This window comes from Gopherus evgoodei, chromosome 5 (assembly GCF_007399415.2).
Source record: "Gopherus evgoodei ecotype Sinaloan lineage chromosome 5, rGopEvg1_v1.p, whole genome shotgun sequence".
In the NCBI taxonomy this organism is placed as follows: domain Eukaryota; kingdom Metazoa; phylum Chordata; order Testudines; family Testudinidae; genus Gopherus; species Gopherus evgoodei.
The window spans coordinates 83,859,136-84,435,851 of NC_044326.1; the positions used below are offsets into that span (position 1 = coordinate 83,859,136).

Genomic DNA, 576,716 nt, shown 5'->3' on the forward strand with positions numbered 1-576,716 from the left:
GCTCTTGCTCACTGGAAAGGCCTTTAGAAGACGACTGTTGCTCTCTTCTGTGTAATGTACCTGTACATAACATTTTCAAACAACTTTTCTTTAATGGTTTTTGATTGGTTTGTATCTTGTAGATTAGTTCCTAATAAAGTCCAGGACCATTAAAAAAAAAAAAAGTATCACAAGGGGGAATTCCCAACTAGACATATGATGTTGCTACATACATTTTACCATATTACTGACCAGTGAGTTATGAGTGTTCAGATGAAACCTCAACAGGTTTCTTTTGTACTAAGCGTGTAAGGGTGTGAATCACAGAGGACATTAGCTGAAAAGAGAAAAAGTTAAGTAGAGGAGAAACTGAAGGGAGGGGGAAAGAAGAGGTGTAGGAGGGGGCTGGTGGAATGAAGGTGAAGAGAAGAGATTGTGAGGAAACTGGAGCAAATATCCAGTCAGCAGAGAGGAAAAACATCCAAAGTAAAAGCTGCAAAAAACAGCCAGATACTTGTAACAGTGTCCAAAGTCCTAGCTGCAGCTGTTCCTCTCTACTCCTGCCAGCTCAGTTTCATTTGGCTTCTAAGTCTCTCTTCGCCACGCTCCTAAGGCTGTGAGGAGGGCAGCATGAGGAGCTATCTGCCCTGGCAAGCAGACTAAACTTGCAGACTAAAACTGGGTTCAGAGATTAAGCTAGATTCTTCACCAGTCACCTGTAATGAAGGTTATAAAGGTCAATTATGTCCTGCAATCACCTCTGTAATCCCTTAGTCACTGAGGACATACTTTGAAGACACGTGTACAAACTCTATTAACACTGATGTAAATCACTGGAACAGTAGACACTTCCACATTATGCATAAATAGAAAACGAACCCAGATTTCTCTTAACTGTGTTGTGTGCATGGCCTAACAAGAGTGAGACCCTCATTTTTGATGCTAAAGCAAGCAAACAGCTCTCTGAATATACACAAGGAACAGTTCTGTAGATGTAGAGTAATGTAGCGATATTTTTACATGATCACTTTTCATAACAGAACTGCACTTGGAAACTGTAACCTGAAAAAATTTCCAGATAGCTGAAACCTACAAATACTGCACTGTTTGAGCAACCTGTGAGGTAGACAGCTGATCTCTGAAAAAATAAATCAAGACTGCCAATAATCTTTGGTATAACAAAAGGTGACATGCCCTGTGTAGAGTAAGCCTTCTAGCATTCAACATTTACTTACTTTCACACCAGATACAGAAAATCCCAGTTAAATAAACCAGCACTAGTTATCTTCATAGCACATTTCAACTTTCCAATTTGTGCTGAATGTTTTATTTACATAAAGTCTAATCATGAGTAGTCAGGTGGTCTATGTGATGTATAAAGTAAGATAACAAGCAAGATACAGAAAACACGGGGAAATGAATTATCTAAATTACTTTACGTAAGGCTGACTCATTACTGTCGTAGCCCTAAGCCTATGCTCAAATATGGTGTCTGTATGGCCAATTGTCGGTCAAAGGTCACATTGGTACTGTGTGCAACACCGTAGTGCGTTGTGCAACATTATAGTGCCGTGTGCATTTTCCCGCTCTTTTTCCCTGGTCACCTAAGGGTCAGGCTAGTGCAGTGTGCAACATTATAGTGCTGTGTGCATTTTCCCGCTCTTTCTGCCTGGTCACCTAGGGGTCAGGCAAGTGCCTTGTGCAAAAATACCAGCGTGCCGTGTGCATAAGGGTAGTCTGACATGTGCAGATCTTGTTTACGTGGAGGGCTCCAGCTCGGAACCTGGAAGGCGAAGGAGCTAGGGACCAATCAGACGCTGACACGAGTAAGAGAGCTTTCGAATAAAACCATGTCTCACGCCAAGATCTGGAGGAATATTTGCATGTTAGCTGGAAGACTTGGATCCTCCTTCCAGCTAGAAGGGTCTCCTGCGGATTTAGCTGGCTCATAGACTCAAGGACTGGAAGGGACCTCGAGAGGTCATGGAGTCCAGTCCCCTGCCCTCATAGCAGGACCAAATACTGTCTAGACCATCCCTAATAGACATTTATCTAACCTACTCTTAAATATCTCCAGAGATGGAGATTCCACAACTTCCCTAGGCAATCTATTCCAGTGTTTAACTACCCTGACAGTTAGGAACTTTTTCCTAATGTCCAACCTAAATCTCCCTTGCTGCAGTTTAAGCCCATTGCCTCTTGTTCTATCATTGGAGGCTAAGGTGAACAAGTTTTCTTCCTCCTCCTGATGACAGACACCCTTTTAGATACCTGAAAACTGCTATCATGTCCCCTCTCAATCTTCTCTTTTCCAAACTAAACAAACCCAATTCCTTCAGCCTTCCTTCATAGGTCATGTTCTCAAGACCTTTAATCATTCTTGTTGCTCTTCTCTGGACCCTCTCCAATTTCTCCACATCTTTCTTGAAATGCGGTGCCCAGAACAGGACACAATACTCCAGTTGAGGCCTAACCAGCACAGAGTAAAGCGGAAGAATGACTTCTCCTGTCTTGTTTACAACACACCTGTTAATGCACCCCAGAATCATGTTTGCTTTTTTTGCAACAGTATCACACTGTTGACTCATATTTAGCTTGTGGTCCACTATGACCCCTAGATCTCTTTCTGCCATACTCCTTCCTAGACAGTCTCTTCCCATTCTGTATGTGTGAAACTGATTGTTCCTTCCTAAGTGGAGCACTTTGCATTTATCTTTATTGAACTTCAGCCTGTTTACCTCAGACCATTTCTCCAATTTGTCCAGATCATTTTGAATTTTGACCCTGTCCTCCAAAGCAGTTGCAATCCCTCCCAGTTTGGTATCGTCCGCAAACTTAATAAGCATACTTTCTATGCCAACATCTAAATCATTGATGAAGATATTGAACAGAGCCGGTCCCAAAACAGACCCTTGCGGAACCCCACTTGTTATACCTTTCCAGCAGGATTAGGAGCCCTTAATAACTACTCTCCGAGTACGGTTATCCAGCCAGTTATGCACCCACCTTATAGTAGCCCCATCTAAATTGTACTTTCCTAGTTTATCTATAAGAATATCATGCGAGACTGTATCAAATGCCTTACTAAAGTCTAGGTATATCACATCCACCGCTTCTCCCTTATCCACAAGGCTCATTATCCTATCAAAGAATGCTATCAGATTAGTTTGACAAGATTTGTTCTTTACAAATCTATGCTGGCTATTCCCTATCACCTTACCACCTGCCAAGTGTTTGCAGATGATTTCTTTAATTACTTGCTCCATTATCATTCCTGGCACAGAAGTTAAACTAACTGGTCTGTAGTTTCCTGGGTTGGTTTTATTTCCCTTTTTATAGATGGGCACTATATTTGCCCTTTTCCAGTCTTCTGGAATCTCCCTCGTCTCCCATGATTTCCCAAAGATAATAGCTAGAGGCTCAGATACCTCCTCTATTAACTTCTTGAATATTCTAGGATGCATTTCATCAGGCCCTGGTGACTTGCAGGCATCTAACTTTTCTAAGTGATTTTTACTTGCTCTTTTTTTATTTTATCTTCTAAACGTACCCTCTTCCCATAAGCATTCACTATATTAGACATTCCTTCAGACTTCTCAGTGAAGACCGAAACAAAGTCGGGACGAGTGGGATTAATTCCCATCAATTCATTATGCTCTTGGTGTCTGTACATGCTGGTCAGCTGCGCCTCGAGTGCGGTATTTGTATTCCAATTTCTGTAATATTCTGTTTTCTTAGCCTCTTATTTTTCCCTCCCTTATTTGGTACAGAACTGTATATATTGTTGTTATTTGGTGCAAGTTATGTATATAGTATATGAAAGTTAAACTGTTGTATTAACTGCTATTGTGGTTAATTGTTGTATTTTACAATATTTGATTAATGTGCACACAGTTTATTTAGTTTTTGTGTATCTGTTCTGAATTTTAGTAAGCAGTTAATTATAGATTGTTTGATTTCTTGTTGTTGGATGTAAATAGATTGTTTCAAGTTGTGTAAATATTCTCGTTCTAATAGTATTGTTAGTTAGTAAAAGCGCTCCTCCCCAGCTCAAGTAGCAACTTATCCCCCATCAATAAAAGGCCACCTGGTTTTGAACTTTCAATCTGACACATTTTGATTTTCCTCACTCGATCAAAAACTTACTCGAACCTGTACTGGTCTCGGACAATTACCTTCTTTTAAGAAAGGTAAATAGAATTATGCAAGATCATCTACAGAATGAGCACCATTCATGACAAAAACAAGATTACTACACAGAACTGTCTTTGCAAGCAAACCAAGGATTATTTTTGCTCTTATTGATCCAAAACCATATGAACTACTTCAGTAAGTAATGCAAATAAATATTTGCAAACATGAAGGACTTACCAGTAGGTGATCACTATAAAAGTGTCCCCACAGAACTCTGCCAATACTCCACTTTTTGCCTGCAATATTTCTGCCACATGTGAACGTCTTTAATGGGGCTAAGTTTCCACTAGGGACTAATAAACCCATTTTGAACATGACTAGAACACAAGGCAACAAATCTGAGACATTAACTCTGCCATGCTGTGTGACCTTGGCCAATTTCTGTCTGAATTTTACTGTATGTAAAAAGGGTGTTTTGGGTGACACTTCTCTCATTTATAGCCATATTCCAACCATATAGGTTTAATTTAAATAGAAAATAATCAGAGATCTTCCATTCAAACAAGGGGTTTGCTCTTAATCTAGTCATTTTTTGGGGGGGCAGGGGTGATTGACACATATTGCAGTGCGGAAGACTGGATGTCAAACCACTTCTTCTTCTCTTTAAGGATGCTGACCACCAATTTACCAAAGACTTCAGTAATGCATGAATTACCAAATTGAAATACAATACTACCTCTCTGGCTAAATGGTGCTTGTTACATAGCATATTTTTATTTGAGATTAGTATCTTAATCTGCTGTGCCAAGAACATGCAACATTGTATCTAACATAAAATTTGTAAGTACTAATGCAAAGTGACTGATTGTTCGATCTTTCTCCGTAATGAAAAAAAATTGAGCATCACTGAAAAATGTTTTCTTCAAGTGACTTTTTAAATTTCAGCTATTTAAATTTGCATCTCAGAGTCCATTTTTCAAGCACCATTTGTCCAAGCTAAACAGGGCTCCTTATAGTCTACCTTTCCAACAAACATTGGTTTGCCAAGACACGCAGAGCACAATAAGATCCTCATTTACACTGCAAATACAGTAGTATCAAAAGAAGCAGTAACAACACAGTTGTCCACTGACATGATTAAAGCATATTTCAATTTGACAGTATAGATGGAACCTAAACACTTAAGATTCCATCTGAATTCCTAAAATGAGGCATCTTTAACACTGTCCCGGACAATCATGTCCTAAACAGACACTGGAGTATTTCCAAGTACTCTGAAAAAAGCTTCAAAAGTGTTAGCTTTTGAGAATAACTATGGCTTTTTTCTTATTTTGAAAGACTGTCAGAAGAAATAAAAATCCATGGGACAGCCAAAATTTAAAACAAGTTCACATTCCTACTTCATCTAAGCCACAACTATCAGCCACCTGCTCTGGTTCATTCTACCATAGACAGCCAACCTAATTTAATTGGAGAACACTCCCTAACTACCTAGCAGAGTGATATAAAAAAGAGCATACTGCCACTGGGTTAAATGAACTGGCAATACTGTGACTGATGCACAATTACTCCTGAACAACTAGAGCACAAACAATTTGCAATTCCCCAAGTATCATTCACTTCTTTCTACCTAATGAATGTCAAATAGAGGCCAATTAAAAATAATGTACTGCTGTCCAACTTCATCCTCTCCCAGTCACTGCCCATCTCTCCTTCACATATAAGGGTTGAAACTATCAGCCCTCAATAAAATGGCTTTTGAACAATAAGCCGTTGAGCCACAAACCACAAAATAATCTCTTTCTCTAGCCCACACCAGTCATGAGTGCAAAACCACTACTTGGAAAGATCATTGGTTCTGAAAGCTCTTCTACTGATTAAGTGTTTGGGCCACAAAATATGAATAAAATCTTGGATGATATTCCTATTTGAAATTGTGGGTGATCCTGCCGACAGACACAGACTGTTTAATGCTATATGGTATTTCCCCCCACCCCTATTTTGTCATTTGGAAAGCTCCTCAACAGTGCTAGAAAACAAAACAAATTTGTTCTGTATCTTCCCTGAGGTTCTTCCTCCCAATGAAGTTTGACAGTGTGTTGTATATTACGCTGAGACTAGTTTCCAATTTTACATTCAAGAAGCATCTCACTTTCTGTATGGTTACAACCAGAATCTCAATCACAAGAGTGTTCCCTATGTCTTCCAACACGTGAGAAAGATGCAAGATTTCTGAGCAAATGGAAGGTGACAGATGTTGGCAATTCCAACCCCTTATAGGAGCAAGAAAAGTGGGGAGGAAAATAAAGGACTGAAGTGCAATGGCCTAACACCACCAAAATGCAATATCAGGACTCTTCACCGATATGTGACCCCACCTGATGACAAAATATCTCTCTAGCTCTTCAAGAAAGAGTATGAGTATTGTACACTCAGAAACTGAAACTTTTATTTTAAACTGAAAACTACCAACAAGAACTGATCATAATTTCCTCAATAAGCCATACCAAAAAAAAAAAAAAAAAAAAAAAAAAAACCACACACAAGGAGAGAACAAGTCTCATTTAAACAGACTTTTGAAAGAGTTAACATGCCCTTCACATTGTCTGCTGCAAATTAGGCCTGTAACACTTCCTCCTGCTGCTTTCCACACTTCATTTCTTACTACCATGTAATCAACGTGGTAAGTGGCTTGTTTCCCCTTGTGGCTAAACAGCGTGTGGAAACAAAGAATCAAAACAAATGACTTCTTAAAAAAATCTTGTTTTTTCTTTTCACTTACGTTTAGTTCATTTTAACGAAACAACCAGTTAAACATCCATTTAGTCAATCATTAAAAACAAGCCTCTAGATGCCAATTATTCTTTAAGATTGCAAGACGGTAAAAGTTAGCTAAAAACAAGAACTAAAAGTGAATACCAACAACAGCTAACAACCGGGGTCTCTCTGCAGACCTTCTGCAGCCTACCCATGCGCTCGCGGGCTGACGGTCCCTGGGGGATAATCCCGGGAGAGGCGCCGATGGCAGCCCGGGGAAGGGAAAGTGTGTCAGGATCAAGCTTTCGTTGCTGGTGACAGGCGTGCAGCGCCGCCGCTGGGAGCCCGGCCCCGCCGAGCTGGACCCACCTTCAGAGAAGCGCCGCCGCTGGGAGCCCGGCCCCGCCGAGCACAAGCACCGTCCCCGCTGGCACCTAGGGCGAGGGACGCGGGACCGGGAAGGGGGCTGGCAGGTCCCGTTTCCGACAAGGAAGCAGCTTCCCGGCCTCCGCGCCGAGACGTGACACGTACATGGCAATGAGAGGGCGGGCGCTGCGGCCCGGCTCCCCGCCCATGAGCTGCGTCCTACGCGGACAAGAGCCGCCGCTCGCACCGAAGCGCGGAGCTGGGCACCGCCGCCATCCCCCCGGGGAGATTCCAGCATCAGGGCCCAGCACAGAGCGCCGCGCTGCCCCCCCCCCCTCACCTGCCAGCGGCGCCGCTCCCGCCCCGCTCACGTCCTGCTCCGCGGGGGCCGGACAAGGGACAGCTGCTGGCAGGCCCGGAGGAGAAAGGGGCGGCTCCTGCGGGCAGAAAAGGCTCCGGTGCCAACGCCTGCACCTTTATTTCTTCCTTCTCCAGCACCAGTTGCAACCGGAAGCGCTTGGCCGGAAATCTCTATGGCCATGACGTGGAAGAGTCTCTCTAGCCAACAATATCCATTTCTGTGGTGTCGCTGCCTCCATGCAGCAACCATAGCAACGACATCCGGGTCCGCCGCCACTTCTCTAATGCCCTCCCCCCGCTTCCGCAGCGTCTTGTGCGCTCTGCCAGGGACTGGAGCCGAGTCCCGGTGCGGGAGGTCACGTAGCGGCTATGACCGCACACCGTGACCCGCTCCCCCGCTGGAGGCAGCCGGGCAGGAAGCGCGGCGCAGCCTCCCCCGCCCCAAGAGAAGAGCCGGTGGGCTGGGGCGGGGCGGGGGCGCTGGTGTGTCCCGGGAGTCTCTCTCTGACGCTCGGGCTGGCGGGTTCCTCTCGGAACGTGTCCCCGCCCGGTTGCAAAGCGCTGGGGTCAGCGAGGCGAGGCGGGGCGCGGCAGGGCAGCGAGCGAGCTGCTCAGTCTCGCGGGGTCCGGCTGCTGCTTCGCGGGAGGTGCTGCGAGGCGCAGAGGTGTTAAGACTCCCGCCCTCTGGTTACCTGGTGGGGTAGGGGACCCCGTGCCGGGGGAACAGCTGCTCTCCCAGCCCTGCCGCCTCCCCCTCCCGTGTGGGGGATCGGCGAGAGAGACACGGAGTGAAGATCCATGTGCGTCAGCGGACGAGAGCGGTTAGGTGGGAGAGTGTTTGTCCCGTTCACAGCGTGGGCTCAGCTGGTGCAGCGCTCTCTGAGCCACTAGGTTATTGTCGGCACCTTGAAAGAGTCAACTTGGCAACATGATAACATCCCTTTGACGCCCAAATAAAATTCAGGGGGCCTGGGGTTAGGTAAATGAAAGAAATGCTGCTAATGTGCTTCCTTTCTCTCTCCTTGTTTTAGTGGCCTGGGGTGAAGGAAAAGTTGGCCTCGAGGGAACTTGCTGTCAGCAGCAAAGTCTTTCCTAGGCCATGGTCCTGCATAAAAGGAACACCAGACAGCTCTGCATCCCTTAAAAATATTGTTTATCCATACAGGCAAGGGCACTGGAGGCCACTTTCTTATTGACTATGTTCTCTTTGAATTAGTTCCTAGGTGTGGTGAAGGATTATAATGCACCAGAAGTAAATCAGTGGGACTGAAAGGTTTCTATATTTATGTCAATGAAGTCATCCTTTCCCCACCCTTACTTTTTCAATCTTTGGGGGTGGGAGGTGGAACGGCAGTTTTCTAAAATGAACCTGAAAGGAACTTGTAATCATTATGTTAATTTGTTTTAGTTTTTAGACTCCTCTTTCTAGATAAAGACATTCAAAGAAGTAAGAGAGGCTAAATTGCTATTAATGTACTGATAGTATCCAGGAAGATACCAGTGACTGTACCACATCAGCTTTCAAAATGTGATGACTGTGACATCAGTATATATACTTGAAAACTAATCTAATTAAAGAAGCTGGTATCAGAAAGGGCTAGAAAGAGTGTGTGTTTGTGTGTGCTTCTTTGTAAAAGAGTGCAGGATACCATGGCAGAGACTTCAGTGGATCCCTCATCTTTACCTGTAATAAGGAAAAAGAAAAGTTTATCCATTGAGGAAAAAATTGACATAATAAGTGCTGTGGAAAGTGGCAAGAAAAAAGCAGACATTGCAGCAAAATATGGCATAAAGAAAAATTCATTGTCTTCAATTATGAAGAATAAAGATAAAGTTCTAGAAGCCTTTGAGTCCTTACGATTTGATCCTAAAAGAAAAAGACTAAGAACAGCTTTTTATACAGATCTGGAAGAGGCATTAATGAAGTGGTACAGAATTGCTCAGTGCTTGAATGTACCAGTAAATGGCCCAATGTTGCGTTTCAAAGCTAACGATTTTGCTCAGAAACTTGGACATAGTGATTTTAAGTGCAGTAACGGCTGGCTTGATCGTTTTAAATCAAGATATGGTTTAGTATTCAGATCTCAGTCTATAGAATCTGTGGCTACTACAGCAGATACTTTAACTGTTTGGTACCAAAATGTTCTTCCTTATTATTTAAATGATTATCAGCCAAAAAATGTGTTTAATGTAAAGGAGACTGGATTGTTTTATCGGATGTTACCTAATAATACTTTTGCATTTAAAGGGGAAACTTGTTCTGTTGGCAAACTAAGCAGAGAGAGAATAACTGTAATGCTTGGTACAAATATGGATGGCTCTGAGAAACTTCCTTTGCTTGTTATTGGCAAAAATAAAAATCCGCACTGCTTTAAAGATGTAAAGTCCCTGCCTGTGGATTATGAGGCAAACAATATGGCATGGATGACCTCAGAAGTGTTTGAACAATGGATGCATAAACTTGATGAGAGATTTCAAGCACAGCAGCGGCGAGTAGTATTTTTTGTTGACTCTTTCCCAGCTCATCCAGAGGTAAAGAATCTAAAGTCTATTGAACTGGTGTTCTTTCCTCCATGCTCATCATCTAAATTTATAGCTATGAAACAGGGAGTTATAAGAAGTCTGAAAGTCAAATACAGGCATCGTCTTATCAAGAGATTTGTAGACTGTGTAGAAGGTAGTAAAGAGTTTACATTGACTCTACTTGATGCAGTTGATATGTTGCACCTATGCTGGAGAAATGTAACTCCAGAAACTGTTGTTAAAAGTTATGAAGAAGCAGGATTCAAATCACAAACAGGGGAAAATGGTGACACAGACAGAGAAATTGAAAGTGGTTTAGATTTGATTGCACACGCATTGGCAGCTGGGGTAGAGTTTCCAGAAGGCTTATCTTTGGAGGAATATGCAGCTTTGGATGATGACTTGGTAACATGTGAAATGCCCACAAATAATGAAACGATGTGGACCAAAGAAAGCACTTCGGTGAAAACTGATTTGTTTGTTTATGATGAAGAGGAAGATGAAGGTGATGGATCTCCAGGAATTGAACAGCCTTTGCCATCAAAAAATGAGGCTCTGACTGCTTTAGATACTCTTCGAAGGTTTCTCAGAAGTCAAGACATGAATGATTCACTTCATAATTCCCTAGCAGATCTAGATAATTTTATTGAGCATGTAGCATCTAAATGAGGGTTTATCCAAGTATGAAAGCATTTAAATGGAAAAACTAGTTACTTAGCTAGCTAAAAAAACAAAAACCTGCAGCATGGTTCTGTGGTTTGCTTTGCAAACATATCTAGGTATGACGAATATAATTTAAAAAAATAGCTCTGAACTGAGGTCTTCCAAGGATAAGGGTAGGGAGAGAGGTAACCAACCTTTGTGTATTCTTGGGCCTTTTAACTTGATAACTGTGGAAGGTATAAGAAAAGTAAAAATGATTTTCCAGTTGATAAATGTAGGCGGATATTGAACTCAGTTTGTTCCCTTTTTTACTGATTTCTTCCCCTCCCTCCCCCTCCCCCCATGAATAGACCCACTGAAGTTAGTGGAAGTCTGTGAAGTATTTCAATAAAGATTTATAAGATTAGGCCTTAGGACTTTTATTCTGCTTTAAAATATGCCCCCCCCCCCCCAAAAAAAAAAGTTTGAGCTCTTAGAGAACTAAAGTTTTTTTTTTAATGTAGAACTTTCTTCTTAAAGAAACCTAGTGATGATATGTAGATATCAGAATTTCTTTTTTAAATAAGAAACAGTGGAAAATTGGTGCTTGTTTTATTTTTAAGATATGTTTGACCTGAATCTATATGAGTAGCACAACCTGCACCAAAGTTTAAACAAAAGCAAAGTTGACTCTATTTGATGTGTTGTACATCAGAGTTCAAAATGGAGACCCACTTAACTCCATTTCAGCCTTTTGATATCTGAAATCTGAGTGTTGACTCTTCTATATGACTACTATATTTTTCTGTGGTAAATAGAACAATTTAGGATTAGATTATGCAGTATCTGCATTTTAAATCTCAGAAATCTTGTAGTTACTGTACTTAGTAACAGTATTGATATAAACCAAGTGAAGTACTTAAACTTGTATTTGTGAAATACATAATATAGAGACTTTATCTAGACTAGGATTTTATGCACCAGTGAAAGCTCATAATGTACATGTGGTTTGAATTGGTGCAGTTTACAATGTGGTAAATTGCACTGCACTCCTAAACTGAGCCTAGAGTAGAGGCATGTCAGAGTGCAGCTACATGAGAGGCTAAAATCCCACTGTAGGTGAGGTCTAGAATTTGTAAGACTTAAAACAAAAACAAAATCTTCATTTTTAATCATTGTAGATATTTATCAAAATATTAGTTTTTTAAAAGTCAAAACTTTAATTTTTTCTGATTTTTGAGAAAATACAATATTTTACAGGACCACTTTAGAAAACCTAAGTGTTATAGACTCTATTGTTGGATCTGGTGTCTAAACCTTACTCCATTTTTTTTTAATTGTTGGTTATGTTCAGTTTGAAAATTAATAGTTTGAGTAAGACTATATTTATTTTACATTTACAGGATACTGTATCCAATTGTAAATTCATCCTTGCTACCAGAAAACATTGTATCAAAGTGTTATCTTACAAATCATAATGTTCCTTTTCATGTGACAAATTTCCTATGGCTAAATTGCATGAATCTTTCATGAGAATTGTTGTCTACAACAATATTAATTATCTACTTTTTGGGTTCTTGTTACAAAATGACTGAGTTCTATAAAAAAAAAATGGTTGGGCTCCTTTTCTGAATGACAAATAAAGTCAACATCTGACCCAGACATTTATAGATTATGTAGAGAATGCATCCCACTCCATCATCCTCTTAGAATGCTGTTGGAAGAATGTAGATTTTTGTGGTTTGTAAATTGGAACGATAGTGTCTCAGTCACTAAACGCTTTAGATCCAACATTTAGAAAACATTACTTATGCAAGCTAAGGCTATTTTAAAGCTACAGAAAATGAAATGTTAAATACCATAAAACTTGTGACTAATTTCCTTTAATATTATTATGATTTGAAGCTTGTCAAATACGTTGTTGATATGTTTACCTTACTGTGGCTCCAATTAAAGCAAAATCCCAGTGGCCTTGATCCTGCAAGCCAGTCTACCTAGCAGACCCTACAGCTGTGACCCATTGATGTCATTGAGTCTGCAGGTGGGTGCAGGGACCACATGCTTTAATTGCCCAGGCTAACTAAGGAACCTGACCTTGCTTCCTTCTAAGTCAATGACTAAATTTAAATTAACTAAATGGATCAGGCTTGCACCCTAAATAGTGAAGATAAGTTATGTTTATTGCCAGATGTAATAAGTGAGCGATGTAAAGGGGACATGAACACAACAGAATTTTTTTTTAACCCAAGGTCTTGTGGAATAGTTGGAATCTTTTTGGAAACAGATTTAGAAGGTCAGGAGAAACTGAAATAAGCAGGTCTGTGAACAACTAAACAAGCAAAGATAGTGGACAACAATAGGTACTATAATAATGTTTTACTGAAATAATTTTATGCAAAATAGTACCCTAGTAGATCTTATAATTGAGATTTTTTGCCATTTTGGCCAGGGGCAATGTGTGACCATGGGAACTACCAGAAATTCAGGGGCTTGAAAAGTCTGAGTTTATTCATGCTAACAAAACAAGGCAGGAGCAAGAAATAACTTATTACTTTGGCCTTAGACACTGAAAGTGAATTGTAAAACTTTCATTTAAAAACACCTTTCAAGATGCCATATTTTTTGATATAATACAATTGAGAACTCGGTATTTTCAAACTTCTTTTTTTCATGTTGAGGCCAGCTAGAGAACTTACATTGAAATATTTTTGCAGTTAATCACATTAAACTTGAGTAAAATTTTCAAACTGACTTACAAGTTTCAGTCTTGTTTTCAAAACTGACTTAGGAAGCCACTTTTGAAAATGGGACTTAGGGTTTTAAGTCAATTAGGTACTTTAAGTCCCGTTTTCAAAAGGTGACTTCCTAAGTCAGTTTTGAAAACAAGACTGAAACTTGTAAGTCAGTTTTGGTGCTTTTGAAAATTTTACCCTTGCTCTCAGAACACTAGCCAGCACCAAAGTGAGAATGCAGTGTCTAGCAACAGACTAGTAGCAGAACTTGCCAGTCAGACTGAACGAATTTATTGTCCTTTCATTTCTGTTCACTTTTTAAAAATTCTTTCATATAGCAAAATCTACACTAGTCACCAGTGTATGTAGACTTAAAAATTACAAATAATTTGAGATTGTGTTGAAGCTTAAAATGGGTTCAGCTGTTGTTTCAAGTGGCTGTAATATGATCAACTTTCAGAGGGAAAATATTCTTCAAGTCTTGGTAATGGTGAAAAAGGAATTTGAATATGTAAATATATTTTTAACTTTAGTCCACATACACCCCCATTTATGGATTTTTTTAATTGCTTAATGTAAATCTGCCAAGCACATAAAGATTATTCATTTTGGAAAGGGGAGAGGATGAAAGGAATTGTCTTCAAACTGAAAAATGTTTGAAATTATGAACACTTATATAAAAGGCGGTTTACTTGACTGGTCATTCTAAGTATTTGTTAGGCTATTATTTTATATATTTGTACATTTATTCCTCCATAATCACCCTGTTGCTTTAGCCTTCAGTGAGTTGATAATTTTGTACTGTGAGATTTTATTTTATTTTTTTTTAATTGGGTCTGCCAGAGTCAGTACCATATCTTCACTGGCAGATCAGGTACAAAGGAAAAAGGAGCCATCTTAAGAACATAATTTCAGTAACTTGCAAACAGGGCCAGAAAAATAAAAAAATGTAAAGGTATGTTTGATGTACTTGAAAGCCTTGTCCAGCATAAAAGTCACTGTTTGAAGTTAAATTTACTTTGTAAGACAACATCTGCATTAGAAAATTTTAGAAAAATTACCCACTGGGGGGATTTTATTGTTGTGCATGCTTAGAATTTCTCAGAACCTTGCAGAATTATGCCACAACAAGTCCCTTTGAAGTTACTGGGCCTTGAGGATACTCATCACCTGACAGGAGGCTGTCAATATCTGGACTCTTAATGCTTATGGGAAATTACTTGGAAAAATTTCCTGTGCATCCAGTGATCAACAAAAGAGAGGGCAGTAGCTGTTTGAGAAATGTAACGAACTAGGTAAGCTGGAAGTAATAGATCAGTAGTACTGGTTTTTATTACATATTAGCATTTATATAAGTCTTGAACCACATTTTTAAAGGTGCAAAATTTTGTTCAATAGGGTTTTTAGTTGAAAAATACTGTAAATTGTTAGTCCTTATGTGTACAGTAAAAACATCAGTTATATGCAAGTATAGACTTGAGAGATGTTGATACAGTTTGTTTGTTTCTGAGGCACTGAGAAAGGAGATGGTTCAAGTAACCTGTATTTTACACCAAAACCTCACTAAATTTGTAGCTGTGATTACTAATGGTCTCAACTGTAAATTAGCTTAAATTGTAACAACCGCTAAAGTATATAATTGAATACACATTTATGAGAGTCCTTGTGGTTTTGTTACACTAAAATGTGACATAGCCCACTCCAGTAATATTACACTGACTGGGGAAGCACAAACCCAATGGTACTAAAGACACTCGAAAATGGCATGGAAGACCATGGTGATTTATCATACAAAGTGAGATAAGGAAAATTGGCAAAAGAAGAACTTGTGTATACATTTTGTCAGAGCCTCACCATTCTCTCTCACACAGAACCCTTACAATTAAAACTTGTCCTACGTAACAGCCAACACTCCTGCCTGAGAACTCCATGGAGATTGATCCAGAGCCTACAAATGCCTCTTCCCAGTTTGCTGGGATACTCAGTATTGAATCAAGTGAGGCACTCTTTCTCTCCCCCCCACCCCTCGCCACACACACTCAGCGTCCTATCCTACCTGTGAAGAGAAAAAGACACCTTTGGTGCAACCACTAATCTGTCATATTAATTAAACCTAAACCATGTTTAAAAAACCAGCTGAACCAGTAGAAGTACAGTGAAAATTCTATAAAATTCCCCAGTATATAGTATAGGCTTTAAGGAATGAGTGAAGTAAGACATTCCCTGTGCTGTGATTGAATATGCTATATCTGTAGTACTCCCTACTCAGGCTTCAAAACCCCCCAAAATAAGAAATTGCACCTAAGGCCCTTGCATATTGTCAGCACTGGGGAACTTGTGTACATCATCAGTGTTTGCTCATTTGTGTTAAATCGGTTGATATTTTGCTAATTGATTTACCTAATGTAGATAAAGACTTGGGCACCAGGCTTCTCCTTCCCCACAAATGGCCCCTTTGACTGTGCTGTTCTAATTCACAGCCAGAAAATACCTATTTTGTTCCTAATTATATAAAAAATTAGCCTGGAAGTGTTGTGGCATTGTTGATTTGTGTTTTTCTACGGCTGTCAATGGCGGTTAACTCACGTGATTAACTCAAAAAAATTAATCGTGATTAATTGTACTGTTAATAGAATAGCAATTGAAATTTTATTAAATATTTTTGGATGTCTTCTGTATTTTTAAATATTTGTTACAACATGGAATACAAAGTGTACAGTGCTCACTTTATTTTATTACAAGTATTTGCACTGTAAAAAAAAAAACAAAAAAATTTAATTCACCTAATACAAGTACTATAGTGCAATCTCTTTATCATGAAAGTTGAACTTACAAATGTAGAATTATGTACCAAAATAAATACATTCAAAAAGAAAACAATATAAAACTTTAGAGCCTGTAAGTCCACTCAATCCTACTTCAGCCAAACAAGTTTGGTTAAAATTTGCAAGAGATAAGGCTGCCTGCTTCTTGTTAACAGTGTCACCTGAAAGTGAGAACGGGTATTTGCATAGCACTTTTGTGTAGCCCTTTTTGGAAGGTATTTACATGCTGGATATGCTAAACATTTGTATGCTCCTTCATGCTTTGGCCACCATTCCAGAGGACAGGCTTTCATACTGATGATGCTCTTTAAAAAAAAAAAAGAAGTATTAAATTTGTGACTGAACTCCTTGGGGGGAAATTGTATGTCTCCTGTTCTGTTTACCTGCATTCTGCCATATATTTCAGGTCACAGCAGTCTCGGAGAATGACCCAGCACATGTTTGTTTTAAGAACACTTTCACAGCAGATTTGACAAAACGCCAAGATGGTACCCAATGTGAGATTTCTAAAAATAGCTACAACACTCAACCCAAGGTTTCAGAAGCTGAAGTGCCATCCAAAATCTGGGAGGGATAAGGTGTAGAGCACGCTTTCAGAAGACTTAAAAAGAGCAACACTCAGATACGGAAACTACAAAATCTGAACCCCCACAAAAAATCAACCGTCTGCTGGTGGCATCTGTCATAAACAGATAGTTAAGGGTTAATGTCTCTTCCCTCTAAGGGTTAACAAATGGAACCAAACCACATGACCAGGGGACCAATCAGGAGACAAGATACTTTAAAATCTCGGTGGAGGGAAGCCTTTGTTTGTGTTTTTTGGGTTTTTGCTTTGTTCTCTCTGGGCTCTGAGAGTGACCACACGTACCTACAGGCTGTCTAATCTTCTATTCCAATTTTGTAAGTATAAAGGTAGAAAGGCGGTATAGTCTTTTTTTTTTTATTATTTGTTTTCCTTTATGTGCAAATGTGTATTGGCTGGAAGTATTTTAAATTGTATTTCTATTGGAGGAGGCTGTTTCTCCAATTTCTTAAGCTGACAGACCCTGTAACTTTTTACCATCTAAATTGCAGAGATAGACCTTTTTACTTTTTTCTTTCTTTTTATTAAAGTTTTGCTTTAAGATCTGTCTGATTTTTTTCCCTTTGTTGAGGCTCAAGGGAATTGAGTCTGTACTTAACAAGGAAGGAGAAGGGAAGGGAAGGGTGGAATCTCTTTGTTTTAGATTCACGGAGCGTGAATCTGTCTCTCTCTCCAGGAGACCTAATTTCTCTGTGTTGTGATTCAAGGGGTTTGAATCACAGTAATCTTCCAGGGTAACCCAGGGAGGGGAAGGCTGACAAAGGCAACGGTGAGGAAAGGGGTTTACTTTCCTTGTGTTAAGATCCAGGGGGTCTGGGTCTTGGGGGTCCCCAGGGAAGGTTTTGGGGGGACCAGAGTGTATCAGGCACTCAAATTCCTGATTGATGGCAGCTTATCAGATCTAAGCAGGTAATTAAGCTTAGGGGAATTCATGCTAGTACCCATATTTTGGACGCTAAGGTTCAGAATTGTGAATTATACTATGACAGCATCTGAATCAGATGCTGAAAATGAACATGTCTGTCCACACTGCTTTGGATCGTTTTCAAGCAGAACCCATCATCAGCATGGACGGATGTCCTCTGGAATGGTGATTGAAGCATGAAGGGACATGTAATCTTTAGCGCGTAAATATCTTGCACCGCTGGCTACAATAGTGCCATGTGAATGCCTGTTCTCACTTTCAGGTGACATTGTAAATAGCATTATCGCCTGCAAATTGTAACCAAACTTGTTTGTCTGAGCAATTGGTTGAAATAGGACTGAGTGGACATGCAGGCTCTAAAATTTTACATTTGTTTTATTTTTGAATGCAGTTTTTTGTACATGAACATACAAATGTAGAATTAACTTTCGTGATAAAGAGATTGCACTATAATACTTGTAATGGGTGAATAGAAGAAAATTTTTGTTACAATGCAAATATTTGTAATCAAAAATAAAGTGAGCACTGTACACTTTGTAATGAAATCAATATATATGAAAATGTAGAAAACATCCAAAATATTTAAATAAATGGTATTCTATTATTTAACAGTGCAACTAACTGTGCTTAATTTTTTTAATCAATTGAGAGCCCCAGTTTTCTCTTAAACACATTAGAAATAGCTTTTGACTACCCTCATTTCATTGGAGGACTTTGTCAAGCTCTTAGTAAGAGCTGAATAGTGATGTCACAGGAGGACATAGTTTATTTAAGTAAAATATAGGTCAGGTTTATCTGGGCACATGGTATCTGTGCAATTGTTTATACACTGTCAGTACAGTGAGAAACGATGCACAGCTTCTGGTTATCTTTGAAATGGATTTACTTAGGTCTTTATAGAATCATAGAAATGTAGGACTGGGAGGGACCTCAAGAGGTGATCTAGTCCATCCTCCCCGAAGCTGGATCAAGTATACTAGATGGTCACTAATAGGTGTTTGTCTAACCTGTTCTTTAACACTTCCAATGATGATGATTCCACAACCTCCCTTGATAACTTGTTCTAGTGCTTTAAAAAAAAAAGGGGGGGGGGATTCAGTCATATTGATCCCAAGGGAAGGGAACACAAATTTTAGATAGCTATCACATTAGGTTTGTACTCTTGCCTTGCCATATAGGCATTAAAATTACCTACCCAGTTACCAAATGTGATACCTGTGGATGAAATGGTTGAAAGAACAGGATACTGTCTCTACTGTGTTCTTATAAGAGACCCATTTTAAAGGGTCATTGTCAAGTCAATTTAGTTCCAAGATCTGTTTTGTGTGTAACAAAACAAAGATTTTTACAGTGCTTCATAATAAAAACAGAAATGTTTCCATTAAAGGAATAATAAAATTGAAACAGATTAGAAACTGACTAAAAAGTAAAATTGATTTGGGTATAGCCATGGTTGCTTGTGAATGAAATGAACCAGGGTGGATAAAAATCAAAGATTTAAAAAAAAATTTTAATGGATTTTTTTATTTAAATTGGATTTTATTTGATAAAATGCTTTTTGAGGGAAACTAAATATTTTAATTAAGATAAATTATAGCTCAAGATATCTCATGGAATAGGGATTATAAATTCTAATTCTACAGTATGATAATATATTCATGTAATGTTTAAGAAAAGTTTTGTTAATGAGTTCCAATAGTTCATGGATTAGAGACCCAATTTTATGGGGTTCCCAGGGCTTCTGTATAGATTATTTAGGCTAATTCTCTATCTACCCAATGAGACTCAATGCTCAGTCTAGAAAATACCATCAGAGATACTTAGTTTTGCAGTTCTGAACGTGTGGATTAGTCTCCAGAGATAACATTTTGTTGTTAACAACAAAATGTTTTTTTAAATAAATAGAGGTGAGCAAATAACAGACCTCAGTGCTATTATCCCACTGCTAATTTGTGTACACCAGAGTCAATCCTTTACCGTTCTGTAAAAGTGCAAAGTTTCAAAAAATTCAGTGACTAAAAGATTGTTGGGGGTGGAATAGATTTGGACAACGAGAAGAAGTCTGGAGATAAATGTGGGAAGGGAGGAACATGAAGTAGAAACAAAGTGAAACTGTTTGAGCGTCATATTCCAGAAGTCTTGAGGTATTTTTGAGTGTAGCCTTCATTTATTTGAGATCTACCATACCATTCTCTCACTAGAAGGGAAAACATCATGGCAGCAGGCCATAAAAGTGACCCAGTTTGGGAATATTTTAATGAAGTTCCTCTACCTGTGGGTAAGACAGGCATGCGTGCAAAATGCAAACAGTGCAACAAAGAAATGCAAGGCCTGGTTGCCCGAATGAAACAGCATCATGAGAAGTGTTCCTTCTCACGAGGAAACTGCATTGAAGATGATGGAAGAAACATGTCTGCATGTGCAGGATTTTCAAGTTGATAACCTTTTTCATTTCATACTTTTCTTAAGGGGTGCCTGTCTTCCTTCTGGACTATTCTTGAATTCTCATGCATGCGCAAAAAATATAGTTGTTACTCTATGGTACTATCATTTTAGATGCAGTTGTGATAAAAATAAATAGCTGAAATAGACAGATCTTCCTTTTACAATTTCACCTTTAAAGTAGTACTTAGTGTCAGGGAATGCAATGAGTGATTCTAAATGAGCAGTATGGTGGTAATAACTGCACTGTCTTATTTTGTTTAAGAATCCATTCTCAACATACAGGATTCTGAAGATTATCCCCCTTCAATATCACCATAATTCTGAAACTATAGAAAATTATCTGCCAATGATAGTGTTTCAGTCATATCATGTATGTCATATAGCCACAGTATATCACCTGCAGCAAAAAGAAGAAAAATTCTCCATCATCCAGAAACAGCCATAGATAAATTTGTGATAAGAACCACCAGATTACAAAAAGAGGTAATTGATGAATAAATTGCCCGGTTTGTTTATGCAACAAACTCTCCTTTCTGTATGATTGAGAACCCACATGATTCATCATTAAGACCAGGATACAGTCCACCAAACAGAGCAGATATCAGCAATTTGCCTGCGACAAAGTGTATGAAAGAGAAATTGAGCAGTGTGCAAAAGATCTAGAGGGTAAATTGTTAACCTGAGTCTTGATGGGTGGAGCAATGTCCACAATGATCCTGTTGTATGTGTTTGTGTGACAACAGAAGACGGAAATGTCTTCCTTACAGAAACAACTGATATATCAGGAAATGCACACATAGCAGAATACTTACAAGAAATAGCAGTAAAAGCTATAACAAACTGTGAAAAACAATTCAAATGTCTAGTATGCAGCTTTGTCACAGACGATGCTGCAAATGTATCCAAGATTAGAAGAAATTATTTAGAAGAAAGTGAAGAGAGGTCCCAAGCTAATAACATACAATTGCAGTGCTCATTTGATGCATCTCCTAGCCAAAGAAATCAAGCTAACTCTCCCACAAGATGTGCGATGGAACTCAGTAGTAGACTGTTTGGAGCATTATATCAAGAACTGGCCTAATCTGATGACAGTTTATGAACAAAATCGTGAAAAAATAGATGACACTGTCACAGTCAAACTTCTCAACATTGGGCTTAAGAGAAATGTTGAACACGCGCTGAGTACCCTGAAGCCTATTTCTGTAGCCTGGAACAAAATGCAGGGAAATAGCTGTTTTATTGCTGACGCTGTTGAAATTTGGAAGGACTGAGTAAGATCTTAAAAAGAGAAAGATGCAATGACAGAGTTTAAAATACAAGCTTAAAAAAACCTGAATGGGACAAGCACTATCTTCAGCTCATTTTCTTGATAATATTTTCAATACTCGGTACCAGGGTCAAACCTTAACTGCTGAAGAAGAGGAGTTGGCTATGATATGGACATCCAGCAATTATCCCTCTGTAATGCCAACTATAATAAACTTCAAAGCTAAGGGTGAACCATTCAAGAAATATGTTTGCTGATGAAGTTTTAAAGAAAGTCACACAGTGAACTGGTGGAAGTCACTTAAGGATTTGGATTTAGAGACTGTTGAAGTGATAATCTCACTTTTAACAGCAGTAGCTTCTTCTGCTGGTTAGAAAGAATATTTTCTTCCTTTGGACTAATTCGTTCCAAATTGAGAAATTGTTTGGGACCTGAAAAAGCAGGAAAGTTGTTTTTCTTTTCCAGATAATGAACAGACAGGAAAATGAGGTGAAGAGGACTGAGTTAGCTACAGAAGGCCAATATTTTAAGTTTCTCATGTGGACTTGGCTAATATAGTTGATTTAGTTGTTTGGGGTTGGTTGTTTTTTTTTTTTAATATTTCATTTAACTATTTTAGTTAGACATTTTTTAACAAAAACAAACCTGATTTTAAGAAAATTAAATGTTTAACGAAATTCAAAATCGTGTGCTTGTTTTGTTAAAATATTATGTTGCTTTTGAAGAAAAAATCTAGAATACATAACATTGTTATTTTAGTTAATAAAACAATTTAAATGCCTGTCTGGTGGTGTTCTCCTTCCTAATACAGCATGGCAACAAAATCTTCCAAATATTAACGATTAACCTGTTGACTTGGACTACTTCACCTCCTAATGACTTCATACATATCTGCTTCAATATCTTTGGTAAATGAAATAAACTAAACTATCATTCAATTTCTGATATAGTGGTAAAATTATCTGAAAGTTTTTTCAAAGTAAATCACTTAAAAATGTATAGTGTGTATCTACTAAAAATGAAACCTACATCTATCTATGAGTTGTGAAGAACGTGTATTAAGGTTTATAACAACTAACAAGAATGCACTTTTATGTAGAAATCCATGATTAAGGAAGACATCCTGACTAGTGATTAAATGACATGTACCCTCAAAGAACAAAGTAAAGAACAATATATGTGGTGCCTATGGAAACTAAATTAGATTTTTCAAACCTCCACTCTAGTGAGCTTGATGCTGTCAGTTGCACATATAAGGAAATGCAGGTTTTTGTTTTAAATACGTTATCTCTGTTTTTCACCTTTAGTGTCATCGATCTTATAAAGGTCTCATTTTCTCTCAAATAGTAAAATCTTTTAAAATCACATTCTCTCAGGAATCCTAGCTGTCCTGCAAAAAAAACAATATCCTGTCCAAACTGTTATGTGAGCAGTATGGTTTCCAGCCACACCTTAAGTAGCTGAAGATAAAATTAGATTCCCAAAATAATAGTGCTAAATGTTTCTTGATTCTTTTTAGGATCATGGTATTTCTCACTTGATCCTCCCATCTAGAATCCTGAATTCAAACAGCTCAACTTTTTTTCCTTTGCCTACAGCCAATTCCATATTAGGTACTGCACTGTACTACATCGGCAAACAGGGTTACAACTATAAATAAATTAGATCTTAAGGGTCAGATTTTTAAAGGTATAGACACCTAAAAATCTTGTTCTGTGGGCCTAATTCTTCTACTGTTACTTAAACTGAGCAGTATTTTACCCCGAGTAATCCTTTGAAATCATGCGGAATGCCTGTGAAGGTAAGGCCCCAATCCTGCAAAGACTTAATTGTATTTCAATAAATTTAAGCATTCAAGTAGTCTCACAGGGTTTAACTGAGGCAGAAGAAGTCTTTTGGAACAAGAGTGTGTGATCATGTAATTAAAAGACTGTATCATAATGCACATAGAAGCTGAAATAAAATGGCACAGCTAACTTTGCATCTTGGCATTTCCAAACTTTCAAATGCTTGATTTCATAACTTAAATCCCTCACTTAGGAAAGCATTCCTTTTCAGTAAAGCATCTAAATGGGTGCTTTAAGCACATACTTCAGTCACTAAGACATACCTTAATAGTATTATGTAGCACTTCCACAATGATTTTTCAGAGAGACAACAAGCATTTAACCTGAGATCCTTAGTACAACTCTGCTAAGGGGTGAACATTATTTTGACATATACAGATAAGGAATCTGAACCCAGCTACTCTAAGATGGACTCATTCTATTTCAATCTTTGTCATTAGCCTTCAAGGTAGTAGTATAATTAAAAATGATCAGAAATGGCCTGAATTTGATTTCCAAATTACGTTATAAACATCTTAGGTTGCTTGTAAATTAATGAATGTGCTTTATGTAGTTGAAAAATTCAATGTAAAAGTGTCTCTCTGCCACATAAAAGCTGGAAAGACTCTGAAGCTTCTGGCTTCTATCTATAGGCTTTCCTGAAAACACCACCTGAAGTTGTTACTTGGAGTTGTTTGCACCCACATAAATCTTAGCCTAGTGGTTCTTCTCATGTACAGATGGACCTAAGCTCATGTAGATTTCAGTACTAGTAGTCTGGAAGGTCACAGATGAGTGGGATCATTTTGTGTACTAAAAACACACTGGTTCAGAACAAGGTATGTTTGTAACTATTGTCTGTCACATAATAAATAAGGATATGTTTCCAAAGCGAACAAATAATGACAAGGCTCTACACTCAAATGAAAACTCTTCATTGTTTTAGAAATCTGTCTTTAGCCAATGTGGCCTTTTACACATTGGAGAGCACTTTAAAAAAGGTAATTCAATAGTGCGAGATTTTAGCCCAGCTAAATGAGCCTCCAGAAGAGAATATATTTCAGAACAACATTGGTGCTATAATACAACATGGAAACAGTTTATCTCTGTCTGTTTAAGATTTTGTAGAGTATCAAATATGACACTGTCAGACATGGTGCCTGCTCTCGCCCAGGTTATAGGCATTAGCTAAGAACTAACAAACCCATAGCTGGAGACCAGACCAGTTCACCTGTATGCTAGTTTTGCTCATAATAGGTATTAGTCTTATAGAATATTTAGTGTTTGGACTCTATGGGATGCTGTACGTTGCGCATGCATTACTATCACTTATAGCATGGAATAGTGACATGACAAGGAAATATGTAAGTTTTGCTTTATAACTTTGAAATGTTTGCTCTGAACTTGTGAACCCTAGGCACAGGGCTCATCCCCCCATCCATCCAGAAGACTATGAAATCAGATGGGCCACCAAGGAACATCACAATTAAAACATTGGTTAACCATGCAAGCAGCAGTGCAGAAGTAAGAATGGCATGGTATGGTATTGCCCACCCTTCCTTCTGCACTGCGCTGGGCAGCAGCTGCCATTTTCTGGCCACCCAGTTCTGAAGACAGCACAGAAGTAAAGGTAGCAATATCATGGACCCCCCTACAATAACCTTGCAATCCCCCCCACCAGGACCCCCAGTATTTGAGTAACAGTAACACTGGTCTCCACTGTGAAATCTGTATAGTATAGGAGTAAAGTACACAAAAGACCAGATTTCACAGCAGATACCAGATTTCACAGTCCATGATGCGTTTTTTATGGCCATGAATTTGGTAGGGCTCTAGTTATACTAAATCAATGGTGTGCAAGAGTACAGAATCCTCTTAAGGAGCCAGTCAATGCAATGCAATTTTATTGAAAGTGAAGAGGGATCCACTTCTCCACGTTAGCCAAAGGCTTTTCGTGTATAATTGCAAACATGTCTGCCACAGTTCTGAAGCTTGTCTCAGATTCAGCTGTTAGTACTCAAAATAATATCGCAATGAATTGGTTTGTGGAATTGTGGAATTTTTTATTCTGCTAACCTCTTTCTAAGAGAATGAGTCAGACAACTTACATTCTAGTAGTCACTGTTTGGGCTCTGAATCCTTCATTCTCCAGAGCATTAGAAAAAGTTCAGGGCCAAACCCTTGAGAATGACTGGGCTAATGTGTATATATCATTGCCCTCTACTGGATGGAACTAACATGGATTAATTGTGTGTCATAAGCATCAATACTGTCAACAACAAAAGTAGCCTCTCGTTTCATTCAAATTAGATGAACCCCAGTGCAATTTAGCAGGAAGATCTGAGTTATAAACCACTTGTTATGGTAAAGTACTAAGTGGCTATGATGTGCAGCATAATGATAATTATGATTTCCTAGGAGGCCATAGATTCATTACAATATGGTTCTAATGACATTCCAAATCCAAACAGAAAATTCATCCTCAAGGATGCAGCATACACCAAGCTAAAATTCAAGGACAAGTAACACTAAGATATGCAGAGATGGTACTTGTAACCTAGAGTGTTACTGTTACATTGCTAGAGGCTTCTACTCTGTGAATATTGCCTGGGGATTGAGAATCAGGATGGGAAATTGGTTAGAAAAAACGAGCCTTAAATCGTATTACACACCCTGATCTGAACCCAGACCATTTAGACTAAAGTAAATAAGGATCCACCTTCTTCCTATTTCTAATATTGATTCCATTCCTTTCTTCCTCTCTGGGTATGTGTACCTATTGGGTTTCTGGGAACTGGGTGGGCAGAAACCCACCCATTGCTAACAGATCCCACCCTCATCTGGGTATGTGTATCTATTGGGTGTCTGCCCATCTGGGTATGTGTAGCAGGGTGGTTACCTGCTCCTGCCCTGAGGGGTTTAAAAGCAGCCCTGGAAAGGGCTGCAGCCCTAAAAGCTGCGCTGATTGGGGAAGCAGCCACAGCTGGGCCTCAGCCCAATCAGGCCACAGTTGGCCTGTATGAAAAGGCTGGGAGCCAGGCACTCAGCAGTTTCCCTCTGCTTGTAGAGGGGGATGGGCCTGGTTGCAGGGTGCTAGAAACAGGGTACCTGAGTGGAGCAGGGCTGGGGAAAGGCAGAGATGCTGGGGAGCTCCAGCTTGGAAAGCCCCAGGCTGTAGCCTAGCACAAGGCCAACAGGTATTGGGGGTTGCAAAGGGCAGCCCAGGGGTAGGTTAAGGCAGTAGGCCCAAACTCAACCTTGCCAGTGATGAGTAGGCTGATACTACAGTCTGCTTCAGGGTGTGGAGGTTAGATGATGACTGGCAGTAGCCTTATACTGAGGTGAGGTGGGGATAGTGGGTGGGGGTTTCCTAGGGAGGGGAAACCCTGAGAGAAAGGGGTCACTGCCAGGGGGCAGCATCCCAGATAAAGGGGCACCTGGTCTAGAGAGGGCCATGGAGGGTCAAGCGGTAGTGGATCAGCAGCCTGCAGAGGGTGCTCTGGGCAGGAAATTGAGCTAAGTTTCAGAAGAAACCAGTAGGAGGTACCACAGGGGTGAGTGTGCATGCTTACAGTATGTCTATGCTGCAATTCAACTGCATGGCTGGCCCATGCCAGCTGACTCTGGCTCACTGGAACTGGGCTCAGAGGCTGTTTAACTGTGGTGTAGACATTTGGGTTCAGGCTGTAGCTCAGCTCTAGAACCCTGTGAGGTGGGAGGGTCCTAGAGCTTGGGTTGCAGCCCAAGCCTGAACACCTACCTCACAATTAAAGAGCCCCTAGCCAGAGCCTCTTAGCCAAGGTCAGCTGTCTGGGCCAGCTGCAGGTTAATAATAGCTCTGTAGACATACCTGCTATGGCCTCTGGTAAGTTTCTAGCCTCATATCACTGCCTGATACACTTCAATATTCCCCAGCTCCTTCCTCCTCCCTAGGGCCCTCCCATAAACGTTTCTTCTAATTGCAACCCATACTACTTTTGAAGATGTCCAAGGTTTTTATCCCATTTCAAAATAAAGTTATGATCCTACTTTCTCTGTATGTAACAAGGTTCACTGAATATTTGTAGGGTGCTACCAAATTCATGCCCATGAAAAAATGCTTACTAAAGAGTAAAAGCACACACAAGATGAGATTTCACAAGGGGAAGCCAGATTTCATGGTCATGATGCATTTTTTGTGGCTGTGAATTTGGTAGGGTCTTTCAGATTTCATGGGAGAGGCCAGCATTACTCAAATTAGGGGTCCTGACCCAAAAGAGAGTTGCAGGGGGGGTCACAATATTGCCACCCTTACTTGTGCGCTGCTACTATCAGAGTTGGGCTTGGAGAGTGGCAGCTGTTGGCCAGGCACTCAGCTCTGCAGGCAGCGCCCCACCAGCAAAAGCACAGAAGTAAGGGTGGCAATACCATACCGTGCCATTCTTTCTTCTGTGCTGCTGCTGGTGGCAGCTCTATCCTCGGAGCTGGGCTTCCAGCCAGCAGCTGCCACTCTCCAGCTGCCCAGCTCTGAAGGCAGTGCTGCCACCAGCAGCCATGCAGAAGTAAGAGTAGCAGTACCACCCTACAGTAACCTTGCAACCCCCCCTTTTTGGGTCAGGACCCCTACAATTACAACACTGTGAAATTTCTTATTTAAATAGCTGAAATCATGAAATCTAGGATTTTTAAAATCCTACGATCATGAAATTGACTAAAATGGACCATGAATTTGGTAGGGACCTATATATTTGTACTGCTGGCAGACCTTTAAAGTATACCAGAAACAGCCTTGACAACTGTTTCCAACCCATTTGTTGCCAGTAGAGTTATGTCACATTTTCCTGTCTGTTATAAGTTTCTTTTTAACAACCATGCTGGGTAGACTGTAGTTTATAAAAATAGTTGGAACACTTTGTAATAATGATAAATGTGGGCACTAGCCATATTGTGAGAATTGTATTAGTTTATACTAGTGTGTGAAAATGGTTTCAAACAAAAGCACAGTGTGGTCACGGTCTCTCTCCAATAACATGTCTTCCAGCTGCTTGATTCAGAGTCCTGTTATGGGTGGGGACTTCAACATATACTGTTGCTTGGTGTTAACCGATTGCGTGCCACTTAAGTCTCTGTGACCTTTGCCATTCACTTTAAGTGTCCAGTTGCCTTGTGAAGGGTGAGGTAGGTATTTGCCTTAGAACTTGTGATTGTAAAGTGTAGTGAGTGTGCCACATAATAGTTTTCTCCGTCTGTGTTATCAGAAAGTCCTCAACAACCTTTATCCTGCTTGTTAGACAAAATCTACTCCATAAGGAATGGCACATCAAACTGGGGAAGGGAGGTTGAAGAAAAGAGTAAATAAAATAGAAGGTAAAGTGCTGTTAATTTAAAAAGAGGGAGGAGGATATAAACTGCCTCACCCAGTCTTTTTAATTTTAACTTTCTAAGCTTCGCTCTCTTTAAATTTAAATTGCATCTTGAGTTCTGTTGCAACTCATATTTTTTACTTAGTTGTGTACAGTTTTGGGAGATCAGCATGTTTGTGTGTTTATCCTCAATGGGTTAATATTAACTGCAAAAGTAACACAAGTTGCATTGTAGTGTATTTTAATGTTTCTCATAATGAAACTAGACAGCCTAACTTGACCATTTTAAAAGGGCTTTATGTATCATCTGTCTGACTGATTCTTCTCTCTGGCTGACAAAAGGATGTTTATTATTTCTCCATTAGTAAACTATACAATTTGTGGTTCTTTATTTTTAGGTTCAGCTGGGTTTGTGCTTCAGAAGTCTTTTTTTTTTTAAATGATTTTTCATTTTGTTGAGCAGGCACAACAGTGAAAACATCAAGACTTTTTCAGCTGAAATTTTGTGTTTTCATTCTGTTACTGTTAGAAGCTAGGAATAGGCGACAGGGGATGGATCACTTGATGATAGGTCACCTGGCATTGGCCACTGTCAGAAGACAGGATTCTGAGCTAGTTGGACCTTTGGTCTGATCCAGTAAGGCTGTTCTTATATTCTAGCATCCAAGATATTTCAGCCATGGTTTTGCAATCATTTTTGTCTGATGTACAACAAAAAGCAAAGGTTCAGGAATTTATAGGGCCAGTTGTGCAGATTCTTCTTAATGGTGCCAGGCTTTGTTGTCTACTTTGGTTATTTAATATCAATATTTTTACTTCACTCAAAGGCCCCAATCAGGATCAGGGCACCATTGTGCTTCATGCTATGCTATTTTTTTATTGATGACTTTAGCTTGAGAGACAATATAAATCTAGTTCCTTGAGAATCTTTCAGTTTCACACTATCAGAATAGATTCAATTTATCCTGAAAAGAGCTAGTCATGTACATCTTACTCTGGCAAAACTTTCATTGAAGTCAAAGCGGTAAAGCTTCTCTACAAGAAATCAGATTATAGTCTTGATTCTGCAACACTTACATTAGTATTCCATGAACTTCAAAGGGACTGATTGCCTAAATAAATAATATTGATTATAGGGGTATGTCCTAAATGCAAAGTTAACATCAGTTATTTACATTCAAGCTATTCTTCTCAAGTTAGCTGGAGTGAGAGCAGCCACGCTGAGAAATAACGTTCAAGCTACTGTGTCTATACCGGCACTGCAGTTATTCATATGTGGCACTAAGATTTCTGGGGGCACATCCCATGGTTCTTTGCACTGCAGTATGCTTAGCAATACTATGAATTCTTTCCCAGTGAATTGTGAGATAACTTGTCTGTCCTTTGGGCACATGCAGGGAACTATAGGAAGGCACTGGAGGATTAGCAGCATTCAAATGGATCTAGCCTGAGTCCACACTACAGAGTGGTCATGTTAGCCACAGGTCAATTGTGTTAACTCAAGCTTTAACCTATACCTCCTTATGGGCTAGCCAACTTTAATTAGAAGTGCCACTACACTTGAGTGTAGCACCTAACAACATGAGTACCATCCACACACAAAACCCCTTAACTCAAGTTATGACTTCAGTTAACTTTGAAGTGAAGACAGGCTCTAAGAGTTGCAGAATCAGACCCCATATTAATAAGGTTTTGTTCAATCTAAGGTACAATGGTTGTGATGGATACAAAGTTTGGCATTAAAAATGGTAAAGACAGATGATGGTTCTGCTGTATAACCCTGGTATTCAGTATATCCTTTCTCAACTTTTCAGTTTAAGAAGTAATTCTTATGTTCTAGCTTGTTCTCTACATTCTATTGTGATTGTATATAAGTTGCATTTCCTATAACTTGATTTGTCTATTGCACCTTGACTTGAAGAATAGAATTTCCCTCATTGTCTTCCTCCACCCCCAAGCTTCAGAAGCAGTTCTGTTCAAATGCAGCCTACCATGGAGGGGTCTGTATGCTCTCTCTTTTGGAGACCTTGGTCAAGATTAAAAAAACTGGAGCCCCTGTTCAGCAAAGTGCTGACATGTTAGTTTATATTTCTGGAAATGTCACTCTGACAATATCCTGTAGACTTGGTGATAAAATAAAATGTCTGAATAAAAAGTTATATTAGTAAGTCTAACTAGGTGATCATAGTAGTGGTCCCCTATGGCCTTAAAATCTATGAAACCAGGTGGCAGACAGTGCCAGATCAGACAGATTTAGCTGAACCACATACACACAAGATTAACAAGGAACTTTTATTTTTCTCATTGTAAACCTGTAATAAGATCTTTTTCTCTTCCGAAGAGGTACCACTGGTGCCATTGACTATACCAAGGTTTTGGAGGCTATATATAGTCTGCTGCTGTTGTAATTATGATTTGTGACTGTTCCTACCTCAGCTCTCAAACTCTTTGTATAGGTTAGTTGTTAGAGTGCTAGTACCTGTTTTATTTTCTTCATTATAGTGCAAGCTGACAAGAACAAAGCTGAAGAGGAAGATTGCAGAATTTGGATTAAGTGTATTTTGATACAGTAGATGGAACATACTGGAAGTGTTTTGGAAGGGGTTAAATCATAGCTCTCATGAGGATGAACTGATTATCCACTATGACCCCCAAGTCTTTTTCGGAATCAGTGCTTCCCAAGATAGCCTCCATCTGATAAGAATGGCCTGAATTCTGTGTTCCTATATGTGTATGCATACATTTAGTCATACTAAAAATTGTGGTGTTTGCTTGCCCCAAGATTCTCACGCAATCCAGATCATTCTGTATCAGTGACCTGTCCTCTTCATTATTTGCCACTCCCTCTAATCTTTGTGTCATCTGCAAACTGTATCTGTTATGATTTTATAGTCTCTTCCAGGTCATTGATACAAATGTTAAATATTGTAGGGACAAGAACTAATCTCTGTGGAACCCCACTAAAAACACACCCATTCTGTGATGATTTACTCCCCTACCCCACCCTTGTACAAATACATTGAAACCTATCAGTCAGCCAGTTTTTAATCCATTTCACGTGTGCCATGTTGATTTTTATATTATTCTAGTTTCTGAAATCAAACTGTTGTGTAGTACCAGGTCAAATTTCCTGAACTTTAATTTGCCATACAAATCCATTAACTGGATACATAACAATCGGTGGTGGTTTTGCTTTAAATGGGAAGTGGGTCACTAGCTGAATATTTGTCTAAAATGGTTTAAAATAGATAACTGGAATTCTAGTGAGAGGCTATAGTATATATAAAAGGAGGATTGGGAATGGGAAAAAGAGAGATTGCACTGTATATCAAAAATATATTCATAAATAATGAACTAAGGACAACTATAAGGATTAGAAATAGCAAATGTGCATAGGTTAGTTAGAGATGAATAACTGGTTTGGGGCTACAGTGGGGCAAAGGGGGCATACAGAGGAAGAGATAACAAGTGGAAATGCTCCACTACCCATACAAGTCTAGGGATGTAGAAAACAATGAGCTGGGAAGGGGGTAAAGAAATGAGAATTGGGGGTGGGGGGAGAATAGCTAAATGTCATCAAGGAAATAATATAATTGAAGAAAGAGGACAATGATATCAGAAGTTATGACAAACAATTGCTGAAAACTAAAAAGTTTAGACTGGACAAAAATAAAAGCATTCTTAGAGTAATTAGTCATTAGAATAGACTGCAAGTGCTCAAAGCCCTTTCCCTGGAGCTATGTAAAGCAGATAAGACAACCCTAACAAGTGGTCCTCCCTGCATTTGGAAAAACTGGGTGTGTAATTCATTTCCAGTGGAGGCTGTGGTTTAGACAGGACTCAGGGTTTAACACCATGTCATCTAACCCTGCGCTCAGGGCCGGCTCTAACTCTTTTGCCGCCCCAAGCAAAAAACAAGAGCGCTGACCTGCCGCAAACCCCCTGCCCAAGCACCGTGCCACTGAAACCTCGCTTCCCGAGTGCCATGCTGCCCGAAACCCTGCCCTCTCAGAGCGCCGTGCTCCGCCAAGGTGAGACCTCGGTGAGGTCTGTCAGGGGTGCCTGGACATAAATGGGAGTGACTCCAGGTCATTCTCTTTTTAAGTTTTGTTTCATGGAGAGTCAGTCCTGCCTGCAGTCATACTGCACTGTCTTTTGGCGAGCACCCAGGAGATGACGGTGGCTAGCAGTCGTACTGCACCGTCAGCTGACAGCTTAAGATGTATAAGAGAGATGGAGTGGATCAAAACAAGAAAGAGACCAGATTTGTATTGTATTCATTTGCTCCCCCCCTCTCTCCCCATGAATAGTAGGGGAAGGGATAGCTCAGTGGTTTGAGCATTGACCTGCTAAACCCAGGGTTTTGAGTTCAATCCTTGAGAGGGCCAGTCTGAATGACAAGTGTGTGTTTCTCCTTGATGCAAAACCACCCTTTGTTGATTTTAATTCCCTGTAAGCCAAGTTCCGCCTCTCTCCTGTCAGAGCAATGGCAGACAATCATTTGCGCCCTCTTTTCTCAGCGCAGACGCCATAGCATGGCAAGTATGGAGCCTGCTCAGATCACTGCGGCAATTATTGAGCACTGTAAACCCCCCATGCGTATTATCCTGCCAGTCTATGCAAAAGCAAAACCAGGCACAAGAGGCGACGGGCAAGTGTGGTAACGAGACATGATGAGGACATGGACACAGGACTTCTCTCAAAGTACGGGCACTGGCCAATGTGGACATCATAGTGTTAATGGGGAAGGTTCATGCCGTGGAACGCAGATTCTGTGGCCCAGGAAACAAGCACGGAATGGTGGGACGCTAATGTGAATGTCTGGACGATTCCCCCAGTGGCTACAAAACTTTCGCTATGCGTAATGGCACTTTCATGGAACTTGTGACTTGCTTTCCCCTGCCCTGATGTGCAAGAATATGAAGATGAGAGCAGCCCTCACAGCTCACAAGCGAGTGGTGATAGCCCTGTGGAAGCTTGCAACGCCAGACAGCTACTGGTCAGTCAGGCATCAAGTTGGAGTGGGCAAATCTACTGTGGGGGCTGCTGTGATCCAAGTAGCCAACACAATCAAAGAGCTGCTGATATCAAGGGTAATGACTCTGGGAAATGTGCAGGTCATAGTGGATCGCTTTGCTGCAACGGGATTCCCTAACTGTGGTGGGGCGATAGGCGGAACCCATATCCCTATCTTGGCACCAGAGCACCAAGGCAGTGAGTACATAAACTGAAAGGGGTACTTTTCAATGGTGCTGCAAGCACTGGTGGATCACAAGGCACATTTGACCAACATCAACGTGGGATGGTTGGGAAAGGTACATGACGCTCGCATCTTCAGGAACTCTGGTCTGTTTCAAAAGCTGCAGCAAGGGACTTCCTTCCTGGATGAGAAAATAACCGCTGGGGATGTTGAAGTGCCTATAGTTATCCTCGGGGACCCAGCCTACCCCTTAATGCCATGGCTCATGAAGCCATACACAGGCACCCTGGACAGTAGTCAGGAGTTGTTCAACTATAGGCTGAGCAAGTGCAGAATGGTGGTAGAATGTGCCTTTGGATGTTTAACAGCATGCTGGCATAGTTTACTGGCTCGGACAGACCTCAGTGAAACCAATATTCCCATTGTTATTACTGCTTGCTGTGCACTCCACAATATCTGTGAGAGTAAGGGGGAGATGTTTATGGTGGGGTGGGAGGTTGAGGCAAATCACCTGGCAGCTGATTACGCGTAGCCAGACACCAGGGCTGTTAGCAGAGTATAGGAGGGCATGGTGAGCATCAGAGAAGCTTTAAAAAACAGTTTCATGACTGGCCAGGCTATGGTGTGAAAGTTCTGTTTGTTTCTCCTTGATGAACCCCGCCCCCTGCCCCCCCGCCCCCCGGTTCACTCTACTTCCCTGTAAACTAACCACCTCCCCTCCCCCCTTCGATCACTGCTTGCAGAGGCAATAAAGTCACTGTTGCTTCACATTCATGCATTCTTTATTAATTCATCACACAAATAGGGGGATAACTGCCAAGGTAGCCCAGGAGGGGTAGGGGAGGAGGGAAGGACAAGGCCACACTGCACTTTAAAACTTATTGAATGCCAGATTTCTGTTGCTTAGGCAGTCCTCTGGGGTGGAGTGGTTAGGTGCCCGGAGGCCTCCCCCACCCCGTTCTTGGGCATCTGGGTGAGGAGGCTATGGAACTTGGGGAGGAGGGTGGTTGGTTACACAGGGGCTGTAGCAATGGTCTGTGCTCATGCTGCCTTTCCTGAACCTCAACCATATGCTGGAGCATATCAGTTTGTTCCTCTAGTAGCCTCAACATTGTCTCTTGCCTTCTGTCACCAAGCTGATGCCACCTATCATCTTCAGCCCACCACTTATCTTCAGCCCATGTTCATATTGTGCTTTCCTGGACTCTGACGTTGTCTGCCTCCACGCATTCTGCTGGGCTCTTTCAGTGCAGGAGGACTGCTTGAGCTCAGAGAATATTTCATCGAGTGCATTTTTTTTTGCCTTCTAATCTTTGCTAGCCTCTGGGAAGGAGAAGTTAATGTGAGCGTTGAAACATTTGCAGCTGGTGGAGGAAAAAAATGGGAGAGTGGTAGTAAAGACACATTTTAGAAAACAACAGGTAGACTCTTTCACAGTAAACCTTGCTGTTAACATTACATAGCACATGTGCTGTCGGTACAAGGTCGCATTTTGCCTCGTGTTGAGAGTATGCCGGTTTGGTGTGAGAGATCACTCACACAGGGCCAGGCAACAGAATTCGGCTTGCAGGCAGCCAGGGTAAGACAGTCTTTTGGCTTCTTTAACCTTCATAACATGTGGGAATGGTTTCAAACAGCAGTGCCCTCATTTTCCATACCAAGCAGCCGTTGGGTGGCCATTTCAAATGGGTTGGTAATTTAAAAGGAGGGGCTGTGGTTTTCGGGTTAACGTGCAGCACAAACCCAACTAACTCCCCCCCACACACACCCAATTTTCTGGGATGATCGCTTCACCCCCTCCCCCCACGACATGGCTAACAATGGGGAATATTTCTGTTCAACCACAGGCAAACAGCCCAGCAGGAACAGGCACCTCTGAATGTCCCCTTAATAAAATCACCCTATTTCAATCAGGTGACCAGGAATTATATCACTCTCCTGTGGATAACACAGAGATAAAGAATGGATGTTGTTTGAATGCCAGCAAACACCGGGACCATATATTGTGTTATGCAATGATTCCAGACTATGTGCTACTGGCCTGGCATGGTAAAGTGTCCTACCATGGAGAACGGAATAAGGCTGCCATCCCCAGAAACCTTTTGCAAAGGCTTTGGGAGTACATCCAGGAGAGCTTTATGGACATGTCCCTGGAGGATTTCCACTCCATCCCCAGACACGTTAACAGACTTTTCCAGTAGCTGTACTGGCCGTGAATGCCAGGGCACATTAATCATTAAACACGCTTGCTTTTAAACCACGTATAATATTTACAAAGGTGCACTCACCAGAGGTCCCTTCTCCACCTGGTGGGTCCAGGAGGCAGCCTTGGGTGGGTTTGGGGGTTACTGACTCCAGGTCCAGGGTGAGAAACAGTTCCTGGCTGTCAGGGAAAACGGTTTCTCCGCTTGCTTTCCGTGAGGTAACTTCAACCTTCCTCATCCCCAAAACCCGCACCCCTGTTGTGTGCTACTCCATTGACGGAGTCAAAGCACAGGGGTGGGGTAGTGGTGGCTGCACCACCTAGAATGGCATGCAGCTCATCATAGAAGCAACATGTCTGGGGCTCTGACCCGGAGTGGCCGTTTGCCTCTCTGGTTTTTTGGTATGGCCTCAGCTCCTTAAGTTTCACATGGCACTGCTGCAGGTTCCTGTTATAGCCTCTGTCCTTCATGCCCTTGGAGATTTTTTCAAATGTTTGGGCATTTCGTCTTTTGGAATGGAGTTCTGATAGCACAGATTCGTCTCCTCATACAACGATCAGATCCCATACCTCCCGTTCTGTCCATGCTGGAGCTCTTTTGCGATTCTGGGACTCCATCATGGTCACCTTTGCTGATGAGATCTGCACTCACCTGCAGATTGCCACACTGGCCAAACAGGAAATGAGATTCAAAAGTCTGCGGGCCTTTTCCTGTCTACCTGGTCAGTGCATCTGAGTTGAGAGCTGTCCAGAGCAGTCACAATGGAGCACTCTGGGATAGCTCCTGGAGGCCAATACCATCGAATTGCGACCACACTACCCCACACTACCCAAATTCGACCCGACAAGGTCGATTTCAGCACTAATCCCCTTGTCAGGGGAAGAGTACAGAAATCAATTTTAAGAGCCATTTAAGTCAAAAAAATGACTTCATCATGTGGACGGGTGCAGGGTTAAATCGATGTAATGCTGCTAAATTCGACCTAAACTCGCAGTGTAGACAAGGGTTCAGAGTGGCCAATTACATAGGTGATTCAGTTGAATCAGAGCTTGGAGAGCAATTTTTTTTCTCCTCTTTTGCAATCCTTGCTTGTCTGACAGGCCCAAACTGAATTACATCATTTCCTAAAAGCAATCAAATACAGCACATCTTCTTAAGAAATTTAACTCACATACACATGAGCAGGAAACAGGAAACGTACTTGTTCCTGCAAAACAGGGAGAAACTAATATTGAGAATCATGCCTAATCACAAAAAATGTATCATACAGAAACAAAACTTCATGCTGTTTTTTGTCCTGTTTCTCGCGGCAGGATCTGCCAGATATGGTAAGTAATAAAGTGTCTTGCACATTCTGAAGTAGAACTATGCAGACATGTTTTATGCCTACAGCAACAGAACTCTGTTAGAGGGTAACACCCTTAAAACCTGATCTCTCTGTAGGAGGTTTATGAAAACTTGCACTGTTTGTTTTAGCTTTATTTAACTTTGCTACTTTTGTGCGTGTGTGTGTGTGTTGTTTAATAGAGATCAGCTTCACCTGCAACATTTGGATCCAAACATCCTTAAATCTCAGGTGTTTTTAGATACAGGGGTTTGGTTAACATCCATCATTATTTTCTGTTATGATTTCCACCATTTGGTGTATTTTGTCTGTAAAAGTCATGTCCTTAATAACGGCATTTAATGGAGAAAAAAATTTACTCTGATTACAGTACATTCAAAGTTTTCAGTTGAATATTTCAAACAGCCATAATGAACAACTTTTGTTAAGCAAAATAATAATCTAGAGATGGTTCATACTGTTTAAAAATATTATGTATTGCAGGCTTGAATAGTTAAATTATGAACCAAAAATAATTAAACTATTACATGTACAATTTTTTCATTTGTATTTTGCACAAGAAACAGAGGCAGTAGCTGAACAATGTTGGTAGCTGTTTTAAAGAAAACTTACAGATTGTTTTACTTATTTGCCTTTGGGTGTGAAACAAACCACCGTTGAAATCCTTTAATATACAGTGGTATTATTAGCTGCTCTCAAATTGCTGTATCACGTAACAGTTCTGCACAAAATGGGGAGAAAGGATAGTCACTCTGTTATTGCTACCGCACTTTTATTATGGTTTTAATGACCATGGTGAAAATGGATTTAAAAAAAAAAGGATTATAGCCATGCTGTAAGTCTGGGCAATAGTCCCTGTCTATACTACAAACCGTACCATGGTTAAGGGTAATGTCTATATACACAAGTGCTATGACTGAATTATAACATGGCTTGGTCTTGTCTGTGTAGATGGAATAAAATTGTGTTACAATCATGCTAAGGATGGTTATAACTCAAGTTATCAGAAAAAAGTCCCTGACCGTAATTATCGGGGAAACTATGCAGAAGAAATCTTTCTAAACTTGGTCTAGTAATAATGAAGGACCAGAGCTCTCAGGCGGTCTCTCTAAGGTCTCACCTATGTGTTTGGGGACTATTTAGAACACAATATGCCTTAAAGATGGTGAAAGCACAATTAGGTCTTGCAGTGTGGATAGGATTATGTTATAAACAACATTTCCAAAGTATATTAGAGTCTTGCAAAGTCAAAATCCCACAAGTTGAATTACAGCTAAACGAAGACAAAGCTGTAACAATCTCTGAGGAAAAGTGTATTGTAACCAACCCTCTCATCACAGCCAGCTTTATAATGTAGATAAAAGTTGTAAAAGCTGTGCTGGTATTCCCTGGAATGTTCCATGTCCCTTTGTACTATGTTGAATGAACATTTCGGAAGTTACAGAAAAGACTTCCTCACTTACTGAGCTTTGCCACAAGAATCTGTTCAGCCATAGAGATATAGTATTCCAATAGTGCTTCATGCAGAGGATTGTCAAGAGCTAAGAGGCGATAGAATTTGTGCTGTGTATCTATGCCCATGCTATTATCACTTTAGCCATAATTCAAGAGGACTCTCAGTTCAAGAGCCAAATGTGCTGTATAGTTTGCTGAAAAGACCTCTTAGGTCTTAGGTAGGGACCCACTGAGGGATTCTTGTTCTTGATCCCTTTTCCTTAAATAATGAATTTTAGAAATGGATCTGAACAATATCAATGTTTAAAAAAGTTTTTTGTTTACAATCATGAGGAAGCTTAGTAAAATTGCTGAAAATGGAAGTAAAATCAGATTTCCCTTTAGTCACTATGAAGTTGTCTTCCTCTCATGTATTTTGAGACCAAAAATGTGCATGTAAATTTCTCTAGCAAAGTGATAAAGCAAGAGATGAGGGTTTGCTAGGATCCTTCTGTCTGGCCTGGTGCAGCAACTGCTACATTGCTGGCATCATCTCTTTTTTAAAGATGCATCAAAGTGTGACTCTCTGAAAAGTGACCATGTAAAAATAGTACCTCTTTATGCAACAGATTAGCTCTGTGTGTGTATTTCAGCAGATATTCCCATTTGATTCACAACAAGTTGTTACTGCTGTTTACCTCCTGCACTAGAGAGGCATCTCAGAGAAAGAGAATCCTTCTTAAACATCAGTTAAATTATACATCAAATTCCAGTCAGTGACCCGTGTGCCGTTGTTCATGAAGGTATCTTATGATTGCTGGTGAATAAAGGCTTCAGCTTCATTTGGTCTTAAACACAGAGGTCCTCTTGAGTGATACCTTAAGGTGAGAAGATTCACATCCACAATTTGTGAATGCAATTGAATTGCACAAGATGTCATAGCAGGCACAAACCGAGACAGTAAAGTTAAACAGGTGTAACTAAATGCATAATTTGGTTCTGAAGAAACCTTTATTACTGTTGATGATGAATGATCCCAGCTTGACTCCTGGATGTTGGTCTGAATTTGCAGGACTGGCAGTAGAAATGTGAGTTAAACTGTCTATACCAGGGACGAAGTTGTTCCATCATCTAGAAATAAGCTAAGTATATTTCCCTCCTGATTCACATCTATCTGGACAAGACTTTTTGTGAGCACCATTTTCTACAGGATCTTTTCATTGATTTCCCTTCACAAACATGTGGCTGTTTACCCCTTCATGGACAGCATATCTATTAATCAAGCGGTCTTCAGTTGTTTTTTAAGGATTCCTACCTATCATATTTGAGGCATGTTTCAACATGTTACCTGGGCAAGCCTTTGCCCATTTCAAGGAGCAACACTCCCTAGATCAACCAGTTAAATGTAATCAGATAAAAGTGAGTTGAAATGATGTAGAGAAAAGTTATTAGATAGAAAGGAACACCTGGGCAAACTGCCCCCCACACACACACAGTATTTTGTTAGTTAAAAGTCCAATGGAAAACAAAAATCCTGCCTGTGCTCCATAAATAATGGCACCTGGAGAAATTTTTAAAGGATGTTATGAGTATAGGGGTGACAGACCCAGGCCAGTGGGGTACAGGAGTCTGGTAGAGGGCAAATATACTGGTCACTGGATGAGTAGTTTTCTGTTCCCTGAGTGACCAGAGCAGGGGCTGCACTAGAGTAATCAGGAACTGCTAGAACCAATTAAGACCGACAGGCTGATTAGATCACCTGCAGCCAATCAATGGCAGGCTAATCACCACCCTGGGTTTAACAAGGCGCTCACTCCAGTCCAGGGAGGGAGGAGTTAGAGGAGAGGAAGTGTGTGTGGAGAGCTGGGAGCAAGAGGCACAAGGAGCTGAGAGTGAGAGGCTGTGCTGCTGGAGGACTAAGGAGTACAATCGTTATCAGACACTAGGAGGAAGGTCCTGTGGTGAGGATATAAGAAGGTGTTTGGAGGAGGGCCATGGGGAAGTAGCCAGGGAGTTGTAGCTGTCAGCAGCTGTTACAAAGGCGCTATAGGCAAGCTGCAACCCTCAGGGTCCTGGGCTGGAACCCGCAGTAGAGAGCGGGCCCACGTTCCCCTCAAACCTCCCCAAACCTCCTGATCAGACACAGAGAGGATTGATCCAGACTGTGGGAAGATCACTGAAGTGAGCAAATCTACCAATAAGCGCAGAACCCACCAAGGTAGAGGAGGAACTTTGTCACAGGGGATATTAACAAACACAGTTACGGGGCACTCCAGTTTACACAAATGTTTTTTTCCAGATATATAGTATTTTAACTCTGGTTTTTTTAGCCCTAAATTGATGTTTTCTTTCACATGGACTATTGTATTTTATAGCGAAGTTTGGAGAAACCAAAATTCCCTTTAAAAGAAAAACTGATTATCCATCAATTGAAATCTTTTTTTTTTTCCTTTTATTTTGTACTAGGTACAAAGCTGTAATTTTAAAACATTCCCCTCCAGGGACTTGTTTTATCAAAAAAATCTAGGTCTGCTCTGGCAATTTTTATAATAGGATGTATTTATATTCTTTAGAAAGAGGAAGCTGATTACATGGTTTTTGCTTTCAAATTAAAAAGAAGTCTTGTTTATCTGCCTACTTCATCAAGAAGGGCCAACCACTCAGAGCAGGAAATGCAGCAAGCATTCTGTTCAGATGTGGCAACAAAATATCATTCTTGCTTTTGTTGTGTAGAGAAATGTGATCTAGTCTGTACGGCCAGTGATGAGAGAGAGTCAAGCAAGATTCACCAGTTTCTCACCAGCAGCTTTAAAGAGGAGAAGATGCTAAGCAAGACTGCATGCCATAGTGTACATATCTGCAAACGATACTGCTTCTCCTTTTCAAAATTTAAATGAACAACTTCATTCGCTAGCACAACCAGTTGTGATAAAAGCCCTATTGTGAAATTTAAAGCAACTTTTGAGCAGCTGCTAAATCTTAATCAATTATAAAGGGCCCAATCCTGATACTATTACTCATGCTCTGTAATATTGTATTCTATGAGGAGTCACATTACTATTTGTGGATTAAGGTGCTCTTCGCTGTGAGTCAGGATGTCAGAATCTGGCCCAAAGAAAAGGACTAATAGCATTAATTTGAGTCCCAAAAAATGAAGGCATATTCTGTGATAGCTCCCATGCTTAGTGCCACCAGCGCATTTCAACTCTGATCTGTAACTCCTCCTCCCACTCGGTGGAGCTATGTTAAACTATGCAGTGACTGTATGATGACGACTGTGATGACCTCACTGGTCAACATCTATCCCTTGAGAACCTCAGCAGGGCTGGCGAGAACGGGTTCAGGCCCCAGTGAAAATATTTTTTCAGGCCCCTCAGCAAGAACAGATTGGCTAAACAGGGCCGGGGAAGCCGGGCTCCGGGCCCCCCTTCTGGACTGCTGGGCCCCGGTAATTTGTACCGGCTTCCCCCCACTCTCGTCAGCTCTGGACCTCACTCATGCCTTAAATTTTGGCGGCAGTTTAAAACATAATTCTAAATGCAGCAGTTAAACACAAGGAGGTAACAACATATAGCTGGAAGCAGCACTGTATAACTGGCTACTGGACTGCTGAAGGATGTATTTAATTCTCCCAAATTGAATCACTTAGGAAAAAGAAAGTGGGGATAGATGCTGTTTTTGAACAAATATATGTTAACAAGGTCACTCTCTGTTATCTGAAATTATCTTTGGCTGGAGACTGGAAAGGGGAATTTTTATTTAATAGAGAAACAAGTGATCTGAAATCTGCTTTAGAGCTTGAACATGGCAAATAAAGAACAGAAGAGACATTGGAACAGTCTCTCTGGAACATCAAATGCAAAATATATTCCAGCTGAAAGTTTAGGATTGTGGTTAATGAGATGTTACTATTTGTTCTTGCTTTCAAGTGTACATCATGCTTCAGACATTTGAAAAGCTTTTATAAATTCTTCGCTCCTGAAATAACAGAAACCTAAACTATCCCCCGCCCCTTTCCCCATTTGCACTATTTTTAGCAGTGGGCTTGTTGCTCTCAGTATGTTAAGGAGAGAAAGCTGACCGATTTCAAGAGAAGAATGATCAGAGGAGGGATAATTAAGCAAATGCGGATAAATGGTTCTGTGACACTGAGTTGGTTTATCTGTTATGTCAGTATTATGGTTAGCCATGCAGGCGTCTGCAACACACATGTCTATACTGGTGCTTTGGCCCATCATGACTAGATGATGATAACTGTCAAATAGAATTGCTGCAAACACTGGTGGTGACTAGAAACAATTTCTGGGAAGAAGAATCAGGAAGAACCAAGTTGCAAGGAATAGAAGTGCAGTACAGTAACTCCTGTGCCAGTGGCTCCTCTTGATAGGATTTAAGCAGAACCAAATATATAATGGATTATCAATGCATGTAAAAATAAGATGCATGTAAGAGGTCACTTGTAGGGTATTACCAACCAAAGAGGTAGAGATTCTGTTTTGCTGTTGAATGAAGACTGGAAATAGTAAATAAAGTTAAGTTTTACTAATTAATGTTTTGTAAAGTGCTTTGAAGGAGATCAGTTAAAAGTTGTTGCTATGTTTTGAAGTAGTCTGATGACTTATTTTTAATATTAAACATTTTGTGATGATGATTTTTAGTAAAGGATAAAATGACAGGCACTCAGATGATGAGTATGGCATAAATACCTAGATAGATAAATCATCGCTACAATAACTTAAATGCAATAAACTCAAATTATTTTAATAATTTAAAATCTTGTTCCCTAGGATACAGCCTCGAGAGACACTTATCTCCTTCCAAAGATCTAGCAGTAAGGAAAAGCAATTGTGGTCCAGTGGCTTAAGCATGAGATAGGGATCTCGAGTTCTAATTCTGCTTTTTTCACTGACTCACTGTGTCCCCCCTGGGCAAGCCACTTCACTTATCTCCCTTTATTTCCTCATTTGTAGAATTGATATAATTGCTCCTCTCACAGGGTTGTGATGAGGATTTATGTGCCTACAAAGCAATTAACGTGTAAAATACTATTGGTCCCAGTCCAGTGAAGGTCCTGAGTGCTTCCTGCATGGGGCTGAGAATCTTTAGCTCTCATTTAAATGGAAACTAAGGAGGATCAGCACCTTGCAGGAAGATGTTTAGCACATCACAGAATCGGATCCAATATGTAGTTAAAACAGCCAGACAGTCTTACCCTCATAGATTCAGTACAATGAAAGCCACAGAACACAGGGCACTGTCTAAAATAGCAGACAACACTGAGCAGTCACAACTTCAGCTCATTTTAGGCTGAGAGTTATTTAAGACTTGATACATGGAAATGTACAAAGGACTCATTCCTGCACCCTTCACTCAGGCAAAAGCTTCCATTGACATTGACATCAACAAGAGGTTTTGCCTCACAATAGGGCCCACAACTTGTTCAAGTTGTTTGAGTGATAAACACCACAACAGTTAATAAAATCTGAGGAAGCCTTGAATAATCCTGCTTACCCCACGCAGGCAGAAAGTTTTCCCACATCACAGTGACCAATGTTATCAACTGTAGCCCTATTTGCTTGAACAAACAAACAAAAAACTCCACCCCTATTAGATTTGAAATGAGGGTAGCCAACTCTTTAGCTGCTATTTGTGCTATATTACCTGGCTGTAGGAGGAGCTCTACTCACTGCCTAATTGTAGGTGGAGATGGAGGAACTGCAGTTGTGTCTACTAAATTCTCCATATGCTTGGCTCCTCCAGTGCAGAGTCCCTGGGGAGGATGAGTGAAAGTCAGCAGTTTCTATGAGCTTTGCCTTCTCCTGAGCCAGACCTATTCCCACCCCATTCTGACTGCCAGTGTGGTGTGGTTGCGTGGTGTATGAGAAAATGTATATTGTGCAAGAGCAAGTGGGTGGGTGTGGTTGTCTGGGAATGGGGTTACACGTGTTGCTGTTTATAAGAAGAGCAAGCTAGCAGAATTTTGTCCGGATCATACATTTTCTTGACAAACTGGCAAGGGTGATGTGGTTATGTATGAAGTGCCCATCACTGTGGTCAGTCAGTCTGCAGACATTCAAGTGTGGTTTAAAAAAAACAAAACAGGATGGGTACAGGAGAAATGGAGAGGAAATTTTAAAACCATATGCTTTGACACTGTCTATTTTGGTTATCCAATTAAAAAGTGAAAATGTTAAGACGTTTACATATATTTGGCAGGCACTGCAAATGAAGAAGCTTCAGGAGATGGTTCACCCGCATTGAATGTCGCAGTAACACCTAGACCAGAGACATCTGCAGTGTATTTTACAACTGCAGGTGACCATGATCTGAAACCTGCCATCAAACCAACAGAGATTGAGATAAATGTTGAAACAGGAAATAATGCAAGTACTGAGTTAAATAGTATGAATAATGACAAAACCCCAGAAACGGCAGGTGTACAGCCTGCCTTAATGTTTGGCATTCCTGTGGTGATACTAGTCCTACTAATTCTGCTGATCATTTTCTTTGTGATACGTCATAAAAGGAAAAAGTCTAAGCAAGGTAAATTTTAGGACTTCTCAAATTTTAGAAGGATCTTTACAGAAAATATTGAACATGAACAGGAAAGGATTTCAGGAAATGGAATGCAATGTTTATGATGTATTTCTCTGTCTAGTGATACTTGAATTTTCATATGCAGAAATGCAAGGTGTTATGAAACTCTAGAGATTTGTTTTCCTCATTAAATCTTTGCACAGTATGTACAGTGTATCCCATGTAAATTGGTCTAGTTCTGCTTCTTAGCACCCTCTGCTTATTTCTCACATCCATGACAGCTATGGGCTATAATAAGATCCTCTGCCATCTTAGCCCTCTGGTAAAATTTAAGGGAAAAGAGATAACTATTTGACTATGCATGTTTTTTTCTTGTTCTGTTCTTATGCTTACTAATTCACTGTTGAGGGTACTTCTCTAATGAACAATTTACTTCTTTCATTACTGATAGGGAGAAACTATCTGAAAATAAACGCAAAATCTTGATAAGAGTGAATTTATCTTAGCACTTCAAGGGAAGCTTTCACAGAGACCTTGTAGTGCGATTGCTGTTATGAAACCACTTGTTCAGATCAGCCTAAACTGCTTAAGAATAATGTGATCAGGATAACTGTATTCTGCACTAAGATGCAATTTCAGGAAGGTACATAGACCCTACCTCAATAACTCCGCTGTGTGAAACAATAGGAACTGAACAGAGGAAGGGCCTTAAAGATATAGAGTGATGTAGGAACTTTTGAAGGAGGTGTACTGATATATTTTGGAATATTTTGTGCGGTTAAAAGTATGTCAGCCTCCAAATATTAAACTATAAATCAAAACTTAGGGCCAACCTTTCAGTGTGCCTCTGAAAATGTCCCTTCATTAGTATTGAGTACATCACTGACATACACCAAATGGGTAATGAAGCTTCTGCCTTGTTGTTCATATGTGTGGGAGCCGTTCATGTAAATATATGGGTCCATTTTCAAAGGCCCACTGGAAATCTGATCTTAAAGATTGCTAGCGCACAATTCTGGGTTCCTGCTCATAGGCGCTGACTTCATGGGTGCTCCAGGGCTAGAGCACCCGTGGAAAAAAATTGGTGAGTGTTCGGCACCCACCGGCAGCTCCCTGTGGCCCTGCCTCGCCCCCCTGCTCCAGCTCATCGCCATCTCCGCACTGCTGTGTCCTGCTTCTCCCCCCTCCCTCCCAGCACTTGTGCCACAAAACAGCTGATTCACAGGGCAGGGAGGAGGGGGAACACGGCATGCTGGGGGAAGAGGCGGGGCCAGGATTTGGGGAAGGGATCCAATAGGGGGCAGGGAGAGGGTGGAGTTACGGCAGGGACTTTGGGGATGGGATTGGAATGGGGGCAGGTTCAGGGGCAGGGATGCGGTGGAGTCACAGCGGGGAAAGGGGCTGGGGCACGGGCACCCACCGGCGCCGGAGAAAGTAAGAACATAAGAACGGCCGTACCAGGTCAGACCAAAGGTCCATCTAGCCCAGTATCTGTCTACTGACAGTGGCCAATGCCAGGTGCCCCAGAGGGAGTGAACCTAACCGGCAATGATCAAGTGATCTCTCTCCTGCCATCCATCTCCATCCTCTGACGAACAGAGGCTAGGGACACCATTCCTTACCCATCCTGGCTAACAGCCATTTATGGACTTCACCACCATGAATTTATCCAGTTTTCTTTTAAACACTGTTATAGTCCTAGCCTTCACAACCTCCTCAGGGCAAGGAGTTCCATAGGTTGACTGTGCACTGCCTGAAGAAGAACTTCCTTTCATTTGTTTAAAACCTGCTGCCTATTAATTTCATTTGGTGACCCCTAGTTCTTGTATTATGGGAATAAGTAAATAACTTTTCCTTACCCACTTTCTCAACATCACTCATGATTTTATATACTTCTATCATATCCTCCCTTAATCTCCTCTTTTCCAAGCTGAAGAGTCCTAGCCTCTTTAATCTTTCCTCATATGGGACCCTCTCCAAACCCTTAATCATTTTAGTTGCCCTTTTCTGAACCTTTTCTTGTGCTAGAATATCTTTTTGGGGTGAGGAGACCACATCTGTACACAGTATTCAAGATGTGGGCGTACCATGGATTTATATAAGGGCAATAATATATTCTCAGTCTTATTTTCTATCCCCTTTTTAATGATTCCTAACATCCTGTTTGCTTTTTTGACTGCCTCTGCACACTGCGTGGACATCTTCAGAGAACTATCCACAATGACTCCAAGATCTTTTTCCTGACTCGTAGCTAAATTAGCCCCCATCATATTGTATGTATAGTTGGGGTTATTTTTTCCAATGTGCGTTACTTTACATTTATCCACATTAAATTTCCTTTGCCATTTTGTTGCCCAATCACTTAGTTTTGTGAGATCTTTATGAAGTTCTTCACAATCTGAGTAGTTTAGTATCATCTGTAAACTTTGCCACCTCACTGTTTACCCCTTTCTGCAGATCATTTATGAATAAATTGAATAGGATTGGTCCTAGGACTGACCCTTGGGGAACACCACTAGTTACCCCTCTCCATTCTGAGAATTTACCATTAATTCCTACCCTTTGTTCCCTGTCTTTTAACCAGTTCTCAATCCATGAAAGGACCTTCCCTTTTATCCCAGGACAGCTTAATTTACATAAGAGCCTTTGGTGAGGGACCTTGTCAAAGGCCTTCTGGAAATCTAAGTACACTATGTCCACTGGCTCCTCCTTGTCCACGTTTGTTGACCCTTTCAAAGAACTCTAATAGATTAGTAAGACACGATTTCCCTTTACAGAAACCATGTTGACTATTCTCAACAGTTTGTTTTTCTCTGTGTCTGACAATTTTATTCTTAACTATTGTTTCAGCTAATTTGCCCGGTACCGACATTAAGACTTACTGGTCTGTAATTGCTGGGATCACCTCTAGAGCCCTTTTTAAATATTGGCGTTACATTAGCTAACTTCCAGTCATTGGGTACCGAAGCTGATTTAAAGGACAGGTTACAAACCTTAGTTAATAGTTCCGCAACTTCACATTTGAGTTCTTTCAGAACTCTTGGGTGAATGCCATCGGGTCACAGTGACTTGTTAATGTTGAGTTTATCAATTAATTCCAAAACCTTCTCTAGTGACACTTTAATCTGTGACAGTTCCCTCAGATTTGTCACCTACAAAAGCCAGCTCAGGTTTGGGAATCGCCCTAACATCTTCAGCCGTGAAGACTGAAGCAAAGAATCCATTTAGTTTCTCCGCAATGACTTTATCGTCTGTAAGCGCTCCTTTTGTATTTTGATCATCAAGGGGCCCCACTGGTTGTTTAGCAGGCTTCCTGCTTCTGATATACTTAGAAAACATTTTATTACCTTTGGAGTTTTTGGCTAGCCGTTCCTCAAACTCCTCTTTGGCTTTTCTTATTACACTCTTGCACTTAATTTGGCAGTGTTTGTGCTCCTTTCTATTTGCCTCACTAGGATTTGACTTCCACTTTTTAAAGGAAGTCTTTTTATCTCTCACTGCTTCTTTTACATGGTTACGCCACAGTGGCTCCTTTTCAGTTCTTTTACTGTGTTTCTTAATTTGGGGTATACATTGAAGTTGGGCCTCTATTATGGTGTCTTTAAAAAGCATCCATGCAGCTTGCAGGGATTTCACTTTAGTCACTGTACCTTTTAACTTTTGTTTAACTAATCCCCTCATTTTTATATAGTTCCCCCTTTTGAAATTAAATGCCACAGTATTGGGCTGTTGAGATGTTCTTCCCACCACAGGGATGTTAAATGTTATGGTCACTATTTCCAAGCGGTCCTGCTATAGTTACCTCTTGGACCAGCTCCTGTGCTCCACTCAGGATTAAATCTAGAGTTGCCTCTCCCCTTGTGGGTTCCCGTACCAGCTGCTCCATTAAGCAGTCATTTAAAGTATCGAGAAATTTTATTTCTGCATTTCGTCCTGAAGTGAAATGTTCCCAGTCAATATGGAGATAATTGAAATCCCCCACTATTATTGGGTTCTTAATTTTGATAGCCTCTCTAATTTCCCTTAGCATTTCATCCTCACTATTACTGTTCTGGTCAGGTGGTCGATAATAGATCCCTAATGTTATATTTTTATTAGAGCATGACATTTCTATCCATAAGATTCTATGGAACATGTGGATTCGCTTAAGATTTTTACTTCATTTGAATCTACATTTTCTTTCACATATAGTGCCATTCCTCCCCCTGCACGACCTGTTCTGTCCTTCCGATATATTTTGTACCCCGGAATGATTGTGTCCCATTGATTACTCTCAGTCCACCAGGTTTCTGTGATGCCTATTATTTCAATATCCTCCTTTATCACAAGGCACTCTAGTTCACCATCTTATTATTTAGACTTCTAGCATTTGTGTACAAGCACTTTAAAAACTTGTCCCTGTTTATTTGTCTGCCCTTTTCTGACATGCCAGATTATTTATGTGACTGTTTATCATCTGATCTTGCACTTACATTATCCTCTTCTGTTCTCTGCTCTTGACTATAACCTGGAGATTCTCTATCATCAGACTCTTCCCTAAGAGAAGTCTGTGTCCGATCCACATGCTCCTCTGCAGCAGTCGGCTTTCCCCCATCTCCCAGTTTAAAAACTGCTCTACAACCTTTTTAATGTTTAGTGCCAGCAGTGTGGTTCCACTTTGATTTAGGTGGAGCCCATCTCTCCTGTATAGGCTCCCTCCATCCCAAAAGTTTCCCCAGTTCCTAATGAACGTAAACCCCTCCTCTCTACACCATCGTCTCATCCATGCATTGAGACTCTGAAGCTCTCCTGCCTACCTGGCCCTGCGCGTGGAACTGGGAGTATTTCTGAGAATGCCATCATAGAAGTCCTGGATTTCAGTCTCTTCCCTAGCAGCCTAAATTTGGCTTCCAGGACATCTCTGCTACCCTTCCCTATGTCACTGGTACCTACATGTACCACAACCACCGGCTCCTCCCCAGCACTACACATAAGTCTGTCTAGATGCCTCGAGAGATCCGCAACCTTCGCACCAAGCAGGCAAGTCACCATACAGTTCTCCCGGTCATCATAAACCCAGCTATGTTTCTAATGATCAAATCTCCCATTGCTAACACCTGCCTTTTCCTAGGAACTGGAGTTCCCTCCCCCAGGGAGGTAACCTCAGTGTGAGAGGCAACCCCAGCACCATCTGGAAGGAGGGTCCCAACTATGGGAAGGTTTCCCTCTGCTCCCACTGACTGCTCTGCTTCCCTGGGCCTTTCTTCCTCCTCAACAGTGTAGGGGCTGTCTGACCAGAAGTGGGACAATTCTACAGTATCCCGGAAAGCCTCATCAACATACCTCTCTGTTGATGTCTATGTTCCTACTCACTTTTTCCTTTTGCTTGGAAGCAATACATTGGGTGTCTTAGTGTTGTAGACATTCTGCTTAGCCTATCCACTGCTCCTGACATGGCAAACAGAGAGATAAGGTAGATGCGCTGGGGTAGATTGGAGGCTTTGGTCTCTTCTGGCTGGGCTGAATTTAAAATGAGCTGATTTGAACCATAAAATAATTGTACAATGTGGATACTACATCCAGCCCTTTATTCTTTTTATTACATGCTGGGATGCCTAAAGCATTTTGAAGCCTGTGCAGAAGAGGTTAGTTCTCTGTATAGGGGCCTGCTATATGCCATACCACCTGACTGCTTGCTTGCTTGCTCACTCTCTCTGGTATTTACATCTATCTGTATATGCACATTTCCCTTCTGTTCTTCCCACGGTTTCTAGTACTCCTTAATATCTCACCCTACCCTCAGTCCTCTTTCATTTTCCATCTCTCATGTGGCATCTCATCCAGTTTCCCTGACAATTGTTCCCTTTGGTCTCTGTAATTTAGCACTCTGAAATTTCAGCTACCATTCAAGCTTCTTTACCTTTTCCTCCAGTGTGGAAAGCAGCTCCTATAATCTTCATAAATACATAAATACATCTTCATAAAGGCACTACACATGGTCTGTCTCAAAGCTTGCAATAAACCAATTTCTATACCAGTTGTTACTTTTTCAGGATGTCACTTTCCTTCCTGGAACTTATTAGGTTCAAGGAACTCTGCGTTTGCAGTCCCCTGTTCACATTCTGAATGTTAGCTCCCACTGCACTGAGCTGTAGTTTAGGTTTGTCTCAACTACTGATTCCTGCTCAAGCCAAACAGGGCGAGGTGACTCGTGGGAGGGGCCTGGGTCAAGTGTCCCTCCAGAAGCCGGCTTGGGTAGGGAGAGAAGGAGGTGGGGCCAGAGATTGTTCCAGCCACGCTGCCTGGGATGGTGCCCAGTGCAGCGCAGTGGCTGACTGGGAGAGTCCCTGGGTGCCCCGACCCAGGCTCAGCTTCTGGAGACAGTGGCCCAGCAAGCCGCAGCCCTCCCACCCCTCTGGCATGCTCAGAGTCGGCTCCTGTCCCCAGAAGTCGAGTCTGGTTAGAGACTAGAGTGGACTGCCGCTGCCTCCTCCCAGCCAGGCGCTCATAGCCAGCTATTGCTGTGCACAGAGCATGCGGGGGAGGAGGGAGGGGATCCGACTTGGTCAGCGGCTGGCTTGGAAGCCAAGCCCAGGCGGGGAGCAGCCTGCTGCCGTCACAGCCAGGCTCTCCCAGGCAGCTGCTGTGCTGCACTGGGCAGCATCTGGGAGTGGCTCGGGGGCCTGGCTGCCAGGGCGAGCATATGATTATGCCGGGGGGGAGAGCGGGCAGAGCAGGAGGATAGCGTGTGTCTCTCCCCCACCCCCCTGTGTAACGTGCAGTGGGGAGGGGCCGGGAGAACATGGGGCCCTGGACTGGGGACAGGGAGGAGTCACGTGGGGAGATCACCTGTCCTTCCCTGTAGCTGGTGCCCCCTAGTCATCTCATGTAAATTAATAACCAGCAAGAGTTGCTGTTGCTCAGCTTCTTTTAGTACATTAGAAAAAATTACTGATTAAAAGCAGTCAGCACCTACGTAAACTACAGACTAAGTGGTTAATGGATGGAAGAAAACGTATAAAGCATTTTAGTTTTAAGCTAAAGGATAGCCAGTTATATATTGAAAACTGTTCCGTGTTTACAATAAACCTGCTGCAGAATTTTCCCAGCTATTTGGGATATCATATTAAGAGAAAATGAATAGTTAAAGACAAGTTAACTATACATTTTTAACTTATTTTATTTCAGATGAACTGGGAAGTGAAAATGTCAAAAGGTAACATTTATAGATACTGCTGATTATTCTAGCTTGTTTCTTAAAGTAGACCATGTTAATTTTTAGGGACTTGTTGTGTTTTTAAACTTATTGTATATCCTGCACGTCTTGAAAAGTTTATATTTTGCACTTTCCACACTCTTACCTTTTCTCATTAATTAACCCTAGAGGAGGCTAAAGGACCCCAAGACCCACCAAATAATAACCACTCTTGTATTTTGTGGTTGATGTATTGTAGGGTGTATTACCTCCTGCTAACATTTGCAGGCTCCTCTGGTGATTATAGTACATCTGGCTGCCACTGTGGGACTTCTGATCCTTCAGCACATAGACTGCAGGTAGCAGAGGGAGGTCGCACCTAGCAGGGAATAGAGGCTTCTGTTGGGATTATTTCAGCCACACAGGTGGAGTATGACATACGTGCCATGAGGCCTTTGATCCAGTCTGCTATCTGCAGTCCCACCACTTGTTTTGGGCACGAGCCACCATTGGTTCTCTTACTCTAAATGTGGATGCTGCAGGATATAACTATACTTTCGGTAACAGGGACAGGCTTCCTGGCTCTGTCCATAAATTCACTCTGCCCAGAATAAGCTTTATGTCATGTTCAATTATTTTTCAAATTTGCTTGCTCATTATTACATGGCATGTAAAGATTCTCTGGAGCTCGTGTGAACTGAATAACTCTTGTCCAATAAAAACAAGCAGGCTGCAGAATAGTTCTCAACCATTTGATAGTTGTTACCTTATTATTTATTTTACTGAGATCCTTCCTCATGGTAAGTGGTGAAAATTATTTAAATGTATTGGGGGAGGGAAGATTCCCTTTAATTCAGGGGTTCTCAAACTTCATTGCCCTGTGACCCTCTTCTGACAACAAAAATTACTACACAACCCCAAGAGTGGGGACCAAAGCCTAAATCCGCCTGAGCCCCGCCACCCTGGGTTGGGGGGCCCAATGCCCAAGCCCTACCACCTTGGGGGTGTGGGGAGGGGCAAAGCAGAAGGTCCAGGGCTTCAGTCCCAGGTTGGCAGGGTGTAAGCCCTGATGACTCCATTAAAACAGGGTCACGACCCTGAACCGCTGCTTTAATTCATGCTAAAAATACAAAATAAAGTTAGCAATAGTCTTTCAACCATGAGGCTGTCTCTAAAAATGATCAGTAAAGGCAAGAGTAAAATTACTAACATGTAGTTAGTATAGTTATGACCTTTTCTTTTTAGGTCATTGCTGAAACCAACTTCCTGGCTGAAATAGCATTTCTAACTTGGGGCTCTATCTTGCTTCCATTGAAGCAATGGGAGGTTCACCATGGATTTCAATGGGGTAGGATCAGACCCTTTATTTTCTAATTTTCTATCTACAGTGTGTAGTTCAGAAACCCATTTATTCCATTTGCGGGCCATGATTATTTGTTTCTTACCTGTTGAGCTGACACATCTTCAGAAAGTAAACTCACTAGAGCAGCATTGGTGTCCGACAATTAAGGGCCAGAATTATACAAGATTGATATGATGCTGCTATGTTACATGTCTATTTGAGTGAAACACAGTGTCTAACCACCCATCTTTTGTTTCCTGGATCAAGTCCTATTTTTGAAGAAGACACACCCTCTGTTATGGAAATAGAAATGGAAGAGCTCGATAAATGGATGAATAGCATGAACAAAAATGGTACTGGTAACCCTCCAATCATTTCTCTCTCTCTGTCTGAGGTAGCCTCCATGAATAGAAAAAATACCACAGAGCTATTTTATATTTGTGCTGCTACTTTTCCTAAAACATTTTTAGTCCTGATCTTAAGCCTACAATACTAGAATAGTTGCACAAGCAAATATCAGGGGTATTTTAAGCTGGCTGGGTGCTTATTTTTATCAAATGATGGGATCCTATAGATATCATACCATAAAGGTTTCAGTTTTCAGTAGAAGCTTTTATTAAAAACGTGGACTGTATTTATATTTTTAAATAAAAATTGCTTTTTAGGGGTAAAAATTGTCTCTTTAAAAGATCTGGCTCTTCAGTATTCAGTGTGTCTGCACTAGAGTGCTGCATATTGTGCCATTCTAAGAGAAATCACTGTTTACTCATAGCCCATAGCACTATTTACTTATTACACTGCTGCCAGGATCATCTTCCTGGCTCATCACTATGACTACATCCACTCCCCTTTGCATCCTTCCACTGGCTCCTTATCCTCTACTGCATCAAACACAAGCTCCTTCTTTCTGCCTTTTAGGCCCTTCACCATTTAGCTTCACCTTATCTGTCAGAAATACTGCTTATCAAGCTGTGAGCCTCCACCATTAATTTCTCAGTGATCCACCTCTCCCTGAAGCACCTCTGTGCTTTCTCCCAGGCTGTTCCTGGTTCATGAGAAGAGTTCGCAGTCAAAATTTTCAAACGTGTCTCCTAAGCTCCTTCAAGTCAGTTCTCAAAACTCACCTCTTCCTTAATGCATAGAGTTAACTGCAACCTGATTTCAGCTACACAGGTGGCACCTTGTGATTACTGCTCCATATTGGCTAAGAATTGCACATAGTCTAATATTTTTGTTGCCCATCCCTTGCCCCATGCCCCAGAATGCTTGTTTGCTTCATCCACTTTTTATATCTTGTCTTTCAGATAGTAGCCTCTTTTGGTAGACACCTGTCATTTCCTGTAGGTTTGTACAGTGTTTAGCAGGATGGTCCTTTGACTTTGTTAGTCTGTAGACACTACCACAATACAAACATTAAATAATAACAATACTATGCCAATGGCTTTAAATACAATAGATGGGGAAATATTTATTGTAAAAAGATGTTAACAATTTTGTTAAAAGTCAGCAAACATTTCACGTATTTCTTCAGGAGCAGCCCCACATACAAAATACCTCAAACTGCTGGCTGTACTAATCTTGTGAAATAACAGCTGTGACTGTAAACAGTTGTACTGTGCATAGCTAACACATAGCCCTTGTAGTCTGAGTTTATGGCAAAGATGCATGCAAACGAGGTAAGGCATTCCTATGTGTATACATACATCTGCACACAAACAACTGAAATAAATATCATAAAGGTTACCAGGTCTTCCACTACAGCCACAAGGGCAGGACACTTTTAAATAGCTGATAATTATATTAAACGAAACATATGAATGTGCAAATATTACAGATAAAAAGAACTATACCTGAACCTTGGAGTTTTGTGGTTCGCAGTCACTACTCTGAAAGTGAACACAATTTTGAAATGTCTGAAAGAATTACCAAACAGCGTGGTTATCTTTTCTCTTCTTAGCTGACGGTGAATGTTTACCTACTGTAAAAGAAGAAGAAAAGGAATCAAATGTCTTCACAAGGTATTTTTAATTCTACCATTGTATTACTCAAAGAAACACTATCAACATTAGTAATTTGAAAATGTGATCTACTTTTTTTAGTTTGTCTACTTCTAACATTGATTGATTTATTTAGTTATTATGGACTTTGATTTCTCTTCAGACAAATGCCTCAATGATCTTTCATCTTTAAAAAAAAAAAGTGTCTACTTGTAGCTTTGCACCCACCGAAAACCCTACAGTAAAAAGCCTATGTGTGAGAGGGATGGAGCAAACAGAATTTCATTAGTTGATCAGATTTTAATTGCCATTTCCTAAGGTATTAGTATGAGCATGTTGAAAAATCCATTGTTTGTGAGCTGTCAAAAAGAAAGGTCAGTCAGTGTAAGACAAAAATATTGAGTCTTATCTTTTACCACTAGGTGGCTCTACTTGACTGAGAATTACTATCACACTTTTTGGCTTGTGTAAACAATTATTATATTTTGCATTTAGTTACCAAGATCCGTTATTATGAGATGATAATACATAACTCGTTTGTCTGCAGCAAGTATACTATACTGGGCTCTGAGTTCGTCCAATCTCACAAACCAAGCAGGGTCAAGCCTGCAAGATCAATAGCTTGACAGACCTTAAAATAAAGCCAGAAGTGCAGTAAAAATGGTTTTGTTGCTTCAGCAGGTGAGACTCTCCCCTCAAAGTCAATACTGAGTTAATCTCCTACATGGTATTAAGGGGAGGAGGGAAACACTGTGCTGCTTTCATTCAGATTAGATTTAAAAATCAAAATCCTGATGGCTTGGTAGACAGTAAAATTCTCTTGGCATTTTTCACAAAGGTAAGGGCATGAACCCTGGTATCCTGAATAAACTGGCCATTCAGTTCTGCCTATCTAAAATTGCTCTTATTCTTCAATTTGCTCCTATTGGCTTCAATTGCTCCTATTCTCCTCTTCTTGTCATACTCCTGCATTCCCACCATAGAGGTGGCTGCATTTCAGTGGTAAGTGAAGTAATTAATCTCTCTAAGATATATAATGATGAACAATGACACAGGCAGAAACAGTTCAGCATAGATGCCATATCAGGGCTGGTCTACACTACGGGGGAAAATCGATCTCAGATACGCAACTTCAGCTACGCGAATAACGTAGCTGAAGTCGAAGTATCTAAGATTGAATTACTCACCATCCTCACGGCGTGGGATCGATGTCCACGGCTCCCCATGTCGACTCCGCAACTCTGTTGGGGTTGGTGGAGTTCTGGAATCGATATAAGCACATTTGGGGATCGATATATCGCGTCTAGATGAGACGCGATATATCGATCCCTGAGCAATCGATTGCTACCCGCCAATATGGCGGGTAGTGAAGACATAGCCTCAGTAGTTCCAAATGCCATGGGGTGGTTCCAGTAGAAAAGAGCTGCCAAGAAACCAGCTGTGGAAAGGCTACTGGAGCCCATGAGGTGACACAAGGCTCCTCAGGGGTGTTCTCAGCCTCCACAGATTCCTGGGGATCCAGCAGCTTTGGGGTGGAGCTTATAAACTCTCTGGTGGGGAAGCAAATTCCATGCTTGCAAACAAGATGCTGGAGGGGGGGAGGGCATGGAAGAAGGGAGAGATTCTCCTGGAGATTTCTTTTCCCAGAGCTCTATTCCAGGGAGATTATCATGGCAGATGATGAGCTAAGATAAGGTTACTTCATCATAATGTGGGTGCAAGCAACTAGTCTCAAAGGCATTTTTAAAAGCTTGTGTGCTATAAGTTGTATTGGTCACATGCCTGGTGAGCAAATGGTGTGTTATATGGGGGGAGGAAGAAGTGGTTTGGTTAATGTTTACATAGTGACTTGAAATGCACACCAATGCAGTGTTTCTGTGTGATCCTGCCTCCCCAGCTGAGGAAGTTACAATCAAACCTCCCACCAGGATTGTGTTTGAAACCCATTCTTGTTTAGGCTCATGTAAGACCCCATCCCTAATGGGCTTCCACAAACTTTAGTTAAAATAATATATAGAATCTTGTAGGGTTAAGCTTTGTTTCGGCTGCACTCAACTTCCACATTCAATTCATATAGCTGATCTTGCATGAAAAGATGAAAATTGACAGCAGAGACAGGAAATGATCTGGACTCTAAAAAATATTTTCAAGAGAAGAAAATAGAAAAGCTTAGATGGCGGGAGATGGGTCACAAGAAGGAAAGGATCAGATCCATGAGCAAGTCACACTCAGGGATCAGACAGGGGCGGGGAAAAGAGTTGCAGCCTACTCTCCATTCACCAAATGAGAAGCCATTTCTAGTAGATAATGTAGATCTTCCTAATATGTTGATCTCTTTCTTTCATGCCTTGATGAGTGAAATAGTTGTATTGACAATACATCATCATTAGCTTCAGAGCTGACTCAGGCAGTTCACATTTCTCTCAAAGCTGTTGTTCCAGGATGTCTGCAGATACCGCTGCATCTGTTGGCATTTGAAGAAGTTTCCTTTACGACTATAAAGACAAGAGAAATTACTCTTTTAAAAAGTGAGAGCTTAGATTCTGGGTTCAAGATGCAACCACCAGCAATCAGACTGTGAAAAAGCATGTAGTCAAGTATCAGAGGGTAGCCGTGTTAGTCTGGATCTGTAAAAGCAGCAAAGAATCCTGTGGCACCTTATAGACTAACAGACGTTTTGGAGCATGAGCTTTCGTGGGTGAATACCCACTTCCTCAGATGCATGTAATGGAAATATCCAGGGGCAGGTATATATATGTGTGCTAGCAAGCAAGCTAGAGGAGAAACTGGCTTGCCAATTACAGAACCAGTTTCTCCTCTCTTGGTTTTCACACCTCAACTGCTAGAACAGGGCCTCATCCTCCCTGATTGAACTGACCTCGTTATCTCTAGCTTGCTTGCTAGCACACATATATATACCTGCCCCTGGATATTTCCATTACATGCATCTGAGGAAGTGGGTTTTCACCCACGAAAGCTCATGCTCCAAAACGTCTGTTAGTCTATAAGGTGCCACAGGATTCTTTGCTGCTTTTAAAAAGCATGTAATAGCCCTCCTGTTTCTCTGTTCCTTCCTGTGTATGAGCCCATCATGATGACAGATAAAGAAGGAGGGATCAGAACTGAGAAGCCATGGATTGTAATGATAACTACACACCCTTTCTCTAAAAGTTAGATTTATCATAGGTCCTTGCTTTCCCGGACTTGAATTAACAAGTAGAATAAGACCAAGAATTTCTTAAACATCTGCTAATACCAATACTGGAAGTGTTGCTGCAAAAAACATTTTTAAGGTATAACATTCCCTAGTATTAATTTTGTTCTCCAAAATTACATAGCTATTGAATTACAACTCTTGGCATTTTCTTAAGTGTTCATTTTCAAAAGCATCAGCTTGACCTACCAATTTGATTTGATATTTTATTACCATTTATATCCTAGTTAGGATGGTCTTTTGGCTAAAAAAACAAGAATCTGAGGCTATGTCTACCCTGCCCCACAGTTCAGCCTGGGGAGTGTATGAATACAGTGCTGCACTGTAACTCCCCCATGTGATGCTGCAAGCACAAACGAAAATATTCCTAATTCACATTACTGTAGTCCTGTCTGACAAGGACTATACTAGGAATGTTTTAGTTCATTGCCACAAATCTACACGGGGAAGTTACAGCACAGCACTTTGATGCGGACTCTTATGCACACCCCTGTAGTCCAAACTGTGGGGCAGTGTAGACAAACCCCATGTCAGGAGAGCTGGGTTCTTTCCTGGCTAGGCCCCAGATTTCCTCTGTAATTTTGGCCAAAATGTCTTTGGGCCACTCATTGCCTCAGTTTCCCCATCTATAAATTGGGGATATTGCTACTTCACAGTGTTGTTATGACTTAGGCCCTAAGTCAGGAAAACATCCCTGTTCAGGAAAGCACACATAAGCATGTACTTACATCCCACTGAAGTCAACAGGAAGTTAGGCACTTTCATTAAAGTATTCCTTAATTATGGTCTGAGGTTTTTTTAATATTTGTAAAACACCCTGATGCCCAGTTGAAGGGTATTGTTGAAATGCAAAGTGTTATGACTGATTCTTTTAAATTTAGTTCCAAATTCAGGAAGACAGGCTCATTTAGGCAGAATTTTTTTTTAAATTATGTAACTTTTTTTTTTAATTTAATGCTAAATAATTCTACAATGCAAAGAATCTTAGCCAACTTTTCAAAAATGGTCATCCTTTTTGTCAGGGTTTTTTGTTGTTTTTTTTAATTTTTTTTTTTGCGGAAAATTCCATTTTCAACGAAGTCCAAATGTTTTGAAAAATGCGGTGATTTCAACTATATTTTGTTTTGAAAAAAATTAAATGAAGCATTTTTGATCATGCTGAAAAAGCCATTTCAACATTTTTGGAACAGACCATTTCAATTTTTCATTTTAAAAGAATTTTTTCAAACAAAATTCATTGTTTTTATATTAAAAACACTTTAAAATATAAAATGTCAAAATCAGAACTAAATTCTTAGATTCTCCCAAAACTACATTTTTTCAGAGTTTTCATTTGTGGGAAATTTCTGAATGTTTTGGTTGTGTTCAGGGCCGGCCCCAGGCACCAGTGAAAGAAGCAGGTGCTTGGGGCGGCCTATGGGAAGAGGTGGCACATCCAGGTCTTTGGCGGCAAGTCCCTCAGTCCCTCTCAGAGCGAAGGACCCAGCGCCGAATTGCTGCCGAGAAATGAAGCAGCATGGTTGAACTGTCACCAAAGTGCCGCAAATCATGGGATTTTTTTTTTCCCCTTCGCCGCTTGGGGCGGCAAAAAAGCCTGAGTTGGCCCTAGTTGTGTTCCATTTTGGAGTAGAAATCAAAATCTTGCAAAAAAAAGAAAAGAAAAGAAAAGAAAAGAAAAGAAAAGAAAAGGAAAAAACCTGATTCCCCACCCAGCTCTATTATTGAACCTCACCAAACAGACATGTTTTGCTGACAATGCCTCCTGAGTCACATAAACAGAGGAAAGAAAAATACATAGAACTATTTTAACAACTCATTTGAGGAAGTGTGTTATTAAAGTCAAATAAATGAAGTAAAACAGCTATTATTAAATTTTAAAAAATCCTGTTAATCCAGCATTAAGTTATAGATTTCAGCACACAAGGCAGGAAATTACAGTACACTTGGGAGCTGCTAGCCTATGCTGAATTCTGCACCACTATGCCTTCAATACTGCTGTTACCCATGTTAGCTAGAATCCAAGTTAGCACAGATATGCCTAGCCATGCTGCAATCACAACTTCACTTGCAGTGTAGACATATCCTAAGTAACAGAAAGATCTTTTTGTGTTACAATAAACAAAATAGGTTATTGGAAAAAATACCTGAGAGTAAATTGTTTACGTGTAAACAACATGAACAGAAGGGGGGTGGGGGAAAGGAAACGATTTGGCTTATATAAGAATGGTCTTAAAAAATGAATTCCATATGGCTCCCATAGCACAGAAGCTGGGGTGGGTGTGTCCGGAGGAAATATGATTTGTCAGGGTTTGCCTGGAAACAGAAGAGATAAATCAAATCAGCTCCGTTCACACTGCCTGGTATCACAAACACTTTCATTTTTATGGAATCTATAACCTGTGTTTATTTTCAGTCCACAAGATCATCATTACAATACACCGTCCCACTACTAGCACTGAGTAAACTTCACTGGAAAATGTTAGTGAGCTAAACTTCATTGGAAAATTATAGTGACACAAGTTGTTTCTCTCTTTAATACATATACAGTGACTGCGAATCATGAAGTCCAAACAGCACTGAACTGGTTAAAGGGAAGCTGTGCACAAGGCTCGTAGTCCTGTCCCACAGATACTACATGAACTGGATGTAAACTTAATTCGTCTCAAACAGCGAGAGAAGCAAATGCTTTTGTTGTTTCTGTTGCATGCATTCTTCGTAATGGAGGCATCACCAATAAAAACAAGGAAATGCATTACAGTAAGATTAAGGATCTGATTTAAACTTGCATTGCAATGGAATTTCAGCATTAATATAGCAAGAATAGTCTTATTTCTGAAGGTCCTCAGAACAGTCCATGTTCCACCTTATCCTCTATCAGTGTGTGGCTGTGATATGTATGACTGCTCATGTACCAGAATTCCTCCATAAAGCATCACTGTAGCCTTAACTCCCAATTTCCTTGTCCTAGTGGGTTTAAATCAGACTGCTAAATTATAATCTTGTGGGGGGCGGGTTTTTTTGTACATAATTTACTTTTTTTGTAATGGTGGAATAATTTGTGTTGGATTTCCATTGATGAAGTAAAAGGCTCTGACTGCCAGAAGAGATTTGATGTCCACTAAAAAATTAAACTGCTGAAAGCTACAGCATGGAGGATGCTCCTTAAAGCCAACTGCTGCCTCAAAGGAGGACCTAAGGTTTGTCAAATGTTTTGAGATTTTCAGGAGAAAGGCGCTATAGACGTGGAAAGTTTTATTTAAAGATTTCCTCTCACTGTCAAACTGTAGTCCTCCAGATATTCTGAGCTGTTCTCTCAGCTCTTCTCTCAATTCAGGGCTATTTTCTAATAATAATTAACTCTAGGGATTTTCAGTTTAAGGTACTTTCTGTGAAAAGCAGGATGAATATCAAACAACTGGATACCAACCTATTCTGAACATATGCATCAGAAACTGCCTGCCTAAGATTTTCAGAAGTAACAGGTTGATTCAGATGCCTCAATTTTTGTGTACCCAACTTGAGACACCTTCAAGGGGGGATTGCTAAAGGGTGGATGCTCAATACTTTCTAAAATCAAGCCTCTTACAGATGCCAGAAGTTGGGCACCCAAATATTGTGGAACCCAAAAAATCACTAGCCTCTTTTTTGAAAATCACGACCATGGGTTTTTTTAATGTGTAACAAATGTGTGGAACTGAATGTTAGTTAATGTAGACTTTTGTCCTATATTTAAAACATTAACCTCAAGTCCTAGCTAAATTTACTTTCTATAATATATTATTTTGTACCTGGGCAATATATTTTTGAGAAGTTGGGCACAACTACTTTAAAAATATTTTTCCATGCACAGGTTTTTTGTTTTTTTTTTTTAAAGTGAGGCTATCATCTAACTCTCACCAACCATCCCAACATTTTAGGGGGTAAGCAACTTGAACAGTATGAGTAACTTGCACTGAAGAATTTTTGCTCTTTACATTCTCAGGTGGCCTTCTTGAATTTCTTCTTGGCTTAAATGAGCAATTTCTTCAAAAGAGTATTTGGTCTGTACATTGTTCCCAAATAGTTAATTGCAAGTATTCAGCCACTGAGCTGTGGTGACTTCATTTTTCCTGACTGGATGAGTTTATCTTTGAGAATCAGATTTGAGTTCAAAATAAGTTCTTCACTAAAATTCTCCAACATTTCCCAAATGCTCTTGACAGTAAATTTGTTCAGTAGAATATTTGTCAAAAACAACAAACACAACAAATTAAGCAGAAGCAATTTCGTTCTCAGGAACATTTTTTGTAGTATTTGCTCAACTCTGTTAGCAACTTAGTAAACTAGAACCTGGATGTTACTCTGGCATTTTTCACTCCTTGCAAAGAGTATTTCTGAAGACAGCATAAAAGTAGGATGATTTCTAGAAGAGAATGTGGTATAAGATGTATTTTGACAATTGTAAGAACTGTAGAGTTCTGTGTCAGTCAGTTCCAGTCTAACATTTTTAGAGCAAGGGCAAGCATTGACTAGACGGCTCAACCTTCATTTCCCATCAATCCCTTTCTTCTCCTCCCCGCATTTCCTGTCTTCCCCATTCCATGACACTCCTGTCACTCACCCCTTTTTCCTTCTTCCTGTTTGAGCTCATGCCATCCCTTCTTTCCGTATGTGACTGTCATCAATATCTGTCTCACTCTTTTCTTATCATCTCAATTCCTCATCTCAAACCTAGGCAACTTCAACCTCCCTACTGAGAATTTATCCAGCTTCCTTTCTTTACTCTTTGACCTCCTGTTTTGGACTGACTTCTCTACTCACCAAAAACCTGATCCATTGCTCACTGACCTCAGAAAGTTTGAATCAGGCCCCACTTTGATTACTTTCTTTGCTTTCCCTAAGTACCATTCTCACGTCTTAGTCTCAGAATTCCTTCTCTCAAACTCACCACTTACTTAATATTGCTCACTCCATTAACCTTTTGTATTGTTCACCTGCACTCAGTTTCTTCCTTTCTTAATTTCTCTCACCTTTTACAACTCTATGGCCATCACATTCCTCTCCCTCAGATTAGTTTCCATTGCTTATTGCTCTCACAGCACTGTCCATCCAGATATGCAGAAATTTGCTTTTCCTGCATCTTTTTCCACCGCCTCAGATGGTCTCACTGCTGAGTACTTCTCAAGAGAATCCAGGGACCATAACTGACTTCCTCCACTTTCTTTCAGCGCTGCCTTTTTCTTTGCTAAGCCAGTTTGTTGCTCCTCCTTGATTGACTTCTTTTCCTTTTTTATGAATAGTCTCTAAGTTTTGCAAAACTTAATCAGTGGGGTCATCAGTTATTAGATTACATAAACATCAAAATCCCACTGGCATCAGAACACAATTTAGGCCTCTTTGTACATAATACTGATTGTTAACCTGATTTGACCTAATTCACTACCATTTTGTACCATTACTACCCCTCAGCATAGACTGATTAAAAATATTGTATTTTAAAAACAATTATCAGTGCAATGTTATTCTAAAATGTCTCCTAGTTTCATTCCTCCTACTTGTTGGAATTGTTGCCTCCTTTTTAATTTTCGTCTTCCACTCATTACTAGGCACTGATCAATACAATTCAATATAAATTAGATAATATAATCTTCTTATTTGTCCAGTAAAATGGGGAAAATTAAGTTAGTTATTGACTCAGAGAAAAGTAGTGATTGAAAATTAAATCTATAAATTGAAGAGTGTAATTAAGAACTACCTTTTTCCTACAAGTGATTAGAAATGCCTATGTATTAGCAGAGAATCATTAACTGACAAATTAAAAATAATTCTTCTGTGAGGTTACTTCAGTATAAGCTACTAACAGCTAATACCAATAACAGTGAATTGGTACCATGATATTTTGATCATAAAATGAGGGATCTCGTTGATTTACCTGAATGCATCTAAGAGGATGCGTTTTTTGCTACTGTGCATTTGCACTTCAGCAATCCATAAATATCTATAGACAGATACAAGGACAATGCAAATTGAATAAAATAGGCAAAAATACTTTATAATGCAGAATCTGAGAGAATCTATGAAAAATCCATTTTCCATTCACTTTCAGTATATGGAAATGTTCTGTTTGTGCCAGCAAATTTCAAGTGAACGTTTAATATAAATATTTCAAAGTGGGAATATGATTTTGTTAAGCTGTTTATAAAAGTTTAATATTTAAAACAAAACACTTTTGAATTAAAGAGTTTTAAAAGTATTCTCACTGGGGAAGGATTTTTATCTTTTCCCTACCATTTTTATTTGCCCAGGCTAATGACATTCTTTGGATGTTTATAGTATTTATTTATGTAGCTTGCTCAGACAAAAAAGAAGGGAGCAGAGTCACTCATGGCACATATAGCATAATCTCATAAAGGATTCAAAATTTAGAAGAGCAGGTATAATGATGGGTTAAGACACTAACCTTTCATCCTTGTTGATGTGCTTCAACATCACTTCGACTTTACCAAAAATTGTTACATTGTAATGTGAACCCTACTTTATGCTGCCTCCCCTTTCATTGTCGATCCAGTTACAGTCCTATTTGGATATTCCAGATAATGCACACTCAACATGAAATTCTCATCCCCTTGAAGTCAGTTGCAAAATACCCACCGACTTCAGTGAGATCAGGATTTCACCCACAATATTCCTCCTTGGCTGACTTTTTACCTTTCTATTGTATCTGAACAGAGAGCTCATCTCTTTAATGATCAAACACTTCTGAAGCTATTCTTATTACTCACCAAAATGGGAGTCTTTAACCTGATAAACTGCAGAGGTCAACCAAGCTGCTGAGGTCTTTTAAGGGGAAGCAAAGTTTCCAATTAGAGATTCAGAGAGATTAACAAAACAGAACAGTACTTTTGTCCATTACTGTTACAGGAACAGGTTCACTAGAGGGGAAGAACGTGGTCTTGGGATTTTCCAAAAGGTTTGACTCCCTCTCCATTTAGTTTTTTTAAGTTTAATATTCAAGACCTCAAGATGAGAGCTCTGAAGACATGGATGAACAATAATTCTTCTTCTTACCTGCCTAAAAATCTGTGTAGAAGAAGAATTTCCTTTGCTCCTTACTGTTCCTTGAATCGAGTGGAGACCCCTAAAATCCATTTTTAAGTTGTTTTCCTTTAGTTCATTTGCATTCTCTTTTCTCTCAAGTCTGAGGAGTATGGATAGAAGTGTATGAATATCTAGCTACCCACTTTGAGAGTGCACATTCATGCTGGCCTGGACATTTCCTATGTCATCTTGTGGAGGATTTGAGTCATGTTTCCAGTGTGTGTATCAGTGAAAGAGGAGGGTGAGATGGAAATGGTGGATGGGAAGCACTCTCTTCTCAGGTCTCATTAGGGATGGAGAGATATGCAAGCAGCGTTCTCCTTATAGCATCTGTGTGAGGCTGTCTTATGTCAGCCTGCCTCAGTAATCATGTAAACAGAAATCTATCACACACCTACTGGTGCAGTAGTGCAGCTATAGTTAAGGTTGTGTCATAATGTATGTTTAAAGGTCAGACTAAGTCCTCTAAAATCAAAATGCTTCATCAGATTTCTTTGAGATTTGGTGTGTCTCATGAAGGAGCAGGGCCGGGGTAGTGACCTGTATTCTGAGTCATTTGAATGTGGGGTTCTGGAGATATAAGACTAACCAAATATTAGCCATTTAAAAAAATTCTTCTAGGTGGGAGATTTTATGGAAAGCTAGAAAGCCAATTATTGACAAGCTGTGCATCAAAATGGTCTTAATCTGTGGAGTTTTCAGATATCCAAGGTAGTGCATGGCACCCAGTAAATCTTTGGGGAACCCAAACTGAAAATGGTATTTAAGAAAATGTAAGTGTTTTTTATACTCTGCGTGCTCCAATACAGAAAAATGGCTAGAAAATTTCAATTCCTGCCATTTTATATGTTTGAAATATGACTCCTGTATGTGCTCTAAAATCTGTATAGTTAATCAGATTGCTTTGAAAACTGGTGTGCCTCATGGGGATGTGGAGTGATATTAGCAATTCAAATTTGGGACCAACAGGTTCCCAAATTACAAAACCCAAAAACCCTGATTTTCTTCTGTTGCCCTGTACTGTTAAACTGAGAAATACTAATGACTGGATGAATCAGACCTTTTGTGGCTGAAAACTCATCCTTCAATTAACCTATCTAAGGATAAGTTAATCACAAGCCCACATGTGAGACAAAAGGAGTTTTTAACGGAGTGGCTGGAGGTTGCTGCAATTTGTCAGTATTGGATGGCAATTTTATTTTGGGGGCACTGTAATCAAAGTATTTGAGAAGAAAAACACATGACTGCTTCCTGGAAGGGGAGGGAATGGGATATTAGAAGGCAGAGGGGTGGGGGAATATGGAGAGAAGGGTTTGGGGCTGAAGGAAGTTATGAGAAGGGGAATATGTGGGGATGGATGGTAGGGAAAGTGAGAGAAGTTGGGGGCTCAGGTGAGAGAGGCATTTTACCCCTGATCTTTGCCAGTACACCCCAACCCGACATACTGTCCACAGCTCTGCCAGTCCACCTTTCTGCAGCCCCAGTCCTGCCAGTGCACCCGATCCACCCTGCAGCCCCATCACTGTAGCCCTACTGCTATCCCATAGATTTGCTAATGCACCCCACCCTTCTTGAACCCCACAGCTCTGCCAGGGCACCCCAACAGTGCATGAAAATTAAGTGTTGGCAGAACATTAATTGGGACATTAGAGGTTTCCTGGCTGATCCAAAAATGTGTACTGTAGGGTACAGAAACATTACAAGGGCTGATATCTCAGGGTGTGTCTACACTACCCACCAGATCAGTGGGCAGCGATCGATCCAGCAGGGATCGATTTATCGCGTCTAGTCTAGATGTGATAAATTGACCCCTGAGCCCTCTCCCGTTGACTCCTGTACTCCAGCACTGCGAAAGGCGCAGGCAGAGTCGACAGGGGAGCAGCAGCAGTCGACTCACTGCAGTGAAGACACCACGGTAAGTCAATCTAAGTAGGTCGACTTCAGCTACATTATTCACATAGCTGAAGTTGCGTAACTTAGATCGATACCCCCCTCTTCCCCCCAGTGTAGACCAAGGGTCGGTGTTTCTCAAAGATGAGATACATCTAATGGACAGGGTCTACAGGATCTTTCCCTCACACATAAAACTGTCAATATTTTGGAAAAGAAACCTGTCTTTGATTTCTCTCACCAGCCCTGCTGCAAATTTCACCCACCAACCATTCTGAACCCTGACCTGGAACACCATTCCACAGTTGTCCTTTGCTCCAGGCAACGCATCTCAAGCTGCATCCCGTAGGCTGCTTGTGCCCCAATCAGCACACAGCCCATGTGACACCCTCAGGGCCATACAGGTAGTATTGGATGCGGCCCACATAACACACTGCAGCCCACAATGGTAAATAGGTTGAGAACACTGGAGGCACTGAATATGTATTGGGTTATAGGAGGGAGTAAGTAACGGCAATAGAAAATTTTGTATACCAGGGAGTATGAGTTCTCTGATTAATGCGTGAAGGCCTGAATACATTATTGGGGATGGGACATGCTGAGGGGCGGGAATGCAGTGAATGGGCTAGGGCCATTACTGGAGAAATGTGCTGAAACAGGGCTGGTGGGGCACAGCTGATGTGTGAGTGGGGTGAAGGGAGAGTGCAGTTGGTTCGATTTGCTAATTACAGGTACAACTACCTAAATGACTACTAACTCCTATCAAGAACATCTCTTTTCCTGCTAAAAAATCTAGGAAAAAACTACAACGGCAACCGGCCCGCCCCCACCCCCATCCCAAATAATGCCAATTTAAGGTTGCTTGGTTGTATGGTATCCCCTTACAGAATACTGAGTTGAGCAAAATGCAAATTTCTGAAAACCAGAAAATGCAAAGTTAACTTTGCCCATGTAACCTTAACTCTGCCCTCTTTCATTAATGCCCCAGTAAGCTCTGTTAACACACATATCCTTACTCTGTCAACCGCACAGTTGCTGACGTGTACAAGCTCTTCACCTCCTTTTACAACCCATTCAGTCTCACCCACAGGATTCCAGTTAACACTATTAAAGGACCAAAAAAAAAAAAAAAGTGCCCACACCACCTTCCCTCCATCTTCTTGGAGCAATCCGTCTGTATGCACATAGTGCCAAGGGCTGGCGAAGTATGCACTAAAAAAGTCAGAAGTTTCCAGATCTGGGCTTATAGTCCCACACTTGAGCCAACTCCCCAGAAAGAATATCACACCTACAATTTAAGTACCACTTTATGGCCTTTCTCAATTCCCTAACCCTAAGGCAGTGTTTTTCAAACTTTTTAGGCTGTGTACCCCTTTCCAAATAATGTAGCCTACCTCATACTCCTATCTGATACAGGGTCATAATATACCTATGATTAGATCACCAAGTCTTACTAAATAAACTGCGTTGTCCGCCAGTACAGGATTTTTCTCTTGTACCCCCTGATGAGAGCTTGTGCACCCAAGTTTGAAAACCACTGCCCTAAGATTGTCTACATCTGAACTGGGAGATGTAACTCCTGGCTCACACAGATGTACCTGCGCTAGCTCTGTTCAAGCTAGCACACTAAAAATATCAGTGTAGCCAGAGTATTATGGGTGATGGCGGTTTGGACTAGTTCCCAGAGTACCTACCCATGGGGTGGCCAGGTAGGTTTGTATTAGGGCAGCTCATCCAAGCCACCCCTTTGCTACCCTACCTGTGCTGCTATTTTGAGCATGGTAGTTCAAGAGGAGCATGGATACATCTACACGAGCTGGGAAGCACAGCTGAAATGTAGATGTGGCATTACTCACAGGATACTATCTCATTTCTCTCCTACCCCGTTAATGATAGCAGAACAATATTGGTTCTATCAGCAACATCAGGGAAGAGGTGCGTTGGTAGCACAGTTTGTTGTTGCTCTAAGGTCACTGGTCAGAGCATTGTTAGTTCCAAAAAACATTAATGGTGGTCTGCCTGAACAGTTTGTCTCTGGATTACGCAATGACCAGATCTGGAAAAAGTTATTGAATCAGCACTTACATTCAATAAAACTGTTGAGGTAGCTATTCCCATGGAAACTGCAGAGAAGGCTCTGGAATTTAGTCTGAACTGAGGAATACACCACCTGAATCAGCAAAACCAGAGGGTCATGGGAATGTAAGGAATTTCCATTTGGCCATTGTGCACACACTATGCATGCTGAGGAGGCCTGTTGGGCATGCCAGGTCATTTGCTGGAAGTGCCAGGAGAAAGGACACATTGTTGTAACCTGTTGCACAGTTCAACAACCAGCAACACACAGTAACCATTCATCCTAGAAGACCTCTATGGAGACTGAACCTAAGACAAGATGGAAATTGGGAATTCAAAATGTAAAAAAAGACAGGAGCACTGATCAAGATCAAGCATAGCACGTATTATCGAAAGCAGGAGTAAAAGATGGCATCTGGGTCACACTCTTGATTGAGGGAGCTTGGTACTGGAGCTGCCATCTCACTGATTACTGCATCTAGCTCTCATCAGACTTTGTCACAAGTTCCTCTGGAAGAAACTTCCATGATTTTGAAGAAACACCAGAGAAAAGTTAATCCCAAAAGGGATACTACAGGGGAAAGTTCAACTAGATGGATGGTTGTTTTATCTTTTCATGTCACTGAAGGAAATTATCCATCATTATTTGGCAGCACTTGACTTGAAATGCTCATGGTACAGTGGATCAAGATCAAGGGTGATCTTGAAAACACCTTGAAACCTTCAAGAAATACTGGACAGACACCAGCGTTTTTGAAAAAATAACTTGGGCAGATAAGAAGCGTGTCAGTGAAGCTCACTGTTAAGTCTGACAGTCAACCAAAATATTGTAGGCCCGGAGTTATGCCTCATGCTCTGAAGCCCCTAGTGGAAGCTGATTTGGACTGTTTAGTGAACCTGAATTATCTATGAATCCGGAGTGTATCTTATGGAGAATTCGAGTGATCATTCCAAGAAAATCACTCAATTCTCAGAGTCTGGTAGCTCTTCATGAACGTCATTTTAGTACTGTACAAATGAAGGCTATAGCCCCGAGTCATGTCTGTTGGCCAGGAATGAATAAAGACATAGAGAGGAAGATGAAGTGGTGTACTAAGTGTCAACAAATTCAGCATGATCCTGGCCCAGCTCTTCTATACTCTTGATCATGACCACAGATCCCTTGCACACTGTGATGCTCTGAGGTTTCACCCAGATCAGTAAAGGGTTGTGCCACTGCCTGTTCTGTAACCTTGGGTGCTTCTGTGCTGTGATGCTTTGACTCAGAACCCTGACACCAGCAGCCTGCTCACTGCACAATGGCCTCAGGCTGGCCTCTATTAGCCTGTTTATTCCTTGCAGGGTGACACCAACAGCCCATCTAGTCCCAAGTCTCTCCAAAACTATACTGCCTGCAGTGTCCAGTCCCTCTCACTGGACCCTCACAGAAGTTGTCAAGTTCACTGCCTCCAAAGAGACAGAATACTCACTGGCCTCTTAGTTTGGCTGAAAACCCACACTTGAGTTTAATACATAGCACTGAGATGGTTTTGTAATAAAACAAGAATAAGCTTTTTAACAAAGAATGTAGCTTTACATAGTTGCAAGTAAGCAAGAAAGATAGGAACAGTAACAAATAAAACACACTTTCTAGTGCCTAAAACATAAGTCTAGCAAGTTAAAATCTTTGCCTTTTCCTTACTTATATCAAGTTATCAGCACTCCCTAGTCCTCCAGGCCAGGAGACCCAACTTTTGTAGGCTTGAAGGGTGCTGTACTCTATCATTCCCTCAGTGATAGATACCAAAATGGCTTCTTGCTTGTGCTTTATCTTTCCAAAGTTTACTGACCCTGTTTCAAGAGCGGAAAGGCTTCCTGGGGGTGCAGTCTCCATCCCCTGTTGAAACAGTTAAGTGGTCATCTTCTCCAACTTGCTTGTCTAATGGCTTTGTTTCCCTTTCATGCACATGTCCTTTTAATTGTCTTTGGTCTTACCTTGCTTCATTTACATTAGAGAGACAGTCAAGCCAGAGAAACAATATTCCTTTATCTAGGACAGGCGGGCTTAGGCACTGTCTGCCAAACAAACACATTTCCATCACACATCTATAATTCCTTATACACAGCCCGTACATACATGATACAATAATATTGATGACCAGAGTGATACCATTTTGCATATGACACCTACACAATACCTTTTAAATACAGATTATGACAACAGTAAATTGGGCCAATCAGTGTGTCAGGACTGATGAGAGTTATGTTATGGTGTGTACTCCTTCAGTTGGCACTGATGGTCTCCCTGGATCACATATATGTATCCCTGTGGACTTTGCTGAACCATTAGAAGGTTATATGTTTTTGGTCATCATTGACACCATTTAAAATGGCCAGAAGTTTGCAGAATGACTTCTACTACAGCTGCCAAGACCATTGGACATCTTCATACCTTGTTTAGCTAGTCTGGTCTACCATTAGAGTTGGTGAGTGACAATAAACTTCAATTCTGTTCAGAAGAGTTTCAGAGGTTCCTAGTCAGAAATAAAATTCAGCATGTTCGTTCTGCTCCATAGCATCCTGCTACAAATGGACTAGCGGAACATTTCATACAGACATGTAAGCATGCCTTAAGAACAAACTATTCTATTTTGAGTCAACAGCAGAAATTGGACAACTTCTTGCTTGTCTACAGGAACACACCATGTGCTCAGGAGTCACATGCAAGTCTTTGTTTGAAGCAATCTTTGCATATCTGTTTGGACCTGCTATGTCCTGTTGTTGCCCCATGTGTCACCAAATCCCAAGCTATGCAAAGTGAAACTTGTCACTGTTCTTTCCGAGCAGAAGACTTAGCATGGACTCACAGCTACAGATGTGGAATGAAATGGGTACCTGGAGGTGTAAAATGCACAGGACCAGTTTTATTTGTGGTGAAACTCTCTGATGGTAGTTTATTGAAATGACATATGGAAAGGCTGCCTCCTCAACAAGTACCAGAGTCTAGGGCTATTCTGGTAGGATTTTCTGTTTCTCCAATCAAGCTGCCTCCTGTTACAACTCCTAATTTTATAGAATCATAGAATTGGAAGGGACCTCAAGAGGTCATCTAGTCCAGTCCCCTGCACTCAAGGCAGGACTAAGTATTATCTGTACCATCCCTGACAGGTGTTTGTCCAACCTGCTCTTAAAAATCCCCAATGATGGAGATTCCACAACCTTCCTAGGCAATTTATTCCAGGGCTTAACCACTCTGACGGTTAGGAAGTTTTTCCTAATGTCCAACCTAAACTGCCCTTGCTGCAATTTAAGACCATTGCTTCTTGTCCTATCCTCAGAGGGTGAGAAGAGCAGTTTTTCTCCCTCCTCCTTGTAACAAGCTTTTATGTACTTGAAAACTGTTATCATGTCCCCTCTCAGTCTTCTCTTCTCCAGATAAACAAACTCAAGTTTTTCAATCTTCCCTCATAGGTCATGTTTTCTAGATCTTTAATAATTTTTGTTCCTTTTCTCTGGATTTTCTCCAATTTGTCCACATCTTTTCTGAAATACGGCGCCCAGAACTGGACACAATACTCCAGTTGCGGCCTAATCAGTGCGGAGTAGAGCGGAAGAATTACTTCTTATGTCTTGCTTACAATACTCTTGCTAATACATCCCAGATGATGCTTGCTTTTTTTGCAACAGTGTTACACTGTTGACTCATTGTTAGCGTGTTGTCCACTATGACCCCCAGATTCCTTTCTGCCATACTCCTTCCTAGGCAGTCATTTTCCATTTTGTATGTGTGCAACTGATTGTTCCTACCTAAGTGGAGTAATTTGCATTTGTCCTTACTGAATTTCATCCTATTTATTTCAGTTACTTTTGATAACTTGTTGGTAGGAACTCTGGTACTAACTGTTTCTGTTGTACAGGAAATGTCGCACCACCACATTATCCAAAAAGAATGTCAAATCCAGATGTGTACATGAATTTATAATTTGTTTAGCTAATGAGTTTCTATTCCAGAGCAGAATAATCTCTTGCAATTTGAGAGTCTGTGCTAGTCCACCCACAACTGTTAGGTTGGCTTTATGTTAGCCCTGTCAATGATAATGTATTTGGAAAGTATTTTAAAGCTGGGTGGAGAAATGTGATGTTCTGCCCCTTTAAATGTTTGGGTGCTCTGTACCGACCTTGAGCAGAGACTCACTTTTGTTTGTTTCTGTTTGTTGCCAGAATAATAAAATCACCACAACAGATAGAAACATGGCTACCAGCTTCCCTTATGTCTCTCTCCTTCACTATTGGTTCTAAATATAACCTGGGTAACCTTAAGTCCACAGAAGTCTGAATTTTGCTCAACCCAACATGCTGCAAGGGGACAACATACCACCCAGAAACGTTAACTCTATTAACATAAAAACCTATATTATATTAATATTACATATGTAATCCTCTCCTTAGAAAGTCATCTTCCGCTGACAATGAAGGCTAAGAGTTAATCTGAAATGTAATGCTTAGGAGATTAAAGGATCTGAGGCCACATCAACATGGCCTTATCCTGTGTGGCAAACTGCATTCAACCTCTGCATCAAAGCCTCCTAGTTTCTTGAATACACTAGGGTGGATGAATTAGAATTTTTATGGCAGATTTAGGTAAATTCAGAAATTGAGGATTTTAGTACATAAGAACATGAATAATACACAACACTATACTCCCCTGTGACATTTATTTTGATATTATATCACTTATTCTACACTGCTCCCAATTTTTCAATGCTGTGCATATTTTTTGTACCGACAATACATAACTGTATTTTGGAAACTGTCAGGAGGGAAGGGGGAGATTTTGGCAGGTGGGCATGGGGCAGTTGGGGCTTTGGGCACCCAGATGGCAGCTTGAGGCCTCAGCCCCCAATAGCATTTTGGCAATAGAAATGAAATACCTCTTTCCCTCCACCTTTTGATAGGATTGGAAGTAACATGACATTTCGGAAGAGGGTTGGGGGAGGTGACTTAAATTTCTAGTTCTTTATCCTAGCCACCTGTGGGTTAGTGTAGTGATTTCACAGCCTACAGAATAAAAGTCAGGTGAGCTTCAGTCAATGTGGTCCCTTCTTCCCAGAACCACTTTTATGAGAACTTATAAGGAGTCCAAACAAAACAAAACCAGCAATAGCAAAACAAAGACTGCAACTACAACCAACAGTCTCAACATTCAGACCTGGAGGCCAGGCCCCAGTTCACATCCAGCTGTCCCCCTCCCGGCAGCCCTCTGTATTGCCTCGACTCCCTACTCCAATACGTCAAAGTTAATTGGCTGCTACATTTGGGTGTGGATTAGGGGGTGCTCTTGTACCCTGTTACACCAGCCCTTGGGAACAACCAATTACCCCTAGCATACAATAAATATGGATAAGTACAGCTGGTTGGAAATTCTTTGACAAACTGGTTTTTCAATTAAAAAAAAAGGCCATTTCTGTCAATTGAAATGTTTTTTAAAAGCTAGATTTTAACAAAATTTAATTTGGAAAAACACAAAACAGTGTTTTGATAATGTTTAAACATCTTGTTTTGACATTTTCAGATTGAAAATTTTGATTTTTCATATCAAAATGAAATTCATTTTTATATAATTTGAAAAAAATGTCAAAATCAGAGGAAAATATTTTTAATTTAATCAAGAAAAAAATTTCAATTGACCCCAAATCAACTTTTTTTCTAAAACTCATTTTGTATGAAATTCTATTTCAGAATAGAAAACATTTGAAAATAATTATATTTCCTGTGAAACAGAAAATCTGGTTCCTGCCCAGCTTTATAGTTAAGCATATTAGCTGGTTATTTCTGTTAAAGATATCAGCACAGAAATAGGCAGAGGTGGCATTTAAACTGTCATCATTCACTTTCAGAGTTAATATGCAATTAAGAAGAGTAGAACATTGCACATATCTCAGGACTGTCATTTCAAGCTATCTGCAGACTCATGCATGTGATTTATATTGCACATAAGGGTGTGTGAGTATATATAGAGAGACAGACAGACAGCTTAGGATCTGCCTTACAATCCTGTGATAGATGGAAGCTTCCATGAATGTGGAATACACTGGGCCTCACTTATAAAAATAAGTCATTTTTGTTCCATGCCATCTGATGTGAGGAGCAAAGAGAATATTTTTGCTGCTGTCATCAGGATCCAAAAAGCATGGCATTAAAACTAGCTCCAGTTCCTCATCACAAGAGCCATTTAGTTTATTCTCTATGCAGTAAGAATTCTATTGGGAATCATTTTGATTTTGTACATTAGTTTTCACTGTGTTATTTTGCTATATAAATTTTTTAAAATAAAATGCATTACATCTCCTTGATTGTAAATATGTATCTGGATAGTTTATGGAACTATTGTGAGGCTTTTCTGGTCCCCCTGAGCACTGTTGAGTGATGTTTGTGTAACAAATGTATGCTAGGCAGCACATGTGCTGCTGAAAATAATTTATGTGCCTCAGATTATTTGAGGGACTAGGTGGGTGAGAGAATATCTTTTACTGGACCAACTTCTGTTTACACACAGCTCTTCGGATAATGTTAATAAACTTTATGACACTGAATTTTTTAATGTTTATCTCTTTTCACTCTCTTTCTGTAAGGAAGATGCATACACGCTATTCAGGTTAAAACAGTTAGGTATCTTCTTCACTTTTGTTTTGTTTAAGCTTCTATTTCAGAATACAGCATGCTCTGTGTAATACTGCAGAAAAAATGGGACGGTCCTAAGGAGAAACCTATCAAAAAAAACGAGCCATACATAAAAATGAATATTACCAAAAAGACCTCTTACCTGGCTTTCCCAAACATATATTTATTTAACAGCTAAATTCAGTCATAACACAGAATTAAGCCATTGTATCATCTTTTAGTGAGTGCTCAGTTGATTTAAACAGGCATATTATGAAATGAGCATTCTAGATGGCCATTATGATGATAGTACTTTTCCCGACACTATTTTTTTTAATGATGCATACTTACCAATCAGTGAAATATATTCAGAGCTGTTTAGAAATGTTATGAGGAATGCCACTTTCAAAAGTGTTATCCGTTTTTAGTTGGCGAAGCAATTCAGTTTTAAGTAGCTTTAAGCCTTTTATTGAAATACCTTGTTCTATATAAGTCTCCCATTCATAAAAACCCAAAACAAAAACAACAACAAAAAATTAGACATCACACAGATGTTTTCCCTTCATAAACTGAGTTTTCCATTGTGTATTTCTGCAAATGTTTTTAACAGTATTATACAACCCTACTATATAGTTACATTTGTTCTCTCACTATTGCTGATAATAACTACCAGCTCTGTGATTTGTTTTTTGGGGGGAGGTGGTTGGTTTTTTTTTTACAATTTATATTACTTCACACTCTTTTCTGTCCATAGAAAACGAACCTTACGACAAAATGTAACCAGATCTGGATGGCTACAAGCTGGTCTATTCCTAATGGATCAGAGGACAATGTGTTCAGAATGCTGGTTAGAAGGATAATTAGGGTCAGTGACACTCTCACCATCTGGAATTGTTACAGTTGCCAAAATCTGAGATGACTCATCATGCTCTGGGGACCCTACCTCTAATGGCAGCACTAATCATAAGGGAACAGTAGACAGGGATGAAACTGTTGTTAAGTGTCATAGCTTGAGGAAAATGTTCAAGAAAAAGAGGGAGGGGCCCTTTCTGACTTAATATTTTTTTCACACAGAAAAACAAGATGCTCTGACTCTCACCAAACCAGAGGTTTGTGTGATTTTTATGAGTCCCAGCCACCACTGAGAGTGCATCTCCTTATGTGTTTTCAGTCCAAACTAGACTTTGTTGTATAGATTCTTACATACAATCTCTGCAGATTTTTGTTTTACTATGCACTGAAGAAAAAACAAACAAACACAAAGAAAACCTCATGTAAAACACTCACTGAAATAAATGGGAGCGTTGGCAGAGTAAGGACTGCAGGATTTGGCCCTGAATGATCAAAGCAATGATTAGTATATGGAATTGTTTCACAAAATTAACATAATATGATTAAAATAAATCTTTAAAGGATTTTTTTGGGAAAGTCTAAACTATTTAAGAATGGGAAAACCAAATCTACAGAATTGCTATGAGAAAAAATATAGTTAACATTTGTAAGGAAGTGTGGTTTTTATGCACTTCACCAATACATACAGAAAAATTGGGAGACACATTTTTGAGTGGATTAATTTGAGAAGCATAGGTGCTTTATAACAGAATCAAGCTTCTGAGTATAAACAAACATAGCAGGGATTGTCCTAAGAGCTAAATATATTCTCCTCACACTGCATATAAGGAAAAGAAAATTGAGAGAGACATTAAACTGCAAATCCTTTTGCAGAAGTAACAAGCAGTGTTTGAGTGACAATACTATAAGGAAATGTGCAGCAGGCACTGCTGTCTCTGTGGAACTATGACTGTCACAGTATACAAATAATTAACACAATAAAGGGAGTAGCTAAGGGAAAATAATTGGCTGGGAATAAAATTAAGAGAATATGGCCATAAAGCTGAGGTTTTATACTGTTGCATTAAAGATAAATATATTTAAATATTGTTCATAAGAAATGTTTATTTTAGAAGACACTCAAACACAAATGAAAGACTTACGAACTATAGTAAATCAGATGTACATTAAACACAGTGTTACACTTCATATAGCCATGGCTATTTCTTCCCAATTTCTATAATAACATTAACAGTTTTACAGGGAGATTCCAAAACATACTACAGCAGTAGCTAGAAAAAATTGGCAGTTTGTGAAAGATACCAATCTAAAAATGATTGATTCCTGTGTTTTCTGATGTAAAGCCAAATTGCCAAATGCAAAGGCAAATATTAGGATGAACCAAAATACTCTATCTGAATATACCCTGAATGTTGGGAAAGTTCAGATATTTATCCAAAACTTGCAGCTCAGGCCCATTTGTAGAAGAAATTAAGTCTCTTTCTGAACAGTTCTGCTTTACAAAGATTAATTTTGTACTTCATGAATAACGAGATCAGTCCCTCAAGACTTAAGTTAATATTTAATAGAAATGTGTCCAGAACAGTACAGGAGCTCTGTTTTGCTCCCTCAGATTTTGGGCAAGGTTGGGCACAGATTCAAGTGTCTTGGCTTGAGACTCTACCTAGCTCTTTAATTTAATAAATGAATAGCTAGAGTCAATACACCATATAATAGCCCACAACCTTGAATAGGCCACTGTAATCTGAAGCATCTACTATCATTTCTGTTTACTCACATATTAGAAAGAGGAAAGTGATGCTTTTGGATCAAATCAAAGTTCCATTTAACTCTGTGGGTATCTCTCCACTGAAATCTGTGGGATTTCCATGAAGCCCTTGATTGTCCTTAAATGATGCAGGTATACAGGAGCCACTTTTCTCAGCCTGAAAAGATCCCAATTTGGGGCACAATGTGTGACAAAGACTTAGATGAAGGGCACAAAAATTATTTGTGTAGGAAACATAAAATGAGGTGGGACTGAGTCCTCTTGTGTAAATAACTTTTCCTATAACCTCAGTTTCATTCTTTATTTCTCATGTAATTAATAAATGGTAAGAGTTAGAGACATCACATTTGTGTGAAGTGTAGGGATGAAAAAGAATGACATTCCTTGAAATTAGGAACATCTGAAAGATATGACAGATTCTGTTCCTATTCTGAAGCCAAGTCACCTACCTTGTATCAAGACTAATAGCGCCATGCTTTGCTCAGCTGACCTTCACAGGGGAATGTAGTTTCCTCTACTCCTCTCATCCAGGCCACAAACAGAGTCATTCCGTGCCTACTCCTATAGTTTCAGAGCTGCAGAAGGGTGCCTGCACTCTTCCTCAACAGGTTTTAATCAGTGGCTCCCTGCAGTGGTGGATTCACACCTCTAATCATTCTGTCCCTAAACCTCCCTCCCTATTACTGCAGAGAGAAACACTCAGCAGGGCAAGCAAAGTCTTCCTGTGCAGCCTCTCCACAGCCTGATGCATCCACCAGCATAGTGAAACCAAGTCTGTTCCACAATTTTAGAGCCATCTGCCTCCAGGGGGCCAGGACTTTGCCCACAAAGATCAGATATTGGTTGGAGATGTACGGTCTTCTTTAAAAAAAAAAAGTATTTTCCCCACTTTCCATTAATAAACTGGACCACAGTAATTTGTGACTTGACTACTATAACCACTGTCTCTCTGGCTTTTCAACTTTGCTCCCCTCCAATCTATTCAAAATACTGTTGCCAACCTCATCTTCCTCACCCACCTCTTTCATCATAGATTCATAGACTCTAGGACTGGAAGGGACCTCGATAGGTCATCGAGTCCAGTCCCCTGCCCTCATAGCAGGACCAAATACTGTCTAGACCAGCCCTGATAGACATTTATCTAACCTACTCTTAAATATCTCCAGAGATGGAGATTCCGTAACCTCCCTAGGCAATTTATTCCAGTGTTTAACTACCCTGACAGTTAGGAACTTCTTCCTAATGTCCAACCTAAATCTCCCTTGCTGCAGTTTAAGCCCATTGCTTCTTGTTCTATCATTAGAGGCTAAGGTGAACAAGTTTTCTCCCTCCTCCTGATGACACCCTTTTAGATACCTGAAAACTGCTATCATGTCCCCTCTCAATCTTCTCTTTTCCAAACTAAATAAACCCAATTCTTTCAGCCTTCCTTCATAGGTCATGTTCTCAAGACCTTTAATCATTCTTGTTGCTCTTCTTTGGACCCTCTCCAATTTCTCCACATCTTTCTTGAAATGCGGTGCCCAGAACTGGACACAATACTCCAGCTGAGGCCTAACCAGCGCAGAGTAAAGCGGAAGAATGACTTCTCGTGTCTTGTTTACAACATACCTGTTAATGCATCCCAGAATCACGTTTGCTTTTTTTACAACAGTAACACATGTTGACTCATATTTAGCTTGTGGTCCACTATGACCCCTAGATCTTTTTCTGCCATACTCCTTCCTAGACAGTCTCTTCCCTTTCTGTATGTGTGAAATTGATTGTTCCGTCCTAAGTGGAGCACTTTGCATTTGTCTTTATTGAACTTCACCCGGTTTACCTCAGACCATTTCTCCAATTTGTCCAGATCATTTTGAATTTTGACCCTGTCCTCCAAAGCAGTTGCAATCCCTCCCAGTTTGGTATCATCTGCAAACTTAATAAGCGTACTTTCTATGCCAACATCTAAGTCGTTGATGAAGATATTGAACAGAGCCGGTCCCAAAACAGACCCCTGCGGAACCCCACTTGTTATACCTTTCCAGCAGGCTTGGGAGCCCTTAATAACTACTCTCTGAGTACGGTTATCCAGCCAGTTATGCACCCACCTTATAGTAGCCCCATCTAAATTGTATTTGCCTAGTTTATCAATAAGGATGTCATGCGAGACTGTATCAAATGCCTTACTAAAGTCTAGGTATACTATATCCACCGCTTCACCCTTATCCACAAGACTCGTTATCCTATCAAAGAAAGCTATCAGATTGGTTTGACACAATTTGTTCTTTACAAATCCATGCTGGCTATTCCCTATCACCTTCCAAGTGTTTGCAGATGATTTCCTTAATTACTTGCTCCATTATCATCCCTGGCACAGAAGTTAAACTAACTGGTCTGTAGTTTCCTGGGTTGGTTTTATTTCCCTTTTTATAGATGGGCACTATATTTGCCCTTTTCCAGTCTTCTGGAATCTTTCCCATCTCCCATGACTTTCCAAGGATAATAGCTAGAGGCTCAGACACCTTCTCTATTAACTCCTTGAGTATTCTAGGATACATTTCATCAGGCCCTGGTGACTTGCAGGCATCTGTTAAGATAAGTTCCTGTCTGCATCCTAAAAACTTGCCCATACCGGTATTGCCCTGGCCTCTTCTTTTCTCATTCAGTGTTAAACGCATTCTAAACTATATGCATTTCCTTACCTTTTGGGAGCAAAGCCAGACTTTTAGGCACCTGCTCCCCTACTTGGTGTAAACTTTGCTTGTACCAATCAGAAACGAACACACACAGTTTTTGGGCCCCGTTCCCTATGACACTTCTATGTTGTCATAGTGGGTACTTTAGGCTGGTCTGCCATGTGCAGGCAGGAGAGGAGAAAGAAAAATGAATCCTGTGTACTTTGTGCACACCTGTAACCAAGCCTGATCACCTCGAAGCCTCTCTCAGCTCACGTGTTTTAAGCAGAGTTTCTACGTTTGCCGGTCATTATGAGTTGGTTTGTATTCGTAAGTATTGGTTAATACTAAATGCTGCATCTGTGTTTATAAATATTGTTTACTATGTCTTTGTTTATAAATATTGTTTGATAGTAAATACTTTAGCCATTGTATGTTTTAAGTTCCATTAACCCTATTAGCTAATCATATGCTGCTCCCCTACCCCTTGTAACTATCCCCAATAAAACTTTAAATTAATTAATTTTGGTTGTGTGCGTGCCTGCAGTTTGCATCGTGACCCATACTCTCCTTGCATCCCTTACCTATACAGTCTATTGCCACGCGCAGCCTGGTAAATAACAGATCTGCATTTTTCTTTTGCCCCTAAAAGTACGTGGCAATCTAACTTTTCTAAGTGATTTTTAACTTGCTCTTTTTTTATTTTATCTTCTAAACCTACCCCCTTCCCATAAGCATTCACTATGTTAGACATTCCTTCAGACTTCTCAGTGAAGACCGAAGCAAAGAAGTCATTAAGCATCTCTGCCATTTCCAAGTTTCCTGTTACTGTTTCTCCCTCCTCACTGAGCAGTGGGCCTACCCTGTCCTTGGTCTTCCTCTTGCTTCTAATGTATTGAGAAAAAGTCTTCTTGTTTCCCTTTATTCCCATACCTAGTTTGAGCTCATTTTGTGCCTTTGCCTTTCTAATCTTGCCCCTGCATTCCTGTGTTGTTTGGCTATATTCATCCTTTGTAATCTGACCTAGTTTCCATTTTTTATATGACTCCTTTTTATTTTGTAGGTGTTGCAAGGTCTCGTGGTTAAGCCAAGGTGGTCTTTTGCCACATTTTCTATCTTTCCTACCCATCGGAATAGCTTGCTTTTGGGCCCTTAATAGTGTCCCTTTGAAAAACTGCCAAATCTCCTCAGTTGTTTTCCCCCTCAGTCTTGATTCCCATGGGACCTTACCTATCAGCTCTCTGAGCTTACCAAAATCCACCTTCCTGAAATCCATTGTCTCTATTCCGCTGTACTCCCTTCTACCCTTCCTTAGAATTGCAAACTCTATGATTTCATGATCACTTTCACCCAAGCTTCCTTCTACTTTCAAATTCTCAACAAGTTCCTCCCTATTTGTTAAAATCAAGTCTAGAACAGCTTCCCCCCAGTAGCTTTTTCAATCTTCTGAAATAAAAAGTTGTCTGCAATGCAGTCCAGGAACTTATTGGATAGTCTGTGCCCGGTGGTGTTATTTTCCCAATATATATCTGGATAGTTGAAGTCCCCCATCACCGCCAAATCTTGGGCTTTGGATGATTTTGTTAGTTGTTTAAAAAAAGCCTCATCCACCTCTTCCACTTGGTTAGGTGGCCTGTAGTAGACTCCTAGCACGACATCACCCTTGTTTTTTACCCCTTTTATCCTAACCCAGAGACTCTCAACACTTCCGTCTCCTATGTCCATCTCCACCTCAGTCCAAGTGTGTACATTTTTAATATATAAGGCAACACCTCCTCTCTTTTTCCCCTGTCTATCCTTCCTGAGCAAACTATACCCATCCACACCAACATTCCAATCATGTGTATTATCCCACCAAGTTTCAGTCATTCCAACAATGTCATAGTTGTATTTATTTATTAGCACTTCCAGTTCTTCCTGCTTATTACCCATACTTCTCACATTTGTATATAGGCATCTAAGATACTGGTTTGATCTTGCCTCCCAGGTTTGCCCTGACCCTCCTTCTCTCTGCCATTATAGCCCACGCTCCCTCTTGTTTCCGACTGATCTCCCAGATCTTCATGTTCCTCACTTATCTGTGGGCTTTGCTCACCTGTCCCCGTCGAACCTAGTTTAAAGCCCTCCTCACTAGGTTAGCCAGTCTGTGTGCAGATAGGGTCTTTCCCCTCCTCAAAAGGTGAAAGCCATCTCTGCCTAGCATTCCTTCCTCGAATAGCATCCCGTGGTCGAGGAAGCCAAAGCCCTCCTGGCGACACCATCTTTGCAGACAGGCATTCACCTCCATGATGCATCTGTCTGCCTGGGCCCCTACCTTTGACAGGAAGAATCAAAGAGAATACCACCTGCGCTCCAAACTCCTTCATATTACCCACTTTCTCCAAGTCTCTACCTGGATGCACGCCGCATATATTTCATACACCTTATCCTCACTTTCAAGGTTTCTGCCCATTTCTGCTCATGCCTGCATCTCTGGTTACCCATCCTACAATACTTCTGTTTCACCTCATGCTCTACCAATTTACTTCCTGGTTTGTTCCCTCTCTCATGTCACATATGCCCCATGCCTTCGGCAATGGTGCTCCTGCCCTGCACACACAGTCATCAGGTTTCCTCCCTGATCCTGTACAGTATCCACTATCCCTTTCCTCTTCTATATCTCTATTCAAAACCCCGCTTTCCTCACTCATCCCTCCAGCAACAAGCCTCTAATCTGCTAAAAACTCATAATTCTAATTTTAACCCCCCCACACACACATGGTCTGTAAACTGCATTTCTATAAAGAATCCAGTCACCATATAAATATGGGCCTCAATCCTTGGCCCCTGTTCTGACTGCTTTGTACCACCCTTAAGGGGCAGCAGAAGGATCCTCCTGGCACAGGAGTACTTGGATGGTGCAAAGCCAATGTAGTTGGCTCTATACCACCCATTTCTCTCCCACCTCTGCCCCACCACACACATACATTTTGTGTACGCAGCATATTGCAGGTGGGGGAATGAGGCATATGGTGCTCTGCCAGATCCATGGCTGGCACTGCAGGTGACTGAAGCTGAGGTAAGTTAGAAACAGCCTCAGGACTCCTCTACATATGCAGAAGAATCTGCCTCACTGCCTGAATTTGGTCCCAAACTAATTTGTAGAGAGTGTTACTGTTCTGCAACAAGGGTTTATAACTGTAATGCTGAGTTATACATTCCAGGTTTGAAGGTGGCTGTCTGTTTACTGTTTATTTTTTCTTACACACAAATCACTTAAAAACATCTCCTTTATTTTTTGCTTTAGTGAAACATTCCTTCTGACTCTTGCCTAACATTCAGCAGTTCTAGGTTTTTTCCCTAACCTGTTACATGCAGCTATTTCTCTGTTACCATGACACCCACTAATGTGCATGAGACTGGAGTCTAAGAACAGTAAAGTCACATGAGAAGATGGACAAGTTGACAAGAAGATGATGCTAAAGAAAAGATACCAGATACTCAGCTGGTGCAAATCAATGTAGCTGCGTTGAAGTCAGACTTTAAGTCATCTCTTTAATGCATTTGTAAATATTTTTAAAGGTACTCATTTATTAAAGACCTTTACCCACATTGTTTAGTGTTGCAGCAAATATTTTACTACAACTGTCTATTAATTTGCATGGAATTAACAAAGGCACCAAAATTTGAGAGTGATCACTGATTTGGGTTGTCCAACCTGAGACACCTTGACACGTCTGACATATTATGTATTTCAGGAGTGTGGGGCAGCTGCATCTCCAAGTGAAATCCATAGGAGTACCTGATACCTTTAATAATCAAATACAAAAATGTCTGAAATTGGGCACCCAAAAACAAGTGGTCACTTTTCAAAAGCTTTGATTTAACATTCCCTGATATTGACTGGCTCTCTGACAATTTAAGAGCAACAAAAAGTGTTTGAAAAGTAGTTTTAAAAAGCAAGTGTTTAAAAAGTATTTTAAAATAGCAACATTGAATATTATATCATTTCTCACACTACTTCAAATTCTAAGCCTACCCTTTGCTCCAAAGCACTGAAAAGATAGCAGGCAGAACATTTGTTGCCCGACATTCTTGTTTTCCTCTTGTTATCTGTGTCCCACGGTTGTTTTCTCTGTTGTATGCCAGACTTCCAATTAAAAACAAAAACAAACAACCCAACAATTTTAATTTTAACCACATCTGAATGCCCCTGTTTCCATGTTGTTTTCATACTTGGATGAGTCTTAGTGTTTTGAGAATGAGAGGTTTGATAAATGCAGTACTGACAGATGCTGTTCATGTTTCTTTTCCCACCCCATCTGATGGAAAGCCTCCTTTCTTTCAAAAGATATCTTGAAAGCTAACAACCCTTGACTCTGCAGTGCTGGACTTTCCTTGAACAGAGATTATTAATTATGTCTATTACAGACTAGATTTAAATAATGAAATTCATGTCATCCTGTCACACGTGAGCCAATCTGGGTCTTCATCAGTAAAAAACTAATGCACTATATCCCCCGATATTCAATTTACCAGACATTTTTAAATTAAACATATTGCAGTTACTTTTAAAAAAGATGATAGACAATGATATAATTTATTTTAGGGCAATGCGAGCGTCATGAGAATTTTTTTATTAGTGAATTATGAAAACATGTCATCCTAAGCAATTTGTCTACCAAGCCCAGTACGGCGACAATATCAGTGACAAATACTTGGATGCTTCAAAGACAAAATGCTCCTGCAATCAGGGCCGGATTATGACCTTTAGAGGCCCTAAGCACTGAAAAGATTATGGTGCCCCACCCATGTAATTCAAAATAAAACAATACTATACTGTAAAATAAAATTTTATTTTTTGAAATGACACAAGATTTACATGGATGCTGAAATTAAAATAGCTTCTTTCTAGATTTTCTGATTGCAAAATTCTGGGTAAGTTCATCGAAGCTGACTTGATGAAGCATGTCCACTTCCATACACAACAGAGGAAGTGAATCAAGTCTGTCCTGACGCATTGTTGTTCTCTGAGGGTTTTTTATTCTTTTCAGCTGAGAAAAAGAGCGTTCTGCGGAGCAGTTAGTAATCATCAATGTTAGAAAAATACATAGTGCGATCTCTACATTTGGAAATACATATTGTATTCCGCAACAAAGAGTCCTGTGGCACGTTATAGACTAACAGATGCATTGGCTTATGCACCAATACATCTGTTAGTCTATAAAGTGCCACAGGACTTTTTGTTGCTTTTTTACAGATCCAGACTAACAGGGCTCTGATACATTGTATTCCATCTTTCAATATTGTGTCATGAAGATCAATGTGACTGAATTTCATTTTTCCTGTTTCATTAAATTTTGTGTGCATATAACAGTGGAACTGCCCTACTTCTCCACAGAGATTGATGTTCAAGTCAAGAGGGTATGAGTCAACTAGCTTTTGGGAACCTTGTGAACATTGTTCGTCAGATAAGTTCATATCGTTTAGAAAAGAAAATTGATACTTCTTTGTACACTTCACCTCTCCTCTTCATATGAGTTTCCACTGTATCAACTATAGCGTAGTAAGTAGATACACAAAATTTGTCTCTAGGATTCAATGCTGTTTCTGTTGCACTGCTATCATTTGCTAGTTTTTTCCTGATTCACTTGCAGGACTGAGTTTCTTTGTAGTTAGTATCAGGCAAGATATCTTTTGATATGTCTTCAAATCTTTTGAAATCATTCCCGAAAGTGTATAAGTGGTCTGCTAATGATTGACAGAGGTCTGCATATGTTTTCAGATTCAATTCTTTTTCTTGGAGAGCTTGACTTGTGTGGTAAAAGTGTTGTAAAATTTAATTCCACATGGTCAACATGAATACAAACTCTAGTTCCTGCATCTTGTTTGCAATGTTTTCTGCCTCTCTTATAGTTTCTCCCTTTTCTGATTGGTCTTCAGCTATACTTTCTAATGCATCCACAATCTTTGAGTAGGACTCCAGAATTGCACTTGCTGCCACTGCATGTGCCTCCCAGCGAGTATTAGAAAGAGATTTCAACACACGATCATTGCCCAAATATGTTTTAAGAAATGCCCATCGGTGTGTTGAGGCAGAGAAAACTGTATAAAGCAGGGGTTGGCAACCTTTCAGACGTGGTGTGCCTAGTCTTAATTTATTCACTCTAATTTAAGGTTTCGCGTGCACGTAATAAATTTTAACATTTTTAGAAGGTCTCTTTCTATAAGTCTGTAATATATAACTAAACTATTGTTGTATGTAAAATAAAAAAGGTTTTTAAAACGTTTGAGAAGCTTCATTTAAAATTAAATTAAAATGCAGAGCACCCCCCCCCCGAAGGTGGCCAGGACCCAGGCAGCTGAGTGCCACTGAAAATCAGCTCGCATGCCACCTTCAGCACGCGTGCCATAGGTTGCCTACCCCTGGTATAAAGTAACTGGACTGTTGAGAAAAAAAACTTACTGCCATTGGACAACAATCAACAGCACAGCATCCAACAAGATTGAGAGAGTGTGCAGCACATAGTATGAATATGGCATATTTGTTCTGTTCTAAAAGCTTCTTCTGCATTCCTTGATAATGCCCTGACATGTTGGCAGTGTTGTCATAAGACTGACCTCTGCCCTTTGAGAAATTTATTTTGCAAACTTGGCACAGATAATGCAGTACCTGATTTGCCATTTCTTCACCAGTGTGGCTTTTCAAATTGAGGAATGTTATAAATCATTCAACTGGTTTTCCATCTGTGGGAGACATATATCTTACTACAATACTCAATTGATCAATATGTGAAAGATCAGGTGTAGAGTTGACAGATTAACTGAAGTATCCAGCAGTACTTATTTCATCCACAATAGCTGAACAAACCTTGTCACTCTTTAGACCAATGAGTTCATCACATATTGTCTTGGATAAGTATGACGGGTTACATTTGCCAGCATTCCCATATTTTGTGATATGGCCTGCTAAAAATGGGTCAAACTGAGCCACAAGCTCCAACAATCCCAAGAAATTTCCATTCTGCAATGATCCAAATGTGTCATTTGATCCCTGGAAAGGCAGACCACATTCAGCTAATGTTTGAATAACAGCTATAACATGCTGCAAGATATGTTGCCAATATTCACGCTCCCCTTTAATTTGTTCTTCCAATTTCTGTGTCAATCCAAAGCCCTGTCTTTGATTTAAATATGTCAACATTGAATCTCTGTGAGTAGTGCTATATTCATGTTGTTCAATTAAAACAGTATTCCGCCAGTCACTAAATCCATCTGCAGCAAACTGGGATGTTGAAGGTTTATATGCAAAAAGTTTGCAAACAAAACAGTACACAGACCCTGTTGATGGTGAATACAGTAGCCATTCTCGAGTGTATTTCTCACCATTTGCTTTCATGCCAAAAGATATTTTTTGTGGATAATATCTTGTTTCTTTGCCATTGGTAAAAGTCTGATGTGATTTCTCAAATGGCCCTGTGTGGTGTTGACAGTCATTTGGTCCACGATCTATCCAGTAAGCTACATCATCGGTACTGAAATCAACCCACATACCAGGATCTTTTTTCCTATTATTTACAGCGTGAGCAGATTCAGTCTTGGACACATTCACACCTTCTAGAACAATGTCTGATTTACCACCAGGAGCAGGATGATCAGTTACAGTCTCTGATTTCCTTGCATTATTTCAATCTATGTTAGTAGGATGCCCCCCTGATTTAGGTGGGGATAACTAATAAAAAGAGAACAGAAAAACTGGGGAAGAGTGTGTAGCGGAGTGTAAGGAAGTCTAACAAAGTTCTGATTTTTCCCATGATGACTACTTGGATTCTTTTTTTGAAATATCAAATATCAAATTTTAAAAAAAAATCTCATTTTTTTTGGTGCCCCCTGCTTTGCTAGTGCCCTAAGCACATGCTTAGTCTGCCTATAGGGTAATCGAGCCCTGCCTGCAATGTTTCTAGATTTCATAGTGCCTTGCAGTATGCAGTGACAAAAATTCCTTCCTGATTCCAGCTGATACTATAATCCATGAGATTTAATTACATAAATACGGACGTTATCCAGTAACTTTAAAATTCCAGCCACAGCATTTGATTCTACAAACTCTTGTTGCTGTGAATTCCACAGGTTGATTTGATGGAATATAAAGTAGTATTTCTTTTCATTTGTTTATGCCAAGCTATTCATTTTATAAAACGACCCTTTCTTCTTTTACTATGCATTAAGGTATTAAAGAAGGGACTAATTAATTTTTACTATAATCATAATTTAGAATAACAATCTATTCACATCCTCCCTCCTCCAGCCTAAATGAGACTTTACACCAGAGCTAGTTAATAGGACCAATACTGCAGCCAGTTCATTGCATTCTTATGTAATGCAATAGGTGTTTTGCATATTGAATACCTAATTCTGCCCTATAAGGAAAAGCTATGACTGAAGAAATTGATTCCTTTGCCTGTTATTGTTGTAACATTTTTTAAACCTAAAATAACACAAAGACAGTCAGAAGTCATCCCACAATAATTACTAAAATCAAGAACACTTCTTTCATTTAAATGACCTTCCCAAAAAGAAGCTAAAACTGTGTATGAAATAATAACTTTAAAAGCAAAGTAGCATGCAAACCAAACCCCAGATCCAAACTCTGAGATAGCTCAGAGATGGATTTGAATGTATCAGTTTAGATACCACTCTCCTGAAGAGTCACATGAATCAAGCAGATGTATGTAGGTTAGTAATGCTGATTTAATTGTCTTAAAGGTGACCTGTAAAGGAAAATAAATTGGAATGTGTTCCTGCCCTCCTTCTTCATAATGTCTAAAGAAAACCTTACGTGTATTGTGTTTTGTCTTTCTTGGAAAACTCTATGGCAGCTGGACGACAAATAGAATTGTGACATCACAAGCACAAAGAAAGAGAAATCTGATTAAATGAGAGAGGAAATTATTTGTATTCCCAGCAGGTAAATCCTGGCCCTATTGGGCATTGATTCCAGTGGGGCCAGGATATCAGCCACTTTTCAAAACTCTATTTTTGGTTTGTGTTGTAAAAACCTATTTAACATAAATGACTGAGAAGCACTTGGAAGAAAGGATGGCTCTAAGATTCAGCACCACTGTCTCTTCAGTTAAGGTGTGAAATGTTCAAACCTAGATTTCTAAGACTTCCCACAAGTCTGCTCATAAAACCAGGGAAGAGCAGACAGTCCTGCTATTTATAAAGAGAGACCAAGCAGATTTTACACCTTTCAGCACTCCTTTATACTGTACTTCCTAAAAAAAACAACAACTGAACGAGTTCTTATCTTTGTAGGTCAGCTTTAATTGTCTTGATAAGCTACATCAACAGTAAAAAAAAAGATAAATGGCTTTTTAATTACCAGCAGCTTCTTAGCTACACTCTATCTAGCAGTAGTTGTTGGGTAGGACAGGCTTTTCTTACATTGCATCATTAACACAATAACTTGCAAACGTAGAGGCCTTGCATATCCTATAATTCAAACTCTCACAGGAATAAGGTGCTTAGCTGTATGATGTCTGGGAGCAGCTAGATGATTTTTTGAGTTGGGGTCAGCCACAGGTCACTTTCTCTATAGTGTTGTCTATGTGAGAGAATTTTTACCAACCTCTGGTTCAGTTGCATTACAGAGATTTCTAAATTAGTACCCACTGCATTGCTTGGAAAACTAGCATGAAATCAAAAGTAATCTAATTCAGTAGGAATCCCTAAAGACCCAGGGAAATTGTACAAAAATTCTTACAGTTGTAACACGGGTTCAACTGCATTAGTATTAGCAATGTTGGGAACTGGTGTAAACAATTTTCCATCTCCAGCAGCTGTTTTCAATACTGTGTGAATTAGACAGGCACCCAGAAGATTTAATTGGCATAGTGCTGAAAATAGTTGTTAAAGTTTGAGAGCCATTTATATTAGGGCTTTCAATATTGCTAATACTCATGCAGCTGAAGCAGTGCTAAAACTGTATCAATTTTTTGTAAAAATTCCCTGGGTCTTCAGGTAAGTATCTTTCTTAATATAACTTCAGTAAATGGGTAATTAAGGGTCGAGCTTCTGATTAATTTAAATAATTTATCATGTACAGGTTAATGAGCTATGTACGTAAGATAGTACCACATACAGAGTTTTGATTGTCTCTCTCTATGTATATACACACACGGAACCCTGTAGTGGACAATTATGGAATAACCACCTATCCTTAGTGAAAACTTCTGCTTTAACTTCATCAGTTAGTGGTTGGCTTTGGCTTATGCTCAGTAGGATGAAACTTCATATCACTTTTTTCAATCCTATTTAATATAATTAGGGATGTTCTTATCATTCTCTCATTGGACACATATAACTCAGTATCCTAACACAGGTGCTAAAATAATGGATTACTCCTGTAGTTAGAAAGAGGGTGGTCACAACTACTCTATACTGTTTTAACCCCCATACTTCTCTCTACACATGCTTTTAATGGATAATGTATTTGGGTTACGATGTCATTGTTAGAGTTAGGAAGTGCAACTCCCTGCAAAAAGAACAATGAGATACTGCATACACTGATTGAGGAAATATCTCCTCAGGAAATCCTTGTGGTTTGCTGTCATTATCAAGCAGGAGTAATATGCCTGTAAATTACACATGCCAGAACACTGTTACAGCCTTGGCAGCACCACAAAACCACCAATGTAAAGCAGAGTCTTCCAACTAAGCATCTTCATCAGCATGACAAAGAAAGCATCTATAGAATATAAAAATTCAGTCTAGCAGGAAACCTTCAGAAAATGTGCTTGTGCCTACATTAGCCTTAAGAAAATACTGAGCTACTCCCCAAAACATGCAGCCTCTCCCTTTTCTGCATAACTTATTGGATCTTAATGCAGTGTAAGAAAAGCTTGACCTATGCAGGAATTTAAAATGCATCCAGGATTATAAAAACTAACAGCTATTCCAAAAATTATAGTCTCTACATTTATTTTGTGATGTGCTGAGAAACGGAGCAAAGGTTTGTTTGTTTAATTGCATCATAAGCCTCCCTCAGGACATTCTAGGGATAAAGCACTGAGAAAAGATGGGTGTGATGGAACACATCCCTGTATTCAGACTCCACACACTACTGTGGTAATCTTTGTACAAGGTATGCCTTGTGAGGTATCATTTGAAAACTCATAACTTGCTAATCAGTAATATCATGGTGGAATACATGTAACAACATTGTCATAAACAGATAGCTAAGGGTTAATGTCTCTTTCACCTGAAGCACCTGACCAGAGGACCAATCAGGAAACCGGATTTTTTCAACTCTGGGTGGAGGGAAGTTTGTGTCAGAGTCTTTGTTGTCTGTCTGCCTGCTTTCTCTGAGCTTTGGAGAAGTAGTTTCTGCTTTCTAATTTTCTGTTTCTAAGTGTAAGGACAAAGAGATCAGATAGTAAGTTATATGGTTTCTTTTCTTTGGTATTTGCATGAATATAAGTGCCGGAGTGCTTTGATTTGTATTCTTTTTGAATAAGGCTGTTTATTCATATTTCTTTTAAGCAATTAACCCTGTATTTTGTCACCTTAATACAGAGAGACCATTTGTACGTATTTTTCTTTCTTTTTTATATAAAGCTTTCTTTTAAGACCTGTTGGAGTTTTTCTTTACTTCAGGGAAATTGAGTCTGTACTCACCAGGGAATTGGTGGGAGGAAGAAATCAGGGGGAGATCTGTGTGTGTTGGATTTGCTAGCCTGATTTTGCATTCCCTCTGGGTGAAGAGGAAAGTGCTTTTGTTTCCAGGACTGGGAACGGAGAGGGGGAGTCACTCTGTTTGGATTCACAGAGCTTGTGTCTGTGTATCTCTCCAGGAGCACCTGGAGGGGGGAAGGGAAAAAGGATTATTTCCCTTTGTTGTGAGACTCAAGGGATTTGGGTCTTGGGGTCCCCAGGGAAGGTTTTTCAGGGGGACCAGAGTGCCCCAAAACACTCTAATTTTTTGGGTGGTGGCAGCAAGTACCAGGTCCAAGCTGGTAGCTAAGCTTGGAGGTTTTCATGCTAACCCCCATATTTTGGACGCTAAGGTCCAAATCTGGGACTAAAGTTATGACAGCCTTGTGAGGTATCATTTGAAAACTCATAACTTGCTAATCAGTAATATCATGGTGGAATACATGTAACAACATTATGTGTAAAGTTATGAATATAAGCTGAAATTAGGAGTCTTTCCAAGATAAGTCTGGGGAAAGGCTAAACTGGTTCCTCAGAGACAAAGGGCAAGCTGATGCCCCAGCCAGGTGCATAGGCGGTGAGTTAGATGGGTCCATGGTGTCCATCTCGACCAATATTTGGGAATGTGGGCCTGGCTCCACCAATGTTTGGGCTTACCACACTTTGGTGGGCCCTGTACTTAAGGGGAATGCAGGTCCAAAGTGGACTGGGGGGTTAGCAGGGAGCCTGGCTCCAGCCCGCCCCACTCCACTCCACCCCGCTGGCTCTGGCGTCACTCGGGGGGGGGGGGTGTCATAAACAGATAGCTAAGGGTTAATGTTCTTTTACCTGTAAAGAGGTAACAACAGTAACCTGAAATACCTGACCAGAGGACCAATCAGGAAACAAGACTTTTTCAAATCTGGGTGGAGGGAAGTTTTGGGTGTGAGTCCTTTGTTCTTGGTCTGTTCCTTTTTTCTTGTCTCGGAGAGTGATCTTTCTATCTCCTGGCTTTCTAATCTTCTGTTTCCAAGTTGTAAGTACAAGGATAGTAAGACAATAGGTTTATATTGTTTTCTTTTGTATTTACATGTGTGTAGGTGCTAGAATGTGTTAAATTGTATTCTTTTGGAATAAGGCTGTTTATTCACTTTTTTTCTTAAGCAATTGACCCTGTATATTGTCACCTTAATACAGAGACCCTTTTATGTCCTTTTTCATTCTTTTTATATAAAGCTTTCTTTTTAAGACCTGTTGGAGTTTTTCTTTAGTGGGGACTCCAGGGAATTGAGTCTGCAGCTCACCAGGGGATTGGTGGGAGGAAGAAGTCAGGGGGAAAAATCTCTTTGTGTTAGATTTACTAAGCCTGACTTTGCATACCCTCTGGGTGAGGGGGGAGAGAGGTTAGATCTCTCGGTGCTTGTGTTTCAAGGACTTGAAGCAGGGAGGGTGGAATCCCTTTGTTTAGATTCACGGAGCTTGCTTCTGTATATCTCTCCAGGAACCCAGGGAGGGAACACCTGGAGGGGAGGAGGGGGAAGGGAAATGGTTTATTCCCCTTTGTTGTGAGACTCAAGGAATCTGAGTCTTGGGGTCCCCCAGGGAAGGTTTTGGGGAGACCACAGTGAGCTAGGCACTGTATAATTCCTGGCTAGTGGCAGCAATTACCAGGTCCAAGCTGGTAACTAAGCTTGGAGGTTTTCATGCTAACACCCATATTTTGGACGCTAAGGTCCAGATCTGGGAAGAAATGTTATGACAGGGGGGATGGAAACCGGAAATAGGCAGGGCAGGGGCATGGAGAAAGGGGTGGAATGGGGGAAGAGAGGGGGCATAGCAGGGGCGGGATGGGGCCAGGTTGCTTGCTGCTGTTGCCAGGCCCTTCGCTAACAGCCCCAGGCTGCCCTGGACCCAACACACCTCTGAATCGTGGGACCCCCAAAGCACCGAGTGGTTGCCCCAGTCTGTCCTATGGACAGGACGACTTTGCTTGGGCCTGTTCTTGGCACCACCAAAATTATACAAATGTGGCACCCATTGCCAGGTGTCAACAAAGCTGATGGGCCATCACCAGGGCCGTCCTTAGGCATAGGCAACATAGGCAGCTGCGTAGGGCACCTGAAAATTTGGGGCACCACTGGGTCTTAGTGTCCACCCTCTTGTTTTCCTATCCTTGTTTTGACCCTTCCTGCAGGCTCCCACAGATGGCTGCTCTAGCCTGGTGTGTCTTCCTTGGGAGGGAATCTAGTAGTTAAAAGTGAAAAAACCTCCAGCCTGCCAGATCTATTAGCATAACATTGAAACTGTTAAAGAGACATTCAAGGGGTAATAAAGCCATTTAACAGGCATTTGCCAACCCCAAGGTATATACTGACAGGTTTCAGAGGGGTAGTCCTGTTAGTCTGTATCAGCAAAAACAAGGATGAGTCCTTGTGTCACTTCAAAGACTAACAAATTATTTGGGCATAAGTTTTTGTGGACTAGAACCCATTTCATCAGATGTCTACGAAAGCCTATGCCCAAATAAATTTTTATACTGTCAGTTTCTGACTTTACTGACAAAAACAGTTGTGCATTAATGTAATATTTACACAGAACATGTCAGTCTACAGGACCTTAGTTTAAAATTTGCTTTAAAAATATTTCATTAGTGAGCTGGTGAAGATTATAAAATCACATTTCTAAAAAATGCTTGCATAGAGTTTTAGATGCACAATCATCTTTAGCCTTAAATGTGCGGATCTTCACACATAGTTTTTTAAATAAATCCTTCAAAAGACCTCCCTTATCTAAAATACACATTTTAATTACTATAGTTAAAAAAAAAGTGCTTCCAAGTCTTCCTGTCCTTTCTGTCCATCCCTTCACCACCTCTCCCCCCACTCCCCACTGAAGAGAGCCCTTAAAGGGACAACAGTCCTTCCCTTCCAGATAGCTGGACAAAGAGATCCCTTTCTTTACTTCTGACTATCCGACAAACTAGTTTTAAAAGAACCCTCCAGCAAAATCAGTACCTTAGTAAGTCAAAATCCTTGTTATACCTAAAATCTTTGGAAACATATTTTTTTAAAGTTGGTGAAATTTCATAATCATGTCTCTTGTTATGGAGATCACACAAAGTAAATTACTGTTCCCTTTTTCTAAAAGCAATGAACATTGTTATGAACACACTAAATCTCTCTGATTAATTTAAAAGAATGTTTTTGTTTCAATGAGTTAAATATGTAGTAATCTGGAATGCTGGTTTAAGATTTGAGTACATTTAAAATATAAATTCAATTTAGAAATACTGATGAAGAAAATGTAAAACAGAGAAGAGCTGCATCATGTATTCCATTATATGTAATGTTGTATTCAGCAGGACAGCTGACTCACCCGTACTATGAAGTTTTTGCAAATAAATCTCTGACAAACTTCAGGACATATCAAAAAACCTGTGACTGACATTTTTTATTCCCAAATTTTAGTGCTTTTAATTAGGTACTTTCTTCATGTCCATTCTGCATGAGGGAGAGTGCATGGAAGTCTCTGCGGGGAACTGTGACTCTCCGCCACCATGAGGCAGGCTGGGCATCTCATTATCCTTTGCTATCAAGTCCCTCCTCCCCCTCCCCCACCAGGCTGTGAGCTTGGGTTGCCATCCGGTATAGGGGCACCAGTTTAATAATACTGCTTAGGGCCCCATAAATCCTAAGGACGGCCCTGGCCATCACCTATCAAGTGGCCATTCTTTGGCAAGAAATGGGGGCAGGGATAAAGAGATCTGCATCTTAGCAAAGAAACAGCATAAGGTCTCCTTCCTCCATCAGATCCTCAGGTTCACAGCTGGAAATGTTTTTCACTGAGGGACTGAAACTATAAAAAGGAGGGGCAAACACCCAATTACCTTCTCTCTCTTGCTCCCTGCCCATCTCATTCTCTGCACCCAAGAAGACAAAAGAAACAGTCACTGGCTTCTGGTAGAAGGTTCCTGACCTGAAGACTTTAGTCAGTAATGCTGTTGGAAACATGTGGTGAGAATCTTTGGTTTAAACCAAATATAGTCTGTTAAGTTAGGTACTAGTAAGTGTTTTATCCTTATTTTTCTTGTAACCATTCCTTACTCTGATGCCTCATTACTCGTACTCACATAAAAATCTGTCTCTTTGTAATTAATAACCTTGTTTTATCTAATCGAATATGTTTAAGTTAAAGTGTATGGGTAACTCTATTTAGGGTGGAGAGTTGTGTGTGTATATTATTCCCTTAAAAGAATAATGGATTTAATGCATTTGGACTATCTAGGAGAGGGCTGTGCAGTACAATATATACATTTCTGAGGGAAAATTTGGGACTTGGAATGTGTTGGGGTAACCCTGCAGTGGAACCAAGGCTGGTGAGAGGCAGAGTGTGACTGGCAAGCTGCAGTTGCACAAACACATCTGCGACTGACCTGTGTGCTGGCAGGCTATTTGTCAGTGGTCCAGGTTGGGAGTTACAACAGTAAGGCATTGCAAGGCATCCCAGATTGAAGGGCAAGAGTGACACAGTCCAACATAGGTTGGGATTGCACCCCGGTACCTCACAATGGGTCAGACATTTTAATTTGAAGGTGATCAGATCTCTAGTCTTTTAAAATCTTGTGCAAGGGTGTTTCACAGCTGCGGGACCAATTCCTTCACATCTTGGATGTTTCAATTCTACAGTCCCTGAGGAGTGAGGCTGTCATGGTCAAGAGAGAGTTCTAACTCCTCTTGCAAGGATGGGACTTTAGGCACTAAGATATTGGTAGCATCATCAAGTATCAGAGGGTAGCCGTGTTAGTCTGGATCTGTAAAAGCAGCAAAGAATCCTGTGGTACCTTATAGACTAACAGACGTTTTGGAGCATGAGCTTTCGTGGGTGAATACCCACTTCCTCAGATGCATGTGAGGAAGTGGGTATTCACCCACGAAAGCTCATGCTCCAAAACGTCTGTTAGTCTATAAGGTGCCACAGGATTCTTTGCTGCGGTAGCATCATCATTGATGTTGAGACTTTAAATTGTTGTTTCTCTGTTAGGCTCAGGCTTCATCAGCTATGCAGTATGGTCTTCTATCTTTGCAGTCCCAGAGGCCGTCAGTCATTTTGCAGATGTGCATACCACAAAATTGAAGGAAGATACAGAAAACATGGATTCAGACACCACAAATGGGTTTATTTTGCTCAGGACTTCTTACTTTTCTGCACAGCTTAATTTTGTGATTAAAATTATCATCAGAGTTTCTAGTAACATCGTTTAATATTTTCAGAAACCTTACTGTATTGACAAGTGCTGCAGTGATTGGCCTCCGCTGTAAAGACATAGTAATCGGCCTTTTGGAGTTTAAACTGTTCTCTATCTACTAGCTAATGCTACTTTATCTGTCTGGCGTTGAAGTACATTGCTAAGCGGTTGATAAGAACAGTCAGGTTACAGAAGTCCATTTGGCTCCTTCTATGTACAATGGAGATTGCACAGTGGACTCAAGTAATAGCTATTGGTTCCTGGCTTTGAAATAACTACGTCTACATCTGATTTAAACCAAAAAGGGCAGTGGGGGGGGAAGTGTTCAGTTTTCTCTCTGTTGGGTTATTGGGCTCAATGAAAAAATGTTTTGTTTACACTTAAATACTCAGCATCACTTTATTCCTTAAATTCTCACATACAAACTCTCATGTTGCTGTTGGATGTCTTTGGACAAGAATTGTGGACTTACCTCAGGAGAAAAGGCATTTTCTTCCAGAAGCTGGAGAATATACCACCCTATTTTAATCTGCAATTAAGAGTTCATTCTCTTTGTTTGGTTTTCTATTTTATTCATAACTTTCTATTAGTCGGTTACTAAATAATTGATAAACTATCAAGCAATAGCAGTTGGAAAGTAAAACTATCTCAGAGGTAAGGAAATGTAAACTGGCATAATAAGTGTTAAATGTAAATATCTACCATTCCACTGTGGTGGTTTTTTGTTTTTTGGTTTTTTGTTTTTTTTTTTTGGGGAGAGGGGGTATGCTAGATTGGTGAGTTCACAGATGAAACTAGTTAATTGGATAACCACTCTGCCATTTCTAAATAAGAATTATTGCTTTGGATCCATATAATTAAAGTGTGTTAATACCACTGAACGCATGCTAAAATCCCTCCTTCAGAAGAATGAAGCATCAGATAACAGTGCATCCATACCATATTTTTTTGTTATGCCTTTTTTTTTAGTACAATTTTCACAATTCTGTAGGCATAAGTACAGAAGTTAATTAAAAACATAATTAATATAACTATAAATGGCCACATTCAAGTTTTGAGTGGTGTGGCTGTAAACCCATTGAAGTTAATGGAGCTGCTTCCCACTTGCATCAGTGTTGAATTTGTCTATACTAGGCTGAATTTGGCCCAATGTCAACAAAAATGACACTAAAATCCACACTGCTCTAATCCAACCCCTCAGAAAAGACCTGATTTAAATAGCATACATGGAAAATCAGCAACTGAGGTTTTATCGATGAATGGGTCAGCAAATTCTAGAGTGGAGGGCTCTCCTCTGCAAAGTGCTGTGTAGAAGTTTGTACTCTAAATGGTCCAAGGCAACGAAAGCACAGCTCAGACTTATATAAAATATTGTTTAGCAAAAAATACAAAAGGGAAACACACTGAATTAATCCAAACAAAAAGATCTACTGCTAACACCTAAGGACGGTGTTGAGATCATGACTGGTAAACAAGACGAGAATGGAACTAGAAATTAGTGAACCAAAATGGGTGTACTGAAAATTAGATCGAATTGGTGGACAAAATAATAAGGGGGACAACTTATTCTACCCATCAACCCCTTTCTGTGGTAACTAAAAAAGAGATTACAAGTGTGAATCAGAACGATAGGTGTGTGGAAATGAGTAACTTGGACAGAGCAAGCTTTACCGCCATGGCTGCCACCTCCCTGCCTGTGGGGACCACAGTGTCTATTATGCCACCATTGGACCTTCATTGTGCTGTTCCTGAGATGGCCTGACCAGAACAGAAAGGGGGACCCAGATGACATTGTCACTTCTATCAGTTCGGGCTAAATCTCTAATACCTCCTGGAATGCAACACTCAGGTTCCTGGTGTCACCCTCAACCCTGCTCTCTCGTGTCCTTTTCCTTCCACTACCTTATTTCTTCTCTTTTTTTTTCTCTCTCTCTCCTTTTGCCTTCTGTTTAATCAGTCTAGCTTAGTTGGCCAATGCTGTCTTTTGCAATACTGTTGCATGCCTAGGACTGGAAAGGCAGCTAAAAGCAATCCCTTAAACATCCTGCTACCAGTACAAGTTTGCCAGCTATCAGAGGGTATGTCTGCACTGCAACATAACACCAGAGTTCAAACTCAGCCTAACCTCCCTTCTGTTTACACACAAATCCCACTAATCCAGCATCCCAGGACTCCCTGGGAGTAGAGGGTTCAAGCCTTAGTAAAGCTGGGACCCAGGGTTCAAGCCCTACTGCTTTGCAATGTCAACCTAGCCCCACTGGACTCATGCTCTTGGAGTTGCCCAGAAATATTTGCAATCCCATAGGCCAATGTTCTTTCTCCTCTGGACAGTCAGTTTTGGTGGACAGTCAAATTTTCTCACACACTGCAAACAAAGCGCTAGAGCGGCCACCTTTTGGAAGGGCACTAGGAAGTCTGGGATATGGGTAGTTGGACGGGGACCAGCATAATCCAGTGTAGATTAACCCCAGGTTCAACATTGGGGGGTTACAAATGAGTGTAGAGGCTCTAGTCTTAGGTCAACAAAGGTCTGCTAATTTGAGCTCTACTAACGGTGAGCTTACAGTGCAGTGCAGACATACCGAGAATGGCTGAAAGGACTGTGTGCTATGCACGTGTTTCTCCTGCAGTGAGGCTGAAAGCAAATAAGAGTATGTCTACGCTCAAAACAGCTGTGGTTGGTCCAGGTCAGCGGATTTGGACTCAGGTTGTGGGGCTATAAAATTGCAGGGTAGATGTTCACACTTGGGCTGGGGTGAGGGTCCCAGAGCCTGAACTCCAGCCTGAGCATCTACAGAACCCATGTTTTGTTATGATGTTGGAGGGTCCGAGTGACCTTACTCACTCCATCCCTTAATGAGACTATGATGGGGTCAATTGCTATAAATGGTAGGAGAGTAGGAACTCCAACCTTAGTAAGAAGATGGGCTTCATTCATCAAATAAAGCCCAAACTTGCTTTAGATGACTATTTCAAAAGGGGAAACACCTACTGGATTAGGAGGCACTCTGCAGCTGCACAGTTAGGAGACTAATTCCACAGCTGCATCAGAGAACATTCAGTCTGAATAGAAGTACCTGAGTGTAGAAAGCAAATTTTCTGTTTATTCTTTATTTTGTGCAAATAAGTCGTGCTGTTTCTTTCAAATCACAGTTTGATTTGAAGTACCAAGATACACTCTGTGAAATAGAACATAGTGATAGTGTATTGCTGATTAGGAAACCAATTTCCTTCCAGGTATCATCTTCCAGTATTTTAACCTAAGATTTTTAGCCCATAATTCATTAAATTTATCAACCCTGAGGTAATAAGGTGTAAATGAAACACTCTGAAGTTAAGATATTCTTGGTAATATGTAAATCCTGTCTGAAAGTGAACTGATCTCTCACATCTCCCTCGCGTTTGTCTCTTCCCTTATCTGCCCAAGGAGTGAGAATCTCTTCTTGCTTCCTCCCACATCAAGATTCTGAAGCATTCTATCATGGATTTTCTTTCATTTTCAGCAGAGAAGTGTGTAACTCAGTTATTTCAGTTTACAAGGCTTTGTGTGAACATATTATTTGCTTTCAGTCCATTCACATTTGCACCGTTTCCCTCTTTCCCCAGCCTGTCCCTGGCCTTTTGCTTTCAGCTAAAAAGTCAAAGCAAAACTCATGCAAAGCCACTGAATTTCATTGGGTTTCACGTCAGAGTCATACAAAAATGGCTTCTGCATTGAGATGATAGATAGATGATGTCCATGCAGTTGCAGCATTCTCCTGTGCCCAACTTGTAACCACTAGTTCTTCTGTGAGGAAGGCTCCAAATTTTCTTGTGCTTTTAACCAACAGTTATCTTAATTTTTTTCCTCAATCATGCTTAGAGGACAGAGCTCTGTTTCTTTCAAAAGTGACAGTGCCTTTAACTTTTCTCAGGTAACATTGAAAATCAAATTTAGTTTAGATTGAATATAACAAGAATTTATTGACAAAGGAAACAGAAATTACTCACTGTTAAAAACATGAAAGATAGCTTAAACAAAAGAGTTGCATGCTCACAGAATTTTTATTATTAGTTTTGTTAGTAAAGCCTAGTATCAGAAAAATAACATCATTAGATGTTGAAACTCTTTTTTTCCCCTCAGCACCAGTCCTACCCTAGTTCTATGAAATAGGGAACTCTCTTCCGTATGTGCTTTAGGAAAGAGGCTCAAACTTCATCTGGGTTACTGTGTTAAGCTTGGAGGTGCAGATTTTGATTGTCTTAGATTTAAGTGCTCTAGTTTTATAGTCATGTAATTCAAATCAAATTAGAACTTGGTCCAAAAACTTTCCTTTTTCCTGAAAGTGTTGCCAATTAATTACAAAATGGATGTTTATTTCTAGTTAGTTGTGAATACGCTAGTCTAATTTCCTTCTCTTCCTTGCATTGTCCCTTTCTCACCAATGCAAACAAATGGTCGTGAATATTTCATCATTAACTGGGCTAACCACTCATAAAATGTAACTTTTTCTGTTTGAATTGTTAATGGGCTAGTTAACACATCAGTTGAACAAACCTTTTTAATATGTTAATTGTTCTGGACCACAACAGAACACTGCTAGGCAGTATGGAGTGAGAAGAGAAATAAAGTTTGTGTATTAGAGCTTAATACAGAACACCAATATTAAAAAATAATTAGCATAAATATAGCTAGTAAAATTAACTCTGGCCAGGAAGGCTATAAGTTCATGAAGTTTTTGAGTGAACCTAGTTCTATTTACGATAGTGTGGATACAAAACATTAAATGATGTCTCTTAGGAAATTGAAACATTACTGGAAATAGTTTTGAGCAATGGTTTCCCCTGAACTGGTTTTCCAAATGATTTTAATATTAATGTTGTCAGAAACAAATCATTTTCAACACATAAAAACATTCTGAAATTTGTTCCAACCAAATCTCAGTGGTCTTATCTACAATGGAGTTCAAACCACATTAGATCCAATGATGTTTAAATATGGCGTATGCTAGAAAGATGCTAACACTTTCAAATTCAAATGCAGACAGGGCCTAACCATACTAAATTGATTTACAAAGGAGTGGGCTAGCTTGTACAAAATCATAGCTCAGGTCCCATCCTCAGGTCAGTGTGTGTTTCCTCTGGGGTATTCATGGAAATAAGCTGTTAGCTAAATATTTTAATGTCTTCATTAATTTTGGTGCTAATGAAAGTGAGAGAATAACAATATTAGCTAGAGAGAAGCATGCTGACTAATGTTGTGCAAGCTTCCTTGCATAGTTCTGCCAACACATTGCTCTGCAGTACCCTTGCTATTTATATCTTGACTTCTCCAGAGGAGAGTAAATGTTTAAATATGGCTCTAACATAGTTTTAATTCAACTATATATATTGCCTTAGTGGTCCTTTGACAAACCTGGCCAGTGTATTTAAGCTGTGATTCAGAAAAGCCTATCTATTCATGACAGCACTTAAGTTCAAAGTGCTGCCTTAAATAGAGATTGACTTAAGTGATTTCCAGTTCAGGGCCCGAGCTTGAAATATTGCTCGAGTCCAGGTGAGTTTTAGATGGTTTTGGGATTTGTTCCAAGCATTTCACAAAAACCTAATTTTCATTTAAATCTATATAATTAAAAGGTACTATTTTTAATGATGGTTAGCTTAACAGTAGTGAAAGAACACCTTAATGTAACTCATTTGTAGTTTAAACAAACAATCCTGCTAATCTTTACCACATTGATGCCAAACTTGCTTTAGCTAGAATTATATTTGCACTAGGGCATAACCAGACATGCAAAGACTATTTGTACAATATCACATAATTAAACCTGTGATTAATACACATTCACACTTACAAGCCCTAAAGAACCTTCTCACTGACTGCCCTATTTTTCCTCTCACTTTAAACAGTTGGTTCAACTACTAGAAATTACTCCTGTCAAAACAATTACTATATATAAAACAAAGTTAGAACCTACAAACAATAATGTATTTTATCAACTTTAGCATTTCTAAAAAAGTAAGAATTGCCCTAAATTAGGATAAAAACTTGCAAATCATCTCCACCAAACATTACTAATTGAACCCTTGGTCTCAGATTGAGAGTCCCTGGTGACTAATTATCTCAGCACAGATAATATAGAGATGGGACAAGATTTGCTAGAGCAACAGTTTTCCTGTAGGCCAAATCGGGAAGTCCTTATTTTGATTGTACTCAGACTTCCCATTGAAATTGGTGGAATGATGTATGAATAAAAACTTAGTAAGTACTGCAACTTCTGAACCACATAATAAATTAAGATGTTCTAAAGTTCTGTTTCCTACTCTTCTTTGGTTACTCGACACAGCTCATTGCTGCAAAGGAAACTGTTCATATAACAATCTATTCGCTCAGTTATCCTACCCATACTTCCCAAAATGGACTGACAACTATGTGAATATCTTCCTTGATCTTCACTTAGGATCTGATCCTACTTCTATAAAATTAATGGCCAAAACTTCCATTTACTTTGCTAGAAACAGGATTGAGTCCCTAAGTCTCCTAATTTTGTGATATAACTGTTCCAGGAACCAGTTGTTGTTCTGTTCCTTAAAACGGACCTTAGCCATCCTAGATATTTCCTGTTTCCCAGACTTCTGCTGTCCATCCCCTTGCAGTTGAGAAACATCAAATGTGATGCTGTGCTACCTCCTCATGAGAGGTGTGACACTCCTTTTTCCTTTACCCATTCCACTAAAGATTTAGGGAGGCAAAGTACTGCCAACTTTGGGTGAGTAATCAGTATATCCACTAAGCACCTTTTCTGTATGTTCCTGTAGTGCTCAATGTGGTGAAAGGAGTTGTTTGGTTCATTTCCTTTTTACTTTCAGTGTGCCTGCAATCTCTGGTTTTATTTGTTACTTCGGGTGAGTGTACTAGGCTCTATTATGTATGTTACCTTATAGGCTATCAGCAGCAGCCAGTTTGTACGTAGGATTATAGTACCAGTAAAACTGTGGAAAAAGTTTGGATAATGCCTTGAAAGTCACTCCAAAACTAATAAGAATTCCTAAAAAGGAAACAAGATGACAAAAAAGAACCAAATATTTAACTAGCTGAAAGGAAGAGAGTTGCAGCCTGTTCAAAATAGGCTCCTTCGGGCTAATAGCTGCTTGTTTGCTTGGAGAAAAAGGGCTAGCTAACATGAAGATCATGCTGGTAAAAGTCCCCTATAAAAAGAACTATTTGCTCCCCATCTTGATGTTCACCACATCCTGACATCAAACACACAGGATGTTTCATGTTATTTTAAAGACAGAAGTAGCTGAGACCAAACACAGCTGAAAATTACTACAGCTCAGAGGAAGAGGGATTGTATTTAGGGGATGGTTTTCATTAGAAAAGGTGTAGGATTTAGATAAATCAAAAGATTGTAACTGGATGAAAACCTTCAACTGGGACGCCAGCAGTTCAAATCTGAACCAGGCTGGTAATTATCAAATGGTGAAGTCCGTTTACTGCCTTATATTTAAAGAATTAATACACAATCCTCTTACAGGTGGACAGGTGTCCACCACAAACTAGCACCCTTGTTAGTACATCTTGTAGAGAAGCCGGAGAATGAACTTCTTCCTTCCCATAAATGTGGTCCCTTCACTTCAGGATTGAGGCATGTTGACTAACATACCTGTTATCTGAATGAACCAAGGACTTCATTTTCAAGGCTGTTAATTTGACACCTTTCACTTGAAAAAAAAAAGGGGGGGGAGTAAATAGGAAAATAAGGTAAAGGGGCATATGGGAGAGCAGTTGGACTAAGAAGTTCAATTTGGCTAAGGAGTGTTCTCATAGCTATAGCAACCACCTGGGTAAAATTTACCCAGGCACAGGTCTGTTGGAAGACAGCACTTGCATCTGAGTTGGTGAGATGATACAGGGATTATACTTTTGGATTGGGTATCTCTCTAGTTGTAGATAAGATAAGTAAGAATAAATGAATTAATCTAAGGTGGGGATAAAGAGATTTTACAGGAAGGAACCTCAGAAAATTAGCAACAGTTGTGAATGAGATGGCCTAGACAGAATAAGATAAGGAAGAAATTTTTTTTTCCTTTCCTTTCCTTTAAAATGATTAAAAAGCCCAAGTTTCCCAGTTCTAAATATGAATTTGTTTCAACTGCAACCAGAGAAGAGGAGAGTGTCAGGGCAATATGTTAATTAGAGCAACAGATATTCAGGGTGTGCAATGTGCCCACAAAGTTTTTTTTTTTAAAGCAAAATGAGTATATTATAGGAAATGTAGTGAACATGATGGTCTTGCTGCTGTAATCAAACTAAATAGGATTCTTTAAAGGCTCATCCGTCATTACCACCAATAATAGAAGAGAAAATAATTGTAGAGCCAACATGATCACATACAGAACAATTCTTATGAATGAAACTAATCTGATTCAGCATAGGTAAGTGGTTATAAATGTCCCAATCTGCAAATGTACTTAGTTGCCTAAATCCCAGACTAAGGCCCCCAAGTCTCACACTTAGGCTACTAAATCCCAGTTTTAAACACCACTGAGATCCACAAAACTCTTGCCGAACTGTGTAGATGCCTAAACTCACTCGATGCCTAAATTTTCAGAGTAAAAGTTCCCTTGGAGCCTAAATTTCTGCCTCGGGGTATGTGCACTGCGGCTTTACTTTAGGCATCTGGATGTTTATCTCTCACTTAAGCCTCAGAGTGATTCAGGAACATTCATGCACCTATCTTACATGCAGAACCTGATTCAGTAGGTATTCCCAGAAGCCACCTATTGGATCAGGTCCCATTCAAAATCCAGGTGGAGGTGGTGAGCTATGGGATAATCAGATGTAGAGCTCCCTCTTAGTCCCCTGTTGAAGCTGTTCCACTGTGTATAAATAATTAAAGGTGATTGGAGCAGTGCAACTGGACTCTGGGTCTCCTACCTTCTGGGTAGGTGCCCTAACCACTGGACTATTGAGTCATTCCCTCACTCTAGCCCAACGACTGTTCTACAGTGAATAGTTAAATAGTCATTGGCCCATAGCGAGGGACAGAGACTCAGGAGTGTGGGAGAGCCTGAAGGTCAAATCTCCCTGCTCCAGTGATTAGATAACTCTCCTGAGAGGTGGGAGACGGCTGTTCAATTTCTCCCTCTCAGGTACAGGGAGGAACCTCACCTGGGTCTCCGACATCGCAGGTGAGTGCTCTAACCACTGGGTTAAAAGTTGTAAGGTGGCCTCCACTGGCTGTTTTTATGGGGAGCAAAGCAGGTGCCTAACTCATTCCCACAAGAATGAATGCCTAAGCTGCCTGACTCCAGAAGACAGGCTCTCATTTGTGAATCACCAAGTTGACAGGTGTCTTCCTGCAGTTTGGACTTGGGCACCTAATTCCAGGAGAGGAGCAGGGCTTTGCACTCACCCCTGCTGTCTTCTTCCACTGGCTAGTTTAGGTGGCCGTGGCTCCCTGCCTCGCATACTAGCTTCAGTGACTCGCATTCTAAGGCCCCTATCTCTCCCTACCATTGTACAGGGAGCCTAGATGCTTAACTCAGGCTTTGTGGAGCACAATGTTGTTCCTTGTTTTTTTTTCTTCCTAGATGCCAAAGTTAGGCGTTATGATACTCAATGTTGCAACATCTAAGTCTCTTTGTGAATCTGAACCAAAGTGCCCAAGCCAAATCCCACTGAAGACAATGAAAAGGGTCTCATTGACTTCAATAGGTTTTGGATCAAGGCCTAAGAACTAACAATGCATTACTAGAAATAGTGTCAGTATACATTTTATGGGTATTAAGAAAAGATGAAGTTTGTTGTATTCCAATTTTTGGAAGCTATTTAAATCAAGGTACTGAGACCCAAAAGTGAGTTATATAATTGGTGTGCACTGTGTAAATATTCCCACTGTACTCAAACTCCCCAAATCCATTCCTACCATGCACTAGGGTGTAATATTGTACCTAGGAAGGCCTCTTGGGGGGCAGTCTGATTTGTTAAAAAATCCTGATCAAGACTCTGAAGGGCATGTCTCCATGACACTGCATGGTGATATGTCATCCAACCATTAACTGAACAATGAAATAGCTAGAAAGCTACAGGGGCATTCCACTTCTACCACTTGTAATGCAGCCTCTTTTCTTCCATTTAATTCTGGTGGCTCACACTATTGTCATTGTATTATGGGGATAATCATTGTTTTTCTTATTCTCTTTTTTTTAAAAAAAAAACATTTATTCTTCCTCACACAAATTCTCAAGAAAAAAGATATCCCAATTTCTTCCTCTTGTGATGTTTTTCTTTACTTTCCTTACTTCTTGTCTTTCTGTCCTATTTCCATCTCTTGTTAGGCCACTTGTGCAATCCTACTCAATTTTGTGCTGCAACTGGCTCCGTGAGTGTTGGTGTTTTTACCCATAGGCATATTATTACCTCATGTCTACTGCTGCTGGCACTGGTTAATCCGCATGATTGGCTAGCGTCATGAACAGGAACGGCTAATGGAACTTTTGCAAGGGACTTCTCCAGGTGAAGGAGGCGCAATACGTGACTCTTGAGGTAAGTTGTTATCTCGTGTGTGTGCGCGGTGCTGTGCTTGCTGCTGGACTGAAATATATACCGTGTGGTCTGTTTGTTTGGGGGACGGTGTGCTGACCATGTGGGTGCTGAGCCTAGTGGTCTGCTAGGCATGGCTGAGAGCTTTCTTAACAAGGCTTTGATCCCTGAACCCATTAGCACCTATCAATCCTTATCCAGGGGGTGGGGCTACTCAGGAAGACCAGAGCTTTCAAAAGCCTGCTCCTAAATGACCAGAGGAGCTAGTGTTGTGAACAGGAGTGGCTAACAGAGGAGTTTTGCGAGGGAGTTTATAGGGGAAGCAGGGAGGGGCTACATACACTTAACATTCCTTAAACAAAGCACAAAACACCCCCTGATAACAACAACAAAGGAACAAACTTCAGGAGTAAAAAGAGAATGCAGGTAGAAGTCCAGCAACAGACTAGGGGCTACCTGTCCAGTTTATTGCACCCGATGCAGCATGTATAGGCAGGTGGCGTATGTGTGCATTTGAGGCAAGAAGCTCCTGGCCCTCAGAGACCAAGTATGGGTTTTGGAGGCCAGGGTGGCTGAGCTGGAGGAAGATAGATAGATACATAGATGAGACTTTCTGGGACACAGTACAACAGTCCCACCCCTGATCTGACAGACTCTGTGCTGTTAAGGAGGATGAAAGCCTCAGAGAAGGAGAACATCCAACTGGAGCAGAGGAAACGATCCCATAGTTGGGACCCTCCTTCCAGATGGTGTTGTGGTATCCTCTCGCACTGAGGATACCTCTCCAGGGAAGGGAACTCCAGTTATTAGGAAGAGATAGGTATTAGTAATAGGTGATTCGATCATTAGAAACATAGATAGCTTGGGTTTGCGATGACTGGGAGAACCGCATGGTGACTCGTCTGTTTGGAATGAAGGTTGCGGACCTCTCAAGACATCTAGATAGGCTTATGTGTAATGCTGGGGGGGAGCCAGTGGTCATGGTACATGTAGGTACCAATGACATATGGAAGGATAGGAGAGGTCGTGGAGGCCAAATTTAGGCTGCCAGGTAAGAGATTGAAGTCCAGCAACTCCATGGTAGCATTCTCTGAAATGCTTCCAGTTCCACATGCAGGGCCACTTAGACAGGCAGAACTACAGGCTCTCAATGAGTGGATGAGATGATGGTGTAGGGAGCAGGGGTTTAAACTTATTAGGAACTGGGGAAACTTTTGGGAAAGGGGGACCCTATACCTAAACCAAAATATAACCAGATTGCTGGCGTCTAAAATTAAAGAAGTTGTAGAGCAGTTTTTAAACTAAGAACTGGGGGAAAGCTGATGGGTGCACAGGAGCACTTGATTCAGACATGCCTTAGAGGAGTATCTATAAATAGAGATTCCCTATGTCCTAATAAGGAGGAGAGGATGGAAGATTATAAAATACAGGTAGGATCTGATGAGGTACAGTGAAATGAAAAAAAAGTCCCATTCAATTACATCATGTAATGGCAGGCAGCTAAAAAGTGACAAGTTTTTAAAGTGCTTGTATACCAATGCTAGACGTCTAAATAATAAGATGGGTGAACTAGAGTGCCTTGTATTAAATGAAGATATTGATATAATAAGCATCACAGAAACTTGGTGGAATGAGGATAATCAGTGGGACACAGCAATACCAAAATATATTGGAAGGACAGAACAGGTCGTGCTAGTGGGGGAGTGGTACTGTATGTGAAAGAAAGCGTAAAATCAAATGAAGTAAAAATCTTAAATGAACCAAACTGTGCTATAGAATCTCTATGGTTAGTAATTCTATGCTTGAATAATAAGAATATAGCAGTAGGGATATATTACCGACCACCTGACCAGGATGATGATAGTGACTGTGAAATACTCAAGGAGATTAGAGAGGCTATTAAAATAAAAAACTCAGTAAAAATGGGGGATTTCAACTATCCTCATATTGACTGAGTACATGTCACCTCAGGAAGGAATGCAGAAATAAAGTTTCTTGACACCTTAAATGACTGCTTTAGCTAGTTCTGGAACCCACAAGAGGAGAGGCAATTCTTGATTTAGTCCTAAGTAGAGCACAGGCTCCGGTCCAAGAGGTGAATATAACTGTACCACTTGGTAATAGTGACCATAATATAATTAAATTTAGCATCTCTGTGGGGTGGGAAAATAACACAGTGGCCCAACACTGTAGCATTTAATTTCAGAAAGGGGAACTACACAAAAGTGAGGAGGTTAGTTGAACAAAAATTAAAAGGTACAGCACCTAAAGTAAAATCTCCGCAAGCTACATGGAAACTTTTAAAGACACCATAATAGAGGCTTGACTTAAATGTATACCCCCAAATTAAAAAACAGAGAACCAAAAAAGACCTACCATAGCTAAACAACAAAGTAAAAGGCAAAAAGGCATCCTTTAAAAAGTGGAAGTTGAATCCGAGTGAGGAAAATAGAAAGGAGCATAAACTCTGGCAAATGCAGTGTAAAAATATAATTAGGAAGGCCAAAAAAGAATTTGAAGAACAGCTAGCCCAAGACTCAAAGTAATAGCAAATTTATTTTTAAGTACACGAGAAGCAGGAAGTCTGCTAAACAATCAGTGGGGCCCCTGACGATCGAGAGATAAAGCAGTACTCAAGGACAATAAAGCCATTCAAAAATGAATGTTTTGCATCGATCTTTACGGCTGAGGATGTGAGGGAGATTCCCAAACCTGAGCCATTTTTTTTAGGTGACAAATCTGAGGAACTGTCCCAGATTGAGGTGTCATTAGAGGAGGTTTTGGAACAAATTGATAAACAGTAATAAGTCACCAGGACCAGATGGTATTCACCCAAGAGTTCTGAAGGAACTCAAATATGAAATTGCAGGACTACTACCTGCCATCTGTAACCTATCATTTAAATCAGCTTCTGTACCAAATGACTGAAGGATAGCTAATGTGACGCCAATTTTTAAAAAGGGCTCTAGAGGAAACCCTGGCAATTACAGGCTGGTAAGCCTGACTTCAGTACCGGGCAAACTGGTTGAAACTATAGTGAAGAACAAAATTGTCAGACACATACATAAACATAGTTTGTTGGGGAACAGTCAACATGGTTTTTGTAAAGGGAAATCATGCCTTACCAATCTGCTAGAATTCTTTGAAGGGGGCCATCAAGCATGTGGAAAAGGGGGATCCACTGGATATAGTGTATTTAGATTTTCAAAAAGCCTTTGAGAAGGTCCCTCACAAAGGCTCTCTTATCTCATGACTGCTTACTTTGCTTGAGAGACGGTTCTCTCATGGATCGGTTACTGGTTAAAAGACAGGAAACAAAGGGTAGGAATAAACTGTCAGTTTTCAGAATGGAGAGAGGTAAATAGTAGTGTCCTCCAGGGGTCTGTACTAGGCTGCCCTATTTAACATATTCATAAATGATCTGGAAAAAGAGGTAAACAGGTCGCCCCATCTCAAAAATGATATGCTGGACTAGGAAAAGGTTCAGAAAAGGGCAACAAAAATGATTAACGGTATGGAATGGCTGCTGTATGAGGTGAGATTAATAAGACTGGGACTTTTCAGCCTGCAAAAGAGATGACTAAGGGGAGATAAGATTTTATAGACCTCTATCATGACTGGTGTGGAGAAAGTAAATAAGGAAGTGTTATTTACCCCTTCTGATAACACAAGAACTAGGGGTCACCAAATGAAAATTAAAAAGCAGCAGGTTTAAAAAAACAAAAGGAAGTATTTTTTCACATAGTGCACAGTCAAGCTGTGGTACTCCTTGCCAGAGGATGTTGTGAAGGCCAAGACTATACCAGGGTTCAAAGAAGAACTAGATAAATTCATGAAGGATAGGTCCATCAATGACTATTAGCCAGGATAGGCAGGAATGGCGTCCCTAGCCTCCGTTTGCCAGAAGCTGGGAATGGGTGACAGGGGATGGATCACTTGATGATTACCTGTTCTGTTCATTCCCACTGGGGCACATGGCATTGGCCACAGTCAGAAGACAGGATACTGGGCTAGTTGGACCTTTGGTCTGACCCAGTATGGCCGTTCCTATGATCCAGAATGCAGCCTGGTCCATGGTTAAGGCACTAGTATAGGAGCTGGGAATGGAATGGAATGAGAATGGAATCCAGATAGCCTAACTTTTCCAGTGACATGTGGTATGACATTGGGCAAGTCACTTATGGCTTGTCCATTCAGGGATACTCAGGAAAGTTAATCTGACTGAACCGAAAGGTGTGAATTTAAAGTGTATTAGTTAAAACACATTAAACTCATATGGATCCTCTCATTCCGAATTAAAGTGGCCTTTGAAAAGATAACTCTAAGTGCCATGTGTAGACAAACCCTGGCCTTAGGTCCATATTTTCTTTTTACCTATAAGTGCTACACACTTTACATTTACAAAGCTCTTTACAAACACTAGTTAATTGATAAGAATATGTAGAAGTGAATCAAATTGATTTTTAAAAAAACTATGCTGTTTTTAGTATTTTGATTTGCACCAGATTGTATGCAGTTCTTTCAATTTAAGCACTGATATACAATTTTAAATATAATATAATTAACTAGCATAATACAAGGTTAGATTTCCTCTGGAATCAGTTATTCTAGTATCTATTTGACACTAAAGACTGCAGCTTCTCTTCCCAAATTTATCAGAACCAGCAACATTTTCTCATCTTCATCTATTTTTCCTCTACATCTGTTGACATATAATTTTTCCAGTTATCAAGATCATACCTGAATTTAGTCCCCTCCAATGACATGTCCATGTACAAGCATATTTTGTCTTTTTAATCTTATTAACAAATGTTCAGTTGTATCACCACTATGTTTAACGTCAGCTGCTTGTATAGATGGCAATGTCTCAAAATTCAGAACACATAAGAAAGCTAGTGACACTGTGAATATATTTTCTATCTATTCAGTCTTCAGACTCAGTGTTTGGAAGAAATGTTTCACTAGCTCTGTCACTCTCACAAGAACAGTAGTATTTCCTGATAAATTTCTGTTTTCTCTCTGGATTATTCATGAAAATAAAGTCTGCAATTAATACTTAGTTATACTTTCTTCTTTTTTAAAGGAATTTAAATGCTAATGACAGTGTGTGTCAATACTAGAGCCTGAGATATGACAGTGTAAGCTTATCTATTAAGTTGTGTCAATACACTAATCTGCAGTACCCTTGCTATTTTTATCTTGCTAGCCAAAGAATAATCATAATAAAATTTCCACTGAAGACTACATACTGAACTAGTTTAATTTGTGACTTAACCAAAACTTTAACAGTTTTCACTAGATTCTGACGCAGATTTAGCACTACCACCACTGCCAGATAACTACTGTCATCGTGATTTTTGATCAATAATCCACCACTGCCTTGGATGCATATTGATGAAGCAGCTGACTCATTCTCAGCCCTCAAATTACTATATTTTATTTAGATTTCAGTACCCCAGATGTGCTAAGTGGTTTTCAAACACAGTAAAAAAAAACAGTCCCTGCCCCCCAAAGCATACCTTCTCAAAAACCAGGAATTCCTGATTTTTAATCCTAACTCTGGCACGGATTTCTTATGTGACCTTGGACAAAATCACTGCTTCTCTCTCGCCACCTGTGAAGTGAGGATAATAATACTTATAATGACCTACCTCACAGAGAATTCTCAGGATGCTCTTTATTTAAAGTCTATTGAGACAACTGTTTTAATATAACACAAAAAATTTATACTAAACCAGAGAAATATTCTGGAACCTATGTCTTTAATTCCCTATATCCAGCATCACTTATCATTGTTTACTCTTCTATATATTTTTCACTACTTTTCACACTTGTTTCTCTTCAAGGCAGTGTTACCTAGTAAAGAGAGCACTGGAGACCTGAGTTATTTTTCTGATTCTGCCATTAGCTTGTTAGGTGACCTTGAACAAGTCACTTCATCTCTCTGTACCTGTTTCCTCATCTGTACAACAGGGATAATGACGCTGACCTCCTTTTGTAAAATGCTTTGAGACCCACCAATGAAGAAACTATGTGGTATTATTTATTACTTAAGATTGTTGCCTTCATGAGGCATTACCAATATGTTTATTTACACACCAGAGACATAATCAACTCTCATCTCATCTTCCTAATATACTCATGTCAGACATCGGACATTTTCCAACTATTTTAACCTTTTACTATTCAGTGGACAGGTTCCCTGGCTATGGACAGTTTAAATTTTATATGCCATTGGCGTTATAAACCAGTGGAACTGTGATTTAAGGTGTCCACAGCTACAGAATTAGGCAGGATTGAAAATGATTCACGCTGCTAGGTTTTCTAGCTGAAAAGCCAAAATATCTGGGTTTAACATTTGAATTGACTGAAAATAAATCCTTGTCATAGACACAACTACTTTTTACAGAGGGTGCACAGGTTGGTAGAGATGTGAGGAGAGAGTTAAGGTTGTTTGGAGTATCTTAATAGTGCAATTCTATCCTTTAGATGTTAGGAGGTTAAGTGTAATCTTAAATTTGAATTTTCAGGCTTTTAGTTATATATTATAGGCAGGGGTGATAGCATCACCTATGATTAAGATTCCTCAATAGTTTATAAAACCCTGTTTTCAGTTGCTTGTAACTTTTTTGGCCCCAACAGTGAAAGTTTTTTGCAATTTTCCATTCTAGGTATCTGCTTCAAGCTGTGTTTTGTTTTTTTTTAAATTTCAGCCAAAATGGTTCAGTTGTTTCTGAGAATTACACTAGGGAAAATATGTTTTGCCCATGTTTAAAAAATTGTGGAGAATTTTTCCTTGGAATGCTCTAGTGCCCCATGCTTTGGAGCAGGGACTTGAAACTTGGCAGAGGGTGGCGTGTTCGTCAGGGATGTGCCTTTTGCCATGCCTGTGAAAACTGGCTCAAAATTTGCCAAGTCATAAATCTTTGAAAAATCTGTTTGCGCATGCTTAGTAGAGCTTTGCTAGCATTTAACTGAAATCTCTGAAGAGTCCTTTTTCACTGAGGGTGCTCAAGCCTCTCACAGCTCCAAGTGCTGATTGGACTGTGTATGCACAGTCCTCAAAGAGCAACTGAGCATGTTCCAGCCCAGGGCTATGAACACGCAAAAGGACTTTCCCTGCAACTGCTGCTCTCAGCAGTTGATTTTGTAACTTCAATAACATTCTTTTAACATGTTTTTTGGAAGTAATATTGTAATATACGTCTTTCCTCTGTACCTATCAGGCCACAGTAAGCATATGTATAAGTATTTACAAAAACACTATAATAAAGGATTTAACAAAAGGATATCCATCGCCAGTACTCATATGTAGTTGAAATATTGACCAATGCTTAGCCCACTTAAGGATAATCCTGAGAAAACAGACAGGTATCATATCATGCTCTGAAAGTCAAAGGATATCAGTCACAAAAACAACCTGAGTAAATGTCAGTCAAGAACACTTTTCTGGAATATCCTACCCTCAAATGCTCAAATCTAAGGAGTGAAAGTCACAGCATTTGGCTGTCCCAATTGTTTCAATGGCCTATAATGAGAGACACCCAATCTCTTAGGTAGCTTGGTGGTTGCAACCAACAGAGGGGCTTTAGAAATTAAAATAGAGACCTTGAATTTCACCTGAAAGCCGATGCTGATTTTGGGGAGCATGAATAATATACTATGCCTGTGTGCAAACTATGCCTGTGTGCAATATTAACTGCAGTTTCTGAGTGTTCCTAAGGGTAGTGCCATCTTCGGTGCCTTGCAAAAATCCTATCTAGAGGGGTGTTCAAGGCATAAATAGTGACAAGGTCACTACTATGGTGAAATGTCACAAGTATCTAATCAGATTAAGAAATTAAAGGTACTTCTGGCTACAGATAATATCTAAGCATCTAGGAGCACATCCAAATTGAGTATTTATTTGACCCAGTGGAAAACCCACGTAATGATGGGGATAAAAATTCCCCATGCCACCCAATATCACCTCTGTCTTGTCTGGATTCAGTTTTAGTCAGTTCACTCTTCGTAACCCCTGTCTGGCCTAGACAGTAGGGACAGTCCATCAGCCACAGCAAAGCCTTATCATAAATTGTTGCAGTGAAACACTGAATATTATAGCAAATTAGGGAAACCGTAAGGATAGGCTCATACTTGCCTTACAGATGTTGATGTGTCCCATACTAGCTCCCTGATATACAGGATCTGCCGTAAAATAGTGATGGGAAAACTAAAACCCTCAGACACTTCCTGAAACCCTATCATTTTAAGGATGAACAGGGCTAATTGGTTATAGGATGGCATGCTGGATGAAAAAGGCAAGAATGCCTGTAACTGACTATTCTTGCAACTGATTGAACAGTACAGTTAGGTATCACCTTGGGATAATGTTGAGGCATCACAACCCAGGAAGAATTGGATGATCTTGAAGACTGGAGTAATAGAAATGGCATGAAACTGCACTTAGGGACTAATAAGAATTTCTGTTGTAAGCTGGTGACTCATCAGTTGGAAATGACAGAGAAAGAGCTGGATGTATTAGTTACATAGAATGGTGGCTTGTAGTCAATGTGCTATGGCTGTGAAAAAGGCAAGTGTGATCCTAGGATGTATCAGGCAAAGTATTTTCAGAAAAGAGAGTGAAATATTAGTGCCATTGTACATGGCACTAGTAAGAGCTCATCTGGAATATTGCATACAATTCTAGAGACCCATGTTCAAGACAGACACATTCAAACTGGAACACGTGCAGATAATTGCTACTAAAATGATTAGGGAAACAGAGCCATCTTACATAAGGAGACTAAAAGAGCTTGTCTTGTTTAACTTAGGGAAACAAAACCTTGGAGGGGATATGATCACACTCTATACATACATGAAGCGAGGAAACAGCAGAGAGAGAGAAGTTATTTAACCGGAAGGACAATGTTGGCACAAGAACACATGAGTATAAACTGGCTATGAATAAATTTAGGCTGGAAATTAAAAGGAAGTTTCTAACTATCAAAGGAGTGAGGGTCTGAAACAGCTTTCCAAAAGTAGTGGGGGCAAATAACCTAATTAGTTTTAAGACTGAAGTTGATAAATTTATGCACGGGAGTTACATGATGAGGTTACCTGCAATCACAGGGGACTAGACTCGATGACCCAGAAAATCTCTTTCTGTCCTATCTTCCTAAATCCAGAGAGTGCGGGGTGGAAGGGCAATGATATCTGTAATTATTGACAGTAATCTTGTAATTAATTGCCAATTATGTTGGGTATTAGTACTTGGATTCTCAGCTGATAATGGTAACGCCTCACAACCCTGTCTCAGAAGATTCAAAGAAAAAGCCAAAGAGGTCCTTTTATTGTTGTAGGTTTGAAAATACTAGCTTAACTAACATTTAACCTTTATATTTGCTGTAATTTTTGTTTCAAATACTTGGTTAAACTGCTTGTTAATTTCACTAGATGTTTCACAATAAAATGAATTACATAGCACTTAAATTAATATAGTGATGTCAGAGTAGAATAAATGATTTACATTTCAAGACAAAATATTTAGTTTTATTTATGTATATAAACAGTAACTGTGGATATGCTGGTGATAAAAGCAAGACTATTCAGGCAGTAGATAAGTTTTGAGTACTGAATGTATACGAGTATCTGGAAACGGAACTCTCCAGAGAGAGGCTGAAGCAGAACCTCTTTTTAGGAAAATGGACACTGGAGAAACAGGGAGAGCATATAATTTAAAAAGGCTTTTAGGAGTGCAGTATGAGAGGGCCTAAATTCAGAAGCACTGTGGTCCAAATCAACCAAAGCATACCTGACAACATCTTGCTTCTATGGGAGGAGAGGTTGCTCCATTACTAGCCAGTCACTGAATTACCTCAGCTGGTACTGTAGCTAGCAATTCTTGTGCCTGTGTAAATTGCTGTTGAATCTTGCTGCTCAAGACAACAATACAACTTGTGCAATGAAACCAAATGTTTTCAACACAATTGCTGAACAAGAGGTTGACATCAACATGCTTGTTTTCACAGATGCTTCTTGGATGAGAAGGGGCAGCATGTTAGAATAAGAAGCTGCCTGGTTGCATGGTAGCTGTGAAGGACAATGGGCGATTGGCAGCTGGGGCACACAGGACCAACAGAACAACTGCTGATGTTAAGTTAAGAGCTGGTTGCACTGGCTAAATCCAGCGGAGGAATGTGGATGAGAACATGAGGAAAAGTCAAGAAGGGGCCAACAAAAGCCTTAGCTCACAGCGGTTTTCCTTTCCACGCTACACAAGGAGAGGTAAATGGGGGTAGGAGAAAGAGCGCAAAGAGCTTCTGGTGCCTGGGTACGGATCCCCTGTGCCTGCGTCCCAAGCCTCCCCCCTGCTCCCTGTCTGAGCTCTGGGCTTTACCGCAGTAGCACGCAGCTCCCCGCCAGTGGCCCCCGGAGGCCAGCCACTGCCTCGGTTTCCGCAGGGTTTAAGTGTCTGAACCTCCAGGGCCGCGGGGAGTCGCTGCTGTGACGTCAGCTCTTTCTAGTGAGGGGCCAGCGCGGCGCTGCCCGGGGATTACTGCACCCGCTCCGCGGCCCCTGGCGCACGGTTCCGCCCGGCGTCCCCTCGGCTTCAGCGCAGCTGCCCTCGGAACAGCGGGGGTTAAACTTCTCCCAGAGCCGATTCCTCCGCCAGCAGCCCGGCACCGAGCGGGTTAATCCCCGCCCAGCGCTTTGGCTGGGGCGGGGTCTCTGCGCTCAGGCTCCTCCCCCTTGTCCTGGCCTGAACCATCCAGCAACAACGATGCCCTCCCCGTACCACCTTGTCCTTCTCTGACGTAATCGCCGTGCGCCAGCAGAGAGGTGGGGACTGTTGCCTGGTTACGCCTGTCATTCTCGTGCGCCCCGGCCTCTTCCCCTCTTTTCTCCCGAACCAATCGCTCTGTGTGAGACACAGAAAACAAGCGGATCCGAGGCGCGAGCTACAGCCCGGACCGGCCTCCCCAGCGCCCCCTCCCGCCACAGCCATAGGGCTCCGGCCGAGGAGGTAACGGGCATTCACGCGTGGCAGCTGCCGCCCGCCTCTGCCTGCGGAGCGCCCCGCGCAGAGACTCACACATGCCTGAGACCAGAGTGGGAGCGGCGCTGAGCCCGGCCGCCTGGGTTCCCTGCGCTGCTTGGCTGGGGCCCTAGCAGTGCCCGGTGCCCGAGTGTATGAGAGGGAGCGAGGAGCGGGGGCCGCGGCCCGAGCCACTCGCCTCCTCTCCCGGACGGCGGCAGCAGAGAGACTGGCCCGGGGGGAAGCGAGGGGGCAGCGAGGAGGCGGCAGCTCCATGTGAAGAGACCCGGACACGCACGTGAACTGCCGAGCAGCCCCCCCGGAGCCGGGAGGCAGCGAGAGAGACTCGGGGACCCGGCAGCCGAGGGGGCTGACCCGTCTCTCACTAAACTTTTTCGGACACGCGGGGTGTCTCGGGACCTTGCGTCCAACTTGCTGTGAAGTCTTAGAGCCCCCGCAGGGAAGCGGATCCCCGTGTCCCCGGCGTAAGGGTGAGCTTTAGCTGCCCCCCTGTATCACCGATAGCCTGTCTGCTGCAGCCAGAGAGCCAAAGGAGGGAAACTTAACCCGCCGCTGTTGCTGTTCCTAAGGTGAGTGAAGGTTGAGGGGGTCGGGAGGAGGGTTTAGTTCTGCTGGTCTCTGCTCCGCGCCGCTGATGACTTTCCAGGTGAAACACGTGGATGCAAAGACCCGCAACCCCCATGAGCATGGGTTGAGGACTAAGTGGGAGCATGCGGCTCAGTCCCTCCTTGCGGGGCGGGGGCGCACCGTCATCACAGCAGCCCCGCCCGAGGTATCCCCTGTTTCACATGCGCCTCACGTTGCCGGGAGCTTTGCACGGTCTGCTGAGCTAAGTGTCCCTCTCGAGAATGTAGCTCTTCTTGCTTCTGCGAGAGAGACACACTGTAGGGAAATCCTTATGTTAAATCAATTCCTATTCTGCCACTTTTCACCTTGAGACTTAGGCGGTCTCGGCTTTGTAAAGAGTTACTACGGTGAGAGGGGCTGATAGCGTCCAATCAAAAAATGAGTTTGGGAATTAGTTCCCCTTTTGAAACTTGTACATCTCGCTTTGTACTTGCTGCGGCAAGGAACAGCGGAGAATGATATTGAAGTCTTAAACAAAGACCACGTTTTTTTAAGCGACTTTGAACCTCCTTCCATTCACTATTGTTTTATGTAAAATCTTACGAGCTTAACAGAACTGTGTTTGTGCTTTATCAGCATGTATTGTACACCAGAACTGAAAAATACAAGCATCTGTAAAAGCCACAATATTTTAGTGAAGGGATTTTCAAACTCTCATAGGGTGGGATTCATCTTAATAGCAAGATTGTGGATTCCTGTCTATGCACAGTTGCATAACATCCCTCTGGAAACTGTAATTGCATGTATGAAAAAGTAATATTAGGCAAGTACTTAATGCATTTTAGCTGGATTTTAATGCAGTTCAGCAATTGGAAATAAAAGGAAGAGCCAGCACCATGTGTCTAATCATCTTCCCACCATCAAGTGCTCCATGGGTCTCAGTTTGGAAATCCTATGCTGGGTATTGAGCCTTCATATACAGGATGTTTTTATATTGCTACCATACAAGTTACTGAAAAGGATCTGGCTGCTTGAGTAGCATATCTTCAGCCTCATTTGCCAGAAGTTCAAGTTGCTGCTGAATTAAATAAAAAACATTTTATCCCACCATACAGGCTTTGAAAAATGGAAATCACTCTACATTCTGCCTTATGGAGAACTACATACTGTACATATGAATTTGGTTTGTCTAAATTGGTCTTACACATAGACTATATGCAAACCAAGAACATCTGTAACTACTGTTGGAATGGTATTTCAGATCTAGTTTCAGAATTAATAACATTGGGTAACACTGGTGTCTGCAACTGTTTATACAGTATTTTTCCTAGCTGTCTGAAGGAGAAAAAGGAAAACCTTTATGTTTAACTGACACTTCTAACTGAATGGAGATTAAACAGGTTGCCCAACTTTATCTAGATTTATTTTTAGAGAGTGTTATTGACTTCCCTCCTACATTTCCCTCCAATCAGCTTTTACTTTCTCCTCTTTCAATCCTACATTACAGCAGCTGACCTTCCATCAGAGAGGAATATATAGGATTCCCTCTGGATCTACTAAATAGTGCCCTTTTGGAGTGTTAATATAAATTGTCATGCTTTTTGTCTAAAAACTTTATATTTCTATAAATTTCTATAATCACTGTCAGCTAGGATTACTTCAACTGAAAGATTAGAGGAAAAAAACCACCTTGATCTGTTTTTTTTTCCTGTTTGTTTGCTCTAAGCATTTGACTGCACTACATGTATACCTACTGTACTTGTATAAAGAACAGAAGTACTCGTGGCACCTTAGAAACTAACAAATTTATTTATTACTCCTGTTCTTTTTGCGGATACAGACTAACATGGCTGCTACTTTGTACTTGTATAATCAGTTTCTCCAGTTGTTTAAAGGTCTTTCACCAGAAAGAGAGAGACTTTAAAAAGTGATTGTAAAACCTAAAAAATTACTGGGGTACTTGAAGAATACTAGAAATTTCTTAACTCCTTTTTTTGAGATAAAGTCACCTTGAGGTGCGCAATACTTCCTTAAACAACAGGAGCATGGATACAACACTTATTGCATTAAGGACATTGAAGAATTGAGTGATGCTTCAACAACACTTCCAGCTTCTGCTGACTTACAGGGCCAAGGTACTAGAAGTTGAATGAGTTTCCTTGAGTGTAGATGATTAATAGGATAGTCAGTCTTCCCATATTTAATTTATACATGTGCTTGAAGCAACATGATTTAGTTCAATCTGACAATAACATTTCAGCTTCCTTTGACATAAAGCTGTGTCAATATCCGGAATCCAAATTAAGTTTAACTTCCTCTCTTTCATTATCATCTCTTTATAGCACCTTTTTGCAATGGTCAGATTGTTGGCTGTTTTTTTTTTTTTTTTTTAAATTGCACTCATATTCTGCATGGTCCATGCTAGTAAACATCTTGATTCTGTGAAATCATTATTAATAATATTTATTTATTTATTTTACAAAACTGAAAATAACTTGCATTTTTAGCTTCTTGAGCTGTCTTAACTTTTTAATTCCTCCCTACTGTGTACCCACTGCTTTCTGATAGTCTTGGTATTGTTCTGGCTTTCTCTCTTTTGAAATTAAATTTTGAACCTGTTAGAAAAAGGAGAGCGTTAGAGGGCCCATTGTAGGTCTGTCAACTTCAACAATGTCTGCAATTTTTTTTGGTTGGCTTTTTAAAAAAAGAAAAAAGCTTATAACAACACGTGAAGGATCACGACTCAGGGTACTCTAATCCTGAATTGAATCTAATATCTGGGCACACTGGCTGTTACTCTTCAAAACATATATCCAGTAACTGAATTTATGTATGTAGTACTTGAATATCTGAAATCAACATGAAGTCTTTGAAGATACCTGAACATCTATAACACTCTCGTGTCAGCGTATGTACAACTTCATTTTAGAGAAGGAGGAAACAGTTCAGTTCAATTGATGATGGTAGTGTCTAACACAGCAAACGTTACATTTTAATTCCATTTCCTATAAATAAACTAATTACATGCTGGGGTGCATTGTTTTAATGTGTTTAGTAAATTCATGAAAGATGATGGAACCACCTGGATTGAAATCTCCTGTTTATTCACAAAACAGATACATTGTGAGCAGTGGCAGTGCAAACTTCTACTTGCTATCTTGGCCTCACTTCTGATTTCTCTACTTTTTCGAAAAGCCTCTACTTTTTCGGTTCCAAGTCTCTCTTCGACTGCCACAAAGTGTGCCAATTATGATAGATATTTTTGAGATCAACTGTGGAACTCTTTGCCAGAGGATGTTGTGAAGGCCAAGACTATAGCAGGGTTCAAAAAAGAACTAGATAAATTCATGGAGGATAGGTCCATCAATGGCTATTAGCCAGGATGATCAGGGATGGTGTTCCTAGCCTCTGCTTGCCAGAAGCTGGGAATGGGTAATAGGGAATGGATCACTTGATGATTACCTGTTCTGTTCATTCCTTCTGGGCCACTATCAGAAGACAGAATACTGGGCTAGATGGATCTTTGGTCTCACCCAATATGGCCGTTCTTATGAGATGTGATTACCTATTTGGTATTCTTAGTCCAGTTCCTAGGGAACAAATTTTCATTTTACAAAAGTCAGCAAATTTAAGGTACTACATATCTATCACAAAGCAGCTCTTTTCTCTTAGCTTTAGCTCCATGTGCAGATCTTGATGGATCTGCAGATAAATGTAGCAGCAGCCAGAAAATTCATTACCCACATCAAAAATAAACAGTTCCTTCTTTAGAAGGTTTTCTGCCCAGGTGTCAAGATGGAAAATTATGGCCTTATTGGCATAAATATATGATTGGAAGGCACTTGAGACGGATTGGGGGGCGGGGGGAGAATCCTCTCTTGAATTATAAAATGGTCTGGGGGAAAATGTGGAGGTTTTTAAGAGCGAGTTAGACAAACTCCTGTCAGGGGTAGTCTAGATCGGTGGTTCTCAACGTATTTGCCATTGTGGGCCGCATTCATCATTACCTGTATGGCTCTGAGGATGTCACATGGGTAACAGTTCTGTGCTTGATTGGGCCACAGGTTGAGAACCAGTGGTCTAGATAATAATACTTATTCCTGCCTTGAGTGCAGGGAACTGGACTAGAATACCTTTCAAGGTCTCTTCCAGTCCTACAATTCTATGATTTAATTTCGGTCAGCATAGTAATTGTGTTCTTCCTCTATTGTTGTTCTTATTTTAAACAGCTTAGCCAACATAATTATGATCTAGAAATATGTAAGGTGAGGAGGGGACAGATGTGTATAATATAAACTTATTTATATAATGTGCCCAAAGGAAGTTAACAGAACAATTTTAGGGTTGCAAAGTCAAGCACTCAGAAGATAGGGAATGCCAGAATTAAGGTTTCTGTACAACCTTAATTTTACCTGGCTCCTGGCCTCAGTCTCTGCCCCAGTTCCGAGTTTGCTTGCCCAGCCATTCCCAATGTCCCCCTTTCCTGCATTCCAACTCTCATTTCCCTTTTCCTCCAGCTGCCTCCTCTTTCCCTGCCCCTCCCCCAAGTCTTGTTCCAATCTGCTTCCCCAACCTCTTTTCCTCCTGCAAGTCTGGCTCTTGTCTCCTCAGCATTTGAATCAGACCGCTTTCTGCTCTCCTCTGCTAGGGACCAGTAGGGGAGTCAGTCTCCTTGCTCTCTGAGTTCAGGTACCCATACCTGCCCAGCACAGCTTGTAGCAGCCTGTAGCTGCAGTTGTAGGGAAAGTCTTGAAGCATTCCTGTTGCAGACAGAATTCTCTGAGATTTGTCTTTTTAAGCTCTATCAAGTCTCTGCTGAGCATGTGCAAACTGATTTTTTTCCCCAAAGGTTTAAAACATGGTCAAATTTGGGCACATTTTTTTTAGGGATGACAAATGGCACATCCCTGACACAAAGGCCACATTTCTGCCAAATTTCAAGTCCCTGCTCCAAAGCATGGGGTATTAGAGCTTGTCAGCAAAAAGGTCACTAGAATTTTATAACATGAACAAACAATATTTTTTCCCAGCCTTGCTTTTGGGAATGTCTTAACCATTTTGGCTGAAATTTTCCAAAGAAATTCAGTGAGGCAGATGCCCAGCATGGAAAATTTCAGCACAAATAGCAAAGTTATAAGCAACTAAAACCAATGTCTTATGGTGGGAAGTGTTGGCAACTTTTGTAATAGGCAGTGCTCTAGCTATAGTTACATGAAACTCCCCAAATCCTACACTGAAATAACATAAAGATTGCAAAATCAAACCCTCATAGACGTTGCCTATTTTCATTCCGTGCACAAGGTGGATGTCGCTCACTGAATTCAGCGTCGTTTTGTCCTTGTCATCTTACGTGCATGGCTCCAGGCCTTTTTTACTGCACACTATCCAGACCCTGCACTGAATACTAAAATTAATAGTTTTCCTGGGCTTTTCTGTAATGCTTATTGCCACAGTGTCAATGTCCTTTTTATAAACATTTAAAGAATTTGTGTTCAAAATATCCCTGTTTGGCAAGGTGCTGCTAATGCTGTTTTTATTATGATAGCATCTAGGAACTAACCAAGAACAGGAATACCAAGACCCCATTATGCTAGGTACAATACAAACATAGAGTAGGAGACAGTCTGTGCCCCAAAGAATTTGCAATGTGAGTAGAACAAAGACAGTCAAAAGTTAAGGAAAAGGGATATAATGCACAAGCAGAATAAGCACTGTGATGGTGTGCAAATGGCCAGTGTTTTGTTTTTTTTTAAAACTTCTTGGGAGTTTTGTTGGGGTAGTCTTTGATAAGATCAAAGAAGAGAGAGGATATAGAAGCAAATGCAGCAAGGGATGGAAAAGGGAAGGAAGCATGGAATGAAGCAATTAGCTCCAACCCACTTCTTCACCGTCAGGACAGAGGAGAAAATATTCAAAGTCAAAACTAGAAAGCAACCTGGCAGCATGCTGCTAGGCTACTTCAGTATCTAATCCTGCTGGTTTGAGATTGTTAGGGTTCTGGGGCTGGCTTCTCGATAGAATTTTTTCCCCCTAAGCTTTTGTGGCTCTGGGGGAGAGGGATGTGCTACACAGCTTGTAGTATTCCCAGAGATGTTCCATGGAAAAAGTAGTATGTGATCATCTGATCATCATTTTCCACAGAAAAATGCAGTTCATGTTGGTTCCTATCTGTATATCCGTTACTTCATTTTTTGCGTCACTTTTCTGTGGGTGCTTAGCACCGACCGGCAGCCAGTGCCCGCCCTTCCTTCCCGTTGGCTGCTACCAGCTCCATGGGGGCAGAGTTAAGGCTGTGTTATGGGGTTGATGTGTACCATAACTTTATATTCCCTGATTTTCAGAGATTTAAGTTATGAATTCTCCATATTCTGGAAGGGCATAAGGGACCACTAACTGCGTTAATGAAGTTTTTGGGTGTTTAATATTCCTTCAGAAGTACTCAGTATTTTTTTATTTTTATTTTTATTTTTATAAAAAAAAATACTGTTATAACTCTAGGTATTCTTGCTAGTTTATAAGTGGGTAATCCTTTTTTAAAATCTTAAACTCTTAGCCTCAATATATTATGACAGTGAATTCCACAGTTCTGTGTTGCATGGAACAATAATTTCCTTTTCAGTCTTGAATTTTCCACCTTTCAGTAAATGTTCCCTTGTGTTGGTAATATTACTCAAGATAAATAGAAGTTCTCAAACTACTTTCTCTATAACATTAATTATTTTATATACTTCTGTCATGTCTCCTCTGCAATGTTAACAAATCTATTCAATATCATTTTATATGAGAGCTTGTATTAAATTAATATTAAAATGCCATCATGAGAATTTTACCATTCTTTTTTTTTCTGATTTTTAATCATTTTCTGATTAACACATCTAATAATTGTTGTCACTTGTCTATTTTTGAGAGATCCTTTTTTGAGAGGGGTTGATAAGAACTGAAAGCAGAATTCCAGGTGAAGACTTACCATTGTTTGTATGATGGCATTGTAATACTGTTCTCCATCCCATGCTCATGCATCCTAACATTTTATTATTATTATTATTATTTTTTATTTTGGTCACTGTTGCACACTGAGCAAGGTCTCCATTGAGCATCTGATCTCTTTTCTGAGTTGATATAGTTAATTTAGAATCCTGAAAATTGTATAAGTAGTTCAAATCATTATTTTCATTTTGCAGTACCTGGTGGATATTGACTTTCATCTGCCATTATTTTGTCCATTAGTTTTGCTTGGTTAGATCTGTCTGAAGTTTCTTCCTCACAGTCTTCTCTCACCTTGACTAATGCCTGGATTAGTCTAAAACTTAGGTCGTCCTAGTTATGTCGCTCAGGGTTGTGAAATATTTTGTGACCTGAGCACTCTACTTAGGTCGAACTAACTCTTGGTGTGGGTGCAGCTAGGTTGAAACTACCACCTCTGAAAAAACCCTTTCTGTTGTTGTAGGAAGCATCTACGCTACAGTGGTGCTGCAGCGCCGTGGCTGTACAGATGCCCCCTGCCTTATGCAGTCGTTCCATTCCGGAAAGCCTTGCATAACTCGAATTTTGTGTAAGTTGGAAATGTATACTCGTACGTTACACAAAAATGTCCGCAACTCGAAAATCCTATTGCTGGCTTATGGAACTTTTTCCGTAAGTGCGAATTTGTGTAAATCGGGTCTTGCGTAACTCGGGGAGTGTCTGTAGTGTGGACATAGCCTAGTCTAAATAACTTTTTGTTGATAAATTTTGCCATCACACAGATCACCTCTCCTTTTGGACCAATAAGACATACATTAAACAGTCCTGATATGGAACTTTGTGGCATCCTGCTGTTAATCCCCTTCCATGGTAAAAATTGACCATTTAGCCCTACTCTTTTTCTATCTCTTAGACAATTTCTAACCCACAGTACTTTGTGTCTCACACCAAGATTAATTTATTTGGAGACCTTTTGGAAGTCCAGACTGGAATAAGAAGAAAGAGTTGACATGTTGTTTTGTTAATAATTAGTGAAGCATGGTTTTCCTTTCCAGAAGCCATACTAGTTGGACTCTTTTATCATATGATCTTCTAGGTGTATATAATACTACCCTTAATTATTATTTCAACCAGTTGGCTAATTACAGATGAAAGTTACTGGTCTGTAACTCCCTGGATCATCTCTATTGCCTCTTTTTAAATATCAATAGATACATTTGCTATACTCCTGAGCAATTGTTGTTATAATGAGAGGTGGAGATTGACTGGTAAGCAAGGGAAATTAAAATACCTTCCATAAGATGAAAGCATTTTCTTTCATCTCCCCCATTTGAGTAAGGAAATATTTCTTCTCACCCTTGACAAAAATGACACAGAATTGCTATTTCTTAACCCACATCTGGTCTTTGCTTCTAAAATACAAAACTGCAAGCTCTGCAGATTCTTCAAATTGAGGTTTAAAGGAACACTGCTAGCTCCATGGAGATGAGATCTATCTATATCTTTCTATCTCTCTTTTTTTTTTTAATTGTAAACTTCCCTTATGCTGTAATTTACATGTTGGATTAAGATGTCCATGCTGTGTTGAAAACCAATCTATTCTGGATATTGTCCTGCTCATGCAGAAGTGTGGGACAATAATAGAGCCATCACTTTTGAATGACTTATTCCTTAATGGAACAATGCAGGCAGGATCATTGACAGAAGTAGGAGGGCAGGATGTCTGGAGCCTGGAATTCTCCCAGTGGAAGCACATGGACAAAAATAGGGACAGAGACTCTTCTAAAAGGTGTGCTCTTCTCTGAGAAAAGGGACCAGATCACCGCCACATGCCAGAAGACCAGGTTAGGAGAGGGAGAAGACAGAAAGTTCTGTCCTACTATAAAAATGCTGATCAAACCTCATTCTCAGAATGGGTGATGTGTAGCTATCGGCTACTTTCAAGAGTAAAAAGTGACTGTGGTTAAGAATTCATTGGCTAAACCTGTGTTTCCTGCTTTTCTGCCATGTTGTCCCTGAAGTGTTTGACTAGAAGTCAGAGCTCCCATGGGCCGAATGTGTCTAAGCACCTGGGGGCTTAGGAGAGCTGAGGCACTGGCTAAGGGAGCCGGATTGGGATCACATTGCTCAAAAAGAGTGTCAGACATGGGAACTGCATTTGGGAGACCCACAGCTAAGAGCCAGTCACTACCCTGGCTAAGGATTTGGGTCTCTTGCAACATGGCGACCACACAGAGGGAGGATAGGGCCAGGTTGTAACACGTGGTTCTCAACTTCCCTCTTTTTGTGGTGGTAGTTAGAACAGCTTATTACTATGCACTGGAAGACAGGGTTCTTATTCCTGTGTTTCCTTTATCTTGTTTCCCAGTACAGTTGCTGGCCTTCCTACTTTCCTTTTCTTGCCTTCACATCTCGTATGTGTGCATGGGCTTTTTTCCTGACCTTTTCTTCTAACCCCCAAAGACCACTACGATATGCTGCTTCTGTAGGTTATGCATGTCCATTGATGGCTTAATTGACTGGGTTGCATGTGCTTCCATGGCACTCAGCTGAGCCATAAAAGCTTGGATAGGAACTGCTGCCTTCAATCCAGAATACATGAGCTGATCCCATGTCTGTCTGCATTAAGGGCTGCGTGCAGACTGGGGGAGAAGGTGGATAGCTTTCAAGGAGCCGCTCTCTACTTTTACTTGCAACTGTGAGAGCGTATTTACGGTCAAAAGTGAGCTTTCCCTACCTCTGTGTCTTCTGCATCCTGATATTCCCGACAAAAGACCAGCCCCTCGTGATAGAGAAACACACAACTTACATGGCTAAAAGTGAAAATGAGAGAGACAAGGTGAGAGGGTAATTTATTGGACCAACTTGTGCTTGTGAAAGTGCCAAGCTTTTGAGCTCCACAGAGCTCTTCCTCAGCTCACTCACCTTGTCTGTGTCATATGCTGGGAACCAAGACGACTACAACAACAATGCAAACATAAAAGTGAAAATATTAAGATCACTTTGGCTTTCTCCTTAAATACTATTTACTGCTTGGACATGCACTTGCACAAGACTTTAGAACTTATGTTGACTATGCTGTTAGGTAAAGTCTAAATCCAAACATGCTTAAAAACAAAGATGCCCTAATAAGGATTTATTGTGCATCCAGTTCTAAAGCTAGAAAGCTTAAAAAATTCCCTAACAGCTCATAACTTGGGGCGGGGGATGGGACCAACCAAAAGTATTTTACTAATAGCATGGGTGTTAGAGCATATTGCACTCAATAAAATGAGTTTTGCCCCTGAAAACTTTGCAAGCTGACTGACAAATACATGGGATCACAATAATTTATGCAGAGGTGAAGGAAGTATGTCAGTGGCGTGAACAGCAATTGAAAAGGTAGTTAAAGAAGTTTTGAGGTGGATGCCTTGCAAACTGGAAGTAGGAACATGATCAGAGTACAATGGGTACAGTGAAAGAAGGTATAAAGTTGGATGTGAGGTCACAGAACTACTATGTAGGTATGATAGGATAGCTAGGAGGAGATAAGAACAGAAATGTTGGCAGAGGGAGTTGTGTGAGGAAAAAGCTTGAACTCAATATAGGTAAAGGTTAGATAACACTGCTCTACAGCCAAAATGCTTCTGAAATAAATATAGTCCAACTTTACTAATTCTGGGTCACTGAGAACGAAAATGATGCTTAAAATTGTTGATTGGCTCTAGTTTTCAAGATATGCTATTGGGTCAGTATAAACGACCCTTGACTTGGGAATGGCGGAGGATAAGTGAGTTATAAAGGGAAGGGATCTCAATTTAAACCAGAAATGACTAAAATACATCTTTGACTGGATCTATGAATAAATCTATGACTGGGTTTGGACAGTACTTGCTTTTTAGGCAAAAGAATGAATGATGCAATCTGAAGCTGGTATTGCGTCATACATGATATGAATTGCATCATGTTATTCCTAGAAGTCATGGATGATGCAATCATAATGAAGCTTACATCACTCTACTGAACAAATTGCCCTATATCAGCTCTAGAAATCATAAAGTGTCGTGCTCTCTTCTTTGTCAGTGTTTGATTTTGCAAAGGGACACATTTCTGTTTAGCCAAAGTGAGCAGAGATGCCTCGTACTTGTGTGAACAGTGCAGATAACTTCTGCTATGTTTGTGGTGAAGTGACTTTTGCATCACAAAAGCGCAGTCTAACCACAATGGTTAAGAAAGCCTATCACCTTTCTTTTGGCTGCAAAATTGGAGATCAAGACAAGAGGTGGGCCCCACACATATGCTGCAACACTTGTGCAACAAATCTTCGCCAGTGGTTGAAGAGGAAAAGGAAATCCTATGCCTTTTGCAGTGCCAATGATTTGGAGAGAGCCAACAGATCATAGCAGCAATTGTTACTTCTGCATGTTGCCTCCAGTTGGGAAAGGTGTGTCAAAGAAGAAAAAGTGGACTGTGCATTATCCAAACATTCCATCAGCTATACGCCCAGTACCCCACGGAGAAGGACTGCCAGTTCCTGATGCACCAGAATCATTCTCGCTTGAGTCAGACGAGGAAGAGGATGAAACTTCTGGTCCTGAACCATCAATGTCACAGGACCCACATTTTCTCCCATCCTCCTCCTCTGAACCACACCTCATAACACAAGGTGAACGGAATGACCTTGTCAGGGATTTGGAACTACCCAAGAGTAAGGCAGAGCTGTTGGGCTCCAGACTACAGCAGTGGAATCTCCTGGCAGGCTATCAGGGCAAATGGAGCCCATCAATGCTTGCAGACTATTGCTGGACAGTGACAAGAGATGCTCCATTTAATGAATACAAGAGACAAGCCAAGAAGCGCCGAGTAGACACTGAAGAGGACTAAACTATGTACAGAATAGTTTTTTGCCTTTTGTCTCATAATACATTTTATTTATATAACCCTTTTGCTGATTTTTAAAGTGTTACATAAACAGGACAGGTGAAATATCATGTAAAGCAGCCATAAACACATGAAAAGACCTAGGTTTACAATTTGATTAAAATTCTACTATCTACATAATATACATAGACATAAAATGTAAAAACTTAAATATCTTAGAAACAGTAGCCAATCAGTTGTTTTAATTGTCATATTTGAATTCAGCACATCAAAATACATAATAAATATCACATTTTATCTCTGAAGCAGATGACTTCTCAAAAATTGTAGACCAGTGTAATAAACCTGAAGGGTAACTCTGGGGGCACAGGAGAAGTGATTGAAGTGTTTGTTGAAAGAGGAAGATAGACTTAGGGTAAGTGAGAAGTAGGATGTCCATTGTGGCTTTAGTATCCCCTTTTGAGCTTATTAGATTTCCTCTTTGGGGGCTTGTTTGTTCATGAAAACACTTTACAACATTTTAAAAGAATATTTTCAAATAATCTTTACTTGTATCTTTACTTTTTTTGGTTGTTAAAAATAAAAGTAAATGTGACTTAAAGGTAAAATATCTTTATTGCATTATTGGTTTAAATTCTATGGCTTGTGTTAAATAGGAGATTTGAGGCCAGACTAGATTATTTTAATGATACCCTGTCCTTAATATCTCTCTTTGACTCTTTTGTAGCATGGAGAAAATCTTTTTTTTTTTTTTTTCCCCCCATCTACTTCTCTCTGTCATTTGGACTCTCCTGGCCATATCTCTGCTTTCTTGGCATGTAACTCTTCACAGCTTTCGCCTTCAAAGTCAAACTCAGGCCACAAACATTTTCTTTTCAGAAAGCTTGGGCAACTCAGGTGGTTCATAAATTCTCCTGTCTTTCAGGAAGGAGAGCCAGGACCATTCATGAAACTGGTGAGAGGAAAAAGTGGCAGCCTAGGACTGCTTTGGCAGCAGAATTTTATGCTACTTGCCAAGAGCAGCAGGTATAGTAAGAGGGAAACTTGCAAAAGACCCATGGATGTTTGGTTCAAGGGGGGAGAAGGGAGATCATGCTTGAAGACTGACTAGTATTTAGTTAAGGTCATGCGTGGGGAATGGTGATTTAGACTGAAGGTTGGGCTTTATAACATATGGTCACTGATGGATGGGTGGGAACTATGGAATATTATGTGCAGAATCTTGGAAGGGGATTAGAGAAAAAACTTCTCTCCTTGTCATAGAAAATGGCAGCTTTCCTGCTATAAGATTATAATCTATATCTATCGAGATCCATCACTTATCTCCCTCCAGTGTTTGAGCTAATGTTCTTTTCTAATATTAATCATACCTGAAACATTTAAACAGTCTTTGATATAAAAATGCTGGAATTTTTCTTAGTTGTGGCACAAATAGTTTCTTCTGGACTTACTGTACGGTAAGAGCTGTTGAATCATTGGCTATTTGAGCCTAATACAGTCTTTGCTGGTCTGGAGTTGGCAGCTTTTGTGTTGTTGAAGCTGTTTTCAAGTCTGTTATGCTGGCATTGCATCATCAGTAATAATATTTAGCTCTTAATACTGCTTTTCATTGATATATGTGACAGCTTCACAAAGGAGGGTGATACGTATTGTCTCATTTCACATGTGAGGGACGCTAAGCTAGGGTCAGAGAGGTAAAGTAACTTGTCTTGGGTCAGTTAATAGGTCAGTTACAGAACTGGGAACAGAACTTGAGTCTCCAGACTCTCATTCTAGTGACCTGTCTACTAGATTTGAGTTGCCTTCCATCAATAGGTATCTTTAAATAACTAAATTAGTTACAACTTCACTAGTTTAGAGCAGATTTTGGAAAGTACAGTTTGGTTGGACTACAGAATGATGCTAGGTTGTTGTTTTTTTATACAGTATAAATGTGAGATTTTAAAACTTACTAGTTTCAAAGTCACACTCACACTTTAAAATGCATTAGGAAAGTACTTATTCTTTGTCACTTTCTTGTTGTTTCATACTGCTCTGCTTAATTTTTTAATTTTGGTAAGGTGAAATATCCAAGAATTAGATTTCTACAGCACTGGCACATAGTGCTTCAGAGATTCAGATTTTAGTAACTTTCACCATACCAAAACCAGTGAAAGAGAGTTGTCTGTGAAAGATTAGACAGAGAACTCATACAAATGTGTTCATGAATGGAATATTTCTTTGCAGAGGATTTGGGAATTGACAATAAAAACTCAGTCAGGAAATGAAGGTGAGGGGAGGGAAAGGAAGCTATTATAGAATGATTAAGGTTATTGACAACATGAGTTCCCCCACCACATGCGTGGCCATATCATTATTGATTACTCTTTTTCACAATGTGTGTACAGTGGATATAGATGATTTCTGCAGTTGAAAGATCACAACATAATATTTTTCAATCAGTGGAGCAATAGTAACAGTACAGTAGTATAGGTTACTTGGCTGAGGGTCTTATTGTATAGGTGTGATTTTAATCTAATACCTGTTAGTTTCCCCCACAGCCTAAAAATAACAGTTTTTATATAAGCCATTTTTCTGAAAGAATGTATGCAAGAAACATATTCTGTATGCTAGATATTTAAAATTTTAAATTGGGTCCAGACCATGACCCCAGGCTAGTGCAGGGGTCTCAAACTCAAATGACCACAAGGGCCACATGAGGTATAGTGCATTGGCCCAAGGGCCATATCACTGACACCCCCACTCTCACTGCCCCTGGTTCTGCCCCCACTCCACCCCTTTCATGAGGCCCCATCCCTTCCTTGCCCCTTTCCACCCCTTCCCCAAAGTTCCAATTCCAATGCTGCCCCTTCCCTGTTGCCAGGGGGTGCAGGGTGTGGCAGGGGCTCAGGACAGGGAGTTGAGGTGCAGGGTGTGGCAGGGGGCTCAAGGCAGGGAGGTGGGTGCAGGAGGGATGCAGGGTGCAGCAGGGGGCTCAGGGCAGGGAGTTGGGGTGCAGGAGAGGTGCGGGGTGCGAGCTCCGGCCTGGTGCCACTTACCTAGAGCGGCTCTGGGGTGGCAGTGGTGCGCATCGGGGCCAGGGTAGGCTCCTGGCCCCACGCTGTGCCGCTTCGCTCCAGGAAGCAGCTGGAACCACAGCCCCTGGGGAAGCGGGGGTGGGCACAGGGTTCTGCTGCTGCTCCTCTAGATACCTCCCATGAAGCTCCCATTGGCTGCGGTTGCCTGTTCCTGGCCCATGGGAGCTGCAGGGGGTGGTGCCTTGAAGTGAGCCAACGCAGGAGCCCTCTGCTTCCTCCCCCTTCCCCTCTGGCCCGAAGGGACATGTTGCCAGCTGCTTAAGGGAGCGGTGTGGGGCTTGTGGTGCCACAGGGGGCAATCCCGTGGGACAGATTCGGCCCGTGGGCTGTAGTTTGCCCAACCCTGGCCTGGAGGTGGTGGTGGGGGGAGGAGGCGGCCCCCGGGCCACATGTTTGAGACCCCTGGGCTAGTGGAACTGACTTGTTCTTGAAAGTTGGAATGAGTAGGTAGTATCTGTAGAAATTCTGATTGTGCAAGAAGACTTCACTATATTACTTTGGAACTCTTGCTCCAACATTGTGGTGTCAGATTACAAGGGTCAGAGTACTGCTCAGTATGGAAAATACAGTCATTGGCCTGTAGAAGTTGGCTATCCTGAATAGTTATTGGTGATTGAGCACACAGTTTAGGGTTGGGATTAGAGGTGGTTGTGGCTTGAGGTTAAATTGAGTCTGGATGCAGTCTAATCAAAAGAAACTTGCAAAGGTGTTCTTGGCTTTGCCAGTGCTTCCCTTCCTTCCTAGTCTGCTGCTTGTATATACTGCTGTTCTTGGGTAATCTGCCTCAATCTCAGTGGCTTCTTGGATCCAAATGTAGTGGGTTTATGGGCCTCCTCCTATTTTAGGAATTGGATCTGTGGATCCTTCCTTAATTCACTTCAGGCTGTCAGTGTTCTGTAATACATGTGGGTATGTCTACACAGCAATAAACACTCGCAGCTGGCCCAGGTCAACTGACTTGGGTTTGCGTGGCTCAGGTTACAAGGCTGTAAAAAAGTGGTTTAGACATTCAGATTTGGGCTGGAGGTCAGGCTCTGGGACTTTCCTCCCTCCCTGGGTCCCAGAGCCTGGGCTCTAGCCTGAGCCCAAATGTGTACGCTGCAATTTTACAGCCTGGCAGCCCCAAGCCTTGCAAGCCTGCATCAGCTGACTTGGGTGTTTAATTGCTGTGTAGCCATACGCAGTATCACACAGCTCATTAGCAGTGTGATAAAGATCTCTTGAGGTTTCTGTTTTAGGTAGCATTTGAATTGAAAAATATTCAAAAATCCTGGTCCTGTGTAGAAAAAGTATTAAGACTAAATTTAAGTGGAACTAATTCATGCAATTTCTATAAAAATATCACAAAGTTCTTTTTCACCCAGTTTCAGGAACTGAAAAAGTGAACTAATTTTAAGAGAACATTCCAGATTTTATGATGAAAACAGGAATATTGCAAAGTTCGATGAATTCTGTGAGGTTTCTGATGTTTCATAGACTAACAAAAGGTTGCTTTATTAGTAGCTTTAATGAACAAATCGCTTTATTGGCTTAACATACTGGTAGCTTTGTCGGTTGAAACAGCTATGAGTTCTTGTTTCAATTCACCATTGTGTAAGAGCAGAGAAGTGATAGCCATTGACCTTCTGTTAAAGCACAATAAAAAGTTTTTTTGTGAAGAAGAAAGTGTGTGAAGAAAATAGCAATGCAGTTCTGACTTCAGTTCAGCAACTTAAAAATTAAGAGCCCTTGTACTTCTCTTAGACACACAAATAATCTCATTAAGTGGTTCAGTATAGAAAGGTAAAAGAGCATTTACTTCTGAAAGTTGTTTTTCAAAGGACTTGTAGGTAAAGTAATAGCATTTGTGTGGTAACTATAACAAAAAAGTAATTAATATGTTTAATTTATTTTGGACACTAAGAACTGTGTATTCAAGAGCAAGTTTTTTTTTTAAATGGGCAACCTACATAATTTAACTATGGATTTTATTAAGGTGAACATATGCCCTATTTTTTGAGAATTTGGCTAGATGAGAACATGTTTTGTTTCAGGCTATCAGTAAAAGGAAAAGAGGAAACTTGTTAGAAAGTTTCATTGAAATTTGCTTTGCAGGGATTCTTAGTAGAGTAGTTCAGTAGAACTCAATGGTTGATATTAAGTTTTGATGTATTCTATATAGTGATTAAAAAAAAGGAAGGGTTATATAGTAATAATAAATAAATAAGAGCAGGAACTTGAAAAACTTACTCAACAGCTGTAGTCCAAGAACTTGGACAAAATAATTTCGTGCCCTGAGCCACTTCTCCTTCTTCCTGGAATCTCATTGATCAGGTACATCTCCCCTCAATCCTTGCAACCACTACTTGGGCCCAAAGACCTTTTTTTGTTCTTGACAACTAAACTTTGTTCTCAGAATTAATGCTAGCCCCTATGCAGAAACATCATACCAATCAGTGCAGCTTTATATGTCCCCAAAAATCCATAGAATCCTCAGCTGGAATGGCAGGACATCTTGTTCTAGGAAGTGGTAGCACACTTAGATCACCCTACTCCTAACAGGTGATGCGTCTCTCCCCAAAGTGGCAGTGGCATCACTGGACTGTGTCTGCAGATTTAGAAAGACATCACTGAGTCTGTTTATGCCTGGTTTGTGTTGGAATGTTATCTTCATAACCATAAGGGTTTGAAATTGTTTTCAAATGAAAGCTTTGATTCTGCAGAAACTGATGATACTTACTAGGAATGATTCCTATTCATTCTGTGCAAGCGGGTTTTTCAGGTCCTGATCTAGGGGAGAACATGCTGTAGTCAATTACCAGGTGTTACTTGAGTTTTTCAGTTTCTGATCAGGATACCTATCACCTAGTAGGGGTAGCCATTACACTAAGAACTTTTTATTCGATATATAGTTCTTCAAGTGCTTGTGGTAGTGAGGCTGTGGCTGTTGGGCACCTGGAATAGAAGTTAGTGCAGCAGTATAGTATAACCATAAATTGTAAAGGTAGATAGATACATGCTGAGGTTACCTCAACAGGTATCTGCCTCCTGAGTTCTGGGCTGGGTTTCTGGCTGATAATCAAGCTGAATTCCAATGTGGCCGCCCCTCAGTGTCCTGAGTTCTGAAGAAATCCTTGCTTTCTTGAGGCAGCTCTTCACTGCCTTCCTTATGTTTCTCATAGACTCATAGACTCTAGGACTGGAAGGGACCTCGAGAGGTCATCGAGTCCAGTCCCCTGCCCTCATGGCAGGACCAAATACTGTCTAGACCATCCCTGATTGACATTTATCTAACCTACTCTTAAATATCTCCAGCGATGGAGATTCCACAACTTCCCTTCTCCTCCAGTGACTCTTGCTGCTTGTTCTGTGGGCGGGGGATGGGCAGAGTTGCCAACCTTCTTGGGTTCAGTAGTGATGTTATTACTTAAAATCCTGTCCACAGCCTCAAAAAATGTACAAGTTATGTGTTACTGGCTGGTGGCTGTGTGTCCTGCCACCCTTGGTATTAATGTAAATTCTGCTGAGCTGTTTGATCTTTATTTGGCACTGATAGGCATTCTGGTTGTACCTACTCTCAAGTAGCTATCTACCAGTGTCTACAATCTTTATTGCAGTGACTGGCCTCAAGAGGTTGCTGCAAAACCACTTCTCCTCAGATGGCAATGAGATTTAAGATCTCAACATGGCTTCAAGCAGATGGTCAAGGCATGTTGTAAAGGCTGCTAGAGTAATAATGCTGTAATGCCAATATATTGAAATCCAGGCTCAAATAGGCCAATCCTGGCACTGTGCCAGCTTTTAAATGAAGGAGGAGGAGATTTGGTTAACTTGACTCCAAAATGTTGGAGGGTACAGTGGTAAGTAAACAGGAAGGTCGTGGATACCCTCAAAGCAGTGTGGAATAGCGGTTGGATGACTGCCATAGTTGTGCACAGCAGTATTGTGAGTGCACGAACAATCGATAACAATAACTCAGTTCACATTCGCTCTGAAAGAAGATTCCAGAAATTGCGATAAGTGCAGACTTAGGTGTAGTCTACGCTACAGACCTGTATCAGTACAACTATGTCACTGGGGTGTGAAAAATCTACACCCGGAGTGGTGATGTTATACTGACCATAATCCCCTTTGTAGACAGCGCAATTTTTGTGCGAGAGCTTCTCTCATCAACATAGCTACCGCCTCTCAAGGAGGTGGATTAATTATGCTGACAGGAGAGCTCTTTCCCATTGTCTTAGAGCGTCTTCATTAAAGTGCTGCTGATATAGCATTTTAAGCATAAACTTTCCCTTAGAGTGCTCTAAGGCAGGGGGGTCAGCAACCTTTCAGAAGTGGTGTGCCGAGTCTTCATTTATTCACTCTAATTTAAGGTTTCGTGTGCCAGTAATACATTTTAACATTTTTAGAACGTCTCTTTCTATAAGTCTATATTATATAACTAAACTATTATTGTCTGTAAAGTAAATAAGGTTTTAAAAATGTTTAAGAAGCTTCATTTAAAATTAAATTAAAATGCAGAGCCCCACCCGGAACCGGTGGCCAGGACCCAGGCAGTGTGAGTGCCACTGAAAATCAGCTCGCGTGCTACCTTCGGCACATGAGTCATAGGTTGCCTACCTCTGCTCTGAGGAATTGTCATTGCAGATCAGGTTAACTTGAGTCAGCATGGATTATACTTCCTGTGTAGACAAGTACTTAATTTCATTTTTGGGTTCTGAATGCTGCAGTGCTCCAGGCTTTCAAGTGATGAGGAATATTGTGTTTTTAATGTCCAGTGCGAAGTTGTTTATGAACAGAGCAAACAATAAACCACCATAAACGTTTTCATAACTCTGTTTTTTTGAATTAATAACATTGAATATATATATCTTGGACCACTCTTGTGTTGATAATGGTGTCTCAGTTCTGTGAACTTGGATAAGTTTCCTGGTAAGTCTCATGAGAGTCTTGTGTTACTCTGACATGATTCAGGCTGTTTCGATCATTTATTACTGTTGTAGTAATTCATTATATTTCATTGTGCAGGTTATAATCTTAGTCGTGATGTTACAATGATATATTATGCATCCAAACTGGCTGTTGCTGATGTTAACTGTAAAGAACGTAGCTTTTATCTCATTATTTGTAAGTTTGCAGAAGACAACAGATGGGCAAACAAACATCAGCTGGAGATAGAGCTCTCTCCCATTTCATACTAATTGGGTAATAAAAACAGATGATTGAGGGGGGCAAATAACTGTTCTACAATGGTATGGCTTTTTGCAGTATTATTATTTATTAAACAGTTGTGGTAATGTCTAGGAGCCTCATCTAGGATTGTGGCTCCATTGTGCTAAGCATTGTGTAAACAATGAAAAAAACTTCCCTTCCTCCAGAAGCTTTGTGTCTTAAAAGGAGAAAAGCAGATGCAGAACTAAATAGTTATTCTGTTTTGTAAACATTTAAGACCAAAATAGGTGGTAATTGGAGATATACCAATCTCCTAGAACTGGAAAGGACCTCGAAAGGTCATCGAGTCCAGCCCCCTGCCTTCACTGGCACGACCAATTTTTGCCCCAGATCCCTAAGTGGACCCCTCAAGGATTGAACTCTCAACCCTGGGTTTAGCAGACAAATGCTTAAACCACTGAGCTATCCCTCTCCCCAAGTACAGTTTTTATAACCAGTGTTACCGTATACAGTATATTTTGGATTAAAACCACTACTAATTATTTAATCTTTGTATTTTAATGTTTGTTTAATGTCCTCAAAGGCACTGGGTTGTCAGTCCTCTACATGGAAATTCTGTTCACAGAACAGATACAGTATAGGCTGTTACAGTGCAGGTGTCCCTTAGCAAGAGGCCTAAATAATAGAGCCGTTCAGAAAGTTAGCCTCTAAAATGAAACTTAACAAAATGTAAATACTTGAATCAAAGCCACAGTGAAAAATGTTGTCTGTTTTCTGGTGAGATATACTTGATGATGACCTGGAGGATAAGAATGTTCTTAATTTTTCAGTTTATTTTAGTTTTTAGACTCGAAGGTGCCTTGTAGTGTTATCTAAATTTGTTTTATTTATGCATTTAATAACGGATTGATTACAAACAAGTCACTGCTTTTTGAAGGCAGAAAAGGAGATGAGTGAACTAAGCATACAAAAAGGTAATCTCTTTAGCAAAAGTGCCTAATGCACAGATGTGTGTTTATACAGTTAAATCACTTCTGTTCCATTCCACTCTTTGTTTTTTGTATGTTGATTTTGATTAAGTTTTTCAGGCAGGGATCTTGTCTTTGTATTTGTCTCTAAATCCCCTGTCACACAATTGAGATATATTGTATATAACTTCAGTTTTTTAAAATAGATCCATCCAGCTCTTTTATGGGCACTTGTTTGATAAAAGTACAATGACAATTAACATCAATATCCAAAGCTAATCAATTTGGGCTCTAGGATGCCAACAAGAGAATGAAGTTTCAGAGCTGACATCCCCTCAGTTAGGCTGTCCTGTCCCCTGACTACACTGGAGAGGGCTGTTAAGCATTTAACTTCTTACCACTGTCAGGGTATTACACAAGGAGAGAAGCTGTTCTTAAGATAACAGTACCTTTTGCTAATAACTCCATACAGCCCAAATGTACTCTAATTTTATAGAATCCATTCCTTGTTCCAGAAATGAGTTACAGAATCTTGAGTTTCGTTTTCTAAAATAAACTTCTAGCCCTCATCATTGTGAAGATAATCAACAGTGTTAAATGATCATTGTTTTCCTGAGTCTCTTTCCAACTATCCATAGTCATCTTGATGACTATAAATTACCTTGACCATCTCAGTGGTTGTTGATTCTGAAATCTAAAGATGACAGTTTAAATGTCAGTTACACACAGCTGCCTTTTAAAAGAACATGATTAAGGTTGCAAAGTCACTCAAAAGTTAGGAAAACTCCGAATTAAGGTGGGTTCTGCAACCTTAATTCAGCTGCTTGTGCAGTATGATACAGTCTTTATTACATGATTTTGTATCATTTTTCTAAGGACCCTTGCCTCATTCATTGCACAGGGTGGACCAGCTCAAGAGATTTGGCAAAGTTGCAGGACTGTTTTCAGTTGCTTATAATAGCAAGTGCTGATGACTTAATACACAGTGTTACCAGCCTCGTCTCAAATACTGTTAAATGTTTCATTGCTTTCATTTTTGCAGATATGCTTATTCCAGTGCCAGATTGCCCCATGTTTTCCTATGAGGGGAGTTTAATATCAAAATAAACGAGGGGCTAATGATTGCATTATTTTTCATATTTAATTAAATCTTAATATTTCTGGATGGCCATAGCTGTGAGGGATTTTGCAGCAGAACTTAAAGATGGCTTTCCACATGCTACACCAGATTTTGGTTTATAGGCTTAAATTTAAAGGGCCATTAACTTATATGCCTTTGATCCTCAATTGTTGTAGTTCATTTTGTTGTGTGATACTGTTTTGTGAGATACCCAGGACTCAACCCACTTTCAGCATCAAGTGAATTTTCCAAGTTGTCTTGAGAAATAGCTCTGCATAGATTGTATAGCAGTAATCTAGTTTCAAGGTAGAAAAGAGTTGGATCACTATGGCGAGGTCTAGGTCTGAAAGAAAAGGTATGAAACTTCCAGCTAAATGCAGCTGATAAATAATCTTTGTTACAGCTGCTAAATAGATATGCAGAAACATCTGATAATCCAACCAGACTCCAAATACCAAAGCTGAGTAACAAATGGCAGGCACACTTCCACAACTGAAGGAGCATGGGTCACCTCGGGTATTCCTTGTAGTTATTTTTCTTAACCTACATCATAACTTCATTCTAATCTGGATTAAATCACAGCCATCTTTCTATCATCCAAAACTATATTTTTACATGTCAGCAGGCAAACCCATCAGCTGCATCAAATAGGTCAGCAAAATTGCAGATGCATAGTGGAATGTTATCTGCATATTGGAAAATATCACAGCCCTTACCTATTTTATTGTCTTCCACATTTGGCTTCATATACATGCTAAAAAGGAAAGATGTGAGACTAGAATCTTGTGGCACCCTCATGAGAGTGCCCTTGGGGAAGGTGACCATTTGCCAAGTATTATACCATGGCATAAAAATAACTGATCCATTTGTACAACTCTGCTTGTCTGTCAGAACTTGCAATTGTTACTTTCTTGTGATTAGTGGTATCCCAGGTAGCTTTGTCTGAAGAATTTGAATGGACACTTGACTTGCAACCATTTCCAGAAAACCAGCACTGTCTCTTTCCATACTTTGGTCTAAAACTGGATTGAATAACTAAGTCTAAAGACTCCGGGTACTGCCAGATTTGCTTTGATACCATCTTTTCTAATCGTCCCCAAATTAAAACGAACAAAACAAAATGAGAAACACTGCTAATATCAAGTGATCAGCATTTGGTTAAAAAACTGTTGTTTAACCATCTGGCACTTGTCTTTTTAAAAAAGACATTCATAGCTTCCCTCAGTCACAGATCCGGTGTGTCTCCATCTTGCAGCCAGTCTATATGCCAAGATGATTTCAGTAGAAGAAGCTAGGGAAGAAGATACTTGGGAATCACTGCACTGACAGTCATGGTTTAAAAAAAAAATAATTGGCAAACTATCTCATTAATAAGGCTAAGATTTTGTCACAGATATTTTTAATAAAAGTTGGGCAGGTCATGGGCAATAAAGAAAAATTAATGGAAGCCTGTGATCTGTCCGTGACTTTTACTTAAAATATTCATGACAAAATGGGGGAGCTCAGCTGTGAGGTCTCTGCAGCAGTCAGGCAGCTGCGGGGGCCCACTTGGAACTTCGGGGATCCCCCCACCACCTTGCAGCTCCCAGTTGCCGTGGGCTGAAGTCATGGAGGTTGCTGGAGGTCATGGATTCTGTGACTTCTGCGACCTCCATGGCAACAATCTAGCCTTACTCATTAATAATGGGCTGTGGTGTACGTAATAATTTTCTTGAGAGCCTCAGAAACCAGACTAGTTCCATTAGTCTGAGGAGAGACAACGAAATAGATCTTGCGTTCCAACCTCAAAGAGCACAAGGGAGTGGTCTGTCCATGATAAGTATTGACTCTCCTATTTCCAAACCAAAACCAAGATCTAGGGTGTAATCTGCTGTATATATTGAGTTGGAACCACTTGGGATAACTGCATGATTATCATAGTAGTCATGAAATTCTGAGCAATTGGTCATTCCAGTGAAAAAATCCTCCAGTCCAGTCATAAACAGTAATAATTGGAGCCACAGTCAGAGAACAAACTCTTCAAGGGACCAGAGGAACTAGTGCTAAAGGCTGCACAGCTTTCATCTGCCTAACAAATGGACTGTTCTTGCTCTTGTATCTTTGTCCATAACTCTGATCAAGAGGCTCAAACTCATGCCACATAATCTTGTCTTCCTTCCCCTTATAAATGGTGTGTGCATGTGTGCACGCGTATGGGAAACATCTACATTTCTGGGTTATCATATTATTTGACTTGTGCAGTATTGCTTGACCTTCTCTCGAACACCGTAAAACATGGGTGGTTCAGGTGACTGACTAAATGAGGACAACCATCTATGTAATTGCTTAAGTTCCCACAAATCTGACACACAATGCTCTTAGTAAATCTTTAATAAAGTATAACATCAGTTGCTACCGCCATCCTGAGCGACATAACTTATATCAGCTTAGAGCAGTATAGACACTGCTTTATGTCAGTGGGAGACGTTCTCCCGCTGACATAGCTTCCGCCTCTTGTTGAAGTGGAGTAATTATGTTGATGGGAGAGCGCTCTTCTGTCGATGTAATACATCTTCACTAGATGTGCTAACCGCTGCATCGATGCAGTGGTGCCGATTTAGCACAATAGGGAAGACAAGCCCTAAGATTCAATCAGTTAAACCTGTGGAATGCTATGGAATGCAGAGGGGTTGCACAGATGGGTGTCCATCAGTGGCACAGCAGCTAGCAAACAGAGCTGTAAACGGGAGAGTTTCAGTGGGACTTCTGTTGGAAGAGCAGGTTTTTGTGTTTTGTGTATTGTATTTTGTAGTTTATGTGTGGAGGCTGGTAGGGGCAGTGTGATGGGAGAGAAGCTGAGCCCTAATTTAGGAGGCGGGGCTTGCCTGCTTAGGGGTCCTATAAAGGTAGCCAGCCAGTCAGGCAGCGGCATAGACAGCTACAGCGGCACAGCAGCCAGCAAACAGAGCTGTAAACAGGGGAGTTTCAGTGGGAGTTGACAGGGGAGGTTGCGGGGGAGACTTAAAGACCTATGCGGAGGAACTGACAGGCTAGTGAAGGGAGTGTGTGGTGGTCTGCCAGTGTTCTGGTGCCTTTTGGGGGGTTTGTTCTTGGGTTGTGTTTCTTGGACTAACAGGTTTTAGGTGGGAAGGCTATGACTGAGAGAGAGGCAGCAGTGAAAGACACAATGAGGATGACTGGATGTGGAAGCTGCGGCATATACACGGTACTGGAGGGGGTACCTGAAAAGAGTTTCATCTGCATGAAGTGCTGCCTGATGGAGCTGGTGGAAGAAAAGATCCGAGGACTGGAGATGCAGGTGGAAACTCTGGTTGAGTTTAGAAGGGGGTTCGAGCAGGTGGTGGAGCAAAGACATGAGGCAGCTGAAGGGAAAAGCTCAGACTTGCAGATGGAAGCGAGAGCAAAGAACTCTGAGGGGAGACTGCTGGGGGAGGAAAGTGGACAGTGGAAGCATGTGACTAAGAGAACCAGGCAGAAGAAAAGACGGGCCAGTAAAGGAGAAATAGAGCTCAGGAACAGGTTTGCAGAGTTGGAAAATGAAGAAGGGGCACAGCAGGTGGTCGTTGAAGGTGAGAGGACAAGGAAAAAGAGAAGAACAGCTAGTTCTACAGGTAGAGGGGAAGAGTCAATGGAGACAACACCAAATATGAGCCCCAGGAGGATATGGGATGGGTTGCGGAGGATTGCAAGGGTGAATAGGAATTGAGAGGACTTGCAGCCAGCGGGAGCATGGGATAGATCAGAGAATCACACTGTCACCAGGAAAAGGCAGATCTACATGACTGGGGACTCCTTACTGAGAAGAATAGACAGGCCTGTAACTAGAGCTGATCCGGAGAACAGAAGGGTGTTCTGTCTGCTGGGTGTTAAGATACGGGTTGTGGACTTGAGCCTGAAAAGGATCCTAATGGGAGCGGGTTAGAATCCGCTGATTGTCCTTCGTGTGGGAACAGATGATATGGCTAGATTCTCGCTGGAACGTATCAAGGGAGACTATGCCAGACTGGGGAAGACGCTTAAGGAAATCAAGGCTCAGGTGATCTTCAGTAGGATTCTGCCTGTTCCTAGAGAAAGGCAACAAAGATGTGACAAGATTATGGCAGTCAACAGATGGCTCAGGCAGTGGTGCTATAAGGAAGGCTTTGGGATGTATGGCCACTGGGAAGCATTCGTGGACAGAGGACTGTTCTCTCAGGACGGACTTCACCTGAGTAAGGAGGGAAATAGACTTCTAGGATGGAGGCTGGCACAACTGATTAAGAAAGCTTTAAACTAGGAATTTGGGGGAGATGATTGGGAGATCTCCAGGTAATCTCCATGCTGGAATTTAACATTGAGAGGGAAGAAAACAAAGTAAGAGAGGATGCAGCCGTGGGCAGGAAAATGGACATAAGCAGGAATGGTAGTATAGATACCAGTCTAATTGGTGATACTGGTGGTAGAATGTCTGTGCTTAACCAGGTAAAGAATGTCAGTGAAACCAAACGGCAAAAATTAAGATGTTGTACACTAATGCGAGGAGCCTAGGGAACAAAATGGAGGAACTAGAGCTACTGGTGCAGGAAGTGAAACCGGATATTATAGGGATAACAGAAACATGGTGGAATAGTAGTCATGACTGGAGTACAGGTATTGAAGGGTATGTGCTGTTTAGGAAAGACAGAAATAAAGGCAACGGTGGTGGAGTAGCATCGTATATCAATGATGAGGTTAACTGTCAAGAAATAAGAAGTGATGGAATGGATAAAACAGAGTCTGTCTGGGCAAAAATCACACTGGGAAAGAAAGTTACTAGAGCCTCCCCTGAGATAGTGCTTGGGGTGTGCTATAGACCGCCGGGATCTGATTTGGATGTGGATAGAGACCTCTTTAATATTTTTAATGAAGTAAACACTAATGGAAATTGTGTGATCGTGGGAGACTTTAACTTTCCAGATATAGACTGGAGGACAAGTGCTAGTAATAATAATAGGGCTCAGATTTTTCTGGATGTGATAGCAGATGGATTTCTTCACCAAGTAGTTGAAGAACTAACAAGAGGGGATGCCATTTTAGATTTGGTTTTAGTGAGCAGTGAGGACCTCATAGAAGAAATGGTTGTAGGGGACAGCCTTGGTTCGAGTGATCATGAGCTAATTCAGTTCAAACTAGATGGAAGGGTAAACAAAAATAGATCTCGGATTAGGGTTTTTGATTTCTAAAGGGCTAACTTTAAAGAATTAAGGAAACTAGTTAGGGAAGTGGATTGGACTGAAGAACTTGTGGATCTAAAAGCGGAAGAGGCCTGGAATGACTTCAAGTCAAAGTTGCAGAAACTATCAGAAGTCTGCATCCCAAGAAAGGGGAAAAAAATCATAGGCAGGACTTGTAGACGAAGCTGGATGAGCAAGCACCTCAGAGAGGTGATTAAGAATAAGCAGAAAGCCTACAAGGAGTGGAAGATGGGAGGGATTAGCAAGGAAAGCTACCTTATTGAGGTCAGAACATGTAGGGATAAAGTGAGAGAGGCCAAAAGCCATGTAGAGTTGGACCTTGCAAAGGGAATTAAAACCAATAGTAAAAGGTTCTATAGCCTTATAAATAAGAAGAAAACAAAGAAAGAAGAAGTGGGATCGCTAAACACTGACAATGGAGTGGAGATTAAGGATAATCTACGCATGGCCCAATATCTAAACAAATACTTTGCCTCAGTCTTTAATAAGGCTGATGAGGAGCTTAGGGATAATGGAAGGATGACAAATGGGAATGAGGATATGGAGGTAGATATTACCACATCTGAGGTAGAAGCCGAACTTGAACAGCTTAATGGGACAAAATCGGAGGGCCCAGATAATCTTCATCCAAGAATATTAAAGGAACTGGCACATGAAATTGCAAGCCTATTAGCAAGAATTTTTAATGAATCAGTAAACTCAGGGGTTTTACCATACGATGGAGAATTGCCAACGTAGTTCCTATTTTTAAGAAAGGGGAAAAAAAGTGATCCAGGTAACTATAGGCCTGTTAGTTTGACATCTGTAGTATGTAAGGTCTTGGAAAAAATTTTGAAGGAGAAAGTAGTTAAGGACATTGAGGTCAATGGTAATTGGGGCAAAATACAACGTGGTTTTACAAAAGGTAGATTGTGCCAAAACAGCCTGATCTCCTTCTTTGAGAAGGTAGCAGACTTTTTAGACAAAGGAAACGCAGGGGATCTAATTTACCTCGATTTCAGTAAGGTGTTTGACACGGTTCCACATGGGCAATTATTAGTTAAGTTGGAAAAGAAGGGGATCAATATGAAAATTGAAAGGTGGATAAGGAACTGGTTAAAGGGGAGACTACAATGGGTCGTACTGAAAGGTGTACTGTCAGGCTGGAAGGAGGTTACTAGTGGAGTTCCTCAGGGATCAGTTTTGGGACCAATCTTATTTAACCTTTTTATTACTGACCTTGGCACAAAAAGTAGGAATGTGCTAATAAAGTTTGCGGATGACACAAAGCTGGGAGGTATTGCTAACACAGAGAAAGACCGGGATATCATACAGGAAGATCTGGATGACCTTGTAAACCGGAGTAATAATAATAGGATGAAATTTAATAGTGAAAAGTGCAAGGTCATGCATTTAGGAATTAATAACAAGAATTTTAGTTATGAATTGGGGACACATCAGTTAGAAGTAACAGAGGAGGAGAAGGACCTCAGAGTATTGGTTGATCACAGGATGTCTACGAGCCACCAATGTGATATGGCCGTTAAAAAAGCTAATGCAGTTTTAGGATGTATCAGGCGAGGTATTTCCAGCAAAGAGAAGGAGGTGTTAGTACCGTTATATAAGCACTGGTGAGACCTCATCTGGAATACTGTGTACAGTTCTGGTCTCCCATGTTTAAGAAGGATGAATTCAAACTGGAACAGGTTCAGAGACGGGCTTCTAGGATGATCCGAAGAATGGAAAACCTGTCTTATGAAAGGAGACTCAAAGAGCTTGGCTTGTTTAGCCTAACCAAAAGAAGGTTGAGGGGTGATATGATTGCTCTTTATAAATATACCAGAGGGATAAATATCAGGGAGGGAGAGGAATTATTTAAGCTTAGTACCAATGTGGACACAAGAACAAATGGATATAAACTGGACACTGGGAAGTTTAGACTTGAAATTAGACGAAGGTTTCTAACCATCAGAGGAGTGAAGTTCTGGAACAGCCTTCCAAGGGGAGTAGTGGGGGCAAAAGACATATCTGGCATTAAGACTAAGCTTGATAAGTTTATGGAGAGAATGATATGATGAGAGAGCCTAATTTTGGCAATTAATGTAGCAATTGATCTTTGATTATCAGCAGGTAAGTATGCCCAGTGGTCTGTGATGGGATGTTAGATGGGTTGGGATCTGAGTTACTACAGAGAATTCTTTCCTGGGTGCTGGCTGGTGAGTCTTGCCCACATGCTCAGAGTTTAACTGATCGCCATATTTGGAGTCGGGAGGGAATTTTCCTCCAGGGCAGATTGGCAGAGGCCCTGGAGGTTTTTCGCCTTCCTCTGCAGCATGGGGCACAGGTCACTTGCTGGAGGATTCTCTGCAGCTTGAGGTCTTCAAACCACAATTTGAGGACTTCAATAACTCAGACATAGGTTAGAGGTTTGTTATAGAAGTGGATGGGTGAGATTCTGTGGCCTGCATTGTGCAGGAGGTCAGACTAGATGATCATAATGGTCCCTTCTGACCTTTAAAGTCTATGAGTCTGAGTCCTTGAAGGCTTCATATGAAAGCAATGGGGCTGTACAGGTGTCACTGAGTGTCTAATTGGCTTTCAGAATTTTTATTATGGGTAGTGGTGTGCAAATAGGAAAGTCTATTGTGACTTTCAGATTTTAGGAGCTACTTCTAGAAATGATAGCTAGAGAAATAAACATTTGAGTTGTAAATTGAGCAAATGTACTTTAATCCCAAATTCCACTAAATCTGCAGCGTAATATTCCCCCTTCCCCAGAATAAAACAAAACCCCCAATTACCTTATATATATGGCATTGAGAATGTTTGGTTCCTTTAAAGATCAAAGGGCTTGGTTCACAACAGAGAACTCATTCCTGGGTCATCTTGACAAGAAGTATAAAATAGTTTCTCTTTTCTACCAATTACCTCAGACCTCTAATTCTCTTTTCCTTGTGTACTATTGAGACAAGGTGTTCAGAATATCTTGGCTCACCATTCTGCTCTCACAATCTGTCTGGCTCAAAAATAATATAGTTGGTGTACTTTGTGTCCGGGGGACTACGCTGTATTTTTAATGTGTGTCAGTTACCAGAATGCTTCACAGAAGCTTTAAAATGAATTTTGCTCAGTGAGTGAGTATAAGTCAAGTTCTTCGCAACATAGACTGTAAGGGAAATTTTCATCCATTTTCTTCAACTCATAAAGAGTTTTCAGCCTAAAAACTGCTTGTTTCCACAAATGAACGGTGACATGTTTAAAGTTCCTAATTGCAACTGTACTTCTATGTCTGTTACTAGAGGTGGCCATGTTGTGTAGAAGCTGTCACTTGTAGTGTGGGAGCCCACTGTAAAGACACTTTGTAAACCAGTTTCTATGATTTCATAATGTTTTCTGTCTTGCAGCTTTTTATATAAAGCTGATCATTGTAATATCTATGATATCCGGTTTAAAAGATGATAAACCTCATGTTTTAATTTTTAAATGTTAAACAGTATTGGCTTTTCAGATGCTCTTATTCAGTTACACCCCACTCACTAGAGAGCGGGGAGCAGTACAGAGTTATTGTGGAAGATGAAGGAGCAGGGACCTCTTGGCTGCCAAGGTGCTCTAGTCATTCTTCCCTCTTCAGTTCTAAATGGAAGTAATCCAAGTTACTCAATCTCAATTTATTGAGAATTATGGGCAGTGAAGCATAAGTTTTTAGTTTGCTTTTGAAGGATGCATATTTCCATGTTCAGAGTACAAATCTCCTTTTCTCTTGTACGATATTCAGTACAGAGCATTACCACAGCTTCCTGCATATATACCAAAATGATGGTTGTGGCGTCAAATGTCTGTGTTCCATAAAGTTCGTCAGCTGTATTTATACTGAAATTCAGGTATCTTAGTACCTACGTGTAACGTTTTGAAAGAGTTTAAGAAAAGCTATGAACTTGCCTGACAAGTGGTTGCATGTGCCCAAAAAGGAAACATTTTTGATAGTAATTATTTTTTTGGAATTTGCAATACTTTAAGTTTTCTAAAGCAGGTAATGTGGGAGGCTTGCTTACAAGATAACTGGTGAGTTGTTCCGACAGAACCACAGAGTTGTCCTCTTTCTGAACTGTGAAAGGAACCTGGTATATTGCAGATCTTTTCTGTACTTATTATCCATTTCCAACATCGCCATTGCTGTAATATATCCTCAGACAGAACTTAAATTTCATAGTATGTAAAAATGTGTATCAAGGGGGTTTAAGACTGAGAAAATATAGGAAGACAGAACTTTTTAATGACCTAAATACTGACTCTCTACTTCTGTAAAGCTAAGAAGTAATTAATTCTCCATGCTTACTCAGTCAGTCTTTTCCTCTTTTAAGACAGACAGCTTGTGTCTAATTGGAGCTGGTGGTTTTGAAATGTCGGCTGCTTTCACAAGGGAATGAAACAGGACCACAAAACTTACTCTGCCTAAGATCACAAGCTGAACTCAAATCATGGTCTCAGAAGTAAGAACAGTGGATTCTTTGTGGATTTTAAAGGCCGAAGACAAGTATTATTAATTTTAAATATATGGAAAAATAACACGGTAGGTATTAAATTGTATTGTCGGATGAAAACACGGGGTAAAAGCAACGCATTTTTAATAACACTCGGAGAGAAAAACAGTTGTGAAATTAATCAGTAGTTATAAGTCACTGAGAAATGGCCTCTGTTCTCAGTTCATCGCTCAAGATGGTGTGAAGTTAAAAACAAAACAAGTAGTGAATAACATTCATGAAATTCATCATGTAAATCTACTGCTATCATAAGACAGTCAAAGCTATGCAATCTTAAGAAGAAATGGTTGAAAAACTGGAGGCAAGAAACTTAAAGGTGTACTGGTAATTTATTAGAATGATGCGCGCCCCCCCCCCTTTTTTTTACTGTAAATGAAGTAGCAATTATATAATTGATTTAGTGATTTCAGGCACACTTCTAGGTAAGTGTTTTACCTCATAGGTTGGCACACTTGTTGAAATCATTTTCACTTAACATTTGTCATAGCTATATCTGAAATTAGCCTCTGACGCATTGACTTGAGACTTCAATTATCTAAATTTCTTCACAGTAAACTTTTTTGCCTGGTACAAATAACTTTAGATCATTAAAGTAATAATTTTGGAGATTGTGTACAGTTCACTCCCCTTTTAGATGATGGAATGTCTGTGAGCAGAGGGATGCACTGGCAGTGTTCTGTGTTTGTGGGCCTAGGCAAGCACAGACATTGCCTCCAAATTGTATCCACTTAGTGGCCACTCATGAAGAAGCTGCTCTACGTACTTTGAGGCCTCACAGCTAGTCAGAGAGGATGATGGGAGACGCAGCCATGTAATTCCCTTGCTGTGTCTACCAGGGAGAGGACTGGTGCAAATAGAGAGCCTCTTCAAGGAACAGACTGACAGCAATGGGGAATCTGTAATAGGAGTCATCCTCTCTGCTCTTTTGAGAAATTTCCATTTCAGAGACAGCAGGGCAAGGGAGCACTACTTGATAGCAACCTATCATGGCTTCCTTCCCTCTAGCAGGGAACAGAAAGGCAAGCGTACTCTACTGGAAAAACAGACTTATAGACAAAGTGACTGAAATCATTGCCCAGGGATGTTCAAGTCGTCATTACTGCCAGAAGGCATCACTGTTGCAGCATCTGCGGTAGGAGGGGAGTACCATCAGGTATGCTGACAGGGAGAGCAGAAGGTCCTTTGGCACAGCCTGCAGGGCTTTGAACTTGTCTGCGTTGCGTCTTCACACCTTGATGAGGAGTGTACAGTGACCCAGATAGTAGAGGGACACTTATAAGATGGGATGCTGGTACCCACTGAGTCAGATCCTCTTCATTGCATCAGTTGGCTGTCACCTACCTCTCCTGCTCACCATCAAGTGTGTACTCAGAGTGCCTTTTTAGCACAGCAGCACCACAGTCTCCAACAGGTACACATGTGTCTTCACAGGGAAGGTGGAAAGACTTTCATTCATCTGAATAGACAGACAATGGTGTCTTAACATATTCCCAGATTTGGACCTTAGCGTCCAAAATATGGGTGTTAGCATGAAAACTCCAAGCTTAGTTACCAGCTTGGACCTGGTAAAGCTGCCACCACCCAAAAAATTAGTGTTTTGGGGCACTCTGGTCCCCCAAAAAACCTTCCCTGGGGACCCCAAGACCCAAATTCCTTGAGTCTTACAACAAAGGGGAATAAACCATTTCCCTTCCCCCTCCTCCTTCCAGGTGTTCCCTCCCTGGGTTCCTGGAGAGATACACAGAAGCAAGCTCCGTGAATCTAAACAGAGAGACTCCACCCTCCCTGTCTCCAGTCCTGGAAACCACAAGCACCGAGATAGCTAATCTCTCTTCCACCCCCCTTCACTCAGAGGGAATGCAAAGTCAGGCTCATAAATCTAACACACAGAGATTTTCCCCCCTGACTTCTTCCTCCCACCAATTCCCTGGTGAGTTGCAGACTCAATTCCCTGGAGCCCCCACTAAAGAAAACTCCAACAGGTCTTAAAAAGAAAGAAAAATACATAAAAATGGTCTCTCTGTATTAAGGTGACAAATACACGGTCAATTGCTTAAAAGAATATGAATAAACAACCTTATTCAAAAAGAATACAATTCAAAGCACTCCAGCAACTACACACATGTAAATACAAAAGAAAAAAAACAATAAACCCCTATTGTTTTATGATCTTTGTACTCACAACTTGGAAACAGAAGATTAGAAAGGCAGGAGACAGAAAAAATCCCTCTCATAGCCGAGAGAGTACAGGCACAAGACAAAGAACAAAGAATACACACACCCAAAACTTCCCTCCACCCAGATTTGAAAAAGTCTTGTTTCCTGATCGGTCTTCTGGTCAGGTGTTTCAGGTTACTCCTTTCCAGGTGAAAGAGACATTAACCCTTAGCTATCTGTTTATGACAACTGGCTTCCTCAGGAAGTCACCCTGTATGTAATACAGGACACCAGCAGCAGCCTAGTGGAAGGGCTGAATAAGAAGAGGAAGATGACAACAGTGGTTTTTGTGCATTGAGGGGAGAGTTGGGAGGAGTTGTGTGAAGAAATGCACCTTTTTACCCCCCTTTAACTTTTTCTTCCAGATAATGTGAGAAGGTCTACTGCTTTTGCTGTCAGCATGATTCTTAGGTTTAAACAGAAGAACGGCCATAGTGGCTCAGACCAAAGGTCCATCTAGCCTAGTCTCTTGTCTTCTGACAGTGGTCGATGTCAAGTGCCCAGAGAAAATGAACAGAACATTTAATCATCAAGTGATCCATTCCTTGTCTCCTATTCCCAGCTGCTGGCAAACAAAGGCTTGGGACACCATCACTGCCCATCCTGTCTAATAGCCATTGATGGAATTATCTTCCATGAATTTATCTAGTTCTTTTTTGAACCCTGGTATAGTCTTGGCCTTCACAACATCCTCTGGCAAGGAGCTCCTACAAGTGGGAATGTACAGAGGCTCTCAAAGCGGAAAGAGGTTATTTATTGGTAATTGTTTTTCAGGAGAGATTCTTGTGAATTCATACTATCAGTTCACCTTCCCACCTAATTCTGAATTCTCTATAACATCAGAACTCTTGTGTTTTGGGAGAAGGAACTGAGATGTGTGTGATCTACTTTGCAGTGTAGATTAATAAGATTTTCCCTCCTGAGAGGTTTCAATTGACATAACTTTTCAAGGCAGTTCTGCAGATTTCTATCAGTCTCTTTGTTCTCTCTTCTGCTACTCGGTGCCACAGCAGTGTCTGGCAGCCAGAAGAAGCAATTTCAGGTCAAGCCCTGCTAAGCCCCTGATGCTGTAGGCTGCAGCTTGAAGTACTTTTGTCATGTTGGAGCTGTGTCTGAACTGGACATGCTCAGTGTGAATAGAATTCTCTGAAAATTAAGCCACCATATTCTAAGAAGTCTCTACAGCACATGTACAAATGGTGATTTTTTTTCTTCCAGAGGCTTATAAAGCTGCCGAATTTGGGTGGATTTTTTACAGGAATGGCCAAAGGCACCTCTTTGGCTTCAGGGCGATCCCTTTACCAAACTTCAAGCCTCTGCTCCAGAGCATGGAGGCTGTAGAGTTTCTCAATAGAACAGTTGTATGATTTTATTATTGTACACATGGCTTTGTTTTGTTGTTTTGCTAACCTCTTTCTCTGAACCAGCAGACCTGCTTTTTTAATGCTAAAACTTAAAAGCTCAGTATAAGACAAACACCCATCATGGAAAATTTCAGCCCAAATGGTTGAAGTTTGGCTAAGCTGTAAGCAAATGAAAACAGGGTTTTATAATGGGAAATGTTGGACAGCCTGAGTTTATAGATGTTGATGCCACCACCATATATAGAGCAGTGAAACCAAGGCTGAAATTGTTCAATTGCACTGAGCAACCTGCCACACTTAATTAAATAGATGCTTATTTCTCATTTGCTATGATTAATTTGTTGTATGGTTAATTGTTAATGTTTGAATTTTTTGTTCAGATTTGTACTCAAGTAGTTGATTTGTTTGCTTTTTTTGACTTCTCTTTTGATGCCCGTCTCTGTCCTGAAACTCATTAGACTTGGGAGTTAACCAGGTTGTCAGTATTGAAGGTTGAATGCCATCAAGAATACTGTGGAGAAATGCTAGCATTCATCAATGAGTAATTTAATCCACAAACACAAATTCAGCTACTATCTCTATGCTGATGACTGACAGAACTCTTGTCTCGAGATCTGTCTCTTTCTGTCCCAGTGAAAGTCATCTCCTCATAGATGTCTAGCCATCAGCTCAAGTTAAATATGATTAAAACAGAGCTCTTGATCTTCTGTTCTCCTGCCGACAAAGCTGCTGCCACTCGTTGGGGGAGGAAGTTTTTTGTCGTCAGGAGAGCTCTCTCCTTCCAACAAACAGCAGCTACACTGCGTACCTTTTAGCGGCATGGCTGTAGTGGCACAGCAGTATGGCTAAAAGGTGCATAGTGTAGACAAAACTTTACTCTTGCTGATTCTTTCTGCTGAATGTCTCTGAAAATGGCCTTTCATATCCATCCACACACCTAAACTTCGATTACTGCAACCTTCTTTTTTTGCTACATTTGATTAATGCAACGTTACCCTACTCCTATCCATTTAGAATGCTACTGCAAAGATTATTTTCCTAGCACATCACTTTGACCATGTCACTTTTCTCTTTGCATCCCTCCACTGGCTACCTCTTCTCTATCACATCAAATATAAACTACTTATCTTTTGTTTTCAAGCCCATTCACAACCTGTCCCCACCCAACCTGTCATCTCTCATTCACTATTGAGACATTGACTTCTGCCTCCCAGAGTCACATGATGCTAACCTCCCTTGTCCACCTGTTAAATTTTCAAGTGGGCATCTTTGTGCTTTTCCACATGCTACCCATCGTTCTTGGGGGGAACTACCCAGGAAGATCTGTAAAACTATCTCATTATCTTCCTTCAAATCCTTCCTTAAAACTCTCCTTTTTCATCACATTCACAAAAAACTTAACTGTTAGACTGCTGAAATGCTGAAACAACAGCCTATCCTGCTGCCCAGTGTGGTCGTTGTTTCTTTGTATACTACCATCTGTCTGTCTGTATGCACTTAGATGGTAAGCTCTTAAGGGCAGGAACCATCTCTTTGTTTTGTATTTTGTGCAGTGCCCAACCCAATGTATTCGTCCTCCATGACTAGGCCTCCTATGGTAATACAAATAATAATCACTGATGTTGCTCTTTTTGATATACAGAAGCATTTCTAAGGAATCATCAGCTTGCAGCTGCTGGAGGAAATGATATCCTGTCTTTCTTGTGGTAGTTCTTATAATTGTGATAAGCTGTGTTTGCCTGCACCCTAATGTTACAAGTTATTCTTCAGCCTCTCTGGTATTATTCATATAATGACAAAACTTTCTTAATGTATGATTTTACTGTCTTCATTTTGAGCCTTGTCCTAAGAGCAAGGAAGACAGTTTGTTTATATTAAATGTAAATTAATTAAGGATTGTATAGTTAATGTAGGATTACTTGCTGTTTACATGGGTTTTAAAAAATACTCTTTTTTTTTATTATACAGGCATAATATTAGACTACCAGAGAGACTGTGAGAAGATTATTTTAAAGAAATCTGGTGAGTAACTGTTAGCTTTTTCTTCTCCTTGTTCATAAAACCGTATAGGGGCTGCTAATCACTCTGTTTTTTTGGTTAGATACAATATATTTTGATGAAGGAGCTCATTTAAAAATGTTTTCTACAATCCTACATTTATAGGGTTTTTTGTTCTGCGTCTGTGCTTACACGAAGAACTTGCAACGTAAGCAGACCATCATTTCACTGCGCGAAGTCCTTGTTTTAGTAGTAGTTACTCCTGTCACAGTATGTGCTGTAGGATTTGTGCTGATACAGCAGTTAGTTGCAAAGACTTACAGAGCATGTAGTTCCATCTCAGAGCCAAGAACTAATGTGATGGGATTTTATTAGTAGATATCTGGTTGAATATTAGTACTCTGAAGCTAGTAAATAGATTAGTTTGTGCACACCTGGGTGTCCCCCAACTCTTGAACATAGAAGTTGACCTTGTCACTCCATATTTGAGAATAACTCCTTTTGATTTTGAGTGATTTATGTAAGAAGTGCAGAAGACAACTGCGTATTTTTCATGGGTGTCCATACATTACGTGTCCTTGTGGTTTTTCTGTTAATTGTGGAAGTTTTGTTACAGTTTGGGAAAGAAATAATGTAGTGACCCTTCTGACCAAAATCTCAGTGGTGTTATATGTGCTGTGATATCATACATGAGCCCTGTACAGCACCTTGGCAGACAGAATATCACTAAGCTCTACTTACTCAAAACCGTCTATGGTAAACTAGGAAGAAAAATCTTCCCTAAAATTATAATCTGTGCAGGATTCTCAGAGAGTTTTTATCCTACTTAGCGCAAGACAGGTGAAACACCACAAGTGCTGAAATTCTGCTTTTTTGCTGAGGAAGTTAATAATCTTATGTCTGAAGGCAGATGCCAGTGCAGGATTGCTGAGAGCACAAAATCCTTCTAGGATTGTGAGTGGAAGTGGTTTTTGTTTTGTTTTGTTTTGTTTTAAATAATAAAAGGAGCAGGAGCCCAGATTCTGAACTAGTAGAGCACTTAGGCAAAAAAAAGAAAAATATATCTGAAAGACAAAAATGGCATTTCTGTAGTTGAGTTACTACATTCAAAATATTTACATGTGAGACTGTATTGCTGATAATGATCTCTTTAATTGGCATTATTTTGACATGTATACTAAAATATTATCTATTAGAGGGTTTTGAAATAATTTTTTAAAACGTATCTCCTAAAAAAAGTTTAGGGGGTTATTTCTTTTGAAACTATGCTGTACTTTGAGTAGTATTTATTTAAAAAAAAAAACAACCCAATCCCACCACAACAAAAAGCTAATTTGCAATTGCCAGCCTTCTTCCTTTTAAGTAGTATTGCAAAGACTGGTTGTATACAAAGACTTTTATTCCTGCCCTTTTTCCCCAGACGAACAGGGGCTTTGGCCAATGGGTTGAATATCTGGGTGGATGACATTAAATAATACTGAGATAACATCTTCCGTTCAGTCCCAAAGCACTTTACAATTATTATGCCTTAAATCCTTTTTAGGGTAGGTTGGTAAGTAAGGACTTAAGATTGGGGGGGGAAAATTAATGACTAGGAAAACAAATTACTGGCAGAAAAAAGGAAGCAATAGGCTGAAATATGGTTTTGAAGCAGTAGAAATGCCAAGGGTGACACTGGGGAAATTGCTGAAAGGAACTGAAGCTGTCTGAAAGACTTCTAGAATGACACTTTCTTTCTTCCTTTGATGTGACCATTGGTCCAAATGTTGCTGGACAAATATCGTGAAGTTAGATGCTAACAAATTGGGAAGAAATATTATTTTTATTAAAATTTTCAATATCAAAAGTTGCACCTTAAAATTACATTATTACAGCTGAATTTTTGCATTTCACTGTCATACTTTTCTGTTTTATCTAGTTTAGAAATTAATATAGCCTAGTCACTTTCATTTTCTAGTCAATTTCATTTTCTGTTTTTGTGTGGTATTCAGACAATAGTGTGGTATTTAGTTTGGTAATAAACAGTTTTTCCTGAGCGTATTAAGACTTCTATAGGTCATACATTTGGAAACCTGAAATCTTTGTGGGTCAAATTTGACCCACAATATGGACATGGTTAACCACTTAGTACATTTTTCAAATTCCCAGTTGTTTAATAATCCTTGGCACCTTGAAAATTGAATATTGCCTAATGACTTTGTTCTTTTACCTAAAGGATACTCTCTTTCTTTCTCTATCACCCTGTCATTTATGGGTTTTGACTTTTTTTTCATCTGCTTGTGTACCAATACTATTCATGTCATGATTGGTCTAGAAATAAAAAACGTGCATAAGTTATGTTTGGAGTGCAGAAAAAACTCTACTTAAATATTGTGAAAGATTCTTTGTAAATAACATATAGAGACTGTAAGTATTCAAAAGTGAAGGGATATTGCCTTATTTAGTAACAAATATAAGGATATTACAAGGTGGCCTTCTCCCAATCCATCAGTACTCTTCCTCTTGAATTACCCATGTTCTTGGTTTCCTAAGGATGGTCTTGGAGTAACACCATCTTTTTTTCCTGTTCACATTCTCTCTGTTGTAGCAGTGTGATAACTTTTCCATAGTTAAGAGTAAGACCAGCTTTCTCTGTAGAATTTGATTTGTCGAAGTGTTCTAAAATCTGTACCTTTTCTCATATTGCCTTGATTTTTTGTTTCTTTTAGGGGGTATTGAGTTTAGTCAGAGATCCATATTTGGGGCTATTCAAAACAGGAGTTTCCAAGGTACTGCTCCCTAGAAAAACTAGCTTCTTTTTTTTTTTTTAAGAGGTGGTATGGTTTGCAATTTTTTGTGCACAGATAAAGATCAAAACAGGGCTGAGTTCATAGCATCAGAGTCTCAAATGCTTGAGAGTTACCCCAGTAGTGTGCATGCCACGCACTAGCCCTTGAGAGGAAATTATTTTACAATATTATACGAAGAATTTGGTTCTTCGTTTAGTTGGTCTAAAAAGCACTTATAATGCTAAAAAGCCCCATGAATTACACAAAGGCCTGCTCTATACTAGAAAATTAGGTTTTTAATTTTGGGGGAATGTATTCAGAGTAGATTTATAAAATATGTGAATATGTATACATTCAAATGATTGCTGGCAGGGGAGGGGCATTTTAGCGATTGAGGAGTGGGGGGAATAAAGATGAGAAGAGAAGCATTTGGGGCTGCATCAAGGGGAGAGAGGATTATGGAAGGGGGATAGATGAGAATGGGTGCTAGTGGAGGTGAGAAGAATTGGGGGCTGGTAGAGGGAGAGAGACACTGGGAAGGGAACGTGAGGGTGAGGGATAGGGACTCTGAGGAAGAAAAAGGGGCAGGAAGATGTCAGCCCTCATTATCCCCTGCTGTGTGTACACCAACATTTTGGGCCCCACCTGCCCCTGTAGGGGCCCTGATACTTTCTCCCTTCCTCCAGTCATGTTAGCTGGGATATAGGGGGGCCATAAAACTCTAGGGGGTCTGAGTCATGCTCCCTGCCATCCTGTCTGTTTGTGTGCCAGGATCTAGGGGGCCCCTGTTCATCCACAGGGGTCAGACTTGCTCCATGTCCCCCCTCATGTGAGCCAGGTTCTGGGGCCTGACTTTCTTGAGGGTTGGGAGTCTGAGCCCTCTGTCCTTTCTCCCCATGTGAACTGGGATCTGGGATCCCTTTCATCCTGGGGGTGTGTGAGCCCTGCTCCCTCGCCCCTGTGTATGTGGTAGGATGTGGGGGTCTCTGCCCATCTTTGGGGTTCAGATTTTCCCCCTGCCCCAATCACTGGCTCTCCTGTGAGCCAGGTTCTGGAGGGTGGTTGTCTTTCTGGGGAAGTCTCAGACCCTCTGTGACATTCCCCTGGTATTATCTGGACCGATGATCTGCTGGGTCACTCCAATCCTTGACTCTGGGAGCCAGCCTTACCCTGCTCTGCTGTGAGAATCTCCAGTCCTGGGCTGTTCACGCACAGCCTCTGGCATGTAAGCTGCTTGGATTGTGCAACCGAATGACACTAGCCAATATCTCCAGTCCCAAACACAACTCTAGGAACCTCTGTCTTGCAGTGTCCAGTTACGCCCGCTGGACGCTGCAGGCTTGTATGAGTTTGTCAGTTTAACAAAGAAATTGATATGTACCAGGCTTGTTATCCCAAGACATTCCTGAGAACAGCTCCCTGAAAAAACAGCTTTTCTTAAAGTTCGCAGATTTTACCAATGTTTGTTGCAGGGAATAGTGGGGTTTTGAGACAGAAAGAGGCACACCAGTTTTCTCTCACATGCTTAGAAGTACTGTAACCGCTATGTAATAAAACTGTTAGTGTCATGTCTGTGATTTCTCACTGGCTTTGTTACCAATTACATATTGTAGACATCAGGGCTGGCTTTAGGGTGATTCCCCCAATTCCCGGGAATCGGGCCGCACAGCGTCCGGAAGAGGAACCCCGCACCTTTCACCAAAGTGCTGCCAGAAACAGCAGCAACCGATTAAGCTGCTGCCAAATTGCCGCAGCTATCTTCGGCGGCAGCTCAGTTGCCGCCGCTGTCTTCAGCTGCATTTCGACAGCAGCTCTTTCGAATTGGGTCCAGCACATCCTAAAGCCAGCCCTGACAGACATTTCAAAGCACAACTATTATCCCCTAACACTGCAAAAAAAGTATATGTTAGAGTGTGGAGGATTTAGGAAATACATAGTCCATATGTGACCGGATGAAGAGAACAGCGGACAGAGACTCAGAATACCTGAGCTCCGTTTCCAGCTTTTCCACTGGCCTGGGTCTTGGGCCAAGTCTCTGCCTTGCTGTGCTTCAGTTTCCCCATTTGTTCAAGCAGATGAAAAGTGCTATGTAAGAGCTACATGTTGTTGTTATTCTCTGTCCACCACGTCTGTACTTCATGCCTACATGATAATTGCAACTGCCTGAAAAACTGCTGACTCTTACTCACAATGTTTCTTTTTCTGTTTAAAAAAAAATCCTAGAAAATTAAATGGCAAAAAGCTTTAACGCAGAGTTAAGGTTCTCCAGGTAGTGATAGCTCGTGACCTTCCAGGATGTTGAGTTCAGTAAAACTCAGACATTAAAAACAAGAAATAGAGAAATAAAGTGCACAACCGTGCTATTTTAACTCCTCCCTCTTTGAAAGACGGCCCCATAAGCCTATAATATACATTTACATGTTGCCTTTGCCCTGTGCTGAACAAGGATTTCCTACACTCAGGGCTTGTCTACAATTAAAACAGTGCAGTGTTTCAGTGAAAACACTGTCTATGCTAAGAGCAGGGTTCTCTTGTCGATGTAGTTTACTACACCTCCCCGAGAAGTAGTAGCTATACTATCTACACCATGGTTAGATTGGTTTAATTGCATTGCTCAAGGGTGTGGTTTTTCACACCCCTGAGCAACATAGTCATATCAACCTAATTTCCCCATGTAGATCAGGCCTCATACACTTAGCCTACTCCACAGAAAAAACATCATTACTAAAGTTTACAACTCCTTCAACCCCTTTTTGCAACCCTTATGCACACAATACGCTTATGCACTCAATACCACGAAACATTCTTTCACTTACCCTTAATTAAATTCTCAGACCGCACTTATCTCCCACCTAGCTGCTGACAGTCCCCGTTGCAAGAAGACCCTGTGCCCCACTACTGATCCAGTCTGCACTTCACAGAGCTGAAATGAGTCATACTGAACCTCTGAGTACACATGCACCTCCTTCCTTTGATCACAGGGTTCAGGGAGAGAGGCTCACATAGACCCACACAGTCCCCCAGATCTCCTCATACCATAATCACAGCTTTTCAAAGCTGCTCCAACTAATTCCTCCACCATTCAGTACAGCTCCACTTAACACAATGAGTGCAGCCGGAGTGCATGCCAGCTGCAGGGGGTGCAGAAGTACGATTGTGTAGTCATCATATACCTTATACTTTATATTTCTGGGTTTTCACAAGTCTGAGTTTTACTGAATTTTATGTTATGGAAGGGTACAAGCCATCACTGGGTAACCTTAACTCTGCATTAATGAAGTTTTTTGCCATTTAATTTATCAAAGAATAAAGCCTTTAACTGCGCTGCTAGTAAAAACAGTTTCTGAGCCAAATTATCTTACATTTCTGAGATTAGCAGTCCTTCATAACACCTTGTCTAGATGAGGATAAATGGTGAGATGTTAAAACATGTTAGCTATCGTATGTATTTGAAAGTCTAATACAGAAAAGTCATTGCATACTTTTTAACATGTTAAATTGGAGGGAGTCTAAACTCTAACTTAATTTATTTAGCACAAGCTAAAGTATACAATGATGCGTATATGCATGTAGTGGAAAATCCAGAAAGAAGATCCATCCATCCATCCATCCAGGGAACATGAAACAATGGGTGTTACCATAATTGTTTCATGTTCCCCGGGTATATAGATATCTTCCTTCTGTATTTTCCACTACATGCATCCGATGAAGTGAGCTGTAGCCCACGAAAGCTTATGCTACAATAAATATATTAGTCTCTAAGGTGCCACAAGTACTCCTATTCTTTTTGTGGATACAGACTAACATGGCTACTACTCTGACAGCTAAATACATGGTGGAACATATTTGTTTAGCGTAAGTAGTTAACAGATATTTCAAGGGGCCATTCAAGATTAGCTGACTTGAGTTAGCATTTTATGTTTACATTTTTTCTGCTTTTATTTAATCGGTTTGATTTATCATTTTAAATAATTTAACTAGTGATTGTACAGTGATGCAGAGTTTCCATCTCTGTTTGCATTGGTTGCTTACTGATTTGTGATTGCAGACATATGCACATATGTAAAAGTTGGCTCATAGCTTACATATAAATGCATGGATGACCTCACTAATATCAAGGTGCGAGACAGATTAACCAAAACTTGCTAATGTCCAATAAAATAATAAGACATAACATCCAGGGCTGATCCTCATTCTTTCATATATAAATTTTTAAGTATTAGTAACTGTAACGAGATTTTTTTTGGAAGGTTTGCTGACTATCCTCTAGATTTATACCAGTGGTTATATATATTTTGTTTTTAATTTTTTTTTTTTGGACAACTTTTCCCCCTTTAATAATGTCCAGTAATTTTAACATAAGCATTGGTTCCCCTGCTGGTCAGATACAAAGACAGCCTAGAGCTGTCATTTAAGTAGCTGAGCCCTCCGGATCCCATTGCTTGAGCAGCGTAGCAGGAAGCAACAACATTCCTATCTAAGCAGGATTCCAGTGTTTATTTTTGCATTTCTGTCTATTTACTGTTGTAGACACAGTTCTTCTTTGTGTTTGAAGTTACTGGAGCTGGCCTGCCAAAAGTTAAACATAGAGAAGGTGGGTGAGGTAATATAGTTTGGACCGACTTCTGTTGATGAGAAAGACAAGCTGTCGAGCTTACACGGAGCTCTTCTTCAGGTCTGGGAAAAGTATGCAGAATGTCACAGCTAAATACAAGGCAGAACAGATTGTTTAGTATAAGTAGTTAACACACATTTCAAGGAAGTATTCAAGATGAAGTGACCTGTTAAAATCTGTCCAGTCATAGGAGGGAATAAGTGGTGGTGGTGGTGGGGAAGTTGGGGGTGAGAGGGGGGTTAGTGGGTTATAAATTGTTGTAATAAGCAGTAAATCCAGTGTCTGTATTCAGTTCATGATTTTTAGTGTCTAGGACAGTTACGAATTTAAGCTCCTAGACTTATCTTTTGATTGTGTTATGCAGGTTTTCTTTGAAGATCAGGACTGAGAGGTCAGATATAGAGTGTTTGCTTTGTGAAAAGTGTTCACTCATAGGTGATACAATGTATTATCAGTTTTCTGTGTTTGCTCTTTTGAGAACAGAGTGACTGTCTGGTTTCACCAGATAGTTGTTGTTGAGTCATTTAGTGCACTGGTCAAGGTACACCACATGTTGTGATAGGCCTGTGTAGGACCCATGGATCTTGAAAGGTGTTTTGTGTGTGTGCTGGGGAAGTGTTGATCATCATAGCAGTGGAGATATGTCTTCAGGTTTCGCGTCTGATGCTTCTTTGTGTTGGTGTGTCCTAATCTGAGGGGAGCTTGCTTCTGATGATGAGCTTGATGAAGTTGAGGGGTTCTTTCAAGGCCAGTAGAGGGGGTTCTGAAAAGATTTTTCATCGAGCATGGGTCATAATTGTTTGATGGTACCCATTGTCTTGTGAATATCTTGGGACCAATGAGCCACAACAATACTGTATACAAAAGTTAAACATGTCTCTTCCCCCCTACTCCACCTATCCTCTTCCAGCAGCATAGATGGTAGAGGAAGAAAAGCAAGAGCAGGATTTTTCTGACTAATTTTCTGGATCTACGTTCAAGGTGAATTGGTGGGATTTTTTGAAGTGGTTCTCATTACCATAGTAATAAGCACATCACAATCTTTAAAATATTCATCATTGGAACACCCCTGTTAGGTAGGGAAGTGCTCCTATCACCATTTTACAGATTGGCAAGTGAGACACAGAGAGACTAAATTGCCCAGGAAATTAATGATAGAGCAGGAAACTAAACTTGTGTTCCCCAAGTCCCACACTAACACCAATCACTGAACTATTCTATCTGTCGTCTAACTTTCAGGGCTCAGAGATAGGCCTGGACAACGTGACCTCCTGTGTAAACACAGGAGGAAATTAGCTAAGTACCTTCTTTCCCTTGCTCTGCTGTGAACAACCTGGCAGATTAGTTTAATTTATCTGTTGTGTCCATGTACTTGTAAAATTCACAGCTACCACTTCATTCTCTAATTCTTTTTGCATCAGTATAATGCATGGAGGAGACATATGATAGCACAAGCATCATATGAAGAGTAATCAGGATACAAAGTCCCTATATGGTTTGCCATATGTAGGTAAGATTAAGAAAGCACCAGATGAAACTATGCAGGGTGTAGTAAGCAGTGTTCTGTACAGCAGTCAAAAATAGTGAAAAGCTTGCACTTCCGAACCTTAGGTGCTCATTCCTCCATAACCATGTCAATTCCTTGAGCTGAGAAGCTTTCTGTATCCATGAAGGATATGTGTATATGTGTATATACACACAGATGTAGAGTCTTGTCACTTCCTCCTGTTAGAAGGAGATCGATAAAGAAAAATATAAGTATTTGAGTGCTCTGTTTTTAGAGTCATGAGATACTCTGAATTTATTTTCCTTTATTAATCATGGAAATGGAAAGCGTAGCCAGGAAACGGGGTTTGCAGAATACTCAATCTCCTTTCACCACTTTGGGCTGCCTTTACACTTTCCTAACTGGAGGAAGTAATTCCCCTTTTAGGATTGTCAAACATGATATAGTAGAAAAGAAGTTAACAAGCAAGATGCTTTCCCCTTTCTTTGTTCACATCTGTTAATGCATTTTGATGTTAAACATTGCCAACTTCTGCTCTTAGGAAGACCCAGCTCTTCGTGCCAGAAGGTTAATGGGTATACAGAATATAATTGTCTTTTATTTTTAAAGCTTTAATTTTTTAGCACATGTAAGTTGTTCTTAATAGCTTTTTAAACCCTCATAACCTCTTGGTATTGTAAAATAGCATTTTCTCATGTGTGTGTGTCTCATGCAGATTGTGTTCGCTGTAGCAGGGGTTAGATTGGGTAGCGAGCTTTGGACCTGTAACCTCCTAAAGGGTTATTGGGGGAGGGGGGAAAAAAAAAAAGAAATTTTGACAATGAGTTACAACACTGAAGAATTAAGATGGACTGTTTAAAATGTTAATGTTTACAATGAAACAGTTTGTCCAAATAAATCCTTTGTTTAGAAGAATAAACATACTGTGGACAAGAGGAGGGAAGAAAAGAGGCGAACAAGACAGTTGCAATGAATTCCTATGCTTGGATCAAACAACTCAGATGTTAATGTACACAGACTTGTCTTTAAAGCAGCTGATTACTGTAAATATTTCTGCTTCCTAAACTTAATTAAGGCCAGTCCATTTGTTTTTCTGCAGAGTAAAGGGGTGGAAAGAGTAATAAATGACAACACAACTTTGTTCACAATTTCTTTTATGCTTTGTGCTATGGTTCTTGAGTAATCTGAAAGTGTATCAGGGATGCCCCACAAATACAGACTCTTCCGCTCCTTCTTTTCAATGTGGAGATTAACTTGACAGGAGTCCTGTTGAGAATTTTCATAGCAGAGAACCAGAAATGGTGAATAAATGCCTGCTTTCCAGATCTGCTTACGTTTCAGACTTGTGGTTTTATCTAGGAGAAAATATTGCTGAAAAACTGGGTTGTTGCAGGAAACAAGATGATTAACCTGTGGTATCTGCTTTCCTGAGATGTTGATGAGAGAAATGGCTTAGTGCATTTCAAAAAAGGTCCATGTTCTGAATGAGAATAACACTTGAAGTTGCAAAAAATTGCAAGTTTTCAGTTCTCATTCTTTGGGATATAACTTGATCACATTGTGTCAACTTCCTCTTGATAAAATATTGCAGTGTTTGGTATATTCCCTGTCAGTTCTCTCTATCTAGAATCCCTTTCCTGCCTGTGTTTGTCTCATGCCTTTTCACATTCCTTATAACCCCTTCCTGAAAATTCACATCTTCCAAAAGTGTTTCCTAAATTGTCTCCTCAAATGTTACACCAGACTATATAATTGTACTCCTCTAGAATTTCCAAAGACTCATGGAACTACCAAGACTCTGTATGGAGTACATTAACCAATCTACATTGCGTTTGTCACTTCCCATCTATCTGCTTTCTGTCCTACATCCCTCATACACGTTCTCCCTACTGTCTATGTCCTTTGTATTTGTTGTCTCTGCAGGTTTAAGGTAAAATCAGGGTAAGGGATATAAAATGCATGAGAGTAAAGTCAGACTTTTATTATATAATAGTTTAAAGCCAAAATGTTACAATATTTAATTTAATAAAAGCTGGGTAAAATTGACAGCCATCATACATATAATGAAGTTTGCCTGTGACAGCAAAAGCATTCTGGGTAGTCCTGCATGTGCCCTTCTCAGGGCAGTGATGCCTTTGGTCTTGAAAATCCAGTGCTATACTCATGGGTGATGGCATACAAAGGCCAAGAGTGACTGTTTGGAGTGATCGTAGACCCCACACAATTTCAAATGTTGGTAGAAGTGCCTCTGTGTTCGAGAATAGCGTGAATGTGTGTGCTATGAGGAAAGCTTGTCTCTCTCCAGAAGGAGATATTAAGGCTAAGGTCTCAACCCAGTGTCTCTGATACATTTTATATAAAGTGCTATGATTGGTCGCTGTTTGCAGACACCTTTTTGAGAGGCCATAGATGCATCCTCAGCAAAATCAGGTACACTTCATTTTCAGCCTACCAGTAGTAATCTGTTGATTATCTTGTCCTTTTGAGGGATTACAGTTTTTTTAATGGTGTCCACATTAGATAATGTCTTGAATGGGATGTCGTTCCAAACCAGAACTCCATCTGTAATGATGGATATTGTGAACAAAGGACCTATTGGCGCCAACAGGTGGAGGACACAGGTGGTGCGGATGGTTTTACACTGAACCCCAGAGTCAGAGATGTGGATATTAGTTCACTGAAGGATGGCATGAGAGGTCTCTACTGAGAGCCAGTAATCCACTGGAGCCGAAGACCCAATTGCTGAAGCCTCCAGTTCTCACTCACCCTCAGCCACTTTGTGATAATTATGGGATAAATATAAAAATCTCTGCCATATTGAAAACTGAAAATGTAGGTACAGTGTACCATAAAGTGAATTTATGAAAATAAATAACATAAGGGTTACTTTACTAATGTTTTATATTTAAGTGATTAAAACTTTTAAAAACTTTTTTATAATTTTTTCTTCCTGAAGACTACACAGAAAGTAGTTTTAAGGCTTATCTACAGGGGAAGTTTCCAAAATAAGAGCAAATTTTCTCGGAATAAGAGTATCTGCATGAAGAGTTAATTCAGAATAGCTATTTGGCTTTAAAAATCATGCCCACTTTAATCTGAATTAGCTTCACAGTATAGACAAGCCCTTACATGGGTAGCATTTGATATAGCAGGGAAAGAAGAGAAGACAACTAAATAAAACCACAGTAAGATGAGAGAGAGAAAATGAGGCTGAACACATATGTAGATATCTCCATATCTACCTGTAACAGGGTTTTACCTGATCTGGTGTCAGATGCTGCCCTTGCCTCAGTTACTTCACTCAGATAGACTCACTGTCTCATGTTTTTGTGGTTCTTTGGCTCCTGGCACTAAGATGCGTTGATTTTTAGTGACTCTGTCCTCCAGCCAAATCTAAAACATCAGTTTACCTGCTATCAGGGATAAACCAAGTCTAACAGAATAAACATTTAGCAACCTTGCGCAAGATACCTAGGGTTAAGGAAACCCAATGAATTTAAATTACCCACTTCTTTTAGCTAAGAGTGATAGGCTTGCATTCTAAGCATGCATTCATTTGATTATAGTTCAGGCAGTGAAGATTCTCACGAACAACAGCATTGCAGTTTATTACTTGAATTGGCAGGGGAAATTTTTCGTCCCTGTTTTGTCAAGTTCCATAAATCTTTGGGAATAGTATATTCTGAACAGTAATATATTCAGCTCTGCATCTGATAGGAGTGAAGAGAACATCTTAGTAGACTTAAGTCAAACAGGCTCTGAACAGTGTGTCTGTGTCTCTCAAGGATTAAGTGGTAAACAAGGCTCAAATTCGGCCCAGTCGGTGATTTGGCAGGTCTTGAGGTGCTACAGAGCAAGTTGACATTCTCTTTTTATGAAAACAGTCTAATCCTATGATTGCAAGGAAAATCTTGAAAATATAAACTGAACGGAATAGGTTCAGTGATGTGTAGAGGCAGCCTAAACCAATAGGTGTGAATTCCCATTGAGATAAATCAATGAGAGTGCACCTTTCTTTAGAAAATCTGGTAACTCAGTTTTCCAGTGATTTAGAGCTTGTCTAGATTAGGGAAATCTTCACCAGTACAGCTAATGACATGGATGTGGTTACATCAGTGCATCACCTTACTATACACACTACACTGATGCAAAACAGAGATTACACTGGCGTAATTAGAACAGTGTAAATAAATAAGTTTAGATTCTGATACTATCGTATTTCTGGTAGCTGGGGCACTAAGATCATATCTGTGTTTTAATCTGGCTTTGATTATAGGAGTATCTCAACCCCAGTGATGTGGAGCAAATCCCAGTGATGCAAAGCAGACCACTCCTTCATGTAGTGGAGCCCAACAGAATGCACATGATCATATTTTGAATATCTAGGTAATCTGCTGTGGGTGGCATTTCATTTTTTCTTAAGGAAATAGAGCTGGAGTGAGCCCCAGTACTTTTTTCCATTTTATTTGTTGGTGGCGAGTTCAGTTTTTGTCAAATATGATCCTCTGGATATTGGCTTATTTATCTGAAGTGTAAACACAGTGTCTGAATATGAGTGCCAGGTCAAACATGGACCTAAGGGTATATATGCACTGCAATAAAAGAACTGCAGCAGTGAGTCTCAGAGCCTGGGCAATAGGCTTGGTCTCACGGGATTTGGGCTGTGGGGCTAAAAATGGCAGTGTAGATGTTTTGGGGTTGGGTTGGAGCCTGGGCTCTGAAACCCTGCTAAGGAGGAGGAGGGTCTTGGAGCCTGGGCTCCAGCCCAAATGTCTAGACTGCTATTTTTAGCCCTGCGAGCCCAAAGTCAGTTGGCAGCAAGTCTCAGAACTCTGTCGTAAGGTGTGTGTGTGTGGTGGGTTTTTTTTTAAACTTTTTTTTTTTATTTTTTATTGCAGTATAGACTTACCCTGTGGTTCATGTCAGACATATTTATTTTGTATTTAGGGTGAAGGCTCTCACTCCCTCTTCTCCACCTTTTCACCTAGTTCCTGCTAACTTTGGGTAACAGAAGGATATTTCGAAAAGAATGAACTCAAGTGGTCTAGATCACTTAAGCATCTGCTTGACAGACGTAGACTCCGAGGAAACAAACATAAAGTATGTCGTTGGAAAGGGCTAACAGATTTGAGAACCACTTCTGTTGTCTTAGGTTAGGGATCAGAAGCATTACCAAGACTTGAAGTCACTTCTTCTAAGGTCATGTGTACACTATGAAGTTCAGTTGCCGTAAGTTATGTCACTATATGTCCACTGACTCTAGCAGGTGATGTATGCGCACTTGGATGCTTTCATCAGCTCTATGCACCTTCACAATGAGTGGTTGCATCAAGATAAAATGCACTTCACTGTAGGTAGGAATCTCACAGTTCCCCATGTGAATGTCCAGCTCAATGTCTTGTGGGACATTTCTGCAGTGTTTTGTGGGTGGCCACTTGTCTGCCCTAGGATTTCTGGGAGCTAGGTGTCAAGTTCCCACTATGTCTCTTTCTCCATTCCAGAGTGCCTATTCTATCCCGTAACTGTGATCCTGTTTTTGAAATCTTTTATTGTTTTATATGCCTCTTAGTCTCTGCCAGCTCTCTGGCACAGGGTGGATTGATTTAAATCAGGGCAATGATTTCAATCACCAAGTGGTAAACCTCGATTAAAATAATCTATGTTAATCAACTTTTCCATTTGTACTTGAGTTATTTTCTAAAGAAGAAGGTACATTCTCATTGATTGAGAACCATTAAAATGTGTTGATTGGTAACTAAATATACATTTATTTAAGCAATGATATAGATACATATTTTCAGATTCTTAATAACTACCTTTTTAGTATGTTAGGAAATGGTGAATGATGTATTGCTTATTAATTAGATAATTAACTTGTAGCTTATGATTTGTGTCAGGATGGTAACTGGAAGTTAATTAAACATGCTAACCATCATGTACTATTTATTGTTATTAAACAAAACAGCCTTAAATGTTTTGGATAGATAAACTTCATTGTTTTCCCATCAGCTGGACAGTAAATTTACATGGTGGGCGGTGTCATAAAGATTCATTATTTGAGAACTGAACCAATTTAAGTTCATGTAGGAATAAGCTGTGAAATAGGAGAATGAGACCATCCAGCTGGGCTCGGTAGATGATCATGATAAGATGCATGATGTTGTCTCCTGGAGTCAGAGGCCAGGTCCCAACACCTGTGATGACTCTGCTGGTCTGTTGCACCCAGTAGTCCAGCCCCAGGTCCCTCACAGGATCAAGCTCTTAATACAGTACGTAATCTGTTGTGCCATGTGTAAAGCTTGATGTCAAAAGTTAGCTGTTTCTCCCCTGATTCATTCTTGCTACATAAAAGCAACCTTTAACTCAAAAGTTTTTGATAGCGGCTCATGGATTCATATTAATTCTTACTTAAATGTTTTAAGAAATTCTAATAAGTTTAGGCCTTAACATATTTTGTATTAAATTCAGATTTTGAAAATAAACGTGTTTAAAATTAAAAGAAAAAGTCTTATAATTTAAAAACCAAGATCAAACAGTTTAAATTAATTTTTTTTAAAGTTTTTTTTTTTTTAAATCAATTTGTATCCTCCCTGCTCTGGCAGAATCATGGACCCTACACAACTCAGTGCAACTCTCTTGAGCATTTCTAGTAGGAACACACAATTCTCATGTATTTGCAGAACCTGGAGTACTACCACAGTCAGAATTGCAATGAGGAAGATATGGGGATGTTCAAGCACAGTAACTGCATGCTGATGGACACAGCAATTGAAAATGCCAGGTTGCTGCCGTTATTCATAGAGCAGGTCCACACAGAGGATCACCACATCTGGGGCTGAGAAATGAGCAGTGCCTGGTGCGCTTGTGTCATAATGCAGGTTTGGGATGACAAGGTGTGACATTAGAACTTGTGGATGCAAAAGACCACGTTCCTCAGGCTGTCGGCTGAGTTGGGCCCAGCCATCCGGAACAGGTACACAAAATAAGAGTTGGATTGACAGTAGAGAAGCAAGTAGCGATTGTGCTCTGGAAGCTTGCAACACTGGATTGCTATCTTTCAGAAGGCAATCATTTTTGAGTTGGAAATTCCACAGTGAGTTGCGGGAGTGGGAGGAGGGGCGGACTGTTGTCTTGAAAAGGTGTAAGGGTTATTAATCATCTCCTGCTATACAGAATTGTGATTCTTGGTAATCTGCAGAATATTGGATATATTTGCAACAACAGGGTTCCTGAAGTGGGTAGGAGCAACAGATGGCAGACATATTCCTATTCTGGCCCCTGCCCACCTTGCCACTGAGTACATCAGCAGAAAGGGATTCTTTTCCATGGTTATGCAAGCCCTGGTGGGTCACTGGGGACACTTCACTGAGGACAGTGTGGGCTGGTTGGGGAAAGTGCATGATGCCACATCTTTAAGAACATTGGACTTCTAAAAAAGTAGTAAACGGGGACATTCTTCCCTAACTGGGGCACAAACCTTGGGGATGTTGAAATTCCAATAGTGAGTCTGAGGGATCCAGCTTAGCCATTCCTCCCCTGGCTCATGAAGCTATACACTGACCACCTGGACAGCATCAAGGAAAAATTCATCTACTGTCTTAGCTGGTGCAGACTGATAGTTGAATCTGTGTTTAGTAGATTGAAGGGTTGCTTTCTAGGTAGACATCCCCATCATTATTGCTGCAGGTTGTGTTCTGCACAGTATCTGTGAGGCAAAGGGGAGAAAAGCTACTGCCAGGATGGAGGAGCGAGGTGGACTGGCTATCAGCTGAATTTGGACAGCCAGACCCCATGGGCTTTTGGAAGAACTCACTTTGAACTTCTATGGCTGAGGGAGACCTTAAAAAAAGATTTTAACTCTCAGGTACATTAGTGTTGTCTGATGTTCAAGGGTGGGTTACTGCCTCAGACTTTTGAAATCTAATGCTTGGTGTAGTCTGTTTAATGGGGGCTGGGCGGGTTGTTATATGCTGTTATGAATTCCATAATGCTCGGTGTACATTATTTAATGGGGGGGGGGGCGAGGCATTGCCCCTCTCCCCCCCAATGTCTGTAATGCTTTGTCTAAATATTTGAATGTGTGTTCTTTATGGGCTGCTGCAATAAGTTCTGTAATGTTTGCTCTACAGTAATAGAGATGCAACATTTTCAAAAAATAGCACTTGATGTGCAAAGAAACAGTCAACAGTAATAGAGTGCCAAAAAGTTAAAACAGTCTAGCAACAGTGTAAAGGATACTTGAAAGCCCAAATCCAAAATGAGATGAAAGAAGTAGTGTCTGATTCTGTGATTTCTCCATGTTTACTACCAACACAGAGTGGTAGGGGTATGAGTGCACACCATAATGCCAGCTGTTGTGTTTGGGAGAGGAGGGGTAGGGGAGTGACATAGTCTCCTGACCATGGAGTTTTCCGAGGATTGTAAAGGCTACGGAGTCAGTGTTCTTTGGGCATGTAGGTCAACAATATCCTGCAACATTTGTTTGTAGCCGGAGCAGAACCACAATGTCATAAACTCATAGACTTAAAGGTCAGAAGGGACCATCATGATCGTCTTGTCTGACCACCTGCACATTGCAGGCCACAGAATCTCACCCGCTCACTCCTGTAATAGATTCTTACCCTCTGGCTGAGTTACTAAGTCCTCACATCATGACTGAAAGACTTCAAGTTACAGATAATCCACCATTTACACCAGTTTAAACCTACAACTGATCCGTGCCGCATGCTGCAGAGGAAGGCAAAAAACCCCTACGGTCTCTGCCAATCTGACGAGGGGGAAAATTCCTTCCTGACCACAAATATGGTGATCAGTCAGACCCTGACTATGTGGGCAAGACCCACCAGCCAGACACCTGCAGAAGAATTCTCTATAGTAACTCAGAGCCCTCCCCATCTAGTGTCCTTCAACCAGTATTTCCTGTTGCATCTCTTGGTCCTTCTTCCTCAGCTGCAGCAACTGATTCCTCCATTCTGGGTCCTGCTCTATGGTCACAGTCCTCCAAACTCTGTTTTCACAACCCAATGCGGTAGAGGATTGGAGGAGGTTGCTCAGCATATCTTCCAGAGTCCTCTTGTGTTTTCTCCTGATGAAGGTCATATTTTCAGTAGGTGTGGATTGGGAATCCCTCACTGACCCTGAACCTGAGGCTATTGTTAATTACAGGATTAGATGTTGTAGAGGGGTGGGACCGGGGCTCAACCCTCCCTGAGGGGTGGAGAGGAGCCACACCGGCTCGCCCTATGCTGTCGGCCCGGTCCCTTGGCTTCAGAGCTGAGGCAACAACGCCGAGTCGCTAGGGAATTCGGGCCTTCCTCTGCAAGGCTGAACAGTAATAGTCGGACTTCCCCGGGGTTAATAGGCTCAGGACCTCAGGCCGGGTTGAGCAGCCATAGTCTGGCTTCCCAGAGTTAATAGGCTCAGGCCCTCAGGCAGGGCTGAGCAGCCATAGTCTGGCTTCCCAGAGTTAATAGGCTCAGGCCCTCAGGCAGGGCTGAGCAGCAAGGTAACCGGTACAAAAGGTCTCCTTGGCCCAGGGGGGAGGGGGAGTCTGCCACCCTTGGAAGGGTGGCAGGGGGGACGCAGGCCCTCCCACTCCACTGCATCCCAGCCCGGGGCCCTTGCAGCAGCAAGGATTCGCTGCAGTTAGTGGGGGTCCTGGCCGCAACACACTGACATAGGCTCAGGTATGTCTACAGCCTGACTGAGGTCGGCTACCCTCGGGCCGCTTCCAATCTCCCCCTCACTGGGTATCTGCCATCTGCCGGCACTGTCCGATGGGTCCCAGACCATGGGTTCCTCAGGGCACCAGGTGTCGGGAAGTCCAGGCCACTCCTCTGTGTACCGGGCGTGGGGAAGCTCAGGCAGCTCCTCTAGATGCCGGGTGTCGGGAAGCTCAGGCAGCTCCTCCGGGTACCGAGCACGGGGCAGGTCAGGCCAGCGCTCCTCCGGGTACCGAGCACGGGGCAGGCTGGGCCCAGCAGTAGCTCAGGCACCAGCGTCTGTCCTCTCCGGCAGCCTCCCGTCAACTGAGCGCCGGGGCTGGGCTTTTGTACTTCCTGTCCTGCCCCTTGACTCCGCCCACTGCTGTGCCTGTTCTGGCTTGTCTCTCTTAGGCACGGTGGGGAGTGATGCCTCCTTGCTACAGATGTATACAACAGAAAGGGAGAAGTAAGTCTCAAAATTCCCTTGTATGATTCACATTAAAACCTTCAAAAAGAAGTGCTAATTATCACTTTTGCTTTGGAGTCTCTTGGTACAGCATGACTTTACAGCTTAAACCATGCTTAATACTCAGTCCTGCCAGGAGTGCAGGGGACTGGACTAGATGGTCTTTCTAGGTTCCTTCCAGTCCTATAATTCAGTGGTGAATATGGCCTAGCCTACTGGGAAGAAGGACAAGGGAGTGATTTGTTCCATGAAAGTCCAATGAATATTACGGTATTTTCACATGTGGTGGTGATGTTGGCTGATATCTCACTCCTGAGGGTGACAGGGACAGAACACTGAGCAGCTGTTGTCATCCTGAAGAAGCCTGCCTACTGCAATGGTCCCAGCTGAGCTCATCCGAGACTGGTGTGGGCAAATTTCCTGTCACGTGGGGAGCAACTGGGCTGCTACCCTTAGAAACGTTTGGGAGAGGGTCACAGAGTATTTCCAGAAACGTTCATGGATGTCTCTGAAGAAGACAAAAGGGTCCATCCCTATTTAGATTTAAAAAAAAAAAAAAAAAAAAGTGTACTCCATATCCTCCCTGTTCCCCACTGTCTCACGCAGCAAACCAAGCAATTCAAAAGCGGATACAGACTTTACCTCTGGTTTCTTTTACCTTTGCCCAAGCACAGGATACTGCTTTGAGGTGGACTGTGTAATCAGACTGCCAAACATTTTTTAGAATGTATTCCCTAAGTCTATATTTTCTAATATTATACCAGTAAAGTATCAATGAAAAGTCAGTGCCTTTTTTCTCAAAAGTTGAGAACAGTCTGGACCCCATTTTTATATGGCAAAAGTAGGGCATAGTGGGAAGGAGGGAACAAGGGCAATGAGGTTTCAGGCAACAAAAAGAGGAAAAGGTTAGTACAAGCAACAGTTCTTGTTCGAACTTGCCCATGTTTTCCTCTCCTTAATCTGCGGGATCACGGGAGTTTCCCTGGCTCGACTTGAGAATTTTCGAATAACTTCTGGCACACGGCATGGTTTGAGTCCCCTCACCACATCATCCCTCCTCTCTCCCTTCTGTTCATGGCAGGGGTCTCTGCCATGGGCTCCTGGTGCCCCACCAGCACCCACTATCAGGTATGGTATGGCAACTTGTTATAAAAGCAACAGGTCCATGGGACAGCACCAGATTCTGTGCCTCCCTCACCTTCTGGTATGCTTGCCATAGTTCCTTCACTTCACATGGCACTGATGTTGATCTCTGTCATACCTCTTGTCGAGCATCCCACAGAAATCTGACTATAGATTTTGACATTTCTGTGGTTGTTCTATGGCTGTGCTTGCACAACTTGTTCTCCCCACAGGTCAAGGGGATCCAACATGTCTTGCCTGCTGCAGGCAGTAGCATGTCTGTTAGCTCTTTATGTGCATGGACCCAGCATGGTCAGTTTGACGGTTGGTTGGATGCACACAATAAAAGTGAGCTGTTAGCTGTATGCGCCTAGCTGGGCAATCAGGTATTTTGAAAACAAGAGTTCTAAGGGCGTACGTGTGGGCTTCCAGTGTCTACGTTCCATAGGCAGTGGGGTTCAAAATTGTGACAAGTGGCCACTGTCGCCAGGATAGGAGACTTGTGGGACAGCTGCTGGAGAGCTGTTAGAGTCAACACAGATCGAACACTTCCACTATGCTGACCTTGGTAGGCTGACTGATTCTGTGGTGCTCGGGGAGGCATTTAGGAAGGCTCATTGAAAATTTGGCTTTTGTTTCATAGTTGGAGCAACTATCCATTTGGCAGGCAAGTTGTGTTCAAGCAGACTAATTAATTTGCAGAGCAATGGCTGGTCAAGATGCAGATATTCTGTACAATTTGTGGGTGGGTATATTGCAGATGTTGAATTTGTTTTTTACCCAGGAGGCTGACCTGAGTATGTCTGGAAGCTGAGCTAGACAGGTCACTTGATAATCCATGGTTCTCTGGGATCTTATGCCCCCTTCTAAAAAGAATCTCCTTAAGACTTGGTTATCATCAGCAGGAGCTTCTTTTTTCTGTTCTGTGAACTTTCGTTATGTTAGTTATCTTCTGTTTCTATGTAGAAGATAGCAAAACATTTGTATTAAGTGTAGCTTGTTAACTTTTTGTCAAAATTGATAGTTTACCACATAAAATAAATTAGAATACATTCTAGCTCTGAATTTTTATATATGATGTGAATTCCCTCTTTACTCTCTATTGAGCAATATTAGCAACATATTAAATGTTTGAGAGGACATGAATCTCTACCTAGAAAAAATTAAAATTGTTTGTACCTTTCCTAAGAGTTTACTTTATCAGGAATCCAATAAAAAAGCAACTCAAGTGTCTAAACTTGCCTTTGAGTTTGGGATCAGTCTTCTTGGAGTACTGCCACTGCCTGAATTCAATGGTCAGAACCCTGTTTCTGGTGTCTACATACCAGAGTTGCTTGGTGCCAAACCTTTGTCTACATTGTGATTTGTGGAGAATTTCTTTTTCAGGTAGTTGCCTCCCCTCACTTCCCCATGGTATTCAACAGTTTCTGTCCAATATCTTCATCTCCTTCATGACTTATTTATTATTTCTAGGCTCACCCTTGTGAACTATATTTGATATTGGAGGGTGTGCAAGTACCGTACATAAGTAGTTGTTCAACCAATTTTTTTAAACTATTCATAGTGTACAGTCCTCTCCCTATTCTATGTCTGAAATTTCTGAAGATTTTTCATCAGGACTCCTTAACTCAAAAAATCTTGTGTGTGCGCATATGTAGCTGTTTTTCTTCTTTATATTTTACATAAGGGAGAGTCAGTTCTAGCTTAGCATGATATCACCTCTGTTTTGCTTTGAGATGTATTAGAATTCTATAATTGGTTGTATAAATTGCTAGAGAATAACATACTGCAGAACAAGAAGAATGGTTTTTTGAAATTTCTAATATTAAAACAATTTTTAAACTTGATTTTTTAAACTGATTTAATAGAAATATTTAAGGCTGTTAAACTTTTGAAGTGGTATATCAATAGTTCTGAGAGTATTGCTTGCCTTACTATAGATTCTGTCAAAGAATAACTTGAAGGATAACATTATAAATTAGAGTTTGCAACAGGAAAGTGAAGGTCAGGTTGATCTTATGCTCAATTCATAGCAACCAATTTTAACTTTAGTGGTAACTTGCCTTTGTCGGAGTTAAAGTATGTGCAAAATTACCAATGTTAGGGACTGGAGTGTTTACTAGTTTTCTAGTAATGCAGGAGAAACTAGTATAGCTGTGACACTTCTCAGGTTAAACAAAATCTGATTTCATATTTTAAACTATTTTAAAGAGCAGTTCTGTACAAAAAAAATTAAGGTTGTCACTCTCTGCTAAATTATATCATTAGTATCAGGATTAACTTTAATTGGAATTGCTTTGTCCTTCCCATCCGTAGCCTTGAAAACAAAATTCTGTAGTGATATTAGTGTCTTTCTAAACCATCTTCCTTTTGTCTTTTCTGGATAGTTGTTCTATATATATCTGGTTTGTCTGTCACTGGCCCCATCTGTATGCATTCTGAGAATCAATAGTACATTAAGGCAACTGACATGAGGAGGGAAAAATCATAAATAATGAATAACAGCCTTTACCTCTGGTGTTTCATTTCTGTTAAGAGGAATACAAATTCCAATGAAGTACTAGTGTATTTCATAATCATTTTAAACTAAAAATCTTTACCCAGTTCATTAGTATTTTATTAGTCTATTTTTTGTTTAGAAATAACATTTTGTAATGCTTAATTATGTGCTGCCAAAGACAAAATAAGGTTTCCATTTATTAGAGTATTGTGCACAGAGTTAGAATATTCTATTAGAACTTATCTGCAGTCTACTGAGATGCAAGGGTTTGAAACAAGGATTTTGTTTTTTGACAAGATCTCTCTTAGCTTTATAAGCAATAGCATCTTGAGAGAAGAGATTTTTGTGGTATGAAAGATGTGAAGTATTAATGGTCAAAGCGTGATCCTTGCACTTCAATTCTTTGTATTATTTTTTTTTCATATTGCTGGTAAGCATGCATCAGCATATTGCTGGTAAGCATGCATCAGCAATAAGACTTTCTTCACCAATGTGTCTGACATATCTCTGAAATGTGACTGGTCAAAGCAGCAGCTGATTTTTAGATGTTGGTTCCTTTCAAACCATCTGAGTAATTTCACCTGATTTTACTTTAAATTTTTGACATAATGTGCTTTTTCAATGAATAGACGTGTAGAATCAGCACAGGAAGAGCAAAGTCCTTGGCAATACCAGCTCAATTGCATCTGCAGATGAGGATTTAAAATTCTATGCAGCAGACAGTACCTCAAGCAGGCGAGTAAAAGGTTATTGCATTATTTTGCTTATTTGCATCCATAGTCTTTATCTACAAAAGGTTTTCTTTATTCAATTTGCAGTGCATGCTTATATTTAGATATTACTGGAAATTGGTTGAATAGAAACATAAATATCAAAAGGGCAGAGCAAGGTGAAAGGGAGAGGCAATACTAGCTCAGTTCAGCTTTAAACCTAGGAAGGGGAGGGAAGGAAGCAGAGGGAGCAGGAGAGAGCAAGAGAGAATTAAGCTTTCAATGCAGTATGAAAACAAGAAGTTTTTTTTGAATATGTATGTTTAAGCTGCTTTCATGCCATCTGTATTTTTCTTAACCTTTTGATAAAGAGGCTGCTATTGAATTAGACAAACACTAATAGCTCTATAAATGCAAGTGACAGTTATTTCAAGTCACATTATCCAGTAATGATTTTAAGCATTTGTGTTAAGGTGAGCCTTCTGCTTCAGAAACCGTATTGCTTACTTCAGTAAGCTAGTTAAAATGAGCTTTTTATAATATATGTAATACTGGCATGTTGTTTTAGCAGATGGAAAGGAAAAAGCAGTATATGGTTCATTGATTTAGTACTACGAGAAACACTGTCAAGTTTTCTGACTTAGAGATTGAATTATATAGATGAAATTAGGCAGATACTATTATTGAGAAATCATATTTTCGTTTCAGAACATAATTTTTTTTTTAAACAGGCTAGGAAGCCTATCTAGATCTGACTTCTCTTTTGAATTAGGTTTGCCTTTCTGTATAACTCTTCTTCTGAGCCAAAGACTTGTCTAACTTTTTTTTTCAAAGCTGCTTATACTAGATAGCTCTATTGCTTCTCTTGGAGAATTGATAAGCGCAGGGTTATGTTTCAGCTTAAATTCCTTTATTGCTTAGTCCTCCTTTAGTTTAAATTTGTATTTGTTTTTTCTTAAATGTTATAGTAACTCACAGCTCGGTAGCAGCAATTCTCATTTCTCTTCGGAGATTTGTATGCTTCGGTGCAATCTTTTTGTTGCATATGCATTTTCAATTTAGAATAAGATTTTAAAATATATATTGTAGAAAATCTTTTGTAGAGTATAACAGGAAGACAAATCTGTCATACATGGAAGAAGAAAGTGACAGGTCCCTCTCTTGAACACTAGAGTCATAAAAGGTCAGTTGCTTTGATTGGCAGGTCAGGCTCCAGTAATCTGTTCCCTGTTGTTGCTCTAAGCAATGCAGCAGCAGTTCTTTTCCAGGTATTGAGTGGTTCTTGAATAGAGTGCATGGGTGATGTTGAGGGGTGTGGCTCTTTTCTGTTGGCTATTGGAGTAGTGTGCACTTAGAGAGAGAACAGGTTGGATGGGCTGAGCTGGTAGAGTAGGTAAATGGACTTGAAGTGATGGAGGAGGACAGAAGCTGTAGTGAGTGTGCAGTTTAGGGTGTCTGACACCTCAAATTTATTCCTCTGTTAGATACCTTTCTTTCCTTTGTAAACCAGTTAAGACTCTTAAAACATCTTACCTTGTAAAACCATAGTCTGGGAAGTTTTTTTTTTTAATACTGAGTTTTGCTAGGTGATGGGACTGTGGCTGGCCTTTTTGGAGAGGAATACCTGGGGTTTTTTTTGTTTTTTTTCTTCTGTTTATCAGTGTTAATTTCAGCCAGGGAACTGCAGAATGAGGCAGTCAGCCAATTTTGAGTATATATGGGAATGTACCAGTTCTGGTTTCTTAAGGAATAAAGTCATCTGATGAGCAAGTCAATGTGTGGATGTGGCTGCAGCATTATTTCTTCTTTAATGAAGAGGCTGGGCCGTTCGACCTGCTGCTCTGATCTTCTATCTTGCAGCCATACATCAGACCAGTTACAGAGACTATCCATCAAATGTCCCAGTCAGCCAAAGAAGGTAACTATACATATTTCTTTAAAATCTAAAATATACCATAAAATAGATGCATTATAATTTGGACCTACATGAAAAGACAAATTTGAGATGTTCCTAGCAGTTTTCTTGACCTTGCAGTAGCTATCCAATATCATTTTGCTATCATCAGGTTATGTAGCAATAGAAATGTGCTGCAGTAATTGATTTTGTAATAGAGTCAGGTGATTTACTGGCTACAATGACAACCACTTGCTTGCTTGCTCTGAAACGTGGAGCACTCTAATGGATGTTATGATTGCAGTCTAGAGTTGCTTTGAAACTGCTGGACTCTTAAAGATGCAGTATCTCTTATTTGTGTCAAAATAAAAACTACTTTTAACAGTATTCTTCCCCAGTGATCTTATACAATAGAAACATTGGAAACTAATAGATATTTTTTAAAATTTCAGATGACTTTTCACAATTTAGAGAAATCTTCTGTATATAGAATCAGAAGTCATCTTAATATATTGAATATACTCCTAGCCTTTTTCTGGCAGCTAGTTAATGCACATTTTTGTTAATATGCTTTACTCATTTCTTGAGAACTTGGATCATAGCAAAACTAATTGCACTCAGTGTTTGGGGAAAGTACAAAGACAGCAATTCTCTTGAACATTTTATCTACTTAGGACATTAATGGGTGGGTAGGAAGCAAAATGCTGGCTCTGGTTAGAAAACAAACAAACTCAACTGCTAAACTTCAGGTCAAGTTAAGGATTTTATTGTACAAAAGTCATTATAAACTCTATGATGGGTGAAATTGGGACTCATAATTGGTTCTAGCCTTTGGACCAGCCTATCTTATCCTGAAACTGAACATGTTTTGTTAAGCTTTTATTTCGCTAAGATTTACAAGGTAGCATTCATTTGCAAGGTACATTTGTGAATAGTAAGTACACCTCTGCCCGATATAATGCGACCCGATATAACACGAATTTGGATATAATGTGGTAAAGCAGTGGTCTGGGGGCGCGGAGCTGTGCGCTCCGGTGGATCAAAGCGAGTTCAATATAACGCGGTTTCACCTATAATGTGGTAAGATTTTTTGGCTCCTGAGGACAACGTTGTATCGGGGTAGAGGTATATAACTACAAAGTATACTCCTGTGTTTGATGCTAGTTTATATTTAGTCCTTTTCAGTCAAAAACTTTCAGAACGTGTTGCTAATATATTTACCCATTATTGTTCAAGAATAAGCAAACATTTTTGTGAATACTTAATACCTCCTGTAAGACACCTATTTTGTAAGTAAGAGAGAGCTTAAGAAGTGAAAACAATTATTTCTGTGTTTAACTTTTCTTTATATTGTGCCTGGGCAGCACTAGTAATCAGTGAAAAAGTTGCCTGTATCACATTACACTTAGCAGTGGTAAATTCCTGCATGAATTTTGAAGTAGGAAACAGCTACGTTGAAAGGTAACTTGAATTGTAGATTAGTGTGCTAAAGTTTAGGTGATCATACAGTCATCTCAACCTGAAAACATTAGTAGGATGTGTACAGTAAACAATTAATTGCTAAGATCAGCAAGGTGATGGTTTTTAAGGTAAAGTATAGAGTGCAGTGATTCAAATGTTCCTTAACTAATACAATATTTTTCAGGGTTTATTTTTCAGTGTAATTTTGACTTTAGAAAGACATAGATCATCAAATGTTTTCTGTCTAGGGTATTACTTTGGAGAAAGATGGTATGATTCACTGTATTTTTTGTGTACCTAAACTCTGTTACTGTTAGGGATCAGAGATCACTTTCTGAAGTTAAAATAAGAATTTATTAAACATTAAGCAAAATATTTGGGAGTAGCTGAGTTCAGCAGTTACAAATATAAAATAGAAACAAAGCTATTTTAAACGGTAAAATTGTTAACTTCAGTAGGAAAAAGAAGTGTGCAAAAACATTTTAACCACAAGTTTACAATTGTGTGGCATTATAATGATGAACATGGCATAAATAAGCACATTATATTTCTAGTATTTTCAAAACTGCACTAAAAATGGTGACGTGTTATACATGTTAATCACAGTGCCCATGACAGAACAGAGTGAGTGATGGGAATTTCCTTTAGGCTGCAGAAATAGTGTGGCTGCTAAAACTAGGCCTAGCACTCTGAAAGTTCACATGGTGGACAGTAAATGTGTGTGTGTATGTGTCTATATGTATGCTGATACAAAAATATATAATAAACTGGAAGTGACATGGAAAATATGAGACAGATTCTCAGGTAGAATCTTGACTTCAGTGGAGCTATGGCAATTTACATCAGGTGAGGAACTGCCCATATGGATTTAGAGGTAGCATTCTTTTACCAGCTATCTGTCTGAAAGATATTTGCAATACCAGCTGTTATGGTAGCCAAAGATCATAAACTTTTTTAAAGTTTAGATCCTGCTTCAATATCATTCTAGTACCATAAAAACTACATTGTGAAAACATGAACAATTAGATTAATTTAATATGTAACTTAATATTAAAAGCATTATTAAAGTAAGATGGAAACTGGCTTTAAATTTTACTTTGAATATACATTTCTGTATAGCTCTCTCTATATCTCTATATAAATACACATACTAGTAAACATAAATACTTGTTAATGAAGCAGAAAAAGAAAAATTCTTAATTATCCATTTTTAGCATGCTTAGCAAAGTGTTTTTGTATGAATTACAAGAATATAGCACACACATGGCTTTCCTTTAAATTAAAGGGGAAAAGAATGCTTTGGATCCAAAACTTGTCTTGAGTACATTCTTTTGATGAATGGCCTTCAAACCTTAAAATGCTTTTGGTTTTAAAATTGCTGTCTTTGCAGTTAAGAAATCTTTTTAAAGAAACTTTATCTCCTCTCCTCCAGAAACAGCTAGGAACTATTTTTGTAAGATAAACAATAAATGTAAATTATGCACCTGTTAGCTGCTGCTATAGAACTTTTAATACTGTTCCCAAAGATGTACTTATAAATAATGTTTCTTGAAAGAACTTTTGAAATATATGCATTGGTTAAAATAATACTGCTGAAATGATAGAATCACAGTTTTTAGTATATGGTGATACATTTGCATAACCATGGTCTCTTTTTTTAAAATAAACTAAATTAATCTATTTCCAGATTATTACTAGTGATTTATTTCTAACGGCAAACACCTAAACAGTTCTATTTATTGTGTTCTTTGAGCTCACAGCAAAAATGTCATGCAAGGCTTGCTATGGTGGTAGTCCCCAAATACTGGAATTTTTTGTTCATGACATTAAGAATAAACACTACCGATATGTTCTTATCTTTGAGTAGAGAGCACAGACTTTGATAGTCACCTTGTAACTTGACATAACTAGATAGTGCTTGTTAGTGAGTTGGACAGGAAAGAGATAAGTGCGCAAAGTTATAGCAATGTGTCATCAAAATACATTGAAATTTTCTGTATCAGAGGGGTAGCCGTGTTAGTCTGGATCTGTAAAAGCACATCCGACGATGTGGGTATTCACCCACGAAAGCTCATGCTCCAATACATCTGTTAGTCTATAAGGTGCCACAAGACTCTTTGCTGAAATTTTCTGGTTTTCCCAAACAATAACCTCAATCTTAAACATCAGTGATGTGGGTCTGACAGAGATAATAAGGATCTCTGATTTGTCCCTTAACAGGGAAAAGGTAGATCATCTTTTTTTAGTTACTAAAACTAACAGGTTCTTGTACAGATCACTATTCTAATAGCCAGTATTTGAATCAAATATGACCTGCCTAGGAGTCTAAAAACAGTTTTCATCCCCTATATATGCACTCAGACACACATCATTTTAAGATAAAGAACTTAGACTTTCTCAGTATGCCACTGGGATGAGGCAGCTGCCCCATGCTAGCAGAAAAGAGAGGGCTGCCTCAGAGGCAGCCAAGTAGAAAGGGTCTGAGAGGAGCAGCCAATCATGGCCAGGCAGGCTCATATAAGAAGTGCTGCAGGGCAGAGCAGAGGGAGGCACTCCCTGGAGCTTGAGGAGGGACGTAGATTGGCTGCCTTGTAGGCTGAAGGCAGCAAGTACCCCAGACGTAGCAGTACTGCAGGCTGGTGCTGCAGGCTAAGGCCCTGAGAGTAAGGCAAAGAGGATGTTGAGCCGCAAGGAAGTGGCCAGGGAAATCTGCAGAGGAGTTGGAAGTGATGCAGTAATTGGCTGCTATATTTGGACCTGGAGTAGTGAGCGAGCCCGGGTCCTTCCCTTCTGCACCTTGCCACTGGGGAAGTGGCTAAACAGTAGAATGCACTTGCCACGGAAGGAAGTGGCTGGACAGTGGACTGCAGTTCCCCCAGAATGGGGGGGAACAGAATGTGACACAGCCAGAGGGCTGTGTCCTGAAGAGGACTCCACGGTCCTTGGGGCAACATAGGTTCTGGAGCAGAGGTGATGGCGTGCAAGACACCACCTGAAGAGGGGCAGAGCTAATTCCCAAGACAACCAGCAGGAGGTGCCACAATGGTGAGTCGAGCCCCGTCACAGTCCCCAAGAAACCTATTGATGAAAACTCGAGGAAGCCCATTATACTGGTATGCCACAAACAAAAAAATTAACTTAATACAAGTATATTAGTTCTGAAGCACTGGAGTGTTCAGAGTCCTTCAATTTCAGTTAAGTGAAGCACTAATTCTGCAGAACCAGAGAACCATTCCCCCACTATGTGCCCTGTACTGCAGTTCAGAGCCAAAAGCTATATTTTGGAAGAGTCAGTTCATACTACATGCACCCCAAGGAATTTATTTAACTAAGCCGCACAAGAGAAGATGTTAAAACTCAATCCACATCTTTTATGCACTACTGACTAGTTCAGCAACTGATTGATGTCTTGCCTGTAAGAATGTATTATTAGGACTAAAATGCAAGCATATATATGGTTTGATGTTCCAATAAACAAACTGTGGAGTTTCTATCCTTTCAGTTCAATGTCTAGAACAGATGTTTTAGTAGGAGATCAGTTTTGCTAGTACACCAAACTTCTTTAATCCATGTCACCTTCCTGTTGGTGACTCATGAATACTACATACTATCATATCTTACCCAGGATTTTATAAAAGGGGGTGAAGGATAAATGAGTACTACTCTGAAAGAAAATACTAGATGGATATGGGTTAATTTTTAAAAGAATAAATTAGCTCTTTCTTAAAATATAAAACTTTAGATTAGTTAGTGGGCATGGACTAGGGATAACTAACTGATTTGGTTGATTGAGTAAATAGCCAAAACATGCTTCTAATTATTCTCAGTGAGGGTGGTGATTGCTGTGACTGTCTAGATCACCACAATTATTACAATCCTTTTGCCTAATTTTTATCTCTATCCTGATTCTCGGTCATGTCTTTTAGCACAAGATCATTCTCAGTGAGGAATTAGTAAAGACTTGATCAGTAGAATTGTACAGATGGTTTCAGTGGAAACAAGAACTGGTCCATAGTGAGTTGCAGTGTTTATTAGGGACTTATCCAACTCATATTGAATTCAGTGGGAGTTGGATTCAATCTGTACTCAGAAAAATGACTCTAAAAATGGAACTATGGAGTTCTGTTTGACACAAGTTCTGAGACAAATGTACTCATTTTACAAGTAAAAAGTAGTTGTTTTTTTCTGAAATAATTATCAGTGGAAACTCCACTTTGGAGTCTGAAAGCTCAGCTGTGTTCTTTCTGATTTGAACAAAATCATTAATAATAAAGATTCTGCAACTGACATATGAACCAGAAAATAATCCACTCACTCTCTCACAACTGTGTATGGCTAGTAGTAAAAATAAAATAAAAACTATAGTTGGTAAAGTAAGCAGTTGGAATCTAAATAAATATATGTAGATGTCCTGAATAATAAAGTGCCACTTTTAATATTTTGGACCGCAATAGACTTCGTTTCCCTGTTGATTTTTCACACTTAATTTTATTCTCACACAAGCGCTTCAAACAAGCACCCAAAGTGCCTGAACTCTCATTCCATACAGATGACAGCATCTCATCTTTTCTTAGTATACGGATCATCAAAAATGTGCATTATGCAACAATGGCGTTTTAATTCATTTAGTACGTTTGTCTTCTTCACTCAGTGCAATGATTCGTCACCACCCCGACTTTTGCTCTTTTCATGTAAATACTTTAGTTTCATGATCTTAGGGATATGTAGTTTTGCTCTGTAGAGACAGACTAGCTCTGTGTCTTAACACTTGGACAATTGGTTGCTCTATGTAAGCACTTCATTTGAGTAGTGGAGTTGCTCTCACTGCCTATCAGAATTGGTTTTGTAATGAAGAATGATTGTCTGTGGGGAGAGTATGGTAAGGAATTTACCACATTACTTTGTATGTACTGCGTATGGCTGTGAAGCCAAACAAGCGCTCTACAAGTAAAAGATATATTATAGTTTTGTGATGTTGATAAAACTTAAAACTTCCTATGGATGCAAAGAAAAGGGTGAATTTAATTTTCAGGGCTTCAGCTTTGGTCCCTGCCCAGGGTGGTGTGGCTTGGGCTTGGCTTTTGGCCCCTCTACGTGAGGTGGTTGGGCTCAGGCTTTGGTCCTCCCTCCTGTGGTCGTGTAGTAATTTTTTTTTATCAGAAGGGAGTCTCAGTGCAATGAAGTTTGAGAACTGCTGGGCTAGATGATAACATTGGATCCCTTCTGACTTTATAATCTATGAATCTGCTGTTATATGAGAGAATTTTCTTTAATCTTTTCCTTTTTCATGGTTATAAGGTGTGCAAGAAAAGCGGTGGACACTGGATTTATTTTCTTTTAAAAAATGTAGATCTCCAACTCTTGCTGTCTTATACTAAGCTAGTCAGAGCAGTTATCCCATAGCCACGTTACAAATTCAGAAGTTAATTACTACTCTCTGCAGCTAGACATGTGTTCTGGGCACTAGATGGAAGTGGCCAGGACACTAAATTGTATTTGTCTTTTAAGTGGCAAAAAAGTTTATTCCTTGAGCTCTGAATACCTCTGTTTTCAGTGTGTTTTAATTTAGAAGTCTGTTGTCTTAATTCACTTCCAATCTTGTGTCCCAGACCTAAATTATACCTATATGCCTTTTATCTGAGTGGTAAGTGAGGGCAGGTAGCAACATCAGCCTTATCTAAAGCAACTCAGTTGCACCCTTAGATAGGAAATGACTGCTGTTGCTCCATAATGTCCTCTTAAAAGCTGCCTCTAATGCATCAATCCTTTCTTCAGACATCCCTTCTTCTACCCTCTTTCTTTATCTTTTGTTTATGGCCCTACTGGCCCTTTGCCCCTTGGCAATAGCATTTGCTGAATTCCAGAGTTTATTGACTTCTACAATTTTATGAATTAGTGATATATTTTTTTCTTTCCTTTTTTAACTACCACTTCTAGCAAGATGTTCTGTCTGGCAGGGTTTGCTAAAGAAATATAGTAGTTTTAAAATTATATGATTTGCTTGTAAAATTCCTGTGCAGAGAACTTAAGGGTTGTTGTCATAGTTCAGGGCAACCACACCTGTATTTTCCTTATATGAGCTTGAAGGGTACCCACTTTTAGGCTTCCAGCTCCCCTCCTGTTTTGTCTCTTGGGTGGAGACACCACGTCTCCCTCCCTTCTGACTGGGATATTGCCACTCTGCATTGTGAATTCCTCCGCAAAGTCAGACTGCCTAAGCAGGCCTGCTTTACTTTTCTCTTCAGAGATGGTAAACTGTGTAACTGTTACGGTTAATTTACAATACACTCTTTCTAAGGAAGCACATTTATTCTTAAGGTAAAAGCTTTACAGAGATAACATTTAGAAAACAATAGAAGAATCTATACGCAAGCTAATAAAGTATCCAGAGATCACCACCTGACTCCAATAAGGGCTCTGGCTGCTGACCAGTCCTGTGGCTATAAATTTGTAAGTCCTATTGCTCAGAATAAGAACCCTCATGACTCTGTGAGTTACTCCTTTATGCTGCTTGGGCCTTTTGATCCTGGGAATTGGTAATTTGTAGATAAAGGTTCCCTTCCTAAATGAAGTTTTCAGAAGATCAGGTCCAGAGAGATGGGCATTTGCATTCGCCTTCTCCAAGTATTTCCTATAAAACGTATTCAACTCACAGTTCATTCTTGTCTTAGCCTGTTGTTTAAAAGAGTCCTTTGAGCCTAACACTTCCCAATCCTTACATGAGTCAAATCTTCTGGACAAGTTACATAGAATCCCACAATAACACTTAAACCATATGCATTTTTAATAGAATGAACTCCTAAAATACTTAAACTTAATTCAATAAGGTTGTGCAGGATATTGCAGAAATTGCCATTTAACTTTTTTGAAAGCCCCAAAGTGCACTTCATGCCACATTAGTAAGACAGGGCCTATGTTTTACCCTTTTTAAAAAAAAAAAAATAGAGTTTGAAGCTTATACTTTACATCATGCAACTCCTGAGTCTCAAAACCAGACACAAGAAGGGGAGTAGAGAGAGATGAAGAGGGTAACGATAAATAAGATGATGTACTTACGCAATTAGACATGAATCGTGCTTGATGACTTTAACATATTTTTTTTTTAAAGAAACAAAATAAAAGTCCTAATTTTGGAGTTGCAAGTGTAATCTAAAAGACAGTTACACAGTGATAGAATAGACTGGGAAGTTCCAGAGGAGTAACTTAATTTTTAAATTAATCATCTCTTGTAAACAATAAAGAGGAGCAAAATCTTTGGAGGATAGATTAGTAAGGAGATATTAGTGGGCTGGAGAACTGAAAGGGGAAAGCATTCCATGTGTGGGAGATATCATCAGAACGTGTACAGAAGAAATGGGAGGAAGGGAAGATGAATAGATTGAAGGCCTGAGAGACTGTTATGAGCATCTAGACTGACCTTCTGTGTAATACAGGCCAAAGATTTCACCCAGTATTCCTGCATCAAACATGCTTGTGGTTTATATACAGCGGGGTTTGTTTGCTTTTTTTAAAGGTAAGCTGTTCAAATGATTCATTGCCCTCATTATGTGTATTTTTAGAAGTGCTTTATTTCTAATTTAAATTTGTCTAGTGTTTCTCAGACCATTGGATCTTGCTATGCGTTTGTCTGCTAGATTAAAGAGCCTTCTATGATCAGCAATCTTCCCATATAGGTGTTTGCAGATCACGATCCATGATTGTAAAGCAGGTTTTCCTGACCCTGAGTCATTCTTGTAGCTCTTTTCAGACACCTTTCCATTTTTTTGATATGCTCTTAAAAGTGTGGTCACCAGAACTGGGCACAGTATCCCAGTAATTCACAAATGTCATATACAGAAACAATATCACCTTACAACTCCTACTTTGTATTCGCCTGCTCATACATCCAAAGATCGTTAGTTCTCCTAGTTACGGCATCACACCAGTAGCTTGTGTTCACTTGGTTATACACCATTACTATTAAGTCCTTTTCAGAGTCACTGCTTTCCAGCATACAATCCTCTATCGTGTAAATGTGACCTACAAAGCTTTGTTCATATATTTGCAGTTTTTCATTTGACTATATTAAAATACATGTTGTTCAAATGAGCCCAGTTTAGCAAGCAATCCAGAGAGCTCTGTTGAAATGACCAGTTCATACAGTTATTTACCACCACTGCCAATTTTTGTGTCCTCTGCAAACTTTACCAGCAATGATTTTATTTCAGATCACTGATAAAGATACTCAATAATATTGGCCCAAGAACAGATCCTTGCAGGACCCTATAAACAGCCCTTTTGGATGATGATTTTCTATTTACAATGCCTTTTTTTTTTTTCAATCCTCAGTTTTTAAACCCATTTCATATGTGCTACACTGAGGTTTTTTGTATAGTACTTAATCAGAATGTCATGTGATGGTAAGTCAACCCCCTTGCAAAAGCCTAAGTGTGTTGCGTCAAATAGTTACCTTTATCAGCCAAACTTCTAATCTCATTTTAAAAAATCAAGTTTGTTTGACACGACCCATTTTTTTTTCCATAAAATGTTTTTGCTGACATTAATTATGCTACAGTCCTTTAATGCTTGACTGTTACATTCCCTATCACTCTTTCCGGTTTTGTTTGACAGTTGTATCAGACTAATCCAGGTCATTTTATTTACCTTTTAAAAAATATTAGCTCCGGTGTTCTGGCACTTTCCCAGTGTTCCAAAATGTGTTAATCAATATCAGTGGTTGACAGAGCTTTTTGGATAATTCTTTGACAACTCATGATGAATCAAGGCTGCTGATGTTGTTGTAGTAGAGGAAGTGGAGAAGTACAGAAAGGCCACACCTACAATAACAATTCTGTGAAAATCTTGTATTGGGGCTGCTCCATGGATAGCTTCAACAGTGGAAGTGCTAGGGTGGAGCAAAGCATGTTAATCACAATGTTCTGTTCATGGTGTTAGGTGATGCAGTCAGTCTTCACTAGCATTTGCACTGTTCCTGTCACTGGTAGAGTTATACTGGTGTTATCCATTTCAGGGAGGTTTTAACAGATTTGTGATAAACTCTCTAAGAAGTAGGATTGTAGAAATTGCCAGGTAGGTCAGATCTGAGGTTCATCTTCTCCAGCATCCTGTATCTGTTGTTGGCCAGCATCAGAAGCTTCAGAGGAAGAAGCAAGACAGCTGTAATGGACAATTATCGAACAACATGCCTCACCAATCTACTAGAATTCTTTGAAGGGGTCAACAAGCATGCGGACAAAGGGGATCCAGTGGATATAGTATATTTAGATTTTCAGAAAGCCTTTGACAAGGTCCCTCACCAAAGGCTCTTAAGCAAAATAAGCAGTCATGGGTGAAGAGGGAAGTTTCTCTCATGGATTGGTAACTGGTTAAAAGACAGGAAACAAAGGGTAGGAATAAACTGTCAGTTTTCAGAATGGAGAGAGGTAAATAGTGGTGTCCCCCAGGGATCTGTACGGGCCCAGTCCTATTTAACATCTTCATAAACGATCTGGAAAAAGGGGTAAACAGTGAGGTGGCAAAATTTACAGATGATACAAAACTACTCAAGATAGTTAAGTCCCAGGCAGATTGCAAAGAGCTACAAAAGGATCTCGCAAAACTGGGTGACTGGGCAACAAAACGGCAGATGAAATTTAATATTGATAAATGCAAAGTAATGCACATTAGAAAACATAATCTGAACTATACATATTCAATGACGGGGTCTAAATTAGCTGTTGCCACTCAAGAAAGAGATCTCGGAGTCACTGGATAGTTCTCTGAAATCATCCACTCAATGTGCAGCGGCAGTCAAAAAAGCGAACAGAATGTTGGGATTCATCAAGAAAGGAATAGATAATAAGACAGAAAATATCATATTGCCTCTATATAAATCCATGGTACACCTACACCTTGAATACAATGTGCAGATGTGGTAGCCCCATCTCAAAAAAGATATATTGGAATTGGAAAAGGTTCAGAAAAGAGCAGCAAAAATAATTAGGGGTATAGAATGGCTTCCATATGAGGAGAGATTAATAAGACTGGGACTTTTCATCTTGGAAAAGAGGTGACTAAGGGGGGATATGATAGAGGTCTATAAAATCATGATGGGTGTGGAGAAAGTAAATAAGAAACTGTTATTTACTCCTTCTGATAATACAAGAGCAAGGGGCCACCAAATGAAATTAATAGGCAGCAGGTTTAAAAAAAACACAAGAAAGTATTTTTTCACGCAATGCACTGTCAGCCTCTGGAACTCCTTGCCAGAGGGTGTTGTGAAGGCCAATACTATAACGGGGTTCAAAAGGGAGCTAGATAGATTTGTGGAAGATAGGTCCATCAGTGGCTATTAGCCAGGATGGGCAGGAAGGGTGTCCCTAGCCTCTGTTTGCCAGAAGCTGGGATTGGGTGACATGGCATGGATCACTTGATGATAGCCTGTCTGTCCATTCCCTTTGGGGCACCTGCTATTGGCCACTGTCAGAGGACAGGATACTGGGCTTGATGGACCTTTGGTCTGACCCAGTCTGACCATTCTTATGTTTCCCCCAACATAATTGTCGGGGGAAACTCGCTTCTTAACTGTCACAGTTCAGGGCAGTGCACCTATATTCCTCCTCTATGGGTCCCGGAAGGGCCCCCACTCTCAGGCTTCAGGTTCCCTTGGCAATCACCTTTCTTGGCTGGATACTCTTCTGACTGGAGTGTCTCCAGGCTGAACAGTTCCCTGCCTTCACTGTTATTCTCAGCAGAGAGAGGCTTAAGTTAATTCCATAAAACTTATCTAAGGCCTAGTCTACACTGGGGGGCTGCGGGGGGTCGATCTAAGTTATGCAACTTCAGCTATGTGAATAACGTAGCCGAAGTCAACATACTTAGATCGACTTACTGTGGTGTCTTCACCGTGGTGAGTCGACTGCTACCGCTTCCCTGTCGATTCCTTCTGCTCCTCTTGTGATTGTGGAGTACAGGAGTCAGTGGGAGAGTGCTCAGGCATTGATTTATGGCTTCTAGACTAGATGTGATAAATTGACCCCCCGCTGGATTGATCGCTGCCTGCCGATCCGGCGGATAGTGTAGACATATCCTTAGTTCCATAAGGTTTGTCCAGTCTGTTACACCAGTCTCTATCAGGAAATGATTGGTTTTTTCTCTGAAGCATAAGCATTAACGTGCTTCCTAGAATTTTTTTAAATCCTATCATATAGTTTGATATTCTTATTCTCCATATAAATGTACGATCCTATTCTGAATCCTGCAAAGTTGTCACAAGAAACCATTGAAATTAACAGTTAGTTTCATACGTTAATTATACATTGTGTGTAGTAAAAAAAAAAAATAAAAAAATCCTTTTATGACTTTCAAAAAAACCGTTGCTGTTCAGTTTCATTGATAATATCCTTGTAGTTGGAGCAGGAAAATTAGAGTGCCTGATTTACATTTTGAATTGTTAATTATTTTCTCTCTCTCTCTATCTTGTCTCCTCTCTAACTTTAGCAGCCCCATTGTTTTTGATGTCTTTATATAGAACATTTTTCCATGTCCACTTACCATTCATTGTGTTCACCTCTGAATCATCTCTCTTTCTGCTATACCTTTTCTGAAACGAGGTGGTGAAAAATCAAGACAATATTCCAGATGAGGGCATACCATTGGCAATGCCTTACAAAATGTAAAAGATGTAGCTGAATACACACTTAGGTCTACATTTTCGATGTGTGCTTACCCAGAGATACTTTTATGAGGCTTGATTAGCTAAGGATGGGTTCTCAACACATCATGAAAATCAGAGCCCTTTAAAATGTGCCAGTTTGGGCATCCAAAATCAGTGTAGTCATTTCTGAAAATTTCATTCAGAAGCCCTGACCCTGCAAACCACTACTTGGTCTATGGTAGTTGACTTGAATGCTGCTGAGGACTTGCAGAGTCATATCCTAAGAAGATAAAATGGAAAAATCCCTTCTCCACACCAAAGAAAGAGGGAGAGAAAAAAAATTGTCATACATAAACATTTGCACCTTGCTCTTCCCAACCAAAATGAAGATTCTGTACTGACACTTTTCTATCTATCTTGTAAGTGAATAATACTAAGCTTGTTGGCAATAATAGAACTACAGAGTGAAAAATTCAAGCATTTTAAAATGAGGCAATTGCCTGAGGTGAGAGTGCATGCTCAGAGAACACAGAAATGTCCAGATAATTCCTCTCCATGAGAAAAGAAATAAAAATAAAAGCAGCATGGTTGCCTCCAGTGGCTTTTCCTTCACATTTTACTAAAGGCTGCCATGGACACAGGGCAGATGAACTCGCGTATCTAGCCAGGGTCATCAGAAAGTGATCGTTCCATGCTGGGGAAGAATCCTCAGATTTCTGGATGACTCCTTTACTGCAGTAGGGAATTTACCAGTTCATCTTGATGTATTGCCGGGCCCTTCAAGAAACTTTAAATATAGAGGTAGCTTAAAAATCTTCCTGTTGTAGCTATGGCTGTTTCACATCACCAGGTACCAAACTGCACTTCTCAGGTCTTTCTGCAATAAATAGCTAAAGTTCATTGGTTCTCTGCCTTAAAAGATCTTACTACTAAATTTATGAAAAAGAGAGCTAGTTCTATATGTGCTTACCATATTGCTGGTTGCTTTAAAAACCCAGTTTCCTGTATTTCTGTAAATTGAGTCATATATGTTGCAGCTTTCTCCCTAATATATTTTCAGTTATTTAGAGCTTCCGTTCTGCAGCTTTCCCTCCAATTTTAATAGTTAGCTTTCTCATTGCATCTTTAACAGTTTTTTGCAGCCATTCTGTAATGCAAGAAAATGAGTACAACAGACATGGATGTTTTTGTATTAGTATGTGATGTTAAGCAATTCCTATGTTTTGTGGTTAATTCTAGAAGTAAATAATAAATTTGGGGATATCTTATATAACCAGCTTTCCAGAGCCTTCAGAAGATCCTTGTATTCATACAAATTATTTTCCTTAATTGCTTAACAAGCCTAATTTTTTCCATCTTTTCCCTTAGCCTGTTGAGTTGCTGATGGTGGTGAAGTATTGATCCATTAAAAAGGCTTGCAGTGAAGCTTTTTACTTGATGTAAGTTGTCTTTTTAATTATAGCTGTGCTGCTGTATAGTGCAAAATGCTGTAGTTAAGGTTGCGTCAGCACTTGCATTTTAAATCCCTTTTTTCCCCAGCATTTAATTCTAGGCTATTAAAAAAAAAAATTTGCTCTGAGCTAACTTGTAACATGCACAAGATGTTGACCTTCAGGGGAAATTTACAACTGTAAAAATCTTTTATCAGTATTTGAGTTATTGAAGTGTTAGACCCCCCCCCCGTGCACTCTTTGAACGTGTGTGTGTGTGCGCACGCGTATACCATCACATCTCTTCTGATTGTAAGTACAGCCCTGCATGAATACACAATTTTTATCCGCAGATATAAATTGGTATTTGCAGAGTACCAGGGCTCTACCGAGAGCCACAGCAGTGAAAGCAACAGCCTGTTGGGATGCCGCTCCCAGGAGTCAATGCCCCATGCCGGCAACTCCTCCAGCATGGCTGTACCACACCAGTCCCACCCACTGCACTAGCGTGACCAGGGACAGCTGCCATGAGCCTGTTGCCCATGCCAGTGGGCAGGACTGGGACGGTACACCCGTGTCAAAGGAGCTGCCGGCGTGGGGTTCTGGCTCCTGGAGCAGTGGCCCAGCAGATTGCTGCTTTCATCGCTGCGGTTCCTATTAGAGCCCTGTAGCTCAGTGGATACCAATTTATACAGCAAGTTTGCTCGTTCTCCCCTACACTGGCTCCTTTTCACCAGGCTGGGGCAAGGGGCTGGGGTGCAGGAGGGGGTGAGGGTGCCACCTGGGGGTGCAGACTCTGAGGTGGGGCTGGGGATGAGGGAGGGTCAGGGTGCGGGGGTGTGGATAGGGGGTCGGGCAGTCGGATAAGGGGTCAGGCAGTCGGGGCAGGGAGCACGGGAGGTTGGATGGGTTGGGAGTTCTGAGGGGGGCAGTCAAGGGGCAGGAAGTGGGAGGGGGCAGATAAGAGGCGGGGGCCATGCTGTTTGAGGAGCACAGCCTTCCCTACCCGGCCCCTGTCATAAACAGATAGCTAAGGGTTAATGTCTCTTTCACCTGAAAAAAAAAGTAACCTGAAGCACCTGACCAGAGGACCAATCAGGAAACTGGATTTTTTCAACTCTGGTGGAGGAAAGTTTGTGTCTGAGTTCTTTGTCTGCCTGCCTGCCTCTCTCAGCTTTGAGAAGTGATTTCTGTTTCCTGCTTTCTAATCTTCTGTTTCCAAGTTGTGAGTACAGAGATCATAAAAACAATAAGGGTTATTGTTTTTCTATTGTATTTACATGTCTATAGTTGCTGAAGTGCTTTGATTTGTATTCTTTTTGAATAAGGCTGTTTATTCATATTTCTTTTAAGCAATTGACCCTGTATTTGTAACCTTAATACAGAGAGACCATTTGTGTGTATTTTTATTTCTTTTTTTTTATATAAAGCTTTCTTTTAAGACCTGTTAAAGTTTTTCTTTAGTGGGGAATTCCAGGAAAATTGAGTCTGTACTCACCAGGGAATTGGTGGGAGGAAGAAGTCAGGGGGACATCTGTGTGTGTTAGATGTACTAGCCTAACTTTGCATATCCTCGGGGTGAAGAGGGAAGTAATTCTGTTTTCCAGGACTGGGAACGGGGAGGGTGGAGTCCCTCTGTTTAGACTCACGGAGTTTGCTTCTGTGTATCTCTCCAGGAACACCTGTAGGGGGGGAGAAGGGAAAAGGTTTATTTCCCTTTGTTGTGAGACTTAAGGAATTTGGGTCTTGGGGTCCCCAGGGACGGTTTTTGGGGGGACCAGAGTGCCCCAAAACACCCTAATTTTTTGGGTGGTGGCAGCAGTACCAGGTCCAAGCTGGTAACTAAGCTTGGAGGTTTTCATGCTAACCCCCATATTTTGGACGCTAAGGTCCAAATCTGGGACTAAGTTATGACAGCCCCACATACAGTTTCAGAATCCAATGTGGCCTCAGGCCAAAATGTTTGCCCATCCCTGGCCTAGGAGCTGGAGGGACATGCCGGCCACTTCCCATGAGCTGCGTGGAGCTGGGCACAGAGCCTGCCTGCCCTGCTGTAGCCAACTGGACTTTTAGCGGCCTGGTCCGCTGTGCAGACCAGAACTGCCAGGGTCCCTTTCTGACCGGGCATTCTGGTCGAAAACTGGATGTCTGGCAAACCTACATATATGTCACAGTTAAGGGCAACTGCATCTCATAGACTCATAGACTTTAAGATCAGAAGGGACCATTATGATCATCTGGTCTGACCTGCACAATGCAGGCCACAGAATCTCACCCACCCACATTAGTGAGCAGTTATTTACCTCACCAGGGACTAGTCACGTGAGCAACTGCTGCCCAATGTGATTTAGGAGCAACGTAATCTGGCCCTAAATAGCAGAAAAAACACCAGTGTAAGTCTGTGACAAATTTTTATTTTGTCTGTGGTCACATGAGAAGGCTCAAATCAGAACTGGGCAGAACAGAGCTGCTAGATGAAACCACAACTAGTTCTGGCTAGAAATTTAGTAAGTATTCCACAAGTATTTTGATACTTCAGAACATGGGCCTATGAGCCACCCATGGGCATTTCAGGTATTTTGATCTTCTGGCCTATATCTATTAGCCATTTTTTAATATCCTCTGAGAATAAAACTGAGAATGTAGTGATTTTTATAGTTGATTATTTCATTTTATTCATATCTGTATTCCCCCCTTCTGGTCCACCTGGGGCACCCACTCTAGGCTCTGAGCTTCTCTGCCATTACCTCTCTTGGGGAGAGACCTGTGTCTTTCTGTCTCCTGACCAGGCTGTCAAGACAGCACAGCTCCTTGATTTACACTGTGATATTCTCAGCAAGCCAGACTGCCTAAACAGGCCTGTGTCTGTGCTTTGCTGTCTCTCTAGAGGCCATGAACAGTGTATTTGCTTGCAGTTACAAGTTACCACACTTGCTCTTTCTAAATAAGGACATCTATTTGGAAGGTGAAAACATTACAGATAAAACATTTTAAAAACAATAAAAGAACCTACATGTGTGCTAAAATGTTTACCAGAGGTCACCCCAACTTCAGTTTTAGAGTTGGGTAGGTGTCAGTCCTTAAAAACACACAGTTGGGTTTTCTCTTCATTACAAGTTCATAATTCCCTGTGATTTTGGAACCAGAATGCAAACTGAGCAGATCAGCCTATTTCTTTATATAGCTCAGGCCTTTGATCTCCAGTAATCAGCAAATCAGGACGTAGCTTCAGGATGTGGACAAATTAGACAATTGGGTCAAAAGAAATCTGATGAGGTTCAACAGAGTCCTGCACTTAGGTTGGAAGAATCTCATGCACTACTACAGACTAGGGACCAAGTGGCTAGGCAGCAGTTCTGCAGAAAAGGACTTGGGGGTTACAGAGGCCTCATCTGGAGTACTGTTTCCAGTTTTGGGCCCCACACTACAAGAAGGATGGAAAAATTGGAACGAGTCCAGCAGGGGGCAACAAAAATGATTAGGGGGCTGGAGCATGTGATTTATGAGGAGAGGCTGAGGGAACTGGGATTATTTAGTCTGCAAATGAGAAGAATGAGGGGGGTTTTGATAGCTGCTTTCAGCTACCTGAAAGGGGGTTCCAGAGAGGATTGGATCTAGACTGTTCTCAGTGGTAGCAGATGAGAGAACAAAGAGTAATGGTCTCAAGTTGTAGTGGGGAGGTTTAGGTTGGATATTAGGAAAAACTTTTTCACTAGGAGGATGGTGAAACACTGGAATGGGTTACCTAGGGAGGTGGTAAGATCAGGGTTGACAAAGTCCTGGCTGGGGTGATTTAATTGGTGTTGGTCCTTCTTTGAGCAGGGGGTTGGACTAGATGACCTTCTGAGGTCCCTTCCAACCCTGATATTCTATGATTCAGAAGGCTGTTTTTTTGTGTAACTGGAGATAAAGGCATTTGCTAACCTCTCCCTTTGTGTTTCTCAGGAAATCCACTTCACTCTGTTGTTCCAGAAGTCCCTTCTTGTCTGGCACAGTTTCAGTATAGTTCCTTGACTCCCAGGCCTCGCATCACATCTCCCTCGCAGCGAAGTTACATGCAGTCCTGGCCCATGATAATACATAAACTTTGCATTTAATACAATGGACCCCAAAGTTACTTAAACTTAATTTAATAAGGTCTTCCAGGGATATACAAGAAATTGCTTAATTTGTCACAATGCCTTTGTCAGCAAGGTTGAACAGTTCCCCGCTATCATATATTTTCTCCATGTTTAAGAACCTATACACAGGGATCAAGATACTTCTCAACCTTCTCCTCAATAAACTGAATGGGTTGAAGCTCCTTAAGCCTCACATCTTGAGACATGTTTTCCATCTCTTTAATAATTTTTGTGGCCCTCCTTTGAACTCTTCCAGTATTTCATTCTTCATGAATTGTGATTATCAGAAATGGATACAACATTCTAGCAGTGGTCTTACCAATACTGTGTACAAATGTCAAGACCACTTCCATGCTTCTGCTTCTGTTGCCCTTTTTTATACATCTGAGGATCTCATTAGCTTTTTGCCAGTGTTGCACTGACAGCTCATGTTGAGGCAAGTACTTGTGATTATGCCTATGTCCTTCTCTAAGTCACTGTTTTCTAAGACAGTCTGTCATCCTGTATGTATAACATCTCATCCCACTCATTGAGATCTCCCCATTAACAACTATATTTTGAGATCTGTCTGTGAGCCAATTGTTAATCCATCTAATGTGTATTCTGTAGAATTCAGTTTTTAAAAAAATCAAAATGTCATGTGATACTAAGTCAAATGCCTTGGAAAAATCTATGTATGGTGTGTAAACACAGTTGTCTTTATCAGCCAGATCTGTAACCCTGTTTTTAAAAAAAAAAAAAAAGAAAAAAAAAGTTTGACAATACCTACTTTCCATGAAACCATGGTGTGTAGCCTCTAGTTCTTCGATAGAGTCCAAATTAACTGGTCCATTATTTTACCTGGGATTAACGTCACACTAACTGGTCTACAATTCCCTGGGTCATCCTTTTCTCCCTTTTTAAATATTATAACTACGTTGGCAGTCCTCAGCCCTTGGAATGTCTCTTGTTTTTCAAGATTAGTTAAAAAGTCACATTAGCGGTTCAAAGTGCTCCTTGGTTAGTTCCTTTAAGACTCTTGGTTGTAAATTGTTGGAGTCTGTTTATTTGAAAATGTTAATTTTGGCAGATGCTGCCTCACATGTTCTTTTGTTAGAGATAGTAATCTTAATATTTTCTCTACAAAATCACAAGGGTTGGGTACATCCCCTTGTCTCATTCTAAACAGAGAGTAGAAATATCTATTTCAAATTCCTGACTTTTCTACATCACTGTTTATGAGTTTAGCATCTGCATGTACTGATGGACCTATACCTGACTTCCCTTATCAATTGCCTGCTCTTTTTTTGACTTATATTCATTGCCATTTACTTCCCCTTTTTTGCATCCTTTATATATTTTATTTGTTTTATCACCACATTCACATCTCCTAGCCAGATTGGCTCCTTGCCCAGCATAACTTTTGTTTTTTAAATGTCTTTGGACTCGTGGATTTTTAGTTATCCAATAGGACAAGGAGTTCTCAAACTTGCAGTCGGGAACCCTCAGGTGGTCACAAGGTTTTTACATGAGGGGTCATGAGCTGTCAGCCTCCACCCCAAACCCCGCTTTGCTTCCAGCATTTAAAATGGTGTTAAATATATTAAAAAGTGTTTTTCATTTATATGGCGGGGTTACACTCATAGGCTTGGTATGTGAAAGGGGTCACCAGTACAAAAGTCTGAGAACCACTGCAATAGGTTGTCCTTGAACATTTTCCAGTTTTTGTTAAAGTTTGCATTTTAAATTTGTTCCCAGTCAGTTTTGCCAATAATTGCTTTAAGTTTTGGAAAACTAGCCCTTTTAAAGTTCTAAATATACTTACTACTAGTTGGTGACATATTCTGTTTCTACAAAGTAAATATAACTAGAGCATGTCTTTTTGTTTGTTTTCATCAGAAAGGTTAGCAGTGATTGGATGACTAACATCGTGAACAGTAGTATAAATGGAGTAGAATCAGAGGTGAAAGTAATCTGGTATGGTCTGGTACGATGTACTGGCAAGAGCTGGTACACCGTGCCAGACTAGATTAGCTTCCCGGGCAGTGATTTAAAGGGCCCAGGGCTCCAGCCGCTGCAGAAAGCCCTGGGCCCTTTAAATCACTGCCGGAGCTCTGGCAGCCAGGCTCGGGTGGTGATTTAAAGGGCCCGGAGCTCCAGCCACTGTGGGAAGCCCTGGGCCCTTTAAAGCGCTGCTTCCGCAGCTCCAGCAGTGGAGCTCAGGCAGCGCTTTAAAGGGCCCTGGGCTCCCCACAGCAGCCGGAGCCTCTGGCCCTTTAATTCCCCAGCAGCCGGGCTCGGGTAGGGATTTAAAAGGCCCGGGGCTCCTGCTGCTGTGAGAAATGTAAAGGACCCAGTGGTACTGCCGCTGCGGGAAGCCCCAGGCACTTTAAATCACCGTTGGAGCTCTGGCAGTCGGGCTCGAGTGACACTTTAAAGGGCCCAAAGCTCTGCAGTGGCCGGAGCTCTGTGCCCTTTATTTCGCTCCTGAGCCCCGAGGCTCCCAGTGGTAGTTCCAAGGTGATTTAAAGGCCCTGGGGCTCCCAGCCACAGCCGGAGCCCTAGGGCCTTTAAACACCTCTTCTGGTTGAGGTCACGCTCCCACTAAGGACTCCAGCGTATCGGTAAGTTCTTTCAGTTACTTTCACCCCTGGGTAGAATCTGAGGCTAAAATAGGGAAAGACAAGTTAAGAATTATTTAGACAAGTTAGATGTCTTCACCAGCAGGGCCGGATGGAATATCCTAGAATACTTAAGGAACAGGCTGAAGAGATGTTTGAGTCATTAGCAATTATCTTTGAGAACTCATGGAGAGAGAGGAGAGATCCGAGAGGACTGGACAAGGGTAAGTATAGTACCTATTGATAAAAAACGGAATAAGGACAGTTAAAGACCAGTCAGCTCAACTTCAGTACCTGGAAGATAATGGAGCGAATAATCAAATAATTGATTAGTAAGCACTAAAAGATAAGGTGATAAGTAACAGTCAACATAGATTTGTCCAGAACATATCGTGTCATACCAATCTAATATCTTTCTTTGACAGGGTAACAAGCCTTGTGGATCTGGGGAAGCAATAGATGTAAGTAAGGATGGGTATAAACTGTTCAGGAAGGACAGATATGGGAGGAAAGGTGGAGGAGTTGCATTGTATGGAAGAGAGCGCTATGTTTGCTCAGTGCTCCAGTTTGAAACTGGAGAAAAGCCTGTTAGGAGTATTTGGGTTAAGTTTAGAAGTGAGAGCAACAAGGGTGATGTCGTAGTGGGTGTGTGTGCTATAGACCACCGGATCAGAAGGATGAAGTAGACCAGGCTTTCTTCGGACAACTAACTGAAGTTTCCAGATCACAGCCCTGGTTCTAATGAGGGACTTCAATCACCCTGACATCTGCTTGGAGAGCAATAGAGCAGTGCACAGACAATCCAGGAAGTTTTTGGAAAGAGTTGGGGACAAGTGCTGGAGGAACTGACTAGGGGCCATGCTCCTCTTGACCTGCTGCTTACGAACAGGGAAGAATTGGTAGGGGAAGTAGAATTGGGTGGCAACCTAGGCAGCAGTGACAGGAGATGGTTAAGTTCAGGATCCTGACAAAAGGAAGAAAGGAGAGTAGCAAAATACGGACCCTGGACTTCAGAAAAGCAGACTTTGATTCCATTAGGGAACTGATGGGCAGGATCCCCTGGGAAGCTAATATGAGGAGGCAAGGAGCCCAGGAGAGCTGGCTATATTTCAAAGAAGCCTTATTGAGGGCGCAGGAACGAACCGACTCGAATTACAGAAAGAATAGCAAATATGGCAGGTGACCAACTTGGCTTAACAGTGAACTCTTCGGTGAGCTTAAACTCAAAAAGGAATCTTAGAAGAAGTGGAAATTTGGACAGAGGACTAGGGAGGAGTATAAAAATATTGCTAGAGCGTGCAGGGGTGCAGTTGGAGATGCAGCTAGCAAGGGATGTGAAAGGGAACAAGAAGGGTTTGTACAGGTATGTTAGCAACAAGAAGGAGGTCAGGAAAAGGGTGGGACCCTTACTGAATGGGTGAGGCAACATAGTGACATGATGATGTGGAAAAATCTGAAGTACTCAATGCTTTTTTTTGCCTCGGTCTTCACAGACAAGGTCAGCTCCCAGACTTCTGCACTGAGCAATACAGTATGGGGAGGAGGTGAGCAGCCGTCAGTGGTGAAAGAGCAGGTTAAGGACTATTTAGAAAAGCTGGACATGCACAAGTCCATGGGTCCAGATCTAATGCATCCGAGGGTGCTGAGGGAGTTGGCTGATGTGTTTGCAGAGCCATTGGCCATTATCTCTGAAAATTTGTGACAATTGGGGGAGGTCCCAGAAAATTGGAAAAAGGCAAATATAGTGCCCATCTTTAAATAAGGGAAGAAAGAGAACCTGGGGAACTACAGACCGGTCAGCCTCACTTCAGTCCCTGGCAAAATCATGGAGCAGGTCCTCAAGTAATCCATTTTGAAGTACTTGGAGGAGAGGAAGGTGATCAGGAACAGTCAACATGGATTCACTAAGGGCAAGTCATACCTGACCAACCTGATTTCCTTCTGTGATGAGATAACTGACTCTGTGGGTATGGGAAAAGCGGTGGATGAGATATATCTTGGCTTTAGCAAAGCTTTTGGTACAGTCTCCCCCAGTATTCTTGCCAGCAAGTTAAAAAAGTTTGGATTGGATGAATGGTCTGTAAGGTGGATAGAAAGCTGGCTAGATTGTTGGGCTCAGTGGGTAGTGATCAATGACTCCATGTCTAGTTGGCAGCTGGTATCAAGTGGAGTGCCCCAGGGGTCGATCCTGGGTCCGGTTTTGTTCAACATCTTTATTAATGATCTGGATGATGGGATTAATTGCACCCTGAGCAGGTTCGCTGATGTCACTAAACTGAGGGGAGAGGTAGATACACTGGAGGGTAGGGATAGGGTCCAGAGTGGCCTAGAAAAATTGGAGGATTGGACCAAAAGAAATCTAATGAGGTTCAACAGGGACAAGTGCAGAGTCCTGTACTTAGGAAGGAAGATTTCCATGCATCGCTATAGTCTGGGGACCGACTGGCTAAGCAGAAGTTCTGCAGAAAAGGACCTGAGGATTATAGTGGATGAGAAGCTGTATATGAGTCAGCAGTGTGCCCTTGTTGCCAAGAAGGCCAATGGCATATTGAGCTGTATTAGTAGGAGCATTGCCAGCAGATTGAGGGAAGTGATTATTTCCCTGTATTTGGCACTGGTGAGGCCACACCTGGGTATTGCATCTAGTTTTGGTCTCCATACTACAGAAGGGATGTGGACAAATTGGAGAGAGTCCAGAGAAGGGCAGCAAAAATGATCACGGGACTGGGGCATGTGACTTACGAGGAGAGGCTCAGGGAACTGGGATTATTTAGTCTGGAGACGAGTGAGAAGGGATTTGATAGTAGTCTTCAACTATCTGAAAGGGGGTTCCAAAGAGGATGGAGCTAGGCTGTTCTCAGTGATGGCAGATGACAGAACAAGAATGGGCAGTGGTTTCAAGTTGCAGTTGGGGAGGTCTAGGTTGGATATTAGGAAAAACTATTTCACTAGGAGGGTGGTGAAGCACTGGAATAGGTTACCTAGGGACGTGGTGGAATCTCCAGCCTTAAAGGTTTTTAAGGCCCGGCTTGACAAAGCACTAGCTGGGATGATTGAGTTGGTGTTGATCCTGCTTTGAACAGGGGATTGGACTAGATGACCTCCTGAGGTCTCTTCCAACCCTAATATTCTATGATCGTAAGGCTTTTGTTACTGTCTTACATGACCTTCTCATAAGCAGACTAAGGAAATACAGCCTAGACTAACCTACTGTAATGTGGGTGCACAACTCGTAGAGAAACTGAATTCAGAGAGTTATCAATGGTTTACAATCAGGCTGGAAGAGCATATTGAGTGGTTTCCTCCAGGGATCTGTCCTGGGTCTGATTCCATTCAGGATCTTTTATAAATGATTTGGATAATATTGGAGAGAGAACACTTATAAACTTTGCAGTTGATACCAAGCTGGGAAGGGTTACAAGCATTTTGGACAGGATTCGAATTCAGAATGATCTTGATAAACTGGAGAAATTGTCTGAAATAAATAGGATGAAATTCAGTTAGGACAAATGCAAAGTACTACACTTAGGAAGGACTAGTGAATTGCAGAAATACAAAATAAGTAGTGACCGCCTTAGATGGTGTATGGCAGAAAAGGATCTGAGGGTTAAAATGAATCACAAACTAAGTGTGAGTCAACAAATTAATACTATTGCAAAAAAAAAAAAGTGAATACATCATTCTGGCTGTATTAGCAGGAGTGTTGTAAGCAAGATACAAGAGAAATTCTTCCACTTATAAGACCTCAGCTGGAATGCTGTGTGCAGTTCTGGCACCACAGTTCGGGAAGGATGTGGACAAATTGGAGAGAAGCCAGAGGACAGCAACAAAAATGAGTAAAGGTCTAGAAAGAGGAGGGGGATCAGTTGTTCTCCTTATCCATTGAGGACAGGACAAGAGGTAATGGGCTTAAATTGCAGTAAGAGAGAGAGAGGTTAGACATTAGGAAAATCTTCCTAATTGTAAGGGTAGTTAAGCACTGGAACAAATTATCTAAGGAGGTTGTGGAATCTCTGTCATTGGGGATTTCTATGAACAGATTAGAAAAACACCTGTCAGGGTGGTCTAGATAATGCTTAGTCCTGCCATAATGCAGGAGATTGGGCTAGATGACCTGTTGAGGTCTCTTTCACTCCCACGTTTCTATGAGTGTATGATCACTGATAGCTAGGCAACAGTCATTGCTCTTTCTTGTGTGTCAGAATAAGGATGAATATTGAATTATGGCTATGTTGGGTGCAGGATTTTATGTTAAAAATTATTCTGTTTAGAAACTCTTAAGAAAGTTTTGTTACTGGCTGCATAAGATGTCCAGCACAATCTCCCTTAGATTATAGTCCGCTTTGATACGTTTTTCCTCCTACATATTATGGATAGATATTTAATGAGCATTTTGTCCTGTTCTTTAGTCCAGTGGTTTTCAATCTTTTTTCATTTCTGGACCCCTAAAATTTTTCAAATGGAGGTGCGGATCCCTTTGGAAATCTTCGACATAGTCTGCGGACCCCAGGTTGAAAACCACTGTTCTAGTCTGATTAAGTTGTCTGCAACAGATATCCACCAATACTCCATCTTTAATCCATAAGCATTCAAACTATTTTCATTCTTGTTATTTTTAATCTTTGATGACTAACAGGTAATTGTGTTTTTGATGTGAAGTGCCACCTTCCTTCCCTTTTTTGCCCCCATTCTAGCCTTGCGAAGCAAGGTTTATAACCATCGATTTTAACATCCAAATCATAAGACCCAGCCCGCCAATATTAACAGTTCTTTGTGTGATCCCGTGGTCACTCACCCACCGTAGTGGCTCCCAGATTCATTATTCCAATCTACTTCTTTCCTTCCCCCCATTCTGGCTTTTGTCCCTGTATATTTGAATCAAGCAGCTTGCTCTTCTCTTCTGCTGGCAGCCATGCAGCATAAGTAATTAAGAGCATGAGAGACAGGTTTCCTGCTTACCGTTTTGGTGCCTAGCCCCACCCAGCCTGGAGCAGCTGGGATCAGTCTTCTCAGGGAAAGTCCTTCTGAGCTCCCATAGCTCCAAGCTGGAGCATGCACAATTACTATGTGGGGATGGTGCAAGTGCAGGCTGGTCAGCATTAGGAACTGCGGGGCTTCAGCATGCTTAGTGAGGATGGACTCTGAAGATTTTAGCTTTTAAGCTCTAGCAACCAGTCTCTACTAAGCATGTTCAAATTGAGATTTTTCAAATGCTTATAACTCATCCAAATTTGGGTGGAATTTCACAGGGACTACAAAAGGCACATTTTTGACACAAGTCCAAAGCATGGGGGCACTAGAACATTTCAAAGAAAAGATTTGAAATATGAGGAAATGTATTTTTCCCTAACATCGTTCTCAGAAATTGCTGAGCCATTTTGGCTAAAACAAATACATAAATAATTAGCCAGGGGCAGACATCTCCCATGGAAAACTTCAGCTCAAACAGTTAAAGTTTGGCAAAATTATAAGCAACTAAAACCTGAATCTTATAATGAGAAGTGTCAAGCAACCTTAATAGGCAGTTACTAGCGCTGCTTATAATCACCTCATACTTCCACAAGCTTCTGATTTCTCTCAGAGGCCTGCAGGTTATTATTCTCACTGGGGAGATACAGGTTTAAATCTAAAGGTCAGTACAATTTAGTCATATGCCATCTATATACCACAGAGTGTGTAGTTAGACAAGAGGTTTTTTTAGTTCCTCATGGAAGAAAGCTTTGTTTCCTACAGTGAGGTAAGGAAGATTTACAGGGTTGGCTTGGTTGTTCCTGTTATCTCTCTGCTCTTGGTTTGAGCTTTTTTTGAGGCCAGCTTTCTCCTCTTTGGGAAAGGAGAATAAGCTGGCTTCAATGTTTACTTAAAAACCCATGCAAATTTGAACAATCCTCTGCCTGTTCTCAAGATATTCTCAAGGACTTGGATGAATTTGAGTTAAAGAAATGGTCTAACTTTCTTGTGTGACAGGGGAGGGTTGGTCAACTAGATGAGACATTTCCCTCTTTTCTTGTTAGCTTATGGGCTAAACCTTGTAGCTAAAATGAAGAATACTGAGCTCTCTTGCCAACTCTACCCTGAGCCTGCTTCTCCATTTTAAAAGAATAAAATAGGTTCCTACTGTTCACTGCACTTAATTGTAACAGTGATTCAGCGTTCAATTTGATGAACTTTTATTGTACTTACAATGGTTTTGATATGCTTACTTTTTCTTTCCTGACATAACACATCTTTTATTGAATTGTTTTCAGTATTTGTTGTTCCCTATTTTCAATTCCTCCTCTCCAATCACTTGTATCTCTTCCTTCTTTATGGTTCTTCTGCCTTTCTCCAGTGCTGCCTTATATACCTTATATATCTTATATTCTTCTGCCTTTCTCCAGTGCTGCCTTATATACCTGGAATATTCTTTCTGATCCTGTATGTTACACAGCTTCTACTTCATATCCATTCTCCAAACCCACTTTTTTCCATATCAAACATAAAACTTTCCTGTGCTAATACTTTGAAATAATTACCTTAACTAAAGTAAAAGGAACTAAGAGGATGCTGATGCATTTCAAGCAAGCAATTACATAATTTTATTTAATGTAGTCCTTCACTCTGCCTTACATGATGTTCTGAACCCTAGAATCGAATAAGTTTAATAATGAAGGTAGATATATAGATTGGTAGAAAGTAGTTAACTTGAAGTAGTGGAAAAGGATTGTAGAGGTCAGGCTAAAACATTTCTATTGGGATTTCATATTAAATATCAGCATGTGAAACTAAGCTGATGGCTGTGTGTGGAATGTGAAACTTACGTGTACACCATGAGAAGCAAACTCTAGTAATATTCTGTTCAGATGTTCAGAAACTATAGATGCAAAACTTTCAATAAAGGTACTGGTGCTTTTAGTGATATGTTGGGCCTTTCAGCAACTGACTGTTGTTAGTGTAAGTAGTAAATGATAATATAACAGCAATGTAACGTGTGAGCAAGCAAGGATGAATTCATTTTCTAACTCCATTGTAGGGAGGCATTAACGCTTTGGGAACAATACATTAGACATCAGGTGCGTAATTACTTGTTTTGTTGTTGCTGTTATTAGCTGAGCATCCCAGAAGCACTATGAACAGCTCACAAAGCAAGTAAAGCCAGCTGCTTCCTGGAAAAGTGTAAAATCTTGATTTGTCATGACACAAATGGGGTACATAGACAAAAAGGGAGTGAAGCGGATGGAACATACAAGGATGAAAATATGGTTACTCAATGAAATGTGCTCATCTAGTTGATTAGGCTTTTTTAAAATACTTGGATCATATAAACTATGCATTGAACTGCCCTTAATTTGACCAACTGTGAAAATCTTCTATCAAATTACTTAAATCCCAGGTAGCCTCGTTGGCATGAGTCATCCCTTTTATAAAGACTGAGTAGTGAAGTCTATTCAGCAACAGCGAGCCATCAGTTCAGAGCTTGGTTCATGAGAAGCAGCATTCTGAAATATCCCCATATCTGCTTTGGGGCAGGAGCCAATTCTGTGTCTGTCTTGATATATTATTCTGGATTAGAGTTGAGATTTTATGTTCATTTTCACTTTGATTTTTTCTTGTTTAAAAAAAAATTCAAGTGCTATTTATACATTATAAATAAAGTAAACAAAACAAACAAGCCAAACTGTAGGTTTTTTAATTGACTCTAGTGTACCTTCACACTGATGTGTGCCAGTGATTCTACTCATTTTCATTTAAGGAACATAAAAGTTCACAATTGGCATACAATTAGCGAACAGGAGCTGCTAACAGGGAGTTTTGCAAGGGAGTTCTCCAGGTGAAGGAGGAGCACATACAGCATCTGTGGGCAGAGCAGAGTGGACAGGGAGCTGCAGATGGGAATTTGAGAGCGTTTGACAGAGGGAGGCTTACAATGGTGAGGAGGACCCGCAACACCTGTGCCAGCACTGCTTCTGTCTCCTCCACCTGCGCCTGTAGCCAGACAGAACACCAAAGCATGGATGTTTTTACCCAGATTCTGGTGTGGGCTTGCAAAGACTGTAATTTGCAATTTCCACTAACTGATATCCAGGCTGGGGGTGGCATCCAATGTGAAAGGTGCCTACTGGTGGAATCTCTCAAGCAGCAGGTGGGAGAGCTACAGGAGAAGGTGGGTAGGCTGAGGAACATCCATATCCATGAGCAATTCCTGGACAGTATCCATGTGGAGACAGCTGACGTAGCTGTCCCAGTTCACAGGACTACCGACTTACCAGTGGAGGAGGAGATGCCTCAGGGTGTGTCTGACACACCAGTGGAGGAGGAGGCTCAGGGTGGACACAGCCAGCTGGTTACTTCTAGCAGCAGGCAGTGCTCCACCGCTGCTGCGAACCCTCCTGCTGTGGTAAAAGATAACCGTTATGCTCTTCTTGATACAGGAGAGAAGGAATCACCCCCAACCGTTAAGGAGGTGAAGCCTTGTACCCCTAAGGCTGGGAGGTCTGCTGCCACCACTGATAAGAAACGTAGGGTAGTGGTGGTTGGAGACTCTCTGCTGAGGGGGACGGAGACACCCATCTGTCGCCCTGACCGTTCATCCCGGGAGGTATGCTGCCTGCCAGGGGCCCGTATCCGAGATGTTACAGAGGCATTGTCGAGGATTATCCGGCCTTCTGACTACTACCCCATGCTACTCATCCATGTGGGCACAAATGATACTGCGAGGTATGACACTGAGCAGATCAAGAGTGACTACAGGGCTCTGGGAGTACGGGTTAAGGAGTTTGGAGCGCAGGTGGTATTCTCTTCGATTCTTCCTGTTGAAGGTAGGGGTCCGGGCAGAGACAAATGCATTGTGGAGGTGAATGCCTGGCTGCGAAGATGGTGTCGCCAGGAAGGCTTTGGCTTCCTCAACCACGGGATGCTATTCGAAGAAGGACTGCTCGGAACAGATGGCGTTCACCTTTCGAAGAGGGGAAAGGCCTTATATGCGCACAGACTGGCTAACCTAGTAAGGAGGGCTTTAAACTAGGTTCGACGGGGACAGGTGAGCAAAGCCCACAGGTAAGTGGGGAACAAGACCTGGGAGATGAGTTGGAAACAGGAGGGAGCACGGGCTATAATGGCAGTGAGGAAGGAGGATCAGGGCAAAGCTGGGAGGCAAGATCAAACCAGTATCTTAGATGCCTATATACAAATGCAAGAAGTATGGGTAATAAGCAGGAAGAACTGGAAGTGCTAATAAATAAATACAACTATGACATTATTGGCATTACTGAAACTTGGTGGGATAATACACACGACTGGAATGTTGGTGTGGATGGGTATAGTTTGCTCAGGAAGGATAGACAGGGGAAAAAGGGAGGAGGTGTTGCCTTATATATTAAAAATGTACACACTTGGCCTGAGGTGGAGATGGATATAGGAGACGGAAGTGTGGAGAGTCTCTGGGTTAGGCTAAAAGGGGTAAAAAACATGGGTGATGTCGTGCTGGGAGTCCACTACAGGCCATCTAATCAAGTGGAAGAGGTGGATGAGGCTTTTTTCAAACAACTAACAAAATCATCCAAAGCCCAAGATTTGGTGGTGATGGGAGACTTCAACTATCCAGATATATGTTGGGAAAATAACACCGCGGGGCACAGACTATCTAATAAGTTCCTGGATTGCATTGCAGACAACTTTTTATTTCAGAAAGTTGAAAAAGCTACTAGGGGGTAAGCTGTTATAGACTTGATTTTAACAAATAGGGAGGAACTTGTTGAGAATTTGAAAGTAGAAGGAAGCTTGGGTGAAAGTGATCATGAAATCATAGAATTTGCAATTCTAAGGAAGGGTAGAAGGGAGTACAGCGGAATAGAGACAATGGATTTCAGGAAGGCGGATTTTGGTAAGCTCAGGGAGCTGATAGGTAAGGTCTCATGGGAATTAAGACTGAGGGGAAAAACAACTGAGGAAAGTTGGCAGTTTTTCAAAGGGACACTATTAAGGGCCCAAAACTAAGTTATTCCGATGGTTAGGAAAGATAGAAAATGTGGCAAAAGACCACCTTGGCTTAACCACGAGATCTTGCATGACCTACAAAATAAAAAGGCGTCATATAAAAAATGGAAACTAGGTCAGATTACAAAGGATGAATATAGGCAAATAACACAGGAATGCAGAGGCAAGATTAGAAAAGCAAAGGCACAAAATGAACTCAAACTAGCTATGGGAATAAAGGGAAACAAGAAGACTTTTTATCAATACATTAGAAGCAAGAGGAAGACCAAGGACAGGGTAGGCCCACTGCTCAATGAGGAGGGGGAAACAGTAACGGGAGACTTGGAAATGGCAGAGATGCTTAATGACTTCTTTGTTTCGGTCTTCACTGAGAAGTCTGAAGGAATGTCTAGTATAGTGAATGCTTACGGGAAGAGGGTAGGTTTAGAAGATAAAATAAAAAAAGAGCAAGTAAAAAATCACTTAGAAAAGTTAGATGCCTGCAAGTCACCAGGGCCTGATGAAATGCATCCTAGAATACTCAAGGAGTTAATAGAAGAGGTATCTGAGCCTCTAGCTATTATCTTTGGGAAATCATGGGAGACGGGGGAGATTCCAGAAGACTGGAAGGGGGCAAATATAGTGCCCATCTATAAAAAGGGAAATAAAAACAAACCAGGAAACTACAGACCAGTTAGTTTAACTTCTGTGCCAGGGAAGATAATGGCGCAGGTAATTAAAGAAATCATCTGCAAACACTTGGAAGGTGGTAAGGTGATAGGGAATAGCCAGCATGGATTTGTAAAGAACAAATCGTGTCAAACTAATCTGATAGCGTTCTTTGATAGGATAACGAGCCTTGTGGATAAGAGAGAAGCAGTGGATGTGATATACCTAGACTTTAGTAAGGCATTTGATACGGTCTCGCATGATATTCTTATAGATAAACTAGGAAAGTACAGTTTAGATGGGGCTACTATAAGGTGGGTGCATAACTGGCTGGATAACCGTACTCGGAGAGTAGTTGTTAATGGCTCCCAATCCTGCTGGAAAGGTATAACAAGTGGGGTTCCGCAGGGGTCTGTTTTGGGACCGGTTCTGTTCAATATCTTCATCAATGATTTAGATGTTGGCATAGAAAGTACGCTTATTAAGTTTGTGGACGATACCAAACTGGGAGGGATTGCAATTGCTTTGGAGGACAGGGTCAAAATTCAAAATGATCTGGACAAATTGGAGAAATGGTCTGAGGTAAACAGGATGAAGTTCAATAAAGATAAATGCAAAGTGCTCCACCTAGGAAGGAACAATCAGTTTCACACATACAGAATGGGAAGAGACTGTCTAGGAAGGAGTATGGCAGAAAGAGATCTAGGGGTCATAATAGACCACAAGTTTAATATGAGTCAACAGTGTGATACTGTTGCAAAAAAAGCAAACGTGATTCTGGGATGCATTAACCGGTGTGTTGTAAACAAGACACGAGAAGTCATTCTTCCGCTTTACTCTGTGCTGGTTAGGCCTCAACTGGAGTATTGTGCCCAGTTCTGGGCACCGCATTTCAAGAAAGATGTGGAGAAATTGGAGAGGGTACAGAGAAGAGCAACAAGAATGAATAAAGGTCTTGAGAATATGACCTATGAAGGAAGGCTGAAGGAATTGGGTTTGTTTAGTTTGGAAAAGAGAAGACTGAGAGGGGACATGATAGCAGTTTTCAGGTATCTAAAAGGGTGTCATCAGGAGGAGGGAGAAAACTTGTTCACCTTAGCCTCCAATGATAGAACAAGAAGCAATGGGCTTAAACTGCAGCAAGGGAGATTTAGGTTGGACATTAGGAAAAAGTTCCTAACTGTCAGGGTAGTTAAACACTGGAATAGATTGCCTAGGGAAGTTGTGGAATCTCCATCTCTGGAGATATTTAAGAGTAGGTTAGATAAATGTCTATTAGGGATGGTCTAGAGAGTATTTGGTCCTGCCATGAGGGCAGGGGACTGGACTCGATGACCTCTCAAGGTCCCTTCCAGTCCTAGAGTCTATGAGTCTATATTATATACCTATTAATTCATACACTTTTCCCTTTGCTATTATTGTATTATGGTCTTTTTCTTGCATCTTATAGGAGATTGTAGAAGTTCTGGCATTTGTCTAATCAGTTATAATCTTAATGCAGCATGTTTTTGAGAGAAATCAGTGAGCAAGCCCTAAGTACAGTACAAAAAGATGGGACAAATTTTGCAGCAGGTATCCCCAGTTCTTTGGCATTAGCTCCTAACTTCTTCATCAGTGTTAATTTATAATATCTCCATTTATTATATATTTACCAAACAAGAATTACAAATAGTTTTTTCTCTTTGAAAATTTCTGATATCTTAGTCATTTTGTAGTTCATTATGCATGTAGATGAGGTAGTTGCCAGCAATTAGTCTTGAAGGGACAAACCTCAGGTTCCATTATAACATGGATCTAATTCCTGTAATAGAAGTTAGCTATAACAAATCCACGTAGTGGGTTGTATGTCTACTGTTTTCAGCTGCCCTGAGGTGATCTGGGTTGAAATCCTGGGCTTGATTAAGTCATTGGCAGTTTTGTCATTAACTTTAATGGAGCCAGGATTTCACCCCAATGCTGTTTTTAATCCCGTTTTTGTTTTTAGTTAAAAGAGGATCAGCTGATATATCAGCTTGTGTTGGAGTCCTAGGGAAGACATTAAATCTGTTTGCTGACTTGTAATAATCTGTATTGCAGTGTTAATCTTCCTGATGTTGTAACATTGTGCTATCACCGTTTCCATTATAATATTTGTAGATTAAGTTTACTGCTTTTTGACACAATTTTGCACTAGTGTAATTTTTTAAAATGACTGAGTTAAATTATATTTTGTAAGCAGATTCTAAATGGTCTTTTCTCTGGGTATTTGGAGGTTCATATGTAAACTTTTAAAAATGGCTTAAATCTGCAGAAGTTTTTTATTTTCAAAGTAGTATTACAAGTAGTATTACAAGTGTCAAAGCAAAATCAACATTCAAGATCACAGTATTTCAGAGTTTTTATTTTCTGGGTAAATGCTGCCTAGAAACTAGTGTGTGTGTGGGGGGGGGGGGGGTAGAAGTGAGATGTCTTCAGTGAAGAATATTTATGCATCTTTGACTTAAAGCATTCTGTTCAAATTTGGAAAAAGTAATGGGGTAGTTATTTTGAAGTGCTGTGCCTTATCATTGTGTAAATCATCTGCCATTGTTGAATACTGATAAGCCCAGGCCTGCTTATGTATGAAACATTGTCATGGAGAAAATCAGGGCAAAAAGGAGAAAAAATGTTTAGAACTAATAGAAAAGATTTTGTGTATAGTTGCTGTCATGTAAGCATTTGGCCATACTGCCCACTTACCTGCTGTGGACTATGAAAATGGGTCCCCCTGGGTATGTCTACACAGCAGACTGCATATCTGTATTTGGTCTCTTGCACCTCTTGTTCCTGCAGCTCTTCCTGGGTGGTGATTTTTCAGTTAAATAATTCCTCTTCTATCTCTTGAGTCAGTATCTATCTTAGATGCATATATGGTCTTCATCATTGCAGTATCTTTTATGCATCTCACTCTCTTTTGTGCATCTGCGCAGCACATCTGTGAGGTAGGAGAGTACTAGTATCCCCATTGTACAGATGGAGAACAGAGACGGCCAGATTTTAAAAAGTATTTAGGTGTCTAAAGATGAAGATAGGTGCCTGAGTCCCATTGAAATCAATGAGTTAGGCAATTGTGTGCTTTTGAAAGGTGCCTAGTGGGGTTATCATCATGTTTTGGTCCCTAAATACCTTTAAAAACCTGGCCTAGGAGGTTAAGTGGCTTGCCCAAAGTCACATAAGAAATTGTGGTGGAGCAGAAACTTCAACCCAAATTTTCCAAGTCATAGGCTAATGTCCTAACTATTGGACTATTCTTCTTTTCTGTCACCAAAACAAGGTTAGCAGGATCACTATAAACATATTAGATAGATTATAATTCCAGTAATTTCCACTTCCCTTTTCTGGCAGCCCGCGTGAGAGGGTTTCATTGGGGTCTGGGCAGGGCCAGGGCTAAGCTGTCAGACAGGAGTTTGGACTATTTTCACACTTGGCAATTTTGCTTGCTGTTTTTCAGCAAGTGTCTTGCTGAAATGAGGTCAAACTTTAGATCTATTCACCAGATGATGATGTACATCAGAACATTGTGAAGCATTTTCTGGCGATGCACAAAGTAAACCACTTTACTCTCCTTACAGTTGGATTCTTAGTATGTTGAAAGGAGTTGGAGAAGTCCTGATGCACATGAATGGATTTCTCTCTTCTGAAGTAGTCTGTAGAATCCTTAATTTACGCCAAATGTCAAGTCACTAAAACCAGAGGACTGTCAATTGATTCTGCTGTTTCTGAATAATATATGAGGTATATTGATGAAAGTTTATCCTGTAGTTCTCCTTACTACTACACCCTTCCAATCCCAGCTTGTTTTGTTTTGTTTTTTAATGTAGAGGCTGGAAATCACTCAGGTGGATTTTGAAGTGTTGAGGCAGAAACATTTTACAGGTTCATTGATTAGCTTTCAGAGAGCCAGCTCTAAAATTTAATTCCATTGTTGAAGGTGCATTTTACAGGAAGGGTAGCTGCGGATTATTCTTCAGCATGTAGTATACAAAATCTTTACTGAATATGCTGGGCTGCACAATTTATAAAGCATGAATTTGGCCACTGGACTAATATATACTCTTTATAAAACATGAAATAGCTGCACACACAGAGGATGCTCAGGGGAATAAGGCAGGGGGATGAGCATGTGCAATGTGTGCAGCCTACCTCTCCTTCAAATCTCTGGTAAAATATACTAAGTGATGTTGCGTATGTAAAGTGAATTCTCCACTCCCACTTTTTATTCTTACTCCTGCCCACCCAGCCCTCTCTTATAACTCTGCTAAATCAAATCTAATTTTGAAATTTTTATTGTCAACTTTTCATGCTATATTTCAGCTTTTCCCCAGTTATTTTGATGCTAGTGGCAAACCATTGTTACACACATGTGCATGTGCACACACGCTTACTTTTTTCCAGGGCTCTTGTGAAACTGAGTGATTAATATTTGTAAATCACTTTGCGATCCTCAGCTAGAAGATGCTGGTGGTGATTCCGTGATAAACTTTTCTGGCTGCCACTTCGTAGTAGGGCTAGGGGGGCAATTAAGATACAAGAATTTGCCTATCTTCTAGGATACTCTTGATTTGTATAGTAAACAAGTATTTGACATACTGATTTTTTTTTAGAAGGCTGAAAACTTTAGCAATTAAATGAAGTAATGACTGTTACTTATGATCAGATATTAATGTGTTTACAAGTACGTTGGGCTACATGAGCTTTTGTGTTGTACATTTAGCTTTAGATTTGTTAATGTTATTGACTGGCTGTTCATGCAGCTTTGTAAATATTGATATCTTATAGTTTGTGCTTCAGAGGTGCTACAGGCTTTATCCCTAATACCAAATGAATAAATCAATGGTTCTCAACCTATTCATCATTGTGGGCAGAGGCGACGCGTGCGGGGTGGAGTCAGGTCGTAGTGGTGAAGGATGTGGGGTCAAGTGCCTCCCAGGATTGGTTGCTGGAGGCGAGGGAGAAGGGCTCTGTCCCCTAGCATGGTCAGATCCAGTTCCTGGCAGCCGGGCCTGGGTGGGAAGTGGAGAGGCTGGGAACAAGCTGCTTCTCCTGCCAGCCGCTCTGGGTCCTGCTCTGTGCAGCATAGCATCTGAGAGAGTCTGGCTGGGGAGGTGGCAGCTTCCGCTCCCCACCCAGGCCCAGCTGCCAGGCACAGCGGCTAAGTGAGCTGAAGTCCCCTCTCCCTCCAGCACATTTAAGGCTCACTTGGCCCCTGGGGAAGCAGGCTCAAGGAGGGTGTGTGTAGGGGCGGCTGGCCACTGCCACCCTACCCAAGCACTTTCAGGCAGTTGCTACACTGCACAAAGCAGTGACCTACAGCGGCCAGCTTCAACCACGTGAGAAACGGCTCCCCACCCGGCCTGGCTGCTAGGGAGAGTGGCTGAGCGTGCTGAGAGGGAGGTGCAGTGAGAGATGGACAAAGCCTTTCTCCCCCCTCCCCCCACATAGTGTGGGGTGGGGAGAGCACAATGGCCCTGGGCTGGGAGCAGGGCTGTGGGAGGGTTGCTAGGCAGAGGAGATGTGTGTGGGGGTTATGTGTCCTCCCCTTTAGATTGTGCCCCCCATAGACAAGTTGTCTATGATTATGAGCATCTCTCTCTTTATTATGTGGACTGTATCCGGGCGGGTTCTCTTAGGGCCTGTGTGGCGCTAAATAGGTTGCTGCATGGCTGAGCAGTTTACAGGGAACTTATAGAGTGTTTTGGCTGTGGATGAAGACCTTTTCTTCCTTTAATTTGGTTCTTTACTCTCCTTTGCTAATTCTTTAAAAAGGAAAAATTAATTATGATCTGTTCTTTTTAAAACAAACAAAAAATCACTTTTTTTTGGGTGTTGTATGAACAATGCTTGATAGGCCCCACCTGTCTCGTCTGCCTAGCAACCCTCCCTGCGCCCAGCCCAGGGCCACCGTGCTCTCCCCACCCCACATTTTCTATGGGGGGGAGGGAGGCTTTGTCCATCTTCCACTGCACCTCCCCCACAGCACACTCAGCCACTCTCCCTCGCTAGGAGATGCCAGCATGAGGACGATTCTGAGGTGGACATGGATGCAGGTGTTCCTGAAAGCACAGGATGTGGAAATTGAGACGACATGGCAGCAGTGGGGCAGGATGATACAGTGGAACGCCAATTCTGGGCTCTGCAAAGAAGCCCAGACTGGTGGGATCGCATCGTGTTGCAGGTATGGTATGGTATGATTCCCAGTAGCTGTGAAACTTTCGCATGCGTAAGGTCTCTTTCATGGAACTTTGTGAGTTGCTTTCCCCCACCTTGAAGTGCAGGAATACCAAGATGAGAGCTGCCCTGACAGTTGAGAAGCGAGTGGCGATAGCCCTGTGGAAGCTTGCAATGCCTGACTGCTATCTGTCAGTCGGGAATCAATTCAGAGTGGGCATATATACTGTGGGGGCTGTTGTGATCCAAGTAGCCAAGGCAATCAGTGACCTGCTAACAAGTGTCGTGACTCTGGGAAATGTGCAGGTCATAGTGGATGGCTTTGCTGCAATGGGGTTCCCTAACTGTGGTGGGGCAATAGACGGAACGCATATCCCTATTTTGGCACCGAACCACCTTACCAACCATTACATAAACCGCAAGGGGTATTTCTCAATGGTGCTGCAAGCACTGGTAGATCACAAGGGACGTTTCACCAATATCAACGTGGGATGGCCAGGAAAAGTGCATGATGTTCGCATCTTTAGGCACTCCGGGCTGTTTGAACAGCTATAAGAAGGGACTTACTTCCCAGACCAGAAAACTACCATTGAGGATGTTGAAATGCCAATAGTTATCCTTGGGGACCCAGCCTACCCCTTGCTCCCATGGCTCATGAAGCCATACACAGACAGTCTGGACAGTAGTAAGGAGCAGTTTAACTATAGGCTGAGCAAGTGCAGAATGGTGGTAGAATGTGCTTTTGGACGTTTAAAAGCTTGCTGGCGCTGTTTGCTGACTAGGTTAGACCTCAGTGCAACCAGTATTATCATTGTTATTGCTGCTTGCTGTGTGCTCCATAATATCTATGAGAGTAGGGAGGAGACTTTTTTATGGCAGGATGGGAGGTTGAGGCAAATTGCCTGGCAGCCAATTTTGAACAGCCAAACACGAGAGCGATTAGAAGAGCACAGTTAGGTGCACTGTGCATCAGAGAGGCTTTGAAAACCAGTTTCATGACTGGTCAGGCTACAGTGTGAGTTGTGTGTGTTTCTCCTTGATGCAAAACCGCCCCCTTTGTTGAATTTTCTTCCCTGTAAGCCTGTCCCTCTCCCCCCTTCTAACATAGCTGGCAAAGGAAATAAAATCCCTATTATTTTGAATCCATGCATTCTTTATTTATTAAAAACAAAGTCAGATTGCTGACAAGGTAGCACGGGTGGGGTAGGGGAGGAGGGAAGGACAAGGCCACATTGCTTATTGTGGCCACGCTACAAATCAAAGTTGTTTGAATGACAGCCTTCTGTTGTTTGTAAGTTTAAATCTTAACATAGGTTGTCATAATTTCAGATTTTTTCAATAGGTTTATTTAAAAAAAAATTAATTCAAATTAAATAAAGTTAGTTTTTAATCAACCCCCAAAAGTGCGCCTCCCTCCACATTGACAGTGGTTCCAGGACTCTGGTCTGGGCTTCAAAGTTCCTGATCTAGGGCGAGCCTGTGGCCTCCCTTGAGGCGGAGGGGTATACCAACACCTGGGCACATCCACAGACCTCCAAAGACGCCATTGCGGAGATCCTGTGGGACGTTGCCCAAATCGACTTCTCCCTGCTCGCCCCTTGCCAAAAGATCAATGCAGTCAATACCTTCCTGATCCCCTGCATCTCCTTCATCCTCAGGGGACTGGCTGTGGCCAAGGTGCCCCTGAACAAGACTGGCAGCACCATCAGGCAGCTGGTGAGAAAATGGCTCTACCTTCCCCAGAGGGCCAGCACTGATATCATCAATATTTCTCACATGCAGGGCGGAGCCAACGTGCCTTGGATGGGCGACGTTCTGCGACGTGGCAGTGATCACCCCTGCCTTCTGCCTCCTGACATGCCTGGGCCTGACAGGAGCGTCGCGGATGGCACCGTGTGGGCCATGGTCAGGAAACGCATTGCCAGGGCCCCCTCCGAGCAGGATGTTGCCACTTACCTCAGCGGCTACCTGGAGGCTGAGACCTGTCCTCTCTCTGGATCTGTGCCCGCAGTGCCTCAAGACGTCTAGAAAAGAGGATTGGCTGCCACTGGGAGTGGTGCGAGGAGCGCTGGGAGTACTGGTGCCATGCATAAAGACCTTGTACCACACCATCATCACCCCAACCACCAGAATGATGCTGGAAAGGACTCTGAAAGATGCCATTTGCTGCCACTACACCGAGAACCTCAATTGGAAGCTGGACCAGAGAAAGGTGTTTGAGGTGACCAACCAGTGGGACGCCAGCAACCACTTCCTCCCTGGGGGCAGCTTCACCAGGTTCGTCAACTGGCGGTTTGTCCACAGGGCCCGGCTCAACTGCGTTGCCCTCAAAGCTCTGTGGAAACAGGGACAAGCACTGCAGGAAGTGTGGCAACCCCAACAAGACCCTGCCCCATGTCTTGTATGATTGCCAGCACCACCACGATGCCATCCAGAACTGGCTGGTGAAAGCCATCCCGCCATCCATGGGGAAGATCACCATCAACTCCACCATCCTTGGAATGGACAGCCAACTGTGACTCGACGTCGTCGTAACCAATGCAGAAAAGAAGGTCCTTATGGTGGACTTCATGATGCCATTCGAAAACAGGTCCCTTGCCTTCCACAAGGCCCGAAGGTGTTGAAATACACCTTGCTGGCTGACACCCTGAGAGCCCAGGGCTACAAGGTCCAGATCCATGCCCTGGTCGAGGGAGCCCTGTCTGTGTGGGACCCCCACAATGAGCTAGTGCTGAGAGTGTGCAGAGTCGGTCGGTGCTACTCTTGGCTCATGAGACAGCTTATGGTGTCCGACACCATCAGGTGGTCCAGAGGTATCTACATGGAGCACATCACGGGACACTGTCAGTACTAGGACAAATAAACGAGACCACCAGTCAGGAAAATAACCCACTTCCTTCCCTGACGAACCAAGGGACGCACCCCATCCATGTACCTATTCGCTACACCAATACTGACTTGGACTCTAAATACATTCTATGGGTGGCATACCCTAGATCACTTATTCACTGATTCTTTAAAAACTCCCACCCCGCAATCTGAGTGTCTAGTGGTTATGTACTATGTATGTATCTTGTGATCCTTGTAACTAATACTTGTAATCTCTCATAACTCAAGCCTGACCCCAAATATACAGTACCTTCCTTCTTAACTCGTGTAAACTTGAATTTAAATATTAGCTTTAATAAAAGTTTGTATATCTTAGTTTATTCACACTTGATTTAAAGACTTCAAGTGAATAAGAATCCACTACATCTCTAAATAAGTTGTTCCAATGGTTAATTGCCCTTACTATTAAAGATTTGCACTTCATTTCTAGTCTGCATTTGTCTATCTTCTCTTTCAGCTATTGGATCTCGTTATGTCTTTTTATGCTAGATTAAAGAGCTCTCTATTATCAGAAATCTCTTCCCCATTTAGGTGCTTGTAGTTTGTAATTGTCACCTCTTAACCTTTTCTTTACTTTAACTAAATAGATTAAAGAAGCTCAATCGCTCATTTATAGGCCATGCATTCACATTTTGAATCATTCTTGTAGCATGTTCTTGAACCCATTCCAAGTTTTCAACATCCTTTTTTAAGTTTGAACAGCGGTATAGGACACAGCATTCCTGTAACTGTTTCACTAGTGCTGTATATGTAAATAAAACCATATCCTAAGTTTACTATTTTTTTGCTGATGTATCCAAAGATTTCAATAGCTGTCTTAGCTACAACATGTCATTGGAAGCTAATGTTCAACTGGTTACCTACTGTGACTCCCAAGTATTGCTTTCAATGATATAGTTCCTCATCTTATAAATTTGACCTCTTTTTTGTTTCTAGATGTATGACCTTGCATATGGCTGTGTTAAAAAGCATATTTTTCAAATGGGTCCACTTTGCTAAGAGATCTAGGTTGATCTATATAGGTGACGTGTCCCCATCATTATTTACCACTCTACCAATTTTTAGGTCATCTGCCATCTGCCTTTATATTTTAATCCAGATCATTGATAAAGATATTGAATTATATTGGGCCAAAAATCAATCTCTGCAGGACCCCACTAGATGACCATTCCATTTTATGATCAGTTTACCAGTTTTAATCCACTATACTATGGGCTATGTTGATTTCTGTATATTGCTAACTTTTTTGTCAGAATGTCATGTGGGACTAAGTTGCTATTTAACATTCTCCCTAGTTACTAGTGGAGTATAAAGTCATTATCCCTTTAAGATATTAATTCATCATCTTTCTTTCAATATGTAGAACACAATCCATAGTGGTAAATGATGTAGCTATGAAAGGAAATGATTTTTGAACAGTTTCACATTTTCCCCTAACATTTCTTATAGGTGGCCTTGTACAATTGTTCCATAGTAATAAAGTTGATATTAATCTTCAAGAAACATAATGAATGTTGTGTGAGAGTTCTATGACAGGAAATATTTAATACTGGATATTGGTAAAATTCATGCTTCATCTACCATAAAATCACTTTTAAATCCATTTTTGGGTTTTTGGTATTCCGAGCAGGCACCATTGTCTTTCCTTGCCAGAGACAGTACAGTAATTTCCCTGCAAAGTGGCATGTTAAATATACCAGTTAGACTCATAGACTAAGTTTAATTTCAGTCTTTGTGATTGTATGTATATAACCTTGTAGTGCAGTATCTGTTACTTTGATGTCTGTCCTAAAAACCTCCTCCAGTCTTAAATGGTCGAAAAACAACTGTTTCCACTGTATCAAATCTCTCCATCATACACTGAGTTAGCACTGGCTTAGTCCTGGGATTCTGAGAGCACACCTGAAGCAGGACCTCTGACAACTGTGACCCTGATTGCTAATATACTGCAGAGCAAGTGTTGAGCTTTTTGTTTTAAGTTAGGCAACTTAACTCCCTGGTAGCTCATTTGTAAATATACCTACTCCAAGGTAACCACAATGTGTTATTTCTTAGTAGCACTTTGTATGGAAAGATTGTCTTCCATGTACATTTTTTTTTCACCCAAATCAGTTTACAGTAGTTAATTCTAAAAACACTAAAACTGCATAGTGATGGAAGGCAGCTTTAGTGTTTCAGATCTCTGGGATAATGCACTTCCACCTGTCCTTTAGCAAATGTGTCACTGTTTTTGCATAATGATGCTTTCTGATGAAGTATTGCTTGTAATTGAATTTTGATACTGCTTTTTTAATGGAACATTGGAGGAGAAAGTTGAGAGTTCTCTTGTGAGGATAAAGTATAAAAGATGTCATACTTTACTTCAGCTAGTTTTATGAATTGCTGACCAGTGTCCACAAAGAAGATTTAATGTTATACATCTTGTCAATGCACGAACACTTTACATATAATATTACAAGACAGCATTTACAAAGAAAAGGTGTGGGTTTTTTTTGTTTTTGTTCTTAATTACCTAGTGATTTCATTTTCTGAAGATTTAAGGTTGCTAGAATTAGAGCCACAATATTTTCTGTCACTTTGTTGTTAAACTAGATCTGATCCTTTTATTTCTTCAGTGTTTCAACAGTGATCCTTTTCACACCAAGCCGTTTTATGGACAGAAAAAGCAACATAAGTTTTAGCATGCAGCATTTACAACTTGATAAATAGATTATAAAGTTAAATGGTAATATTTTTACAAATAATGCTCTTGATAGTGAATACTTTTTAAAAATTGTTAAAACTTCACTCATAACAGCTTTTGCAGTTGAATTTACAATGCTTGATCCCAAATAAATTAATATATTTTTAAAAAATTGAAAGCTTGTTCCATCTTTAACAAAGTTTGTTTTTAAACTAAATACTGAAAAAATACTTCTTCCACTGTAAATATATATATATTATTGCCATCTTTTTTTAATATACTTAATATGTAGTAAACTAGGTATGTAAATTATGTTAATCTTTTGAAGCATATTCCTAACCATGTTTGAAAAATTGGCTGATAAAATTGTATGTACTAAAAATTGCTTCTGTCTATATTTAGTGCCTACGCTCTGGAAAAATGTTAAATGAACACTTCCCTCTTGGATATCAGAAAGCACACGTTCTGTTTCAAGTGCTTGTTTATTTTTATACCTGTCTGTCTGTAATATATATTCCATTCTTTATGTGCATACACTCCGTGCTCTTGATATTTGAGTGTGTTAGCCAGCAGTGTCTATTGAGACCACATATGTCCTTGTGCTCCTCAGTAAGCAGCACCCCCACAGTCCATATACAGAAAGAAAATGGTTCCCAACATTTGACATGAACTCTTACGTACATTGCCATGGGGAGGATGTCAATTTGTGGATTAGGTCTGCTGCAGGGTGGACACATTCAGAGGTTGGATGGAATTGCCTTGTGGGCTGCCAGTTGGACCAATCTGATGGACTTCAGTTTTTCCCTTCACTCTGGTATTTTTTTTCCTGGTACCAAGACTTTAGGATGTCTAAGCCCAAGTCTCCAGCAAAGCCCCAGTGCCAGGGGACAATACCTTTAAATGAGGGGCATGCCATATGCCTCTCTTGTTTGCGGGAATCATATATCCCAAGCAAATATACTATCTGTAAATCCTTCTTAAAAAGAACTTCAAAAACCAGAGGGGCCTGTTTATAAATTGACTTGGGATCCTGGTGCTTCTGGTCCCCTCGACAAGTTTCATCTCTTCCCAGGAGTGCTCTAGAGCTGCATTGTCCAAAGCTTTGGCTTCTGTTTCTGGCAGGACAGGCAAAAAGCTTTCTAAGCAAAAGGAGCATCACTTCTTCGGGACAGTGAGAGTTGGATCTCCTGTGAAAACTTGCACTACAAACAGATTTAAATCTCCTTGTTGCTCCCGGTCCAAGGAGACTTATCGGCCCAATATTGTCACTGTAAGAGTTCTGAGGGAACAAGTTACTGAGGCTTCACTGCTGTATCAATGCACTTAATTGGCCCCTATCTCAACACCAACTGCTTTGATGTTAACTACCACAGTACCAGCATCATTGGTACTGGCTGTTTCCCTAATGGTCACATTGATGCCAACAAAACTACCTACACTCACTTCAGTACCAGCTGTATCAGCGCTGACTACATTGGCACAATCACACTCCACTCTGGCTCCGATGTTTGTAGCATAGCCCTGTTCCGTACTGGTGAAGTATGTGAAACCCGGATATTTAGAAGTTTTGGAGGAACCTGAATCATTACTCTTCTCTACAAATGTGAACAGTCTGTCATTGATACTGGGACCTGCAATACCTTTGATTCCAGGTGTATCACCTGTTCTGACTGCTCCTACAGTCTAGGACCGAGACTCTCCTTGCAGTCTAGCAGTCCAGTTTTGATCCCTGCCCCCCTTTGGATGTTGAATGTTCTGTTTTCTCTTCACCTGAGTCAAAGAGTAGTGGGCAACATTCTCCTACATGTTGTGCTTCTAGGTGCTACTGTCATACTACTAATAGAAATAATAATATTCCTGATAGGCCCCTTCTTGTGACTTTTATGGATTGGAAAAAGAATCCAGGATTCATTCAACAAAGACTATTGGGTACTCATATGCTCTGGTGTCCTACTCCATGACATTCAGGCCCTTCTCCCTGTAATATTCCAGAGTTTCCTGGCCTCGGCGAGTCCATACCAACTAGAATGCCACACCTGTATATCACCCACCTCCGACAGAGGGAGGTGTAGTACTCTTCCACAGCTCCACAACATGCTCCTCTCAGGTAAATTCATGAGAACCTGCACATTCTGAGGAAGAGCTTCCTGAAATGGGAGATCTACCTGGGCCCACAGCTATATCATCCTCAACCCTCCACTCCATCTAACCCAAATAATTTGAAACATTTTCAGGACTTGTTCAGAAGAGTAGCTGAGGCTATGCAAAATCCTCCTGAGGAGGTGTCAGAATCCTCACATAAACTGGCATACTTCATTCACCCGTGTCAGGTTTTGTGCATTCCTGATTAAACATGTACTGTTGGATCTTGCAAGAAATGTATGGCAGACACCTGCAATTGCTGCTCATATGTTGAAGAAGGCGAGCAAGAAATACCAAGTCCTCTCTTCGGGAGCATATTTTTTTTATTCATACCTGGTGCTGGGTTCCTTTGTACTGGTTGCAGCTAATGAGAACCAAATAACATAGAATGACACCAGAAGAATGAGAACCAAAGTATCTTGGTTTATTTGGTCATAAAAACTAGTCTTTGTTGAGTACTGGTCCATTTATGTATTCCACTCTGGGTATGCATGCACACATGACTGGAGGGCTTTTGCAAGCAGTGTCTATTGGTCCCCGCCTATGCCCCAGCTCTACTTGTGCTCCCCACCAAGAGTATAAGTGGAAGGGAGGACCGACTGCCAGTTCTTTCTTATCACTTCATGGACTGAGTCAGGATCCTTCAACATCCAGAGCTTCTCTTTTCTTTCCATCCTGTAATTATATGCAAAGTCATATTATTCTTAGTTTGCTGTTAATTAGAGTTTTTGATGGTTGTAGTTATAGTGTGAGAATCTCCACTCCAGGGAAATTTACCCGTCTCCCAGTGTGGGACTTGGATTATGCCCAGGATTTCATTCTTCAAAACCTGTGGTTTTGCCCCTGCAAGTGTGATGTTCTGTACCTCAGGGGAACACCCAGCATCCCCATGTGCATCCTTATAATATGGTTGTGTGGTATCTAATGCAAAGTTTGTCATGTTGAGTGTCTTCAAAAGGCTCATGATGCACTGAGCATCATTGTTATAATAATGTTATAGTTATCGTTGTTATACTGATGTCATATAATGTTATAGGTTGTAATTTCATGTATATAGTTATGAACTGAGAATGTGTTTTCATGGCTTAAAGCAAGCCTAGGCAAAAACTTTTGAGAAGCAGAGGGGCAGTTCACACCTCTTCAGAGCAGTTCACACCTCTTCAGAGCATGTATGGGACAAACCCAGCCTAGCCTCACAGGAACAAAGGATACTGGCCTAGGCAACAATAAAGGATCTGTTGGACTCTTGAGTGAGTCACCTCCCTTCCTTTGGTCAGTTTGGGACTGTGATGAGGGAATGCTTACCTGACTCTGAAGGGGTGGGGGGCAAGGCAAGAGAGAAGAAAGGACATGATAAAAGGGAGAGACATTTGCCATGCTTCTCCTCTCTCTTCCACCTCCATCTATAAACATCACCACCCAGCGACTGAAGCGCTGATCAAAGGGGAGAGCCTGGCTGAATGGCAATCAGCCAGCCTGTGGTGAGAGACATCTAAATTTGTAAGGGCATTGAAAGTATTAAGATCAACTTAGAATGCGTTTTGCTTTTATTTCATTTGACCAAACCTGACTTGTTATGCTTTGACTTATAATCACTTAAAATCTATCTTTAATAGTTAATAAATTTGTTTATTCTACCTGAACAGTGCATTTGGTATGAAACGAGTCAGAGACTCCCCTTGGGATAATAAGCCTGGTATATATCAAGTTCTTTGTTAAATTGATGAACTCATATAAGCTTGCAGTGTCCAGCGAGCATAACTGGACACTGCAAGACAGAGGTTGCTATGGTTGTGTCTGGGACCGGAGATATTGGCTAGTTTCATTTGGTTGCACGATCCAAGGAGCAGTTTACCTGCCAGAGGCTGTGCGTGAACAGGCCAGGAGTGGGGTTCTCACAGCAGGAGAGGGAAAGGCTGGCTCCCAGAGTCAAGGATTGGAGTGACCTAGCAGATCCAGTCCAGATAACACCAGAGGGGAACATCGCAGCATGTTTTCAGTCAGCAACAACCACCAGCACTGCCTCTACTGCCCTTGGAAGGCACATATTTCTGCCAATTTCAGTATTTGCCACTTGGGAGGTACATATTTCTGCCAAGTGCAATATTTCCCTAGCCGAATGCAGCAGGTGCAAGAGCTCTAGCTTCAAAAAAAACTTTATGGAGAAGGCAATGAGACCCCTGTCAAACCCCGTCTGTGGAGACCCCTTGTACATAGGCTGGAGTTGGCAAGGAGTGTGCTCCCTAGTTCTCTGTCCGATTCCTGAGTGGAGAGAGGCACAGGGAGGACCCTTTGGCTGGGCCCCCTTATGAAACATACAAAAGCAGATGCCCTCTTAGACTCTCTAAGAGGAGAGATACCTTGCTGACACTGGCCTGCTAAACCCAGAGTTGTGAGTTCATTCCTTGAGGGGGCCACTTAGGGATCTTAGGCAAAATCAGTATTTGATCCTGCTAGTGAAGGCAGGGGGCTGGACTCAGTGACCTTTCAGGGTCCCTTTCAGTTCTATGAGATAGGTATATCTCCATATTATTACTATTATATATTGGACCCTGTCCAAGTTGGTCAAGTCTTCATTCCAGAAGGGCTTCCTAAGCTGCATGACAAGACTCATAAGAGCAAGACTTCTTCAGTACTGGTCTCTGCAATGACCTTGACACTAACTGCAGTACCACTGTCAAGGTTCCTTCCCCACTCTGAACTTTAGGGTACAGATGTGAGGACCTGCATGGACACTTCTAAGCTTAATTACTAGCTTAGATCTGGTACACTGCCACCATCTAGAATTCCAGTGTCTGGAGCACTTTCTGTCCCCCCAAAACTTTCCCCTCCCTGGGTTGCCTTGAGGGACTTCACCAATTCCCTGGTGAACACAGATCCAAATCCCTTGGATCTTAAAACAAGGAGAAATTAACCATCCCCTCTCCTTTCCCCCTGCCACCAATTCCTGGTGAGTCCAGATCCAATCCCCTTGGATCTTAAAACAAGGAAAAATCAATCAGGTTCTTAAAAAGAAAGCTTTTAATTAAAGAAAGAAAAGTAAAAATCATCTCTGTAAAATCAGGATGGAAAATACTTTACAGGGTAATCAGATTCAGATAGCCCAGAGGAACTCCCTCTAGCCTTAGGTTCAAAGTTACAGCAAACAGAGGTAAAATCCTCAGCAAAAAAAGGACCATTTACAAGTTGAGAAAACAAAAAAAGACTAACATGCCTTGCCTGGCTATTACTTACAAGTTTGAAACACGAGAGACTGATTCAGAAAGATTTGGAGAGCCTGGATTGACGTCTGGTCCCTCTTAGTCCCAAGAGCGAACAGCCCCCAAAACAAAGAGCACAAACGAAAGACTTCCCTCCACCAAGATTTGAAAGTATCTTGTCCCCCCATTGGTCCTCTGGTCAGGTGTCAGCCAGGTTTACTGAGCTTCTTAACCCTTTACAGGTAAAAGAGACATTAACCCTTAACTATCTGTTTATGACAACCACCTAAACTGAAGCACTGAGAGCCATTGAAATAGTCAGATCAGAGACTCATTGACCATCAATACCATCATGGCCCTGTAGGGAACTGCCATCTACCACCTCTCTGGTTGTGACTGATCACAACCTTAGCAAGCACTAGTGACTTGTATTATTCCAGACAATATTTTCATCCTGGTCCCACAATCTCCCTTGTTATCAGGCCAAATCTTAATCAGGGAGATACAGATACTCTGGAAGAAGGCTATCTGTGGTTCCATCCACTAGTCGCATTTTTGTCTCCACGGATATGCTGGCACTACTGATGGACCTGGAGCCAATCTTTTCATCTTTAGTAGCGTCGGCTGTACTGGTGGAACCAGCTTCCCCTTCACCCAGGAAATTCAGCCCAGACGGTATTGAGAATCTTCTGGAACCAGCCTCGGCCACTCAATCATAGAAGGTAAGGGTTGGAAGAGACCTGAGGAAATCATCTAGTCCAACCCCCTGCTCAAAGCAGGACTACCCCCAACTAAATCATCGCAGCCAGGGCTTTGTCAAGCCATAAACTTCTGGATATCCTCCACCATGAAGGCTCCAGTTGGGGTGCTCTCCCAGTCAATGAAGCCATTCTGGAACCAGCTAGAACTGTGTGGCACACACCTGCCACCTGTGCCACTACCCCCGAGAGGGCAAGGAAGTGACACTTTGTGTCAGCTAAGGGAACACAGTTCTTGTTGTCTCACCCTGCTCCAAACGCCCTAGTGTTGCAGATGGCCACTGAAAGATTCAGGCAACAATGCCTAATAATAACTCTCACAGATAAGGAAGCCAAACTTCTCGACTTTACTGGGTGAAAGGTCTTTGCATCTACCAGTCTACAGTTTAGGATCTTGAATTATGAGGCCCATTTCACCAAATATGATTTTCTGAACTGCTCTAGACTTTAAAGACAAACCTCAGGAGGACTGGGCTCAATTTCAAGCCCTTGTTGATGAGGGCAGACTGGTGGCCAGGACCTCTTCACAGGCTGCAATCAATGCTGCTGATACTGCATCAAGATCCTTGATAACTGCCATTGTGATGTGGTTGGAGTTGTGGTTACAGTCTTCGGGAGAATCCAGGAAGACTTAGGCCACAATTGAGACCAATTCCATTCATGAAAAGATGGACGAGTTTCTGCACATATTGAAAGTATCTAGGGCAACCCTTCTCTTCCCGGGTATTTATACACCTGCCACAAAGAGGAAATATAAACAAACTTACAAATCAAAGCTCTTAGCTCAAACCTTTTATAAACAACACTCCTACGAACCATCTTGCAAACAACAAAGAATGCAGAGATGAAAGATATCTGGTGCCTCCCGCTCCAGCTGCGACTACCTGACCTCACCCTCCAACCAAGAAACACTTTTAACATGATACTAGAGAGCTGTGAATGAATATTGCTGGCATCCTGCCCGATTTATGAGATTTATTTGAGGCCATCTAGTGAAAATTTTCCCAAAACTAGGAGGTGATATCTGTCACTCATCTGATGTTATCATCCATTCCAGCCATACCATCAAGTTTCTTCACCTCTCTCTCCCAAAGCATCCTTGTCTGTGCCTTTACAGGGACCACTCTCATGAGGGAATTCTCTTTCAAGCAGTACAGTCTGTTCTCCCCTAAGGAGCAATACAGCAGGTACCTTCTCAATATTGGGAGAAAAGGGTTCTATTTAAAATATTTCCCCATCAAGAACAATGGAGTCTGGATACACATTTTTGACCTGTAGTAACTCAACATTTTCATTTGCAAACTGAAATTCTGCATGGTTATGTTGGGATTGATAATACCATCCCTAGAAAAAGAGAAGTGTTCATGGCTCTCAGTATGAAAGATGCATACTTTCATGTGAACATTCATCACTCTCATAGAGGATTCCTCAGGTTTGTGATGGGCCTCCATCACTAGCAATACAGGTTGCTCCTGTTAGGGTTAGGTACAATTCCCCAAGTCTCATAGACTCATAGACTCTAGGACTGGAAGGGACCTCGAGAGGTCATCGAGTCCAGTCCCCTGCCCTCAGAAATCTTCAGAAAAGTGTTTCCAGTAGTAGCATCTTAGCTCAGACATCTTCTCCATCTTCTCATATGGAGATAACTGTCTTCTGACCAGCATGTCTTGCCTGGAAGTCTTGACATCAACCATGTCACTGATAAAACTTTTAGCATCCTTGGGAATCTGTGTAAACATGGAAGAGTCTACCTTGACTCTGGCACAGTCTGTGGAATTTATCAGAGTAACGTTGGATTCAGTCAAGACAGACCTACCTCCTCATGGACAGATTTCACAAAATGTGTGTTCTCAAAGAACTGGTTACCCGCAACCCTCAAACATCAGTTTGGGTGCACCTTGCTCTCCTGGGCCATATGGCATCATGTACTTATGTAATGCCATTTGCCTGACTCCACCTTTGCCTGAAGGCTTGGCTTCGAACAGTACATACACTGAAGAAGCACAGTATGAAGAGTATAGTGGCAACTAACTCCAAGATGAAGGCCTCTCTGGCATGATGGAGTGACCGTGGACATGTGTGCGTGGGAGTTCTCTTTCTGTTTCCCACATCTGACAAGATGATAATTACAGAGTCGTCCCTGATAGTCTGGGCAATCACGCAGCACAAGGTACTTGGACACCTCAGGAAGTCAGAATGCACATCAGTCTTCTGGAACTGAGAGTAGTACGAGATTCTTGCAAAGGATTTCTACCATTCATACAGTCCCAGCATGTTCTGATAATGTCAGACAACCTAACCACCATTTCTATCTAAATTAGCAGGGAGGAGCATGGTCGCGCCCCCCTCCCCCACCATGTATATGGAAGCTATCAGTTTATGGGACTGGTGCATACAGAATCACATCACCCTGTTGCCACCCTCTCAGGCACCCACAGTTCACTTGTTGACCACTTCAGCAGGCATTTTGCCACCAATCACAAGTGGGAGTTACATGATTCAGTAGTTTAACAACATCTTCACTCAGTGAAGAACCCTGACTTGGGACCTGTTTGCCTTTCAGCAAAGTATACTGCTCCAGAGGAGCCAAAAGATAGTACTCCAGGGTTGGTGATCTCTTCTTGCCTTGGGACAGATTATGTCAGTTATGCCTTCTGTCCCATCCCACTGCTATCCATTTCTATGAAAAATTCTAGCCAGGGCACAAGTCATCCTCATTGTCCCTAGATGACCCAGACAGTTTTGATTTCCAAGCCTCCTACAGATGTCATCCCATCCACTATCAGCGTTCAGACCTTTCCAGATCTCTTGACCCATAAAAATGGCAGGGTCACGCATCCAAACCCTGATGCTCTTCATCTCATTGGAGATCAGTATTAGAATGGACATTGAGCCTAAAATGCTACTACTCTGAAGCTGTATGCATCTTTAACAATAGCGGGAAAGACTCTGCCAGAAGATGCTATGTAGCCAAGTGGATGCATTTTTCTATCTGGGCCCAGCAAAACCATATAATCTCCAGAGATGGTGTATATTTCTGCTATTTTGGACTATCTTCTTATCCTCAGGACAGCCGGCCTTTTCCTTAGCTCGCTATGGGTTAATCTGGTGGCAATTAGTGCATGTCACCCCGCAATGGATGGTTAATCTTTATCCACCTGGTAACAGCCAGGTTTTTGAGTGCCTGATCAGAATCTTTCCATCAGTAAAGAAACTAAACTTTCACTAGGGTCTTAATTTAGGACTGACTGTATCCCACTCTATCAGTTAGCACAGTTTCCCCACGTGAGATACAGGCTCACTCTGAGGACACAAGCAGTTTTAGTATCATCACTTCAGAAGGTATACCTGATTTGATATTTGCAAGGCAGCTATATGGAGTTCCAGTCACACATTCACAGCATATTACGCGTTGGGTCCAGAACTCCTTCAGTGACTTATCCTTTGGAACAGTGGTTCTACAAGCAGCTATTCCACCTGCATCCTCATTCCCCCTTCCTCCTTTCTGACTACTGCTTACTAATCGCCGCCAGTAGAATACACATAGGACCAGCACTCAAAGAAGAAATGAAAATTATGTATTTGTTGTAACTGAAGATCTTCGAGATATGTGGTCCTTATCCATATTTGATTATCTATCCTCCCTCTAATTTGGATCATGAGATTCATTTGTGATAAGGAACTGGAGACACTGTCAATCCTCCTCACCCCTTATGCCCTCAGTGGGGAGCACAACGAGAACTGGTATGGACCAGTGGACACTGTGTTTGTAAGAATTCTGTGGGCTCACACCTGTGGTGCACGTGTATCCACAATGGAATATAGGTAGGAACCACATATCTTGAAGAACTCCAGTTACAATAAGGTAAGAAACTTTACTTTCAGTACATCTTCATTTTAGAGTTTCAAATCACCAAACACTACTGGAGCTGTTACTATAATACATTTTCCATTTTTTCTTATAAGCTACCACAGGAAAACCGTGAGTGGTTTGCAGAAGGGCATTTAAAAGCAAGAACATCTCCAAGTGGCACTGGATGCTGTTGACAGTATTTCTAATGTTGTGGTCACATTAGTAGTTGTGAGAAGGGAACCTTGGCTTCAAAGTTCCAGGTTTCCACGTTAGGCTCAATCAGTGGTGGAAGATCAGCCTTTTGAGGGGCTGAATCTAAAGGTTAAATGTAAGATCTGGCCAGATTGTATCCCTGAGATTTGTGCATAGATCTTGCTTTTTCATATGCCACCATGTATCGGGGGGAGGGGGCTAAAAATTGATGAGTTTTTAAAAATGGATTTTTAAAATGTAAACTACATGTTTTGTATTTAAACTAGATTTTTATTTAAATTAAATACACCTCTACCTCGATATAACGCCGTCCTTGGAAGTCAAAATATCTAACCGCGTTATATCAAACTTGATTTAATCCGCCGGAGTGCACAGCCCCATCCCCTCCCAGAGCTCTGCTTTACTGCGCTATATCTGAATTTGTGTTAAATCGGGTGGCGTTATAACAGGGTAAAGATGTAGAAATGTATTTTTTTTAAAAACTATTTAAAATTTAGTTTGAAGTTATGACAATTTATGCTAAGGTCTAAACAAATTATAATATATTAAAATATTTTAAATACAAAAAATTAAGCAGTACATGTTTGCTGCTGAAGTTTGAAAGAAAGTCAAACCACTGAAGTGGTAGAAGACGCACTGGCTAAGCACCTGATAATAAAGTTTGTTGAAGTGCTAAAACAGCTTTTCTTAGAAGTAGCTTCTTCTGCAGGTGTAGAGAAAATATTTTCTTCATTTCAGTTTATTCAACTAGTTCAGTTCAATGACTAGTTTATGCAAAGTTAAGAAATCAGTTGAGAGTTGAAAAAGCAGGAAAGCTTGTTTTCCTCTTCCAATTTGAGCTTGTTTTCCTCTTCTAAAGATTAGATGTGAGAGGATGAGATTTACTGGTTTTAAAATGGGAAGGATATGGTGAACAGAAATAGTATGCTCAATTCACTAACTACAGATAATACTTCCTTTAATAAACCAGTCAGTTTTAAATGGAAAAAAAAAGTTTTGTTAAACTTTTTGGTATACTTTTTTCTTATGTATCCATTTTAAGGTTTTATTTAACTAATTAAAAAAAAGCGTGTTGGTTCATTTTGAACTGCCACTCAGAGCGTGACACAAACACAAATAATAAAAATCTAGTAAATAAGAAATCATTCACCCATTTTCTAACATCATAAAAATGTTAAAAATTTAGAATTTTGAAATAATATTTTCAGATAGATCCTTGCTTAAATAAATGTATCTAGATGTAATATGGCTCTATGAGCTAAGATCAAGTGTAAGCAGTCTCTTGGCCTATCCAAGGCTGTGATCAAGTGTCTTAATGTTTTTGGTCTTTTGGCCTCAAGATGAAAACCTTGTCTGTGTCTCTGGGACCTTGAGGTAAAAATATTTTCTAAGTTATATCTACTTGTTTAGCAAAATGAAGCACCACATTTAGTGCAAAGGCTATATTTAGTTGCAAATCAACATGATTTATTGATTACCAACCAGTGAAAATCAATCTTTTTTTAAAGAAAATAACTAAAAAATACAAGTGCAAAACATGATTAAAATTAATTATTAAAATCAGAGTTTCCAGCTTGCTGATTTTAAATCATGATTAAAATCAGTGATTAAAATTGTTTTGATTTAAGTCAGCCCACCTTGCCATGTAGAAGGGGCTCAGCCAGCTCAGAAACAGCATCTTTCTCACTTCTTTCCGGGATCGCTGTACTGTTCTTGACAGGATCAAGTTCAGTGCACAGAGAGGAGGAAGGACTGAGGTGGTATAGGGAGGGCTACTGTTGGGGATGGCGAAGGAGATGCTCATTCTTTCATCCTCAACCCCCCTCCCATCTGTCTCCCTGGGTAACTATTACTACTTGTTCTCTGGAATGTTCTCAGAATCTGAGATCCTCACTGAAGGCAGGGGATAGTCTTCAGGACAGCTTTGGCTGGAAGGAATTTGGTATTTTTTGTGTCTGAAAACTTTTTGACTGGCAAACAATTAAAAATTTTTTTTTTAGATTCTGTTGGATATAATAAACAGTAGAAAGAAGAGCAGATTTAGAGTGAACATATTATTTTGACAAAATGTGTTGTTTTGAATTAATCCCACAAATTTAAGAAAATGCAAATTACAAATAAATCAGTTCCTTTTATTGATTTTGGTGTGAGAAATAGCTGTCAGTTTTTATTTTAGATTGTGATATGCATTGTTTAGGTTTTTGATCTATACATCTGGTAAAATTATAGGGACAGAGAAATAAGGAATTAAGAGGAAAGTAACATTCTGTATTTATTCATAGATAATGAATTGTTAAAACTTGATTATAGTCTGCTTTAAGTGGCTCCAGTAGTAACTGTCTGTGACTTGATGCCCAGAAGGAATCTCCCTCTAGTGGAGTGAGATGAGAATTTAGTTAACAGATTTCCTTTTGAATATAGTTTTGATTATGCTACATTATTAGTATTATTATTTTTATTGTTTCCATATAATACAGAAAGATCTGGTGGTAGTCAAAACTATAAGAACTTCATAGTTCTAAGCATAATTTAAAAAATAGCAAACATACGAAGTGTTTGCTATACAATGTAGTTGTATAGAGATTTGTTTTACACAATTCAGAATATTCAATTAAATACCTATGCCCTATGAAAATATGTTATACTAGCATGTTATCCCTGTTTTGCATCATTTCTTTAAAAAAACAAAACACAGTCTAGATTTCAGAGAGAATATTTCTTAAACCATTTTGTGTGGGGTTCAGATAGTTACATAATACAGATTATAGTGTAACGTTGTGATAGTATACTAATTTTTAATTAATAACAATTAAAATTAATTTTTATTTACCGTATTAAAATTAACTGCATTCTCACTACCCCCTCAGAGTTCAGGGACTTAACAGTATTCTGAAGCATTCCTTCTTACTAAAGTGTGTCTTTCTGCAGCTTTTGAATTGCTGAAAAATCACGGTTGTCTGCCTCTAGTAGAACATTTCACTTGAAATTCTGTTAGTGGGACACAGTCTTGCCATGCAAATTGCCCTGTGTTGTGTAATTGCATGTATGTCTCCCACCTCACTTACTATGGCATCTATCTCCTTATAGTGGAAAAGAGTTGAAACCTGGCATTGGTTACAAAGCACTTTTGGGTAAGGTTCTTGGTCTTCTGTTTCAGATGTCAGACTAGGTGATCATAAAGGTGCTCTCTGGCCTTAAAATCTATGACACTAGCAATAGCTAAGAGGCAAAAGGATATGGTTAATTACAAATTAATACCTTCTATTAGGAAAGACATTTCTGATGAATGTGTGGCTTCTCATTCATTGTGTAGGTCCCTGTAATACATAGTTTAGTAGTCATCAGTTGACCATTCATCCCTGAAATAAGGCTTTTAAATGTGTTCATACCAAATGCATTCCTAACAAATGTTGATTATTTTTTAAATCTATTTCTTGAGTTTAGAGCAGGGGTAGGCAACGTGCCAAAGGCGGCACGCGAGCTGATTTTCAGTGGCGCTCACACTGCCTGGGTCCTGACCACCGGTCTGGGGGGCTCTGCATTTTAATTTAATTCTAAATGAAGCTTCTTAAACATTTTTAAAACATTATTTACTTTACATACAACAATAGTTTAGTTATATATTATAGACTTATAGAAAGAGACCTTCTTCTAAAAACGTTAAAATGTATTACTGGCACGCGAAACCTTAAATTAGAGTGAATAAATGAAGACTCGGCACACCACTTCCGAAAGGTTGCCAACCCCTGGTTTAGAGTGTCATTTTTTGAGTGGTGCAGGGAAACATTCTGTCTATCTGTGCAGCACCATAACAAACAAAGCACACATCCTGGCTGAAACAGAAATACAGTTGTATGTTAACTGAGGTACCTGAAGCCCGTGCCAATTCAAATGCCCACAATTTCTGAACAAATAAACTCTTTTGCAAACTTCTTGTCATCTTACTTGTATGTCTATTGTACTTTAAACACCAAATTATCTGTAAATACCTAAGGATGTGGTGGATTTCTTCATCACTTGATTCTTCTTCCCCTTACCACAATTTCTTCTTTTGAACGGCACTACCTCAGACTTTTCTCTCCTCTTCCCCTCCATGTTGTGTCATCTACCATCCACCCAGATCCTCCCCATCAGCCCTCCTCTCCTTACGGTCTCCGACTCTCATCCTCTGTGACTTCAGCTTCCATAATGATGATCCATCCCTGACCCCTTAGCTGCATGTTTCCTCTTGCTCAACTCTTCATTCATCCTGCAACTCTCACTTTCCAAAAGGGCCATTCACTTGACTTGGTCTTCACCAAGCACCCATCTCTCTGATCTCTCTGTTGCTGAGTTCCCCCATGTCTTTTTCAGCATTGTCTCTCAGCCCTCTGACTCTGCATTTCTGTGACTTCCAGTCCATCAGTGTTGCAGACTTCTTATCTGCTCTCAGCTCTCTCCTCTTTGTCCTTACTTCCATTGATACAATTGTTGATTCAGTTCTTTACTCTCCTTCGCTCTTGACTTTTTTGCCACTCTCTCTCATTAGAAGGTACAGCTCTACTAACCCCCAACCCTGGGTCCCTCCCAAAATCTGATTCCTCTGTTCCTACTCTTGTGCTGTGTAGCATATCTAGCAGAAATCCTCTGATCAGACTGACTTCCTCCACTACAAATTGGTTCTCTCCTACTTCTGTTCTGCTATCATCCTAGCTAAACAACTCTGCTTCTCCATCTTAATTGAATCCCATGTCCTCAGTCCCAGCCGCCTATTTGTCACCTGTGATTCACTCCTCAAATTCTCCCCTTCTTCTGCCTCCACTTCTCTTTCTGCCCAAGATCTTGCTGACTTATTCTAAGAGAAATTTGACAAAGTATGATGTGATCTTTTGTCTCTCCTTGATTTGCCTTCTTTTTCCTCTTCTAACACTTTCTCCATCTCTCCTGTCATAGAGACTGGAGTTTCTCATCTACCCCCCTCCTTTATCTCCTCTTTTCAAGTGACCTGATCTCCCTTGTGTGTACTCTCATCTCATCTCCACCTTACTCTTCCCAACTTCTCACTCTCCCCTGTCTCTTTCCTTCACAATCCAAACGTGGTCTCTCCTATCTTAAAAAATAAAGAAAAAGACAGCAAAAAACCCCCCCTGTCTCTCCAACTACCACCCTATTTCTCTTTTTCTTTTAATCTCTAAGCTCATTAAATATGCTGTGTACAGTCAATGTGGGAGTTCTTCTTCATCCTAGACTCTGTACAATCTGGCTCGTGTCCCTGGCACTCCACTGAAATTGCTCTTGCCAATGTCTTTACCTCTTCCAAGCCAAAGGTCAGAACGAGTACTCTATCCTCCTCGACCTGGTTCTATTGTTACTAGCATAATATAAATAATAATATTGCAGTGTTAATGGAGTACACCACAAGTGTGATGTTTTTAGTGGGATCCTTCAAAGATCTGTTCCCTGCCCAACTTCATTCAATTTTTTAAAATCAGTTTTCAAGGGAAAAAATATTACACAAGGGTCAGAATGGTAAATAGTAATGTATGTTATAGAATGAACTGGATGGCTTTGTATACTGGACAATCCAGCTGCTCTTTTTGTGTGTGGGAACTACGGCAAAATACAAGGTCATACATAAGAAAAACAAAGACTACATAGTAGTGTCTTGGAAAGCAGTGACCATGGAATAATACTAGATAACCAATGGAACATGAGTTCCCATTGTGGTGTCCCTAAAAGGGTTAATATGATTATTAGATGTATAAACAGGGTTATACAGAATATGGGTAGGAAGATGGTGTTACTGTTGTATGTTGCTAGTGAGATCATTAATGGGTGTTGTAAAAAAGCTCCATGAGTGACTTTAGATGTGGAAAATGTGTCTTAGGTGAGATAGCTATGTAGTTTATAGGTAGCTCAAATGATAAGACCTATGGTTAAGGTTGCCAAACACTTTCCATTATAAGACCCTGGTTTTGGTTGCTTGCAACTGTGCCAAACTTGACTGCCTTGGGCTAAAATTTTCCTTTCCAAGTGTTTGCCTGAGGCTGAATTTTTTTTAATGTCAGCAAGAACACTTCTTTGCCTTGCTACCAATATTATGATGCTGCCTGCAATATCATATTTAACAACCCAACTGAACTTTTTCCTGATGTACAGTTGTTGTCTTTTTAGAATGTTGTTGCACTGTGCTACTGACAGGTTTTTTTGTTCAGAGATAAATTATCTGTTGCTAATTCTAGTTGGAATTTTAAAATGTCAGAAATAAGCCAATTATATAATAAATAAAAGAATGATATAATAAAAGTAAACATTTTTTAATCATTCTCCAAATTTTCTTTGTCTCCTTAGAATGTGAAAGCATTTGCATCATCAGATAGTCTAGCCAAGGTCCAAGAAGTAGCAAGCTGGCTTTTGGAAATGAATCAGGAACTGCTGTCTGTGGGCAGCAAGAGACGACGAACTGGAGCGTCTCTTCGAGGTAATGCTTCCTCAAGCCAAGTAGATGAGGAGCAGATGAATCGGGTTGTAGAGGAGGAGCAGCAGCAGCAGTTACGACAACAAGAGGAGGAGCACATTGCAAGGAATGGGGAAATAGGTGGAGCAGAGTCTGGACTTGGTGACAGAATTGAATCCCAGCAAGAACAGTTAGAAGAAAACAACAATAGGCTTATTGCAGTGGATGAAGAATCCACTGGTAACCATGAGGAAGAGGAGGAGGAGGAGGAGGAAGAACATGGTGCTGAACATGAGGAGGAGGTGGAAGAAGAGGAGGAAATGGACCAGGAGAGTGATGATTTTGATCAGTCTGATGACAGCAGCAGAGAAGATGAACACACTAACAGTAATAGTGTCACAAATTCAAATAGTATCATGGATTTGCCCATACACCAGTCATCTCAATTCTACATAAAGACAAAGGTGAGCAACTTAATTTAATTTTTCTATTTTGTACTTAAGTTGGTTACTCAGGATTAGAAAACAAATTGCACATCTAATTTACTCTGAAATCTTTTACTGATTTGAGTATGTTATCTGCTAGAACAATACACTTTTGGGAATACATTGATTCTTAACATAATATACCAAGTCTCACCTATTAATAATCAAACTCTTTACACGCATTTGATATAAATAAATAAAGCTGTTCATAGACTGATAGAAATAGAAGTCTGGAAGGGACCTCAAGAGGTCATATAGTCCATCCCCCATGCTAAGGCAGGATTAAGTATACCTAGACTGTCCCGGAAAGGCTTGTCTAATTTGTTCTTTAAAACTTCCAGTGATGATGATTTCACAACCATTCTTGATAATCTGTTCCATCACTTAACTATCCTTCAGAAACAAAGCTTTATGTATTCGTTAGAACGGCATTCTTAACTTCTTTCATATCATAATCCTACAATCTCCCAAAAATGCACTCAGGAACCATTTGTGACATGTTCCATCTCAAAGGAAGCATGGAAGCTTCTTTTATCAAAAGGCATCATTCTAAGGGATTGGACATATGCACTTTGAATTAGAGACAGGAAATGGGAGAATGTTCAACTCCTCATCCTAGATAGCTTCAAGAGACATCCTTGGCTAAGTATAGGTGAGAAAATAGTAGTTCAAGTACAAAATCATCATATGGCGCTGTGGGGTTTGTGAAGAATAAAGAAATCACATTAAATAATTTAAAGGGTCATTGTCGATTTTAAAAAAAAAATCATTCTTCTGTCTGAAAATGTTGAATTTACAAGTAGCCTCTGTGGGCTTTTCTGTACATGAGACTTAGTGTGCAGCAAGCCTGGGTGTGAATCTACAGTTCATCAACCTGCCGTACACTAAGTGGCCACATGGACTTTATTGCCATGCCCTAAAATTTCCTTAGGGTGAAAGTCGAATAGCAGTAGATCAGAGTGCGCTCAGGAACAGGATCTACATGGCTGCTTAGTGCACAGCAGGTTGATGCATTGGAGATTCACACCCAGCCTTGCTGTGGATTAGATCCCTGTATAGACTAGCCCTCAGATTACTGAAAGACTGAAAAAGTTTTAAAAGATGATGATCTTTGCTTTTAAAAGTTTTTTGTGTTACCAGTTTCACTGTTTGGTGGTGGTGCAAGCCATTTCCCAGGCTTTTCAAAAGGGAGTTGACTAATTTTAACAGCAGCAAAAGTAAACTTAAAACAGCCACAAACAGTAATGTGGATAGAGAAAGAGATTGGAGGAGAATGGCCATAACCATGAATGGTGTTGCTCCTGGGTCTGCCCAACAGATTCTTATAAACATCAACAGCAGGAAGGGAAACTCCTTTTACTCCCTCAATAAATAAATAAAATAAAATAATTATATGTATTATTTAAAGGGTACATTGTCAGAGAACTGAATTTTAAACATTGTTTATTATCTTGAAAATTTATCAATTTGTCAGTGTCTCCTCAAATCCACTACTTAATTTCAAGGTGATGGCCCTATTTTAATGTCAAATGCATCAGTACAAGCATATTGATAGAAATACTGTACCAGAATCTATGCAACTACACTTGTACAGACATATGGACACCATTGGTTTTCCAAATGTGCAGTAGTACGTTTCAGGTATTGGTAGTTAGAATCTAAATCTTCCATATGTTTAAGTTTTTATCTGTTGTGTTGATTGAGATGCTTGATTTCAAAAGTTGTTATAAGGATCTTTCTAGGTTGTTGTTTTTTTTTAAAGGAAATAGTGGAATTTTACATGTACATTGTTAGCTGTCCTAAATGTTGAATCATATTTCTCTGAAGAAATTCCATTTAAAAAGATGTCGTAATGGAAACACTAGCATATCATTGCCAAGTTTTGTCAGATTTTCTTGGCTCTGTTAGTCTTACAACCACTAATTCTTCTGCTGTGATGCTTTTTTCTCAACCAGCGTAGGGTGATGAGGAATGACATAACCACCTATACTCAAGCATTTTGAACTCTGTGCTGAACATACAGTATCCTTCCACCTGAAAAACATTTAAACTTGCTGGATCAGTAAGTTCAGAATTTGTAATACAACTATGTAAACAATAATACTCAATATATATGCATGCACACAGAGCAAGAGATAGTGGTTAGTGGTCTTTACTTTTGCCTCTTTTTCATTTTTTTCATAATGAATACAATTTTTATTATGTTTTAAACAAGGCACATTGGATGTAAATAAGATTCTGGTATTTGGAAAGCATGCATAGCTAGGATTTTTTCTGTATTGTCTGATAGCCACTTTTCATTTTGATTCCATTACTAAGACTAGAACAGCACAACAAGAAAAATTCATTTTTACTAACCTGTTTTTAAATCATCTAAGTTTAAAAATACAAACATCTTCTGTGCAAAGAAACACTGCAAAAATCCTGCAAAAAGGAAAATGTTGCATCACACTCAGTTGATGATGAAGCATGAACAATTACTATCTGAAGCAGGGTTACCGAATACTAAATAAATTGACATGTATATATGTAATAGCATTTTCGAGACAAGCACAGTATTTGTGGACTCTTTTATTAACACTAATAAGTGTGATTTCTAGCTCTGGCTATTGTAAATTGAAATCAAATGGTATATCATGCAAAAAGAATACTATTCAAGTCAGATGACTTTTTCATCCAAATAGTCTCAAAAAGTTAAAATGATATATTTTTACATCTTCACATATGCTTTTCTGGGCTCATTAGGGTCTGATTACTTACTGCTTCAGGTCAGATTACCTAGCCCCTTATTTGGATCTGTACATTAATTTAACTTTTTTTGTACCACCACCTTCCGTAGAAAGAGTGTGTGGAATCTGCTGCATGCTGTCTAAGAATCAGCCGTAAGTTTCTTTCTGTTTTTAGGTGAAACTTAAAAAGTATATTCGGTTTTGGTTTTGCAGTAATGGGATTTTTATTTTTTTTTTAAAATCTGTACTGGAGTGGTAAGCTTTCTCTTTGTGCCACTGGTAATACAGCAGAGAATTTCTGTTAATGTTCCAGCATTTAAAAGATTCATTACCTCCTTTGTCCAGAAGCTCATACAAAAGTATGTCTGGTCGTTCTCTACTAATTACCACTAATTGCTGGCCCTGGGGAGCTGCTTCTTTTTCTTTTTTTTTTTTTTTTTTTTTTTTTTTAAAAGTCTTAAGACTATTGTAGAACTTTTTCCTTCTTACGTATATCAGAAAACATGTGAAGTAACACTTATATTTCATGATACTAATTATGGCATCTGTTTGATTATGAATGCAGTTTATTATAGCTAATCTCAGGAGCATACATCCGCTAATCCAGAATAACTGCTAGGTTGGTCCCGTCTTCTGTAGCAGTGTAGGCAACATGTGCAATGTTTTTCTTTCTACAAAGCTAACAAGTAGCACCCAATATACTACTACCAATATACTAATACCAGTATTGTTCAGCTCATGTTAACTGTCATACCTCATTTTTAAATCCTTTTAATTTCTGTTCTCTTTATTTTAACTTAAACTGCTGAGTGAAGTCTCTAACCTGATTTTTTTTGTTTTATTTTGTTTTGTTTTGTTTCTTGTCTTGCGGGATCCTGTGACTTTAAGGGAAGCTATCTCAAGATTCCCACGTAAAGATGTAATGTATCCTAGTTATGCTTGCCAACTAATGTCTAGTTATGCTTGCTCCTAATATTACTCTTCCATATAAGCAATTGCTGTAGTTTCACAGGGATGTTGTGAAATTGCAGTCAGTAAAGGAGGTGGTCTATGTGATTGTGAATGGGAGGGAAATTGGTTCTTCATACACGCACTTAATGTGATCCATGTTGTGAAAAAAAATTGACTGTTCAGACAGCTGAGACCAATCAGCCTAATTCTACCAAATATTGTCTCAAATCTCCATGAGGGAAAACAAAAAATATACTCCCTTATGCCAAAGGTAGGAAGTGTTGGGGGAAATGTGGGTCTCTACAAACAGCCCCCAAGGCAGGTCCAGTGAGCAAAACATGTAGTTTCTCTGTCTGTTCCCAGTCCTGAGAAAACACCATCACAGGATGACTGTGACAGTACAGTGACCACGCTTTAAGACACCTGTTTGAGTTCAGTAGTGCAGTGAATTAAGGTTCCCGGCACAAGGTTTGGTTCTTGAGCCAAAAATTGTTCCCAGGTTGTTGAGAGGGAGGCAGGTGAATGGCAGCCTCTCTACATTGAGGGGCATGCCCTCCCTTGAAAGCAGATACCAGCTTGAATTTTGGTGTCATTTTATTTCTTTTCACACCAGTGTGAAATGGAACTTCAGTAGCCATTTCTCACATGCCCATGCAAGTGGAGATTTTGCCCAACGCTGTTCTTTTGCAGGGATAGAGTTCCAAATAGCATTGTTGGCTGTTCTTCCCCATCCTGTGGGATGCAAAAGGACTCAAATTTTGAAATCCAAGTAGATAAGCCTTCAGAGAGCAGGGGAATTGTTTAGACAGCAAGCGGTTGTTTTTTCTCTCCCTGCCTTTTACAAAATAAAAACCTATCCTATAGACTCAAGTGACAGGAAGCTGTCATCTACTACTGGATATTGAAGAAATGATCAAGCTCTTGTCAAGACCTTCCTTTCACATAACAGCAGTTTCATGGTTTGGCTTGCTGGAAGTTTTCCTGGGAGAGTTGTTCATAGGCTTGGCAGATCATCAGATGCTTATTTCAACATTCCTGGTCTTCCTTCTCACCAAAACGTGCCTGAGTTTCCACAGTATTGAGGTTTTCACATGAGGGTGGCTAATGGGGATCCTAGTTGCAGCACTTTAACAGAAAGGTGTATGTCTGCACCTGTACTTGGATAACAGGCTAATGTGAACTCCTAAAAATCAGAAGCCAGGTCTACAACAGAAAGGATTCAAGAATATGGGGACATAGGTGAGTCAGCAACCATGAAGAACACTTTGACTTCCTTCCAGAAATTTAATATAGTTGAGGGTTTGTTTCATTATTACAGTGGTCAGGATGTTTCTATCACATGCAACAACAAAGTTCAGGGAATGGATTGCTATTTTTATAGACCGGGGTGGCCAACCTGAGAAGGAACCAGAATTTACCATTGTACATTGCCAAAGAGCCACAGTAATATGTCAGCTCTCCCACCCTGCTCCCAGCACCTCCTGCCCACCGGCAGCCCCGCTGCTCAGGGTTTCCCCCTCCTTCCCCGCACCTCCTGATCAGCTGGTTTGTGGCGTGCAGGAGGCTCTGGGTGGGAGGAAGGAGGAGCGAGGCCATGGCAGGCTCATGGGAGGGAAGGGGTGGAGTGGGGGCAGGGTCTGTGGCGGAGCCAGGGGTTGGACAGTGAGTACCCCCCGGCACATTGGAAAGTTGGCGCCTGTAACTCCAGCCTCAGAGTCGGGGCCTATACAAGGAGCCACATATTTACTTCTGAAGAGCCTTATGTGGCTCCAGAGCCACAGGTTGGCCACTCCTGTTATAGACATATTGAGCCCTTCTGTGGGAGTATATCCAGATTCTGAGTTCTAAGGTAGCTTGTCAGGACATAAATCAGTGGATGTGTTCTTTCTAATGAGTTATTGATGTCCAAGACTTCTCTACCTTGGTTACTCCTTGTCCCTCCAGAATTTAAGGAGAAAACAGGTTCAAGATGGAAACTCTCCATGAAGATACCAGAAAACTTTTAGAGTGTGTGTGTGTGTTTTGTGAATCTAAAGGATATACTCAAATAAGCGTGTACGCTATCAGTCTAACCCAGCAAATCCCAAATACGTGCATTTTGGCTTCTCCATCCCCTGTGTGGAGTTAAAAGTGCATTCTGATCTTCCATTATTTGAGCAGTTTTCTGGTCACTGTTCTCTTGGAGAATTAACTCAGCCAGATGTATGTAGTTCTTCAGCAGCATGACTCTGCTACCAAATGTTGATTTTTCTGTGGTGGGATCATCCTCAGATTAAACTGTTTTTTTGTTTGTTTAATGCCAACCTACATATATTGCCCCAGACACCAGGAACAGAGTATTTGGCAAATGGATGAGTGTGCACTCTCTCCTCTTCCTTTGTTTTTAGAAGACCAGACAAAAATTCATTATCCAGATTGGCACCAGAGTTTTCTATTCTTCTAGAGATTTTGTTCAGGAAAACATTGAGGTCCTTATAGTTATGGACTCCTGCAGTTGAAATAGCCAGACTTAATCTGACTAGAGGTTAATAGGATGGATTTTTAAATAATCTCAGGCTGATTTTCAGCTGGTGTAAATTGTAGCACTAGTGACTTGAATGGAGCTGTGATAATTTGCACCAGCGAGCATCACCTCCCAGCCCTCGGAGTTTAAATATCCGTTTTAGGAACTTTGAACAAGGCTTGCAAAGATTTCATTTAGCCCTAAAGAGACTCAAGCCTATGGAGACCTAGGTTGTATTTGCCGATCAGACAAAATGATCCTATAGTGGAGAGACTGTTAGTTTCAAGATGATACAGAAAGCTTGTAAATGAAATTAAACATCTGCTATGCTGATGTGAAATTCTTACTGAGTTATTTTCAGTACTTTTGCAGGATTTTTGTGGATGGATAGAATTCTTTTTTTAATGAGAAAAAAAATTAGTCATCTGTTGAAGTGAAAAGTACTGTGGGTGTGGTGTGTATGTGGGATCTGTTGTGTGACACTCCAAATATTGGTAGAAAATCAAAAGGGAAAACTAAAATCTTTGTGGAGAGATGGGGAATCAAGGATTCATTACAGAAATAATGATCTTTGAGAAATTGGTTCTTTATGTACAAGAAGTAGACATAATCAAGGAAACCAACTCCTTAAATGTTTGCAGTATGTGTATATTATTTTAACATCACTTTCTATTTTTTATGCTTTTGAACAGCAGAGGGCACAATCAGATGCTTTATTGACTGTGCATTCTGCTGGAAGCTGTTTAATGTTTCTTGATAAATGGGTTTTCCTCTGTGTTGCTGCTAACAATTAAAAGTACAATTTTTAACCCAGAAATAAATGTTTGTCATACACAACGCTGCTTTTGGTTTTAATCTGTGCAGAAGGGTGTTTTCCAACATAAAGAAACCTATCCCTGCATTTCTTTTAAGTGTGCTAAGCTTAAAGCATTTTTCAGATGGCTCATGTAGTAGGACTTCAATTGTATCTTTTTTTTCCTGGAGTACAAAAAGTACAAAGTGAAGTGAATACTTAGTATAAAAATAAATAAAAATGAGCAATTCACTTTTTACTTGTTAATTTTTTTGGTAGTGACCAACCCACAGGAAATAGAGATCAGTTGATTCTTCATGCCTTTAGTTTCTGAGACTTCCAACAGTTGTGTCAATGATGTAACCAGACTCTTAACTGAGTAAACCAAATGAAAGTTTGTCAAAAAGAAAAGGTGTTAAGAATTGCTTAAATCTGGCTTTGAAAGTCATTGGTGACATGGTCTGTTCTTCTAAATACGTCTTCCGTATCCCCAGTCTGATTAGTGCACTTCTTCTTTTCCCTCTTTTAATGCAGACAAATATTAAACTTTTTATTTTGATTTCCAGTATAAGGGGTCTTTAATTCTTTGGCTGGTATAGAATATAGTGGCAAATGGTAAGTATCTTGGGGCAACAACAGATCTTCCTCTATATACAGAACTGAGCACACTAATAATATTCAATAAAAACTAATTTGTTTACACATCAAAGTTGTGTTCAGTGATTTTTATAACTGCAAGTCAGACTTACTTTTAAGTAATCATAACTGTTAAATTATTTCTGGATAACTCTTACATAATATTAGAAGAAAAACTGAGTTTTAAAGTAGGTATATAGTTAAAGCCTTGTATTGTTTAGAATAATCCTGACTGTTAGGTGTAGGACTTTGTGTTTTATTTTGTATTGGAGTGTAACTTAGTGCATACTTGAAGGTTAATTCCAGTCAAAATATAGAATGTTTATTACTTTCTTCATTTGTACAGTATATAGATTAGTTGCTAAAATTTCAAACAATTCTGTTTTAGCTGTGCAGCTGTCATTAAGTTACTGTTATGCTTCTGTCATATCACAGATACCTAACTGGTTCCACCGTGCTAACATCCTTACATCACATGGATGTAAATCGAATTAAGACATTCAGTTTTCCCTGTGGGTCTCCTCCATTTGTGTTTTTTGTCTGGTGTAGATGCCTGCTTGATGGTTGTGTGAAGGGTCTGGGCTGTCCTATCTAAAAGGTCCCAACGTCATCCTCACCCTCATGCAAAAGCATCTATTTGGGGCAACCTAAACTTTCATATTGGGAACAAATCTATGTTTTGGGAAAACCTGGCTGAGCCAAGTGCATCATGTGGAGTTCACAGTAAGTCATGATGAGGGCTTTGTTCCTTTTTTAACACTGAAGCAACATTCTTACCTGCCATCGTCAGCCTAGTGGCAGTACTTACCATTATGACACTTTCTAACATATCAATTTGATCCAAATGCCCTAGGACTGCCAGAGGCCCCAGAACTACTTGGAACCTTAGAAATGTTTCATGAACTTGCCAGGTCCCTTTCCACTATGCATACTTGGTTAAGGAAGAGGAATTTCATTAGCCTGGAGTTCATTGTGAAACTCTGGGAAGGGAATTTAAAAAAGCATATTATGTAACATTAAAAATATTTGTGGCTCTCTTGATACAACCAAAAAAAAAGTATTTAAAATGTATTGGGTTCCATAGAGGTTGCACAAGGTAAAGGCCTTATCCTCTGATGTTTGTTAGTACTGTAACAGAGAAAAAGAAACCCTGAGGCATATTCTGTGGGACTGTCCAACCATCAGGCAGCTCTGGAACACAATGGACATGAGTTAAGAGAGTGCTCAGATTCAGCAGCCAAACCTCTGCTGAAAATTATATCCTAGGTTATTAACCTGTTAAACTGGGTTTAACTCTGCCAAAAAGACTTTGGTACTTGAAGGCTTCAGTGATCATTAAGTGCATGATTTTACAAAAATGGAGTAGGCTTATGGCCAGAATAGAGCGGAGATATTGAGGCCTGTCAGAGAGAAGCTAAAAAAATAACAGCTTACCCCCGCAGAGAACAGTTACATGAATTTGAAGAAATTTGGACCCCATTTCTAGATACATTTTGATAAAAAAAATTGAGAAGACTCAAAGAATGTCAGACCTCTATTCTGCATAACCCTCCTTTCCCCTCAACCCCTTCTTTCCTTCCTCTCCCTTTTCATGTATGTCTTCTATTTAATTGCTGTTACCCCCACCCTAATATGTTATCTCTTTGTAGTATTGTCTAGGTTTGTATTGCTTGGTCTTGCAACTTTAACAAGTTGTAAAATTTCATAATGCCATAATTCTACCTGTGAAGCATGCGTTATTTGGAAACAATTAACCTTTTTGTTCTTTCTATTGTCTGTGTCTTTAGGAAAATCAGTAAACTAATCACAAAAATGTAGCTTTTTAAATAACGTATTTATGAAAGGATTACTGATTCTCAATTTGTCTGCACATTTTGTTGGTATTTTTAGATTCTCCACACACACATTAAAGAAATAACTCCAAAATTATGATTATATACCCTTTCTGTGGCTAGGGATGAGATAGCCTATAGAAACAGCTTTCTAAGAAGAATTGGTCCCAGGGAGCAAGTTTCACATGTTGATGACTCTGGCTAAGAAGCAACCACATCTCCTGTCTGTTACTATCTGAGGTGGGCATATGCTCCTCCCTTCTGCATTCAAAGGTGTGGGGTATGTTTCAGTTCCTCTTACAGGTAGAGCTAGGCCTGTGCTATTCGTTGCTCTACTAGTCTTGTCAAGTCTATAAATGGAGCAGGAAGAGTGCTAATTGACTCATGGGCCATGGATTCTGATTTTTGCAATGACAGGTAACTGTTACGGTGATCCCTCCTGAAATAGTCTGTAATTCATAAGAACTTAGCTACTGAGTAGCTCTTGCAAGGAAAAAGTTTGAAATCTCTAGCTGTTAATTATATCTGTTACATTAAAATGTCACGTGCAGTTACAAGAAATATTGTCATTTGTTCTATAATCTCTGCTATTTTCTGTTAATCTTTTTGTGGTCCCCATACTGCTTTTCTCTATGGTTTCCAGAGATAGTGCTTGAAAGTTGAATGACAAGTGACTGAGGATGTGTCTACACTAGAAACTTAAATCAACCAATATTAGGTAGACTTACAGCTCCTGCAGTAATTACTGTGAAGCTGTGTGTCGACGCTACCCTCCTTTAGTTGGTGGTGGTCTTCCTCACCAGGAATGCTTCCACCGACCTATGAGGGGCTGAGTAGGAAGTTGAGAGCCTGGTCTCTCAGCTCCACTGCCAGCTCCCTGCTCCTCCACAGGCTCCTGGGGGACTTGCTCCTCCCCTCTCCAGCCATGTAATTGACAAGATAGCCAATGTTCCTGGCCGGGGGCAGAGAGCAGAGCGGGGAGGAAGGTGCTGGGGGTCCAGGAGCAGGGTCCAGCTGCCCAGTTCTCTAGGGGAGTGGGGTGGGGGCGGCAACAGGGCTCTAGCTGCATAACTTTCTTGTCAGTTTCACGGCTCCTGCCTAACAAGACAGCTAACAGCCGATGTAAGTAAGGGAGTGTCTACACAGATGATATGTCACCCCAGTTATGCCGATATAAGTCCCAGGGATGTAAATGTTGTTTTAAAAGTTAACTGTTTAAATGATTAAAATTATATTGTTTAAACGGTTAACTGATTAAGGGGAGAAGGGCTGGGGTTCCAGGGGCTGGCATATGGCGGGGGCTTGGAGCCAGATCTGGCAGGGCCGTCCAGCAGCCGGGGGTTAATGGGTTAAGATCAGTTAACCCAGTGGTTCTCAAACTTTTGTACTGATGACCCCTTTCACATAGCAAGCATCTGAGTGAGAGCCCCCCCCCTTATAAATTAAAAACACTTTTTAATATATTTATATATTTAACATCATTATAAATACTGGAGGCAAAGTGGAGTTTGGGGTGGAGGATGACACTCACGTAATAACCTCATGACCCCCTGAGGGGTTCTGACCCCCAGTTTGAGAACCTCTAGGTTAACTGATAAGCCTTATAAAAGCCAGACCTGCTGCTGACTGTTTCTGGGGCGCAGTGCAGTGTCAGAACAGGTAGGGACTACTAGTTTTTATTGGCCAGCCACCAAGGCCCCTCGGTGCTGAGTAAGGCAACTCAATGCCTTGCGTTTGGCGACCCAGTACTAGGTCGCGACCTGAACTTTGAAAACCACTGAACTAGACAAGATATTGCAGTTTTTACTTCCATGCAGTTAGTTGAGGTTAACTTTATATCCCCCTCCTGGGGTTTACTTTGACTAGCTACATCAAGATAAAAGCTACAGTGCCTCGTCTGCACCCGTTTACATCAAGATAGCTAACGTATTGTAAAACCACACCTTTTTTTTGCTGTGATGACAAAGCCTGAATCTCAAATGCATGTATTCTGTTTTTCTCTGATCGTCACTGCCAAGACTCACTCAATGGTTTCTTGTGAAAATTGATTCACTCAAGACAGGCATGTGTGGTTCTTCCTCTAGCTTATCTGTTAATCTGTTTGTGGGGAGACTGCCAACACCTCCTCCAGAAGGCAAAATGCTAACATCTCTTAAACTTTTGTTAATAAATCATCTCTTGAATCAGAATCTCACAGATCATCACTGTCTCTAATCTCCAGTTTTTAAGGGAATATTATTGAAAAGGTGGCAATAATTAGAATCTTCCATTACATTGATTCCCTGAGCCTATGTGAAGCCCTATTGAAACCTAAAAATAGAGGTATCCCCACCACCTAGGTTGCTATGGCAGAGTAGTCTGATATAAAAGTAGTCTTAAATTACTAATTTATCTTAATTTAATTACCTGAAACAGTGTCTTGTAATGAATACAAACAGTATTGTGTGTGTCAATTGTACTTTTTTTAAAGCATTTCAAGTGAGATTATTTAAACCTATCAATTATACAGATATATGGTAATAACATTCATAAATGTAAATCATGAAAATGAGTCTGAGGAGATTTTCAGTATGCTTAAGAAGTACACATTGATACATGGCTTATCTAACAAATACATTTGGGAGCTCTGCCCCACTTAAAAATGCCATTTGTTCCTTATGTTGTTCTTGGCTATGTGGCAGGTGCTGTTGGCTGATGTGATCATTAGCCCAAATATCTCTCGACTGGAGTGATACAGCTGTATTTATCAGTGAATGTTGCTCTCAGAGTGTGGATTTAAAACTGCTTTGCTTTTTCTGACTTGGCTTAAATTGACATTACTTGTTATGAAACTCAATACAAATGGTCAGTCGAAGTGTGAAGAAAGTAAAACTTTTGCTGGTGAGTTTGCATTATATGAAAAAACAACAATCACTAACAATTCATTCAGTGTTAGCTTTATGTTTTTAGTAGTTGTAATTGTTTTACAGATCCTTATATTGAATGAAACCAATAATCAATGTGATTAAGTTAACTCTTTGCTTCTTATATGGAAGTGGTAACATATACTTGCAAAACTGTTGCATTTGGAATTGTCTTGCAGGGGGGTTGGTGGTTCCTGAAGGCCAAAGCTATGTTGAATGGGTACATCAGGACTATATTTTATCCGGTGGCATATTTGTTACTGTTGTCAGTTTCAGTAAAGTAATAGTAAAAAAATCTATCTCTTTGTCAACATTTATTTTCCAGTTTATATGAATATATGTTGTCATGTGACAAATGGTAAGTAAGTAGTAATATTCATATTTCTTTAAACCTGACTATGCATAGTACAACTTTCCTTTTGGTATATATTTTCTATCAGTTTTCAGTTCTGTGCCATGCAATCTTCATATTTGGAAGCAAAACTATTCCAGGTAAATCAGAGGAATACTTGGATAACAAGTAGCTAATGTGTATCACAGAGGAAAGAAACATTTTGACTCTTTATTTAATATCATAGTTATTTCTCTTTGGTGATATATGGTATCTGAGCTGTACCTAGGGTGACCAGATGTTAAGGGGAAAATATTAGGACCGCCAGGGGGTGGAGTAGGGTGGGTGTTTTACACTCACCCATCCGGGAGTTCGGTGGCAATTTGGCAGAGAGCCCTTCAGTCGTGGACGGTCTTCAGCAGTATTTTGGCGGCTGGTAATAAACCTTGCTGCCAAAGACAGAAGCACCTGCCGCCAAAATACCACCAAAGACCTTCCGCGACTGAAGGACTCTCTGCCAAATTGCCGCTGAAGACCAGGAAACAAAATATCGGGACAAATTGCATCACGATGGTACTCTGGTCGGGACGCAGGACAAACTCCTCAAAATCGGGACAGTCCCGATTTTATTGGGATGTCTGGTCACCCTAGGTGTACCTGAAGTTACTTATATCAGCGGCTATTAATGATCAATAAAGCCAGAATAGTTTGTGATGTCACTTACATTCTGTATAGATTTATTCTGTTGCTGTGAATTTTTTTGTTTTCTACCAAAAACCCATGTGAACATTTAACCACTGAGTCAATTGGGCAAGTTTAGCTTCCTTCCCCCCTCACCTCCACCTCCACCCGTACATCAAAATACAGAGAGTGTGGGAAATATTAAACTTTACCCCTCACAAATCCTGTAACTACTCTGTGTGAATTAAAGCCTCTTGTTTGTTGGATAAATATACGCTTAATACAGTTGTTTATATCTTTTCTCGAATTGTGTGGATAATTTAAACAATTGACAAATTGCAGTTTTCCTGATCACTTGTGAAAATTTTAATTTTAGCATTGTAACATTTTTGTACTTCATCCTAACCTGGTAATGTAAATTATTTAGTATATGGATTACTAAATAGTAACATTTGGTTTATATATGACTTTATATGAAAACCTCTGTGTGTGTGTGTGTGTGTGTGTGTGTGTGTGTGTGTGTGAGTATATTTTTTAAATACGCTGTTAGTTCTTTTTAAATTGGCTAGCTCACACATGACTCCCACTAGTTTTCCAGCCCAGGAAGGGCAATAGCTATACATTCCATGAATCTGCTGGTGGAAAGCACAGAACATACTTCTATCAGGCATTGATGCTGTTCTTACTCCCAGTTCTCATGATTAGATGGAAATGGTTGTAATTAAACCTACCCTTCCTTGTCTCCACTTTCTTACTTCTCTGCTCCCCCATCTTCTTCTTTAAGTTTCTTCAGTTGGTTACTGGAAGAGCTTGTGACAGCATGAAGATACAGTGATATGATTACTGATGGAATTCAGAGATCTGCCACCCATGTTGAATACTTCCAAACCTGACTGTATAGCAGTTCCTTTTCTCTGTGTAAGATGTCACTTGTCTTTACTTACCTCGTATATTTGGCCTTGGCTTATCAAAAGCTGTGACTTTCTCAGCCAAACTTCATTACCTGGCCATGTCTTACATAAAACTAAACAAGCAAGTTCTGAATTATAGGGTTGTTCAGTTTTTGGAATCAGTGTCTGCTATTCTCATCTGTGACATGGAAATATCATTTTGTTAACACTTACTAAATTTTATCATACCGTCTCAGTCCATGGTCTCTTTCTGCCAAAATGGACAGTGCTACAAATACTTGATGATATAGATATAGACGCACCATAGATTATCAGCAGTACTGAAACCCATAATTTTCAACACACAGCCACTGCCACTTGAAGTAAAGTAGTAATACTGTTAGCTGTGAGAAAGTAACAGTGTCTTATTTTTTTTTCTATATAGTCCAGCCTTTGGAAGGAGACTTAATCACACTAACATTTTGAACTGGACTGAGACGACCAGTTCACTTCACTTAGACTGACCTGAATATGGTTAACTATTTACTCAGAGGCGACATATGCTGCAAACCCTCTTACTAATTTCATGAGCTATCCAATTGTCCCTCAGTCAAATATAATTTAAAAAAATATATAGTACTTTACCTTCATTAAAAAGTCTGAGTAAAGTGTAACCCTGAAGATGAAAGGAATAACTATAAAGTGATACAGCTAATTAATTTAATGGTAGCTGTCTCAGGTGTTCGATTTTTGGGTCTGAAACTCATTGTTCCAGTCGAGAGTGATTCTTCTTCTGTTCAAGTCTGGACTTCATCAGAAATTAGGCTGTTCTGAAAGACTGGTCTGGGGCTTTCACCCTGCTACATCATTTTTGACCACAGGCAGCAGTACTTGCCCAAAAGTATGGAGGCCAAACTTCTTTTTAAAGAGCTGCTGTTACTATTACACAGATCAGCCATCAAGTACACTCAGGACTCTTGTGCTCTGAGCTATCATCCATAATCTGTCAAAGTTTATAAGGCGTAAGGAGGAGAAACGTAGAAGCAACTCCTAGTAACACGTCTCGTTTGATTCCTTGAAGTGTTACCAATTAACTCAAAAGTAGATTTTAGTCTTAAGAGGTAACCATTGTTGTACTTCATAGGAATGAATGACGCTTGAACAAATGAAAGAAAGCAAGAGTTTATATCAAAATATAAACAAGGGGGAGGTAGTAAAAGCCTGGGACAGCCGAGAATGTCAGCCCTTTCTTGGGCTACCTGCTTTTTTCTGTAACCCAGACATTCTTTACTTTGCATATTTTGAGCTATTATTAATAGCCTCACACCCCTTTGCAGTATGCTATTAACCAGCTGAGAAGGATTATATAGCTTAATTTGTCACTCTCATGTGAATGCCAGTGTAACAATTGGTTATATTACATTTGTTAGGTTTTATATGTATTTTATAGTTGTAGTAAGAAAAATGTAGTGGTCTTGTATTTAAGGTCTCTAGCAACAAAATGAATTATTTTCTTTATACATGTTAATAAACTGGAAATTTAATGCTAGTTACGTGTTCAGCCTTCCATTTTGGCATTGGTTAAACTCCAGAAATGGATGGAATTGTGCAAGTGAGGGCCTTCCTGTATTGTCTTATTTTATATAAGAAATATTTCTTTAGTCTGAATGAAAGGTGGTGGGATAGAAAGTTATACCACCAAAGAGTTACTGAACAGTACATATTGAGACTGACATTAACTAGTTATTTTCATCCTTTTAAGGCCTTTTTAGGGTTGCATTTTATAGTGAGAAGAGTGGGGGAAATCGTAGTTTTATTTTGAATGCTGTTTTTTTGTACCTAATTCTACATTTGTAAGTTCAACTTTCATGATGAAGAGATTGCATTAGGGTACTTGTATTAAGTGAATTGAAAAATACTATTTATTTTGTTTTTTACAGTGCAAATACTTGTAATAAAAATAAATATAAAGTGAGCACTGTACACTTTGTATTCTGTGTTGTAATTGAAACCAATATATTTGATAATGTAGAAAACATCCACAAATATTTACATTAATGGTATTCTATTATTGTTTAACAGCGTGATTAATCACGATTAATTTTTTTAATCACTTGACAGCCCTACTTTTTAGTAGCCCTTCCTAATGAACACTGATATGCCCTATTAAAGATTTTCAGTATTGTCTTGGGACTCTTTAATGCATACATAGGTAGTTTCTCATTGAAAATCATATAAATTGTTTAAATGTTAAAGTAGCATAATGATCATAATGTTTAATTTTTGATGTGTAAAGTTAATATTACAGGATATTAATTCTTCTTTTCCTGTTAAGTTCACATTTCCCTCCCCCAAATATTAGGGATTTGAGCTTTTAACCCATTGTTATAATGTTTTGAATGACCTGTCTACCTGTTCTAGCTTGTTTTAGTTTTCTTTTACGGTGCAACCACAGCATAAATAAGTAATCAGCAACTGAATTCTTGGATAACAACTGTAGGAGTTCTTTTTAACAGCTGGTGGAACCCTGAACAGACCAGAGAGTTAAACTTAATCATCAGACAAATCATGTTATAGCCAATAAAGATTGGCCAGACATTTCTAGAATATTTGTAAAATGTATGATGATGCAGTTGGGTTTATGTTACATATCTGAAATACTTCATCAAATATTTAATGAAGGAATGAAGGCAAGTGCTTTAAAATAGTTTATAAAAACAAGAAAGGGAAATAAAGTAAAGCTAGAAGATCTGTGGATTTAAAATAATTAAATTCTTTCATAGTCCTTTCCCAATTACAAATGATATAGTATATTCATCTAGTGATGGCAAAATTCAAGAAGAATGTAAGAATAAAATAGAATGGAAAGAATAACTACCATAATTTGTATTTTCCTTGACGTAATAAGGAAAAAATGAACATTATCGAACATTCATTCATTTACTTTTGGCAAACTGAGTATTGGTTACTAGGAAATGGAAACGTTTATTTTTGTTTGAACATATGCTCAGTTTTCCTTCCCTCCAGCTTTGTGTGTGTGTGTGTGTGTGTGTGTGTGTGTGTGTGTAGAACATAGTAGCATACATAAAAGATCTCATTGCTTCCCATCAAATATTTAACAGTAGTGGTCTCATAATAATGATTAAAGGTGAAATGTGCAGAATTTAAATCTAAAAATTCAGGGTTTTCAGTATCTATCTGGTCATTATTCTGTTTTCTTATAGTTTTCCTTAAGTGTTGGGAGAGAGTCTTACTTTCTTTTGACTGCTGATATGATCATTCCATTACTTATCCTTGGCCTACATACAGGTTTTGTACAGTATAACTATGCCAGTTGTGGGTAGGTGTTAACCATTCCTCTAGTCTGGAAGCAGTTTACCTATTTCCCTGCCTCTACGGAAACAAGCTATACTGGTATAAAGCACCTTCATGCCAACGTAACTGTGGGAGTGGTACCACATTAGCTATATCAATTAAAAACATTACAGCTTTCTAGTGTACGGAAGCCTTACTGGTAGCTTGGCTGATGAAAAGCTGGTTTCCACTCAGGAATTGTTCTCAGCAAAGTCAAAAGACTGGTTCTTGCACATCTGTAGGGAGATGAATGAGTGATGGACAAGGAATAAGACTTCTGTATAATGTCCAGTCAGACAAATCTAAGGCTTTCCAGAATTCTCTTATAGCTCACTAAGTATACAACAAAATAGCTCCAAATTGCAAATGGGAAGGGGGGAAAGGGGAGGTGGTGTATGTGTGTGTTTAAAAACAAAGAAATTGGTGAGGTTGTATTTTACAATGTTGCAATGATCTATTTTATCCATTTGAGGGCAACTGTTCACCAATGATAAGAACTCTGGGAAAAGCATGGTTTTGTTTTGTTTTGTTTTTCAACTTTCCTGTATCTGTAAATGATTAATTTAGCTCTTTATGAGGGAAAAATCACTACATCAGTACATACTTCACTTTTTTTTGTTTTTCTTTATTTTCTCAGTAATTATTAAAGTTAACGTTTCAGAACCGGGTAGCTAAAGTTACTTACCTCTAGCAGAGGATTCTGTAAAATTTCAAGCTGCTTGTTAATACAGGTAAGCCAAAATCCATTATTCTCAGAAATACTCACTGTCCTGTTTTTAATAGATTCTTCTTGGTCAGTTAGGATGAAAGAGTAAGCCCATTTAATAATACTTACTCAGTCAAAGGAAATACATTATTTTCTATAGAGCCTTATTAGTGATCCACTTTCTATTTCTTCAATCCAAAGGTAGTTCAAAGTTCTATCACTTATTATGTATCTGTATTTCAAAGTAGATTCTCTTCAGTGCTGTGTCCAGGAACTTTGTGGTTTTACAGGGTCTAACCAAAACAGGATAGCATTTGATGACAAACTGAGACCAAAACTTTCAAACACAAGTGCGTGAAGTTAGGCACCAGAATCAATGTTTATGTACATAAATAGAAGTCACCTGAATTTCAAAGAAGTTCCTTTTTTATTTTAATGAAAGTCAATGGGAGCAGCTTTTGAAGATGAAGCTTCTTTCATTTATTTGCCAGCATTTTATAGCACTATAACTCAAATTTTCAACTTATCCCACATATGCACATATCTAGTGGCTGGTATAAATAACACATTCCTATCAATGTTAGGAGAGCCTCCCCTTTCCATTTTCCTCTGCTTCTTTCACCCAGTTATTGCTTAAATTAGATTGTAAGATTTTCAGGCCAACGACATTCTCTTCTTTTGTGTTTGTGTAGCACCGTGGGGCCCATATACTGATTGGGTCCTCGAGATTAGTGTCTGTAATATGAGAAATAAATAACATTGTCTGCAGTCCAATAGTATGTAATAAGCCTGTGAGAGTGGAAGAGAAGTGGATATGTAGAAATGAAATTGGGACAACTTGTATCAGTTCAGCTAGTCAGTAATATTCGAGAGAGAAATAACATATTCAAAAACACAACAAAACCAATACACACACACACACACACACACACACACACAGAGCTCAGGTCTTGTCTAAACTTGAAAATTAATTAAGGTAAGGTCTGAACTTAAAGTGCAGTAGCTATTCCGAATAATTCTATATGTGGACACTTTTTTTTTTTTCTGGAACAAGTTATTTATCTTAATCCACTCTGAAAGTGATGATACCAGCCTCGATTGCGCACTTGTTTGAAAACTTAACAAGTGCCTTTTTGCTTTTTCCCATGTTGCCCCACAGTCTTGGGTGGGACTCCCTATGAACATCAGCAAAGCTACTGTATTATGCCTCCTCAAAACTCTTTTGCCTTGAGACCTACAAAGAAATTGATAAGGCTGCTGGTGTTCAGAGACCACAGCCTATCATGCTGACCAGTATTATCTCATTGTTTCCTTGTACTCCTGTCTGTTTGTATCCATTTGTTTTCTCTTGTCTCAGCCTTGTCAACTCTACACAGTTTTGTCAGCAAAAGGCAGCTTTTACAAAGCTACTTTTGGCAGCAAAACTCTGCTGTTTTGCCGACAAAATAAAACCACCTCAACAAGAGACATAAAGCTTTTTGCGGCAAAGTTAAAACGACAGTGTGTCAGTGTAGATGCTGCTGTTTGTTATACTGACATAACTGGCCTCCCCCAGTATCCCACAATGCCCGCTGTGACCGCTCTGCTCACTGCTTTGAACTCGGCTGCCCTGCAGGCATGCACCCCACAGGGAAGACCATGGAAGGAGGGATTGAGAAACCTGCATCATGTGACACTGCCCCATGATGCATTGCAAACCCTTCCCAAAGCACCCTGTAGCCAGTTGCAGTGAGATAGTGCACTGTGGGTAGCTGCTCTCTGTGTTGATGCACTTGTTGCAACTGTGGATGTCCTCTGCTGACAAGGAGCATAGCGTGGACATGCAGCAGCGATTTAATTACAGTGCTTTAATTAAAGCGGCATAACTTTTTTTGGCAAAACTGTAGTGTAGACAAGGCCTTATACTGAAATTGTAGGCTCATTGGGGCTGTGTAGTACAGCACATAGAACAATAGGGTCTTGGTCTATGACTAGGACTCCTCTATGGGCTATGGTAAAATACTACTAATATAACTAAGGTCTTCTGAAAATGTCATGTGCAGGTAAAACATGTATTGCTTTTATATTTATGCAGTTTTTTTTTTTAAAGATTGAGCTGGAAGAGTATCAGGCGTGAAGGGTTAAAGTATTACCAGAGCTCTTCTTTCATTTTTACGTTGTTAAACATTGGAGGGTTGTGTATATAAATGAGTGCATGAAGGGACATGTAAGATTTCTTAAGGATCATTGCACCAGGCACTGCATTTCACACAATACTAGGTTTGACTGTATTGTGATTGGTTTTTATCAACAGTGTCCTATGACAGGTTCACAGAATTAAGATAACGGTCGCAATTTTGCTCAGAAACGTTTTTTAAATTCAAGTAAAATTAAAAAAAAGTTTTAGTACAACAGATTGTCACAGAGTAGAAATTTCCAAGTAAACATGGTAAATCATAGCAAAAGCTTTTTTGACTAAATTTATCTTTCACTATTGAATGTTTTTATAATTTGAGTAAACTGATTACAAAAATCTGGAACATAATGGTCTGCATTGCCAGTTCTCGTGAAGAACCAGGTGATTTTGGCTGAGGCTACAGTCAGTCTTTCAATAGCATGAAAAGCTGCAGCCTTCCTGCAAGTTTCAGCCCTTTCTGAGGGGAAACCCCCTCTGATAGGTTGGCTTCCCTGCTTGCCAGTCTCCTGGGGAAGAGCAGCCATTCAGGGCTGCTGCAGGAAGCAGGCAGAACTCTTCCCCCTCTCTGCTCATGAGCTGGCATTATTTTGACAGGATGAGAAGAGAGAGCAGAAAGAGACCAGCAGCTCAGGGTGGCTCTGGGTCTCCCTCCATCCATGAAAAATGAATCTGCTCCTGCCTTTTCTCTCTCTCCAAAAGCACACCTGGGAAAGGAGAAAAGAGGACTCCACTGCATCTGGCTTGGTTGGGGAGGAGAAGAGGTGAGGTTGAGGGGGCAGAAGTGATGTGGGCACTGAGGAGGGGTGGATGACGTTAAGGTGAGCAGAACTGACGGAGCTAAAGGACGGTCTGATGTGGCAGAATTGATATGGGGACTATGAGACAGAATGAATTGCTGGGCTGTGACAGATGTGAAGGGAAGGGGGACACAGAATTATTAGAAATTTGGGGGCTAGGAAGAGGCTGGAAAATGCCACACCTTCAGGCAGCCAGCAAGAGCTTCAGCTGTGGTGGCCAAAATCATCTTAATAAACTGGCAACACAAATTGTCTCTTGCTCATACACAAACTCCCTCTGCTCACTTTTGGGCTAATATATTTTTTGAGTTTGATTTGTGATTTTTTTTTTTAAACTTTTAGGGTTGGTAATACAGGGTTTCCGTGTAGATTATAGATTAGAAATAGCAACGTTGTGAGATAAGCTTTTTCTTTATTTGGTCAACAATCTTCATTTAAACATTGAAAGTCTATAAGAATAATTGTTTTCTTAAAGACCTGAAGGCTTTTGTGATGGGATCCCTGGGGTGCAGCCTGGGTCTGTGGGAACGCTGTGCCCCCTGAACTCTCTGCAGCCTGGGCTGTCTCTCACAATACCTTGCTAGTGATCAGCAGCAGACCCCTCCGTGTGCTGTTATCACTCAGCACCAGGGCTGGCTCCAGGCACCAGCAGAGGAAGCATGTGCCTGGGGTGGCACATGCTAAGGAGCTGCATTCCATCCATTCTTGAGGTGGCACAGTCCAATGGCTTTTTAAAATTATATTGGCAGTTCCCACACCCAGCTAGATTTCACCCAGAGCCACTCATTGAATCACTCAGAGAAAGGCACCAGAGCCAAGTCCCTCCCAGTGCTGTACCTCAGGAATATACCATCTTGAACTGCTCAAAATGAGCAGTGCAAATTTATTGATTCACTGCTCTATCAATGGAACGTGGATATACACTAGCCTTTGCAAATCCAAGCAGATTACCAAACACTTCAGGCAAACTCAGTGGTAAAGATAAATAATTAAACAAATTTATTGAGTAGGAAAGATAGATTTTTAAGTGATTATAAATGATAGGCAAAAAGTGAGTTAGTTATCATAATAAAATAAAATATTAGAATGAAGTCTAAAGTCTCATCCCCATTAGACTGGACAACCTCTAGATTAAGCAGTTTTTCTCACCCCACTGGATATTACAGTTAATAGTACATAGATTTCACCCTTGAAACCTGGGCCAGTCTCCTCTGTTGGAGTCTAAAGTCTGCTCAGTGACCTTGTTGTTGCAGCATAGGTGGGGGCAGGAGGAAAGCCAACCATGGACCCCTTGTGTTCTGTTTTATATCCTCAGTCCCATGTGCTTGGAGGACACAAGTCCAGGCATGTCTGGTGGGCATTGTTTGAGTCCCCAGGCATAGTTGAGCAATTCCCCTGGTATGACCTCATGCAGGTGAGTCAGTGAATTGTAACTCCCTTGTTGGACAATGGCTGTTGATGGTTGTTTGACACCACGCCCAGGTGTTGGTTACTTTTCCTTTCTCTTGTCTCTGGGGAGCTATCATCTGGTTGATTCCCCAATTTACAGCATGTTTTAATGACAACCATACAACAGTCTCATAATTTCATATACACTAAAGATATACATATTTAGATAGAAGAATGACTTTCAGCTGATTATAACATTTTCCCACATAGAATGCTTTATATGCAATATCACAATTATATACAGATAAAGAACATGGGGGCTGCAAGATGCTACCCCAAAATATAGTATATCATAGCTTGATACTGTGGTAACACCTGAAGTGATTCAAAACTGAATTTGCCATTTTCCTCTCAAAGGACAAGTCTTCAATTTTTCTGTAAAGTCCTTGTGTAAGTGGGTTTGACTGTTAAAACTAAAAGCCGATGTGGTTTTTCTTTTTTTCTTTTTTTTTACTCTTATGCACCCCTTTCAGAAGATGGTGTCTTACTGATATTGCATGAGAAGTCCCCCAAGCTGTTTGATTGGCAAGAGCAGTCTGCCTTCACATTAGTAGTTTATAATTCCTGTCTATACTGGGATAGCTTGCACTTCACTAAGCAGCAGAGAAGTCCAGATACTTGGCAGGAGAAGGTTGAAAGACAAAGGCAGCAGGTTGTGGGGAGCTGACTCATCTGTTTGTAATCTTTATTTTTAAAAGAAATCATGCAATTTTGCTTTTAAATTTTTTAGCAATGGCCTTACATTGCTAATAGATTTGTGACCAAGCAAGAACAGTAAAATGTCAAAACCAGGAAAAGCTACCATAAACCATGGCTTGGTTCCTGTTGATCTTAAAAGTACAAAAGACCCTTTGCCACACCAAACTGTGATGAAGATATTTAGCATCAGCATCATTGCCCAGGGCCTCCCCTTCTGCCGGAGACGGGTAAGTTTAGAATTCTTAAAAATCTGAAGTTGCATTGCTTGGCCTAAAATATGCCTTGTTTTGGTGATTTCTGTCCACGAAGAAGAATTTAAATGTGTAGTGCATGTTATCTCTAGGTACTTCTCCTAGCACTTACATAATTTGATTTCAGTAATATTTGTGCTTCAGTTTGTAACTGAAAATCTACATATGTTGTCTTCAAGATATCCTGGAGCCTTGTTTTTTATTACACATTTAATGGAACGTGGCAAAGATCCTCTTTTAACAGTTAATACATTATATAGTATGTTGTTTGCAATTTATCTAAACTAAGTAAAATTTTTTTTTTTTTAGGTTCTCTTAAAAATAAGTGTCTGTTTTATTTACAGCTTTATGCTAAAATCAATTCCATACAGTTCTGAACTACTTTGGCACATGTGACTTGTTAGATACTTAAATAGGAAAGTCAAAGATCTTAAACTAATTTAATATAAATATTTTAAAGGTATCTTAAAGTTTAATCTTAATACTTTTTCAGTTCACAATAAAAGAGAGAACATTTTTGCTGTTACAGAAAATAAAAATAGCATGTGACTATGTGGAGGTTGTGATAGAGTTTATATATAGACAGTCCTAGACTGTCAAACTCTTATGCTACAGCCTCAATAACTGTAATAATAGTTATTCTAAAACACATTTTATGAAGGGAAAAGTTGGGGATTTGATCGCATTAAAAGTAATGTATATTTCATTGAATTTCCAAAATTAGTGAATGTTTTTTCCAATTTATCTGAATTTATATTATTCTTAAGCTCTTCGGCTTAAATGCTACTGAGTTCACACTTTTTAAAATAAAATGAATAGTTTTTCTTTTTTATTACTTCTTCAAATAAATCTGCTTTACCTCTTTTCATTACATTTTCATTAGAAGTATTCCTGAAGTGCTGAATAAGAATTGTTCAGTTTATTGAAATCAATTTAAAAAAACCTACTTTTGCAAATATGCAATTTTCATCTTGAATTTCAAAATAGGAGTTCTTTTGTTAGTAAACTTGTACATTTAATTAAGCTCAGTGGTAAAATAGTCTTTTTAGTAAGCAGTTGTCACAGAAACAAAAACTGATCAATACACTTGACGAAGAAGATTGCCCAGACCCTTTATATATGGAGAAATACATTGAAAGCTAGCATGTGGTACTGACCTAACCTATACAAAATAAATAAAAAAATAAGGAAAGAAAGGTGTATTCCTACCAGTTGTATATAGTGGATTAATACATTTATATTTCAGATTTATCATATTTTATTTCACATATGATCTCAATCAGTTTCAGACCTAAGAGTGCATTGATTGAAGGGTGAATAGGAACATTTTGTGGTAAATAGGTGGTAAATTGACTTAAACTCATTTTTCAGATAGGAGTTCTTCAAAAGTAGTAGACAAATGTAATGAAAAGCTGTTTGATTCACAAAATAAGCATGATAAAACACAAGTCTGTTGGCCTGTTAATTCTAATTTCTGTGTGTGCGCCTCATTAGGCTCATGTTAGCCTGGGCACAGCAGGTAAGAAAAATATGCAGAGAAGTAAAAATATTTTTTATCTTTTTAGGAGAAAAATGTTAAGTTCTTTTTGTGATATTTCCAAAAAGTGGCTATTTTAACATTTATTTATGCAATTTTTTAAATTGGTACCTCAAAAAGATAGTAATATTTTAGAAAAACTGTGGAAGCCACAGTTTGAAGAATTTAAAACATATTACAAATGTGGAAAATTATTATAAATGCATTTCTGAAAAGACACCCAACATTCCAAAGGCAGTCAGCTTAACCAATCAGCTGAGTTGTCTTAATTCATATTTAAGCAGGCAGTTCAGTGAAAGTTACTACAGGTTTCAGATCTTCTGTGGTTCCAAAGAATAGACTTACTTCATTTTATTTGACTAATAGGACAAAATTGGAGAATACTGAAACTAGAATTTACTAGCTTAATTGTCAAAGTATGCACATCTATTTTTAATTTAAGCGTCATTTATTTTAACTAATTTGTGTTATAAAACTACTAACTTTTATTAGATGGTCAGTAATAATGAGAGGGAGGGACTCTGCCTTTGCTCTCATTCCTAATAATGTACTCAATATTTGCATATATCTCATTCCAACTCTGTCCTTGTATGTGTGTGTACACACTATATATGTGTGTATAGCTATCTTTATATTCTAATTTTTTTTAAAGAGCCTTATTTGTCAGAAATGCTGACCACACAAATGTGCAGTGGAGTGCACTGGGGCGGATGCTGAGCGTCTCTAAAAATTGGGCTTAAATTAATATTACCATCTTTTTATAATTGTCTTTAAACCTACCCTGTGACATTTTCTTCAATTTCAAAGCCTAAACTACTTAAAAAAATAAATAAAAATAAAAAATAATGAAAGATTTAAGAGTTGCAACAGGAAACAGAGTTAGCATTTGAGTTATATGGCTTTAATTAATGTATGCTACTGTTTTACCACTTTATTATTAGACACTGGTAAACCCTAAGAAATGTTCATGTTTTGAGATCAGAGGTCTTAACCAATGTGTAGTTGCAATTCAGCTTTTCTTGATTAAGTGAGACTTATTCTTCTATAATGCTTCTTAAAAATAAAGAAATCAAAATTGTTCATCTAAATGCTTTTAAACTGATGATAAAACATATTGCACATTTGTCTGCAAATATTAGTTGCCTCCAAAGTTTTTTCAGAATAAGTGAATTTGAAATGTACTGATACCTACAGGTTTTTTCATTGCTTGTGTGCTGTTGATTCATTCAAACTCTGACCTGACTTAACTGATAATTAGCTTTTTCCTTCTCCAGACTCAAGGTTTTAACCCCCACACACTCAATCTTATGTCAAACTAACTAAAAAAAATCTAAAAAATGTGTTTAGTGATCATTAGGAGTACTTACATTATGAAATCTAACAGTTCATATCTCGTCCATCTCTTGCATTAGTTATATTCAGCTTCTGTTAAGCAGTTTACTGTAAATGTTCATAGGATGCAACAGCTGGATTTAAAACACTTCTAACTGTAATGCCTATTTGAGACGCATTTGAAAAATAATACTCTTTTAGCATTCTTTGTGTAGTACTTGAAAATAAACAGTATCAGTATAATAGGATAGTATTACATATAAATAAAATGGAAAGCTTAATTCGTATTGCCTATTGTCCCATCCCTGAAGAGATTAATGTGGTATCCTCTAAAATAGTGTGTCATTGTGGTCCCTGGTTTAATTGAAAACATCTTGTCTATAAACACTTCCTTAATGGAACTTGTTACATAATATGAACTAATAAAATCGTTGCACTCATTCTTTCACTTATTCTGCATATTATGTTTCACTTAATTATTCAATAGGACTAATTATTAATATGACTGATTGTTAATATGACTAATTATTAAAATTTACTTCAAAATAGTTGTGCATAATATGTGTGTTCATCTGCCGGTTGGTTCTGTTCCTCTTTTGGTTTATTTTTATGGGGGAAAAACTTCTCTGCATGTTAAGTTTCAGTACAGTTGCTCTTACATGTTGCTGTGTTATTTCTAGCATATTAAGTACGGCTTTTTATACAAACTGCAATGAGTCTAAGAATGTTTTAAATTTGAGAAATTAACAACTCAACTACTACTGTATGCAAGTAAACATTTTATTTCACATGACTTAATGTAGTACTGAATTGTTGCGGAGTATGAATTAGGTGTGTATCATATGCTATGTGACGTGTGTTTAACTGGAAAAATTGGGTCAATAAACTCACTCATTTCCAATGCCTATTCTTTGAGAAAAAGAGATCTCTAATGTACTGTATGTTTCAATGAAAATAAGGGCATTTTATTTGGATGTTTTACTTTTTAAAAGGTATGCTACTGAATTAGGTAACTGATAAAATCCTGATGATAGAATTCTTTTCTTCATATTGGCAGCATGCAAATCACCGTGTCTGCTTAATTTAGGGCAAAATTGTGTCTGGTCCTGGTGGATGGAAAGGAGGTGTCCTTGTCCCCCTTATGTGCAGCCTGTGTAGGATCCAGCTACAGTTGCAGCCTCTTGCTTTAGAGGACAGCCTGGCCCGCTCGCTCCCTCCATCCCCAGAGGTGAAATCCACTCCAAAGGGGATGGGGAGAGGGTGAGGCCTCCAGCCATTCACATCAGTTCTCAGAGTGAGACCAGTGCAGCAAGGAAGTAGGCTGTACCTCCTGAAGAAGTTGGGTACACTGTCTCCTTCATGTCAGGAGAATTCTCTCTCTCTCCCTTCTCCCTCAGACAGAATTGTTCTCCAAGCCCTCTGGGGTGGTGCAGTTCCACATCTTCTCTTTTCTGGGCTGTTTGCAATTTGCAAAATCTAGCCTTAGATTGTAAACTCATATCAGGGATGTGCCTTTGTTTCAATTTTAAAAAGTGGCCTTTTGTGACAACATATAAATAATACAGTTTATTCATATAGTAGTAAATGTAACGTTGGTCACATACACAATCCATTCAAATTTGTGTATGTATTGGGGGAAAAACGTATACATTACTTATATCGGCATTCACTGGTCTGTACATTACACATGGGTTAGGCCTGCTCATTCCACCATGATAAAACAGTTTAAAATCAGCTGCTCTGAGTTCAGATTTTCTCTGAGCTGCTATCGCACCAAACTCTGACCCCAGTTTACTGTTCCTCTACCTAAAAGAACAGATTTGTGTTGAGTGCTCTTCACTACAGAACTTTAGAGTGTGAGAACTTCCTTTTATAAAGTACTGGGAACTTAACATGAATTGGAATTGCAGTAATTTGAATCTGTTGACCTTATTTTTAAAGCATGCAGGGGAATCTGTATGCTGAATCTGCATCCCTTTTGGCTTTCATCTAATTCTTATGTGTCAGTGTGGCCTAGTTCAGGCTGCCATTTTACCAGTGTTTCCCAGGCTTCACTCATTTGTAGAGCCATATAATCCATACCATCAGTGCCAGTGGATCTTCAGGATTGCTTTCAGCTTCTTGAAAGAGTGTGTGTGTGAGTGCAGTCTAGCCCAGCCATTCTTTCTACTGGCTTTCTCAGCAATGCACTAGACTAGGGCAGTCTAGCCTTACTGTGCCAGCAGCCCATTCAAGTTGCTGATCTTCAGAAGATAAGCCTGAATTTCTCTGCATTAAAGTCATCCACATGGATGTGCCAGAGCAGTTGAGCATGGAAGACAGAAACCTCTCTCCTGTTGCCCTGTGTATTCATGTATGCCTTTCCCCTATTCCATCTAAACACCAGAATTGTTTTCAAAATAAGTCTCAATAAAGCATATATAATTCTGACCACATTAATGGATTCATAGACCATAGTTACATAGGTTCATAAAGGACGGCAATCACCAAATCTTGAAATCTTCTCTAGAATTCCCACAACCACCCTGACTTTCACAAGTATGAGTTTTGTTTGTGTGCTTGTTTTTTCTCCCCTCAAGCCTGAATGTCTGAGCCGTTAACATCAGACATATTCCTTTGCAACTGATAAATTTTCTATTAAAATGGCAGAAAGCTTCCATAACTCGAGCATGGAAGAGGACTTAGGGGGCGGTTAACCTGATACATAGATCTCATCCTAAATTTTCTCCAAATATCCATCCGAAAGCTAATCCAATTTCTTTTGAATACTATTGCCTGAATTATTTATTCAAGTTTTCTGATATCAGTCTCTTTATGTTTGATGTTTTCTTGAGAGCAGATCTCAAAACTTGCAGGGAAATTGTGACATTTCAGCCTAGTTTTGTTGGCCCTCGACAAACTGCCTTTAGGACTTCACATTTGTTTTGTCACTTCTTCTATAGTAATTATGTCTGATAGGATAAGAAAATTAGGTTCCTTAACTGACGGTTTCCATTTTCATTTTTTCCTTGAAAAAATACTGCTTATCCTAGGTCCTGGCTAAGTGAGTGTTGCTACTGAGTTTAGTGGGCTTTGGATCAGGCCCTAGGTATAGTCAAAAAGAACAGTGCATGACTACCAACAATTTTTTATTCCTTTTTTGGTCCTATGCCCCAAATATTTAGAGAGTTTCATGTTTTGTATGTGAAATGGGCTTTGAAATCTCTTTCCGTTAGACAAGAGTGTAGAGAAAGTCAGATATCTTTTTCTTTCTTCAGATGGGATTTAAAAAAGAAGTATGTGAAGGTCTCCAGTACAGTCTATCAGCAGATCAAATGAAAACATAAGCGTGCAAAGCAACCAGTAAAAACCCTTCTGAGCGCACCAAAGTGTACTCTCTGCAAGAGGCTTCTTAGAGTCGTGTGCTGAGAAGCATAGAACTTTGTACAGTGTGATTCGCAGTGTAGCCACAATGACACAAGTTGTGCATAAGTCCAGCAGAGAGAGACTTAATTTAAAGGGAGGAACTGCTTCTAGGGGGGAAAAATGAGCAAGTATATTCTATGAGTAATGTCCTGACTAGTGTCTGGTCTCCCTTAGAATGTAAAATTACATGTTAAGGAAACTAGTTTCTTTTTAAAAAAAAAAAAATCATATGTGTATGAATAACTAAAAATGTTCTGGTCAGCATACTTGCATCTTTAATAAAGTGCAATCTAAGGAAAGTTAACTGAAGAAGAAATTAATCATTTTTCTTACTACATTTGTAAGGATGCGAAACACAGTGAAATATATTAGAATCAAAGGTTAGTATGAAAGACTGGTGTGTAAGCCCTATGCACCACAGGCTCACCTCTTTCTCTGTTTATCTCTTCACTTCTTTTTCTCTTCCTAATACCCATACTCTTTTTTCCTCCTTCACAGCTAGCTCCTTCTCTTTCATTCTCACATGAAGTGACAGAACAGTGATTGGCCAGACGTGTCTCCTCCCTCCCCACAAAGAAAAGCTTCAAATTTCTTACTTTGCTCCATATGAGACAGCGGTGGTTTCTAATGGGGTACCTCTCTTTTCTCCTCCTACCTCTGCCCTCCATTTTCTCCACACAAAAACTGTGACTGCTATCAGCATACTTTCAGAGCATGTAAGTAGAGGAAAGAGGGCTAGAGAGAAGGTTGAAATGGCAGTAAAAGAAAAAAACAGGAAGTTTCCATGGTTCACTGTAACATATTGAAGAAATTAATTTTTTAAAAAGCCCATCAAGGCACCTCTTAGGTTGCACACAAATGCTTTGCACCTTCTGCATATGTTGTCCAAATACTCTCAACTAGAATGAAAGTTTAAGCAAAGAGCTTTCTTTAAAATTAACATTAACTAAAATGTTTCTGTTCACAGTACAGATTAAATGAATGTTCATACCCTATACAGCAAATAACACTTCTTCTTCGAGTGATTGCTCATATCCATTCCAGTTAGGTGTGCGCGCTGGAGGATTTTTACCCTAGCAACTCCGGTGGGTCGGCAGGTCGCCCCCTGGAGTGGCGCCGCCACGGCGCTGGATATATACCCCTGCCGACCCGTCCGCTCCTCAGTTCCTTCTTACCAACTGTGTCGGTCGTTGGAACAGTGGAGCGCGGCTTAGCTGTCCTCCACTTTCCTAGCTTCTCTCTGTTCGTCTAATTTCTAGTTGTGAATAGTTGACTTAGTTCTTAGTATCTTAGTTTTATAGTTTACAGTCGTTAGTTAGTTGTTGTAAATAGTTTAGTGGGGTTTAGGCTCGAGCCCTTCCCCGCATCTGGTGCCGGGGCCCATGCCCGGTTCACCAGGGTTTAAACTGTGCTCAGCCTGTAAAAAGCCGATGCCCACAAGCGATCCCCACAACTCTTGCTTAAAGTGCCTCAGGGAATCGCATATCTCCGACAAGTGCCGCATTTGCAAGGCCTTTAAGCCGCGGACTAAAAAGGAGAGGGACTTTCGGTTAAAGACTCTCCTTATGAAGGCAGCCCTTAACCCTCCGTCCTCGGCACCGAGCTCTGACAGCGCTTCTCCGGCACTGGACCGCGCCGGCCCCACCAAGACACCTTGGCACCGGCCTTCTTCGGTGCAGGGACCTGACCAAAGGCCTTCAACCTCTTCCACATCCTCGGTGCAGACTTCGCCGGATCGCCCAGCACCTACCCATGCTGCGAAACCGACACCTGTGGTACCGTCGACTCCAGTCCTGAGAGGGCCGTCAAGTCCGGTCCAGGAGAGCTCCCCGGTGAGACCCGTGGTCGAGCTGCGGTCCCCTCCACGCCGGAGATGTTCTCCTCGGCCAGGGACCTTATTGCCATGACTGAATCGGCCCTGCCTCAACCCCCGGCACCGCCGGTGCGGGTTCTCCAGTCCAGAGGCAAACCTGCCGCTATGAGGCCTCCTTCGATGGAGTTGACGAGCCGGCACCGATCCCGATCTAGGTCTCGGCACCGCTCCAGATCTCGTGGCCAGTCCCAATCTCAACACCGCTCGCAGTCCCGACACCGCTCACCCAGGCGGCACCGGTCGTACTCGCGGCGCAGATCCACCTCTTGTCCTGGTCGGTACTCTCAGTACCACTCCGGCTCCAAGCACCGCTCCCAGCACCGAGATTCTCGCAGCTGGTCCCGTCATAGACGGTCGAGATCCAGGTCGACCTCCCGGCACCGTGCTGGTTGCAGGTCCCAGTCTCGGTCTCAGCACCGATACGATTCCCGGTACCGATCCCGGCACCGAGGAGGTCTCCAATGATGGGAGCGAGGGACTCATACCAGCCTCGCTCAGCTCCTCCATGGCCATCCCGTCAGCTGTCCCTGTCCTCTCAGGCGGACAGTGTATACGCCCAGGACACTGATGTGCCTGCTGCCTTGTTCTGTGAGCCCCAGCCTCAGGAACATGGTCTGCAGCAGTGGGGGTTCTGGACACCCTGGGCGTACCATCAAGCCCAAGGCCCTCCCCCAGGTCCTCTGCATTCGATGGCCTCGGAACACAGGGCACCGGAGGCTACGATTACCCGCCCTCCCCCTCCTGCTATGGAGAAAAGGGTGACCCAGCCACAGGACTCCGAGCTCCCCAGGGAGACGGACACTTTGCTTCAGGTGGAGCCCTCTTCAGACCCGCTCGTTCCAGGTCTTTCATCTTCGTCCTGTCCTGACGAGGCGGTAGCTGGAACCTTGTCGACCAGCCCTCCTCCAATTGACCTCAGGGCCCACCAGGACCTCCTCAGGCGTGTTGCACAGAACATGAATTTACAAGCCGAGGAGGTCCCAGAGGTCCAAGATCCAGTAGTGGACATACTGTCATCTGATGCCCCCACTAGAGTGGCTCTCCCATTTATAAAAACCATACAGGCCAATGCCACTACAATATGGCAGTCTCTGGCCTCTGTTGCGCCCACTGCACGAGGAGTAGAGCGCAAGTACATGGTGCCCTCAAAGGGCTATGAATATCTATATGTACATCCTCCTCCTTGCTCCCTCGTTGTCCAGTCGGTTAACGAGAAGGAGCGCCATGGCCAGCAGGTCCCAGCTCCTAAATCAAAGTACGCGAGACGTATGGTCTTGCTTGGGCATAAAGTTTACTCTGCGGGAGCTCTCCAGCTCCGGGTGTCCAACCAGCAAGCCCTCCTTAGCCGCTATAGCTACAATACCTGGGCAGCGGCGGACAAATTTAAGGAGCTGATTCTACAGGATGCACGGCAGGAGTTCTCAGCGATCCTTGACGAGGGGAAAAAGGTCGCGAGAACTTCCCTCCAAGCTTCCCTGGACGCCGCGGACTCAGCCGCCCGGACTCTGGCCTCTGGCGTGACTATGCGCCGTATCTCGTGACTGCAGGTCTCTGGCCTCCCGCCGGAGCTCCAGCACACGATTCAAGACCTTCCATTCAAGGGTCAAGGACTATTTTTGGACAAAACTGACCCTAGGCTGCAAAGCCTAAAAGACAACAGGGTCATTATGCGTTCGTTAGGGATGCACACGCCCGTAACTCAGCGCAGGCCCTTCTGACCCCAACAGCACCGCCTTTACCCTCAACCCCGGCAGAGACAGGACTTTGTCTCCGGCGGCCATTTCTGCCTCGCTATCTGGCAATCAGGCAACCAAGGGGGCCAGAACCAAAGCTCCTCCAAGCCTCCCCCCGGGCCAAAACCTTCCTTTTGAAGGTGCGCCCGAGGGCGTTGTACCAGTTTCTTTAAAGGATCCGTCCCCACCCTTTTCCAACTGGTTTTCCTTCTTCCTCCCGGCGTGGTCCCAGATAATATCAGATCGTTGGGTCCTACGCACGTTGGAACTTGGATACCATCTGCAATTTATTTCAAACTCCCCTTCCACCCTCGTCCCTCTTCAGGGACCCCTCTCACGAGCAACTCCTCCTACAGGAGGTGCAAGCGCTCCTTGCCAAAGGAGCCATAGAGGAGGTACCAGAGCACGAACGGGACAAGGGGTTTTATTCCCGCTACTTCCTGATCCCCAAGGCGAAGGGGGGTCTCAGACCAATCCTCGATCTGCGGGAACTCAACAGATACATGGTAAAGTTGAAGTTCCGTATGGTATCCCTGGGGACCATTATCCCATCCCTGGATCTTGGAGACTGGTATGCCACCCTCGACATGCAAGATGCCTACTTCCACATAGCCATCTTTCCACCTCACAGGAGGTTCCTCCGGTTCGTGGTCAACCGGCAGCATTTTCAGTTCGCGGTCCTCCCGTTCGGCCTCTCTACAGCCCCAAGGGTATTCACCAAATGTATGGCTGTAGTCACCGCCCACTTTCGCCACAGTCGGATACACGTCTTTCCGTATCTAGATGACTGGCTTATCCGCGGGACCTCCAAGACGCGAGTCCTCAGTCACGTCCGCATTGTCAAGAACCTTTTCCTACATCTAGGTCTAATGATCAATGTGGAAAAATTGACTCTAATCCCCACTCAGAGGATAGAGTTTATTGGGGCCACCTTGGACTCGACTCTTACCAAAGCCTGCCTACCACTGCCGCGGTTCCAGGCTTTCACGGCCATCATCCGGAGGCTGCAAGCGGCGCCGCTAACTTTGGTACGCACTTGCCTCGCTCTCTTGGGCCACGTGGCGGCCTGCATGTTCGTAATGAACTATGCAAGACTGCGCCTACGGCCCCTCCAATCCTGGCTCAACTCGCAATACCGTCCAGCCAGGGATCCTACGGACATGGTCGTCACCATTCCCTCGACCGTGCTGGACTCCTTCCAGTGGTGGCTGGATCCCTCCATGGTGTGTGTGGGGCTCCCGTTCCACCCGCCCCAGCCCTCGGCATCCCTGACAATGGAAGCATCGTCCCTCGGTTGGGGGGCTCACCTTGGGCACCTACACACGCAAGGCCGTTGGTCAACTCACAAGCTGGATCTCCACATCAACGTCTGAGAGCGGTCCGCCTCGCTTGTCAGACTTCCGACAACACTTGCAGGGCCATTGTGTGTCGGTATTCACTGACAACACAACAGCCATGCACTATATAAACAGGGCGGCACGAGATCTTCACCCCTGTGCCAAGAAACCTTACATCTATGGGACTTCTATAGCCCATTCTATACACCTCGTCGCGTCCTTTCTCCCAGGAGTTCGGAACACGCTGGTGGATCGCCTCAGCAGATCCTTCCTGTCCCACAAATGGTCGCTTCACCCGGACGTTGCCCTTTCACTCTTCCAGAAGTGGGGGTTTCCCCGGATAGACCTCTTTGCATCCCGAGGGAACAGGAAATGCCAGATGTTCTGCTCCTTTCAAGGCCTTTCACTGGGTTCAATGGCGGACGCCTTCCTTGTGCCATGGACGACGCACCCGCTCTACGCCTTTCCACTGTTTCCACTCGTCCACAGGGTCCTACTGAAAGCACGCAGGGACAAAGCCCGCTTGATCATGATAGCTCCAGCGTGGCCTCGGCAGCACTGGTACACCATGCTGCTAGACCTGTCCGTAGCCGACCCCATTCCCCTGCCTCTTCACTTGGACCTGATTACCCAGGACCACGGCAAGCTCCGTCACCCGGACCTTCAGTCGCTCCACTTCACGGTGTGGCTCCTGCGTGGCTGACTCACTCTGAGCTGCGTTGCTCCACCCCAGTGCAGCAGGTACTCCTAGGTAGCAGGAAGCCTTCCACTAGAGCTACATATTTGGCCAAGTGGAAGCGCTTCGCGTGCTGGTGCGTGGAGCAGAACTTCCTTCCCGCTGAGCTATCCATATCTAACATCTTGGATTACCTCTGGTCCCTCAAACAACAGGGCTTGGCGGTATCATCTGTGAGGGTCCACTTGGTGGCGATCTCTACATTCCACCCAGGAGAAGATGGCCGCTTGGTGTTTTCCCATCCGATAGTGTCTAGGTTCCTTAAGAGCCTAGAGCGCCTCTACCCTCAGGTACGCCGCCCTGCCCCAACATGGGTTCTTAACCTGGTTCTTGCCAGACTCATGTCCCCTCCGTTTGAACTGTTAGCAATGTGCTCCCTTCTTTACCTCTCCTGGAAAACCGCTTTCCTGGTGGCCATCACATCCGCGAGAAGAGTTTCGGAACTTCGGGCCCTCACGGTGGACCCCCCCGTATACGGTGTTCCACAGGGACAAGGTGCAGTTGCGGCCACATCCGGCCTTTCTCCCCAAGGTGGTATCGGCCTTCCACGTTAACCAGGAGATCTTCCTCCCTGTCTTCTTCCCAAAACCGCATGCGTTTCGCAGGGAGCAGCAGCTGCACTCCCTAAACGTTCGTAGAGCCCTTGCATTTTATATAGAATGAACTAAGCCATTCCGCAAACCCCCCCAACTCTTTGTCACCGTGGCTGAGTGGATCAAGGGGCTTCCTGTCTCCTCGCAGCGCATTTCCTCCTCGTGCATCCGCGCCTGTTACGACTTGGCTCATGTCCCATCGGGCCACATGACTGCGCACTCCACAAGGGCTCAAGCTTCATCAGCTGCTTTCCTCGCGCACGTGCCCATTCATGGAATCTGCTGTGCAGCGACCTGGTCCTCGGTCCACACTTTCGCCTCCCACTATGCCCTGGTTCAGCAGTAACCGTCTTTTTTCCATTGCAGACTATTACACAAAAAATACATTAAGAACATAATGCAGTTTGCAAAATCAAACACTAAAAATATAGGAAGGTTTAAGGTTACCTGTGGAACCTTAAGGCATTGCATTATGATAGTCATTAATTATATGATCTCACTATATTTTTGCTATAGAACCCCTGCACAGTGCATAGAATGGATGATGCTCACTTAATGAGCAGCTAGTCAATATTTTGTTTTCTCCTGATCAGATCTGTCTCCTCTTTCCCCTACCCTCTTCACCTAGCCCCATTGGTCCTGATCTCCTTACTCAGCTAGTTCCACTCTCCACCCATTGTCTCCCTTTCCCCTCCCTCCATGGTTGCCTTCCATGGCTCCCGGTCTCATTACCCAATCAGTACCAGTCTTCCCCACCACAGCTTCCAGTCCTAGTCTCTTCCTCCCCTAGGCTTCCTTTGTACTTACGTGCTTTGTGTTTTCATTATAGAATTACATGATTAACTATGGTAATCTTGGCTGGAACCATTGTTAAACAGGACACAAAACAGCTTTCTGGCTTGTGTCTAGACATTAATTGCTGTTCAGCTATTTGAAAAGTTGTATAAGTAACACTTCAATTTTAGTTGGGGATATTTTTCTGCTGCTCTATCTTAGGTACAAAAGAGCCTACACTTTAGATCTCTCGTGTTCCTTAAAATATTTGCTGACCAGCCAATTGGAATGAAAGGCTGTTATGTATAGGGACTGAGAGGCTTGCAGGACATAGTCATGTGTTAAGTTTGATCATATTTCAAAAAGCAACTTCTCATCTTACTGCGTTGTAAATGGATGTAGTTTTAATAATTTTTAAAACTATGCATTTTAATAAATTGTCATGATAAACCAGATGGTAAGTTTCATAATGGTAGACTGTTGGATAGAGTATATTTAAAATAGTGATAGCCTAATCCATTAAAAGATACTACTTTGCTGCATAAATATATATTGGATATATATGTTAGAAGAAGCTGTTGATATTGAGCAAGAAATTGCTACAGTAAATCCCAACCTTTTAATAATGTTGCTACTGGTATAATATTTAATAAAAACAGAAAGCAGAGCATAATAAGAATTTTTGTGCAATATAGAGGACATAGAACCTGCCTGAACAGTCAACTTACAGAAACACTGGAATGCATAATTTTGTATATATATGTACTTTACTAGTAGATCATCTGGGTACTTTTCCATAGATGAATATTTGATCTTACTAATTTCATCCTTTCTATCAAAGAATCTCATAGTGATTTACAAACATAATTAATTAAGCCTAGTGAGGCAGGGAAGTACCCTCATTTTACAGAGGAGTAATAGAGGCACAGACGTTTGTGACTTGCAAAAGTTCTCACGCAGCAAGACCATGGCAGATTTGGAAGGAGAACCCAGACCCTTTTAGGGATTGTCTAAACAAGGAGCTATTGCTTAATATTGACTGCTGATTAACTCTTCCTAATTAACTTCATGAGGGGATAGTCTTATTCCGAAATAAGAGTGTCATTTTCTGAAATAGCGCAATCCATTTTTTATTTTAGCCAAAAGCTACTACATGAATTAAACTAATTTGGGGTCTGACATTCTTATTCCAGAATATGTGTTCAGATATGGAGTTAATTAGGAAGAGTTAATCTGCTTTAAATTCGCACACTACCTTTTTCTGGATTAATTTTTATGTTTAGACAAGCTCTGATTCTCTATCTTATACTTAAATTGATAAACTATGCTACTGTTCTTCCTGATTTGCCTCTTGTTGTTATTTCATGTATTTTATTAAGTTTATGTATGCTATGTTGCCTTGTGTTTGTTCCATAGATGTTAGGTATCATTTTATTCACAACTGAAAAAATTAATTAAAACAAACTGTAGATGCAAGACAGAAGTATATAAAATACTTAGGTATATTTTAGAAATTTAAACAATTTCTAAACTATAAACAGTTTTGTTGGCATCACTTTATGTAATTTAAGATTGAATGACTACTTATTGGGGAGTGCTTGTTTTGTTTTTTAAGGGAGGTTGATCACAAATTCTCGATTTCTGTAGTTAATCTTTATTTCTTGCAGTATATAATAAAGGTTAAAAATCATCTTTAAAAGTTAATTTTACTCACTTAAAGCATGCTGCTTTTACCTGGTATTTTATCATTTGATATGTTTTCTTTTGCAGTTTAAAGAGTCTTGTAAGCTTGTGGATTTTTACTTTACTTATGGATCTTATTTTTAAATGGCTATTTCAAGTCTATTGTTTGGATTACAATACACAGTCAGCCAACCAAAATTAGGCCCCCATTGTAGTCCGCACTGTACAAACACACACAGATAGTTTGTGCCCTGAAGAGCTTTCTACCTAATCAGAGGATGGGTGGCAGGGGAAATAGGGGCACAGACAGGTGAAATGGCTTGCCTTTTGTCACACAGCAGGACCCTGCTTGACCTGGGACTAGAAACTAGGTTTTCTGAATCACAGTCCAGTGCTCTATACATTGCATCTTACTGCCTCTCTGTGCCTTGGCACTCTTCTGCTGACATTCTCTCCCTCCAAAAGACAGAAAAAGAATAGTACAACAGATGCTATAGAAGGTATTCTTGGTATTTTTGGTATTAGCCCCATACTTTTTACACACTAACTGATTCAGTTTTTTGGCACACTTTCTGATGGGCTTGAAAACAATGTAGTAATTTATGCTGCTTAAATTGAATCTGCATATATAGTGTTCAGAGAGTACAAATGATAGCCATTTCCAAAGCATGTTGCTATTTATAAACCCTACCATAAAATTACTTCTCTTGATAGCAGCAGCAGCTGACAAGAATGCTTGCAATTTTGACATATTTGGTATAGCACCACAACATTCCATCTTACATTTCTACCATAACTTGTTGTCAATTTCAAGTTAAACTTACTTTTTTTTCTTTATAGTAGCAAAATATCTTTTCCCCCTATGGAGTGTAGGAGAGATCCAGTTTCTGTAGCGGATGGTTTTCCTTGAGCTATGCTCTTCTAGCTAGCAAGCATAGGTCCCTCAATTGCCTAGCATGTATCCTGTGATCAAGCGTGTGCACACTGCTTTAAAAAAAAAAAAAAAAAAAAGCTTCATCTGAAATGTCTTTTTTTCTCCTATCTTTGCACACCCAGGGCCATTCTGTCCGGCACTGCAGGTTTCAGAGTTGCAGCCGTGTTAGTCTGTATCCGCAAAAAGAACAGGAGTACTTGTGGCACCTTAGAGACTAACAAATTTATTTCTGCATAAGCTTTCGTGGGCTACAGCCCACTTCTTCGGATGCATAGGATCCGAAGAAGTGAGCTGTAGCCCACGAAAGCTTATGCTGAAATAAATTTGTTAGTCTCTAAGATGCCATAAGTACTCCTGTTCTGTTCTGCACTGGCAGCTTTAAACTTAGACTACGTGCAGGACTGGCAACCCTTCTCTCTAACAAACTTTCATAATGTAAGGATAGGATTTATCCTATCTAGGTTTTAGGAGTTCTAGAAAGTTTGTTTTTTGTTTGTTTTTCTAGACTATTTAAATCATGAAATATATTGAAGGAATTGATTTTGTTACTTTGAGATTTTCTCAGCAATAAAATACAACTGTTATAGCAGATGCTAATTGGCTTTTGCTGTTCAGTGCCGTAATAATTACCAGATATTGCTCTTGACCATATTTTTATACATTAATCTGGTCTGAGCTTGTGCAAAACGTTCAATGCTGATACCTCGTCTCTTGATGTATATATAATCAGAACCAGATACTTGTTCAGCTTCTATTTTCTTGAGTGAGGGATTTCTTCCAAATGGTGGTAATCTTCTCTTTGTTTTATGTATTTAGACCTGTAAATTTGCCACTAACATAATTGCAATTCCCAGCTCATAATGATGCCAGAAATTAAGTTCAGGTTATCAAATGCAAAGACGACACATGGCAGAATGATAGTAGTGTTGAATAATAACATAAAATGGCTCGCAGTATAAACTCTCATAATCTAAATTTAGTTTTAAACTCATGTTATAGTTTGAAATACCCTGATATTCAGAGGTCACAATCCGCTATAAAAAATTACTTTGGCATTGATTGCAATTACTTGCATCTATATCAGGGCACTGAAACTCATACCAGGGTCTTAAATATTAGTGAACATGATCTTTGCAATATTTGTTGTTGTATCCTTGTCGTTAACATTGTAATGCATTATCTGTCCTTCTAAAACTAGCAAGTTATTTTAGTCAGTGCTCAAGTCATATTTAATGCTGTCTGGCTTAAAATTGCAAAATGTGATTAGATGGAACACAAACTTACTGTCCTTGTTTTATTTTTTCTTTAAGCACAAAAATCAGACTGGACTAGGGGAAGGTAAAATTTAAAAATAAAACTTCAGTTTAATCATACTGCTTTGTTTTAATAAACATTTACATACAGAATCTTATTGGAATTATTTTTGTTAAATAGAATGTAAAAATGGCATGCCCCTGTGATTCTCTGCATTGATTTCCTTCTCATATAAAAAGTGGCCACCAAGGGGGAAAGCTTTGTTAAAGTTCTTAGTAACTATGGCAGTCTTGTTCCAGAAAGAGAGAAGCCAGCTTGGACCACCTCAGGCCAGCTGTGAGTTGGAGATTTGTGTGTTGTGATTAGATCTGCTGCCATCAGTCAAGACAGCCAGCCAACCAGGTTGATTATTGGCTACCCTAAAATCTTGTTTATGATTGACTCTGAGGCTATGTCTACACCAGGGCCACCCAGAGGATTCAGGGGGCCTGGGGCAAAGCGGGGGAGCTGCGGTGCTTGTACTCACCCGGCGGCGGTCAGGTTCTTCGGCAGGGAGTTCTTCAGTTACTCCACATCTTCATTAGCACTGAAGGGACCCCCACGGTCGAAATGTCACCGAAGACCCAGAGTGACTGAAGGGCCCCCTGCTGCCGAAATACTGATGAAGACCTGGACCACCGCTGGCCCAGGACTCGTGAGGCATTTCAGTGGGGGGGGGAGGGCCTTCAGTCGCTTTGCGTCTTTGGCAGCACTGAAGGGCCCCCCACTGCTGAAATGCCACTGAAGACCTGGACCGCCACTGGGCCAAGGCTCGTGGGGCATTTCGGCAGCGGGGGGCCCTTCAGTTGCTCCATGTCTTTAGCAGCACTGATGGGCCCCCCACCACCAAAATGCCGCCAAAGACCCAGACTGCCGCTGGGCCAGGGCTTGCGGGGCACCTGCAGGGCCCGGGCCCTGGGGCAAATTGCCACACTTGCCTCCCACTCTGGGCAGCCCTGGTCTACACTATCGTGGTAAGTCAACCTACGCTATGCAACTCCAGCTACGTTATTCACGTAGGTGGAGTTGACATACCTTAAGTCAAGTTACCGCACGGTTGATGGCAGAAACTCTCCTGTCAACTTACCTTGATCTTCTTGTCGGGGGTAGAGTACAGGACTCAACTGGAGAGCGATCTGTTGTTGATTTGGCAGATCTTCACTAGACCCGCTAAATCAACCACCAGTGGATCGATCGCAGAGCATCGATCCTGGCTGTAAGGTAGACATAGTCTTACTTGGGGCTTTATATTTAGGTAGACTATTCTCCTGTTACCTGCATCTGGCTTCATTTCTCATCCTAAACCCACTCTTCCATTTTTTCTTTCTTTTGTTTTTAATTATTGCCTTCCAAGCTAAGATTGTATCCACACTTCTTCATTTTGGTGTTTTACATAAAGATACACTGGTGGCTGATTGCTTAGTGCTGTGTGTATCTTGTGGTTTCTGGAATAAACCTTTGAATGGGTAAAGAAAGTTTTTCTATTCTAAAATGATACTCCATTTGAATTTTGGCATACAGGTGAGTGTTTTGCCTGTCTTGGGGATCCACACTGCACATTTTTGTATTTAAGGCACAGTTTGCAGGCTTCATCTTGGCTTTTTCTGTTTAGGTAGATTTGATAAAGTGCTTCTGTGGATCCAGCTTTCTGATGACATACCTTTTCAGCTGTCCACAGGTTGTGAGGATAGGCCGGACAGCATAAAACTATTAGTATGTGCAAGGAAATACTTCATTGTTCAACATATAGAGGGTGGGGAGGCACATCTGTATTAAATCCCAGCATAGAATGATGGTCCAGGTCACGGCATGATTTTTAGTGCTAAGGTCAGATCAGTAGTGGTAGCACAATAGATCATATGGGACTTTTTTGCATCATTGGCTGTGATCCAGAAATACCTGTAAATTAAAATATATTAGTAAGATTAAAAAAATGCTAGCAGTCAAAATTTAGCAAGGGTTATCTACTTGGTTTTAGGTTTGGTCTCTTGGTAACTTGGTTATTTAAAGAGAAAGGAGAGAAAGCCATCACCAATTTTATCTTGAGTCTTTCAGTGTCTTTTTACTGGTGGCTTAATGTTGAGAAATGTGTGTTTTTAAATCTATAACTATTTTTTTATTTAATTTAATACTACACCTTAAATGAAATTAGTTTCCAAAGTAATGACATGAATAGTACTGATTTACACTCCAATAGAAATTAAATGTTTTTTGCATTTTGTATGAGTTGGAATACTGAGGTTATTACCGTACTGGGACCCTTGATTAAGAGTGCCTCCTCACTTGTGTTTAGGTCTAGAGTGATAGAACTACCAGGAAAACAAATTAATCTGCTTTTCAGGTGTGAAAGTTAATTTTCTTTCTAAAATTACATTTTTAGAAAGTAATTAGATACTCTAATCACTGTTGATTAATGGCAAAATGTGCTTTTTCCCCTGAAGGTCTAGAGACTTTCAAAATTGATCAAAGCAAAGAATGGTTGAATTTTTGTTTTTTGAACTATTTCTGCAATTGTGATTTTTCATGTCTTTTCCATGTTTTATCATGACTGGTTTTAGTTTTAAATATTAATATATTACTGGAGGAGCAATAGCAACTTTATATTTAGGTTGCCTAAAACTTTCAGTATGAAATGTTTCCCATCTTTTTTTAAGGGCTCTAACATCTCCGTAGTTTGCATCAGTACTTTGAAATTTGGCTTTTGTGTAAGAGGGAAGGGGCTGTTTGCTGTTCTTATGAAAATACCTTTTGATTTGTGCAAGTTATAAACTGTTGAAAAGCATAATTTCCCAAATTTGTTTCGCTCAGTTGTCTGCTAAAGGCTGACCTGCAAAATACCTCAAATTCCATGAACACAGCACATGCATTGCCCAGACATCTCACTTCAGCATGCCATGCAAATTTGAAATTAAGGGAGAGGAGAAGGTGAACCAGACAAAATGTGTGCAGCTGCCACTGAACCTTCCCCTGCCCCCAGTCAAAATACTCTTTGGTGTATGGGAATGTGCACTATGCTGGGGACCAGGAGACCATGACTTACATTCTACAGGGAGGCTGCAGAAGCTGGTAATAGAACCCTGGGTTCTAATACGGCAGACCACCCATCTATCACTTAACCGTGCTGTCACCAAGAACAAATTTGATAGGCACTCAGTTATTCTACCTGTAAAGCAGGGCTACTTTTGTATATGACTTATTGTTCCAATGTGTAAAGCATTCTCTAGAGCTCATTCACCAAAAAGAAAAAGGGAGGGGCAGCTCTGTCACCTATTGTAGATAATCATGGAGCATTTTAGGAAAATTGTGTACTGAAGGTCCAGGTTTCATACCATGATGATGAGGATGTATGCACACAATAGAAATGAGGGTTTTTTAATATTTTTAAAACTAGGAAATATCAGGAATGCAAAAAGAATGTTAAGACAATAAAGCCAATTACTCAAAAATATACAAGAATTAAGGTTGCTCGTGCAGCCTTAATTGTGCCCCCTTGTGCATAAGCATTATGATATAGTCTCTACGTGATAACATATTATGGGGTTCCCCCCCTCCCCACATCTGGAATGCATGGAGCTCAGGGAATGAGGCAACTGTTGAGTGTTTTTTTTTTCCTTCCATCCTCCTCATTCGCGAATGACTATATCTACTGAACTCATCTAAAACTCCCAGCACTGAATAAGGAATTACTGATTTCCTTATTGGCTTTTCTGTGGAGCTCAGCATTGTAGTATCTGCGCCTAACAAACGTTTTAATTTCTTTGCAGTACCCCTGTGAGAGGAGGAAGACTTTTACAGAGTAGGAGCTGAGACACAGGATTATTAAGTCCAAACTTGTTAGAGTCTCCACTAATTTTAGATGCTTCAGTAACATAGGGAGCAATTTAGGACATCATTTTAGGCCTGGTTCGTGTGTAGTTTTTGTTTTTTAAAGAGGTACAGACATTTAACTATTATCTCAGCTGCAAATCCTTCTAGGAAAATTGTTTCCTCTGGTTTTATTTACATCTATTGCTGTCCATTTTGTAAAGTAGCTTGAACTGCTAATATCAAAATCATATGTGTTGCACCTGATATTTCTAAAGCCACGATTGCTAACTATTTCCTCTAATTTTGGTAGCAATGGTACTTGATTTTACTATAATATATTCTTTAAATTTTTGCTGTATGTTTTATTAACTTGGGCAAAATATTATTGGTCAGCCATTGCCATTGATAACTGAAATTAGTTGGTTACAATTACTGCCATTCTCAATAATATCCTTTGTACTTTGATAGATAATTTATGTCCCTTGAGGTTATTCAGGCATAATTATCCAAGCATAATCTGAACTGCAGACCTAATAAAATTATTCCTTGAAGAAATGTTCCCATGTATTTTGCCCTCCAACTCACACTAGCATAGCCTCTCTTTGCATATGAATATTGAGATAAAAAATTATGAAACATCACTTAATAATTGGATGTGTGGGAAACCCACCGGATCTCTGGGTTTCTTAATTTAAAAACTCACTACTTAAGCTTGTACAATATTAACTGAGTGAATAAGGCTTTAAAGTGAACTGCCTTGCAGTCTTGATTATGGAGCAAGGACTATAGCTACATAATCTGTGCACATGCTTGTGTGTAGTGTGTGTGTGTATGTATATCTGTATACATGTATATTTTTTCAATTTTTTATATTTGCTTTTAATGCTTGTACTTTGATCCTGAAGGCAAAACACAACTGTAACATAACCTCAAAAGACAGAGTTCTTGAAAATTAAAGTGAGAAAACTATTGGCATATATAAAGCTATTTCCCAGTACAGTTTTCTCAGTTTTATTTCCAAGTACTCTGTCTTTTTGACATTGAAATTCTAGTTGTATTTTGCCTTCAAAATCAAAGTAAAAAAACTTAAATCAAAATTTTGAAAATTGAAACAGTGCCAGGTTTATAACTGTCTTGATAAAGAACTCATGTTTATCTTGCTGAGAAAATATGTAAATGGAAACATTAAGACTTTGATAAGCTATTCTATAATATGAAGTGGTGAATTGTTATAAAGTACTTTCTAATTTCATTTTTTTAAAACTTACTGAAGGAGAAATAAATGTAATTATCTATAACAGCTAACAAAATCAGAGTTCTCATTAAAGTCATCATTTTCCTAATATGGAGTTGACAGCCTCCATATCTCTTGTGCTTTAGGAATGCACTGCCCAACTGCTTTATTCTTTAAATTAGCTCAGCATTATACATTGAGAACACCAGATCAGTGAGAGTTACAATAGAGAGGGCATAAAAATACACACTCCCTTTGAACAATACAAATATGTCAAATATTGGGTGTGGCAGTCCAAAGTATGTAATGACGAAGATCACAAAGCTGCTGTCCTATTAAAAACTTAGTATGTATGACAGTCACTGTGTTTCAGAAAGAACTGTAGTGGTTGTGTACAAACATACTAAAATCAATCTTTCCAAACTTTTAAATTCCATTGACATCACTTAGGAAATATTATTCTGTATTTTCTTACTAGATAAAGTAGTTAACATTCAAGAACATGCAATATTAAAACTAACAGTTGTTTCATTTTTTGCCCCCCCTCTCCCCTCCATGAGGGCAGTATTCAAAAGTGATGTCACAACATATTTGCATGCACTCTCAAACATCTTGGTATCTAATACTATATACATTTTTTCTTCAGAATACAGAAAAAGACACTCACGATGTCAAAATATTAATTTCTGCCAGAACACCATTTTTGTTTTGTTTGATGTACAAAATGTGTTTATAACTTTCAGCGGATTATGGAGATAAACCCCGTTATACTTGTATAACCATGTCCCCACTAGGGGGCTGTACTGCTTAATCTCTGTTTCTAAACAGATCTATTTAAAAAGGTACAAAAATTATGTGTAGATAAGCTGTAAGGCCTTATTTAACTGTTTCAGGGTTTATTCGTTAAGCAGTTTGTGCCACTTTAAATAGATGGAGTTTTAAATTGATTTAGATTAACTTCTCTGGTATAGAGAAAGTTTGTACTAAAAATCCCTTTTTGGGGATTTTTTCTCTTTCTCTTTATATCATCTTTACAGTAGCTTTTCAGTCAGCAAAGTTTTCCAACTGAAATAGAACCAGAATTTGTAATGTATATGTAAAAGCAGAAGGAAAAAAACATTTCAAGCCTTCTTTATACATCATAAATTACTACCCTCCTCTCCCTTTCCAGGTCAGCTTTAACATAGAGTTTTTGTTCCGGATATGGAGGAAGGAGGACAGAGAACATAGGAAAAGTTTTTTTTTAGGATGCCTATCTGCTAACTTACCTCATCAGGAAACTGTTCAGCGATAACTTGTCCAGTGCTGGTCATCCCTAAACTGTCCTATTTGTTGGAAGGTTTGCCATCAGCCCCTCAACTTTCCACACCTGTTCCCAGTCTTATATGAGGGTTAAGGAAAAAGGGATTGTCTAGTAGCCCCAACTCCGTTCCTTGGCTTTTTTGAGGGATACCTTCCTTTAAGTCTGTATCCAATTCAAATTTATCAGGGAAACGCCACCCTCCCCACCCGCAATGGAACAAGTATCTGCGCTGGACACCTTCAACCTGCTAAGTTGGGACAATTTGAATCTTACCCGCTGACCTATCCAGCTAAATTCTTGAGCTGCTGTGGGGAATGTGAAAAAAAAATTCTTACCCTGGCCAATCTGGAAGTGAGCAAAAAATTCCTCCTCAGTCCCAAAAAAGGTAACTAGCACAATATCCACAGGCACAGCACAAACTCTAATCTCAGGGTTGGGAGGGTTGGATCCCCTGTCCTGGGTACATAATGCACTCCAGCCAGGGAGAAAGGGCTTATATGACCCCATCTCAGGTATGTGGGAGCCAATGGGCTCTCAGTACCCCTCTAACCACCCGATCAGCTAGGATGATACCTCTTCTGTTCCATCTCTGAACCCAAACCATGAGAAACCTGAACTCCTGCAGTGAGACTAGGGGTGAGCACATAAAGGAGCCATAGTTCCCCTGCCTCTGAGACAGCAATGGGTACATTAGCTTTTCTCAGTTGTTGCATCAGCATAGTTTTTCTTGTAATATATGTGATCTCAGATTTAACAAGAATGTAATTTCATTCATTTTTTTCTGTTATCATCACTGTTATAACTTAATAGAAACCCTTTTTTTAATCAAGGACCATGGGTAACCGACTTGGCAAATACTACCATAATAAAGCAATCAGCTGAAATTACTTGTATCCACTTGGTTGTCTTGGTACAATTTTTGTTGTTCAATTAGAACAGCAAAAACTATAGTTGTATAGGCAATTATATTGTTTTGGAAACTCAGTAAATTGTATTTCCTCAATAGTAGATTTTTTTAGTTCTGAAAATGTTTGGTAAAAATCCTCAGAGCTGACTGCATCAGGACTTCATGCTTTGTGTGAAGAAATGCTTTTTCAACTTTTTAATGTTAGAATTCGTAAGGAAACTGCACGTTTACATTTTTATGGCCATGGGTAGATTTTAGGAAACTGTATTTGAATTAAGCAGCAACAGATTGATGGTAAATTCTAAGCCGAGAAATAGGCAGAATAGGAAAATATCTTTTGAAATACTGACACTTAAGTATCGCTGGATTTTGGGTAAAGGAGAGTATGAGGTCACTTGCTTAATTAAATCTCTGAAACGGACTTTTAGTTAGCTCAGCATTTTCAAATGCAATGTATTGTTCCTGTTAATTTATGAATGGGAAAGTTTGATCTCAGATTTCAAGTGTCTTTAATTCTGTGATAATAAGAAGTGCCACATAACTGACTCTCACCACACCCAAAACAGAATTTAGAAATGGACAAGACTTTTTGATATAGTACTTATAAGGAATGTTGTGGATGATTCAGCGGTATATCACAAGTGGTTTGCTTAATCTAGAAATAAAACTTGAGCTGCTCCCTGTGTGGTCTTTGGCAGTGATTACTCACTTCACAAAGGTTGCTTGAGGGAGATGGCATTTCCTGCCGCTCTGGCGGATGCTTCAGATTCAAAGAATATTTAGCAACATTATAGTTATCACAAGATGGAGAAAGCTAGGCACTGCTACTCCAATCAGAGATTAGTGTCACAGATAGAACATTGCTTCATTGGCTGTGAATGAATAGGCACATAGAAAGTGAGGCTGACATAAAACAGCACAGAAAATGAGTGAATATAGTACTGAGCAACAGCAGCTAGATTTCCAACATTCTGACTTGGTGTCAGTGTTTATCTAACCTTTTACTTTACTTGTGAAACACCCACTCTTTGGCAGCCAAGGTTTATGTGTACCTTAGATTATTTTACCTTCATTAGGCAAAATGAACAATACAGATGATTAGTCTCTCGATCATTAAGATCAAACAAGAATACAGCAAAAAAGCATTGTTTATCTGACCATTTCATTTCCCACATAAAAAAAAAAACCCAAACCCAGTCTTTCATTGTACTTTTATGTGGTGGACAGTTGAACTATTATCTCAGCAACTGTTTATTTGAACATATTTCATGTCTTCCTTGCAGTAAGAAAAATCAAAGCTGGACTGATTGTAGTTACTCAGTTATTACTTATCAATACCACCAATATATAAACCGTCATTCCCATTCAAAATCCTTTTGTTAGCCTAGAATTAAGGTTGTAAATAATTGTGTTACTTAAAGGGATAAACCTTTTAAAATTTAATTTTCACAAATGCAAGAGTTATTTCGAAGTTAAGGATACACCTAAAAAAATAAAATTCTTCAGCGATACATTTGTTACAAAAACTTATATACATATATAGGAAAAAAAATTAAAGCATGCCAATGCACAGGTAAGGTCACCAAAACAACTGTAACACAACTATTTGTCAGGTTTTATTCTCCTTATTTTAAAACAGATGTCTTGGTTCCCCTATGATCATCTCTTTTTTCTGCTTATGCATGTTCAGATGAGGTAGCTTGAATTTAGCTGTCAGTGCTTAATGTGGAATGATTCCTTTTGGGACAGAGGGTTGAGAGAGAGTTAGGGGAACAGTTTTGATACTCTTAATGCCACTGTTTATAAAATCATATATGAAGTTGGGAACTGTTACTTGTAAAAGTTCACCAAAAATGAGTTCATCTCCCCTGATCTCAATGGAGGAGCTACAAGTTGTCTCTGGTAAACCTGATTATTATATACAGTATATGTATACAATGTCAGGGCAACAGTAGCGTAGTGAAGTCAATATTATGTATGGGAACACCAGCTCAGCAACTGTTTGATGTTGCCTATTGCCCTTGAGGTGCCCCTCAGTCCTTTCCTTTCCTGTTACTGTGAAGCATGTAAATTGTGTTCATTGGTTTGCTACCTGTCTCAATTTATTAATAGAAAATACATTTATTTTGGGGTAGGGTGCCAATTTGGTGTCCATAATTAGGTAAAAGCCACACCTAATGTTTCCATTCTTACTCCATTGCTTTGTATTGTATGCATGCATGGGTATGTATGTGTATAACTTTCACCTAATCTAATAAATCATGTGGCTAATGTTCCATGTTGGAAATTGTGATAATCAGACTCTACTGTAGAATATATGAAATTTCCCACAGATTTAATGAGATGGATACAAAGAGAGAATTACAGTATGTGATTTTTTAACCATATCTATGGTAACTAGCATAAATATATTGAATCTTTTGTAACACTGAAAGATTTGCCAAGGCACATGTTATGGTAGTGTTAGGTTTACTGCAAATAGCGTATCATCATTTTGAGCGTAACAGATGAGCCAGGTGATCATCATTTCTGAAGTTTAGCAGTTTGTGACATTTCACTACTAAGTGATGTTAAAAAATGCTTCTCTTTGATGACAAATTTCTCCTTACGTTTTCATCATGTACAATTTTGTGGATGAATGAAAAATAAAAATGGTTATCAGTATACCTGGGGTGAGATCTTTACCCTGCTCTAGCACTGTTACTTGAGATACGAAACTCTAAAAGTCCTGGTTCTGGTTGGTGGAGAATTCCCTTTGTGCTGGAAGTGTGAAAGTTGGCTGTAGGGCTACGGTCCAGTGAGCTTCAGACAAGCCCTGTTGTAGAGTGTGTGACAGGGAGAGAACAGGTATGTTGGGATGGAGAGACAGCGCAGTAAAGATACCAGTTTGTACTGTGTGGACAGTTGCCAAAACTTAGATTGGCCCCTAGAAATGTCTTATTTGTGCTGTCCCCCTCAAAGTAGTTGAGAATCAGGATGGGTTAAAATCACCTACCCCCCTCTGAGACTGAGTTCTGTGCAGCACGTTCTAGAGGTGCAGTACCAAATATCAACCCTGTTTTTTAATGGTATACTTTTATTTTTCTCTACAATAAAATGTATATGGCTGTATAGGCCAGTTTGTCAGAAATAGTGATCTTGAAATATTTTTGGTCTTAAAAAGAAAAAAAAAATTTCAGATGGCAAAGTTAGCTAAATATTTTAGTATGTTCATAGTCATACTGCAATCTCTAGTCTTTTAACTTTGAATTTCATAGCGCACACACCAGACAATACTATATTTGAAAACCATATTGTTCGCTCAGCTGCTGGTAACTTATTTTTTGGAAAATAGGGGTTCTTGTGGATTTTACCTGCTTTGGAACAATAAACCATATTGTCCGACACGAGCAGTCAAAACATTGCACTAAACTGTGATAATTCAAAATACTGTTAGTAATCACTGGCTTGATAGCAGTTTAAACAGAAATATTATGTATTCTTAGTTGCCAAAGCCTGGTAATGTAGTGAAGAGTATTCAGTGACAGTTAACTAAAAATATCATTTAGTGAGGTTTACCCAGATACAGCAACTCTGAGAGGCCATGAAAACGTTTAAAGAACTTACCTTTTCACGTTACTGAAAGATGATGGACCTTAACTGCAATATTTGTTTTGTTATTAAAAAACAGATGTATTATCATTCATATTTCCGTATGTTTTCTATCCAGATAAACTGCTCTAGAAAAATATTCTGAAATGGGCCAGATTGCAGACTTCTCACTGAATGTTTTGAATTCACTTATAATGTGTATTTTATTTATTTAGATATCTTTTGGCTAGTCAGAGATTTTTATCAAAAGACAGCTGCAAACTTCATTTCAATTTTGCATATACATTTTCTGCTTTGTCTCCTTCCTTTATTTTGACTTCCTTCTATTCTGAGAAACAAGAATTGGAGGTTTTTGCAGATGCTGATCTGTCATACTGGACTGAGTCTTATATTCAGCAGGTGCAATCAATAACTCTTCATTTGTTCATTGTACCTATTTTTCTTTTCACTATTGCAAACAGACTTAATTTTAAATTTAGCAGTTTTTCTTTATTAGCCTACAAACTGAACTGTCTTTTTTGTTTTGTTTCGTTCTTAAAGAAAATTCCTTTCAAATTTGTGGTGGTTAGTCTGAGGATAGCAGTTGCCTATAAGTGACGTAACACAAATAAGCAGCAATCTCTAGAGTAAATGTTGTAAGTATGGGTCTGCTGCATGGTCTAGCATCATAAGCTTCTTTTGAATTAAGAACTCCACCTACCAACTTAGTCCCTAAAGATAGCTTTAAAAAAATGGAACTGCTTTCTTCAATTCTATTAAATAATTTTCAAGATGATTTTTTTGGAAAGCCTTTTGATGAATGTGAACCTTGAATAGTAACGTAGATGTTTAAACAATCTTATTTGGTCCACTTCACATCTCCAGTATATCTGTTGGAGCACTGGCTGTTCCATCTGTTCAGGTTCAAGCCCTGTAATTCATGAAGTAGCAGCCACTCCTGAACTTGTATAGCCTTTGTAACAAGCCAGTTATGTGAACAACTTTGCAATAACATGAAACACCAGTCTCGTGTGTGGCTGCATTGGTACCACTTCTACCCAAGGTGATTTGCGAGATTTAAATGGGCAAGAACAATATGCCATTATCATCTTTTATATTCTCAACAGGCCTGGTTTGCAGATCTGATTCAGGTATCCGTAGACAGACACTAGTTCCTTCCACCCATTCCCAGTCGTCCCTCTTTTATTTGTTCTGCTGCCTTCTCTCTTGGTAGCCCTTCATCTCAATCTGAAGATGCCAATCTGTGTTAGTCTAATGTATCGTGAGCTAAACTTTCAGTGAAGGAATCCTTTCTTCTGAACACTTAATATGCCTGCATGATCAGGCATTAGGTAACATGGTAAATAGAATTTTTTTTCCTTTTAATGTCGTCATTATTCCATCATTCCTGTGTCATATGCTCAGTTTGCTCCCTGAGAGTCTACAAATTGTCTTTAGGATATCCTAGGACCAACACGGCTACAACTGCTATGCATACAAATAGATTGTCAGTTGCTTCTGCAAAGCTCTTTTGAGACCTAAAAATCTGTGTCCCTAAATTTCTGACCAATAAAATTCTGTTTCTAGTTACCATCATTTCAGCAAGGAGTGTCAGTGAGCTTCAGCTCTGTTCTTCAAGCCCACTTCTCAGATGTTCTGTAGGGTATCTTGTCTTCCAATGGAAGAAGAGCATGGTCTAGGGAGAGGCTTAAAAGTTTTTCAACGGTGATTTTTAAGCCTCCCAGTTAATGTTTGTATCCTACGTGGTTTCACCAGTTATTGCTGGTTTAATGCCTACATTTCAAGAGCCATGGGTTTTGGTTGTAGAGTGCTGAATACTGGTTTTGTCTGAATAATTCTTTCCCCATCCACACAATTCCCAGAACTGCTTGATTCATATAGTTACACATTGGAAAAATCTTACCATAAAAATAAAAACATTATCAGTGAATGATATTTCTGCTTTCTGATGAACCAGTCTGTAACAACCCTTCTGGGTTATATTGTTCATAGTGTAAAGAGTTAATCATTCTTGCAGAAGGAAGGAAGAGAGGATGAAAGGGTGCTGTTTTTATTAGGAATGGGGCTGCAGGTATCTTGCCCCATGTTCTTGTGTTTTTACTTGGTAAAGTTATTTTCTATTCTTGAACAGTATTGAAGTTAATTCTGCATAAACCAGGAGACACAAGGTAGGACCTACAGCTCCTTGTGATTTAAAAAAAAAAAAAAAAAAAAAAAAAAATTGGTACAATAGTTCTGCCTGTCACTCAGATAAGAGAATCATAATACCCAGCATGATATGGCCGAGATGGGGAAACATAAATTATAGGTTAAAATTATTTTAAAAATATGACCAAGGGGAAAATCCTCCCATTCTGTAATGATAGATCTTCTCTGCAGAAATCAATATCCAGAAAAGCCCTAAAAGCTTTACTGGCATTGAACCCTAAGTGAAAAAGGAGAAAAAAGCAGAAATCTCTTCTTTAATTTCTGTGTTTGCAGCTTTTCTGCAGAGGTAAACGTCTAAGGTTGGAAATACATTATAGTTTATCTGAATAAATTTAAAAAACATACCTTTTACGAACATGAACAAGTAATATATTATTTCCAAAAAAAAGTAAAAGATTTACCATACCATAAATATGAGGTATTGTGGATATAAATGTTAACTGTACTATATATGCATGCATATGCCTATACAAAACATGGACTGCTGTGACCATTAAGTTTATTAAATGTAATACATTTCCTACTGCCATGGCTGTCTTGTACTTGGAAATAATTCATTGTGCAAGAAAAAAGGGGAAGAAAATCATGACAAGAGGAAATGTATTACATTTAATAAACTCAGTTGCCACAACTCTTATTAAAAAAAATCCATATTTTTGTAGTCATAATTGAATTGAGCCTGGATCTCTCACATTCCAGGTGCGTGCTCTAACCAGGATTATAAGGGAGGAGTTGTCCTCCTGTTGCCAACTGGAAAAATGCATTTCAGTTTGAAAGGAACATGTTTTGTTTGACCCAAACTGGATTTTTTTTTATTTACCCACACTTTTTCCCGCCCCCAGTGTTTGGATTCTGTTTGACCCAAACTGGATTTTTTTTTTTTAAATTATTTTGGAACTGCCAGCGAACTGAAAAAAGTCTTCTCCCTGCTCTACCCATGTTTTTTACCAAATGCAGCTGATTTCAACTGTCTATTTCAGTCTTAAGACATACAGATGTCCACTTGTCCCAGCTGTCAAATCTTCATGTGATACCCCCATCTACTACAGTTTAAGTCCAATAAAACAGCAACATGTAGCAGAAACTGAGATTGTTATAGGACGGGGGAAACATGGTTTCTGACCTGATAAGATGATTTGTGTAGGTCCTTGTATATAATGGAGAAAATGTTTAAGGATAAAAAAGTTGCAATGTGGCATTTAAGGCTGATGCTCAGCTGTAAGATTTTTGCCTGAGGTGATAAGTGTACGTCCAGGTCATTTATATTGATAACTCGAGACTTGTTCTGACTTGTAAATAATGGAATGCTAGATGAAAATTGACTAAGCTAAGAGAAATTTCATGTTGAAGAACTTTAATTCATGTCTGCAGTATTATTTAAATGTAAGGAGTACACAGGGAGTGAAATACACTATACTAAACTATAGATAGATCAGTGACTTTAACAATGAGAGGGGATGATAATAAAGTTTGTAGTACAGGAGTTACATTCTTATCTTTGTGCAACACCGCTGACATCCCATTTTGTATATTTTTTAAAAAAGAGGGTTATTGGCCTATATTGTTACTAACTGTAATTTAGAATATTTGGTCATTTAAGAGGAATTACAACATTTGTCCAATCAGATGAAAATGTTCACATTTAATGGCTGTAGTTCTTTTATAGTGCTATTTTTGTTTCATGTATGCATGAGAGTACAAAATAAAACATGAGATTTAACTAATTTCAAAATATTCTGCAACAGTGCTAAACTGAAATTTGTCAGTTAGGTCTTTGGGAAACGAGCGAATTATACTGCTGTTTCTGTTGTGAACATGTAGGGGCAGTATAGTACTGTCTATAAATCTTTTCTATTTTCATCTCCTTAATAGATTCTGAGAGATAAGAAGTTAAAATGTAATTATTTTATCTACTGTACATAAGTGCATAAATGCACTACTTCCCCAAGAACTATGGTTAATACTTTTAGGTAAAAGGAGTACTCCAGTACTAATATAATCATAAGGCAAAAAAAAATTTTTTTTTACATAATTCACAGTTTGCTCTTGAATGTTGCTCAAAGTGCAGAGTGTGATAGTAAAACTGATCTTCTGATTATCCGCAAAAAAAAATGGGAACATCTCCTGTTTATATCAAATTGAGCTGGAGAATGGGAACAATATGAAAATGAAACAACTCTACTTAAATCAAAGATCCTTTTGTTAAGTTCCACCCCCCAAGTTTGGACTGAAGAATGCTTGTGATTAACATTATTCATTGTAAGTGGTAGTTATAATGCAACTAACACTCAGCACTTAAAGTGAAGTAAAATCTTTTTTTAAATCTCATTTAATATTTATTTTTATTATAAATGTTTAAAGAGAAAATAGGCTTGTTTACAACAAAAATGTGTATACAGTATGTATGGACATGTTTACAGGTTATTTAAAAAATTAGCACAAAAGAAAATTAGAATGGATAAGCATGATACACATTTAGGAATGCTCCATATCTATGTATACTTACCTCATGCTCTTCCCCAATTTCCCTCCCCAAAAAGAGAAAAGACATGGGAAAGGCAGATTCACTAGAAAAGTAAAATGTTCATTTCTGTGGAGGAAGTAGTTGGACTAGGATATTGATTTTTTTAAATGATAATTTTACAGTATTTTAATAAGCAAATACCATGTCAAAGGCTCCTAACATTGGAAGGTCCTTATAATCTAGTTAGCAAATAGGGTGAATTTGCAAAATACTGACATATTGGGATCATGAATTTGATTAAAAAAGGGCAAAAAATACAAGCATTGACTGAATTTTTATTTTAAATTTTACATACTGAAATATATTTAAGAGGGGTACATTTGTGATTTTAATTGTAAACAGTGCGTCTGTATACCTGAGATTCCTGCTGTTCTGAAACATTTACTGATGGGTAAGAATTGCTGAAGTAGAATTCTTGAACTTGTTCAGATAGGTATCCAAAACAGGCACTGTATCTCCATCAGATAAAACCACATTATTACAATATATCTGATCTTATGATGCATTGTCTGAATTGCTATTCATTTCTGATAATCCTCCATTTGCTGAAATTCACTCTTAAGATTTTTTTTCTAGCACTGTTTCAGTTGGTCAGCCCAAGTGATCCAGTAATGGGGATTTTTAAGTTTCAACTAGATATTTACTGTAATTTCAAGAATTTTAGCTGTAATTGTACCTTTTTCTGCAGTGGGCTTTTTTGTATTTACTATCTCACTTTTGAATGTAATGGCTGTTCTTTGCAAGCAATTTAGATACTTTTTAGTGAGTGTCTAATTTTATTTGTAAGTAGTGAAATTATTTTTGACACTGATCATTCAAATTAGTGCACACTGAAGACAATAGAGTTCTGTATGTAAAATGATTATGCCCTCGTACAGGCATCCCCTGCATGAGAATGAGGCCTTAATCTGTAAAGGTGAATGACACTAATGAGAATCTCAGGCTTTCTTCTGGGGAAATAAGAAAAGCAGACCATGACCAGTAGCCTAAATGATGCCACTGATGTATACAATTCGGGCTTTTAGTGGATTTTTTCAGCATCCAAGAACTTCAGAAAGTATGAGAAATATATAGATGATGCATAAAGAACCCCAAAGTAGATTGAAATAGATGTATTTAATTTTTTCCACAGTAAAGATTACTGAACCCCGTTTCATTGTAAAGTTATTATTTATGATTAAAATTGTTTTGGCAAAGTGGTTTTTATGGTAGTTCATGTTAAACAGAAATTTCAGAAGAAGAAATTTTAAGATTGCAAGAATAAATAGCAATATCTGTGATACACAGTCCTTAACATCTTAGTAATATTCTGTATGCCAAAATACTCAAGCAAAGGCACAACTTATTGTTCACTTATTCAGTGAAGGGAGTCTACATGAAAGCTTGAAATTAGAGTGGAAGCACATACTGACGTTCAAGTAAACTTCAGTAGTGCACAAGCAACAAGAATTAATTCCATCACTCACAAATATGCCTGTGTGTAGTCAACGACAATGTTTTTGGCCCTCTGAGAAAATTGCTTTCTCCTTGTCTTCTGTTTATTCTAAGGCTACGTCTTCACTACCGGACGTATCGGCGGGTAGCAATTGATTTCTCGGGGATTGATATATCGCGTCTCATCTAGACGCGATATATTGATCCCCGAATGAGCTCCTGTCGACTCCGGAACTCCACCAATGCGAACGGCGGTAGCGGAGTCGGCAGGGGGAGCCACGGATGTTTATCCCGCGCTGTGAGGATGGTAAGTAACTTGATCTAAGATACTTCGACTTCAGCTACGCTAGTCACGTAGCTGAAGTTGCGTATCTTAGATCGATTTTCCCCCCTAGTGTAGACCAGCCCTGAGATCCCTGGTTAGTTGGAGCCAGTAGCACAACCGCCTTTTATACACATGCCCTGTCTGACTGAGTCAGTAAAGCTCAGAAGAGTATAAATTGGGTTTTTTTCCCCTGCTTAATTATGTGTAAAGAAGATATTAAAGGTAGTGAAGGTGATGATTTTTCCCACCCCATTTTGTGGAAAACTAAGTCTTGAGCTCTCTGTTCTAGGAGGACTTTTTGGAAGTCTGAAAAATAGTGGGATTATGTTATCACAAGAGACCAAAGAAAGCTTAGAAGCTGATACAGAGAGAGTTTTTTAGTTACTCTGTTAAAAGTTGTGGATTTTTTATGAACACCTTTTTAAAACACACACTTTGAAGAGAGTCAGCCCTGTCCCCTATCAATTCACAGCTAAGAAAACTCCCATTCTAGTCCTCCAGGCACATAGGTGCTGATGTTCTTCCTTCCAGGTGGGTGCTCCACCCCTATTCCACCCTGAGGCCCTGCCCCACCTCTTCCCACCCCTACTCCACTTCCTCCCCTGAGTACACCCCACTCTCGCTCCACTTCTTCCCATCCCCGCTCTGCTCCCTCCCGCTCCCCCCCGTGCCTCCTGCTGCAGAACAGCTGATCGACCGTTGGCTGTTGGGTACTAAGTGCACTATTTTTTTTTTTTTTTTTTTTGCCATGGGTGCTCCAGCCCCGGAGCACCCAGGGAGTCGGCCCCTATGTGTCCAGGAAAAAACCAGGGAAGGTGGCACTTGATGTTCATGATACATGTACGGCTCTGTCTACCACAAGTAAAGTTTTACCAGTATAAGAATCCTGTGTACTACACCGGCAGAGTATTCCTTGTGTGGACATGCTCAGCTATCAAAGCTGTACTTTATATTGGCATCGTAAAACCACTCTTTCATGAACAAAATGAGTTACTCTGGAAAAAGTGCAGTTTTGCCAGTATAACTGCTTCGACACTATGGGCTTCTACCAAACAGTTATGTCTGTCCAGGATTATGCCTCCAGACGTAACTGTGCTAGCAGAGGTCCGTAGTGCAGAGCTGGCCTCAGGTAAATTACAAGTAGGAAGTGGGGAGAGGGGACACAGATTTTTTTCACATTTGCCAAAGGCCTGATTTTCAAAATTAGGTGCATGTAACAGAGTGCAAAAATGCATGTTCAGTTGTCATGCCGGTATGCAAATAGCCAGTTAAATGTCTAGCAGGCTATTTGCATATGCAGCTGCTCAACTGCAAACATATTGTACTCATACCAATTACTGAAAAATAGATGCAGTTATCCACAATTTTTGTTTTATTTTATTTTATTTTTTAAATCAAGCCCAGTGGGCCTTATATCCCCAGAGATAAAATTGTAGTCTGGACATTGAAATATTAACTTGTGTGTTGTCAACATCTTGTAAAAACTTGCTTTACAGCAAAACTCTTACTCTGTGAGGAGTACTATGTAAAAACATAATAAATAACGTGGTACTTGTTGACCACACTTGGTAAAAGTAGCAGAAACCTAGATAAGAGAAATAATGTATTTTTGTTCCTAAAGCCTTCCCCTTCCCCCAACCTGCAGCTCAAGAAGACATTTGTTAATGAATAGAAAATGTTCATTAACAAGTTGCCTTCTTTGAAAACTAACTGAACTTGCAACTGGTCAGAATGGCACTTGGCATATCATTAGTATACAAGGAATAAGCCTTAGAAAATCTGAAGAATTGGTTCATGCAGTGTAACAAAAGTACTTTAGAATTTAGGCTTTTCTTTGATAGCTTGTATACCCCTTTTGGACTCTCTTCATTCCTTGGCTATCTATGCAGAACCTTTACATTTTTTCCACACCTCCCCCCACCTCAGTTCAATAGCTAATCTGCTAAACTCATGCTGCAACTGCTTCATTGAGTGGAAGTGTTGTTCTCCCCATTTCGTACCAGCTTTGTTACTGTGCAGTATTTTTCAGCTGTTTGTGCTCATTACCATACAGCTGGTATTTAGAGGAGAGAAGGAAACAAGCAGAAGCTGCACTGTCTGCAAGTAGAAGCAGCTCTTTTGCAGATGGGGTACTGGCAGATGGGGCATGTGTTTGAGCGGGTTTTGCTGATAACAGACTGCATCAAAAATCATTTTGAGAAAGTCTGAGGTCAGCCCCATGAATTCAGAGCTTGAGAGGTATTCAGCTTTTTGAAGACCTTTATAGAATATTAATTAACCCTCATACATGAAAGTGACAAATGGGCTGTTTGGAAAAACGTTAGATACTATCCTGCCTCTTTTTCTTGCAATTGTTCATTTCCTTCAGGATTCCCTGAAATTTTTTTACCACTGTAAAGAACATACATTTTGTGTTCATGTTCAGGGCCACTTTAAGAAAAATATTTGAAGATACTATAAGAATGTAACGATTTTTCTTTATTGTTGCAACAGATGTAATTCTAGATGTAGTATTTTTACACTTACACAAATCATCCCAAGAAGTCTACCTTTATATACATTTTTCAGCACATATTTGGTTCTGTAAATAAAAATATTGAGGCATTCCTCTGGATTTGTAGGCTCTGGTCCTGCAGAGAGGTAAACAACTTTAGTAATTAAAGCCAATGATTTATAGTCAGAAAATGGGTTATAATCCTAGGTCAGCCATGGAATAGTGTGATCCAGGCCAAGTTTTTCTGCCTTACTTTCTCTCTCTGTAAAAGGGGGATACTTGCCTATTTACTCAGGTTTATTTTGTGGAGTTGTGTAAAGCACTTTGATCACTTTAAAGAGAAGATTATTGGAATGCAAACAATGTTGTTGCCCAATTTGAGCTATAATATGTAGAAAGATTGACCCCAAAGACCTTTCCTTTAATTGATTTCAGTAGTGATCCTGTTTAAAATGATGTTGACAGAACTGATGTTGAAGACTAAGGTGGAGTTGATGGACAATCTGCACTGTAGGTTAAATTGCTATGTGTTGGCTAGACTTCAAATTTTAAAGCCATTTCCACCATATATTTGTTCTAACAGAATTAAATGTTACAAGAAGTTTAAAGGTAACAGTGGTTTCAATTGTTTTGTACAGCTGATAAATTAATAATATTATAGTAAATTGTCTGTTAGTATTACAGTAGATCAAGCCCCAGTCATGGATTAGGACCCCACTGTGTTAGGGACTGGCCAAACACAGAACAAAAAAGATGGCCTCTGTCCCAAAAAGTTTATAATCTCCATGGCCTTGTCTATGCACAAACATTGTACTATAACTATCAGGGGTGGGGAGAACCCGAAAGCACTCTGTGAATCGGGGGCGAGGGAGGCGGTGGTGTATGAAGCAATAAGAGGAAGAGAAAGGGGAACTACTGAGTCTTGGTATGTGGGTGGGAAATGAGCTCCATGCAGGGAAGGTGTGTCCTAGCAGTTCCTACTGCCATTCCCAAGGCACTTCCTCTAGTGCTGTGTGGTTCCCCTTCCCTGTGTGCCAACAACCTCTGTGCCCCGCTCAGTGCCGGTGCCCTACTCCCACCCCAGCAACTTGCACACCATCTCCCAAGTTCCTACCCATTTCCCAGGCCACGTGTGTCTGCTGTGATCTGCAGTGGCTGGAGGCAAGAGAGAGGAGAGATGATCCTACCTGGCCGCGGGCCCAATGTTGTGCGCTGCGGTGGCCACCCCAACCCCTCCTCTGGTTTCAGCTCCACCTCTGCCCTTCCTACTCCCATACAAGTGCGCAGGGATGGAAACATAGCCATGTCCTGCTTTTGCCTCCATGAGCTATTGAGGGGCTGTACAACATTGGGTGGCAGAAATGTACATCAGCCCTCCTCTCCCCGCCCCCCCCAGTATTTGCATTGTGGGGGTATTCTGCAATCCTGTTTACTATATTCATATAGTTAAAGTAATACAACTGCCCTAAAGTGGAGGCAGTTATATTGATATAGCTTATTCCTGAATGAGATAGGGAATATAGGCACTTTTATACCAGTGTAATTGTGTCCATGCAAGGGCATGTACAGGAATAATGATTTTAGTTAAAAATTGCACCCCAGCTGACATAATTATATCAACAAAAATTCTGTGTAGACCAGGTCAAAGTACAGTCCTGCTTTAACAAACCCATCCCTCTTCAGCAAAGCATTTGTGATTTAAAATGAAGTACATATTTAAACATGTGCTTAAGTGCTTTCCTGAATCAGGGCCTATATTAGAAAAGTAGACAATAGAAGTAATATTTCCGTAAAAGTAACAGAAAACACTATATTTGAAAGGTATGTCTATGTTTACGGCGGTATGTAGAGTACAGACACAGCATGCCCTGCTAGTGTTGGTACAAATAGCAGAGTAGATGGTGAGACATTGCGTAAGTGAGTAGAGTATAGACATAGCAGAGCCATCAGTTATATACCCTACATGGCTCTCTACACATCCAAGCATGCCTCTCATGTCTGCATTGCTATTTCTAGCAGCATAGTGTCCGACTGCCTCACCATAGCTGGAGCCTTTCCCTGCTACAATGAAAGACTCCAGCAGCAGAGGAGGTTCTGGCAGGTGAGAGGCAGCAGGGAAAGGCTCCGGCAGCTCCCCAGTGCCAGAGCCATTCCTTGCTGCCTTCCCTTGCCAGAACCTTTCATTTCTGTGTATAGCTACACGCACCCTATGTGCCACCACAGGCCACCTCTACACCTAATTCAGATTGTGGTAAGAAGAGTCATGCAGGGACTTGCATTTAATCTTTCTATAAGTAAATGAAATGTAGTGTTGAATTCAGTGTCAAGTGAAATACTTACAAGCATATACTTAATAGTATTTTAATGGAAATGTCCAATGAGTTAATTGCTAATAACTTTTAAATGCTGTGAAAGAAATCAGGCAATCTAGATAAGTGTTTCACACTAAATATACCATCAATGTAAAAGTTGTGTAACAGCATTTTCATTTTTGAAATCTACCAAATTTAACGTCCTTAAACTTGTGATTGGGAATACAGCTGGGATGTATGATGGACAGGAGAGACTCCAGGCACCAGCGCTCCAAGCGCATACCTGGGGCGGCAAGCCGCGAGAGGGCCTCCTGATGGTTGCTGTGAAGGCGGCAGTCAGGCAGCCTTCAGCAGCACGCCTGCGGGAGGTCCACCAGCCCCACGGTTTCGGCAGTAATTTGGCGGCGGGGATGCCGAAGGCACGGGACCAGTGGACCTCCCACAGGTGCGCCTCCGAAAGCCAGCTGCCTGCCCTGCTTGGGGCAGCAAAATACATAGAGCTGCCCCTGATGATGGACAGGTAGTTGTGATGTGATCTAAAGATTTCTAAGAACCTGATCCTGCAAACTCTTACACACATACCTAACTTGATGCACATGAGGTATCTCACTGAAGTCTTTTTTGCATTATTGGGATTGGGATTGTTTATGTTAAACTATTTCAGGGTGAAATGATTAAACCACTATTTGCAATATATAATAGGTTATTAAAGTATGGGATGCCTATACTATTTCAGAGTATTTGAAGAGAATTTCTCTATATTAGTGGCATTTTAATACAGAGGGAGGAGGTGTTGCCTTATATATTAAAAATGTACACACTTGGACTGAGGTGGAGATGGACATAGGAGACGGAAGGGTGGAGAGTCTCTGGGTTAGGCTAAAAGGGGTAAAAAACACAGGTGATGTCGTGCTGGGAGTCTACTACAGGCCACCTAATCAGGCGGAAGAGGTGGATGAGGCTTTTTTCAAACAACTAACACAATCATCCAAAGCCCAAGATTTGGTGGTGATGGGGGACTTCAACTATCCAGATATATGTTGGGAAAATAACACCGCGGGGCACAGACTATCCAATAAGTTCCTGGACTGCATTGCAGACAACTTTTTATTTCAGAAAGTTGAAAAAGCTACTAGGGGGGAAGCTGTTCTAGACTTGATTTTAACCAATAGGGAGGAACTTGTTGAGAATTTAAAAGTAGAAGGAAGCTTGGGTGAAAGTGATCATGAAATCATAGAGTTTGCAATTCTAAGGAAGGGTAGAAGGGAGTACAGCAGAATAGAGACAATAGATTTCAGGAAGGCAGATTTTGGTAAGCTCAGAGAGCTGATAGGCAAGGTCCCATGGGAATTAAGACTGAGGGGAAAAACAACTGAGGAAAGTTGGCAGTTTTTCAAAGGGACGCTATTAAGGGCCCAAAAGCAAGTTATTCCGATGGTTAGGAAAGATAGAAAATGTGGCAAAAGACCACCTTGGCTTACCCTTGAGATCTTGCGTGACCTACAAAATAAAAAGGCGTCATATAAAAAATGGAAACTAGGTCAGATCACGAAGGATGAATATAGGCAAATAACACAGGAATGCAGAGGCAAGATTAGAAAAGCAAAGGCACAAAATGAACTCAAACTAGCTATGGGAATAAAGGGAAACAAGAAGACTTTTTATCAATACATTAGAAGCAAGAGGAAGACTAAGGACAGGGTAGGCCCACTGCTCAATGAGGAGGGGGTAACAGTAACGGGAGACTTGGAAATGGCAGAGATGCTTAATGACTTCTTTGTTTCGGTCTTCACTGAGAAGTCTGAAGGAATGTCTAGTATAGTGAATGCTTACGGGAAGAGGGTAGGTATAGAAGAGAAAATAAGGAAAGAGCAAATAAAAAATCACTTAGAAAAGTTAGATGCCTGCAAGTCACCAGGGCCTGATGAAATGCATCCTAGAATACTCAAGGAGTTAATAGAGGAGGTATCTGAGCCTCTAGCTATTATCTTTGGGAAATCATGGGAGACGGGGGAGATTCCAGAAGACTGGAAGGGGGCAAATATAGTGCCCATCTATAAAAAGGGAAATAAAAACAACCCAGGAAACTACAGACCAGTTAGTTTAACTTCTGTGCCAGGGAAGGTAATGGAGCAGGTAATCAAAGAAATCATCTGCAAACACTTGGAAGGTGGTAAGGTGATAGGGAATAGCCAGCATGGATTTGTAAAGAACAAATCGTGTCAAACTAATCTGATAGCGTTCTTTGATAGTATAACGAGCCTTGTGGATAAGGGAGAAGCGGTGGATGTGATATACCTAGACTTTAGTAAGGCATTTGATACAGTTTCGCATGATATTCTTATAGATAAGCTAGGAAAGTACAATTTAGATGGGGCTACTATAAGGTGGGTGCATAACTGGCTGGATAACCGTACTCAGAGAGTAGTTGTTAATGGCTCCCAATCCTGCTGGAAAGGTATAACAAGTGGGGTTCCGCAGGGGTCTGTTTTGGGACCGGTTCTGTTCAATATCTTCATCAACGATTTAGATGTTGGCATAGAAAGTACGCTTATTAAGTTTGCGGACGATACCAAACTGGGAGGGATTGCAACTGCTCTGGAGGACAGGGTCAAAATTCAAAATGATCTGGACAAATTGGAGAAATGGTCTGAGGTAAACAGGATGAAGTTCAATAAAGATAAATGCAAAGTGCTCCACTTAGGAAGGAACAATCAGTTTCACACATACAGAATGGGAAGAGACTGTCTAGGAAGGAGTATGGCAGAAAGAGATCTAGGGGTCATAGTGGACCACAAGCTTAATATGAGTGAACAGTGTGATACTGTTGCAAAAAAAGCAAACATGATTCTGGGATGCATTAACAGGTGTGTTGTAAACAAGACACGAGAAGTCATTCTTCCGCTTTACTCTGCGCTGGTTAGGCCTCAACTGGAGTATTCTGTCCAGTTCTGGGCACCGCATTTCAAGAAAGATGTGGAGAAATTGGAGAGGATCCAGAGAAGAGCAACAAGAATGATTAAAGGTCTTGAGAACATGACCTATGAAGGAAGGCTGAAGGAATTGGGTTTGTTTAGTTTGGAAAAGAGAAGACTGAGAGGGGACTTGATAGCAGTTTTCAGGTATCTAAAAGGGTGTCATCAGGAGGAGGGAGAAAACTTGTTCACCTTGGCCTCCAATGGTAGAACAAGAAGCAATGGACTTAAACTGCAGCAAGGGAGATTTAGGTTGGACATTAGGAAAAAGTTCCTAACTGTCAGGGTAGTTAAACACTGGAATAGATTGCCTAGGGAAGTTGTGGAATCTCCATCACTGGAGATATTTAAGAGTAGGTTAGATAAATGTCTATCAGGGATGGTCTAGACAGTATTTGGTCCTGCCACGAGGGCAGGGGACTGGACTCGATGACCTCTCGAGGTCCCTTCCAGTCCTAGAGTCTATGAGTCTATGAGATATTTTACAACAAAGAATAAGTGAGAATCAAGGTATTTGAATAGCACTAGTGAAAGTGATGTCAAAATAATGGTGTACTGAAGCATCATAAAATCACAGAACTGGAAGGGACCTTGAGAGTTCATCTAGTCCCCTGTACTCAAGGCAGGACTAAGTATTATCTAGACCATCCCTGACAGGTGTTTTTCCAACCTGCTCTTAAAAATCCCCAATGATGGAGATTCCACAGCCTCCTTAGGCAATTTATTCCACTGCTTAACCATTCTGACAGGAAGTTTTTCCTAATGTCCAACCTAAATTGCCCTTGGTGCAATTTAAGCCCATTGCTTCTTGTCCCTATCCTCAGAGGTTAAGAACAATTTTTCTCCTTCCTTCTTGTAACAAACTTTTATGTACTTGAAAACTGTTATGTCCCCTCTCAGTTTTCTCTTCTACGGATGAAACAAACCCAAATTTTTCAATCTTCCCTCATAGATCATGTTTTCTAGACCTTGTAATCATTTTTCTTCCTCTTCTCTGGACTTTCTCCAGTTTGTCCACATCTTTCCTGAAATGTGGTGCCCAGAACTGGACACAGTATGCCAGTTGAGGCCTAATCAGTGCAGAGTAGAGCTGAAGAATTGCTTCTCGTGTCTTGCTTACAGTACTCCTGCTAATACATCCCAGAATGTTTGCTTTTTTCCCAACAGTGTTACACTGTTGACTCATATTTAGCTTGTGATCCACTATGACCCCAGATCCCTTTCTGCAGTACTCCTTTCTAGGCTGTCATTTCCCATTTTGTACATGTGCAACTGATTGTTCCTTTCTAAGTGGAGTACTTTGCGTTTGTCCTTATTGAATTTCATCCTATTTACTTCATGCCATTTCTCCAGTTTGTCCAGATCATTTTGAATTTTAATCCTATCCTCCAGAGCACTTGCAACCCCTCCCAGCTTGGTATCGTCCACAAACTTTATAAGTGTACTCTCTCTGCCATTATCTAATTCATTGATGAAGATTTTGAACAGAACCAGACCCAGAACCGATCCCTGCAGGACCCCACTCATTATACCCTTCCAGCATGATCAGAACCACTGATAGCTACTCTCTGGGAACGATTTTCCAACCAATTATGCACCCACCTTATAGTAGCTCCATCTAGGTATATTTCCCTAGTTTGTTTATGAGAAGATCATGTGAGACAGTATCAAAAGCCTTCTAAAGTCACGATATGCCGCATCTACTGCTTCCCCCCCATCTACAAGCTTGTTAACCTGTCAGAGAAAGCTTGATTGGATTGATGTTATTTGTTCTTGACAAATCCATGCTGTTTATCACCTCATTATCTTCTAGGTGTTTTCAAATTGATTGCTTAATTATTTGCTCCATTATCTTTCCAGGTACAGAAGTTAAGCTGATTGGTCTGTAATTCTCTAGGTTGTCCTTATTTCCCCTTCTATAGATGGGCACTATATTTGCTCTTTTCCAGTCTTCTGGAATGTCCCCTGTCTTCCATGACTTTTCAAAGATAATTGCTAATGGCTCAGATATCTCTTCAGTCAGCTCCTTGAATATTCTAGGATGCATTTCTTCAGACGCTAGTGATCTCATAGACTCATAGGTCAGAAGGGACCAATCTGATCATCTAGTCTGACCTCCTGCACAAGGCAGGCCACAGAACCCCACCCATCCAATTTTATAACAGCCCTTGTCCCAGGACCGAGTTATTGAAATCCTCAAAACTGGTTTGAAGACCTCAAGTTGCAGAGAAACCACCAGCAAGTGGCCCGTGCCCCACGCTGCAGGGGAAGGCGAAAAACCTCCAGGGCCCCTGCCAATCCGCCCTGGAGGAAAATTCCTTCCCGACCCCAAATATGGCGATCAGCTAAACCCTGAGCATGTGGGCAAGACTCACCAGCCAGCACCCAAGAAGGAATTCTCTGCAGTAACTCAGTTCCCATCCCATCCAACATCTCCCCGCAGACCACTGAGCAGACCTATCTGGTGGTAATCCAAGATCAATTGCCCAAATTAGCAATCCTATCATAACATCCCCTCCATATACTTATCAAGCTTTGTCTTAAAGCCAGGAAAGTCTTTTGCCCCCACTACTTCCCTCGGAAGGCTGTTCCAGAACTTCACTCCCCTAATGGTTAGAAATCTTCGTCTAATTTCAAGTCTGAAGACATCTAACTTGTCTAAGTAATTTTTGACTTGTTCTTTCCCCGTCTTGGCATCTACGTATTTTTCATTAAAATTGCTTGAAGAATTCAGAATTATAGGATGTCTCTATGCCTTTACTGACAAATATAACCAAACTGAACGGGTATATTAAAAAATGCTCAACATCAAAAGCAGGTTCAAAACTTGTTTTTAAAAAAGTGGAATTTTAAATGTTTTGTAAATGAAATCACTTAAATGTAAGTTTATAATATTCATGAACATTCCAAAAGTGTAAATAAGAGGCACAAAGAAAAAATAACCCTTCATAAAGAAATTGAAGTCTGTAGAGTTCAGCTAATTAATCCACTTTTCTTTCTAATTGTAAGTACAGTCGTATCAATAAAGATTTGATACACAATTTTCACCTAACAAAGTTGTTTTAGTGGAGCAATTTAAAAAAAAATGCATGTCATAGTAACTTTTGTTTACAGTTCAGTTGATTATGTTCATGTGTTCAGCACTGGGAATTGACAGGATTGTGAACTGATGAATCATTTTCTGGGTTTTAACTGTTAGTGACATTACTTGTATATTTGCTATTGAAAGCTGAGGTTGGATCACAACTTCCCTTAAGATAATAAAAGTTCATCATGGAAAAGAGGTTAAAAGAAGCTATCAGAATAGCAAAGCAAACAAAAGGAAAAATATACCATGCTGACGAATGAGGTGTTGTCCTGGAGTCCATTCCACACTAACTTAATTCAAAGCAAGTTCACATGAGCTCGCATCAGTAAAAGAAGAACAGTACAGTGTGATTTGGTAAACTGAGAACATTTTAGAGAATTTGAATGAGATCGAATAGACAGCAAAGTTTTTATAGACCATATTGCATAATAGCATTTTTAGAAGTGCTGTAAGAATGAACTGAGATTAAAAATAAGTGAAAGGATAGAAATTAAATGTATCTCAGTGCTTTAGGATGTTAATCAATTCTTTCATCTGCATGCTAGAATCCATAGATCAATTGCAGTGGTTATTTCCAGGGGCGGCTTCAGACCCCAGCACACCAAGCGCGTGCTTGGGGCAGCAAGCTGCGTGAGGGTGGCAGGCAGGCTGCCTTTGGCGGCGTCCTTGCAGAGGGTCCACCGGTCCCACAGCTTTGGTGGACCTCCTGCAGGCGTGTCTGCGGAGGGTCCGCCGGTCCCGCAGCTTCGGAGGGCCTCCCGCAAGCAAACCGCTGGAGGCAGCCTTCCTGCCGTGCTTGGAGCGGCAAAATCCCTAGAGCCGCTCCTGGTTACTTCAACCTGCTTGCAGCATGTGAGCAGAACCAGACCTGTCAGTCACTGGGAGCAGGGGAATGCCCCACCCTTTGGAGTTCTTTATCTGCCTCTTTCGTGGCATACAGGTTTAACCAGACCTCCCTGCTGCAGAACTTTTTTAGAGAAAATGCCTATTTATTTCCGATTTCTAACTAACAATTTGGTGCTTTGGCCATCTAAATCCCAGCTGCGTCTCTTGGTTCTGTTTGGGTTTTGGGGAGATTTTCCCCTCAGCTTTGCTTCCCATTGTGAGGTGCTGCCATGGCTAGTGCCCCTGCTGGCTTTAGGGCTGAGAAAGCCAAGGCAAAACGAAAGGTCTGTGTCCTCTGATAAGAGGAATGAAGGAGCTGTCTCATTGGGAAGCTCTTATTCCCCTGTGGGCAAAAAGCTGTCTTCCCCCTCCCCCAGCCTAGATTGGGTGGGATCATCTCAGCCTCTCACTGCTGGGCAGGAAAGAAGCCGAGCAGGACTGGAGAGATCAATCCTTCTGGGCAAGTCTCAGACACCATCTTATCAGCCTTATGTTGGTGGGGTTGCTTTGGCACCCATCCCCGGAGGCAGAAAAGGAGGCAGGAAGGATTGGAAAAGCTAGGGGAAAGTGCAGAAATGCCTGGACCTACAGGAATCTTGGCTTTGTAGCAGTGGTGCTTCAGAGGCACCGCTGCTGCACCTCCCACTCTGGAATCCAGCATATTCGGGTCTGATGGATCAGCAAACCCAATGGGGCCTCCCAGTGAAAATAAGGAAGATCACATCTAAATCCCTGGAGCTTTAGCAGCAGGCATGCTTCAAACTGCAGAGCTCAACCTTCCTCCTTTCTTCAGGCAGTGAATGGAAGGATAGACACTGCCAGCATTGGAGGTCATGACTTCTAAAGCAAGGAAGTGAAGTTAGTCTTGCAAAAGAAGATAAATTGACAGCCCTAGCAACAGGAGCTTTATATTGGTCATCATTGGCAGCAACAGTACAAGTTTGCAAATGTGTATAAACTTTGTTCCTGAGCGTCCTCTTTTAGGAGTAAAACTATATTTCAGTCTTTCGTACTCATGCGGGGCCAGATTTTCTAATCCACCAAGTTCACTTCGGTTCACTCACACAGTTCAAAATGAACTGAAGGACCCAGAGATGTTTTCTCCGTGTAAGAAACCTACACTGACATAGAGCTGGTGGAGGCAGCTCTGATGCCTCTTTCACCAGCTCCAGTGCTTGTGGTGTCAGACAATGCCCTGACACTCCCAGCATAAGAGGAAGGGGAGGGGGTTTATCTGAGAGGAGAGGAGGGGAATGGGTATGCCAGAATAAGGCTCCTCTGGGCATGATTCTACTGGCGTAAGGTCCCCAAGGGAACTTTTATGTTGGTGGGGTAAGAAGCTTTTCCCCTGCAACTTTAACTTATATCAGGGCTAAGAATCGAGGTATGTCTACACTACGGGATAATTCCAATTTTACATAAACCGGTTTTATAAAACAGATTGTATAAAGTCGAGTGCACGCGGCCACACTAAGCACATTTATTCGGCGGTGTGCGTCCATGGTCCGAGGCTAGCGTCGATTTCCGGAGCATTGCACTGTGGGTAGCTATTCCGTAGCTATCCCATAGTTCCTGCAGTCTCCCCCGCCCCTTAGAATTCCGGGTTGAGAGCCCAGTGGCTGATGGGGCAAAAATCATTGTCGCGGGTGATTCTGGGTAAATATCATCAGTCATTCCTTCCTCCGGGAAAGCAACGACAGACAATCATTTCGTGCCCTTTTTCCCTGGATTGTCCTGGCAGACACCATAGCATAGCAACCATGGAGCCCGTTCAGCATTTTTTTTTTTACAGTCACCGTATGTGTACTGGATGCCGCGGACAGAGGCGATACTCCAGCGCTACACAGCAGCATTTATTTGCTTTTGCATGATAGCAGAGATGGTTACCAGTCGTTCTGTACTGTCTGCTGCCAGGGTAATTTGGCAATGAGATGATGGTTATCTGTCCTTCTGTGCTGTCTGCTGCTATCATGGGTGCCCCTGGCTGAGGTCAGCCAGGGGCGCAAAAGCAAAACTGGGAATGACTCCCCGAGTCAATCCCTCCTTTATGGTTTCTAAAAATAGAGTCAGTCCTGCCTAGAATTTGGGGCAAGTGTACTAGAGAACCAGTGTATCAGAGAGTACAGCTGCTTCGTGTCAGATCCCGCAGAAATGATGAGCTGCATGCCATTCACGGGGGGTGCCCCTGCAACAACCCCACCCGGTGCTCCCCTCCTCTCCCAACCTTCCTGGGCTACCATGGCAGTGTTCCCCCCATTTGTGTCATGAAGTTATGAAGCATGCAGGAATAAGAAACAGTGACTTGTTAGTGAGATAAAATGAGCAGGAGGCTGCCTCCCGGTGCTATGACAGTCCAGGCAGGACATTAAGCGGTGCGGGGGAGAGGAGCCCAGCATCCCGCTGCTATGATAGTCCAGGCAGTACAGAATCTTTTCTTTACACAGGAAGGGTAGGGGGCTGATGGAGCTCAGCCCCCAGTTGCTATGATGAGGACGGTTACCAGCCGTTCTGTCCCATCTACTGGGAATGACCAGCAATCATTCCTATTTTTACCCAGGCGCCCTCAGCCGACCTCACCTGAGGCAAGCCAGGAGCACTCATGGGCTGATAGTGATGACGGATATCAGTCATATTGTACCGTCCCCCACCAGGGAGGGGAGAGGAGTGGATACTGCTCTTCACTGCTGCAGCATTGCGTCTGCCAGCAGCATTCAGTAGACATAGGGTGACATTGAAAGAAGTCAAGAAACGATTTCTTTCCCTTTTCTTTCACGTGGGAGGAGGAGGGCGTAAATTGACGAGCTATTCCCTGAACCATGCCGGACAATGTGTTTGACCCTACAGGCACTGGGAGCTCAGCCAAGAATGCAAATACTTTTCGGAGACTGCTGTGGACTGTGGGATAGCTGGAGTCCTCAGTACCCCCTCCCTCCCTCCATGAGCGTCCGTTTGAGTCTCTGGCTTCCCGTTATGCTTGTCATGCAGCACTGTGTAGCCTGTAGATTTTTTTTTCAAACACTTCGGCATTTCGTCTTCTGTAACGGAGCTCTGATAGAACAGATTTGTTTCCCCATACAGCGATCAGATCCAGTATCTCCCGTACGGTCCATGCTGGAGCTCTTTTTGGATTTGGGACTGCATGGCCACCCGTGCTGATCAGAGCTCCAGGCTGGGCAAACAGGAAATGAAAATCAAAATTTCGCTGGGCTTTTCCCATTTACCTGGCCACTGCATCCGAGTTCAGATTGCTGTCCAGAGTGGTCACAGTGGTGCACTGTGGAATACCACCCGGAGGCCAATACCGTCGATTTGTGGCCACACTAACCCTAATCCAATAGGGTAATACCGCTTTTAGCGCTACTCCTCTCGTTGGGGAGGAGTACAGAAACTGATTTAAAGAGCCCTTTATATCAATATAAAGGGCCTCGTAGTGTGGACGGGTACAGTGTTAAATCAGTTTAACGCTGCTAAAATTGGTTTAAACGCGTAGTGTAGACCAGGCCAGGGACTTGCAACTAGCTTCCTGACAACCTCCCCTATCAGCTGCACTTGAACAGAGCTTGGGCACAATGCTTCGTTTTGTTTTGGTATGTGATATAGATGCTGATGGTAGTGGTGGTGTTTGAAATGCATACTGAGACCAGTTGATTTTTAAATGTTCATTAAACCAGGGGTTCTAAACCTTTTTCTTTCTGAGGCAACCCCCCACCTCGCTACAAAAACTCCACAGCCCACCTGTGTCACAATAACTGGTTTTCTGCATATAAAAGCCAAGTCTGGCATTAGGAGGTAGCAAGCAGGGCAATTGCCTGGGGCCCCATGCCACAAGGGTCCCCACGAAGCTACATTGCTCAGGCTTTGGCTTCAGCTCCATGCAGTGGGGCTTTGGCTTTCTACCCTGGTCTAATGTTGGCCCTGCTTGGCAGACCTCCTGAAACCTGCTCGCAGCCCTCCAGGGGGCCCAGGATCTCTGATTGAAAACCACTGCATTAAACAACCTGCGATTACTTGCAACTTGGTTATGATTACAGCCAGTGTCTTCAGAGGTGAAAATACCTTAACCTATTAATCTCTGGGTTCACCTAGTCCTTTCTTTTACCTCTTGTTTAGAAAATAGTTTGTTTATAGAATGCACCAAACTTAAACACTTGGTATTTGGGTACACAGCGATGTGTACTGCAGTATTGCATATTCGAAATACAGAAGATACAATTATTGCAGATATGTGGAGTAGTGGATATTGTTTGTATTGCCTGTATTTATTCAGCCATATATTTACAAATATAATATTCACAGAAGCATGAATAAAAATAGCATAAAAGTATGACAAAGTGAAACTACAACAAAAATGATACTGAAAAGGCAGGAGATAAACTTTGCAGTATATTTTCTTGTTTCTTGTTGCATCCCGTCCCCATTTCTTTCTCTGTTTTGTCTTTTAGACAATTGTCTGTTTGTCAGTTAAAGACGTAGTACAGCGTATAAATAATAATAATGGCTAAATTCCGGTCCAATAGAAAAAAATGATTAATATGGCAATTGTGTATTCTCAGCATCTGGAAGTAAGTTAATAATTTTTTCCCTTAACTTATTTCTATTTCTTTTACCAAGGCACCAGGTAATTTAGCTGGCTCAAAAGATTCTGTACATTAGATGAGGTTGATGTCATGAAAATGGTATGTTCTTTGTTGTGAGTTACCTACAGATTATGCTGAATAAGACAAATAATTATAGTCTTGGATTCTAATCAAAGCAACTTTCCTGTGTAAGGGGATGCTTCAGTCTTCATACTTTCTCTGGACACAGCCTTTTTAATCATAGAAGTTCAGAGACAGTGGTAAATTTAAAATGATACCTTTTTCTGTTTCATAAAAAATTCGTAACTAATTGTGATATGGAGGAGCATGTGGGTACCTTTGCTGCAAAAGGCTTTTTCTGTCTGTCATGGAATACACCCTGTATTCATACCTCATATATTACTGTAATAATCTTTGTACAAGGTATGACTTGTAAGGTATTATTTGAAAACTCAAAATTTGGACAAAGCAGATCTTATGGATTTTATGTAATCTAAATCTCTAAAACAACAATGTAAAAAGATTCTATGTAAATTGTTTTTAGAAGATTATTACATCTCGTCCCTACAGATTAATCCTAATGAAAATGGACACAAAAAGTTTATTAGAAAAAAGTTTTTGTTCCTGTTTTCATTCCCACTTTAAGGAAAGTGCACTTTTTTTCCTAAGTAAAACCATATTTTCATTTAAAAAATAAGAGCTGCCTACATTTATTCCCATGTGCGAATAAAAATATCTCAAACTGTGTGTATTACATTTAAACACAATAATAGACTAATTGTTATGACTTCGTGTAAAAGGTGTGAGAAGAAATGGCCTGAAGTTTTTGTTCCATGGGTTAACAAAATATATCAGGTGTTCAAACTGGAGTTTTAAAGAGCAGCATGTCAGAAAGTCTTTGTTCTGTCTTTTGACTTTGTGCTCTTTTGTATATTTGAAGTATCCCTCCTAGGAATTTTTTCAGTTTGCAGACTTTTTTGTATATGAGCAAGTTGATTAAAAAACTTGCAGACTTAGCTTTTAAAGGTGTCCTTCAAGTAGTTATGCAGATGTCCTGTATAAAACTGCCGTAAGCTTTTATCAGGATTCACCACAATTTCAGATATCTATATATATATACTTGATCCAAGTGGCATTATTCCATATAACCTTTACTGAACATCAGCTTCAGTGAAGAACAAAGCATACCATAGATGCACAGGGCCAGTACATTAATTACGAGTGTGCAAAACATATATAATGTCAAAAATGTGTGATAAAACTAGAAAGTTGGGATTTTTAGCTATGGATATGTTCAATAAATAGTTTGGAGTCAAATTTTAAATGTAATGGTGAAACCCTGTAGTAGCAGGCTACAGTGAAGACAAGGCTTAGCAAGCCCACCAACTAAACTTTTCCTTGTTCAAAACTCCCCCCTTTTCCCACAGTTCCTCAAACTGATCATGTAATCCTGTAACATAATTTAATTAAGACCATTGGAAGTGTAACATACAATTTAAGGAATTCCACACTTGATTTATTTCCTCTAACCCTTCCTACCTCCCCTTATTCAATTTACATTGTAAAATCATCACAGTAGATACCAGGTCTTTACTGACAGTCTAAATTTCCATGCATACCTATTGTGCTACGTGTAATGTTTACTAAATCATTTGCATTCTGCACACTGTAGCATTTTTTTTCTAGTTAATTATCTACAAAGACTGTCCTGGTAGTTACATTGAATAGATCTGGATTTCTTCCAAGCAAACACTTGTAGTCAGGGCCGGCTCCAGGCCCCAGCACGCTAAGCGCGTGCTTGGGGCGGCATGCCGCAGGGGGCGCTCTGCCGGTTGCCAGGAGGGCGGCAGGTGGCTCCAGTGGACCTCCCACAGGCGTGCCTGCGGAGGGTCCGCTGGTCCCGCGGCTCCGGTGGAGCATCCGCAGGCACGCCTGCGGGAGGTCCACTGGAGCCGCGGGACCAGCAGACCCTCCGCAGGCACGTCTGCAGGAGATCCACCGGAGCTGCGGGACCGGCGAGCGGCAGAGCGCCCCCCATGGCGTGCCGCTGTGCTTGGGGTGGCGAAATGGCTAGAGCCGGTGCTGCTTGTAGTGATCTAAGGCCGCTGAAATCTGATATATTTTTAATCAGGGTGGGTATAACTTATGCATTTTGAAAATGATTGCTAGACATGAATTAAGTCCCACTTTCTAAAGTGATTTGGGCACTAAGGAGCTTTGACTTTCAATGAGACAGCGTGCCCAAGTCTCTCTTGAAAATGTTGCCCTATGTCTATTGATTTGAACCTGTATAGCCCTTTTTATAGTGGTGTGGTCCAATTCTTTAATGTGTGAGCAGATGGCTGCAGGAGCAGGAAGAGGCTTTTTGACCATTTGTTGGTTGCATATAAGTGTTGGACTCTGACTTTTATAATATAGTTTGTGTGTTGCATCTTTGTCCAATGGGTTGATTTTTTTTTCCTTAAGGGCATCTCCTTCTGGGTATACTATGAGGCAATAAGTAGTCAGAATGTAGTTAAGATTGCAAAAAAAGTTTCTGTTTCAAGCCAAATTTCCAATCTGGTCTAAAATCCACGTATGTAGTCAGATTATCTTGAAAAATTGAGTGTCAGTTCCGGTCCCATGGTAGTTTGGGGATAGCAAAGTTGGGGAAATTTGATCAAGGGGTTCCTAAGTTATAGCCCCCTTCAGAAGTGACTTGATTTTAAAATTTCAACTCCCTTAACACTTCTTTGTGCCAAGATGAGGAAAAATCTATAGGCAGGAGCCACATGAAATTTTTGTACCACTGGAATTGCCTGTGTTGAGATCTAGTATCTGATTCAAAAAATAAACTCCAAAATAAAACGAATAAAACATTATTAGACTCTTTATTTCTGGTTCTGTAGAGTAGTGTTCTGGATGACTACAGACACTGCATGGAATGCCAGCACTGTGTGCAGACTACTGACTGGAGGGGAGGAGAGAGGATATGAAAGTGACACCACAAAATATCCTGTAGCAAAGGCAAGGTGTGTGAGAAAGTAAGCATATCAGATTGAGGAGTAATGATTTTATAATGACTGCATGAATAATAGGAAAGGGGCTGACTCCAATCTCCCTCAGGGTGTTTTGTTTAGACATGTTTCTTTGTTTGCCTCTGCAGCTGAGACTTGCCTATCTCACTTCTACTTGAGTGATCTGTGAAGTAGCAAGTGTACCTGCATGTACTTTGAACATATGGGATCTAAAATAGTTGGATCAAGTGAAGAAATTGAATCTTTTTTTTTTTTTTTTTTTTTTGCTGAAGAATAGTAGACGGTGCTGCTAGCTTTTCTTACAAAGGTAAAACTAGAACAGAATTTGGAGCTGAACAGGCAGAATAGATAAGGGACCTCCAAACAAAAAAATATATTGTAGCTATCCATTGGTATGCTCCCTCTCAAAAAGAGTTGGAGCATCATATGAAATTAGGCATTAATAGGACTGGACTGAAACTTTATTCATCCAGGCCTATCATATGCCAAATTTGGGTTATGCTCCATAGTAGAATCATGAATAGTCTCTACTTAATTCACAATAGTTTGGGCCTTGCCTAAGCGAAATCTCAGGCAGAAGGAATGTGGCCCCTAGTTCCTCCCAGACAACTGAAGAATTTCAGGAACCAAAGTGAGGTGCCTTCTGCTATCTCCCAGATTCTCTTCCTCTGACAGTTATTTCTAAAGCTGCTATCTCTTCTCCACTATTTTCTCCAGCCTATCATCTCCCAAACATGAAGTCTTCATTCACAGAATCATTGATGTGCTCTCCCAGAACATGAGTTTAATTTCCAATACTCAAACATTGGAAAACCAGTAAACATGAAAATCCCTATACAAAAGCATTAGAGTTATATGAAAAAACATGTTCTGAAACTGAAAAATGAAGTTAGTGACATTTCACACACAACACAACCACATGGCTGTAACTTTCTTTCTTTAAGAATGCCAACATGCAGCTGCATCATTCTTTTGGGTGGGCTTGGAGGTAGTGGTGAACATTTGCCTACTCTGCATTACACTAATTTCAGAGTCCCTAATGCATTATTGATCTTTTTAATAGTAATTGTTAAACTGGAAATGAGGAGAAGTGGCAGCTCAACACATGGCAATGATAGCTTGTAAAATAGCAGCAAGTATTCCCCTTAATACCTGACAATCTAAGAATGGACTTGAGGTCTGCACTATCTATAAACGTTCCCGTCCCTGACCAATGTCTCCTTCGGATGAAGTCCCAAAGTCTCTAAACAGCATGGAGTGACTTGAAAGCTTAAAAAAGTTCCTCAGCACTAAACTTGCCAAAATCAGCTCTGAAAACAGAGTCAAATTATACTGGTAAAATCCCCAATAGCCAAAAGAGCCTACAAGTAAAGAAATGAGGCACACGGATTGAATAATGTGATCAAGGTCACACAGGAAATCTGGATGAGTGAATTTTCTACTCTGAACTAGCAAATACAAGATCGTGGGGTTATCCTCAAATCTTTCTCTCCATATGAGCTTGCAGCTACATTTGTATGCAAAGTAGCATATTTGCTCCATTTGTCTCCTTATGCTATACTTTGCTAGCAATAGCTAGAAGATCCATCTAGGTGCCACTGTAGCTCTGAGACCTGTCTGCCCCTCAAAAGGGGGGGACGTTTGTTTGAGAGGCCTCTTGATTGTACTTAGAACGATAGCACTGATGAGGATTCTAAAGTGTAAACCTAGTTTATTGTCTTGGCTTTTAACAAACTATCCCCTGGTATCTAAAATGGTCTAGATTTTAGAAAAGTTCTTATCATTCCTCATTTTAGGCAGGACAGTGGTCTCACTGCTTTGTCCAAAGCCTGAGTCCAGTGAGACTGTCTGACTATTCCAAAGTTAATTCTCCACTAGACTAAGTCAAAGGATGACACTATATCATGGTTTTTAGAACCATTAAATACCTGACAGACTTTCTGCAGCTGCCTCAACCCAATATGGTCCAAATATACCTTATCCCATGTAGGTACATAGAAAGATCCTACATTTTTTGTAAAAATAATTGAAGATATGCCAGATGACCTCTCAAATATTAGAGCCATTGTTCCAATCCTACATACCAGAACATTTAGGGATTTATTCAATGTGATTGTAAATCAATCTGGAGGTGATCATTTTTTCCCTAGACCTAGAGTAGTTCAAATGGCATATAACCAAAAGAAGGCTTGGAATGGAGTCCAACAGAAGTCATTTTAGGAACCAGCCTAGGGGATTTCCTTGTATCAATCAAGCTGTTGAATACTTGTCAACATATTCTAAGAGATCAGTGTCACCAGAGGTATCAGAGACTAAAGCAAGAAGAGTTCCCTTCCATATTTGCAGCCACTTGCCATTGTTATTTTACATGTTCTTAAAATGTGCCCGTCTCCCCCCAAGCACCAATACAATAGAATACATACAACATTTACAAGACACAGTAGACCAAAGGGGAAAAACATATGCTCTAAACTTAGTCTGTTGCATGATACTGCACAACACTTGTAGCACTTCAAGCATGATTCACCTCTGTTCACTGTGGACTTGAAAATCATGCTGGCAATTTGGTAGCAAGAAGTGTGTTTTAACTTGGTTCTGGTTAACTTAGTTTGAATTCATTTGTCAGGAGAGTTAATGAACTTACAGCGCTGTACTAAAGACTGCTTTTATTTATTTTTTTAATAACGAAAATTATATGGTTCTTCTAACATGATTTGTCACTCCCTGAATTTTCTATTTTCTTTTGAATCAGGTATTCCCTCATTATTGACTATGGTCTAACAAGGGACAAAGGTCAACATTTTCAAATTTGAGTGCAGAGTGAAATTAATGGGAATAAAGGTCCTAAACATCTCTGAAAATCAGGTCACTTATTTAAATACTTAAATGTGGATTAAGGTAGCTAAATTTAGAGTCCCATGTTTGAACAATTTGGGAGAACATGTAGAGCATCTAGTTTTCAGATCATTTGTTTATTCCTGGGTGGCACGTGGACTAAATGTAGACAATGTTGATTAAATGACTCAAATAATGAATCTGTGAAGTCTGTAATGGGGACAGGACTTATCCTTCTAAACATCTTATCTTACTCCACTTTCCTTTTGTCAACTTTTTTGAACAGAGTGGTGAGATGTTTTGCTAAAGAAATTAATACAGCAGCCAACCTTATCTGTTTTACTGGAGAGCCTTAGTCATTGATGTGTCAGGTACTATATAAAGGCAGAACAGAAAGACTGTCCCTGCCCCAAGAGCTTACAATCAAACAAGTATCAGACAAGAGACAACAGATAGATACAGGAAGAAAAAGACCTGGGAGTACAAGGAATCAATGAGACCACATTGATCAGCATAATAGGTGGCTGTCCACCTGCAACAGTAAGTTTTATAGGCATCACAGCAGAGGACAGTTTAAAGGAGGGATGCGAAGGAGGATAATGGAGGTATTTGTAGGCATTTACAGGGAGCTCCTCTCAAGTGGAAAGGGCTGCATGAGAGAAGCACAAAGGAGTTTGTTTGAAAATTTAACCAGTGAGCGATGGAGGTTAGCATCATGAACTGATCACAGGAGGGAGCAGACGTTTTGATAATAAATGAGAGGGGGTAGTTTGGGAAAGGCCTTGAAAGTCAAGACAAGCAACTTATATTTGATGCGATAGAGAAAGGGGAGCCAGGGGAGAGATGCAGGCAGATAGAGCGGAGACATGGTCAAAGAAATTGGGTGGGAGAATGATCCTGGCAGCAGCATTCTGAATGGATATGAGGGGGTCAAGATTGCATTTGTCAAGGTCAGAGAAAGGGACGATGCGGTAATTGAGATGTGAAATGATGGGATCTGGGATGAGAGTTTTAGCAGTGGATGGATAGAAAAGGCTGCTAGAGAAATTATGCAGAAAGAATCTTCAGGATTTGGATAAAGCCTGGATGTGACGATCTAGAGAGAGGTTTGAATGGAAGATGACACTCAGGTTGCTGGCCTGAGTGACCAATAGGATGGTGGAGTTGTCCACAAATATTAAGAAAGGAGGCCTGGAGAGAGCTTCAGGTGAGGACTAAGAGGTCTGTTTAGCCCTGTTTAGCTTGAACTGGTGAGTAGACATCCATAGGGAGCTGTGGATTCTTTAACAGGTTACTGGCCTAGTGGATGGGGGGAAGCCATACATATAATATATCTTGATTTTTAGTATGGTTTTGACACAATCTGACATGACATAAGCAAACTAGGGAAATATGGTCTAGATCAGGGGTGGCCAACCTGAGCCTGAGAAGGAGCCAGAATTTACCAATGGACATTGCCAAAGAGCCACAGTAGGACATCAGCAGACCCCCATCAGCTTCACCCCCACCTCCCACCCCCTTGCTGCCAGCGTCTCCTGCCTACTGGCAGCCCCGCCAATCAGCCCCTTCCCCCTCCCTCCCCACACCTCCCGATCAGCTGGTTCTTGGCATGCAGGGGGCTCTGGAGGAGGAGCGAGACCATGGCAGGCTCAGAGGAGGGAAGGGATGGAGTGGGGGCAGAGCCAGTGGTTGAGCAGTGAGTACCCTCTGCACATTTGAAAGTTGGCATCTGTAGCTTCAGCCCCAGAGTCGGTGCCTATACAAGGATCCACATATTAACTTCTGAAGAACCGCATGTGGCTCTGGAGCCACAGGTTGGCCACCCTTGTTCTAGAGGAAGTTACTATAAGGTGGGAGCACAACTGGTTAAAAGACCATACTCAAAGAGTTATCAGTGGTTTGCTGCCTAACTGGAAGGGTGCATCTAGTAGGGTCCTGGCAGGTTCGTTCCTGTTTTCAGTACTATTCAATAGGTTCATTAATGACTTGGATAATGGAGTGGAGAGTATGCTTATAAAATCTGCAGATGAAACCAAGCTGGGAAGAGTTGCAAGAACTTTGCAGGATAAAATCAGAATTCAAAATAACCCTGACAAATTAGAGAATTGGTCTGAAAACAACCAGATGAAATTCAGTAAAGACAAGTGCAAGGTTCTTCACTTAAGAAGGAAAAATCAATTGCCCATATAAAACGGGGAATAACTGGCCAGGTGGTAGTACTGCTGAAAAGGATCGGGGGGTTATAGTGGATCTCAAATTGAATGAATCAACAATGTGATGCAATTGAGAAAAAGATTGATATCATCCTGGGGTGTATTAACAGGAGTGTTGTATCTAAGACACAGGGAGATAATTGTCATACTCTACTTGATACTGGTGAGGACTTAACTGAAGTACTATGTCCAGTTCTGAGGTCATATTTCAGGAAAGATTTGGACAAATGTGGAGAGCAACAAACATGAAAAAAGATTTAGATAACCTGACGCATGAGGAAAGGTTAAAAAAACAGCATATTTAGTTTTGAGAAGAGATGATTGGGCGGGTGGGGACCTGATAACTCATCAGGCACATTTAGGGATGTGATAAAGAGGACTGTGATGAATTGTCTCCATGTCCACTGAAGGTAGGACAAGAAGTAATGGGCTTAATTTGTAGAAAGGGAGATTTAGATTAGATATTACGAAAACCTTTTTAGCTATAAGGGTAGTTAAGCATTGGAATAGGTTTTCAAGGCAGGCTGTGGAATTCCCATGACTGGAGTTTTTTAAGAACAAGTTAGACAACAACCTGTCAGGGATGGTCTAGGTTTACTCAATCCTGCCACAGCACAAGAGACTAGACTTGATGACTTCTCAAGGTCCCATCCAGCCCTATATTTCTATGAGTCTATGTCAGAGACAGACCAAGATTTTAATTTTTGACAGAAAAAGAAATGTCTGCAATAGAGAGGTAAATCTGCAGGTAAGAATACCCAGACATAACGTGTAGTGGGAGAAAAGAAGTGAACCAAGGACAAAGTCCTGTGGAGACCCACAGAAAGTTTGGGGGAGAGGATAAGGCAGATCTGTCAAAGGACATGCTGAAGGAGTGATTAGAGAGGTGGGAGGAGAACCAACAGAGGACAGAGTCACTGAAGCCAATGAAGGACAAGATTTCAATAAGAGTCTGTTCATGGCTGCCAGGTCAAGGAGGATGAAGATTGAATACTGGTTCTGAGCTTTGGCTTAAGAAGAGATAGTTAGAAATTTGGTGGGAGCAGTTTAAGTGAAGTGCAAGGGACGGAAGCTGAATTGCAGAGGGTCTGAGATGGAATTGAAGGAGAGGAACTCTAGACAGTGACTGGAGATAGTACATTTAATGAGCTGATCAATGAAAGGGAGATGGGATGATAGTTGAAGAAGCAAGTAGGGTCAAGAGTTGGGCAGGTTTAAGAAAGGAGAGACTGAAGTATGCTTGTATACCAGAAGAAAATGAGGGATGAGGATGAGCACAAAGATCAGAAGATGGAGGAAAATGTCTCCAGACTTTTGCTGGCTAGAGAATGGGGGAGTTCAGAATGGAGACAGAAAGAGGAGCAGCAGGCAGAGGGTAGGAATTGAGACTCTTACACTCTTCCCTCCTTTTGTTGAGTATCACTGCCTGGAGAATGTGACACATGCAGCACATGCCTCTCTCTTCCTTTCCAATTTTTAACTGGTGAGGGGATTGGTAAACAGATTCTATCAGTGCTAAATTAGTATATTGGTGCAACATTACATTAAAAACTTTTTTCACTATCTATAGGTATTCTCCGCTTTAATCTAGCTGGTTGAGATTTGTTGGAGTAGCTCTGGCATTGCTGTAAAGGTAGTTGGCTTGAGCATACTCATAGCTTACTTGCTTTAATTGTTGCATGAATAAAGGGAATAAATTAGATAAAATTTGACATCACTACCAGTTGTGCTCTTTGTATAAACTATATTTGTATGCAGTTGAAAATGGATTTGAAAGAATAGTTTCTAATAGTTTTGTGTATTTTCTAGAGTTTTAAACATAATTTAAGTTGCAAGAGGCAAAGTATTCCTAGGTAGTCTGCCAGAGTGGTAGGTCAGACTCTCCTCAGATGTTTTAATTTGTAGTATCTCATTAGGGTTTTTTTTGGTTTTGCTTTGGTAAATCAACAATGTAAATGACTCAAATTCACTTAAGTAACTGGATTAAAGGAATACTAAGAAGCTGCATAACATTACAAATTTTAAAACAATGTTTGATATCTAATTTGTGGTTACAAAATGAGCAGAACGGTAAGCCAAATATTGCTGAAATCTTTAATTTACTTTAGCCTGTCTATGAAAAACAAAACAAAACTGTAGGCTTTCGGAAAATAGGAATATAGTTACTTGACTCACTGTTTATTCAACATTGAATGGATTTTGTTTAGGGAAAGCATCAATTGCTTAGCTTTCAGCTGATTAGTTTTTAGAAGTACTGGAGAAATGGTAAAATATGTAATGCCTGTGGATGTAAAAAGTCTGCAACATGCAGTTTTTCTCCAGTAGAATCTGTCTCTTTGAGAGATTTACTTCATGGCATTAATGTTTTTAATTGAATAAAGGAACATTACTTTTTCTTGATCAAAATGGTCTCCCAATACAGACAATAAAAAGCTATTGATATTTAGCAAATTTTCTGTATCTTTTATTGAGGTAGGACTTTTTGAAACTTTCTTTCAATGCTAAAGTAACACCTGCAAAGAGGCCATTTGTTTGAGACTGGTCCTGTTCTCTTAGAAGTCTCTCTTTTCAATATCTATTCTGAGAGTTCAATGGACTAGAGTATTCATCTCTATTCTTACCTATTTAATGCTACAATTCAATCCTATGTCCTCATTCTAGATTGTAAAATGCTTACACTTGATAGTGTCCTGTTCCCTCCCTTGTATAGACAGAAAAGTCTGAGAAACTATTTCCTGACTCAAGGCACTGGTTTGCAGATGACTTTCATTTAAATTGGACAGGTTCGCTAGCTTGCCAACTCCAATTGCAGCCTTTCTTGATTTGAAATTGCACAGCAGAAGGTTAATGACAATGGGTTAGAGAGGCTTCAAAAGGTTTTGTATGACCCCAGCATGCTTGGCATTCCTTTCTGCTGTGTAAAGGTTGGGAATTGTCTCCCCACAGTCCAAAGAGCACACTTAGGGCAAGGAACCTAGCTCTGTGGTAGGTTTCTCCTCTTTCCTTGCAGAGAGGAGAAGATTGTTATGGCAATAAATCAGGAAGATCATAGGCATATGGAAGAAAATTGAATTCCTTCCTCCATGCTATAGTGTATGTATGCATTTTCAGAGGGAAAAAGGAGGCAGGTGGAGTATATGTAGTATACCATATCATGTATTAACAGTAAAGTTAACGTTAATGGTTACAATCAGCCAGAGATTCTAAAGCAAGAGGGGGGAAATTAGTATTTATGAAAAAAATAGTTCTGAGGCATTTTATACGTGCTAAATTGCTCTTGTCCTAATATGCACAGACATGTTGCATAAAGATATTTTAAGAAAGTGTGACTGTTCTATTTAAAAATGTACAAAATTAATTCTAAGTTGCACTGTGCATTTAATTTTAAAAGGTAGCAGTGTTAATGAACGGCTTAAGCACTTACAGAGAGTAAAGATGTTTACATTTTATTCTCTGTTCTCCTGCAGACTTATGGTGACTATTTGGACATATCACTTTGTCCTCAGTTTCTCTCTGGGGATAACAGTATACTTCCCAGGAGATTAATATTTATAACGCCTTGTCTTAAGATAGAAAATGGGGGGAGGGATGATAGCACTGCCTATTCTTAAGGATGCCTGCCACTTCCCATTTAAGACTCTATTTTCAGTTGCTTATAACTTAAACAAACTTTAACCATTCAGGTTCAAATTTTCCATAACAGGTGTTTGTCTCAGATTAATGTGTTTTGCAAATGTCAATTTCAACATGCTTTGGAGGATGTACTTGAACTTTGGCAGAGTGGTGGCTTTTTTATCAAGGATGTGCAGTGTGACATCCTCATGAAAATCTCCCAAAATTTGGCCAAGTTATAAGCCTTTCCAAAAATCACAAGTTTGCACATGCTCAGTAGAGACTTCAGAGGTTTTATCAGCTGAAATCTGTATAAAGATCCCATCTTCACTGAGCATCCTTGAGCATTGCTTAGTTCCTGGTCCTGACCAGACTGCACATGCACCATCCCCACGTAGCGAATGAGCATGCTCCATCCCCTCTCAGATGTTACGTATGATAGGGTGCGCATGTAGCATCACTACAGAGCATCTGAGCAAAGTTGGACCTCCCCTATATTGGAACTGTCAGCATGAAGTCTATTTCTGCTATGTTTTTGGTGCCCCCCCCCCTTGCTGGCACCTAGGCAGCATGAAGGAGGAAGATGCCTGATTTGAATTCAGAGCTGAAGAAAGCTGGACTGTGAGGGGAAGCAAAGGAGTAGTTTAGGACAAGGAGTCTGATGAGACTGGGACTGGATAAGGGAGAAAAACTGAGAACGCTTAGGCAAGAAGACTGGAAAGGAAGCCTGGTGGGTAGTTAGGACTGTGAGCTAGCAGGGAGAGTGAGGCAGGGGCTGGTTGATTGGGGAGGCTGATAATCGGATCTAAAGGCTGATGAGAGGAAGTTGGGAACTATGGGGCAATGAGACTGGGACTAGAACCTGGGGTGGACAGTTGGAACTGGTTGGACAAGGAACCTGGGACTGGGAGGTGGGTCAGCGGAGACTGAGCCTGGGGGCCAGTGAGGAAAATGGTGGGGACACAGATCAGATGGGGAGCTGGGGGAGAGAGTCTATTGTCTGGACAAGGAGACTGAGACTAGGAACCAGTTGCAGGGATCAGGGTGAGGAGGGATAGGATACAGATCTAACGAGTTGCAGTGCAGGAGAACTGGGACTAGCTGGACAAAGAGACTGGTACAAAGAGCTAGGAAGGGGAAGAAATGGAAAAGGAACCAGAGAGCAGGTAGGAAGAGAGACTGATATTGGATGAGGATCCACAGAGGGAGACTAGGACTGGAAATCAGTGGGTAGAGGGCAGGAAAAGAGATCAGATGAGAAGCTGGAAGGAGGTACTGGTACTGGCTGGGCAAGAAGACTGCAGCTTGGTGATGGGGAGGAGCTCGTGGTTCCAAGAGTGAGCCAGGAGGGAGACTGACTGTCTGGGCAAGGCGACTGGGGATGAGAAGCCTGAGGTGTGGAGGATGGGACCGGTGAGGCAAGTAGATTGGGATTGGGACTAAGAACTGAGGTGGGAAAAGAGTCAGAACAGGTATGAGTTGGAGGGGACAGATAAGCAAGTCAGGCTTGGCAGGAATGGGCAGAAGGGTCTGTGATCACTAGAGCACACATCCCTGCAGGGCCTGGATTGGAACCCAAGTTTCCTGAATATTACCATGGCTCTGCTGTCAGGAAATATCTGTGACACCCACCAACAAAGTGTCTCTTTCATCCCCCTTTAGTGCTGATGCATATGGAGGATGACAACGTTCTGTTGATGTCAGGTATTCCATTTGCTCAACTGTCAGAGGTCTGAGTAGTGGAACTGAAGATTGCAACCCTGCTGATGACCCATGTGGGTGTCAATATGATGCCATATGATGGAATTTTGTTTTTTCAGTTTGCTTTTTTAAAAACCTAGGAAATTACACACAAAAAAACATTATTAAGGTTGCAAAGACAAGCATGCATAAGTTAGGAAATGCCAGACATAGGGTTATCTTAATTTAGCCCAATTGTGCATATGCATTACAATTAGGTTTGGTGGAATTTGATTTTTAAATTAATTTTAATGGCTAATATTGATATTTATTTTCACAGTGACACAAAATTATATGGTTAAAGCTTTTTTCATTTTTTATCAACTTAAAATTTCACAAGTGTGAAAAATTATGAGGGGTAAGACAATAATTATTTAGTGACGGTAGACAGATTCAAAAATTTAAAGGTTTATAACCATTCAGACACAAATTGTCAACATCACAGGTCAATATATACACAGTAAATATTCTTAAATCAAACTCTGATAAAAGTTCTCAAGCAGCATTTTTCTTTGCCTATGTATAAATTTATATTATTGATGGAAATTTTTTGTCAGTTTGTGTGGTGAAATCAATGTTTACTGACATTTACTGTTAAAAAATACAATTCTTTGAAACCTAATTATGGTGCTGTCTTTATATGATCACATTTGCCACAGGACCCTGCTTCACTGAGAGCACAAGATGGGTTGTTAAGTGAAGGAGGCAGTTGTCTGTAGGGCTGCTGCTTTGTTTGCTGCAGAAGATGGAAGGTGTGAAGTGAATGAGGCAGGGGATTGCTATAAAACAAAGGAGGGTTTCCTGGTTAAGCTTGTTGAATGCTGCCCTGGAGGACTGGATTCTATCCTGCTTCTGTCACAGAGTTCCTATGTCATAGGCAGGTCACTTAAATCAAACTTTTTACAGGTAGTCACTAATTGTGTGCGCCTCACTTTTTGGGTGTCCAACTTGATACCTGGGGGTCTGAGTTGCAGAAATGCTGAGCACTCACAAATGCAACCAAAGTCCATGGGAATTGTGATTGACTATATAAAATGCTATATAATGCTAAGTAATCTGAAAATCAGGCCCTAGGCATCTTAAATTTAAGGACCTAGAATTAGCAGACACTTTTGACCTTTGTCTCTGTGCCTTAGCAGCCCATGTATAAAATGGGGATAATACTGCCCCTTCATCTCACAGGGTGTTAAGAAGATAAATTAGATTATGAAGCACTGAGATATAGGGATAAGTGCCATGGAGAAACTCATGAGGAAATTAATAATTCTGACTTCAGATCATGGTTTGAATAGTGTGCAGTTAAATAAGACATGGGGCCACCCACTGAACAATGAACATAAAACAAAATATTAAATAAGTGCTCATTAAATGAGCACTATCTAACCTGTGAACTGAATGAGGCTGGGATTCTGTGGATAAAAGAAGTATGTGGTCATGTAATCAAATACTTAAAATTCTGGCATTTCCTAACTTGTGTGTGCTTGACATTGCAATCTTAATAATGTTCTTTTAGTGAAGGGTTTTTTTATTAATAGTGCAAAAGTTCAGTCTTTGTACCCATTTAATCCTTGGTTGTGCCTCAGCTGAGATTCTTGGCTCAATCTCCAGTCTCTTGTGCTATGAACGCTAACCCCACCGCTCATCCTCTCTACATCCCTAGTATGGGAGAGATTGAGAGAGGAACAATTTTATAAATTTAGGGTTTAACTTGTATTTCCGAACAATCCACATATTTTACTGTATATAGGAACTGTTAGCAAACATTTTAAATGGAGCACTGGTATCTTCTATAGTTGAGGTTGCTGGAGTGTTTCTTATTCTAATCAACTGGAAATAGAAATTAATATTTTTCCAACACATTCATCTTTCAGGCTGCAATTTGCAGACAGGCCTTATTTCTGCTCAAGCATGATATTTTTCTTTAAGTCTGAGCAAAAACAGTTGAGCCACTTGTGTTCAAGGAGAAAATATACTTTTTCCCTGTAAATACAAATTCTTGTGACTTTTTGTAAATGAGTTCTATAGCTGAAATATGGATGCAGAAAGCTGTAATTTGGCAGAGAAGTAATCTTCATTGAGTGTTCTGGTCACAATCAGTGTTGATTTGGCAAAGTTATAAACCTTTGGAAAAAGTTGCACACAGTAAGGTTTAATAGGGGAATCACAGATGCATGTCGTTCCCATTGAAGTCAGAGGAATACAGATGCTTTTATTCAAGGGCAATTTGATCCCAGTTTTTTAACAATGATAATTGTATTTTAAATAAGGATCAGTCAGCAAATTCAGCTGGACACTTAAAACATTTCAAAATATATGCAAAGGGTCAGAACCTGGCCCTTGGCTCTGTCATCTTTGCAACGCCTTTGAAGGGCAGCCAGGGATTACTCTGACAGAGAGGGACTCCCTGGGTGGTTGATGGCTGTACACAACCCACTTCCCGTACCTGTAGCTTGGATGTAGGGATCCAGGAGGGGAGTGCTAAGAACAGGGCCAGAATGTATTGCACTGTTGTAATCTCAGCTAAAGGACAGTGTGGAATTCTATCTCCTGCAATTTAGAGCAGAGGGTCATGGGGAAGCAAAGGTGGCACAGAGCCTTTGACCCTGGAGAGAGATGTCCTACACTGACCATAGGTCACCTAAGCCTGGGAACTGACTCAGAGTTTGTTCCCTGAGTGGAGGAGGACTTGGTTAGCTTTGCCACTGTTGAATAATAAAGCAAATTTAAAGTTACAAAAGTCACCAATAGAATTTTAATGCTAATTGTATAGTACCTTAGTGAGCGTGTCACAGGGTCTCTCCACTCAGAAAATGTTCCTACAACCAAAACTGGAATGTTCTTTCTATAATGTAATGTTTTAATGTAATCTCTGTCCTTCTGGGGATTATATAGCTCTGTGGGTGATTTGTGTAATTCAATCTAGTCTTTCATTAGAAGTAATAGACAGTCTTAATTACAACATGCCACATAACAAAATGTTAAAGGTTCTAGAAATGTTGCCAACAGGAAAAGGATTGGACAATGTGAATTTTGATTAATTAAGAGAGCTGGCAGTACTGACTGAGAAATAAGATTTTGTTTCCGCTGGAAACTGTGTAATTTTGGTGTAGAAATTTTTCCATTTGTTGTGAATTGTAATAATTAAGTGATTTTTTAAAAGTTGTCTTCTGAGATAGAAAAACTTTGCTGATGTTGAGTACATATGAATTGTGAAATATAGTTATTTACTTAACTATTTTTTTCTCTTCTGAAGGAAGTTTTAAAAGTGTGTTTCAGTGGGTAGTTTGCTTCAGTTGTAATATAATATGCTAATTGTGTGGAGGGAAGATTGATTAACTAGGCCTCAGAATAATGGGTGTTTCTAGAGAATGGAAACTCACAATTGGTTTTGAAGACTATTGCATGTCAGGCAAAGATGAAAATGGGTATTCTACTCATAGACTTTAGGGTCAGAAGGGACCAATGTGATCATCTAGTCTGACCTCCTGCACAAAGCAGGCCACAGAACCCTACCCATCCACTTCTATAACAAACCCCTAACCTATGTCCGAGTTATTGAAGTCTTCAAATTGTGGTTTGAAAACCTGAAGCTGCAGAGAATCCACCAGCAAGTGACCTATGCCCCACGCTGCAGAGGAAGGCGAAAAACCTCCAAGGCCTCTGCCAATCTGCCCCGGAGGAAAATTCCTTCCCGACCCCAAATATGGCGATCAGCTAAACCCTGAGCATGTGGGCAAGACTCACCAGCCAACACTCAGGAAAGAATTCTCTGCAGTAACTTAGATCCCATCCTATCCAACATCCCATCACCGACCACTGGGCATACTGATCTGCTGGTAATCAAAGATCAGTTGCCAAAATTAAGCTATACCATCCCTTCCATAAACTTATCAAGCTTAGTCTTAAAGCCAGATATGTCTTTTGCCCCCACTACTCCCCGTGGAAGGCTGTTCCAGAACTTCACTCTTCTGATGGTTAGAAACCTTCATCTAATTTCAAGTCTAAACTTCCTAGTGTCCCTTTTATACCCATTCGTTCTTGTGTCTACATTGGTACTAAGCTTAAATAATTCCTCTCCCTCCCTAATATTAATCCCTCTGATATATTTATAAAGAACAAGCATATCCCCCCTCAGCCTTCTTTTGGCTAGACTAAACAAGCCAAGCTCTTTGAGTCTCCTTTTATATGACAAGTTTTCCATTCCTCGGATCATCTTAGTAGCCCGTCTGTGAACCTGTTCCAGTTTGAATTCATCCTTCTTAAACATGGGAGACCAGAACTGCACACAGTATTCCAGGTGAGGTCTCACCAGTACTAACACCTCCTTATCTTTGCTGGAAATAGCTCGCCTGATGCATCCTAAAACCGCATTAGCCTTTTTAATGGCCATATCACATTGGCAGCTCATAGTCATCCTGTGATCAACCAATACTCCAAGGTCCTTCTCCTCCTCTGTTGCTTCCAACTGATGTGTCCCCAATGTATATCTAAAATTCTTATTATTAATCCCTAAGTGCATGACCTTGCACTTTTCACTATTAAATTTCATCCTATTACTATTACTCCAGTTTACAAGGTCATCCAGTGTCAGAGGGGAAGCCGTGTTAGTCTGGATCTGTAAAAGCAGCAAAGAATCCTGTGGCACCTTATAGACTAACAGATGTTTTGGAGCATGAGCTTTCGTGGGTGAATACCCACTTCGTCAAATGCATGTAGTGGAAATTTCCAGGGGCAGGTATATATATGCAGGCAAGCTAGAGATAATGAAGTAGTTCAATCAGGGAGGATGAGGCCCTGTTCTAGCAGTTGAGGTGTGAAAACCAAGGGAGGAGAAATTGTTTTTGTAATTGGCAAGCCATTCACAGTCTTTGTTTAATCCTGAGCTGATGGTGTCAAATTTGCAGGTCATCTAGATCTTCCTGTATGATATCCCGGTCCTTCTCCGTGTTAGCAATACCCCCCAGCTTTGTGTCATCCGCAGACTTTATTAGCACATTCCCGCTTTTTGTGCCAACGTCGGTAATAAAAAGGTTAAATAAGATTGGTCCCAAAACCGATCCTTGAGGAACTCCACTAGTAACCTCCTTCCAGCCTGACAGTTCACCCTTCAGAAGGCCCCTTGTAGTTTCCCCTTTAACCAGTTCCTTATCCACCTTTCATTTTTCATATTGATCCCCGTCCTTTCCAATTTGACTAATAATTCCCCATGTGGAACCATGTCAAATGCCTTACTGAAATCGAGGTAAATTAGGTCTACTGCATTTCCTTTGTCTAAATAATCTGTCACCTTCTCAAAGAAGGAGATCAGGTTGGTTTGGCACGATCTACCTTTAGTAAAACCATGTTGTAATTTGTCCCAATTACCATTGACCTCAATGTCCTTAACTACTTTCTCCTTCAAAATTTTTTCCAAGACCTTACATACTACAGATGTCAAACTAACAGGCGTATAGTTACCCGGATCACTTTTTTTCCCTTTCTTAAAGATAGGAACTATGTTAGCAATTCTCCAGTCGTATGGTACAACCCCTGAGTTTAGCAATTCATTTAAAAATTCTCGCTAATGGGATTGCAATTTCATGTGCCAGTTCCTTTAATATTCTTGGATGAAGATTGTCTGGGCCTTCCGATTTTGTCCCATTAAGCTGTTCAAGTTTGGCTTCTACCTCAGATGTGGTAATATCCACCTCCATATCCTCATTCCCATTTGTCATCCTTCCATTATCCCTAAGCTCCTCATTAGCCTTATTAAAGACTGAGGCAAAGTACTTATTTAGATATTGGGCCATGCCTAGGTTATCCTTAACCTCCTTTCCATCCTCAGTGTTTAGCAGTCCCACTTCTTCTTTCTTTGTTTTCTTCTTATTTATATGGCTATAGAACCTTTTACTATTGGTCAGTCCAATCCACTTTCCTAACTAATTTCCTTAATTCTTTAAAGTTAGCCCTCGAGAAGTCAAAAACCCTAGTCCCAGATATACTTTTGTTTATCCTTCCATCTAGTTTGAACTGAATTAGCTCATGATCACTCGAACTAAGGTTGTCCCTTACAGTCATTTCTTCTATGAGGTCCTCACTACTCACCAAAACCAAATCTAAAATGGCATCCCCTCTTGTTGGTTCTTCAACTACTTGGTGAAGAAATCCATCTGCTATCACATCCAGAAAAATCTGAGCCCTATTATTATTGCTAGCACTTGTCTTCCAGTCTATATCTGGGAAGTTAAAGTCTTGCATGATCACACAGTTCCCATTAGCGTTTACTTCATTAAAAACATTAAAGAGGTCTCTATCCATATCCAAATCAGATCCCGGCGGTCTGTAGCACACCCCAAGCACTATCTCAGGGGAGGCTCTAGTAGCTTTCTTTCCCAGTGTGATTTTTGCCCAGACAGACTCTGTCTTGTCCATTCCACCACTTCTTATTTCTTTACAGTTAACCTTCTCATTGATGTACAATGCTACTCCACCACCTTTGCCTTTATTTCTGTCTTTCTTAAACAGCACATAACCTTCAATACCTGTACTCCAGTCATGACTACTGTTCCACCATGTTTCTATTACCCCTATAATATCCAGTTTCACTTCCTGCACCAGTAGCTCTAGTTCCTCCATTTTGTTCCCTAGGCTCCTCGCATTAGTTTAGACATCTTAATTTTTGCCGTTTGGCTTCACTGACATTCTTTACCGTTAGGCACAGACATTCTACCACCAGCATCACCTGTTACTCTGCTATCTACACTACCCTTCCTCCTTATGCCAATTCTTCTGTCCACGACTGTATCCCCTCTTACTTTGTTTACTTCCCTCTCAAGGTTAAATTCCGGCATGGAGATCTCCTGGACATCTCCCAACCATCTCCCCTAAATTCCTAGTTTAAAGCTCTCTCAATCAGTTCAGCGAGCATCCATCCTAGAAGTCTATTTCCCTCCTTACTCAGGTGAAGTCCATCCCGAGAGAACAGACTTCTGTCCGTAAATGCTTCCCAATGGCCATACATCCCAAAGCCCTCCTTATAGCACCACTGCCTGAGCCATTTGTTGATCGCCATAATCTTGTTATACCTTTGTTTCCCTTCTCTAGGAACCGGCAGAATCCCACTGAAGATCACCTGAGCCTCGATTTCCTTAAGCATCTTCTCCAGTCTGGCATAGTCTGCCTTGATACATTCCAGAGAGTATCTAGCCGTATCATTTGTTCCCACATGAAGGACAATCAATGGATTCTTTCCCACTCCCGCCAGGATCCTTTTCAGCCTCAGGTTCACATCCTGTATCTTAGCACCCAGCAGACAGCACACCCTTCTGTTCTCCCGATCAGCTCTAGTTACAGGCCTGTCTATTATTCTCAGTAAGGAGTCTCCAATCATGTAGACCTGCCCTTTCCTGGTGACAGTGTGATTCTATTTGTTCTCTCTCCTACCCCCTCTCAAACCATCCTAGCAGCGGAAGAGTAGGTGTGTTTCGCCATCCCTTGACCTTACCTGTTGCCACCCGGGGGCCACTCAAAGATTCATGGATTTGTAGGATTGAGCAGATACGGGAACTTCGTTGCACAACACCTGGTGCAGTGCCATCACTCACAGTCACTCTGGCTGGCATAACAATCCTTAGGTAGACTATGTTTGTGTGTATGTTTCCTGTCTTCTTCAAAAGGAAGGGACCTAGATTGCCAGATACAGTGATCACCATTAAAACATGTGCATCTGCCAATTCTTAGCTTTCCATATATTTTTCCCATATAATTAGAATAAGTTAGTATTACACCCTGTATTTAGACTAAGTAATATCTGTGAAACTAAGTTTCCATTGTGTGATAACTATTGGCAAATGGTGACTCTTTGAGCTAATGGTCATGATTCAAGTAAAGAAATTAACAGGTAAAGCAAGTTTTGTGGCGGAAGGGGGTGTTTTATCAGAGAATCACTGGCAATCATGAGTATTGGAGGAAAGTAATCATCAGTAATTTACCAGAAGAGAAGAAAATGGAAAGTAAAATAGAAACACAGAACTTCACTTTAACCTCTAAGAAAACTGCTAATGATTACTTAACTTTCTCACCCTGGAGCCCATTTTGTTGAAAAGTACATCCACCTAGGCTATAAGGTCAATCTTGTAATCTTTAGTAAATGGGTAGGGCTTGTCCATGTTGATAAATTTTCTCTGTTGTGGCTGAGAACTTACTACTTCCAGAGTGAGTTAGCAGATTTACAGGGAGACGCAAATCCATGGTTTTAAGTGGCTCCACTGTGCAATTTTTGAATCCACATAGCAATAATATCCTCTGCTTGTTTCTACCCTGACAGTACAGGTGCTAACTTACTTCTCATAGTTGTTTATTCCTTTAAGAGCGATCTTAAATCTTCCATGTACATCCAGCATGTGCCTTTTTTCTTTCTCATGAGATATTTTAGAGTAGGAGGAGTTAAGTCTGCTGAGACATATGCAACTTTGTTCACATCTGACATATGAAGTCAACTCAGGACCACTTTGTTTTCATAAAATACACAGCACTGTGGCTTAATGGATAATCGTATAAATGCCAAGATTTAATGGGCAGAGTTTAAGATGATTAGTAAGGCTAGTTTAGTTGGGAGATAGTTGTGTAAGGACTCAAAGTACTTGTTCATTAAAGCCATAGAGAACTACATAGAAATCATAGCAAGATAAGAATGTGTATGTGTTGGGATAGAAGCTATGCCTTCCTCTATGTTTGGGAAGAGCCTAGTACACTTTGAATCCTATTACAGTCGAAATAATGATACATAAGAAAGCAAAAAAGTTGAAATACCAAATTGATATTTGTGAAGAAGTTGAAGGAGCCTAGATGAAGTCTGTCCTTTTGAGGATATGCACAACTGTCTATACCAGACTAACCTTCGTACTATTTTTGGCTACAAGAACAAAAGGAATTGTTTCCCCTCAATTCAGCTTGGTCTTGGCATTTTTCCACTGAGCGGTGGTGTGCCTCATCAGCTCCCATTGTAGCCAATGGGAATTGCAGGTGACTATCTCATAGGTTCATTCCTCAAAGTACACTGCATGTGTTCTTTCAAATGCTGTGCTGAAAAATTTAATGCCAACCAATCTTGCAGAAGCCAGAATCCACTTCATGCAAGAGTTTTCTTTCCATGCTCCAGAGTTGTTGCCTATGGATCTGGCTGAGAACTTGACCTGGCTCAGAACTAGAAAAGGGAGGCTGGCAGATTTTTTTTAGTGGATTTTATTACCATGTCTTTATATTTTTCCATTAGGTCACTGCATCAGGCTATGACCACTGTAAGAAAAACATACTAAGGAGAAGGAGATGTAGCATAGAGGGAGCTGGAGATTTGAGAGAGTTCTCCTTAGTGAGATATTTTTTTAAAAAAACCAATTACCTCGTTTATTTTTTCCCTCCATCTTGTTAAATATCCCTCTGAAGGGATCACTCTATCTTCCCAATGGTGGTTGCCATTGTCATAGTTCAGGGCCACTACACCTGTATGTCCTTTTAGTGTTTCAGCGAGGGCATCTACTTTCCATTTCCAGCTCCTTTGCTGTTGCCTTTCTAGGTGGAGACCCAAGTATCTCTCCATCTGACAGGAGTATTCCCAGGCTACCCAGTTCTCTGCCTTCAGTATGTATTTTCTAGCAAAAATATTCTGCCAATTTATATCTGCAGAAATGATTTAACACAGAGTTCTTTCTAAGCAAGCCTACTTTATTCTTAAGGTAAAAAGCATTACAGAAAAAACGTTTAAAACCTCAAAAGAACCTACACACATGTTAATAAGTTTACGAGGCATCACCCCACCTTAGGGGTTTTTTTTGTAGTTACAAGTTCATGAGAGTTCATTACATTCTTAGTTAGGCCAAGTCTTTCCAATCCTTCCGTAAGAATTGGGGCCCTCCATAGACAAGAGATCCTGTCCGTTTGCTCGATCAAGGGGAAAGGCCTGGGTCAGCTTAAAATCCAGGCTTTTATCCAAAAGTTGTAAGGGGTTTCTGTGATGTTTTGGGGTTTAGTTTGTTGGTTGTTTTTTTGTCTGTTGATCCTGGAAAATCCACCTTGAATTAATACACATGTATATCTCCCATGGGGGAAGGGTGGCTTCAGAAACGGGTAACAGAGGAAGTTCATTAGCATCCTCTCCTTCCTACTAAAGGTCCATACAATGCTACAAAAACACATACACAATTTCATTTGAATACAATGTACCCTAAAGTTATTAACCCTAATTCAGTAAGTTTTATCTTAATTCCGTACAGTTTATCTTAATTCCATAAGATTTGTTCAGGATATTGTCAGTCTGTCATAACCATATCCAGCTTAGTTTGTCCTCTAGAATATTGAAACAGTTTAGGGTCTGCTTAGACCTTTCCTTTTGCTGGGAAACTGCCATTTTGCGAGGATAGTTTCTTCCTTTACTCCCTTTCAAGTGGTGACAAGCTCTTTTTGGAGAGCCTCAGCTGAATGTATTTTTGCCAGGCTTAGCATTCTCAGATTGTTCAGCCTACAGCTCAGAGATGCTAATTACCTTCTTTAACCTAGGCTTAAAGAAGTCCACTGGGAAAATTCTTTCCTGGGAATACATGGCAAACTTGATTTACTTTGATTTGTAGAATTTCCATTTTGCCACAGACTTCCTGTGACTTTGGGCAAGTCATTTTAATCTCTGCCTCAGTTGCCATCTGTAAAATGAGGATGATGCTTTTCCATTTAATGGGTGTTGAGAATAAATCAGTGAATACTTGGGAGACACCTAGATACTACAGTTTAGGAGCTATATAAATACATACATAGAAGATGGACAATAACAGGGTGCTGTTCTGGCAGTGCATGTCTTTTCTGAGGCAGAACTTCTGTGGTACATGGAGCAGGCATGCAGAGCTTAAGGGATACTTTGCTCCTTGACTGGCATCTCTAAACTTTCTTACCCTCTGTATAGCAGGAGGAGCAACAACACAATTGTTCAGGAGTTTTAGAATCATTCTCATGAGAGGAAGAGGAAGCTGGAAGCTACCTCATCTCTTTCGGCCAGGTGTGTGTGGGGAGGGGGGCGGGCGGGGTGAGAGACTCCTAATTTATCAGATCTCTTCTAACTGATAGGAAAAATGGAAGTTCCAAGCACGCTCAAGGGAAAGTTCTCTCTTAAAAATATCAGTGACATCCCCTTGGGTTATCATCCTACTTCTGGGGAGAAGTAAGATTCTCATCTAGGCGTTGTCCCTGGATTTTGCACTGCACCTCAAAATGTCTGTAATGCACTTTGGCTAACGGACATCTGATGAACTTTTGATTATACAGTTCTCCTTAATGGTTATAGAAACCCACATTTCTCACAAACTGGAAAAAATATATTTTGTACATCCTTCTTGTGCCAATGTTGGTGCACAGGATGGAAACCAGTCTCTTCCATTCTTCTGTCATTTGCTACTGCTTCCTTGAGATTGGCTCTTCTGCCTTCCCTGCTAATGGTTCTTAACATTTTTCTTGGGTACCCTCATTTCTTCACAACAGTTGGTTTTCACTTGACAGTTTCGTGTGGGAATCTGTATGTTGGCATTCAGCGTACATGCCCCAAATACATCCAGAGCTTCCTGGAAAGAGCTGGTTGGTGGTATTTCAGATCTCTTTGTTGGTGCTGAAGTCTTTGCAGTCAATGTTCAGAATCTTTCATAGGCCCTTGTTTTGGAAGGCATCTAGTTTTCAGTCTGTTTTAGTAGATTTCCAACTCTTGCAGCCATGTATTAGCCCTGAGATTGTTTAAATTGAAAATTCTCAGTTTTGTTCTAGTGCTGTATATCTTTGATAGGCAACTCAACATAGTATGGCCATCTTATCGTTAACATCTCATTTCCTCTTAAGTTCTCCTTTGGTTAATATGGTGCTGCCCAGGTTGATGAACTGTTCAACTTTCTTGATATTTTTGCCTTGTAATGTGATGTTACTGGGTTTCAGTAATGTTTGATCTAGCCTAATTAATTTTCAGCATCGTTTGACTTGCTATTTTTGCCAAGTAATCTCTCTGTCCGTCTCTTTTGAAGGGTGTCTCTGGATAGCAAAATATCATCAGCAAAGTTGTTATACCAGTGTTTGTGTTGCTAATACACTTCATCATTATCTACGGCAATGCCAAACAACAACGGAGATAAAATGCAGCCCTGTTTCATGCCAGCATCCACACTGAACCACTCTGTTGTTCTGTGACGGTGAACAACCAGACACTTTCCATCTCTGTACCTGGCCTTGATGATATTGACAATTTTAACTGGGATTCCATAGGATTGAAAAATATTCCATAATGTATGTAAGTGCAAGCTATCAAATGCCATTGGAAAATAAAAATATTTGATGAAGAGAGGGGAGCTTGTCATTCTATACATTTTTGTATGATGGACCTTTAGTGTAAATATCTGATCTACATGGGATGTCTTGGGCCTGAATCCACCCTTTTCTTCTCAAAGGTTTGCATCCTCTGCCTCTCTCATCCTGTGCAGTATCATACTACAGAAGGCTTTCCCTAGAACAGAAAGTAATATAGCTCCTCTCTAGTTGTTACAGTCAGTAAGATCACCCATTATCTTATAATGATTCCATGTTTCCACTGGTCAGGTGAGGTCTCCTCTTCTTCCTAAACTTTTTTGACCAGCTGTATGAATTTTATTAGGATGGTTGTATCAAGTAATTGTAAAACAAAAAACGTTGTTTGGAAAATTGTGTGTGAAATATTCAAAGCTTTCCTTAAGATTTTTTTAAGTGTGTGAGAGAGAAACCATCAAACAGTTTGTGTGTGGACACCAGAAGCAGACATTAGAAGCTTTTTAATGTTTGGGGGGTTGCGTATAACCTTCAACTAATTTTAAAAATAGGGAGATTTTCTGGGAAGAGGATGCACAGAATATTAAAGGTGCACTGGGAGGACTGCCTTCCAAGGAAAACCTGGACATACTCTTGAATTTTACAGATTAGCCACAACAGTAATAAATATTTTAATCTGTATTACATAATTTTCAATTTTAAAAGTTGCAAGTGTTAAATTTGCAAAACCAGTTTATTGTGTATGCAACAGAATATTTCAAATATCTTTTTGGCAAATAATATATTTCTAATTATTTTAAAATTAACTGCACTTTTTAAGTACTAATTTGTGTCCACTGAAAGCACTAATGTAAAAGTCCAGTTAACTGGCTGAGGGCTACACTATAATTGTAATTAGTGGCAATGAGCTTGCTTGCTTCAGCTGGAAAAATCTGAAGCATGCTGCGCTTTCAAATATTAAAAAATGGTTTGATAACATTCCACCAGCTTCCAAGGCTACTTTAAAAAATGCATTTTCTTTTTCAAAGAAAAGATGAAGACAAGTTTAAGGAGGCGAATATTGGTGTGGGGGCTATTTAATTTCCTGTTCAAGTCCTTCCTGTACTCTGTGCTTACAGGCTCCCCGGAGCTGAGCACCATATAATTGATGTGCAGCCTGCATTGCTGAAGGTTGGACTGCACCATTCCGTGAACGAGGGAAGATGTAATCTGATCCTCTGCTGCTAAGGGAGGAATCTGTTAAGTCAAGGCTTTGACAGGGCATAGTCTCCTCCAATAATCTTCCCCCTCTCTCATTATTCCCTCAAGTTCTACTCCAGCAAGCTGCATGTATGTATGTGTCCTGAGAAGCGGTTTGATACTGAGCTTCATTTGCCTTTACAGTGGAGTTGTGTTGCTGGTTCTGCTGCCTAATCTTCCTTTTCTGACGTGCCCGAGCATGTCCACATTAGAATCTGTGACATACCTACCTGAAAAAGGTTTATATTGTCAGAGACTACCAGGCACTCGGACACTCGGGGGCACAGAATCACTGAAGGGGAAAAATACAGAAAACATGGGTTTCTACGGCACTTTAAAAATGATTTTTTACAAAGTAAGTAATCTGTTTTTTCTTGTTTGAGAGTGTGTGTGTGTCTGTGTTAAGGGAGAAAAAAAATCTGTATCATCAGAGATGGCTGCAGTATCTTCTCTTTTTGGTGGGTGGCTGGATGCCTGGCATTCTATTCTACACGGTGAATGAAGGCAAATAATTAAATGGCTAAATGAGATGCAAAAAGCTTTTATTTTAGGAATCTGAATAAGAAGCGAAATGTTGATCTGAGAATTTACTTTCAAATAAACTGCTTGACTTGCAAAATGCAGCTCATCTATACATTAACCTGAAAGCACTTTATGCATAACTGTTCTTTAGTAAATCTTCTTTCTGTACCTTACCATTTCTCTCAGGCTTATTTTATTTTAATTTTGCTGTGAATGTACAAAAAGGTGCAAGTAATGGTGTTGATATTTACATGTAATGCAGTGAGCTATGGAAGACTTTGATACCACTCTGTATTTCTGGTTATGATGCAGAATACAGTTTGATATTTTGACTGCAAGATCAGTTATTTCAGTAAATCAACGCTGTCTAAATGACTCTAGTACTTACATTAACAGAGAATTATTTCACAAGGATGTTTGCTCAGGTATTTCTGATACAAGTTTTCAGTCGCATAAAAATCATCTTGAAGTCTAAAATTTATCACTAGAACAGTCTTCCAGAAACAAAGTTGTATCTTAGTATGGTAAATGCAGTTGTGTCAATGAATTTACTTGACATCCTGTGAAGTGCTGAAAGCACATATATGTCACTAAGCTGATAAGAACAGATGAAAAAGTTTCTTAAAATTGAGAAAACAGGAAATTGGAGATGTCATTAAATATAGGACTGCATGTTGATTTGAATATTTTCTATGCTCTTGTAGAAGAATAAATGAATATAACTGTTTATACTGGTGCTGGTATTATATTACTTAATACCTAACAATTTTTGCTTTTGAAAAAGTAAATCTCTTCTTTTGAGAGAGGGAACTAGAAGATAAATATAAGCATTGGTGTGAGGATATTCTCCCAGGAAAATCAGTTTAATTTTTAACTGAGATTAAAAACTTCCTATAACATTAAAATACTTCCTTAAGATTCCTACTATAAGATTTCTCTAGTATGCTGTTATACTAAAACAAATTAGATTTATGCCTCCAGTGGTTTTGCTGTCTGCTCCTGTACAATGATAAAAGATGGTCTCCATTATTCTCAGTGTTGCTTAGAACAATTTGGGGGGCAGTGAGGGAGGGTAGGGAGGGTTGGTTCTTGTATTTGGGATTTGTTATGTGGTTTTTTTCGTTTTGTTGTTCTGTTTAATTTTTTTTTATGGTGACATGGTTATTGTGTCCCATGTGAGGCATGGGCAAGAAAACAAGGTTTAGCTATAAGGCAAGCTGTTTTTCTTTTTTAATGAGTATGTATAACCTTTGTAGTCCTTTCTCTTAATTACTAATGGAACAAAATACAAAAGCTTTATTGAATGTTTATTAAATGACATGTAAATGTCTGAGTATTTTGAAGGAAAATGTTTCTAATGCAAAGATTTTTTATAGCTGCAGAGAATCCAGTTCATTTTAGGAAGGAAGACTGATACAATAAATGGATGAATCCAATCATAAAGATGAACATTTTAAAAAACAGAGAACCCTTTAGCATTATATATCCAAGATATCAATTTAAAACCATTCATTTTAACAGATTAAATTAGAGAAGCTAAAAACCCTCACAAATATTTAAGGTCCAAATTGATACACAGGTCATTTATACATTCTGCAGCCAATAGCTGTTGTTGCTCTACTGATGGCTAAAATGTTTTCCCTACAATAAAAACATATCTTTTTTTGGCATAAAATGACTTCTTAGTTGAGTCAAAAAATCTGTGGTTGAAGATTACCAGCATATGCAGCAAGTAATCCTTATTTGTTTGGCTGGAGGAACATGCCTTTCACTGGTTTCCATCTCTTTGGTACTTTTTGCAGACTTGCTTCTCCTTTTAACGGCTGCCCTGCTCTTTATTTGTATTTTGATCATATCTAATTGTGGGTGACATCCTAGACTAGATTTTATTCTTTTTCATTCTACCCCTTTTGTAAAAATTTCAATGGCCTCTTGAAGTCATTTCGTTTAAGTCAGTGTTGTTTCATAAACGTTTGAAATATTAAATTAAAAATGTTAAGATGAGTCATTTTAAAATATTTGAAATTTTTTTGTCTTAATGCCTAAAATATACATTTGGTCTACAATGCACAGACACTATCCAAAATGTAACCCACTTCTCATTTTCAGACTTTACAGTTATAATAGCTATGAAAGTGAAATAATAGGGAAGGAATTCTTTCCAGAGACTTCACAAAGATCAGTTTTTTAAATAAACCTTTAGATAGTTACATCCAAATATAAAGTAAGACAGTAGTTTTAAGTATCTGTAGTCCCCAAAGTAGCAATGTTATAACACTTTAATCATAAAATAGATACTTATTCATTAAAACTATTTCACATTTTGTTACTTCTAGTTGTAAACTAGAACATTATTTTAAATTATTTTATTAATGGAGGTTTCTTATGAAAATTCAGAATTAAAAGGAAAAATGTGTTCATTTTAGGTATTACAGACATGATTTATGCTGGTCGTACAACTAAATCTTTGGGGTTTTTTTTCCCCTCCCCACCTTGCAGATGAAGAGAAAGTTGGACCATGGCTCCGAGGTCCGTTCTTTCTCTCTGGGAAAGAAACCCTGCAAAGTCTCAGAATACACGAGGTAATTAAATGTAATAACAGATGACCTGGTCATGCTTCTTATGTGTACATCCTGTCTTTCCAGCTGCTCAACCTGAATCATAGCTCATCTTAAATGTTAACACTACAGAAAAGAACTGATGGTATTATCCCTATTAGCATGTAGTTCAGGTGGTTAAAATTATGGAAACTGAAGTTGGGTTTTAATAGAGTAGCCAAAGTTGTATTTCTTCTTTTGAGGTTTGCTTTCAATTTCCAATATAGTGCCCATCTCCAAAGAGCTTTCTACAAGGCAGAAGCATCCCTCAAAATGAAGTGTGAAATCAATACAGTTTTAAAAGGGACTTAATAGTAAGAACTTGTAAAAAGAAAGGCTTTTACAAAATATGATCAAATGTATCAATTAACTAACGCAAGTGAAATACTTGAGTGGAAAATTATGTAGACAGAACTGAACATACGATCCTAAGCAAATTACAGAAAAATGCTTGCTACCTACACTATGGTATTATTGAGTCCCCGTTCTTCTCCCTTACTCATGTTGATTAGTATGTTAGTGCACAAGTCGTTTCATTTATTTCAATGAGACTCCTTGCAGAGTAAGATAATAATCAACATGAGTAGGGGAGCAAAATCGGGCAACTTCTGAATTAGCAAGTATATTTTATTTGCTAAAGATAAGATCTTAAATGTTCTATATGCATACATTACAGTATGCTCAGTGCTTACTGTAGTTGCCATAACAACTAGATTGTTCACTGATGTCCTGCTGCATGCCATCATTTTGGAATTTGCATCATTGTAAAACTTTTCCTGCTACTTTCCACTTAAAATTGGCTTAGGAAGTCAGTTCTTGAAGAGGTCGCTGTGGATGTATCTTAAAAGTGCAAATTACGTTTTATACATCTCTTTTAAGAGGGTTATTGCACAAATGAAAAGTTCAGAAAATGTGGGAAAGTATGTTTTGTGTTTGGTCTTTGATTTTGTAAATGGCAACATTAAAGAACAGACCTTATCTTGTTAGTGAGCAAATACAACCATTCTGACTTCCAGATCTCTCTAGTTGGTATATTATTTTTTCAATTGTTCTAGTTTTCTGAGCTCATTCTGCCAAAAACCTGCCTCTTTCTGTAACAGTTCCTCACATGACACAGTCCTTGGTGTCCACATAAAAAGACAACTCAATAAAGTATACTGTTTGTCAAAATATATGTACTTGTTTTCAGAGGAATTGTTACTTGTCCAGCTTCCTAGAACATGTGACCATGGTTTAATAGAATGAAAACAAACATTCAGAAAGTTCTAAACACAAAAAGAATAAAGTATAAACAAAGATCATGTTTAATGTGATTGCAAAGGGAAAAGATTCTGCTTTTAGTTTCTGTTGTGGATTATTGCAGTTCTGACCAAAAAGTCCAATGTAGCAGTGAAAGACATTTAAATTAAGGTATAACATCCTCTATATTAAAATAAAAAGCCACCACGCATTTTATTTACTTAAAATATGTATTTTAATGCCTCTAGCCTAAAGATAGCATTTATGTTTCATGTTGTTTATAACAAGAGTCTAATTTTCTAACCCATTTTATCACCAACATTGAAAAGCTAGCCTCTGTAGAGACTTACCTTCTAGAAAAGTTGACCATATTCAGTCCTGTTGATGATAGTTGAGAAGATGTGAAAATAGTGTCTCTCAGAAACAGAGAGCCTTTGCTTGTTCACCCACACCAAGGGTAGAATTCAGCTCCTGTGCACAGGACCACTACAAGTCAGATGCACCAGTTAAATCCCACATAAGCTTCATTCACAGAGTCTTATTTTTGAACTGAAGTGTTGGATTGGCTTTTTGCTGGCCCTCTGCACAGGGGTGAACAGAATTAGAAAAGTCATTGATTTTAAAAGTATTATGGATTAACTTAAAAGTCTGCCTTTTCTAAGTCTTCTTTCCATTGGAATTCAGAAGGTTGAGTTTATACACAGGAAAAAAAACCGTTTTCATAAATAATATAGGACAATCTTATGACTTGATATTTTGAGTCGTTCGATCATATTATATTTAATATTGTTTAGGTAAAATGATTTAATTCTTGCATCTCAATGTTCCTGTGTGTTTTCCTTGTTGTTAGAAGGAAAGACTCACAGGTCTGATGAACCTGAGGTTTGTTTGCACCCATAAAAAAAACCATTGGGTTATTTGCATTAGCAGAATGTCCTTAAAAGATGACAGTGTTCTGTGAAACAAAGTGCTTTATATTAGCTTTTGTTTACATTAGAACTTACTGAAATATCAAGTAAAGAAATAAACCTGTTCTTATCAGTCTTTAAACTTCATCAGTTCATGCAAATTTCTGGTACATGCTGGGGAAAAAATAAAACAATAAAATAAATGTTAGTTATAAATAAATCTGTATTGCATCAGTTTACAGCAATGCTCTGTCCAGTGAAATTGTGAAGAGCAAATCAGCTAAAGGACTAGATTTACTGCAAAATATTAAATACATTAAAGCAAAATATTTACGAATCTCCAGTGTATTTGAATTCTGCATCTTCTGCAATAGTTTGTACAGATAACTATGTTTTAAATAGGTGATCCAAGATACGTAAGTAGGGACTATATCAGTGAGATACATCATGTAAAATCCTGTGGCACCTTATAGACTAACAGACGTTTTGGAGCATGAGCTTTCGTGGGTGAATACCCACTTCTTCAGATGCAGGATGGGGATGTATTCACCCATGAAAGCTCATGCTCCAAAACGTCTGTTAGTCTATAAGGTGCCACAGGATTCTTTGCTGCTTTTACAGATCCAGACTAACACGGCTACCCCTCTGATACTTGACATCATGTAAAATGCTTCATTTACAAGATAAGGTGAGAGAAAATTGGAAGCTGGGCAACATTACTGGGGTAGACTTCTCTAAGCGTTTAGACCACTCACGTGGGATGGAGTTCAGGAAAAAAGAAAAAAAAAAGACACTTCAGGCAGAAACATATATTCCTGTGTCTGATCTTTTAAATATGTGAGTGAGAAAATGGTGTGTAGATGGGGCAAAACTACTGCCTCCTAGCTCCCCCTCCCCCCAAAATTGTGAGGTTGGTGTTAATCCATCAATGTGCAAACTTTTAAAATACAGTAAAATATACTGAAGTTAAACTATTCTGTTATCATTATACAGATATTAATAACTTCTTGCTAACAAAACGTATCAGGGACTTAGGTAATGGATTATTTCATTGTTTGGCAATGAGGCAGCAACATGTTTTACCATTACAGTTGAGACCTGTGACCTCCTGCTTTCCACATCACCAGGGACCAGGCACACAGGAAACATGACACACTTCGTCTTCCTTGAGTGAAAAGGATATATTTTTACTGCATCTATTACATAAGCACTCCATTCTGGCCAGTTGATGGAGTGGTATTCATTTGGCCTTCAGTGGATGCTACTCATTTTTTTCCTGGCAGGAAGATGAACACTAGAATGATAGAAACAGCTGTATTGATGAGAGTGAGGTTACTGGCTCCTTGAATGACAAAGTTCAAACTGTTGTTGCCTGGGTAATTTCACATAAAAATCAAAACATTATATTAATTCTCATTTGTAACTGCTGTACTAAAGCATTTTAAATATATAAACATTTTATTTTTCATAATGCAATAATTTCTGTGACTTTCACTTACTTGTATCATAGCACTACTGGGCTTGTGCCATGTTCAGCTACACCTACTACTTTTGGAGACCTGAGAGCAGCCAATGGCCAAGGACAACAACGGCGCCGGATTACATCTGTCCAGCCACCTACAGGACTTCAAGAATGGCTGAAAATGTTTCAGGTAACCAGCAACTAGAGCGTCAGACTAAATAACATCTGGAATGGTTCACATTCATGATTTAAGAAAAAACAGCCAGCTTAATGTACCCCCAAAGTGTCTGTCATTGATTCTATGTAGTCTTGACAAAATAAATGAGCACCAACTTTAAAGGAAATACAATTTTCCATTCCAGTTAGTTATTGTACAGATTCACAAAAATTTTGCTTCCTTGGGTTTGCTACCAAAATAAACTTTACTGTTAAGCACTTTGAAATTTTCTGCAAAATCTATCCAGCATGTTACCACTGCTGCTATTGTGGTCTCAATTTAACAAGACGTTCATTTTGAGGCTTGTAAGCTTTAGTGCATGGTTAGTCTCTGTGTGATTATGATGCTAAATTTATCAGAAATCTAATAATTTAAGTGGAATAGAGGGAACTCTAGTTTATAATACTTTTAAAACTTAGTTATTTGACAAAATATATTTCTGATGAAAAGGAAACTCAATGTTCATTCTTACCATTCTGTGTTTTAATCACCTTCTTGGCTTGTGCATATTTGTATAGTTGAAAAGAAGAAAAAAGAGAACTTTTTTCTCTCTTCCAATAGTCTGGTCAACAATATCTACACGAAAAGCAACACTGACAAAGAGTCTGTAAAATAAAACGGTAATTAGTGAATACAAAATAGTAATAGACTGTCTAGGAAGGAGTATGGCAGAAAGAGATCTAGGGGTCATAGTGGACCACAAGCTTAATATGAGTCAACAGTGTGATACTGTTGCAAAAAAAGCAAACATGATTCTGGGATGCATTAACAGGTGTGTTGTAAACAAGACACGAGAAGTCATTCTTCCGCTTTACTGTGCGCTGGTTAGGCCTCAACTGGAGTATTGTGTCCAGTTCTGGGCACCGCATTTCAAGAAAGATGTGGAGAAATTGGAGAGGGTCCAGAGAAGAGCAACAAGAATGATTAAAGGTCTTGAGAACATGACCTATGAAGGAAGGCTGAAGGAATTGGGTTTGTTTAGTTTGGAAAAGAAAAGACTGAGAGGGGACATGATAGCAGTTTTCAGGTATCTAAAAGGGTGTCATCAGGAGGAGGGAGAAAACTTGTTCACCTTAGCCTCCAATGATAGAACAAGAAGCAATGGGCTTAAACTGCAGCAAGGGAGATTTAGGTTGGACATTAGGAAAAAGTTCCTAACTGTCAGGGTAGTTAAACACTGGAACAGATTGCCTAGGGAAGTTGTGGAATCTCCATCTCTGGAGATATTTAAGAGTAGGTTAGATAAATGTCTATTAGGGATGGTCTAGAAAGTATTTGGTCCTGCCATGAGGGCAGGGGACTGGACTCGATGACCTCTCGAGATCCCTTCCAGTCCTAGAGTCTATGAGTCTATAATTAATGCAGGGGCGGCCAGCCTGAGCCTGAGAAGGAGCCAGAATTTACCAATGTATATTGCCAAAGAGCCACAGTAACATGTCAGCAGCCCCCCATCAGCTTTCCCTTCCCCCCACTCCCAGTGCCTCCTGCCCACTGGCAGCTGTTTTGTGGCATGCAGGAGGCAGGGAGGGGGAAGAACGAGAACATGGCAGGCTCAGGGGAAGGAGTGGAGTGGGGGACTTGAGCAATGAGCACGCCCTGGCACATTGGAAAGTTAGCACCTGTAGCTGCAGCTCCGGAGCCAGTGCCTATACAAGAAGCCGCATATTAACTTTTGAAGAGCCACTGGTTGGCCACCCCGAATTAATGCAACGGAAGTAGAATATCTCCTGCATTGATGTCTATGTGTGTGTTTAAAAATATGAAAAAACTACCCACTGATTAACAATAAAGCACTATGTTTTTGTTTCTGAACATTACTTCTGTAACAGTTTAAAAAGAAGAGCTGGACCAATGAAAATAAAAAAATTGCTTCGGTTATTATCAGCAATCACTTGTACAGGTTCAGTGTAAACTTTCTGATACACAGTTTTAGACGGAAACCATTTTTTATAACTTGCTCGATGTGCATTATTTGATGATAATTTCATTATGTAACTAATCTCAGATGCGAATTCTTGCCCTTAAAAAAAGTAAAAACTTCTCCCTTCATAAATTATGTAATCTATTCATACAAAACTCATACTTTGAAGTGGAGAAGACTAAATGATTTGCAGCAATAAGTATTCAAATTTAGTTGTTAAAGGTATGCTTTTGTGATTTTTTTTCCAAGAAAGATGTTTTTTATCCACAAGAATAAGATTTTAATGGTGCACATGCTTCTTTCTATACACAGCAGATACTTCAACACAGCTCCTGAATATTAATCAGTTGAAAGACTTTCTGTTATCAAAAGTTAGTTTGTTTCGCAACAGGGGTATTTTATTGGTAATTTTAAATACTTGGTTTACTTTTTCACATAGTCTATAACGACATACAAAAAACAGCAGGGGGGATTTGATTTAAATCGTGATTTAAGTCACTAGTCAGGAAGACTCAATTTAATCATGGATTTCTACATAAAAGTGCAGAGTGGTTGTTATAACCGTAATACATATTCTTCACAATTCAGAGAGAGATGTAGGTTTCATTTTTTAGAAGGTATGCACTATACATTTTTTAAGTTATTTATTTTGAAAACTTTTCAGATTAGTTTTACAGCTATATCAGAAAATGAATGATTGTTTGGTTATTTCATTTACCAAACGTAAGTGAAGCAGATATTCGTGAAGTCATTGAGAGGTAAAGTATCTCCAATTCAACAGGTTAATCATTAATATTTGGAGGATTTTCTTGCCATGCTGTATTTGGAGGAGAACATCACTAGACAGACATTTAAATTGTTTTATTTAACTAAAATAACGTTATGTATTCTGAATTTTTCCTTCACCAGCAAACATAATATTTTAGCAAAAAAAGCATATTAATTTTTGAATTTAGTTAAACATTTAAGTTTCTTAAAATCAGGTTTGCTTTTGTTAAAATTGTTTTTAACTAAAATAGTTAAATGAAATATTTAAAAAAAAAATTTAAATAGACTGTGTCAGCCAGGTCAACATAGGAAACTTAAAATACTGGCTTCTGCAGTTAGCTTAGTCGTCTTCACTTTCATTTTCCTGTTTGTTCATAATCTGGAAAAGAAAAGCAAGGTTTCCTGCTTTTTCAGGTCCCAAGTGATTTCTCAGTTTGGAATGAATTAGTCCAAAGGAAGAAAATATTCTTTCTACACTGGCAGAAGAAGCTACTGCTGTTAAAAGTGAGATTATCACTTCAACAGTCTCTGAATCCTAGTGCTTAAGTGACTTCCACCAGTTCACTGGTGTGACTTTCTTTAAAACATCATCAGCAAACATATATTTCTTGAATGGTTCACCCTTAGCTCTGGAGTTTATTATAGTTGGCATTACGGAGGGATGATTGCTGGATGTCTGTGTCACAGCCAACTCCTCTTCTTCAGCAGTTAAGGTTAGATGCTGGTACCGAGTATTGAGAATATTGTCAAGAAAATGAGCTGGAGATAATGCTTGTCCCATTCATTTTTTGTTTTTAATGCTTGTATTTTAACTCTGTCATTGCATATGTCTCTTTTTAAGATCTCACTCAGTTCCTTCCAAATTTCAACAGCATCAGCAATAAAACAGCTATTTCCCTGCATTTTGTTCAAGGCTACAGAAATAGGTTTCGAATACTCAGTATGTGTTCAACATTTCTCTTAAGCCCAGTGTTGAGAACTTTGGCTATAACAGTGTCATTTATTTTTTCACGATTTTGTTCACAATTCGTCATCAGATTAGGCTAGTTCTTAATAAAGTGCTCAGAACAATCCACTGCTGAGTTCCATTGCATGTTTTATGAGAGAGTTAGCTTGGTTCCTCCTACTTTTTTCAGAGCAGCTGCTGCAAAGTGGTTGTTACGGAAGTATTTTGCAATTTCAACATTAGCCTTTATTTCTGGAACACTGAAGTCTTTGGCTAGAAGGTGCATCAAATGAGCACTGCAGCTGTATGTTATTAGCTTGAGACTCTTTACTCTTCTAAATAATTTCTTCTCATCTTGGATACATTTGCAGCATTGTCTGTGACCAAGCTGCATACTAGACATTTTAATTTTTTTTCACAGTTTGTTATAGGTTTTACTGCTGCTACTTGTGAATATTCTGCTATGTGTGCATTTCCTGATATATCAATTGTTTTCTGTAAGGAAGATATTCCCTTCTTCTGTTGTCACACAAGCACGTACAACAGGATCATTGTGGACATTGCTCCACCCATCAAGACTCAGGTTAACAATTTTACCCTCTAGACCTTTTTCACACTGCTCAATTTCTCTTTCATACACTTTATCCAGCAATTTGCCTGCTACATCTGCTCTGTTGGGTGGACTGTATCCTGGTATTAATGACTGACGCATGTTAATGAAGTGTGGGTTCTCAATCATACAGAAAGGATAGTTTGTTGCATAAACAAACCGGGCAATTTTTTCATCAATTACCTCTTTTTGTAATCATCAATTACCTCTTTTTGTAATCTACCTATGGTTGTTTCTGGATGATGGAGACTTTTTTTTTCTTTTTGCTACAGGTGATATACTGTGGCTATGTGACATACATGATGTGATTGAAACACTATCATTGGCAGATAACTCTGAAACGATAGAAAATGATAGTGATCTTGAAGGTGGATAGTCTTCAGAATCCTTTATGTTGAGGATGGGTTCTCCTAAACAAAATAAGTCAATGCAGTTATTTAATTATTGTTACCATACTGCTCATTTAGTATTACTCATTGCATTCACTGACACTCAGTACTACTTTAAAGGTGAAATTGTAAAAGGAAGATCTGCCTATTTCAGCTATTTATTTTTTATCACAACTGCATCTAAAATCATAGTACCATAGAGTAACAACTATATTTTTTGCTCAAACATGAGAATTCAAGAATAGTCCAGAAGGAAGACAGGCACCACTTAAGACAGAAGTATGAAATAAAAAAGTTTACTATCCTGAAGATTCTGCATGTTCAGACATGTTCCATTCATCATCTTCAACACAGCTTCCTTCTGAGAAAGAACACTTCTCATGATGATGTTTCATTTAGGCAACCAGGCCTTCCCTTTCTTTGTTGCACTGTTTACATTTTGCACGCATGCCTGTCTTACCCACAGGTAGAGGAGCTTCATTTAAAATATTGCCAAACTGGGCCTCTTTTACAGCCTGCTGCCATTACAGGTTTTCCTTTTTAGTGAGAGAATGGTATGGTAGATCTCAAATCAATGAAGGCTACACTCAGAAAGACCTCAAGACTTCTGGAATATGCTGCTCAAACAGTAAAACAAACAAAAAACAAACAAAAAAGTAGGAGGAACAAAGTTTAACTTTGTTTCTACTGCCTGTCCCTCCCTTCTCACATTTATCTCCAGACTTCTTCTCCTTGTCCAGATGTATTCCGCCCCCAACAATCTTCTATTCATTGAACTTTTTGAAACTTTGCACTTTTACAGAAAGGTAAAGGATTGGCTCTGTGTACATAAATCTTTGTTTGTTTGTTTATTTATTTATAAACAATTTTGCTGTTAACAAGCATGTTATCTTTAGAGAGACAAACCCACAGTTTGAGAACTGCAAAACTAAACATCTCTGATGTTCTAGACGGAGCACTGAGTCCCACTGGGTAGATAGAAAGATTACCTAAATAATCTATACAGAAGCCCCTGGATCCCCGTAAGATTGGGTCCCTAATCCATGAACTATTAGAATTGATGTACAAAACTTTTCTTAAACATTACATGAATATATTGTCTCATACTATAGAATTAGAATGTATAATCCCTGGAAAAACAGAGTTATGTGAAGTGGGAGGCTGAATATTTTCTGAGTGCATAGGAAGAGATGGGACAGGAAGAGGCTGTTAGTCAATGGGAATTTTGCTGGTCAGGACTGCAAAATGAGGTCCCTTTATGGTTGCAGATTGTTATGAATGACACTTGTTAGATACATATATTAGCCTACAGAAAAACTGTTTCAGTAACAAATAAATCTACTCTTAATAAAAATGTAACTAGACATTTAAACTAATGTTTTAGGTCATGATTTCAAAAAGAGCCTAAAGTTATATTTCTAAATCATGATTTAGGCTCCTAAATAAGTGACCTGATTTTCAAAAGTGCTGATCATGCAGAAGTTCCCACTGATTACTTCAGTTGGAGCAATAGGTGTTCAGCACTTGTGAAAATCAAGCCAGTTATTTTGGAGCCTAACTTTTGAAACTCTTGGCTTTCAGGTTTAAAGTCACATCTCCCTGACTCCTCTAAGGGCACTTACCTTTATTACCTTTATTTCTCTATAGGAAAATAAAAACTTGCACAAAGTATAGTTAAAAATTACTTAAGATGGTGCAGTTTCTGAGCATGCACTGACAGTGTCACTCTTACAATCTGATATTTTGTTTCTGTATGGCAATCAAAATGGGAGCGCTTTCTCCCTTATTAGTATAGCATGGCTGTTAAGTCCGTTAAGTAGTACTATCCTATTTCTTTATAAATCCATCTATACTGACAGTGTCTTTGCAATCAATTTTAAAATTGAATTCACAGACCAAAAATAAAACAAAACCATCATAGTTAAATTAGAGGTACAGTTGTAAATGTTTTAGTTGTGGGGAAAAAACCCTAAGAAAACTTTGCAGTTTTCTGAAAAGCTTGTAAGCTTGCCTGGAAGTCAAAATAAGATTACTCTTTGAAAGAAAATTTTACAAAGGATTGGAAATGCACACTTCTTGATGCCATGCAACCTTAATGCCTGTCCATTTCCTGCCAATCTGCCATCCAGTATTCCTGTCTGTCTAGAGTATAAGATGGAGACATTTTGATGAAGAACTTCTGATTGTAAGGACTTCAAGTAGTTCATCGCGTGGAGCTGGGAATATCTTAAATCCACTTATGTTGCTGCTTGTAGAATCAAGAAACTCTGGACTATACAACTTTGGTTTTGAATGTGTTTCTGCTACATAAGTATGATTTGATTTGTCGTCCACCTGGTGCACAGGTGTATCAACTACATAAATTTTAGTTTAGCCATTAAGAGCTTTATAGCCTCAGATATTAATGATCAGTTTCAGTGCAACATAATTCTGTATAATTAGGGGGATCTGTCTCAAACACTTGTCTTGAATCGATCATTTCTGATGAACAGAGATTTTTTTTTCTGTCTACTCTGAATGGTTCAAAATAAGACACAAATGGTTTCCTATAATTAGTGTACATTTTTCTTTAAATGCTATAGTGGCATACAGTCTCTCTAAACTTGATTGAAATGGTTCAATAAGATCACTTTACAGTTTCTAGAGTCACTGCTTCAGTTGAGATATGCATTGTTTGAGGATTTGTCTCCTGGTCTTACAACTTCGTATCTTGGTCTCATACATCTGTTCTGAGGACAGTGTGGGTGGCACTGAAGTAGAGTTATAGTTATTTGAGTTCTATTAACTGTATATTCCCATTCATTTGAATTTCCAGGCTAATGTCTGAGTCTTTTAAGAACACTAAAATGTTCTATGAAGTCTTTTTAATTTACTATTTGACTTGAGCTCAGTGCTTTGAACATGACAACTAAAAAAAAGTCTCTGCCCCAAGAAGTTTATAATTTAAAGGACACAATCAGATAAGACATAATGCAGTTGGGGAGACAGAGAGTAGAGCTGATGGGGAAAAAGTTTCCATTGGAAATTTTCCAATCAGTAAATACTGATTTCTGCAAAATTCCAACAAGAATTTGTTTTGAAAGAAAAGTTGAAAAGAAAACATTTCAATAAGGTTGAAACATCCAGTTTATTCAACATTCAGCCTTTTTGAAACAGAATCTTTAGATATTCCATTTTATATCATATATAATTTTGGCAACCTAAAAAATGTTTTACTTGTCCTGCAAATTTTGAAAGTGAAGTTCCTCATGAAACCAAAAATCCAGTTCCTGCCAAATTCATCTGGAGGCAGAATTACATCAAATATTAATCTCTTCTTTACTCTCTCCCTAAACTTTTCCCACTTATATACTATTGTGGTAAGGGGGCATTTGTCTAACATGGGCAAAGTTTGTGAAACCTCCACGTTTAAATGAAGAGAGGTGGGAATCTGGCACACTGGGATTGGAAACTCTTTTTCTGTGCATAATAATGTCAATCAGTGGAGGAGCTGGTAAGCACCATCACTTTGCCTGTAATTGAGAGTGTTTGCTCTTGGCAGCTATGATAGTGTCCAGCTTCTTCCACTCCTGGCAAAAAGACTATTTCTTTCAGATAGAGACCTAGCCACAGTAATTCACACATTCATCACTTCCTCTCTGGTATTCTGCAGTTCTCTTTACCTCCACCTAGACAAGATGTTCATGAAGAAACTGTAACAGGTACAACACAGTGGTCCATCTCCTAAGCAGAACAAGCACTAGACCATATATCATGCCAGTGTTCTACAACCTATATTGTCTTCCCACGCACTTTCAGATCCAATTCAAGGTTCTGGTATTTGAGTAGAAAGCCCTCACTTGGACAGGTCCACATCATATCAAAGACTGCCTTCCTTAAGAACATAAGAACAGCCATACTGGGTCAGACCAAAGGGTCATTTAGCCCAGTATCCTCTTTTCTGACAGCAGCCAATGACAGGTGCTCCAGCAGGAATGAACAGAACAGGTAATCATCAAGTGATCCGTCCCCTGTCGCCCATTCCCAGCTTCTGGTCAAACAGAACCTAGGGACACCATCCCTGCCCATCCTGGCTAATAGCCATTGATGGACCTATCCTCTATGAATTTATCTAGTTCTTTTTTGAACCCTGGTATAGTCTTGGCCTTCACAACATTCTCTGGCAAGGTGTTCCACCGGTTGCCTGTGCGTTGTGTAAAGAAATACTTCCTTTTGTTTTAAAACTGCTGCCTATTAATTTCATTTGGTGACCCCTAGTTCTTGTGTTATGAGATGGAGTAAATAATACTTCCTTATTTATTTTCTCCACACGAGTCATGATTTTATAGACCTCTGTCATCTCCCCCTTAGTCATCTCTTTTCCAACTGAAAGTCTCAGGCCATGTCTACATCTAAAATGTTGCAGCGCTGGTTGTTACAGCTGTATTAGTACAGCTGTATAGGGCCAGCGCTGCAGAGTGGCCACACTTACAGCAACCAGCGCTGGAAGTGGTGTTAGATGTGGCCACACTGCAGCGCTGTTGGGCGGCTTCAAGGGGGGTTCAGGGAACGCGAGAGCAAACCGGGAAAGGAGACCAGCTTCGCCGCGGTTTGCTCTCGCGTTCCCCGAACCACCCTGCAAACCGCAGGGAAGGAGACCTGCTTGCATGGAGGTTCGGGGAACGCGAGAGCAAACCGGGAAAGGAGACCAGCTTCGCCGCGGTTTGCTCTCGCGTTCCCCGAACCACCCTGCAAACCGCAGGGAAGGAGACCTGCTTGTTCGGGGAACGAGAGCGCAAACCGGGAAAGGAGACCAGCTTCGCTGCGGTTTGCTCTCGCGTTCCCCGAACCCCCCTGCAAACCGCAGGGAAGGAGACCTGCTTGCACGGGGGTTCGGGGAACGAGAGAGCAAACCGGGAAAGGAGACCAGCTTCGCCGCGGTTTGCTCTCGCGTTCCCGGAACCACCCAGCAAATCTCAGGGAAGGAGACCTGCTTGCTCGGGGTTCGGGGAACGCGAGAGCAAGCCGGGGAAGGAGACCAGCTTGATTACCAGAGGCTTCCTCAGGTATGCTGCGATACCTGCTTATTCCACGGAGGTCAAGAAAAGCACTGGTAAGTGTCTATACTTGATTACCAGCGCTGGATCACCAGCGCTGGATCCTCTACACCCGAGACAAAACGGGAGTACGGCCAGCACTGCAAACAGGGAGTTGCAGCGCTGGTGGTGCCCTGCAGATGTGTACACCTCCTAAGTTGCAGCGCTGTAACTCCCTCACCAGCGCTGCAACTTTCTGATGTAGACAAGCCCTCAGTCTTATTAATCTCTCCTCATATGGAAGCCGTTCCGTGCCCCTAATAATTTTTGTTGCCCTTTTCTGAACCTTTTCTAATTCCAATATATCTTTTTTGAGCTGGGGCAACCGCATCTGCACACAGTATTCAAGATGCAGGCGTAGCATAGATTTATATAGAGGCACTATTGTAGTTCCTGTCTTATCTATCCCTTTGTTAATGATTCCTAACATTCTATTTGCTTTTTGACTGGCACTGCACATTGAGTGAATGTTTTCAGAGAACTATCCACAATGACTCCAAGATCGTTCTTGAGTGGTAACAGCTAATTTAGACCCCATCATTTTATATGTATAGTTGGGATTATGTTTTCCAGTGTGCACTACTTTGCATTTATCAGCATTGAATTTCATCTGCCATTTCATTGCTCAGTCACTCAGTTTTGAAAGATCTTTTTGTAGCTCTTTGCAGTCTGCCGGAGACTTAACTATACTGAGTATTTTTGTATCATCTGCCAATTTTGCCACCACCCTGTTTACCCCTTTTTCCATTTCATTTATGAAGATGTTGAATAGTACTGGTCCTAGTACAGACCTCTGGGAGACACCACTATTTACCTCTCTCCGATTTGAAAACTGACCATTTATTCCTACCCTTTGTTTCCTATCTTTTAACCAGTTACCAATCCATGAGAGGACCCTTCCCTCTTATCCCCATGACAGCTTCAGTCAACATAGTTATGTTTTGCCTTGCACACTACATTTATCCAATCCAAATACATGTCTGTGGGAACTGAAGGCAGTGTTTTCAACAGCAAAACCAACACACTGGTTCACGCTCCCAAAAAGAGATCAGGAAGAGCCCCTTCTCTCCATCTTCAGGTATCTCTGTAAGACACACCTTTCAACCACTAAAAGAATTCAACAGCACACCAAAAAGTAATAATCTAAATTAAACCTAGAGCAGGTCAAAGTATGAATATGCTCAGAGTAGGAAAGAGATCTAATTGCCTCCACCTAGCTAATCCACAATGTGTTTTTAGTCCATGTAGTGGTCTTTACTATTACAGTGTTAAATATTAAATACATGCTTCTTGATAGTAAGGCACAAAAACAGGAGTGGGAGGAAAAAAAGGAGGGAATGAGGCTGACATCTTTATAGCCCAAATGGGTTCAGAAATCAAGAACAACTATGTAATGTTTTAGGGAGAAAAACCTTTATTTAACTAGCAATTTGAAGGAACTAGCTGGAGTTTCATTCAGTGTGAGCCTGCATGCAGTTTTCACACACCAGCATTGATGTGGCGTGGTCAGTGCATACAGATTCCCTGCATTCTCCACATTGCTTGCAGCTCTTGTGGTCAAATGACCTTAAGCAAATGTGGCAGCATCCACTGCCAAGTCTGCAGAGTGATCCCATGGTATCTGGTTTTTGATAGTAGCCAAGGGATGAGAGTGTTGCTTTGATGGGCATGGTGAGATGATGGATATCAAGGATTCTTCTCTTTATATGTGCATCTTTGAGTCATTCTCCTAGACTGACAAGGAATAAGTGCCTTGTTTTCTTTGAGTGTGGTGCCAAACAGGATCACTGCTGACTCAATTAAGGAAACCGGGATGCGAGCAACATCACACATGTTGAAGAAAAGAAACATTGGCCACCTCTTTATCTTGCACCCACAGGAGAAAATTCTTGCAAGATGGTCCATGTTGTTGACAGCACTTTTAGTGTCATAATGGAGAATTATGTGGGGTTTCTTTTTGTCTCCTCCTAGAACCTTGTCAGGATGCATCATCGATAGTATATTACCAACTTGCCCTTCTTTGGAACATAGGAAGCCAGGGTAAGTGGCCCAGCAAACCTGAACACTGATGGCGGTTTTTCTCTGCTCCAATGTGGATGCATCTCACTCGGTACATCTGACTTGTTTCACTGCATTGTTCCAACATAGGCCAAATTTTCATTAAGTAGATCTTCAGTAAGCTTAATACTGGTGAAGTTAACCTCAACTGTGTTTCTTCCAGTCTTATACCGGGGCTGAACATAAGCTCCTCATCATCTGAAAATGAACCTGATGAACAGTCAATGGAAATGTAGTCTTCCTTTTTAGATCTACTCTTGACATGAACTGGCACAACATCACTGTCATCTAATAAGTTGTCATCACAAAACAACTTACTTTCAGAGTTGCAAATAATTTTTCTAATATCAGAAGCAGGATATCATGCCTGATTGTTCACCTTCTTGAATTGCACAACACAGAAAATGCCCTCAAGAGTCTAGTTAGTCTGCAGTGTTTGGAGTAGGATACCTAGACAGACAATCCCCTCGAGTGGTAGACAGAGAGCCACCATTAGTCCACTGTGTTGAGGATACCTAACAAGCCCTGATTTGAAGGGACCAACCTCCTTGGAGTACCTTCTACCATAGGGTAAGTGTATGCAGCAACCGCTGTCATTGCAATCCATTATGCAATTAGCATATGCTAACTATTACAGTACAAGATACTCACATTAGAAGCAAATGCACACATAGAGCTACTAAAAACAGAGGATCGTGCAATATGTTTGGGGTACATTTGTGCCCCGCATACTGTTTTGATACAGAAAAAATATTTTTCATGCTAAATTGCATTTTTTTCATTTAGCTGAATTGTGTTTCTGTGCCTAGGTAACTGTGTCCTAAAATTGCATAATTGGATGATTTTATCAATTTACAACTACAGCAAACAGCTGCCACAGCACAAAATGTTGATATTCAAGTTCTTTGAATTATTTTTACTATATTAATTACTAACAGGATAGGATTAGAATGATTTTGAAAGTTATGAGCGACTAATACAGATACTGTGGCTTCAGTGTATTTTTCCTTTTATTTTCCTATAATTCAAAAGTAGTTTGATCAGATTAAATGTTGCAAACATTTCTAGATAGTGTCAACAAATGTCTTGGAATAAAAAACAAAACAGTTTTAAAACAGCTGATGAGATAAGCAGCTGCTGTGTATGTACACTAACTACTTAAAAGGATTTTCAGAAGTATGGTTTATGGTTTGACTGATATTATTGATATCTATGGTTTATTGTTTGTATGATTGATAGTTTTCAATTGAGATAGTTCCCACTGAAAGAGTCCTTTGTAAAGCTCTAAAAGCTGTTGATAGGAGCATCTCTGAAACCTCCACTGAGATCAAGTTTTAAAAAATATATATATTTTTAAATTTTTAAATCCCAGACCTACTTCTACCAGCCTATATCATCTCGTCAGTTGTCAGCAGGGAATGCCATGGTTCAGGTTTCAGCCTCCTCTAACGTCGCATCCTAGTCCTCAAACCTTGCCAATGTCTTCCAACAAAAAGTGTGAAGTCAGGAGCTAATTTTCCTAATATTTCTAATGAGTTAATTAAAAAAAATTCTTAAAACTACAAAGATAACTTTTTACATCATAAAGAAGAGTAAATTACTGTTCTGCTCACAGTTCATCTTTCTGACTTCTACTCTATTCTTAGCTTGCCTCACTACGTCTAGGCATTGCAGTACATGGTCAGTAATAATATACCCTAATTTCAAATCCAAAGAATGATAATGCACAATATTTCAAATCTAGGTCTTGAGGCACAGGTTAAGGTGGTACATGAATCTTAATTCTAAACTATCTTTCTTTCTCATATTTCAGTCAGCCCTTTCAACTGTAATGTAATGTGTTAATTTACTTGTATATGCCATTCAAGAACCCATATGTTCAAAAATATGAATATGAATCTACTTATAAAACACTGTTGCTGTTTCACTTTCTGTCCTCTTACACTTTGTTCATGCTCTAATTTGATTGCTAAATCAGTTTTCTGTTGTTTTTTCTCTTGAAATTGTTTTTGCATAGCAAATCAAAATCTGTTGAGCACAGATGAGTTTGAGAAAGACATCCTTATCAGATATGCCATATATTCCGTTATTAATTTTTCTGCAGATGCTGCTAATCTGCTGTACTCTCAGATGAGTGCCTATTTACAGTCATCAAATTTTATGCTGCCCATTAGTAAGAATGTGAAGTAAGAAAATTACTAGTCAAAATTCCCTGTTTACTTAGTAAATTGGTGTTTACAAAATCAAATATTGGTTTACAGCCAGGATTCTGAAATATAACATTGTGGCAAATGAACATATAGTAGTAATAACCTTTGGGCAATAAGCAAAACAATGTATTTTAGAGAAAGTTGCCACTTAGTGTTTTTTGGTTTGGTTTTCTCCCCACACCCTATTTAAAGTTTCTAATGAAACAGTGAAATTTTGATGGCTAAAATTGGACATTTCATTTGAATACCCATTGGAGTGAGTATTCTTGCATTATTCACTTCACTCTCAACACATTCTAAATTGGTTTTAAAACAATGTTCAATTTTTGTTAGTTATTTATGTTGGATTTTAATGTTATAGATCATACTCATCAACACAATAGATACACTTCTCTACTGGCACTTGAGTTTGGGTTCTAAACATTTTCCATCCATTTTATTTTGCTTAATTTTAAATGATTATCGCAAAAACCCCAACAAATTATTTTGTGTGGGTAAGATATTTAGCCATAGGAAGCCTAAACACACTATCGCTGGGTATCCTGCATGCTCACTTTTTTGCAAAGTAGCTTATAAGTATTGTATACTAAAATAGTACAAACATATCTTTCTCTCTTATAGAGCTGGAGTGGACCAGAGAAGTTACTTGCTTTAGATGAACTCATTGATAGTTGTGAACCAACACAAGTGAAACACATGATGCAAGTGATAGAGCCCCAGTTTCAACGAGACTTTATTTCCTTGCTCCCAAAAGAGGTGAGGATTATCAGTTAATGCTGGGTTCTGGGTGCTGTTTGACTATGTAACGCATCATCTATCACCTTTAAACATTTCCATGCTAATTATGGTATTCTTTATTGTCAATTTAACACTGTTAACTGGTGTTAAAGAGGACTACAAGTTGACAAACTGCCATGTCTTAATAATGTAATGCTCAGATTAATGTATGATTTTGAGATAAAGGCCAGATTTTTGAAGATATTTAGGCACCGTTTGGGATTTTCAGAAGTGCCTATTTCCATCTTCAAGCACCTTAAAATCTTCAAAAAAATCTGTCCAAGTGACTTTCTTTCAACTACTGAGATAAGTTCCATGATGTACTATAAGTCATTTGAGTTCTTTCAGCTTAGATAGGTTTTCTTTAACCACGTTTTCCTTCTGGTTATTTAGTGTCTTGTCTGTGACTGATTTGCCAGTTTTAGTCTTGCATATATTCTGTATCATCAGCGTGTACGTTTTGATCATCATCCCCTCCACATTTTGAAGAGACAACAAAACACTCAACATATACAAATTTATTCTTGATTTGTAACATGCACCTATCATTCTCCAGGTATATGCATTATTAAATCTGCATTAAATCTGTTAATGTTACTTATTTAATTAAAAGAGAACTTGACAAATTCCCCAGCAATAAGGACCCGAAAACGCCAATCCCCTTATTCTAACCCCCAGTCAATCCCATGGGTAAACAAATATCTTTCAATATACCCTGCAGGTCAGCAACTCAGACTCTGTCAGGTCAATAGGGAAGCAAGTACTAGATTCAGGGATCCTCCATTGAGAACATACAGCCTAAGGAATGTTGGTGAGAGTACTTCTGAAGTAGTCCACAGTTGGTGTAGAATAGTCTGAGAGAGGTGGTCCATTAGGCTATGTCTATGCTATGGAGGCTATGGGAGCATAGCACAGGCAGAGTGTACACTGACAAGGAGTTTTTCTGTTGGTTTATGAACACCGCCTTCCTGAATATCGTTAGCTACGTTGACAGAAGCATTCTTCCACTGGCATAGCTGTATCTACAATGGAGGGTTTTTGTCTTTTTCACGCTCCTGACCGACATAGCTATGCTGATATATCTTTAAGTGTTGACTGAGCCTTAGATATCCAGGCCCTAAAACAAATGGCTTAGTTCTTAGAGGGTTAGTGAAAATTAGTGGCTTTACTGCTGACTGGTTTTTATGATATACTTGACTGTTTTTCACGTGGGTGTCCACCAGTACAACTACCCAGTACCTGCTAGTTTGTTCCCTATTAAAATTTTGCTTCTGGTTTTAATTACTTTATTAGCTAAGAGATTTTCTTGGTAGAAACATGGATTTTTCTTTTCCTACACCTTTTAAAGCATTCTTAGTGTTATGCTGGTGTTAGAATATGTTCCTTATGTTCTTCATGTGTATTAAGACTGTTCTTGTGTTCCATTCTCTGGCATTCCTTTCAGCGTAAGCTATATATTTTTAATACTTAGATAGTCATGGCCCCTGTTTTCCTTTCATGGGCTAGTGTAATATCTTTGTAACTGTGGAAAGTGTCATAGCCATCCTTTGGGGTTAATTGGATCACTTTTGTTAGGGGATGGAAGTAATATATACTATGAATATTAACTAAACATGCACAGTGCATGTAACTAATATTGACATACATGTTTTCTGCACCCAGTTTCTTTGGAATCCTTCACTTGTTTGTGAGGAATACTATGGAGAAAGAAACATACCATGTTGTGTTATACCTAGAGAAGCTGACCAAAGCTTTCTATAGTTAGGAAGCACAAGAAGGGTTGGGTGGGAGGTGTAGGAATCTTACATTTTGAAAGGAGAGAAGATGCTTTATCACTCCTACAGTTTGGAAAACTGGATACATGTAATGAATATCACCAATGCTTAAATCTCAATTTCCCTCACATGATTTAGCACCCAAACTAATCCAACTACAAATAATCCTCTTCTTATGTTGTGTATCATTTGTGCTGTCCTTGCTCTTAGTCTTAAAGCGTATGTCTACACTGCAGTTAAACACCCTCAGCTGGCCTATGGCAGCTGACAAGCTCACCAGGCTTGGGTTTGGGAGGATCCAGAGCCCTGGCTCTAGCACAAGCACAAACATCTATACCGCAATTTTGCAGCCCTACAGTCTGTTCCATGAGCCTGAGTCGTGGGCTGGCCACAGGTGTTTAACTCCAAAATAACTTTTTGTATAGAAAATAATTCCCTCCCAATATTAAAGTGTCATACTTAACCACAAATCTATTTACCTTTCATTTATTTTTCCTGATACCAGTGCTAAATATTGAAATTACTTGTGTTTAGTTTAGGAGTTTCTAGATATCTTACTTGCTTACTGAAACTTGAACATTAATGCAACAAAAGAAACTCATCAATACCTATAATGACCTCCTATGAGGTCATACACAATGTTGTGATTGACTGAATGAATGTATGCCTGGGGTGACCAGAAGATGAAAATAATTTGTATAAGAGGGATCTTATTCAAAGATGTCTTCAGCAATGGCAAGGAAATACAGTAGAGGAAAAACCAAATATATGCCTTCCCTTCCCAAGTTTTCTTTAGTGTGAAAGTCCTTCCAAAAGAAACTGACACCCAAGATATTTTGGGAGTAAGGGATACTGTTTCTTGCTTTTCTCATTACAAAATTAGGAAGAATCATTGGTATTGAACTGTTTGGACCAGGTCTAAAAAATTCCATAGTTCCTTCCACTCCTGGAAATAAAATGCAAGAAGTGTGACTTAGGGAGAGACTGTCAATAATTTAGAGGATTTAACCCTTCAGCTATGCCCAATAAATAATTCAAACATGTATATTTATGATGCGTCATTACTGGATATCACTAATCCTTTAAAGGATGTGTGACGCAGTAGGGAGCAGGGTGGATTGACCTGGAAATGTTTAGTTTTACTGGGACTGTCTGTATGGGGGGATAGAAGAGCAGAGGATGACTTTAGGTGAGGGACGGTACCTCAGCCTGTAACCTGAGCTAGGAAGGGGGGTGGAGCAAGTTGACACCTTTGCCCAGGAAACTGGACAAAGAGAGAAGGAGGGGAAGAGAGCCTGCTGGAGGGGTTTTTGGTTTCAGTTTTGGGCTGGCTGGGAAGAGGCAGGGAACCCCAAGTCTGAGGTCTAAGATGCTTGCCCCCTGAGGGACCTGGCTGAGGGGTCCTGGTTGTACCAACAAACCTTTTGATTTACTGGCTGGCTGAGTCTCAGTGAATTGCAGGAACTGGAGGGTGCAGGGCCCTGACTCCCCCACACTCTGTGACAGGATGTTAGCACTAAATACAGCACTTAGGCAGCAGGGACCCAATCTTTGGCTCTGTCTGAGTTGCGTTTGGGACTAGATCCAATGGTTTGGGACACATGTTATGCCACCTTTATGCACCCACAATCCTAGCACTAGCAGTGAGCTGGTTTGACCCTTGATACAATTTAGGCCACATCTAGATTAAAACAGGTTGCATTTTAAAACATGTTAGTTAACATACTTTAATAAAGTACTGATTCTAAACAAAATTTTTACACCTAATGTAAGCAAGGTAAGTTGTGTTTAAAAATATATTATTTTCTGATCAGAAATACCCAGAGGAAAAAATGGGATATATTTCATGTGCTTCTGTCTTACTGACATGCCAACTGTCTGCTGTAATTCACGTAATAAGATCAACATTTCCAAACTTCAGTAACTACTGTTATTTCTTCCTTTTTGGGTGTTTTTGTTTTATTTGGAAGGCATGTTGTGGGTGGGTCAACTTCATTTTTTGTTTTTTATTAAATGTAAATAAAACAATGCCAACAAAACACAAAGACACATACTAGAGGTCAGAGCAGATAACCTGACCTCCGTGACAAATGAGATGATTATTCTGCCTCATATTGGACACTTGTCAATAGCTACTGTTTCTGATCACAAATAGTTTTTCTGTTAGCCATTCCTATCCAATTTTTTTTTCTCAAAAACTTTTTTCTGCAGTGATCTATTGGCTACTGATGTGGATTTGCTGCTTGGACCCTGTGTTTATCGCTCTGTTTTTCATTTTTAGTGATTGAATGGATGTGTTACTTCTGTCAGCAGAGAAGCAGTGTCAGTAGCATTCTGGATAGCTCCAGAAATTGAGGACTGATGTCCTTGATTTTGTTTTAGACGTCTTCTGTTGCTTGTCCAGGACTGATGTTCAGGAGTCTGTATAATATATGACAGTGGAGCAGATTGTGTGTAGCTGTCTAGTTTTATTTTGGTCACCATTTGGTTTAATCCAGCCAGCTAGTGACTAAATTAACTCAATAACCTCTAATGTTACCATCTAGCTAAGTTCAAATTCTACAACCTACATTAATATGATGTATTATATCCAGTATGCACCCTAGTAGTCCATAAAACATCTTGTAAAATTAAAGAATATTTTTGCATTCTGTTCAGTAAATAGGTTAAATACCTGTTTGATCAACTGCGTTTGCACGCTGTTTTTCAACTCAAGCACACATGGAACTTAATTGTTTCACTATTAAAGCTCTGCTGAATGGCATATAAGCATGGCAAGATATTTGCTCCATAGGGTCATCTTATGCTTACTATATGAAACAAGCTCAGTTTTCAATTTTACAGTTGGGACAGTTGCTATATTTTTATATGTTTGCTGTGATAACATTGCACTCAACCCAGTATCTGTTTTGAAATTCATTTTTTGTTCATTTGTTTCCATTGGCACAAACTGTTTCTACTACAGAAGCACATTTTTTTCACCAGTTCCGCAAATATCCACTGTTGGTTTGCACTGTCAAATCCATTTCTCACAATAACCTTGCTTTGATCTGAATATTAAATAATCAAATATAATAATATACCACAAACTAATAATCTCTAAATAGTTTCTGATAACTTATAATTTGCATAACTTAATTTTATTATATAGGTTTGACACTCAATAGTCAATGGTCCCACCTGGCACCTAGTTTCTTTTACAGAAAATATTTCCCAAGTGACATTTTTTCTTGGATCTCAAGGTATTATTAGAACTATTTTGTCTAGCAGTACTTTGCTCCTATAGGAATGTACTGTAGCTCTCTAATACTTCTGGGCCTGTCTGATATTTCAGTTTATTGTTTTAATACATCTATTCTGACTGTCTGTATCTCAGTCTCTGTTTTCTGTGAATGACAGAGTTTAATCTCCTACCTCTTTACAGTTGGCACTATATGTGCTTTCATTCCTGGAACCCAAGGACCTTCTACAGGCAGCACAGACATGCCGTTATTGGAGAATTCTGGCTGAGGATAACCTTTTGTGGAGAGAGAAATGCAAGGAGGAGGGTAAGGCTCAGGAAAAATGCTAACGTAGTGGTAGAAGCAGCTATGGGTGTTCATCTTCATTTATGTAAGAAGCTTAACATTTTTAGAAAGGAATTCAGTTGAGTGTAAATTTGTTACTAATGCTTGACCTCTGTAATAAATATCTTAGAAGCAGAGGTAGAAAATATTTAATGTGATATTTTGAAATAAACTACAGTTAAATGTTAACATTATATCTATAAAAAGTTATATGTAGTATAAAGACCTATATATGCTGTATCCAGTTAGTACAGTATATATACTATAAAATGATTTTTACAATTTAGAGTTAATTTTCATACAAGCTACCACCGAATACTTTACAGTTACCAGGAGAATAGAAAGAATGCTTTAAAGAGTTTGGGCAGAATGACTCATACAAACAAAGGGAAAGTGATGTACAGTGAGAGCAAAAGGCACTGAATTGTGAAATTGATAAAGGTACAAGTATGTATTCTTGCAGTAACAAGGGGAGAATAGAATGATGTAGTAATTAGGAAAAAGTGAGATTAGTGTGGTCTAGTGCCAATTGTAGGCTAAATGAACAGGGAGGTTTCAAGGTTAGACTTGAAGAAAAGTGGTAATTTAATGGCTCAGGTAGAGTTTCCATAAACAAAAGAGGGTGCAGCCTATACTGGTGTGGCAGAATCCCTGTGAAGAGTCAAAGAAGAGCACTGTGAAATAGGCAAGATAATAGATTTGTATAGGGTCAGAGAGAAAACAGCAAGACCTTGGAGAATTTGAAAAACAAGTAGATCTATTTTTACTTGTATGAATAGGGAGTCAGTATAGGGATGGAGCACATGGATGCAGTCCTATTTTGATTCATGGTTCTTGTGCGTATTCCACTCTAGGTGTTGTGACAGAGTTCCTCCTCTACCTTGGTGAGTCCTGCGCTTATTGGCGGATTTGCTCACCTTAGTGATCTTCCCCTCTGGTGGAACCCACAGTCTGTGTCTTATCAGGAGTTGCGAGGTTTGGGGGGAACCCAGGCCCGCCCTCTACTCCAGGTTCCAGCCCACGGCCCTGTGGATTGCAGCTGTCTATAGTGCTCCTGTAACAGCCGCATGACAGCTACAACTCCCTGGGCTACTTCCCCATGGCCTCCTCCAAACATCTTTTTTATCCTCACCACAGGACCTTCCTCCTGGTGTCTGAGAATGCTTGATTGTCTAATAATTCCTCAATCCTCCAGTAACACACCCTGTCAATCTCAGCTCCCTGTGCCTGTTGCTCCCAGCTCCTCACACGTGCTGCTTCTCCTCTGGCTCCTCCCCACCTGACTGGAGTGAGCTCCTTTTTAAATCCAGGTGCCCTGATCAGCCTGCCTTGATTGGCTGCAGGTGTTCTAATCAATATAGCTATCTCCACTGCCTTCTAGAAGGATTTTAATTGGCCCCAGGTGCCTTGATTAACCTGGAGCAACTGCCATTTGGTTACCACGGTACTAGGGATTTGTTTAGCCTGGGGCTAACATACCTGTCCTCGGTACTTTACTGTAGCCATCTGGCCTTACCCCATCACAGTGTCCATATGCTCCATCCACCTGAGACTGGAAGATTTCTGCTAGCAGTGTCCATTGGTCCGTGCCTGCACCCCTTATTTCCTCATGCTTTAAACCAAAGGCATGAAGGGTGACTTGGACCAGCTGCCTTTCCATTTCTTTTTACCACCCATGGTCTAAGACAGAACCCCTCTGTGTCCACAGTATTAGCTAGCATTTTTTTTTCTTCAAGCTTGTTCTTATGTGTAAATAGTTTTTAAGTGTAGTTTTTAGTAGTATAGCTTATGGGGTTCCCCCACTCCACCAAAGCTCTTCTCCATATGGGGTGCCTAGTTATTATGTCTAGTGTCTGGGTTTCAAGAATTGTATGTCCTGCCCCTGGACTTTTCAGTCAGTGACAACAAAAACAAACACCTCTCCTGCTTCAGGGAAGCTTTATGTCCCCTCCAAGTGTAGCATCTGCTGGTTCTTCCCAAGCTGAACCTGTGAAGTCCGTGAGTACAGACTCTGAAGATTCCTAATGGCATGATGCACCCCACTCCGATCCTTCCTGTGGCCCATTTAGTGGCTGCCTGCCTTTTTTTTTTTTCCCTCCAGGCTTGGCATCTGATAACATCTGACAGCTGTGTTCTGGAGATTATCACCAATGGATACATAGTTGAGTTCCTTTCCCTCCCCTTGGCCCCACAGAACTGGTACGTCTTCAGCACAGGAGAAAAGGGTTTTACCCAAGATATTTCCTCCATCTCCAAGAAGAAAAGAGGTTGATATTAGCTGTCAGACAACTAAATGTCTTTATCTGCCTTCAGAATGGTCACCCTGGACTCAGCTCTTGATTTAAAGGATGGTTATTTCCACATAGACATTTATCATGCACGTGGGAGATTCCTGCGATTCACCAAGGACCTGGACCACTACCAATGCAGAATGCTCCCCTTCAGCCTCTCACCAACTTGTAGTGTATTCACTAAAGTGCTACTGCTAGTGACAGCTCATCTCCACTGTAAGGGTTCTTCAGTGTTCCCCCACCTTAAGGACTAGTTACTCATAGGAGATCTCTACATGAAGTATGGGAAATCAGACAGTCCCTACTCAGTCTCCAAATAAAGGTAGAAAAGTCCATTTTAGTTCCCACACTGACTACAGACCTTATTGGGGCAACCTTAGATTCAACCAGTGCCAAGACATCCTTACCTCAGGACAGATTCTCAGACAGGATCTCATCATGCAGCATCAATGGAGCAACCAGCTGACAGTTCAAACTCGTCTAATCCTCCTAGCTCACATGGCCTCATGTGCCTACATGACACCTTTGCAGGGCTTCACCTTTGATGCTTACAGGCCAAAAAGGCAGTCTGACAAACTGGCCTCTCTCCCCCCTCCACAAAACTCAGGCTTCTCTCTCCTGAGAAGTGAGAAACAGACTGTGTAGCCTTTCCTTTTGTCCCTCTCCCAACCACAAAAACATTGATCACAAACGCCTCCTACCAGAATGGAGAGCCTAGCTGGATGAGCATGTGGCACAAAGTATCTGGACACACCAAGAATCCCATCTACACATAAACCTTCTGGAGTCGTGTAGAATGCACAAAACCTGTAAACAGTTCCTGCCATTACACAGTCATAGAGCTTAAGGCCAGAAGGGACCACCAGATCATCTAATGTGACTTCCTGTATCTTACAGGCCGCGAACATCACCCTGCATCAGCACACTGAGTCCAACAACCAAACTTAGAGCAAAGTACTGCAGACCACAGAAGACTGCCTGTGACATGTACCTGGAGAATAGAAGGGATAGAGGTGCACCAGTGCCCAAGTTCCCCGCAATAGAAAGGAAATGTTTAATGATGATCTTGGCAAGTGATCTGCACTAACACATTGCAGAAGGTGGCCAAAAACAAACAAACAAACAAAAAAAACACCCCACAACAACCCCAAAACCCAAGGTCACTGCTAATCTGACCTAGGGAAAATTCCTTCCCAGCTCCACATATGGCAACCCATTAGACCCTGGGCACATGAGCAAGAACCAGCCAGCCAACAACCTGAGAGAGAAAGAACGCTTGGTGCTATCTCAGAGCCCTGTCCCTCACTGTCCAACGTCCCATCTCCAGCCATGGCAATCCTTGAGGAAGGAGATTAAAAAAAAAGTACATAGGAAGGAGAGTGGGATGGAATACCTTTCTGACCCCTGAATGTGGACAGCTGAACCCCTGAAACATGAGCTTTTAGGAGCATAAGACATAAACCAGAAGTGGACCCCAAGGTTGCTGAGCTCTGCCTCTCACCATCACAGGCAACCCTGTCACATAAACACACTCATAAATCTGTTCAGCTGTCTCTCAAAGCTAATTTAGTTAGCTGCCCCCCCCCATGTCCATATGTGAGGTGGTTTGACTTTTTGTCCTCTGGGTATAGACTATGTAGGCTGGACCATGGGGCCCCTGTGTAGGCAGCTGAAACAGGTCTGTTTGTTGGTAGCTTGGTATGGGCCACATGGCTCTGACACTTGAAGCTTAGATCAGCCCCGCTGATTGAAGTCTGAGTGGTTAATTGCTCTCTGGTGGCGTTGGGCAGAGCTGATATAATCAGGGAAACTTGCTAGGCAAACTTGAGAGCTATGAACAGAAGCAGCTAATAAGAAAGTTTGAAGGAGTTTAGAGAGAGTGTGAGAGGCTTTCCTTGCAGGTTTGCTACTACATGTGATTTCAAGATGGCCAGCAATGGAACAGTGGTGGTGGCCACCAGTGGATATGCCATGTTTTCTTTTCTTCCTGAAGCCAGAAGGGACTTCCTGTGCATTAAGTGCAAGTTGGTGGCTGTGCTGGAGGAGAAGAGCCTTGGAATGGAGGGCAAGTAGAGACATTATTGAGAATCAGAGAAGCTGAGGAGTTTCTAGACAGCCACGTTCACGAAACATCAGTATGCCAGGTTCAAAGAAGAAAGAAGCTGCCCAGCAAGGAGTCAGAGGGAGAAGAAGTCAGAGAGGAGGCCTAGTAGTTCATAAGGGGCAAGAAGTCATGGCAACATTCTACACAGACAAGGATGGGTAAGCGATGGGCACCAGAGAAGAGGACCAGGAGGAATTTCACACAGCTAGAAGTTTCCAGTCAATACCAAGTTCTTGCCAAGGAACTGTGGAAGATATCCCTGAAGATCGAGCTGGTCCAAGGGAATGGAGGGAGATATGGGACATATCTGTGGATGGCAGCTTGGCCCAATCTGTAAGAAACCAAGCTTACCCACAAACATATCTCCAACTGTCCAAGAGAGACAGACCATTCTTGTTGAGGCTTCAATACCCAGAAGAATTCAAAGAACATTCTGTAAAGGACAGATGGACAACAGAATGGTGTGTTTTCTTTCTGGAGCCAAGACATGAAATGTAATTCTAAGACTGCATAGGCTTTTGGGCAAGGATCCCTGGATGATGGATGGTTCAAACTGGCAATAACTACACTGTTGTGTGATATCTCGCAGATGATAACTGACTTCAGGAAAAGAAGGTCTAAGTGATTTTCCCTGAGATCCTTTCTGTCCCAGGACTGAAGGAAGACAGAAGGTAGAAGATTCTGGAAGTGATGTGGTATAGGGTGAATGGGTTTAATTTTGTAGAACATTTGGTCCACCTTCTGTGGGGAGAGAGGACTTGTATAGTTCAGATGTCCTCCACCTCAGCAGAAGGGAAACCACTTCCTCAGGGACAGGGTGGCTAGAGAAGTTAGGAGGGCATTAAACTAATAACAAAAGGGAAGAGTAAAAAGAGGAAATATGAGTACTCGTTTAGCACAAAATTGAGATGTTGAGAACAAAATCAATCCAGGGAACCAAAGGACATGAAGAGAAGAAATTATTTAATTGCCTATACACCAGGACAGGGAGCCTGGGTAACAAGAGGAATTAGAATTGCTCATTTACGAGCATGAATTCAATTTAGTTGGCATTAATGAAACCTAGTGGGATGAATCGTGTGATTACAATGCTAAAATCAATAGTCATCATCCATTTAAGAAAGGGGAGTGGCACTCTGTCAAAAATGGCATTACCTGTTTCCGAGTCCCTCGTAGGCTTAATAATAATGCAGAAAAGGCAGTAGTGTTAAAAAAATTTGTTCCTTATTTGAGAAAAACACAGATGACTCAGTCGTATCATATGACACATATTTTCCCTTTCACTAGTTTCTTGGGAGCATGTTAAACAGTAGCTACCAAAGACTGCCATTTTTTAAATCGGCAGCTCCAGCTAACTTGCATCGAAGAGTTTTAAAAGTGCTCTCTGAGGAGTTTGCTAGACTATTAATGTTGATTCTCAATAAGTCTTGGAACACTGGAAAAAAGCTAATGTTGTACCAATATTTTAAAAGGGTAAACATGATGAGCCAAGTAAAGTTAGGCCTGTCAGTCTGATCTCTCTCCTGGGTAAGATAGTGGAGCAGATGATTGGGAGTTTAATTCATCAAGAATTAAAGGAGAGTAATATAATTAATTAATGCCAATCCATGTGAATTTATGGAAAATAGATCATGTCATTCTGGCTAATAGCCATATGTTGACGTAACATGCTTAGATTCTGTAAGGCGGTTGATTTGGTATAATATGACATTTTGATTAAAAAACTAAAATGTTATAAAATTGAGAGGTTGTGTTCCAAGGCTCTACAATCCATCTTTAGCAACAATATGAAAGATTCCACAAGGAGATGCTATACAGCAAAATGGAAGACATTTTCTACAGCATCATCTGATATCCCTAGAAGGTGCTAAAATCCTTACTATTTTGGATTACCTCCTCTCATGAAAAAAATTCGAGTCTCTCTCTTAGCCTTCGTTGGGTGCACTTGGAAGCTATTAACACCTTTCATCTCCTGGTGACAAGTGATTGATCTTCACCCATCCTATGGCAATTGATTCTGATGTGGGACCTTAACTTAATCCTGTTGGCATTGACAAAGACTCTGTTTGAACCCCAAGTGTCATGTTCCTTCATCATCCTATCTATGAAGAATGCCTTCCTGGTTGCAGTCACTTCAGCCAGGAGAATAGGTGAACCGGAGGTCCTCGTGGCAGACTTATCTTTACAGTCTTCCAAGGGTACAGTTTCCTTAAGATTACACTCCAAATTCATCCCCAGGGTAATCTTGAAATTTCACCTAAATCGGGTCATATACTTACCTGTTTTCTGCCTGAAGCCACTAGAAAGAACATGACACTGCACTCTGGGTGTCCATAGAGCGTTGGCATTCTACTTACAAAGGACAAAACGGGTCTTAGAAATCTCTTAAAATGTTTGTCGTCTTTGTGAACTGATGAGGGAGAAGCCGTATCTTCACAGAGGGGTTCAAAATGGATTTGAGGCTGCATCCTGCTGTGTTATAAGTTAATAGCCACCCCTCTCCCTCAAGGAGTGAGGGCCCACTCCATCAGAAGCTGCACTTTGAGATACCCATGTTCAGCAGATCTGTAAAGCAGCAACACAAGACTCTCTGATCATGCCTCCACAAAACAGTACATTGCAATACATTTGGTTCTACAGCAGCCAAATCGTTTGCAGAGCAGTCCTTCAGTCCGTAGTACAGAAAGGGTTCTTTTGGACCCTTCTCCTGAGTTAATACGCATGTGAGTCATCTAGAGTGGAATACGTATAGAGACCCTAATTCAAAGAAGAAAGAAAGATTACATACCTTGTACAGTAACTGGAGTTCTTAGAGATGAGTAGTCCCTATCTGTGTTCTACTACCTGACATCCTTTCCTTCTATTGTGAGCCTTGTCCTATGGTTATTTGCAGTAGAGAAAGAACTGGTGAGGTGGTTGGTCCATGGTCATAACTTATGTTACCAGATTTGCCCGTTACTTTGGGGTGTGCTCAATTAGGGTTACTCTTCTGCAGGGGTGGGGAAGGGTTCTGTAATTCTATCAATGTACTGCTTGTGTCACTTGTGTTTTCATATGGAGCTCTACTTCTCCCTTCTGCAAGTCCCCTCCCAATGGAGCTATCCTGCAGGACCTAGGTTCCCCAGGGCTGGGTTCCTCCAGTCCGGGGACCGATGGACGGACACACATGCACGCGCACAAACACACACAGAGAGACAGAGACAGCGTGTCTGAGGGCACCGGGTCAATCAACACTTTAAAGCTGACCCCTTATATGTCCCTGGACTCAGTGGGCTGGGTCAAGCAGCACTTTCAGGATGCCACCGTTGTATGCCCTTGTGCTCAATAGGCTGGGCCAAGCAGCACTTTCAGGCTGCCACCCTTATATACCACAGGTACCTCACCGGAATAGAGTAAGCCTGAGCAGGCTGAGTTGAACAGCACTTCCAGGCTGCCACCCTTATATGCCACTGGACTCAGCAGACTGGGTCAAGCAGCACTTCTGAGTTGCCGCCCTCGTATGTCACAGGTTCAGCATGTCCCTATCCCCACTTTCATGTTACAATTGTACTGATAGTAACCTACTTGATAAGCAAACTCCATAGTACTTTTGGGCGCTACAGGGATCTTTAGCTTAGGTAAGAGAAGCGTTGCTGCAGAGTAAATGGGGGAAGCCAAAAACACCAAAGAGTAAAGTTCAGTGAGAGAGAGAGGGAAGCAACCATAAGTTATTTATTAACAGTGATAATTACACAAGGAGAGCCTAAACCAACATAAGTTACATTATTAAAAGGTTACAAAAGTCATATATAGAAAACTATATCTGATCAAACAAGTCAGGGTTAGAAAGTTATACCTGAGGTAGAAAAGAAACCAGAGAGAGAGAGAGGGATCTCACCACTCCAGGAAGCTTGAACTGGTCAGGGTTCCCAGGTGATGGTGGTAGCTCAGGGTCCTGAGTGCTGGAGACAGGCAGAGCCCCCAGCACAATCAGTCTGGGGAAGATGAAATCCCAGTGGAACTGATGCAGGGTTTGGATCCATGCATCAGAACACTTACTGGAGTGTGGGTAGGGTTTGTTTTTTTTGTAGGGAAACAACAATGGTTCAAGGGAGAACACTAGATTTGTTTATGGATAAACTGATGACTCAAGGGGTTTTTTTAAGGCTAGACAATAGGAGCTGATCACTTTTGGCTATGGGTGGTGTTCCTTCCAGGGAGCTCACAATGCAACTAGGCAGCTTCAGTAATCTGGATATCAATCAAAGAGTCATTACTAAAATTGGTCTGATAACTGCTGAGCTGGGTGTGTGCAGGTGTAGGTTCATTAAAATCTGGAGCAGAGATCCCCCATGATGCAGTGCTTCCCTGCTTTTCTGGTCCCAGAGTTCAGTGCGGTTCTTGCCTTGGAATCTGTGTTCTCCATTCTATATGCTAATAGAGATGCCTCCTTTTCCCATCTTTGATGCAGATGAGGCTAGGGGAGTTGCCTTAATCCTATCACCCTTGTCAGGAGGGATCTAGGTGTGTCTCCCATTACCCTTCACTGCTCTCTGCGAGTCTTTTTCTCTGATAGATTTTGGTTCAAGCAGAGGCTGGGGGGTGGAGGAGTGTCCTTCATGAGTCAGACAGACTGGATACTGTGCCCTGGTTCCCAAGAACACAGAGCTGACTGGTATCGCCTATGCCCTGAGTTCAGAACACAATGAGGCAAGAGGTGGACCAACAGACACTGCTAGCAAATTCTTTTGATGTCACGCACATGGAGCACATGTAAACCTAGAGTGGAACACAGCTAGGGACCACATATCTCAAAGAACTCCACTAACTGTGTACAAAGTAAGTAACCATTCTTTCTTCCTAGCATGTCGAAGTGACTTAACTACAGTGTTCTGGCCCTGGACCTTGGAGACACATACACAGACAACCGGCCTTCTCTGAAATTTAGAGAGTAGGGCTTTAGGAGGAATCAATAAAAGGGCACTAAAACAGACTAACGTATGAATCAACCTGTACTTTTTAAAGGCTCCTAAGGTAGCGAGGTGCCAAATCCTATTGGAGTGGGAGTTCTCTTATCCCATTAACCTCCTTTGACAATCCCTGCCTTTAAAGGTTTCACTGAAGACAGAGCCGAAATAAAGATATATTCTTGTCTTGTTCTTATGATGACAGTATTGAGAAAAGAAAGATGAAAGAGTAGGGGTTCAAGAATGATTCTGTAACTTCTTAGGCTTGGAAACCAAGTATGTATGATTAAGAATGTCAGAAGGGATGACAAAGGAGAGAGAACTCTTTTTTCCCAGCAAATGTATTTCAGACTTTGAAGCGCTCAGTAATTTTAAAGTACAGTTTAGTCAAATATAGGTACCAGAGAATGATTTGAGAAGGATGGAGAAGTGGGAATTATCCGTGTACTGGCAACAACCAAGATTGAAGCTAATAATTAGATTAACCAGAGGGAAAAGACGTATAGAGAAGGCAAGTGGGCTACAGACAGAAGCACAGGACAACAAATGAGGTTGGAACAGTATTTGGTGACAAGGTGATTATGTCACTATAATATATGAAGTCTGTGGTGGCTTTAAAAGTTTAGGGGTGAACAGAGGTTGATGTTTGGTGGAATTGACAAGATTTTCTTATTTTTTTAATTTTTAAATTCATTTTAGGGATTGATGAACCATTGCATATCAAGAGAAGGAAAGTAATAAAACCAGGCTTCATACATAGCCCATGGAAAAGTGCTTATATCAGACAGCACAGAATTGATACTAACTGGCGGCGAGGAGAGCTTAAATCTCCTAAGGTAACCATTTCTGAACTATGTACATGTTGAGAATTAAATAGGATCAGCCTGTCAGCTGTTAGTTTTGTTTTGGACTAAACTAAATCATTTCTGACATCCAAAAAAAACTTTTTAAAACTGTTAACTTGAAAAGAAGGTGTTGAAGCCCTTTGTGACAATTTTTTTTCTTAAAAATAATTAAATCAGAAGAAAATCATGTATATTTTACAGTGCAGAAATTTATGTATGTTTCTACCTATCCTGTTTTAAGCCAAATGAAAACTTCTGAGCATCTGTAAAGGGGAACATTTTGGGGGAGGGATAGCTCAGTGGTTTGAGCATTGGCCTGCTAAACCCAGGGTTGTGAGTTCAATCCTTGACAGGGCGATTTGGGGATTGGTTCTGCTTTGAGCAGGAGGTTGGACTAGATGATCTCTTGAGGTCCCTTCCAACCCTAATAATCTATGATTCTATGAACATCTGTAGTTGTCCTTCTAAGGGTCGGTAGGAGAGCCGGGGCCCACCCACTCCAGTGAGCTCCAATGCAGGGCTCCAGTGGTAGGCAGCTAAGTCCTGCATCCTGATGCGTTATGCAGCTTCCTTGCGGGATTTCTTCCTACTAAGTCCCCTCTCTTTCCACAGGATAAAGTAAAATATTGAACATAAGATAAAATTTCTAATCTTCAAAGCATCACCAGTCCCTTTGCAGGCTTGGTCAGGCCACAGTAGACAGGCCTCAGGCAGCAAGAGCTCCTAAACATTCTTTCCCAAGAGCTCAGTCAACTTACCTCCACTGTCTGCCTGGCACTAAGATACTCTGCTTCCTTTTTTAAGTGCATACAGTCTGTGCAGGCTTTGAGTATGGTGGGGCAAGGCCATCCGGGACCAGGTAAACTCCTTAACCTCTTCCTCTCCTCTGTAGGGTTTGTATACCTCACTCCAGCACCAAATCAGAAAATCAAAATATAGTTGCTGCTAGTAGAGTTAAATCCTACTGCTGTGGCACCATGCAACAACATTTTCACTGAGGCCCCAATCCTGGGAACGTTCACACTGATACTTAACTTTACACATGAAAGTACTCCCATTCACTTCAACAGGAATACTTATGCATGAAGCTAATCATGTTTAGGGTATTTTTAGATTATGATATGAAACTATTACGAAATGAAAACAAATATCTGAATTTATGTGTCTTATTTTTACATACATTTTAATAACTTTTTAAAAGTAAAGGAAAGTACCTGAATTCCTTTTTTAAGATTTTGTTGCCTTTGAAAATAAAAATGAAGTACTATAATATAGATGAAAATTGTTTCATTTCAGCCTGATGACATTAGCAGGGTATGCTCACATTTTAATGATACTGATACTAGATTATAGTATCATAATGTGCTTTATTTATGCAAGAATGTAGCAGTCGTATCATCAAAACTGATTGTGTCTCTGGTTGCTCTTTATACATAAAGAACAGCCAGAGACTTACACCATTCTTTATAGAGAAATTCTGACTTTTCTTAATTTTTGTATAGTAGTCCAGAAAACTAAACAAACAAAACAATACAGGAGTTACCTAAAAAGCTGAGATAACCTCCTGCTATTTGAATATCTGACTGCAACTTTCTGTGTTTCTGGCAACAGTGCTGCATTTTTTGTCATGTCATATGCTATGCTGGAATTATTCAAATGGTAGCCCCAGACATTATCCAGCTTCTCATTTCATATCAACAGACATTTTTGAAAAGTATTCAGATATTTTAAATAGTAAATTCTTTGTTTAATTTGCATGTTCTGATGTAACTGATCTTTACTGTACTAAAAATAATCTGTTGCAGTTTTCCATAATCAAACACTGAAAATGCCATTTTTGAAAAATGACATTCAAAATCCACAAACGTGGAAATACATATTTTCTTCTCATTCGGCCAAACTAACTTTTGTTTCTTCATAACTGGTAAAGATTTCTGTAGCTCTTATTTTGGATAGTATCTGGTACCCAGTAGATCAGGAGGAGTGGGGTGGTCAAGAATATAAGCACACATTAAGATTAGTTCATAAAAATAAAAAAAATGCATTGGATAACAAGCAAATTTTTTGTTCATAGGTAAAATATTTTCCATGACATTATTCTCATGCTTTTAAAGATTTTATTTTGACATTTTTTAAATTATTTTTTAGAATACAGTGGTCTGTCCAACGGGTTATCCTAGTTTTAGCAATGATCTATCTCAATTATTTTAGAAGGAGGGTAAAAATAGTGATAATGCAGCTGGTCAGCTATGCAATGCTATATCATGGATGACATTTTATATCAAGGAAATGTCTTCCTATCTCCAGCTAGTAATAAAACAGATCTGAACCATAAGGACTGACAACGATTCAATTTTTTAATCTAGTTACATTAATTTATGCGCCCTTCTTGCTGATGTACACCATTCTGATTCTGATTTTCTTTTCTGTTTATCTTCTAATCTTTTGGCTTACATTGCAACACACATTCTGTATTGCCAGGTGCTCAAAGGACATGATGATCATGTAATCACATGTCTACAATTCTGTGGTAACCGAATAGTCAGTGGTTCCGATGACAACACATTAAAAGTTTGGTCAGCAGTTACAGGCAAGGTAAGTTGGTAATTGCTGTTATGAACCCATGAAATGGACCATTGGCATAGTAGTAGTAAAAGTGTGTTAGTAATTTATCCTGTTTCCCCGAACATCTTATCTCTTTGCCTTTACTGCTGTCTGGTGCAAGACAAAGATAGAATATTGGAAAATATTTGGGCAATCTTTCTCTATGCCAAAATATGTTTATTTTATGAAAGTCACCTTGATGTGAAATTATAATGCTGTTCATGTTCCATTGGCATATATCCTTGTTCTCTTGGCAGCCGCTCTATTCTTGTGGAGTCATTTTTGGCATTGATTACAGAGAATTTAGACACATACTACATTATCTTCCCTATAGGTTAATTCATCCTGACTTTATTCACATGGATCTTGTTTCTGGCTAATGCGTGTGGCTTCCACATTTATTTATATGGTTTTTAAGTTTTTCAATTTTTTTTATTGGCTGTAAATAGCCTTAGACTGTTCATTTCTCTTTATTCTAGTAACAGAGAATCTTCTAATTTTAACAGTCCAAATGTTGATAGTGGCAAGCTTAAGATATAAAAGATATCCACATTGTAATATTAGCCTTAGATGTATTTAAAGGTTTTAGTTTCTGCCTTTGCATGCCTCAAAGTGTCTTGACTGGATTGTAACTACTACCTCAGGGAAGAATAAAATAAAATGTGGTATGCAGGCAGCCACACCCAATTCATCTGGCTTTCCTTCACTAAGGCTAGTTCATGAAAGAAATCACGGTGCAATTTTAACATTCTTTCATCAAAAAGGACAAGATGGAGTTATTCTTTAATGAAAAACATGTGTTTGGTATATTCTTCCTCCTCAAAAATATAATGTACCACTGAATATATGAAATTAAACATGGCAGGATGACTTGTCAGCAGCTTTAAGTTCTCAGTAACATCTTATCTAATAATTTTAAAACATCTTTATATGAGGGATGTTTAAGCCAAACATTAGAGAATATTCAGAAAGTGTTGCATCCAATATGGAATAATTCTGTATTTGACCTCATCCTGACTGAAAAAGAGAAATTGCTCACAGAATGAAAAATGTGGTCGCTTATATGCAGGTGACCATGACTTGATCGTATTTGTTATGTGCAAAAAGAATAAAGTCCAGACTAGTAAAATATATTCTTATTGCTTTCAAAAAGCCAATTTCACAAAGCTGAAAACAATTCCGAGCCAAAACACATGGGAAAGACTTTAAACAGAAAAATTTGAATAATTGGGAACTGTTCAACAACATTTTACTTGGTGCCCAAAAAGCAACAATCAAGAAAGGAAACGACACTGATTAAAAAACAAACTGGCTTAGAGAGGAAATGAAAGCAGCAATTAAAATAAATATATATATGAATAATCAATGGAAAAGAGGAAGTTGATATCAATGAATATAAATTGAAGCTAGGAATTGAAAAACATTGAAAAGGGAAGAAAAAGAACACAAGAAGTCTGTGGCGAGCAGAGTTAAGGAGCTGTTTAAGTACATTAGGAGGAAAAGGAATCCTAACAATGGCATTGGTCCAATATTAGATGGAAATGATAGAACAGTCAATAATACTGAAAAGCCTAAATGTTCAATAAATATCTGTTCTGTATTTGGGGGAAACAGATGATGGATTTATAAAGTATGATGATGAAATACTTTCCATTCCAGCAGTTACTCAGGAGGATGTTACAAAGTGTCTAATAAAGTTAGACATCTTTTAATCAGGAGGTCCAGAAACTTGCATCCAAGAGTTTTAAAAGATTTGGTTGAGGTGCTCTCTGGATTGTTAATGCTGATTTTCAGTAAGCTTTGGAACACTGGAAAAAAAAGCTAATGTTGTGCCAGTATTTAAAAATTGTGCCTGCCCCATTGAGGGTAATTAACCATTAGAAAAAACTTACCAAGTGTGGTGCATTCTCCATTACTAGAAAGTTTTATATCAATATTGGATGTTTTTGTAAATGCTCTAGTTCAAATAGCAATTAATTCAGAGAAATCTTATGGCCTGTGTTATACAAGAGGTCAGACTATATGATCACAGTGTTCTGGCCTGGCCTCATAATCTATGAATCGATTAAGTTTCTTTCAGCTTCTTCCAAAATACTAACTATACAAAATATTTTTCAGTGTTTAAGAACACTAGTTGGACACACAGGTGGAGTCTGGTCATCACAAATGAGGGACAATATCATTATTAGTGGATCTACAGACAGAACACTTAAAGTATGGAACGCGGAGACTGGAGAATGTATTCATACTTTATATGGACACACTTCTACTGTGCGTTGTATGCATCTCCATGAAAAAAGGTAAATGTTTACTTCAAATTAGATATCTTTTTTGCCTCTTATTTTGTGATTTTTTTTAAAAAAGGAAAATGTACCTGAAATTTCATTAAGTAGTCCTAAAATAGTAAAAGTCTGTGCAATATAAAAGTATATATTACTAAAATTGAATTTATACACTCCACATGAAGAGAAAAGAGCAGCTGACTGCAAGAAGAAAAGGTGAGAGAATTAACCCAAGTACAGACGACATAAACCTCTCCATATACAGTCAAATAGTTACCTATAACTTTTTCACAGTTGTTTGTTATTGATGTAATCCATTCTGCTGTGCTACGCTATAAAAAATCCTTGTTTTTAACTTATTTTTCTCCATTTTGTTGTAAACCTAAACCTATTTTAAAATTACATTTTTTTAAATGTCTCTGGACTTTAATATATTTTATTTACATTTCTTTTACACTGTCATTTCATTTCAACAATAGTATATCAATTCACGAGACTTTGGCTGAGATGTTGTAGTTATTTGTTTTAAAGCTTTGCATTGATATGTAGTTGTGTCTAGAATGTTGTCTTGGTTATTCATCCCTTCTTTTCCTTCTAAGAAAACTAGGTTTTTCTGCCCAGATAGTTAATGGAATTACAGTAATCTTCATTACTATTTATGGTTCCAGTCTCAGTAGGTTAAAAACTGATATTTACTGTACAAATCAAGTGACATAAATGTTGCATGATGAAGAAAAACCTCCAAAGAGGGTTTTAAAAATAAATAAATAAATAAATAACGATCACTAGGTATGTGTAGTGCTCATTAAAGCAAGACTATATTACTGGCTTGAGCTAACCATCTGGAAAAGTAGGTGGTGTATAATCTGTCACATACAGCTCTCCCAACCCACCTCAGTCTTGACCTGCAATATCTTGTTATTCAAGTCTGCATCTCTCCTCTTAAATACTGACTGCCAATCACACCAAATAGTTTGGTGTTATGATGATGAACAGGGTGGGAAAACGTAACATGCTTTAACTTTCAACCTGAATAAAATATGAAGCCAAGCCAGCTCTTCAGAAGCAGGTGGACTAGTACTCAGGCCACCTCACCTTCCAGAGAGATAAGTTCAGTTTAACTGCTAAAAGGTTGATATATCAGTCTTCCTGCTTTAGCATACATGATACAAATAAGATGGAAGTTTATATGCTAAGTGTAGTTTCTGTTTGTGTTTCACCAGAGTTGTCAGTGGGTCTCGAGATGCCACGCTCAGAGTTTGGGACATAGAGACAGGCCAATGTTTACATGTTCTGATGGGACATGTAGCTGCAGTCCGGTGTGTTCAGTATGATGGCAGGAGGGTTGTTAGTGGAGCATATGATTTTATGGTCAAAGTGTGGGATCCAGAGACTGAAACCTGTCTACACACACTGCAAGGGCATACTAATAGAGTCTATTCATTACAGGTAAGCAATTTGCATCTAATGTTCTAGATTCCCTTGGATACACCACCTTTATTGTTAAACTACTAAAATTATGGGTACTTACTGATCTGCAGATGCAGTCCTAGAAAATACATAGAGATTCAGGTTACCCTCATCCTACCTCCCTCCTCTTGCTACACATCTTGTCTTAATTTAGAATGGGAGCCAAATCCTAGTTTGGGTCTCTGAGAGCTACCACATTATTGTACATTGTTTTTAATTTTGCTGTGAATATTCTTGTTTTCAGTGTCCCTGTTTTTCATAGCTTATCAGTAGCTGAGGAGTTAAGTCCACCAAAAGTAATGTCCCTTTGATAGTCTGAAAGTTCATGTATTAGTATTCTAGAATTTTAATCTTAGAGAAGGAACTTAGTGCTAAGGTGTATGGGGTAGCACTAGACTAGTTCAATCTGTGCTGCAGTAGCTGGAATATTCATGTGCTGCTTCATGTGGAATATTTTACATCCATGAAAAAATTACTTCCTCCCCCAAAAAACTGTAGTGTTCATCTTCAAAATTAAACCAGAGCTTGTCTTTCTTACTCCAGACTAAAGAAGAACTTACTTAGTAAATAAATGCTGAAAAGATATATATACACAAAAAGGAGAGAGCGAGCTGCTTCTGGTATTTACAAAAAACAAGCAACTTTTGGCAGCTTTGTATGATTGAATTTTTCCTTACTCTGATGTTTGAAAGGAGATTTTGTGTGTCCTCTAGAAATTGCATTTATTGAAACATATGGGGTTAGTTTGCATGTTATCCCTTTCAGTATACAATTGTTGGGTTCCTGGCTAGCAACACTTCATGGATTGTTATAAAAACGAAAACAGTGGTTTATATTTGTGTGTGTGTGTACCTAGGATTTTAATGGCTGTTAGTGAAGGGTTCTGAACAGCTCCCTGCCTACCTACGCTAGAGGCCACATCTACATTTGGAAGGTTTTGCTGGTGTAGCTGTAGCTGTACCAGCCCAGTAAAGTATATCAGCAAAGCATTCCTAGGGTGGACACTTTTGCCGGCATAGTTTATTCCAGTCACACCTCCACCCCCACTCCAGCAGAAGTGCAGTTTTGCCGTAATAACTGAGTCTGCACTAGGGGCTTTTGCCAGCACAGCTATGTTGGTCACAAATCACATCTCATCACACCCCTCACCAAGACCACCAAGACAGCGATGCAGTAAAGTCTGTAGCTGAAGAACTGTTGTGGCTCCTCCTTTACCGTTTTACCTACCCTGAACATCCTTGTTTCGCTCTGCAGAGCTGAAACAACTTCCAGAGTCTGAGAAGGCATTTAGGGATTTATTTTGTGCTAGGGCTTGCTGGCACCACAGTCATAGAGGACAGCAGATGGAGAACTGGGAATTGAATTGCATACTGGCTGGAGAGCTAGCGGGTTTGGTACTGTGCCTAACCCTCTACTGTTACAAAGGCCTAAGGCTAATACTTGCTCAAACTTTTTTTTTTAATTGGTAAATATAATTAAAAACAAGAAATTGCATGTCTGCTAGGCTGGTCTGTGGCACAGGAAGTGTGGCTCAGTAACAGAGACTAGAGGATTTCATAACTCATTTTGAACATAAAATGTGTTTATTAGAAAAAAAAAATTTCTTAACTTAACGTGGGGCCAGAAAGAGAGTGACTCTACAAAGGTTAGAGAGTTCACCTGTAAATGTGGGAGACCCCTGTTCCAATGACTATTTTTACAAAGTAGAACTGTTCGAGAACCTCATCTCAAACTATCCCAAGCCCAGTGGTTAGGATACTCTCCTAAGAGTTGAGAGACGTGGACTCAAATCTCTGCTCCAAATCAGGCAGAGGGAGGGATCTCCCACATCTTGGCTGAACACTGTAACCAGTGGGCTACAGGTTATATGGGGGGCAGCACTATCACCTCCAGGTAATGGTGTGTTGGTTGTGGTGTGTGTGGTTTTATGATGTTTATGAGAGAGGGTTCATGGCTGTGAATTTCAAGCAGTGATAGATGCCTCCCTCCAACCTAGACTTAGGTGTGTAAGTCCCTTTGAGGGACAGGGCTTAAGCCCCACCCCCTCCCTGGTGGCTTCTTGATGGGTTTTGTTGATCCCATTCTTAGGTATCCAGGCTTCTGATACCATGCACAGGGAAAGTTAGGTACCTATGTCACAGCTGCAGATTCCAGTAGGCATCAGAGCACCTAGTATAGTTAGCATTGCAATGCTGAGCCTATGGCACCTTTGTGACCCTAGTCCATAGATGATAGTGGACTGGACTTCCTGCTGAAAAGCATGTGTAAAATGCTAGTCCTTACAGAAAGAGTCCTCAGAACCACTGATTAATAACGCATTATATTTTTTTCAAAAAGGTTTAAATTCATATTCTTTCTTAATTTATGATTTAGGTGCAGTATATACTATCTGATCACCACCACTGGCTCTTGGTTTTAGTTGACACAGTGCTTGAATTAACTTTTTGCTCTGATACTGTGGATAGATGTTACATAGAGTGAAGCTGTTGATTTGATCAAATGAAATATTCCACAGAAGTTTTTTGGATGAGGAGGTTGACACTGAAGGCAGAAGATCCTTTAAAACTCTTCGCAGTTGCTTGAAATATCAGAAACCACTCAAATATTTTCTGTTCTGTTTGCTTGAATTTTTAGCTATGTATAGTACTATTCAAAGAGAGGGTCAAAGTAAAGTGTCTGTCAGTATGTACTTTTCTCCTTAGTCAAGATTAAGATCTGTATGTGTTGAACTGCAGAACTCCATAGGCCTTGTCTACACTAAGAAATTATACTGATAGCATCAGGTGTGCAGGGTTAATGATAGGGCCATGTTAAACATAAGGCTTTGCACTGAGTTCTAAGTTGTAATTAACATTGTTAGTTAACATGTTGTACCATAATGTAATTTCCTAGTGTAGAGGATAGTGCAAGGTCATAGCGTATACTGTCTTATTTTGTGAAACTCTGAATTAAATGCAAGTAGCATGCTTAATTTTTTTTTCACAGTGTAAATGCTAAGAGCTTAATACAATTGCTTGTAATGTTTTTACCTTTATTTAGTTTGATGGCATCCATGTAGTGAGTGGATCTCTCGACACTTCAATCCGAGTTTGGGATGTAGAGACGGGAAACTGCATTCACACATTAACAGGCCACCAGTCATTAACAAGTGGAATGGAACTGAAAGACAATATTCTTGTGTCTGGGAATGCAGATTCAACAGTCAAAATCTGGGATATCAAAACAGGACAGTGTTTACAGACATTGCAAGGTGAGCTTACTATCCCAATATAAACACATTCGTTTAAAAGGCTGGTGCAAAATTAGTGCAGGTCAGTCCTCAATTTACCAATTGCTTCAGTGCTGAGTGCTGCTGAAATAGGTAACTTAATATCAAAATACTTGTTCATATCTGTTAAATCTGAGCATTTCTACTTCCCATATATTGCTAGAGGACAAAATTAGCTTTGGGGAGATTGTTTCAATTTTAGGTCAAGTCAAGCTATGTTTTAAATGTACAGTCTTGTTTAATGCACCATTCTGGAATGGGGAAAGGGAAATGATTCCAACCAGCAATTAAAAATAACCTATATGCAAGGAAAACTACTGCTGATCATTTAATGCTCAGAAGTTGGCCATGGCAACAGCTGTACTATTTTTTGTATTTGTGAAATTATCTTTCTGTAAATAAACCTTTTTTTATAATTCAATCTAAAATCATTTGCCTATTATGGAAAGACAGCTGTTCTGATAGAAATTTGCTGTCTGTATGTTAGACTAATAAACCACCAAAATATGTAGGAAATGGCATCTCAAATCAGCAGTCGACTTAGTTATTTAGGTCACTTGGACATTACAAAGCCTCCAGACTAATTGGGTTGAGAGGCAGTGAACACTGTCTGTTACAATAAATCAAGAAAAATGAATGGAAAGCAGGAAAGAGAGACAGATTTTAGTTTTCATTTTGACTGTTGCTGTGCACATGTACACACATTCACTTATTTTCCTAAGCAAGTCTTTTGTAATATCTTTCCCTGGCTTTTGCCTGCCAGCCCTGGTTCTGGGAGAAAACCCACTTCACTAAAAAGCATCCTCCACTGTTTAATCATACTTAATTACTGGACAAAACAAGCTCTGACCTTTTAAAAGGACAATTACTATGGGATGGCTTAAGGGAAAAAAGGCATGTAAAGAAAGAGAGTTTTGTTATTTGAGTTAATATTTAACTATGACTTCTCTTGTCTGTGGGGATTTTGTAACATTCCATTAGAAGGGATTTTAAATTAGATTAACGCTTGGGCAACAGCACCATTTCCTGCCATCAAGGTTTAGCAGTGACCTAGGAACCAGACCACCCTTTCTTCCCAAAGGGGGTGGGAGTGATAACTACCTATTCTGTGATCACCTCCTTCTACTAGGTAAGTTCATTTTGATGAATCTCAGATGAGACTAGCCCCAGTGTTTGTTACAGTAATAACAGACAACTGTGAGGATGGGGATTTTTCAGTATCTGTTCTAGTCCTTTGAAAACGCAGAATGAGGCTTTTGTGTATGTTAAGTATTTGATTTACCCTGCATACAAATATATCTAAACATGGTAACCCCTTTCTAACCACAAGCAAAATTCTTTGGATTTTAATATTGTAGGTCCCAACAAGCATCAGAGTGCTGTGACCTGTTTACAGTTCAACAAAAACTTTGTAATTACCAGCTCAGATGATGGGACTGTAAAACTTTGGGACTTGAAAACGGGTGAATTTATCCGAAATCTAGTCACATTGGAGAGCGGGGGAAGTGGAGGCGTCGTCTGGCGGATCAGAGCCTCCAACACAAAGCTAGTGTGTGCAGTTGGAAGCCGAAATGGAACTGAGGAAACAAAGCTGCTGGTGTTGGACTTTGATGTGGATATGAAGTGAAGGGCAGAAAAATGAATTTGTCCAAATGTGTAGACGATGTTTCCCTTCCCTCCCCCTACCAAAAAAAAAAAAAAATCCCTTGTCCTTGGTGGTGCAGGATGTTGGCTTGGGGCAACAGATCCTAAAGACCTACAAACTACGAAGGAGGAGACTGCGAGATGACAAACTGTAACTGACAAGAGAGGCATTTGCTGTCTCATCACATAAAAAGCTTCACTTTTGACTGGGGCAGCTTTGCAAATAAGACTTTCTAAATCAAACCAGGTGCAATTATTTCTTTATTTTCCTCTAAGTGCTCATTGAGCAGAGTGGAGGTTAAAAAGTTGTTACAATTCTTGCTAACCTGTTATTTTACTGCAGAGATCTAGAAAGTTGCTGCATAACATCCGTTACTGGATGACTTTCAAAGTTGTGAGCATCTGTGGCGACAGCAAAGTCAAATCCTGATGTGGAAAAGCTAAAATCTTACTGTGAATTGTTTTTGTACAGTTTTATCAGAGCTTTTTTTTTGCCAGCCATTGCCAATGTCAATCACAGTATTAGCCTCTGTTACTCTATTTACTGTTGCTTTCATCTACACTCTACAATGCATATGTTGCTCTGAGGTGGCAAGTTGTCCTGGGTTCTGAGAGTTCTTGAATGGATTGAACTCAATGCTGGTGCTAGAAGTAGGTCTTCAAGTATGGGATTGTTGTCCCACCCCTGTACTGTATTCCCAGTGGCCAAACTTATTTATGCTGCTAAATGAAAGAAAGTAAAGCAAATTATTTCTTGTTTTTTAATTTTTTTTTCTGCTGTGACGTTTTAGTCCCAGACTGAATTCCAAATTTGCTCTAGTTTGGTTACAGAAAAAGACTTTTTGCCACTGAAACTTGAGCCAACTGTGCCTCTAAGAGGCTGAGAGTAAAAAGTTTCAGACAATTAAGAGTGAAGTTTGCCTGCAAGTAAAGAATTGAGTGTGTGTGCAAAGCTTATTTTCTTTTTTCTGGGCAAAAATTAAAACACATTCCTTAGAACAAAGCTATTGCAGCCTGTTCTGTGGGGAAACTTTTTTCTTTGTGAGGGCTGTGGTGAATGGAATGAACATGCATAATAAAACTGACAAAGATTTTAAAAATATAAATACAAAAATAAAATTGCTGGTCAGTCTTAGTGTTTTACAGTATTGAGAAAAACAACTGTTACAGTTATTGCTGCAAGGAACTGACACAGTGCAAAAACTATTACGTTTTTGTAATAAAGATGTACATGCAAACAAAAAAATGAAAAAGTCAAATGGTTTGCCTCATTCTCCAAGAGCCACAACTCAAGCTGAACTGTGAAAGTGGTTTAACACTGTATCCTAGGCGATCTTGTTTTTTCCTCCCTTTTTTGTTTTGTTTTGTTTTATTTATAGTCTGATTTAAAACAATCAGATTCCAGTTGGTTAATTTTAGTTATGTAACAACCTGACATGATGGAGGAAAACAACCTTTAAAGGGATTGTGTCTATGGTTTGATTCACTTAGAAATTTTATTTTCTTATAACTTAAGTGCAATAAAATGTGTTTTTCATGTTAGCATGTCTTTTTCTTCCAATGGTTTGCTACTGTACTAATATGCAACATTGAGGCCAGTATATGGGCAAAATCTGGACCTATCTCAGACTATGAAGCGTGTAACATCAAGTCAAGTTTCTCAGTTTAGAGGGGGATGGACAGAAACCAAAATGTCTTCAAGGGCTTCTTATGTAACAAAGTTCTACAAAGAAACTCCCCCCAAAGAACATGCAAAAACACTGAGTCAGCATCTCTGTGCATAAGTCACTGTACTGAATTTGTCACTGGGGCTTCAACAAAGATGGGAGTTAGCTTCCTATCACTAAGAATATACTACTAGGTTAAGATTTGACACTGGCAGGAGTTTGCTACAAAGTTACTCAGAAATCAAGAGGAAAATTACATGATTAAGCTTTTTGTGGCTATTACAGTTTCTTCTCAGACCATTTTTGTTAATCACATCTGAGATTGAATAAGTCTAATAGGAATGAAATCTAATGTTTTTTATTGATTGATTGAAATGCTACAGAAAAGAATATACAGTATCAAATGAAAAGCAAGAAGCAGTAAAATTCATATCAGAATTTAAAAGCACTCAAGGTCAATAACATAAGATAGCTTTAAAGTGAACTGTCCAAAATAATATTGAAAGAAAGTCCTACACAGTCCACATAGTCCAAAGCAGTCCCATCAACTTGCTCAAACAGAAAAGTCAACACAGGTGAGCTACTCAGAATATCAGTTGCACAGGAAGCCTATCAAATGTTATATCTTCTTCTAAAATGATATGTACAAAACTAACACTGAATTTTTTTCAAGTAAGATTGAGTGGTAGAGAGAGAGACACATGAGGTACACGTCTTTGTAGACTTTTTACTATCAGTTTATCTTTTTAAAATATTAGTTATATAAAACTACTGGTTATACAAGGACCAGAAAATGCAGATAGGATTGGTTTCAAGACAAAAACAGAAAATAAATATATTAATATATATCATCTAAGTTTAGTTCTGATCCACCCTCATTCTGAAAGTTAAGGTAATAAACAGATCTCAAATGAGCCTTACTCAGTACTGACTGCAGTGAGGCAAGCTATTTGTTTACAAAGAGAGGCAAACTATAATTTAAAAAAAACACCAACTGGTATTTGCAAAAACTGTCTAGTGAGTGTTGAAAAGAGTGACCTGTGCTGCTTTGCCCACAAGTGACTTTTGTGAAAGAGCTAAGAAATCTCTAAGGATGGTGTGTTCCAGTAGTGCAAACTTGGTATGAACTTCCAGCAGTTTGCCCTTATCATCCTGACTAGTTAGATCAATTAAGTCATCACTAGAGCAGAGCTTTTTTCAGTTGAGTTTAAGGCCACAAAACAGATACATTATAAGATCGAAAGGAACACGTTGATAGATATTGGATGCAAAAATCCAAGGTAGGTTTTCTTTTGTTTGTTTGTTTGAAAAGGCGGGGGGGATGGGAGTATACAACAACTGATGCTGTGGAAACCAGGCCTAACAGTCAGCTGGGTAACTCAGCAAAAGCTTTGCAGCCATATAAACTTTTGTTATGATTTGTAAAGCCTGCCACTACTAATATTTTCAATGAGCTAATTTGGTCATTATAAAAGGGTAGGGTATTTACCCGATCGTAAAGGAAATGAGGAGAGATTACACTGAGGCACAAGAATACAAAAAAGAGGCAGAATAGGGCAAAGGGAGTCGAGAGAAGGAAGTGATAGGAAAGGCAGGTTTGAAATAGTTCAGGCTAGCTCATTTGAAATGTGTTGAGTCACCAATATGAATAGAGCCAAATTGTGTTCAGATAGAGCAGGGGTGGCCAACCTATGGTTCCGGAGCCACATGTGGCTCTTCAGACATTAATATGCAGCTGCTTGTATAGGCACCAACTCGGGCTGCAGCTACAGGTGCCAACTTTCCAATGTGCTGGAGCATGCTCACTGCTCAACCCCTGGCTCTGCCACAGACCTTGCCCTCTAGTCAGTCTGCTGTGCCCTCGCTCCCCCCTCCCCGCCAGAGCCTCCTGCACACCACAAAACAGCTGATGGGGAGGTGCTGATCAGCAGGGCTGCTGGTGGGTGGGAGGAGGCTGATGACATATTACTGTGGCTCTTGGGCAATCTACACTGGTAAATTCTGGCTCCTTTTCAGGCTGAAGCTGGCCACCCCTGAGATAGTTTAGAAAGTGTTCTGGCCGAGTTCCCTAAATCCCAAATTATATTCCAACCAAGTTAGCTAGCTTAAAGTAGTTTGAACCCATTCAGCAAACTCTGTTTGTAGCTCAGTTTAGCAGGAGTTTAGGGTAAAGTTTGGTTAGTTACAAAGTTAGGAAGACGGTCAATAATGTGTGTTTGTGTAGAGGGAATGAGAAAGCCAGCACATGTCAGCCTGGAGCAAAACTAATATATTTTTTTCCATTTTAATTAAATTATTCTATAACAGAATTTTATTTTGTGAACACAGAAGAGTTTAAATCAGCTCTTAGGTGTCTGAACTGGGTACCTACATTCTGACCTCAACATCTACATGCAGGATTTGGCTAAACTACTAAAATTTAAAACTGAGTGCTAAGGCCAAGCTCCTCAAAGGTATTTGGGCCTTCATGTACATGTTGAACTTGTGCTCAGTTCTACATAAATTACATTTCAGCTACCTTTCTTCTATACTAATGCCACCATAGTAATAAATATTTTCTTAATTATCTATCTTTGTTTGTTTACAGTGATATATTTGGCCATAACAGCCTTTGTTTACAGTCTGCTTGTCTCTGAGCAATGTGAGCTCCTTAACCCTTTCACAACTCTTGTCCCTCCACTCCTGCTGGGCTGCAGCCTATATTCTGTGAAAATGCATTTGCAGATCAGGTGCATTCTACCTGGAAGTTTATATCTGCAGTGTTTAGCAAATGTCATTCCTTGGCTACTTGTGATGAGATTTGTTTTCATTTTGATGAAAATGTTGATGCTTGACTGGTGTAAACACAATAGAACTGCTTTAAACTTCCACCCTGCACATGCAGTTTGGATCAAATGGGTATTCATTCTTCCCACATTGACAGAGAGTAGCAACGAACCTACAGGGGATTTCTGGCACTATTGCTGGAGTCCCTTCCTGTTGCTATGATATTCTTTCCCCCTGTCTATTTCTGCTTCAGCATCTCTCTCTTTTCTCTTGTATTTAAAGATAACACTAAAAAGCCCATTTTTTAAAAAGGAAGAAAGAGGTTTCTGCATTCCACCATTTTAGCCAATAGTGAGCAATCTTATATCAGCCTTGCCACTCACGACCAGGGTCTTGACCAGACCAGGTTCTCAAATGCTCATTTACATGTCCAACACGAGTGATGTCACTGCTGAAGGAATTAGACAGATTTCATCTGGGTCTGAGCAGCTCCCCACCATACTCAATCGCTTATTTCCATAAATAGTGCCCTCTCAGTCATGAAACCCAGGCCCTGGTAAACAAGACTGGCTCTTACCCAACCAAGCAAAAGTAGCTTCACCCTTACAGCCTACCATCCTTTCTTCTCAGAGAAGTGGTTCCAGGGATAGTTTCTGACTGGTAGGACAAAGAGTCCTGCCAATCAAAGAGACAAGGGACCAGATAAATGCCCGCTGCCAATATTTACTCAAGGTCACTGTATGACTGAGCAACTTATCAGTTCAACGATATTGTCCTTTCATCCACCAGTCAACTCCCAAGAGGAGAAAAGTATTCTTCCCTCACCTACATACTGTACTTAACATTTTCAATAGGTCCTGGTGCCCAGAGCTGAGAGGTTTTAGTGGTATATGCTTTATGACCCTTCAGAGATCTACAGGAGACTGCCATCAGAATTTGGACACACTCAATTTGTCAAACATTTTAAGATTGCATGCCCTTGGTCACTGATTCCAGCTAATGAATACAACAAATGTTCTGGCGCAGATGGTTTTCCAAGATCTCCATATATTTATTATGACAAACTAAGGCCATTAACATTTCACTCCAGGATCTCACTTCTTGCTCAGTCTGTTAAACAGCAGTTCTTCAAAGACAAGGACGTTGTAATTCCAGACCTAAATGACCTGAAATGCCCACATCAGAGAAACTGTTCCGTACACTTCTATATAGTTTCTTATACAACCCTCATCACTGTAATATCTGAGTGCCTTCCAATAAGACATTAAGCCATGTGATCAACAGCTGTCATATTTGGTTCACTCTCTCACTCATCCTCTCCAGCAGAGACGTGTGTGTGCAGTACCGTATAGCGTTTTGTTTTTTAAACACACACTGCTATGCCTTTACATAAGAGAAGGCGGGGCTGAAAATGTGTGCCTTGGCCTTGGAGTAAAAGAGGGTGAGATTTGTGATTGTCCTTAGTTTGTTCCATGGTTTCTGACAGGTCCTCCCCCAAGAAATCTCTGTCTCCTGCATGGACAAGTTTTATCCTTACTGTAGAGCGTTCCATTGTGCCTGAGGAAGAGCTGTTAATCCTGGTCTTTGTGCTGGACCCAGGCCATTGTGCATCTTGAGGATAAGGATTGAGACCTTCAACTTTATTCCGAATTCTCTGGGGTAGACAGTGTAGAGAAAGAATAGGTGTGATGTCCTCACAGTACCATATATTGCTAAGGCAAAATGCTGCAATGTTCTGTACTAGCTGGAGTTTCGTAAGTGTTGAAATCATTCCGAGGAATATTTTATTGCTGTGGTCCAGACAGGCGAGGATGTAGGCATGAATAACTGAGGCCAGGTAATCATTCATAGGATGGGCCAGAACCTCCAGGCCAACCAGAGACGGCAGAAAGTGTTACTTGTGGATGCTGCTAAGGGAGAATTTAGCATCATCAAAAAATCCAGTAGCACATACACTTAATCCTGCCTCAGTGCTCGGAGGTGTACTAGATGACTTGAGGTTCTTTCCAGTCTTACATTTCTGTGATTCTCTGAACACTCAAACTACGGACTGGATTGTCCAATTGTGGGAGTGTACCTTAAACCAAAGGAGACAGCACCATGTCTGCAAACTCCTCAGAGTGCTTTCTTTACCCTCTCCCCACCATCATCATCTTTGTCTCATTCAGCTCCAGCCAGCCGCTCTTCTTCCATGAACTGATCTCAACCAAGCACTAGGCTATCTTGGTGGTGCTGGTATTGTAACAAAGGATAGGTAGAACGGTCTCTCAGTTGCATATTGCTGGCACTTTAGTCCATGTCAACTACCCACTTCATTAAGTGGCTACATGTAAATGTGGAATAGGACTAAAGAGAGAACTGATCCTTGTGAGACTCCTCAAGTGAATAGTTCAGTGGTGGAAAGGCAATTTCCCCATCACTAAAGGCTGCGACTTTCCAAGACCTCGTGACCTCTGCAGCAGCCAGTACAGCTGACCCCTGTGAGGGCAGCCCCCGGGCCACCCACTGCTACTGGGGCAGTCCCGGGCCACCATCCCATCCCACCTCCCGAGCACCAGCAGTGATCCCGGGCTGTGTGCTGCTGCCACCTCACCCCATCCCGATCACCAGTGGTGGTCCCAGGCCACACGCTGCCCTCCCCCCACAGCACCAGCCACTGTCTCGGACTGCCCCCTGCTCCAGAATACCCATGGGGATCCCAGATCCCCACTCCTGAGTACATAAGTCATGGAGAGGTCACAAGCCATGAATTTTTGTTTACTGCTCAGGACCTGTCCATGATGTTTTACTAAAAATACGTGTGGCTAAAACAGCCTTACCCATCACTACTCATTGGCTGTATCCCTCCAAGAAGAACAAACCATTTTAGCACATTCCGCTGGACCCCTGCTACTTCTTTCAGGGGACACAGCAGTACCTTTTGATCAAGAATGTCAAATGCTGCAGAGAGGTCCAGTAAGAGACCATCCATTAACACTAGTAAGGGTTGTCTCATGTCCTGGCCTGGATCTAGACTGTGCTGAGTCTGGGATATTAGCTTCAGTTAAATGAGTTTGTAGCTGGCCAACAGGAATGGGAGGTTGACCCTGGGAGGTAGTTGGCTAGAACTCACATATCCAGGGTGAGTTTCTCTAGTTCTGGTTGGACTACATCATGTTTGAAAGAAGAATGGAAGATTCCTTCTGTGAATAATTTGTTGTCTATGTCAGTTGTGACTGGAACCAGTTGCTCATAACTTTCATCAGTCAGTAAGGGTTGGGTTGGAGTCCTTTACGTTGTCCAGAACTTCCCAATGAGTGAATACACGGAACTCTGGGAATGCAGGTGTGCTATTGGTTGACTGGTGTATGGGAAGTGGATCCATGCTGTTTAATATGCCTTCCAACATGTTTGTGATCTTTTGAGTGAAACACGATGATAATTCTTCACTGGTACTCTATTTCGATGTAGGCACTCAGAGTTGATGAAGTAGTTTGCCATCCTGGATATGTCCTGACTGGATTTGGCAGCTTCAATTAAAGCTGATAGGAAGCTTCTGTTGGCCTGTATACAACCTCAGCATATACTTGGAGAATTTTTTTGTTTCAAGCCTTCATTTTCCATCACTGCTGCTTGAGTTTCTGACCCCTCTCCAATCTGACACATAGTATTAGAAAATTAAGAAGATCAGTCCCAACAAATTGTCTATTCTAATTCAGCATGTCCCTATTACAATACAGTGATATTTTACATTCGGACTCCATTTTTTGTCCCAAAGCAATTTTCAGTTTATATAAATGCAGCCCACTTGAACTGCTGCAGCAGTCTCTCAGACGGAGAGCTGCAGCCATTTGGCACAGGACACAGCAAAATAGTGGAATGAGAGAAAATACTGTTATGCTCTTAGAAAAATGATCAGAGGTTCTAATGTCCACACAGAACAGACACAGCTTGTTCTTGAAAATCCACAACTGCACAGAAAATTTTTTTTTCTGAATGATGAAAGTATGGGGCAATGCTACCTGCAGTTGAACTTGGGGTTCCAGAGAGACTAATTTCTATCCTGTTATTTAACTACTAAGTGAGTCCCCCACTCTAACATAGCCCAAAGTTCTCTTACTGCTGTGTCCCCCTTCCATCTCACAATCTTTTTAAACTTTGCTTTTCTTTTCAGGAAATGCTTCTCCCATATATCCTTCTCACCAAAGCTTCCCTTTCTCCCAGGCTCTGTGTAAGGCAGCAGGGAACACATAGGGATATTTGCTCTCCCCTCTGTAATGCTGACCTGTGCTTCTCCAAGATGCAGGAGACAACTAATAATAATTACAGTGCTTTATATTTTCAAAGCCCCAAAACAAACAAATGAATCCCCACTGCTTTCCTGTGAGGAAGGTAAATTAATGCAATTATCAACATTTTAAGAGAGAGATAAAGTACCTTGTCCAAGGCCACACAGCAAGTCAGCAGCAGCACTGGGATAACAATGCAGACTTAACCTAGTCAATCACAATGTCCCCAAGCAAGTCATCTAACCTCTCAGTCGATTTTCCTACGCTGCATTCTCCATTTTGGCTTCTCCTATCTGAGGCCAAGAACCCAAGACAGAGAGAGGAGTTGGTCAGTCACTCCTTTATCACACCTTTTTCCAAGATGACATACATTGTTACTTTTGTAAAGTATATACAGTATGTAGTGTGGTACCCTGCTGGATGCTGTTGCAGAAGTAACCTGCCTTTTCTCCCTGTCCAAGTTTCCTCCCCAAAGCTGACCTAGTGGCCAATCTCACTCTCACAAATCTATGATCTAACAGCTAGGCCACAAGTCTTTTGTGAAATGAGTTGTATCATCCATGCTCCACCCTCAAGTCAATAAATATCAGTGAATCAAGTGACAGCTCTGCATTAAACTAGGCGGCCACTACGCAGGTATGCTAGTGAGAGTTTAGGTAAATATGTATTATTATTTCCCGCTTACAGATAAAAAATACAGATAAAGTGAGTCACCTGGAAGGCACCTTGATATAACAGATTACAACACAGCTAGGGCGTCAAAGAAAATGAGTTCTAATCATGAACTCTGACTACTTGCCATGTGGTCTCTCTGAACCTCTGTTTCCTGTCCTCGAAAACAGAGATACTGATGTTTACCTAAATCAGAGGGTTGCTGTGATGCCTAAGGAAAAGTTTACAAAGTGCTACGTAAATGAAAAGTACTAATGCCAAATGGGGGCAGAAAGAGCAATAGAATTCAATCCTGTTTTCATTCTTCTTAACCATCTAGCACAGGGGTGGGCAAACTATGACTCGGATCCAGCCTGTCAGGGCTTTGGATACGGCCAACAGGACTGCCACCCCCATGGCACCATGGGGCTAAGGCAGGCTCCCTGCCTGCCCTAGCCCCAACGCTGCTCCGGAAAGCACCTGGCACCACGTCACTGCAATAGCAGGGGGCAGAGGGCTCTGCACGCTGCCCTCACCTGCAGGCACCTCCCCCTACAGCTCCCTTTGGCCAGAAACGGGGAACCGCAGCCAATGGGAGCTTCGGGGGAGGTACCCACTGGCAAGGGCAGCGCATGGAGCCCTCTCCCCCGCTGCTACCACAGGGACATGGTGCTGGCTGCTTCCGGGAGCAGCTGTACACCACTGCCACCCCAGAGCCGCTCAAGATAAGCGGTGCCAGGCCAGAGTCCACACCCCGAACCTCTCCACTTCAAATTAACAATAGTAGTCAATACTGCTCCCAGTATTACTAATATACAGTGCAGCTGGGACACTGTGACTTGTCAGTGTATATTAGGTATAACATATAAAACAATCTAGTAGACATTTCTTACTAATTCTTAATATGGTGTGACAGCACATGTAGTAACAGCTCCAGAGCTAATGTATGCTGTGAATGCATATTAAGCATATTACCCTTCAGCCAGATATATTTTAACTGCTCTGTTGACAGTGTATATGCAATCCAAAAGAGCTCTGGAACAGCAAGCAAACTATGAAATTTTTCTTATAATACTATTAAAATAATGTAACTGAATGCAAAATGACAAATTAACGCTGAGTGACACAAACTGACAAAAGCAACAAAATTGTGAATTAGATCTGACACACTAGTCCCAGCAAGATAAAAACAGTGAAAATACAAAACCATGCACCTTTGCTCTCCTGTTTCTTGTTCATCCAATTCCTAATTCTATCTTCATAGTATTTTTAATTATAGTTGGCCTCATGATTGACAACCTGTTTTCCACAGCTGTATGTATGTGTGTCCAGTACTAACCCGATTTATGCTGTACACATATAGTATGTGTATATATTTATACAGCAGGAAAAATGAAAAGAATTTGCTTCACATTTGTTTGTGTTGTTGCTTCTCAATGGCTAACTCTGCTTGTGTGCATATGAACGTTTACAACAGTGGCACTGCAAAGCTCTTACTTCCCCTGCCTGGAACAAAGACAACAAATCAGTGTTGCTGCTTATCCTTGCTAAGCTGAAGAATCATTACATTGGTGAAAATAAATTAGAATTAAATCAAATGGAGATTCAAAGTCCAAGCAGCATGACATGACTAGCATTACTGGTTGTATTTTTAATATCTGAGGTATAGAATCTTTCCCCACTGACAGGAAAATGGGTATTTAAGTCTGGCTAGTGGATGCTACCATATGGGGAGAGAGGAGTTCCTTTAATCTTTGACTCTCCAAACAAATTATCTTCTCTAATTAATACCCGAACCCCTTTATGTACAATAACTCAGCTTACATTTTCTTCATCACAAAGAAAAAAAAAACAGTATGCTGGGCTGTGACTAGTATTGGCAGAAATGCCACAAATCCCTTTTTACTAAACTCCCTACTTCTGGATTAGAGAGGAAGAAACATCATCTACTTAACAGACTTACAATAAAAGCTTGTCTCCCCCTTACTGTTCTCTAGTCAGAAGAAAACTATCTGTAAAATTAAATTCTATATAGGCTACCTTAACCTCAATATACCATATACTATTTGTAGAAATGCACAGAATACATGCACTGATTCTGCCAAGAGACAATACTATATACAGGATAGTAGAACTATCACCTGTCGTCTCCCCCACCACCACCACCTACCTTTAGTTTTATGACCAGTGTGAAGAAATAATCTAGGTAATCAAACGTAATGCAGTTACAAGTAATGATTCCTCACTCTAGAAGATGAAGTTCATCTTGGCATATACATTTTGAGGTTCCCAGAGATTGGGAACAGAGGTATAGAAATGACCAGCCATGAATTTTAAGGTTTTTGTGACTAGTGAAAATGACAGTTTGCAGCTTGTTTTTCTTACCAAATGAAAAAAATCTCTACTTTTAGCACAGCCCAGGTCTCTTGCCAGAGCAAGACTTTTAATTTTATGGAAAGCGTATAGTCACTCTTTTAAAGTGATTCACGTGTTTCTAAGAGCCACTCCACTTTAGAAGTTTGTTATAGAATGTAGAGTGTCTTCTGAGATTAGTGTTTAGTAGTAAGAGCATTTGTCTGCCTAAGTACTCAGTCTCACAGGCCCTTGGATATTTTAGCATCTGATGTGCACTAAACAGTGAGCAAGTGAGAGTCCAAGTAAGTGATAGGGAGGAAAAGATAATTAGTCTATAGGAGCCCAATCAGTTATGTTACACTGCACTAAGGTTAAAGACCAGATTCCTCCTTAGCATTCAAACCTGATACTAAAGGAATTTACAGAGCTTTATCCAAGCTGCTAATTCTCAATTTTACTGCAAACAATTTACAATCAAATGAAGTAAAAGCTAAAAGCATAAAATACATTAAAGATTTAATTTTCCTGTTGGGTTTCCCTCCATTTTATCTTTCAGTGAAGACCAATTTTAAAAAAATGGGCTATTCTGCCAGTAAATAAACTATTTTTTTTAATGCACAGAAGCCAAATTGCTAATACAAGCATCCTTTGCAGAAGATGATCCTGTATCACCATGCTTTAACAAAATACACTTGGAGAAGGACACTGCTTATGGTACTGAAAATTCAACCTCAGCACAAGTTATAGATAATGCTTCTTCTGACACAGTATCCTGGGAGCCTGATATTCCATACATCACAAAAGTAGCATTCTGGGCAAAGTGTACAGAAATATAAACATCAAAGAAATAGGATTCTGACCAAATGCACTGTAGCATGTAACTTACAAATGTAGGAGCTATTTTGTCAATAATGAAATTCAAACTGTTATTAAAACCTTTATCAGTAGGGCTGCACAGAAATCATAGGGTTCAACTGGCATCATGGTAAAACCTCTGGAAGATGCCAGAGCCTTGTCTACACTAGGGCTGGCAATGGTGCAGCTGAACTGATGTTAGCACCAATGGACAGGCCCTTAGTGGAAACCTGGAAGCACTGGTAGAAGAATGATGCCTGGGCCAGCATAGCTCAGGAGAAGCTTTCAGTTCAGGGATCACTTGTGGTGAGAGGAGGAGGACTTGGTGAGAGAAGGAGGACCTGCGGAGGCGACCTACCAGCATTTTCTGGATGTCAGGGAGGTGCAAGGCTTCCAGGTGGATTGCATGCTGAATGAAGAAGTCCTATAGATGGAGGGCTTCTTGACACAGAGCCGACAAACAAGCTTCCCCCTGCCTGTTGACATGGAAGCTGTGTTATCCGTCAACATCTGCACCACCCAACCATCAGTTCGAGCAGGAAGACTCCACAAGCCAGGCGGATGGCTCTGAGTTCTCTGACATTTATACGTAACGCAAGCTCCTTCCAAGATCATAATCCCTGAGTCTACAGTATGACACGATGTGCTCCCCAACTGAGGTCAGACGCATCTAAAATCAGGGAGACAGTTAGTCAAGGGCTCACAGATGGCACACCTTCCATTACCAGAATTGGATCAGACCACCACTGCAGGGAGGCACGTACCCGTGTTGGGACCATGACAATCTTGTCCAGGTGATGTCTGGCCAGGGAGTAGACTGACGCCAGCCACATCTGAAGGGGACACAGCCTGAGTCTCACATGATGGAGAATGCATGAACAAGCTGCCATGTGCCCCAACAGTCTGAGGCAGTCCAGGGCAGATATGAGTGGATGGGCCATGATGCTGGCGATCAGGTCTGCCATTGCCCTGAATCTGGTCTCCAGCAGGAATGCTCTGGCGTGGATAAAGTTGAGTACCATCCCAACAAATTCTATCCTTTGAACATGGATTAGTGTTGATTTTTGTTAGTTTATCAACAGGCCTAAAGCTTGGCAACTTCTCAACACTACGCTGGACCTGGGACCGGGAGCAGCACTCGATAAGCCAGTCGAGGTACAGGTAGATCTGGATACCTTGATATCTGAGGTAGGCTGCTACCCAGAGGTGAAAGTAAGCCAGTACACCTCTGTACAGTGTACCAGCAAGAGCCAGTGTGCCATACCGGGGCAGCCCAGCTTCCCCAGGTGGCAATTTAAAGGGTCTGGGGCTCCTAGCAGCATCTGGAGCCCCAGGCCCTTTAAATTGCCACCAGAGCCCCACTGCTGGAGCCCTGGGGTAGCAGCAGCCAGGCTCTGGGGGTTATTTAAAGGGCCAGGGCTCCCGCTGCCTCTACTGCCCTGGGCCCTTTAAATAGCCCCCGGAGTCCCGCCACCACTACCCCAGGGCTCCAGGAGCTATTTAAAGGGTCTGGATGGTAGAAGCAGGGGAGCCCTGGGCCCTTTAAATAGCCCCCAGAGCCCTGGAGTAGCAGCAGGGCTCCGGGGGCTATTTAAAGGACCTGGGGCTCCCACTGCCTCTACGGCCTCAGTCCTTTAAATAGGCACCGGAGCCCTGCTGCCAGAGCCCTGGGGTAGGAGCAGCAGCTGGGAACTCTAGCAGCAGTTTAAAGGGCCTGGAGCGGTAGCAGTGGCCAAGCCCTGGGCCCTTTAAACTGCTGCCAGAGCCCCCAGCTGCCACTGCTACCCCAGCAGGGGAGGAGGAGGGCACTTACCAGTACAGGGCGAGTGGACCAGGGCTGGCTATGACCCCCTCATCCCCGCCCCTTCCACCTGAAGCCCCGCCTCTTCTGGGGGCCAGAGCTGGCCCCAACCCAGGCTTGTACCAATAAGTCCCTATTTCTACTTTCATCCCTGCCGCTACCACCAACATGCGCTTCGTGAATACCCATTGCTGCCTTCGTTAGCCCAAAGGGGAGCACTGCAGATTGGTAGTGAGCTGTCCCTACTACAAAACGTAGGAACCACTGTAGGTCCCTGAAATATCGATATGTGAAAATAGGCATCCTTCGGGTCCCCTGGATCCAGGGAAGGAATGATGGAGGTCAGGGAGACCATGCAAAACTTCAACTTCTTGAGATACTTGTTGAGGCCTCCCAGGTCGAGGATGGGCTGTAGACCCCCTTTTGGGATCAAAAAGTAGTGGGAGTAAAACCCTTTTCCCCTTAAGTGCAGAGGAACTTCCTCTACTGCTCCCACCTGCAGAAGGCCCTGCGCCTCCTGAGTGAGCAGATGCTTGTGAGAAGGGTCCTTGAAGAGGGACGAGGAGGAGGGGGGAAGATAGAAATAAACTGGAGGATATACCTCCCTGCTACTGTGCTGAGGACCCACGGGTCAGATGTTATAGAGGCCCAGGCAGGGAGGAAGGGAGACAGGCAGTTGGAAAAGAACAAGGATGCTGGATCCAGGGAACAGGCTGGAAGATCGCCCTCGAGTGCACCATCAAAATGCCTGCTTATCACCTGATTAGGTGCAGGTAGAACTCGAGTGAGCTGAGGAGGCTGGCTGATGGCCTTGCCAGCACTTGTAGCCCCTGAGCTGTTTAAGAAAGGACCCCTGAACCCATGGAACTGCTGCGGCTTGAACCACTTGCTCGCAGGTGCCAGGGTGTACAGGCCCAGCGAGCTCAAGGTGGCCCTAAAGTCTTTTAGGCAATACAACTCTTTGTCTGCCTGTTCTGTGAACAGTGCCAAACCATCGAAGGGGAGGTCCTGGATGGATTGCTGAACCTCTGCTGACAAGCTCGACAGCTGCAACCAGGATGCCCACCTCACTGAAATGGCCAAAATCATAGACTGGGTCGCGGAGTTCCCCACGTCTGAGGCTGCTTGGAGGGCTGCCCTGGCTAACGCTCTGTCTTCCTCCAGAATTGCAAAGAATTCCTTCCTGGGCTCCTCAGGCAGCGACTCTGTGGACTTGGCCATGGCCTGCCAGATGTTAAAATCACAGTAGCCAAGGGCCTGATGGTTGGCCACTCTTATAGCTGGAGGCTGGCCATAGAATAAATCTTTCTACCAAAAAGATCAAGCCTCTTTGCCTCCTTATTCTTAGGGGTTGATCCCAGTTGGCCCGTCTATCGCACTCACTGGCTGCTGACACCACCAGTGAGCTTGGGGCAGGGTGTGTGTACAGGTATTCAAACCTCTTAGCGGGGACACAGTACTTCCGCTCCCCACATTTAAAGATGGGGAGCAGGGAGGAGGGGGTTTCCCAAAGGGCTTTGATCAGTTTTACAACTCCCTCATGTACTGGTAATGCCACCTTTGAGGGGGCTGCTGCACTCAGCACATCCGACAGGGATTCCGAGGGCCCCACCAGCTCCTCAGTGTCCAGCCCAAGGTTCAATGCCACTCTCTTCAAAAGCTTCTGGTGGGCCCTTGCATCATCCTGGGGGACCATGTGAGGGTCCCACTATCATGTTGTCAGGCGAAGATGATGATGAGGCAGGTATAGGTGGGCCTGGTAACTCCACTGCCTCTGCCAGGGGAGCCTCGATTGGAGCTGGCTATCCCTGGGGAGCTTTCTCTGACTCTGCTCCGAGTCAAGGGGCGGGTGGGAGGCTGTGGCCAATGCCTCTGTGACGGCTGGGGAAATGCCCAGGGATTCCACAGGTGCCACAAGGTTGGCCATTGGCCCCGGGGCCATGCAGGCCCAGAAGGAAATGCCAATACCCCCAGTCTTACTCCTCGCTTTCAGAGCTCGAAGGGGGGAAGTTTTTCTGGGGGGACAAGGACGGGACTGATGTCACCTGTCCGGCTGCTCTCGTTGGCTCTCTCCGCGGATCTCCTCTGGGGAGCTGTACCGGGATGATATCTCTTGCTGCCGCGACTCCACTGACTGGTGACAGTACCCTGGCAATTGACACCAGGGGCTGGTGGGCGTGTTCGGTGAGCGCTGGCAGGCACCCCATGCTGGGGAGCGGTGCTGCACTGATAGAGACTGCTGGAAGGGTTCCAGGACAGGTTTTCCCTTTGAGTGGGGCACCTCAGTAGCGGTTATAGGTGGCACTGGAAGGGACAATATGTCATTAGTGGTGCTGAGTGCCTCTGCCGCTTTCCAGGGTGGCAGGCAGATCTCAAAGGGGGCTTGATAGCTCAGTAGGTAATGAAGCCTGGCCACCGTCTGGAGAGAAAAAGCTGCCCCTTGCGGATCTTAGCTCTCCTCTAGCGCTCTCCTTCTCTTTACGGATGCAGAAGAACACCCTCTCCCAGCTTTTCTTTGCTTTTTAGCCAGTACAGGGTATGGGGACCGGTGCAAGTCTGAGGTCAGTGCCCACAGTGCACTCCACACTGAGGCTGTGATACTTGGAGTAGAGTGCGATCTAGTCGACTCCAAGGCAAATTATAAAGACTGGGAGTGTATGGGTCACTACAGTCCTCTTTGTTTGTTTTATTTTTTTTTAAAAAGGTGAGAAACTGGATGTAAAAATGCCCAGTGACTGTAGAATATGCTATTTCTGAAAGGCTGGAAAAAGGAAAATCTTCCCTCCTTGGTTCCAGCCCAAGTAAATGCAGCAGAAAAATAAATTCTTCTTAGCAGTGTATGAAACACAAACTGCAGTGAGCACTTCTCCGTATGGGAACTATTATATTGGCCAGAGAGGTAATGACAGGCCTAGCAGCAGAATTTTACAAAGAAATGAATACTAGGGAAAAGACAGTTACTCACCTTTGTAACTGTTGTTCTTTGAGATGTGTTGCTCATATCCATTCCAATTAGGTGTGCGCGCGCCGCGTACACGTTCGTCGGAAGACTTTTTACCCTAGCAACACTCAGTGGGTCAGCTGGGTGCCCCTTGGAGTGGCGCCGCTATGGCACCGGATATATACCCCTGCCGACCCAGCCACCCCTCTGTTCCTTCTTGCTGGCTACTCCGACAGTGGGGAAGGAGGGTGGGTTTGGAATGGATATGAGCAACACATCTCGAAAAACAACAGTTACAAAGGTGAGTAACCGTCTTTTCTTTTTCGAATGTTTGCTCATATCGATTCAACGTAGGTGATTCGCAAGCCTTACCCAGGCGGTGGGGTCGGAGTGAGATGTTGCAGAATGCAAAACTGCTGAGCCAAAGGCTGCATCATCTCTGGACTGTTGAACCAGAGCATAATGTGAAGCGAAGGTGTGGACCGAAGACCAGGTAGCTGTACGACATATCTCCTAAATAGGTACACGAGCCAGGAAGGTGGCAGACGAAGCCTGAGCCCTGGTAGAATGTGCGCTGAGGTGGCTTGAGGGAACGTGAGCCAAGTCATAACAAGTACGGATGCACGCCGTCACCCAAGATGAAATTCTCTGGGATGAGATAGGGAGACCCTTCATTCTGTCCGCCACTGCGACAAAGAGCTGGGGCATTTTACGAAATGGTTTTGTCCACTCGATATAAAATGCGAGCGCTCTACGGACGTCCAGGGAGTGCAATTGTTGCTCCCGTCGTGATGAGTGCGGCTTTGGGAAGAAGACCGGGAGAAAGATGTCCTGGTTAACATGAAAGGCAGAAACCACCTTAGGGAGGAATGCCGGGTGTGGTCGCAACTGCACCTTGTCCTTGTGAAACACAGTATACGGTGGGTTCACCGTGAGAGCATGAAGCTCGGAAACTCGTCTGGCCGATGTAATGGCTACGAGAAAAGCTGTCTTCCAGGACAGGTATAGCAACAAGCATGTTGCCAACGGCTCAAATAGGGCAGACATAAGTCTGGTTAGAACCAGGTTGAGGTCCCATGTTGGGGCGGGGCAGCGTACTTGGGGGTATAGGCGTTCCAGACCCTTGAGAAATCTAGTAACTATAGGGTACGAGAACACGGAGCGGCCACTCTCCCCTGGGTGGAAGGTAGAGATGGCGGCCAAGTGCACCCTCAATGAAGATACCGCCAGGCCCTGCTGCTTAAGAGACCAGAGGTAGTCCAAGATGGTAGGGATCGAGACCTCAGTGGGAGTAACATTCTGCGTTCTGCACCAGCAGGAGAAACACTTCCACTTGGCCAGATACGTTGACCAAGTGGAAGGCTTCCTGCTACTCAGGAGTACTTGTACTGAGGCAGAGCAACGCAACTCTGACTGGTTTAGCCACACAGCAGCCACGCCGTGAGGTGAAGGGCCTGCAGGTCTGGGTGGCGAAGACTGCCGTAGTCCTGAGTTATGAGGTCTGGGTAGAGTGGCAGGGTAATTGGGTTGGCTATCGACAGGTCGAGCAGCGTGGTGTACCAGTGTTGTTTGGGCCACGCTGGAGCAATCATGATTAGGTGCACTCTGTTCCTGCGGAGTTTTAGGACCTTGTGAACCAGTGGGAACGGTGGGAAGGCATAGAGCAGCTGGTTCTTCCACAGCATTAGAAATGCGTCCGAGATCGATCCCAGTGAAACACCCTGGAAGGAGCAGGACATCTGGCATTTCCTGTTTGCGCGGGAGGCGAACAGGTCTATGTGGGGAAATCCCCACTTCTGGAAAACCGAATGAATAACATCCAGGCGTATCGACCACTCGTGGCACAAGAAGGACCTGCTGAGTTGATCCACCAGCGTGTTCCGAACCCCTGGGAGAAAGGACGCTACCAGGTCTATCGAGTGGGCTATGCAAAAGTCCCAGAGTCGGATGGTCTCCTGACAAAGGGGGGAAGATCAAGTCCCTCCCTGTTTGTTTATGTAATACATGGCCGTTGTGTTGTCTGTAAACACTGAGACACAACGGCCTTGTAGATGTTGCTGGAACGCCTGGCACGCCAGGCGGACTGCTTTCAGTTCTCGGACATTTACGTGTAGCGCCAATTCCTGAGATGACCAGAGGCCTTGAGTACGAAGGCGTCCGAGGTGAGCACCCCAGCCAAGAGATGACGCCTCTGTCATCAGGGACGTTGAGGGTTGGGGCAGATGGAACGGCAGCCCTGCATACACTAGGGAGACTAGAGTCCTCAGGGGAATGGTGACTATCGTGTCTATTGGGTCCCTGCCCGGGCGGTATACCAAGTTGAGCCAAGTTTGGAGAGGACAGAGGTGGAGTCTGGCATATTTGGTCATGAACGTGCAGGCAGCCATGTGACCTAGGAGACTGAGATAAGTGCGAGCCGAGGTCATAGGGAAATTCTGTAGACCTCGGATGATTGTTGCCATTGCCTGAAACCGCGGCTGTGGTAAGTAGGCCTTGGCTAGATTGGAGTCCAGGGTAGCTCCTATGAAGTCTAACCTCTGCGTGGGAACCAGAGTGGATTTCTCCATATTGATCATCAGGCCTAGATATGTGAATAGGTCCTTGACGATGCCCACATGCTGGGTGACTTGTGTCTCGGAGGCTCCTCGTATGAGCCAATTGTCCAGATACAGAAAAACGTGTATCTGACGTCAGCGGAGATACACGGCGACTACGGCTATACACTTCGTAAATACCCTTGAGGCCGCAGAAAGGCCAAAGGGCAGGACCGCAAACTGGAAGTGCTGAAGGTCGGCTACGATGCGAAGGTACCTCCTGTGCGGAGGGAAAATGGCGATGTGAAAGTACGCGTCCTTCATATCAAGGGCAGCATACCAATCTCCAGGATCCAAGGACGGGATAATGGTCCCCAGGGATACCATGCAGAACTTCAACTTTATCATAAACTGCTTGAGTCCTCGCAGGTCTAGGATAGGTCTGAGACCTCCCTTTGACTTGGGGATTAGGAAATAATGGGAGTAAAACCCCTTGCCCCTTTCGTCCTTTGGTACCTCCTCTATAGCTCCCATGGCGAGGAGCGTCCGCACCTCTCGCAAGAGGAATTGCTCGTGAGAGGAGTCCCTGAAGAGGGACGGGGTTGGAGGGACGGGGTTGAAACAAATTAGAGGTGGTATCCATATTCCACCGTGCGTAGGACCTAGAGATCTGAGGTTAACTGGGACCACCCCAGGAGGAAGTAGGAGAGACAGTTGGAGAAGGGAGGAAAAGGATCCTAGCCTGTAACTGGTATGCCATCCTCAGGCGCACCTTCAAAAGTTGGACTTTGGTCCCGCTGGTGGTTTCGAGGGACCTTGGTTTTGGCCCCCTTGGGGTCATGACTGGCGTCTACGCCCACTTCGTCCACGCCGCCTGCCAAAGTCTTGTCTGTGTCTAGGCACAAAGTACGGGCGGTGAGGCTGGGGATGGAAAGGCCTGCGTTGGGTCACCGGCATATGCATGCCTAGAGAATGCATTATGACCCTATTGTCCTTCAGGCTTTGCAGTCTAGGGTCAGTCTTTCCCGAGAAAAGACCTTTACCATCAAACGGCAAGTCCTGGATAGTATACTGCAGCTCCAGTGAGAAGTTGGAAACCTGCAGCCATGAGATGCATCTCATGGCAACACCCGAGGCCAGAGTCCTGGCTGCTGAGTCAGCTGTATCTAGCAAGGCCTGGAGGGAAGTTCTGGCCACCTTTTTCCCTTCCTCCAAGAAGGCAGCGAACTCTTGGCGGGAGTCTTGAGGGAGTAGCTCCTTAAACGTACCCACCTCCACCCAGGTGTTGTAATTATAGCGGCTGAGCAGGGCTTGTTGATTTGCCACCCGAAGCTGTAGGGCGCCTGCCGAGTACACTTTGCGGCCGAACAGGTCCATTCGCCTAGCCTCTTTCAACTTCGGGGCTGGTGCCTGTTGGCCACGGCGCTCCCTCTCATTAACAGACTGAACGACTAGTGAGCAGGGAGGAGGAAGGACATACAAATACTCGTACCCCCTAGAGAGTACCATGTATTTACGCTCGACTCCCCTGGCCACAGGAGGGATAGAGGCTGGAGATTGCCATATAGTGTCGGCATTGGCTTGGACGGTCCAAATAAATGGTAGGGCCACTCTAGTGGGGGTATCCGCCGACAGAATGCTCACTACCAGGTCCTCTACCTCTGGGACCTCCTCCACCTGGAGGTTCATATTGAATGCTACCCTCCTGAGGAGGTCCTGATGGGCTCTCAGGTTGATTGGAGGAGGGCCCGAGGAGGATGTTCCTGCCACCGCCTCATCTGGAGAAGAGGAGATGCCGGGGACAAGCGAGTCCTGTGTGGCCTCTTGCTCTTGGGCAACCTCCTGCTCCAGTGGGACCAGGGAGACCGGTGGGTGGACTGGTGCTTCCTCCGTACCAGCCAGAGGGGGGTGGCTAGTTGTTGCCTCTGGCACTTGGTGCTCTGATGGGGCAGAACGAGACGGAACTACTGGAGCACCTTGGGCCTGGTGGTACGCCCAAGGTGTCCAGAAGGACCACTGATGTGGGCCTTGGTCCTGGGTCTGGGCCTCTTGAAAGACTCCGGTGGGCACATCCGAATCGCGGTCCTGAGCATAAGAGCTGTCCGTGTAGGACGACACTGAAGTGTGTCTGGATGGCCATGGAGGAGCAAAGAAGCCCTGGGCAGAGTTCCTGTCTCTAGCGGACCTTGCTCTACTCGGCACCAGAGACCGGTACCAGGAGGCATACCGGTACCGTGAACAAGATCGGGACCTGCGACTGGAGCGGTGCCGGGAGGTCGACCGAGATCTTGAGGCTCGACATCGGGAGCGGCTACGGGAGTCACAGTGCCTGGAACGGTGCCGGGAGCTGGAAAGGTGCCGAGAGTAGCGGGCCGGCAAACGGGATACCGACCAGTGCCGTGAGTGCGACCGCTACCGAGGAGGAGAACGGTGCCGGGACTGCGAGCGGCGTCGGGAGCGGGAGCACCGTCAGGACCTAGGACATCTGCAGGACCATGATCGTGAACGGTGCCGGTCCACTGTGCTGACAGAAGGTGGTATTATCAAGGCCAGCTTGCCTATAGACTGTATTACCCACACCGGCGGTGCCGGGGGTAGAGGCAGCGTCGACTCTGTCATGGCAATCAGATCCGTTCAAAACGTCTCTGGCATGGATGGGATAGTAAGCTCTACTGTGGCTCGCGCCGGGGAGCTAACAGGCGCTGGACTCAACAGCCCTTGTGGGACCGGAATCGATGGTGCCGACGTTGTCGGTGCTGCAGCGGATGTCAGTGCCGGGTGATTCAACTTAGACGAGCTCTCTGGCTGCAGTGCAGGCGGCACAGAAACAGCAGGAGTCTTAGTCTTTCTCGACCTCGGGGAGAGGGAGCGGTGTGGAGCCGACTTCGGTGCCGGCCGGTGCCGAGAGGCCTTGGCAGTACCAGTGCAGTCCGGTGCTAAGGAGGCGCTTCTGCCCGCCGATTGACCAGCGCTCGATGCGGAAGGTGGAAGGGTGAGAGCCGCCTCCATGAGGCGCTGTTTAAGTCTGAAGTCCTGCTCCTCTTTTGCTCGTGGCTTGAAAGCCTTGCAAATGTGACACTTAGCTGTCAGGTGCGATTCCCCGAGGCACTTCAGACAGGAGTCGTGTGGATCTCCTGTCGGCATCGGCTTGCGACAGGCCGAGCATGGTTTGAAGCCCGGTGAACCGGGCATGGGCCCCGGCACCAGGTGCGGGGAAGGAGCTAATCCCCGAACCCCTCTTAACTATATTACACTAACTATGCTATAAACAGGTAAACTAAGTATAACTATATAAAAAGTTTACAACCATCTACACAATAATGAATGAGAGAACGAGCAGCTAGGGAACTGGAGGTCAGCTAAGCCATGCTCCTCTGTTCCAACGACCGACACGGGCGGTAAGAAGGAACTGAGAGGTGGCTGGGTCGGCAGGGGTATATATCCGGTGCCATAGCAGCGCCACTCCAGGGGGCGGCCAGCCGACCCACCGAGTGTTGCTAGGGTAAAACGTCTTCCGACGAACATGCACGTGGCGTGTTGGAACTGATATGAGCAAGCACTCGAAGAAGAATCATTTGTTTCTGAGCACAAAAATGAGGGCCATTCTTGCTGTGCTGAGCAAAAGTAGGAAGAATTTAATTCATATAACTTAAGCAGGCCTGCATCAGTGGCCAAAACTCAATTCATCAGACCAGAAGTTGTGTAGAACACCTCACCACTTGTCACGGAAAGTCAGATTCACTAAGAAGTGGGTCTTATAACAATTTCATAAATGATCTGGTGAAAGATAGTAAACCACACAAACAGAATACAGAGGGAAAACTGACTAGGGAAGAGTTGCGAACACCAGTCAGAAAGGTGAAATGCTAAAAAGGGACCTAGAAAGTAAACGCACTGGAAACAACAAAAAAAGATTCATCATGGGAAGATGTAAGCAAATGCACCTGGGAGAAAAATAATTAAATGCACAATGCTGCTTGTCTACTACACTGTACCTTGGTCATTTATACTTGTGCAAAGCGAGCAAAATGAATGTTAAATGCAAATCAGAATCGTTGCACTTTACACAAATGTAAAGGACTATACAGGGTGCAAGGTACTGGAAAATCAGGTTTGCATGCTTAATGAGAGGGAGAAACCTATGAAGCAGAAACTTAGACCCTGATTTTTAGCTGTGACAAAGGAATGCTCTGCACAAATCACGCAGGGAGATAAAACTGTGACTTTTAATCACTTTTGTACTCCCCAACCCTGGAGCTGCTCTGCACTGGGCCAGCCTCCCAGGACAAATCAGAACAGTTTGAAGGGTGCTAACTGCCAACAGCCCTGAGGGTTCATTATAGCAGCCAAGGGTCAGTGGGGATTCCTGAGGTGCTTTGCTGAGCTAGCTCCCCCCTCACTTTTAAAGGCACCAGAGCCAATATAAGAGCTCTACACCACACAAGAATCCCTTTACGCTCGAGTGTTCTATTACTGGCTAAACTGGTTCTGGGGTAGCTTTGCACCAGCTGAGCAACATAAGGCGGTCTGACTTCAGGGCAGACGCTGGCCCTTAGCAGTGACAGTGGAAAGCAAATGAGATAAAAGTTTTCAAAGTAATAAGATAAAGTGCCCAATGTGGATATGAGCTGCATAAGCAGAAGTCTGTGCAAAAAGCACATGCATACCTTGGCAAATGCAAAGCACAAGGTAATGAGGCTTTGATGTGACCATACCTGCATTAAGTGTTCAGTACTGAGCTAACCTAGTAAGGAGGGCTTTAAACTAGGTTCGACGGGGACAGGTGAGCAAACCCCACAGGTAAGTGGGGAACAAGACCTGGGAGATGGGTTGGAAACAGGAGGGAGCACAGGCTATAATGGCAGTGAGGAAGGAGGGTCAGGGCAAACCTGGGAGGCAAGATCACACCAGTATCTTAGATGCCTATATACAAATGCAAGAAGTATGGGTAATAAGCAGGAAGAACTGGAAGTGCTAATAAATAAATACAACTATGACATTATTGGCATTACTGAAACTTGGTGGGATAATACACACGACTGGAATGTTGGTGTGGATGGGTATAGTTTGCTCAGGAAGGATAGACAGGGGAAAAAGGGAGGAGGTGTTGCCTTATATATTAAAAATGTACACACTTGGATTGAGGTGGAGATGGACATAGGAGACGGAAGTGTTGAGAGTCTCTCGGTTAGGCTAAAAGGGGTAAAAAACACGGGTGATGTCGTGCTGGGAGTCTACTACAGGCCACCTAATCAGGTGGAAGAGGTGGATGAGGCTTTTTTCAAACAACTAACAAAATCATCCAAAGCCCAAGATTTGGTGGTGATGGGGGACTTCAACTATCCAGATATATGTTGGGAAAATAACACTGCGGGGCACAGACTATCCAATAAGTTCCTGGACTGCATTGCAGACAACTTTTTATTTCAGAAAGTTGAAAAAGCTACTAGGGGGGAAGCTGTTCTAGACTTGATTTTAACAAATAGGGAGGAACTTGTTGAGAATTTGAAAGTAGAAGGAAGCTTGGGTGAAAGTGATCATGAAATCATAGAGTTTGCAATTCTAAGGAAGGGTAGAAGGGAGTACAGCAGAATAGAGACAATAGATTTCAGGAAGGCAGATTTTGGTAAGCTCAGAGAGCTGATAGGTAAGGTCCCATGGGAATCAAGACTGAGGGGAAAAACAACTGAGGAGAGTTGGCAGTTTTTCAAAGGAACATTATTAAGGGCCCAAAAGCAAGCTATTCCGATGGTTAGGAAAGATAGAAAATGTGGCAAAAGACCACTTTGGCTTAACCACGAGATCTTGCGTGACCTACAAAATAAAAAGGCGTCATATAAAAAATGGAAACTAGGTCAGATTACAAAGGATGAATATAGGCAAATAACACAGGAATGCAGAGGCAAGATTAGAAAGGCAAAGGCACAAAATGAACTCAAACTAGCTATGGGAATAAAGGGAAATAAGAAGACTTTTTATCAATACATTAGAAGCAAGAGGAAGACCAAGGACAGGGTAGGCCCACTGCTCAGTGAGGAGGAGGAAACAGTAACGGGAGACTTGGAAATGGCAGAGATGCTTAATGACTTCTTTGTTTCGGTCTTCACTGAGAAGTCTGAAGGAATGTCTAGTATAGTGAATGCTTACGGGAAGAGGGTAGGTTTAGAAGATAAAATAAAAAAAGAGCAAATAAAAAATCACTTAGAAAAGTTAGATGCCTGCAAGTCACCAGGGCCTGATGAAATGCATCCTAGAATACTCAAGGAGTTAATAGAAGAGGTATCTGAGCCTCTAGCTATTATCTTTGGGAAATCATGGGAGACGGGGGAGATTCCAGAAGACTGGAAAAGAGCAAATATAGTGCCCATCTATAAAAAGGGAAATAAAAACAACCCAGGAAACTACAGACCAGTTAGTTTAGCTTCTGTGCCAGGGAAGATAATGGAGCAGGTAATTAAAGAAATCATCTGCAAACACTTGGAAGGTGGTAAGGTGATAGGGAATAGCCAGCATGGATTTGTAAAGAACAAATCGTGTCAAACTAATCTGATAGCGTTCTTTGATAGGATAACGAGCCTTGTGGATAAGGGAGAAGCGGTGGATGTGATATACCTAGACTTTAATAAGGCATTTGATACGGTCTCGCATGATATTCTTAGAGATAAACTAGGAAAGTACAATTTAGATGGGGCTACTATAAGGTGGGTGCATAACTGGCTGGATAACCGTACTCAGAGAGTAGTTGTTAATGGCTCCCAATCCTGCTGGAAAGGTATAACAAGTGGGGTTCCGCAGGGGTCTGTTTTGGGACCGGTTCTGTTCAATATCTTCATCAACAATTTAGATGTTGGCATAGAAAGTACGCTTATTAAGTTTGCGGACGATACCAAACTGGGAGGGATTGCAACTGCTTTGGAGGACAGGGTCAAAATTCAAAATGATCTGGACAAATTGGAGAAATGGTCTGAGGTAAACAGGATGAAGTTCAATAAAGATAAATGCAAAGTGCTCCACTTAGGAAGGAACAATCAGTTTCACACATACACAATGGGAAGAGACTGTCTAGGAAGGAGTATGGCAGAAAGAGATCTAGGGGTCATAGTAGACCACAAGCTTAATATGAGTCAACAGTGTGATACTGTTGCAAAAAAAGCAAACGTGATTCTGGGATGCATTAACAGGTGTGTTGTAAACAAGACACGAGAAGTCATTCTTCCGCTTTACTCTGCGCTGGTCAGGCCTCAGCTGGAGTATTGTGTCCAGTTCTGGGCACCACATTTCAAGAAAGATGTGGAGAAATTGGAGAGGGTCCAGAGAAGAGCAACAAGAATGATTAAAGGTCTTGAGAACATGACCTATGAAGGAAGGCTGAAGGAATTGGGTTTGTTTAGTTTGGAAAAGAGAAGACTGAGAGGAGACATGACAGCAGTTTTCAGGTATCTAAAAGGGTGTCATCAGGAGGAGGGAGAAAACTTGTTCACCTTAGCCTCCAATGATAGAACAAGAAGCAATGGGCTTAAACTGCAGCAAGGGAGATTTAGGTTGGACATTAGGAAAAAGTTCCTGACTGTCAGAGTAGTTAAACACTGGAATAGATTGCCTAGGGAAGTTGTGGAATCTCCATCTCTGGAGATATTTAAGAGTAGGTTAGATAAATGTCCATTAGGGATGGTCTAGACAATATTTGGTCCTGCCATGAGGGCAGGGGACTGGACTCGATGACCTCTCGAGGTCCCTTCCAGTCCTAGAGTCTATGAATCTATGAAATTAAAGGAATTTGGAGAAGAACAGCAAAAAATCTGAGGGCTGGAGGGACTGACTCCACAGAAAGATTGAGCTTGCATATATGGTGTCTTAGTCAGCACCAACTAGACCATGTGGACCCTGCTGGCACACACTAATAATTCCCTTAATGTTCCTTCATGTAGTCCCGTTCCAAATTACATTAACGCACACACATGCTAGGGAACTTTTAGTGCACTTCAGAGAGTCCACATGTCACTTAGAGCACGACATACTGAAGCACATTAGAACTTACACCTCAGCTAGTGTGGACTAAGACACCATGCAGAGAAACCCACTGAGAGAATCAAATATAAATAAGACCACAAAGACGGTAACACTGTCTCCAAATATTTCAAGGGTAGGAAGACCAAAGATTAAATCTTGGTACACAGGGGTACATCTAAGAGTAATGGGAAGAAATTAAGAAAGGGAAAATTTAGGCTGAATATCAGGATAAAACTTCTTGACAGTGGGATTTATCAGAGTGTGAAATAGCCCCCCAAGGAAAACAGCAAAATCCCAATTTCTCCAAGCTTTTAAAATGATACTAGAGAAAATATTAGATACTAAATACGTTTTGTAGGGAGCTATCCAACAGTTACAGGAAGATGGAATGCTTGGGCTTTTCCATCTCTAATTTTTACGCTGCAATAAGTCTTATGATCTTGTACAAGAACAATGACAACAATTTCTGCTACTACATACTAAAAAGTTGGTGGTGTTCTAGCAATGCACAATTACTGTTTGTAGCTTGATTTTACTTTTGATAGGATAAAGCTAGCATCCCAACAGTGGCCATTAATGGAATGTGTCTGCTTTATTCTCATTTCCACTGAGACTGAAATCAATGCGTCTTCTGACCGTGTCAGTCTGGGTCAGATTGCTTCTCTGAGACCCCATAACTACCACTTGAGCAAACTGAAAAATTATTTCAAGAAATATGAGAAGCTTGGTGCTTTATGCCTCATTGACTCCAGGCCAAAAAGATTCACACAGGATGTGAAAAACATTAGGATCTTTCAGTCTAAGTATTATGTAACATCTACTTATCTGGATTTCCACTTTAAAAATCCACAGCTGTTAATAAATCTTCTAGTGTTTAGCAAAAAGAGTATGCTGATATGACAGACTCTGAAACAATTCAATGATGTTTCTCAGTCCTTTACCTTCCTGTCCACCACATACAGAATTTCTGGGTTTCAAACAAATTGGTGTCATGTCATTTCACTTTGATTCTTGTGTAAATATGCGGTCTGATGTGCCACAAATTTCCATGCTACTTGGTTGACCAGCGTTCCCAATAGTGCAACTGATGAGACACTGAAGTCTTATTTTTGCACAGCCACCTCTATGTGTCAGTGTATAAGCTGTGTGCGGACGGGGGGCTGCAGACAGGGGAATTTGAGAGGGAGTTTGACAGAAGGAGGCCTACGATGGTTAGGAAGACCCGCAACACCTGTGCCAGCACTGCTTCTGTCTCCTCCACCTGCGCCTGTAGCCAGACAGAGCACCTGAGCATGGATGCTTCTACCCAGATCCTGGTGTCATTTTGCAGGGACTGTGATTTGCAATTCCCACTTACTGATACCCAGGCTCGGGAGACCATCCAATGTGAAAGGTGCCTGCTGGTGGAATCTCTCAGGCAGCAGATGGGAGAGCTACAGGAGGAGGTGGTTAGGTCGAGGAACATCCAAATCCACGAGCAATTCCTGGACAGTGTCCATGTGGAGATAGCTGAGGTAGCTGTCCCCGTACACAGGACTGCTGACACATCACTGGCGGAGGAGATGGTTCAGGGTGGACATTGGCAACTGGTTACTTCTGGCAGCAGGCAGTGCTTCACCTCTGCTCCAAACCCTCCCGCCATGGTAATAGGAAACCGTTATGCTCTTCTTGATACAGGAGGAATCCCCCCCTACAGCAGAGGAGGAGAAGCCTTGTATCCCTAAGGCTGGGAGGTCTGCTGCCACCACTGCGAATAGGAAACATAGGGTAGTGGTGGTCGGAGACTCTCTTCTGAGGGGGATGGAGGCACCCATCTGTCATCTTGACATTTCATCTTGGGAGGTATGCTGCCTGCCGGGGGCCATCTCCGATACATTATGGAGGCATTGTCGAGGATTATCCAGCCCTCTGACTATTACCCCATGCTACTCATCCATGTGGGCACAAATGATACTGCAAAGTGAGAAACTGAGCAGATCAAGAGTGACTACAGGGCTCTGGGAGTATGGGTGAAGGAGTTTGGAGCGCAGGTGGTATTCTCTTCGATCCTTCCTGTCAAAGGTAGCGGCCCAGGCAGAGACAGGTGCATCGTGGAGGTGAATGCCTGTCTGCGAAGATGGTGTTGCCAGGAGGGCTTCGGGTTTCTCGACCACAGGATGCTATTCCAGGAAGGACTGCTAGGCAGAGATGGCGTTCACCTTTCAAGAAGGGGAAAGACTCTATTTGGACACAGACTGGCTAACCTAGTGTGGAGGGCTTTAAACTAGGTTCAACAAGGAGAGGTGAGCAAAGCCCACTGGTAAGTGGAGAACATGGACACCTGGGAGATGGGTCAGAAATAGGAGGGAGTGTGGGCTATAATGGCAGTGAGAAAGGAGGGTCAGGGCAAAACTGGGAGGCAAGATCAAACCAGAATCTTAGATGCCTATACACAAACGCGAGAAGTATGGGTAATAAGCAGGAAGAACTGGAAGTGCTAATAAATAAATACAACTATGACGTTGGCATCACCGAATCTTGGTGGGATAATACACACGATTGGAATGTTGGTATGGATGGGCACAGCTTGCTCAGGAAGGCTAGACAGGGGGAAAAGGGAGGAAGTGTTGCCTTATATATTAATAATGTACACACTTGCACTGAGGTGGAGATGAACATAGGAGATGGAAATGGTGAGAGTCTTTGGGTTCGGCTAAAAGGGGTAAAAAACAAGGGTGATGTCATGCTAGGAGTCTACTACAGGCCACCTAACCAGGTGGAAGAGGTATATGAGGCTTTTTTTAAACAACTAACAAAATCATCCAAAACCCAAGATTTGGTGGTGATGGAGAATTTCAACTATCCAGATATATGTTGGGAAAATAACACTGCGGGGCACAGACTATCCAATAAGTTCTGCATTGCAGACAACTTTTTATTTCAGAAGGTTGAAAAAGCTAGTGGGGGGAAGCTGTTCTAGATTTGATTTTAACAAACAGGGAGGAACTCGTTGAGAATTTGAAAGTAGAAGGCAGCTTGGGTGAAAGTGATCTTGAAATCATAGAGTTCACAATTCTAAGGAAGGGTAGAAGGGAGTAACAGCAAAATAAAAACAATGGATTTCAGGAAGGTGGATTTTGGTACGCTCAGAGAGCTGATAGGTAAGGTCCCATAGAAATCAAGACTGAGGGGAAATACAACTGAGGAGAGTTGGCAGTTTTTCAAAGGGATACTATTAAGTGCTCAAAAGCAAGCTATTCCGATGGTTAGGAAAGATAGAAAATGTGGCAAAAGACCATCTTGGCTTAACCACGAGATCTTGCATGATCTAAAAAATAAAAAGAAGTCACATAAAAAATGGAAACTAGATCAGATTACAAAGGATGAATATAAGCAAACAACACAGGAATGCAGGAGCAAGATTAGAAAGGCAAAGGCACAAAACTAGCTATGGGAATAAAGGGAAACAAGATGACTTTTTATCAATACATTAGAAGCAAGAGGAAGACCAAGGACAGGGTAGGCCCACTGCTCAGTGAGGATGGAGAAATGGTAACAGGAAACTTGGAAATGGTAGAGATGCTTAATGACTTCTTTGTTTCGGTCTTCACCGAGAAGTCTGAATGAATGCCTAACAGTGAATGCTAATGGGAAGGGGGTAGGTTTAGAAGATAAAATAAAAAAAGAACAAGTTAAAAATCACTTAGAAAAGTTAGATGCTTGCAAGTCACCAGGGCCTAATGAAATGCATCCTAGAATACTCAAGGAGCTAACAGAGGAGGCATCTGAGCCTCTAGCTATTATCTTTGGAAAATCATGAGAGACAGGAGAGATTCCAGAAGACTGGAAAAGAGCAAATATAGTGCCCATCTATAAAAAGGGAAATAAAAACAACCCAGGAAACTACAGACCAGTTAGTTTAACTTCTGTGCCAGGGAAGATAATGGAGCAGGTAATTAAAGAAATCATCTGCAAACACTTGGAAGGTGGTAAGGTGATAGGGAATAGCCAGCATGGATTTGTAAAAAACAAATCATGTCAAACCAATCTGATAGCTTTCTTTAATAAGGTAACAAGTCTTGCGGATAACAGAGAAGCAGTGGATGTGGTATACCTAGACTTTAGTAAGGCATTTGATACGGTCTTCCATGATATTCTTAGAGATAAACTAGGTAAATACAACATAGATGGGCTACTATAAGATGGGTGCATAACTGGCTGGATAACTGTACTCACAGAGAAGTTATTAATGGTTCCCAATCCTGCTGGAAAGGTATAATAAGTGGGGTTCCACAGGGATCTGTTCTGGGACCGGCTCTGTTCAATATCTTCATCAATGACTTAGATACTGGCACAGAAAGTATGCTTATTAAGTTTGCAGATGATACCAAACTGGGAGGGATTGCAACTGCTTTGGGGGATAGGGTCATAACTGAAAATGATCTGGACAAATTGGAGAAATGGTTTGAGGTAAACAGGATGAAGTTTAATAAAGACAAATGCAAAGTGCTCCACTTAGGAAGGAACAATCAGTTTCACACATACACAATGGGAAGAGACTGTCTAGGAAGGAGTACGGCAGAAAGGGATCTAGGGGTTATAGTGGACCACAAGCTAAATATGAGTCAACAATGTGATGCTGTTGCAAAAAAAGCGAACATGATTCTCATTAACAGGTGTGTTGTGAGCAAGACATGAGAAGTCAATCTTCCACTCTACTCTGCACTAGTTAGGCCTCAACTGGAGTATTGTGTCCAGTTGTGGGCACCGCATTTCAAGAAAAATGTGGAAAAATTGGAGAGGGTCCAGAGAAGAGCAACAAGAATGATTAAAGGTTTAGAAAACATGATCTATGAAGGAAGGCTGAAAGAATTGGGTCTGTTTAGTTTGGAAAAGAGAAGACTGAGAGGGGACATGATAGCAATTTTCAGGTATCTAAAAGGTGTCATAAGGAAGAGGGAGAAAACTTGTTCATCTTAGCCTCTAAGGATAGAAAAAGAAACAATGGGCTTAAACTATTGCAGCCAGAGAGGTTTAGGTTGGAAATTAGGGAAAAGTTCCTAATTGTCAGGGTGGTTAAACACTGGAATAAACTGCCTAGGGAGGTTGTGGAATCTCCATCTCTGGAGATATTTAAGAATAGGTTAGATAAATGTCTATCTGGGATGGTCTAGACAGTATATGGTCCTCCTACGAGGGCAGGGGACTGGACTTGATGACCTCTTGTGGTCTCTTCCAGTCTTAGAAGCTAAGAATCTTTTCAAATGGAGTCCACCAGAAAGGACTATAGAAAGTGAAGAAATTTGGCATTAAGATTAATACATGAATGGATGAAATTTGGCATATTAAAATAGTGTGGTTTAAAAAACTACCTGTCTGGAAACACTCCATTAAGACCAATTTTTGAACTATATATTTTTTAAACTTTATCAACACTTCATTTACTGATATATGTCAATTAAGGGACTCTGTAGAAAAGAAGTTGAACACAGTAAAACATATTTTATCTGAATGATATAGGAGACACTGTAAATTCCCTCTTTGAAAATGTATAATTAATAGATGTTCAGGAACTTGACTTGTTTTGGATAACAGGGAGTTTCATCTAACTAAGGTTTTGTCTAAGTAAGGTAGTGCTAAGTATGTGCTACCCTTTTCAGTCTTCTGTTTATTTCCTTCTCGATAGTAAAGAAAAGAAAAAAAGATGATTTCATAAAAGTACCGATTTCTTCAAAGACAAAATTTAAAAGGTGTTGTGTTCAAAGGGAAACGTAAGTAAAAGGATTTATTTTATGTAACCTCAGAGAGCCTGAGAAGAGCCTCTTGATATGTCTTCCCAGTTTGACGGCGAAGCAGTGATAACTACTGTTTGAGTACAGTCTCTCAAAGAGTTCTGTATCCACCTTATATTAATTTCATCTAGCCCATATGTCAACTAATTTGCCAGTGAGAATGTCATATGGGGACCGAGAAGATGTAGCAATGGATAATGAAACAATTATTTTCTTTGCAGCATGTTTGTATTACATAGCCTCAGCCCCAGTGTACGCACACAAACATTATACTTTAAAAAATCCTTCACATTAGACTTCCATACTTGTACACTCAAAAGGTATTCTCTGAACAAATTACTTAAAATTACTGGAGTGAGGAATAGCTCTTAAATTTGGGCTACTTATTGAACAGGATTTTAAAATTTCAAAAAGTGGAGGGTGGAGCAGGTGCTGTGTTAACAAAGAAAGTGGAAACCAAAAGGAATAATTAAATGTGGGCTTGAACAGAAACTAAAGCTAAAGGAGGGATTTGGATTTTGTCTCTTTCATAATGTGAAACAAGAAACAGCTTAAATGAGAACCAGTGATTTGTTTGTGAGTGACTTGCTTATAACTTCTTTCCCTATGGTATGTATCCCAGTAGAGACTTTTGTTTTTCTAAGTGAATTTTGATAGAAACCTATAAAATGATTAAAATTTACTCTTTTCTCCTCCTAATGTATACGTGGCTACTTAGTTTTGCTTCCCAAACGTGCGGCTTCCAATTTTAAATGATCTTTTCAAACAAAACTACCTTATAATCCATGTTCGGTGGTTAGCTCCCAAAGAGGCAGAACGATGTAAAGATGATTTAGGGGACATCGACTCTATAAGCAGGAGAATACAATGCCCTTAACAGAATGGGTACGATAAGCAAAAGCATGACTGAAGGATAAAAGTAGTGACAGAAAAATTAAGAAAATAAATAATAGGAAAGGAAAAGGAAGGAGGCCATGTGGAGACGAGGCAAGGGCATGATAGAGGAAACGGTCCTTTTAGCTTCTAGCTTATATCCTTATGGTACATAACTTAAAGTCCATTGACATCACAGATAAAAAAGTTGAGCACATAACTCAACTTAAGTAGCATGTTTACTAAATTGGCACTACGGGACAAGAAACATGTCTTCCTTTTTCCACCTTTTGCCCCACTGGTCCATCCTGAAAATAACAACTAATATCATCTTATTTGCCTGCCGGCTCAGGCCATATCACTCCACTCTCTGGCTGTGTTTAAAGTTCTACCAATGCTACCAGCAGTTCAGCTGAACAGGTGGAAGCCCTATTATTGACAGGGCTCTGGCAGTTTCTGGAATTGTTACTCCTATATTAGTTCAGCCTATCATGGATCAAATTTATGTGATGTGGTAAAAATGTCAAGACACCAGAGCCTTGTCTACACTATGATTTCCACCACAGGAATTTTTTTCTATAATTTTCTAGTGTAGACAAGTTGTTTGAGTTTTTCATTTGGTGTCCCCACATTAAATTTAATAGATTACCATCTTTCAAGTCTCTATGTAACACTGCCCCACCTACTATCCTGCTCTTGTTTCTTATTACATTCACAGTTGTCCTCTCTGATTTGCCAGTGATGCGAGTCCACAACTCACTGCATTTCCTTTTCCCATTCTGTGTTTGTGTCCTTTTTCCCTGTCATCTCCTGCACTAGGCCTGTAATAATCTCCCGCCCTGGAGTGCCAGCCAAGAATGTCTTCCTCTCAACATTCAGAAAGCTCCTGCAATGCAGTCCAAAAGGTCCACAAATACTAACACATCTTCATCTTAGAAGAGGAGATCCTCAGGTCAGGGACTGTTCAGTTTGACCCCAGATTCTCATTCTGCATTCTGTTAAGATATAGATATTCATGCCTGTCTGCAAAGGCCTATACTTTAAGAATTCAGGTGTATTCTTATCACTAAGCTAGTTATAGAGGTATAAAAGAAAGAATCAAAATCACTGTCTGTCTGTGAAAGGACCTTCTCTCACTGTGACAGTCTGAGGCCCTGGTCTTAGGCTAAGCCTTTGGCTAAGTAGCAGAGGCAGCCATAAACTGGGAAGTGAACGGTCACATCCTTACATTCCAAACTAGTCACATTGAAATAAGGTGCTATTGGGTCGAGGAATAAAATCCTGTCCTGATATTCCTATCACCTCCAAAGAAAGGGAAGAGCTTAGAAGATGTAAAAGGAAACTTAGTTTGATAGCATCCTGTCTGGCAAGAACTCACTTATCAATAGCTGGGATGTGAAATCCTCATTTCTATATTGTTCTATCACTGTAGTCTCCACTTCCCTATTATTTGTCTGTATAATCTCGGACTGCTGTAGAATTAATTTTTCTGGGTGTAAACCAATTAAGGTGGTGGGATATAATTGGTTAAATAATCATGTTAAAATATGTTAGGATTGGTTAGTTAAATTTCAGTAAAATGATTGGTTAAGGTATAGCTAAGTGGAACTCAAGTTTTACTATATAGTCTGCAGTCAATCAGGAAGTAAGGGGGGGAATGGGGGTGGGGGAATTGAAATCATGTTTCGCTAAGGGGGGGAATGGGAACAGGGACACCGGCAAGGTTCTGTGGTGTCAGAGCTGGGAAGGGGGACACTGAGGAGGGAAAATGGAATCATGCTTGCTGGAAGTTCACCCCAGTAAACATCAAATTGTTTGCACCCTCGGACTTCGGGTATTGTTGCTCTCTGTTCACGCAAGAAGGACCAGGGAAGTGAGAGGGTGAAAGAAGAAGCCCCTAACACATACCATGTTTTCCAAGTCTGTAAATCTATCATCGCTTCCAAAACACCAGCTTCCGGACCCCACTACTCCCATATCCACATCCATGTCTTTACCTCCTTTTGTCCTGTGTACTGTAATTCCCTTGTTCATTATCACCGTAAGTCCCAAATAAATCTTCTATTTTTAGGAAAGAAGTACTTGGCCTCCTTGCCTGTATCTAGACACATAAGCCTATTATTCCCATTCTACGACATCCTCATTAGCTTCCTATGAACTTCAGAATCATGTAGGAAATAAAACTCCATACTCTTTGAGATGTATCCTTCCTCCTACATCCATCATTATATTCCATAAATATTAGACTTCTTTCTGACCACCTTCTGGTGTCTGACACAACTACACTTGGTGTAGGACTGGAGCAGGCAGGTGATATTTTATGCTACCTTTGTAGCACCCAAAACCTGGTAAGTTTGGTCCCAAAAGCAACTTGGAACAGTTATTTCAGCAGCTAGGAATAGCTGGCCAACTCCCCATGCCTGGATAAATAATCATGTAGTCAAATTAGCCACTTAAAGACCTCTGCAGCTCTGTTGCAGACCAAAGATTTAGCTCTTGGTTTCTCCACAGCATGCCATACAAACTTCTGCTTTGCACCACTACCAGGAACAGCTTATCTGCATCTAACTGATTCCTTGGTTTCATGATCTTTGTCAAGATTCTTCTCTTTTCTCCCTGGCTTATAACAACTCACCTTCTAATAAAATAATTAATCTTGTTTCTCTGAGCCTCTAGTTTCCTACACAGTCACTATACCACATCTACAAGAGCTCCCTGTGTAACCTGCACATATAAATTAAAACCCGCAATGAAGTACTTTGAGATAAATATATATGGAATAAGAAGTACTTCTGCAAAAGTACATTTTATTAAATTGAAAAACTATATAAATATAAAACTATAAATTGAGATAAATATATATGGAATAAGAAGTACTTCTGCAAAAGTACATTTTATTAAATTGAAAAACTATATAAATATAAAACTATAAATTGAGATAAATATATATGGAATAAGAAGTACTTCTGCAAAAGTACATTTTATTAAATTGAAAAACTATTGAAGAGTGGTGTATTTTGCCTTTTGGAGTAATAAGTATGGACTGTTTAATATGGTTTGCATTGGAAGATATTTTTCTGCATGATTACTTTGTGCTTCTGTAACAGATGGGACAGAACTGCCGCAACTGTGGGCCAAAGTCTGAGAATTATTCTAGTAAACCAGGCAATAATAAAAACCACAAAGATTAAAATGAAACAAACATTCACATTTCACTCACTGCCACTAAGTTGTTTTTGGTTTGTTATCTTTTTGCACCAGCTAAGTTAGCAACATGGCTCTGTGCTTGCAATTGTCTCAGGGTGTGCGAAAAACAGCCACAAAGTGTTGGACTTTCAAATGCATCTAAATGACTTAGGAATAGAGCTGGAAGAAATTGTGTGTGCGCAATTTTTTTTTTTTTTTGGCCAGAAACACACATTCAGGTCATCCAAAACAATCTGCAAATTCAGGTCAATTTCAGCAATTGTTTCAGTCAGGGAAAAGGGAAAACATTCGTAAATGTCAAAACTGTTCATTTTCACATTTCTGAAATGAAACATTTTGATTTTTCACTTCAGAAACACATTTCATTTCCAAATTTCCCTTGACTTTATTTAAACAGCCATTTAAAAACATTTTTAAAACCTCAAAACAATTTTTTTTCACCATTTTGTTTTTCTGGAAAATGTAAAACATTTTTGTTTCAGGTCAACCTGAAAAGTTTTTAGGGGGGAGAGGTGGGAGGGGCGCAGGGGGAGCTGGACCCAAACCAAATATTCAGTTATTTGGACATGTCTGCTAAGGAATAGACCTGACTGGATATTGGAATTCTGTTCCATGGGAAGTCCTGAAATGTCTGTACAATTTCCATTGCTAAACAGAATGAAAAAAGCAATTTCAGAATTTCCCATAGAATGGGAATCTCAGAATTTCACTTTCAGTTAAAATGCCTTTTCATTTCAACCTTTCTGAAATGTTTCTGGGGCTCCCAAGCTGCCCAAAGACCCAACAGCCACCGGATAGGTAGCCAGGATGCTTGGAGACTCTGGGAGCCAGGGCTCCCGGGCTGTCGAGGAGCTGTGGGGATCCTGAATGTTCCAACTCTGAGGCAGGCTGCTAGGGGAGCTTCAGCCCCCACAACTCCTGCTGGAGCTTGGGGCTTCCACCCCGTAGCTCATGCCAGGGCTGGGGCACCCATTTTTCAAATTGTCCGGGGCCCTTGGGCATGGGTCCCATAGGCCCATGCATTAAACCACCACTGGCCCTGACTAGCAGGTAGGAGCCACCAGCTGGTGCACTCCCAAGAGCACTGGGGAGATCAGACCTACCTCCACCTCCAGGAGCCTTCTCCAGCTCCAGGAAACTCTGCAGCTGCTGCTTTCAGAGCAGGGCTCTGAAGGCAGCACAGAGATAAATATGTCAATCCTGCAACCTCCCTACAACAGCTTTGGGACCACCATGACCCCCCACCCTCCCCCGCAATCCCCTTTTGGTTCAGAACCCCCGCGGTTACAACACTGTGAAATTTCAAATGTAAACATCTGAAATTATGAAATTGACCAATTTTAAGACCCTGGGGCCATGAAATTGACCAAAGTGAACCGTGAATCTGGTAGGGCCCTATCTATGATCAAGACAAAATGTTCAATTATATATGCCATATTTCTTTCCATAAAACAGGTACACAGAGAAATTGCAACTCATTCACAGCACTTTAGCACCAACAGAAGCAAGAAAGTATTAATTTCACGATTTGAAGCTTATCTTGAATTGTTAAGTACTTTCCAGAGTGTAACAGTACAGCACATTTTGGGATGCTTATTGATAACATTTCCTTGCATTTTACAGTCTGTTCTGCATGGAGACTTTCACGGTGAGTGACCCAGCCAAGAAACGTGTGGTGACTGGTTTCCCCTGAATTTGGGAAAAATGGAAGCATACGTATTTGTGTGCTGCTTTAGAAGATTTTAAAAACTGACTAAACCTATACTTCACATATTTTGTGTTCTTTTCCTCCTCTGATTGACTGGATGAGAAGTTTCATCTGTCTGTCAATGCTTAGTGCAAAACCATGCAAATGTTTAAACTGGGTGGGAAATCCCTGGGAGGAACATTTCAAGGTCTCAATAATATTATTAAATTATAGCTTTCTACACTGTACAGTCTGCTTATCTACCAGACAAAAGTCTACCAGATTGAATCAGCTGCGTAGCCACGAGGCACAGTGCAATGAAGAATCCATTATCCAAATCATTTTATATCTAAGCAAACAAAAAATGTAAAGATATTTACATTAGCATCTCCTGGTAAGGCAAATGTTGGGCTCTGGATGGGAGCATGATACTGCAGCTATCCATACTGTGTGTGAGTGCAATATTGGGTCAGCCATTTTTCAAGCTGCCTCTTTTATTTAAAATGAATTAAATATATGTATACACACGGCACTATGCAGTAGCTACGAAAAGAGATAATGTTCTTCTGCAATTTGTTATCTACCATCTATGCAAAAATGGAAGCTGAAAGGTTATTATAAATTATATTTTTGTAACTGGGTTTTTATTCACAATCCATTCTTTTCTTTTTATTATTTCTATTGTTTAACAACTGATTATCCTCCACTGGAGTCAAGGTGATATTAACAAAACTTAATATTTTACTTTTTCAAAGCACGTTTAAAGCATTAATCCAAATATTAACTCAGATCCTCTTGGCTCACAAGCACAATGTTTGATATGTGCTAAGATAAAATAAAACAGAATAATAGGCCAAATCACAATCTCTCGATTCACATATGTTGTCCCTTGAAGTCAATGGGACTATATGAGTCAGGAGAGGAAGCTGTGGCCCAATATATTTATCCCCACAGTACGTGGACATACAACATAAACTGAGAGTGAACGACAACATAAAATAGAGGACACAGTAGAATGGTACCTAAATTAATCTGTTACGGGTTTGGTCTAATTCTTATAAGAACATAAGAACAGCCATAGTGGGTCAGACCAAAAGTCCATCTAGCCCAGTATCTGTCTATCAACAGTGGCCAATGCCAGGTGCCCCAGAAGGAGTGAACTTAACAGTCAATGATCAAGTGATCTCTCTCCTGCCATCCATCTCCATCCTCTGACAAACAGAGGCTAGGGACATCATTCCTTACCCATCTTGGCTAATAGCCATTAATGGACAATCTCCATGAATTTATCCAGTTCTCTTTTAAACGCTGTTATAGTCCTAGCCTTCACTACTTCCTCAGGTAAGGAGTTCCACAAGTTGACTGTGTGCTGCGTGAAGAACTTCCTTTTATTTGTTTTAAACCTGCCTCCTATGCAACCTGCTGCCTATTCCCATTATTATCACTTGGAAGCTACTTTCACATTGAAATTATAGCCAATACAGCCACACCACTCTGGGTGAGGATTTCATTAGGTCTCTTAAGCAGAATCAGTGCTGAAAGTGAATGGGAAACTTCCAAGAAAACCTAGAGATATAGGAAAGGCCAATGACGATTCATTAGGTGACTGTAAAGGTGCCGGCTGGGGCTCGACCCTCCCTGGGGAGGAGGGGAGCCACACTGGCCTCGCTACACGCTGTCCGAATCTGCCCTTTTTGTCAGGGCTAAGTGACGCTGCACAGTCGCTGGGGACTCCGGCCTTCTGCTGCAGGGCTGTCAAACCTTAGTCCCAGATTTGGACCTTAGCGTCCAAAATATGGGGGTTAGCATGAAAACCTCCAAGCTTAGTTACCAGCTTGGACCTGGTACTTGCTGCCACCACCCAAAAAATTAGAGTGTTTTTGGGCACTCTCGTCCCCCTGAAAAACCTTCCCTGGGGACCCCAAGACCCAAATCCCTTGAGTCTCACAACAAAGGGAAATAATCCTTTTTCCCCTTCCCCCCTCCAGGTGCTCCTGGAGAGATACACAGACACAAGCTCTGTGAATCTAAACAGAGGGAGTCCACCCTCTGTAATTCCAGTCCTGGAAACAAAAGCACTTTCCTCTTTACCCAGAGGGAATGCAAAATCAGGCTAGCAAATCCAGCACACACAGATCTCCCCCTGATTTCTTCCTCCCACCAATTCCCTGGTGAGTACAGACTCAATTTCCCTGAAGTTTCCCAGTAAAGAAAACTCCAACAGGTCTCAAAAAGAAAGCTTTATATAAAAAAAAAAAGAAAAATACATACAAATGGTCTCTCTGTATTAAGGTGACAAATACAGAGTCAATTGCTTAAAAGAATATTGAATAAACAGCCTTATTCAAAAAGAATACAATTTAAAGCACTCCAGCTACTATAGACATGTAAATACATGATCTCTGTACTCACAACTTGGAAACAGAAGATTAGAGAGCAGGAAATAGAAATCACTCCTCATAGCTGAGAGAAAAGCAGGCAGACAGACAAAGACTCAGACACAAACTTCCCTCCACCCAGAGTTGAAAAAAAAAAATCCTGTTTCCTGATTGGTCCTCTGGTCAGGTGCTTCAGGTGAAAGAGACATTAACCCTTAGCTATCTGTTTATGACAAGGGCGGAGTAAACAGAAAGTCAGCTCGGGGTCTCAGGCCCTCAGTCCCAGGGGCTGAGGGCCTCCTCGCCCGAGGCTTGGGCCACTTGAGACCCTTGATACAGGACTGAGCAGTGGCACAGTTTAAAAGGGCCCAGCCCTTGGGTCAGGCGGGGCACCAAACACACAGTTATAGAGGCTCAGGCCCTCTTGGCTCAGGGCTGAGCACACAACAGTTTAGGCTGCTCAGGTCCTTTGGTGCAGGACCGAGTAGTGGCACAGTTTAAAGGGGCCCAGCCCTTGGGTCGGGTGGGCACCAAACACAGAGTCACAGGGCTCAGACCCTCCTGGCTCAGGGCTGAGCAAATACAAAGTTCAGGAGAGCTCAGGCCCTCTGATGCAGGGCTGAGCAATAATACAGGTCAGTTAGGAGCTCAGGCCCTTGGTCTCAGGGCTGAGCAATAATACAGTTTAAAGGGGCCCAGCTCTCGGTTCGGGCGGGGCACTAAACACAGACTAATCTGAGTGGCCTCCTCAGGCCAGGGGGAGGCGGAGTCTGGAAGGGTGGCGGGGGGAACGCAGGCCCTCCCACTCCACTGCGTTCCGGCCCAGGGCCCTAGCGGCGGCCAAGACTCGCTGCAGTCAGTGGGGATCCTGGCCGCAACACACTGACATGGGTTCCAGTACACTCGCAGCCTGACTGGGGTAGGCTACTACCCCCGGGCCACTTCAAACCTCCCCTTCTGGGCCTACCTGATCAGTGGCGTCAGCCCCTGGGAAGTCCAGTAGCATGGGCCCCTCCCAGCTGGGGCTGGGTGGTAGATCCAGCAGTACCTCTGGGAAGTCCAGCCAGGCCTGCTCCGGGGGTTCCTCGGGGTAACAGCAGGGACGGGGCGGCTCCGGCAGTCCCTCCTCGCAGTGGGCGTGGAGAAGCTCCAGCCAGTCCAGGCAACTATCCTGGACCTCAGCAGCCTCCCAGTCACGAGCACCCTCTGGCAGGTCTGCTCCCGACGGCGGCTGGGCCTCAACTGAGTGCCGCCAGTCGACTTTTATACTTCCGGGTTGCCTCCTGACCCTCTGAGGGGCGGGTCCAGTACCCTGTGGCCCCACCCCTTCTGGCATCTGACGGGGCTCGACCCTCCCTGGGGAGGAGGGGAGCCACACTGCCTCGTTACAGTGACACACTTCCTTCAGAGTTAGGGCAACCAAAATGCCACACCAGAATGTTAGGAGACACGAGGCTGCTTGAGTTATTGTAACAAATGAAACGCAAAACTATGGTCTTCACCATTTGACCCCATTAAATATTCTACAGGGTATTTTTTTAAAAAGCAGGGGTGTTATCCAAGCAGCTTGGCAAAATTCAAGTTTGGGAGATTAAATTCTGCATACTTAAAATTCTTGTACTTGCTGATGATTATAGTTTTCTTAACTTCCCCTCCTAAAGACACTGAATAGGAATGCTAGAGTAAAACAGGAGCCACATTCCACTTGAGACGTGGCTGTACTTCAGAGAGGAGTATAGAGTTGCCATCATATATCATAATCCAGTGTTAATATAACATTGTGACATTTACTTTGTCATGCTGCATAAGTCCCAAAGATATTTGAGGACTGTTTGGACACTCTTTAAAAAGGACTATCCTTTCAAAAGTGGTAAGCAGCAACCCTAACATCCTCAAAGATAAAAGGCATTATTTAGATATAAAGTAAAGTGATCACTATTAAAAAGTCAACTGGTGAGGCCTAAGATTTATTTCCCTGTGTCAGATACAGAACCATGGTGGATAAATGTTAACTTTTTAATGGCAATCACTGTGTTGTTAGTTTTGTTTTCTTTCTTACTCCAGTAGGAGATGCTTTGGTGCTGAGTCACTCAAATGAGAACCAATGCATATTCAATAACTAATTTTTTTTAAATCAATAAAAATGAGCCTAGATCTTTCCATGTAGCCCAAGTCTAGCTGAGCTCTTCTTTCTCATATGACCACAACTATAGTTCTTTTTCAGACAATAAAGCTATACTTGTTATTTCTACACCTCCACAATAATAGGATTTAATGACACATTGTATATGCTACTAGCATTGAGTATATGCACTGGCCTGCAATAGAAGAACTACCTTTATTACAAAAAATAAAGTAATGTGGTATCAACAGAAAAATCCGTAATTTTATTTACTCTATTGCCTTTCAGGAACAGGGAACAGTAAAGCAATTTCAAAAAGATTATTGGACGTCAATGTTTTTAATACATTAGAAGACATTTCTCATAGGAACACTGACTGCAACTTAGGGGAAAGAGCTGATAATTGCAGAAAGAATGGTGTGGTACCAAAAGTGTGCAGACCTTTTTTAGAGGTGTTCCAGAGAGATGAACATAACTGACTTAAAAAAAAAACCCACCACAATCACGTTTTTGGATGATTTTAGTGACCTTTCAAAAATGTATTTATTCCCAAGAAAGCCACAATAATACTGAAGAAAACCAGATACAACACTGACAGCCAACTCTGACAGCATAACTGTCTCAATGCAATATGAATATACAGCACTGTGGTGTTTAGATGTGCTTACAATTATTAGAACTGGGAGCACTGGCTGTTGGGAGTCTGAAAGGACAGGAAACGGGGCGGGGGGAGGAGTTGAGGAGGCTGAGTGAGTTACAGAGTGCGCAGCAGCAGCTGCTTCGTAAAGGGGTTTCCACTGTAAATAAAGTCCTGCTGAAGCTTGTTAGTCCCTTGCCTGCTCGATACAACAAGCACCTACCCAGAGCTCAGGCTTTTTTGAAAAAAACATTATGGAAAACTTTTTAGAAATTGATAGTATTTCAGGCCATATTAATGTTAAATATCTTCTTTACATTTAAAAAAATGTGTAGGAAACTCTCTTTAGATTGTCCTTGCTGAATATATATTACAGCCAACAACATTTCGACAAGGTTTCTCCCTATATTCAGTGATAACCAGAAGAATCTTTGTATTCAAATATTTTATGCCACTTCTTACAATCTATCAGTTGTGACTGATTAAGGCTGAGTAGAGTTTAACAGAAAGCAAATAACTGCACAGAAGGTGGGTAGGTTTGGCCTGGAGGCCAAAACACATTCATAAAGATGTATGTTTGCTATACAGGATTAAAAAGGCTAAATGAAAATTACTTGGAAAGAAAAAGAATGTCATTTTCCAACAAGAATATTTAAAACTGACAGCTAATTCCTATGTTTTCTCAGTTGAGTTTGTCTGAGCCTGACATCATAATTGCACCTATGCAGAGAAATTCATTCCCCAAACCCTCTCCAGGCCTCTGTGCTTAGTAGTGTTGCAGTTTTGACAGTTGAGGGAGCCTGTATCAAGAAAGTCTTATTAATATCAGAGGTGAAATACCAGAGATTGACACTTGTGGTTATATCATACAATAAGACCATTCAAATGGTGTTCGGGGTAAGCAGAATAGAAATGGGATCTGACCTTTTATGTACATAATGATGGTGGATCACATTGAATCACTATTGTTTGTGTGTCTCTCTCTGGGATCATTTAGGGGTTTGAGCTTCCTTAGATGTGCGCTCATACTCCTACTAATGTAAACAGAACAGATATGTATGAAGGGAGAATTAGACACCTTTAAATTGATCACAGATCGATTTAATATTGGTATTTCATCACTGCATCTCAGAAGACTCCCAAACAATAAAATCCAACAATGCTGATCATTCGTGGCCCACAGAGTTCTCACAATCCTGCCAAATCGGCAGCTGCACAGTTAAATTGCCTCCGGGGGTGGGAGGAATATTTCCCACTTTATCGTGGAGCACAATGCAGGTTCCCCTGTAATCCTATTTAACAAGAAACTTCCTCTCACAATTCCCCTAACTCACTCCACTTTCAGCCTCCACTTGCCCACCTACCCCAGATGGCACAGCAAAGGAGTCTGAGGCAGCTGGGGGAGAAGGTTGCATATTCAATTATGGATATTACAGCTGGATGTGGGAGACAGGCTTCGTGGGACGCCCTATAATTGCCATCTCCATTGTTAAATAGGGGTGTAGCCCTAAAGCTACACCCTTGGGAGCTCGGAGTTTTGAGGGTCATAAGGAAATACTGTAAGAAAAGAAATTAAAATTAGAAGAAATGTACTGTAGTTGGGAGCAAAGGGGTATACAGTAAGAGCAGATTTTGAATTTACTCATAAAGTGAGCAATCTGCATATTAAGGGCTTGTCTACATAGGAACATCCAGGAAAATTAATCTGAATTAATCCTCTATGTGGACACAGTTATTCAGAATTAAAGTGGCCTTAATTCTGTTTTATTTGTTTTGGGATTCACCAATGGGGAGAATTGTGGCCACTTTGCTCCAAGGAAGTTAAGATCTTTCACTTTAACCAAAAGGGAACCAGGCACCTATCAATTTAAATTTTGAAGGTTTATGGTGTCATTTAAAATAGGAACTGACAAGGATTTGGATTAGACAATGAAAGCTGTTTAGGAAAGCAGGTGTAAAAATGAAACTATGTATCCAGCAAAAGTCAACAGGACTATAATTCTAGAAGACCAGATGAAGGACAGGTTACAGACAACAAGGAACAATTCAATTAAGTAACCCCATTTAAGGTTAAATTTACAACTGCTATCAATCCTCATGCTTTAAGGCATAAATTAATCACCGGCTGAGGTCAGAAAGATACTCGCTCCTAACATACAGTATAACACAATTGGGTTTGTCTATTTCTTCCTCTGAATCATTATGTATTGGAGACTGTCAGAGATAGGATGCGAAACTACATGGACCGCTGGTCTGTTCCTGGCAGCAATTTCTACATTCTTCATTTTCTTCATGGTTCTTATAGTTTGTGATCAAGTTATTTATGCTATAGCAGGCATGTCTACAACAGATTGTAATTAATTTCTCTAATTCTGCAACTACCACAGATAGTAACTTGAATGATTCCAACATGTATCCAGAGCAGTATACTATATTTGTATAGGTCTTGATGATTTACTAGTTTTGTTTTCGAAAACAAATCTCACACTCTAAGCTTAATTACTGTTTTAAAATGACACATAAAAACCACTGCATATTACTCAGCACTTGATATAACAATAGCGACAACATGAAGAAACAGCATCAATGATATTTAAAAAAGAAATTTAGAATTTAGCTTTGGATTTATTTAAAAAAGGAAAGATATAAGTACTGTCTCCATGGCTGAGATTTATGAACACTGTGCTTTTCCATTATCCAAGCATCTCAGTTACCTTAAAGCACATCTGTAAAGCAAAGACAGTAAGAGACTGCAAGAGTTTTCTATATCCATAAATTACAGATGTTGCTCTGAGCCATTCATCTATCAAGACAATTTTCCATAAAACCAAGACCAACCTGTACAATATCAGATCTGAACAAGTAACAGAGAATATGAAAGAGAGTCAGTAAATGGCACATAGTCTGCAGACCCAATATGTTTTATGGGGGACATTTTCATTTCTGTCCCAAAGCTTTTCAATACTGTCTGACAAAATTGGGGGTAGCAAATCAAAGACCAACTAAGATCTTTGACCAGCAAATCAAAGTGTTAGTTTAATATTTTCCTTGGCTCAAAAACACATGATCCAGCATAAACATATTACAGTTAACAACACCATAGTAAACTCAGTGAAGAACATATGAGTAATTTATGATTAATTTGTATTCATTTTAACTTGTACATTCAATCACCAAAGCTAAATCATATGTTCAAACCACTAATATTTATATTTATAGTGTGTTGTAGCTTGTCTACATATAATCTTTGTGTTCAGCTCCATGAACACATGCTATTTGTATCTACTATGAAAGAGAAGGACTATATCTAATATAAGAGTTTATTGTATAAATAAAGCATACAAAAAAAATCAAATTGAGAAATCTGCATAGCAAAATCCAGAAGTCAGTTTTTTTAAAATTGTTTCGTCATTGTAAAGATAAGTTGCTTTATCTGAAACCTTAGACTGCTACTTCTTCAGGCAATTGAGAAACAAATATACACTGAAAAAGCAGATAAATAAGATTAGGGGAAACTATTCTGCCATGGAGCCTTTTCTAGGCTGTGCAAAATACAGAACCTGATTTAGCTGAATGGAAAATGGGGAAACGGTACTTGGGAGAGAGAAAAGAAATTAAGGTTTGGTCTACACTACGCGTTTAAACCGATTTTAGCAGCGTTAAACCGATTTAACGCTGTACCCGTCCACACTACGAGGCCCTTTACATCGATATAAAGGGCTTTTTAAATCGGTTTCTGTACTCCTCCCCGACGAGAGGAGTAGCGCTAAAATCGGTATTACCATATCGGATTAGGGTTAGTGTGACCGCAAATTGACTGTATTGGCCTCCGGGCGGTATCGCACAGTGCACCACTGTGACCGCTCTGGACAGCAATCTGAACTCGGATGCAGTGGTCAGGTAAACAGGAAAAGCCCGCGAAATTTTGATTTTCATTTCCTGTTTGCCCAGCGTGGAGCTCTGATCAGCACAGGTGGCAATGCAGTCCCAAATCCAAAAAGCATGGACCCTACGGGAGATACTGAATCTGATGGCTGTATGGGGAAACAAATCTATTCTATCAAAGCTCTGCTACAGAAGACGAAATGCCAAAGCGTTTGAAAAAAAAATCTCCAGGCTACACAGTGCTGCGTGACAAGCGTAACGGGAAGCCAGAGACTCAAACGGACGCTCATGGAGGGAGGGAGGGGGTACGGAGGACTCCAGCTATCCCACAGTCCACAGCAGTCTCCGAAAAGTATTTGCATTCTTGGCTGAGCTCCCAATGCCTGTAGGTTCAAACATATTGTCCGGCATGGTTCAGGGAATAGCTCGTCAATTTACTCTCTCTCCCCCCCCCCCACGTGAAAGAAAAGGGAAAGAAATCGTTTCTTGACTTCTTTCAATGTCACCCTATGTCTACTGAATGCTGCTGGTAGACGCGATGCTGCAGCAGTGAAGAGAAGTATCCACTCCTCTCCCCTGCCCAGTGGCAGATGGTGCAGTAGGACTGGTAGCCGTCCTTGTCATCAGCCCGTGAGTGCTCCTGGCTGGCTTCAGGTGAGGCTGGCCGGGTGCGCCTGGGTGAAAATAGGAATGATTCTCAGTCATTCTCAGGAGATAGTACAGAACGGCTGGTAACCATCCTCATCATAGCAACTAGGGGCTGAGCTCCATCAGCCCCCTCCCTTTCCTGTGTAAAGAAAAGATTCTGTCCTGCCTGGACTGTCATAGCAGCAGCATGCTGAGCTCCTCTCCCCCCGCACCGCTTAATGTCCTGCCTGGACTGTCACAGCGGCGGGAGGCTGCCTCCCCCTCATTTTATCTCACTAACAAGTCACTATTTCTTATTCCTGCATTCTTTATAACTTCATGACACAAATGGGAGGGACACTGCCATGGTAGCCCAGGAAGGTTGGGGGAGAAGGGAAGCAACGGCTGGGGTTGTTGCAGGGGTACCCCCCGTGAATGGCATGCAGCTCATCATCTCTGTGGGATCTGGCACGGAGCAGCTGTACTCTCTGATACACTGGTTCTCTAGCACACTTGCCCCATATTCTAGACAGGACTGACTCTATTTTTAGAAACCATAAAGGAGGGATTGACTTGGGGAGTCATTCCCATTTTTGCCTTTGCGCCCCGGCCGACCTCAGCCAGGGGCACCCATGATAGCAGCAGACAGTACAGAACGACAGGTAACCGTCATCTCATTGCCAATTTACACCAGCAGCAGATGGTACAGAACGACTGATAACCGTCTCTGCTATCATGCAAAAGCAAATGAATGCTGCTGTGTAGCGCTTGAGTATCGCCTCTGTCAGCGGCATCCAGTACACATACGGTGACTGTAAAAAAAAAAAAAAAAAGCTGAACAAGCTCCATGGTTGCCGTGCTATGGCGTTTGCAAGGGCAATCCAGGGAAAAAGGGCGCGAAATGATTGTCTGCCGTTGCTTTCCCGGAGGAAGGAATGACTGATGACATTTACCCAGAATCACCCGCGACAATGATTTTTGCCCCATTAGCCACTGGGCTCTCAACCCAGAATTCTAAGGAGCGGGGGAGACTGCGGGAACTATGGGATAGCTACGGAATAGCTACCCACAGTGCAACACTCCGGAAATCGACGCTAGCCTCGGTACATGGACGCACACCGCTGAATTAATGTGCTTAGTGTGGCCGCGTGCACTCAACTTTATACAATCTGTTTTATAAAACCGGTTTATGTAAAATCGGAATAATCCCGTAGTGTAGACGAGCCAGAGAGATACTGGAGTACTCAGTGCCAATCAATTGCATATCCAAAGTAGAAGGGAAATACTGTGCTGCTGTTACCTTCAGTGCTGCAAATCTGATGAAGTTTCAATTTGTTGGAAATGTTTTCCCCCTCCCCTCACCATAAACTTGTATCTAATAAATAGCAGAACGCACTGGGCTTCCTCCTACATTCTCCTTGTCACACAATCCTGGCAATAATTATTGTTTAGCTTTGTTATGTGAAATTATTTTACAAAGATAAGACAAAGGAAGAAAGCACCTTGGTCCTGGTTCCAAATGATTCAAATAAACTAAATGGTCTGGGAGAAACTGTAATGTGTGACGGCTACATAACACAGGCTTGTGTGGCTTAATTTCTGCATGCTCCAATGAAGAATACTTTCTGAACTGAGGGATGGAAGAGAACATACACCAGAATGGAAAGCACTGTGGAGACTAGAAGCCATTTCATACAATTATTAACAGTTGGAGATAAAATATTTTATTTTAATGATCTACATTGGAGCCCTGAGGAATCTGCCCTTTTCCCAAGCACTCACACTTCAGCCAGTGAACAAGATTTTCCACACTGGCTGCTTAATTGTTAGGTTCCTAAGTCTATATGTAGGCACTTACATAAGTTGTCTGTTTTTCAAGAGAGATGAACAATCAGCAGCTCTCACTGAAATAAGTAAGAATTGCCGGATGCTCAGGACTTCTGAAATACAGGCCTCTTCTTTAGGAGCCTAACATTCGCAGTAGTCCTTGAGTTTAAACAAATTGTGTTCATCATGTAGATGAAAAACTACAAATGCTCTGTGAACTGGTGTGTTTAGTGTTACTAACATTACATTATGAGCTAGAGAGCGGGAAGACTACAATCACTTTAGCAATTTACATAGCTGCGAGGAAATAGTATTTTGCGATCCAGAAACAGATTCATAGATTCCAAAGCCAGAAGGGACCACTATGATCATTCCAGTATGATATGTATAAGACAGGCCACATAATTTCCTCCAAATTATTTCTAGAGCCTATCTTTTAGAAACACATCTGATCTTGATTTTAAAATTGCCGGTGATGGAGAGTCCACCACGAACCCTGGAAAAATTGTTCCAATGGTTAATTATTCTCACTGTTAGAGATTTACCCCTATTTTCAGTATGAATTCACCAAGCTTTAACTTCCAGCCATTGGATCGTGTTATACCTTTCTCTGCTAGACTGCAAACCCCATTCATTATCAGATAGCTGTTCCCTATGTAGGTACTCATACTGTAATCAAGTCACCCCTTCACCTTCTCTTTGTTAAGCTAAATAGATTGAGCTCTTTTAGTCTATTATTAGAAGGAATGTAGTTTCTAAACCTTCAGCCATTCTCATGGTTCTTCTTATCTTCAATTTATTAACATCCTTCTTGAATTGTGGACACCAGAACTGGACACTGTATTCAAGCGCAGTTACACCAGTGCCACATACAGAAGTAAAATAACCTCTCTACTCCTATTCGACAACCCTGTTCATACTTCCAAGAATCGCATTAGCTCTTTGGGCCAGAGCATTGCACTGGAAGCTCATGATAAGCTGATTATCCACTACTGTCCCCAAACATTTTTCAGAGTCACTGCTTCCCAGGATCACATCCCCCGCCTGTAAGTATGGCCTACATTCTTTGTGCCTAGATGTACACATTTATATTTAGCTGTGTTAAAATGCATATTGTTTGCTTGAGCCCAGTTTATCAAATGATCCCAACCACTCAGTATCAGCTATCTGTCCTCTTTATTATTTATCACACACATATCATTTTTCTATCATCTCCAAACTTTATCAGAGATGATTTTATGTTTTCTTCCAGGTCATTGTTAAAAATGTTAAATAATGGAGAACCAAGAACTGATCCCTGCAGACCCCACTAAAAACACACCCATTCAATGATGATTCCCTGTTTACAGTTACAGTTTGAGACCTATCAGTTAGTCATCTTTTAACCTGTTTATTGTGTGGCATGTTAATTTTATACTGTTCTAGTTTTATTCAAAATGTCATGTGACACCAAGTCAAAACGCCTTACAAAAACACTATTACCTTTGTTAGTCAAACTTCTGATCTCATAAAAAAAGATATCATTGGATAGAATCTATTTTCCATAAACCCATGTTAATTGACATTGATTATATTACTCTCCTTTAATTTATTAATTGACTTCTGTATCAGCTGCTCCATTATCTTGCTCTAGATTGAAGTCAGATTGACAGGCCTATAATTACTGGGGTTATTTTATTTAACTTTTTTAAATACTGGCACACCATTAGCTTTCTCCAGTCTTCTGGAACGTTCCCAGTGTTCCAGGACTTACTGAAAAAATCAATATTAATGGTCCAGCAAGCTCCTCAGACAGCTCATTTAGAACTCTTGGCTGCAAGTTATCTGCAGCTGCTAAGGCTCGTCATTGTTTATGGCTTTGTGAAACTGGCCATTTTAAAGCACCAAATATACATATTATTGGTCTGCACTTTATTCTGTTTGTGATCAAGTCACGACCACTTGTACCTCAGCTACCATTAATTTTTAGTTGTATGATCAGTTCTTCTATCTGTCAAAATCTATTATAGAATTCCCCCATCTTAGAGGAAACAATTTTTGAGTTAGGAAATTGACATCTATAGTATTTAGAAAAAATCCCACGGACGTTGTAATATTGGCAGCATGACACCTCCAGCATATGTCACTCAAACTGAAGTCTCCGCTTCTCTTCCTACTTGTCAGAAATAGTTGCATAGGAAGCTGGTCATCCTGTTCCTAGTATGATTTGGTGGTCTGTAGCACCATATTCATCTTGTACTTTGTCTGTTAGGATGCTGATCTATAAGCATTCAAGATTATTTTCTTCTGAGTTATCAGGGACTCTGAAACAGGTAATGCCATTTTTGACAAAGAGAGCCATTCCTTCTCCCCTTTTGCCCACTCAATCCTTCCTAAATAGGTTATAACCATTGATTTTAACATTCCAATCACGCAAATCGTCCCACCAGGTTTCAGTAATACCAACTAGATTGAATTTATGCTCATAAATGAGCAATTCTAATTCCTCTTGTTTGTTACCCAGGCTCCCTGCACTGGTGTATAGGCAATAAAATATTTTTTTCTCTTGACATCCTTCAGTTCCTAGACTGATTTTCTTCTCAATATCTCGATTTTGTGCTAAATGAGTGTTCAGATTGGCTCTCTTTTTACCCTTCTCTTTTGTTACCAGTTTAACACTCTCCTGATTACTCTAGGCAGCCTATCCCCGAGTTGGCAGTGTTCATAAACACATCAAGAAATGCTCAAACTTAAACAGTTTTTTATATTTTAGCAGAGTGTAGTCGAAACACAGCAAAGGGATACATGCGGTGAAATCTTAAGACAAGGCTCACTGGATAATAACTAAAACCTGTGAGGGCAGTAAATCATTTACACGAAATACAAAGAAACTGTGGGTATATTTTGAGAGAGGCAAATGCTTTGATCCACTGTCTCTCATCTTCAGTGGAATCTGTGAAAACACACAGCGAAATATATTTTATAAGCCCTCAAGAAACTAAAAGACAATTAATTAAGAACAGATTTTTGCCTTTTGATCCTCCTAACATTTTTGCCTCTCTCACAGTCATGCACATGTAACAATAAGAGAATGAAGGGCTTAGGTCACGGTTGCTAAAGGCATTATTTTCTGTAACCTTTTCCTCGCACACTATTAGGAAGAGCGTGGAGCTCATGTCTACCATCACTGCATATTATCCTCCTCAAACACACAAAGATATGCACCAATATGGAATGGTTGACCTGGCAACAGAACATTTTCATTTCCTAATTTATCCTCCCTTTCTTTTAATAATATTTGTTTCAGCTAAGTAGAGAACAGATCTGACTTGAGCTATTTGGCATACGTTTAGGCACACACAGTATGAAGGGCAATCCTGAAGCAATTCGACATTCTGTTTACTCTGCTATCAATGTACATGTAGAAGATGTGAATTAACAACAGAAATAGACTCTTGAAAATCAAAATCCCTCCATCTGTCTACAACTTGATGCTGCTTCATTTTCCACCCCTCATCCCTTCCAACGGTTTGTTAGCATAAGCTGTTGAAATATACTGTATATACTCAATTATAAGCCGGTTTGTTTATAAGCCAACCCCTGCAAGATGGATAAGTAAAAATGGCAAATTTTTATAACCCATTCATAAGACAACCCTATAATTCAAGGGTCAACAAAATTTGGCTCCTGGCCCACCAGGATAAGCCGCTGGTGGGCCAAGACAGTTTGTTTACCACGAGCCTCTGCAGGCACGGAGGTAAACTTCAGTAAACGAAATGTCCCAGCCCACCAGCAGCTTACCCTGACACTAAGAAACAAAGCATAGTGTCTCCTCTTTTGTCCAAGAACAAGAACAGAAACCAGCTTTCTGACAGACATCTTATTACTAGACTAGGATAATCAATACATGTATGCCTTCTGTCTGATTTCCCTTCTTCCCCAAGTCATTGGGAAGATAAGACAACACGTCTCATGTGATTCTTATAGTTTCAAATTGGGCATATCCAATCTGGTTTTCTGATCTCTGAGACATCTAATCTCTCTGCTACCAAAGCTTCTAATAATGGTTACTGGGGCTTCCATATTTCTGTACTAGGCAACTAGGTGGAATTCATCACGATCTGCCATGCTTTCACCTAGCTCATAATAGTTTGCTGAATACAGATGTTCAGTACTCCAAAGAAATGCAGAACATACTTCTACAATCCAGGAATAAGTTCTCCCAGAAGTACACCTCTACCTCAATATAACGCTGTCCTCGGGAGCCAAAATATCTTACCACGTTATAGGTGAAACTGCGTTACATTGAACTTGCTTTGATCCGCCACAGTGCGCAGCCCCACCCCCCCGGAGTGCTGCTTTACCACATTATATCCGAATTTGTGTTTTATCGAGTCGTGTTATATTGAGGTAGAGGTGTACCTGAGTTTTTATTTATCATGGAAAAGATGCAAATTCACTTTTCTATGTGGACTCAAGCCAACTATTTTCATTGTTGGCATTATCTGTTCCTGAATTTTTTTTACCACTTATTTCAAACAAAGTAGTCAAGCCTATCTGTTACTACCATCAAAATACACTTATAGATTCACAGATTCTAAGGCCAGAAGGGATCACTGAGATCATCTCATGTTCTTCAGTACAGCACAGGCCACAGAACTCTCCTAAAATAGGTCTTAAAGCATTTCTTTTAAAAAAAGATCCAATTTTAAAATTGCCACTGACAGAGTCCACCACAACCCTTGGTAAATTGTTCCAATAGTTAACCACTCTCACTGTTAAAAAAAGTTACAGCTTATTTCCAGGCTGAATTTGTCAAGATTTAGCTTCCAGCCATTGGATTGTGTTATACTTTTCACAGTTAGACTGATGAGCCCGTTATCAAATATTTGTTCCTCACGTAGGTATTTACACACTGTAATCAACTCACCCCTTAACCTTCTCTTTGTTAAACTAAATAGATTGAGTTTTCTAATCCTTTATTCATTCTTGTGCTATCTCATTACCTGCCATTTTTGCTTGCCACCAAGTAGTTCAAGGTTTTTCTATTTTCAACCATCCTATAATTAAGTTTCCTAATGACTAATATGTACCTGCCAGTCCAAGAACTTATTCCACCTTGGGTCTTGAGTTCAGTGCTTAAAGGACTGATGGAGCCACCTTCTGCACTTCTGAAAAACACTCACGCTCTTTAGCACTTATCTTTAAAAATGGTCTTTTAATACCTGTAACATCTGCAGAGGCAGCAAGTAAACCAAAAGCCTTAATGGCTGACTCACATTTTACTGTGTTCTGCAGGGACAAACAATTCAAACAAAAGTGGCTTTACTTCTTCAACCTACATTTTTGCTTAATGTGGTTTCAGATTTCCATTTCAATCAATTCATATCGTTCATCAGTGTTTTTAAAAAAGGTATATCCATTATATGGGAGGCTAGATTACATAAACTTGATTTTAGAGAAGAGCTGAATCATCATTTAGGAAAAACAAAGTCCTCTAGAAAGTCACCCATATGTAGCTTTGATGATAGACTATTATCTATTCCCTGGCATCTTTTTCTATTCAAAGATTTTTCCAAATGAATGAAACTCTGCACAGAGATCAGGATCTGAAGTCCCATTCTATGAGATTAAAGCAGTTTTGTGTAATGTTTCCATTGTGGAGATTTGCATCTTGATACTCTATTCATGGCTTTGTGCAACACCATACTTTTCATTTGGCATCTCACTGTGACACTCTATTGGGGAGAGCACTTTAATCACTGCTTAATTAGTGCTTTCCCCATTAATGTATAGAGGTTGTCCTAGTTAAGCTCCCACAAGTGGGGATAATCAAAAGCAATTTTCAAAAGAGGAAGAACAGTTATTTACCAGTAACTGTTGGTCTCCAAGTGTATTGCTTCTACCTATTCACAACCCTGCCCCTCTTCTCTGCTTCTTCAGAAACTTCCTGGGATTCTGTAGGGTGTATTTTTGTTCCGCAACACATAGAACTCATTGATCCGTGGTAATAAAGTCCCAACCACATAGAAAGCAGCTAACCTGTTGAAAAAAACAGGGGTGAAAGAAACTAGCACTAAACAAACTGGTACTCTGTCCTCGACAAGCCAATCAAACACACTGCTTAGAACAGGGGTCAGCAGCCTTTCAGAAGTGGTGTGCCAAGTCTTCATTTATTCACTCTAATTTAAGGTTTTGTGTGCCAGTAATACATCTAACGTTTTTAGAAGGTCTCTTTCTACACTCCTATAATATATAACTAAACGATTGTTGTATGTAAAGTAAATAAGGTTTTTAAATGTTTAAGAAGCTTCATTTAAAATTAAATTAAAATGCAGAGCCCAAAGGACCGGTGGGCAGGATCCAGGCATTGTGAGTGCCCTGAAAATCAGCTCACATGCCGCCTTCGGCACGTGTGCCATAGGTTGCCTACCCCGGCTTAGAATGTTCTGGCTTGTCTGGAAGAACCTGCTGCAAAAGAAATCTGACGAAGTGGTTCTTGCTCTTTTTGCTGGAGTAGTCCTGCTATCTAGGTGGGGAAAATGGGTATCGCTGGTAAGACTGAGGGTGGAATTGTTTTCTTCGAGGGAAAGGATGTAAATTCCCAATATCTTCAGCATGGACTTTGAGTCTCTGAGATTGTGAAGCTTCTCATCTGTCTCCTGTGAGAAAAGAGTAGGACCCTCAAACATCCTGTGGGAAACCCGATGATTAAAACCACAAACTCCTGCGCATCATTATCACAGATGCCAAGGCACTGGCTGCCAAATCTGCCCCATCTAAGGCCCTTGAAGAGAGGTCCTTTGCCCTCTTCTAAGATGGCCTGGAACTCCTGCCTAGCATTCTCTGGCAATTTCAGTGTGTTGCCCCAGAGAGAGAAATTGTATCTGGCCAGCAAGGCTTGCTGGTTAGAGACATGAAATTGCAGACAGGCAGTGGAATAAATGTTTCTACTGAAAAGGTCCAGTCTCTTTGCTTTGTTATTCTTTAAGGCAGTAGTAGACCATCTTCGATGTACTTCATCATTTACTGTGAAGACAACCAAGGAACCTGGCAAGGCATCCATGCAGAAATATTCATAGCCCTGACAAAGTATACAGTACCATCTCTTGGTTCTCTTGGCTGTTGGATTATGGCATTTGCCTCAGCAATCTTGTAGGTTCCAGGATACCTTTATCTGTAGGCAGAATCACTCCGGGAGGTCCTGTTGACACCAGTATGCCCATCAATTAGTGGGAACTCCCCAACCTGAATGTCAAGAGAGGAAGTATTCCTCTTTAGCAATTCCTGATAGGCTCTGTAGTCATCCCGAACAGGTGAAGATGCACCAGGCATTACAGTTGCATCAGGGGATGAGAAGGAGTGTGCAAAGGAGGTTGAGATTGAGTCTCCTGCACTGAAGTGGATTGAAATTCTGGTACGTGAGGCCATTCTTGAGATTCTTAGGAGTGAAAGTAATATTAAATTCTTACTGGTACAGGGGCCAGGGCAGAAGGGGTGGGGCTAGGGTGTGTCAGCCTCCCCCAGCCAGCCCATCCATGCTGCCTGGCCCCTACCGCCCGGGGCGCCGGTGGCGATTTAAAAGGGCCCAGGGCACCGCAGCAGTGGCAGTCGGGAACCTTGGGCCCTTTCAAATCGCTGGCCCTTTTGCCCCCCCATCAGCGGCTGGGGGGGAGGGGCAATGACGTTAAGGCACTTAACATGGGCTGAGTACGGGCCGGTACCAGACCTGTACTGGCCCACTTTCACCCCTGTCAGTATCATACTCAGAACTGGGGGCAACATCATGAGCCACTTCATGCGAACTAGCCCAGCCTCTGCTTGGGGATCTCGAGGGTGGAGGAACCAAGGAGGATTTTGGGGGAGGGAACTCTACAACATAGGTGCTGACTCCATGGGTGCTCACCAATCAGCTCCTCTCCCTCTCCCCTAGCGCCTCCTGCTCACCATTGATCAGCTCTTCAGTGGTGAGCAGGAGGCACTGGGGGAAGAGCGGGGGCAGGAAGAGGCGGAGAAACGGTGAAGTGTGCTCGGGGGAGGGGGCGGAATGGTGCAGGAAGAGGCAGGGCCTAGGGTGGAGCAGGGGGTCGAGCACCCCCAGGGAAATCAGAAAGTCGGCATCTGTGCCCCACAGGTTCCAATATGGCTGTGATAGGGTACAGGACCCCAATTCCTACCAGCCCAAGGATCTGGGTCCCTGGATCTCCAAGGGATATCTGCTAGATACCAGGAGCAGTATCCTTATGATGCAGGTGAGTGTCACCTCGTATTCCAGGAGCAAGGGGCATAGGAACCTAACTTCGACAAAGATCCTGAATCATCTGACCATGGAGGCGCTGTACTAGGAGGTACTGAGGTCTGGTGGTGTCTCTACAGAGATTTAAGTACCAGAGACAGCATGCTGGGTTTGCCTCTGGATGACACTGGGTAAGGAAGCAACGGACATTCAAGTTGCCCATGGTAGCAAGGGCTGGACCTCTCTCAAGGGTAAGTCCAAAGAATCAAGTGGTATCATACAGTCTATCTCCTGCACCGCTGGAGAATCTGGTACCAAAAGACAGACCAAATTCTGCACCACAGCATATGGTTCTGGTGTTGTCCGTACCAAGAGATTTCCCTGATACCGCTGTTGTTACGTCGAAGGAGTTGGTACCAGTGGGGGCTGGCCTCAACAACATATGCCCCAGTGCAGGAGTGGATGATCACACGAGACAAAGTCAGTATCACGGAGTGATTTTTCCAAGGACACTGTACCCTGTACTCCAGCTTGTTTTCTAGTGGACGGTACTGGGGACCTCTTTTGGAGGCACTTGGCTCTTTCAAGGGATGCTGTGTTTCTTCCTCAGACTCAGGAAAGGGGATTGGTACCAAGTCTCAACTGTCTCTGGAGGAGCACTTCTAACCGAGCAGGAAAGTTTGGAAGGTAGATGCAGGGTTGCCTCCATGAGAAGGTGTACTGACCTCATTAGGAGCTGCTAGGAGTTCAACATTTTTGAAAATCAAGCCATTTATTTAGCTGCTTAAGTATAGACTTAGCATCCTAATTAGAAAAAACAATTTTGAAAATCTTGGTCCTAGGACTTAACTTTAGCCCATTAAAGTCAATAGGCGTTGTCCTTGTAATCATAGTAGTAGATTTGGCCCTAAACATGATTTTTTGATGTGATGTTGTCTTCCAATTTCACTGCCTCTGAAGCAGGCCTATGGGGACAGAGTAATGGTCTGAGTGTAGGTCCAATGAGTCAGACTAATGGCCTAGTGGACATCAGAGCATTTTAACCCAAGGAATCCTGAGGTTTCAAGGTATCCTTGAATCCTCCTCTACTTGGGCTATTAAAAAGGACATTCTTCATCTACAAAGGAAGATTCAAATAGCATCATTCCCTACTGTTCTTCTCACCCTCCATGTTTTGCTTTAGGACCAGTTTTGCAGCCTCTAAGAAGACTGACTTTGCCCAGCAGATTATGAGACTTATGAGGGGATACTCATTTCCCAGAAGATTATTACATGAAATAGAATGTGGAATGTAGTGGGCAGAAGCAAAGTGCCAGTACTGAGTTGAGGGGGGGAGGAATCTTACCCTCCACTCAATAGTAATCACCTAACAAGTCTCATTACCTCAGGGAGGGCCCCTTTGACATAATCCCCTACCAATGATATTAAAAATTTAAGGTCCTTACACTCTTCTCTCTCAACGCTACCAACACAATATGTCTAAAAATTACAGAGCATTCCCGTTTTCTACTTACTGTAATGTAAATAATCACGTACACAAAGAAGAAGACGACAACTTTTTAAAACATGAGCAGATAGCTCATCAGAAGCTCCATGTACTGCTGATATCCTTGAACAACCACAGTGACAATATGAGGTGCACAGTTCAATAATCTCCCTTACAAAACGCTCTACCAAAGAATTATGTCCATATCTTTTTTGTGCTGATATGCTATGTGAAAGGATAATGAGGAAACTGCTTCTCTAATTCTTCAAAAATCTGAGGAACAGCCATCCCAAATGCCTTCCCTAGAGGGAAATATCTCCTCCTACTTTCTTAAGCAAAATTAATATATGTCAGCTGTAAGTAATTGTATTTTCTGGTAAAATAACTCCATCTGTATGCTGCCAAAGAAACAGAGACCTGTAAGTACTTTTTAAGAGGGTTGGTTCTTTGCCTTCTGAAAGAGAAAGCTATAGTGCATCAGTAAGAAACAGAACAGTACCAATGGGACAGTGGTGCATGCTGGTAGCATTTTTGCACTACCTATTATGAATTCTCCCATGTTCAGATGTAAGTTCAGCTTTGCAAATCGCAGACCACTTACAGCTTGTGCAAATAATGTGCTCAGTCATCAGTGGGTACAGCAGGGTGGGAGTTGGGAGGAGGAAAAGGGAATGCCAGTAGCACAGCTTTTACAATACTCCCTGTCAGATCATTCTAAAAGCAGCATAGCTTGTGGAGAAAGCTGCTTTCTTCTGCTTCCTTAGCTGGAGGTAAGGTGCCTTTGCTGGAAGTTAACACTTCGTAAAAGGGAAATAAGAGGAAAATGAATGTCAAAAAATGCTGGAGCAGCAGCTGCCAGGGGAACCCTGTCTATTCTGGTAATCAGCTAACAGTGAGAAAAAGATTCTTTTTTTCCAAATGAACCTCCGCAAGTGCTATCTAATTAGAAATGTTGGCATTGGCCTTGGGAGCCTGAGCTTGCCTCTATGCTCAGCTCTGCCCCATGGCAGCAGCATACTGCATTACTAATGTGCCAAAGCGCTGCTGAACATGGAACAGAAATAAAGATTTAATCTGGATACATATTATGTATATATATTTAAAACTCAGTTTTTCTCTCTCAAAAAAATCTCCACTGGTGTAATGGACAAACCAAACTTTGGGAAGAATATACAGTTACAATATGCTACCAACGAAGCATTCATCCATTAGCTAATATCTTTCAGAACTCAAGGGAGGATAGGAGAGATCCCAGAGGACTGGAAAAGGGGAAATATAGTGCCTATCTATAAAAAGAGGAACAAGGACAACCCAGGGAATTATAGACCAGTCAGCTGAACTTCAGTACCCAAAAAGATAATGAAGCAAATAAGCAAACAATCCATTTGTAAACACCTAGAAGAAAATAAGGCAATACGTAACAGTCAACATGGATTTGTCAGCCACAAATGATGTCAAATCAATCTTATATCCTTCTTTAACAGGGTAACAAGACATGAGGATATGTGGAAGCAGTAAATGTGATATCTCTCAACTTTAATAAGGTTTTTGATACTCTCTCACATGATCTTCTCATAAACAAACTAGAGAAATATAGCCTAGACCAGTGGTTCTCAAACTTAATCGATTGCACCCCCTCCTTTGTGTCTGTAGTAGTTTTTGTCCCGCTCACAAAAAGAGTACATGTACCAATAAAAAAAATCAACATGCAACTCTCACTAAACATTAAAAACAGTAAGGCACTGATTCAAACAGAGGCAACGATCCATTGTAACAAGGGCAAAAGCAAAACTGCGATTGTGGTCAATGCTTACAATTAAATGCACACACTGTGTCACAGCAAATGGATTAACGCACAGGTGGCAATGACTTCATATATGCAAGCTTTACAGAAATCCATCAAAATGCACAGTGCTTTTGGACAGTGCCATCTGAGGACGTGATACGTCTGGAGGAATCAGCTTTGCTAGCTATTCACTGCTGTCGCTAAAATGCGCACAGTAAGATTTTTTTTTAAAGCTTCTCACGCTCCTCCTTGCCCCCGAATACATTCCATGTCCCCCAGTGTAAGAACTTGTGGCCTAGACAAACCTACTATAAGGTGGGTGCACAACTGGTTGGAAAATCATACTTAGAGACTAGTTATCAATGACTCACAGTAAAGTTGGAAGGGCATATCAAGTGGAGTGCCAGGGGGATCTGTCCTGGGTCCAATTCTATTAAATATCTTCATAACTGATTTAGATAATGTCATAAAGAGTACACTTATAAAGTCGGAGGATGATTCCAAACTGGGAAGGGTTGCAAGTACTTTGGATTAGAATTTAAAATGATCTTGACAAACTGGAGAAATGGTCTGAAATAAATAGGATGAAATTCAATAAAAGATAAATGCAAAGTACTATATTTAGGAAGGAACAATTAATTGCACAAATCCAGAAAGAGAATGGCTGCCTGCAAAGCAGTACTGCAGAAAAGGATCTGGGGATTAAAGTGGATCACAAACTAAATATGAGTCAACAATGTAATACTGTTGCAAAAAAAGTGAACAGTATTCTGGGATGTATAAGCAGGAGTGTTGTAAAGCAAGACACAAGAAGTAATCAGGGCCGGTGCAAGGATGTTTCGCGCCCTAGGCGAAACTTCCACCTTGCACCCTCCCCCGTCCACGAGCCCCCGCTCTGAGTCCCCCCCACGGCAGCTCCCCCCCTTCACCCTGAGGCACTCCCCACACCCCAGCTCACCCCTGCTCCGCCTCCACCCCAAGCACGCCGTCGCTGCTTCACTTCTCCTGTCTCCCAGGCTTGTGGCACCTAAGTTGATTGGCGCCGCAAGCCTGGGAGGCGGGAGAAGTGAAGCAGCTCACCCCTGCCCCACCTCCTCCCCATCGCCGCTTCACTTCTCCCGCCTCCCAGGCTTGAGGTGCCAAGCAGCTTAGGCGCCGCAAGCCTGGGAGGCGGGAGAAGTGAAGCGGTGACGGCGTGCTCGGGGAGGAGGCAAGGGAGGGGTGAGCTAGGGCGGGGAGTTCCCCTGCGTGCCGCCACCCCAGCCCTTACTCACTGCAGACGGCCCTCCTTGTGCCCCCCTTGCCCCAGCTTCCTCCGCCTAAATGCCGGCGGCGACCAGGGCAGCCGAAGATACTCAAGGATCAGTCTTGGACCTAATCTTATTTAATATTTTTCCTAAAGACCCGGCATAAAAAGTAGGAGTGTGTTAATACAGTTTGCTGATGATATAAGGTAGGGAGGCATCATCAATACAGAGGAGTACTGGAGTAGGATATAGGAAGAGGGTGGTTAAGCACTGGAATAAATTGCATAGAGAGGTTGTGGAATCTCTATCATTAGAGATTTTTAAATGCAGGTTAGATAAACACTTGTCAGGGATGGCCTAGATAATACTTAGTCCTGCCATGAGTGCAGAGGACTGGCTACATGATCTCTCGAGGTTCCTTCCAGTTCTATGATTGTAAGATCTGGATGACCTTGAATGCTGAAGAAACAGAAATAGGATGAAATCTAATAATAACAAAGTGCAAGATCATGCATATAGGATCTAATAATAAGATTTTCTGCTACAACTGGGGGCTCATCAATTGGAAGTGACTGAGAAGGAGAGAGATCTGGGTGTGTTGGTTGATCACAGGATGACAATGAGCCACCAATGTGGCATGACTGAGAAAAAGGCAAATGGGATCCCAAAATCTATCAGGTGAAGCATTTCCAGTAGGGACAGAGAAGTATTAATGTAAGTAAAAGTAAGACTTCATCTGAAATTCTGTGTACAGTTCTGGTTACCCATGTTCAAGAGAGATTAATTCAAACTTGAACAGATACAGAAAAGGGCAATCAGGATGATTAGGGGAATGGAGAGGAGACTAAAAGTGGTTGGCTTGTTTAGCCTAGCAAAGGAGGTTGTTTAAGGGATACAGTTACTCTATATACATACATCTAGAGGGAGAGTAAAACACCAGGGAGAGTAAAAAGCTATTTAAGATAAAGGACGTGTTGGTACAGCAACAAATGGGCATAAACTGGTGATTCACAAATTCAGAGTGGAAATCAGAAGACAATTCAGAGGAGTGGGACAGCCACCCAATAGGAGTTGTGGGGGCAAACAACTTAGTTTTAAGAGAGAACTGGAAAAACTGCATAATGGGCTTGCTTGTGTGGGATGTAGAAAGGGCTCAGATAACCTGGAAGACCCTTCCAGTTTAAAGCTCATGTTTTGGGGTCAGCAAGGGATTTCCCCTCCCATCCCCAGTTCATTCTGTTTTTTTTGGTCTCCTTCCCCTATGCGGTTATCTGACTGGTTCTTGCTCATATGTTCAGGGTCTAACTGATCATCTTTATGTGGGGCCAGGAAAGAATTTTCTCCCAAGTCAGATTAGCAGTGACCCTGCAGTACTTTCTGCCTTCCTCTGCAACATGTGGGTTACTTGGTAGGATCATGTGGGCATATCTCGTTTAATTTCCTGCCACTGCAGGGGCCTCAGACACTGATGTACCTCAGTGCTCCTATTCTCTGCCTGTGGGTTTAGTTTAGTGTCCTATGGATTGTAATACTTTGATCTAATTTTGGTTGTTGGGTTTAGTGTGTGGGTGCTGCCTGGTGTTGGCAGCCTGCACTATACAGGAGGTCAGAACAGATGATCTGGTGATCTCTTCTTAAACTCTATAGATCCTCCTCAACAAGGCCTGGACTCCAGCCAGAGAAGCACTGAGGGCACAGTTCTGGTCCCTGGTGCCACTCCAGCATCTAGCAGCCAATATGAGCAATTGCAAGGAGAATTCTGCTCAGCCTCTGCAGCCCCAAGATGGAAGATACTCAGTCCCTCTGTGCAGATGGCGCATGCTCAGTCCAATTGGCACATAGGAACAGTGAGGGGATGGGAGCATGCTCAGCGCAGATAAAATCTACAAAGATTTAGCTGCCAAACTATAGCAAGTCTCCACTGTGTATGTACAAACTGAGATTTTTCGTGAGGTTTAAAACCTTGGCCAAATTTGGGTAATTTTTCTTAAGAACTTCAAGAGCGAGAACCTTGACACCAGGGCAACCCCCCTTGCCAAGTTTCAAAGTGTGGGGGCACTAGAGCTCAGTGGAATGGTTGTAATGGTTTTCTCTATCTTCACTCATGGAAAAGGCTGAACTGTTTTAGCTGAAACTTTCCATAATAGTTTAACCTGGGACAGACAGTTGACATGGAAAATGTCAGCCCAAAATAATTGCAGCTTGGCAAAGCAACTTAAAGCAGTGTCTTAAAATGGGAAGTGATGGGCAGCACTACCATTTCTAACCATAACATATATGTACACAGTGGTTCCATTTAAATCTTTACCGCTGCTCTTTTCAAATAATTACCATTATCACAGTTATACTGTATTCTCTATATCAGTGGTTTTCAATCTGTGATCCACAGACCCCTTGGGGGTCTGCAAAGTATGTCTAAGGGGTCCATGAAAGGTTGTCATTACCATACAATGGTGGTTTTCAACCTGTGGCCCATGGACTACTTGGGATCCGCACACTTTGTGTAAGATTTTCAAATGGAGGTATGGACCCCTTTGGAATTTTTTAAGGGGTCCACAAATGAAAAAAGGATGAAAACCAGTGCTCTATACTAGAAGAGACCCTTTGTAAAGGTTTTCTAATGATACGTATTCAATGGTGAATAATTTAATTACAAAATCTAAAGAGCTACCTTGCCTTATGAAGGCAATTTTTCAGAAAATAAATTATATTGGCCTCTTTATTAATATCATATAATAGAACTCACAGCCTAGAAAATGTTAGCATCCTCTTAAACATTAGGCTGATAGAAGGGGGTATTAACAAGGATTTATACAATTAAATTAAGAAAAGAGGAATGTAGGACACACAGTCCAGACAATGATATCTAACGGATTGTGAAACAGGCTCACAAAAGAATTGGTGGAACCTCATCACTTGAGACAACAAGAGCTAGAATTGCCAAAATACTAATAATGTACTGTAGGGAATAAATCTGCACTCCCAGGGGTTGGACTGGCTAGTCTGTTAGGTCTTCTCCATAGATTCAGTGATTATTTTCAGTAGGAAGCAGAACATCTCATAAATACCAAACACATCCCCTGTTTTCCTTTCTTGTGTTTCTTTAAGATATCTGAGGAAGGCTGAATAGAAGATGATCACGTTATCACAACTAAATCTCTCCAATCTGATGATGAGGCCTCTATAAGGGCCTGATCCTATGAGGTACTGAGCATTTCCTCCAGCAAGGTACTGAGCACTCTAACTCCATTGATGTTAATTGGAGTTGAAGGTGCTCTGCACCTTGCAGTAGGTACTCAAAACATTGCATGATTGGGTCCCATAACTCTACATTGGCATTGGCTATGTGAAATGTGAATGAGGGAAAGATGTGGTGAGATGGAAAAGTGTAGCAAAAGACTGTGAGAAAAAAAGACAGTCAGATGTGTTAAATATTAAGACCATTTTCTTTATTAGCCAGGAATATGTATTCTTATCTCAAAGATACACTACTGCAATCCTTACAGTAAAAAAGTTTTGCACTGATAAATTATTATTGTCGATGCTTCTTTTATGGAAAATGGCACATCAAATAAATATGATTTTTCCACTACAATTTTACTAAAAAAAGTATTAATTCTGTTTTTGCCATTTTAAAAAAATTGGCAGGCCTTCTCACCTAGTCCTCCAGAACCTTAATAATAATAATCATCATCATCATAATATGAACAGGAATTTCTCCTGATTCTGTTATCAGAGGGATAGCTGTGTTAGTCTGGATCTGTAAAAAGTGACAAAGAGTCCTGTGGCACCTTATAGGCTAACAGACATATTGGAGCATAAGCTTTCGTGGGTGAATACTCGCTTCGTCAGATGCATGTCATCATCATGCATCTGATGAAGTGAGTATTCACTCACAAAAGCTTATGTTCCAATATGTCTGTCTATAAGGTAACACAGGATTCTTTGAGTCAGACATGGTGTGAAAGGCAAAGCTGAACTGCCATGTGACTTCCCGCTGATGCACTCCGTCAGACACTCACAAGTACAATATCTAAATATTTTGTAAGGCCATCATGAACGGACCTATACTTTTCCCCTTCAACGCTGTCAGCATAAATCCAGAAAACCATGACTCAACCTGAAGAACCAATTGCTGGCTTCACCAACACAGGCAAGACAATCAAAAAGAGTCTTATAGATCAATAAATCTATTAGAATGGGTCATTTGAACCACCTACTGATTTCTTTATTGTGAGGGATTTTGCAGTGGTTTAACACTGAGCTAAGACAACCAATGAGTCATCTCATTGTCTTTCTTAGGAGGTTCCCTGTACAGTGTACTTAAGATATTTCAGCAACCTCTGTAGTCCTTCGAAGGATAAACTAGGGCAAAGAAAAAAGAAGATTTTGCTTTTTGTGAAAAGGAATTTCTTCTTCCTTAAACTCAAAATTTATTTAAAAAGAATGTTTAAAGAACTGTTAATTATAGAGCACTGAAACTCATTTGACCAATACAGCAGATGACACACTAACATTAAGCACCTCTATTACTAACTAACAGGCCCAATTCTGCACTCAGTTATGTGTGTGTAACCTCCATTGACTTTGATAGCATTTACTCCCAAGAACGTGATGGCAAAACTGGGGTCATCCAACTGGTGTGGCTCCAAGCAGCAGAAATTTCATATTCAAGGAGCCCACTGCCAGTCTTCCATGTTTTCAGATAACATGCAATAATTATCAATGGACAGTTTTGCCACTGACTTCAAATGGAGCAAGTTTGGGTCACTACAGTGGAAAAACACCAGTTACTTCAAATACCTTGCTCCCAACATTTCCCTGTCCTGCTCCATCTTCAATCTAGGTAAGAAAGTCAGACAGTTACTCCATTTATTCCATCAACAAAGCCTGTGCTTTATTAGCAAGAGGCTATCACAAACAGCCAAGTTTTCCAGGGCCGTCCTTAGCCATAGGCAGAATAGGCAGCCGCGTAGGGCACCACTAGGTCTGGGGGCACTGCTCTGCAAGAGCCTGAACAGATGGGAAGCAGTGGAGCATGTAAGAGCAGGGCTGCTGGGTCCTACAGAGAGCCAAATGCAGCACAGTCTGAGAGAGGGGATTGGCTGCTGGTGTCTCTGGGTAGGGGTAGGGGAAAGAAATCACCTGTGAATGTGACTCTTTCCCCTGGCGTGAGGTAAGGCAGGCTCTGCGGCTCTGGCAGTATCCTTTGTTGTCCCTCATAATGTCCATTCTTCTCCCTTCTGCCCCATGGAGCACCCCTCTCTTCTCCCTCCCCTCCATCAGGGCTGGGTTGGTGAGGTGCTGGGGGGGAGGGGAGGCTGGCTGGCTGCCTACTGAGGAATGAAAGTGAAAGTAACTCACTTCCTCGGCGGGCAGCCAGGATTGGAATGGTCGCACAGGGCTGAGCTGACCAGATAGCATGTGCAAAAAATCAGGACGGAGGGTTGGGGTAGGGTGAGCAGATGTCCCACTTTTATAGGGCCAGTCTCAGTTTTTGGGTCTTTTTCTTATATAGGCTCCTATTCCCCCCCACACACACACTCCCGTCCTGATTTTTCACACTTGCTGTCTGGTCGCCCTAGAAAGGGGTAATTGGTGCCTATATAAGAGAAAGCCCCAAATATCAGGACTGGCCCTATAAAATCAGGACATCTGGATCTGATCACCCTAGCTGGGGAGCACATCTCTCTCCTGGGCTGGCAGTGATCCATCTCATCTGGTGGGAGCTGCACAGGGCAGAATGAGGTGCTGTGGCTCCATGGGTGCCCCGTCCCTGAGATCAGATGCTGTGCTAACTTCACCATGGTCCGTTGGGCTGGCGGTGGTGCCCACTGGCGTGTGATTGGACCTGAGGGTTTGCTACTGCTGTTGCCACTCTGCACCCAAGAGGTGGATTTTGGGGTCCTGCAGGTTTCCACCTATCTCCTCCTCTACTGCAGCTGTTGGATCAGCAGCCTGGGGGGTGAGCCAAGCATGAAAGCAGTATTGTGTTGCCATTTAAAGTGTCATTTAACAACTTGTTTGCCAAAAATGCTTGCTAACAATCCTGAATTCAATTTCAACATTTTTTTTTAGAAAATCAATATCTTAGCCAAAAACAGAAAATTAAGTGGTTGACAATTATTTGTGACAAGTTTGGTATGGGGAAGGGAGTGGGCCAGTTTTCATCAGAGAAACAAAAAATGTTGACTGACTTTCCTATAGCCCTGTTACTGCTAAATAGAGCCCTCCAACAACTGTAATATGCTCATCTCCTTACTAATGTATAGAGCAGGGGTCGGTAACCTGTGGCACGCGAGCTGATTTTTGATGGCACGCAGCGGCGAGCTGAGCGGCTCAGCCCACCACTGCTCTGGGGTTCCGGCTGCTGCCCCATTGGCACCCAGTGTCCCGGCCGCCGGCCCCACTCAGCACCCACTGCTGGCCTGGGGACCCCCAAGGAACCCCAAGCTGGCAGCGGCTGAGCAGGCCGGAGGCTGAGACCCCAGCTGAGCCACTCAACCCACTATCGGCCTGGGGTTCCATTCACTCAGCTGGCAGCGGGCTGATGGGCCTAAATTCAATGAAATAGGAAAACAAGAGCAACTAATGACAAAGTGCAAGAGCCTAGAGCAGTGGTCCCCAACCTTTTTCATCTGGCAGGTGCCAGATGAAGGATTGTGGTGGCGGACAAGCATCTGCCAAAATGATGCCAAATTTTGGCAGCATTTCGGCAGATGCTCGTCCTCCGGCCAGTACGTGGGTGCACTGAGAGGCCCCTGCGGGCGCCAGGACACCTGCAGGCACCACGTTGGGGATCCCTGACCTAAAGAGCCTCCTGAAGCACGGTGATCGTTTTGATTTAAATGGACTTGAACTGTATGAAAAATTGAGTTGTTGCCACATGCAAAATCGATGATGGACATTGTACAATTTATTCATACCAGCAAACTTGTTGACATATATCCTAATGTGTACACTGCCACTTGTATTCTACTGACAATTCCTGTAACAGTAGCATCAGGAGAACTGAGTTTTTCAAAACTAAAGCTCATTAAAAACTATCTCCACTCTACAAAGAGTCAGGAACGCTTGACTGGTCTTGCTATTCTTGCAATCGAACAAGACATCACTTTGTCTTTGTCATACGATGACATTATTACAAATTTGCAGCCAAAAAAGCCAGAAAGATTGCTTTTAATTAAAAACTAATCCTTGTTTCAATAACTCTTCATAGAAATTTCCAATAAAATGTTGACAAATTAAAAAAAAGGTATTATTTGCATCATTCTGTCAAATCAGAATTTTTTCTATAGTGCTACTTCTTTAGTGCTAGTCCATCAGCATTACAGCACGCTTAATTAAGTTAAACTGGTTTTAATAACCTGCATGTGGCAAGTTTTCCAGTACTGTAAACTTATGTTTGTGTTGCTAAGAGCAAGACAGTCACGGGGGCACCAGTTAAATAATCTCACCTAGGGCACCATAAATCCTAAGGACGGCCCTGAAGTTCTCCATACAAATCCAGGAACCAATCTCAATATAGGCACAAAATTTTAGGACATACCATTACAACACTAACTCTAAGGAGGAAGGGGATTAAAATAACATACACTTCTACCTCGATATAACGCTGTCCTCGGGAGCCAAAAAATCTTACGGCATTATATTGAACTTGCTTTGATCCACCAGAGTGCGCAGTCCCCCACCTCCAGAGCGCCGCTTTACCGCGTTATATCCGAATTTGCATTATATAGGGTCGCGTTATATTGAGGTAGAGGTGTATTTCTTTGTTCACAAAACATACAAATGACTCTGTTTTTCTGTGCTTCAATATATTTATAAGCGCTCCTCTAACTACACCGCTACCTCGATATAACACCACCTGATATAACATGGTAAAGTAGTGCTCCGGGGGAGGGCGGGGCTGTGCACTCCGGTGGATCAAAGCAAGTTCAATATAACACAGTTTCACCTATAATGCGGCAAGATTTTTTGGTTCCCAAGGACAGCGTTATATAGAGGTAGAGGTGTATTATTTTCTGGCAGCTCAAAGACAAGCTCACCTATGGTTCATAGTGCAGCAGAACCTCACTAATTCAAACTAATGACTTGGAACAAGTAAATAATACAAGAAGCAGCAAACACGATGAATCACTAACTGTAGTTTGTTCATGTGTTTTTGCATCTGTAGTTTAGTTGTAATTCTTTATGATAAATCTTAGTAATATGAGATCTCACAACAGAACTCTGCTATTACATTTTATGGAGCTGCCATTTTAGCAGGTAGATTATCAAGTGGAGGACCTGATTTAGGGGCAGGGGACCACCTGGGGTGCTGTTTTTGTTGTTAGCAACAAAAGAGAAAATAGAATGTTTGAAGTAAAATGTTTCAGGTAGTCCATACATGGATTCATTTTTCACTAACCTCCTAGCATATTCTGGACCTTTGTAGAATCTTATGGAATCTTCCACAATTTCTGAGAACGACATGTTCCTTGAACCTCCTAGAATCTTGTAAGCCATGCCCTCACGGGTATAAGGGGTGGGGCATCGCCAGTCAGTCAGTGAGATACAAGACTGAAGTGAAGTGAAAGCCCAGCTGCGATACCGTGAACCTTGTTTTATTGTGTAATTGTGAAAGTGTACTTATGTATTAAGACTTGAAAAGTGTAAGTAGCAACTAATAAAGGACATATTTAATGAGAAGCCAGAGATATCTATGGAACCCCTATCTACGCAACAATATAAAAGAAATGCTATTACTACTTTTGCCATGCTTAACACAATGTTTGATGACTTTTTAAGACTGCAGAACAGACATTTGTTCTCCCTAATACTGTCTGTTTCCGCCGTAGAAAATAAAAGATGCCCCTGAAGAATCCCTCAGCAGCTCAATATAGGAAGCAAAAAGCTCAGCTGCAATCTACTTTGCAGCAAGGGGCAAATTTGATGGAAAAATTTCTGAAACAGAACAACATAGACTAGGCTTCAGGCAGTAGCGATTGTCCCAGTGCAGAATAAATTGAGGAGCAAAGTGTAAATTATGGAAGTCTTATTGTTAAGGAATTAGCACATTTACCTGAAGATAAGGAATGGAAATGTGAGGAAAGTGATGGAGAATTATCTAGTTTTTCTGGCGGTGTAAAGGAATAATGATAAAGAAGAATGTGGCTCACATGAAAAGGAGAGTAATGACAGAAAAAAATCTGGTTTACAGGAAAAGGAGAAAAATTATAAAGAAGAATCATGCTCGATGATGACAAAAACAGCAATGAGAAAAACTGCACACCACAAATCAATACATCAAATCCTGCTATATGGCTAGCAATCCTAAACTCTGCCAATATCATAAAATTTTGAATGGACCAGGCAAAATCAAGGATATGATATTTCCAGTAAATGAGCAGAAGCAACATTTTTCAAAGTCACACTGCAAAAGAATGCTTGAGAATGGTGAGAAACCGAATTGGCATTGGCTAGTTTACTTGAAATCAACTGACAAAGTGTTCTGTTTTTATTGCGAAATATTTGACAAGAACACCAAATCATAGCTTGCACTTTCTGGGTACAATTATTGGCATAATTTAACTGATGCTCTGAAGCAACATGAAAAGTCACCCAGCCATTTTAAGGCCTACTCCAAATGGATGGAGGTAGAGTCCAGGCTCAAGCTGAATAAATGCATGGACACAGAAAACCAGTGCATTATTAATGTAGAAAACCAGCACTGGAGGAACGTGCTCAAGCATCTCATCTCAATTACCCTCTTCCTTGCAAATAATAATGTGGCTTTCCAAGGCTTATTGGATGAGTTGTTCACTGAACATAATGGCAATTTCCTCGGCCGGTAGAGTTCCTTGGGAAATATGAAGATGTCGTGTGAGCGCCTACATCAAGTAGATCATAAAGAAGCTATGGACCATTACTGCAGCAAAACAATTCAAAACAAGTTGATTGACCTTATGGCAAGGAAGGTGCTTGATGACATATTGATGCACTTTGGCAAAGCGAAGTACTACACCATAATAATGGACTGCACTCCCATTAGTCACAGTATCATTTACAGATGTCATTTACAGTACGATTTGTTAATGATGAGGATGGCTGCATCCAAGTAAGGGAACACATTATCTGTTTCTGGTCTGTGGATGACTCTATTGGAAAAGGCCTAACAGAACTGTTTATGAACATTTTGAATGAGAATAAAATTAAGCTTCAGTACTGCTGCAACCAAGACTACAACAACAGTGTGAACATGAAGAGAAGAAACAGTGGCAACCAGGCAAGGATCCTTGCACTGAATCCAAGAGCTTTCTTCATGCCTCGTGGATGCCATTCCCTCAACCTGGTTGTATTGGATGCAGTGTCACCTTCTTTAGAATCAATATCTCTCTTCAGAGAACTGCAAAGGATATACATCTTGTTTTCAGCATCAACTATCAGGTGGAAGATCCTCAAGGCCCATGTTACAAATCTGACCATGAAGCCACTAAGTGACACTCACTGGAAGAGCCACATTAACAGTATAAGACCAGCGAGGTACCAAGTGACTGAGGTTTACAACGCCCTGATGGAATTGGCGCAGTTGAGTAAAGCCGAGGCTTTCAAATTTCTAGTCTCAATTGTTTGATATCCTATTCCAAGTAAACACTGTAAGCAAGGCATCAGAAACTCAGTCAAGGGACATCGTGACCACTACTACTTTGCTTTGAAGCTGCCTTGATTTTGTTGTGTATTACAGAGACAACGGATTTGAAGATGCCATCGCTGCTGCCAAAGAAATGGCAGAAAACGTAGGAGTTCAGTCTGTCTTCAAGGAAACCCATGTTCATCGGATGAAGAAACAGTTCGGTTACAAGAGCAGAGATGAGGTGACAGGAAACTCAGAAGAAAAATTGAAGAGAGAGTTTTTTTGCTCACTCATTGACACTGCTCGAGTGTCCAGTGAAGAAAGTTTGGACAAATGAAGCACCACAAAAAGATCTGGGGTTTTTTGTATGACCTTAATAAGCTACTGGCAGACAGGAAAACACTCTTGCAACAATTATACAGACCTTCACCAGATGCTGACACATGGGGAATGTTCAGACGACAATGATAAAGCCCTCCACATCGATTTGGACAACATCCACCACATTTTGCAACCTGAGAAGTACTCTCTACTCCAAGTTCTCCAATTCATTCATGATGCAGAACTGAAAAACATTTTTCCTAATATGTGGATAGCTCGGAGATTCTGCACATGCTGACAGTCACAGTTACGAGTGGTGAGTGCAGTTTTTTGAAGCTCAAGTTCATTAAAACATATCTTCGATCGATGATGATAATGAGAGACTGACATTGCTTGATATTTTATAGCTCGAAAATGCCATCGGCCAGTCTTTGACTCTCTCTGACACTGTGCTTCAATTCATGAGGGCAAAGGCAAGAAAAGCAACCTTTTGAACTAAAGGACTAGGATTAACATTCTAAGGCTGTCACCTATGGTAACACTATTTAATACTGGTCCACCCCAATGTTGGTGCACAGCTCAATTTACTGATGTTAGTCCATTTCGGTTATTCTTAAAATGAAAAGGTTTCTATAAGCTTAGAGGAAATGAATTTTTTTATTTGCTTATATATGGCATGAATAAATACAGATTTACAGATCCTGGCATGCAAATGTATCATCTTACATGACAGGAATAAATCATGCATGCAAATTGTGCATCAAAGTCATGAAATGGACTACAAATGCAATAAAAAAAATAGGTATTCAAAAGTTTTACAAATGGATAGGATGGCGCCAAAGACACTCCTTGCCTGAGGTACCATGGTCTAGGGCCAGCCCTGATCAAGCGTACCGGTTAGCAAGGTTCTACATCCCAGTACTTGGTAGCACCAAAACAATATGGGAGTGCATTTTATAATATGGTAATGAGACAGGTAGGGGAGCGCTGATAAATATATTCAAGGGATATCTTTTTACTAGCTCTGTCCTACTTTTCAAGCTCTTAGTGTATTAGTAATGTTATTCTCTACCTAACCTTCAGCAGATGGCATGGTTTCCTTCTGTCCTTTCAGTCTTTGTAGCATGGCTAATAAGTTCTGGGTTTGAGCAGCTTAGACCTCAGGCTAATACTGTGCTGGAATCAATTATGCAAAACCCATTCATTTTGATACAATGTACTGAACTGCTTCTTTCACTGCAAATAGGATGGTTGTTTGGGGTTTGTTTGTTTTTTATCATTACAATTTCCTCATCCATGGCCAAAGTTGGCACCTTTCTGTTAAGTACATTGCCTCTTGCCTACAAGGCAGTTTTCACTTCCAGTTTAATCAAACACCGTTTGAAATACCAGTAGCAACAAAAGGTGGAGACGTTAATATTTATAGCATGAATTTAAAATGCAATGAGTTTAGGGGCCAAATTCATGAAGTATTTAGATTAATAAATTTGGTCATGAATGACTAGCAAAGTTAAAGACAAGAAAATTCTTTAAAGCAGAAAAAAAGAACAGCACGGATTAAGAGCACACCTTCTCAGGCAAAAAATGGATAGGTAAGATGGAACATTATCTATTAACAGGGAATTGTTATTTGCTTTGTGTCTTAGCTCTAGTGTATGTAGAAACACACACACATCCTGCTAACCATCCCCGTATGTTTCTCTGAGCCTTGTACTGTCCTAAAGCTTTTTGGTTATGTTTCTCTTTCATTTTTTTCATATTCAAGTGGCATTAACTATCTATGCAGTCCTGTCAAATGTCTGCTTCATTTTTTGTATGATATATTATCTAATTCACTGGTAGACATGGCACAGCATGTAAAAGGATGTACTCTATATATTGCCAAAAATAACCAAAAGTAAAAACAGAACAGTAAAAGATTACTAAATACACAAGACAGTTAATAGGGATAGTGCTTTGTGAAAGCATGTGAATTATGACATGCTGTAGTTTGTCATATTACAAAAGTACATTTCCACATATCACTCTAGAACACCAAATTCTGCCTTATTCCATCGAGAGTAAACGGGCAGGCATCAAAGGCTTTATAGGAACCAGTAAAAAAGGAAAATCATTAATCAAACATTTTCTCCTGACTCAGATGTTGGCAGAGAGTTAAACTGATAGCAGGATCCTCTCCCCTGTATTTTCAGGTTGGACTGGGAAAGGATACTTTCATATCAGTGCCACTGGCAATAATATTTTCAAACTCATGGATGACAGGAGAGGTCCCAGAAGACTGCAGAAGGGTTAATAGAGTGCCCATCTTTAAAGGGAGAAAAGGAGGAGCTGGGGAACTATAGAAAGTCGTCTTGACCTCAATACTTAGGAAGACACTAAAGAAATGTAGAAAACATTCAATTTGCAAATACCTGGAGGATGAAGGGGTGATCACTGGCAGCCGGCATGAATTTACTAAGAATAAATCATGCCAAACTAACCTGATTTCCTTCTTTGAAAGGGTAACTGGTTTAGTGGATAGTGGGAATGCGGTGGACATAATATACCTCGACTTCAGCAAGGCTTTTGACGCAGTCCCACATGACATTCTGATAAGTAAGCTAGAGAAATGTGGCTTGGCAGAACTACTATTAAGTGGATATATAAATGGTTAAAAACTGCAAACAAATGGATTGAACTCAGATTGGAAAGAGGTCCCAAATGGGGTTCCACACAGATCTGTTCTGGGTCTGGTGTTGTTTAATATCTTTATTAATGACCTGGATGTAGGTATAGGGAGCATACAGATCAAATTTACAGGTGACACAAAGCTGGAGTGCGATTGCCAATACTTTGGAGCAGGGGTGGCCAACCTGAGCCTGAGAAGGAGCCAGAATTTAGCAAGGTACATTGCCAAAGAGCCACAGTAATACGTCAGCAGCCCTACATCAGCTCCATATCCCTCCCCGCCCCCGCTCCCAGCACATCCCAATCAGCTGTTTTGTGGCGTGCAGGAGGCTCTGGGGGGGGGGAGGAGCAAGGGCATGGCAGGCTAGGGAGGAGGCGGAGCGGGGGCAGGGTCTGTGGCAGAGCCAGGGGGTGAGCAGTAAGCACTCCCCGGCACATTGGAAAGTTGGCGCCTGTAGCTTAGGCCTCAGAGTCGGTGCTTATACTAGGAGCCGCATATTAACTTCTAAAGAGTCTCATGTGGCTCCAGAGCCACAGGTTGGCCACCCCTGCTTTGGAGGATAGAGCTCAAAATTCAAAAGGATCTTGATAAATTGGAGAACTGGGCTATAGACGACCAAATTAAATTTAATAAAGACAAATATTAGGCACTACACCTAGGGAAGAAAAACAAAATCCACAAATACAGGATGGGGGATAACTGTTTTGGCAGCAGCACTGTTGAGAAGGATCTGGGAGTTGTGGTGGATCACAACCTCAACATGAGTGAGCAATGTGATGCTGTTGCAAAAAAAGCAAATGCAATTTTAGGTTGCATTAACAATGGCAGAGCATGCAAATCATGGGAGGTGATAGTACAATTCTACTTGGCGCTGCTTAGGCCTCAGCTGGAGTACTGTGATCAATTTTGGTCACCAATATAGAAAGGATGTGGAGAAACTGGAAAGGATACAGAGGTGAGCAACAAAGATGACCAAAGGGATGGAGTGCAAGCCATATGAGCTAAGGCTGAAGGAACTGGGTATGTTTAGTTTGGAAAAGCGGAGATTAAGGGGGGACACAATAACTGTTTTCAAATACTTGAAAGGCTGCCATAACAAAGATGGAGAAAAGTTGTTCTCCTGCTACAGAGGACAGGACAAGAGGCAATGGGTTCAAACTACAGCATAGCACATTTAGATTAAATCGCAGGAAAAACTTCCTAACTGCCAAAATAGTAGGACAATGGAACAGACTGCCTATGGAGGTTGTGGAAGCTCCTCCACTGGAGGTTTTCAAAAGGAGGCTAGATAGCCATCTGTCTTGTAGGGTTTAGACAACAAATCTTGCATCTAGATGACCCTTGTGGTCCCTTCTCTCTCTGTGGTGCTATGATTCTATCCTCTCATATAATAGGGTGGGGTAATAAGGAGTGCCTCACTCTCAACTTGCCAAAGCCCAAATCTGTGACACAGACCCAAAATGAGAGAGAGAGAGGAGACAATTTTTTTTGGCAGGATGCTTTAAACAGTGGCACTTCACTATTATTTCTTATAAACTCAGTTTAATTATTCTACACTACTGATGTAAATAATTTACAACATTAAAAGTGATAACGTTATATTTGAGTATAGTATAGGTAAATATGTCTTTCATACGGAAAAGCAGTGGAGTTAATTGGGGGAGTGCAGGAATAGCACTCCATAAACATCATGGGCCTGATTTCAAGGAATTTGTAGGCCCACAATTTTACAGGCGTAATATATGCATGCTTAGCACATGCACTTCTGAATATGCAAGAGCACATGGCTATTTAGAGTTTTATTTAGCCATGTGCATGTAAACAGATGTGCAGTAGTGCATTAACAAATGAGAGCTTAGAAACTTTCTGGAAAAGAGGCACTAACTGACCAATCAGACCTTTACAAGGAACTAGGTTATACAGAATTCTCTCTCACCCCAACTTTATGAGAACTTCTATACAGTTCAGCTTAAAATGTCCATGTAGTAAGCACTGTGCTCACTCTCATTTTCTGCTTTGCTCCTGAGACACTAGCTTACCAGTACTTTCAAAACTTGTTTCTTCCTCATCTCCCAGCCTCCCCTCACCACTTTCAATTCACTCTCTAAATGCAACAATCATTAAAAACAATGAGTATGTCTGGTGCAAGAAAACGTGCCTTGACTATTAACTATTCATTAAGTACCTGGCACTGTATCCATAATATGGGATGCTGACCTGAAAAGAAAAGCTTTAGAGCTCATTGAAAAGGACAAACTTTTCCATATAAAAGAATTAAAATGAGGACCTTTGTCTGACACGTAACAGGAGGCAAAGTCCTTTGTGGTGATGTTGATAGTCTCATCATTTCTGTAAGCTAATTCTCCTGTTTAGATACCACCTTTTCCAAATCACAGATAAATTAACTCAACTTTAGCTAATGTGGTAATGATTTGTAGTGAGTGGCAGAAATTCCCCTGTAATTATGCATGAATTGATGTGTGATTTCCTAATGAGCTTAAGTGAAGAAATCATTATTTTGTGATAAATGCTTTATTTCTTAAAATGCTAGTAACACATTTCTAATAAATTTAATCAAGCTACTCTCACTCATGTAGCATTTGCAATTATTAAATATGCAGACATATATACTGCCTTATTGCTTTGGTTGATTGCAGGATGTTAAAGTTCAGTGTTTCATAAACGAGCCCATAACAACTCATGGTCCCTCTACCTGCTTCAACCATGAATTATTTCATTTTGAAGTTCACTCATATTCTGCGGAGATTTCATGTCTTATTAGAGGCAGAATTCTTTTGCCATTTATTTATGAATGTACACATCAGTAAATGAAGTCAAATGTAAATTTCGGTGTACACCTCATTCTTTGAGATGTCAGCTGAGGCAGAGCAGGTCACCACAAAAAAAAAAAAAAAGCTTATAATTGGAGTTCCCTTTAAAAAAAACCCTGGAGGCTCAGATTATCTTAGTCCACTGAAATATCTGTTCTCTGTACTCCCTGCTCCTTTAGCTTGCATTGCAGTAATTCACTGGAACACGCCACTTATGTGGAAGTCACATTACTACAGGAGCCTTGGGCTCAGAAAAATCAGAAAACTTTCTAGAATTATATGAAAGCTTCTTGTCCCATGGACTTTTCACTTTGGCTAATTCAGAGTTTCCCCTTCCCTTTTCATCTTTTAAAAAAAGAGACGTAACCTCCTAGGGATGGGCAGTCTCACCCAAGCTCACTCCACCAAACCCAAAATAGCTGCAGACCTGGTTATTCTACACCTATGAATTGCCCCACTAAAAATGGCCAGTGGAAACTTCCCACAGTCCCAACCATTCAGACACCAGAACTAAGCTATTCTGAGTTTCTCAACTGGGTTAGCAACTCAACTGAAGTGTATTTGCCTAGCCAGTACCAACACTGAGCTTCAGCCTAGCATGAAGGGTAAACATTCAGCTCTGCCCTTTTTCAGAGTCCTGCCTGCCACCTTCAACAATTCTTATATTAGAACTTCATGTGAAAAAACCCTAGAGGGGCAGCTGGGGCTCCTAACATGAATCTGTCTTGATAGTCCATATCTGGAAGAGACTTTTGTTCAATTCCTCATGAGAAACAAGGTTATCCTGGAGAGAAAGAAAATTGAATCCAAGATTGGGGAGAAGTACAGAGTGCTAAGCGTGGTCCAATGGAATATCTCGGGCACAGTGAAGCCTTCCTTAGAATGCTAGTTTTCTGTTCTAATTCTGAACAGCCCAACTAACAGAGATGTTCTTTAGAACTGTAACTGACAAGAAGATCTCTCATTTGTGAAATACACAAAGATATTCAACCTCAAGGTGGGACAGGCTGAGTTGTTTTAAACTCAAGTTATCAGGAAACAAAGCAGACATTTCTGAGCTAAATTCATATTGGCATTTCTATGAAGTAAGGAAAGTGGCTCAGAATTACTATTACTTCACTTGAGGTTACTATACCATACCACTGGTGCATAATTACAAATACATTGATTTAACTTTGAACATAATGTCTTTTTAGTGTACTCAAGACCCATTGATCTGATGTTTGGAAAGCATTTTACATATGTGTCATATATGCAAGATAAGCATTTTACGATATGTGTCAGACTGCAACATGCTGTTAAGTGTTATATTGTAACTTTCCTTCCTCGATTCTTTTTGTTAACAGCTGCCATACCAGATCAGTCAATAGATCTATCCAGTTCAATATCTCCCCATATGCCCCCAAAAGCACCATCATGATAAACTGTACAATTCTCTTCCAGAATTGTGGAGTCCTTCATGACCCTCACAGACAATCAACCTATGCCCTAAAGAATGAGAGTCAATTACCCTTATCATAATTTTAGCTACCACAGCTGCAGGTATTAAATATGCTCATAATAATGAGTCTTTTTAGAAGTGCAGCTACTGTATTTGCCTTCCAATGAACTCCACAGCTGTAGCAGTAACATTAATGATTCTTCCCTCTACACGAAAACATAATGGGTCTAATTTTTAAAGGGCCTCAACCCAGCCCTTTTTTATGCATGCCAATCCAGTCTAATAATTGCACATCTACATGCCATCATTTGAGGCCTCAAGTAATTGCTCCTGCAAAATGAGAACCATTTTTATTTGCATGCTAAGTTACCCATTCAAAAGGGGAGGACAGTTTTAAATATCAGATCCAATAACATATTGATATATGTTATATATATAATATGATACATATTTGTTGGGGTTATTTTTTTACTAGAACTATATTTGTCAACCCTCTATCTATCTATCACCTTATCATAGTATCATAGACTATCAGGGTTGGAAGGGACCTCAGGAGGTCATCTAGTCCAACCCCCTGCTCAAAGCAGGACCCATCCCCAACTAAATCATCCCAGCCACGGCTTTGTCAAGCCTGACCTTAAAAATCTCTAAATGCCATTAGCCTTCTTGACAACAAGGGCACACTGTTGACTCATATCCAGCTTCTCGTCCACCGTAACCCCTATAAGGCTTCAGTCACCATAGTATCTGAGTGCATGCAATTTCTATACAATCTCTGTGTAAGCTTGAAAGCTTGTCTCTCTCAACAACAGAAGTTCATCCAATAAAAGATATTACCTCACTCACCTTGTCTCACAATCTTTAATGTATTTTTCCTCACAACATCCCTGTAAGGTAGAGAAGGAAGTACTAGTATCTCCATTTTACAGATAGGCAACTGAGGCAGACAGAGTCTAAGTGACTTGCCCAAGGTCACACAGAAAGCCAGAGCAAGAACTAGAATCTGGGTTTCTCAAGTCCCAGGCTAGCACCCTAATGACTGGGTCATACTTTCTCTCTACAATCTCTTAAAACCTATAAAATGAAAAAATATAACAAAAATAGTTCACCCATCTATCTTAATAATTCACACACAGCTTGGCATGGAAAAGCTATTTGAAAAGCATATACAAAGTAATAAGAAGATTCACAAGCCCATGTTTCATATCTACTTATATTTGTATTTTGAGGCATCTTCCATATTAGCATCACTTTGCAAGACACAAATCCTGAGCCCTGTAAATTGTAGTTTCCCCTACTCTGCCTACTCACTCTTGTTCTAAATGCTTTAACCTATATCTTCCACTGCCAGAACATCTTGCACAAACTAATTCAGACCATTAAATTTTCCTCTCTCAGATACCCAAAGTCTGTCTCATTTGAGCTAAAGCCTTTATGTTATAGTCAATAATGTTAAATATTGTAAGAAATATAAACAATGATAACATAGGCTCCTTTGAAAATCCCGCCTAAGAGAGTTAGGCATCTGACACTCATTGAACTTCAATGGGACCTGGGCACCTGCTTCTCTTAAGCTCCCTCAAAATCTCAACCATAATGTATCAAACCGAAAAGTAACTTATCTACTCCTACATTTTGATTTTGGTTTCCCTTCTGTTTGCCCACAACGGCAACATTTCTGATTTATATTCACATGATTAGAGGATGGAAGAATGTATAGCAGTACTTCCCATAGTGCTTCTTTTAGACAAAGGTTAATAACATGTCTGTTGAGCTGATCACACAGTCCTTACTCAGGCAAAATACCCCGACTTCCAACACCAAAGGACTGTTCCCATAGTTTCCTTCATTTCCAATGATTGTTGTTCAGAATAAGTTGTACCATTTCTGAGAGAAGTGAGCAAAAACTTCAGTTTATGAAATCCTGAGATTCAAATTCAATATTGTTTTCCTTCATCAAAACATGCAAATTCAAAATGTGGTACACTGCAATTTATTAAACCCCATTTCACTAACATTTCTTAAAGAGAATTTTATGGGGCTTCAAAACAGCCCAGAAGGAAGCTGAATATTGTTCTGTATTTTTTTCTATGAAATTTCATTAATCGTTTTTGCAAAGTGTTAATGAATATTGTATGCGTAACTATATAATGAAAAGGGGCACAGGAAGTTACAATTTTTCTAGAAGTAAACACCATATGTATGTTCATTAGTCAACATTTATTTAAAAAAACATATTATTCTGCCATTTGCTAATTATAGTCTGCTAACAAAATAACTTTTTCATAAGGGATTCTTTTAATTTAAGGAGTCTGGTCCAGAGCACTTTATAAGCCCTAATTTTGCATAAAGTTTTTCAATCCTTTCCTTATGCAATCTTTTTCTGTAGGTATGTCTGATTTCCTATTTTAAAAGATTCTGTTTCTCCAATCTTGTCTATTAGACCACACAGATCACTTCAAACTTTCATTCCATATTTCAGTGTAAACTAGATTACAAAAAGGAAAAAAAGTTAGTCAATTTAACAAGAGTTGTGGTATTAATATACTGGTTTTTTCAATCAGAAAATATCTTCTGTGAAGGACAGAAAACAGATCAGAAAACAGATTCCTTTTTTTTTTTTTTTTTAAATCAGAGTGTCTCTGGTCTATCCATCGATATTCATAATAATTCATAATTTTATGTAAATATCTATGTTTTATGGATGTTACCAGCACATGTTCCTCTGGTCTATAAAAGTAATAAATAAAACATATATAAATCCCACATTAAGCATTCCCCAGAAACACAGAGAAGGAAAGTCTAACCCATCATATTTCTAAAGACACATAGAAGAATGGATAGTCATACTACTTTTTAGGAAAAATTATTAAACTACAGGGGTTTTTTTCATTAAAATGGATCAATTTTGTGAAATCAGAACAAAATATGCTGCTCTTCCTTTCTATAAACATGCCGGATTATAAATAACCAGACATAAATATAATAAGCAATAATTTATGTGAAGAATTATTTAATAACAACCAATAAGTTGAATTTTTTCAGTGACAATGCTCATGCTTGCCACATGTACTCTTCATGCATGAAAAACTCCCATTGCATTCAAAGGCAACTATGCCTAATTAAGGAGTGTATGATCATGGACAAAATCTTTAAAAATACTGGAAATTTCAACTTAATTCACTATCAGGACTGTATGTTTACAATGAAGACCAGCATAGATAGATGTAAGCTATGTGCACAAAACCACATATCTAGTCTTTTATTAGTTCTACTGCACAGTTCAATCTAACATGCTCACTATGGCCCCAATTCAACAAAGCACTTAAACACATAGCCAAAGTTAAGTATATGCTCAAGTGTTTTGCTGAACAGGCTCCTGTATCAGGAAGCATACTGTGTGTAACAGTGCTTCTAGTTTTAGACTCATAGGTCAGAAGGGACCAATATGATCATCTAGTCTGACCTTCTGCACAAGGCAGGCCACAGAACCCTACCCATCCACTTTTATAACAACCCCTAACCCAGGACTGTTATTGAAATCCTCAAAAGTGGTTTGAAGACCTCAAGCTGCAGAGAATCCACCTGCAAGCTACCCATGCCCCACGCTGCAGGGGAAAGCGAAAAACCTCCAGGGCCCCTGCCAATCCGCCCTGGAGGAAAATTCCTTTCCGACCCCAAATATGGCGATCAGCTAAACCCTGAGCATGTGGGCAAGACTCACCAGCCAGCACCCAAGAAGGAATTCTCTGCAGTAACTCAGTTCCCATCCCATCCAACATCTCCCCGCAGACCACTGAGCAGACTTATCTGGTAATAATCCAAGATCAATTGCCCAAATTAAACTATCCTATCATAACATCCCCTCCATATACTTATCAAGCTTAGTCTTAAAGCCAGAAAAGTCTTTTGCCCTGTCATAAACAGATAGCTAAGGGTTAATGTCTCTTTCACCTGAAGCACCTGACCAGAGGACCAATCAGGAAACTGGATTTTTTCAACTTTGGGTGGAGGGAATTTTGTGTCTGAGGTCTTTGTTTGCTGTCTGCCTGCTTTCTCTGAGCTTTGGAGAAGTAGTTCTGTTTTCTAATCTTCTGTTTCTAAGTGTAAGGACAAAGAGATCAGATAGTAAGTTATATGGTTTCTTTTCTTTGGTATTTGCATGAATATAAGTGCTGGAGTGCTTTGATTTGTATTCTTTTTGAATAAGGCTGTTTATTCAATATTCTTTTAAGCAATCGACCCTGTATTGTGTCACCTTAATACAGAGAGACCATTTGTATGTATTTTTTCTTTCTTTTTATATAAAGCTTTCTTTTAAGACCTGTTGGAGTTTTTCTTTACTTCAGGGAAATTGAGTCTGTACTCACCAGGGAATTGGTGGGAGGAAGAAATCAGGGGAAATCTGTGTGCGTTGGATTTGCTAGCCTGATTTTGCATTCCCTCTGGGTGAATAGGAAAGTACTTTTTGTTTCCAGGACTGGGAACAGAGAGAGGGAGTCACTCTGTGTAGTTTCACAGAGCTTGTGTCTGTGTATCTCTCCAGGAGCACCTGGAGGGGGGAAGGGAAAAAGGATTATTTCCCTTTGTTGTGAGACTCAAGGGATTTGGGTCTTGGGGTCCCCAGGGAAGGTTTTTCAGGGGGACCAGAGTGCCCCAAAACACTCTAATTTTTTGGGTGGTGGCAGCAAGTACCAGGTCCAAGCTGGTAACTAAGCTTGGAGGTTTTCATGCTAACCCCCATATTTTGGACGCTAAGGTCCAAATCTGGGACTAAGGTTATGACATGCCCCCACTACTTCCCTCGGAAGGCTGTTCCAGAACTTCACTCCCCTAATGGTTAGAAATCTTCGTCTAATTTCAAGTCTAAACTTCCTTATATCCAGTTCGTACCCATTCGTCCTCGTGCCTACATTAGTACTAAACTTAAATAATTCCTCTCCCTCCCTAACGTTAACCCCCCTGATATATTTATATAGAGCAAGCATATCCCCCCGCAGCCTTATTCTGGCCAGGCTAAACAAGCCAAGCTCTTTGAGTCTGCTTTCATAAGGCAGGTTTTCCATTCCTCGGATCATCCTAGTAGCCCGTCTCTGGACCTGTTCCAGTTTGAATTCATCCTTCTTGAACATGGGACACCAGAACTGCACACAATATTCCAGACGGGGTCTCACCAGCGCCTTATATAACGGTACTAACACCTCCTTATCCTTGCTGGAAATACCTCGCCTGATGCATCCTAAAATCACATTTGCTTTTTTAACAGCCGTATCGCACTGGCGGCTCATAGTCATCCTGCTATCAACCAATACCCCAAGGTCCTTCTCCTCCTCTGTCGCTTCCAACTGATGCGTCCCCAACATATATCTAAAATTCTTATTATTAATCCCTAAGTGCATGACCTTGCACTTTTCACTATTGTATTTCATCCTATTACTATTACTCCAGTTTACAAGGTGGTCCAGATCTTCCTGAATAGTATCCCTGTCCTTCTCCGTGTTAGCAATACCCCTCAGCTTTGTGTCATCCGCAAACTTTATTAGCACATTCCCGCTCTTTGTGCCAAGGTCAGTAATAAAAAGGTTAAATAAGATCAGGATACATCAGATACGAAAGAGGGGGGATGGATTAGTACTTAGATATTACGGCGATGGGCACTACAGAAAAGTCAAGTAGATAGATAAACAGATCAGCTAGTGGACTAGCTGGCATGTCCACAAGTTTGACATTGTTTGCTATATCTTTAGCAATTAATAGTTTATTATTACAAAAGATCAATTAGACCACGTGTTTATTGGCACCATCAAAGATCCAAGGAGTAGATAAGATTAAAGGATAGCACATAGAGGAGCACTATATACAACATTGTTTTCAAAAACAGGTTGTGATTCACTGATGGATTGTTGAGGATTTTCGGTGGGTCATGTCCTTAGAAAGCTGTTAATACTAAATCTATAGTGAACAGTGTACTTTACTTCAAAATTACTATCATAGTACTGCATTTGCTGGCCTATAATATGCAGTTATTGGAACACATTAGGTATTAATGAGTGTAGTAAAATATACACATAACCACCTCGAGTCATAGACATTTGAAGTCAAAGTCATGGCATTGACTCACATGATTCTGCATCCTGGGAACCAGCAAGGGTTGCCAAAGAATCCTTGTTAATTTGTCATTACAAAATTTCTGTTTTGCCAACCTCTGCGGGGCAGATGCATGCAATCTTGGTATGTCAGCTCTTTCTTACAAGATGGAATCAGGACGAGATCATTAATTAAATCAAGTTAAATGAGGAAAATCTCAAGTATTCTCTGTAAGCTATTCTCATCTGCCAACGGATCACAACTATATTTTTCTACTTTATCCCTATGTGGCAACACATTTGCTTATTTATAGAGGAAAAAAAAGGGAAACATTTTTAAGGAGATAATTTGGCATACAGAAATAGACTTAAAATAAAGAGACACATCAGAAATAGTGAACCTGGCACACCACTTCCCTCTATATGATTCTGTGAATTTTAAATCAATTCAGAATTGTACTTCCCTGTCTTCTGCAGGACTAGAAAGAAGACAGACTGCAGTAACTTCCATTTTCTTATGTACAATAAAACCCTTGAGACATACTTATTAATATCATAGAGAAATGCAAGCTAAAAAATAAAAACCTGAGTAAAGTTTCAGGCAGAAGAGGAACTTATCTGTTGCCGAATTCATCTGGGTATGACGCAGGTTGCTGCAGACATAAAACTATTGAAAGTCCTTCCTTTGGGGTTCTGAAATATAAAATATTCATGGTCTATAATTTTGCATAATTTGTTTAGCTGCTCAGGCATAATTTAATTATTTGGTGCATAAATTCTTAGAAAAGACTGAAGAAAAGAACAAAGTATTTTCTCAAACTAATTCTTTTATTGGTAAACTATATGTGCAGTATAAACACATATAAGACTCGAGGCATGTGCATACTATAAATGTATGCATGTATATAGTATCGATATCATGCTCACTACTTTCCCAATACCATCTTTACTTCACCACCTATTGTGTTTGATGATACTTGGCTTCTTATATTCTTCTTTGTTCACTAATGATATTGATTTTCCACAGCAACGTGATGTGATCTCAAAAATATACTGGAGTTCTGTGAAGTCAAGCCACAGACTCCAACAGCATCATCTACAGCATTTGCCTGCATTTGAAGGCTATTGTGTACTTGCTAAAATGTTAAGTGTATGAGGAAAATACAAAATTTTAATTAAACAGGAGTCAAAATCATACAGTGAGATTTTTACCAGCAGTCAGTTTTGGCCTAACTCGGATCTCATTAAAGTCAATCCTACCAGTAATTTTTCATCTGAAAACCACCACCTTGAACTCTGGTGGTTCAGATGAAATGGAACACAGCTCTAAACACGCCATTCTGAGAAAACAAAATCTGACGAATGGATTTTTCAAACCCCAAATCACCTTGGTTTGTCCATTACAGAGACTGGACAAATCCAAGATCTTTTATTGGAAACTCACTCTCCATTAAATGTTGGCGGCTTGGATCAAAAGGAACAATGCTAATTAAGAAAAAGTATTCACTTGCATTTATAAACAGCCTTAATTGTTTACATGTTTTTATCATTATTTGTCTGCTTAATTAGAATAGCATACCAAAAAAGCTATGAAGGCAAGGTCCCTCACTTCAAGGGCTTACAATCTAAAAAGACAACATAGAAAGGATGGGGAAATGAGATGCAACAAACAGCAGAACGGTGAAGCAGAAAACATTTATTGTTATTGCTGATTTGTTTGTTTGAATGTGTGTGGTGTGTTTACGATTTTCAGTCAGCTGCTTATTTAACACTTCACTGTTTATATATTTTACAGTATATTGGAAGTGTATTTTAAGGAAGAGCATTTATAATATAAATATACATTATTTTAATAAACAAAAGAATGCTCTGTTCCTCTTGCTCATGAGTAGTCCCCTTGAAGCACATGCACAAAGGGAAAGGTATTTCCCATAAAATTAGCAGAATAACAAAATTTCAAGTAAGTGTTTTAAAAGATCATTTGTGTATGTTAGTATTCCAGAACAATCTCTCTCATTTTTTTTTTTACAAACCAGCTGTAAATCAAAGTCAGGTTTATATATACACTATATAAACTAAATCCTGTAGGTTTTTTTCAACCTAAGTTCCACTGGAAGTTTTACCTGAGTGAGTACTTCAGGATTAAAACATTATGAAATATTATATCATGTAAAGGTATAAACATGAGCAATGATTACAAGATATAGGGAGGTATCCTCAAAAGCTGCTGGGGATTTACGTGCCGAACTCCCACTGAAAGTTGATGTAAGGCGGGCACCTAACTATCTTTGGCACATGTGAAAATTTCACGCTTAGTCCACACAGTACATATAAAGCTCACATTGATTTACAACTGGGGCCCAACTCTCTCAAAGCAAGTTAAGTACTGAAGCCAATGAGAACTGCTCATTATCTGGCTCCAGAATAGGGCTGCTGGCTTGGAAAAAATGTGATGATCATTGTCATGAGATACCAGCGTACATGGAACTGATTTAAAAAAACATTCCTGAAATTTCAAAACCAGTCTTATAGAAAATCAGTTCTTAACGTTTATTGCCTTTAAACCCCATATTTCTGGGAAAACTAACTATGTAATAATCCACTAGGCCACCTCTCCATTTACTACATCACCTAAAAGTACCCCTTGTTATAAAAAATAAATACATAAATAAATAAACAAACAAACAAACAAATAAAAAGCCTGATGGGAAGGAAAATTAAAAGATTTTATGAATTTGATTATACACAAGTTTGATTTCTATGACACTGCAAAGTAAGAAGCCTACTGCTCTGCACAGCCCCAAATTCATTTCTGACCCCTTATCACAGCACACATAAAACTCATAGGCAAAAAACTATATTCTTCTTATTTTCTAATTAACGTAAAATTCACAAAGTGAGTGTGCCCATGTCTAGGTTACAATGGGAACGACTCTTACTTGGAAAGCTGCAAATTCTCCCCAGAGTCACCAAGCCAGCTGATCAAACTAAACCATTTCAATCATAGCCTATCGCTGCTACCTTTGAAGAATCTCAAGAAGCTCTGGGAGCAGGAAGTACCTGAATCTGGACAACTACTAGTAGCATATGCATCGCAGGTGTTTACTATTTATTTCAAAAGAACATGTAGGGGTAGAATGCAACATAGCAGCTATTTAAAGTCCTTTTGAAAATCAAGTCACTATTGCTGTGTGTTTCTATACCTCAGGCTACATGATTCTGAACCCTACCATTTTGTTTTATTTCATTGCGATTGGCAGGCTGGGAGTTGCCCAAGACAATGAATGTAACCATAACCCTTCTTCATGGTAAACATATAATTTCCCCAGTGATCCAGTGTGTAATAACAATATGTGTAGTACATACAGTGTTTACATTCCCTTGGGTTTAATATAGCTCACAGCAAAATTGATTTTCTGGAATCTTGCAATAAACCTCATCAAAGTAAATGAAACCCACACTGGCTTTTTATAAAGTGATTGGATTCAGTGTGATACATTAACCCTAACCATCAGAGAGACTCCAGGTAATGTGCATGTTCAATTAACCTCCTCTATTTCTGATGCAGGATTTAAATTTTGCTACAGGGCTTATTTAACTCTCTCTGGGTCTGGCCAGCACTTCAACAATTCCTTGCTAGCATGGGGCTTTGCAACTGAATGCTGTGCAAAACTTGGAAACTAGAGATTTTCCTTTTGAACTAAGTTTATCAAGCTCAGATCCAGAGAGACCCCCCTATTTTCTACTCAATATGAGTAGGTGCTCCCTCTGAAGTCAACAGGAGTTATTTGGATCCTGCAGGGGAATACTCAGACCCCAGAAGGCAAGAGAGTTCCCAGTCAGGAGGTGTCAGAGGGAAGATGTTTTTGTAATGCTCATTATTACATATGTTTCTGTAACTGTATGAAATTACAGCTCATGAACGATACTGGATTGACAGCCATAAAGACAAATGCCATGTATTAATCTACAGAACTGTGCAAGCTTTGCCACACTGCCCCACCAAGGTATATCAATTCTGATCTGGAGGGACCACCTCTAAGGTAAAGAGCGTGGGTCATTCCTCTTACTCAGTCAGTCTCTGGACTCTGAGGTTTAGTAATGCTCAGGTCCCATTCTGGAAGGAGGGTGATATTAGCATGTGCAGGTCCCAGGCTACATTAGGATGTAGCACATGTTGGTTCCCAGAGAAGGTTTCTTTTCAGACAACTATGAAATTCAAGGTGGCCTTCCCTAAAATGCCTCAACAGCCTCCAGTGACTTGTAAAGAAAATGCAAGATGTACATTTGCAGCTAATGTGCAATGTGTATGAAAACTATTTTTGTTGTAATGTTTACTACTGGTTAAATGAAAAAAATATTCATTTAAACAAGGGTAAAACCTATGAGATTTTTCTTCTCATTTCCAAGAGTGTCTTGGGAAAACAGGCTGCAGTAAACAATCATGCCCTATTTTATTCCTACTTAAATGAATTATCATAATAACAACAACTAGAAAAAACATCTGGTTTCTGCACAGCACAGACAGTGGAATTTTTTTGACACATTGCTCACATTTGCCTCCTTCTTCCTAGTCTCTGGCTGAGGGTCTCCTACTTTTTTTTAAGACTTGCTGCAGGCCGACCCAGTGTGTCTGAAAACACAAAAGTTAAGAGATTGCTGATGCCTCACACAAAACATTGAGGAACATTCTATTTTCTGAAATTATTACTGCACAATAACATCCTCTCTGTAGAACATTCTGCTTGTTCTTTATGCTGAAGACATTTGCATGTAAACAGAGCCTTTTTTTCTAAACTCATTTATCTGTTCCTACTGTTTCTTTCACTCTTCACAGTAACTTAGAAAAGATAATCCTTTCTTTGTGACATCACAAGCGGTTGTTATAGAAATGGTCATGATGTCACTAATCAAGGATTAGAATTAAGAAATGGGACTAAACAGCAGGAACAAATTAACACTTTTTGTTTTAATTAATATTTGTACTAAGAAGTAAGCCCTGCACGTATCATTTGGTAGAAGAGATAAAAACAAAACAAACATCAGTAATCACAGTCTTCTGATGATTTTAAGTACTGACTGTGACATGGTATGCTAAAATAATAATGTGAACTTCCATAATGCCTTTCATCTGAGGATCTAAAAGCAACATTAGCTGCTGCCTTGCTTTCACATCTGTGCTAACCAGTTGCACGAGGGAAAGGAGTGCTGGATATGCAGCATAGCTCTCTGCTGAACTAGCAGTTTCAAGTGGCCCAAATATATTAGGTAATTTGCAGGGAGTGCAGAAGTGGGTGAATGAAGCCCACTGTTACCAAATGAAGTGATATTTAGTGTTTTTCTCAAAGACCCCAGTACTGCAATCAAGGGATTGCAAAAATCTGGGCTTTCATTTTCAAAAACTAAAAAATAAGTTTCGAGCCCTACTGATTGCTGAGAAAAGCATGAAAAAACGACAGTAGGGCACCATAAAGGCTCAGACACCAGAAGCCAAGGAAGACCATAACATTTTTTAAAAAACATGATTTTTAAGCCAGACTCATGACTGTTGAACACTTCTACAATACAGAAGAGGCTTCAATAAGGAGAATTGGGGAAATTCTCCCACAGGACACCTTTGCTTTAAATACCTGCCATTTGGTGCAAACTGTTGTGCCCAAAAATACAAACAAAACCCAGAACCATCAAAACAATTGTGTAATATGCTAATGTGCATCTTGCTAATTAGCCATTTTAATGTAACCTACTACAGCTCTCTTACTTTTGTTCTCTTTTCCTTGCCTACACTTTTTCTTCTCTTTCACTCCGCTTGCCGCTCTGGAAAGGAACAGGCGCGGGCCTGACTGAGAGACGAACCACGCCCTGCAGCAGCAGCCTTGCAAACCCGGGGGGAAGCAGGTCCCATAGGGAAGCAATAGACACGCGTCTGTCCAGAGCTAAACTATAGCACACAGCGCCCCCTCTGACAGACTGCAGGAACTGCTCCCCTTTGCTCTGCTTAGAGAAAGCTGGCAGTCGCAGCTTCACAGGCCTGCAACATTAGGAAGATGCAAGGCATCAGCCCCCGGCAGCCTAAGCAGGAAATCAACCCACAGAGCACACAGTGGTTTCCCTGTAACCCAGTCCAGAGGCCTGGAAGGAGTCCTTTTGTCAGTGGGAAATAGGGGCAACGCCTGCCTATAACGGGAAAGCAAAAAACCTGAACATTTCCAGTTGGCTGATCATTCCCAGATTGCTTTTTGCTCAGCTGTTTAAAATAAAATAGACAAAAAAATAACTTTCAGTTAAAAATAGATAACTAATTATATTCTAATGTACATGAATCAGAACAATTCTGAAACACAAGAATTCTAGTACTGATATTATATATTTTACAGCCTCCCTGAACTATCCTTCTCGGTGTCATCCCCAGCCATTTCTCTTGTGCCACCAGGGAAAGCCTTGAAGGTTCTGGAGGTGACCGTAAGGGTCTGGGAAATCCCCCCAAAACCATAGACACTGGCCAAAAGCCTGAAATGGGCAGCCCTATGATCTATGAAGCAAGGAGGGCCTGCTTTGTACCAATATCAGGGTTTTTGCATCCTGGTCTACCCCGGAAGGTTTTTTCATAGAATGGAGACGTCTTGCCCTTGGTTTTTAACATTATTTTCTATCATGTGAGCTATGTAACACAAGCCAAACCCAAATAAGATAATGCCACATTGTATAAAATTAAATATATAAGGCTTAATTCCAGGCACAGCTTCAGAGCAGTTCTTTGACCACCCCAGAAAGCTCGGGGGAATAAGTGACTTTTTCCCATCTTTCCACCCTTTGAGGTTGAAGTGGCCCCCAGCACAGGTCAGAACTGCCTCAGAGTAGCTCTAAATTATGCTGGAAGATATGAGCTTCTATGGAGTTGTGTCCCTGGCCAGGATCACAAGAGTGCATCACACTTCAGCCAAACCACCACCAATCCACATCCTACCCTGGAAAGACTCCTGTGTTAGTGAGAGGAAGGCTTCAGTAGTGAGCACTTACAGAGGCTAAGGAGCTGTCCCATAATACCTATTAAAATAATATAACTTGTATGATATTTCAGTTTTAGATCTCAACATGTTTTAAAAAGTTAAGTACCATCCATTTCTATTTCACAAATGGAGAAGCTGAGGCACAGAAAGATGAAATAACCTGCGCAAGGTCTCACAGCGAGTCAGTGTCAGAGTATCAGAATCCTGGTCACTGTGCCTTATTCACTTGGCCATGATGACTCCCTTAAAACCTTTTAGAAGATCTGCGGTTATGTCTGCACCACAGCCAGGATGCTACCATTGTAGTCCTGTAGTGTAGATGCTACCTACTTCAAAGGAAGGGGGTTTTCCATTGCTGCAATAAATCCACCCCCTTGAGAGACAGTGATTAGGTCAACAGAAAAATTCTTCTGTCTCTCTAACTGCATCTACAGTAGGGGTTAGTTCAATCTAACTACATTGCACAGGGTGTGAAATTTTTCACAGCCGAGTGATGTAGCTAGGTTGATCTAATTTTTTTGGTGTAGATCAGGCCAACTTTGAAACAGATTATTGGTTATTTCTGTTTACCTCAGTGATATAGATATTTGTAGTACACTCTCAGCAAATGGCTTCCTACATGGATATAATTAGCAGGAAGCATGCCTCCATGCTTCATGATGTCATTACTTGGAGTAGGTTTAGCTGTGTGCTCTCTCACTATTCAGTATAATCTGTTTTATGTCCCTGTTTGTATCACACACATTTCACCTTTCCGTCATCTGACTCTGAGTCTGAGTCTGAGTCTATCTCACTTTCACATGATATACAAGATTCAAAGTTAATCGTTATAAGCTCAAGTACATAAAATCAATGCAATGTAAAAGAAGCAATTAAAAATCAAGCATGTGTACACTTCATAATAAAAAGCCTATTCTAACACAGGGTCAATATATTTAAATGTCTTCAGCAACTGACTGTAAATCTTGTTGCAACTTTTAAATTATTTTTAGATCCGTTTATGGACTTTCAGATTCATTTTCTGATATTTTTCATGTTTTATGATGTTATAAAGGTATTTCTTATCTGCCATTAAAAACCATAAAAAAAACAAAAACACCCTCAGAATTTTACCACTGAGATTTTCTAAGCACAACTGAAACATATGGTGCAAATATCTGTGAATTGTTACCTAATTTTTCCTTGCACTAAGTGGATGGAAAATGTTTATGGCTTATCGTTTACCATCAAGAAAGCAAACTTTTGTTATGTAACATTTAATGGGCTTCTTTACCTAGGGCATAACTAGACAGCAGCATGCAATCAGATGATTGTTTATCTAAGTGAGGCTTTGCACTGTAGGAAGGAGTATAGTATGAGTTTACTATATAACATTATGTTAAGAATAAACAAAAATTGATGAATACAGTTGTATTGTAGTTTTAGGAACCAATCTGCAGCCCTCACTCACAAGAATAATCTCATTGACTTCAGTAGGAGTACTAGTGTGAGTAACGGCTGCAGATTGGAGCTGTTAATTCTGAGGACATAAAATAAGTAACGTAAGCAAATGGAAATAAAGTTTTCAGCATCTTAAGAAAGCAATAGCCATATCTGTAATACACTGAAGAATCTGAGATTTTCCTTGTAGCACAGGCTGACCCTGTACAGACCCATCCTCTACCACAGATTGGTTTCTCTTTGCAATTGAAATTAAACACTGACATTTTTTGTCATGGAAAATATTGCAATTATATTCAGTGAATTTTGACAATGGCAGCACTCAAGAACTATTTTTTTGTATGGCTTGGCTAACCTATCCTATTCAAATTACTTTAATGGTTGCAACATCAGCAGGCCATGACAGCACTGAAAACTCTGATGGCCATACTAGATGTCTGGGAAATCTCCTCCCAAAGACTCTGTCTCAGACCAAAGGCCTGGAGTTAGGAAGTATGCCAATAACCCACAACACAGAGTGCAGCAGTTACATCAGATCATACATTTTTCAATGGCCAGATTTGGAATTCTGGCCCCATTCTCTCTTCCATATTGGCATACAGAGTGGAGCCTGTACTTGAGAAACAGAGGAATCCCATCTCTGTGGTCTGCTCACCCCTTAAATTTCTACCCCATAAAAACCTCTCCACAGCTCTGCATGATTACAGCCCTGTGGAGGATTTAGCTTGAGGTGGAGGTCAGTGGAGCTAGGTCAGTGGAGTCAGCTGGGCTCCTATTGATTCTCCCCAGAACCTGTGCAGGAATACAGTGTAAATTAATACAACCTCAGGCTATATTAATTTGGGCTGCTTTCCTCTTGCACTGTGGAACTCCTCATTTAGAAAGGATCCCAGGGACTGCCACGGAAAGAGGAGTCCTGAGCAGCACAGCTCTTGCAAGAGACAAACTTAGGTAGACCAATAGGAGCTAGTGGGACAAATAAGGACAAAGATTAGGGTAAACTGAGCAGATGCTCCTTATCTCCTGTGAATCACATACTAAAAGGTATGATACACAGGAGTGCTGGTAAGAAATTCATCTTTATTTTCTGGCTCCAGTTACAGGACTTTGGTTGGGGTTACAAAAGACTATACCCATATCTCATGGCAGAGGTCACTGACTAGAGAAGCTACTGTTACACCAAATCACTGATAGAGACATCTAGGATGGAGATCAGAGTAGATGACTTTCACATCTTTGACAGACAAAAAGATTATTCTGCCTCTAATGGAACATCTGTAAACAACAGCTATCCCTGAAACTCGAGCTTTGTGATAACACAGCCTCATCTTGTTTACAAAACATTTCCTTCTGCATTGGCATCCGTGGGAACTACAGGATGCTCAGCATCTCTGAAAATTAACCATTTTTATTTAGGTGCCGAAGTATAGATTTAAGAGTCTATTTCAGTAACTCATTCTGAAAGTGCCTCCATAAGCTCCATAATAAGGGAAAGAGGTCGCAGACAATATTATTGCCAACCCTAAGAGTTCAAAATTCACATGATTTACTCGGTGTCTCAAAGTTCCCTATCTGTAAACATGGGGATAATATTTTCCTACCTCACTGAGGTGATGTGAGGATAAAATCTATTTATGATGGTGAGACATTGAGATATGATGGTGACTGACAAGGGCCGTATAAGGAAACAGTTAGATCTCTTTCTCCCTGTCCCCATATTCTTCATCCCTTACCTCTCAATGTTTTGCCATCCTACTATCTCCCTCTCTGCTTCACACTCTCCCGCTTTGCCCCATATTCCCTTGTCCCCTCCATCCTCCTACTCCTCTAGATTTGTCTCCCTCATATTCACTTGTAGTGAATATGTTCTTCCCTGAACTCTCATATTCACTTGCTTGCAACAATCCTTCCCCTGGCCTCCATTCACTGGCCCCATTGTCCTTTTTCTCTACAATCTCCCATACTGCCACTAAATTCTCATATATGCCTTCATATGAGCCTGATCCCACATTGTCCCTCACTGCCCCCCTTTACGTTCATGTTCTCCATTTCTTCCATATTCACCTGCCTCTCACTACGTGTTCCGTCTCCTGAGACCACAAGAAAAAGTAAGCCATTTTTACTGTGGGCAGATTGGATTCAGATAGTGGCTGTCTAAACCAGGTGCAACTTCTCTCTCGTCTGCAACACCTGCAGAGAAATGGTGGCCATTTTAATTGAGGGCAGCCTGACATCAGTTCCTCTGAAAAAATGGTAGATGGGAGCCATTGTGAAAAAGGATAAAACTTCTCAAGTTAGCCCTTGATCATCCTAGATCAGAAGAAGGTTAATAACAAATAATGTTTAATATAATGAGATTCATGATAATTTCCAAAGAGTTGGCAACTTTGGGAGAACAGGTGCACCAGTCTGTGATGTATCATGCGACATAACAAAAGAGGTGGATTGCCAATGTTTATATATGTAGAGCTTTCCTGTATTTTTATTAGGACCCTGGACAACCGAGAGGTTAAATATTTATTTTACTGTGAGATTATGGGCTCGAGTCTGCAAGGTGGTAAACAGCTGAAAGATACGGAACCCTGTACCTGGCTTTGAAATCACTGGGAGTGAAGGGTGCTTGGCACCTTCCAGAAGGCACTAATGACTTCAGAGAATCAGGCCATACGTAAAAATAAACACATACAAAGTCCTATAGATACATGAATCTCCTGATTTGCTATATAACAGTTACAAACCATATGATTCCAGCTGAAGAAGTACAGATACAAGTTTTCTTATTAATTTTTTCTATTTTCTGATTGAAGATTGTAAGCTAACTGAAGCTACAGGAAGGGAGATGGGTGGGGGTGGAAGGATAATGTACTGTACCAGTATTGACAGTTTTCTAATCTTTTGCCAATTGTTGCTAAAATGACAGATGGCAATGTTTATGAAATGCATTATTCAAAGTACATTTGTCTAGATAGCCAAGTTAAAGATGCTTTATCCTCCCTAACAAATGTTGTACAGCAATTGGCAAAATCCAAAGTACATAATGCAACCTGGGAAAGAAAAATAAATAATTTAATTCTCTCTAAATCAACATATTTTCTGTTCTCAAATAAGGAGCTTGGCCTTTTTTCAAACCTTTGTAACCAATCAATAATTTAGTCATTGGATGAAAAATGATATATCCAAATTCTTAAAAATTTACATTTCCCAACTGTTTCCAAGGTCACATTACTCACCAGTTGTTCAGTTTATCCAACTTTTGTCTTGAGCAAAATCATATGATCTTTGTTTCATTAATATTTAATAGTAATTTAGATTGGAGCAGATTATTTTAATGCTCATTTAAATGAGCTTGAAGGTAATATTAAGCTTTCTCCCAGCATAATCTACTACCATAAATAATTGTGTCATCTGCATATAAATGACAGCTGAATATGATAATGAAGTGCAAAGATCATCAATATAGAGTGACAAATGCATCTGACTTAAGATAAATCCTTCAGGGATCCATTTATTCTGTTTTCAATGGTAAAAGATGCAATGTTTCATTCAAGTATTTTAGAGAAAACAAAGGATTTGGATCTTGAGATATAATATTTATCCTGCATGAAAGGAAGAAAAAAACCTTTTAAATTGTAGAACTCTCACTTTTCAAGTATGGTAATTACAGTTCACACATATTCATTATCTATCTAACTTTTTTTTTTTTAAACTACAGGCCTTGACTAACTGTAGTTTTTTTAGATGTATGATTACATTTAAGAATACATTTTATTTAGACCAGACTTTTAAAAATTTTCATTTATATTTTGCTAGATGGTCATTTAAATCAGCTAGTTTTAATTACCAAATAAATGCCATACCCACTGGACAAACGTACCTGAATATAGGTAACAGTATGATACCCAAATCTGTTCCTCCTGTAAAAGTGACTGCTGGGAGGACTTCAGGGCCCCCCATTTGGTGACAAGGATTCATTAAAAAAAATTAAATTGCCACATTTGCTAGGCTCATGGACCTAATTAAAGCCAATGCACAATTTTAAAGTCAATAAAAAACAATTACAGCAGTAAGAAATACTAATAAATCCATTAAATCAGTCAAAAGCAGTCCAGGAGAAGGGAAGAACTAATGCCAGTAGACACTGGTCTGAGGAAATTAGAATATATCACAGTACACCACTGGAGGAAATACAGTGAGGTGACACTAGAGTACGGAACTCAGCACTCACACAGAGCTGAGCAAACAGATGCTACAGAGAACACACCATATTCCTTCTCAAACCGTTCCTTCCCACAGAAACAAACGCCAGGAGGAAGCTCAGGGAGGAAATCTTTGCAAATATCCTCGTAGGGAACTCCTCTCACACTGTTATATCAATAGGAGGATTTTGTTTCTTCTATCCTAGGAACAGGCCAACTGGCTCACTCCTAAATACAGTGATTCCAAGGGAATCTGCAGGAGACCAAGGCTATCTGTACAGAAGCCTTTGCACTAGTTCTGGGCCCTGTTGAGCTACCTTTTCCCTCACATCTCCTTTTCGAGCCTGCCACCAGGTACATTACCTTGGTGAATCCCTCAGGACTCACAGTTGTATTATACATTTATCATAGCTCTGCAGGACTGAAGGGAACGCTGTGCGTGTTCTCCTCCATTTCTGCCCCACTCCTTCCCTTGTCTAGGCTCCGTCCCCAACACACAAGATGTACACACTCACAAAGGATTATGTTTTTGATACTGCAAAGCTGAAATTTTGAAATAATTTTTTTTAGTCTGACTAGGATTGCATGTAGTCTTATGTACTGTTGGGTGCAATCCAGAAAGCCTTGTTAACTGAAGTTCAGCAGCAAGGCAAATTCTTTACAGAAACTATGGCAACAATACATACTGTATGCATTTATGCACAAAGAAAGGGCTATAAATCTGTTTATCTCCTGACTTATCATCTCAGAAGTTTTAAGTATTTGTTCTGGTGGATTCATCTGGTGTTTCTGTTCAGATGTGCACATATTAAGCAACTACTGTATGTATGCATTCTTTATTACATTAGGAATAGTACACGAGACAAGTATGTTTTTAAAACCCTATATGCAGTTCATGTGCCTTAGTACATTAAGACATGACAGCAAAGACCAAATGCTCATAGCACATGGGATGAGACGTCAGTGTGCATGTGGGCATGTATGTATGCGCACATCTTCACAACCATGCACCCTAATATTGAAAGGGTCTCTGGAATGCTGGGGTACCAACCTTTGTCCTGAAACAGTCCTTGGTAGTGTGCTCTGTGTACTGTACCATGAATCAGATGAACACTATAGCTGCTTCTGCTGCTATACCCTAAGGCTCTAGCATATGATGGGTACCAAATAACATGGTCTGCAAACACCACATTCCAATCACCACATTCCTCCCATAGTCCCCAGACACCCTGTCCCTACAGCTCATTCCTTACTAACTGCCTTCTAACTGCCACAGAATCCTCCCCCTCCTTGTGACCTCTATCCCCCATGAGCAGGAGGAAGAGAGCCACAGCAGATTCATTTTAATCAGATTCATCACATTGTTAACTGGTTGTTAAAGTTCCAAGCATACAAATCTTTACTCACACCCTTAAGTTGATTCTGGTTGCAGGAGTGGGCCCTTAGTTCACAAGGATATGCAATGTGCTCAGTGTCTCTGGGCACATGGGGTCTGCTCCTGCATCCACTGAATTTCATGGGAATAAGATGAGTTGTCAAATACCACGCATCTCATGTGACCCTCCATGTGAGGAATGCTGACAGTCTGTAAAAACCTATGATGTAGGCACAGGAGTGGGACTCAGAAGATCTTGTTTCAACGGCTAGTTCTACCACAGATTTCCTAGGTGGTTTGCAAACGTAGAGGTAAACATGTAACAGAAAAGACCAGGAATTCTGTTTGGGCCACGCTAATTTTAGAATGGCAGCAATACATACAGGAGATATCAGAGAAACAAGCTGAATGCAGGATTGGTGAGAGGGAGGCAGGTCACGAGGAAAGATTTTGAAAAAAGCTGTAGTTTTATTTAACAAATGGACAGCTCTCTTTAAAAAGTAGGGCTTTTCCCCAATTAAGTCTTTAAAATAGATTCTTTACTTTTTTAAAAAAGAAAAGTAAAATTGTATTGGTTCTCTTTGATTCATTAGCAGTATGTGATGTTACAGGCTGAGTCTTGGATTTATACCTTAGAACAGGGATGGCCAACCTGAGCCTGAGAAGGAGCCAGAATTTAGCAAGGTACATTGCCAAAGAGCCACAGTAATATGTCAGCAGCCTCCCATCAGCTCCAACCCCTTGCTCCCAGCACCTCCCGCCCACCGACAGCCCTGCCAATCAGTGCCTCCCCCTCCCTCCCTGCACCTCCTGATCATCTGGTTTGTGGCATGCAGGAGGCTCTGAGGGAGAGAGGGAGAGGAAGAAGCGAGGGAACTGCAGTCTCGGGGAGGGAAGGGGTGGAGCGGGGGCAGGGTCTGTGGCAGAGCCAGGGGTTGAGCAGTAAGCACCTCCCGGGCACATTGGAAAGTTGGCGCCTGTAGCTCCAGCCCCCAAGTTGGTGCCTATACAAGGAGCCGCATATTAACTTCTGAAGAGCCGCATGTGGCTCCAAAGCCACAGGTTGGTCACCCCGCCTTAGAAGGAGGACCATTAGCTTGCATTCTTGAGCTCTAGGTGTCACATCAAACTAGGTCCCTCCTGAAATCTGACAACCATACGACACCCTGGAGCCCTGTTCTTTTACTGAAGGATAAAAGTATTTGTCATTGAGTTCAATATGAGCAATTTATATCCTGCAACATAGCATCCTAGTTAGGTATAAGGATTAGGGATCCCTGTATTGCCCAAAGTTTTATGGGAAATAAAACAGATGCAATGCAAAAGCCAGTGGAAGGAGAGTGTCTATGATGGTGATAAAAGCAAAAGGGGGTTACAAACTAGCTCTGGGTCAAGCCATAAAAGGCAAGTGAGTGTAAAAAGGCCCTGATACCACAAGGAGACCTGGAGAAGAAATGTCAGGCAGGAGAATATGAAAACGCAAGTTATTCTGTGGGGGAAAGAAAGGAGACTGTGATCAATTGAACAGCTTGACTGAATACAAAACAAAAATGAGAGAGAAGGAAATAGCTGAATAGAAAAAAATAATAAATCATAGGTTGTTTTTACAGCCTGTGTGCTTGCTTTTTTTATTTCTGTAAAACAGAAGTTTGTCCTGGAAAATAATGGCAGGGTTTGCCAAATGAAGTACACTGCAAGTCAGTAAAATTTGTTCTCCGCCATCTTATCATGTAACCACTAACTTGTTTTTGTTTCCAATGGCCTAGAACAGGTGCCAGAGTCTGCACAAAGTGTATTTCGTACCTTGTAACAGCTGTGAATAGTGTACACACTGAAATACTAAAGAAATGTTACATGACGAGACAGTCTCATATGGCCCAGGGCAGATTCAGAATTTAAAATATTTCCTTGTCTTGAAGTTAAATTGAGTCTCCATGATATTTGTTCTGTAACTTAACACCAAAATATTTTGATAGATGTATATAGATAGAGGGATAGAAAGAGCTAGTTATAGGAACCTGAAACATGTGTCACATGAACAAAAGGCTACAGCTATTGGGAATGGGCTACAGTTTTTCCTGCACTGTTGATACTTTCTGTAAAATTTGTTTGGATGGGTGGTTTTCCCAGAACACAACTGGGCAATTTAATGCAACTGTGCTATTGGTTAAAATGTTTCTATGGTATCTAACAACTTCACTTGATTGATGGATTTCTACTGCAATGTGTAAACTGTGACATGGATTCAGAATCATGAGAGGGAGTCATGAGACAGGTGGAGTTTGCTATGGTAAAAAGTTTTTCTTAAAAACGTATACAACCTTAACTCTGCCCTTTTATGTGTAATCAGTTATGACAGGTCCTTTCATTATGTTACCATAATACTAAGTAAAATTACTTTTCAGCAAATAAAATGTGTTTGGGTGTAATATATACTGCATGAGCCAGCTAACTCCTCAACTGGGATAAATGGCATAGTTTCATTGACTTTAATGGAGCTATGCTATTTGTGTCACTTGATGATCTCTGTGTATACACTGTATATTGCTCCATTTATAAATATGCCAAAACAAATTTAAATGGCCAAATTACAAACCTAACTAAAATGAGGTTTGCAATGAAAATGATGTCAGGCACTTACAGCAGTAGCTTAAACAGTATCAGTGCTGCAGGTTAAAGAAACTAGAATTGCAGCTTTTTCTAATTAATCAAGTACGAACAGCAGAAGGAGTCGAGGAGGAAGTACCAGTAAGTGGTTGAATGAGTGAACAAGAAGATCAGCAATCTTTATACAAAGGCGAGTAGGCTTCACAGAAATGACTACTGGTATGCAATTTAATATAAAAAAGATATCTGTCATTTCAGGTTAATTTCGTAACCTGTGCAGATTTATTTACACTTTTCAGTTCAAAGCAACTAAATGTCATCATATCAATACAGCCTTTACAGAATTATCATAAATGCATACTCCAGTAACTCCCCTCTTTCACTATAAGGCTCTCCCAAAGCAAGGAGACAGACAGACACAAGTTTGTTTGTTTTTTAAGAAAAAAAAGCTGCTTCCCCTCATCAGATGTGGTGAAATTTTAATAATCAACACATATCCTCAGAGGCATAAACAGAGAAATTTATGTATATAACCATCTATCTGTATGTGTATTTGTTTATGTGACATTTGATCCCTTTAACCTAAAAACTGTAAATAAATCTTGGCAGTATACTGAATAACCTTTAGCATTAAATGTAATGGATAACTAGTTTCATAGCTCAAGCTTCTTATAATGTGATTTTAAATGCATCACATTCATGCTCTGCAAATAAAGGATCAGTGGCTACTTTCATAATAAACATAATTTAGAAGGGGATTATAATTAATCTGTTTTAATTAATTCCACTTTGAACCAGTAGTGTTTATTCATAGTTCAGAAGTTAACTTTTTTAAAAAAATGTGTAGATGAAAAAACGTCTCCATTACCTCATGCTTTCTTTACTGGGTTAATATGTAAATAATAGTACTATTGCATCAATAAATTATCAATTAATATCTGTATGCATATGCACAGTCTACTCACCTGATCTAATGCCTTAAAATCTGCACGGTTTTTCAGATTACCTTGAAATTTGGTGCGCTTTATGGAACCAGGATACTGTCAGTGATCCAAATTTGAGGCAACTGTGGTTTCCTGAGATACAGCTCCTGGAAAGAAACAGCTTTCCTTAAACCTGACACATTCTGGCAATTTTTTTTTAGCTCACAAATAACAATCACACCAGGGTTCAAATCATCGCCCTATGATCTCAGATGCTCACAGGTGACCTCATCAGAGTGCATGGCACCCACCAGTCCTTTGGGGGAATCAAATTAAAACATTATTTGAAAAAGAGTTTGCTTCTCCAATTAGGTGTGCTGAGGCTCCCATGTCTATTCACATGCCTAATGGAGTACACTGTGCATGTGCAGAGAGAAGCTAAATATCTGGAAAACTGCCTCTATTATTACAGGACCTGGGTGGCTCTGAGGGTGTTATGACCATTAAATCCAAGCACCACCTCAGGCATTGTGACTTCAAATCCAAGCCAAAGCAGAAATCTGAAGAAAAACAAACCAAGCATACTGTTCCAATATGCCTCTATCACAGGGGATTTCTCTTTTCAGTAAATCTAATCTGTATACAGCAAAATATTCAGAAGGTGCTGAAACTATTTAAAAAAAAGAAAATAAACTATCCAAGCAAATGCTTATTGGTGGGGGAAGATGATTAGGGGTGGAAAAGTAGATAGGAATAGGGGAAGAAGGGTTAGGAGATCAGGTGATGGGGAAGGACAGAACACTGGGAAGGGTGACATGGGGTTAAGTGACAAAGGTAGTGGGGAAGAAAAGGGGTAGGGTCAGACCCACATTCCTTTCCCATTTGTGTGCTACCATCTGTGAGCATCTGCCCATCTATAGGAATGTGTGTCATTCCCCGCCCCCATCCTTGTCTCCCCTCATATGAGCCAGGATCTGGAGCAGGCTTGCCTACCTGGGAAGTCTGAGCACCTCCGTACACCCCATAAAGTGGGATCTGGGGTTCACTCCCTACTGGGGATGTCTGAGTCCCATTCCCTGCCACATTGTGTGAGTGCCAGGATCTGTGGGTCCCTGGCTCCCTCTTCCCTCATGTGAACAAGATTCTGGGGGAGAGATTCTCTGGTGGTGTCTGAACTCCTCTCCCTATCCCCCCACGTGAACCAGGAAGCCCTGCCCCTATAGGTGGCTTAGAAGAGGCATGTTCAGATGCACCAAGAACACACTGCTGAGACTCAGGTGAGGAGCTGAGACTAGATATGTCTGACACGTATCAGAAACTCTCCAGCACTTGGAAGGGTGGAAGTGAACACCTACAGACATAAATGGAGCAGTTTACATGTCTCAGAGATATTGTTTCAGGACATATGCACCTCCACTGTGTATTCTCTTTCAGCTGAAAACATCTCATTGGGATGAATGAGCCACTTCATACCTCTCTGAGCTTGCTATGCTGCTGATGGATATATACAGCCTCTCCCCTCCATTTTTTCTCCCTCAAATTTCATACGCTATTTTAATAGAGCACCCAGCTCTGCTCTAGCTAAGGTTGGGACATCCTATTTGTTAAACTGATAACACTTCTTAGTGCTCTAATATCTGTGGTCTTACACAGATTGTCTTGAAATTTGTTATGCCTTGTGGGAGGGCAAGATAGGGTTAGTGATCCAAATGTGGAGCCATTTGAGCAAGAGGTTCCTGAGATACAACCCCCTCCCCCAGAAAACTCCCCCAGCATTTCATTAATTTCACAGATTCTAGCAACTCTAAAGTTTGAAATCCACTGTAGGCAGAAATCTGACAATGGACTATAAACATCTGGGAAAAATCTGCATCTGGCAAGGTGTGGTGTTTGGTTTTTTTTGTTTGTTTGTTAAGAAATGTAATCTGAGTACAGTAGAATATTCAGAAGGTAGTGAGTCTGGTTTCGAAAAGAAAATAAACTACATCTTAAAGTTGATCAAGTCCTTCTGCCTGGCTGGATCCAAGCTAGGTAATGCTGTCAGTACCAGATGTGGCTGCTTGCCAGAGAGTTTTCAATCTAGAGAGCACTAGCAGTCTTTTTGGTAAGTGCAGGAAGCTTGGTCCTAGGGGGTTTAGGAGCCTCAACGATACCCATACCAGGACAGAAGGTCTCCTTACTGACTCATTTTCTTGGCAAATTACCCATGTTCTTCAATGCCTCCCATCAGGGGACTTACATCTCTTCTTTTGGGGGAGAAGAGGGGCTTTAAGCTAATCTCTGAGGCTGCTCCATGGTTCTTAGCCAATGGAGCTACAGAGGAATCTGAAGGGGCACCTGACTGGTCAACCCTGCCATAAAAGGGGGTAGCTGGGCCCCGACTTGGAGGACGCCTGAGGAGCTGCTTAATACTGTCCTTCCTCAGTTTCTTGGACCTGCTTCTGAATCCAACGCAGATCTTACAAATTGACAGAATATGTATCTCCCTCCGGACAGAAGAGACATCTGGAATAACCCATCACTGAGGGGGAAAGACTTTCTACAGGTCTGGCAGGATTTAAAAACCAGGATTTGGGGGCATACTCAGTAAGAAAAAGAAAAGAAGAAGCATCAAAGAAAGTCTCAAACAAAGGGAGAGGACCTAAGCTGGAGCAGAGCCTGGCCACGAAATAAAGAGGGGTGGAGAACCCCCCGAAAAAAAAACCTCCCATAAATTTGTGCAAGCCAAGTATAAATAAATGAATAAAGATACAATTTTAGAAAGAAAGTTAAGGACGCTAGCTAGGACTAAAGGAAGGCTAACTAATGGACACAACAGAGCTCTCTGATATTGAAACCAGCACTGTTTCACCGTATTAGGAAAGTAGCTAGACTTAGGAGTCAGTGAAGGGTGTGCACATACTTCATGGCAGGGAGCAGGTGGAGTTTCAGTGCCGGAGGGACCTCCAAGGCTGGACTGTTTCTCAGCCCTGAGTGCTGCTCCATTTTTGCTAGTTCCTTTTAAGAAGTATTCCAGTTACATCCCTGAATTATTTCAGTGACACTTTTATGTTACTGTATCAATGGTAGAACTGCAATGGTTCTGTTACAATGGCACACATTGAATACAACCTCCATAACAACTACGAACAATCTACAGTATCCAGGGCCATTCCTAGGGTGGTGCAGGGCCCAGGACAAATCAGCCTATGAGGCCACCCTTAACATTTTTTGTACAGGTGCTGAAGTCCCTTCCAGGTTCTCATGCCGGGGATGCTCCGGCTCAGGGGGAGCATGGCTGGGCTGCTATCACTGCAGCCCTTGCAGTTTGGCATGTGACTCACTCCTGTCTGCAGCGGCAGAGCTGGTGATGCACTGCAGACTCACTGCAGTGGGGGCAGAGCAGCTGGGTAGAATTGGTGCTCAGAGTTGGGGTCTCTGCTGCAGATCTGGTGCACAGCACGATCGGGCACCCTGTGGTTAGGACTGGGCAGACCTCATTCCCTTTCAGAGGCTGCAGCTAGGAGGCGCCATGTTGGCCTAACTGCTCTCTTGGGCTCCCCTGAGGGACCAGCTCCACTACTGGGACTCCCAGGCCCTGAAGGGACGTGTGCAGCTTCAAGCTGCCAGCAGAGCACGGGGCCGAGGCCACATTACACACACGCATACCGGCAGAATGTAAGTGCTGCATCTGGGTAAAGCCCCCTGCTGAGCCCTGCACCGCCTTGGGAGCAGCCCATAGGGGCAGATGCTTCAGAAATCTCTTCCCACTGATGTGTGGGCCCAACCCCCACTAAGCCCCCGGTCCGGCCTGTCCCGCTGGCTAGCCAAGTGCCCCCTGCATGATACATGCACACTGAAGGGCGGGGGCCCGCCAAAGCGTGGGCCCGGAGCAGTCGCCCCAATTTGCTATACCCAAGGGATAGCTCTGACAGCATTTTGTCAATAACACTGGTCTACAATTTTTGAGAAGTCGTCTGCTTCAGAGATAAAATGTGATATTTATTATATATTTTGATGTGCTGAATTCAAATATGACAATTAAAACAACTGATTGGCTACTGTTTTTAAGATATTTAAGTTTTTACATTTTATGTCTATGTATATTGTGTAGATAGTAGAGTTTTAATCCTAAATTGTAAACCTAGGTCTTTTCATGTGTTTATGGTTGCTTGACATGATATTTCACCTGTCCTGTTTATGTAACACTTTAAAAATCAGCAAAAGGGTTATATAAATAAAATTTATTATGAAACAAAAGGCAAAAAACTATTCTGTACATAGTTTAGTCCTCTTCAGTGTCTACTCGGCGCTTCTTGGCTTGTCTCTTGTATTCATTAAATGGAGCATCTCTTGTCACTGTCCAGCAATAGTCTGCAAGCATTGATGGGCTCCATTTGCCCTGATAGCCTGCCAGGAGATTCCACTGCTGTAGTCTGGAGCCCAACAGCTCTGCCTTACTCTTAGGTAGTTCCAAATCCCTGACAAGGTCATTCCGTTCACCTTGTGTTATGAGGTGTGGTTCAGAGGAGGAGGATCGGAGAAAATGTGGGTCCTGTGACATTGATGGTTCAGGACCAGAAGTTTCATCCTATTCCTCTTCCTCGTCTGACTCAAGTGAGAATGATTCTGGTGCATCAGGAACCGGCAGTCCTTCTCCGTGGGGTACTGGGCGTATAGCTGATGGAATGTTTGGCTAATGCACAGTCCACTTTTTCTTCTTTTACACACCTTTCCCAACTGGAGGCACCATGCAGAAGTAACAATTGCTGCTATGATCTGTTGGCTCTCTCCAAATCATTGGCACTGCAAAAGGCATAGATTTCCTTTTCCTCTTCAACCATTGGTGAAGATTTGTTGCACAAGTGTTGCAGCATATGTGTGGGGCCCACCTCTTGTCCTGATCTCCAATTTTGCAGCCAAAAGAAAGGTGATAGGCTTTCTTAACCATAGTGGTTATACTGCGCTTTTGTGATGCAAAAGTCACTTCACCACAAACATAGCAAAAGTTATCTGCACTGTTCACACAAGTACGAGGCATCTCTGCTCACTTTGGCTAAACAGAAATGTGTCCCTTTGCAAAATCAAACACTGACAAAGAAGAGAGCACGACACTGTATGATTTTTAGAGCTGATATAGGGCAATTTGTTCAGCAGAGTGATGTAAGCTTCGTTATGATTGCATCATCCATGACTTCTAGGAATAACATGATGCAATTCATATCATGTATGACGCAATACCAGCTTCAGATTGCATCATTCATTCTTTTGCCTAAAAAGCAAGTACTGTCCAAACCCAGTTATAGATTTATTCATAGATCCAGTCAAAGATGTATTTTAGTCATTTCTGGTTTAAATTGAGATCCCTTCCCTTTATAATTCACTTATCCTCCTCCATTCCCAAGTCAAGGGTCGTATATACTGACCCAATAGCATATCTTGAAAACTAGAGCCAATCAACAATTTTAAGCATCATTTTCGTTCTCAGTGACCCAGAATTAGTAAACTTGGACTACATTTATTTCAGAAGCATTTTGGCTGTAGAGCAGTGTAATTGGAGGACTGTTTTGTACTAGGCAATGACACAATAAACCAAAATGGTACCCAGTCACTCACAGATTAGGACTGTGCATTGACATGGGATGAGAGACCGTTAACTGTTGCCTCAGGATCTCTGGATCATTTCCATCTCTGATTTATATTGAAAATGCACAAAATAGCTTGTCAGCAATGAGGCCTGTCCATGGGCAGGGGGACAGGAGCAGATTGCCCCCTGGCTTCATGAAACTCCTGTTGTCAGAAAACAGCCCTTCCTGAAAACTTATGTGCATCTGTGCCTCCCAGGGGCGGCTCCAGGCACCAGTGCAGCAAGCACGTGCCTTGGGCGGCAAGCTACGGGGGTGTGTGTGGCCTGCTCGTAGTTCTGACGGCAGCAGTCAGGCAGCCTTTGGCGGCTTTTCTGCAGGAGGTCCACCAGTCCTGCGGTTTCAGCGGCAATTTGGCGGTGAGTACGCCGAAGGGGTGGGACTGGCAGATAACCCGAGAACCGCCGCCGAATCCACGTGACCAGTGGACCCCCTGCAGAAACGCTGCTGAAGGCCACCTGACTGCTGTGCTTGGGGCGGCAAAAAACATAGAGCCGCCCCTGGACTCCCACCCACTTTAGTACCCTATCCCTTCCATATACATACAACCTGCATTACTTAGAAATGAGTCCAAATATGATAAGGACACTCAAGTTCAATTCCTTGGTCCACCACAGACTTCGTGCGTAACCTCTGGCAAATCATTTAGCACTTTATCCTATGAGGTACTGAGAACTATGTTCAATGGGAAGTGAGAGTACTCAGCACTTTGTAAGACTGAGCCCTTAGTCTGTGCCTTAGCTCCTCCCCATGTGTAAAATGGGGATAATAAGACATCGCTGTCTCACAGAGATGATGTGAAGATAAATACATTAACGCCTGTGAGGTGCTCACATACTGTGCTAATGCGGACCATAGAGTCTGACAGACTATTCTGAGAGCTTCATGAAAACTCAATCCTACACGCTGATTGGCTGGTCACAAGGTTAAACTTTAATAAGAAAGATAAGGGTAAAATACAAGGACCAGGAAACTCACAGTTATAACTGACCTACTGTCTTTAATTTAGCTCAGTATGGCAGCACCCTTAGGGCACCGGTTGATCTTATTTACAGTAACACGTGCTGCAGTGCTGAAGGCACAGTGGGAGGAATTAAGGATTAGAGTATCAGCTTCTGAATTCTCCATCTTTAGTGGGTTTAAATCTGATCCTTAATGTTAGGGTTTTTTAAGGTGAGTTTTTCTGTGTTTAATTTCTAAACCATTATGCACATGCACATTCTTTTAAACTGCCAGGTAACTTTGTTCGCATATGGAACTGAAATATAACCTTTAATTTTAAAGCCTATACTTTAGAAAATTATGTGTTTGAGCTGCTGAGACTTTTGGAAGGTGGGAGTGGTATGCCAACCACAAGAGAAACAGAAAGCCACAAGAGAATTTTTGTGCTGTGAATAATGAATCAGGAATTCAGCGACAGAAAGTATATACCCCACTCTTTCATCTATACTCAGACGCTTTCCTAAAGCTATTCTTGTCTTCTGCAGTCACTGTTGAGACACACTAAGACAAGTTCAGACCTGGTATAAGCAGATAAAACTTAAGTCAATGGAGTTGCACTCACGTACTCCAGAGCTGAATCTGTCCCAGGGTTGGACCAAAAGTAAATAATACGTAAGGTACAGTTGTTTGGGGAAAAAAAATCAGTTTAAGGGAATAATGCTTCCCAATTTCCTCTCTGTCAGAATATCTGTATTTCACTGAATTAATCATACAAACCATGGTCTAAGGAAGATCCCCAGGCACTCTGCCAAGGAACAAAAAGACTCCTTGGTACAAAAGGCTAATGAGCATTTGTTTGTCTGATGCAATACTTGAAAATCTTTGGGCTAAGCTGCAACCCAGTGCTTGCAGACACTGACCTGACACTGAATTCCTGCTGTTGTTTATAACTTCATTAATTGCCACTATCATGGCATTTGCTGTACTTTAAACAGAGCACTTTGGTAACAAACTTCTCTGGGAGCAAGGCCACACAGACAAGTAGTTAGGATCACTGCTAGCCTCCTACACACTAAATATACTTCATACAGTCCATGTATGCGTGTGTGTAGACACTACCCCCACCTCCCCATATGCCCCACCCGGGAACAGCTGAATGAACAGACTTTAACTCTGCTGTAACTTGTCCAGCATGTTCAGTTTTGTAGACCCCATTTGCTTCATACAAGATTTAGTTCCTGATTAAATCTGTCACATTTTATTTCTGTCTTCTTTATATCTGATGGGGAGGTGTAGCCAACCCTATCTCAGATTCAGTCGTGATACAAGATGATATTCATCTAGAGATGGTCTGTGGAGAGACTGGTTGTCCCTTCATGCGGTCTGCATATGAAGGGACTGCTGAGGTGAAGCACAAAACGGTTCAGTCTTGTTCAGGTAAAAGACTAGAGACTGTCTAATATCTAACACTACTTCTTCAGGGAAGACTGTGGCTTAGGGAAGAACACAAGCAAATATACAGCCTGGTTCAAATGAAACTGGGAGACCACTTTAGACAAGAGCTTTGGGGGTGACCGAAGCATTACCTTGTCCGTGGAGAACTGCATGTAAAGAGTCACATAATCAGGGCCTGTAACTCATCCAACCTCCTGACAGAGGTAATGGCTAACAAGAATGCAATTTTCTGAGACAGGAGGGGCAGTAGACAGGATGCAAGGGGCTCAAATGGAGAACCCAACAGAGCTGCTAAAACCATGTTCAAGTCTCACAAGGGTACTGACTCTTGGACAAGAGGGTGCAGGCAGAGAAGTCCTTTCAGAAATCTCATCACCATAGCATTGGAAAAAAACAAACAAAAAAACCATGATTTCCCTTGTACAGAGGGATGAAACACTGATATCACTGCCAAGTGCATTCTCAGAGAAGTGAGTGCCATGCCCAATTTCTGAAGGTGTAGCAGGTAGTCTAAGATGTCCTGGATGAAAGCCCCACTGGATGGGTCCTGCAGCCCAGGGACTACACCGAAAACCTCTTCCACTTCACTGCACCATCCTAGTGGGAGCCTTTCTGCTGTTAAGTAGGACCTTTTGGACAGCCTCCGAGCAATGCCATGCAGCAGCCACACCATAAGGTGCAGGGAGCTGATTGCCAGATGCGTGCAGCAGTGGTCCTGTGTGAAGAGGTCATGATTGAGAAGTAGCAGCATGGGAGGCTGGTATCAGGATGAGTTTGTCTCAATCAGCCTTGAGCTTGGCGACGACCTGAGGCATGACTGGAATAGGAGGGAAGGCATATAGTAGAGTCAACTGACAGCTGCAGTGGAAGGCATTGGTGAAGGAGACTGGGCTGAATTCCCAGCAAGAGCAGAATAGGAAACACTTCCTGTTTTCCCTTATCACAGATAGATCAGTCATGGAGATGCCCCACATTGCAAAAACAAACAAACAATCTGAAGGACACTTGCCTTCAGGTGCCATGCATGGTTCAGGGAGAAGATCCTGCTGAGATCATCTGTGAGACTGTTCTGCACCCCTGATAAGTGGATGGCTACCAGGGTGATGTTCTCTTTGATGCAGAACTGCCACAGGTTTATCACCTCTAGGCAGCGTGACCTGGACTAGGCTCCCCCTTGTTTGTTCACATAGTACATCATGGTGGTATTGTTGGTGAGTATGTGAACCACTGAATTCCTGATACAGTCCCAGAAGACATGACATGCATTGTGGATGGCCTGCAGCTCCAGCTGATATGGAATCATAGATCATTAGGGTTGGAAGGGACCTCAAGTGATCATCTAGTCCAACCCCCTGCTCAAAGCAGGACCAATCCCCAAATGGCCCCCTCAAGGATTGAACTCACAACCCTGGGTTTAGCAGGCCAATGTTCAAACCACTGACCTATCCCTCCCCCACTATTGGAGTGAGGCTTCCTGTTCTGATCACAGGCCCTATACCTTCAAAGAGTCCAGATGCACCTCCCAAGAAGGGAAGAGTCAGTGACCACGGACTTGGTTGGAGAGGGCCGAGTGAAGGGGACTCCCGTGGCACACATTGCGTGAGAACGCTCACCAACTCAAGTACTCCAGAACTGGTGGAGGAAGGCAAATCAACCTGTCCAAAGAATGCAGGGCAGAGCAGAAAAACATCCTGAGACGTATCTGAAGAGGGTTGAAGGTGCAACCTGGGGAACATGTGGCCCACCAGGCTCAGACATCATGGAAGGCTGAGACTTCAGACTGAAACACAGCTGTTGAATTGCCTGGAAGTGGTCAGTTGGCAGGATCACCCTTGACTTTGGGGAATCTAACAGGGCCCCAGTGAACTCTGTTGGTTGAATGGAAGCCAAGGTTGACTTTGCAGTATTTAAAATGAATCCCAGACAGATGAGTAAGCATAGTGTGGTGCTGACGTGGACAAGAACCTCCTTTCTGGAGCTGCCCTTCAGCAAACAGTCATCAAAGTAGGGGAAGATATGGATTCCCTTCCTCCTGAGATATGCTATGACCACTGCCATGCACTTGGTGAAGACTTGGGGGCAGAAGAGAGGCAGAACTGGAGAACTGTGTACTGAAAGTGGCATTCTCCTACCATGAAATGAAGAAACTTCCTGTGACTTGCTACAACGACCACCCGGAAATAAGCATCCTGAAGGTTCAAAGCAGCGAACCAGTCATTCTGAGACAGCACAGGGAGAATAGCTGTGAGAGTGACCAAGCAGAATCTCATATATTTGATTAATTTGTTGTGTCCACAAGGGTTGAGGATGGGCCTCATCCCACCCTTGGATTTTGGTATCAGGAAGTACCAAGAGTAAAAGCAGTGACCCCCATGTTCCCACAGAACTTCCTCCACTGCTCCCAATTTTAGTAGAGAGCTGACCTGCTTGATGAGCAGTGTCTCATGAGACAGAGATGAGAATGGGCAGGTAGCATGAAGAGCAACTGGATGGCACAGCCCAATCTGACAACAATCTAGGACCCAGATGTCGGAAGTGATCAAGACACAGGCATTGTAAAAGTGGGCCAGCCTGTCCCCAAAGGAATGGGGGGATAATGAGCGTGGAAGAATGACACCTGGAACAGTGCTCTGGACCAAGAAGTCAACATGGACTCTTAACAGGCACCGAAGGAGGGCGAACAGATTGGCCACGCCCCAAGTTTGAGTGTTTCCTCTAGTGAGACCTGTCCCTCTTCCTAGGTTAGTCTCATTGTCTGGAAGGAAAGGGCTGCATGAAAAGATGCTGTGGCCTATACTGCTGTTATGGCTGCACCCTATAGTGGCATCTATGCAAGTATTCCAGACCTTAAAGTAGCCCTGGAATACTTAAAGGAATGCAGGGTTCCATCAGTCTTGTTTGAAAACCAGGCCTGGACATCAAAAGACAAGTCTTCAATAGCTTGCTGGACATCCAAAGCAATCCCTTCATAGTAATTGCAGAAGCCATCACCCTGGCTGAGCTGTTTGCCACATCAAGGGTGCACTGCAGCTACTTCTTGTCCACCAACCAGCCTTCAGTGACAAAAGCCTGACACTCTTCATGAGAGGCCTCAGGCAACTGGTCCATACATTTGGACATAGCCGAACAACTGAGAAAGTCATATATGGACAGCAAAGCTTGCTGATTTGCAATCCTCATCTGGAACGATGAGGTATATATCCTTCTGCGCAAAAGGTCCAACTGCCTCCAGTCTCTGTCCTTGGGGTGGACTTGAACCTGTCTTGCTAGGCTCCATCATTCACCACCAGGACCAACAGGCAGTTTGGGGCTGGATGGGAATAGAACCCTTTGTATCTCTGCACAGGCACAAAATAGTGCTTCTTCAAGCACTTAGCCACCAGCAGTATCAAGACCAGCATACCTCAAAGGACTCTCACAGGTTCAAGAAGCACATCATTAATTGGAAGGGAAACCCTCCCAGGGAGACAGGGCTGGAGAATGTCCATGAGTTTATGGGTATTCTCCTGGAGAAATTCTACTTGAATATCTAGGGATGAAGCCACCCAGTGTAAAAGGTCCCAGTACATCTTAAAGTCTTCTGGGACAGAAGGGAAAAGTGAACCAGGAAGCACTTCATTTTCTGGGGATGAGGACAATGCCCATGGCAGAGCCGCAGTCAGGCCCTGCTCCTGGAATAACATAGCCAGATGGGGAAACTCCAGAAGCTCAACAGGAAGGGGAACCATGGGCGCCTGGGCCTGTGGCTGATTCACAACTACCAATGTCAAGCAGGTGGGTGATCTTGCCTTTGACTGGGATGATGAACGAGACCTCCAGGAGTTTCCCACCGAGTCCCAGGGGACCACTGGTATGGGTAAAGCATTGGTGTCCATGAGGTCCCAGGTCAGGGGCCTTCATCGCCAAACTGTGGGATGTGCCTCCTGGGGGGCACGGAGGAACATCTGGGGGCATGGAGGGGCCTGAGTCAGCCCCCCCAACAGGGCAGGGAGGGAGCACCACCCAGCCTCACTCTGCCTCCAGCCCCTGGTTGCAGCTGCGGTTCCAGCTCCGCTCCTAGCTCTGGCCTTGACCCTGCTCCTGGCTGGGGGAAGGACGAGGACAAGGTGGACACATTCCATTACAGGTAAGGGGCAGGGAGGCATGAGAGGAAAAGTTTGGGCACCACTGGTCTAATGGCTAGATTTTTTATATAGTCCGAGGAAACTCAGAGTTGCTGCAGCCTTTTGCAAGACTGTACTGTGGATGCAGCTAAAGAGAGTTCCCCTTTTTCCCCGTCTGTGAATAACTGAAGAATTAAAAATAATATTAAATTAATATCAAACATTGATACTATGTGACGTGCCAGATACAGTAGTAAAATTGGCCGCTTAATGGAATATAATATTATAATTGATTATGTATAAAAGGGAAGTAAACTTTAAGTGATACCGCTTAAGGCCACAGTTGCCAACTTTCATGCAGTAAATAAGCATCCCGACTTTCACAATAAGCCAAAAATCAAGCTAATCCCATTTCAAAACAAGGCAAAAACAAGCCAGTCTCTAAGAACCCCAACACTTTATGTGACTAGATCCCCCCAGCTTGCAGTCTGGGACTCTGGTGGGCCTGCTGTGCACTCCTGACTCTCTCTCGCCCTTGCCTTTCCTGCTTGCCTCCCCTTGCCCCAAGCCGATTAAAAAAACAAAAAAAGAAGCAACAAGCTACAAGCTAAAAACCAGCCAACAAGCAATTCACATGCCAATTAAGCCAAAAACAAGCCCAATTTCTATGTTTTTATTACGGGTTTGGCATGTCTACTTAGTGCAAAATATTGTAAACTTTAATGATAGCGTTTACCTCATGGGCAGTCCTGTTACCAAAGAAAGGGATTGCATTCATATGGATATTTTTTTCTGTTTAAGTGAATAAGTGAAGAAATAAGGCAAATGTTTGCAATCAAGCATTGTTATGTTACCAAGTTAGTGAAATACACCTGTGCTGAAAGAGGCAGTAAATGAAAAGAACTAAAACCAAATAAAGTGCTTGTAAAGACACATGACTACAAAGTAGAATAATCAGAAATGTAACTGTCTGTTTAATAATGCACAGACTCAGCTTAGCTATGGTCTCATCATGGTTGTTAAAACAAGGAGAACAAAAATGGAGATTTATCTGGCTGCTCTGGTCTTCTGGAGAACAACAATTGTTGAAGTGATTTGTATTATATAACTTTAAACTGGATATTTCAGTAACTAGCAGAGTGTTGATGGAGAAACAGCAACTTGAGCAAGCATAAATGCAAAGATGGCCAAGGGACCAATAGAAAGCGACTTGCAGAGGTAAGTTTCCTAACCTGTGCAAACCAACCAGTGTTCAAGATACGTCCCAGGATGGCTGTACCAACATTTATGGCCTAACTTGTCTGGTGTGACAAGACATGTTGCACAAAGAGACTAGAAAATTCCAGTCCCAGTTCCAAGAATTCAAAAGCTGATGTCTCCCTCCCTGATTAGATGGTGAGAGGGGACAACTCTCATTTTGCGTGGAAATTCTGAATCTTTAGAAGTATGTGTCAGCATCTAATTCATCCATGCCAGCATCTCCAAGAAAAGGAACCAAGTTGGACCACTCACCAGAAACAGGATAAAAAGGCCTGTCTCCTTCAGCACATTGCCTCCCAAAAGCCAAAAACACCTGGAGGGGAGAAGACTGAGATCCTGAGCCAGCCACCTGGGAGTCCTAGTAATATCAAATACCTATCCTGGAGAAGCACCTTTAACTGTTTCTTTCTATTTTCTAGCAATTTAGGTTGCCCACTAGCACACCGGGAAAAGACTATAGTCATATCCATTCTTAGCGCCAACAGTGTCAACCCCTGCTGAGCTGAAAGCTGATGGCTGAGCAAATATTTGGTGTTAAGTAACACACAGACTTTCTCTTGAGCGATGAGCTAAGTCGGTCAACTGCCTACTTCCTGAAACAGAGTACCTAATTAGTTAGAAAGGGTACATGCGTGTGTGTATGTTTTAAAGACTGTCCCAGAGTTACAGTGTGTGTCTTTGTTTTTTTTTAACAGGTCCCACTGATTGCTGTAAAGTAGCTTTAAAACTGATGAAATTACTGTTAACTAAGATTATAAAACACTGTACACAGGTACCTACCATAGTTAATGGTTTAACACTGTCTTTTTAGTTCCAGGTGTATATATAGAGACAAAGAATGAGCCAAGCATCAGTGTGGATAGAGATCAATGATTTTTTTAATTTAAATCAGATTTTTTGATAAAATGCTTTTTGAGGGAAAAACCTATCTAAAGAAAGATTATTATAGCTCAAAGATATCTCATCATAGAATAGGGATTATAAATTCTAATTCTATAGTATGAGAATATATTCATGTAATATTTAAGAAAAGTTTTGTAAATGAGTTCCAATAGTTCATGGATTAGGGACCCAACTTTATGGGGTTCCAGGGGCTTCTGTATAGATTACTTAGGCTAATCTTTTTATCTATTCAATGGGACTAAGTGTTAAATCTAGAAGATACCATCAGAGATGCTTAGTTTTGCAGTTCTCAAACTGTGGATGTGTGTCTCCAGAGGTAACACGCTTGTTAACAGCAAAATTTTTTAAAATAAATAAATAATATACAGAGGTGAGAAATAACAGACCTCAACCCTATTGTCCCTCTGCAAATTTGTGTACAGTGTCAATCCCTTACCTCTCTCTAAAAGTGCAAAGTTTCAAAAAGTTCAGTGAATAGAAGATTGTTGGGGGCGGAATGGATCTGGACAAGGAGAAGTCTGGAGATAAATGTGAGAAGGGAGGGACAGGCAGTAGAAACAAAAGTGAAACTGTTTGAGCAGCATATTCCAGAAGGCTTGAGGTCTTTCTGAGTGTAGCCTTCATTGATCTGAGATCTACCATACCATTCTCTCACTAGAAGGGAAAACCTACAATGGCAGCAGGCCTTAAAAAGACCCAGTTTGTGTCTCATCTATCTCTGAGTTGTGAAGAATATGTATTAAGGCTATAATAACCAACAAGAATGCACTTATATGTAGAAATCCATGATTAAATCAAGTCTTCCTGACTAGTGATTTAAATCATGATTTAAATCCATTTGATTTAAATCAAATTCACCCTACCAAGCATGCAAGCTTTTTGAACTGTACTCAATCTATACAGTCTGTCATAAATGTAGGAGTCTATCTTAGGTAGTTAAGAGTATTAATTGGGTCCTGGCACTAATAGCATTCATTAGAAAATACAGGTTACAAGTGTTGACTTCCAATGGGAAGACAACCTTGGTTAATTAGCATTTAAGTAACTGACCAAATTGGCTTGTGATCTAGCCTTTCTTCTGTTGTGTCAGCAACACTAGAGTTGATAATCAGTTGGCACAAAGGAGGCCCTATTCTGAAGGATTCTTAGTCCAAAAATCTAAACAAAATAATCTTCCCTAGACATTAACTGAGTATAAGTATTATTTTCTATTGTGGTTGAGTGATTTGATTCTGAAAACCTGAATGGTTATTCTGACCAATTTTCTAGTTTGCATTTGCCAAAACATACTCCAATTCCATTTTTGCCTTCTTATGTTCTATACTATTAGCTGTTATAGTTAGGATAATTCAACTTTATAAAACTAAATTCTACTCTCAAGTCCTTCGCTTTAGTTAAGCAACTGAAATTAACAGAACTCCAAAAAAGGTCATATGGGTAATTAGTTAAGCGGTTGCTTAACTAAGGTTGATTTTATACTGTATCTTTCATACATATATGTATATCACACACAAACTTTACCCATCAAATATCTGCTACAGATTACACTAATGTTCAGAGGTTTCCCTCTCAAAGAAACATACCAGTGGACCTTGTATGAGGCAAAATATATTGCTAGCTCTTCTAGATTTTCTATATATAGCACAAAGACACCACACCCTGAGGGCTCAGAGAAAGGATGATATATATATATATATATAAAACCTGCCTAGATGTCAGCAGCAGCAAACCAATTAAATGCAACAGGAGTTGTAATTAAAACTGCTTACAGTACATGGGGGACTGGGGGGGGTGGAATTTGTCAGCATGATAATAGTGGACTCAAAGAGCTATGTTTATCTGAGAATAGAAAGGGATGCGCCCCCAACCCATCAATCCCCAGAGGACTTACACTCCTCAACAAATAAAATACAGTACAGTGTTCATAAGGAGCTGTGCTAGTGGAGAATGCTTCCAATAAACTCATTGTCCAATCAAGGCAACTCATGCTGGGAAAACGGAACTAGTTTTGGACATTGGCCAGTTTACATTTTAGCTTGAATTCTGCCTCTCTCTTGTTTTCCAGACTTTGTTGCTCCACATGTGTGCTATGTTTGAAGCATGTTGACACTTTCTGCCTGGGTGCAGCTGGCACCCCAGATCAATTACTGTAAGGACAACTTGAAAACACTTGAAAGGAAAACCCACAGGGCAGACGATTTGGTTGGATCTCAAGCCTGCTGGATTTTGGCTGACCCACTACGGCTTCATCCCAGTGGAGTTCCTCTGTTTTGCATTGCTTCACTGAAAGCTATAGAGACTTTAAAATATTTGTGTGCACTAATCTGATTTTCCAGTGGCTATCACAACACCTATATGGTAATTTAAAACTTTATTAGGTAAGAGGCACTCTCCATTTCTCATTCTGAAGTGTGCCTTGTTTTTGTCCCTATTTTTCAATCCCATCTATCTCCAACCTCTGTTTCAGTTGAAGTTCCTCCATAGACAAAAGACTGGCACTAGTGACTGCTGGTTCTGACCAGATCAGTTACCAGTGTTCAGTCTGATAGCATCAGCACATTTTCTTATTTTTATTACTGTAGCACCTAGAGTCCTGTCTGGAAACATGTCCCCACTGTGTTGTGTACACAGATTAGAAGACAGTCTCTGCTTTGAAGAATTTAACAGGGAAAGCAAATAATCATTGCTAACTACAATGCTGAACTCTGACACCAATTTCTTTATAGGTCAGGACTAGTAGTATAGGCGGCCAAGGCTGCCCATGCCAGTGGTCTCCAAAGTGGGATGTGCAAGAGGATCCTTGGGAGTGTGAAGGGCAGGAGGAGCACTTTTTTTTTTCCCGCTTCATCAGTTTGGGTGGGAGTCTGAGCGGCTTTTTTTTTTTTTTTGCTTTGGCAAAAATGGTAGAGCCGGCGCGGCAGGGGGTGCATGTTCAAAATTGTTTTTACTGATAGGAATGCGTGATCAAAAAAGTTTGGAGACCACTGGCTTATGCTACTGAGGCATAACAGTAGCACTGAATTAATCTGGACAATACCAAGGATCAATGAGTTTTGGCTGCCACTGATAACTCTGAGCTAGATTCTGCCACTCTTACTTAGAGTGAGTAGTACTTTTCTCCTCAAGTTGTATTTGCAGAGCGAGGTGGTACTTAACATGAGTAAGGGTGGCAGATTCTGATCCCATACCAGTAGCAGTGAGTAGAAACTGCCATGGTTTATCCAGTGAGAACAGGCTGCCCCTGCGCATTGTACCAGTGACTACAGATGGCAAGTGTGCTTATAATGATTTTTAAGCAAATGAGCAGATTCAACAAGTTAACCATCTTTCCATGCAAGAACCCTATCTGCTCCTCTGATGTCCAGATACTTTCTCATTAGATACCAGGGTGCACTAAAGTTATGATGTCAGTTCATAGTATTAATTAAGCCATTAAGAGTTTTAATTCTGAAGAGTGCTTTTTGGTTTTGATATCTGGTTGGGTACTAATCAGGTAAATCTAATGTCAGGAAGAATTAAAGCAACTTTCTCTCTCTCTTTCTCTCTCTCTCTCCACCTTCCCTCCATCTGCACATTGGCTTTTTAGGACAGTTTCTTTTATCTTTACTTAAATACTAATAAAAAGGGACAGTTTCACATTATAGAAATAGTCTCCTACGTCATGAAGAGTCAACATTTTTACATATTTAAATTCAACTGGCAGGCCAACAGGAGGATATGGATACTATTATTTTTCATTAGGAGCCAAATGTGTGTTTTTGTCCCTCTAGAATTAATTTAGTAATGATTTAAGGGACAATATAAGGAAAGATGAACCATTTGTCACTGTTCTGGGTTGCACTAGATTACCATTTATGTGTCAGACAAAAGTGTCCATTATATTAAAAGACCTAATGATATTCTCCATTAATATTCAACCCTTTGTCCTCAGTTCTCTCCAGTCCTGGCAGCAGTATCCTGTGACCACTGCATAAAGTATCATTAGGCTATTTATCATAGAGAAGTGCTTTCGATGGCTGTAGTGCCAATTGGGAAGTATAATGTTGCTGCTCCAGACAGGGTTTTTTGCTCCCCCATCATTAGATTAAAAAAACCAAAACAATAGGAGTGACTTTCAACTCATCTTCTTTCCCTCTCCCTTCAGATGCTGTGAAAGGAAGATAAAACCCACTGTCAGGTCCGTCACTAAATTATGGTTTATTTACTATGAAATAATACAGTTTTCCCAGCTATCTGTTCAGTTTCTCCAGTCATCATTTATTAAGAGGGAGGGAGGATCTACTTTTCAGAAATATATTCCTTTGTGCCTATAATGCATGTATTGGAGGTGAGAATTTTCCTTTATATTTATTCAGGAGATTTGTTTGAAAATATATCCTGTTGTATTGGCTTTTGCTTCCTCTAGAAACTTAATTGTGCTTCTATCAGGGCCGCTAAGAACACTTCTGGAACTAGGGACAGGAAAGAACCCTAGAGCCTCCACACCCTCTGTCTCCTATTTTCTTTGCCCCTTTTTGTCTCTTTTCCCCTCCTTGTCTAAATACCCCACTCTCCCCTTCCTTATCTTCCCCCTACTCTCATTGGCCCCCACTAACAGAGTCCATGAGTACCTCAACACAGTAAAAAAAGACCCATGGCAGCGAGTCTCAGAACCTAACTCACGTGACTCTGGCTCGTGGGGCTTGCGCAGCAGGGATAAGAGCAGGGTACATGTTTAGGCTTGAGCTGGAGCCCTCACTCTGAAACCCAGCGATGGGGGAGGATCTCTGAGCTTGGGCTGCAGGCCAAGCAGAAACAGCTACACTGCTATTTTTAGCCCAACAGCTCCATCTCTATAAATAGGGTGATCAGACATCCTGATATTATCGGGACAGTCCCGATTTTAGGGGACTTGTCCTGTGTCCCGACCTTACATCAGTCAGGACGCACTTTGTCCCGATATTGGGACCGTCTGGTTAGGACATCCGCAAGCTGTCGTAGGCACTGCTCACCTCTTCTTCCTGGGGCAGCTCCTGACGTGCACCCACCCGCTGGCAGGAGCCTGCAGTGCAGCCCCAGTGCAGCTGCAGGGGTGGGACTTGCAGGCGCCGGCAGAGAGCCGCCGGCAGAGAGCCCCCCGCCCTCCCTCCTCAGCCCAACCTGACCTGCAACCCTAGGAGCCAGAGGGACCTACCTGCCAGATCCTTCCCGGGAGCTGCTCCAGGTAAGCACTGCTGGGACTCACCTCGACCACTGCGGGGGTGTTCTGCGTGCTGCTGGTGCCTACAAGCCCCGCTCCGCGGCTCCGGCAGCTCCCACTGGCACCTTTCCTGGTGTGGAGGGCACTGGGCAGTGGGGGAGGTTTGTGTGTTTTGGGCCGCCAAGCAGTGGGGGCCTGTTGGGGGGGTGCTGGAAAGTGGGGGAGATGTGTGCGTGTCATGGCACTGGGCGGGGGGGGGGTCTGTGTGGGGCATTGTGTAGTTGTGGTGGTAGGGCTGTGGGGAAGGACATGGGGATGGAGGGAGGGGAAATCTGTATGTATTGGGAAACTAGCAAGTGGGGGTATTCTGTGTGGGGTGCTTGGCAGCTGTGAGGGGGCTGTGGGTGGGGGGCATTGGGTAGGGTGGTGGTGTGCACAACACTGTGAATTTGTTGTGGGGGAGCTCTGGGCATAGTGGGTTCAGGGGGTGCAAGGCATAATGGATCCAGGGAGCACTGGGCAGGGGAGCTGTGCTGAGCAGCGTGGGCCCATCCCCAACAGGAAGGGGCATGCTGGTAACACAGGGCCAGCCGGACCAGTGTGTCTCTGGCCATGCCATGCATGCCCCATTTCCTCTGGCCGGCCCTGTCCTTCCTGTTGCTCACCTCCTCAACTGAAGGCGGGGGTAGGGAATGCAGGGGTGGGTCCTGGCAGTGCTTACTTGAGGTGGCTCCCAGAAAGCAGCCGACAGGGTCTCTGAGGTAAGTGTCAGAGGCTGCATCCTCCTCCCCAGCAGACTATATGTAGACCAGTCCACCTTGCTCATGGCAGAGCCAAGGAAAGGATGCACCTGGCTCTGCACATGCTGATTCTATGCAGGCAGGCTGGGGCTGAGCACTGCTAAGATGCTGCCCAGTTCACTTACCCACATTAGCAAGCAGGGATTTCACCTGGAAGTGTATATCTGATTGATGTACCATCGGGATGCCTTTGTTCCGATATTCAGGTAAAATTTTATGTTTGGTAGTGGAATAGAAAATTAGTTGATTGGGAATGTCCTGTTAAACTTGATTGTGTTGGTTATCTACTGGCAATTTTGGTTTTTCAGGTTGTTTTCTGGTGTAACGCAAGTTTATGGTAGGAATATGTAGTTTACAGTTCTGAACCACAGTGCATACTGTAGGACAAACTACAGTGGGCACATAATAATACGTAAGAAGCACAGAGACTGCATAGGTCTTTTCAATGGCTAGCTATCGAGATAATGATCTTCAGCCGAAAACCCCACCTGAAATGGCAATGGCAAGGGAGGAGCCAACTACCAAAAACCAAAAAAGACAGTGCAGATACAGGACAGAATGAGAAGCCACTTACACCTGGATTTGGAAATCCTATGAGTGTGATTCAAAAGCCTTTTGTAAAACATGCAGGAATTAATTTAGCATTTGCCATGGTGGTGAGTCTGATGTTAAGCATCATGCTGAATCAAAAAATCATGAACACCAAGACTCACAAGAGCAATACCCTGGTCTTACATTTTTTCAGCAAGCCAAATGAATCCTTCAATAACAAGGTTATCGCTACTGAGCTAACTCAAGTTTACCACACAGTAGTCCATCAAACACTCCTATCGCTCATGTGAGTGTGAACTTAAACTGGCGCCTACCTTGTATCCAGATTCAATGATTGCGAAGCACGTCAGCTGTGGCCGGACTAAAGTGGAAGCATTGATCAAAAAAGTGCTGTCACCGCTCTCAACAGAATTTTTAAAAGACCTCAGCAAGCCAAGTGGTCCCTATTTCTCAGTTGCCACAGATGCATCTAACAAAGGCAATGTGAAAACTTTCCCCTTATCACTGAGATACTGGACACCTGAACATGGAGTCCAAGATAAACTGTTAGACTTCTGTGAGCAAAGCAAAGAGACTGCTGAGGAAATAAGCAACACATTACTTGAAAAACTTGTGACACACAAACTAGACCTAAACAAAGTGTCTTCCTACTGTGCTGATAATGGAAATGTGCATTATGGAAAGCGACAATCAGTGTATCAGAATTTAAAAAAACAAAATGAAAATATCTTGCCAGCAAACTGCCCTGCTCATGTTGTGCACAATGCCATGAAACATGCTAGCAATACCTTACCAGTTGACATTGGACTTCTTAATCACCAGAGTCTCAATCATTTCAGAAGTTCCACTAAGAGAGTAGCAGCATTGAAGGATATGTTTGACTTTGTGGATATGGAGTATGCCACTTTACTGCGCCATGTTCCAATGTGCTGGTTGAGTCTTTTCCCAGCTGTAAACAGGCTTGTAAATATGTGGCAGGCTGTTAAGTCCTACTTTGTTTCTCTGGGCAGTGAGAAGTGCCCAAAATTTCTATGGATGCTGTTCTCGGACAGGGAAAATGGTGAACAAGGTGAGGGGCCTAGCAAAGTTGAGGTTCATCTGTTTTTCCTCCAGAATGTCCTGAAAATCTTCAGTGATACTGTGCTCTGTTTGGAAAATGAGAGTATGACAGAATGTGAAGTGTATGCCATAATGAATACTCTGAGAATTAAACTTCAGCAACGGAAAAATGACATTCTTTGGCTCCAAAGTTGAAAGTGCATTAACTGAGATGCTGCCTTTCACTGCTGCATGTCACCAGAAAGACTTCATGAAATTTTATGATGTGTCAATCTATATTTGGAGAAATGGTTTGATTTTTCAACAACTGGCTACTTGTTCAATACCCAGTGCTTGAACATCAAAGTTAATAGGGTATTCAAATACAAGGATCTGTCTGCGGCTGTGACAGCTGTAAACTTTTAGAAAACAATGGATCTTGATCGGCTCTATGATGAATACTGTATCATTAAAGACATCAACTCCAAGTTGGAGCCCGGAAACTATTCAGTTGGGGAACTCTGGTCTCTAGTGCTGAGAAACAAGGACAGTAGCACTGAATTCCTAAACATGGCAAAGCTGGTGTCATACATGCTCGGTATACCCATAAGCAATGCATACTCAGAGCATGTATTTTCAATCGTGAAAGGTGTATGGACTGATGTCCAGAACTGAAGCAGCATACACTTGGGGCGAAGTGAAACCTTTGTCAAAATGAGTGCTGGTCTGAACCAGTAACAATATAATAAATACTATTTTGCATCTCTTAGTACCTTCCAGATGGGTGTGTCTGTGAAGTGCTCTACAAACATGCTGTAGTGAGGTGGCCTGGCTCCCAGGCACCCCGGAGAACGAAGAGCCCAGCTGGAGGCCGGACTGGGTGGAGCTACGGAGCTCTGAGCCCGCCCTGCAAAGGGTCAGGCGCCAACCCGGAAGTATAAAGGCAGGTCCTCCAAGCTCAGTGAGAACCCAGCCATCAGAGGGACCAGACGTCTGCGACCGAGCTCCTGCTGGGGAGGCCTGGCCGAGCCTGCCCCGCGCTCGCTACCAGGAGGAGGACTGGCCAAGCCTGCCCCGCTCCAGCTGCCCGGAGGTGGAACCGAACCTGGCCCGCGCTCGCTACCCCGACGAGGAGCCGAGCCTACCTTTCACCACCTACCCCGAGGACCCACTGAGCCCGCCCGTGGACACTCACCCTGAGGAGCCGATGGTGGTTGACCCCTATGCTGACACCACGACTACCCAGGTAGGTCCTGAGGGGAAGTACGGAAGCAGCCCAGGGGCAGCCGACCCCAGTCAGGCTGCGGAGTTGCCGGAGCCAATGTCGGTGTGTTGCGGCCAGGATCGGCACTGACACAGCAGCAGACTGCCTGCCACTGCTAGGGCCCCGGGCTGGGACAAAGTGGAGTGGGAGGGCCTGCGCCCCCCTGCCACCCAATGTCTGGGTGGCAGCCTCCCCCTCTCCCTGGGCCTGAGGAGGCCAAAGCCGAGAACTGTTATTGCTCAGCCCTGCTTAAAGGCCTGAGCCTACTTGACTTTGCTGTGTTTGCTGCCCCGTCCTGACTCCAGGGCCGGGCCTAGAACTGCTATTGCTTAGCCCTGCTTAAAGGCCTGAGCCTATTTGACTTTACTGTGTTTGCTGCCCCGCCCTGAACCCAGGGCCTGGGCTGGACAGACTGAACTGCTTGCTCGGGGTAGTGAGGCGGCCTGGCTCCCAGGCACCCTGGAGAACGAGGAGCCCCTCTCTTGACAGCGGACCCCCTTACACATGCATACATTTTCACCTTTCCCGCTCTGTATTATATATGTGGAAACTGAGGCAGAGGGACAGAATGTGATTTGTGTAATACCATACAGAAAGTCCAGGGCATAGCTGGGAACAAAACCCAGATTGCCTGACCTTAGCCACAAGACTATTTTCCCCATCTTCCTCATCATCCTGCAAAGTAAATGATCAAAATAAAACATGCAAAGAATATTTCAAGAGTCCATGTGGCTGGGTGGAAATTGTGCCCACATTTGGGATTGTGGCTTAAAATTCAAATACATTTGGGGAGTGTCAAGTCATCAAATACAAGATTTTCCAGTCGTGTTTTGTTTTGTTGCAGAAACATTATGTTTAAACACTGGGTTCATCTCTCCAGGTTGGCAAGGAAACAGGCTTCCATCGTGCTGCCAAACCAATTCAGGCACCCACACAAGTTCTACTGCCTGGAAGAATAGATCTCAAGAAGAAAATCTAATCTACTACTGTCAATATTTGTGAAAAATGCCTTTTGTGATTTAGATTGGATGGAGGGGCATCACATATAACCTCGTTCGGACTTTAGTGCTCCCGACAGTACTAGGAAATTTAATATGGGAGAAAAATAGAAGCCATGAGGGTGTTAATTATCTATTTAATTAAAATAAGATATAGCTGATATCTTTCATTGTATCAAATAGAGAACACTTTCAAAAATGTATCCCACGTACAAGTGTTTTTCAGTATAACAATGACATGCTAATTTTACATAGAAAATCAGGGCCCAGTCTTTTATGGATATCTGATTTAGATGATCAGAGCTGATCAGCTTCCAACAATGATTTATATTACCATGTTAAATGCTTTATAACAGGTCTGTCAAATTGTCCTTTTCCACTGCCTGATCTGGTTGAAAACTTCTAGTGAAGTGGTTTTCAACCTGGGGTCCACAGATTTCCAAAGGGGTCTGCACCTCCATTTGAAATATTTTATGGATCCATAAATGAAAAAAAGGTTGAAAACTACTGTTCTAGAGACACACATGTTTAACAAGACTATGCATAAATTTCTAGTAACATTCTCTTTTTCAAACCTTTTACATCTGTTATTTTGTAACAGGTTAGGAAGCTTATCACTGTAAAAAAAAAAACCCCCCCCAAAAAAAAAGCCAAATCACCCACCTTTTCTAGTTCTTGTAGAACAATATTTTAGACTTCTACAGCACCCTCCATCTGTAGATAGCTAATCAATTTACAAGCCTTGATTAATTAAATCTTGCAACATCTCTGTAAAATATGGAGTACTATAATCTCCAGTTTACACATGGGGAAAGTGAGGTATAAAGGGATTGAGACTCTTGCTCAAAGCCACATAAGCAGCTTGTGGCAAAGCCTGGAATAGCATCCACATCTCCTGGGTCTTAGCTCTGTGCTTTTACCACAGGACCATCTCTTACCCTGCCAAGATGGCATACCTGTTCTGCACACCTTCCATTTTCCTGCCCAACTCCACTTATTTACTAAAATTACCTGTTTTTATCTTTAATGACAGAAACAGAAGGCAATGCACGATCTCCCAGGCTGCAACAACAGCATGTGACAAAGGCATTCCACAGCTGTTCTCCAATTGAGACTGACACATTTGTTTTGACAACAGTTTTGTGCTTAGAAAGAATGTTTTGACCATTGTTCAGGGGGGTAGATTAAAGCCCTCTCGAAACAATGAGTCTGTGCAGGAAAAATTCTGAAGCAAGCATATGCTTGCTATTTTACCCTGCTAACCTCGACCCATCCTTTACTGGGACAATTGAATGCAAGGAATTTAGCTGCCTCACCAGTACATAACTAAACAGGAAAATCCCTATGGTGAGATATTATGGCAAATATGTTTCAAGAAAACAAGCCTTCAGGCAATCGATCATGCCTTTGAATTTACAGAATGACATTTATTTTAAGGTTCTAGATATTCTAGGTAACCTGTAATCAAGTTTTAAAAGACTGTCATGTATGTCACATGATGTGAGGGAGGGATTTTCATGATGCAAGAGGCAACTGGGCCCATTAGAATTTCTTCTTGACAGTAGAATACTGTCAAAGATAAAAATGAGGTTAGTGACATGTTGGGACATGGTGAACACAAATGAAAGTGGACTGGGCTGACCATAGTCACAGAAATTAAATGGTCTGAGACAGGTATGTTTACTACTCCTTTCTGAATACGAAGATTCTAATACCAACGGTGTTATAATGAACATATGGGAGAGAGGCACAGCTATTGATAGGTTGTGTGCGAGTTTCAGGTGAGAAATAAATGTCAGTTTTATTTTGGTTTGTCCTCTGATTTTTGAACACTGGATTTGGTCATTCTGTCATTAGCTTATCTAGGAGCATTACATTAGACTCTGCTGTTTTGGTGCCCTGGGTCCATCCACAACTAAATTTGAAGCAGGCTAACAGTCATGCACCACTCCCAAACTCGCAGATTCTGGCCATTTCATCCTTTGCAAAATGATTTCTCTTCTAATAAAAATCACTTTCCTGCCCCTTAAAAAGGATGCAACAAGACTAGCATTCTAAATGTATTTAGACATGCAGTCCAAAATGAAATGTCTTCAGTGGGGTAATGCCTGATCTGGTACTTCATTGAGATCACTTTAAACACTGTCAGCAATAATTGTGTTTGGTATTGTGGGTGACAAATTCACATACCACAGCTATGGGTGCTCCAGTCCCATAAACATATATAGTTTGGGAGTAAAGGGGTCGTTGTGAATATAATGTCACCCACAATACTAAATACAGTTCTCATACCTGCTTGCTAACTAGTTATTTACTATCAGAGTGCACACTTCTAAATTTAGCAATAATCACTTTACTTGAGACTAAGGTGTAGTGATTCTTGTAAGTTTAGAAGTGTGACTTTAACTCCAGTGTTGTTGGGTTACCATTTCTGCCCAGGAAATACTGTGATAAAAAGAGCAGAGAGAATAAGGCCATGTCTACATCTAAAATTTTGCAGCGCTGGTTGTTACAGCTGTATTAGTACAGCTGTATAGGGCCAGCGCTGCAGAGTGGCCACACTTACAGCAACCAGCGCTGCAAGTGGTGTTAGATGTGGCCACACTGCAGCGCTGTTGGGCGGCTTCAAGGGGGGTTCGGGGAACGCGAGAGCAAACCGGGAAAGGAGACCAGCTTCGCCACGGTTTGCTCTTGCGTTCCCCGAACCACCCTGCAAACCGTAGGGAAGGAGACCTGCTTGTTCGGGGAACGCGAGAGCAAACCGGGGAAGGAGACCAGCTTCCCCGCGGTTTGCTCTCGCGTTCCCCGAACCACCCTGCAAACCGTAGGGAAGGAGACCTGCTTGCTCGGGGAACGCGATAGCAAACCGGGGAAGGAGACCAGCTTCGCCGCGGTTTGCTCTCGTGTTCCCGGAACCACCCAGCAAACCTCAGGGAAGGAGACCTGCTTGCTCGGGGTTCGGGGAACGCGAGAGCAAGCTGGGGAAGGAGACCAGCTTGATTACCAGAGGCTTCCTCAGGTATGCTGGGATACCTGCTTATTCCACGGAGGTCAAGAAAAGCGCTGGTAAGTGTCTATACTTGATTACCAGCGCTGGATCACCAGCGCTGGATCCTCTACACCCGAGACAAAACGGGAGTACGGCCAGCGCTGCAAACAGGGAGTTGCAGCGCTGGTGGTGTCCTGCAGATGTGTACACCTCCTAAGTTGCAGCGCTGTAACTCCCTCACCAGCGCTGCAACTTTCTGATGTAGACAAGCCCTGAGTCTAGCATAAAAAGGTGAGACTCAAAGCAAAGCGTAGGCAGAGTAAGAAAACAAATACAGCAAGACTGAGAAAAATTTGAATTAGAAAATAAACACAGTGGCCAAAATGTTTACACTGGGCTTAGTAAAGTTAGTTTAGATTCCTGAATTTTTAAAGGTGCTGAGCACTAATATCTTCCACTGACATCAGTGGGCACTGTGGGAGTTCTACACAGGAACTTAGAGGGACCCCATCATCCAGTGGTGCTAGTTCAGATATTTGTTTGGGGTGGAATTTCTGGTCCCTGCCCCTCCCAAAGTAGGACCCTACTCCAGTCCCAGCTCATTCTCCTCTCTGACCTCCACCAATGAGACATCTGTTGGCCTAGGAGTTGTGCCTCTTTCTTACCCACACAGTGCCTGAGCCGAGTTCTCAGCAGACTACCCTGTGTGACACTGTACAGGAACAGGCTCCCCATGTGCCAAGTCACAACACCATTTGACCTGGCCACCCCTCTGTCTGCATGGAGAGATAGCCAGGCCAAATTCGAGTGGCATTGTGACCCTATGTGTGAGGTAACAGTGCCACTCACTGAAATTTGGCCTAGCCATCCCTCTCTCTGTATGAAGGAGCAGTTGCATCAAATTTCAATGGCACTGCGACAATGCAGCCTGAGTAATGCTCCAGGGCACGGGTGGCCAACCTTAACCATGAGACAGAGCCAGAATTTACCAATGTTCATTACCAAAAGAGCCACAGTAATACATCAGCCGCCCCCATCAGCTCCCCTCCCACTCGCAACATTTCCCACCCACTGGCAGCCCCACCGATCAGTGCCTCCCAGCACTTCCCAATCAGCTGTTTCATGGCGTGCAGGAGGCTCGGAGGGAGAGCGGGAGGAGTGAGGGCACGACAGGCCCAGGGGAGGGGGCGGGAAGGGGGTGGAGTGGGGGCACGGCCTGTGGCAGAGCCAGGGGTTGAGCAGTGAGCACCCCCCAGCACATTGGAAAGTTGGCACTTGTAGCTCCAGCCCCGGAGCCGGTGCCTATACAAGGAGCCACATATTAACTTCTGAAGAGCCACATGTGGCTCTGGAGCCACAGTTTGGCCACTCCTGCTCCAGAGACTTCCAGCAGCAGCCATATTGATTTAGTACAGGACCACAGCTTAAAAGCAATTGAACCATGCCCCCACCCAGGCGGCACCACGGTCAATGGAACTTTGAGCAAGTGAAAAAACCTTGAGGAGGGGAGCATTCCTTCCTAACTCCTGTAACTGGTGCCACTGCCATCAACATAATATCTGTACCTCTGAAAAGCAACCCACTTTTATTTAGGTGATTGATCTGGATTTTTAGATGTCTAACTTTAGGCACCCACATTTGAAAAATACAAATAGCTAAATTCTGGGGTTGTTTTTCCATCTATAACACAGCTAGAAAAACTAGAACAACAACATAATCAGATTTAAATTACACAGGGGAAAGTAGGTTTGTGAATCTGAAATAGTTTTGTGAACCACTGAGTAGTTCAGAGTCTGCAAATCCTCAAAACACCAGAAGGTTTGCCTATTGGTAGTTACCATGGTCTTAATTAACACAGATGGATACCTGCTAAAAACTTGAAATTTCAGCCTTTATTCCCTTCCTTTAAAAAAAATTTCTGAAAAATCAGGCTATCCTTTTTATGCATTATACCAAATGCTTTGTGGGTGAAAACTGTCCATGATGAAAAGTACCCAGCACCAAGCTCTCTGCACCACTGAAGCCCCACAGCAGAGCTGCATGGGAATACCACAGGCAGAGCAGCTATGCTGTGCACACTCTTTATTCTGCAGAAAAGGTCTCCAAAACAGGCCAAAAAATAGGTCACAATTACAGTAGACCAGGGACAGTGGATCCACATTCAGGTGGAACCAGAGGCTCTAAGCCCCTATGCCCCCCCCCCCCACACACAGAAGGGCTGCTGCTACTATTTCAGCTCATAGGCTAGATTAGGGGCTGTAAGAAAACTGTGTTGCTTCCCTGTATCCTGGCCTAAAATTGAACTTTACCTTCCCAACACAGCCTGTACTCTACCCTCACAGACCCCATTCACTGCACTCTCTCATACATACAGACTTTAAGCTCTTTGAGGTGGGATTAGTTTGGCTCAGTTTACCAATTGCAGAGCACCCTGTGCATTTACAGTGCTATATTAATATTAAACACTAATTTCCCTCTGCCGAGCAGGGAAAACTCCAGTCGATTAAGTATTACTGAAGCTTGTGAGTGTGAAGCCGCCCGAGTCTCCTTATGGTAACAAGTAATGACAATTCCCCAGAGAAAGGTCCAGTTTGAATTAGAAAGTAACCATGAAGCCCATTTTATTCAGAGATAACTCTATGCTCCACTGCAGAGTGGGAACATGAGGGCTACGTGATGAATCTGTGATCTATTTGTGTATGTCCCACTTGCAGATGTTTTGACTGGAGAGTTTCCTGTTGTGAAGGTCTTATCAATGCCCTCTTGATTGCAAAGCGTAAGGGGAGACCATGGGACCGAGTACAAGCAAATGCTTAATATGAGTTGTTGAAGGGGTCAGCTCACTGCTGGCACAGCCTCAGGTGCAGTGTGGCAGCACTCTCTCCATTGGTGTCTACTGCTGGCTGCTCCAGCTATGCAGTAGCCTGCCTCTCCTGTGATTTGGCCCTGGGCCAGATCACTTCCAAGTCTTTCCCGTTCCAGGGTACTCCGTAAACAAAAAGAAAAGTAGATTAACTCAAGCAGTTAGTAAAAGAGAGAGGGGAATGCCACCCTCCCAGAATGTATCAGGATCAGGCCCTTCCTTCTCACAGGGAGAGACCTTCAGGCAGTGGTAATCAGAGAAGTTCCTGCCTTCAGTCAGCCCTTTCCTCAGGGGCTAAAGGCCCGTTTTCTTCCCCAGTTTCCCCACAAGTGAGCTGTTTTGCTTTCCTTCCAAACTCCTCCTCCAACCTGTGCATGTCTCGGAGGTATGGTAGGGCAATTGTCCAGTGTGGGGTTTGTATACCCCATCACATGAGTCTATATCTTGCTGCCATTATCAGGAATACAAGGGGCATGATAGGTAAAATGCAAATGACATGGAAAAGAACCATGTTTTACTCTTAACTGTGAGAGGCACAGTTTTTGAACCTCTTGAGAGAATTTGCTAACATGTTTCTGTCCCATTTAATAAAGCTGATCACTAAGCTGAACTGAATTTTGCTAGGTAAATAGCAACTGGCACATCAATTTTCTGTCAACAGCTGCAGCTTCAACGGTTTCTGTCCTTCATTCAAATGTGTGAATGCTCTGCCTAAATTGCACATTTCTCATTTAGTGTACCTTGAAAGCATATACTGTCACTCATGCAATCTCAGGGAAGTGTGTTTGGCTATGCTATGGTTTGCATAAAGCAGCACTGGAGAGGATCATCAAAGCAGCTAAAAGGAGACATTGGAACACACGCTGCTTGATATTGAGGAAAAAAAGAATAAAACCATTCTGCTTAGGAAATAAGGCACATGGAAGCTGAATTTTAGTGAGCGGATTTAAAATGTATCTGATTTTCCTTCAGAGTTTAAAGATTTACTGGTTGATTTTTATTTATTTATTTTTATAATTACCGCATAGCCTCAAGCATGTTAAGGACATAAAATGGGTTTCCTTTTTTTGAAAAACAAAAATGGAGGAAAGTAAGTATAGCAGGAGATTTAATGCGAGTCTTAAAAAAAAATGTTGCCTAGTTTAATAGGTCACGTCTATAAGAAATGTTTCTTTATCTCTCACTGACAATTGAGTCATATTAGTGAAGATAAACTGGGATGTCATTTACTTAACCATACTTACTTACTTTTAAATTTTTAATCCCAAAGGAGCCACATCTGCTCCTCTTGGGTCCAGAAGCAGCACAATTTATGTGGATTCCAAGCATCCAATACGCTAAGAAGACTGTCAGTAATAACGGATGAGGAAGGATAGTCTTGTGATTAAAGCTAGAGCTGGTCAAAAAAATTTCCAGCTGAATGTTTTTCCAATGGAAAAAGCCAATTTGTTGAAATCAACACATTTCAAAGCAAAATGCCAATTCCAACAAAATTCCATTTGGAAAAAATGGCAAAAAGTAATCACAATTGGAATGAAATGTTTTGATTTTTTGTTTCAAAATTATTTTGTTTTGAAATTTGCTATTATAAATAATATTAAAAGTCAGAATCAATGCAAACGTCCATTTTATTGAAATCAAGCATTCTGACAATCAAAACATTATTTTGAAATTTTTGTTTTGCCAGGAAGTTTGAAATTCTTTGCTTTTGTTCCAGTTTAGAACAAAAACCATGTTTAGAAATTCCAGAATTTCATGTAAAATGGAAAATCCAATTCCCGCACAGCTCTAGTTAAGCACTAAGGTAGGAATTGGAGATAGGTTCTGTTCTGAATCTGCTATAAATTTCCTGTTTAACTAAGAGCAAGTCACCCTGTGCTTCAGTTTCTTCATCTCTACATTGGGGATACGAATGCTTAACTATCTCATGTGAGTGTTGTGAAATTTAAGACTAAGATTTGTTAAAGGTAGCTAGTGATTTTGGGTATCGTGATTTTGGGGTGCCCAAATTGAGATACCTTAAAAGGAGTCCAATTTTCAGAGGGCTGCTGCTCAATACTTTCTGAAACCAGATTCCTTACAACATTAGGAGGGAGGGATAGTTTAATGGTTTGAGCATTGACCTGCTAAACCAAGGGTTGTGAGTTTAATCCTGAAGGGGGCCACGTAGGGATCTTGGTCAAAATCAGTACTTGGTCCTGCTAGTGAAGGCAGTGGGCTGGACTCCATGATCTTTCAGGGTCCCTTCCAGTTCTATGAGACAGGTATATCTCCATATATTATTTATTATCTCTAGCTGGGCACCTAAAATCACTAGTCACTTGTGAAACCTTGACCTAATTTACTAACATTTATAAGTGTATTGAGATCCTCAGTCCACAGACATTCCATAAGTTTCACACATTATTATACTGAAGGAAGCTATTACCAAGTTCTTTTAGATCTTCCCTGTATAAGAGGAAAGCAGATATTTTATCTTTTGAAAAAGACATGAGAAACACTGGAAGGCCATCTTTTTTAAACTATGTTGTTCTATGGAGAATCAGGTTGGTTGGTGTGTGGCCCAAAAGCTTTCCCCTTTCAAGATCCAGGGTTACTTGATACTTAGGTGAGAGTATTAACCCGGTGGAAGAGAAGTACTAAGATCTAGGAAAAAAAAAAATCAGACAACCACCATACTGAGTCAATAAAAATGTGCGCTTGAGTCCACTGACTGACAGGTATGAAGGCACTTTCCTAGTAGCAGTGATTAACTCAAGTAAAACTTTTTCAATACTTTGTAGAACTGTTTGCAGAGCTATAGATTTCTCTGTCCACATCACTAAATATGTCTTGTTATATATAATAAGCCAAAATCATAAGACAAAAAACAAATACAACTATACTGTCAGCAAAACACTTGTTACCTTTTCCAAAAGGACGTGTTACCATTGGCATCACTCCTGCAAACTTTCAAGGATATGCTACCTGCTTCCCAAGCTACAGAAAACAGAGAAAGTAAGGGACAAAACCCAACAACTTTGAATCAACCCTGTAGTATATACTGGCACTACAGGACCAAGCTTTTCAAAAGTGACCTCTGATTTTTATTGCTTCCATTTTTAGTTACTCAACTTGAGACACCTAGGGCCTGATTTACAAAGGAGCTCACATCCCTGTCTCTCACTGAGTTGGAAACTGGGGTGCCGAGTATTTCTGAAAGTGGGCTAGCCAGTAAGTTTCTCTTAAGACTAAAAAGTGACCTCAGTCACAACAACTTGTTTCTATATTCTGCAACAGCACACAGGAGAGCCCAAGTGGGGGGAAAGCCTACATTACAAAGAAGTGATTTCTCAGTCTTAACTATAAGAAAAGATTGTAAAAAAACACAAAAAACAAAATCCCATTTTTTTTAGGTGTATATGAAATGTTTTGTTTATTTCCCTTTGGCTAACAAAACCTAGACAATTGCAAATGTCTCTTAAAAAAATACACAGCACACTATACACAAACACTCACGCAGACACCGAAGAGTAGCTTGTGCTCCAGGTCACACACTACATCTCATAGTTTCAAGGCCTCCACAGAGACTGCTTTTCATTTGCCAGCCAGTCCCTAGTGACAACTTTGATATGCTCGCCACACAGTTCAAATTATTTCTAGACAGACGTATAATCCTGTCTAAACTGATATATATATTTTTTTTAAAAAAAGAGTTCACTAGTGTCTAGTACATTAAATCATCTACTTATTAGAGAACACCTCTGGAACACCAAAACTACCCACTCATGATCTCAGTTGGGAAGAAAAATATACTAGAATGGAATCTTTGACAGGTAAATTTTCAGGTATGCAAACCTTTTCATGCAGCTGATAATGAAATGGATACTGTTTTATTTATTCAATACAAACAGCAAATCTCAGGTAAATGAAGCCTTGAGATTAATCAGAGGGTTTTTATCACTGGGACACCCGTGGGAATCCAGCATGTCTACAAATCACTTCAATTAGATGCCTCTCTGAGACATACAAAATAAAATAACTTTGGTGTCAGCTTCATTACTGGTAGACTATGGCTAGATGGGGGATCTCTAAGGCTTGACATAAAGAACGAAAAAGTAGTGTGTTTTGGGGAAAAATCAGTGAATAAAGAAGTCAACTCCATTATGAAAGGCAAAACTTGAAAGGAGAGAGTTAGAAAATCATGAACCACTGAGTTGCTTTAAATTCGTGGATAAATGTCTGGCACTTGTACAGCTCAACAGTGGGGGGTTATATAAGTTATTAGAGGTGTAGTTTTCCCACTAGCAAACTATAAAGAGCCAAATTAGAAATGAAACAGAAAAACTTTGGGAAATTTACTCTGGATATGGTCATTTTTGAATAATTTCATGATGTTGGCTTTGTCTTGTGGAAGATAGGTAGAAGCCTCTTAACCCAGCCATTCTACCTGGACTGATTCTAATATGTCAGACTCAAGCTCCAGCTACTTAAGATTTGTCTTCACTGGTTTGTAAGCTCAAGCTATAACTTGAATTTTGTACCAACTCAACTACCATCCACACACGCAGATCTCTAGCTCAAACAGTACTTTAAACCCAAACTAGTTGGCCCATCAGTGGGTGGCATGGGGTCAGATGCTGGAACAATTTCTATAGTGGGAGTGCTGAGAGCCATTGAACCAAACTGTCAGAGGGGTAGCCGTGTTAGTCTGAATCTGTAAAAGCAGCAAAGGAGTCCTGTGGCACCTTATAGACTAACAGACGTTTTGGAGCATGAGCTTTCGTGGGTGAATACCCACTTCGTCGGATGCATATAGTGGAAATTTCCAGGGGCAGGTATATATATGCAAGCAAGAAGCAGGCTGGAGATAACAAGGTTATCTCGGGCATTGGCACTCTCACTGAAGGACTGTCTGGATATGTGGACTCTCTACTCAGACCTTATGCCATCAGCATTCCCAGCTATCTCCATGACAGCACTGATTTCCTGAGGAAACTATAATGCATTGGTGACCTTCCAGAAAACACCATCCTAGTCACCATGGAATGTAGAGGCTCTCTACACAAACATCCCACACACAGATGGAATACAAGCTGTCAGGAACAGTATCCCTGATGATGCCACAGCACAACTGGTTGCTGAGCTCTGTGCCTTTATCCTCACACACAACTATTTCAAATTTGATGACAATTTATATCTCCAGATCAGTAGCACTGCTATGGGCACCCACATGGCCCCACAATATGTCAACATTTTATGGCTGACCTGGAACAACGCTTCCTCAGCTCTCGTCCACTCACGCCCCTTCTCTACCTATGCAACATTGATGACATCTTCATCATCTGGACCCATGGGAAGGAGACTCTGGAAAAATTCCACCACGATTTCAACAGCTTCCACCCCACCATCAACCTCAGCCTGGACCCGTCTACACGGGAGGTCCACTTCCTTGACACCAAGATGAAAATAAGTGATGGTCACATTAACACCACCCTATACCAAAAACATACCGACCGCTACGCCTACCTTCATGCCTCCAGCTTCTATCCCGGGCACACCACACGATCCATTGTCTACAGCCAAGCACTGAGGTACAACCACATCTCCTCTAACCTCTCAAACAGAGACCAACACCTACAAAATCTCCACCAAGCATTCTCAAAACTACAATACCCGCATGAGGAAATAAGGAAACAGATCAACAGAGCCAGATGTGTACCCAGAAGCCTCTTACTGCAAGACAAATCCAAGAAAGAAACCAACAGGACTCCACTGGCCATCACATACAGTCCCCAGCTAAAACCCCTCCAATGCATCATCAGGGATCTACAACCCATCCTGGACAATGATCCCACACTGTCACAGGCCTTGGGTGGCAGGCCAGTCCTTGCCCACAAACAGCCTGCCAACCTGAAGCATATTCTCACCAGTAACTGCACACCACACCATAGTAACTCTAACTCAGTAACCAATCCATGCAACAAACCTCGATGCCAACTCTGCCCACATATCTACACCAGCGACACCATCACAGGACCTAACCAGATCAGCCACACCATCACCGGTTCATTCACCTGCACGTCCACCAATGTAATATATGCCACCATATGCCAGCAATGCCCCTCTGCTATGTACATCGGCCAAACTGGACAGTCTCTACGGAAAAGGATAAATGGACACAAATCAGATATTAGGAATGGCAATATACAAAAACCTGTAGGAGAACACTTCAACCTCCCTGGCCACACAATAGCAGATCTTAAGATGGCCATCCTGCAGCAAAAAAACTTCAGGACCAGACTTCAAAAGAGAAACTGCTGAGCTTCAGTTCATCTGCAAATTTGACACCATCAGCTCAGGATTAAACAAAGACTGTGAATGGCATGCCAACTACAAAACCAGTCTCCTCCCTTGGTTTTCACACCTCAACTGCTAGAAGAGGGCCTCATCCTCCCTGACTGAACTAACCTCCTTATCTCCAGCCTGCTTCTTGCTTGCATATATATACCTGCCCCTGGAAATTTCCACTACATGCATCCAACAAAGTGGGTATTCACCCACGAAAGCTCATGCTCCAAAACTTCTGTTAGTCTATAAGGGGCCACAGGAATCTTTGCTGCTTTTATTGAACCAAACTGTAAACGCTGTATATAATGGAAACCACTTCAAGCCAGGGGGCGCGGCAGCATCCCCCACACCTCTAGTTCCATGACCAGTGAATGGGGTGGGGTTGGGGAGGGTTAAAACTTGTGTGCTGCTGATGCTCAAGCAAGTAATGCAGTGAGGATGCATCAACTGCGAATCCACTCAATCTGTGCTGCTAATCAAATCACTCGCTGTAGCTCAAGTTTTGTTTTGCAGTGTGGTCACTCTCACTCCACTTTCAAGATAATTGTAGGCTTCATTAGGTTGGCTTGAGTGGAGTAACTTGAGTGTGCTAATCAACTCAAACTGATGCTATGAAGACAAGCCCTTACCCACACTGGTTCTTAGGGTACAACTACACTTTGAGCTGGAGAAGTAATTTCCAGTTTGGGTAGATGTATGCCACACTAGCTTTGGTCGAGCTAGTGCATTCAAAATAGCAGTGTAGCTGCTGCAGCACAGATGAGTGGAGGGGCCAGCCAGTCAGAGTAAATTCCTAGGGTCCCACCACAGCTACAGGTCTACTTTTAGAATGCTAGCTCAATCAAATCTAGCATGCATACATCTACCTGAGCTAGAAATTACTCCTTAAGGTCAAAGTGTAGGCTAACCTTCAGACATGGCCTTCCAAATCTAAATATTTGAGTATGCTGCCTGTGAAATGGGTTTCTCTGTTCCACTGTGTTACACAACCCCACGCCCCTGGGCGGGTCCACATAAAATAAACAGCTTACTGCTACTGCCGGCTAGCTACATTAACTCAAGTAGTAGGATTCTGTGATGTAATGGTGAAGGCCCTGAATTCAAATCCTGCTTAAGACTAATAAAGGTAATTATTGCAGTTGACCAAGCCAGTATTTATTTAATTAATAATGCCACATATAGTGCCTAATTTGGATGGTGTACAGTAAATAAGGTTGCATGATCAACCTCAATTGTGGTATTTACTAACTTTTGAGCACCCAACTTTTCAACCTTAATAACATCCTTTTATTGCAAGGTTTTTGTTTGGTTTTGGATTAGGTTAAATCTTGTTGTTATGGATTGGGTAAAACCACCACCTTTCATAAGAACATAAAGTATGGCCAGATGGGGTCAGACTAATGGTTCATCTAGTCCAGTATCCTGTCTTCCGACAGTGGCCAGTGCCAGAGGATTCAGAGGGAATGAACACAGGGTAATTTATTGACTGATCCAGATATATCTCCTTGCAGTCTGAGGTTTAGAGCCACCCAGCGCAAGGGGTTGCATCTCTGACCATCTTGGCTATTAACCATTGAGGGACCTATCCTCCAGGAACTTATCTAATTCTTTTTTGAACCAGTTATACTTTTGGCCCTCACGACATCCACTGGCAACGGGTTCCACAGGTTGGCTGCATTGTGTGAAGTAGTACTTCCTTATGTTTGTTTTAAACCCGCTGCCTATTAATTTCATTGAGCGGCGCCTGGTTCTTGTGTTGTGTGAAGGGGTAAATAGCACTTCCCTATTCACTTTCTCCATACTAGTCACGATTTTATAGACCTCTATCATATCTCCCCCTAGTTATCTCTTTTCTAAAATGAGCAATCCCAGTTTTTTTAACCTCTCCTCTCTCCTCTGCTGTGCCATACAATAACCATTTTTCTTGCCCGTCTCTGTACTTTTTCCAATTCTAATATATCTTTTTTGAGATGGGGTGACCAGAACAGCACCCAATATTGCAGGTGTGGGTGTAATATGGATTTATATAGTTGGATTATGATATTTAGTGTCTTATCTATCCCTTCCTAATGGTTCCTACCATTGTTAGCTTTTTTGATTGCTTCTGTACACTGAGCAGATGTTTTTTGAGAACTATCCACAGTGACTAAGATCTGTTTCTTGAATGTGAACAGCTAATTTAGACTCCATCATTTTGTATGTATAGTATGTTGACTAATGTGCATTACTCTGCATTTATCAACATTGAATTTCAACTGCCATTTTCTTGCCCAGTCACCCAGTTTTGTGAGATTCATTTGTAACACAGGGTAGTCAGCTTTGGACTTATCTTAAATAATTTTGTATTGTCTGCAAACTTTGCCACCTCACCGTTTATCCCTTTTTATGAATATGTTGAACAGCATGAGGTCCCAATACATACCCTTGAGGGACCCTACCATTTACATCTTTCTACTGTGAAAACTGACCATTTATTCCTATCCTTTGGGTACGTCCAGACTACCCGCTGGACTGGCGGATAGCAATCGATCTATTGGGGATTGATATAGCACGTCTAGACGAGATGCAATATATTAATCCCCGAACGCACGCCTGTCAACTCTGGAACTCCACCAGGGCAAGTGGCAGTAGCGGAGTCGATGGGGAGAGCTGTGGCCATCGATCCTGCACCGTGAGGACGGGAGGTAAGTCGAAATAAGATATGTCGACTTCAGCTATGCTATTCCCGTAGCTGAAGTTGTGCATCTTACATCACCCCCCTCCACTCCCCGTGTAGACCAGGCCTTTGTTTCCTATATTTTAACCAGTTACTGATCCATGAGAACCTTCCCTCCTATCTCCTGACTGCCTACTTTGCTTAAGACCCTTTGGTGAGGTGACTTGTCAAAGGCTTTCTGAAAGTCCAAGTACACAATATCCACTCAATCACCCTTGTCCACATGTTGACTGACCCTCTCAAGGAATTCTAATAGATTAGTGAGGCAAGATTTCCTTTTACAAAAGCCATGTTGATTCTTCCCCAACATATCATGTTCATCTGTGTGTCTGATAATGCTGTTCTTCACTATAGTTTCAGTTAATTTGCCTGGTACTGAAGCTAGGCTTACTGGCCTGTACTTGCCTGGCTCACCTCTGTAGACTTTAAAAAAAATTAACATTACATTAGCTATCCTCCAATCATCTGGTATAGAAGATGATTTAAGTGATAGGTCACAAACCACAGTTAAGTAGTTCTGCAGTTTCATATTTGAGTTCCTTCAGAACTTTTGGGTGAATATCATTGGGTTCTGGTGACTTGTCACTGTTTAATTGATCAATTTGTTCCAAAACCTCCTCTGTTGATGACAGTTCCTTAGATCTGTCACCTGAAAAGAATGGCTGAATGTGAAAACCTCCCTCACATCTTCTGCAGTGAAGACTGATGCAAAGAATTAATTTAGCTTATCCTCAATGGCCTTGTCATCCTTGAGCGCTCCTTTAGCACCTTGATCATCCAGTGCATTCATTCAGGATGTAAATATAAATGTAAAGACGTGACAGAAATAATAATCTCCAAATTCAAAACACAGGCACATGTCTGTGTCCAAAACAAAGGCAAATGCAAGGCTACCCAAAAATTTGAACGACTTGAGGGAAAGGTGTTTTTTTATTCCCCCTCACACACACACCCACACACTTTAGAGGTGTGTGTAAAAGAAACAGGACACAACAGACAGATACAGCCTAAACAGGCACTGTGTATGAAGCCTAGACATAGGGCTGCCTTCTGGGTCTGATGCTGGCAAAAATCTTAGGACTGTAAATAATGAAATTATCTCCTTTTGTTTGGTTCCTCCTGAGTTCACAAAAACATTTATTTACAAGGTATACACAAAAATATTGCATCAAAGCAAAAAGTATGTTTCCTCCTCACTGGAGCAACCTACAACTGCTTATGTCAAAAGGGATAACCATCCATCCATCTATATTATATATTACACACACACACACACACACACACACACACACACACACACACACACACACAGAGTTTTGGAATCCATCAAGTGAGAGGTGTTATATAAATGTAAATCATTCTAATTAATTTTGAAAATATTAGACCAGAATTTCTCTTACATACTACATGAACATGTTTTTTTCTTCTCCTCTCGTTTTACATTTGATTCCTCTCACCTCTTATTGATGCCCATATTCACAGCAGCTCCTTCTGTTCACTGAGCAGAAGGGAAAAGTATTTTTCTTTGAAGCGGATGTGAACACTGCTCCATGAATCATTCAGAAGGGATCGCTGTAGCTCAATCATCTGACAGGCCACACTAGCTCTAGGATCCTTGAATCAATTGTCAAAATGCACACTAGTACAGCATGTTTCTGTAGCTGAGATACATATAACTTTGTGACAAATACAGAGAAATATCCTCTACTCTAATCTGAGGTACATTATAATAGGCTCTACTTAATATTCAGCTGAAAGATTTCAACAAGCTTTCATTTTAAACACAGTAGACTGCAATATATTTACCTATTTCTCTCTCTGGAGAGCCTGAGAATATTTTCACCATTGTACTACAGATGGAAAAGAATCCTTCAGTATTCTGACACACTCCTTTGGAGATTTTCAGTGCTTTAAATCAAAGCAGCAAAATAAGCATTTATTGAAGCAACCTACAAGAAAGCATCATCTCCAATATCCTGATTCTTTGCAGCAGCTCATAAGGCCTGGGTGCAACCTGGTTATTATCAGTAACAAAGTAATCAAGTAAGGATCTTTCGTTGTGGAAGGGGGTTCTGTATATTTGTATTGTATGAACTATATATGTAGGACAGTCATAATATTATGAGCAGTCATATATATATAAAATATGTCAAACACTCAAAAATTAGGAAATGACAGAATTAAGGTTATTTTGCCCCCCTTATGCTTATGCATTATAAGACAGTCTTTTTAATTTCACAAGCAGAGTATTTTCCTACCCCACAGGCCTCAGTCTTCATTCAGTTCACAAATGGAAGATGCTGAGGAATTTATTCAGGGTGATGTAGAGAAAGAGGATGTTGTCTAAGGGACCACTGTTCTTTGGTTGCACAAGTTGGACGATGTGTAGTAAATACGAAAGGAAATTGCAGGAAGAGAAAGGATGATCTCATGCTTAAGGCAGCTGAATGCTGCTCTGGAGAAATGGATTCTATTCCTGTCTTGGCCAAAGTTCCTGAATAATGCCGGGAAAGACACTTAAAACTAAACTTTTCAAAAATGGTCACTAATTGTGTGATCCTCATTTCCTAGGAGTCTAACTTGAGAGACGTGGGGCCATACCTGTAGAAAAGTGCTGGGCACTCAGAGCTGCAACTGTTCTTCCAGTTAAGTACTGGGACAGGTTACCTAGGAGTTGTAGAATCCTAGTCATTGGAGGTTTTCAAGAACAGATTAGACAAACAGCTTTTGGGAATGGCCTAAGTATACTTAATCCTATCTTAATCACTGCAGAACTGTGGGGGGGATGGACTAGCAGACCTTCCAGTTTTACATTTATATGATTGTATTAAACTTTTTGTAGTTGACTTACAGCTGCTCATTAGAAATTCATCAGATGTGTAGACATTCCTAACTCCTGTAAACAAGTGACATTCCCTATACAGCTATGTCGTATGAAAAATATGGATGGTGCCAATAACTCTGTTGTAATCATAAAACATGTTTTTAAATTATCACAATATATCGGAAATTGAAAGAAACAGAATATATGAGGACTTGCTGGAACGTAACTCACGTCCTTCTATTTAGAAATGCATATATAACATCACATAATAAGATGCATAAATGAAAAATACACATCTTGTATTGAAAACCTTATCCACAGATATATAACTAGACCTAGTTAGGAATTTTTTGATTAAACATTTTTTAAATCTGATTAGCTCTGCAGTTGCATTCCATCTCTCTGTCTTTCAGTCTGCAGCCCTGCTCTCACTCACTCAGCAGTTTCTGCTTCCAGGGGAAGTTTTTCAAGGCCTCTGTCCCCAAGCAGCGTCAGACAGACCTCAGGCCTGCTGCCCTGACAATGCCACTCCAGCAGTCTCTCTGTTCACAGCCCTTAAGACCACCATTTTGCAGTGGTTAGTAGGGGAACGTAGGCCCACCCTCTACTCTCCAATCCAGGACCCTGTAGTGAACAGTTAAGGCCTGCCTAAGCATCACTTTACTGCTCATGCTCCTAGACTCCTTCCTACCATTCTTCTTCTCCCCTTCTCCCTTACCTCAGGGAGCAGGACTGCAAGCTTCTTCCCTACTGCCTCCCAGGCTATTTCCAGCCTCCTGGATTTATAGGAGCCCTGACTGTTCCCTCATAGATGAGCCTCCTTCTATTTAGCTTTCTCCAGCCTAAATCTCTGTTTGTAGCCTAACTGGCTGATTGGGCCCACATAGCTGAATTCAGTTCTTGCACTTCATGCTTCTACCTCCACAATGGGAGAATACTGGTAGACTGTGACTAGCAGTGATCTTCTCCATGTGGAAAACATTGGTTGAAGTCACTGCCTCTGTCTCCTCTGCAAACAATGCCTTGGACCCTGCTAGAGAGTAGGGAGGCAGAGAGGGCTTGTGTTGTTACCAGCCATGGGGAAATTAGTACTTTGTCACACTTTCTTTTGTTCCATAGTTGACAATGTCCTGTGCTGGTGGAAAGGAAGCCAGGCGGAAATGGTGGGTGCCACTCCTAATGAGCAATGTGCCTTCAACAAACAGAAAAATGGCAGTGCAGTGCAAGGGGGCACATATCCTATGCCACCAAACCACAGAAATCTCCAAAGAAAGGTAACATCATAGAAAGAACCAAGTGCTTATCATACCATGGCCCAATACCACCCCCATACAACAGTGCATGGGAAATTAACCTATGGATATTCCCCACAAAGCACAATAACTCATCTTTTTTCTCTCTCCAGATGGTGATTAGTGCCCACACAGTCGGTCTCAGACCATATGGCAGTATGCCCACAGGAAGGCCTCTGATGAGATGTTAGTGATTGACGCTAAGTGAAGTTGATAATTGCCAAAGAACCTGACAGCTGAGAAAACAAGATTAAGTTTTTTTTGGGGGGGAGGGATAGCTCAGTGGTTTGAGCATTGGCCTGCTAAACCCAGGGTTATGAGCTCACTCCTTGAGGGGGCCATTTAGGGATCGCAGCAGGTGGGGGGAATCTGTCAGCTCAGCTGCATTGTCTGAACAGGTAAGTGGCTCCTAATAAACCTGACCTCCATGCAGTGGACTGCAAAAAGTCTACTCAACAGGCTACCTAAGCAGTGACTGATGCATTGCGGTATAGCAGTGGGAAGATTATTTACACTGCTGGAGCTTTTACACCGGAGAATCCCATCCACATTAGCACTGCACTGGTAGAAATGTGACTATGGTAGAGGACCACATGATGGTTAGCACTGCTCAAAGTAAATCTAAATCCAAATGGTGACAGGCTTACTGTTAGAATTTCTTTCTATGGGGATCTGTGGTATTGAAAGTCTAATAGCTACCAGATAGTTTTTGTTGGCATTATTGTGAGAAGGGTAGGCCAAAGAAGTGGGTTTTGCATTTTGCTCTGAAGGAGCAGGGGTTCATGATCATTCTGATTCCATCTAGGAATGAGTTTCTCTGTTTCCTACAGACATGAGTTTCTCTCTTGAAATGGTCAGGTTCTTTGTTCAAGTGGAATGTAGCTGCCATGGTGATGCAGCATGAAGAAATCCCTCAGGTAACCTGGGCTGATCCCTTTGAGGGCTCTCACAATCAAGACCAAAACCTTGAATTTGGCCCAGAACTCAGAAGTGGTGGAGAGAGAGGAGTACTAAAGTAAGTCTTTCAGCCACCCATGTTGCTGAGCTGATGAGCTGCTGTTTTTCCATCAATTGTAGCTTTTATAAAGGCAAAAGGTTTAATTCCTAGGTAGAAGTCGGTAACCTACATATTCAATGCCTAATCAGAATCCAGCAAAGAAAGAATGCAATCTTCTTGCCAGCCATGGACAGAGAAAGGTGTTTTTCATAACAGCAAACACTATTCTGTTTCTGACAATACAGAAAAACAGTATCTGGAAGCAATGAGTAGTCATTGCTAGTAGCTCTACATAGATGTTGAATAGGATGGAGAGAAAAGGGAGGAGAGCTGTGGAGGTCCAAAGCTAGAGGCTCTGAATATGGAGGAACAGATGCTCCTCATGTCTCTGCATGTAGACTGAGTAACTGAACAATTTTGTCTCTCTAGCTGGTAAGAGACTTAAGGTACAAAATGACCCTCAATAATAAGCATGGGTTCAGTTTAAAAAAGACTAACTATCCAAGGAAAGTTCAATGGCCAAAATTTCTGAATTTTCATACTTAGACATCTAAGTAAGCAGTTGGTTTTGAGAAATGTTGAGTCTCAATAGTCACTGCTGAGTGTGCTTGAGGCCTCTGGAAGTCAGGTCAGTTTTAATCAGATGCCTAACTTTTAGACCAGTATAAATGTCTCTCTTGGTTTAAGCATTATAGGCTAGCTTCTTATCTCCATTTGTTTAGGGGCAGGTGGGGAGAAAAAACAGGTTGCTGCTCCTTGATCCCATGGTACTTAGCCCTGCCATAAAATTACAGCTGCCGAGTAGAAGGTCCAGATTATAGCAGTAAAAGATGGGGTGTATCTGAGCTTTACTTTGTCATGTGCTCAGCCTACACTGGCACACCTTCTCCCTCCCCCAGATCCCCCACCCCTGGCATAGGGGGTGAGTGGCTGGTGTGGAAGAGGACTATTCTCTCTTTGTGAGGTTTCCATTAGTACACAGCTCTCTGCTGGCCAGTCTCAAGCAGTGCTAAGTGGACTTAGTAGACTGGGGAATCTGGCCCAACAAGGTTACAAGACAAGAGTATTTTACCATTTTAGAAATATTTTATGCCTACAGTACAAGCAAGATAGAATATAAAAATTAAGCCATCTTTTTTTCTTTTTGCAGCTGGAGTTTACATTATCTTAGAACACAAGCATTTCAGCAGACTAAACTCAACTTAATTGTTCACGAAAATCCTTTGATGTGGATGCAAATTGACTGGTGACTCTTCATTGTCTATGTGCCTCATTGTGTAATGTAGTAATTTCAGTATGTCATGTGTATATACAACATTTAAGAGAGGCTATATGCACTTCACTATGTACTATTTATTTCAGTATGTGATGTATGCTTTTTCTGAATACAAGAGTTTGAATTAGGTCCCTACTCACCCCTTATAAAGTCAACCACAGTACACAGTGTCCCTTAATCAGAGGTGGCTCCAGGCACCAGCGCAGCAAGCGCATGCCTGTGGCAGCAAGCCACAGGGGCATCCTGCCGGTCCCTGTGAGGATGGCAGTCAGGCAGCCTTCAGCGACTTGCCTGTGGGAGGTCCGCCGGTCCCGTGGATTCAGCGGTGGGTACGCCATGTCCGCAGGACGGGCGGACCTCCCGCAGGCAAGCTGCCAAATCCACAGGACCGGGGTCCTCCCGCAGGCAAACTGCTGAATCCACGGGACCGGGGACCTCCTGCAGGCAAGCTGCCAAAGGCAGCCTGCCAGCCATGCTTGGGGCAGCAAAAAAGCTAGAGCTGCCCCTGCCATTAATAAAGTGACAAGTGTCTGCAACATGAGCATTTGGGGAATTATATTGTTCAACTCTCTTCAGTTAAAACACTGACTCCATTCTCCATATTTTTTCAAAATCAAAGCTTACAAGCCCAGCTCAGTACCTAGTTCAGGAAAAAATCCAAATTGATTTCAACAGAAGTTTGTTAACTTAGTATTTCATGGTCCAGATCATCCCTCTAGCAGGGAAACCTACAGGAGTCAGCTTTAGGGGAAGAAGTGTCAGTAAGAATCTTCTTGTGATGTTCATGTCTCACCATTCTGTCATAGACCTATTTTAGGATGCGGAAGCTACCCCCAAACATGGAGAAGTACTCAGGCCAGAGCCCAGGTACTCACAGGAGACCTTTATGAAAAAATAAAACACAGACTCAGACTCATTTTCCCTAAGGATTCTCTGCATGGCTGGAGGGGTTAAGGGGCGACATGAGGTATGTGCTTCCTGACCCCCATACCTGGTCCTCCCATTCCTGTTCCCAGACTGTCCAGTGTCAATAACTTTCTATGTGCTGGTTCCAGAATGACAGAACTTCCTCTATGGAGACTAAAGGAGGGGATTAGGGGTGTTTTCTCCCAACTTCCATGTATGAGACAGACCTTTTTATGTAAAAGGTCTCCACTACACATGGATTTGGGGGGGGAATAATGATCTTGGCCCATCCTTTTATTTTTGTAGACCCAACGCTTTTACTCAGGCAAATCACTCTATTGCCTGCAAGTGGATTTCTTTTTCCCTAAAGGCTGTGGGATTTGGCCGATACTAAATATTTTAAGTAGTTTTTAGTTGTTTTAGTACATGAACAATGTCTAATAAATACTTGATCAGTTTTAAATGTTTGGGAACTTGAAATCAGTCTCAGATTTATTTACAAAAAGAAAGAAAATCAATAAATAGACTTGTGCAAGTTAAACAGAATTAATGCCATCTTGGGGGTTTAGTGACAACAAAGATGCTGGAATTTTGATTAAATTGGGTCATTATAGTTTGCCTTAGCTCATCTATTATTCTATGTAAAATATATGGTTTCTGAACATTTCCCCCAGATACCAGTAAACATGATAAAGAGCTATCTTGGGCTAGTCTACACTACCGTGATACACTGGTGCAGCTGCGCGGCTGAAGCGGGTCTGGTGAAGATGTGCTATGCTGATGGGAGCGCGCTCTTGTCGGCATAATTAGTCCACCTCAACAAGAGGCAGAAGCTATGTTGGCGGGAGAGCATCTCCCCTGACATAGCGCAGTGTAGACGCTGCTTTAAGTCAATGTAACTTATATCACTTAGAGGGTGTCTTTCACATCCCTAAGTGATGCAAGTTACATGGACTTAAGCAGTAGTGTAGACAAGCCATTAGTATTGATGTGGCTTCATGTAGTCATATTAGTATTATGACATATTGATGAGTCTAACTTGCTTGGAATATGGATGTAAATAGAAAATGTTTCTACCTTTATATTCTAAAATATGCAACACTAATATAAATGAATGATATCACTGGGGCTTGTCTACACCCAAAAGTTGGGCCACTTTAACTACACTATACCACCCCCCACCCGCATGGATTCAATTAAGCAAGTATAAGAGTGCTATTATTGGTATAATTTATTCCTGTATAGTAAGAGGAATAAGCTATACTGGCATAAGGCACCTTATAACTGTATCCACACTAGGGCTTTTACCAATATAACTATTTATTTTGCTTGTTTAAAAAAAAGTCACATACTGAACTAAAATAGCTGTACCACTACAAGAACTGTGCATAGACCGGGCTTTAGTGACCAAGAACCATCCTACCAATCACAAGAGAGGACAAAACAGCATTTAGCACTTTACTTGCTAAAGAAACGTTTTGTGCTATAGTTATCATATCAAAAGGCACAAAGAGAAACAGATGGGATTTGGGATGTTCCACTACAGAACTAACTGGTAGGAGCCTGTGTGCAAAGAAGAATGGGGGACACATGAATTTATTTTCTTCTTCTTCTATCTGCATAAAAATACACTTTGATATTTCAGATTGTAGCTATATATTTATAAGGGCTCCCTTGACTGCCATCTTTGTGGCAGTATAATGCACTCTTGCTCATTATATGGACAATTCTAACAAGTAGGCATCTGAAATTCACAGTACTTGATATCCACAAACAGCTCACGAGAACACTTTATACATTCCAGAAACTAATGGGTCGGGAGCTCTTATAGAGAGAACCTGGAATGCAAACTACTTAAGTTCTTCAATTATGATTATTATGCATCCTCCAAGAAATATACCTCTTCATACAACTGCTTATCTACCACTAAAAGTGGTCCTTTTGAGTGGAGACATAATGATATCTGGATGGTCACCAAATCCTTCTACCTAAGCCTTGCAGCTTTCCATCATTTACCCCAACTCCTAACTCATGCCCACACTCTTTCCTCTGCCCCCTCCCTTATCTCTCTGAGCCCGATGCATCCCCCTCCTGCCCACAATGTGCCAAGTCAGGGATTGTCGAAGTTCCCCACTCAACATGCATGGTGGCAGCCTCCTTGTGTTTTCTTCCCCAGCTGCCTCTGGGGACACCAAAAGAGCTTTGAGGAGGGAAGGCAGATGCTCAGATTAGAGGATGGCTTCAAAGGAACAGCAGCTTCAGGGTAGCAGGAAGAGTGTGTCAGTGGATGGTAAGGGAGTGGACAGCTTTTCCCTCTCCTAACTAGTTCTCCCTTTCAGTTCCTTCTGCCCCCTCTCCACTGCCACTTCTTGAAGGATATAGCAAATCTCATGCTTCAAATTTTAAGCAAAGCTCTAACTACAAGGAAATTCCTTGCACTTTTCTCTGAAGCATCTGGCCACTGACACAGACAGGATAACAGAACAGATGGATCAGCGATCTGATCCAGTACGGCTGTTCCTAGGTCTTACATTTCTTGTGCTTATCACCAGATCCCACCTCCTAACAAGTCATCCAGTGAAAAGACAGGAGAGGCTGTCCTTAGTGCCTCACTGACTCTTCTTCCATTGGCATCAGTGGCAGTTTCTGTAGTCCTTGCTAGAAACTACTGGAATGGCAGGTATTGAATTTACACCCTTCATTTTTAGCTATAAAATATTACTTGAGGGACAAAAATATGTTACCTAGATTGTCAAATAATGTCCATTAATCCAAGATCTTCTAAGATGTTATATTTGTGCTGAGCTTAGTAATCTTTTCTGTTGCAAGCATGAGGCAATGAACATGTGGTGCAATCTATCTATATTTTCTAAACTATTAACGTAGTGCTATGAGAAAGTAGTGTAAAATTACAAGAAGCCAAAAAATATTGTTTCAGCCAGAATGAAGGAAAAGTGCCTTATTTTGGGGGACAACTATAAAATATTGCCCAGGAGACAGAAAAGTTACAGAAATGATAGCCACTTTACTTTCCTGTGGGTAACTGGAGTGAAGTCACGCTAGGGGGGACTTGGTTTAATGTGTGTGAGCAAGTACACTATTCTCTGATCAGTTTAGATAAACTTTTGTGATTTTTTTCAGGCAATGCTATAAAGCTGTTTTAGGGGACATGATGCCTGGATAAGGTAGGACTCTCAGCAACAAGCCCTCAATTCCTTTCCCTTCATAAATCAGAATGAGCATAGATCTCATAGACTTTAAGGTCAGAAGGGACCATTATGATCATCTAGTCTGACCTCCTGCACAATGCAGGCCATATAATCTCACCCATCCACTTCTATAACAAACTTCTAAGCTATGTCTGAGTTATTGAAGTCCTCAAATTGTGTTTTGAAGACCTCAAGCTGCAGAGAATCCTCCAGCAAGTGACCCATGCCCCATGCTGCAGAGGAAGGCGAAAAACCTCCAGGGCCTCTGCCAGTCTGCCCTGGAGGAAAATTCCTTCTCAGTCCCAAATATGGCAATCAGTTAAACCCTAAGCATGTGGGCAAGACTCACCAGCTAGCACCCAGGAAAGAATTCTCTGTAGTAACTCAGATCCCAACCCATCTAACATCCCTTCATACCACTGGGCATGCTTACCTGCTGATAATTTGGCAATTGATCTTTGATTAATTGCCAAAATTAGGCTATCCCATCTACCATCCCCTCCATAAACTTATCAAGTGTAGTCTTAAAGCCAGATATGTCTTTTGCCCCCACTACTCCCCTTGGAAGGCTGTTCCAGAACTTCACTCCTCTAATGGTTAGAAACCTTCGTCTAATTTCAAGTCTAAACTTCCTAGTGTCCAGTTTATATCCATTTGTTCTTGTGTCCCCATTGGTACTAAGCTTAAATAATTCCTCTCCCTCCCTAATATTAATCCTTCTGATATATTTATAAAGAGCCATCATATCCCCCCTCAACCTTCTTTTGGTTAGGCTAAACAAGCCAAGCTCTTTGAGTCTCCTTTCATAAGCCAGGTTTTCCATTCCTCGAATCATCCTAGTAGCCCGTTTCTGAACCTGTTCCAGTTTGAATTCATCCTTCTTAAACATGGGAGACCAGAATTGCACACAGTATTCCAGATGAGGTCTCACCAGTGCCTGGTATAACGGTACTAACACCTCCTTATCTTTGCTGGAAATACCTCGCCTGATGCATCCTAAAACTGCATTAGCTTTTTTAATGGCCATATCACATTGGCGGCTCATAGTCATCCTGTGATCAACCAATACTCCGAGATCCTTCTCCTCCTCTGTTACTTCCAAGTGATGCGTCTCCAGTTTATAACAAAAATTCTTATTAATCCCTAAATGCATGACCTTGCACTTTTCACTATTAAATTTCATCCTATTACTATTACTCCAGTTTACAAGGTCATCCAGATCTTCCTGTAGGATATCCCGGTCCTTCTCTGTATTAGCCATACCTCCCAGCTTTGTGTCATCCACAAACTTTATTAGCACATTCCCACTTTTTGTGCCAAGATCAGTAATAAAAAGGTTAAATAAGATTGGTCCCAAAACTGATCCCTGAGGAACTCCACTAGTAACCACTAGTAACTTCCAGCCTGACAGTTCACCTTTCAGTACGACCCGTTGTAGTCTCCCCTTTAACCAGTTCCTTATCCACCTTTCAATTTTCATATTGATCCCCATCTTTTCCAATTTAACTAATAATTCCCCATGTGGAACAGTGTCAAATACCTTACTGAAATCAAGGTACATTAGTTCCACTGCATTTCCTTTGTCTAGAAAATCTGTTATCTTCTGAAAGAAGGAGATCAGGTTGGTTTGGCACGATCTACCTTTTGTAAAACCATGTTGTATTTTGTCTCAGTTACCATTGACCTCAATGTCCTTAACGACTTTCTCCTTCAAATTTTTTTGCAAGACCTTACATACTACAGATGTCAAACTAACAGGCCTATAGTTACTCAGATTACTTTTTTTCCCTTTCTTAAAAATAGGAACTATGTTAGCAATTCTCCAGTCGTATGGTACAACACCTGAGATCTCAACTATAGAGTGGTATGTAAGACCCTGCTCTTTGCAAAAGCTTTCCCACAACAGCCACCCTAAATAATGGGTTGGCATCAATTCCCTAAAGATAAGTGATTAGAAATATTTCAAGGCTTTAAATAATTAAACACATAAACAAGCAAGCAATGATCCAAGTATGCTAACTGTAAAGTTCAATGGACAGATAGAGAATAGTCTTTTGGGTAGACAATGGAGATAGTGCATTAGAAATACGTTTAATGGGTAGACAGATGACGCTGTTTCGCCTAATCTAAATCAAGGGGGGGGGGCCTCGCGGGGAGAGAAGAATGGCTTTTCTGTTTGAAATAGACCATCTTTTACTTACTGACATGCAAAGAACTGAATCAGCACAAAGCCACCCAGGCTATAGTATATTAACATTACTGAGGAATACTGCATCAATGAAACAAGCAGCGATTCCCATACTGGCTGCCTCAAGTAAGAATACTTAGTCACAGGGCTGATGTAAATGTGTAAGGGTGGCATACTCAAATCCATTACAAGATAGATACCAGAAAACAAAATTAACTGTTTGTATAACACAAACATTTTTTTGATGACAAGAAACTACAGCAGTCGGATTCTGGAAAGGGTGCCTGGCAGTGTGTACAGTAACCAGAATAGTGGTGACTAATCATGTAAAATAGAAACAAAGGTAAACAATGTGACATATGGCAATTTCCTGCAATATCTTTGGGATACCTTTCTATATTACGTTTGTGTATCATTGTGGGGCAGAGACTGTATCTAGTTCCATGAGGGAGAGTGAAGACAGCTTCTCCAGGAATTAAGAATGGGGTGGAGGGGGGAATGATTAACCCAATTCACTCATGTTGTTAACACTCCAGAGGGGTACCACCACGTACAGAGGCTTGCATATACTGGTTCAAACTGGATTATTCAGAGACCAACAAAAAAAAAATAAAGCAATAGACTTTTGGATAATAGCCTGAATTTAAATTGACTCAGGGCTTTCTTTCTGACCTAGCAGACGGACTGGATCTTCTCTCCAGAGGGGAATCCAATCCTCAGGGAAGGGGTGGAAGGACTGACACCTGCCAGTGTCAGCTGGAGCTGGGGTAACCTCAAGTAAACCTATATGCATGCCAAAAAGCTTTTTCATTTTTTAAATATATTTTCCTGTAATCCTTTCCCCTTAAGAATAAATGTGCTTGCTTAGAGAGCTTTGCAGTAACATAAAACTGTAAGCAAGTATGCTGTTTATAGCCTCTGCGGAGAAAGCAAAGTGTTGATGCTGTTTATGCACTCTGACTTTCTGGAGATATTACAGTGTAAGCAGCAAACTGTGCAGCACAGAAAAACCCCAGTCAGGAGGGAGAGAAATATGGGTCTTTGCCCAAGAAGTGATGGCTGGGAGCCAGAAGCTTAAGAGTGGGTGCCCTTCCTGGACCATGGAGAAAGAATACTGGTGCAGTTGCCCTGAACTGTGACGTGCACAGCATTAGGAAAGATGCTGCTTGGCACAGAGATGGTCAAAAGTTAACTCACATGCCTCATTATGCCTCCTACAATGCTGTGTTAAAAATAAAGTTTGTTTCCTCATTATCAGTCTCCTCTCGAAACTCACTTCTTCAAAGAGGCTTGCAGATCATATATATTTGATATGTAAACAAAATGTAAATTTAAAAATGAACACTTTGTAACTGAAAGTGTGAATTAGCATTGCAAGATCATAAGATCTTCACCCTCATTTTCCTTCCCCATTGCTGTAATCTCCTCTGTTCTCATCTTAATTGGAGGCCCAGTTCTGCCATCCTGATTAAGTGGGACTAGATGTTATAGTAAGATATTACTCAGCATGTGGAAGTGTGGCAGAACTGGACCCTTAGACTGTTAACTCTTCCATCTTTGTTGTCATACATTTATAGCTCTATACATGATAAACACAACATTAACATGTGAGCATTTTAGGGCTATCTTGTCAGAGACTGTACAATCAGCTGGTGTAAAAACCAATCATTCCCCCATTTTGGGGAGGCTCTATACCAGCTTTATTCAGTACTTTAAATCACACAATCCATCAGCCTCAAAATAACCATAATAAAAAGAAAATTTCATATGACTTATGAAATGAATAAACCAGGACCTTCCACTACAGGTACAGATTTGAATTCCTGGGACAAAATAAAGATATTGGAGTAAAAAACACAACAACGTATTGATCTTTGAAAAAAGACAGAAATAATAAGCATTATTTATGCAGTTAAACCCTTATCTACATAGGCCCTCGGCTCAGGTCTTTACAGGTTCCTGACTTCATGAGTGGCTCCACGGTGCAATTTACTACAGCCTAATTTTATACATAAACTGCTTTCTCTAAATATGTCACTTGCACTTCCTCCTCACATTTATGAAGTAAAAACATACCAAATTAATATGCTTCTACAATCATACCAAATTAATATGTTTTAGCGCAATTAACTGTTGCTCTAAAGATGCTATGTGCTTTCCTTAACTCGCTAATAAAAGGAATTCAGATTTTGCATGCAAGCTATCTCTGTGGTTCAGAATTATGTTGTACTTGCACCAGTTTCTACCAACGTTTCTCTCCTCCCCTCCCCCTCACAATTGCTGTCCCTGAAGTCCACCCCTCTCCCTAAGGAAAGCTATTTCTTCCTCTGCCTGGATGAGAGCTCCACTCTATGGCATCTCTTTTCTCCCCCTAGTCCTCTTCTTCCTCCAAGTGGAGAGGGCTGACCCTACTGGTTCTGTCTCTCACTTTGCCTGATCTCCTCCACTTCCATTGAAGCAGCTGCTGTTGGCTTCTGCAACTACAGAGAGTGGAACTTTCTTCTGCCCCAGCCAATACTGGCTACCTTAAGCTGAGCTAGCTCCTCTAGTGAGTTGTCCTTATCCCAGTGTTGTGGTGAGTGACCACACTGGCAGCTCAGGAGCTATAATGGTTTCTGGGAAAGAGCTCACAGTTGCATTAGCATTGCTGGAACAGGCAAGAGGATTCCCAAACTGTCACAAATTGGTCAGGGCCACCTTACAAATTGGTGCGCTTCATGGGCCCATAGCTGCTATGGTTGAGATCCATGACTAACTTGGGATTCTTTGGAAAAATCACCATGGACGACTTCAGTCTTAGTGCTCCTAAATTTACATTTCCTAAATTGGCTTTGCAATGCAAAGGGTAAACAAGTGTTTAGAAAAACTAAATTAGCACTTACTCTTTAAAAGTTTCCAAAATGGGGGACCCACAGCTTTCCTGGGCTCTGAAGGCTTTGTTCTTCACCAAACATATACTGAAGAATGCAAAAGGCTTGGACAAAGCAAACAAGCAAAGCCAAGAAAGAAAAAAGGACTGAAGCTCATCTGACAATACTGACAAGACCAAGAGTTAAAGAACACACAAATAAAGAAGCCTACAAACAGAATGAGAAATGATTCAATCTGGAGCTTTTTTCCTGGTCTTCTGAGGAATATGGGGTCCATGTTGTGCCATTGTGATATAGCTCCATGTGTGGTTAGTGTTTGAGGGGAAGGGAACCTCAGTACCATCTTCTGGAAACTCTGCTGCAGTGCCTGAGGAAGTACAGTTAGTTTTGGCATGTTAAAAACTTATTTCCATGCCTGAGTGCCCACAGTTATATTGAAAATGTAAAGTTGGAAGCGGTTAATAATAGCAAAGGAAAAGGTTACGCTGTAAGCAAGAAGGGCTGAACAGAAAAGCCCTACAGAATAAATAAATATTAAAAAGGAAACAGAGGGGGTCAGATTTTGAGATTCCTGATTTATTGGCACCGATGATACAGCAATAACCTTACTGGCTCTGGAAGAATTGTGTCATTTACATTAGTGTAATTAAGAGCAGAGTCCAGCTCTGAATGAGACTAGGTTGTAGTTTTACTGCTTGCTTTCAGTGAAATATTTTGGATCCAGATCACCCTTCCAGGTGAGAAATCTGTGGCAGGAGGGTAGAGGGATAGAAAATCTCCTAGAAATGTCCCCTGAAAGCCTCCTGGATGTGAAGGATTTGCAGACCTATATAATGATGAGAGGGCAAAGACCTAGACCTGTGGAGGTGGGAGTTGTCTGCATGAATAATTTCTGTCTATAGGCTGCACAGCTGTTCTCACTCCCTTGGCTCCAGCAAAAGCCACGCTGCTATTAGTTAAGTCCTTAGCCAGATATTTAGTAGCAGCAGAAGCAATTGTGCAGGAGACACAAAGAAGTTAATGCAGTCCCTGAGGGGGTGGGAAAGGTTGCAGGGAATAGTACTAGGCTCTGTTTTCACTCAGACCTGGCTATCTTCTCTCCCCATTCTACTCCCTGGGTTATAATCTCCTTTTATTGTTCTCATCTTAATTAGGGAGCATTTACAGAGCTCCCCAGATAATCCACTAGGGAAAAGCAGCCCTCTTTCCCTTTTTCTGCACAGACCAGAAATTCCCTCTGCAGGGAGAACTCCGCAAGGCATGATTCTTTTCACCTGGAGTATCCTTTCCTCGTAATGCAAAGAAATTGGGTTTCGTATCATTCATGCAGGTATGACTCTAAACACGTATGGATTATAAATCCATGTAAACAACAAGTATTTTACTCAAGTGGTTTAGTGCTAGAACATGATACCATTTTGTTTTACTTCTTGGGGAAGAGGGCTATGACACTAACCTTCAATGTCTTGCTTTCTGTTTGCTTCCAAACAATGGCAGACAAAGACAGCATCTGACAACTGTGGAGAAGTTTTCCAGGAAGAAAGTCACTGAAGGGACACTAATATATTAGGCATTTTAAATCAAGGCCATCAAACAAACAAACAATCAGAACCCTACTGAAACAAAACACTCTGCACACATAATTCTCCTTCTGGGAAGAAAATGAGAGAGAGAAAGAACAAACCACGTGTAATGGATATTTTCACATCACCGGCACTCCAAGGGTACATGTACACTGGAGCTGGAGGTGTAATTTCCAACTCAGGTAAATGGACAAATGCTAGCTTTGATCAGTTTCGCTTGAGGGGGACAGGAGACCCACAGAAGTATAGCAGCAACAGCAGAGGGAGGACTATGTGCCCAGGGTTTCAGCTAGGACATACTCAGGGTGGCTAGCCCATCCCATCACTTGCACAATTATACCTACACTTCTATTTTTAGCACACTAGCTCCATCACTGTTAGCACATATACATCTACCTGAGTTGGAAATTACACCTCCAGGGCAGTTATACTCAGGTACTACAGTGAAGAGGGACTATGACGGATTTGCTTTATTCACTACTGGATGGCACCACCTCATGGAGGTTCGGGGGATTAGCTCAGTCAGGCCACCGCCCCTTCTAGCAGTAAGATCATCTGTTTCTCCTCTACAGCCCCTCTGTCATTCTCAGGAACCACAGCTGTCCTTTTCATGACTTAGTCCTCTGCCAGGTCACTATTGTGATTTCGCCTTCTGAGGGAAAGCATATCCATGTTCCCGCTCTCCAGCAGTCTCAGGAAGCCGCCTGCTTTACTGCCTCATAGTGCCACTCCTGCAATGGCTACCAGGGGAACCCGGGGCCATCCTCTACTACAGATTCTGGCTCAGGGACCCCCTACATAGCAGCCAAGATCTGTTTCCTGCACCTTGCTGCCTTTTCCTGAGTCAATTCCATAGCTCCTGGCCTTCCTAGATAATACTTAATCTTTCCTTGTGTGCAGGGGACTAGACTAGAAGACTTCTCAAGGTCCCTTCCAATCATACACTTCAATGATTTGCCCCCTCATCTGGGTTTGCCAGTCTCTTTACTCTCTCCTCCCAGAGACAGACTCAGGCAACTCAGCTCTGCAGCCTCCAACCACTCCTCCCTCTTCCTAGGGAGAGACTGCAGACTTTCCCAGCACCCTCTTTTGTTGCCAGTCTCCTGGCTTTTGTAGAAGCCCCACCTGTCCCTTGCAGGTGAGTTTCTCTCTAACTAACTGCCTCCAGTCTAAAGCATTGCTCTTTACAGCCTAATTAGCTATTGAGCCTACATGACCCAATTCAGCTTTGGCAGGGCTAATGTGGGGTGCACACCCCATCGTAGGTTGGTATAAGAATCTATATAGAAACCAGCAGAGTCTTGCGTGGAGGGGGAGATTTCTCTCATGGTTTATCGTCAGGAGTCATAAGGTCATTTTATGCAAACAGAAAATGAATGAAACTAAAATGAAACCAGTCTTCCCTGGTATGAAGGGCTGCTCTTTCTGAAGCCCCTGATTTAACCAGATCACTACTAATCTCTTTCCTTTGCCTATCAAGGAGAACTTTTTCATAGAATGCCCTCGTTTAACCTTTAGCTCCTCACAGAGGCAACTTTATTATTCCTAACCCTTTCCATCTGTTTAGGTATGAAAATCTGAAGATTTTAGCAGGGAATTCATTCCCTGTACTCTAGTGCAAGGGTTTTCAAACAGGGGGTCACAAGGTTCTTACATGGAGGGGGGACAAGCTATCAGCCTCCACCCCAAACCCCGCTTTGCCTCCAACATTGATAATGGTGTTAAATATATTAAAAATGTTCTTAATTTATAAGGAAGGGTCGCACTCAGAGGCTGTGTGAAAGATCATCAGTACAAAAGTTTGAGAACCACCGTTCTAGTGCAATTGTGGGGACTCAGCACCCTTTCTGTAACATTCCAATGTATGCCTAGTTAGGTCAATTGAGAGCAGTACATATTGATCCGAACTAACCTGACATTGCACTACACACACAGAGTTTGGAAATTCAAGAAGTGGAACTGTAATTTTTTTTACAGTATATATTGTGTAATGTGTCTGAAGCGCTGTGCTGCCTACCAAGTGGTGACCATGCATAATATGCAACTACTTGACTTCACGGTGTATAATTTAGCAAATTTTTATGAAATATAAAGATGTAAATGAGGGGAAACATTAGAGAGAAGACACTATTATATTAGTGTACCATTAAGAAAGGCTTCCATTTAAGAGAATGGTTCACTGACTAAAACATCAAATCTGATAGGAATATACAGCTTTTTAGGTAAATCTAGAAGGATAGGGCAGAAGAAATCGATAGTGTGGTTTCAGTTACAGGATTTTAAATGGATACCTGACTGGGGTTACAATATTTTTCAATACCTTTACCACCATTGGCAGTTTGCTAAATTTCACAAAAGATCTTATAGGTCAATTGACCGAAAAAGAAATAAGAAAGCAGCTGTCACCACATGTACACAAATCCAGATACAAAGATGCATAGATGCTGGAACTATGGATGCTGCCGCATGCCCCTGGCTTGAAGTCATTTCCATTATATACAGGGTTTAAAGTTTGGTCCAATAGCTCTCAGCATCCCGACTATACAAATTGTTCCAGCACCCCTGCAAAGATGTTGAGAAGAGACCTGTTTTTAAGATGTTTTGCAGGAAATGCAAAGACAAACTCCAATAGGTTTTATAGTAGAATCTCATGTGTTAGGCTTAGGTTCTTATGTTCTCATATCATTTAGCTTGTATCAGTGCTTGGAACCTCATGCAAAAGCAGGGCTAATAAAGTTCCATTCTAGCCAATTCAAACAGAGTTATAGTCTTGAATGGATCTTATTAAAACTTTACAAAAAGTTAAACTGATTTTTTGTAATGATGTCTGTGTAAGGGGACTGTTATCCCCTTACTAACATTCAGTGGGAGAGTTTAGTTGCTAGCTCCCAGCACTAAAAAAGGAGGGGTCGATGGGAAATCAGGAGCCTGAGACTGACAGTCTCCAGGATCAATGTAGAGAGGCCAGTGCTCCAGATCAGCCTGATTGACAGGGCGGGCAGGCTAATCAAGGAGTCAGGAGGGTCCCGGCCTCTGTGTGAGCTGGAATTGTCTGAGTCAGATGGAGTGAGGCCGAGCTAAGGAGAGAGTAGAAGCCCAAGCTAAGCTGCTGGGAGCAGAGCTGCAGCCCAAAATGCCAGAGCACAGCCCAGAGAGAGCAGACCTGCCCTGGGAGGAGAGCTGCAGCCACCAGAGCCAGAGGGGCTGGACAAGCAGACCAGGAAGCAGGTGAGAGCTGAGAGAGAGTCACAGAAGCAGCCTGCAGAGCAGACCTGCCCTGGGAGCAGAGCTATAGCAACTGGAGTCAGAGAGGCCAGAGAAGCAGCCCAGGGAGCTGAAGGCAGAGCAGCAGCAGCAGCCGTACTGAGGCAGTGTGGAGCTGGGGCTGGAGCAGTCCAGAGCTGGGTGCGGTGAGTAGCTCGGGAGAGCGAGGGGGACCCTGGGCAGTGGGCCCAGCAAAGGGAGACGCCTCAGCCGGCCAGACTCGGAGGGGGATCGTAACCCTGACAGAGCGGGGGTGACACTGGGGAGAAGGGTCCCTGCCACCCAGAACCTGAGAGTGTGTGGCCACCGCCAGAGCAAGTGTCCAACCCGCAGCGTCCCTGCAGCACAGTCAGGGCCTGAGAAGGAGGCCTGGGACCTACAAGGAACAGACTGTGAACTGCTCTGACATTCCAGAGAGACAGTTTGTAATGTTCTCTGCCACAGAGCAGGGTGATGTGTTTTCCTTTAACCTTTTCCATTTTTCCTTATTCTTTTTTAAAATTAATTGTTAATTAAATAACTTGTATTTGCTTTAAATTGTATGATGTGATCAGTGGGTCAGGGAGGTGCGCAGTGCAAAGAGAGTACCCCGGAGTGGGGACACCCTAGCCCCTGTCCTAGGTGACCACAGCAGGGTTGGGGGTTGAGCCCCCCAGGAATCCTAGGCCCAGCCTTGTTGGGGTTATGAAGACTCTGCCAGACAGGAGAGTGGAAGGGGAGTCCTCAAGGGCAGGGAGGCCTCAGATCCTTTCACCAGCCCACTTCACCGGGGTAGTGCAAAAGCCAGGAAAGTTCCCCACAATAGTGGGACCATTCCCCCGCTTGCATCTGAAAAGAAAAAGGACAGTCTATTTATATATCTTACAGGAAGCCAAGTCTGCTTCTGTATTTCAGCACATTTTCAAGTCAGTACCATGAAACACTCAGTAACCTCTCCCTGTGAATTTACAATGAGCCCTGTCATTGTGGTCAGAGGCTGAAGTTTGAGAAAATAGCATAAACAAAAATTAAGATAGGCTCCATCATTTTCTGTGCTTGCTGATAAGTGGTAAAGAACATAGTAATTGTCCAGCTGCATTTATTACACCGTGTGTATGCAAAAGACAACACAATAATATGCAAAAGACTTCATCAATTCTCTAAACGTGACGCTGGCAGTGCAAAAAACAGCATAGCTTACTATTTGCAGTGTAGAGGTTTGTGGTGAGCAAAGGGCCATGTAGTGATTTATATTCTGAAACAAAATCCATCAGATATATTACAACCTCTTCAGCAAAACATTCTGTGAAAGGAACCACAAGCTGAATTTTCTTGCACTGCTTGTTGTTTGCAAAAGTCTTTAGCATAAATGAAAATGCAGCACTCTACTCCATTCAGGCTTGAGCATCATGAAGAAAAGATATGAAGAAAGCTCAGCAATGAACAGGACCAGAGGGCACTTCAAGCTGAAAGTGAGTCAGCTGTGGCAGCATGAAATGAAACGTAGTGAATAGGTTCAATTCTACATGAACATCCCATTAAGGAAATAATCACACCCACGCCAAGTAGGTATCAGATGCAAGAATCAAGAGTAAAATTGTAAGAGGAGCATTTTAGAGGCAGACTTCAGATCAGTTCTTTAGATTTTCCAGGAAATAACCAATGTACTGTACCTGGTTTTGCAAATGCCTACATCCTTGTAACTACTTTTAAAGTTCATAGGAGTCCTGGCTTCATGGCAAAACCACAACAGTTTGAAGTGACAAGTTTTGGGGTACAGAATAAAAGGTAGTTATACCTTTCTTGCTTACTCTACTTTTTTAATGAACTCTAAAGACTATGAACTTTTTGGAGCAGGGACTGTTTCTAATTGTGTTTGCAGTGTAGTTGTAGCCATGTTGGTCCCAGGATATTAGAGAGCCCAAGTGGGTGAAGTAATATCTTTTATTTGACCTACTTCTGTTCCTGAGAAACACTAGTCTCTACCTTGAGCAGTCCCTTACATTCAGTATGTACTAACTTATGCCAAACAATCTGTTCCACCTTGCATTTTGCTGAGACACTGGGAGTATCTTTCCTAAACTTGAGGAAGAGCGCTGTGTAGCTCAAAAGTTTGTCTCTCTCACCAACAGAAGTTGGTCCAATAAAAGATATTACCTCACCCACCTTGTCTCTGTTTTGTACTAGCACAGTGATGCCCTAATCCCTAGATGCTACTGTAATACAAACAATAGTGTTTGTATTACCAACTGAAGACATCAGAGTTGTATTACTGCAAAAGGCGGCACATTTTCCCCCTATTGGATGAAAACAATTTTAAAAAGTTATACACAAAAAGTTCAATCTTTCTCTACTGAAGTAAAGGATAAAAGTAGAACTGGGCCCAAAATGGCCATTTTCCACTTTTCCCACACACATTAAACTCAGAGGGTTGGATTGTGGAACTTATGTCATTGCTCTGCATAGAGGGTGACGCAGCATCCATTAGAACTAGAGTTATATGAAATTTTTTACCAAAACTTTTTTTTGGGGGAAAAAAGTGTGTACATACGCAATCGTAAGCTGGTTCGTTTATAAGCCGACCCCCCAAGATGGATAAGTAAAAATGGAAAAATTGTATAACTCTTTCATAAACCGACCCTATAATTCAGAGGTTAGCAAACTTTGGCTCTTGGGCCATCAGGACCACCCCCCCCCACGACCCCACCCCTAGCCTGGGACCCCCATCCCATCCCTCTGCTCATCCCATCCCTTCCCACCTTATCTAGGGAGGGCCAGGGAGGACGTCTCTGGCCTGGCTGGAGCTGCTCCGGCAGGCTGGACAGCACAGCCGCAGACCGGGCGGCATGGCTGTAGCATGTTCCAGCAGGCTGGGCCGGGCAGAGTGGCTGCACTGTGCTCCAGCGGGCTGGGCCAGGTGGCCATAGCCTACTCTGGGCGGCAGGGCTAAGTGGCACAGCTGCAGCCTGCCAGCCCCGGAGCTGCAGCTGCTTCAGAGGCTGCGGAGAAGAGCAGCATGGCCAGAAGTGGAGAGACTCTGGCCCCGCCTCTTCCCTTCTGGCTCAGCTGGCTGTGCTGCCTCTCCTTTCTCCCTCTGTTGGGGAGAAGGGCTGTGTCCCTCCTCTCCCCTCTATACCCATTCATAAGCTGACCCCCTTCTCTGGTGCTTCCTGTTTTTACTAAAAAAAATTCGGCTTATGAACAAGTATATACGGTAGATTCGGCAACACCAAAACATTTTGTGAACTCATAATCAGTTTTGCAAAATTGTTCATTTCAAAAAAACCTAAAAAAATTGCCAAAAAAGAAAAACATTTCATTTTGACATTTTTGAAAGTTTCCATTTTTTTGATTCAAAATTACTTTGTTTTGAAATTTCCTTTTATTTTATTTTTTTAAATATACTCAGAATCATATGATCATAAAAATTTAGGGCTGGAAGGGACCTTGAGAGGTCAGTCAATCAATCTCCTGCTTCCCTCTCCGCCCCACAAACAGGCTGAGGTAGGGCCAAGTATAATTAGACATTTGTTGGTCTAACCTGTTTTTAGAAACCTCTGAGGGGAATACCACAACCTCCCCTGGTAACCAATTCCAGAGTTTAACTATCTTTATAGTTAGAGAGTTTTTCCTAATATCTAACCTAAATCGCCGTTGCTGCAGATTAAGAGGATTATGTCTTGTCCTGCGGTGGATACAGAGAACAACTGTTCATTTATAACAGTCTTTAAAATTTTTAAAGACTATCAGGTTCCTCCTCAGTCTTCTTTTCTCAAGACTAAACATGCCCAATTTTTTTTAATCTTTCCTCATAGGAAAGGTTTTCTAAACCTTTTTCCATTTTTGTTACTCCCCTCTGGACTCTCTCTGATTTGTTCATACATCTTTCTTAATGTTTGGTTCCCAGAAGTGGAAACAATATTCTAGCTAAGGCCTCATCAGTGCTGAGTAGAGTGGGACCTCCCGTGTCTTAAATACAACACTTCTGTTAATACATCCAAGAATGATATTAGCTCTTTTCACATCTACACAGGGCCAGCCTACATCATTTTGGCACCTGAGGCGGGGAGCTCAAATGATGCCCCACTGCCCCCTGGCTTGAGCTAAAACTTTGAAAGGTCTCAGTTCTGCCTTCTTCCTGTTATACTACTCTCATGGTACTGCTCTGCTACCTACCCCAGTAAAGGAGAACTAACAACTTAAAATGCCTTGTTCAGAAATTTTAAGTAACACCTGACATCTGAACAGCAAATGTAACTTTTCTTGTCTGCATAGTAAACACTGGCATTTTTTTCTGTTTGAATAATCAAAGGGGTGCTTTCCGTGCCTTCTTGGTTGCAAAGATTTGAACTGCTTTCTGCTGAAGGTCCACAGTCTGGGCCAGCTCATGCTTTATTGAGATGGTTGCAAGGCTCACCAGCCTCTCCTGTGTCATTGTGGAGCGTAGATGTATTTTTATCAGCTTCAGCTTGGAGAAGCTGCGTTTTCCACTGGCAACTGTTACAGGAAGTGTTAGAAGTATGTGCAGAGCAACAAAAGCATTTGGAAAGATAGTCGTCTTATTTGTGTACATATATCCCAGAACAGCCTTTGGAGTTGATCCTGCTGAAATGTATCTTGAAAGGGTTTTCAGTTCATCATCTAAAATCACTCGCATCAATATCGCGCATGTCGTCATGTGTCAACACTGTCTTCTTCAGGTATAGTGAGGCGTTTTGGATTATCATACAACAACCCAAATATACTGCTATGTTCCTTGAGCTGAATGAAACATTCTTCAACTGACTGTATTGAACAATCTGGCACCTGGTTAAAGAATTCAACTTTGAATTGTTATTTGGGGGGTCTCATGCGATTATCCCGTACCTCGTAATCAAAATGTCTTCTTCTTGGGTGACTCTTGTATTCTTGAATGGGTGGGAAAAATAGCTTCAGTGTGAAGTTCCTCTACCAACTTCTGTGCACTCTTCAGAATGTTTTGAAATCCCTCATCTGACCGGTAAAACTGTAGGTATGACTTTGCTTTGTCCAGTTGTTCCATTGCTCCAGATATATCAAGGTCAACATCCTGGAGTCTCTTGCTTACTGTTTGAAATAAATGTATGTCATGCCACAACACTAAGCCACACAGAAATTTGAAGTTATGTATGTTTCTGGTGATTCCATTTCCGTCTGCCACTGTTCTCCCACAAACAGTTCCTGTTATAGCATTATTTTCCACAATGGCAACTATGGCATCATCTATCTTCCCAATTTGGTGTGGCACTCAGTGGTTTCAGTGTCAGAGAGGATGTTCCCAGATGTTGCTTCAAAATTTGCCATTGATGAGTTGATGCAGAGAAAAATACATAGATGCTTTGAATTACATTAAAAAAATTGAGCAGCCTCACTAGAAGCTGATGCTGCATCACTGACCACCAAGTTCAATGAATGAGAACTGCATGGGACAAAAAAAGCTTGAGAGTTTAACTCTCAGATCCGTGTCTGCACTCCTCTGTTCTTTCCTCTCATGTTGGCACCATTATTGTTGCCTTGACGTCTCATGTCAGCTATCGCAATTCCCATATCTTCCAGCTTTTTAAGAAGTACATTTGTCATACCAGCTCCTATAGTATCATCAATGTCAATAAATTCTAGAAAATGCTCTCTGATGGGCACCATTGCAGGGACATTTTCACTAGGTTCTGTTGTTGTTACAAAATGCACTATTAAAGTCATTTGTTCCATATGGCTGATATCAGGTGTGCAGTCCAGAAAACAGAGTAATATCTTGCTGACTTCAGATCTGCCACAATCTTCTATTTGACTTTTGTTGCCAGTAACTATATGATCTCATTTTGAATTGTTTTTCCAAAGTAGTAGTGTATGTACATTTCTTGGGGGATGACTCTTCTTAGATGCTCCTGGAATATAGCATCAAACTCAGCCATCAGCTCCACAATTTTAAGGAAGTTTCCATTGTTTGGGACATACAGCTAATCTGAAGAGCCATGCAGTGCCAGCTTTTGGGTAGTAAGCACTCTTACAACGACAATGAGCCTTTTCAGAACATTTGCCAATAAAGAGACTCTGATGCAATCTTCTCTTGATATTGATCATCTATGGTGGCCTTTAACCTTAGTCTCATCTCAAGCTCTTGCCATCTATGGAATGCTCTCTGGTGATTTCCTGCCTTCTTGTGATGTGCCAGATTTCTAGCCAGATTTTTCCATTCCTTTGTTTCTGTAGAACCCAATGTAGCTGAACATTAGACTGGAAGAGTTTGAAACAAAAACAGTATGCAGCATTTTGGGTTTTTGAGTACATAATCCATGGCCTCTCCACTTTGTCACCATTGGGGATTTCATGCCAGTAACGTGTTGGATGGAAACTTCTATTTTCATTGTCTTTGGGAAACATGAAGTTTTTCACTTGCTATGGCCCATGCAGTACAAGGAAGTCCCTCAGGCTTCTGCTCAAGTGGGTCCACAGTCAAGGATCATTTAGACTTAAGGAACTAAACTCAGCAGCAGCTGTTTCTTGTGCCTCCACCACACTCTTCTCTGATCTACACTTTTCTTCAGGAATGTGCATGGTTACATCCATTTGAGATGGAGATATGGATGCTGCAGTAGCTGCCAGGTCACCTGCACTCTGACTAACTGGAAGATCAGGCATCTCCTCACCACTCACATTCTCACTGTGGCCAGAAGGCTCACCATGAACATTTGTGTCTGTGTATCTCAGGAGAGCTCCTTCCTGCTTAGATAGAAAAGTTTCCTTTGCTTGCTTTCTTCTTCTGAATGCTGCCCCAGAGGGGCATTTTCTTCTTTCACTCATGACTGCTGTTCTGTGCCAGCCAGAGTGGCTCTCAACACTCAGTTGAAGGGGGCAAATAACAGGCTAGTAGCATGGCCTGAGTGAGGGAAGATATCAGCGTCTTAAGGGTCTAACTGATTCCTACTACTTCAGTTGACTGCCTGTTCCCCTCAAGTGGGTTCAAGGAAGCAGCAGGAAACAGGAAGCTCCCCGAGAAGCTGGTGTTAATCAGTCCAGGCTCCTGGGGATCCTAGAGAGGTACATTAGAGGCTCTTCCTCCTCTCTCTCCCTGCAGCTCCTGCTGCTTTCTGTTATTCCCTCTCATCTTTTCTCCTGCCTGCCTGTTATGTCTCTTGTGCCCTCCTTCCTCTAGCACAGCACTCCACCATCTCTGTGCATCTAGAGCAGAAAGAATACATATGCACCAGCAGCAGACACAATTTTCTACGCTCTGGGTCCTAGTGCCCCCTCTCCCCAGTATGGCACCTGAGGCGGGTACCTCGGTTCGCCTCATGGTAAGGCCTGCCCTGCATCTACATTACACTGTTGACTCATATTCAATTTGTGATCCACTATAACCTTCAGATCCTTTTCGGCAGTACTACTGCCTAGCCAGTTATTCCCCATTTTGTAGCTCTGCATTTGATTTTTAAGTGTAGCACTTTGAATTTATCTTTACAGAATTTCATCTTGTTGATTTCAGATCAATTTTTCAATTTATCAAGGTCGTTTTGAATTCTAATCCTGTCTTCCAAAGTGCTAAGCATACTCTCCACTCCCTTATCCAAGCCACTACTGAAAATATTGAATAGTACTGGACCCAGGATTGGCCCCTGCAGTACTCCACTAAAGATGGCCTCCCAGTTTGACAGTGAACCACTAAAAATAAACATTTTGTTTTGGAATGAGAAAAAGCATTCTGTTCTGCTTGAAACTTTTTGTTTCCAACTTCTCAAAATGGCCAACATAGCTAAAAATCTATTATTCATGCAGCTCTAGTTAGGACAGAGCAAACTGTTCCCCTGATGCACTGGCCCCACTCCATAGGCCAGTGTGGAGGATGGGTGGTGCCATGATTTGACCTACTCTCTCCCCTTCTCTTTATGTTTTTTTCTGGCAGCTTGATCTCCAGGAGCACAGTATAGTGCTCAGGGGTGTCCAGTTCATTTGTAGCACCTTGGAGAATGCCTCACTCTCAGATCTTCATAAATAACTTGCCCTAATGACCCTGAGTTGTCGTCACTTCCTAGGTACATGGCATATCACTGTATTGCAACCACTAATGATTAAACTGACAGTACATCTGTACCCCTCCCAAATACAAAAATCAGAGAGAGAGAGAGAGAACCTGGAAAGATCACCAGACAACTATATCCGGTCTAGAACAATTAACAAACAGCTACATCAAATGGGCTCAGCCCAGACAAACACCAAATCCTCAATCTCATGCTGATCATTGCAACATCTGGCGTGCACATACTCTTCACCATCCAGGATCTGATCTCTAACAAGTTGTCTGACTCAGTCTGCATCACAGAAACAAGACTGAAAGATCACTGTTAGCTCACCTCAGCCCCCCTGCCAGGTTACACTATTCATAACAGACCCAAGCTGAAGGAAGTGAAACCTTGAGGACAATCTGGGTTCAAATCCAGGAAAACATCACTCCACTCAAATTCCTTCCAAGTGTCCACTTAATCTGCAAGTCCAGAGACAAGACTAATGGAAGTATCCTGCTGAAATATAAACTCTCCAGCATCACGTTGTTAGTACCCATTCCCTATATTGCATATTACATCATTTTGTTGGACGCTCTGTCACTGTATGTTGTTTTAGAAGTTGACAGGATATGATGAAACACACAATATATCAGACATTAAAAAGAAAAGCAGCATTTTCCTTTGACTGAGCTCACACTATCCATTTGTTCATCTCAATTTACTGTGACAAGCAGAAGTTCTGAGAACATTAAAATATTTGGCACTGTTTGCAAATTGAGTATATCTGTATTTATCAACTACCTGAGTTACATTTGCCTTGCATCTCCCAATATTACGGGAGAGTAACTGTTAATACAGGGGTGGACAAACCTTTTGGCCCGAGGGCCACATCTGGGTGGGTAAATTGCATGCAGGGCTGGGGCAGGGGGTTAGGAGGAATGTGCGGTGTGGGAGGGGGTGCGGTGTGCAGGAAGGAGTCAGGGAAGGGAGTTAGGGTGCAGGAGGGGTCCAAGGTGCGGCAGGGGGCTCAGGGCAGGGGGTTGGGGTGCAGGAAGGTGTGAGGTGCAGCAGGGGGCTCCGGACAGGGAGTTGGGGTACGGGGTGCAGGAAGAGTTCAGGGTCTGGCCCACGCTGCTTACCCAGAGCAGCTCCAGGGTGGCAGCGGCATGCAATGGGGCTAAAAGAGGCTCCCTGCCTGGCCCTGCCACCACATACCTGTGGCCCCTGGGGGAAGGAGGGGCAGAGGACTCCATGTGTTACTCTTGCTTGTGAGTACCTCCCCCGAAGTTCCCATTGGCCACTGTTCCCCATTCCCAGCCAATGGGAGCTCTGGGGGGTCGTGCCTGGAGGCATGGGCAGTGGACAGAGCCCTCTGCATCCTCCCCTCCCTCCCTCCAGGGGCTAAAGGGATGTAGTGCTGGCAGCTTCTGGGAGCAGTGTGGGGCTGGCAGCACCATGGGAGTGGCAATCCCGTGGGCCGTAGTTTGCCCACCCTGTGCTAATACATCACAGACTGTGAGTGCATATGAAGAGACAAGGAAAGACCCACAAGTGACATCTATTTATGATTTCTCCTCATGTAAAGCTAATAGAATCATAAGCTGCTATTGACACAGAGCCAGCTGAAAATGGGAGCTAAGGCAAGGGACATAATACAGATAAGTGTCCTTTTTCCGTAGTTTAGAGAGCACCACAGACCCTTTTTCCTAAATCCTTTCATTGATTATCTTGTCTAATAGAAGACAGAATTTCTGCAGAGGCTAAATCTTGCCTGCCACATATTTGGCACTCATTCCTGACCTCACCCCCATAAGCTTCCAGGAAGAGTGTTTGTTTAGTTGCGTGGAATAAGGACATGTATTTAAGCACTGTTGAGCAAGAAGTGGTATGGCTACAATTATACAGAAACAGCAGTTATATATTGAAGTTACACAAAAAAGCTGAGAGACTTAGTTATAACTACTTACAGCTCAACTATGAGTTTTTGAAAGGGAATTTGATGGGTTATTTTATGAAGTATAGAAATTCCATTTGATTTTTCCTGTCTCACACACAGACCTTCCAACCTCCTTTAACTGTCTCTCAAACATTGCGAGACAAGGATAGTGAGGTAAGACCTTTATTAAACCAACTACTGTTGGTGAGGAGACAAGCTCTTGAATTTACACAAAGCTCTTCTTCAGGTCTGGGAAACTAAGGCCATGTCTACACTACAGAGTTAAGTCGACTTAAGTTACATCAACAACCATAAACTGCTGTAATTACATCACTTGTGCATGTTCTCACAACATTCCTTGTGACAGCGGAGCACGTCCATAGTTGGTGCTCTAGCAACGACAGAGAGAGTAGTGCATTATAGGGAGCTATCCCACTGTGCAAACTGCCACCCTCTCCCGCTAGAGGTTCTGAGAATGGATTGCAGTGCATCATGGGGGTGGGATCATTGCCCCATAATACAATTCTCTGTCCCATAATTTCAAGGGCTTCCGACTGCATTTTGTTCCATTTTTCAACTGTCCCTGTTAACGTTGTGCTCGCCAGCTCTGCCTGAAAGCATGATGTCATAAACAGATAGCTAAGGGTTAATGTCTCTTTCACCTGAAGCACCTGACCAGAGGACCAATCAGGAAACCGGATTTTTTCAACTTTGGGTGGAGGGAAGTTTGTGGCTGAGTCTTTGTTTTCTGTCTGCCTGCTTTCTCTGAGCTTTGGAGAAGTAGTTTCTACTTTCTAGTCTTCTGTTTCTAAGTGTAAGGACAAAGAGATCAGATAGTAAGTTATATGGTTTCTTTTCTTTGGTATTTGCATGAATATAAGTGCTGGAGTGCTTTGATTTGTATTCTTTTTGAATAAGGCTGTTTATTCAATATTCTTTTAAGCAATCGACCCTGTATTTCGTCACCTTAATACAGAGAGACCATTTGTATGTATTTTTTCTTTCTTTTTTATATAAAGCTTTCTTTTAAGACCTGTTGGAGTTTTTCTTTACTTCAGGGAAATTGAGTCTGTACTCACCAGGGAAGTGGTGGGAGGAAGGAAGGGGGGAGATCTGTGTGTGTTGGATTTGCTAGCCTGATTTTGCATTCCCTCTGGGTGAAGAGGAAAGTACTTTTTGTTTCCAGGACTGGGAACGGAGAGGGGGAGTCACTCTGTTTGGATTCACAGAGCTTGTGTCTGTGTATCTCTCCAGGAGCACCTGGAGGGGGGAAGGGAAAAAGGATTATTTCCCTTTGTTGTGAGACTCAAGGGATTTGGGTCTTGGGGTCCCCAGGGAAGGTTTTTCAGGGGGACCAGAGTGCCCCAAAACACTCTAATTTTTTGGGTGGTGGCAGCAAGTACCAGGTCCAAGCTGGTAACTAAGCTTGGAGGTTTTCATGCTAACCCCCATATTTTGGACGCTAAGGTCCAAATCTGGGACTAAGGTTATGACACATGGATCTTGCACTGCTCTCCAGACGTGTGATTAGTGTTATGAACCTGATGAGCAGTGAATCTGAACAGGAATCCTTGGTGCCTGCCTCACTGTGTGCCATAGAAAGAAACAATTCAAAATTGATGTTGGCATTCACGGAGCAACTGAACATGGTGGACTATCGCTACTGGGCTTGAGAAACAAGCACTGAGTGGTGGGATCAGATTGTGATGCAGGTATCGGATGACAAGCAGTGGCAGCAGAACTTTTATATGCACAAATCCACCTTCCTTGAACAGTATGGGAAGCTCTGCCATGGGGCCCAATGGCAGCTCTCATTTTGGTGTCCTAACAGTTGAAAAGCGAGTGGCTACGTCGAAGCTGGCAACTCCAGACTGCTACCAGTCAATTGAGAATCAGTTTGGACTTGGGAAGGCCACCATAGGGGTTGTGGTGATGCAAGTGTGCAGGGCCATTAATCACCTCCTGCTACAAAGGACTGTGACTCTGGGCAATGTGCGGGAAATAACAGACGCCTTTGCAGCAATGGGATTCCCTAACTGCGATGGGGCGAAAAATGGCACGCATATCCCAATTTTGACTCCAGACCATCTTGTGACAAAATACATCAATAAAAAGGGCTACTTCTCTATGGTATTTCAGAGGCTGGTGGATCACCAGGGTTCTTTCACTGATATCAGCGTGGGATAGTCAGGGAAGGTGCATGACACATGCATCTTCAGGAACACAGGCATGTATAGAAAGCTGCATGCAGGGACTTTCTTTCCGGACCAGAAGGTTCTAATAAGGGATGTGGAAATGCCCATCGTGATCCTGGGAAGTCCAGCCTACCCCTTACTCCCGTGGCTCATGAAGCCATACACGAGAAACCTTGACAGCAGAAAGAAGCACTTCAACAACAGGCTCAGCAGGTGCATAATGATGGTAGAATGTGTGTTTGGCAGATTAAAGGGTCACTGGCACTACCTTTTTGGCAGATTAAACCTCAGTGAGGAAAATATTCCCATGGTCATATCAGCTTGCTGTGCTCTTCATAACTTTTTTGAAGCCGGAGGGAGGTGGGGGAAGAGAATTCTCCAGAGGTGGAGCATTGAGGTGGATCACCTGGAGGCTGATCACCTGATACCACTTGTAGAGGTGGTTTTATGTCAGCAAAGCAGGAGAGTTAAATCAGGAGGAGGAGCATTGTTGCATCCACACGTCCACTGTTTTATCGATGAAACTTTTTGTCCACAAAACTGTGTAGTATAGACAAAGTCTTATTCAGAGTGCCAGCGCAAAATACAAATGGAACAATTTGTTTAGTATAAGTACTTAACACATATTTCAAGGGGCCATTCAAGGTGAAGTGGCTCATTAACACCTCTTCAGTCATAGGGGAAAATGGAAAAAAAAGCTGAGGTTGAAGTGGATCATAGATTATTGTAATAAGACAAATCTAGTGTTTCTATTCAGTCCATAATTTTAATTTTGTTGTAATTTTAAAGCTAAATGCACAGCCATATGATCCCAGACTATATAAAAAAAATGCTCTGTTTTTAATCATTTATATAAATAAAATAGTATTGGTTTCTTAGGTACAGTATTTGCTTTGCTTCATTTGTGTAAATATTGATTTTTTGGGAGAGCTGACAGTGGCTTAGATGTAGGGATATACTGTAATTTCTAAAGAGTGAGAATGTAAACGGGCGGATTTATAGCTGTTTGAAGTATTCTTCCATCCTCGCAATCATTTTTGATGGAACTGAGCACAATAATGTCTTGTACACATGGGCTTTTCTTCTGCTTTGATCTCTCTTGAGGAAGGAAGGAAGCAGTTACAGCTTTTACAAGCAAAAATGTGTGTTATGAAAACTGAACGGGGGAGACTTTAAGTGAAATATTCCTGGATATAAGCAAACTTTGCTTCTTTAGAAAGAGACAGAGCCCTCTGAAATGAATGTCCTCTACTTCAGTATTTTCTGCTGCACAAGACTATTTTTGGTGCTCTGTGGTAGTAACTCTTCACTGAAGTGAGTAGTGATTTCTGGGGATCTCCTATTTTTGCAGGAATACAGTAGAGATTTGAATATGCGGTGCTTTGTTTTAATAGCTAATTGAAATGACCATTAAACTAATGCACTGAGGGCTTGGCTACACTGGAGAGTTGCAGCGCTGGTGGTGGGTTTACAGCGCTGAAACTTAGTAACTGTCCACACCTGCAAGGCACATCCAGCACTTCAACTTCCTGGCTGCAGCGCTGGCTGCACACGTGGTCAGCTTGGGGTGTAACGATTGCAGCGCTGGTGATGCAGCGTTGCTCATCAAGTGTGGCCACCAAAAGCACTGTTATTGGCCTCCAGGATATTAGGAGGTATCCCAGAATGCCTGTTCACAACAAACCGGAAGAATGGCTGAACTCCGAGCTCCCCCGAGCTGCTTATCTAAAAAACAAACACAGCTCCTGTTTGCTGGAGCGAGCGAGTGGAGGCAGGGGAATTGCTTTGGAATGTTCACAGCTGTTTGCTTGAAGAGAGAAGCCACACAACAGAGGGGGAAGGCGGAGTCCATGTTGAGCAGCTGCTTATGTGGTCTGAAGGCTATTTAGGAGTGCATAATTTGCATTTAGTGAATAAGAGAAGGGTGGGGGAAGGGCTCGAAACTTTTAAATTGATTGCAGGTTGGTGATGTGTATTTTCCAGTCCTTAGAACTTGCAAGGCAGGGAGCTGACAGATCCAAAAATCCACTCTCTCTCAATCCCCCACGTTCCCCCTCACCCCCCTCTTTTGAAAAGCACATTGCAGCCACTTGAACGCTACCCACAATGCACCTCTCCCAACAGCGCTGCAAATGCTGCAAATGTGGCCACACTGCAGCGCTGGTAGCTGTCAGTGTGGCCACACTGCAGCGCTTTCCCTACACAGCTGTATGAAGACAGCTGTAACTCCCAGCGCTGTATAACTGTAAGTGTAGCCATACCCTGAATGTTAGATGGCTATGGCACAACTAAAGAACTATTGAATATGTGGTCTCTGAAAAGTATTATTCATGTTAATGGAGAGAGACTGCCACAGAGCAAAAATTCCCTGTGCAACAGGAATAGAGGGAGGAGAGAGACCATGGGCCTGTCATGGTATAAACCCCCACTCTGAACCTTAGCGTCCAAAAGATGTGGTACCAGCATGAATTCCTCTAAGCTCAGTTACCAGCTTAGTACTTGTAGCACTGCCCCCAACCAGGAATTTCATGCCTGGCACTCTCTGATCCCTCCAAAACCTTGAACGGGGACCCCCAAGACCCAGTCCCTCTGGATCTTAACACAAGGAGAGTAAACCCTTTCCCTCACCGTTGCCTCTCCCAGGCTTCCCCTCCCTGGGTTACCCTGGAAGATCACTGTGATTCAAACTCGTTGAATCTTAAACAGAGAGGAAAATGCACCTTCCCCCCTCCTTCTCTCTTCCCCCTCCCAGACTCTCCCTGAGAGAGGCAGTAATCCTAACACAGAGAGGAATTAGCCTCTCTCTCTCCCTTCCCTCCTTTCTCCCCACCAATCCCCTGGTGAATCCAGACCCAGTCCGCTGGGGTCACACCAGATTAAAAAAACAATCAGGTTCTTAAACAAACTTTTAATTAAAGAGAGAAAAACAGTAAAAATTATCTTTGTAAATTTAAAATGGAATAGGTACAGGGTCTTTCAGCTATAGACACTGGGAATACCCTCCTAGCCTAAGTATACAAGTACAAATTAAAATCTTTTCAGCAAAATACCAATTTGAACTCCTTCCAACCAAATACACATTTGCAAATAAAGGAAACAACCATAAGCTTAACTCACCTTATCACCTAGTACTCACTATTCTGAACTTATAAGAACCTGTATCGGAGAGATTGGAGAGAAACCTGGTTGCACATCTGATTCCCTCTGAGCCCCCAGAGTGAACAACAACCAAAATCTAACAGCACACACACAAACTTCCCTCCCTCAAGATTTGAAAGTATCCTGTCACCTGATTGGTCCTCTGGTCAGGTGACAGCCTGGCTCACTGATCTTGTTAACCCTTTACAGGCAAAAGAGAGATGAAGTACTTCTGTTCTATTAACTCTTACTTATCTGTTTATGACAGGGCCAGAGAGTCTCTCTCGTCTACAAAAAACACCAACAAACAAACTTTTTGTTTACAATAATTTTAAGCTATTAAATCCTGTTAACACTGGCTCCAGCCAGTGCTTGCTTGTGTTAGCTCTTCTCTCTGTAGATAATAGTACTCCTTAGCTTGCAAGTTTCAAGGTCATCCAGTGATCAAGTTACCTATATACTTATGGTAACAAATGGTAAAAAAAACAAAAACACAAAAAAACCTTCCTAACTGTCAGGGTGGTTAATCACTGGAATAAATTGCCTACGGAGGTTGTGGAATCTCCATCATTGGAGATTTTTAAGAGCAGGTTGGATAAACACCTGTCAGGGATGGTCTAGATAATACTTAGTCCTGCCTTGAGTGCAGGGGATTGAACTAGATGACCTCAAGGTCCCTTCCAGTTCTATGAAATATGGCTAGTAGTAATCACACTACTTCCAGTTTATCTGAGATAACACATCTGTTTAGTTTCCTATACCTTATTCATTAGCAAAAAGAGCCAATGTGTTTTTTCCTTTGGTTGCATCACATCACAAAGCAGAGAGGCAATATTTCTTCTCCATACTACTAGTGGGACCACACTTGGAATGCATTATTCAATTTGGGGCAACTCAGTGATATTGAGAAGACATTTAGGAATATGATAAGCTTCTCTTTTAAAAAGCATATAGAGATGTGGAGTAAGAAAATCTCTCACCTTACAAAAACTAGGTTTCAGAGTGGTAGCCGTGTTAGTCTGTATCAGCAAATACAACAAGGAGTTCTTGTGGCACCTTAGAGACTAAATACATTTTTTAAGTCTCTATGGTGCCACAAGGACGCTTTGTTATTACCAAAAATAGTATACTGTAATGAACCGCACCATGGTATGTGCCACACTACCCTTTACTGGATGGAATCAAAATTGGCCAACTGTGTGTCATAGGTCCTACTTAAACAGTAGTAGAGTCCAAGTTCCAAGGCCATGGTTTACAGCAGTGGTGACATTCTTGGTAACCACACAGATTTAATATAATTACGTTTAGTATTTGCCATACATTTTTTCCAGTCCTGTTTTGTTAGGAGAAAAAAAGTGCTAGGGGTTAATCTGCTTAAATCCTCCCCGAATCTTCTGGAGTTCTCAGGCTAGATCCTGAGAAAGCATATAAGAATTCAGATCGTTGGTAAGCTATTGTTCTTGAAGTGAAATGGTCAACAATTACAGCTCATAGAAGCCAGCAAATTAAGCAGCATAGTAGAAGTTAGGTGTGTGTGTGGAGGGGGGGAGTTTCAGGTTCACCCTGTCCCTTAGCAGGTACATTGAAACAGCAAAGATAAATATCTCAAAATAAGGTCAACCTGTTTCCATTAAAAAAAAATCCCTATTTTTATTAAATACTTTTGTTCTTTTATCTTGTTACACAAAGGGTATGTTTACACTACCCGCCGGATCGGCGGGTAGTGATCGATCTATCAGGGATCCATGTATCGCGTCTTGTCTAGATACGATACATGCATTGATCCCCGAATGCGTTCCTCATCAACTCCAGAACTCCACAAGGGCAAGAGGCAGAAGTGGTGTTGATGGGGGAGCAGTAGCCATCAATCCCGCACCACAAGGACACGAAGTAAGTCAATCTAAGTCGATCTAAGATACGCAACTTTAGCTACGAAAATAGTGTAGCTGAAGTCGACGTATCTTATATCGATCCCCCCCGCCACCAGTGTAGAGCAGGCCAAAGTGCCCTGTTTAAAACCACTTAATTTCTGTCTAAAACTTAAACTGCATCTTGAAACAAGACAAACACAAGTCAGTATGATCCCCCTACTCATTACATAGCAATTCCTCACAAATAATTTACTTCTGCTTTTGGTTCAGATAATGCCATCTTACTTTCCATGGCCTCTGCTCCACATGAATACAGAGCACTTGTATGTGGCAGTGTTGTAGGGGTTCCACTGTGTGAAGTAAAAAAGATGTCAGGATGAGTTTCAGAGGGCTTTCTTCCCA

The 576,716-nt window shown here is 41.1% G+C and overlaps 3 protein-coding genes and 1 pseudogene across 12 annotated transcripts; 3 read left to right on the plus strand and 1 right to left on the minus strand.

Moving 5' to 3' along the window:
• Window positions 1–8,061: 8,061 nt before the first annotated feature.
• TIGD4 (tigger transposable element derived 4) lies at window positions 8,062–16,107 on the plus strand. Its single transcript, XM_030563514.1, has 2 exons — window positions 8,062–8,487; window positions 8,628–16,107. Exon 2 carries the CDS (start codon window positions 9,247–9,249, stop codon window positions 10,786–10,788), a length of 1,542 nt encoding a protein of 513 aa, XP_030419374.1. The 5' UTR covers window positions 8,062–8,487; window positions 8,628–9,246; the 3' UTR covers window positions 10,789–16,107.
• A 20,965-nt stretch (window positions 16,108–37,072) lies between these two features.
• TMEM154 (transmembrane protein 154) lies at window positions 37,073–61,912 on the plus strand. Its single transcript, XM_030563532.1, has 6 exons — window positions 37,073–37,438; window positions 45,106–45,432; window positions 52,594–52,621; window positions 54,210–54,295; window positions 55,900–55,960; window positions 61,701–61,912. The coding sequence occupies exons 1-6, from the start codon at window positions 37,288–37,290 to the stop codon at window positions 61,714–61,716; spliced, it is 669 nt and encodes a 222-aa protein (XP_030419392.1). The 5' UTR covers window positions 37,073–37,287; the 3' UTR covers window positions 61,717–61,912.
• Window positions 61,913–88,818: 26,906 nt separating this feature from the next.
• Window positions 88,819–89,643, minus strand: LOC115652680 (annotated as a pseudogene).
• Window positions 89,644–120,759: 31,116 nt separating this feature from the next.
• Window positions 120,760–394,762, plus strand: FBXW7 (F-box and WD repeat domain containing 7). Of its 10 annotated transcripts, XM_030563528.1 has the most exons (17): window positions 120,760–121,165; window positions 128,611–128,715; window positions 133,912–134,012; window positions 152,856–153,064; window positions 158,585–158,638; window positions 198,365–198,435; window positions 244,025–244,594; window positions 349,171–349,253; window positions 352,926–353,067; window positions 367,693–367,827; window positions 373,048–373,171; window positions 383,230–383,366; window positions 385,857–385,970; window positions 388,098–388,279; window positions 389,485–389,710; window positions 392,771–392,981; window positions 394,358–394,762. In XM_030563528.1, the coding sequence occupies exons 7-17, from the start codon at window positions 244,094–244,096 to the stop codon at window positions 394,624–394,626; spliced, it is 2,124 nt and encodes a 707-aa protein (XP_030419388.1). In that variant the 5' UTR covers window positions 120,760–121,165; window positions 128,611–128,715; window positions 133,912–134,012; window positions 152,856–153,064; window positions 158,585–158,638; window positions 198,365–198,435; window positions 244,025–244,093; the 3' UTR covers window positions 394,627–394,762. The 10 variants fall into 10 exon arrangements, with proteins under 10 accessions (XP_030419388.1, XP_030419384.1, XP_030419381.1 ...); XM_030563524.1 differs by lacking the exons at window positions 133,912–134,012; window positions 152,856–153,064; window positions 158,585–158,638 and adding an exon at window positions 374,044–374,073; XM_030563521.1 differs by lacking the exons at window positions 128,611–128,715; window positions 133,912–134,012; window positions 152,856–153,064 and adding an exon at window positions 374,044–374,073.
• Window positions 394,763–576,716: the final 181,954 nt, after the last annotated feature.

Bases quoted from the DNA above. Each gene is read 5' to 3' on its own strand.
- FBXW7 (XM_030563524.1), top strand. From the start codon at position 244,094: ATGAATCAGGAACTGCTGTCTGTGGGCAGCAAGAGACGACGAACTGGA. The intron at 244,595-349,170 runs GTGAGCAACTTA...CCCACCTTGCAG, and splicing joins AATTCTACATAAAGACAAAG to ATGAAGAGAAAGTTGGACCA. The intron at 374,074-383,229 runs GTGAGTCCTGCG...AATTCATTTTAG, and splicing joins AGAGTTCCTCCTCTACCTTG to GGATTGATGAACCATTGCAT.
- TIGD4 (XM_030563514.1), top strand. From the start codon at position 9,247: ATGGCAGAGACTTCAGTGGATCCCTCATCTTTACCTGTAATAAGGAAA.
- TMEM154 (XM_030563532.1), top strand. From the start codon at position 37,288: ATGAGCAGGAAACAGGAAACGTACTTGTTCCTGCAAAACAGGGAGAAA. The intron at 45,433-52,593 runs GTAAATTTTAGG...ATTTTATTTCAG, and splicing joins AAGGAAAAAGTCTAAGCAAG to ATGAACTGGGAAGTGAAAAT. The intron at 54,296-55,899 runs GTACTGGTAACC...TTCTCTTCTTAG, and splicing joins GAATAGCATGAACAAAAATG to CTGACGGTGAATGTTTACCT.